A 419,323-nucleotide genomic window follows, 5' to 3' on the forward strand; every position below is an offset into this window, starting at 1 on the left:
ACATGGTGAAACCCCATCTCTGCTAAAAAATACAAAAATTAGCCAGGCTTGGTGGCATGCCCCTGTAGTCCCAGCTACTCAGGAGGCAGAGGCAGAAGAATCTCTTGAACCCGGGAGGCAGAGGTTGCAGTGAGCTGAGATTGCATGACTGCACTCCAGTCTGGGCAACAGAGCGAAACTCCGTCTCAAAAAAAAAAAATAATAATAATAATAATAATAGTAATAATTTGTTCGGCCAGGTGCAGTGGCTCACGCTTGTAATCCTGGCACTTTGGGAAGCTGAGACGGGCAGATCACAAGGTCAGGAGTTCGAGACCAGCCTGGCCAATATGGTGAAACCCCATCTCTACTAAAAATACAAATTAGCCGGGTGTGGTGGCAGGTGCCTGTAGTCCCAGCTACTCGGGAGGCTGAGGCAGGAGAGTCACTTGAACCTGGGAGGCGGAGGTTGCAGTGAGCCGAGATGGTGCCATTGCACTCCAGCCTGGGTGACAGTGTGAGACTCCACCTCAAAAACAAACAAACAAACAAACTCTGGTTTCTGGTAGCCATAGGACTGATAAAGACCCAAGTTTTGGTGGTTTGGGTTGCAAAATTAATTTTTTTAAATTTGTTTATTTTTTTTTGAGACAGAGTCTGACTCTGTCACCCAGGCTGGAGTGTAATGGCACAATCTTGGCTCACAGCAACCTTTGCCTCCTGGGTTCCTGCCTCAGCTTCCTGAGTAGCTGGGATTACAAGCACGTGCCACCACACCCAGCTAATTTTTGTAGTTTTAATAGAGATGGGGTTTCGCCATGTTAGCTAGGCTAGTCTCAAACTCCTGACCTCAGGTGATCCACCTGCCTCGGCCTCCCAAAAGTGCTGGGATTACAAGCGTGAGCCACTGTGCCTGGACGAGGTTGCAGAATTATGATAAACTGATTTAGAAGCTGATGCAGGACAAGGAACTCCCAAAACTGGGGCTTAGCCTAGGAATGTTCTTGGCTTCCTCCAGGAAAGAATTCAAGGGCAAGCCGGTAGTATCAGATGACAATCTTTTATTGAATGGTCTTGTTCCTTGTGGAGCAGGGATAACTCATGGGCAGTGTCTCCAGCCTCTGCAGTGGGCTGTTGGGAACTATATTTATGCCCACTTTCGACTATATGCAAATTAAGGAGTCGGTTAATGCAAATTGAGGAGAGCGTCGTTTAGAACTTTCTAGGAAAGGGGAGGTAACTTTTGGGTCCTTGCCCTGGCATTTGTAAGCTGTCACGGGCCGATGGGTGTGTCTTAACGCTAATGAGCAGCGAGGGCAGCCAGAGGTTTCCTTTGGTGCCACCTGCTGGTTCCTGCCAACTTCTCCCTTTTTTCTCATGTGGAAACTGGGGCATAAATTGAGAACCGGGACCTTGAGAAATTTTTTTTTTTTTTTTTTGAGATGGAGTCTCGCTCTCTTTCAGGCTGGAGTGCAGTGGCGAGATCTCAGCTCACTGCAACCTCCATCTCCCTGGTTCAAGCGATTCTCTTGTCTCAACCTTCCAAGTAACTGGGATTACAGGCGAGGGCCACCACGCCCAGCTAATTTTTGTATTTTTAGTAGACTTTACCAGCTTGGCCAGGCTGGTCTCAAACTCCTGACCTCAAATGATCCACCCGCCTCGGCCTCCCAAAGTGCTGGGATTACGGATGTGAGCCACCGCGCCTGGTCAATTTTTTTTTTTTTTTTAACATTTTTTCCTTTTTTTTTTTTTTTTTTTTTTGTAGAGACAGTCTCCCTGTGTTACCCAAGCTGGTCTCAAGAACTCCTGGGCTCAAGCGATCCTCCCACCTCGGCCTCTCAAAGTGTTGAGATTACAGGTGTGAGCCACTGCAGCTGGCTGAGAATTGGGGATATTTGTGTGGATTTGGAAGAATATAAAAATCTTGAAACACCAAAGGCCCTGAATACCCATTGCAAGTGGAATCACACTTCTCTCCCATTTCTGAGAAGACTAGGCTCCTTTTCCAGGGTGAAAACACCCCGTTAGTTGGAGTCTGTTCTATGTGATGGGGTATGTGCTTTGAACCAGCAATCAAAATAATATTTCTCTCATAGTCAGAACACAGGTCCAGGAATCAAGTGGTACAAGTTGGAATAGCTCCTCTCACTGTTAAATTTAGTAGTCCTAAGTTTTGCTTCCTGCTCCTGAATATTTTTGTGTTTTTTTAAATCTTTTTTTTTCTTTTTTTGAGATAGGGTCTCACTTTATCTCCCAGGCTGGAGTGCAGTGGCACAATCTTGGCTCACTACAGCCTCAAATTTCTGGGCTCAGGTGATCCTCCCACCTCAGCCTCCCAAGTAGCTGGGACTCTACAGGCACACATCACCATACCCAGCTAATTTTTAAATTTTTTGTAGAGACAAGGTCTCACTATGTTGCTTATGCTAGTCTCAAACTCCTGGACTCAAGCAATCCTCCTGCCTCGACCTCCCAAATTGTTAGGATTACAGGTGAAGGCCACTGTGCCTGGCCTTACAGGTCATTCTTTATTTCCAAGGGAAGAATGCTTCCATCAAGGGACACATTATTGGTTCCAAGTGAACCAACTATTTGGGGCTCTTTATGCCACTGAACCAATATGCAAAGAAAGAGGGAAGTTACTGACTGGAGTAATTAATTCCAATTACAAGAAGATGTAGAGTTGTTACTACATAGTGGAGCAGGGAAGACTAAGTCCAAAAACCTCTCTGAATGATTCTTTTTTTTGAGACAGAGTCTCAAAAAAAATTGAGCAATCTCGGCTCACTGCAACCTCCATCTCCCAGGTTCAAGCGATTCTCCTGCTTTAGACTCCCAAGTAGCTGGGATTACAGGTGTGTGCCACCATGCCCAGATAATTTTTGTATTTTTAGTAGAGACAGGGTTTCACCCTGTTGGTCAGGCTGGTCTTGAACTCCTGACCTTAGGTGATCCACCCGCCTTGGCCTCCCAAAGTGCTGGGATTACAGGTGTGAGCCACCACGCCCAGCCTCTGAATGATTCTTAATACCTCCAAGTCCAGTAGTAATAGTTAAAAGAATGATTGCATCAACTCAATGAAGGCTGAGTGACTAGGATTCTGATTCATCAAGAATGAAGGTTTATGTCACACCATAAGGTAAAGAATCCCAGCTTGCTGTGTTCCTTGCTGTGGTCAAAGAAGACAAAATGGGTAGTTGAAAAAAATTATAAATATCAACTAAAGCCTTATGCTCAGTTACAAAAATGAGGACTGTAGCAGCTATGCATATTTTCTACTTTGCTTGTTATACACTTATTATTTATATAAGAATTATTGATGGAGTTTAAGTTTATAATCTATTCTTTAGGTAAAAGAATATTCCAGGCGGGGCATTGTGGCTCATGCCTGTAATCTCAGCACTTTGGGAAGCCAAGGCGCCTGCATCACTTGAGTCCAAGAGTTTGAGACCAGCCTGGCCAATATGGTGAAACCCCATCTCTACTAAAAATACAAAAATTAGTCAGGCGTGGTGTCACACGCCTGTAGTCTCAGCTACTCAGGGAGGATGAGGTGGGAGGATTGGCTGAGCCCGGGATGCGGAGGCTACAGTGGGCCAAGATTGTGCCACTGCACTCTAGCCTGGGTGACAGAGTGAGACTGTCTTAAAAATAAAACAAAACAAAACAAAAAACAAAAGAATATTCCAGTGGGATGATGACTGAACTAGAAAATAATTAACATAAACTAGAGACAGACTGAGTTATTGTTTAATGGGTACAGAGTTTCAGTTGGGGAAAATTAAAAAGTTCTGGAGATGGATGGTGGTGATGGTTGTATAACAATGTGAATGTACTTAACGCCACGAACATGAACATTTAAGAATGGTTAAAATGAGCTGGGCGTGGTGATGTGCACCTATAGTTCTAGCTACTCTGGAGGCTGAGGTGGGAGGATCCAGACCAGCCTAGGCAACATAGAGAGACCTCATCTCTAAAAAGAAAAAAATGGTTAAAATGGCAAATTTTTTGTGCTGTATAATTCACTACAACTTTTTAAAAAGCACAAAACTATTATAGGATGCAAATTGGGATTCAAATATGAGTAGAAGGGTATGGCATAGTCAAAGGAGAAGGGGAAATTAGTAATCTAATATCTCTTAGCCCTAAACCCACCCTTTCTCTCTCTGTTACCCTCTCTAGCATGTTGGGGCTGGAGTTCTGTAGACCAGGCATCGCAGCTCCTGGGCCACTGGCCAGTTAGGAACTGGGCTGCACAGCAGGAGGTGGGTGGTGAGCTAGCAAGCGAACCTTCATCTGTATTTACAGCTGCTCCCTATCACTCTCATTACTGCCTGAGCTCTGCCTCCTATCAGATCAGCAGGGCATTAGATTCTCATAGGGGCACGAACCCTATTGCAAACTGTGCTTGTGAGGGATCTGGGTTGCCCCCTCCTTATGAGAATCTAATGCCTGATGATCTGTCCCTGTCTCCCATCACCCCCTGATAGGACTGCCTAGTTGCAGGAAAACAAGCTCAGGGGTCCCACTGATTCTACATAATGGTAAATTGTATAATTATTTCATTATATATTACGATGTATTTTTTACTTTTATTTTATTATTATTATTATTGATATGGAATCTCGCTCTGTTGCCCAGGCTGGAGTGCAGTGGCACGGTCTTGGCTCACTATAACCTCTGCCTCCCAGGCTCAAGCAATTCTCCTGTCTCAGCCTCTCAAGTAGCTGGGATTACAGGCACCTGCTACCATGCCTGGCTAATTTTTGCATTTTTATTAGTAACAGGGTTTTGCCATGTTGGCCAGGCTGGTCTCAAACTCATGACCTCAGGTGATCTGCCCGCCTCGGCCTCCCAAAGTGCTGGGATTACAGATGTGAGCCATTGCGCCCAGCCTAAAATGGTAATTTTTGAAGAGAAATTGAGCATTTTCCAGAAGTGAAGAAAAGCAGGGGCTCCCAGGTCAAATAAGATTTAAAAACGACAATAAATCATGATAAACATAATGATGCCGGAGGTAGAAAGAAATTATTTGGGCAGATAGTGAGGGCAACAGAGTCCTCACTGGAATTTCCCTTCTAACCAAAAGCAGCCCAAGACATAATTTTTTTTTTTTTTTTTTGAGATGGCGTTTCCCTCTTGTTGTCCAGGCTGGAGTGCAATGACGCAATCTCAGCTCACCACAACCCCCACCTCCCGGGTTCAAGCGATTCTCCTGCCTCAGCTTTCTGAGTAGCTGGGATTACAGATGTGCACCACCACTCTGGCTAATTTTGTATTTTTAGTACAGACGGGGTTTTCTCCATGTTGGTCAGGCTGGTCTTGAACTCCTGACCTCCGTTGATCCACCCTCCTCGGTCTCCCAAAGTGCTGGGATTACAGGTGTGAGTCGCCATGCCTGGCATCTATCCAACATTTAAAACCAAACAATTCAAACTCATTTTAAGAGAGGCCTAGAGCGTTGGGAGGGGCGGTCATGGCAACTTTTCCTACCTGTCACAATTTTACGGGGCCTGGTTCTGGCAAAAATGCTGTGATGTTTGTTTTTGCATCATGTTCCATGCACCATACCCCAATTTAAAAGCAGAGAGAAGTAACAAATCAATACCTCTGACCCTCATCCCATTTCTGTCCCCTCCCCTCCTTCACTTGCTCTTATGGGTAAAGCTGCTCAAATATCAAGGAACATACTTTTAAATCACATATAAGTTCACTTCAGAATGATTTTGAGTCTGTGGTAGAACTCTGGAGAAGTCCTGAATGCATTTGAGGGGAAGCCCACGGGCAGGATACAAGGGCATATGGGAATAGAAGGGCTGAGATGATGGCAGAAGGGGACAGGGGAGGATCTGCTAGGAGGCTTGGGAGCTCTCATTCAAACTCTCTCCATCATTGTCTCTCACTCTTAGGCATAAGTCCACTCAAACATCAGGAGGCTGGTTGCAGAGGCATGGTGAGCCTTCTGCTGGCCTCAGCCTCGATCTTTTGGGGAAGGCAACGAGGAATTTGCTATATCTCTGAAACCACCCTTGCAAAATTATGACAGTGAGCAAATCTGACATGGTTGACTCCATCTTGCTTCTGACCTTCAAGCTGTCTTTGGGCATTCCCGGGTGTAGGCTAAGCCAACTTTGGGAGGAATTTAGTTTATAGTTTAACTTTGAAACAAGAATGATGACAGTCCACTCTAAAACGAATCTCCTCCCTGTTTTCAGGGCTGAAACCACCTTTGTAAGACTATCAAGAGGTCCTAAAATAAGTGTGGTTTCTGTAAGCCCTTACTGCTCAGGTCATGGCCAGAGGTCACATGATAGGTGGACTTTTTATAATCCTTTGCTGTTCCAGGGTCATGTGGCCAGAGGTCAAGATTGGTGACCTTCCCAATTTCTCCTATAAATAACGTCACTATTGCAGAACCTAAGATTGGGTTTCTGTGAGATGTTTTTCAGACTGACCCCACCCAGACTTGTGAGTCATGACTCAACATGTGAGTAGAATCATCCAGTATTTGTCCTTTTGTGACTGGCCCTATCCAGAGGTAGACTTGGCACATGAGGACCCTTTCCTACACCCCTATGATTTCATCCCCAACCAATCAGCAGCACCCATTCCCTAGCCCCCTGCCCACTAAATTGTCTATAAGAACCTCTAGGCTGGGTGAGGTGGCTCATGACTGTAATCCCAGCACTGTGGGAGGCCAAGGCAGGTGGATCACTTGTGGTCAGGAGTTTGAGACCAGCCTGGTCAACATGGCAAAACCCGTCTCTACTAAAAATACAAAAATCAGCTGGGTGTGGTGGCACATGCCTGTGATCTCAGCTACTCGAGAGGCTGAGACAGGAGAATTGCTTGAACTCGGGAGGCAGAGGTTGCAGTGAGCCAAGATTGTACCACTATACTCCAACCTGGGTGACAGAGAGACTCCATCTCAAAAAAAAAAAAAGAACCTCTAACACCTGAACCTTTGGTGGGGGCTGGGAGGGAGGAGAGACAGATTTGAGTAATAACTTCAGTTCTCACATGTGTGCTGGCTTCATGTCAATTAAACTCTTTACTGCAATGCTTCAGTCTCAGTGGGTTGATCTGTCTGTGCAGTAGGCAGGAAGAACTCATCAGGTGCTTACATCTCTGTAGGAAAAAGGTGGTCATAAATGGGTGAGTAGGATACATTCCCCAAAGTCAGGAACAGCCCTTGGTGAGGTTTGTAGGAGTCTCTTTTCTCCATTCTCAGTGTGGGAGGCATTTTGCTGCAGCTACTAGCAATGTCTTTGGCACGTTCCCATGTGATCCTTACATCAAGTTCTTATTTTTCTTCTTTTTAAAAATATATTTTATTGGCCAGGCACGGTGGCTCACACCTTTAATCCCCGCACTTTGGGAGGCTGAGGTGGGTGGATCACCTGAGGCCAGGAGTTCAAGACCAGCCTGGCCAAAATGGTAAAACCCCAGCTCTACTAAAAATACAAAAAATTAGCCGGGCATTGTGGTAGGCGCCTGTAATCCCAGCTACTCGGCAGGCTGAGGCAGGAGAATCACTTGAACCAGGAGGCAGAAGTTGCAGTGAGCCAAGATTGCATGATTGCACTCCAGCCTGGGCAACAAGAGTGAGACTCCATGTCAAAAAAAAAATTTATATACATATATATATATAAATAATTTTTTTGTCTCTATGAATTTGATTACTCTTAGGTACCTCATGTGAGTAGAATCATCCAGTATTTGTCCTTTTGTGACTGGCTTATTTCACTTAACATTATGTCACCAAGGTTCATCCATGTTGTAGAATGAGCCTCTGTTGCTTTTTTGGAATTGCAGTAAAGAACACAATATAAATTTATCTTCTTAACAATTTTAAGTGTTCAGTATTGTTAACTATAAACACATTGTTGTAAAACAGATCTCTAGAACTTCTTCGTCTTGCATGACTGAAACTCTATGCCCATTGAACAACTTCCCTTTTTCCTCTCCCTCTGGCCCCTGGAAACCACCACTCTACTTTAATATATATATGTGTGTGTGTGTGTAATATTTATTCCAGTCTAGGTTCACAATATTTTTTTCTTTTAAAAATGTTTTATTTCGTTATCTTTATTTAATAGAGATGGGGTCTTGCTAAGTTTTCCAGATTGGTCTTAAACTCCTGGGTTCAAGCGATCCTCTTTCCTCAGTGTCTCAAAGTGTTGGGATTACAGTCATGAGCCACCATGTCTGGCCTAAATCAAGTTCTGAATTCATTTGATCTCCTTCCCTAGGGACCTCTGCTGCATGGATTTTTTTGTGTAAGCTGATTTCTCCAAGAGATGTTCCTGTACCCTGCCAAACTCTCCCACAGCCAACTTGGGCAAAGGCCAAAGGAGATCTTCAATTAATTCCATTCTTTCTGTGTTTTGGATTTATTGTAGAAATCAAGATGTTGTTTCCATATTGAAATTGGAAGCTCTCTTATTATGAATGAAAACAGAAATAACTTGTTAACAACACCAGTTCTTAATTGCCTGTTCTTTAGTTTGGCAAGCTTTCCTGCAGGAGAAGGAAAAGGATGTCTGCGCACAAAAAAAGGGGGGGTGGTGGCGGTGGTGGGGGAAAGCTAGTGCTCATGGAATCTAGACGGTTTTCTGGCTCCAAACCGAATGAGCTCAAGACAAGGAATTACCAGACATGGAAAGTGATGGGGATGGGTAGAGTGTGGTGCCTATACCTTGCTTCTTCCTGCTATTTTGTATTTTCTCTGCCATCTATAAATCATCTCATCTAGGCTTTCTGGAGAGCCTCCATAGTTTTGTTTTGTTGTTTTTTTTTCTTTAAAAAAATTATAGTAAAACATACATAATAAAATTTTTCATTTTAACCATTCTAAGCTTATGTTTCAGTGGCATTAAGTATATTCATAGTGTCATGCAACCACCACTGCATCCCTCTCCAGAACTTTTTCATCTTCCCAAACTGAAACTCTGTACCTGTTAACTCCCCATTCCCCCTTCCCTGCATAAATAACTCCCCATTATCCCTTTCTGCTAGTCCCTAGTAACCACCCTTCTACTTTCTTTCTCTATGAATTTGATTACTCTTAGGTACCTCATGTGAGTAGAATCATCCAGTATTTGTCCTTTTGTGACTGGCTTATTTCACTTAACATAATGTCATCAAGGTTCATCCATGTTGTAGTATAAGCCTCTGTTGTTTTTTTGGAATTGCAGTAAAGAACACAATATAAATTTATCTTCTTAACAATTTTAAGTGTTCAGTATTGTTAACTATAAGCACATTGTTGTAAAACAGATCTCTAGAACTTCTTCATCTTGCATGACTGAAATTCTATGCCCATTGAACAACTTCCCTTTTTCCTCTCCCCCGGCCCCTGGAGACCACCACTCTACTTTTCTGTTTCTGAGTTTAATTACTTTATACATCTGATGTGAGTGGCTTTATGCAGCACTTATGTTTTTGTGATTGGCTTGTTTCATTTGATGCCTTCAAGCTTCATCCATTGTAGCTTGTAGCTTGTAGTTTGTAGCTTATATAGCTTGTAGCATTGTAGCTTGTAGCTTATGACAGGATTTCTTTCTTTTTTAAAGCTGAATATTATTTCATTGTATGAACATACCACATTTTCATTATCCATTCAACCATCAATGCACATTTGAGTTGCTTCCACCTCTTGGCTATTGTGAATGCTGTTGCAATGAACAAAGGTGTGCAAATATCTTTTTGAGATCATGTTGTTGAAATATATTCAGAGGTAGAATTGCTGGATCATGTGGTAATTCTACGTTTAACTTGAGCAACCTCCACATTGTTTTCCATAGTGGCCGCACCATTTTGCTTTCCCACCAACAGTGCCCAAGGGCTTCAATTTATCCACATCCTTGCCAACACTTGGTATTTTCTATGCTTTTGAAAATGGCCATCCTGACATGAGGTGATGCCTCATTGTGGTTTTAATTTGCATTTCCCTGATGATTAGTGATGTTGAGCATCTTCTCATAGGCTTGTGGCCACCTGTATATTCTCCATAGATTTTTCTCTCACCCCACCCCTGACTTTTTCTGAGCTTTTTCCTTTTTCCACAATCATACATCCATGCTAACAACAGATGAATCTGTTACTGTATTTGTTCTTATCAAGAAGAGGAAGCAAGAGAACTGAAAATAGAAAGATATATTTGAGAGACCAGCTAGAAAAAGAAAGCGGGTAGGAAAAATTGGAAAGTGCACAGTGGAGGGGCAGGAATGGGAGGGAGGGAGCAGCAAAGCAGAACTGGGGGAGAAAGGAAGGGACACTGACCACCATGTCCCCAGAAAATTCGGAGTCAGAGGTCTTCCTGATCACCTGCCTTACCTCCAAGTAACTTGAAGAGCAGAATCCCCATCCCTTGGTGCCATCATGACTCTAGAAAAATCTTTTGAGAAACTGGGCTAGAAATAAGTCAGGACTCACATCCTGGTGTCTCTTAGGACAAACAAGTGTCGTCCCCAAACTGCTCCATTCATCCTCTGATGTGATCCACTTCCCATCCTCATCACTCTTAAACCCATCCACTGAGTTCCTGGAATACCCACTCTGTGTCCAGCGAATTTCTATACATTCCCACCTTTTGTCCCATAGAGCCCTCACCTCCTTTCCAGAACAACTAGTTCCTTCATAATCATCTCAAGAGATTATCTTTCATTTTTATACACATCACTCATCTCAGGTCCCAAGATGGGCTCAGCGCCCTTCCCTCCCAGCCTTGCAGAACTTTCTCTCTTTTAAAATTTTTATTTATTTATTTATTGGGACAAGGTCTTACTGTGTCACACAGGCTGGAGTGCAGTGATGTGATCATGGCTCACTACAGCCTCAACCTCCCAGGCTCAAGCGATCCTCCCACCTCAGCCTCCCAAGTAGCTGGGACTACAGCCATATGCCTCCTCTCTGCCTTCATCTTCACATGGACATTTTCTTCCTGTTTCATTGCATCACCTTCTCTCTGTGTGTGTTGGGTTCAAATTTCCCTTTTCTTACATGGATACCATATAACCTGTTAGTGTGGATGTGTAAATGTGGAAAAAGGAAAAAGCTCAGAAAAAAGTCAGGGGGATGGTATAATATGCCACAATGCCCAGCTCTTTTTTTTTTTTTTTTTTTTTTTTTCTGTAGACGGGGTCTTACTATGTTGCCCAGGCTAGTCTCGAACTACTGGGCTCAAGAAATCTCTCCTTGGCCTCCCAAAGTGTTGGGATTACAGAGGTGAGCCACCATGCCTGGCATCTCCCTTTCCTTATTGAAAAATGATCCCAGCTCTCCTAATGCTCAGACAATCAACTACACCCTCCTCTCCCCTTCTGCCTTCTGTATCAAGCAACTTCCCAGACACTGTCCCCCATCACTGAAAAGTACACTCCTGAATGTCTTTCTGCCCCAATTTCTGCTACTATTTACATGCCAGCCCCACCTTTCCTTAGCCATCTCATCAATAGCAACCTTTTCTGTCACTCCATCTATCTCAGCCACCCAGTGCCATTGCCAAACCCTGGATCTTGTCATCACCAGAAAGTGTGCCACCTCAAAAATCTCAAGTCAGACATTTCCTTCTCCATCCCATTTCCTATCCTTCCAATTTATTTGCTCCAGGATACCCACAGGAACAATTCTTTTTTATTTTTTTGTTTTATTTTATTTTTTGAGATGGAGTCTCACTCTGTCGCCAGGCTGGAGTGCAGTGGCATAATCTCAGCTCACTGCAACCTCTGCCTCCTGGGTATAAGCAATTCTCCTGCCTCAGCCTCCTGAGTAGCTGGGACTACAGGCACCTGCCACCACGCCCAGCTAATTTTTGTATTTTTGGTAGAGATGGGGTTTCACCATGTCGGCCAGGATGGTCTCAATCTCTTGACCTTGTGATCTGCCTGCCTCAGCCTCCCAAAGTGCTGGGATTACAGGCATGAGCTACGGTGCCTGGCTACCCACAGGGACAATTCTTGGGCCTCACTGAGACGTCTCTTCATGAATCCATCATCTCATTCTACAGTGTCCAGCCAGGATTTTGCAACCCAGAGTTATAATCACTCCCTGGCAAACACTCTCAACTTCCTCTCTTTCCCTCTGGAAGAAAAACCCAATTCTACGTAACAGCAACTCCACTGTGTCCACGCCTGCGGATGAACTTTAATGAGAAATTCACCCATCTGGGCAGACTGATCTTATTTAGAAACACAGTCATAAACTTTACGTGGGCTTTAAGTAGCCAGAAATTGTACAATGCTTCACTAATATGTTCACTCTCCCACTCCCTAAAGTAATTCTCTCAGGCCTTTTCTTCTCTCCTCAAGCCTTCACATGCACCCCCATCCCCTTCCTCCCTTATCCTGATGTCTGCAATTCACATTGTAAAACTCCCATATGATCAATGTGATGTTATGCATGTGCCTGTCAGCTTAAACTTCATTCTAAGTGTGGTTAGTAACATGCCATCTTGCACAGTCAAGGGGCCCAGGCCTGGTTGTGGTGGGCATGAGGAGCACTGTCGGGGTGTGGTGGAGAGAGGGAGGCATGCAGGCATCAAGACGCACACCACGTGGTCCCCAGAAGCTGGCACAGCCTCAGGACCTCCAAACCCTGCTGGAGTCATCAAACTCCTGTGCTGCTGATGTTTACATTGGAGTGGATCCGTCCATTACCTGGATAATTTTTATTCTTGGCCTTCCCATCTTCACTCCCTCCCTTACCCCCACTCCCTCCGTGTGTTACTCTGTATGGCCTTCCTACTGATCATGGTTTAGGTCAACCACGGAAGGCATAGACCCATGTTTCTGCAGATCAATGAAGGTTGTATCCTTTTCCTGTGGCTGCTGTAGGAAAATACCAAATACTTGGGTGGCTTAAAACAACAGAGACCAGCCTGGGTAACATGGCAAAATGCCATCTCTACAAAAAATACAAATAAAAACTAGCCAGGTGTGGTGGCATTTACCTGTAGTCCCATCTACTTGAGAGGCTGAGGTGGGAGGATTGCTTGAGCCTGGGAGGTGGCGGTTGCAATGAGCCGAGACCAGGCCACTGCACTCCAGCCTGAGTATCAGAGCAAGGCACTGTCTCAAACAAAACAAACAACAGAGAATTATCTCTCATTTCTGGGGGCTAAAAGCCTGAGATCAAGGTGTCAGCAGGACGACACTTTCTCTAAAATCTACAGGGGAGGTCCTTGCATCTCCTGGTTTCTAGCATCTCTCTGGGTTTCTTAGATCGTAGATGCCTCATTCCAGTCTCTGCTTTCATCTTCACTTGGGCATCTTCTTCCTGTTCCATTGTATCATCTTCCCTGTGTGTATCTAGGTCCAAAGTTCCCTCTTATAGGGACACCAAGCATATTGGATTAGGCACCTCCCTACTCCAATTGCATTAGTCTGTTCTCACATCGCTATAAAGAAATACCTGAAACTGGGTAATTTATTTATTTGCTTACTTTTTTTTTTTTTTGAGACAGAATCTTGCTCTGTTGCCCAGGCTGGAGTGCAGTGGTGTGATCAGGGCTCACTGCAATCTCCATCTCCCAGGTTCAAGTGATTCTCATGTCTCAGCCTCCTGAGTAGCTGGAATTACAGGCATGCACCACCACGCCTGGCTAATTTTTGTATTTTTAGCAGAGATGGGGTTTTGCCAAGTTGGCCAGGCTGGTTTCGAACTCCTGACTTCAAGTGATTTGCTCACCTCAGCCTCCCAAAGTGCTGGGATTACAGGCATGAGCCACTGTGCCTGGCCTGGGACTGGATAACTTATAAAGAAAATAAGTTTAATTGGCTCACTGTTCTGCAGGCTGTACAGGAAGCGTGATGCTGGTATCTGCTTATCTTCCTGGGAGGCCTCAGGAAACTTACAGTCCTGGTGGAAGGCAAAGTGGGAGCCAGCCAGTCACATGGCCAGAGCAGGAGCAAGAGAGCGAGGTAAGAGCTACACACATTTAAACAACCAGATCTCACAAGAACTCAATCACTATGGCCGAGGACAGTACCAAGGGGGGTGGAGCTAAATAATTCATGAGAAATCTGCCCCATGATCCAATTACCTCCCACCAGGCCCTACCTCCAACATTGGGAACTACATTTTTTTTTTTTTTTTTTTTTTGAGATGGAGTCTTGCCCTGTTGCCTAGGCTGGAGTGCAGTGGTACAATCTCAGCTCACTGCAACATCCACCTCCTGGGTTCAAGCAATTCTCCTGCCTCAGCCTCCCAAGTAGGTGGGACTACAGGCACATGCCACCACACCCAGCTAATTTTTGTATTATTATTAGAGATGGGGTTTCACCATGTTGGCCAGGATGACTCTTGACCTCATGAGCCTCCCGCCTCAGCCTCTCAAAGTGCTGGGATTACAAGTGTGAGCCACTGTGCCCGACCAGGAATTACATTTCAATATGAGATTTGGGCAGGTGCACAGACCCAAACTATATCACCAGTATAACCTCATTTTACCTAATTACATATGCAATGACCCTATTTCCAAATAAGGTCACATTTGAAGTACTGGGGGCTAGGACCTTGATGTGTCTTTTGGGAGGACACAAATTAACCCATTACAAAGCTGAAGACACCAATGAAGTACATTTTCTTACTCAGCTAAAGCTGTGGAAAACCACAAAAATGAATTTATTGTTATTCCTGAACTAGGTGGAGCTCAGTGTGAACCAACAGAGCAGAATCTGGCAAAACTTTTCAGTTAATACCTAGAGATCCTAATAATCTCTCTGAGGCTCTTCTGACATTTACCACTGGGCTCAAAGTTTCCAGCACAGCTATTAAAATGAAACCCAGGGGGGAGAGTTGTGGACCCATTGGATATCTAAGTAAAATAAGTATTGGTATTAGGGAAAAATTGGGCTCCATATCTTTGAGCAATTACTTCAAGGAATCCCATAATATAACTTATGGAAGCCATTGCAGTGGATGTTATTACGTGCTGTCATGGAGCTCCAGAAGAGTGGAGTGAATATGAATGCAGCGGTGAAGGGAAAGCTTGCCCTTCACCCTTGGAAGCTTTGCTGAAAAATCAGCTCACAAAAGTCGGCTCTATTGGATAAAAGGCATATAAATTTATTTGATCACAGTTTTATGTGGCATAGGAGCCTTTAGAATGAAGACCCAACTCGCCCTTGGAGTCTAGAAGTTTAGATAACATCTTGAGGTTACAAAAAAAAGGGGGCTTGGGTCCTGGCAAAACAGGTTATGGGAGCAGGAGAAGGGGAGTTCTGTTGCAGGGCAATGCAGGATTCCTAGGGAGGATTTGGCGGGCTGCAAGAGCATACGTTGGTCTGGGAAAAGTCTGTTGGGCCCATAGAGTGGATAATGGTTGGTGACAAGAGTCCGTCCAGGTTTGTTGACAGACTTTAATCTTCATTCCTGTTCTATGGGTTCAGTTAATGAAAATCGAGGGAAGCGGCCTGGTGTGGTGGCTCACACCCATTATCCCAACATTTTGAGACACTTAGATGGGAGGATCGCTTGAGCCCAGGAGTTTTAGACCAGCCTGGGTAATGTGGCAAGACAATGTCTCTACAAAAAACTTAAAAACTTAGCTGGGTTTGATGATGTGAACCTGGTCTCAGTTATTTGGGAGGCTGACATGGAGGATTGCTGGGCTTGGAAGGTTGAGGCTGCAGTGAGCCACATTTGCACCACTGCACTCCAGCCTGAGTGACAGAGTGAGACTCCATCTCAAAAAAAGAAAGAAAAAGAAAAGAAAGAAAGAAAGAAGGAAAGAAAGAAAGAAAGAAAGAAAAAGAAAGAAAGAAAGGGAAAAGAAAAGAAAAGGAAAGGAAAGGAAAGGAAAACCAGAATGCTTCTAGGGGGAAAAAATTCATGGAAGGGACTAAAGTTAATTGTTTTCTTCTTTGTTAGCTCCAGAATTTAGGCAAATAAGGGAACTCTAGAGAACAACTCCATCCAATGCTTTGGGAGAGATGGAGGAGGGTTGGGGGAGAGGACAGAGAGATCTCGAAGTTTTTTTTTCAGTTCAGCATGTACAAAGCACCCTATTTTCAGTTCAGCATGTACAAAGCACCCTATTTTGGGGTATTGGTTTTTGAGCCCCAACATGAGCTTCTCCTTTTTGAATGATGCCTATCAAGTGTGTGGAAAATGGCAAGAGAGTTCCATGAGCCGTGCGGTTGGAACAGGTCCATAGAGGCACTGATCCTTCTGGGATGCCACCCGTACCACCCCACGCCAAGATGAGTCCCAGCCTGAATCTCACAGAGGCATCGGTGCTGCTCCTGGAGGATGCTGAAGCCTCAAACTAATGGAAATATTCTCTTTTCAAGATGTAGTCCTTTTTTAATGGCAACTCATTAGAAAAATGCCACATTTATTTAGGGTAGTGGAAAGGAAGACTAGCATCAAAATATTTCCATTTAAAAAATGATGGATGTAAAGGCCCAGCTGGGACAGATATGTTAATAAAGAAATGGCATTTTAAAATGATCTGTGTCAGCCAGGCACGGTGGCTTATGCTTGTAATCCCAGCACTTTGGGAGGCCAAGGTGGGTGGATCACCTGAGGTCAGGAGTTCCAGACCAGCCTCACCAACATGGCAAAACTCCGTCTCTACTAAAAATAAAAAATTAGCCAGGTGTGGTGGCGGGTGCTTGTAATCGCAGCTACTTGGGAGGCTGAGGCAGGAAGAATTGCTTGAACCTGGGAGGTGGAGGCTGCGGTAAGCCGAGATTGTGCCACTGCACTCCAGCCTGGGCAACAGAGTGAGACTCTGTCTCAAAATAAATAAATAAATAAATAAAATAAAATGATCTGTGTCAACATATAATACATTTTCGGTATTGTCAACTGTTACTCATGTTGTACAACAGATACCTTATTTTTTATTTTTATTTTTAATGTAGAGACGGGTCTTGCTGTGTTGCTCAGGCTGGTCTCAAACTCCTGGGCTCAAGCAATACTCAGTTTCCCAAAGTGCTGGGATTACAGGCATGAGCCACCGCTCCCAACCAATAGATACTGTTTATTTTTGTTGCTAGTAAAGGGTTACAGAGCTCCTAAGGAAAAGGCCCAGTGCAGCACGTCCAGAATTATATTTGAGAGGGCCATACTCCAAGGTGACTACAACAAATTGTTATATTGTCCCTATCTTAGTCCAGAGCTGACCCTTCACTAATGTATTAGATGTCAAGAAGAGGGATTTTGTTGGCAAAGCTATTGGCTTGTTAATTAGGGTGATAGATGTTAGAAAGGGCTGCTTTTTGGGGGACATTAAGGTATACAAGATGTGTGGACCAAGTAAAATAGCTAAAAAAGACCCCTGACACTCACACCTATATGCCTTACATGAATACAGTAAAAGCATCCACTGAAAACTTCAGCCTAAACCTATTACAGATGGGGCTCCTGTAAAAAGGCCCATTGCAAGAGGAGACATTCCTGTATCCAGCCAATGGATCAGGGGGCTTTCTGATTTCATGATACCAAACAGAAGGCACAGAATGTTGCCTGCAGAAAGTTGTTCAAGTGAATCCTTCATGGAGTTGGAATATACAGTTTGGAGTTCCTATGTATCAGTCAGCCTTAGCTAGCTTACGCTGTGGTAACAAACAGTCCTCCAGTTCAAGGTGGCTTACAACAACCAAAGTTTATTGCATGTTGACTGCAGGTCCACTGAGGCCCTGCTCTGTGTCCTCTTCATTCCACAACCAAGGCTGAGTGAGCAGTCCCTCTCTGGGATATGCTGGTCTCAAGGCTGAGGGTGAGGATGATGGTGGAAGGACTTTAAAGCCTCCATTTGGAAGTGACACATCATTTCCACTCACACTTCATTGGCCAAAGCAAACCACACCCAAGCTGGAGTTGACGGGCCAGTAGCAAGAAACACGGACAAAAATGCAGCTTCCTAATCCTATGGGGCCAGGGAGCCGGGAGTTGACTGAGTTTGCAAAGCTGGTGGCGTGAGCTGCTTTGTGCCTGCTTGGCTAGTGATTGTCTAACAAATGTCTCTATCAGAGGCTTGCTTTCATTCTGCCTTTGTGTGTGGGGGTGGTGGGCGATTGGCTAGCCCTGACCTGGTGTAATTTCTTTCAACCAAGATTGTGCATAACCACTGGCTCAGGTGAGTTTGCCACAGCCCCTCCCCGTATTCCCTGACAAAGGCCCATTGCCTCCACAAAAGCTCCCAGTAGGAATCCCACTCCTTCTTTCCTGTTCAGAGTTTGGCTTTTTCTAAAAAAGAAAGAAAGAAAGAAAGGCCAAATACGGTGGCTCAAGCCTGTAATCTCAGCACTTTGGGAGGCTGAGGCGGGCGGATCACTTGAGGTCAGGAGTTTGAGACCAGCCTGGCCAATATGGCGAAACCCCATCTCTACTAAAAGTACAAAAAATTAGCCAGACGTGGTAGCAGATGCCTGTAATCCCAACTACTAGGGAGATTGAGACAGGAGAATCATTTGAATTCAGTAGGCAGAGGTTGCAGTGAGCTGAGATCACGCCATTGCACTCCCAGCCTGGGCAACAGAGTGAGACTCTGTCTCAAAAAAAAAAAAAAAAAAAAAAATAGTTTGGCTTTTTTTCCATTTTCCCTAATCTCTCTTCTGCATCATCACATTCTTCCCTTTTCCTGAATCATACCCATGAGCACACAAACATGGAGAAGGTTTTCTTGTCTTAAAACAGAAACAAACTCTTTTAAATGTACAACCCTCTTTGGTCACTGCCTTACATCTGTTTCTTTTTTAAGTTTCTTTCTCTTTTTTTTTTTTTTTTTTTTTGAGATGGAGTCTCACTCTGTCACCCAGGCTAGAGTGCAATGGTGCGATCTCAGCTCACTGCAACCTCCACCTCCCAGGTTCAAGTGATTCTCCTGCCTCAGCCTCCTGAGCAGCTGGGATTACAGGCGCCCGCCACCACGCCTAGCTAACCAAGTTGCTCTGGTGATCCACCCACCTCAGCCTCCCAAAGTGCTGGGATTGCAGGTGTGAGCCACCACACCCCGCTTCTATTTTTTTAATGAAAACATTTTAAATAAAATTCAGCCTCAAACTGTCTTAACTCTGCCTCTCTCTCTATTGCCACCACATGTCCCGGGCTGCCATCATCTTTCACCTACAGAACTACAACAGCCTCCTAAAAGAGACTTAATAATCTGTACAACAAACCCCCATGACACCAGTTCGCTTGTACAACAAACCTTCACATGTACCCCAAACCTAAAATACAAGTTACAGAAAAAGGACTTGTGGCTGGGCATGGTGGCTCACACCTATAATCCCAACACTTTGGGAGGCCTAGGCAGGTGGATCACCTGAGGTCAGGAGTTCGAGACCAGCCTGGCCAACATGGTGAAACCCTGTCTCTACTAAAAATACAAAAATTAGCTGGGTGTGGTGGCACATGCCTGTAGTCCCAACTACTCAGGAGGCTGAGACAGGAGAATCGCTTGAACCCAGGAGGCAGAGGCTGCAGTGAGCAGAGATTATGCCACTGCACTCTAACCTGGGTGACAGAACGAGAGTCCGTCTCAAAAAAAAAAAAAAAAAAAAAGGTCTTGTTTAACTATTAGTGAGAAAGGATGTTGAAATCCCCAAGAAGTTTGTTCTTGTCCAAATTTGAAGAGCTTACAATAATATCACTATTTTGAATTTGTGATTTGAACAAAGGATTAAATAAAGTTGTGCTTTGCTCAATAATTTCTGGTTAAGCTACTAAGTTAGCTCCTTTATTTTATTTATTTTTTATTTTTGAGACACATTCTCTCTCTGTTGCCCAGGCTGGAGTGCAGTGGCACCATCTTGGCTCACTGCAACCTCTGCCTCCTGGGTTCAAGTGATTCTCCTGCCTGTGCCTCCTGAGTAGCTGGGATTACAGGCGTGCACCACCATGCCTGGCTAATTTTTGTATATTTAGTAAAGATGGAGTTTTACTATGTTGGCCAGGCTGTTCTCGAACTCTTGACCTCAAGTGATCTGCCCATCTTGACCTCCCAAAGTGGTAGGATTACAGGTGTGAGCCACCGCGCCCAGCCCAAGTTAGCTCCTTTAAAAACGTATTTTGGGCCAGGCACAATGACTCAAAAAATATTTTTAAAGGAGCTAAGTTGGTAACTTATGTTCCCAACACTTTAGGAGGCCCAGGTGGGAGGATCACTTGAGCCCAGGAGTTCAAGGCCTGCCTGGGCACCATAGTGAGACCCTATATTTATGAAAAATGAAAATATTAGCTGGGCATGGTGGTGTGTGCCTGTAGTTCCAGTTCTTCAGAAGGCCGAGGTGGGAGTATTGCTGAGCTCAGGAGGTCAAGGCTGCAGTGAGTTGTGATCGTGCCACTGCACTCACAGCCTGAGGAACAGAGGGAAATCCTGTCTCAGGATTAAAAATTCTTTTTAAATTTTTTTATGATATAAAATTGATATAAAAATTTTATATCAAAAAATTTTTTTAATTAAAAAAATACTTTGAAGACACCTACACACAGATATATACAGCTGTGTACTATAGACATAGCTCCCATTTGAACCAAGTCTTTTTTTTTTTGAGACAGAGACTCACTTTGTCTCCCAGGCTGGAGTGTAGTGGCACGATCTCAGCTGACTGCAACCTCCACCTCCCGGATTCAAGCAATTCTCATGCCTCAGCCTCCAGAGTAGCTAGGATTACAGGCGCCTGCCACCACACCCGGCTAATTTTTGTATTGTTAGTAGAGATGGGGTTTCATCATGTTGGCCACGCTGGTCTTGAACTTCTGACCTCAAGTGATCCACCTGCCTCAGTCTCCCAAAGTGCTGGGATTATAGCTGTGAGCTACCGCACCTGGCCTGAACCAAGCCTTTAAGAGGGAGAATTCTGGGTGTGTTGGACTGGAAAGGAGAGGAAGTAGTTCTGGGCTTTTCCCTGGTGATCTTGGGGAGCCCACCCCTACCCTGGCAAGGGCCTTAGCATCCCAGCTCCAGGTAGACCTCAGACCACAGGGGATACAGCATGGAGTTCCCTGCATCCACCTGTGCCCTGACCTCTGGGTAATTCTCAGACAAAACTCGCTGTGCTTTAGGGGCCAAGGGCAAGCTTCCCCTTCACCCACTGAAGGCTCATGGAAAAATCAACTGACAAAAAGCAGGTTAAGAGCAGAGAAGGCACACAAACTCATTAATATGCATGGGAGTCTTAAGACTCAAATACATGGGTGGATGGCTGATGCTTCTTTTTTAAAAGTTTTTTCTTTTAATTTAATAGCTATTTTTTTAGAGATGGAGTCTCACTCCATCACCCAGGCTGAAGCGCAGTGGTGCGATCATAGCTCACTGGATCTTCGAACTCCTGGTCTCAAGTGATCCTCCCATCTCAGCCTCCTGAATAGCTGGGACCACAGGTACACACCATCACATCTGGCTAATTTTTTGTTTGTTTGTTTCTGAGATGGGGTCTCACTCTGTCACCCAGGCTGGAGTGCAATGGCTTGACCATGGCTCATTGCAGCCTCAGCCTCCGGGCTCAAGCAATCCTCCCACTTCAGCCTCCCAAGTAGTTGGGACTGCAGGCATGCACCAGCACACTGGGATAATTTTTATATTTTTGGTAGAGATGGGGTTTTGTCATGTTACATATATATATATATATATACACATATATATATGTGTATATATATATATACACATATATATATGTGTATATATATATATATATATATTTTTTTTTTTTTTTGGTAGAGAGGGAGTCTTACTTTGTTGCCCAGACTGGTCTCAAACTCCTGGCTTCAAGCAATCCTCCCACCTTGGCCTTCCAAAGTGCTGGGATTACAGTCCCACCTTGCCCAGCCTGAAACCATCTTGAGGTTTCAGAAAAAAAGAGGGCGTGGAGCAAGACCAGATAGGTTATGGGAAGGAGAGAAGAGGGGGCTTGGCTTACAAAGGTTGTCTTGTTATGTAGATGACATCTCACAGGTAGCAGCCCTCAGAGAGAAGAGATGGTGAATGTTCTTTTCAGATGTTTAAAGATGTCAGACTCTCAGTTCATCTTTCCCAGATTGGACAATGGAAGGCCTCAGAGAAAGCCTGGTTGCATCCGTGTGGATTTTCTCTACAGGTGCAAATCTCCCCAACAAAGGGTAGCTTTGCAACTCTTCCTGTATTTCCAGACCTTCTGAATAGCCATGTTGTACTATGTCAAGGAAATCTATTTTGGGGTGAAATATTTTAGTTTCCTTCAGTAATTTTGGGGGTGATATTGAGTTGTAGGAGGGAGAGATTAAGATTATTATTTTTCCTACATAAACTACTGTCATTGGGTACCATTTTTCTATTGCCTCTACCACACAGAGAAGAACATATCAAGCACTCTAGTAGGCACTGCAGTGCTTACAACTGAGAAAATAAATAACTGGAAATATAAAAATTGTTACCTAGGGACGGGCGGGTGGCTCATGCCTGTAATCCCAGCACTTTGAGAGGCCAAGGCGGGCGGATCACTTGAGATCAGGAGTTTGAGGCCAGTCTGGCCAACATGGTGAAACGCTGTCTCTACTAAAGATGCAAAAATTAGCTGGGCGTGGAGGTGCGTGCTTGTAATCCCAGCTACTCGGGAGACTGAGGCAGGAGAATCACTTGAACCCAGGAGACGAAGTTTGCAGTGAGCCGAGGTCACGCCACTGCACTCCAGCCTGAGCAACAGAACAAGACTCTGTCTCAAAAAATAAAACAAATTAAAATACAATAGTAAATAAATAAAAATTGTTACCTATTTATTTTGGAGGAAACATATCTTGCCTAAACTCTAGCTTTCATTCAAAATGAATGGTATATCAGAATGTCAGCCAAATTACAGCTAAGATTCGTTTTCCCTATGAGTCTCTGTTTTATTATGATTACAGCCTACAGCGCCACTCAATTGTTAATGGTAACTGAAAAAATATATATATAATCCTCTGCTTCCCAGGTTCACGCCATCCTCCCACCTCAGCCTCCCAAGTAGCTGGGATTACAAGCATGCACCACCACGACCGCCTAATTTTTGTACTTGTGTTAGAGGCAGGGTTTCACCATGTTGGCCAGCTGGTCTCAAACTCCTGACCACGTTGGCCAGCTGGTCTCGAACTCCTGACCTCAAATAATCTGCCCGCCTCAGCCCTGCAAAGTGCCGAGATTACAGGCATGAGCCACTGCGCCTGGCCACTGAAAATATTTTAAAAATAATTTTGAAATGTAAAAATGATCTATAAATGATCGATTATGTGAAGCTAATTGCTTCTTTGCTTTTATATACATTCAAAAAAAGAAGCCAGTGTCAGTGTGGATTGGACTCATGAACTTCCCCCCCACCCCCTTTTTCTCCTCCTTTTCACCAAAAAATTAGTCGTTAGACTGATAACCGACAACAGAATGATGCCAAGTTGGGCAACTGCTGTCAAGCAACTCTCAATCTTCTTTCTCTTTTTTTGTTTGAGATGAAATTTTGCTCTTGTCACCCAGGCTGGAGTGCAATGGCACGATCTCGGCTCACAGCAACCTCTGCCTCCTGGTTTCAAGGGATTCTCCTGCCTCAGCCTCCTGAGTAGCTGGGACTACAGGTGTGTGACACCATACCTGGCTAATTTTTGTATTTTTAATAGAGACGGGGTTTCACCGTGTTGGCCAGGCTGGTCTCAAACGCCTGATCTCAGGTGATCTGCCCACTTGGCCTCCTAAAGAGCTGGGATTACAGGCCTGAGCCACTGCACCTGGCCTCAATTTTCTTTAATAAAAGATTAATTGGTGTCAGGTTGCTTAGGGAGAGGGGAGCAAAAACTCAGTCTTCAGCAATTGTGGGCTGTTCCTGGTGAATTAGTACCTCCTCCTGGCAATACTTTATCCAGCAGTGTTGCTGACAAACAGAAGTTGCTGGGGTGGGTGGAAGAGAAGGAGTAAACGGGGTCAGTTTTAGTGGCTTTATGTACCTGCTGTGGATAAATTAGTTCAGTGGATTTTTCATTTCCTTTTTCCACAAAGTGAGAAATAGTAGAGAGAATTAAGCTAAAAGACCGTTTGTATATACAAAGTCACTGCATCTTCCCCCTCCACCAACATGATATATTCTCGAGTTTCTATTGTGTTCTAGGCCCTTAGGTGAGTACTGTGTGCTTAGTGTGTGCCTGTCCTCAGCAGGGTAATTCCACTTGGATTAGTCCGTTCTCGCATTGCTATAAAGCAATGCCTGAGACTGGGTAACTTATAAAGAAAAGAGGCTCAATTGGCTCCTGGTTCTGCAGGCTGTGCAGGAAGCATTATACTGGCATCTGCTTCCGGGGAGGCTCCAGGAAGCTTCCAATCATGTTGGAAGGTGAAGGGGGAGCAGGCGCCTAACATGGCCAAAGCAGGAGCAAAAGGACACAGTGGAGATGCCACACACTTTTAAACAACCAGGTCTCAGGAGAACTCACGATCGCCAGGACAGCACCAAGGGGATGGCGCTAAACCATTCATGAGAAACCCACCCCTCCCACGCGATCCATCCAATCACCTCCCACCAGGCCCCACCTCCAACGCTGGGGATTACAATTCGACAGGAGATTTGGGCAGCGTTAGCACATCCAAACCGTATCCCCACTTGTTTCCCACCGAATGGTCTGCCCTTAGCCAGTCCCTCTGACTTTCTCGGTAAGAAAGTGCGAACTGAGGTGCCTGAGTGGCAGAGGTGAGATTGGAAAGCAACGTAGTGGATCCCAGAGTCAACATTCCGTTTTTGCGGGGTGGGGGTTGGAGGAGTTGGGAGGTCTTACTATATTGCCCAGGCTGGTCTCGAATTCCTATAGGCTCAAGAGATCCTCCCGAGTGCGGAGATTACAGGTGTGCGCCACGGCGCCCGGCTCCAAAGTCAACATTCTTAACTTCTGCCTTACACTCTTTCCATGTTCTTACCTTTCATCCACTTTCTCTGGCTCATCATCTTGTCCATTTCCCTTCTCAGGGTCACCACCTCCGTCAGACCTTTCTGGGACAGACCCAAACCGGCAGAGCAGCCGCTCGCCCCAGAGCCGTGGTGTCTTCCTGGTGCATGGGCGCCACCGCGTGGCAAAACAGGGCAACTGTAGGCATCGACTTTCCATCTATTTGGAGCTCATCAGTGCTTTTCTTTAAGGTGACAACAGAGTTGTCCGGCAGGTTTTTCCTTTCTTTTCTTCAAGTAGGGTAACATTAGTTCACATCTGCTCAAAATAACTTATGTTCCTATTCTAACAGACTCATATGGCAGGAACAAGAAGTGCACATGCCAAAAGAAAGGCAGAGGACTGCAGGAGCAAGACGGCTTGCAAGGGGCATGATGACTAACGCAATCCTGGCACCTCTTCTTCCAGCATTATAAAGACACAGTAGAATAATAGTGCATGAGTTATTGTGACAGTAGCACTTTTCAAAAATATATAGCATTGTGGAAACAGACCCTTCCAAATATATGTTCCTCACTGTAATACATGTCTATGTAAGAGTAATATCTAAATCTGATTATGTATCTGCTAGCCCTTACTTGTACATCTGATAGTGTTCCACGATTCCTCTGCAGAAGCTATGGCTGACTTTCCCACCTGGGGTGATTTCAGGACAATATTAAGGTGCTTTGTTCTCCCTGTAAGGAAGCAAGTTAGATAATGTACACAAAACTAAAAGGATATGTTCAGTATAGTTAATAAGTAAATTGGTGATCTGTAAGCCATATTAAGATAAATAGAATAAACAGTATAATGGAACAGACAGCAATGTTCCTCAAAGATAGAAAATCACTCTGCACCCTATAAGCTGACAGCTGTGTCATGTCATGCCTAAGTCAACCACACATTGGTGAGACCCAGTGTGGTCCCATTCTGGCCCCATACGCACTCTGCCCAAGAAAAGGGAGATAAGCCCAGTGCTGCTCAGTGGGCTGACCAGCCAACTGCAGCCATGGGCAGGTGTGCGTGCCCTGTGTCTTCTGGTGCAGGAGGGGATGTGTCGGCTCCGTGTGCGGCCATTTCTTGGGTCCCTCTACTGCCTCTACTGGAACTTCCATGCTGGATCTTACATCCGTGCTACCATGAGGCTGACATAGCTGAGAAAGGGATAGGACATGTAAACCTTGCGTGATCTGGATCCAGACAGTGTGCTCCTTCTGTCCCACTTGGACCCTATCCTAAGCTTGTTAACCTTTTGGACTGTGTGTCTTTCTGCTCCTCGACCCTGGGATGGCTCGCCTTGGTGGTGCTCTGGGAGCTACTTGTGCATCTAGGTAATTTCCTACACAAGTACAGGTAAGGGTTAAGCTGTTTGGGTGTCAGAAATTCTATGTAGGAGGGGCATAGGGAAAACTATTTGGAAAAAGAGGCTGGAAGGCTGATCTTGAAGCTGCATTTTCTTTTTTCTTTTTCTTTTATATTTTTTTAGAGATGGGGAGTTTCACGCTGGTCACCTAGGCTGGAGTGCAGTGGTACGATCTTGGCTCACTGCAGCCTTTGCCCCCTGGAGTTCAAACGATCCTTGTGCCTCAGCCTCACAAGTAGCTGGGATTACAGGCATGCGCCACCATGTCCAGCTAATTTTTTGTAGTTTTTAGTAGAGATGGGGTTTCACCATGTTGGCCAGGCTGGTCTCGAACTCCTGACCTCAAGTGATCTGCCTGCCTCAGCCTCACAAACTGCTGGGATTACAGTCATGAACCACTGTGCCTGGCCCGAACCTGCATTTTCTTAGTGTATTAGTCAGCTCTGGCTGCCCTAACAAAAAGCCACAGACCCAGTGGCTTAAACAAAAGGAATTTATTTTCTTACAGTTATGGAGACTGAAAGCCCAAGGTCAAGGCGCTGGCAGTATTGGGGTCTGGGTTCTGTCTTTGGATTGCAGATGGCTGCCTCCTTGCCATGCCTCATGGCCTCTCCTTAGTGTGTGTGGATGGAGAGAGGAAGAGGAAGCAAGCTCGCTGGTGTCTCTTATAAGGGCACTGATCCCATCATGCAAACTCCACCCTCATAATCTCATTTAGGCTTCATCACCTCCCAAAGGCATCACCTCCAAATACCATCACAATGAGGTAGAGAGAGCTTCACCATAATGACTTTCAGGGGGACATAATTCAGTCCACAGCATTTAGCAAACACATTTTTTATTTAGAGTGATGGAGGTGGGAGGGGGCAGCTCTGAATTAGCCTTCACTGAAATGAAAAACATTTATTCCTGGGAAACGCAACATGCCGACTGAAATCCACACTAACCTGCAGGTGGTAGCAGATCCCTGCCTGAGAGCAGCTTGGGGTTTGGGGTGAGGAGAGAAGGGAGTGGGCAGGGGGTGCTGATCATGGGGGACTCATCAAAGAGGGAGGAAAAGGGAGAGGAGAACACAGTCATCCTTAGGTTGGGAACCAGGGCAAAGACAAACTTCTGCCTAAATCACAACCCCAACTCATGGAGGTCCTGCTAAGCATGTGGCAAATTTTATAAAGAAAAATGTTCTGGGCCTCCCAACTAGAGGTTTAAAAATCTACATTTTCTCCAAGGCTAGTAAAATACATGTTTCTCATCCCAAAAAGACGTGGACATTACTTCCGCCATTGCTTCTACACATCACCTTCCCCATGTCCATCAGAGGCTGTGTACGAAGCACTCACCCTGGACTCCAAGGCTTGCCTGCGACAGAGCTCGCTCCATCTGCAGAGTCCGTTAAACAGATTTTGCTGTAAATTCAAGTTGATCCACAGCAGTTATAAATCCAGCACTCCAGGCCGGGCACAGTAGCTCACACCTGTAATCCCAGCACTTGGGGAGGCCGAGGTGGGCAGATCACTTGAGGTCAGGAGTTCGAGACCAGCCTGGCCAACTTGGTGAAACCAGTCTCTACTAATAATACAAAAATTAGCCAGGTATGGTGGTACATGCCTATAATCCCAGCTACTTGGGAGGCTGAGGCACGAGAATTGCTTGAACCTGGGAGGCAGAGGTTGCAGTGAGCCGAGATCACGCCACTGCACTCCAGCCTGGGCGACAGAGTGAAACTATTTCTCAGTAATAATAATAATAATAATAATAATAATAATAATAATAATAATATAAAAAAACAAATTCAGCACTACTCAGTTCAGTCATCAGCCCAGAAAGAGTCCAGGACAACAGAAAGCTAGAACAAAGGGAGCAGTACTGAACCCCTTCCAAGCCCTGGAAAAATTGCACGCACAGACCAGGGCACCAGGTGATACTTGGTACACAGGTAGGTGACTCCTATTTATCGGATGGGAGGCTGACTGCTCTGTGCTCATTGGCTTCCTGGTGGCATCTCTGATTTACCAGCCAGGCTGCGCATGGTGGCTCACACCTGTAATCCCAGCACTTTGGGAGGCCGAGGTGGGTGGATCACCTGAAGTCAGGAGTTCGAGACCAGCCTGGCCAACATGGCGAAACCCCGTCTCTACTAAAAATACAAAAATTAGCCAGGTGTGTAATCCCAGCTACTTGGGAGGCTGAGGCAGGAGAATCGCTTGAACCCAGGAGGCAGAGGTTGCAGTGAGCAGAGATCACATCAGTGCACTCCAGCCTGGGTGACAGAGTGAGACTGCCTCAAAAAAAAAAAAAAAAAAAAAAAAAGCCAGGCATGGTGGCAGGCACATGTAGTCCCAGCTACTCGGGAGGCTGAGGCAGGAGGATTGCTTGAACTCGGGAGGCAGAGGTTGCAGTGAGCCAAGATCATGCCACAGCACTCCAGCCTGGGTGACAGAGCGAGACCCTGTCTCAAATTAAAAAAAAATAAATAAATAAACAAGTGAATAGGGCCCAGTTTGAAAGTAGAGATGGGGTCATTTATATGGATGCAACTACTGGCCATTGATTGTATGCCAAGCACTGTGCTTGCTTTCCATATTTCTCTCTAGTTTTGTTTTTTTTTTTTTTTTTTTTTTTAAGGCAAGGTCTTGGTCTGTCGCCCGGTATGGAGTGCAGTAACACAAATGCGACTCGCTACAGCCTTGACCTCCCGAACTCAATTGATCTCCCACCTCAGTCTCCCATAGCTGGGACTACAGGCTCACACTACTATGCTCAGCTAATTTTTAAAATTAATTATTATTTCTTACATTAATTATTATTTTTTTAATTAATTATTATTTGTAGAGATGGGGTCTCTCTGTGTTGCACCTGGCCAAGAGATCATTCTAACTGAAACACGCCAGTCACAAAAAGACAAATACTGTATGATTCTGTTCATGTGAGATGCCTAGAATAGTCAGATTTATAGAGACAAAAAGTAGCATGGTGGTTGTCAGGGGTTGGGGATAGGAGAAATGGGGAGTTATGGTTTATTAGGTACAGAGTTTCAGTTTGGAAAGATAAAAAAGCCTTATAGATGAATAGTGGTGATGGTTGCACAACAATGAGAATGTGTTTAATGATACTGAATTAATAAGATAAAAATGGTTAAAATGAGGCCAGGCATGGTGGCTTACACCTGTAATCTCAGCACTTTGGGAGGTCAATGCAGGAGGATCACTTGAGTCTAGAGGTTCAAGACCAGCCTGGGCAATGTGACCAAAACCTGTCTCTACAAAAAGTACAAAAATTAGCAAGGTGTGGTTGCACATGTCTGTAGTCTCAGCTACTCGGGGAGGCTGAGATGGGAGGATGACCTGAGCCTGGGGAGGTCGAGGCTGCAGGACAACAAACTGAGACCCTGCCTCAATAATAAATTTTATGTTATGTATATTTTACCATAATTCTTTCTTTTTTTATTTTTAGTCTTGCTCTGTCGCCCGGCTGGAGTGCAGTGACATGATCTCGGCTCACCACAAACTCCACCTCTCGGGTTCAAGCAATTCACCTACTTCAGACTCCTGAGTAGCTGAGATTACAGGCGTGCACAGCCATGCCCAGCTAACTTCTGTATTTTTAGTAGAGATGGAGTTTCACCATGTTGGCCAGACTGGTCTTGAACTCCTGACCTCAAGTGATCCTCCTTGCCTCGGCCTCCCAAAGTACTGGGATTACAGATGTGAGCCACTGTGCCCAGCACCCCTCCTTTTTATTTTGAGACAGAGTCTCGCTGTGTCTCCCAGGCTGAAGTGCAGTGGCAGAACACAGGTCACTGCAGCCTCAACCTCCTGGGCTCAAGCAATCCTCCTACCTCAGTCTCCCATGTAGCTGGGACTACAGGTATGCACCACCACACCCAGCTAATTTTTTGATTTTTTTTTTTTTTTTTTTTGTAGAGTCTAGGTCTCACTTTGTTGCCCAGGCTGGTCTCAAACTCCTGGGTTCAGTTGAGCTTCCTGCCTCAGCCTCCCAAAATGCTGAGATTACAGGCCTGAGCCACTGCACCTGGCCCACAATATATATTTTTTAAAGTTTAAAATAAGTAACTTTGTCTTAGATAGCACCTGCTGAAAAGTTTCTGGCCAACACAGCTTTTCCTGGCTCCAAAGCTCCTATCTGTTCTTTGTCACCACAATACCCCAGTCCTTAAAGGCAATGTCTGTCCTAGGCCCCACTCATAGAAGCAGAGGGTGGACAGGGCTGTACCTGTCATTTCCTCTTCTTCACCCGAGCATCCCCAGCCTCTTGCTCATAGTCCGTTGCTGTAGGTGTTTTGACAATGGGGCCGGCCTCAAATGGCAATTCGACTCCATATAAAATATAATTATGTTTTTTAAATTTTAGGTTAAGCTTTGAATCATTGCAAAATAATCAAGAAAAGGCAGTGGTGGCACAAAATGATGATATAGTTATGAAATTGTCATCTGAAATCTGTCTAGAATATATTGAAATCCATATTAATTTGGAAAGATGTAGAGAAAGGATGTGGTTTTGACATGTAATCTGGAGATGAGGCATAACTTTGGAAGGAGCTATTGAGGGGTACAAAATATTGAACTAGCATAAGAATTTGCTTTGAATGATCTTTCATCTTCCTAAAGACGTCGGGAAGTTTCTCAAGGGAAGTTAGGGTGGTTTGCTATAGGCTAGCAACCTGACCTCGATCCATGCCATAATTCACATGGCTTCTCCATCTGCTCAGGGAGGTGTAGATGCCACAGATGATTCTGGAGTAATCTCTGTATGTTTAGATCCTATTGGGGTGAGTTGGGGAGTCAGTCTGAAGTGAGATGCAATAATATGTCAACCAATAACAAGGGAGGATTCTGGAAAAGAGGTCTGGAATGTTTTAAAAAAAAAAAAAAAAGTTAAGCCTACATCCATACAGAGAAACAAGAAGATAGATGCTTGGGTGAGATAACTAACAATCTAGCCTGGGCACAGTGGCTCACACCTGTAATCCCAGCACTTTGGGAGACCGAGGCTGGTGGATCACTTGAGCCCAGAAGGTCAAGACCAGCCTGGGCCACATGGCAAACCCTGTCTCTACAAAAAGTACAAAAATTAGCCGGGTGTGGTGGTGCATGCCTGTAGTCCCAGCTACTCAGGAGGCTGAGGCGGGAGGATGGCTTTAGTCCAGGAAGTCGAGGCTGCAGTGAGCCATGATGACACCACTGCACTCCAGCCTGGGTGACAGAGCAATACCTTGTCAAAACAAAACAAAACGACAATATCAAAAAACAACCTAGAGGTGATGGTCAAAGTGTATGAAGTTTTAATTATGCAAGACAAATAAATTCTGGAGATCTCTATACACATAGTGCCTATAGCTAACAATTCTGTATTGTATACTTAAAATTCTCTAAGAGGGTAGGTCTCATATTAAATACTCTTACCACACATACACACAAATAATAATTATAATAGGAGTGGAAGGAAACTTTGAGAGGTGACAAATACATTTATGGCCTTGATGGTGATAGTTTCATGGGTGTATACTTATCCCCAAGCTCATTGGCTTGTATACGTTAAATATGCACTGCTTTTTACATGTCAGTCATACGACAATAAAGTGGTTTAAACATTTTGTTTTTAAAAAGAACAATTTGGAAATAGACATGGAATTTGAAAACAAATGCATGAATACAAATTTGCAGGCCATTAATGAGAATTGAGTAAACTAGCTCTCTGAGGGGAAACAGCTGAAATTCTCCTAGTAAGCATGTTATCCACACCCAGTAATGTTGTATGTTATGTTTTACTCTCTTGTGTGTGTGTTATATTTTACAATAAAGAGAAGAAAAAGTGCACTGTCTGAGCATAAGATGGGGGGGGAGGACGTGTCCATCATTGCTTCATGTCGTCGTCCCTGCTGTGTGTGATCTTCACCAGGTTGCAGTTCGTTTAGGAGCTGAAGACAAAGGCTGGTTGCTGTTTTAATGTTCTGCCTTCTCTGAAGTTGCAGGATGGTTATGTTAATGCTGTAGTTTGAAAATGGAAGCCTGAGATGTCAGCAAAATTCCTGGCTCCCACCCGCCCTTCTGGGGATGCACAGGAGGAATATCCCACAAGGATCTCCATCCTGCACATTCCAGGGCAGGTTTGGGCAACATCAAACAAGAGAACCAGCCGAGCTCACACTTGTCTGGACCCAGTGAAAGCTCTTGCCCGACTTTATAGCAAACAAGAGTGCTTAGAATAATTGCTCCTAATTTTGTTTGTTTATTTATAAGTAGAAAGGCATGAGTCTTTCTATCCTGGGTAAAAGCCAAATCAAGCAATTTGATTCATTATTCATGGTGCCACTGACCAACTTGAAATTAAGAAATAAGAACTGGGTGAAAGCCAGGCACAGTGGCTCATGCCTGTGCCTTTAAAATCCCAGCACTTTAGGAGGCCAAGGTGAGCAGATTGCCTGAGTTTAGGAGTTCGAGACCAGCCTGGGCAACATGGTGAGACCCCAGCTCTCCTAAAAAAATTAGCCAGTTGTGGTGGCACGTGCCTGTAGTCCCAGCTATTTGGGAGGCTGAGGAAAGAGAATCATTTGAACCCAGGAGGCAGAGGTTGCAGTGAGCCGGGATCACGACACTGCACTCCAGCCTGAATGACAGAGGAAGACTCTGCCTCAAAAAAATAAATAAATAAATAAAATAAAATAAAATATAAGAAGAAGGAACTGCATGAAGACAACAGCTTTCTGTAAAATTCAGTTCAAACCTATAAATCTGAACTATTCGAACTTTCTTGTTCTTCCTGTGTGCCTAGTCCCATGCATCAGAGTATTTGTTGAATAAAATGATGAATATTCAGCAGCACGTTTTTATACCACCACGCTCTTGGATGGGGTTGTTTGTTCACTGATGCCAGCACTGGTTGCTTTAGCAGACCTCCATTCAATTTTCTGTCTATAATGAGTCCATTATATTTGCTTTGAAAGCCACTTTAAAATAAGTGCGCCAAAGTGAAAACACACTTGGCAAGGCAATACATTTTATAATTTCCTGCAGCAAAACTATTATCGTGACTTGTGATTAGGTTAGTATAATCGCAGAGAAATAGATGCAGGATAGCAATCCTTCCTGATGTTAGATACTTTTCAGTGACATGGAGCAAAAAATACAGTTACTGTTAATGAGTTTCTCCAAGGGAGATAGGTGTAGGAACATGCACGGATAATACTGTAAACCTCTACTTCTCTACCCACTGTCAGCAAGCTCACTATTTTTTAATTGGACTTCTTTACTCAAGAATATCTTATACTGTGATTTTTTTTTTTTTTTTTTTTTTGAGACAGGGTCTTATTCTACAACCCAGGCTCGAGTGTGGTGGCATGATCATAGCTCACAGAAGCCTCAAACTCCTGTGTTCAAGCCATCCTCCAGCCTCAGCCTCCCAAGTAGCTACACCTACAGGTGTGTGCCACCATGCCTGGCTAATTTTTAAAATTTTTATTTATCTTTAGTGGAGATGAGGTCTCACTCTGTTTCCCAGGCTGGTCTCGAACTCCTAGGCTCAAGCAATCTTCCCACCTCAGCCTCCCAAAGTGCTAGGATTAAAGGTGTGAGCCACCACTCCCAGCCTAAACTTAAGTCTAAGCACAATCAAGAGCATTACATTTGGTTGAGCACAGTGGCTCACGCCTGTAATCCCAGTACTTTGGGAGGCCGAGGTGGGCGGATCACGAGGTCAGGAGTTTGAGACCAGCCTGGCCAACATGGTGAAACCCCGTCTCTACTAAAAATACAAAAAAATTGGCAGGAAATGGTGGCGTGCACCTGTAATCCCAATTACCCAGGAGGCTGAGGCAGGAGAATTGCTTGAACCCGGGAGGCGGAGGTTGCAGTGAGCTGAAATGGCACCACTGCACTCCAGCCTGGGTGACAGAGCAAGACTGTGTCTCTGCAAAAAAAAAAAGCATCACACTTTTTAGGTAATTTAAGACCTAAAATGAAAGCAGCATATATATCTAGAGATTTACTTTATTTCCATTCCCATGGTCTCTTTTCTTTATCTTACTGTTGCCTAAAAATGCTAAAATTGTATCGTGTATGTTAGAACATTATTTGGAAGCCAAGTGACAGTGTTGTACATCGTGAAACCGGAGGTGAGCAACCTCCTGGTGAACTGGAGTGTATGGGCCGGGGATAGATTGTAGGAGATAGAGGTAGATTGGGAAAGGCTTGGGCAATCAGGGAAGAGCTTGGGTCTAGGATTTTGGACTGAACTGATGAAGGAGCACAGGAAATTCTACAGGCCTTCAGGCCGTCCAGTGCAAGGACCCTTTATGGGAAGTCACCCTGCCTCGCTGTTCTCAGCTTCACAGTGAAGCACACAGGGGACCCTGGCACAGCCAAGCCATCGAGTTGCCACCTACGTTAGTGTCAAAAGGTGTATCTCTCCTCAGTATCCACTTCTCCTGATGGCAAGAGACAAGTCCTAACCAAAAATAAACGTCTTGAGAAATCTTCACTCTGTAGCCAGGCGTGGTGGCAGGTGCCTGTAATCCCAGCTACTCGGGAGGCCGAGGCAGAAGAATCACTCGAACCCAGGAGGCAGAGGTCACAGTGAGCTGAGATCTCACCACTGCACTCCAGCCTGGGCAACAGAGCGAGACTCCGTCTCAAAAAATAATATTAAATAAATAAATAAATCTTTGCTCTGTTTAAAAGTTCTGATCATCTCCTGAACATGGTTGCTCACACCTGTAATCCCAGCGCTTTGGGAGGCCGAGGTAGGTGGATCACCTGAGGTCAGGAGTTCGAGACCAGCCTGGCCAACATGGCAAAACCCCATCTCTGCTAAAAATACAAAAATTAGTCAGGTGTGGTGGTGCACACCTGTAGTCCCAGCTACTCAGGAGGGTGAGGCAGGAGGATCGTCTTGAACCCAGGAGGCGGAGGTGACAGTGAGCTAAGATCATGCCACTGCACTCTAGCCTGGGCAACAGAGCAAGACTCTGTCTCCAAAATCAAAACAAAACAAACAAAAAAAACTGGGGGGTCAGCTAGAAATAAGGTGAGGAAGAATTAAGCAGAAAAATAAGCTCCTTTAACTTTACCCTGAAAACTCAAGATCTGCAACTCAAAGAGAGCCAGAGGCTGCCAGACTTCTCCACACTTATGACAGAAGCTGCCTGCAGGGCTCATGCGGCTCAATGTAGCAGGAAAGCAATGTCCCCAGTCAAGTTGTTCCATTTTTTTTTTTTTTGAGACGGCGTCTTGCTCTGTCACCCAGGCTGGAGTGCAGTGGTGCAATCTCGGCAATGTCTGCTTCCTGGTTCACGTGATTCTCTTGCCTAAGCCTCCCAAGTAGATGGGATTACAGTCGTGTGCCATCACGCCTGGCTAATTTTTTCTGTATTTTTAGTAGAGATGGGGTTTTGCCATGTTGGCCATCCCGGTCTCAAACTCCTGGCCTCAAGTTATCTGCCCATCTTGGCCTCCCAAAGTGCTGGGATTATAGATGTAAGCTACCATGCCCAGCCCCCAAATTTATGTAAAGAGTAAGAGCTTTCTAGCTTAATTTCTGAAGCCCATGTAATCTTGATTCCAAACCACAAAAGGGACATTCAGGAAAAGAAAATTACAGGTCCATCTCATCTTTATATTAGAATGTACAAATATTAAATAAAATATTAGAAAATTGCACCCAACAGCATATTAAAATAATACATTATGATCAAGTGGGGCTCAACCTAGAAAAGCAAGAAGCCTTGGCCATTAGAGAATCTGTCAGTATCTTCCATCACTTCGATGGACTGAAAGGGAAAAATCATATGATTAACTCAATTTTTCCAGGAAAAGCAATTGATAAAGGGCATTATCTATTTATGATTAAGGGGGGAAAAAAAAGAAACTCAGAGCAAACTAAAAATAGAAGAGCACCTTCATAACTTGGTAAAGGCCCACTGCCAAACCCCAGAGCAAATATTATACTTCACAGAGAAATTGTAGATGCATTTTATTAATATTAAGACTAGTAACAAGGTATTACTGTTGATATGTAGCCTTGAACTGGAGAGCTAAAGAATGCTATAAGGCAAGAAAAGGAAATAAGAAGCTTTAAGCTTGGTAGAAAAGAGTCAAAACTGCCATAATTGGCCAGGCCTGTAATCCTAGCACTTTGGGAGGCTAAGGCAGGCAGATCGATTGAACTCAGGAATTCGAGACTAGCCTGGGCAACGCAGAGAGACCCCATCTCAAAAAAAAGAAAAAAAACTAGCAGGTATGGTGGCATGCACCATAGTTCCAGCTACTCAGGAGGCTGAAGTGGGAGGATTGCTTGAGCCTGGGACATTGAGGCTGTAGTGAGCCATGATTGAGCTACTGCACTCCAGCCTGGGCAACAGGGCAAGACCCTGTCTCAAAAATAAAATAAAATAAAATAATAAAACCTGGCCAGGCACGGTGGTTCATGCCTGTAATCCCAGCACTTTCGGAGGCTGAGGCAGGCAGATTGCCTGAGCTCAGAAGTTTGAGACCGGCCTGAGCAACACAGTGAAACCTCGTCTCTACTAAAATACAAAAAATTAGCCTGGTGTAGCAGTGTGTGCCTGTAGTCCCAGCTACTCGGGAGATTGAGGCAGGAAAACAGCTTGAACCCGGGAGGTGAAGGTTGCAGTGAGCCGAGATCGTGCTACTGTACTTCAGCCTAGGCAACAGAGTGAGACTTTGTCTCAAAAAAAAAAAAAAACCTGTCATAATTTGCAGACTACATAGACATTCATCTAGAATAAACTAACAGAATCAAACTATGAGGACTAATAACAGAACCTAGGTAAGCTACCAGACGTGAGGTTAACAGAAAGCTCAATAGCATCTCCTTACTTGAATAATAATTAACTAGAAAATATTAAAAAGCTACAATTCATAATATTCATAAAAATCATAAAGTATTTAGAAATTAACTCAAAAGACACAACAGCCCTCTCTATGAAGAAAACTGTAATGAAAGACATAGAAGATCTGAACAAATGGAGAGACAGTTCATACTCAGAGTGATCACTTGCTGTTACAAAAATGTTAATCACCTTCTCATTAGTCAATAGATTCAATGCAATACTAATACAAATTCCACTACAGTGTTGTGAAGAATCGATAAACTTATTCTAAAATGTATAGGGCTGGGCGCAGCGGCTCATACCTATAATCCCAACACTCTGGGAGTCTGAGGCAGATTACTTGAGTCCAGGAGTTTGAGACCTGCCCGGGCAACATGGTGAAACCTCATCTCTACTAAAAACTAAATCAGCCAGGCATGGTGGTGCGCGTCTGTACTCCCAGCTACTCGGGAGGCTGAGGTGGGAGGATCACCTGCGCTCGGGAGGTCGAGGCTACAGTGAGCCAAGATCGTACCACTGCACTCCAGCCTGGGCAACCGGAATGAGACCCTGTCTCAAAAAATAAAAACAATAATAGATTAAATGTATCTCAGAAAATAAAGGTTTACATAGTTAGTTTTGAGGGATCTTTTGAATAAATTCAAAATTAGATGTGAAAATGAATATTCATTTAAAATGAGAAAAGAAAGTACAAAATACTAGGAGCTTGGAAATTCAGGTCCCTTTCTTGTGAGTTCTGTTTATGTAACTTACCACATGTGCTTACTTAGAAATGCTGACTGACGGCAACTTACTTTTCTTTCTCCACCTAGAACATTCTATGACTCCCAACTACTTTCAGGGATCCCCAGATGTGTACAAATGAGGGACTTTGAAGCTTAAGGTTCTTACTTTTCATGACAAGTCCACTTCTGATACACAAATAGCAAAATCAACCTTCGAGAAGGAGACTAGGGCTGTCTGGCCACTGAGGCAGGCTGTAGGTGTGCTGAACCCGAATTTCTTCACCATGGAGACCTAGGAGTTGCAACATTGGTGAGGGTTCTGGTCAATACAGGGTTAATTTTGCCCAGGCTCCAGAGACCACTGCTGAAGTGTGAGGGACACAGGGCTGAGGAGGCTGGAGAAAGAAGAATGAATCTGCACAGGACCCTGCTCCTCTCAGGGAAGCAGAGGGATCATGGAATGTAGTCTTCACTCCTGCCCTGGAAGACTGGTTGCTTTGCTTCTGAGGAGATAAAAGCCAATTTAGACAATTCTCAATACACATTGTTAATATTCTATGATTTCCTATTTTCACATTTTATTTTTAAAATTTGCAAGCCAGAGAAGTTGAAAGTCATGTAAAGAACACCAGACACCTCCATCCAGATTCAACAATTATCCACAACATCTTGCCAACTTTGTTTTCTATGTACTTACTCTTCTGAACCATTTGAAAGTAAGCTGCAGTCCAGGTGTGATGGCTCACGCCTGTAATCCCAGCACTATGGGAGACCAAGGCAGGTGGATCACCTAAGGTCAGGAGTTTGAAACTAGCCTGGCCAACATGATGAAACCCCATCTCTACTAAAAAAAAAAAAAAAAAAAAAATTAGCTGGGTTTGGTGGCAAGTACCTGTAGTCCCAGCTACTCGGGAGGCTGAGGCAGGAGAATTGCTTGAATCCAGGAGACGGAGGTTGCACTGAGCCGAGATCGTGCCACTGCACTCCAACCTGGGTGACAGAGTGAGACTCCATCTCAAATAAATAAATAAATAGCAAAGAGAAAGGACTTATCTACCAGATATTAGGACATATCAGGAAGCCAAAGTAATAAAAATAGTGTGGAACTGGCAGAAGAATGGAAAGATAGATTCACAGATATATATGAGAACTTAATATAGGATGAAAACTGCAATGAACCAATGAAAGAAGGAGGGATAGGTGGTGTGGATAAAACTGGTTCGTTATGTGGAAACACATAAAACTGAATCCCTGTCTTACATTACACAAGGATGGACTCCAGATGGATTTAAGACCTAACTATGAAAGATATATTTCTACCATCGTGTCTGGAATGCGTGGAGCCAGCTATATTTTGGAATTCAAAAGTTTTCAAATTTTAGAAAGGTAAGATGGTATATATATTGTGTAACACCCTCAACTGGGTCTAGGGTAGCATCCTATAATCAAAGTCCTATGTATTTCTGTAGTAAATGGAGTAAATAACTGAAATCGACTTGGTTGATTTTTGAATTTTGCCACCAAGTCAGAGTTGGGGCTGTGCTGGGTTCCTTTAGTATTCCCCTCTAGCCCCATTTTGTCCTCTTCCCCACCTTGCTCCTTACCTGGAAGGCAACTTCTTTGGATGTCATCAATAGGCTTGCCCTTGGGTGGAAGATCAGGGTTAGGGAGGAGAGCAGGACTGACCCTGACCCTCCACTGAGGGATCCAGCTCCCATAAGGCAGTCTTTTCCACAAAACTTCTCTGTCACCCAGTTCTGGGAGCCACTCCCCTCCCTCTGTTCCTTCCAGTCTTGGGGTAACGACCTGCAGGCTGGTATTAACTCAAGGCACAGCACTATCTCACTCGGGTTCTCTACCCCAGTGGTTTTTAACTGAGAGCTTGGCAATATCTGGAGACATTTGTGGTTGCCATGCCTGAGGGTGTGGAAGGGTGCTACTAGCATGTAGCAGATAGAGATCAGGGGTGCTGATAAATATCCTACAATGCACAACTCCTCACAATAAAGAAATATCTGCCCCCAAATGTCAATAGTACCAAGGCTGAGAAACCCTGCTCTCGGCCTGGCATGGTGGCTCAGGCCTGTAATCTCAGCATTTTGGGAGGCTGAGGTGGGTGGATCGCTTGAGCCCAGGAGACTGAGACCAGCTGGGCAATATGGTGAAACCCTGTCTCTATAAAAAATACAAAAATTAGCCGGGCATGGTGGTGCACACCTGCAGGACTAGCTACTCCAGAGGCTGAGCTGGGAGGATCACCTGAGCCCAGGGAGATTGAGGCTGCAGTGGGCCATGATCGCTCGTGTTGCCCACTGCACTCAAGCCTGGGCAACAGAGACCTTGTCTCACAAAAAAAAAAAAAAAAATAGCTGGCCGGGCACAGTGGCTCACACCTGTAATCCCAGCACTTTGGGAGGCTGAGGCAGGAGGATTGCTTGAGGCTAGGGGTTCAAGACCAGCCTGTGCAACATGGCAAAGCCTCATCTCTACAAAAAAATACAAACATGAGGTGGGCATGGTGGCGTGCACCTGTAGTCCCAGTTACCCAGGAGGTGGAAGTGGAAAGATCATTCGAATGCAGGAGGGCGAGACTGCAGGGAGCTATGATCACACCACTGCACTCTACAGCCTGGGTGGCAGAGCAAGACCCCATCTCAAAAAAAAAAAAAAAAAAAAAGGAAGAAAATAGAAATGAGGAATGAAGACAAAAGGGAATAAATTAGACAGTGGCTTCATAGAGTACAAAGAAGATGTTGCATTGTGAATTGAAATATATGATTAATTCCACCTTCTGCGTCTAAAATCAGAACTAGACCAGGCGAGGTTGTGGTAACCCCAGCACTTTGGGAAACCAAGGCAGGAGGATCGCTTGAGGCCAGGGGTTCAAGACCAGCCAGGGCAACATGGTGAGACCCTATCTCTAAAAAAGTAATAACAATAATACATAAAAATTAGCCGGGCATGCTGTCACAGACCTGTAATTCTAGCTACTTGGGAGGCTGAGTCAGGAGGATTGCTTGAGCCCAGGAGATTGAGGCTGCAGTGAGCTATGATTGCACAACTGCACTCCAGTCTGGGCAACTGAACCAGAGCCTGTCTCTAAAGATTTTTTTTGATAAAAATAATAAGTGAATAATAAAATCAGAAATGAAAACAAGAAAAGAAAAGAAAAAAGGAAGGTGGAAAGAAGGAGGGACGGAGGGAAAGGAAGCATGCATCTTAGCTTGGAAAATAGTTTGTCCTAAAACTTAAAGGGAGGCATAGAACCTGCCTGGATCAGGGGAAGTTAGTTCTGGAGGCTGACTGTTAACTGGGTAATTTGGAGCTTGCCCTCTGTGCTAACTGCTGAATGTTGCAGAGAACATGAAGGCAAGAGTTCACTTCAGCTTGCACGCAGGTGTCGGTGTGAGGGGAAGACAGGGTAGAAACAGAAAACGTGGTGGGCCTGTGACAAGAGGTGGTTATTATTTGCTTGCGAAACATACGAACTCTGTCTGTTTCCTCCACCCACTCCTACCTCAACAAAAGCTAAAAGCCGCAGGCCACTTACTTCCTCTGAGCCCAGGAGATTCCCAGGACATAGAGCTGTCAGTACGGAAGCCCAGCCAGCCTGGGCAGACTGAGACAGTCAGTCACTCGCATAGCAGTATCCTCATTTTTCTGGGAATATTAATAATAACAGTGATCAATGACATCTATTTAGCACTTACTCTGTGCTCTACATGTATTATGTCATTGATCCTCACACTAAGAAGAGAGGTATTTGTGATATAATAAAATGTATTAACCTAGAAGAGTTCACGGATTGCCCCTCCCTTCAAAGAACACCATCCCTAGAGTTTTGTGTTCTGGGCTTTAAAATATATATATATGTTTAATTTTTTTTTTTTGGAAACAGAGGTTTTCCTCTGTTGCTCAGGCTGGAGTACAGTGGCCCAATCTTAGCTCACTGCAGCCTCATCCTCCGGGGCTCAAGCAATCCTCCCACCTCAGTCTCCCGAGAAGCTGGGACCACGGGTGCACACCATCACGCTCAGCTAATTTTTGTATTTTTTGTAGAGATGGATTTCACCATGTTACTTAGGCTGTGTGTTCTGTGCTTTAAACTGTTTTTTTTTTTCTAATATTTCTGTCCTTGCAGACTTAATTCTTCCCCTTTTATTTTTTCCTATGATTAGTTACAATTGAGTCACCTCACTGCCCTGCATTTACCTTTTGAATTGCAGGAAGCTTTATAAAACATCAAAACATCTAAAATTTGATATGTCTTAGCAAATTTGACAATGGGATGGTGAACAATGTTTGGCTGAATTATCCGAGATTAATCATCTCTTCTGTTCCCTCCACAGTAGGAGGTGAACTAGGAAGGCAGTCCTTGCTCGAAACACTTGTAGGCTCACCCAGGTGATATTTCTCTCAGCTTTCTTTCTCGGGTGCTGATCTGAACCTTCACATAAGAAAGGAGATCCTAATATGTGTTTACTTCTGAAAAAAAAAAAAATCAAAGTACTTTTCTGGCTAACAAAGTGAGAGACTATTAACTACTTATAGACATAATTATTTATTTGATATTTGTTTCATTTTTTAGGTGTTTGGAAGTGTTTTTTGTTTGTTTGTTTGTTTGTTTTGAGACAGAGTCTCGCTCTGTCATCCAGGCTGGAGTGCAGTGGTGCTATCTCAGTTCACTGCAAGCTCCTAGTTTTGTTTTTGTTTTTGTTTTGAGATGGAGTCTTGTTCTGTCACCCAGGCTGGAGTGCAGTGGCATGATCGTGGCTCACTGCAACCTCCACCTCCCAGGTTCAAGCAATTCTCCTGCTTCAGCCTCCTGAGTAGCTGGGATTACAGGTGCCCGCCACCACACCCAGCTAATTATTTATTTTTAGTAGAGACAGGGTTTCACCATGTTGGCCAGGCTAGTCTCAAACTCCTGACCTCAGGTGATCTGCCTGCCTTGGCCTCCCAAAGTGCTGGGATTACAGGCATGAGCCACTGTGCCTGGCCTGGAATAATTTTTTTACTGTGCTCTGACTTAGCCCTGGAATCAAGCTATTGGTAAATGAGGTGGATGTTAGTGTTTCTAAATTTTAAGAAATCTATTTAAAAATCTCATTTGAACAATATAAGAAAATAGGTGGTTTTTCATTTTTAATTGCTGAATTTTCATCTTAAATGAACCAAACATATCTTTTCTGGGAATTCAACTCAGTGTGATGAAGAAAATGTAATGTACTAAAAGGAGGTTTATCAATCTTTTCTTTTTTCCCCAAGAGAAAGCTCTTTCCACTGAAAATATATAACTACTTTCAAATGCAATTATATATGAATTGTGATTATGTAACACAGCAAGATTTGCAGAGAAATGAAATTCTGAGATTTCCCTTATTTGAGATCAATTTAGTTATTGTTACTTCTTAATGTATTATTTGATTTTTTAGAGATGTTTCTCTTACAATATTTGGCCACTTCCCTTTCTGGCATAGGGTGGGTTAGATATACTGCCCAGCTCTCCTGGAACAAAACACCTAAAGTTGTGAGAAAAAGAAATTTGAAAAATATTTTTAAATGCTGAAAATTACCTGAGCAGGTAAGAAGAAAAAAAAGAAAGTCTTTACAGGCCAAAAAATACGGAGAAAATAAGGACAAAGCAGAAGACATGAAGGTAAGCCAATCTGAAACCAAAGGCTACTGGAGGGATCCCTGGTCACCGAGAGCTAGTGACCCGAGAGATCCCTGGCTGCCTATAGCTAGTGCATGCAAGACTGTGGGCTAGATCAGAGAACCCTGCATAAAGCTGTTTCCCATCCCAAAGCCATGACTGCAGAGGGAAAAATTAAAAAGTAATGCTTAGTCATCTCCATCATCATCACAACCCCCTGAATAATGGTAAAGAAATATTCTGTCACCTGGGTGCCTGGCTCGCACCTGTAATCCCAGCACTTCGGGAGGCCCAGGCGGGCAGATTACCTGAGGTCGGGAGTTTGAGACCAGCCTGATCAACATGGAGAAACCCTGTCTCTACTAAAAATACAAAAAAAAAAAAAAAAAAAAAAAAATTAGCCGGGTGTGGTGGCACATGCCTGTAATCCCAGCTACTCAGGAGGCTGAGGTAGGAGAATCGCTTGAACCCAGGAGGTGGAGGTTGCAGTGAGCCGAGATCACGCTATTGCACTCCAGCCTGGGCAAAAAGAGTGAAACTCCATCTGAAAAAAAAAAAAAAAAAGAAATCTTCTGTCTTGATCTTGGATCTGAATAGAGGGGTGTATTAGTCCGTTTTCACACTGCTGATAAAGATATACCCGAGACTGGGTAATGTATAAAGAAAAAGAGGTTTAATGAACTCACAGTTCCACATGGCTGAGGAGGCCCCACAATCATGGCAGAAGGAGAAAGGCACATCTTACATGGCAGCAGCCAAGAGACAATGAGAGCCAAGTAAAAAGGGACATCTCTTATCAAACCATCAGATCCCATGAGATTTATTCACTACCATGAGAACAGAAGGGGAGAAACTGCCTCCATGATTCAATTATTCCCCACTGAGTTCCCTCCCACAACACGTGGGAATGATGGGAGCTACAATTCAAGATGAGATTTGGGTGGGGAGACAGCCAAACCATATCAAGGGGTAAAAACATAAGAATTCCTAAGAATTCCTTTCTTCCTGCCTTCCTTCCTTCCTTCCTTGTTCCTTCCATTCTTTTCTTTAAAGGCAGGGTCTTGCTGTATCACCCAGGCTGAAGTGCATGGCATGATTATTGCAGCCACAACCTCTCCAACTCAAGTAATCCTCCTGTCTTGGCCTCCTGAGTAGCTGGGACTACAGGTGCACACCACCATGACTGGCTACATTTTTTTTTCTTTTTTAGTAGAGACGAGGTCTTATTAGGTTGCCCAGACTGATCTCACACTCCTAGGCTCAAGTGATCCTCCTACTTTGGCCTCCCAAAGTGTTGGGATTACAGGTGTAGACCACCATGCCTGGCCTAGAATTTCTAACCACAAACTCACACTCATTCTGATTTAAAACCAGAATTCACAAGAGTTGAGTGGCTAGAAAAAGCTGAGAATTTAATTTAAAGAGGTCTTGGGTTGCTAGCTCCCCTAAGTAACCAGACAGAAGCAAATATAAATTTTATCTGGGAGAACAAATCTTCAACTTAGACCTCAAAATATTTCCACAAATACAATTGGAAGGAACATGAGCTCACAATCACAACTCACAAAGCATGTGACTTAACAAACCACCAAGAGTAAGAAAATCATAGAAAAAATATAACAAATCCAAGCTGAAGAAACAACAGATAAAAAAATAATTAGATACAGACTATAAAATAAGTATGTTTAAACTTAAAAATAAAATGGGGCATTTTTGAATAGCATGTCAATTATGACTAAAGAATAAGAGGTTGAAAAAGAAACAGGTAGACTTGAAAAAGAATAAAATAAAACCTCTAAAAATTTTTTAAAAAGATAGTAATAGAAGTTAGATATTCTGGATGGGTTAACAGCAGATTATAAATAGATGTCTGTGTATAGATTCATCTATACATGAGCTCATCTATACATAGACAAATATATCTGAAAACATTTCTAGAATGCTGCATAGAGAGATGAAAAATATTAAAGGGAGACTGAGATATAAGACAGACTAAAAAATAAAATTTTATCAGAGTTACAGAAAGAGATAAAGGATGGGGCAGAGGTAATATCTGGAGACAAAAGAGACTAGTTAGATTTCAGAATTAATTAAAGATATGAATCATCAGATTCAAGAAGTTTAGTGAATCCCAAACAAGATTAAAAAAAGAAAATCCTTACTGCTGGGTGTGGTAGCTCACACCTGTAATCCCAGCACTTTGCAAGGCTGAGGCAGGAGGATCACTTGATACCAAGAGTTCAAGAGCAGCCTGAGCAATATGGTGAGACTTTTTGTCTCTACAAAGAAACCTAAAAATTAGCCAAATCTACTGGTGCATACCTTTGGTCCCAGTTACTGAGGAGGCTGAGGTGGGAAGATACCTTGAGTCTGGGAGGCAGAGGTTAAAGTGAGCTGAGATCACACCACTGCACTCCAGCCCGGGCAAAAGAGTCAGATCCTATCTCAAAAAAAAAAAAAAAAAAAAAAAAATCCACACTAAGAAAATCAAAGTGAAGCTGTCAAAACCAAAGGCAAAGAGAATATTATAACCAACTAAAAAGAAAAAAACAGATAAACTTATAAAGAAATAACAAATCTTGGCCAGGCACGGTGACTCGTGCCTGTAATCCCAGCACTCGGGAGGCCGAGGCTGGAGTACAGTGGCGTGATGTTGGTTCACTGCAACATCTGCCTCCAGGGCTCAAGTGATCTTCCCGCCTCATTCTCCCGAGTAGCTGGTACTACAGCCATGCATCACTGCACTTGGCTAATTTTTATATTTTTTGTAGAGATGGGACCTCACTGTGCTGCCTAGGCTGATCTCAATCTCCTGAGCTTAAGCGATCTGCCTACCTCGGCCTCCCAAAATGTTGGGATTACAGGCAGAAGACACAGTGCATGGCCTGAGTAAAGATACTATCTGACAAACAAGTTGCTCACTAAACTTCTCAAGAATGGACTTTAGGAAGAAGAAAAATAAACTGACAAGGAAGGTTTAAGATACAAAATAGAATTGCAAGCAAAACAAAAAAAAGAAGAAGATAAACGACAGTATGTAATTGTAATAACGTTTGTGGGGCTAACATTTATATGACTAAAAATCCAGTTTGTGGGTCTAAACATCAAACAAGATGGAAGTAAAGTAATAACAGAAGTCAGAAGAGGAGTAGTTCATGTTGAAACATCTTAAGGTTTGCTGGGTGTGGTGGCTCACGCCTATAATCCCGGCACTTTGGGAGGCCAAGGTGGGCAGATCACCTGAGGTCAGGAGTTCAAGACCAGCCTGACCAACATGGAGAAACTCCATCTCTACTAAAAATACAAAATTAGCCAGGCGTGGTGATGCATGCCTCTAATCCCAGCTACTCAGGAGGCTGAGGCAGGAGAATTGCTTGAACTTGGGAGGCGGAGGTTGCAGTGAGCCGAGATCATGCCATTGCACTCCAGCCAGCCTGGGCAACAACAGCAAAACTCCGTCTCAAAAAAAAAAAAAAAAAAAAAGGAAAGAAAAAAAGGAAACATCTTAAGGTTCTTAAGACCATTCAATTCAGGAGGAGACTAAAGACACTGATTACTTTTTTTTTTTTAATTATATTTTAAGTTCTGGGATACACGTGCAGAACTTGCAGGTTTGTTACATAGGTATACATGTGTCATGGTGGTTTGCTACAGCCATCAACCTGTCATCTACATTGGGTATTTATCCTAATGCTATCCCTGCCCTAGCTTCCCACCCACTGACAGGCCCTGGTGTCTGATGTTCCCCTCCCTGTGTCCATGTGTTCTCATTGTTCAACTCCCACTTATGAGTGAGAACACGTGGTGTTTGGTTTTCTGTTCCTGTGTTAATTTGCTGAGAATGATGATTTCCAGCTTCATCCATGTCACTGCAAAGGACATGAACTCATCCTTTCTTATGGCTGCATAGTATTCCATGGTGTATATGTGCCAAATTTTCTTTATCCAGTCTATCATTGATGGGCATTTGGGTTGGTTCCAAGCCTTTGCAATTGTGATATTGTGAATAGTGCTGTAATAAACATACGTATGCATGTGTCTTTATAGCAGAATGATTTATAATCCTCTGGGGTATATACCCAGTAATGGGATTGCTGGGTGAAATTGTATTTCTGGTTGTAGATCCTTGAGGAATTGCCACACCGTCTTCTTCCACAATGGTTGAACTAATTTACACTCCCACCAACAGTGTATAAGCGTTCCTATTTCTCCACATCTTCTCCTGCATTTGTTGTTTCCTGGCTTTTTAATGATCACCATTCTAACTGGTGTGAGATGGTATCTCATTGTGGTTTTGATTTGCATTTCTCTAATGACCAGTGATGATGAGCATTTTTTCATATGTCTTTTGGCAGCATAAATGTCTTCTTTTGAGAAGTGTCTGTTCATATCCTTCACCCACTTTTTGATGGGGTTGTTTTTTTTTTTTCTTGTAAATTTGTTTAAGTTCCTTGTAGATTCTGGATATTAGCCCTTTGTCAGATGGCTAGATTGCAAAAGTTTTCTCCCATTCTGTAGGCTGCCTGTTCACTCTGATGATAGTTTCTTTTGCTGTGCAGAAGCTCTTTAGTTTAATTAGATCCCATTTGTCAATTTTGGCTTTTGTTGCCATTACTTTTGGTGTTTTAGTCGTGAAGCCTTTGTCCATGCCTATGTCCAGAATAGTATTCCCTAGGTTTTCTTCTAGGGTGTTTATGGTTTTAGGTCTTATGTTTAATTCTTTAATCCATCTTTAGTTAATTTTTGTATAAGGTGTAAGGAAGGGTTCCGGTTTCAGTTTTCTGCATATGGCTAGCCAGTTTTCCCAAAACCATTTATTAAACAGGGAATCCTTTCCCCATTTCTTGTTTTTGTCAGGTTTGTCAAAGATCAGATGGTTGTAGATGTGTGGCGTTATTTCTGAGGCCTCTGTTCTGTTCCATTGGTCTATATATCTGTTTTGGTACCAGTACCACGACATTTTGGTTACTGTCGCCTTGTAGTATAGTTTGAAGTCAGGTAGCATGATGCCTCCAGCTTTGTTCTTTTTGCTTAGGATTGTCTTGGCAGTATGGGCTCTTTTTTGGTTCCATATAAAATTTAAAGTAGCTTTTTCTAATTCTGTGAAGAAAGTCAATGGTAGCTTGATGGGGATAGCATTGAATCTATAAATTACTTTGGGGAGTATGGCCATTTTCACGATATTGATTCTTCCTATCCATGAGCATGGAATGTTCTTCCATTTGTTTGTGTCCTCTCTTATTTCCTTGAGACATGGTTTATAGTTCTCCTTGAAGAGGTCTTCACATCCCTTGTAAGTTGGATTCCTAGGTATTTTATTCTCTTTGTAGCAATTGTGAATGGAAGTTCACTCATGATTTGGCTCTGTTTGTCTGTTATTGGTGTGTAGGATTGGTGTATGTGTCTGTGATTTTGCACATTGATTTTGTATCCTGAGACTTTACTGAAGTTGCTTATCAGCTTAAGGAGATTTTAGGCTGAGATGATGGGGTTTTCTAAATATACAATTATGTCATCTGCAAACAAGGACAATTTGACTTCCTCTCTTCCTATTTGAGTACCCTTTATTTCTTTCTCTTGCCTGATTGCCCTGGCCAGAACTTCCTATACTATGTTGAGTGGGAGTGGTGAGAGAGGGCATTCTTGTCTTCTGCTGGTTTTCAAAGGGAATGTTTCCAGCTTTTACCCATTCAGTATGATATTGGCTGTGGGTTTGTCATAAATAGATCTTATTATTTTGAGATGCATTTCATCAGTGCCTAGTTTATTGAGAGTTTTTAGCATGAAGGGGTGTTGAATTTTATCAAAGATCTTTTCTGCATCTATTGAAATGATTACTTTTTTTTTGACAAAGTCTCGCTCTCTCTCACCCAGGCTGGAGTGCAATGGCACAATCTCAGCTCACTGCAACCTCTGCCTCCCAGGTTCAAGTGATTTTTCCACCTCAGCCTCCCGAGCAGCTGGGATAACAGGCACCTGCCATCATGCCCGGCTAATTTTTGTACTTTTGTGGAGAGGGGGTTTCACCATGTTGGCCAGGCTGGTCTCAAACTCCTGACCTCAGGTGATCCACCCACCTTGGCCTCCCAAAGTGCTGGGATTATAGGTGTGAGCCACCACACCTGGCCAATTACTTTTATATATTAAGCTAAATATACATTAAAGCTTCTATCGTAATCACTAAACAATGCAAATGAAGTGCAATTTCCAATTTAATGGAGCAGAAAAATTGAAATATGAAAAAAGGTCTCAATTCAAAACAACTCAAGAAAGGAGAAAAACTATATGTATACTTATTGCAGGATCTGGCCAGCAACCCGCAATGCAACGGGGCTCTCTCTTTGTTCCCAGGTGGATCGGCAGGTTGAGAAATAATAGACACACACAAGATAGTGAAAGTTGGGTCCAGAGGGGCCACCGCCTTCTGGTCCCGTGGTGCCAACAATGCATTGGATATACCAGCATTTATTATTAAGTTTAGTGAGGGCAGGGGTAGGTTAGTGAGGGATTTAGGGTCATTTGATTATGAGGTGAAATGGTCACAAGGGGATGAAGTAATTCTTTAACATGACATTTGTATGTAGAAGTACAGTACATTTGTATGTAGAAGTACAGTACACAGAGATAAGAATTTACAATATAGTGTGTGCGTCAGTAGTTTCTAACAGAGCCTTAGAACAGAAACACATTATTTCCATAACCTATGATTAGCAAGATATTAATCAGCAGTAACAATTGCAACAAAAGCTGGTTACAAACAATCCACGGAAACAGGACATGAAGCTAGACAACTGGTTAGACCAGAAATTCTCAGAAGGGAGTATGCCTTAACCCTAAAGAGGCCTAGAAGAGCCATGGCAAGATGAGGGCGTTTATAGCCCTATCTTATCCATAGGGACAGGCACCCCCCATGCGTCCGTTTATAGGCTCCCCACAAGGGTCGCATTCCATTCCCAGAGCTATGAACATCTGCTTTTCTGGGATAGGAATCTTGGTGAAGTGAAACCTCCCTGACTGCACGTCCATTCATAGGCTCTCTGCAGGGGGAAGCACATCACGCGCTGTTGGCTCATTCTGGCAGTCCAACCTGGCATTGTCTTTACACAATCCTGCATGCAATTTTGTATTTACAATAATCAGGAGCATTTCTTCTTTTATTCCATAGCAATAGTTTCAGGGGGTCTCCCTACATATACTCAAGAAAAAAATTGGACAAACTAAGTACAAAATAGATGTTAGAATGAGTCCTAACTTTAAGAATAAATATAACAAAAAAGTAACTATTTTTATTTACTTTTATTCCATAGCAATAGTTTCAGGGGGTCTCCCTACATATACTCAAGAAAAAAATTGGACAAACTAAGTACAAAATAGATGTTAGAATGAGTCCTAACTTTAAGAATAAACATAACAAAAAAGTAACTATTTTTAGAGATTAAAGTATACAACGTCACTAAAAGCATTAAAGATGGGTTAAATAAATGAAGAGATATACGATGTTCATGAACAGGAAGACTTGATTTTATAAAGCTATCCATTTTCCTCAAACTGAATAAATAGCTGCAAAACAATTCCAGCAAACCTCCCAATCTATATGTATGTGTATGTGTCTAATTTGATAAACTGATTCTAAAACATATAAGGGATGGGCACAGTGGCTCATGCCTGTAATCCTAGCACTTTGGGAGGCCTAGGCAGGTGGATCACCTGAGGTCAGGAGGTTGAGACCAGCCTGGTCAACATGGTGAAACCCCATCTCTACTAAAACACAAAAATTAGCTGGGTGTGGTGGTGGGCGCCTATAGTCCTAGCTACTCGGGAGGCTGAGGCACGAGAATCACTTGAACCTGGGAGGCAGAGGTTGCAGTCAGCTGAGATCATGCCATTGCACTCCAGCCTGGGCAACAGAATGAGACTTTGTCTCAAAATAAATAAATAAATAAAATAAAATAAAATAAAATAAATATATAAGAAATAGCCAAGACCTAAAAAAAAAAAAATTCCAAACATTCTTGAAAAAGAAGAGCAAGGTAAGCAAGGTAAAATACTCACCAATAAGATTTTGAGATATATTTATAAAATTAGAGGAGTTAAGAAAGTATCGTACTGGCCCAGGAACAGTCAAGCAGATAAATGGAACAGAGTAAAGAATCCAAAAACAGACCATGTGAATATTGATGCCCAATATGTATGACAGAGGTAACATTGCAGATCAATAGAGAAACAAGGGACTACTCAATAAAATTGGAAAAGTGGGTTTCCACATTGCAAAATAAAATAGGTCCCAAATCACAAGACACTGAAAAATCAACCTGGATGATTTAAAGACTTAAATATGTAAGTTAAAACTTAGAAGTTTTTTGAAGTAAAGGGGAAAAATTTATTTTCTTTTAGGTAGAGATTTCTTTTTCTTTTCTGTTTTTTTTTTTTTTTTTTTCGAGACAAGATCTCAGCTCTGTCACCTGGGTTGGAGTGTGTGGCGCAGTCATGGCTCACTGAAGCCTTGACCTCACAGGCTCAAGCCATCCTCCTCCCACCTCAGCCTCCCAAGTAGCTGGGACTACAGGCCTGCGCCACAACACCCAGCTAATTTTTGTATTTTTTATAGAACCAGTGTCTCAATATGTTGCCCAGTCTAGTCTCAAACCCCTGGCCTCAAGTGATCCTCCCAACTCGGCCTCCCAAAGTGCTGGGATTACAGCTGGGAGCCACCATGCCAGGCCCAAGATAGGGATTTCTTAATCAAGATCTCAAACCACAAATCACTTGGTGAAACTTGATAAATTTAGCTATATTAAAACCAAGACTTTTTCTCGAATGGCCACATAAAGACAAACCACAAACTGGGGGAAGATACCTGCAACATAAATAATACACAAAAGATTACTATCTTGAGTATATAGATAACTAAAAATAAATTATAAAAAGTCAAACAACTCAATAGATAAGTGAGCAAAAGTTGCATATTTCACTGTAGACAAAAACATAACCAATAAACACACAAAAAGATGCTCAACCTCCTTAGTAATCAGAAAATATAAATTAGTAATCATAATGTGACACCTTTATACCCATCAGACTGGCCAAAAGAAAAAATAATAATCTTGACAACCCCACAATACCAAATGTTATGAAGTGGAACATGGAGGACTTACCCACTGCCAGTGGGATTCTAAATTGCTATAACTACTTAGTCAAACAATTTAGCATTATCTATAAAGTTAAAGATGAGTGTTTCCTACATCCTAGCAAAATTCTGATTCTAGGATATGCCCTAGAGAAACTCTCACTCACGTGCACAAGAAGAAATGCACAAGGATGTTTATAGCTGTGCCAATGGTTATTAGGGAGAAAAGGGAACAGCACGAATGTTCAGCTCCAGGAACATGAATAAATCATGTTCATTAAATTGCATTTAATGAAATACTATATTCAGCTGTAATATTTAATGAATGACAGCTACATTCCTGAGCATGGATAAATCCCTCAAATACAGTGTTACATGAAAAAAAAATAGGTTATGGAAGAATTTCTACAATATGATTCAATTATGTAAAGATTCAAAAGCAGGCGAGACTAAAGCAATTGGTCAAATAAGATTTAACTGTTACTGTATAATTTGTACTTTGTAATATCTGGTAGTTGCATGGTTCGTTAAGCTTCAGGCTAACAGAAAATTAAGCATTAACTATGGTGCCAAGTTAAAAAAAAATCTGCGAAATCAAAACCCTTAAAATTCGTCTACGAAATTTTAAAAAATATCCGTGTAGAAAATCAGAACGACTCTTTCAGGCCATCTTTAAAATGTCATTGGTAAACCATACTTGATCCTAAATTCCTGTACTTCCTCAGGCCATCCGAGCATGAAACGCTGTCACCTACCCACATCCGCTGGCTGTGACGCTTGTCAAAGTGTTCTCTATCAGCTGCATGCCTAGACCACCAAAGCGTTCTGTCCGGACAGTGTCACTGGAGAAGGCGGCGCGACATGTCCAGGGCGCAGATCTGGGCTCTGGTGTCTGGTGTCGGAGGGTTTGGAGCTCTCGTTGCTGCTACCACGTCCAATGAGTGGAAAGTGACCACGCGAGCCTCCTCGGTGATAACAGCCACTTGGGTTTACCAGGGTCTGTGGATGAACTGCGCAGGTAACGCGTTGGGTTCTTTCCATTGCCGACCGCATTTTACTATCTTCAAAGTAGCAGGTAAATATAATGGCTTTGTTTGGGGTGGAGGTAAAATGTACTCTTCCCCCCGACTGTGCTGAAGTAGCTGTCTATGGCTGGCTGTTAACTCTCTGAAGACTGAGTGCTTAATCAAAGTGCCAAGATTTGCCTAGGAAGGATGGGATGTAGGAGTATTGGCTGAAAGAATGACATTATTTATTTTACTTGACAAAGGAGATGTAAGAATAACCTTACAGGGCTTTTGGAATGCCCAGTGTGACTCCAAAGGGAAGAGTAGAAGTGTGGATTGTTTTAAAAGTCAGTTTCAATTTGCCTTGAGTCATGGAGGAATCTTGATGGGTCATCATCTCTATGTAGGAAACGCTCTCATTGATTTAAACTTGTCTCTCTCTCTTTTCCTCTCTCTCTCTCTCTCTCTCTATATATATATATATACCCACAAACACACACACACACAGAGGTATCTATATGTGTGTGTGTATATATATATACACACGTGTATATATGTATACATTCATATATACCTGTGTGTGTTATATATATAACCCACACAGGTATCTATAAGAATATATACATATATACACACACACATATATATAACACACATATATACGTAATATGCCATTGCTAGATTGGAACTGGCAAATGATGGCAAATTGAAACTGGCTTTTAAAACAATCCAACCACTTCCACTCTTTCCTTTGGAGTCACACTGAGTATTCCAAAAGGCCTGTAAGGTAATCCGTATGTCTCCTTACATCTACTTTATCCTAGATTCCTGATAACAAAGGAAGGAATTCTATTTTCAGAGGGGTTTCCATGTTTTTTTTAATGTTTATCACAGCCTAGATATAAAACAAAACAAAACAAAAAACCATATTGAATGATAAAATAACAGCAAGAAAAATTTGAAAGCGGTTAAGTGAAAGAAAATGCTGTTTACTTTCCCCTTTGGTTACCTGATTTTATTTATTTAAGAATACATGGGGCAAGCTTTCATCATTGTGCATATTGGAAACTCTATTACAAGTGTACGTATCTCAAAGAGAGAACATATATTTTTTAAGGACATTTTCATACTCCAGGATGCCTTCAGGGAAACAATTGTCATTTGCTTTCATGTCATTATGAGAATTACTATCTGCCTCTGCTTTCTGCAAATTTGATACATTTACAAATCTGCCACAAGTTGTGGGTTTGTTACCTTAAAAATTGCTCCTTGTTTCTTGGTAAAATATAGACTTTCCACAGTCAAATAGTAAAACTGTACCTTGGCCCCAGTAAAGAAAATGAAATAAAATTTTAACTAGGAAGTTACTAAAGCATAATGTGTTAGGAGATCTTGTGTCAAGTATGCACATCATTAGTCTACAATGAGTGCCAGGGGATAAAGACAGAACACTTAACTAAATCCAGGAGATTTCTAATGACAAAAGAAATATTCAAGCGTGGATGCCTCAGTTAGGCCCTGAAATAACATGGACTTTCCTAAGTACCCATTTGAGGAATCCATGCTATGTCTCTCTTCAGGCTCAACTTCTAAACTTACTTTGGGTATTTCAACACTGCTCCTTCTGATATAGAACACTGCCCTAGAAACAGAGGAAAAGAAGAGTGTGTGTGGAGACCCTCTTGTCACTCTGCACCTCTTACAATCGTTCTTTCTCCAGGGGCCCCTCTTGGCCCCTTTTCACTTTATGAATCAGGTAGAAAAGATGGCATGTGGTAAGTCTGTTTGTTTTTAATTGGGTTCATCTTTTATTTATTCAATTATTATATATATTTTTTGAGATGGGGTCTCTCTGTGTTGCCAAGGCTGGTCTCGATCTCCTGAGCTCAAGAGATTCACCTGTCTCTGACTCCCAAAATGCTGAGATTACAGGCCTGAGCCACCGCGCCCAGCCTCATCTTAAAAAAAAAAAAAGAAAGAAAATGGTCTTAATATGTTTCATTCTGTATTTCTTAATGAAACCCAGTTATTGGGGAAAACATGTGTTCAACTTTAGCTTCAAAGTGGGTTAAAGAATCATGTACATTTTACATGACTTCAACTCGCTACTTCCCCAAACACATCATCACAGAGTTAGGCATTTTATTATGGTCCAGATATCTCTCACCCTTAACACTGTCTTATTTTTTATTTATTGTTTTTGAGACAGAACCTTGCTTTGTTGCCCAGGTTGGAGTGCAGTGTTATAATCTCAGTTCACTGCAACCTCCACCTCCCGGGTTCAAGTGATCCTCCCACCTCAGCCTCCCAAGTAGCTGGGAGTACAGGCGCATGCCACCACACTTGGCTAATTTTTAAAGGTTTTTGTAGAGATGAGATCTCACTATGTTACCTAGGCTGGTGTTGAACTCCTGGGCTCAAGCAATCCTACTGCCTTGGCCTCTTAACGTGCTGGGATTATAAGCATGAGCCACTACGCCTGCCAAAACTTTATTTTTAAAGTTAACTTTGTTTATTGATTGTAAAAATAATTTATTCTATCTCCTGTATACCCTGCACATAGGAAGTAATTTGAAAATCTCATGCACTCACAATGCTTCCCTAAGAACAAGCACAATTAAATTAATATAATCTCTCTACCTTCTTCACCCCGAGTCAAAATCTTTATAAATGATACACTTTGCTGCAGAAATCTGTTTTCAATGTCAGAAACACTGATTCATATTTCCAAAGGAAACGGGGATTCACACATTTGGATTTCCTTTCCCATGGAGTCATTGCTGGTTGCTTTTATTCCTATTTGAAAACATAACAATGAGGGAATCAGGAAAGCTATCTATGCCAGTAATCTCTCCAACATCGCAATAATTATAAATTGAGTAAAGAACTCAGATGTCAATGAAGAATGAAAATGGTTATATCACCTTTTAAAATAATAAACTATTTAAGCCTATATTGTCAATTTGAGACAAATCTTCTTAGACTTAGGCCAGATTAAACTTCCTCTAAGAAAGAAAAGCAGAAAATCTGTCTAAGCTGTCACAGTTGTATTTTTTTTTCTTACTGATTATATAACTTCATTGCTGGAGTCATAACTTCCCATAGCTAACCTTCTTGAATGCTCCAGTGTAGCCACAGCTTTTTAGGGCTTCATTTCGATTAATAGTGACTACATCCCTTAAAAATTTGATGTAAGCAAACAGCTCTTTGGGTGAGCAGCATTTATAGCTATAGTAAAAAATACAGAGGACATCTTCAACTGTCATTCTGTGAAATAAACCTCTTATTGGAGCCTGAAAGCTTGATTAAAATCCAAAGCCAATTCACTATCTTTAGACACTAAGTCTGCCATAAGCTAGGTCTCGTTTTGTTGTGTTTTGTTTTTCTCTCATATCAATGTTAATAGGAATGCTTTCACTATGAAAGTAAAGCATCTCTCATAGTAGGGAGAAAAGGAGTTCTTTCTAAGGGGGAAGACCGAATCCAAGAAGCATGGCTGAAGTGAGGAATTGAAGGAAATCCTGATCACCTTGGGACAGGGGGTGGATCTGTCATGTTCCTGTTGTGCCCCGGCACATGCTGGATTCCGGATATATAGCTGCAAAATGACTGAATTAACCAAATAATGAGTGAGACTACAGATGGTTCGCGATGAGGGCAAAATTGTATTCCTGGAGGAAGGCTGGAGTGTGCTGAATTGAGGAGCGAGCGAGGAAATGCGCGCAGGCAACCCCAAGGGAGGTCAGTGGATTATGACTCAGCAGACTGAGCCTCGCATTCTGGCTCCTTTATGACTTGCTGTTGAGACCTTGACTTCAGCAATGACACCTTCTGTGCCTCATCCATAAATTAAGAGAACGGGTCTCCAAGAGTTCCCTCAGGTATCTTTCAACCTAGAGTTCAATTCCAGAACTTCACAATGCTTTGCCATCTGGCAGTAGAAGTTTCCCAAAGAATTATAGCCATAAAAGTATCCTCTATTATAATTGTTATAGTTGCTCATGGGATTAAGGTCTTTCCTTCTGTTTTTAATTTTTGTTTTTTAAGACAGGGTCTCACTCTGTCACCCAGGTTGGAGTGCAGTGGCACGATCATGGCTCACTTCAGCCTTGACTTCCTGGGCCCAAGTGATCCTCCCATCTCAGCCTCCTGAGTAGCTGGGACTACAGGCATGTGTCACCATGCCCAGCTAATTTTGCTTATAAGTAATTATAATTTTGTTTATAATTTTATTTATAAACATAATTAGCTGGACATGGTAAAGACAGGGTCTTGTGATGTTGCCCAGGGTGGTCTCAAACTCCTGGGCTCCAGTGATCCTCCTGTCTAGGCCTCCCAGAGTGCTGGGATTACAGGCATGAGCCATCATGCCCTGCCAAGGCCTTTTTTTCCCCCTTATCTATTATCTTGACCAGCTTCATGTGTTCCTGACTGTTTACAGTCTTCTCTGCATCTGGGTTGAGATAGGTTTAAATGACCTTAAATGACCACAAGACCCAAGTCAAAGTGCCAGGATTTCAGTGGAATGAAACCAAACAGGCATCTGGAAGCTGCAGTCAAATGATGCTGGCTGTCTACAGGAGTGTGAGCCTTCTCTCCTCACTTTCCAGATGCTTCACCTTTCTCCCCACTCCCTTACTCGGCCATGCCATAAAAATGGGGGTAAAGAGGCCAGGCACGGTGGCTCACACCTGTAATCTCAGCACTTTGGGAGGCCAAGGCAGGTGGATCACCTGAGGTCAGGAGTTCAAGACCAGCCTGACCAACTTGGCGAAACCCTGTCTCTACTAAAAATACAAAAATTAGCCAGGCGTGGTGGCAGGTACCTGTAGTCCCAGCTCTTTGGGAGGCTGAGGAAGGAGAATCACTTGAACCCAGGAAGCAGAGATTGCAGTGAGCCAAGATTGAGCTGCACTCCAGCCTGGGTGACAGAGCAAGACTCCATCGCAAAAAAAAAAAAAAAAAAAAAAAAATTGCGGGGGTAAAGGAATGGCACTTGCTAGAGAAAGAGGGTTTTCTGTGGGCGTTTATTCACATCTAGGGAACAGCTGGGAGCCATCTGATGTCATCAATTTAGACTTCTTGCTAGTTGGAATGTATGCCTGTGTTAGTCCACTCAGGCTGCAATAACAAAATACCATAAACTGGGTAATTCATCAACATCAGAAATTTATTTCTCATAGTTCTGGAGGCTGTGAAGTCCTAAATCGAGACACTGGCAGATTCAGTGTGTGGTGAGGGCCCATAGACGGCACCTTCTCACTGCATCCTCACATGGTGGAAGGGGCAAGGCAGCTCTCTGAGGCCTCTTTTTTATTTCATTTTATTATTATTATTTTTTTGAGACTGAATCTTGTTCTATTGCACAGGTTGGAGTGCAGTAGTGCAATCTCAACCTCTGCTTCCCAGGTTAAGTGATTCTCCTGCTTCTGCCTCCCAAGTAGTGGGGACTACAGGCACCCACCAGCACACCCAGCTAATTTTTGTATTTTTAATAGAGACGGAGTTTTGCTGGGTTGTCCAGGTTTGTCTCAAAATCCTGTCCTCAAGTGATCTGCCTGCCTCAGCCTCCCAAAATGCTGGGATTACAGGCATGAGCCACCATGCCCAGCCTCTGGGGCCTCTTTTATAACAGCACTAATCCTATTCATGAGGGCTCTGCCTTCCTAAACTAATCACCTCCCAAAGGGCTCCACCTACTAATACCATTATTTTGGGGGTTACAATTTCCACATATAAATTTGGGGGCACACAAAGAGTCACAACATAGCAGTGCCTTAGTCCATGATTAAATAATAATAGTAAATAAATATCAAACAACAATAATGAATAAAGGAAAACAAATTACCATGTCAAGGGAAAATTAATAAGTTAGATGCCTCCAAAATATTAACACTTTTTTTTTTTTTTTGAGACAGAGTCTCGCTCTGTTGCCCAGGCTGGAGTGCAGTGGCATGATCCCAACTCACCACAACCTCTATCTCCCAGGTTCAAGCAATTCTCCTGCCTCAGCCTCCCTAGTAGCTGAGACTACAGGCTCGTGCCACCATGCCTGGCTAATTTTTGTATTTTTAGTAGAGATAGGGTTTCACTATGTTAGCCAGGCTGTTCTCAAACTCCTGACCTCGTGATCCACCCACCTCAGCCTCCCAAAGTGCTGAGATTACAGGCGTGAGCCACTGTGCCTGGCCAATATTAATACTTTTAATAGATAGCTGCACCCTTGGATAACACTTACTTTTCCATTCTCTAAGATCCTGATGCTGCTTTCTGAAACTAAGTTTTATTAAATAAACTTAAGGTTAAATTTAATTTCAGATTAGTTTTTATGCTATGTCCCAAATGCATATAAAATTATTTAAAAGTATACAGAGACTGGGTGTAGTGGCTCATGCTTATAGTCCCAGCACTTTGGGAGGCTGAAGCAGGAGGGTCACTTGAGCCAAGGAGTTCAAGAACAGCCTGGGCAACACAGGGAGACCTTGTCCCTATGTTAAAAAAAATTTAAAAATAACCAAGCATGGCGGCACACGCCTGCAGTTCCAACTACTTGGGAGGCTGAGGTGAGAGGATTGCTTCAACTGGGGAGATTGAGACTGCAGTGAGCTGATATTGCACAGCTGCATTCTAGCCTGGGTGAAGTCCAAGAAGCATTCAACATGTTCCTGTTCCAACAAACAGAGGCATAATATTATATGTGTACTGACACAGTCATAACCCAAGGTAGGTGAATTGGACTTTCGCAGTAGAATCTAGACAGGTTGAGCCACTGTAAAATTGTCTCTATATCAATATGGTTAGAAGGCACAATGTTGAAAAGTGCCCTAGCCTTACAGAGGTGAAGATGGCGCTGGAGCAGTCAGAATGACCTCAATTGCCATAGCAGCGGACGATTGGACTGGGGATCCTAAAGCAGTGTGCTGCAGGCTGTTCTTTCATGGAAGCATCAGAGACTTTTTAAGACATCCTACCTCCATCCATAGCTCCTCTTTTAGAGGCCAGGACCTTATCTCATTTATCCTGCTCTCCCCCGTACCTACTGCTGTGTCTGGCTTAGAAGGCACTCAACGAAGTTGTGTGGATTGAATAAACAGAAGGAGAAATTGTTCATTGAGTTAAATTCTGATATTTGTATTGCAGAGGGAATCTCTTCTCATGTCACCAAGTTCTAGAAAAGGGAGAGAGTCCTAGGGAAGTGTTTAGAACAAGTAAAAGAGCCACGGATTTGTTTTTGTGGTCCTTTCTTTCCTTTTTGAGACAGGGTCTTGCTCTGTCTCCCAGGCTGGGATGCAGTGGCGTGATCACAGCTCGACCTCCTGGGTTTAAGCAATCCTCCCATCTCATCCTCCTGAGTAGCTGGGACTACAGGTGCATGCCAACCGTTCGGCTAATTTTCATCTATTTGTGGAGACGGGAATCTCACTGTGTTGCCCAAGTTTATCTCAAACTCCTGGCTTCAAGCAATCCTCCTGTCTCAGCCTCCCAAAGTGCTGGGATTATAAGCATGAGCCACCACACCTGGCCTGCCATGAATATTTTTTATGATGGTATCTAAAAAGCAGAAACATTTAGAGTATTGCTTCTTGAAATGTGATCCACCAGCCAGCAGCATCTATATCTCCTGGGAGCTTGCTTGAAATGCAGAATCTCAGGCCCCACTACAGACCTATTGAATCAGAATCTGCAATTTTATAAGATCTCCAGGTGTCTTCTATGCACATTAAATGTTTGAGAAATCTTTGTTTGGAGTTTGGCCTTAGGAATCTGATGGACCCAACATTTACTAAGGGGTCTTAATCCCTCTGAGTTTCAGTGTTCTTTCCTGTTAAATGGTGATTAAATAAGACACATATGGCCAGGCATGGTGGCTCATGCCTGTAATCCTAGCACTTTGGGAGACAAGCCAGGTGGATCGCTTGAGCGCAGAAGTTTGAGACCAGCCTGGGCAACATGGTGAAACCCTGTCTCTACAAAAAATACAAAAATTAGGTGGCCATGATGGTGGGCACCTATAGTCCCAGCTACTCAGGAGGCTGAGGTGGGAGGATCACCTGAGCCAGGGAGGTCAAGGCTGCAGTGAGCTGTGATTGAGCCACTTCACTCCAGCTTGGGTGACAGAGTGAGACCCTGTCTCAAAAAAGCAAAAAACAACAACAAATAACACAGGCAAAGTGTCTTATGTAGTACCAGACACAAGGGTCTCCATAAAGACTGGCGATTATGTCCATGAATACCTCTTTCAATGCCTTGAAAGATCACATCTCAGCTGTAGGAAGGTGGCTATTACTCTGCTCTATCCATTTGTTTCCAACCAGGAGTGCAGTAGCTGCCTCTTAGAATGCAAAGCCTGATAGAAGCATGCCTTTGCTCCTTTGCTGCGTGTCCTGTCATATTTTTCATGATGTAAAGGATATTGTGCTCATGATGTGAAGGATATTGGACTATAGTTTGCACTTAGGATTTGCTATTTTGTATAAGGCAAGACCACCTTGCATTTCGATGTCAGTTACTCACTAAAGATGTGGATATATTCCGTGTGTCAATCACACATTCTAATAGCTCGGAATGGGGAGAAAAGGCCCCCTTTGGGCTCCACAGGGGAAGGCAGGGCTCCTCCAAGCTCAGGGTGTGTTTGGTATGCCGGGCAGCCAAAAAGAGCAAATGTTTACTTGAGTATTCTTAGTTCTGAGGGCAGGGTAAAACTTTGGAACAGACAGTTTAATATATGGGTTTGAATCATAGCTCCACATAGAGCTAACGATGCAAACTCCAGCACATTACTTAACTTCTCATAGACTCAATCTCCTCATTTGCAAATGGAGGTAATAATACGAATCAACTCATAGGGTTGTTGTCAGGGTTAAATGAAATGATAATGTAAAACACTTTACATCATGAGCAGCTGTCACAATCATAAGTTAGCCGTCATGTTATTCATTGATGACTTTAATCATGTAACATAAGGTCACTGGTTTTTAAATGCATGTATACAGTGTGTTTTACAAAGTGCTTTCACATACATTGTCACAGTTCTCCAGAAGACTGATACTCTATAGTCTCCATTTTATATACAAAGCAACTGAGGTTCACTGGGGACCATATTTCTAACTTCCTATGGACTTCTGCAAATCTTTTTGGGGAAATGGCCAGCATTTGGTACCAGCCCCCAAATTTGCATTTAAGTTGCAGCTTGGCCATGTTTTGTGGACCTTAGGTGAATCCCTGGCATTTGCCCTTGTTTCCCTTTCTTAGCTGTAGGATAACGATGATGATGATGTTGTTGACAATGATGATGTCTAGTTACATGCTTCAAAAGCTTGTGGGGAAGGTCAAGGAAAAGAATCTTATTCTATGATGTAGACTAATCTGTGTTTAAAATGAACTGGGAATTTATTTTAATTGGGTATGGTAAGACGCACAGACATGGAAATGACTGTCAGGAAAGAAGTTTTATACTCGTCGATCCTGAGAAGCGGGAGGCATGGCATGGCACGTGGGGCCATGCAGGGAAGAACCAGGGTCATTCAGGAGCTGGGTGGGAAACCACGTTCGTGAGTCCTTGTTGTGATTTTTGTGGGAAGGAATAAGCAAGCCTGGGAAAACTAAGCAGGTTTAGGATTGGCTCGTTTTAATACTTTCAGCAGGCTTTGGAGTGTAGGAGTCCCAAGTTGTCTGGTTGCCACCCTGGGGTGATTAGGGCAGGGAAATATCTGCTTAATGGGTAAACACTTGGGAAAGGAGGTAGTTGGGGATGTGGTCTTTGGGCTGGTTGGTTTGCTTATGAAAGATGCGCTTGTAGGGGGTCATTTGCTATCTGTAATAACTGGCTAGCCCTCAGGTTGGAGGAGCAGTTTCCCCCAAGTCAGTGAGGCCCCAGGTGCCAGAGCATGGAGAATACAGAAAACAAGAAAACAGAGTTAATACAGCATAGATGCCAGAGCCCTTGATGGTGTTTGGACTGTAGGACAGCAAGGTATCGATTTTTCTGTTCCCTACGCCTTTAAGACTTCATACTTATCTGATTTTCTCCTGGTGAACATGTAGCATAGAAAAGGTTCAGGTTTATCTTTCACAAGGCTCACAGCTCCTCTCCTGGCTCATTGCCCATCTGGCTGTCTCCACCGCACAGCTTTCCTCGTGCCTCATAGACTAAATTGCATCCTAAAGGAGATGTAGTTGAGCAAATGGTGTGCTGAGCAAATGGTGTGCTCACACCATTTGCATCTTCTGAGCAAACGGTGTGCTGGGCTTAGTCATTTAAAACCTTCCTGCCCTTGTGCATGTTTAGGTAATGTACATTATAGAAAGCGCCACTGCTCCTGAATGAACTTGGGATAATTGGCTTGAATTTCAGAAGCCAGCAGGTCTACAATTAAGCTTTTGCCACATTTTTGTGTGCATTGCAGGAAAAATTGATTACCAAAGGTTGAAATTTGGCAAATCATTCAGCAGATTCCTGGTGCAGAATATAGGCTCTGAGGACTCAGGGAGGAACAGGACAGGGGCAGGTCTTCAGATACATGCTGTTGGGAGTAAAGCAACCATTTGGCAATTAGCCCAGAATGCTAAATGTTATTGGATGATTAAGTTCAGGGGGAGGCAGACTTCCCAAAGAGCTGAGGCTTGAACTGTCTTGAAAGACGGGCAGAAGTTTCTCAAGAAGTTTGCCAAGGAAAGGAGGGTATTTTAGGCTAAGGGACTCATCCAGCCCAAAAATTAACTGCATGTTTCTGGGAAGAAGGCCTAACATTTGAGCTCCCTCATCTATTTTTTGTTTTTGTTTAGTTTTGTTTTCATTGTTTTTTGTTTGCTCGTTTTGTTTTGTTGTTGTTGTTGTTTTTACAGAGTCTCACTCTGTCACACAGGCTGGAGTGCAGTGGTGCTATCTCGGCTCACTGCCACCTGCTCCTCCCGCGTTCATGTGATTCTCGTGCCTCAGCACAGATGTGCACCACCATTCCTGGCTAATTTTTGTATTTTTAGTGGAGACAGCATTTTACCATGTTGGCCAGGCTGGTCTCGAACTCCTGACCTCAGGTGATCTGCCTGCCTCAGCCTCCCAAAGTGCTGGGATTACAGGCAGGAGCCACCATGCCTGGCCTGAGCACTCCCATCTGTTAAATGGAAATATTATCTACTTCAGAGGATGATGGTGAAGACTGAGTGCATGAATTTGCATACAGCGTCCAGAGCAATGCCTGGGACATACAAGAAAGACCTAAAAAGCAGGAGGAAGGCAAGTGAATGCAGGAACAGGAAGCACATAATTGGAATGGCTGACACCTAAGATGTGCACAGAGGGAGGGAGAATATCTGGCTGCAGATGTCGATAACAAAAGCTCCCAAAGGGACCTTTAAGCCCTACAAAGGGATCCAGACTTTGTCTGGAAGAAGCTGAAAGCTATTGAAACATTTTAAGCAGAGAATACCCATGGGGCTTACACTTAACAAAGACCCTGCAGTATTTTGTGTTAGAATCCGAGCAAAGGGCATAGCAGCGGGAATACAAAGGAAGATATTTTGAGGCAGAATTGTTGAGTCTTGGTGACTTACGAGGAATGAGAGGGGTCAAGGATGTCTCCAAGGATTCCTGCCAGGAAACTTGATGGGCAGTGGGATAGAGAAAGCTGGTCCCAATGTAACCTCTAGTTCCTTCTCCTAGTATGGTGTTTTCCAATACGTACCAAGATCTCAGTCAGTTTCTTAACTTAATGGGGTTTGGCCTTGAAAAACCAATTGTAGAGAGTGAGACAGATTAGTTTGACTGAGTTTAATTTTTTTTTTAACTGTGCTCTTTAGATGTGTAATACAAGAGGAAAATGTGACAGATACAAAGATTAATGCAATTGTAGGTGACATTAACAGCACAGGAATAACAAAGTTAGACGGGTAATAGTCCCCAACTATTCTGTAGTCAAATTGCATAGTTCTAGTCTTGCACACCGTATATTTTAAGGGACACGAACAGAAACCAATTCACTGATTCTAGAGGAGGGTGACTAGGAGGATGAGAGGTTTTGAAATCACTTCACATGGCCATTTGTTTCACCTGGAAGAAACGGAAAAAAATATATAGGGCACAGAGTGGGAGAAGATATTGGGTAGATGTTACTAGAGAGTCTGGTTTAGGATCACTTTGAAGAAGTCATTTCTATCAGAGTTGCCCCGCAATGGGATAGGCTGTGTCACAGAGACCTGGCTAGAAGTTCCCAGAGGAGGTTGAGGGGGGTCTGCTAAGAGGCTGTAGAACCCCTTCCTGCACTGGCTGGGAAGATAGATGAGGTAATCTCTCAAGAAATTTCCAGTATGAGAGGTCTGAGATTCTGTGCACATGTGCAAATAAACACAAATATTTAAAAATCTACGTCTTCGATTTGCATATTGACTTCAATAGTTTTGAACAACTGCCAGGCTCTGTGCTAGATAACTTGGAATACGGCAATAAAAATACCTCATCTCTGCCCTTAGATGTTCATAGCCTAGAAGGGATCATGAATTGAAGCAGTAAATGTTATATATGTTATGTTAATGCCATTCTATTTAAACCTATATGTTAATCAATGTTAGAATTAATATAAGAAGGCTGGACGCAGTGGCTCACGCCTGTAATCCCAGCACTTTGGGAGGCCAAGGCGGGAGGATCACCTGAGGTCAGGAGTCTGAGACCAGCCTGGCCAACATGGCGAAACTCCACCTCTACTAAAAATACAAAAATTAGCTGGGCGTGGTGGCAGGCACCTGTAATCCCAGCTATTTGGGAGGCTGAGGCAGGAGAATTGCTTGAACCCAGGAGGCAGAGGTTGCAGTGAACCGAGATCGTGCCACTGCACTCCAGCCTGGGCAACAGAGTGAGACTCTGTCTCAAAAAAAAAAAAAAAAAAAGAATTAATATAATTAATATAAGAAATACATAGCTCTCCGTCTCTAATTGGTATCTGGAAGGGTCCTAAGAAGCCCACAGTGTATGCCATCTAGCCTTTTCTGGGAGAAGGGACTACTACTTCTAAATCCAGGCACAGAGCCGAGTGATGGCGGGGGCAGGGGGATACAAGAGAACAAGTCCTGCCTTTAACTAAATTTCCTTGGGTTGATATTTCTAGTTTATACGCACCAAATATAGTCCATGCGTAAAAACAGACCCGCCATCCTACTGGGAGGCTGATTTTCTCCAGAACACAGAATGTGGACATTTGTGAATTGGGCAGGGAAAAATGGAAGACAATTTTCTTCTTATCTTACTACGGCCAGATGTTCTCCTTTATTTCCACCGGCAAGCCTTGAGCCAGTTGTATCAGGGGATTTCAGCCTGCTCTGGAGGACTCCTACAAACGTCCCCACTAAACTGACTCCGCTGCAGTGGCCGAGGTCCTTCCTTGACACTGCGCCTTGGTTCTGTGTTTGTGCCACTTTGCTCAGCCTTCCAGCTCCTGGAGGTTAGCTGCGGCCCACTCTCCTGTTTAAACCTGGACCGCAGACCTCTCACTTTTTTCCTCGCTGCTGATGTCTGGTTCCAGGTGGTAGATCTGTCTTACGATGGTCCCATCCCCTAACTCCAGCATGCCTGGTGGCTCAGTTCTGACCCAATGCCTGTCCTAAACATTATGCTCTGGACGCTACTGATCTGCCTGATCCCCAGTGCCTCTCCTTTGCCTCCCTGCTTCAGCTCCTTCACCAGGACTTGCTTTCTCTCACCCCACACCTCAGGAAGAACTGTCGAAGCATGGCTCCTAGCTGAGAATTTGGGGGAAAATGAGAAGGGGGAGTGCACACGCGTGTGTGTGTGTGTGTGTGTGTGCGTGTATCCATTTTTTCATCTGGAAAAATATGCATGTTATCCTAGTGGCTCCCTCTATTCCAGCTTCAAGTCTGGGGTGTCCATGACAGCAAGTGTGGAGCCCGAGAAAGAATGTCCTCCCCAGGAGTCTTCCCCTCCCACCTGCAGCATCAAAGCTGCCCTGCGGGGGTGCAGCCATGCAGCCTCTCGCTTGCCAGGCTCTTTCTGCCTCTGCTTCCTGTGCCTGCGGTGAGAGGTGGGGGTGATCTGCCTTTGCACAGGTGCTAAGCTACCCAGCTTTTGCTCCAATTCCATCCAGGATTATGAAATAAACTTACACTAGACTGCCCACACCACACAGGCACACACATGCACACGCATACACCAGGCAGGTTCTACAGCTAACTACTCATATACACAATCTCTTATCATGCAGACACCTGAACACACTACACACACACACAGAAAAATACACACTCACCATACAGTCAGCACATACACATAACACACACATGTGGGCAACACACATACACACGCACATAGCCATTTGCCATGCAATCATACACACAGGCACACACAGCTATGCATTCACCATACAGGCAGGCACCACACACACATATACACCCATTGACCCAAATACAACAATGCAAGCTCCACACATAACTACCTACATACACATACACCATGCACCTTGCAGACACCTCATACATATCACATGCATAGTCATCAGAGGGAAAGAAAGACTTAGAGACCAAGACTTTCACAGACAGTGAGGAATGTGACCCCCCTGGACAGAAAGAGCTGGGGATGGCTGCTTATCCACACCATGCTCAGAAGTCATTCATATTGGGGCAGGGGTCAGCACAGAAAAGTTAGCTCCTACCTCCCCAGATGCCTCTCATAGGCCTATGGGGCACCTAGAAGTGACCTTCCATCACATCATCATCTTTGTCCACTAAACCATAGTATTTTATTTTATTTTGAAGCAGAATCTCTCTCTCTCTTCTCGCCCAGTCTGGAGTTCAGTAGCGCGATCTCGGCTCACTGCAGCCTCCACCTCCCAGGTTCAAGTGATTCACAGTCCTCAGCCTCCCAAGTAGCTGGGATTACAGGCGCATGCCACCATGCCCAGCTAATTTTTGTATTTTTACTACAGATGGGGTTTCACCATGCTGGCCAGGCTTGTCCTGAACTCCTGACCTCAAGTAACCCGCCTTCCTCAGCTTCCCAAAGTGCTGAGATTACAGGCGTGAGCCACTGTGCCCCGTTCCACTAAGCCATACTCTAAATCATCTTACTTCCTTCCAGGTCTCCCAGCTTGGAGTCTGGCAAATTGTAAATACTCCATAATGATCCATTTCCCTCCTCCATTCCTTCCAGATCACAGACCTCGAAGCCTGATGTCCTGTTGGAATCCCAGGTCCGCTGCTACTAGCTTTACTACCGACCTGGTGACTTAAACTCTGTGTTTCAGTTTTGTTTTTTTTTTGAAACAGAATCTCACTCTGTTGCCCAGGCTGGAGTGCAGTGGCACAACCTCGGCTCACTGCAAACTTCATCTCCCGGGTTCAAGTGATTCTTCTTCCTCAGCCTCCCGAGTAGCTGGGATTACAGGCATGCACCAGCACACCCAGCTGATTTTGTATTTTTAGTAGAGATGGGGTTTCACCATGTTGGCCAGACTGGTCTCGAACTCCTGACGTCAGGTGATCCACCGACCTCAGCCTCCTAAAGTGCTGGGATTACAGGCGTAAGCCACTGCGCCCGGTCACTCAGTTTTCTTTTTTTGTTGTTGTTTTATTTTTTAGAGACAGGGTCTTGCTCTGGCATCTAGGCTGGCGTGCAGTGGTGTGATCATTGCTCACTGTAACATTGAACTCCTGGGCTCAAGGAATCCTCCTACTTTAGCCTCTGAGTAGCTGGGACACCACCATGCTGGCTAATTTTTTAAATTTTTTTGTAGAGACAGGGTTCTCCCTATGTTGCCCAGATAGGTCTTGAACTCCTGGCCTGAAGCAATTCTCCAACCTTGGCCTTCCAAAGTGCGGGGATTACAGGCATGAGCTACCGCGCCTGGCCTTGTGTGTCAGTTTTCTTGTCTGTAAAATGAAGATAATCACAGAATCTCCCTTATATGAAAGTTAATATATGAGTTAGCTTTTGTTGTTTGCTCCAACTCACAATTCTGGCTTTTCAAGACTGCTTTGAAACCAGACTTTGTTGTGTTTGTGTTAGCTAATCTCCCAGTCTGGCATCACCTAAAAACCTTCTGCACATTCCCTGGAGGTCTCTGTGGGAATCCTGCAGGGATTAAGAGCCCTCCCCTCTTTTTCTCATGTTGCTCTGAGATGTCTGAATCCAGTAGGGTGGCAGCACATTTCTCTCCTCCTCTCTTTTCCCAGAGCGCTGATCCCAGGCTTTCGCCAAGCTTCCTCCTTTTGAATTCCATGTTCTTTGCCATGTGTCTTCCTCACAGTCCGCTCTGATTTTCCTGCTACTCCATTCAGCTGGTCACCCAGGTTAGACACCTGCAGCACATAAGGCCCTTCTGCTGCTTCTTCAGACTGCACACCCGGCCAATGCCAAGTCCTGTCGAATCTGATGCTCACCCCTCCCATTCTCCCTGGAGGGAGCTTTGCTCTGTCTCTGGCTCAGGTTATCGTCTACCTGGGCTCAGCATCAAGGCTCTCCCTGCTGAGTTTAGATTGTGATCAAATAGTAAAAAGAAATATATTCGCTGTTCTACTTGCTCGAATCAAGGCTACAGATGAAACCCCCAAAGGCAGAGCTTCCTCCAGTTCCTGGGCTCTGTTCGGCTGCCTTGAGAGCATTTACTCTGCGCATGCACCGCTGTAACTATCACCTCACTTGGTTCCCAGAGTGACCTCTTGTGCTAGGAGCTTTACCCATGCCCGTTTTGCAGGTGAGGTAACTACATAGAGCTTGGAGAAGGACCATAACTTGCTCGGTGTCATGGCTAAGGTAGTGGCCGTGGCAGGATGCAAATGTGAGACTGTGTAATTCTTGAGTCCCAAAGTCCTATCACTTACCCATCAAGGACTCTCAGAAATGGCCAATTCCCGGCAGGAAGAACGCATCAAAACAGTCCTGACTGTCCTTTTCAGTCCTCCTGCTTCAATCAAACTGGACTTCGAGATTAACTTCTCCCTTCTCTGTGCCTCTGCTCATGCCATTTGGGGCACACTCCTTCTTTCATCACTCCTCATCTCTCTCTTCCTTCAAACTCCACCTCCAATGCCATTTCTTATGCAAAGCCTTTTTAATCTTCTAGCTAGAAGGGACCTTTGTCTTCATAGGTCTCCCTGGCACTTGGTACTTCTCTTTTGTTTTTAGAGATATGGTCTTACTCTGTCACCCAGGCTAGGGTGCAGTGGCACAATCATAGCTCACTGCAGCCTCCAACTTCTGGGCTCAAGCTATCCTCCTGCCTCGGTCTCACTAGTAGCTGGGACTACAGGCGCAAGCCTCCATGCACAGCTGGTACTTCTTTTCTTGTGGCTTTGCTACTCTGCCTTGCATTGTGGTTACTCGTGCACTTGTCCTTTGCCACCACTACATTATAAGCCCTATGAAGACAGGGATCCAACAACTTCTTTCTATCCCTTGCCTGAAGAGCACCCTGCATAAAACCCAGGCTCTATCCATGTATGTTGAGTTAGTGCAGAACCATTTGTTGAGTTGAATGAGTGAGAGCAAGGAGCAGACCACAGGGCATGGAGACTTTCCAGGTTCACCTTCCTTGGTGCCATTACCAAGTCTATTGGAATGGTTATCAGCCCAACTTCAACCTTCTTGTCCAAAGCACAGTGTGATAGATGTTGCAAAGCATCCTAGCAAACTTTTCAAGAGAGAAAGTATTTAATATACATCTCTTGCTTTTAGCGGCTCACCCTGGTTCTCAACAGGAGCCCCTTTTATCTCTAAGGTTCAACCACCAACTCTTTAATGATCTATTCTCAAATTTTCCTATCGTTTGCTACCAAGCTATCAATGCTATTATCAAAGCTACCAATCGTTATCAATGGCAATTTCCGAAACGTACCCTTTTGAAATTTGGGACATTTTCTTAACCCCTAATTTTCTCCCTGCTCATGTTTTCCTTCATTCTATGATCACATCTGGTCCTTTCATATAGATATTAACATGAAAAATCTCAGGCACCCTTCAAAATGTTCCCTTTGGGTAGTAAGAAACAGCCCTCCCTGTATTTGAAAGGTACTGCTGAGAAAAATCATAATTTATTATTATTTTTATTTTTTAAAAGGCGCTGATTATTTGAACAGATTCCTTCCCTGAGGACTTTCATCCTCTGAGTGATTCTGGGCTGAGTCCCTCTCTTGGTTATTAATGAATTTGAGATATGGATGTGGTCGTTGGTCTTGCCCATAAATTATCCAGTTATGCATGACCACAGTCAGCAGAAAAAGAACTTTCCAGCTCCTCAGCTGCTGGATTCAGAAAAGTGACTGGGTCGCGTGGACATTTCTATGAGGGCTCCAGTTTCTGAATGTTATGAGCAACTTAGTAAAAGTGCAAGGTAAACATAAAGTACCATTCACTGAGAGCAGACTAAATTATGAGCCATAACCTTCTCGAGATAGCCTGGTACCATTTGGGTTATCTCTTTTATAAAACGTGTTGAGGGTGATTGGTTTGGAAATAGTTGTTCTTTCATGTGTCTTACTTTATTTTCCTTTGACTCAAATGGTCAAAATTATTTCCTATCTGAATTTTTTTTTCCTGTCAGGACTTTCTGTTACTTCCTCTGCCTCCAACCACACACACGCTCCCCAACTCAAACATTGCAAATATTGTGTTTCTTAAAATATTTGTAATTACCTTTTATTATTAACTTCAATGTACAGGTCTTGCCTTCCTATTTATAAACCTTGATTCTTCCCTTAATCAGCATGCAATGGTTTTTGGTTTTGTTTTGTTCTGTTTTTAAATTTTATTTTTGTAAAAGTTATTCTCTGTACTATACCAACCTATGGGAACAAATGCTATTATCTTTACATTTATGTCCCAATTCACATGAAATCTAGGCAGAAACTCCAGACTTTTCCAGGAGTCCCCTCCCTAAACATCTCTTCCCTATCAATATTTGTAATTATCTCCTCTTCTCCTACCTGCTCTTGTCTGTCGCGAGAACCCACTCTCTTGTCAGCAGGACTGGGCTGGGCTCTCATTCCACCAACATCCTCACCCACCAGCCTCAAACTCCATCAGCCTTACCTCTAAATAAACAAGCACAGAGGCCGGGCTGGTGGCTCAAGCCTGTAATCCCAGCACTTTGGGAGGCTGAGGCAGGCAGATCACCTGAAGTCAGGAGTTCCAGACCAGCCTGGCCAACATGGAGAAACCCCATCTCTACTAAAAATACAAAAACTTAGCGGATTGTGGTGGCAGATGCTTGTAAACCCAGCTACTAGGGAGGCTCAGGCAGGAGACTCGCTTGAACCCAGGAAGTGGAGATTGCAGGGAGCTAAGATTGCACCACTGCACTTCAGCCTGGGCAGCAGAGTGAGATCCATCTCAGAAAGAAAGAAAGAAAAAAAAGAACAAGCACAGAGATTAAAAACTACGTGTTTTATGCTAACACTGCTTCTAGGAAAGGTCCATAGGCATGGCTGTCCCAGTAACATTTCTGTGTATGAGCTCTTCCCACTTGAGATTCTAGTGCCTCGCCGGGCACGGTGGCTTACACCTGTAATCCCAGCACTCTGGGAGGCCAAGGTGGGCGGATCACCTGAGGTTGGGAGTTCGGGATCTAGTGTCAACATTGCTCCTCAATCTTATTCCCCATGCTGGCTTCTGACAGCCCTGAATCTACCTTCTCTCTTTCTCACCCTCCAAGGGTCCCAAGCGTGGTAACAATTTCAATTTATCTTCGGACAAGTGTTTGCCATAAGATCTACCTGCAACCAGGTTGACCAAGTCGATAATTTGAGTGCAGGTGTCCACTGGGCCAGGGCTGCACTTCTCCCCAGCCATTGAAAGAAGCCCAGGCCAGGCAAGGTGGCTCACACCTGTAATCCGAGCACTTTGGGAGGCTGAGGCGGGTGGATCACCTGAGGTCAGGAGTTCAAGACTAGCCTAGCCAATATGGTGAAATCCCATCTCTGCTAAAAATACAAAAAGTAGCCAGGTGTGGTGGTGCATGCCTGTAATCTCAGCTACTTGGGAGGCTGAGGCAGGAGAATCACTTGAACCCCGGAGGTGGAGGTTGCAGTGAGATTGCACCACTGCACTCCAGCCTGGGTGACAGAGCAAGACTCTGTCTCAAAAACGAAAGACAGAGAGAGAGAGAGAGAGAGGAAGGAAGGGAAGGAAGGAAGGAAAGGAAGGAAAGGAAGGAAAAGCCAGCCTGATGCTGAGACAGAACCACTGGTGCAGGCTCCCCTCCCCTCTCTCCCCACCCTGCTGTGGGGTTGTGGATTGCAGGGAGGAAGGAAAGTGTCCTTTTTCTATACTCCAGCCTTGTCACAGAAGATTAGTGGAGAGGCAGTAGAGGGGATGAGGTGTGAGTGTGGAAGGATGAAGGGAGGGGTGTGGGAGACTTGTCAGGGTCCTGGGCCCTTTCAGAAAACTTCTTGACTCCTATGAAAATTCATGAATCTGAGGATATACTAAGGGCAACGATGCTGTACAACTTTATAGGCAGCTTCTCGTTTTTAAATGCAAATGAATATTTTGGGGGAGGTGTGGTGCCTACTTCCGCCCCTTCACAATCAAGTTTGAGTCACAAGCCTGCAAGTCCAGTCAAAACAACATCTTGGCTGGGCGTGGTGGCTCATGCCTATAATCCCAGAACTTTGGGAGGCCAAGGGAGGAGGATCACTTGAGGCCACAAGTTGGAGACCAGCCTGGGCAACGTAGTGAGACTTCAGCATTTTAAAACTAGCTGGGTGTGGTGGAGTACAACTGTAATCCCAGCTACTCGGGAGACTGAGGTGGGAGGACTGCCTAAGCCCAGGGGTTAGAGGCTGCAGTGAGCCATGATCGCACCACTGGGATTACAGGCGAGCCACCGTGCCCAGTCAAGGATTATTTTCTATAGCCTCTAATGGAAAAAAAAAAAACAAACTATTTTAGAATTCTCTTCCTGCAGCCTATTGGCCAGTGGCCACAGGATTCTGTTTAGCCAATACACACATATCCTGTCCAGTGGTGCAAAGTACAAAAAAGTGATTTTGTTAGGCTTTTCCCACAGAGGGCGTTTAATGTCTTCTTAAAGGTGTAAGGGAATTGTTCATGGTTTATTTCTTTGTGAAGTTTTTGATTGAATTAAAACACCAATATAAATTGGACTTAAACTGTCTAATGGCAAATTTTCCATAATAAACAAAATTCTAAAATCCTAGAGAACAGAAACTGTGGCTTATAGTTCTGCCTCCACTGCACAGTACTTACTTAGCTTCGTGCATGGTAAAAATAAGGGTTCTGTAAGTTCATTTGTTGGATGAATGGATTTATTTATTCATGAATAAATTCTTTATTCATGAATGAACTTATTTATTCACTCATTACATTTCTTCCTTTCTTTGCATTTTATCTTTCATTTTCTTTATTCTTTGGACTCAGTAACACTTTTCATATCATTTTCAATATGAGAGTTGAATAACTGTATATTGACCTGAATTGAAAAGAGAAATGGAAACAGAAAATCTTTAGCAAATTGAACTAAAAATCTCCCAGTGAGTTACAAATTAATCCAGTGAAATGTTCCGGACGTTTTGGATGAGGGAATTCTATTTCATACAGGTCACACTCCCTTACCAACCTCAGGCCTGGCTGAAGGAAGATTCTTCTAATCCAAAACATCCTGCAATTTTAATTTAATTATGAAACAGCATGTTGTGCTAGCTAAGTTAGACTTCAAGATGACTTAGCAGAAATTCCCTGGTTTGATAATAAATACAGATGCCATCCAGTACAATAAAAATGACTGCATCAGGCCAGAGGCAGGTACAAAAAAGCTGAAAGAGGTTTGTATTTATTGTGATGCCAGAGGCAATAAAATTGTGTGTCATTTGGGGTGAAACTTTTAATTTCATATCTTGTAGGTATTAAACTACATTTGCTATCTGCACATCCAGGTAAATCGTCTCCCATCTTTACTCCCTGTCTTTACTTTCACAAAAATCTTAATTCTGGATTCTGCCAACACTGCTTTCTTACCTATTCCTTGTCTGTTCCTTGTCTCTACAAATCTCCCAACCCCTTTCCCATATCTACTCTCCTATTCCACCCCACTTTTCTCTAAGGAACTCCAGGAAGCAGAGGTGAAACCCCTGTCCAAGAATATTCAAATATGTATTTATTCCTTCATGCAAAAAAAATCAGCTGAGCATGGTGACTCACTCTTGTAATCTCAGCACTTTGAGAGGCTGAGGCAGGAGGACTGCTTAAGGCCAGGAGTTCAAGACCAGCTTGGGCAACATAATAAGACCCCTGTCTCCACAAAAATTTTTTTAAAAAAATTAGCTGGTCATGATGGAGCACAGCTGTAGTCTCAGTTACTTAAGAGGTTGAGATGGGAGGATTGTTTGAGCCTAGGAATTCAAGGCTGCAGTGAACTGTCATCATGCCACCACACTCCAGCTTGTGCTACAGAGGGAGACCCTGCACAAAACGAAACAAAACGAAACGAAACAAAAACAAAATGAAAACATTCATTAGGCATCTTCTGTGCGTAAGGCGTTTTGCTTCGTTTGTAAGGACAGATCACAGAAAAACAAGTTATTTTGTCTGTTCTCCAAGGGAGATTTAAATTTGCAGGCAGGATTGAAGCAGAATGGGAAATAGGAAAAAGATGGAGCTGATATGTACAAATATGTAAGACAGGTGGAGTCCCTGCCAGGCTGTAAATAGCATAGGTCCCAAACCAAACTCATCATGTTCCTCTGCAAAAGCACTTCCTCCCACAGCCTTCCTGTTGGGTCTCGGTCCCACAAGTGTTCCTGTGATCCAGAAGCATTTTATTGCACCCATCTTCTGGTCACCTCTGTTGTTGTGTATGCATTTGCGTGTTTCTTTAGCAAGACTATGTCTTAACCCCGGCATATGGAGGCAGATCCAATTCCTAGTCCATCCACATCTCTGGAGATTATTCCAGTTTTCAGCATTAATGGGTTACTAAAAAAAAAAATTTGTTGAGTTAAATTATGTTCTTACCATTGCACAAGCTTACAAAATCTGCTTCAGATCAAACAGCCATCTTCTACATTGCAGAGTTTGTTTCGTATGCAAATGGATCCTCTTTCGTTGAGAAGCCAGGTATGTAGAAACTCAGGGAGGACCAAAACAAGGTGCCTGGGGCTCTGTGTTCTGTGCAGTCTTGGGAACTGACAGAGGAGTTGTGGTTATCTGTTTGACCTTGTATTTGGTGAATCACATACTGATGTAGGGGGATTCCCTGTTGCTACCACTGTTTGTTCCATTCTCTAGTTTCCTACTCGAGTTTCAGATACTCTGCAACTAGAAATGACCTTGGTTCTTCCCAGTTATCAGATATTATTTTCTGACCCTCAGTTTCACTGGGGATGCTACTAGCCTGGCATATGAATGGTTTTCAAATAAGGATCTCTTCCAAACAGAAGAGGCAGCCTGGGTATATAGTTATGGTTTCTGCCCTTTTTCTAGGGTGTACTCTCTTGAAGACCCTCTAGGAGGCCAAAACTGCACTGGGCATATCTGCAGCAATGTCTGTCATCTCATTAGGGTATGTTGAAAATAAGTCAACCTGTTAGTTAGCTATTGTCAGAAAATTGCTATGTAACCAACAACCACAGATCCTCATGGTCAACAACAATAATGAACATTCATTTCTTGTACCTGTGAGGTTCAGCTAATCTAGGCTGGGCTTTGCTGATCTCAACTGGACTCAACTCATGCACCTGGGGTCTAATGGGGGTTGGCTGACCTTAGGTTAGGTTGGCTGGGGTGACTGGGTTCTGCTCTACTTGTCTACCTCCTAGACCAGTAGGCTTGCCTGAGCATATTCTTTTCATGGCAAAAGCACAGCAAAACAAGCTCAATTACATGAGTGGTTGTGTAGACCTCCGATTGTATCATGTCTGTGACATCCCATTGGTCAAAGCAAGTCATATGGCCAAACACAGAGTCAAGAGGCAGAGAAATAACCTACGTGTTTTTGTTGTTCTTGTTGTTTTGTTTTTTGAGACAAAGTTTTGCTCTGTGACCCAGGCTGGAGTACAGTGGTGATCATGGCTGTATTAGTTCATTTTCACATTGCTATAACGAAATATTTGAGACTGGGTAATTTATAAAGGAAAGAGGTTTAATCAGCTCATGGTTCTGCATGGCTGGAAAGGCCTCAGGAAACTTACAGTCATGGTAGAAGGTGAAGGGGAAGCAAGACACCTTCTTCACAGGCAGCAGGAAGGAGAAGTGCAGAGTGAAGGGGGAAGAGCCTCTTATAAAACTATCAGATCTTGTGAAACTCACTCACTATTACCAGAAGAGCATGGGGGAAACCGCCCCCATGATTCAATTACCTCCACCTGGTCTCTCCCTCGACACATGGGGATTATGGGGATTATGGGGATCACAATTCAAGATGAGATTTTGGGTGGGGACACAGCCAAACCACATCATTCTGCCCCAGCCCCTCCCAAATCTCATGTCCTCACATTTCAAAACATAATCATGCCTTTCCAATTGTCCCCCAAATTCTTAACTCATTCCAGTATTAATCCAAAAGTCCAAGTCCAAAGTCTCATCTGAAACAAGTCAAGTACCTTCCACCTATGAGCCTGTAAAATCAAAAGCAAGTTAGTTACTTCTGAGATGCAATGGGGATACAGCACTGGGTAAATACACCTGTTCCAAATGGGAGAAATTGGCCAAAACAAAGGGGCTACAGACCCCATGCAAGTCCAAATTCAGTGGGGCAGTCATTAAATCTTAGAGCTCCAAAACGATCTCCTTTGACTCCATGTCCTACATCCAGGTCACACTGATGCAAGAGGTGGTCTCCCATGGCCTTGGGCAGCTCCGCTCCTGTGGCATTGTAGGGTACAACCCCACTCCTGGCTGCTTTCACAGGCTGGCATTGAGTGTCTGCAACTTTTCCAGGTGCATGGTGTAAGCCATAAGTAGATCTACCATTATGGGGTCTGGAGGACAGTGGCCCTCTTCTCACAGCTCCACTAGGCTATGCCCTAGTGGGGACTTTGTGTGGGGGCTCTGACCCCACATTTCCCTTCCACACTACCCTACCAGAGGTTCTCCATGAGGGCTCTACCCCTGCCACAAACTTCTGCCTGGACATCTGGGCATTTCCATACATCCTGTGAAATCTAGGCAGAGGTTCTCAAACCTCAATTATTAACTTCTGTGCACCTGAAGGCCCAACACAATGTGTAAACTGCCAAGGCTTGGGACTTGCACCCTCTGAAACAATGGTCTGAGCTGTACATTGGCCCATTTTAGCCATGGCTAGGATGCAGGGCACCAAGTCCTGAGACTGGACAAAGTAGCAAGACCCTGGATCTGGCCCATGAAACCAGTTTTTCCTCCTAGGCCTCCAGGCCTGTGATGGAAGGGGCAGCCATGAAGACCTCTGACATGCCCTAGAGACATCTTCTCCATTGTCTTGGTGATTAACATTTGGCTCCTCATTACTTATGCAAATTTTTCCAGCCTTCTTGAATTTCTCCCCAGAATATGGGGTTTTCTTTTATATTGCATTGTCAGGCTGCAAATTTTCTAAACTTTATGCTCTGCTTCCCATTTAAATATAAGTTACAATTCCAAATCATCTCTTTGTGAATGCATACAACTGAATGCTTTTAAGAGCACCCAAGTTACCTCTTGAACACTTTGCTTCTTAGAAATTTCTTCTGCCAGATACCCTAAATCATCTCTCTCAAGTTCAAATTTCCACAGATCTCTAGGGCAGGGGCAAAGTGCTTCCAGTCTCTTTGCTAAAGCATAGCAAGAGTCACCTTTATTCCAGTTCCCAAAAAGATCCTCATCTCCATCTGAGACCACCTCAGCCTGGACTTCATTGTCAATATCACTATCAGTATTTTGGTCAAAGTCATTCAACAAGTCTCTAGAAAGTTTCAAACTTTTCCACATCTTCCTGTCTTCTTTTGAGCCTTCCAAGCTCTTCCCACCTCTGCCTGTTACCCAGTTCCAAAGTTGCTTCCACATTTACAGGTATCTTTATAGCAGCAACATACTCTTTGTGGTACCAATTGACTGTATTAGTCCATTCTCACATTGCTATAAGGAAATACCTGAGACTGGGTAATTTATAAAGGGAAGAGGTTCAATTGACTCATGGTTCCTTGTGGCTGGGAAGGCCTCAGGAAACTTACAATCATGGTAGAAGGTGAAAAAGTCACCTTCTTCACATGGCAAAAAGGAAAGAGCCCCTTATAAAACCATTAGATCTCATGAAAACTCACTCAATGCCACAAGAACAGCATGGGGAAAACCACCCCCATGATTCAATTACCTCCACCTGATCTTTGCCTTGACATGTGAAGATTTTATGCGGATTATGGGGATTACAATTCAAATGAGATATTGGGTGGAGACAGAGCCAAACCATATCAATGGCTCATTGCAGCCTCAACCTCCTGGGTTCAAGCAATCCTCCCACCTCAGCCTGTCTCCTCTGGAGTAGCTGGGATTACAGGCACATACCACCCCACTCAGCTAAAATTTTATTTTTTAGCTGGGTGCGGTGGCTCACACCTGTAATCTCAGCATTTTGGGAGGCTGAGGCTGGTGGATTGCCTGAGGTCAGGAGTTCAAAACCAGTCTGGCCAACATGGTGAAACCCCGTCTCTACTAAAAATACAAAAAAGTTAGCTGGGTGTGGTGGTGCGCACCTGTAATCCCAGCTACTCCAGAGGCTGAGGCAGGGGAATTGCTTGAATCAGGGAGGTGGAGGTTGCAGTGAGCCAAGATCAGCCCACTGCACTCCAGCCTGGGTGACACAGCGAGACTCTGTCTCAAAAGAAAAAAAAATTATTTTTTAGAGACACGGTCTCCCTGTGTTGCCCAGGCTGGTCTCAAACTCCAAAGCAATCCTCCCACCTCAGCCTCCCAAAGTGCTGGGATTACAGATGTGAGCCACCATGCCCAGCCTTGCATTCTGTGTTCTTAAATAATAGTGTGACCTTGAGTGAAGCTCAGCTAAAACACTCTAGTACTTCTACTCCACCTCGTTCTATTGCTCTTTGATTTCTATCCCTCAAAATGGAGTCATTCAGGAGAGGAAAGAACAGATACTTCTTGAAGCCTTTATTTATGCTAAAAGACACTTTACCTTTTTCCTTTGCCTTTGATTCCTGTTCACTCTTGTCCTAAAGTTATTTGACTTTTTTTGTTCTATGGTGGTATCTCCAGCATCCTACTTTAGAAAAAGAAGTTAGTGGTCTTTCCGCTGTCCCATACCAGGCCCCACTGTCATTAACATGACTGTTTTCCTGACCTAGTCATGATCTGTGAATCCCAGAGTTCCCTTGGAGAACTGAATTATTCCAGGAAAACAACTTTGAGATAAAACAACTTCAGCTTCCTCAACCAAATTCCCGATGACAGTTCTGCTTTATAAATCAAAGCTACCACTTGATCCCACAAGTGCAAATGCTTTACCTGTGCACTTCTGTGAGACACAGAACAGCAGAACTTGTTCTTAGTGAAACACTGGATCATGCACAGTGGCTCATGCCTGTAATCCCAATACTTTGGGAGGCCAACGCAGGAAGATCACTTGAGGCTAGGAGTTCAAGACCAACCTGGGCAACATAGCAAGACCCCATCTCCACAAAAAGTAAAAAAAAAATTAGCCAAGCACAGTGGTGCCACCTGTAGTTCCAGCTCCTCAAGAGGCTGAGGTGGGAAGATTACTTGAGCCCAGGAGGTGAAAGCTTCAGTGAGCTATGACAGTGCCATTGCACTCCAGCCTCGGTGACAGAGTGAGACCCTGTCTCAGAAATAAAAATAAACACTTTACATGCAGTAGTACTTAAACCCTATTGAAGAATTTTGTTGGGTAAAGCCTGTAAAATCCAGCTGTAATACCTCACTGAGTCCTGCATTAATTAACCATAATTAATAATAAATAACTCATGAATTAACGATGGTCATTTGTATTTGTATGATAGTTATGATTTTACCTTTTTAAAAATTGCCTTTCAATACTACATTGCTAAGTCACATTCAGATTATAATCTTTATAGCCGCTTTTACTTATTTTGTTCATTCTGCCTGTAAGGAAAGTTATTTAAATTTATTAAAACCAATATTGACTTCATGTCATCATTCTCTAAACATTCTTTAGAAGTAAATAACTTTCATAAGGACAAAGACTTGGGTATCAAAGGAAGCCAAGAGGCCCAGAATAAACATGTGGGCAGGACCTAGGGTGGGCACAGCCCTATCACACGGTTCCCTTTACAAGGGTGGTTGGGAGTCTCTCAGATGCTGGAAGTGAGGAAGAAGGAGTCAGGGCCTGGGGACCACTTGGCAGAGGAGTTAGTTTTTAGGCCAGAACACACAAATCTGTTTGAGGCATTAAGTATTTGGAGAAGAAGACAAAAAACAGAAATGGTAGCCAAGTTCCACCTCATTCTAAATAACAGCTGAGTTTTAGGTAGAAAAAGGAAAGGAAGAATTTACAAAGGGAACTGGAAGCAGCCAGAAATGGGGAAAATATAAACAACTCAAAAGATACTGTGATGCTATAATTCCACTTCTAACAGTCCAGTTTCTGCAAGCTTCTTATCTGATTGGAAGAAGAAAAACAATCTATGGGCTCAGGGATACAAGAGAGTAATGCCTAATTTATGCCTTGTTCCCCTAATCAGTGGCTGTAAGCTGCTTGCCAAGGACTGAGGCCTTCAGAGCCTTTGTATTTGGCTATGTTGGTGCTTCTGAAATGTTTCTCGTGTAAATCCTTGTCGACAGGGCAAGCCCTCTAACCAGGGACCCACATCTCTCTATAATAATATCCTTAAGGTTTTCTCCATTGTTTTGCCTATGAGAGCATTTGAGTTTGACTCTTAACTATCAATATCTAACTATCTACCTATCTATCATCTATCTATCTATACACATACATATATATGTATATACATATAGTTGAGTCAAAAGTTCAAACGCTTAAATATATATATACATATATATATATGTGTCTTTTTTTTTTTTTTTTTTTTTGAGACAGAGTCTCCCTCCTTTACCCAGACTCTGGAGTTAAGTAGCATGATCATGGCTTACTGTAGCCTTGGCCTCCTGGGCTCAGGTGATCCACCCACCTGAGCCTTCTGAGTGGCTGGGTCTACAGGCATGTGCCACCATGCCTGGCTAATTTTTGTATTTTTTGTAGAGATGGGGTTTCGCCATGCTGCTCAGGCTGGTCTCAAACTTCTGGAATCAAGCAATACTCTTGCTTCAGGCTCCCAAAGTGCTGGAATTACAGGCATGAGCCACTGAGCCTGGCCTTGACTATACTTTAAAGCAGGTTTTGAAACTACTTACACAGGTTTAGCCATGTGACACTATTTACAGCAGTCAGTCAGAACTGAAGGAAGTTCACACTCTGCCTCCACATGGACAACATCATCTCTTGGCAGTGACCCAATACACAGGCTAAGGACTTGCCCTGCAAAACCCTCTTTTTTGGATAACTCAGGTAGGGCTATCATTTCTTTGTGCCATTTATGGGTTTATCTGAAATACACAGCTACTGAAATTGTCTGAATTAAATTTCACTCTGTGATCAAACTTTTCTTTCATTTTCAAGGTTATTGGAGCAAGGTTATTCATTACACAAGGACATTAGTCATTTTTAACTTGGTATTATGAAGCTGTCTAATCTAACATTTATGTATACAACCGGCAAACCTAACAGTCCCAAGAGAGACCCATGATTTTTAAAATATATATATATATTTTTTATTATATTTTAAGTTCTAGGGTACATGTGCACAATGTGCAGGTTTGTTACATATGTATACACATGTGCCATGTTGGTGTGCTGCACCCATTAACTCATCATTTACATTAGCTATATCTCCTAATGCTATCCCTCCCCCCTTCCCCCACCCCACAACAGGCCCCAGTGTGTGATGTTCCCCCTCCTTGTCCAAGTGTTCTCATTGTTCAGTTCCCACCTATGAGTGAGAACATGCAGTGTTTGGTTTTTTTGTCCTTGCGATAGTTTGCTGAGAATGATGGTTTCCAGCTTCATCCATGTCCCTACAAAGGACATGAACTCATCATTTTTTATGGCTGCATAGTATTCCATGGTGTATATGTGCCATATTTTCTTAATCCAGTCTATCATTGTTGGACATTTGGGTTGGTTCCAACTCTTTGCTATTGTGAGTAGTGCCGCAATAAACATACGTGTGCATGTGTCTTTATAGCAGCACGATTTATATTCCTTTGGGTATATACCCAGTAATGGGATGGCTGGAGACCCGTGATTTTTACGGTCTTGGATGTTGTTCATGATGACAAGGGTGTACATGTCCCAGACGCCATGCTGCAATGCTGCACATTTCAAAGATACCAGACGCCATGCTGCAATGCTGCACATTTCAAAGATACTGTGTTTTTGCTTTTTTTTTTTTTTTTTTTTTTTTTTGAGACAGGGCCTCAGTCTGTCACCCAGGCTAGAGTGCAGTGGCGTGATCTTGGCTCAGTGCAACCTCTGCCTCCCAGGCTCAAGTGATCCTCCCACCTCAGCCTCCCAAGTAGCTGGGACTACAGGTGTGCAGCACCACACATGGCTAATTTTTGTATTTTTTGTAGAGATGATGTTTCACCATGTTGCCCAGGCTGGTCTCAAACTCCTGACCTCAAGTCATCCGCCTACCCTGGCTTCCCGAAGTGCTAGGGTAACAGGTTTTATTAGTCCATTTTCACACTGCTGATAAAGACATACCCGAGACTGGGAAGAAAACAGGTTTAACGGACTCACAGTTCTACGTGACTGGAGAGACCTCACAATCATGGCAGAAGGCAAAAGGCACTTTTGCCTTTTGGTGGCAGAAAGAGAGAATGAGGCAGAAGCGAAAGCAGAAACCCCTTATTAAACCATCAGATCTTGTGAGACCTATTCACAACCATTTAAACAGTATGGGGGAAACCGCCCCCATGATTCAATTATCTCCCACCGGGTCCCTCCCACAACACGTGGGAATTATGGGAGTACAATTCAACTTGAGATTTGTGTGGGGACACAGAGCCAAACCACATCACAGGTGTACCATGCCCAGCTGATACTGTGTTTGTGTTTTAAAACCCTCACCTATGGTAGTAGAATTATTATCTTAACTTTAGAGACGAAACAATAAGCAAAATGCTGAGACTTTAAGGTTAAGTAATTTGCTTACAATCACACAGCCAGGAAAGTTAAGTTTAAGTCTAGAGCGCTTGCCCTAAACCTCCAAGCCATTCACTACAAAAATACTCACGGGCCACCGGGCAGGTGAATAACCATGCCAGCGGCAAAGGAGGAATACACACACTTCCTAACATTTAAGAGTTTTCATTCTACGTTCCTCTTAGATCTTGGATAAGTCATTCATGCTGGCCTTGTTTATGATCAAAGTAGATTTACAAAGACTTTCTCCACTAGATTCAAAAAGATATTTTTCCCTGTGGCAATCTCTGAGATCCATTCACTTTCGATACTCAGAGTCTTTCTTCACTACTGTCATCTCTTTATGTTTAGAGATCCTCTAGAATAGGTGCTGTTTTTCTGGGAGTTAATGAACTTGGATTTTGTCAAATGTATTTTCTGTGTCAACTGAGATGATTGTGTGGTTTTCTTTTTATTCTATCAATATAATGTATTCCATTAATTGATTTTCTAATATTAAACCAACCTGGAATCCCTGAGATAAATCCCATTTAGTCATGGTGTATGTTTATGTTTATTTATTTATTTTACTATTTTAAAAAATATTTTTATGTTATATATATTTTACCACTATTTATTTATTTTGCTATTAAAAATAGTGGTAAAATATATATAACATAAAATTTGCCGTTTGAACCATTTTCAAGTGTATAATTCTTTTTATATGTGTCTGGATTTGGTTTGCTAGTACTTTATTGAGGATTTTACTATTCATTAAAATGTGGATATTAGTCTGTAGTTTTCTTTTTCTTTCTTTTTTTTGATGTTGTTGTCTGGTTTTGGTATTGGGGTAATATTGGCCTCATAAAATGGATTGAGAAGTGTTTCCTCTCCTATTTTTTGGAAGAGCTTGTCTGATGTGTTGGGTAGAGCTTGATTATGATAGGCTTTGACTGTTAAAGTGAGGCTGCCTGGCTTTATAACAAGGCAGTGAGAACCCATTGGAGCTTGAACCAGAGAATGTGCATTTCAGTAATAATTTTGAAATAATAATTTAACAAATCACTACATGTAAATATATATGACAAAGTAAATGGGAGCCCTCCTCATGAGATAAAGGAGAGCTGAAATCATATAGTTTAGGAAGCAAATGAAAAAAAAATCATACAGTTTAGGAGGCAAGTGGAAATATATTTGTAATAGACAAGAAAGGAATAAGTTGTCATTGATGCCTTAAAAACACAAGTTTAATGTCGAGGTAGGCAAAAAAAAAAAAAAAGCATTTACTTGTAAAAATTTTAGTATAGAAATAATGTACAAAAGTAGAGAAAATAGTATAATAATCCCCCATATTCTGATCTTGTATTCTTCAACAATTATCAACACATGACCAGCTTTGTTTCCTCTGTACCCCTCTACTTTTTTTTTTTTTTTGAGACGGAGTCTCACTCTGTCACCCAGGCTGGAGTTCAATGGCACGATCTCAGCTCGCTGCAAGCTCCATCTCCTGGGTTCATGCCATTCTCCTGCCTCAGCCTCCTGAGTAGCTGGGACTACAGGCGCCTGCCACCATTCCCGGCTTTTTTTTTTTTTTTTTTTTTTTTTTTGTATTTTTAGTGGAGATGGGGTTTCACTGTGTTAGCCAGGATGGTTTCGATCTCCTGACTTTGTGATCCACCCGCCTCAGCCTCCCAAAGTGCTGGGATTACAGGCGTGAGCCACCGCGCCCCAGCCACCCCCTCTACTTTTAACCCATACTCCTACTCTTGAATGTTTTGAAGCAGATTCCAGATACGGAAATTATTTTATTCATAAATATTTCAGTATATATCTCTAAAATTTAAGGACTTTTTAAAGCATAGCCCTGTAAATGTCATTGCATCCAAAAAAATCAACAATATTTCCATAACATCATCAAGTATCCAGGCAATGTTCCAAATATCCCTGATTGTCTCATAATTTTTTTAAAACTTGGTTTGTTCAAATAGGAATCCAAACTAAGGCTCCTCCATTGCATTTGGTGAATATGCCTTTTAAATCTCTTTTAATCTATAAGTTACCTCTCCCTCTATTGTTTTTTTTTTGGGCAATTTATTTGTTGATAAGTAATACTTTCCGTTGGCCTATAAAATGTCCTATAATTTGCTTTTTGTTGATTTTATCCCTGTGGAGGTGTGGCTTAGCCAACTTTCTCCAGAGAAACAGAACCAATAAAAGAAAGAGAGAGAGAGAAGAGGGATTTATTATAAAGAATTGGGTTACATAATTATGGAGGCTAACAGGTCCAAAGATCTTCAGTCAACCACCTGGAGCCCCAAGTGAGTGTAATCTGAAAAACTGAGAAACAGCAGAGCTGATGGTGTGGTTCAGTCCACAGGCCAGCCGGCTCAAAACTCAAGAAGAGCTAATGTTTCAGTTCTGGTTCAAAGACAGGAAAAATGTTGATGCTCCTTTTAGAAGGCTGTCAGACGGGAAGAATTCTCTCTTAGTTAGGATGGTCAACCTTTTTGTTCTATTCAGGCCTTCAACTGTAGGATGAGGTCTACAATGATCCGAACAGGGAGGAATCTGCTTTACTTAGTATACCAATTTAAATATTAATCTCATCCAAAAACACCCTCATGGAAACATCCAGAATAATGTCTAACCAAATATCTGGGCACACCATGGCCCAGTCAAGTTGACACACAAAATTCACTATCCTAGAGTGTATTTCCTATAAGTTTGTAGTTAGTAGTTAGGTCCTGATTAGATTCTGGATTCTTCCTGATTTCGTGTTTTTTTTTTTTTTTTTTTTTTTTTTTTTTTTGGTAATTGTCTTACCTCTGGCCAGTAGGCTCTTCAACCTGGTTCCTAAGTCTTTTTGGCATGCTCTTACGGTCTTTGATAGTTTCTTTGCTGGCTGATATGACAAGATGTTCCAAACTTATCACTGATGTTGAATCAACCATTTCTCCAAAGAACCCTGTTCCCTTTAGCCAGAAATTGTATTTAGAGTACATGAGGCAGGCCAGATATGTGGCTCATGACTACAATCCCAACACTTTGGGAGGCTGAGGTGGGCAGATTGCTTGAGGTCAGGAGTTCGAGGCCAGCCTGGCCAACATGGTGAAACCCCATCTCTACTAAAAATACAAAAATTAGCCAGGTGTGGTGGCGTACACTTGTAATCCCAGCTACTTGGAAGGTTGAGGTGGGAGGATCACTTGAACCCCAGAGGTGGAGGTTTCAGTGAGCCAAGATCATGCCACTGCACTCCACCCTGGGTGACAGAGCGAGACCCTGTTTCAAAAAAAAAAATGAAGAAAGAAAATGGCCTGCGTGCTGAGGACACACTTAGCTACTGTTAGTCAAGGTATCTAGGCCTTTTCAACAGACAGAGCTAGAAATAATGTATTTTAACATAAAATACATCATGTGTTCTCACTAATATTTCCAATTCAAACTTAGGATAGAAGGTTTTTATTTAACTTCTTTGATTTGATATTTTTATTTTTCTTGCACTGAAAACCTTAGTTCCTAATGAAATAATGTAATTTATGTTTCTACTAAATATATTATGATTTCATAACAATCATACCTTACTATCAGAAAATATCATGTCAGAGAAAAAATTATTCTAAAAAGAGAATTACTGAAAACCACTTCAGATTTCTTTACAGTTTTTTGGTTTTGTTTTCTGTTTCTTTTTTTTTCCTCCTTTGGCATTTACCCCACTAGGATTATGTGGTCTCATGACTGTAGTTTAAAAATAGAATGATTAAAAAAGTCTAGATTCAGCTGATATCCAGGTACCTTAGCTAACTATGAAGGCAGAAATGATGTGCCATGGAGAGGTTATGATCTGAGTGATGTAGCCAACTATTTATTAACCCAAGTTTCTGTGAATTCAGGGGATGTGGACAGCTATATTCCATATATAACTTCACCATCTATATTTAGTAGGAGCACATTGTTGCTACTGATCAGTTATTCAACGGGACGAGAGTTAAATTCACTCATGAAGCTTTGGTCTTTAGGAGGAAAATGCAAAGTTTTAGAGCCACAGAGGGTTACAGTGGTACTGAACCTTGAAGGCCACCTGGTTTAATCACCGTAGTCTACAGAGGAGAAAACTAAGATCCAGCAGCGTCTAGCAACTTACCTAAGATCTCACCACTAGTTAGTAGCAGGGATAGAACTGGAAAACAATCTGCTGTCTCCTTTCCATTGATCTGTGCTGTTCCCTTGCTCTCCTTGTGTAAATGCTGAAGCGGATCACGATGAGCCCAGGATGAGCAAGGGAGGCCCATTCTGAAAGTTCAATCTCAAGACTGAACACACTCAAAAAATGCTTGAGACATTTGGTGGGCTATTTGGTAAATATTTAGTAATTGGCTCTAAGTATATAACAAGACAGCCTTTATTGTCTTTTTAATTTTTTACTTGCCCAGGTGATAAATTGAATATGTATCTGGTATGATCTGAAAGCTGGAGACACTATTTCAAACATTTAAGACAATCTTCTCACCGTATTTTATTTTTAAAACAATACAACAGTACTTGAAAATAATTTCTAAAGTCTTGATTATAAATGTTGTCTGTGTTCATGGATCTCATTCAATAAACCACCACTACATACAAGGTACTGGGCTACACGGACTTTTTCAACAACTAGAACCCTGCAAATACGGAAGTAGGCTGCCCCATAAGTTAGGGAAGTGGAGAACTGACAGCTAGTGGATTAGTGAATTCTTACCAGAAATATGCACAGGGAATTCCTACAGAGGTCAAAGGATGGGACTTGAAGACATCTGGTGTCCTTGTCCTTTCTAATCCTAAGATTAGATTGTTTTTGTTTTGTTGTTTTGTTTTAGAGACAGTCTTGCTATGTTAACTGGGCTGGACTTGAACCTTGAACTCCTGGGCTCAAAGGACCTCCCACCTCAGCCTCCCAAGCAGCTGGAACCATAGGTACACACCATCATGGCTGGCTAGATGAGAGACCTGTATTCTATAATTTGTGTGATGCCCCTATTAAAGTAGCTTGTTTGGGGAGCAAGTAGTAACCACTTATACAAAGAGATACAACATGTTCTTTTCTCCACTTTTTCTTCTAAGTCCAAGTTCAGTCTCTATTTACAGCCAACCCCCAAAGACTCAACATATCAGAGCATAAGGCATAGTGAGCCCTTAGGGAAAGTCTCCATGGAACTGTCATCTTAGGGACCCCTCTTCACAAATGAAAAGACATGCTTTGTGGGAATCACAGCAACTTCCTGCTGGCCATGCACGTCCTGCCTATTTCTGTTCTTCTCTCTCCAGCTGTCTTCCATTTCAATCACACACTTGTCTCTGTTACTGATACCCCCTCCCACTCCAGGTTTATTAGTAGCTACGTTCTCAGCCCAAGGGTGAAAGAGAAGCAAGTGGACAATTTTGGGACCTGGAAAGTTATTCATCCACAGCCTATGTGCTGGTTCACGTTAACGCCAGCCAACAAATGCATGAGCCCCTGCTGCGGGCCCGACTCTGACATAGGTGCTGGGGAAAGTGAGGCAGACACCGTTCCTGCTCTTCCAGGCTACAGGGGGAAAGGAGACGAGAAAGGAGAGCTTACAGGAAAGCCCGTGAGCATGAGCACGGAAAAGGGTAAAGTCCTAGCCTCACAGAGGATTAGAAGCCACTCTGAGCCAAATGATTTCACTGTGACCTGAAGGAAAAGGGGAGGAGAATTTCCAGGCAGGGGAAAGACAGATCCAAAGGTCCAGAACAACGGGAGTTCAGGGAATTCGAGGAACTGAAAGAGTAAGGCATGTTGGAGCAACTGTCTCGAGATGACTCAAGCGAGGAAGGCAGGAGTTAGACCACCAGTGGAGGGGCTTGTCACAGAACTCCAAGAAGTGCTGACCAGAACTTCAGCTCTGACTTATGGATATATATGTGTGTGTGTATATATATATACACACACACACACGTATATACATATACACACACACACATACACACACACACACATATATATATATATATTTTTTGAGAGGGAGTCTTGCTCTATCGCCCAGGCTGGAGGGCAGTGGCGTGATCTTGGCTCACTGCAACCTCCACCTCCAGGGTTCAAGTATTTCTCCTGCCTCAGCCTCCTGAGTAGCTGGGATTACAGTTGCTTGCCACCACACCTGGCTAATTTTGTATTTTAAGTAAAGACAGGGTTTCACCATGTAGGCCAGGCTGGCCTCAAACTCCTGACATCAGGTGATCCACCCTCATTGGCCTCCCAAAGTGTTGGGATTACAGGCATGAGCCACTGCGCCTAACCTTTTTTTTTTTTAAACAGAGACAGAGTCTCACTCTTGTCACCAGGCTGGAGTGCAGTGGCGCCATCACAGCTCACTGCAGCCTCAGCCTCTGGGGCTCAATCATCATGGCTCACTGCAGCCTCAATCCTCCCGCCTCAGCCTCCCAAGTAGCTGGGACTACAAGGTGCATGCCACCACACTCAGCTTTTTTTTTTTTTTTTTGTAGCGATAGAGTCTGCTTTATTGTCCAGGCTGGTCTTGAACTCCTGCAGTCAAGCGATCCTCCAGCCTCAGCCTCTCAAAGTGTTGGGACTACAGGTGTCAGCCACTGTGCCCAGCCTATGGATATATTCTTCAGTCTCGAAGAAGTTATTTCCCAGCCTCTTAAATGGCTTCTCAGTTTTGCTTTGACTAATCAAAAACCACTATTTGTTGAGCACCCTCTAGAGGCAGATATGGTAGTACCAGGCCATGGGAGAAAATCCAGTGATAACAAGCAGCCCTCCCACTACAGAGCTCATAAAATAGGTTCTCTCTTTTTCAAACACCAGATACTAATAACAAATACATTCAAAAACCAACAGACAAAAAATAAAAGTCTAAAAGAAACTCATCAACTTCTTTAGACTAAATTTTAAAATATAGTGGGATAGGCCAGACACAGTGGCTCACGTCTGTAATCCCAGCACTTTGGGAGGCCGAGGTCGGTAGATCACTTGAGGCCAGGAGTTCGAGACCAGCCTGTCCAACATGGCGCTGCTTAAAATACAAAATTAGCCCGGCGTGGTGGTGTGTGTCTGTAATCCCAGGTACTTGGGAAGCTAAGGCAGGAGAATTGCTTGAACCCAGGAGGCAGAGGTTGCAGTGAGCCAAGATCACACCACTGTACTCCAGCCTGGGCAACAGAGCGAGACTCCGTCTCAAAAAAATAAAAAATAAAGTGGGATACTTGTCACTACAGGTAAAACAGAAACTCTAAGGCAAAAGGGAGCTGATTCCCTTAGCAAAGTGTTTTTAATTTGAGAGTGTGGGATGAGAAATCCAGTTCTATGACCACAGAGTTCTACTTGGATGTCCCAACCATGGCTCCTAGAATCAAGTGCTCTCTGGCCTGGTGCAGTGGCTTACACCTGTAATCCCCACACTTTGGGAGGCTGAGGCAGGATGATTGTTTGAGCTCAGGAGGTCAAGAGCAGCCTGGGCAACACAGGGAGACCTGTCACTACAAATAATTTAAAAATTAGATGGGTGTGGTGGCATGCACCTGTGGTCCCAGCTACTCAACAGGCTGAGGTAGGAGGATTGTTTAAGCCCAGGAGTTTGAGGCTGGAGTGAGCTATGATCGTACCACTGCACTTCAGCCTGGGTGACAGAGTGAAAACCTATCTCAAGGAAAAAAAAAGAGAGAGAGAGAGAGAATCAAGGGTCTCTCTTTGGGCATTGGGTTCCTCCCTAGAACTTCCGTGTGTATTAATAACAACACAATTGAGAGCATTAGGAAAAATAGCTAATGCATGCTGAGCTTAAGACCTAGGTGATGGGTTAATAGATGCAACAAACCACCATGGCAAACATTTACCTGTGTAACAAACCTACACATCCGGCACAAGTACCCCAGAACTAAAAGTTAAAATTAAAAAGGAAATAACACGGTCTAACAAGGGCTGAGGAAGAGATGGGCCTTGGGTGCCCCAGGCAGCCTGCATGCCAAGTGATGAGGATGGGGGGCCAGGGAACAGCTCTGCCCTCGGCCGCTCACCACCCCGGGATCCTTCAGTCTAGACTGAGTAGTAATGGCAAATCCCATTCACATCATATTTCATTAGGTTCTCACGTGCCTCATTCAGCTGCCCTCTAACGAGAGCATGCATGAGAATCACCCAGAAGGGCTATGGGAACGGAAGGCCGAGGGCCGGGCACCGTCCCCAGAGCTCTGACTCGGCAGGTCAGGATGGGACTGAGAATTGCATTTCTCACAGGTTCCTGGGCCCTGCTATGCTGCTGGTTCAGGGACCACACCTGGAGAATCACCGGTGAACTCATTTCACAGAAAACCTTCAAAGGCCAGCTCTGCTGCCAGGCTGTTAAGCTTCGGAGGGAACAAACCCCTGCCCTGAAGGGGCTCACCCACAGTGAAGGAAACAGACATAAAAAATAAAGTATTAGAATGTAATACAATAGAACGGCGGTCCCCAACCTTTTTGGCACCAGGGACCGGTTTCGTGGAAGACAGTTTTTCCACGGACGGGGGTCGCAGGGTAGTTTCAGGATGATTCAAATGTATTATATTTATTGTGCAGGTTATTTTTATTACGATTACATTGTAATATATAATGAAATAATTATACAACTCACCATAATGTAGAATCAGTGGGAGCCCTGAGCTTGTTTTCCTGAAACTAGACTGTCCCATCTGGGGGTGATGGGAGACAGTGACAGATCATCAAGAGTGACAGGTCATCAGGCATTAGATTCTGATAAGGAGCAAGGAACCCAGATCCCTTGTATGTGCAGTTTGCAATAGGGTTCGTGCTCCTATGAGAATCTAATGCCCAACTGATCTGACAGGAGGCGGAGCTCAGGCGGTGATGTGAGCCATGGGGGGCAGCTGCAGATACAGATGAAGCTTCACTTGCCTGCCTGCCACTCACCTCCTGCTATGCAGCCTAGTTCCTAACAGGCCACAGACTGGTACCAGCCCATGGCCCAGGGGATAGGGACCCCTGCAATAAAACAAAGGCTCAAATGGAGGTTAGAGGAGGCTGCTATGAGCACAGAGTGGAGGAATGGGCCCACATCAGTCAGGAAAGATAAGAACAGATTAGCCACGGCTTCTAGCAGGGAAGAGAGTAGGAGAACAAATCCAAGAAGAAGCCGTGTATTCAGAAACAGCAGGGAGGACTGCAAAGGCAATGGCCCTGTCTCAGTGAAACTGGGGAGGAAACCCATATGTAGAAAGGGATGGGGAGAAGAGAATGGAAAAGGCAAGCAGAGGTTGATAAGGGTTCCGAGGAGGAGAGAGACCTGGTAAGATCTGCCTTTTGGGAAGCTCATTCCAGGGGGTAGGTCGGAGGAAGATGGGGGCGGGGCGGGCGCGGAGCCAGGCTGGAGAAGGCTGTTCTGTGCTGCAGGTGCCAGAGGGAGGCTTGAGCCCAGCAGAAGCAGGTGGGTGGAGGGCCTGAGCCTAATGGGATCTCAGGGATCTGCAGTATACATCTCACATCTTGGTGGAGAGGAGGGTTCAAAACTTGCAGGTCCCTTGTGTTTTGGCTTCACAGACAGAGTGAATCGGCTCCTCTCTGCTAAGGGGTCAAGGACACACATGCTGGTGCCACACAGAGGAGGAAACCTATAAGCCAGGAAGTAGGAGCACACACCCAGTTCTGTCCCACAACTCAGATCAGATGGCAGCAGCTCCCTGCCAGGGATTAAGAGCCCACCCCTGCCCTGTGCTCCCTTGCACTCTACATATTTGTAGGGATGGGGTCAGGGGACATCCCTGTGATTATGGAAGCTCCCTGGTTGGGAGAAATGACCTTGGTTCAAAAGGGGAGCACCTGGTCCCCAGCGACTGTAACCAGCCCTGCCTCCTGGGGACCTGGGCAGATCTGCTGAGCCTGATCTCTGCTAAGCTCAAGACAGGGGAGATGAGGCTCTGCAACTACCATCAGATGCCCCAGCCAATTCTCGGGGACAGAGTGCCAGAAGTTTTGCCAGTCCACCTCAGCTGTGCTGACTGAGCACTGGCCACCTGTGGGCTTCTCTGCTGCTCGCCTAGGGAGGGAAGTGGCCAGCAGGGTTTGAAAGAGTTTCAGTGCTGTTTGCTCCAATGGCTTCTGGGCCCCCGGTGAGGGTGACTGGTTTGGAGCTCCAGGAAGGTGGCAAGGGCTCCATTCCCACCTCATGTCCTCCAGCTGCCTTTCTCTGGGTGGCGTCTCAATGAAGCCAGCCTGGTATCTATCCTTATGTGCTCTCATGATCCCAAGCCCACCTGCATGGGTCGGATGTTCCTGCATCTCTCTCTTTCTCTCTCTGTCTCTCTCTCTCCCTCTCTCTCCCTCTTTCCCTCTTTCTCTCTCTCTCTCTCTCTCACCCTCACCCTCTCTCCCTCTGCCTGTCGGGATTCAAGCACCATGGCTCTGCTGTGATGAGCACCATGGTTCTGCTGTGATGTGACTTATGATTGATGCTGCCCCCCGAGCGTGCTGGGTGGTCTTCTATGCTTGTCACAAATCTCTGCCATGTAATTCCACCCCCATCGCCCAGATTGCTTCCTTCCATGTGCCACTCCCCTTCTGGGCACTTGTGGTGATAGGACGTATGAGGGGAGGAGCTGGTTTGGGAGGCGCAAAGGCATGATAAACTCGATTTTGAATATGTCAAATTTGATTTACAGGCAGGCTGACAGGATAGAGATGGATTGTCAGCATTTGGTTAGACATGTGTGGAGCTCAAGAGGGGAGCCTGAGCTGGTGTCTTAGTCTGTTCAGGCTGCTACAACAAAGTGCCTTAGATTGGGTAACTCATAGACAACAGAAATGTATTTCCCACAGTTCTGGAGGGTGGGAAGTAAGTCCAGGGTGCTGCTTTCTGATTCACAGGTGAGTCTTCTCTCTGTGTCCTCACGTGGTGGCGGAAGTGAGGCAGCTCTCTGGAGCCTTCTGTATAAGGGCATTAATCCCATTAATGGGGGCTCCACCCTCAAGATCTAATCACCTCCCGAAGGCCCCACCTCCCAATGCCATCACCTTGGGCATTTGGATTTCAACGTGTGAATTTTGGAGGGACACAGATATTCAGACCATAGCAGCTGTGGGTAAAGATTCAAAGACTCAGGAACAGATAGGACCTCCTAGGCAGTGTGTGAAGGGCAAGGCTGGAACCCTGAACACCAGTGACAAGTAGGAGATGGAGAGAGAAAGGAGGATGCTACCATGTGGATGAAAAGGGGCTTTAACACATATTGCTCATGTGGCCTCACTATGAAATAACAGGACAGATGAAGTCACTGAGTCTCAGAGGCACCTTCACAATTTGTCACAGCTGTTAGTGGCAGAGCCAGGTCTCCAACTCCAAGTTCAGAATTTTTCTCCCTACATTTGTTCACTTATTCATTCAACAGTCACTGATTGAGATCTTTTCTGTGTGCGTGCAGGGTCTTGTGTTCATACCATGAGCAGCATAGCAGGGACCTGAGTAAGACTGGGAGGAGAGGCGGGATGCAGACAAGTTGGGAACCAGCCACACCTCTCCTCCTAGCAGGGGAGTTGCTGTAATAGGTTTTATTTTTATTCAGCTTTGGTGAGGCCAATAGATCAGATGACGACTCTCATTGAAGAGAGAGTTTCTTACTCTCAGATCTAAGAGAAGTGGGCACGCCATGCCATGCAGGGACACCCGGGGCAGCACGAGGGCTGGTCAAGAGGCAGAGGGAGAAGAGAACGTGGCCAGAGCCCTTATTATGGTTTCCATAGGAAGGAGTGGGCAAGGCAGGGTTAGCTAGCTCAGGACTGGCTAGTTTAAATCATTTCAGCAGGCTCTGGGGCATATGGGCTCTTCCTATTTGTCGGGTAGCTGGCCCTGGGTGATTAGGGCAGGGGGATAGTGACCTGGAGTGTGAGAACCAGATAAGGGAATTGGTTGGGATGAGAGCTCTGGGTTGGTTTTCATTTGAAAAGCACATCCCCCGGAGGACGCCTTCCAGGCGGAGTGGGACAGTGAGGGAGACATATTATTGGGTTGCACAGAGCAAGGTGTGTCCCGCAGATGCACGTGGGGTAGATGTTAAAGCAACAAGTTCACAGAAAGGAGAAACGTGGTTAACACAGAAGCAGAAAAGGAATGCAAAACAGCTAGAGAACAACTGCAAAGGTGCACATGCGTGGATGGTCTGTGGACCAGCAGCACCTGGGACTTAGAGAGGCAGCGTCTCAACCCCCCACCCCAGACCGAACGAATCTGAATCTGCAACACCCTCAGGTAACCCATGTGTATCTTAAGCCATGATAAGTACTGGCATCAGCTGCAGACAGGCCCGTGGACAGATGGAGGAGGAGGAGGAAAACGTGTGGTTCGTCAGGGAGGCTTCTTGGAGGAGTCCTCTAACAATGAAAGCCAGCTTCCATTTGAAAAGAGATGAGATCTTTTGCCTAAAACAGTGGTTCTCAAAATTGGCTGCAAATTGGAATCACCTGTTGTGTTTTAAAAAGCTCTGGAGGCCGGGCATAGTGGCTCATGCCTATAATCCCAGCACTTTGGGAGGCTGAGGCTGGCAGATCACTTGAGTCGGAGTTCAAGACCAGCCTGGCCAACATGGCAAAACATATCAACTAAAATAGAAAAAAAAAAAAAAATAGCTGGACATGGTGGTGCACGCCTGTAGTCCCAGCTACTTGGGAGGCTGAGACACGAGAATTGCTTGAGCCCAGGGAGCTGAGGTTGCAGTGAGCTGAGATCGCACCACTGCACTCCAGCCTGGACAACAGAGTGAGACTGTCTCAAAAATAAATAAGCAAGTAAATAAATAAATATAAAAAGCACTGATTCCTGCTTCCAAACACTGGAGATTCAGATTTAATTGAGACAAGGCCAGAATGTAGACAGTTTACAGAACTCCCTAGGTGATTTAAACATGCAGCCAAGTTAGAGAACCACTGGCCTTTGCCATACGGAAAATATAATGTGCTGTACCAGGACCAGAGAATAGAGTAACAGAGGAATCAGATGGTTTGAGAGCAAGACCAGGAGTGGGCAGGTCTGCCCGGTGGGTGGGATGAAGAAGAAGGGTGCGCCTAGGATCCTTCTCCCCTCCCGACCCCATTTGGCTTCCTGGGTCACATTCCTCAGCGCTTCCTTGATTCTCACCTGGATGCTTGTATTCTGCTTCCCCCTAGTGGTGACCTGCAGTATGGCACAGCTGTCGCTGGCGGTTTCATTAAGGTTCCGCGTTCATCATTAACCTGTGACAGTGAGTCCCAGGCTGTGGTCTCGACAGGTGGGATCATCCTAAGAATCAAGTCTTGTGAGCATCTTGGCTGTGTGACTTCAGGAGTTGCTCCCTCACAAGGAGCCTTAGGGAGTTAGAGGTCACTGACCAAGCACTGCCCTGGCACAGGGCTGCAACTGCAGCCTAAGTGGCTTCCTGTGCATGAGGTTTAAGGAACTTTCATTTTATTAGCCAGTGGTTAAGTGCCTGTGAGAGCAATCATCAGAAGGTGGAGTGGTAGAAGATAACAAGCTTCCTAATAAACAGTGGCCACCGGCCGGGCGCGGTGGCTCATGCCTGTAATCCCAGCACTTTGGGAGGTCGAGGCGGGCGGATCATGAAGTCAGGAGTTCAAGACCAGCCTGGCCAACATGGTGAAACCCCATCTCTACTAAAAATATAAAAATTAGCCGGGTATGATGGCGGGTGCCTGTAATCCCAGCTACTTGGGAGGCTGAGGCAGGATAATTGCTTGAACCTGGGAGGCAGAGGTTGCAGTGAGCCGAGATCACGCCATTGCACTCCAGTCTGGGTGACAGAGCAAGACTCTGCCTCAGAAAAAAAAAATGGCCACCACTTAGATCTTTGTGGCAAGAATGAGTTTTACTTAATTATCACATTTCATTCCAATGACAAGCCTGAAGGTATTAGGATTGTCAAATATTTTTATTGCAAATATGCATTACTAAGGCTTATTTTTTTAAAAAAATACTTAGCTGTATAAAGTCATATTCTTCTCTGAGATGGACATTTAGCAAAAACAAAGTCACAGATTTAATATTATAGTTAGTCATGAATAAATGTTTTCAAATTATGAGTGAGAAAGAACATTAACTAGAGAAAACATTGCTACATCACTTTCAAAATAAGCATGTATTTTAAACAGACATGGTTTGCAGAAGAGGATTCTCATCTTACAGATAAGAAAACAAACCTGGAGACCTTAAGGAACTTGATCAATGTCACATAGCCGGTGACAGATGCAGGGTTTGAACCCACATTGGTTGGACATCACTGTCTGTATGTACAGCTCCTCCCACGTCCCCCGCAAGAGTCCAGGGGTTCTCGCCTGCTCAAGAGTTTGCAACAGAGACTTCACCTGAATCCCTGATTGAGTCTCTGTGGTTCCTCCAAGCTCCCCTAGTTCCTCTTTGTATTAGTCCATCTTCACACTGGTGATGAAGACACACCCGAGACTGCGGAATTTATAAAGGAAAGAGGTTTAATGGACTCATAGTTCCACATGGCTAGGGAGGCCTCACAATCATGGTGGAAGGCAAGGAGGAACGTCACATCCTACGTGGTGGCAGGGAAGAGAAAACTTGTGTGGGGGAGCTCCTTCTTAAAGAACCATCAGATCTTGTGAGACTCACGATCACAAAAACAGCATGGGAATGATCCGCCCCCATGATTCAATTACCTCCCACCGGGTCCCTCCCACGACACATGGGAATTGTAGGAGCTATAATTCAAAATGAGATTTGAGTGGGGACACAGCCAAACCGTATCTCTCTTCTTTCCAATTTCACATTGACTCAGACACTTCCTTCAGTAGAGCAGTCTCTGAAGGCCCCATATTAGAGTTAGAATACCCTTGCCCAGTCCTGGCGGAAAACTTCTCTCTGCAACTCATGCCCAGAGCTGGGTTCAGGCCAGATGAGGAAGAGAGAGAATGAGAGAAATAGGAAGCGTTTGAAGCTGGCAGCCAGCGTGGTCCCCTGACTTGGCTGGTTCCTTTTGTTCTCCCCTGAAGCTCCTGCCCACTGGGAGCCAGCTCCTGTCCACCCTACCCCAGTTACAAGAGTTCCTGAAACTCTGGTGTGAACCAGAACCACTGGGAAACTTGTTAGAATGCAGATCCTTTGGTTCCACCCTCAAAAATTCTGATTCAGGATAATCAAAAGCGGGACCCAGGAATTTGCATTTTAAGCAAACAACCCATGTGAATTCTGCCGCAGGGGGTCCTCAGAACACACGTTGAGAAACATTCAATAGACATACTATTCGCATTCATGGGTCCTGGGTCAAAAGTACCAATGAAGGCCCATAAGCTATGTTGAAATATTTAGAAGTTATCTATCAAGTGAATAAACTGTCAAATATGTATACATAACTACATGGCAGGCTAGAATTCCTGGGCTCTAGAGCCCAAGCCAGAAGGTAATGGGACAGCAAGAGCTAACCCCCAGCCACCATCCTTCCCCTTTGTCTTCCCACTTTATGCCATGAGGAACTTGCTGCTTGAGCAAGAGGACACACCATCCATAAATTCAAGCACAGTCACTCTCCGTCCACCCTGTAACAGCTGCATCTTGACCACCTATTGGGCTAGAATGGACCCCAGAGAGGAAGCTGGCATTGACACTGGAGGCAGAAAATTCCCAGGCACTCAGAGCATGGCCTAGATGGGGAAGAGGTTCCAAAAGGATGCATGCCCTTGACCTTGCGGACTGCCTGCACTGAGGAGGGGGAAGCAGAGGATGGCCAGAGCAAAGCCCTCTAAGCTGACATTTCTCCAACATTCATGGGAATAGAAATTTCCTGGGATGTGAATCAGCAGGTCTAGGGCAGGGACCAAGATTCTGAGTTTCTAACAGCCTCCCAGGTAAAGCTGGTGAGGCTGGTCTTCAGACCACAGAGTGAAGCAGCAAAGCTGTAAAGCAGGGGTCAGTACCAGGTAGTAAACTTTTAGTCTCTGAGGGCCATGTGGTTTCTGTGGCAATTATTCAACTCTGCTGTTGGGCACGAGAGCAGCCACAGATGATATTTAAGAGAATGAGCATGGCTGGGCTCCAGGAAAACTTTACTTGTGAACACTGAAATTTGAATTTCAGATAATCTTCCTGTGTTGCAAAATCTTCTTTTGGGTCCTTTCAATTATTTAAAAATGTAAAAACTCGATCAGGCACAGTAGCTCATGTCTGTAATCCCAGCACTTTGGGAGGCCGAAGTGAGTGGATCACCTGAGATCAGGAGTTGGACACCAGCCTGAGCAACATGTCAAAACCCCATCTCTACTAAAAATACAAAATTAGCTGGGTGTGGTGGTGCCTGTCTGTAATCCCAGTTACTTGGGAGGCTGAGGCAGGAGAATCACTTGAACCCAGGAGGCGGAGGTTGCAATGAGCGAAGATCGCACCACTACACTCCAGCCTGGGCGACAGAGTGAGACTCTGCGTCAAAAAAGTAAAAACTCAATCATAACGTAACTTAATTGTACATTTAAAAATAAAAGAGTATAATTGGATTGTTTGTAACACTAAGGATAAATGCTTGAGGGGATGGATACCCCATGTTACATGATGTGCTTATTTCACATTGCATGCCTGTATCAAAACATCCCATGTACCCCATAAATATATACACCTACTATGTACCCACAACAATTACAAATTTAAAAATTTACAAAAGATTTTTAAAATGTAAAAAACGTTTTTTACATAGGCTATACAGAAACAGGTCTGGATGGGGAGGTTAGATTTGGCCCAAAGTCTGTAGTTTGTTGACCCCTTCTCTAATATATATGGCCCAAGTCAGGCACCGCGCAAGGCTGGGTCTAAGAGCTGTGCTGATCTACAAAGCCCACATGAAGCTGCTGTGGCAGAAAGGGTCTAGAGCCTCACTGAGTCATGTCTTTTGGGGGTAGATGGGGTTTCTAGGTGCCCATCAAATCACACCTTCTCCGGCTGCCTTCAGTGCACACCTATGAGACCAATCTTGCTGATTCAGCGCAGGAAGTCTAGTCCAGATCCACTCTGCTGTGTTACCCAGGAGCTCAGATTCAGTCTCAGAACCATCTGGATTGTTTTATTCTCATGATGTACTTAATCCTGATTGAAGTATAAATGAATAAGCTGGCTGGGCATGGTGGCTCACACCTGTAATCCCAGCACTTTGGGAGGCTGAGGTGAGTGGATCACCTGAGGTCAGGAGTTTGAGACCACCCTGGCCAACATGGTGAAACCCCCATCTCTACTAAAAATACAAAAAATTAGCCGGGTGTGGTGGCGTGTGTCTGTAATCCCAGCTACTCCGGAGGCTAAGACAGGAGAATCCCTTGAACCCAGGAGGCAGAGGTTGCAATGAGCCAAGATCGTGCCACTGTATTCCAGCCTGGGCAACAAGAGCGAAACTCCATCTCAAAAATAAATAAATACATAAATAAGCCCATTAAACATCACAAATTTAATGTGAGGCCAACATTCTTACTGGTGAGAAATGATTCTCCATCGTTCTTGGGAGAAAGTGACGCTGCCCGTCCTCAGGCCTGGGAGCTGCTGAGGAGGGGAGAGTGAGGAGGTTGGTTTGTGTAAAAGGCGTGGGCACTGCCACTCTGTGCAGATTCCTGGAGGATTCACCTGACTACTTATTGATTTTTCATTGAACAGCTTTCTCCTCATTCAGACTGTGGGCTCTCTGAGAAGATGGGGAAACATTATTTGGGGGATTTACCCTTAGGGTGAAAATTATCTAAGCTTGTTTCTCAATTTCCCTCTCCTCCCCTCATTTCCCATCTCTAATTTTTTTTTCTTTCTTTTTTATTAAAATTTTTTGTAGAGACATGGTCTCACTATGTTGCCCAGGCTGGTCTTCAACTACTGAGCTCAAGCAATCCTCCTGCCTTGGCCTCCCAAAGTGCTAGGATTATAGGCATGACCCACTGTGCCCAGTCTCTCAATTTTTTAAGCATCACAGGTTGTATCCCCAGAAACCAGACTCTAAAGAGGCATTTCATGAAGGGGTCCCTGTGGGAGGGACCACACCTGTGGAAGGTAGGGGACAGAAGCAGGAGTGGGCAGAGCAGTGACGATGAGCTACAACCCAAGGCTGACAGTCTCAGCAAACCTCACCAAGAGCTCTGGAGTTAGGTGGACTTTCAGAAACATGCCAAGCATGGCTGAGCTGGCCAAGCCCTTATGCTCCACCATCCATTGGTCACTCGATATGAGCTTCCCCAGGCACGAGTGTGCTATGGTCTGAATATCTGTGTCCCTCCAAAACTCGTATGTTAAAATCCTAACCCCCAAGGTGATGGTATTGGGATGTGGGGCCTTTGGGAGGTGATTAAGTCACAAGGATGGAGCCCTCGGGATGAGATTAGTGCCCTTATAGAAGACACCCCAGAGAGGTCCCTCCCTTATCCCTTCCACCATGTAAGGATACAGTAAGAAGACATTGTCTATCAGTTAGGAAGCCAACCCTCACCAGACATCAAATTTGCTGATGCCTTGACTTTGGACTTCCCAGCCTCTAGAATTGTGAGAAATACATTTCTGTTGTTTTTGAACTACTTAGTCTCTGGTAGGACAGCAGCCCAAAAGGACAAAGATAGGGCATGTCCTTGGGTGAGGCAGCTCTCTGCAGCTCAGGCACTTTCTGAGAGGGCTAAGAGCTACAGGCTGACTGCAGCAGCACTTCTAGCAGCTGGGGCCTGATGTCCTTCACTGTCCTTTCCGGGCAGCATATCACAGTATCCACTTCACACCACTTGGCTATCATTCTGTTCAGATACTTCTTGACTGGTCTTTCTACTTCTAATTTGTTCCATGTAGAATGTATCCTAAACACTACCTCCCTAATCTTTCTTAAAGGAAAATATTGGTAAAATATTTCATAATCTGTCATTATGAATAATTTTATATGTCATTCCCTGAAAAGAGGTGTTACAAGGTCAAGTTTTTTCAGTTATGCAGGAAATGTAAGTGTGTAAAGAAGCAGGATGAGGCCAGGTGTGGTGGCTCACGCCTGCAATCCCAGCACGTTGGGAGGCCAAGGTGGGCGGATCCCTTGAGGTCAGGAGTTCAAGACCAGCCTGGCCAACATGGTGAAACCCCGTCTCTACTAAAAATACAAAAAAAAAAAAAAAAAAAACCCACAAAAATTAGCTGGGTGTGGTGGCGAGCACCTGCAGTCCCAGCTACTTGGGAGGCTGAGGCACAAGAATCGCTTGGACCCAGGAGGTGGAGGTTGCGTTGAGCCAAGATTGTGCCACTGCACTCCAGCCTGGGTAACAAAGTGAGATCCTGTCTCAAAAAAAAAAAAAAAAAAGAAGCAGGGTGCAATACAACATGGTATGATGGGGTCTTATTTAGCTTGATTTAGTTTGCCTCCATTTTACCCCACTCATGAGGGAGGGATTCCCGCCCTAGGGTTGAGAGGATGGTTGAATGTACGACACCCAACCCTAGACAGATGGGACGGGCAGCAGGTAATTAGTCACATATGCTCATGGCCCGGGGAGGACGACACTGCCCCACACAGAGCCATGTGGGGGTTGCAGTTGGGAACAGAGTGAACCACCAGGAACTGTGGGAGGCAGGCTTTGTAGTAATAAGAGGGCGATGTGCCCCTGGTTCCTGTAGGAGGATGTGTTTGGTTTGCTTGGATAATTCTACAGGCTGATGGGGACCTGAAGCCTAGCACTGCACCTGGTCCCTTTGATAAGGAGGGTTGCTTGGCTAGAGGACCTTATCCACCAGGAGCAGCGTGGGAGGAGAACTTGCAGTTAATCCATTTGAGCCTCTGTACCCTGATTTTACCAGTCTTCATGGTCAAGGCAGCACTTAGTTTTGAATCTTAATTTCAGGCCTTACACCACAGGTCTATGAGTCATTGGAGCTGAATTTCCTATCCAAAGGCATTCAAAATTATTTTCAAATCTGATCTGGCCAAACAGAATTCTACCGTTCATCACTGCTGGTTTTCAAGCCTGGGCCCACTCCAGATTCCCTAGAATGGCACATCAGGACATTCCTAATCAGGCCTAATCCATATCTCCTTTCTCATCATGCCTGCTAAATTTCAGCCTGAGTTCACACACATTCACTGGACAAATTGTGTTTTTGGCACACACGGCTGTATGTTTTTCCTCATTCTATTTCCTCCAGATAAGGACTAGAAATTCTAGCCATGCTTTGAGGCCAACTCAAATGTAACCTCCTCTGGGGTGACCTTCCTGGGCATTGCAGGACAAGTGCCTGGATGGCCTTGATAACCCAGCTCTTCCCCAATTTTTCACTTGTAGTTCTCAGAATAACTCTAGAATGTGCTGGAAACAACATTCTGAGATAAGGAAAAGCTGTCCGGAACATGCCAGATTCTGTTTCTGTTCCTCTTAGAACAAGATGTCCTCTAATGCTGTGGTCCAGTGATCCCAGCTTCCCCCCAAGGTATAAAACCCAGAGTGGAGTGCTTTCAGAGTGCCTCAGCTGCAGTGCATCTGCGATGAATAAAGTTGCTTTGCCTAACTTGTTCTGTGAGTGTTCTGTCTCACACAACTCCTGCAAGTGGTAGAAACTGCAGCCCAAGATGCAATAGGTGTATTTTGGGAGGCCGATGTGGGTGGATCACTTGAGGTCAGGAGTTTGAGACCAGCCTGGCCAACATGGCAAAACTCCATCTCTACTAAAAATACAAAAATTAGCCGGGCATGGTGGCGTGCACCTGTAGTCCCAGCTACTCTGGAGGCTGAGGCAGGAGAATCACTTGAACCTGGGAGGTGGAAGTTACAGTGAGCCAAGATCACGCCACTGCACTCCAGACTGGGTGACACAGTGAGACCCCATCTCAAAAAAAAATAGATGCAATTGTTGGAAGTATCTGGACTCCTCTTCCTGGTGGTTGGCATAGTGATGATCTTTGCTGTCCTCCATGTAGTGGGATCTCCCCTGGAATTGGTAACCAGAGTACAGTGAACCTGCCTCACAGGCATCTCAAATAGAATGAAAGTTGCCTTGCTTTTTATTCCTGAAGCGTTTTCTTTTTCCATCCTGGCCATATGATTCAGTAGCCACATTTTAGCCTCTCAGTTGTGCATGTGCCTCCACCCGGCCGAGTTGTGAGCTCTTTGGGGAGGCGGAACTACATTCTCCCTTCACAGCCTCAGTGCTCAACATGGTGCCTGATACTTGCGTGCTCAATCAATGAGTTGCACATGGAAAACTTAAAGAAATAAGGTTTTTGGTGGAGAAAAGAGGTTGAAAGTCATGGCCAAAGTGAAGTGGAGATTTTGCTGTTGTCGCTGTGCTACTGTCTTTGTGTTGTGTTTCGCATGGATTTGAACTGTCCGTGTCCAGCCTGTTGCTCTTTAGCATGATTCTAACCTACACCTATGGGTGTTCTCTGCATCTATCTCCTGATTAAGCACATGCTATTCTCACGGGCCATTTGTTCTGGCAGCCTATGATGTCATTTCTAGGAGAACACTCTTGTCCAGTCTCTGCTATCCTAGCATCCTCTTGCTCAAAACTGAAGTTTCCCAAGAAGACTATCTCCTGTTTGCAGGATTTACTTTTCTATTTTTCCCTTAGAGGGTTGCCTATGAAGAGAACTTTACACAGATATAAAGTCTTCACAAAATCATTTTTGAGTATTCAGTACAAATAATGCTGAAGACTGGCTGAAGAGTATGTTATTACTGCTCTAAGCTTTGCATTTGGGTTCATCTGTGGAAGCATAGTAATTCTTGAAATTTCCTCTGCACTTCTCTTAGTTTATCTCTTTCTGTAATATAGAAGTTATTCGTGTTCACATTTTATCTTCCCTCCTAGACCAGGAGTTTTGTTAGGAAAAAAAGAAATTTTTCATCATAGAAGATTTGAAACATATACAAAAATAACAGAGAAGAGTACAAACTCTCACCCACTTCATGAACTCATGGACAATCTTGTCACATCTATACTTCCATTCCCTGTGGTTCTAATTTTTTCTAATTTTTTAATTTTTGAGACGAGATCTCACTCTGTTGCCCAGGGTGGAGTGCACTGGCGTGATCATGGTTCACTGCAGCCTTGACCTCCCAGATTCAAATGACCCTCCCACCTCAGCTTCCTGAGTAGCTAGGACTACAAGAGCACACTACCATGCCTGGTTAATTTTAAAAAATGTTTTTGTAGAGACAGGGTCTCACTGTGTTGCTCAAGCTGGTCTTGAACCCCTGGGCTCAAGTGATCCTCCTGCCTCAGCCTCCCAAAGTGCTAGGATTACAGGCATGAGCCACTGCGCCTGGCCTAATTTTTTTTTTTTTTTTTTTTTTGAGATGGAGTCTTGCTCTGTCACCCAGGCTGGAGTGCAGTGGCGTGATCTCGATTCACCACAACCTCCACCTCCCGGGTTCAAGCAATTCTCTACGTCAGCCTCCCAAGGAGCTGGGATTACCAGCGCCTGCCACCATGTCTGGCTAATTTTTGTATTTTTAGTAGAGACGGGGTTTCACCATCTTGGCCAGGCTGGTCTCAAACTCTTGACCTGGGCGACAGAGTGAGACCCCATCTCAAAAAAAAAAAAAAGAAAGATGCAATTGGCGAAAGTATCCACCCACCTCAGCCTCCCAACGTAATAGAATTACAGGTGTGAACCACCATGCCCGGCCTCAAATTTTTTTTTTTAACAATTTTTTAACAATTTTTTTTTCATAAGTTATTGGGGTACAGGTGGTATTTGTTTACATGAATAAATTCTTTAGTGGCGATTTGTGAGATTTTGGTGCATCCATCACCCAAGCAGTATACACTGCACCATATTTGTGGTCTTTTATCCCTCGCCCCCCTCCCACTCTTCCCCGCAAGTCCCCAAAGTCCATTGTATCATTCTTATGCCTTTGCATCCTCATAGCTTAGCTCCCACATATCAGTGAGAACATACGATGTTTGGTTTTCCGTTCCTGAGTTACTTCACTTAGAATAATAGTCTTCAGTCTCATCCAGGTCACTGCAAACACTGATAATTCATTTCTTTTCATGGCTGCATAGTATTCCATCATATATATATATATATATATGCCACTATATATATACCACAATCTCTTTATCCACTTGTTGATTGATAGGCATTTGGGTTGGTTCCAGGATTTTGCAATTGTAAATTGTGCTGCTGTAAACATGCATATGCAAGTATCTTTTTGGTGTAATGACTTCTTTTCCTCGAGTAGATACCCAGTAGTGGGATTGTTGGATCAATGGATCAAATGGTAGTTCTACTTTTTGTTCTTTTTTTTTTTGAAACAGAGTTTCTCTCTTGTCACCCAGGCTAGAGTGCAATGGCATGATCTCTGCTCACTGAAACCTCTGGCTCCTGGGTTCAAGTAATTCTCCTGCCTCAGCCTCCCGAGAAGCTGGGATTCAGGCACTCACCACCATGCCAGGCTAGTTTTACTTTTTAGTAGAAATGGGGTTTCACCATGTTGGCCAGGCTTGTCTCGAACTCCTGACCACAGGTGATCCACCTGCCTTGGCTTCCCAAAGTGCTGGGATTACAGGTGTAAGCCACCACGCTTGGCCCTACTTTTAGTTCTTTAAGGACTCTCTACACTGTTTTCCATAGTGGCTGTTTATACTGTTTTCCACTGTGGCTAGTTTACATTCCCACCAGCAGTGCAGAAGTGTTCCCTGTTCACTGCATCCATGCCAACGTCTACTGCTTTTTTTTTTATTTTTTGATTATGGCCATTCTTGCAGAAGTGAGGTGGTATCGCATTATAGTTTTGATTTGCATTTCCCTGATCATTAGTGATGTTGAGCATTCTTTCATATGTTTGTTGGCCATTTATATATCTTCTTTTGAGAGTTGTCTGTTCATGTCCTTGGGCCACTTTTTGATGGGATTTTTTTTTCTTACTCATTTGAGTTTGTTGTATATTCTGGATATTAGTCCTTTGTCAGATGTATAGATTGTGAACATTTTATCCCACTCTGTGGGTTGTCTGTTTACTGTGCTGACTGTTCCTTTTACCATGCAAAAGTTCTTTAGTTTAATTAGGTCCTAGCTATTTATCTTTGTTTTTATTGCATTTGTTTTTGGGTTCTTGGTCATGAAATCCTTGCCTAAGCCAATGTCTAGAAAGGTTTTTCCAATGTTATCTTCTACAATATTTATAGTTTCAGGTCTTAGGTTTAAGTCTTTAATCCATCTTTAGTTGATTTTTGTTTAAGGTGAGAGATGAGGATCCAGTTTCATTTTCCTACATGTGGCTAGCCAATTATCCCAACACCATTTATTGAAAATGGTGTCCTTTCCCCCACTTTATGATTTTGTTTGCTTTGTCGAAGATCAGTTGGCTATAAGTATTTGGGTTTATTTCTGGGTTCTCTATTCTGTTCCATTGGTCTATGTGCCTATTTTTATACCAGTACCATGCTGTTTTGGTGACTATGGCTTTATAGTATAGTTTGAAATCAGGTAGTGTGATGCCTCCGGATTTGTTCTTTTTGCTTAGTCCTGGTTTGGCTATGTGGGCTCTGTTTTGGTTCCACAGGAATTTTAGAATAGTTTTTTCCAACTCTGTGAAGAATGATGGTGGTATTTTGATGGAGATTGCATTGAATTTGTAGATTGCTTTTGGCAGTATGGTCATTTTCACAATATTAATTCTACCCATCCATGAGCGTGGGATGTGTTTCCATTTGTTTGTGTCATCTATGACTTCTTTCAGCAGTGTTTTGTAGTTTTCCTTGGAGAGGGCTTTCGACTCTGTATCCCAGGGGTTTTGATAGGTTGTGTCATTATTGTCATTCAGTTCAAAGAATTTTTAAATTTCCATCTTGATTTTGTTTTTGACCCAATGCTCATTCAGGAGCAGATTATTTAATTTCCATGTATTTGCATGGTTTTGAAGGTTCCTTTTGGAGTTGAATTCCAGTTTTATTCCACTATGGCCTGACAGAGTGCTTGATATAATTTCAATTTTCTTAAATTTATTAAGGCTCATTTTGTGGCCTATCACATGGTCTATCTTGGAGAAAGTTCCATGCTCTGTTGAATAGAATGCAGTTGTTGGATGAAATGTTCTGTATATATCTGTTAAGTCCATTTGTTCCAAGGTATGGTTTAAATCCATTGTTTCTTTATTGACTTTCTGTCTTGATGACCTGTCTAGTGCTGTTAGCGGAGTATTGAAGTCCTCCACTGTTATTGTGTTGCTGTCTATCTCATTTCTTAGGTCTAATAGTAATTGTTTTATAAATTTCGGAGCTCCAGTGTTAGGTGCATATATGTTTAGGACTGTGATAGCTTCCTGTTGGACAAGGTCTTTTTACCATTAATGTCCCTCTTTGTCTCTTTTAACTGCTATTGCTTTAAAGTTTGTTTTGTCTAATATAAGAATAGCTACCCCTGCTCGCTTTTGGTGTCCATTTGCACGAAATGCCTTTTTCCACCCCTTTACTTTAAGTTTATGTGAATCCTTATGTGTTAGGTGAGTCTCCTGAAGGCAGCAGAGAGTTGGTTGGTGAGTTCTTATCCATTCTGTGGTTCTTCTTTTAAATGGAGCATTTAGGCCATTTATATTCAATATTGTATTGAAATGTGAGGTACTGTTGCATTCATCATGCTCTTTGTTGCCTGTGTACTTTGGTTTTTTTTGTTTTGTTTTGTTTTTCCTTTTTGCTTTTTAACTTGTATTTTTGTTTTATAGGTCCTGTGTAATTTATGCTTTAAAGAGGTTATGTATTGATGTGTTTCCAGGATTTGTTTCAAGATGTAGAGCTTCTTTTAGCAGTTCTTGTGGTGGTGGCTTGGTAATGGCGAATTCTCTAAGCATTTGTTTGTCTGAAAACAACTGAATCTTTCCTCCATATATGATGCTTTGTTTCACTGGATACAAAATTCTTGGCTGATAATTGTTTTGTTTGAGGAGGCTGAAGATAGGGCTCCAATCCCTTCTAGCTTGTAGGGTTTCTGCTGAGAAATCTGCTGTTAATCTGAGAGGTTTTCTTTTATAGGTTACCTGCTGCTTCTGTCTCACAGCTCTTAAGATTCTTTCCTTTGTCTTAACTTTGGATAACCTGATGACAATGTGCCTAGGTGAAGATCTTTTTGTGACGAATTTCTTAGGTGTTCTTTGTGCTTCTTGTATTTGGATGTCTAGGTCTCTAGCAAGGCTGGGAAAATTTTCCTCAACTATTCCCCCAAATATGTTTTCCAAGCTTTTAAATGGAGCATTTAGGCCATTTATATTCAATACTGTATTGAAATGTGAGGTCTTCCTCCTCAGGAACATTGATTATTCTTAGGTTTGGTCATTTAACATAATCCCAGACTTCTTGGAGGCTTTGTTCATATTTTCTTGTTCTTTTTTCTTTGTCTTTGTTGGACTGTGTTAATTTGAAGACCTTGTCTTCAAGCTCTGAATTTCTTTCTTCTGCTTGTTCAATTCTATTGCTGAGACTTTCCAAAGCATTTGACATTTCTAAAAGTATGTCCAAAATTTCCTGAATTTTTAAATTATTTTTTCTGTAAGCTATCTATTTCCTTGAATATTTCTCCCTTTACTTCTTGTATCATTTTCTGGATACTTTTGCATTGGGCTTCTCCTTTCTCTGGCCCCTCCCTGATTAGCTTAATAACTAACCTCCTGAATTCTTTTTCAGGTAAATCCAGGATTTCTTCTTGGTTTGGATCCATTGCTGGTGAACTAGTGTGATTTTTGGGGGGTATTGAACAGCCTTGTTTTGTCATATTACCAGGGTTGATTGTCTGGCTCCTTCTCACTTGGATAGGCTCTGTCAGAGGGAAGGTCTAGGGCTGAAGGCTGTTGTTCAGATTCTTTTGTCCCATGGGGTGTTCCCTTGATGTAGTACTCCCCGCTTTTTCCTGTGGATGTGGCTTCCTGTGAGCCAAACTGCAGTGATTATTGTCTCTTTTCTGGGTCTAGCCACCCAGTGAGTCTAGCCAGCTCCAGGCTGGTACTGGAGGTTGTCTGCACGGAGTCCTGTGATGTGAACCGTCTATGGGTCTCTCAGCCATGGATACCAGCGCTTGTTCCAGTGGAGGTGGAGGAGGGTATAATGGACTCCGTGAGGGTCCTTAACTTCGGTGGTTTAATGCTCTATTTTTGTGCTGGTTGGCCTCCTGCCAGGAGGTGGTGCTTTCCAGAAAGCATCAGCTGTAGTAGTGTGGAAAGGGACTGGTGGTGGGTGGGGCTCTAGAACTCCCAAGATTAAATGCCCTTTGTCTTTCCCTACGAGGGTGGGTAGGGAAGGACCATAAGTTGGGGGCGGGGTTAAGTGTATCTGAGCTGACTCTCCTTGGGCAGGTCTTGCTTCAGCTGCTGTGGGGGATGGGGGTGGGATTCCCAGGTCACTGGAATTGTGTACCTAGGAGGATTATGGCTGCCTCTGTTGAGTCATGCAGGTTGTCAGGGACGTTGGGGAAAGCCGGCAATCACAGGCCTCACCCAGCTCCCACACAAAGCGAAGGGTCGGCCTCACTCCCACCGTGCCTCCCCCAACAGCCTCGAGCCTGTTTTCCGGGTGGAGGGTGAGATGGGCTTGAAAACTTGCCCAAGGCTTTTCGCCTCCCAGCTGTGGAAGAAAAGGGCTTCAGTTCTTCCCCCTGCATGTGAAGTCTGCACACCAGATTCATGCTCTCCCCCAGGTTCTGGCCAGGAGACTTCTTGCCCCTTTCAAATTGTTATAAAGTTCAGCTAGAGAATTCCTTCTCCCTATGGAGTTTTACCCCCTGCTCCTCTGGCCACCCTCCTGCTGGATTCCTGTGGTGTCAGGCAGGAATGGGCTGCTTGGGAACCCAACGAGCTCCCAGGACCTTTCTGCTGCTTCCTCTACCCTCGTATTTTGCTTGTCTCAGCTCTCTAACTTGACTCAGCTTGAGGTAAAGTTGGAAACCTCCCAAAAACAGACCTTCAGCTTCCCCAGTGGCGGTGTATGTTTGGAAGAGGAGGGTCCCCCTTTCCCACTTCCGCAGTTGGGGCACTCACAGTATTTGGGGTGTCTCCTGTGTCCTGCAGGGGCAGTCCACTTCCTTCAGAGGGTCTGCGGCTCCTCTCAGGATTGCTGGTTTGTTCTTGCAGTTGATCTGGAGGGTTACTTCTCCAGCTGAGGGTAAGGGTCAGCGGACCCTGCAGCTCTGCAGTTCCACCTCTGCCCCCCTGCCTTTACCGCCAAGCCAGTGACCTCAGTTACCCTCCCTGCCCCACCCACCCAGACTGGTGCCCCTTCCTTGCCGGCCCAGGTGCACCCACCTGGCCCTAATTTTTTTTTATTGTGCTAAAAAATACATGTTATAATTTTGCATTTTAATCATGTTTAAGTGTACAGTTCAGTGGTATTAAAGACATCCGCATTGTTATGCAACCATCACCACCATCCATCTCCAGAAAAGAGTTCTTACAAAACTAAAACTCTGGACCCATCAGATGGTAACTCCCCACTTGCCCTCCCCCAGTCTCTGGTAATCATCATTCTACTTTTTGTCTCTGTGAATTTGACTACTCTAGATACCATATATATTTGCCTACCCCCACTTTTTTTTTTTTTTTTTTTTGAGACACAGTCTCACTCTGTCACCTAGGCTGGAGTACAATGGCACAATCTTGGCTCCACTGCAACCTCCACCTCCTGGGTTCAAGCGATTCTCCTGTCTCAGTCTCCCAAGTAGCTGGAATTACAGGCACATGCCACCACGCCCAGCTAATTTTTGTATTTTTAGTAGAGATGGGGTTTCACCATGTTGGCCAGGCTGGTCTCAAACTTCTGGCCTCAAGTGATCAGCCCGCCTCAGCTTCCCAAAGTGCTGGGATTACAGGTGTGAGCCACCATGCCCGGCCATATTTGTCCTTTTGTGTCTGGCTTATTTCATTTAGCACGTTTTCAAGGTTCATCCACGTTGTGCATGTATCAAAATTGCTAATACTATTTTAAATCAAGTTACACATATCATTTGTGCTCATTCATAAATATCTTACTATGTGTCTCTAAAAGACAAAGACATTTTAACATAACCACAATACCAATGTCACACCTAAGAATAAACAATTAAAAAAAATAGGAAATAAAAAAGGTAGTAATTCCTTACTACCATCAAATACCCTTCCAGTGTTCAAATTTTGAATTGCCTCATAAAAGATAGATTCTCCACCATTCTTGAGTACAGAATTCCTGTTTAATTTGTCCTGACAACCCTCCTCTCCCCATAGTAGCTGTCTTGCACAAAAAAGATGCTGTCATACTACATTTCACCAATAGGTGGCACGAATAATCATGACATTTGCTAAATCCAATTGGTATTTACACAAGAGGAAACATCATTTGTAGAAAGTTGGCAATTATAGGTAAATATACAAACACAGAAATTGAAAATAGCCTGTTTGCTTTATGTAACACGCGTAAAACCTGAATACATCCCAATTCTAAGGGATAATTATTGATATCATTCAAACGTTCTATTTGTTTTAAGGAGAACATGGAAAACGTATTTCTTGGTGTTGACGTTTATCTCTACAATGTCAACATTTTTAGTGTTAAATAATTGAGGCCAGTTATGTTTATTTATTCTTCTGCTTAATAAAAGAAAAAGTAAATAGAATCTACTTGTACAATTGATTGCTGTGTTAAATGCCCATTACAAATGTATTGTCTGAATTGTATTAAGTGTACTTATCTCTGAATAAAACAGTTGCTTTCCCAAACTTCCTCTAGCGTGTTCTGAAGAACAGAGAATCCTAGGATGGTGGATATGGATAGGGTCTTTAAGACCATCTAGTCTGGCCCCATCATCTGACAGATGAACAGACATGAAACCTCATCATAAGATCACACAACAACTTGATGGCTTTTGTGTAATTTGCTATCTTTCTGCCAGCAATCTCACCTTCTCCCCTCCACCCCTACGCTAAAAAACTAACTGCTGGGTAAAATTCATATTTCATTTTAAGGATGCAAAACCCAAATTGTGCAATTAATCCTCCCTTTCTTGTCCTTTCAATATAATTAATTAATTAATTAATTTTTTTTTTAGATGGAGTCTCTCTCTGTTGCCCAGGCTGGAGTGCAGTGGCACAATCTCAGCTCACTGCAACCTCCACCTCCTGAGTTCAAGCGATTCTTCTGCCTCAACCTCCTGAGTAGCTGGGACCACAGGCACATGCCACCACCTCTGGCTAACTTTTGTATTTTTTTGTAGTGACGGGGTTTCATCATGTTGGCCAGGCTGGTCTCAAACTCCTGACCTCAAGTGATCCGTCCGTCTTGGCTTCCCAAAGTGCTGGGATTACAGGCATGAGCCACCATGCCCAGCCCCTTTGAATATATTTAGCAAACCTTTATTGGGTATTACCAGGACTAAACAAGATCTTGTTCCCTTGGTCAACTGAGCCTTTTATTTGAGTCCATGTCTTGTAATTTCCTAGAAAGAAATGAAGCTAACTTTAGGAAATCAGCCTGTAAGGAATTTCTAATGGGCAGTAAATATGACACTTTTCAGCCCAGATGACATAATAATTCTGTGAGTCATTTTTTATCCTATCCTCCTATATTCAAATTAACATTTAATACTGGACTGTTCTTTCTGTTCTTAAAATCAGCTCCTCCAACCAGGACAGGCCCTAAACTCTGCTCTTGAAAGTAGGTTCTCACCAAAGTTATCCCAAGAACAACTTCCTTTTATCTTCCCCAGATGTTCCGGAATATCTGGGCTCTTTTCCCTGAAATGGCACTTCCCACCTGGTGGATACGGCCCTCTGCCCTTTCTCAGGCTCTGTCTGCATTCTTCTCTCTCCTCTTTTCAACTACCAAACCCTCACCTATACAACTTTATGGCTTCACTGGGCAGTTCATCCCACCTGGTAAATAAGCACATATTCATGTCTGACACATATGCTTCACTTCCAGTAGTACCTTCCAGTGTATTCTTTGAGATGTTCATAAGTGGAGAGATGTTCCATAGTCAAAAAGTTTGAGAAGCAATTGTTTAAACAAATTTAAATAGCTTCCTTTATTGCAGGACTTTTCAGAGTCTTTGATTTCAATAGGCATCATTGGTCCTTTAAGATAGGAAGATAGTACTGTATGGGGCATTTTCAAAATTGATTTGATTAAAAAGCACTACCCCTTGTCTTACTGTGCTCAGGCTGCGATTACAAAATACCATAGACTGGGTGGCTTAAACAGCAGACATTTACTTCTCATGGCTCTGGAGTCTGGGAAGGTCACGGTCAAGGGCCGGCAGATTGAGTTCCTGGAGAGGGCACTCCTCCTGGCCTGCAGACAGCTGCCATCTCACTGTGTGCTCATGTTCTGGAGAGTGACCCAGCCCTTGTCTTTTCCTCTTCTTGTAAGGGCACTAATCCCACCACGGGGGCCCCACCCTCATGACCTCATGTAAACCTGATTATTTCCTGAAGACTCCACCTCAAATGCCATCACATTGGGGGTTATAGCTTCAACATATGGATCTGAGGGGGACCCAAGCCTCCAGTACATGACACTCCTTCTGTTTTCCTCATTGCACCATCAGCTACTGGGTTCTGTGGAATGCACCTAGGGACACACAAACTCCAGTGCAGGCTCTGGGTCTGAAAACAGACAACCTGAACTCAATCCCAGCTACACCACTCCCTAGCTGTGGGACTTGGGTAAGTTTCTCAATCTCCCCAGGCCTGTTTTCCAGCTGGAAAATGAGGATAATAGTACCTACCTCATAGAGTTGTTGTGAAGATGAAATGCTTCTATACAGGGCAATACGGGGCCACACAAACGAAGCACTAAAAAAAAAAGTCAGCTATAATCATGAAATGTTAGTATCAGTAATTAACTGTAATTAAACAATCTATTATATTGGTTATTAATAAACATATTATAGTGAATAATACTTATTATGTGGCAATATTTAATTTCTTTTGAGGCTGAATATTGAATTCTATGAAAGGATCATGGTCAAGCCTCTATTTTAGGCTCTTAGAGGACAATATAGCATTGAAAGAAAATCACAAGAGAAGCCATGGCAAGCGTGAGCCAGGAATCAGAAGCAGTGTGGCTGGGCTTAAGGGAGAAGGGGCCACTGAGCTCAGTGCCAGGACTCTGTGCCAACTGCCACAGCCCTGACAGGAAGCAGAGCTGTTACTCTGCAAAGGACAGACCAGCCACACAAGGAGGGAGGCAGGCCTGCCCATCCTCCCGGCTTTGTGCAGATAGGTTTGGACTCGTGGTAGTGTCATCTTTGAATGTGCATGGCAGTTCCAAATCCATATCTACCTCACCAAATAATCCTAGAATAGTGAACTTCAACACAAATGTCCCCTGCAATTTCAGGGGCTTAAGGGGTCCCTTTATGTAACAGGCAAAGGATTAGGGCCAGCTGGGAAAATCCAAGTGTTTAAAACCTGTTCAGCACTTTTGCAGCCAAAGAGTAAGTTGCCAAACATTTTTCTCTCAAAAGAAAGCAGGCCACTGAATACTAGAAAGGGGAATTCTGGAAGGAAAAAAAAAATCAAAGAAGAGAAGAGAAGGGACGTCTTGGGAAAAGTAAAATGATGTTGAACTTAAAGGTTTAGGACATTGAGAAGGTAAACTTAAACGAACATTCTTCTTTAAAATAAAAACACAACAAAAAGAGAAACAATACAAGATGATTTTAAAAAGCAAACCGAGGGAAAATGTTTACAGTATATTAATTTCTAGATGTAATAAAATTAAAACACAGATTCTTGCTTAACAGATCCCAGGAGCATTCAGAGTTATGGATCATGTTCTTCCTGAGAGGCAATCTGAAGGTCAGTGTGTGACCTGAGGAAAGCACCTCCTTGGAGCTGCCAGGCAGCCCTCATCTCCCAGCATGACTATTCTGCCTTCTCACTACTGTTTCATTGAATCCTCCTGGGATCCACAACGCCAAACTCCAGATCCTCATTCCTTTAGATCCTTCTCCAGCAGCATCACAGTAGGAAACATTCCAAAGAGAATTTCAATTTCCAGTACAACTACATACACAATATGCCTGTGGGCAAAATATTCCATGGGCGATATACTCTTTTTTCTTTTTTCTTTTTTTTGAGACAGGGTTTGCTCTGTTGCCCAGGCTGGAGTGCAGTGGTGCCATCATGGCTCAGTGCAGCCTCGACCTCCTGGGCTCAAGTAATCCTCCCACCTCAGCCTCCCAAGTAGCTGGGACTACAGGCACATGTCACCACGCCTGGCTGATTTTTGTATTTTTAGTAGAGATGGGGTTTCACCATGTTTGCCAGGCTGGTCTCAAAGTCCTGGCCTCAAGTGATCCACCCATCTCAGCCTCTGAAAATGCTGGGATTACAAGCATGAGCCATCGTGCCCAGACTATTCCTCTCCTTTATAGTTTTTAAATTGTGATAAAATTAAAATATGCACAACATAAACTTTACCACATTGACCATTTTTGAGTGTACAGCTCAATAGTGTTAAGTACGTTCACATTGTTGCACAAGCAATTTCCAGAACTTTTTTATCTTGCAAAACTGAAACTCTGTACCCATTAAAGAACTCATTTCTGCCTCTGCCACTCCCGGGCAACCATCGTTCTATTTTCTGTCTCTGTGAATTTGATGACCCTTGATAACTCGTATAAGTGGAATCGGACAGAATTTGTCCTTTTGTGACTGGCTTTTCACTTGGCATAATGTCTTCAAGTTTCATCCATGCTGTAGCATGAGTCAGAACTTCCTTGCTTTTTAAGGCTGAATAACATTCCATCGTATGGATAGACCACCTCTTGTTTATCCATTAATCCATCCATGCCAGGAATACGTTTTAAGAAGTCCATGAAAATGCTTGGAGTTGTGTTTAAAAAAGTTTCATAAGTCATGATTGGCAGCAATTATTAAGCACCCTTTTCTGATTAGCCAGCATCGAAAAGAGATAGGACTGGCCAGGCGCGGTGGCTTACATCTGTAATCCCAGCACTTTGAAAGGCTGAGGCAGGTGAATCACCTGAGGTCAGGAGTTCGAGACCAGCCTGGCCAACATGGTGAAACCCGTCTCTACTAAAAATACAAAAATTAGCTGGGCATGGTGGCAAGCACCTGTAATCGCAGCTACTTGGTAGGCTGAAGCCGGAGAATCACTTGAACCAGGGAGGCAGAGGTTGCAGTGAGCCGAGATCACGCCACTGCACTCCAGCCTGGGCGACAAGAGTGAAACTCCATCTCAAAAAAAAGAAAAGAAAATAGACAGGACTAAGTGACTTGGATCTGCATGCTGACAGGCAGATAGACAGGCACTGGGGCAGACTGAGTGATCCAGACCTGACCAGCCCTGCTGCCAGTGGAGGTGGAGGGTTCCCAGGAAGGCCTGAGAGTCTGGGAGGGAAACTGCCTAAGGGGATAATAAATGGAATCAGCAGCAGAGCCCCAACACTGACCCAGGCACTGACAAAGCAAGCCTGACACATTGGTAAGGGATTTAGCACTAGAAAAAATTCCTTTATACCGAGGGTGTCCCATCTTTTGGCTTCTCTGGGCCACATTGGAAGAATTGTCTTGGGCCACACATAAAATACACTAACACTAATGATAGCTGATGAGCACAAAGAAAAAAAATCACAAGAAAATTTCATAATGTTTTAAGAAAGTTTACGAATTTGTGTTGAGCCTCATTCAAAGCCATCCTTGGCCCACAGGCAGCCCGTAGGCCATGGGTTGGACAAGCTTGCTCTATGCTAAATGTTCCCACCCACCTACCATTCATGTAGTCTACAAATACTTATTGACTGCCTGCTATGTGCCAGGCACTGTTCTAAAATTTGAGAATATATCCTTGAATAAAGCCCAAAAGCTCCCCATTCTCCTAGAGTCTACATTCTATTGAAGTGGAGAGACACACACTAAACAGATAAATAAAAAAGGCTGAGAGGTCAGTAAAACAGCATGATGCATGCGAGTGAGGCGGGGTCTAAATAAGAATGGGAAGTTAGGGAAAGCATCTCTGGGAAGTACCTATTTGGCCTGAGGCCTCAATGGCTCAAAGGAGTTAGTCGCCATGCAGTGATCCAGGAAGGAGAGTGTGCCTGGCAGAGGGAACAGCAAATGCCAAGAGTGAGCCTCAAATGGGAGCCAACTCACTACATTTGAGGCCAGTGTTGGAGTAGAGTGAGGGTGGAGTGGGAGGATGGGAGAGGCCAGTTTATGCACAGCTTGTAGCTGAGTACAGAAGGATGTTTCAGGAATGTGTGGAGGAAGGTAAGGGAGGAAGTCTCTGGCAAGTGGAGGAAGGATGCAAAGAAAGAAGCAATGCTTATTGAGGAACAAGAAGCAATTGCTGTGAGTGGGGTCTGGCATGAGTGATGATCAGTGAATGACAAAGTTAGAGAGGTGGGTTGGGGCAAGCCTTTCAGACACCAATAAGAAGCTAAGGAAGGGATTTCAACTTTATCCAGCAAACCACCAGAAACCATTAAAGGTTTTTAATTAGAGAAGTGACCTCATTTTCGTTTTAAAAATAAACTTGTTGCTGGGATGGATTTGAATGGAAGGGTGACACCATTCTCCTGGGAAACAAAGAAAATTGAACGGAGCAGAAGGAGTTGAAGAAGCAGAGAGGGCGTGGCATGTAAAGGATACCATCGAGGGCAGATTATTTTGGTCTTTTTAAAAAAAATTTTTTTAATTCTTAATTTTCTTTTCTTTTTCTTTTTTACAGAGTCTCACTCTGTCACCCAGGCTGGAGTGCAGTGGCATGATCTCAGCCACTGCAACCTCCATCTCCTGGGTTTAAGCGATTCTCCTGCCTCAGCCTCCCAAGTACCTGGGATTACAAGTGCATGCCATCACGCCTCGCTAATTTTTGCATTTTTAGTAGAGACAGGGATTCACCATGTGGATCAGGCTGTTCTCGAACGCCTGACCTCAACTGATCCACCCGACTTGGCCTCCTGAAGTGCTGGGATTACAGGCGTGAGCCACCACATCCAGCCCATTTTTTTTGTTTTTAGATAGGGATCTCACTCTGTCTCTCAGGCTGGAGTACAGTAGTGCAGTCGTAGCTCACTGCAGCTTTGACCTCCTGGGCACAAGTGATCTTCCTGCCTCAGCCTCCCAAGTAGCTGGGACTACAGGTGTGTGCCACCATGCCCAGCTTTTCTTGGTCTTGTTGTAAACTGACCTTTTTATCATTATGAAATGACTCTAATCATTTCTAGTAATTCTTCTTGTCTTGATGTCTTCATTGTCCGAAGTCAATACAGATACCCCAGCCTTCTTGTGATTGGTGTTTGCATGGATATCTTTTTCCATATTTCTACTTTGAACTTGTCTGTTTCTTTATATTGCAAGTGCATTTTTTATAAACAGCTTATAATTGGGTCTTGCCTATTTTATCTTTTAAAAAAATCTAGTCTAATAATCTCTGCCTTTATTTGAAATGTTTGGTGGTCCACTTACATTTAATGTAATCACTGATATGGTTGGGTTCAAGTCTACATCCTGCTGGTGGGGGGTTTCTATTTGTTCCAGCTGCTTTTTGTTCTTCTTTTCTATCGTCTCTGTTTATTGAATAATTGTTAATATTTCATTCTATCTGCTTTACTGATCTTTTAGCTATACTTCTTGGCATTTTAAAATAGTTGTTCTAGGGATTACAATATACACCCTTAACTTATCAGGGTCTACTTTGAATTCATATCATCTAATATAAGAATTTTACAATAGTTGTGTTCCATTTATAACCACCCCCGCCCCCACACCCAATCCTTTAAGCTATAGTATTTTACTTCTGCACATGTTAAAAAGGATAGATTCACTTGGAAACTTGTTAGATTTTAAAGGTGAGAAAAAAGAAGTTTAGCTCAACTCTGAGGTTCCTGACTTGGGCATATAGTCTACAATTCATCTAGAAAAGAAATCACCAGTCTGGGAGTACAAATGAGATCATAATTGCAGTAATACCTCAAATCTTAATTTTTTTGTCCTCCCACCTGCTTAATTACAGGAAGTCTGGCCTTACTTGTGATTTCTCACCTCTCAAATGTCTGAGAAGCCCCAGGGGGTGATTGTACAAACCTGTGAATCAGCCTAGTCACTCTTTTTCTAGAAAGTTTTCCCCACTTCAACTGTTGCCAGGACGTTTATGGTGAGGAACAGCTTGGGAGCATGTTTTTTCTTATTGTTGTGTTTTGTTTTGTTCTGTTTGTTTGTTTTTTGAGACAGAGTCCCACTCTGTCACCCAAGCTAGAGTGCAGTGGCATGATCTCGGCTCACTGTAACCTCCACCTCCCAGGTTCATGCGATTCTCCTGCCTCAGCCTCCCAACTAGCTGGGATTACAGGAGCCCGCCACCACACCTGGCTAATTTTTGTATTTTTTAGTACAGACGGGGTTTCACCATATTGGCCAGGCTGCTCTTGAACACCTGACCTCAAGTGATCTGCCCGCCTCGGCCTCCCAAAGTGCTGGGACTACAGGCGTGAGCCACTTTGCCCAACCGGGAGCATGTTTTAAGTGAGGGGGATGTGCGCTCTCCCGATGCATTATGCTCACTCAGTAAAAAGGTCTTCAGCAAAGATGTCCTGTTTCTGGAGCATCTGTCTCTTCTGATGGGCACATTTGTATGGATGAATGAAAGGGATGGGAGTAAAACTCAAAGTCTCAACAGGTTCCCAGTGGCCACCCAAGCATACTGTTCTAAGGTTGGCTCTATCTTGTGGTAGGGTTAAATTTGCTCAAATGCTTCCTGTGTAGGTGAAGAGAAATGGATTCACAGATGGAGTCTGTCTTGGGCCTGTATTTTGGATATATGCCCATTGGAGATATTTAATATATAGCTAAATATTTTTATCTCAAGACAGAAGCCAGAGGTGAATACGTAGATTTTCATACAGGTGATAATATTAATAAAAGCCACAAGAGTGAATGTGTTTACCAAAGGAGAAAATGTAAAGAAAAAAACATTAGAGGGTCAAACACTAAACCATGGAAAGTGGCTAATATTGAGGGTTAAAAAGTACTGATAAAAATACAGGTACAATATTCAAAAGAATGCATTTTTACATAAAGCCAAAGGGAAGGATGTTATATCAGGAGCTGTCCATAGGTTCCTCAAAAAATTAAAAATAAAACTACCATATGATCTAGAAATTCCACTTCTGGTTAAATACTCAAAAGAATGGAAAGCAAGATCTCAAAGAGATATTTGTACACCCATGTTTATAGCAGCACTGTTTATAAAAACTGAAACATGGAAGAAACCCAAGTGTCCATGGATGGATGAATGGATAAACAAAATGTCCTATATACTTACGATGGAATATTATTCAGCCTTAAAAAGGATGAAAGTTCTGACCCAAGCTACAGCATATATGAATCTTAAGGACGTAATACTAAATGAAATAAGCCAGTCACAAAAAAACAAATGCTGTATAATTCTACTTATATAAGGCACTTAGTCAAAATTATAGCGGCACAAAGTAGAATGGTAGTTGCTAGGGACAAGGGGGAGGCAGAAATGGTGGGCTGTTGTTAATGGTACAGAGTTTCAGTTTTGCAAGTTGAAAAGAGTTCTGGAGACTGGTTGCACAAATGTGAATATACTTAAGACTACTGAACTGTACACTTAAAAATGGTTAAAATAATAAATTTTATGTTACATGTATTTTATCAGCATTTTAAACATTGAAATGAAAAGGACTAGTCATGGGTACTACATGGAATTACAGGAAAATGCACACCTTAAAATATTTCCTGGATTTGGACATTGAAAAGAGTTTGAAGTAGAGATTGTTAATAAAGCCAGCCAAGCAAGCAAATATCATTACTGAAGAAGTATGACAATTAAACCAGAAAGAGGACTACAGTGAGGTGAATAGTGTAAGTTATGGAAGACTATATATGGGCATATTTATGGACAGGAAAACAGGAATATTCTCTTCTGTCTGCCTACATTTCTTACTTCTGCAAGAAACATTAAGTCCTCTGCAGGAAACATTAATCACATTTACTAAAACATGAGATGACATTTACATATTCCTTAATTTTTTTTTTTTTTTTTTTGAGACAGAGTCTCACTCTGTCACCCAGGCGGAGTGCAGTGGCCTGATCTCAGCTCACTACAACCTCCGCCTCCCAGGTTCAAGCCATTCTCCTGCCTCAGCCTCCTGAGTAGCTGGGATTACAGGCGCGTGCCACCATGCCCAGCTAATTTTTGTATTTTTAGTAGAGACAGGGTTTCACCACGTTGGTCAGGCTGGTCTAGAACTCCTGACCTCAGGTGATCTGCCTGCCTGAGCCTCCCAAAGTGCTGGGATTACAAGCATGAGCCACCACGCCTGGCAATTATAAAATATTTTAAAATATTTTTATTTTTCCTTTTTATAGGGATAAGATCTTACTATGTTGCCCAGGATGGTCTCAAACTCCTGAGCTCAAGTGATCCTCCCACCTCAGCCTCCCAAAGTGCTGGGATTACAGGCATAAGCCATCACACTGGCCAGCTTTGCATATTTTTAAAAAGCATCCATTTTGATTATCTGCATAAGTCACTGTTGATTATTACACAGGAAATTCTCACTAATTTCAAGAAGTAGAAGGAGACGTCAGATTAAAGGTGGTGAAATTTACCCTGAGCTTTAACCTTGCTCTTCCCCCAACTCAAGAACGTTTATCTATTGAAGGTGGCAGGAAATTAGGGTAATAGCCAAAATTCACAAATGGATCAAAGGAATATTTTTTGCCAGTAGAAAAACTTCGGTGTTTTCAAAGGCAAATACATCTTTCTGTATTCATTCTTAATTTCCATGAAAAGGTGTGTTCCTTGGGATAATTCTAACACTACGTTGAGACTGCAAGTCCATGTGATAGGATGGTATCAGGTTCTGAGTGTCCACAGGGAGAAAACAAGGAATTTCCTAACTAAAAATATAAAATCAGATCTGGTTCTCTCTCTCTCTGGAAATTTAGCAGAACCCACTCATCTTTAAAGGCAGGTATTGTTGTAGCCCCATTGTTTACCCATTGCTCAAATGCAGAGAGCCACATTCCAGGGATGTCTTACAATGGGCACATGGGGACTTGAAGTTGTTGGCTGACTCACTTTCTTCAGTGCACAGCTCTGAGCTCTCATTCGTATAAGGACTATGGTCTTTGGAAGTTGATTTTGGTTTCAGCCCAGGCCAAGTCCCTTTGTGCCTTATCTGAAGGGTATTTTTGGCTCCAAGGTGGTTGTTGGCAGACAGTGAAGCAAATACAACTCAAAGCTCTCATCTCTGTCGGATCACTGCCATAACAGGTAAAATGAACTAAGGAGGCAGTGGGCAAAGCAGATGTTTACAAAGTGAGGACTAATGCTTGAATAAACATAAAATAGACACATTTGTAATTTGACTTGTGCCAAGACCCTTTCCTTTCTTTTTGTTTTTGTTTTTTTTTTTGAGACGGAGTCTCGCTCTGTCATCCAGGCTGGAGTGCAATGGTGCAATCTCGGCTCACTGCAACCTCCGCCTCCCAGGTTCAAGTGATTCTCTTGCCTCAGCCTCCCAAGTATCTGGGATTACAGGTGCCTGCCACCACGCCCAGCTAGTTGAGATGGGGTTTCACCAGGTTGGCCAGGCTGGTCTTGAACTCCTGACCTCTGGTGATCCACCTGCCTCGACCTCCCAAAGTGCTGGGATTACAGGCGTGAGCCATTGCACCCAGCTCCTTTCTGTCTTCAAAGGAGAACTAATTAATCCTTGATAGGGTAGGGTTAGGGAATTCAACCTCACTGCTTAATGCCTCATCTTAGGAATGTCTGCAGCTGCTGATGCTAGTGTGTGTGTGTGTGTGCGCCTGTGTGTGTGTGTGTCACATGGGATGGACTAGTGGAGAGATGTTCTCATCAGCCCTGTCTCCACAAGAGCCCTGCAAAATAGCTGAAATTTAATTTCCATCCCTTCCTATGAGTCCCTTCTGCTACAGCAGCCTTCTCTTTCCAAACACACACTGAACTATGATGGAGTTTTCTTAAGGACAGTCAGGCAGATCTCAAAAGAACAGCCAGTCAGTGCAGGAAGAACAAATGTGTAATTCCGCCCTTGAAGACGCAGGCCTCCAAAAGGAAGGGTATCTCCATGGATGTTTCTCTCTCCTTCTGATCTTTTTCATGCCCTCTGCTGCCTCTCTTCTCAAGAGACTCCTCTCTGCCTCCCTCTGGGAGAAGTTCTGCCACCTCAGACCCACCTGGTGCCTGCAAACCCCAGAGATTCAAGCCTCAGGCCCTCACTGATCGTGGCCCTTCTCTGCTCAAGGTGGACTTGGTCCTGTCAGTCAGGACAAAATTTGGTGAACCAAGTATGGTTTGGTCTCTCCATCAACACCATCTGATTTCTTTACTATTTTATCCAACTTGGTGAGAGTTGTAGTCTAGGGCCCATTAGCCATCTGAGAAGACTAAAATTCTCTTTCTCCTCAAAAGGAAGGGGAGGGAAAAGGAGGGTTGCCACCCCACAAACTCCTAAAAGTGACCTACCTTCTTTTGCCCAGTCCAGCACTCACACTGATGCATGGGGGAGGGGTTTGGGGGCAGTAAAGTTCCTAAAATAGAGTTTCTCAGCAGGCCACGAGGAATTGGGGCCAGGCTGAACATAGAACCCTGGGTATTTAGATCCTTGTTTTCTCACTGTGGTCCTTGGATGATACCATCCTGTCACATGGACTTGCAAAGTCTCAACATAGTGTTAAAATTATCCCAATCAGCACAACTTTTCATGGAAATTAAGAATAAATATAGAAAGATATACTTGCGTTTGAAAACATCCAAGTTTCTCCTTTGAGAAAAAAATATTCCTTTGATCCATTTGTGAATTTTGGCTATTATCCTAATTTCCTACCATCTTCAACAGATAAACATTTTTGAGTTGGGGGAAGAGTAGGGTTAAGGCTCGGGTAAATTCCACCAGCTTTATTCTGATATCTCCTTCTACGTCTATAAAAAGTATGGTATAATGAGAAGCATGTGGTCTTGTGAAGTAATAAACCAGGGTTTGAATCCCACATCACCCACTAAGAAGGCATGACTTCATGTATACTATTTGAACCTCTGAGTTTCAACTCTTTTGTTGGTAATTATTTTTTGTTTTTATTTTGAAAGAGATAAACCCATTTCCTAGAGTGATTATAAAGATGATGTGGGGTCAGGTGTGGTGTTTCAATCCTATGTAATCCCAGCACCTTGGGAGGCTGAGTCAGGCGGATCACTTAAGCCCAGGAGTTCAAGACGCCCCTGGGCAACATAGTGACACCTGCAAAAAAAAAAAAAAAAAAAAAAAAAAAAAAAAAATTTTTTTTTTTTTTGAGACAGAGTTCTGCTCTTGTTGCCCAGGCTGGAGTGCAATGGCGCAATCTCGGCTAACCACAACCTCTGCCTCCTGGGTTCAAGCGATTCTCCTGCCTCAGCCTCTCGAGTAGCTGGGATTACAGGCATGCACCACCACGCCTGGCTAATTTTGTACTTTTAGTAGAGATGAGGTTTCTCCATGTTGGTTAGGGTGGTCTTGAACTCTCATCCTCAAGTGATCCACCTGCCTCGGCCTCCTAAAGTGCTGGGATTACAGGTGTGAGCCACTAAGCCCGGCCAAAAAACTTTTTTTAAATAGCCAGATGTGGTGTCGTATGCCTGTGGTACCAGCTACTAGGGAGGCTGAGGTGAAAGGATCACTTAAGCCCAGGAGGTGGAGGCTGCAGTGAGCCATGATTGTACCACTGCACTCCAGCCTGGGTGACAGAGCATGACCCTGTCTTAAAAATAAATAAATAAAATAAATAAAAAATAAAGATTACATAAAATTATGTATGTAAAGCATCTGGCACACCCTGAACTAACACATATTCATTAGCTTCCTCTCCCACGTCCTATCCTTCTATGCCATTCATAGCATTCCCTAAAACTACCTAATATAAGGTCACCATTAACATTCTTGTGGCCAGGTCCAGCAGCCTCCTCCTGACTCCTCTTCTCTGCATTAGTGTTGATAAGGCCACCTGTCTAAGAATGTTTCATCTTCGTCTTTCATGCTCTTACATTTTAGAGTCACAGAATAAGGCCAAGTACATATTACTCCGTGCTTTGCATTATTTCCTGTATCATATGTAACCCCTGTATTCTCAAGCTAACTACCCCAGCTACAGGGAAAATCAAGTCCAGGACAAAGCATTGTCCAAACATACATCAAGCATCAATTAAGTGCTAGTAAAAAGGGACACAAGGTCAAAGAGGACATGGTTCTTGCCATGAGGTAAGGAATGCAGACAACCACCCAACTGTATGACCAGAACTGGGATTGAAATGGATACAGCCGCCATAGAAGCAGAGAGGAGTGGGGGGAAGAGGTAGTGATATCTGGATCATTCTGGACATCATGGGAGACTTCCTTTTAGAGGTGATTGTTAGCTGAATCCTGAAGGATGAGTAGGAATTAGCTAAGTAACGAAGTAGTTGGAGGAGCCGGGGAGTCTGGTGGGTTCCAGGCTGAAGCACAAAGAGCTGGGTGGCTATGGAGGATTCATGAGCAATGGGACTGAGGAACTAGATGAGTGTTGTTTCATAGGGCCTTTTGGGTTGACAAGAAGAGTCTGAACTTTATCTGAAAATTCTAGAAAACTTTGAGGAAACCCCTGTTGGTTTGACATGATCAGATGTGTGCTTTATCCATGTGACTCTAATATGGGGCAGAGACTGGAGGATGGTGAGGCTGAAGACATCCACTGCCTAGATGATTAGGCAGCTTTTGTGGAACTCAAGGAAAAAGGGATGCGAACTTGATGTAAGGCAGTAGCAGAGGCAGTTGGGAACAGACACTAAAGATATTAAGCTGACTGGTCAGACGTGGGAGATGAAAGAGATAGAGAAACTAGAGATGACTCCCAAGTTTCTGTTTCAGATAACTACTTAGACAATAACTAAGGTTTGTAATGTAGGAGAAAAGGCAAGTTTTGGAATAAGAGACTGTGAATATGGTATTGGACTGCTAGATCTGTTTACAATGGCAAGTGTATGAAGACCAGCCACTCCCTGTGGCCATAAAGATGGACCTATGCACTTTAACAGGAAATTGGCTGGGGGTCAGGTCTGACATCGAGGAAAATTGAGCATAATGAGATCACCCCTGAAATTCCTTAATTCAGAGGTGAGTGGCAGCAGTACCTGCAGGCAGTGCCAAAATTCATTAAAGAATTGTTTTGGATCCGCTCCAATGAACAGAAACAAGTGACTGGGTGACATAGCAAAGCAACAATAATTTTAGCTTCATAAAAATGTTAGGTGTCAGACCGAATATAAGCAGATTTTTTTTTTTTTTAGACGGAATCTCACTCTGTCACCCAGGCTGGAGTGCAGTGGTGCAATCTTGGCTCACTGCAAGCTCCGCTTGCCAGGTTCACGCCATTCTTCTGCCTCAGCCTCCTGAGTAGCTGGGACTACAGGCAACCGCCACCATGCCCGGCTAATTTTTTTTGTATTTTTAGTAGAGGCGGGGTTTCACTGTGTTTGCCAGGATGGTCTCGATCTCCTGACCTCATGATCTGCCCGCCTCTGCCTCCCAAAGTGCTGGGATTACAGGTGTGAGCCACCGCACCCGGCCATAAGCAGATTTTTAACATCTTAAGTCAGCACTCATGTAGTAAGAGCACTAAGCCACTCTGCTTTTCTCTACGGTGATTCCAGTCCCCTCTGGACTCATCTCTTCCCCTTGAATTCCTAGGTGACTCACTTGCTCTTCTTGATGGTCATTGGTGGTTTCCTGCCACCATTGTCTTTGTCTCTACCTCCAACTCCTTACTTGTTTCTTCTGCCCCACTCCCAGAGATCTCCTTTCTCTTCCTCTCACACAGCTGCCACAATAGCTCCCTGACTGTAAAATGCACAGCTTCCAGGTGTGCTGGTAAACGTTTAAAAACTGGTGGGTAGGATGGGAATGGGGGACTGATTTGTAGCATTTGTCATTTTCTGTGGTGTAAACACTCCCACTACACCTTAGCTGATTCTAAACTACCAAAACTACCAACGTGTTGTCATTCACTTCCCCAAATTGCAACGGGAAAGCTCCTTGAGCTTTTGCAAGCAAGTTCCAGCACACCACAGCTTCTGAGACTGAGATGAGTCACATTTAATGTGGTGGTGTTCCTTCCCCTTCCCCAGAGGGAAACCCTGGAATGATAGGGAGAGTCTGGCTTCCAGTGAAGAACATTTGACAAGGGAGAAAATCTGGACATTTCTGCCTTTGAGTTTTGCTTAGGCCAATCTTGCAATTCTCCCTCAATCCACGTGGTCACCATCTTCCCACCTAAAGAGCACTCACCTCCTTTGAGAAGCCTGTGCTTGTCCTTGTAGGGAAAAGAAAGAGAGATCAGACTGTTACTGTGTCTATGTAGAAAGGAAAGACATAAGAGACTCCATTTTGAAAAAGGCCTGTACTTTAAACAAGCTTTGTTGAGATGTTGTTAATTTGTAGTTTTGCCCCAGCTACTTTGCCCCAGCCACTTTGATTCAACCTGGAGCTCACAAAAACATGTGTTGTACGAAATCAAGGTTTAAGGGATCTAGGGTTGTGCAGGATGTGCCTTGTTAACAAAATGTTTACAGGCAGTATACTTGATAAAGGTCATCACCATTCTCTAGTCTTAATAAACCAGGGGCACAATGCACTGCAGAAAGCCACAGGGACCTCTGCCCTTGAAAGCGGGGTATTGTCGGAGGTTTCTCCCCATGTGATAGTCTGAAATATGGCCTCGTGGGATGAGAAGGACCTGACTGTCCCCCAGCCCAACACCCGTAAAGGGTCTGTGCTGAGGTGGGTCAGTAAAAGAGGAAAGCCTCTTGCAGTTGAGATAGAGGAAGGCCACTGTCTCCTGCCTGCCCCTGGGAACTCAATGTCTCAGTATAAAACCCGATTGTACATTTGTTCAATTCTGAGATAGGAGAAAAACTGCCCTATGGTGGGAGGTGAGACATGTTTGCAGCAATGCTGCCTTGTTATTCTTTACTCTGCTGAGATGTTTGGGTGGAGAGAAACATAAATCTGGCTTACGTGCACATCCAGGCATAGTACCTTCCCCTGAACTTAATTATGATATAGATTGTTTTGCTCACATGTTTTTTGCTGACCTTCTCCTTATTATCACCCTGCTCTCCTTCTACATTCATTTTTGCTGAAATAATGAAAATAATAATCAATAAACACTGAGGGAACTCAGAGGCCAGTGCCAGTGCAGGTACTTGGTATGCTGAGCACCGGTCCCCTGGGCCCACTATTGTTTCTCTATACTTTGTCTCTGTGCCTCATTTCTTTTCTCAGTCTCTCGTCCCACCCCACTAGAAATACCCACAGGTGTGGAGGGGCAGGCCACCCCTTCAGTCCTGACCCCTCTGAGCACACTTTAATGTTTATGAATTCATTCTTTCCTTTGCCATTTCCAGAAGGTCTTTGTATTTTGCACAAGGACTCTAGTTCTTTGTGCTGGCATCAATTAGAGACTGTTTGTTTTCTGTTTTCCCAGGTTAATGGTAAATGTTTTAAAGGTAAAGATCTTATCTTTACATAGCATTGATTTTTGAACATTTGATTACCTGCTTATTTATTAAGCCTTTGTTCATTTGCCTTATCATAATCTTTTCTATACCCTCATGTTTGAATTGTTTTTATGGCTTAAGTATATACATACAATATGTATATATAATTATATAAAATATGTATATTCTCTTTTATACACTATGAAAACGATTCTTGGAAGCACATAAAATTTCTTTGCACAATAAAGAAATATTTTAATATTGATAATTCATAAATTATATTGCTAGGAAATTAAGTGAAAATTTGTTGGAGTAAGTCTCCAATGAACCAGTAAGTCTCCAATAAACCAGTTGGAAACTTACTCCATTACTGACTACCTTGCTATGTGAGACAAGTTATTCAAGCCTTAGTCCTCCAAGTATAAAACAAAGGTACTAAGAAAATTTTCAGGGTGTTGGAAACGCTCTGTCAGCCAAAAAAAGTAAAGCACCTGAAATCTAATATAAAAGTACTCTATGAATATGATGTATTTGTCAGGCATAAGAATTTTCTAGAAAATAAAACATTTCATGTCAAGGATCATTTTTTAAAGCTCAAGAATTCTTGGAACATCTACAGAATTAGGATTTGACAACCAGTTTTTCAAGAACTTGGTCCAATTTTTTCATACATCTGAAAGTCAGTCAACTGTAAGAACTCAAAATAGCAAGAAGTAAAGTGAGATACTGTAAATACAGATTAGTATCATTTATCCAAGCCATTGTGGGATTTTCTTTAGGTGAAAAAGCAAAACCTATGATAGAATGGCAGAGAACAAAAAAGGAAAGAGAAAAAAAACCCTAAATCCTTGTTCTGTTAATAAACAAACATAGGTTTGAAAGTCCTAAAACAAGGAAGACTTTCAAACCTATGTTTGTTTATTAACAGAACAAGTGTTGAGAAACTTGAGTGATGTGAAGGAAACTGGTTTCATACAAAAGTGTTTCTTTGTGAAAGAGTTTTCTGCAGTAGGCAGAGGTGAGAGAAAGAAGAGGGGAGGAAGCTTCTCCTTTGGTGTTTCAGATCCAGGCCAATGATATAAGTAGGAAAAGTCATCTTAGACAAAGATTCTCTCTCCTTTTTTTTTGTTTTTTGGTTTTTGTTTGTTTGTGTTCTGTTTGTATATCTGTTTTTGATGTTAATATGAGCAATGTGTTTGACCAACAAGGCTAAGACCAATGATATAACTAGGAAAAGTCATCTTAGACAAAGATTCTCTCTCCTTTTTTTTTGTTTGTTTGTTTGTTTGTGTTCTGTTTGTATATCTGTTTTTGATGTTAATATGAGCAATGTGTTTGACCAACAAGGCTAAGACCAATGATACAACAAAGAAAAGTCATCTTAGACAAAGATTCTCTCTCCTTTTTTTTTTTTTTTTTTTTTGGTTTTTGTTTGTGTTCTGTTTGTATATCTGTTTTTGATGTTAATACGAGCAATGTGTTTGACCAACAAGGCTAGGACCAATGATACAACTAAGAAAAGTCATCTTAGATAAAGATTCTCTCTCCTTTTTTGTTGTTTTTGGTTTGTTTGTTTTGGGTTTGTGTATCTGTTTTCGATGTAAATGTGAGCAATGTGTTTGGCCAACAAGTCTAGGAAGGGAGAGATTGGAGAATAGGGGGATAGCGAATGTTTTAACTTCCCTTGAGGGAGATGATTTCACCCAAGGACTGTATTTTAGTTTGTGCCACACAGGATGCTGTCCTGGGAATTTCCCAGGGGCCCAGAGCAGTATCAGCTGCAGCCCTGTGCCACGTCCCCCAGTTACCTGGTACTGTCTCCTCTCTGCCACCTCCACCACGCTGGCCATGCTTTCAATCAGGCTAGAGCACTACACTTTTGTGTCCAGGCTTACGACCCTATAGGCTTCCTTAGGAAAATAGACTGAACCTAATTAGGGAAAAATCAGCTTTTCACCCACAGAAAGTGCCAGGTTTTGATTTTTGTTTTCACCAATACCTGGTACACAGTAAGAGTTTTATTTTATTTTTATTTATTAATTTTGAGACAGGGTCTCACTCTGTTGCCCAGGCTGGAGTCCAGTGGCACAATCTTGACTCACTGCAGCCTCAACCTCCTGGGCACAAGTGATCCTCCCACCTATCAGCCTCCTGAGTAGCTGGGACCACAGGAGCATGCCACCACGCCCAGCTAATTTTTAAGTTTTTTGTGGAGCACAGAGTCTTACTATATTGCTGCCCAGGTTGGTCTTGAACTCCTGGGCTTAAGCGATCCTCCCACTTCTGCCTCCCAAAGTGCTAGGATTACAGGCATGAGCCACCATGCCCAATCCAATAAATGTTTTATTAGCTTGAATTTGGAACTTTCCTACCATTGTAGAACGGCCCTTAGAATCCATAGTCAGAGCATTATTTACTATTTACTATTTACATATCCCCTGTCTGGCAGGCACTGTGCTGGGCAGGAGGCACTGTGATGAAGAAGAAATTTTGTAGTTTATGTAACAAGGGGCAGAATGTGTTCTATGCTAAAGATAAACTTATTTTCCAATTAACAAAATGACTAAAAATCATTTCACTAGAGGGGTTTAAACTATAAATTCCTTCCACGTCATATTGTATGACACTCCTCTAACAAACGCTTCCAGCCCTTTCTTCTTTCACACGCTTCTTGCTCAACATCCTCTCTCCCTCTTGGCTTCTGGGTGTTAAAAGCAGTAAAATAGAGCTTTTTCCCTGAAATAAAAAATTATTTTTTTAAACTTAGGAAAACTAAGAAAATGAAAAGGCTGTAAAAGGGAAGACTCGTGTACAGAATGAGCTCTTATCATTCATTCATAAATACATATTGGATATACTCTACATTGACAAGCATTGGACTAGGGTTGAGATAGACCTTTTCTCATGGAATTTACATTGTAATCTCTGTCTATAAAATCTGTGTCTATAGAGATAAACACAAAAACAAGTGTAGAAACAAATATATAATCTGACAGCTTTTCATGGGTGCCTTAAAGGAAATAAGCAGTGCTATATGAGAGACAATCATGCAGTGAAGAGCTGGAGCCAGCTTGCATCAGCTCTCAAGAACTGATTGTTATGCTTCAGAACTCTTCCAGCCTATTACCAGGCACGGTGGCTCATGCCTATAATCCCAGCAATTTAGGAGACCAAGATGGGAGGATGGCTTAAGCTCAGGAATTCAAGACCAGCCTGGGCAACACAGAGAAACCTCATCTTTACAAAAAATTAAAAAATTAGCCAGGCATGGTGATGCATGCCTGTAATCCCAGCTACTTCTGGAGGCTGAGGCAGGAGGATGGCTTGAGCCTGGGAGGTGGAGGTTACAGTGAGCTGTGATTACACCACTGCACTCCAGCCTGGGTGACAGAGCAAGACCCTGTCTCAAAAAAGAAAAAAAGAAAGAGAAAAAACCTTCCAGCCTATTGACTTCAGACTGATAGCTAGAAATTAGCTGTGGTAGGAGAATTTACACAACAGAAATAAGCAAACACTAACAATCAGGGATTCCTCCACCTACCCCACCCACCCCACCCACCCCACCCTCAAGAGCCGGTAAACATTACATTACATTACATTACATTTAGCAATGTTTACCAGCAAACAACCAATAATGGTGGGTAGAGGAATTGGGCTACCTTTTATGTAGAGGGTGGGTGACACCCTGTCTATGGAGATAATATTTAAACAGACCCCAAGGTTTGAGAAGAGAGGAGTAAAAGTGTTTCAGACAAAAGGATCCCTAAGTGCAAAGTCATTAAGGCAGGTAGCCTCAAGGGTCTTCTAGCACTTGTCAGCAGGTAAGAGTAGCCGATGATGGGGATGAAAACCAGATGAGGTCTAGATCAGGGAACATGGGGCTTTGTAGGTCAAGGTCATGCATTTAGGTGTTTAGTTAAGAGAAATGGAAAGCCCTTTAAGGGGTTGAAGCAGATAGGGGTGTGTGTGACATGATTCGCTTTATAAGTTAAGAGGCTAACTCTGGTTACAAAGTAGGAGATGAATTTTAAGGTGACAAGGGCAAGCATGGAAGCCATTGCAGTATCTCAGTTGTGAGATGATGTCCCGCAGACTTGCATGGAGATGGCACTGAAGATGGTAAAGAGGAGACAGATTTGAGATACACTACGGAAGGTGAACTTGCAGGAGACTTGGCTGCAACTTGCAATCATTGTTAGATGGGGTCTTGCTATGTTGACCAACCTGGAGTACAATGACTATTCACAGACTTGATCATAGCACACTATAGCCTTGAACTGCAGGGCTCAAGCAATCCTCCTATCTTAGCCTCCTGAGGAGCTGGGACTAGAGGCACTCAACCTACTGCACCTGGCTAATTACATTTTTTTTTTTTTTTAAAGACAGAGTGTCATTCTCTCACCCACGATGGAGTGCAGTGGTACGATCTCAGCTCACTGCAACCTCCACTTCCTGGGTTCAAGCGATTCTCATGCCTCAGGCTCCTGAGCAGCTGAAATTACAGGCGTGCACCACCATGCCCAGCTAATTTTTTGTATTTTTAGTAGAGATGGGGTTTTGCCATGTTGGCCAGGCTGGTCTTGAATTCCTGACCTCAAATGATCTGCCTGCGTTGGCCTTAATTACTATTATTTTTAAGACAGAAAGATGTTACACTCAAGAACAGAATGGACTGCCTTTTGTGGCATGAATGTGAGTCTTTCCTACAGGTCCTTCCCCACTGTATGAAGTGAGGCTCTGAGTCAGGGGCCCTAACCAAGAGAAACTGTGGTCACTGAAAAGTCTTGGATTCACCTCAGAGCTCACCTTCTCTCTGTCCCGTCACACAGCTAGCTACCTCTTGATTAGATGCACGGGGGAGGCAGCTGACATAGTTCCAGCTTGGTTCGCTTGATGATGGCTTGTAGAACGCGAGCCCAGAGGAAGGAGCTTGACTGGCTTGGGAACAGAGAGTTTCTTTCTAGTCCTCTGCTGACCTTCTGCCTACTTGGCTCCAAACTGACAGGCAGGTGGATCACTTGAGGTCAGCAGTTTGAGACCAGCCTGGACAACATGGTGAAACCCCGTCTCTACTAAAAATACAAAAATGAGCTGGGCGTGATGGAGCATGCCTGTAATCCCAGCTACTCAGGAGGCTGAGGCAGGAGAATTGATTGAACCTGGGAGGCGGAGGTTGCAGTGAGCTGAGATTACACCACTGCACTCCAGCCTGGGTGACAGAGCAAGACTCTGTCTCCAAGAAAAAAAGAAAAAAAAGATCTCCTTTATAATTTCAAAATTGTATGTGCTAAAATATTTAAATAAATAATTGCTATGAATACAAATGTATACCAATGAAATAGTAGGAAGGAACTCCAACTTAACAGTAATAGAATATTTCTCATCTGTATCAGTTGGCCAGTAGCCCAGAAGTTTGTACAGTATCATGACATTACATCCTACACCTTCAGGCAGATTAAACAGTATTATAAAATATAAGAAACAGCATTGAAGTCCAACTCTTTGAGAATTTTGAAGCTCATAGCTTGAGGCAGAATGGATCCACAGCGACCGAGCAGCATATTAAGGTTTGTATTGACTGGAGGATTTGGATTCAGACTAAAAGACAACTTCAAATGAATGGCTGTGTTTTGAGAGCACATTGCTTTGTGAATGCTTTCAAGCTTTTTCTATTTTAACTTCCTCTGAAATCCAAGAGGATAATGTTTTTACCAAAAATATTTACAAGGAAATGGGAAATTTAAATGATCCCCAAAGAAAACCAATTTTTAAAAACCCTTAAAGCCCTATTATTAGGCAAACAAAGATTATACAGAGATCCTTCTCCTGCTGCAAGTCTCAAGGACTTCTTCAGGGCAGCAGTGAAACCTGTCAGGCAGCTATGGAAAAGGCTTTGGATCTCTGTGTGTGCACAGAAGGGCACGGAGGGGAATCTCATCTTCTTAAGATCTTCATCCTTAATATAAGTTTCTGAATTCTTTGCTCTATAAACCAAAAATTTAACCAGAATGTGTGTGGGAGGGGAGAGTGTCTCCTACATCCAGGCATATGGATGATCTGAAAACCATGGGCAATATTTACCCATACAGACCATTGTGATGAAGCCGTTCTCTAAGTTAATAGATTCTCTCCTTCCTTCCTTCCTTCCATCCTTCCTCCCTCCCTCCCTACCTCCCTCTTTCCCTTTTTTCTTTCTCTCTCCCTTTTTCATTCTTTCTCTTTCCTTCCCTGTCCTCTTCCCTCCCTCCCGCCCTCCCTCTCTTCCTTTCTCTTTCTTTCTCTCCCTTCCTGCCTTCCTTCCTTCTTTCCATCTCTTTCTGTTTTTTTCATTCTTAAATTTTTCTCTTTCCTAACTTCCTTCCCTCTCTCCTTTCTTCCTTCTTCCTGACTTCCATGGCCATTTACTGAGCCCTTGCTTAGGAGCTGGCGATACAGACAAATGAGTCGGGACAGCCATTGCCCTTGGGGAGCTCTTCCCACAGACAAACAATGGGAGTGTGTTGGGGTAGACACCCCCCGAACCTAGGGATCCGGTGGTGGGAGAAGGGTGCAATCCAGGAAGGAAAGTTGATGTTTGAATTGAATATTAAAAGCTAAACAAAAGCTTAGTTCCAAAGGGAACTAAGACACTGTAGTCCCAAATGATGAAACTGCCTTGAGTCAAGGATATGGATACACTTCATATTCTTCAGAAAATTGTCAATGATGATTGTATCTTGACATCACATTTTAAAACATGCAGGGAGAATTTTCTGACAAGATTCTGAAGCATAGACACTCTGTCTTACCAATTGAGAGACTGAGGTCGGGCGCGGTGGCTCATGCCTGTAATCCCAGCACTTTGGGAGGCTGAGGCGGGTGGATCACCTGAGGTCAGGAGTTTGAGACCAGCCTGGTCAACATGGTGAAACCCCATCTACTAAAAATGCAAAAATTAGCCGGGCGTGGAGGCGGGTGCCTGTAATCCCAGCTACTCAGGAGGGTAAGGCAGGAGAATCACTTGAACCCAGGAGGCAGAGGTTGCAGTGAGCTGGGATCGTGCCATTGCACTCCAGCTGGACAACAAGAGCAAAACTCCGCCTCAAAAAAAAAAAGAGAGAGAGATTGAGTATATGTTTGATAATCAATGAACAGTCCATTTTAAAAGTTAGACAGGACATATTCCTGAAGCCAGCCTTTCAGGGTTCAAATTCTTTTTCTCCCGTTTTATAGTGATTAAGAAGTCTGGGACAAGCAACTTAACATTTCTTGGCTTTGATTTTCTCACCTGAAAAATGGTGATAATTACATTACCTGCCATAGGGTTGTGAGGATAGAATGAGTGCATGCGTGTAAAGTGATTAGAAGCATGGCTACCACATAGTTAGCACTCAGTGTTTAGTCGCTATTCTTTTTTATTATCATGTCCTCACAGAGAATCTTTATAGGCAGGGCCAAGATGTTACTCAAACAGTTTTGGGTCCACTTCAAGAAACCTAGAAAAACTGATGATCTAAGTCACAAAGTTCTGTTATAGATCATATCCACAATTATTTACATAAGAACATTTGCAAAACCTGGATTTACCAATTGCAGTCATTAAGAAAAAAAATCTATACATAAAAATGTCTGATTTTAGGCCAGGTTTGATGGTTCATGCCTGTAATCCCAGCACTTTGGGAGGCGGAGGAAGGTGGATTGCTTGAGGTCAGGAGTTCAAGACGAGCCTGGCCAGCATGGTGAAACCCCATCTCTACTAAAAATACAAAAATTAGCTGGGCATGGTGGTGGCGCATGCCTGTAATTCCAGCTATTCAGGAGGTTGAGACACAAAAATTGCTTGAACCTTGGAAACGGAGGTTGCAGTGAGCCAAGATTGCACCACTGCACTCCAGCCTGAGTGACAGAGCGAGACTGTCTCAAAAAAAAAAAAAAGAGTCTAATTTTAGAAAGTTCAACTTCCTGATGACTGCTCTAAGACAGAGTGGCTGCAACATGGACCCTAGGTAACTCAATGATGTGGTCAGCGCTATAGAATATTGGCTGATGTTGGTCACAAAAGTATTTTGGTTTAGAGTGTGATCTTGTGTCATCTTTCTGACAATAATTAAATAACGGAATCAATTGTTGAGGCCTCCATGAGTATGTAACAGGCATCGGTAGAGCCATGTGACCTTGAGTAAATTGCTTAATCTCTCTGCACCTCAGTGTCCTGTAGGAGAGATGTTCTGGGGTATCAAAGAGCACAACACACATCAGGTGCTTAATGTAGTGTCAGGCACATCATACAAGTTCATTAGAGCTTAGTGTATTAGTTAAGAATTGAATTTACTTGCAGATATAGAAAACACAGGTAACAGTGGCTTAAAGATCTGTGCTTTTTCTGTCACCAGACAAGAAGTGTGAAGGTTGGTGACCCTGAGCTGGACCAGAGACCTAAACAAGCAGATGGATGCAAGATCTCTGTGACTCTCCGGGCCTTTCTCTCATGTCTGGTCACAAAAGGGCTGCCGCCGCCATTGCATCCATGCTTCCTGCTTTAGGCAGGAACATACAAATCTGAGGTCTGTTCATTTTAAAAGAAAATTGGAGAGAATTGGTATGGAAGTGTTAGCTACAGTTAGCTAGAATTTATATAGCAGTTGATCAACCTAGATCTTCATAATAGCCCTGGAGGTAGGAATGGGAGGTATTATTTCTATTTTACAGATGTGGAAACCTTGGCCAGAGAGGTGAAGAAATTTTCACAATGCCATACAAGTAGTCAGTAAGTGGCAGACACAAATTTCTAACTCAGTCCTTGTTCAAGCTATCAGTTCCTAACTTTTAACAGTGCACCAAGCTGCCACAGGGCAAGTCTTTGCTGTAGGCTCAAGGATGAGTTTTAAGACAACAAATAAAAGCGTTAATGGAAGTCAATATCATTAAATCTAAATTTAAATAATGTGCTCTAACATACTAGGAGCATCTCTGGGTCTAGGTAAAGAGGAAAGGGAGAGGAAAGCTTAACAACATAAGAAGTAAATGAGATTCAGACATGAAAATCATCCATGGAAATCATCCATGAAAATCAGATATGAAAAGTGTATGAAAATCTAAAGTGCAAAGAAAGAGCTGCTCATGCAATCAAAACTTTCTGTTTTTCTTTACAATGTTTGGGGAATATAGTGTGTGTGTGTGTGTGTGCGCGCACGTGCGTACGTGTGCATGTGTGTGTGTTTGTTCAGATGAACATGCGTATGCCTGTGCTCTAGTGAGTGCATTCACACGCATCATAATAGACCCCACCATATTAACCCTAACCCTAAACCTAATCAGAACTAATACCAGATTAATCTTTCTAGGTTATTAATAAAGTCTCTCTGTCTACATAGACTGATTTTAAGCAAAATTTCCATATTAAAATAGGTTTCTTTTTCATATATGTATACATTTAATATGATTAAAGACATTTTGCATAGAGATCTCAAATATTTATTTTAAATTTTACTTCTAGTTATTCACTATTTTTAGATGGAAAAAAGTTCCCATTTATTTATTTACTTATTTAGAGATGGAGTTTCACTCTTGTTGCCCAGGCTGGAGTGCAATGGCACAATCTTGGCTCACTGCAACCTCTGCCTCCTGGGTTCAAGCGATCCTCCTGCCTCAGCCTCCCCAGTAGCTGGGATTACAGGTGCTGGCTTCCATGCCCTGCTAATTTTGTGTTTTTAGTAGAGATGGGATTTCACCATGTTGGTCAGGCTGGTCTCAAACTCCTGACCTCTGGTGATCCACCCGCCTCAGCCTCCCAAAGTGCTGGGATTACAGGCGCGAGCTACAGTGCCTGGACAAGTTCATGTTTTAAATTGTTTGGATGAGGCTGGGCGTGGTGGCTCACACCTGTAATCCCAGCACATTGAAAGGCCGAGGCAGGCGGATCATGAGGTCAGGAGACCAAGACCATAGTGAACCCCATCTGTACTAAAAATACAAAAATTAGCTGGGCATAGTGGCATGCGCCTGTAGTCCCAGCTAGTTAGGAGGCTGAGGCAGGAGAATCGCAGAGACTGCAGTGAGCCGAGATCACAGCAGTGCACTCCAGCCTGGGTGACAGAGTGAGACTCTGTCTCAAAAAAAAAAAAAAAAAGCAAAGTTGTTGGATGCATATACATAGAAATTCAATTAATTTTTATATGTTGACTTTGGATTTAGCAAACTTGCTAAACTCTCATATTAATACTAATAATTTTTCTGTAGATTCTCTTGGATTTTGTATACATACAATCATATATAATTTGTGAGTGACAATAATTTCATTTCTTCCTTCCCAGTTCTTATACCATTTGTTTCTTTTTCTTGCCTACAACACTGGCTAGGCCACAGTACAATTTGAAAAGCAGTGACAATAGTACGCATCCTTGTTTTGTTCCTGATTTCAAAAGAAAAACTTTCAATGTTTTATCAATAAGTATAAGGTTTGCTTTGGGGATGTGTATCTACTTTCATCAGATTCATAGAGTTCTTCTCTATTCCTTTTTTGATAAGATTTTTATAAATCATGAGTGGGAGTCAAATTTTATTCAATGCTTTTTTGACATCTATTGGGATGGTCATATTATTTCTCTCTTTTAATCTGTTACTGTGATGAATTACATTGGTTGATTTTCTAATATTAAACCAAACTTTGCAATGTCAAATAAAACCAGTCTGATAATTATGTTATCCTTTTTATATATTACTGGAATAAGTTTGCTAACACTTCATTTATAATTTTGCATCTATATTCATGAATGACAATTACACACTCTGTAGTTTTCCTTTCTTTTATAATGTGTTTATTAGGATTTTGTATCAAAATATACCAGCTTCATATTCTCAGGAAGAATTTGTATAAGATTGATGTTATTTCTTCTTTAAATATTTGGTAGTTCTTACCAGTAAACCCATCTGGACCTAGAGGTTTTATTTTTTGTTTTTAATGGAAAAGATTTAAATTGCCTCTCAGTTATGAATTGTTATAGGACTATTTCATTTTTCTATTTCTTCTTGTGTTCATTTTGGTATATTGTAATTTGGGGAAGAAATTTGTTCATTTTTTTCTAAATTTTTATATTTATTGGCCTTAAGTAATTCATGAATCTTGTTTCTTTCTTTAATGACTGCAGGATCTATACTGATGCCTCCTTTTTCTTTCATGATACCATTTGTTTGTGCTGCTTCTTTTCTTTTTCTTTTTTACTCAGTCTCACCAGAAGTTTGTCTAATGTCCTCAAAGAAACAACTTTTAGCTTTCTTGATGTTCTCTGTTTCCTGTTTCATGAAGGCTTGCTTTACTATTTCTTTGGTTTTAATTTGCTATTCTTTTTCTGTTTATTTGAGATCATGCTTGGGTGATGAATTCTCATTCTTCTTTTTCAAAATATACATTTTATGGTTATAACTTTCCTCTAAATACTGCTTCACTCGCATTCCACAAGTTTTAATGTCTTGTATTTTTATTATCATTCAGTATAAAATTTATTCTAAATTTTATAATTTCTTTTTTGACAACTGATTTTTATAACTATTTTCAAATGTGTAGGATTTCTATTACATTTTTCTTATAAATTTCTAGCTTGATTTTATTGCAGTCAGAAAACATACTCTGATTCCAACTCATTGAAATTTATTGAGATTTGTTTGTGACCTAGCTTACCAAGTAAATGTTCCATGGATGCTTGATTCAAAATGTGATTCTTGGGTGATGTATAGCCATCCAGAAGGTAAAGATTGCTGGTAGTGTTTCTCAAGCCTTATATATCTTTACTAATTTTTTAGATTGTACACTAAAACCCCCCATTATGATTGTAGATTTATCTGTCTCCTGTAGTACTTATATCAATTTCACCTTATTTTTTGAGGCAATTTTATTAAGTATATACTAATTTAGAATTTTTATATATTACTAATGAATTGGGTTTTTTTACATCATTAAAAGTGACTCTCTTAAACTGTGTGATGATATTTTTTGCCCTAAGTAGTTTGTCTAATATTAATAGACATCAGTCTTATTTTAGGTAGCATTCACATTATATATCTTTTTCATTTTTTATCTGTCAACTTTTCTGTATCTTCATGTTTTTGTTTTGTCTCTTGGGTTTTGTTTTTTATTTTTTATTCAGCCTGAAAATCTTTGACTTTAGTTCTTTGCCCTTAGGAACATTTAGTTCATTTACATCTAATATATTTATGATAATAATTTGTATTTAAGTTTACTATGTTTTCACCCTCTTTTTGTCCCATACATTTTATATTCCTTTTCCACTCCTTTCTTTCCTTCGTTCATATTAATTTGCTTATTATTCTATCTTTTTTTGTTAATTTATAATTTATACTCTTTTACTAGTCTCTTAGTTGTTCCCCTAGAGTACAGCTGACTTATCGATTCTAATGCTATATGGTACTATCACTCTCACTCTGAACCAAAATAAAATCTCAGAACACTTTAATTTCATTTACTCTCAACTTGACCTATATGCAATTCTTGTAATTTTAATTCTATATGTATTTTAAACCACATAAGGAATTGTTATGTTGTTTAATGTTATTATCGTTCATTTAAGTTTACTCACACATTTGCTATTTTCATTGTCCTTCCTGCATCTTCAATTTTACTTGTGGGATTATTTTCTTTTACCTGAAAAGATCAGGTAAATATTTGCCATTTATTTCCTTTGATGTGGATCTACTGATAGCCAATTATCTCAACATTCGTCTGCAAATACTTTTTATTTTATATACATTCTTCTTTTTTAGAGATAGAGTCTCACTACGTGGCCCAGACTGTTTTCAGACTCATGGCCTTAAGTGATTCTCCTGCCTCAGCCTCCTGAGTAGCTGAGATTACAGGAGCAAGCCACCAATGCCCGGCTTATTTACATTTTTGAAAGATATGTTACTGCATGATTTCTTGACTTTGGCACGCTTTATATTTTCGGCCAGATAACTGTTGTTGGGGCTGTCTTGTGCATTGTAGGACATTTAGCATTTTCCTTGACATCTGCACATGAGATGACAGTATCACTTCCCTTCTCAGTTGTGTCAACTAACAATATCTCCTGGGGAGCAAAATTACCTTGGTTGGGAACAACTGGTCTACTGAATATAGAATTCTAATTTCATTTAACATATTTAAGATATAATTTCATTGTCCTCTGGCTTTCACTATTACCATTGAAAAGTCAGCTATATGTCCAACGTTTGGTCTTAGGTACTTTGACTGGTTTTTTTTTTTTTGAGACAGAGTCTCACTCTGCTTCGACTGGCTTTTAACATTTTTATCTCTGATTTTGGTATTCTGTTTTGTTACAATGATGGCTATAGTTGTGAATTTTTCTTTATTTGGTTTGGAATTTGTTGGGCTTCTTGTTGAGTCTATGAATGAGGCCTTTCATATGTTTTGAAAAGCAGCCATTAACTCTGTTTTTCTATTTAATTATTTTGAGATATACGTCACATAAAATTTACCACTTTAAAGTGTATTAGTCAGTGGCTGTTAGTATATTACTATGTTGCGCAACCAACATCATGGAATTGTGTAATATGTGGTCTTTGTGTCCGGGTTCTTTCAGCTAATATAATGCTTTCAAAAGTCATTCATGTTGTAGCATGTAATTTCATTCCCTTTTCGGTTAAATGATATTCCATTGTATGGAAATACCACATTTTGTTTATCCATTCTTCAGTTTATAGAAATTTAGGTTATTTCCACCTTTGGGCTATTGTGAATAACACTGCTAAGAACATTCATATACAAGCTTTTGTGTGAACATACATTTTCAATTACCTTGGATATATACCAAGAAGATAATAATTGCTGAGTCATATAGTAATTCTAGGTTTAACTTTTTGAGAACCTGCCAGACTCTTTTCCGCAGCGGCTGCATCATTTTACATTTTCACCAGCAATGTATGAGGGTTCTAATTTCTCCAAGCTCTCACCAACATTTGTTATTTAGTACTCTTTAATTTTTTATTTTATTTATTTATTTATTTATTTATTTATTTTATTTTTGAGACAGAGTTTCACTCTTGTTGGCCAGGCTGGAGTGTAATGGCGAGATCTCAGCTCAACACAACCTCCACCCCCCAGGTTCAAGCAATTCTCCTGCCTCAGCCTCCTGAGTAGCTGGGATTACAGGCATGCGCCACAATGCCCTGCTAATTTTGTATTTTTAGTGGAGACGGGGTTTCTCCATGTTGGTCAGGCTAGTCTCGAACTCCCGACCTCAGGTGATTGCCCGCCTCGGCCTCCCAAAGTGCTGGGATTACAGGCATGAGCCACCACTCCTGGCCTATTTGTACTCTTTTAAATTAAATCCATCTTAGTGTGTTTGAAATGGTAACTCATTATTATTTTGATTTGCATTTTCCTAATGACTAATGATATTGAACATCTTTTCATATGTTTCTTGGCTATTTGCATATCTTCTTTGGAGAAATGTCTATTCAAGTCCTTTGTCCATTACTAAATTGGGTTATTTGGTTTTTTATTATTGAGTTGTAAGAGTTCTTGATATATTCTGGACACTAGATCCTTATCATGTTTGCAAATATCTTTTTCCCATTCTGTGGGTTGTCTACTAACCCCAAATGACATGTAAGTGAGCAATAAATAAATCTTCATTGTTTTTTCTTTTTGTTTTTGTGAGACAGAGTCTTGCTCTATCGCCCAGGCTGGAGTACGGTGGCGTAATCTCGGCTCACTGCAACCTCCACCTCCTGGTTCAAGCTGTTCTCATACCTTAGCCTCCAAAATAGCTGGGATTACAGGCATGCACCACCACGCCCAGCTAATTTTTGTATTTTTAGTAGAGACCAGGTTTTGCCATATTGGCCAAGCTGGCCTTGAACTCCTGGCCTCAAGTGATCCACTAACCTCAGCCTCCCAGAGTGCTGGGATTATAGGGATGAGCTACCATGCCCAGCCCAACTTTCACTGTTGTAAGCCACTGAGATTCTCGGGTTGTTATTGATTGCAGAATAACCTTATTAAAATTGACTAAACAACTTGCATCTAGCTTTGTGCACCTGTACTTTCCCATGCGGTGAGGATTTCTCCTCACTGATTCTGGGTCTATAAATCCTCTTATTTGGATGTTGGATCTCCTGGATCATTCTTCTATATTCCTTGTCTTTCTCTTCTACTTTCTAAGTCTCAATGTTTTCGCACTTCTTTCTGGAAGATATTGTTAACTTTGTCTTTCAAACCTTCCGTTGTGTTTTTATTTCAACTATGATTTTTTTAATTTCCAAGAGAGTGTTTGTGTGCATTCTCTGAATGTTCTTTAGCTGTTCTTATCTCATGGATGCAATATTTTCTTTTATTTCTGTGAAAATATTAATTATAATTGTTAGATTTTTTTTCTCCCCATCTAACGTTTTCTCCATGTTAGTTGTTACAAGTTACTTTGTTTGTTCATTTGACTTCCCTGTTGGAAATTTCTTCAACTGTTTGCCAGTCAGTTCTTCAGCATGGGCATTTAAGAATTCATTAGAAGCTCTGAGACTGTAGATGGACTTGTCCACTGAGAAGCTCACAGTGGACATTTGTAGTGAGCCATTTTACTAGGGAAACTTCAATGTCAGTATCTTTAAGTTGTTCCTTATGAACCTGTCCATTCTCTAGAGATGGATCTCACAGTCAGTCTCTTGTATACGGAGTTTAGGCCTGGTTGCCAGTGTTTTGTGTTTTGGGAACCAAATGTAGAAAAATGGCAAGAAGGGACCAGCCTGGACAACATGCTGAAACTCCATCTCTACTAAAAATACAAAAATTAGCCGGGCATGATGGTGGGCACCTGGAATCACAGCTACTTGGGAGGCTGAGGCAGGAGAATCACTTGAACCGGGAGGTGGAGGTTGCAGTGAACCAATATTGCGTCACTGCACTCCAGCCTGGGCAATAAGAGTGAAATTCCATCTCAAATAAATAAATAAATACATAAACATGGCGAGAAGGAAAGGAGAGCTGTCTTAGCATTTAGTGTAAAATTTTTAGTTAATCACACTGTTTTGATAATGAGACTCCCTTCTTCATTTGGAACAGGTGTCCCCTAGTTCAACAACCAAAATTTCATCCACCCCAGAGAGTATACTTCTAGATTTCTGTTCAGGTGAGGAGAGAGGATTTGCCCCCATTGAGCAAAGCTGAGTAGGAAATATGAGTGTCAAACTTCTTCTAATTGGACCTTCAACAAATCCTCCTGTTTTAGACCCATTTTTGCCACCTTCTTCCAAAGCTCCCAGGGGCCTGCTAATTGCAGCAGTTCTGCAAGATAATTTGGGTTGTTTCTTGGTTTTCCTTATTGCCAATTTAGGACCAAACCTCTCAATTCTGTTAGGCAGCTTACTGTTCATGAATGTTATTTTCAACTTTCATAAAAGGAATGTTGTGTTCTTGTTTGCTTCCTCTTTATTCTTGATGGTTTTCAACAATAATTTTTAAGAAATCCATTTACTGTCTTTTTAATAAAATTTCATGAGGAAACAAATACAAATGTGTGTGTCTCCCATCCTTAACCAGAAGTTCACCTTCTTCTCTCTTTAAAATTCTGATATAGAAAAAACAAAAACAGGCCAGGCACAGTGGCTCACGCCTGTAATCCCAGCACTTTGGGAGACTGAGGCGGGTGGATCACCTGAGGTCAGGAGTTCAAGACCAGCCTGAGAAACATAGTGGAACCTCAAGTCTACAAAAAAAAAAAAAAAAAAATTCCAAAAATTAGCTGGGCATGATGGTGGGTGCCTGTAATCCCAGCTACTCAGGAGGCTGAGGCGGGAGAATCACTTGAATCAGGGACTTGGAGGCTGCAGTGAGCTGAGATTGCACCATTGTACTCCAGCCTAAGCAACAGAGCAAGACTCAGTCTCGAAAACAACAACAACAAAAATAAATAAATAAACAAAATAAAAAAAACTCTGTGGCCAGTGTATATCATCTTATAGTGAAATATTATTCTATGCATCCAAAGGCAGAATGTGTCAGCTATAGCCATTCATTCTAACAGGAGTGTGACATTTGTAGGGAAAAGTTTTTTGCTATTCGACTGCTATCATTGAATTGGATGTATGCTGAACCATTGACTGCTAGGATTGGTGGCAACCTGGAGATTTCCTGATTCTAGGATCTGTGCTGTGATCTGACAGCATGTTTTCTGGCTACATCAAGTAGTTGTTTCTAGGCTTTGTTCAAATCCTTTTCCTTTCCCTATGTGACTGGCTGTATCTGTCTCTATAATGCCACCATATGCAAGTTGATATGGTTTGGCTGTGTCCTCACCCAACTCTCATCTTGAATTGTAGCTCCCATAATGCCCACGTGTTGTGGGAGGGACACGGTGGGAGATAACTGAATCATAGGGGTGGCTTCCCCCATACTGTTCTTGTGGTAGTGAATAAGTCTCATGAGATTTGATGGTTTTATAAGGGGTTTCCCCTTTCACTTGGTTCTCATTCTCTCTTGCCTGCCTCCATGTATGATGTGCCTTTTGCCTTCCACCATGAATGTGAGGCCTCCACAGCCATGTGGAACTGAGAATCCATTAAACCTCTTTTTCTTTATAAATTACCCAGTCTTGAGTATGTCTTTATCAGCAGTGTGAAAACGGACTAATACATGAGTGAATCATACATTTTGGTGTCAAATATTTCTTGCTTTTCCCATATAGTACAGCAAAGAAGGATATCAGCTAGAGGAAGCAAAGAACTGGATGGATGATCCAACCATCTGCCAAAAGATAAATTCAAATAAGGTATCAGTAACAAGTAAGATCAAGCAGAAATAAACAAGATGATTCCTTCTCCTGAAAGACTGATAGCCATATTGAGTAAAGCTAAGGAAAGGGAGAATGTCATGTGTGGAGCTCGTGGCAGCAGAACAAGTACAGACACCACGGCAAAGCCACTGAAGGAGATCTGACTGCATTAATGAGCCATTTTATTAAATGGGTACTTGGCAAGAAAAAAAAGTTTATTCAATAAGTTGGCAACACCAAGTTAAAGGTCATTACGACACCACAGTCACTAATATTTAGAGCTTGAACATAGTATGAATTGGTTGTCTACAGAGAGTTAGAAAAGGTGCCAAGACACATAACTGAGTGATGACCAATCAAGGATGTTTTGTTTCTTTCTGAAACAAAGCTGGGAACAACGTTTTTGTTGTTGTTGTTGTTTTTAATGTAGAACTGGTGGGGTCAGTTAGATATTGCTGCCCACGTCTAGTTTTTTTTTTTTTTTTAATTTTTGTGTTAATATCATATGGAGGCATGCTGTTACCTATAAATTTACCTATAATTTCTAAATTTAAAATTATCAGAAGAATATCTGATTATTTTATCAAAATAATCAGAAGAAAATTCAACAGATACTATTGAGATCTCTTTTTGCTCTGTTGATCAATTTATTTCTTCAATCAGTAAGTTAGTGGTGCTTTGTTTTCCTTTGATTGGCAGTGTTTCATCAGATCTTCTGGAATACTTCTACTTAGGAGTAAGATTTCTAACTAATTAAAGTGAATAAACACGTTTCTTTCAAAAGAATGTACTGTGTTACATAGAAAACAGGGCTTGAAAGGAATTGTTAAGAACCATTCGCCTTATTAATATGTTATTTTTTTGGTGCTCTCAAGGGCATTGGGAACTTCAGTCCTTTGCAGTAGAATTCTTAGCTTCTAGGTGAGCGTGCCTCTAGGCTGGAATAATTTAGTCACCTGGCTTTCCTGTAACTCTTATTATTTTTGGCTTCATGAGGTAGTATTCATGCAGAAGTGGTCCTTTTCCATTCCCCAAAAGTCTTTTGTAGGACACTGATAATCTCTTTTCTTTCCCTACTTGTCCACATGAAGTGTGCAAAAATCTCTGGTCATATCCAGGATTTTTGTACAAATAAGTAGGTTACAGTTAATATTCCAATTTTGCTTTTTTTCCCAAATAATTTAGGGTTTAAGATTGTTATTTCTTGGGTTATCAGGAGATAGCTCTCCCTTGAAACTAGCTTATTAGATGTGAACAGTTGGTACTGCTTTTTAATAATTCTGGTGAGGAAAACATTGTAAATTACCCTAGAGTCAAATGTGATATAATTATTATGAAGGTCACTTTCACTATTTAAAACATTGAGTTGATTATACTTAAATCAAAAAAGATATTAAAGGTGAATAAATTTCACATATTAAAACCTCAAACCACATGCATATAATGCTTTTTAGTGCCCACAGCCCACAAACACCAACCAGAAAGTGTGTGATTAGGTTCACATTTTCAAGCACATTTATTTGTTTCCTCTTGATTCACCTAGTCGCTTTGACGGGGGGAAATGAGGAGGGGGAGCGGCTTCAAAAAGTTTCCACAGTGGACCATGAGTTATTTAAATCCATCTCACAGAATCCATTTCTCGTGCACTGAAAGCCCTGTGACATTTCCAGAACTGCTGTTTACTTTGGGATGTGAGAGATGTTAAAATTCTTTGTGTTTAAACCACAACGTTTATGAGTGGCATGAGACAAAGACTCATGGCAGGTTGTAAGTGGTTGGGCAATCCCTACCGGAAGGAAACAGGCTATTGAATTACTGGACTCAAGAGCAGGCAAATCCATCTGGGTTGGCAAGCCCAGGAAAGGCTGCCAGGAAGGACTTAGAACCACTCTTCGCCCTTCCCTGCCTGAGTATACTCATCGAAAGGACCCTGTGTGTCTATCTTCATTAGGGCAAAGAGATCAAATCCCAAATTTCATAAAGGAGAATGTTAATGCTATGGTTACAAGCTTTTACACAAAGAAAAATACCTGCTACACAGACATTCAAGGAAAACATCTTGTGTTTATCAACTACCTTGTGCTTATATTTTTTATTGTTTTATCCATATGTTTTCCTAAAGTATGGCCCTGAAATTCACTGATCTTTACAATACCTTATTATAATAGGAACAGTCTAAGAATTATTTTCTTTCTTCACAAATAAAAAATAAAAGATGAAATTCACTTACCTAAGTTCATATACTAAGTTCCTTCCTAGAAACACCTCTAGCACTTCAACCATATTAGACTCCAATGAGAAGAAACTGATCATCTTTCTTTTTTTTTTTTGAGACAGAGTCTCACTCTGTCACCCAGGCTGGAGTGCAGCGGCACAGTCTTGGCTCACTCAGCCTCCCGAGTTCAAGCGATTCTCCTGCCTCAGTCTCCCGAGTAGCTGGGACTATAGGCGTGTGCCACCACGCCCGGCTTATTTTTTGTATTTTTAGTAAAGACAGGGTTTCACCATGTTAGCCAGGATGGTCTCGATCTCCTGACCTCATGATCTGCCCGCCTCCGCCTCCCAAAGTGCTGGGATTACCAGGCGTGAGCCACCACACCCGGCCGATCATCTTTCTTAAATAACAAAATATGGTAGACTTTAAATTAGGATATAATGGCAGTAACATAATTTTTTATTTTGCATTTTTGAGGCCAACTTAATTTTCAAGTAAGGATTCCAATGCATTTGATTAGCAATATGAAAGTTATATCCCTCAAAGAGGAACAAATTGATTCATATTTTAAAGAAGTCATAGGGCATCAATTTTTCTAGTAGGCGGTCAAAATCATTATATCCTCATTATTAAATTCTTATCCAGATTACAGGATGTAAAATTTAAATTAAAAGAAGGAAACTTTTGGATGTTGATTGCTCAGTATTTCCTTTTTTTTTGAGACAGGGTCTCACTCTGTCACCCAGACTGGAGTGCAGTGGCGCGATCTTAGCTCACTGCAACCTCCACCTCCTGGGTTCAAGCGATTCTTCTACCTCCCAAGTAACTGAGACTACAGGCGCCCACCATCATGCCTGGCTAATTTTTTTTTTTTTTTTTTTTTTTTTTGTATTTTTAGTAGAGACGGGGTTTCACTATGCTGGCCAGGCTACTCTCGAACTCCTGACCTCCACCCATCTCAGCCTCCCAAAGTGGTGGGATTACAGGCATGAGCCACCGCTCCCGGCTAGTATTTACATTTTTAAAAAGATAGAGGAATAGATCTGCGCTTACACATGTGTTTGATTTTCCACAAAGGCACCAAAACAGTCCAACAGGAATTTAAACAAATGGTGCTAAAGAGCCATATGGAAAATGAATCTAACCCCTGATTCATACCAAACAAACAATAATTAGAGATGGATCACAGGCCACATAAAAACCAGCTAAAATCAAAGGGTTTGCAAAAGTTTCATAAGATAGGTCATAAAAAAGCAATAACCATAAGAGAAAAAAATTTATATATATTTAGACGTCATCAACATTTAAAACTTCTGCTCATCAAAAGATGCCTTTGAGAAAATAGGCAAGCCACACACTGAGAGAACACATTCACTAAGAATATATCTGATAACAGCCTGGTATAGAAACAGCTCCTACAAAAACAAAGAAACAACTCAATAGAAAAGGAGCAAAAAATTTGGACAGGCACTTCACAAAAGAAGGTATTTGAATGGGCAATAAGCACATGAAAAAGTGCTCAGCATCATGAAGTTATCAGGGAAATAAAAATTAAAATCACAATAAGATATCATTGAATACCTACAAGAATGGCTAAAACAAGAGACTGATAACATCAAACGTTGGCAAGAATGTAGAGTACCTGAAAGTTTCACACATGGTTAGTGGGAATATAAAATAGTACACTTTGAAAAATGGTCAGGTAATTTCTTATAAAACTAAACATACTCTTACCCTCCCACCCAGTAATTCTGATCCTAGATATTTACCCATGATAACATGTTCACAAAAAAAATTGTACAAGAATGTTCATAGCAGCTTTATTTGCCCAAAACTGGGAATAGCTCACATGTTAATCTGCAGAAAAATGGATAAACAAACTGATATCTTCAGATACTGGAACTTGACTCCACAAAAAAAAAAAAAAAAAAAAGAAGAAGAAGACATGAACTGCTTATATGTGCAACAACATAGATGAGTCTTAAAATATACTGAATGAAAGAAGCCTTATACAAAAGAGTACATGCTGTTTGATTGTATCTAGATAAAGTTCTAGAATAGATAAAACTAGTCTACTGTGGAAAACATAAGAAAAACGAGGGAAGTGGGATCGACTGGGAAGGAGTATGAGAGAACTTTCTAGAAAGATAGTGTTTGTTTCATTTACACAGATGTATGCATTTGTCAAAAGTCAGTGAATGTACACTTAAGATTTATACATTTCATTGTATGTAATTTTTACATCAAAAGAAAAACTAAATATTAATATCTAGCTAGTGATATGCTTGCTGAAGGATTTAGGAAAAATTGTACTGAGGCCTGCAATTTATTTTAAAATACTCCAAAAAAAAAAAAAAAAAAGATGGATAGAGGGAGGGAGACGGGGAAGAAGAGAGACAGAGCGAGAGAGCAAAGCAAATAAAATGTTTATGGTAGAATGTAGGTGTTGGGTATGATATACGGGGTGTTTACTGTAAAATTCAACATTGCTATATATTTTATAAAGTTTTATGAGAAAATGTTGGGGAAAACAAAAGTTGATTTTTAGAAGAAAGAACCAGTTTTCAATAATCTTTAGATATAACAATCCCCTAATACATTTCACAGAATTGTTTTCTAATGGGACTATTTGATAATAAATAACTAATTTGTTCAATCCATTAAAAAATAAATCACGCTGGTATCTTGAGTCTCTTCTAGTCATTGTACAGGTATAAGAAGGTGGAGGGGAAAACCTGTAGGTCAAATAAATTAGGAAGTATTTATTGAGCTTTTACTATCTGCCTACCTGGTGGGATACAGAGACATCCAAGACTTAGTTAGATCTTACCTGCAGGGGCCACACTCTCACTGCGCAGCCATGAAGAATGAAGCAAAGGTCAGGCCTGCGGGCAATGCAGGGTAAGGATAAGGACCCAGATGCTCAGCAGTACCTTCAAGGCCCCAACCCTGCTTCTCCCCTCCACTCTGATCTTCTCTCTTTCTCCCACCACAGGTCCCTCTACCCAGACATCAGCTCCGTCTGCCGGGCTCTCCTCCCCAGCACCAGGCTTGAGTATTCCGCCTCATTCACCAAGCCTCAGCCCCCGCCCATTTCCTCAGGGACATGCTCCCTGACCCAGAGCAGAGATCACGTTCTTTGTTATACAGTTTCAGAGTACAGTAGTCCTTTATTAGAGAGCATTTGATTCAGTTTATAATTACATGGTCACTGAGGGATCATTTGGGTAATGTGTGTCTCCCCTACTAGATTTTCAGCTCCGTGAGAAAAAGAACTGTATTTCCTTTTTAATTCTCATTATATCCCCAGCAATTTAGCAGCATCTGCTATGTAGAAGGTTACGTATGAAAACATACAGAAAGCATTGGGTGTTTTTTTTTTTTCCCTTAAATAGGAAAGAAAAAGAAGAAGAAAACGTGTTTATAACCATATGAAGCTACTGCCAGGACAATATATTAATAAAATAAATTTAAGAAAAGATTTGTTAAAATCAAAAGAGGAAAAATATTCGTAGAATTATAAAATCTTATGTGGTAAGGGATATTGTGGGTCATCTGGTCCACCTAAGCTTAACTATACTCCTGTCAAATTTATGAATATCTTTAGTAAATATCTTTTGTTATTTTACATTTTTAAAAATAACTTTTTATATCAAACCGTTAAAAATTTGAAAAAACCAAATCAATTCTCCATCTTCAGAAACTGATTATTATATAAAGCATTTAGCATAATGCATGATTCACAGTGATAGTTATAATAACTACTACTAGTAGGAGTATTACCAGGAAACCTCTAAGTTGTAGTGCATTATTTTGATAAGAACATGGGTTTTGGATCATTTTTAAAAAGGGGATTAAATTATAACTCTGCCTCTAAATGGCAATACATCTTTGAGCAATTTGCCTAATATCTCCAAACTTCAGGGTTTTTTTCCTCCTGGCATTCAATAAATGGTAGCCAATCATGGTTATAATATAACAAAGTGAGGATGAATAAGAATCTGTGTTTATTCTCAATGCGCTCACAGCTCAGCAGAGACATGGATACAAACTCCAATTCTGAGCAGTAAATGCAATAATGGAAGCATGCCACCAAGAATGAGAGAGTGACTCTCAGGCCTGGTCTATTGGGGGAGGAAAGAGTTTTTAAAAGTAATTAAAAGTAATTTAATTTTAAAAGTTTTAAAAGGAATTAAAAGGAATTCTCCAGGCCAATTAAGCAAAAAAGGCATCCTCGGTGGAAGAACACTGCCATGCATGCTTGCTATGATCTAGCAGAGTATTCCAAGGTGGAGCATGGCAGGAGATGGGCTGAAGATCCTGGGATACCTTTTGTGTCATGATAAAATACGCAGATTTCATTCTGCAAGTAATGAGGAGCCCGTGAAGGGTTTTAAAGGGGTAGAGAAACAATCAGGCTTATCTTTCAGGAAAATCAGCTGGGGAGTCATATTAGAAGGGGTGAGCCCTGGGGCAGGAAGACCAGTCAGGCTAGTGGATGGAAGAGGTGATGAGGGTCTAAACTGGGAAGAGTAGTGTGGGCCTGGAGAGGTGAGAATGACTCATGGCAGTTCAGAAAGAGCATCAACAAGATTGAGTGATGAGGAGTACAGAGGGAAGAGAGGCATCCAAGATGACTCAGGAACACTCATAACTTGCTTGGCAGACTGAGTGGGTAGACAAACAAATATGGTTCATGGTTCAGTGGAGAAAATACAGAAGGGAGCTGCGGGGGAGGTGGGAGTGAGAGGTTTAGTTGTAGACATGATTGAGGTCTCCATACCTGCGTGCCTCCAGGAGAAAGGAGAAGATGTCCCATAGGCAGGTCCTGGAAATCAGAAGAACCGATTCTGGGTCAGGGAATCCCATTATGGAGCCACCAGTTGGTTCAGGGAAAGACTGTGATGTGAAAAGGGGTAAGTGCCAAGTACAGAATGCTAGGGATACCAGCCCATGAGGAGACATGGAGACGAATCGTGGAACAGGCAGAGAAATTTAGGCAAGAATGGGGCTATGGAAGCCAAAAGAATAAAGTATTTCACAAAGAAGGAACTGAGCAGCTATGTAAAAGGTGCAGAGAAAACTAACAAGATTAAGAATGGGGACTGTTCACTAAATCAGGTAGCACAAAACCACTTGTCACTTTTGGCTATGGTGTTTCAGTGGAAAGGGAAAGGTAGGAAAGACGGCAGTGGATGGAGAAGTAGATGGGTGGTGGACAGAGAGACTGTGATACTGTAATAGACAAGTCTATTGAGATGGTCAGTTAAAGAAGAAAAATGAAGAATATGTTTAAAATGTCTCCCAAGATATCTTTAAATACATTTGTGTATTTTCCTAAACTTGAAAAAAAAAAAAAAGTCCTTAATATCTGCTTCATCCAAGCAGAAAGATCACCTGAGGTCAGGAGTTCAAGACCAACCTAGCCACGTGGTGAAACTCCATCTCTACTAAAAATACAAAAATTAGCTGGGCATGGTGACACACACCTGCAATCCCAGCTACTTGGGAGGCTGAGGCAAGAGGATCGCTTGAACCCAGGAGGTGGAGGTTGCAGTAAGCTGAGATCACGCCACTGCACTCCAGCCCGGGCGACAGAGCAAGACTCTGAAAAAAAGAAAAAAGAAAAATCACCCAAGGGACAATTTATCCTTAACCATACAAAACTTACAGCCTCAAGAGGAAGATGAGCTTTGACCACTGTTTTCTAGAGAAAATTGGTCCTAAAAATCATTACTTTGTAATAATTGGCACAATTTCCCAACACATCTTGATTAAAAGAAAACGATAGATTCCTAATTCAAGGCCCTTCATAGTGCCATCTTAGCGTCGCAGTTACAAAATCTTCACCTTCTAGTTCTGTTAATGCTGGCTTTGCAATGTCCTCACACCTGTTCTTTCTCGTCCTTTCCCACGGCCCTTACAATAAAACTGTTTTTTTGTTTTTTTTTTTACTTTTTTTATTTATTTTTATTTATTATTATTATACTTTAGGTTTTAGGGTACATGTGCACAATGTGCAGGTTAGTTACATATGTATACATGTGCCATGCTGGTGCGCTTCACCCACTAACTCGTCATCTAGCATTAGGTATATCTCCCAATGCTATCCCTCCCCCCTGCTCCCACCCCACAACAGTCCCCAGAGTGTGATGTTCCCCTTCCTGTGTTTATTTCATGCCTTTTTTAAAAAGTTCATATTGAAATGTCTTAACAATCTTTATCCAAAAGAGGGCGCAAATTTCTCATGAAATATAGTGCGGTATTTTACAAAATGTCTTTGCTGCTACTGGTATTTAAATTTCACGGCTGCGGTAATTTAATGCAGAAACACTATTCCTGCAGCATGTGCATGTGAATCCTGTCCTGTTGTGTGTGTGCTAATTAAGAGCCTTTTGCTTCTTTAGAGGAGTTTCAGAGAAGAGCTAAGGCTTGCTGAAGTAAAGAAGTAAGTTGAAGCTAACATTTTTCTATTTTGGGTAGCCAAATCAAATTAAGATAGAATATTTTAAAATTAAACATTAAGTGGGGGAAAAGAAAACCTCTCTGTTTACAATCTTCTAATTTTAGGATGTATTTCCATTCTACCACAGATTAAAGAATGCCTAATGAAGTTAATATAGTTCAGACTTTGTGTGGGGTTGGTTAATAGCTAATCAGTTTTGGAGGGGTTGTTGGTTATTTGTTTTGTTGCCAGAGCTGGAAACATTCATAATTCAATGAATACCCAGTATGCACGGCTCTTCTTGCATACAGGAGGCAGGATGAATTGCGAACAGAGGGGATCAAGTGAACTCTGGTCTCAGCTATTCCTGTAGCTTGAGTCCCACCATAATTTGTGTACGTTTTCTGACGGGGATGATATGCCAAAGAGGTGCTGAAGTAGAATTGGGTGTCATAAATATGAACTGTGCAAATGGAAGGAAGTGCAAAGACGAAACCATTTTTTCAATGGTAGTAATGTACCACAAGTTTCCCTTACTGAACAGAAATTCATTTAACCAAATTCTGTACTTGAAATATATAAATTAGGGTACAACTTCACTCCACAGAATGGCATTTCCAAATTTGAAGTCCTGTGCTTATTCTTGCTTCTGTAACTGGCTTGGATTCCAAATTCCAGGTTTTCCATCATACCTACCTGCCTGGTAGTTTGCTGGGGTGCGGTAGCCATGAACACTCACCCACAAGTAACAAACACTCACCTGGGTAATTCAGATTGGCTTCCAGCCCCTAAAAGTGAAACCAATTATAAGCAGAGGATCCCTGAAACTTTATCTGCCAATTGATAAGCACTGGTGGCTATCAACTAGAACCCAAAACTACATCCTTCAGTGGCAACATACACACAGCACTAAATGGGGGCAAATGCAGAGTTAAATTCATAGTCCCTTTTTGTGCACCAGTCTAAAACGACGTTGCCAAGAAGATCTGCAGAAATTGTTGGTAGAGAACCAACATGACAACAAGAGCCAAACATTATTTCCAGCTTTCATTTGATTACAAATCTGTGACCCATTGACAAACTGTTTCTTTTTTTGTTTGTTTTTGAGACATGCAATGGCGCAATCTTGGCTCACTGCAACCTCTGCCTCCTGGGTTCAGGCGATTCTCCTGCCTCAGCCTCCAGAGTAGCTGGCACCTTACAGGCGCCCACCACCACGCCTGTTTTTTTTTTTGTATTTTTTGTAGAGACGGGGTTTCACTATATTGGCCAGGCTGGTCTTGAACTCCTGACCTCGTGATCCACCCACCTTGGACTCCCAAAGTGCTGACATTACAGGCATGAGCCACCACACCCAGCCAACAAACTCTATTAATTACCAACAAGCATTCATACCTCCTCTCCATATATGATGATAGAGTGATATCAATTGATTCATCATATTGATTTCCACTTGTCAGTGGCCAAACCTGCCTTCATCATGCACCCCATGCAGCTGCAAGGTCAATGTGTGTGTTCGCTCTGAAATCCTCACACTGCATCTTGGCCAGCTTCCTCCTTTCCTGACCATAAGATCTGATCTCTTCTTCTATAGGGTAGAGCCTGGATCACATTTTCTTTTCTGAATTTCTGAGGCCATGACTCCTCCTCTTCCTCTGCCTATTGATATAGCCAACACTGTTGTTCTGCTGTACCCCCTTAGGGCAACAACCCTAATGCCTTAGATTCCATTCCTGTAGACTCCACAGAGAAGGCGATTTTTAAGTACTCAAGTTGTTTGATAATGCTGAACTTTGTAACATTTCTCTTTTTTTTTGAGATGGAGTCTCGCTCTGTCGCTCAGGCTGGAGTGCAGTGGCACAATCTCAGCTCACTGCAACTGCCACCTCCTGGGTTCAAGCGATTCTCTGGCTTCAGCCTCCCGAGTAGCTGGGATTACAGGCACCCACCATCATGCCCGGCTAATTTTTGTATTTTTGTAGAGATGGAGTTTCACCATGTTGGCCAGGCTGGTCTTGAACTCCTGACCTCAGGTGATCCACCCACCTTGGCCTCCCAAATTGCTGGGATTACAGGCGTGAGCCACCACGCCCAGCCGAACTTTGTTACATTTCTAAAACATTTTATTGCTCTCCAAGAATAGAAACCAGATCAAATGTTTGAGGACAGCAATGTAAAAGTAGAGGGTACAAAGGAACCAAAGTCACTGGACTCTTAAAACAACACAGAAGAAAAAGTGAGGATGCTGACATTGCAATTGGATTTTGAATCTGTTTTCACCTTCAGTATTTATATTGAGACATGTGGGAATACAGTATTGTTTCAATGTGCCTTCTCTCAAATGATCATTTTTTAGTTGGTACATGACTAAGAGGTTTGCTATATTCATTGGAGTAAAATTCACGTTCTGAATTAATTTGCTTAGAAGATGAATCTGATTTTATAATAAAAATTTTAAAGGAGTCAATTAGAAAAGAGCAGCTAGAAGAAAGTTGTTGCATTATTTAAGGGCTTGAATAATATATAAAGGTAAGTTAGTAATAAAAAGTTAATTACAAGATGGCTTTATTTCTTATTGAAACTGTATTTTCTACCTTTCCAGAATATTGTCCTGAGAACACTTACATATTCCTTTTTTTTAGAAAAACTGTGGAACGAAGAAGGCACTCATTATTTTCAGCTCCCATAGTTATAATTCTCTTGTTTCTATAGAAATTTGCAACATCCCATAGGGTACAGTATTTTATTCAGCTTTCAAATATAGTCTTGACCCTTTAACACATGTTTACTTTTGGCTGGGCAAGGTGGCTCATGCCTGTAATACCAGCACTTTGGGAGGCCGAGGTGGGTGGATCACCGGAAGTCAGGAGTTCAAGACCAGCCTGGGCAACATGGTGAAGCGTCTTCTCTGCCAAAAATATAAAAATTGGCCTGGCATGGCCAGGCATGGTGGCTCATGCCTGTAATCCCAGTACTTTGGGAGGCCGAGGTGGGTGAATCACCTGAGGTCGGGAGTTCAAGACCAGCCTGGCCAATATGGTGAAATCCCGTTTCTACTAAAAATACAAAAATTAGCCAGGCGTGGTGGCACATGCCTGTAGTCCCAGCTACTGGGGAGGCTGAGGCAGAAGAATTGCTTGGACCCGGGAGGTGGAGGTTGCAGTGAGCTAAGATCACGCCACTGCACTCCAGCCTGGGCAACAGAGGGAGACTCTGTCTCAAATAAATAAATAAATAAATAAATAAATAAATAAATATAAATATAAATATAAATTAGCCTGGCGTGGTGGCATGCGCCTGTAATCTCAGCTACTTGGTGGGGGCTGAGGCAGGAGAATTGCTTGAGCCTGGGAGGTGGAGGTTGCAGTGAGCCAAGATAGCACCACTGCACACCAGCCTGGGCAGCAGAGCAGAGACAGACTCTGTCTCAAAAAAAAAGCTTACTTTTAAGAACTGCTTACATTAATTACAAAAGACCATTTTTTAGTTGTTAATATGCATTAGGTAACAAATACTTGGCATATATGCATTCTTTGAAAATATCAGACAAAAAACTAAACAAAATTGCATGCTAGCTAGTGGCTCTGACTGGGAAATGAGAAGTGATTTTAATTCTTAACGTTGGCTACATTTGTCACCTGTAAAATATGATCAAGCCTGTTAGTCTAACTTAATAGCTTGAGTAATTGATATAGGGAGTGAAGTTTTATTGGGGGTTGGGGAGAGACATTGCTTTTTTCCACTGACACTGACGATACCAGTTTATTACTATGTGACACTTTTTGCTTGAACTAGAAGAGATAAGTAGTATTTTTCAAGTTTTGAGGTTTGGGTGTTCTGCTCTTGTGGACGTGTCATGTTTAATAAAGCTTGTTCACAACTACTGGCTTAGGAAGTGGCTTGCAGTTGACAAGTATGTGACTTGGAACACTGGGTGGAATGGCCACGTGGCCCAGTGGCCCAGGGCCCACACTGAGAATTCAGCAGCTGTGCATGCTAAATCTGGCTCTGTCATTAACCTGCCGAGGGACCTTCTACAAATGCTTAATTCCAACCATGAAAGCAAACATAGGCACCAATGCCTGAGAATAGTTGTAAAGGAAATCAGGCCTTGTGCAGAAAACAAACGGAACTCGTCTGCCTTTCCTTTCTAACACTTGTTAGAGGCAGGGAGGAATTCAGAATGACCAGCCTGCAGGTTACTGTTCTTTGCTTCTAATTAAGAGGCAACTATACGCAAGTGAGCATAATTAGGAGAAACTGGGGCAGCTGGGGCAAGTATGGGCAAAACTTAAGCGAACTTTGAAAACTAAAGAGCAAATCTCTGGAGTGGTGAGAAAGAGATTTCTCCATGGTTCTCTCTCTTGCTAGCTGCATATGTGTACAATGACCCCATCACACTCTGCGTCTGAGCCTCCCTCTCTTTCTAGTTTTTTTCTTTGTTTCCCCTGTTCCTTCTTGTTTTTCCTTTGTTTGCACTGTCTGAAGGGGAGGAGGAGACAATATTCTCCCATAGCATTTTTTATTTACTTCCTCTATCACTAGAGCTAGGCAGAGCTTTTGAGACTCCTTTTGACACACTCACTTTTTTTCCACACTCACTTTTTAGATGGGAAAAATGGGCCCAATCAAATGTAAATGAACAGCAAGGTAGTGACAGCTAGAATAGACGGCAGGTCCTTTAAATGCCAGTCCAGTGCTATTTCCATACATAGCACCCAAGTTTAATGATTAAGAACAAACAATAACACTCCCAAGGCTGAACTGACCTTATATTTTTCATATGTAAAAATGTATTCTATGTTTGTTACCTCACAACTGTGTTAGTCCATTCTCACATAGCAATAAATATCTGAGACTGGGTAATTTATAAAGAGAGGAGGTTTAATTGCTAGGTTTTGCAGGCTGTACAGGAACATGATGCTGGCATCTACTTGGCTTCTGGGGAGGCCTCAGGAAACTCACAATCATTGCGGAAGATGAAGTGGAAGCTTGCATGTCACATGGTCACATGGCCAGAGCAAGAGCAAGAGCAAGAGAGCAAGGTGGGAGGTGCTACACACTTTTAAATGACCAGATCTCACGAGAACTCATTCACTATCACAGGAACAGCACCAAGGGGATGGTGCTAAACCATTCGTGAGAAATCTACCCCCATGATCCAATCAGCTTCCCCCCACCTCCAATACTGGGAATTACAATTCTACATGAGATGTGGTGCAGACAGATCCAAACCTTATCAGCAACCACAGGAGTTAGGGCAGGTGGAGGATGTGACAGCATTTAAACACCATTATTTCATGTACACGGAATTATTTGATGTAGAGTATGAATGTATGTACTTTGAAATTCAACATGATTTTGAAGTATATCCACAAGTATGGTTCATCTTTGGCCCAGTTTGGCCAGAAATAAAATACTGCACTGGAAATACGTATGCTACATTCACTAAATAATTTTAAAATGAGAGTTAAAGGTCATAATCATAGTTATGAACATAGATGCCAAAGCAGGTGAATCACTTGAGGTCAGGAGTTCAAGACCAGCCTGGCCAACAAGGTGAAACCCCATCTGTACTAAAAATACAAAAATTAGCTGGGCACGGTGGCACACGCCTGTAGTTGCAGCTACTCGGGGGACTGAGGCAGGAGAATCTCTTGAACCCAAGAGGCAGAAGTTGCAGTGAGCCAAGATGGTGCCACTGCATTCCAGCCTGGGCAACAGAGCTAGACTCTGTCTAAAATAATAATAATAATAATAACAATAATAAAGACATAGTTATGACCATAGCAAAAAAATAATGGTAAGAACTCACATTCACATTTGTCCAGTGAGAGGTAAAGCAAACACCAGTATATATGGAGATGTAAAATCCACCCTTTAGGCTGGGCATGATAGCTCATGCCTGTAATCCCAGCACTTTGGGAGGCCAAGGCAGGAGGGTCACCTGAGGTCAGGAGTTTGAGACCAGCTTGGCCAATGTGTTGAAACCCTGTCTCTACTAAAAATATAAAAATTAGCCAAGCATAGTGTCGCATGCCTGTAACCCCAGCTACTCGGGAGGTTGAGGCATGAGAATTGCTTGAACCTGGGAGGCAGAGGTTACAGTGAGTTGAAATCGCACCCTTGCACTTCAGCCTGGGCGACAGAGCAAGACTCTGTCTCAAAAAAAAATAAATAAAATAAATAAAATCCACCCTTTTGAGAAGTCTTCTGCCCTGAGACTGAGAGTCAGCCATAGCTTTTCAGGTGCTAAGTAACAAAGAATGGTGCCATTTAAAATAGGTGGAAGTGTGGAGGTACATACCACTTAGGGCTTAGCTTGATTTTCCCTAAGCCAATGAAATACAAGAGTCTTGAAAGTCAAAAGTAATTGGCTGTTAGGAAAAAGAGCATAAGAAACTGGTGAGTCTAATCTGTGAGTGAAGTTACCATATACCTATTCCTGGTAGCAAAACAAACTAAAAGAAAAAATACTGCATTTTCCAAAATTCATAAAGTTTATGAATTCAGGAAAATGCAGTATGTTTTTCTATTAGTTTATTTTTTCTATTAGTTTGTTTATGAATTAGGAAAATTCATAAATTTCATTCCTAAAATTCATATTTAGGAAGATGCAGCATGTTTTTCTGTTAGCTCATATTTTCTAATAGTTCATATATTTTTCTATTCATTTCATATTAATATTGTGTGATTCCAAACTATCTGTAGAAAAATTGTTTAGTGATAAACATTTATATACATATATGCAATAGATTGTAAAAGACAAAAAAGCAATTATTTGAGGATTAATTTAATTGTTTAAAGTATAAACTGACAAAGCCTTATATTCATAAGATTTTAATTTGAAAGGATATGACATTCCTTCTTCATGTAAGAAGATTATACTCAAAAGAGCAAATACAAATTAGACATTTACAGTATGTTTTTGAGAGTTCATACTTAACATTCTACCAATCTTAATCATATATCCTTTTTTGACTAATAAAATTAAATTCAACAACATTTAGCAAATGCCTATAGTATACCCAGTTCTATAATATCTATTATTTAATTTGTTGGATCCTCTCAATCACATGTGGAAATTAATATGAAATAATAAAATTTTATTATTTGCTTTTCTCCTCTACAGTATATGAACTCTAGAAACTCAAGAATAAACAGAGTATAATTCAGGTTGCTTAACCAAATTTCATTGGCTGCTTTATTTAGCATGTCAAAAAATTACACTATAATCTTTCATATGGTGTTTTGATTGGAAATAAAACATGGCTTAACTCTACAGGATTACATATATGGATGAATTGTATAGTGGGAGGCAGCTGACATAGGGCGTGTTTGCTTGTCAGAAAGATTTATGCCAGAAATCCTAGAGGTGTGGCAGTTATGATAATACAGGCAAAACATGACATCAACTTTGTTCTTTAGATCTTTTTATTCATTCTTCACAAACCCTAAATCATAGAAACAGCTATTGCTTTGAACCACAAAGAGAGATTTGTCTATTATCAGTCTGCCGTATTATCAGCATAAAATTCCACTGTGATTTCCTTTCTATGTTACTATTCAGAAGTCATGTATAGAGCAGACTGCATGAACCTGAATCACGAAGCCTCCTAGTAATACACTTGTAAATATTTTATTGGGGGGCATAAATAAATCTTTGAGGAGAACCTAGATGAAATAGGGTAGTTTTCAACTTTTTTTTTTTTTTGAGATGGAGTCTCGCTCTGCTGCCCAAGCTGGAGTGCAGTGGTGCGATCTCAGCTCACTGCAACCTCCATCTCCCAGGTTCAACCAATTCTCCTGCCGCAGCCTCCCGAGTAGCTGGGATTACAGGCGTGCACCACCACACCCAGCTAGTTTTTTGTATTTTTAGTAGAGACAAGGTTTCACCGTGTTGGCCATCTGGTCTCAAACTCCTGACCTCAGGTGATCCATCTGCCTCAGCCTCCCAAAGTGCTGGGACTGCAGATGTGAGCCACTGCGCCTGGCTCAACTTTTAAATATTATTCAAATCTTGCTTCTAATTCAGATTTGTCTTCAGCACCAAACTCTGATAATTTTTCAGATTTATACATTTTTGAAAAATATTAATAACATGCAAAATGTTATTCCAATTGATATACTACTTCAACATACACTTTATGACCTAATGTGCATTAAAAAGTCACTTTAGAGTCCGGGCACAGTGGCTCACACCTGTAATCCCAGCACTTTCGGAGGCCAAGGCAGGCAGATCACCTGAGGTAAAGAGTTCGAAACCAGCCTGACCAACATGGAGAAACCCTGTCTCTACTAAAAATATAAAATTACCCAGGCATGGTGGCACATGCCTGTTATCCCAGCTACTCGGGCGGCAGGAGAATCGCTTGAACCCGAGAGGTGGAGGTTGCGGTGAGCCGAGATCGCGCCTTTGCACTCCAGGCTGGGCAACAAGAGCGAAACTCCGTCTCAAAAAATAAAAGAAAAAAAGAAGTCACTTTTGGGTCCCAGTTTCCTCATTTGAAAAATTGAATAGGTAACTTTTTTAAGGTCCTTTCTAACTTCAGCATTCTAGAAATAAAAATATATACCTTAGTTTGATGTCCTTTAAAATAACAATATTTTTTATGGCTATTTAAAAACCATTGGTTTTTAAATATTTTCACCAGAAAATGAAATAAACATGAGAAGGAGCATCCACAGCACAGTAAATGATACCCACCGCAGAACGTCCCCAACTCAGGATGGCAGGGAAGAACGATGGGTGCTCACTGGCAGAACGTTCCCATTCAAGTCACTGGGCCAGCTACGTTTGGCTGAGAGCACGGGCCAGAGCTCAAAGCACGCAGAAGACAGATTTAAGAATTCTCTAATGAACTCTTACTGTGTGTGTGGACTCAAAGAAAAACGTTCCAGACCCAAACTAACACAGTGAATGAGACTTGCTCAGGACACCATTAAACAGCATATTATTGAACTTCAATTCACTTATTGCAAGATCTAGACATATACTGAAATGAAGTAAGGAAACTACGTACCGTGTTCAAATAATTCTGATTATAAAAGCAATTTTCCTGAAAATAAAGTTAAATCAAGTTATTCAGAATTATCTTAATGCATTTTGTGCATGTTCGTTCCACACTGTAGATACTGACTGTACTCTGTACACAAACTACAAAGAGTTGTCTTGGTGGGAGGCAACTTCTCACAAGGAGTGGAGACTCTAGAACTGAGCTGGCTACATTGAAACCTCACCTCCACCACCTTCCAGAGCAAGTGAATTAATCTCTCTGTGCTTCAGTTTCCTCTTCTGTACAATGGGAATGAAAATAGTACCCCATTGCATGGAGTTTTTATTAAACAGTATCTATTGCATGGAGTTGTTAAAAGGTACCAAGATCAGTGTTTATTAGATAGAAATAAGAGAATGCCTACATTTTGAAGAAAAAAAACTCTCAAAATGAAGCATTAGCTTATAGGTATGTTTTTGTAAGAACATGCATTTTTAACCCTGAAATAATTCATTTTAAACTTCCTCTGATTTTCCCCACAATGTGAGCCACATGGTAACTTGGGACTTCTGAGTAGTTTGGAATAAACTTTGCACCTGCTGTATTGTGAGGACTAGGGAGAGGAGCAAGTATCTGCATTTGGTAACAGACACTAGACTGTATTGCTTCCCACTCCTTACACCTAGTCATTGAGAAAACCAAGGGCTATGGAAATCATTCACTCTGTCCTCAGTGTCCTCTGCTCAGCTTCTCGTCCCAGTGCTGTCTCCCCTTGATTTCTCGCTTCTTCTCTCCTTTATCTTTATTTCTTGCCCCTTGCTTTTCTCTTTGCAATTTCTGTTCCCCTTACTCTCTCTGCCTTGTCATTGGTCACTTCTTTCATTTATTTTTACTTTTTTAGAGACAGGCAGGCTGGTCTTTAACTCCTGGCTCATGCTCCCAAAGAGCTGGGACTACAGGCCGCTGGCTAACTTTTTTTTTTTTTTTTTTTTTTTTAAGAGATGGGGGCTCTCCCTATGTTACTCAGGCTGGTCTGGAACTCTTGGGCTCAAGTGATCTCGCTGCCTCAGCCTCTGGAGGGGCTGAGAGAGATTACAGGCACCCAGCTGTTCACCCTTTTAAATTTAACTGTCCTCCGGTTTTATTTCTCACTTTTCTTTGCAAGCCCCTCACCCCCCACCACCTTTGCTCCCCTGGACTATCCTCTGCTCTGACTTTCTGGTTTCCCTCCCTCTGCCCTCACTCTGGGCACCAGCCCCTTCCATGTTGGCATTTGACTCCACACTTTCTGCTTTCCTACTTTGAGATTTGCAATACACTTCAGCCTTATTCACTTACTGCTGTTAGCCTAACCGATTAATACCACTTTTATGAAAAATGTAATTTTATCTCTTTAAAGAGACATAAGGAAATGAGAGGCATGAATGAACTGAATAATATTCATTATTTACTAAGCATCCACTACATTCCTGTCCTTCATATACGTTGTATCTAATCTTCACAACGCCTTTGAAAGAAGCTGTCATTTAGTCCCGCTTTATACTTGAGGAAGTGATGCTGAGTGAGATTAGGTGACCTGTCCAAGGTCATTCAGAGGTAGAATTTTATCTCACATCTTTCTGGTTACATCATCTACCCTCTGTCCGCTATATCTCCCTGACTCTTAAGTGAATGAAACTACCATGCTTTATCACGTTTCTCCTAAACAGAAGGAAAAAGTGACAATAAGTCTACATGTAGAGATTTTAGATTTTCTCCATGCGCTGCCTCTCACATACACATCTATACAGATGCCACCTTTAAATTTAGCAAAGGAGGGAGGCAGAAAGAGAGTGAGAATAAAACAGTAAAGACACCAAAGGAAAATTGCTTCTCTCCTTGATGTTATCTGTGAATGACTGAGTTCATTAGGAATCCTAGACTCAGGGGTTTTTGGAGTTGAAAGTGGTCTCGGAAGCTACCCAAAATAACTCCTCTGTTTTACAAATGAGGGAGCTGTAACTCAGAGACATAAAATCACTTGCCCAAAACATACAAATTAACATACTGCCCCGACCTGGGTGGGAGGTTAAATTGATATTCATCAAGTGCTTACGGACAAACAAAATGTAACCAACCTGTCTACAAGCCCTGGAAGGTTCTAGCATCCCAGAGTGAGAGTCATTCCAGGCTCGAAGGGTATTCCTGTTGGGGCCCAAACCTTACCCCTCCCCTCCAGGGGCTCAAGAGGAGTCTGCTAAGATAATTTAGAATTGGGAATGAGTGTGTTTCAAATGAATGCATGAAAAACAAATCCACAAAGTATATGGCACTGACTTGTAATAGGCCCATAGAAACATTCTGATGGAGTACGACTTCACAGGTTGCCAAATGACAAAATAAGGCAACTGTTTGTATAGTTATAATTTGCAAAAAAATTATAGATATATATTTATATATGAATGGTGATGCAATGGTGAGAATTAAGTGTTCATTCTGTAACTATTCCTATCACTCTGTAGCGTTCATGCTAAGTAGATTACAAATATCATTGGATTTGCATAAAGCATTAAGATAAATGAAATGTTAGGGAAAATGGAAGGAAAAAGAACACAGATGTGCTCTTTTAATATCTTGGTACCGGCATTAATATCTTCTTTAACGTGGTGTAACAATACTTGGCTCCTGGGCAGTTGTTTTTTTTAGTTAATACCATATCATCAGGAATTCAGTTTCTTCCCACCTGATTAGCAGCACGCCACCTCACTGGAATCTAGGAAGGAGCTAATGCATACTGAAACCAAATCTGATGCTTAGAAAATCCTTGAGCTATTGAAAGGCACACCTGTGTTGTTTGGTAGGTGTACTGAATCTCAAGTAAGGAATTTCTGCAAATCTCCTGTTTAGTTGGCTAAACTGGTTTTCACTCCTATTGAACAACCCCAGGGTGGGGGATCCTCTATTTCTCTTTAATAACCATAATAAGCCAAAGAAATAATTTTCAATGCTAATTTCAGTGACTTAGACCTCAAAAGTAGAAAGGCTTAGAATATGTTTCAGGGCATTGTATGTTTTCGGGTCAAATTTATAGATCAGTTAGTAGTTTTCATACTGGAAAAGATCTACAGCTTTTTGTAAAGACTAAACTACTGTTAACTAAGATGTTACTTTGAATAATTTAAAGGAGGCAACCTTTTCTGATGTATTCACTTTTATATTTAAATTAAGAATAGTTTCTCATGAAATTTCAGTGAACTGAATCCTAAAGAAAATAAGGAAGCATTTATCAGTCAAAAGTACTCTGTAAATCGGCTTGCAGATTAACCGCAAAGGTTATTTGGGAACTGTATAATCTTAAAGCAAAACAAGACATTTATCCATTACTTCTTTTCAAAAATCTCTATTTGGTCCATTTTTATTTTCTGGACATTCTTTTTTTAGATTATGTGCTACTCCATAATATCTTTAGAATTCTCCTGACTAAACTAGCTTGAGAAGCATAAGATATGACATTCTAAAATAAAAATGTTTGATTCATTACATAATATTATCTAGGTATTAAAGAAAGTTAACATTTTTCATTCTTTGGTCAGGCAGTCATGGCCTTTAACATACAGCTTTCCACAGTAACTATGTACTACATCCTAGGGAAGATAAAGAAAAGGGTTTAAGGTTGTCCAACCTCATAGAAAGGAGAAAGGAAAATTAACCAAGTCTGCAGGCATGACGACCCTAGTCTGTTTTAGCTGGCAAAGGAACTAATAGTGCTGCCATTTAAGTTTTAATTTATGGATTGTTTGTGGTGTTTCCCATCCCTTTTAAGTTGAAATTGTGTGTTGCAATCTCTACAGTAATAGAATATTTCTTTTTTCAAAGTATTCAACAATGAGATTCATGTTCTTTCTTCCTGTGATGCATACCACCATCTGTTATGCTAAATTAACTGTTTATACACAGATACACAAAGCTCAACTGGTCAGAGCTGTGGTTCTCAGCCTGAGTACACATTAGAAGTTTTGGAAATACTGCTACTATGGCCACCCCCAGAGATTCTGGCTTCAGTGGTGTGGCGATGCAGCAGAGAGAAGAGTGTTCCAAGTAGGAATTCAGAATTTGTTTCTTCTGGATGCTATGTTGCAACGGTAATCTGGGTTTATAGATTTTTGAAGTATAATAGGTAGAGCTACATTATGTGTTAAATAAACTTCGCAGACTGGTTTAAAACACCAAACCATTCTTCAAAGTTCTTTCTTTAAAACAAACAATGTGCCTTTGGATCCAAACAGTGGACTTTATAGCCAACTAGGTGATAAATTAGGAAGTGCTTGAGTCTTAAAGGTCACAGCACTACACTTGTTTTGTGTCAAAAGTAAGTCAGGGTTTTGTCTAGTAAAAACAAAGAAATAATGAATTTAGTGAGTTCCTACCATAGGCAAGCCCCGGTCAACAAAGCGACTATCAAACAAGGCCAGGAAATAAAGTATTAAATTTGTGTAATTTGCAATTTTAAAAAAATCAGTAAGAAATGTTATGGTTAATGGGTTTTGTGTTTTTCAAATAGTAATTGGATCAGAAATAGGCAGATTATTCAGGAAGGAATATGGCATAGAAATAATAGTGGAAATATGCTGGAGGACAAAAAAACAGATGATAAAACACTTTAAAAAGGCAAGCCATACAAAAGAATAGAGGATGCTTTGTAGTCATTGCTCAAAGGTGACTGATTTGCATAGCAAGGAGGATGAGAAGGAAGAGGTTAGGAAGATACTTCTTTTTTTTTTTGTATTTTTAGTAGAGACGGGGTTTCACCATGTTAGCCAGGGTAGTCTCGATCTCCTGACTTCATGATCCGCCCGCCTCGGCCTCCCAAAGTGCTGGGATTACAGGCGTGAGCCACCGCGCCCAGCCAGGAAGATACTTCTTAAACTCAGTTTTTAAGTTTAGTTTACCAGTGAACCTAACATGATACATCAGGACACGCTGGGGTTCAGAGCAGAACAGTAGGGTAACCATGTCTGCATTGTCACCCTTGTACCCATTCACGAAAGCCGTGGGACCGTTAAGCACACAGAAGCCCACCACCTGCCAGCTGCTGCACGGCTGCAAGAGTAGGACTTACTTCGTGTTCTCAGAGCACAGATTACAACATTTGGGTAGACATTGAAGACAGACAGATTTGGGCTCAATAGGAAGAAAATCTTTCTTAAAAGGGCTGTCAAAACAACATGAAAAAAACAGAATAGATACGTTGCCATGCACTGAACTGCTGGTCCTGAAGGGTGGAGCATGGGCTAGACATTATCTCTAGAAATAGACAGGAGAATTGTTTTAAGTGTGGAGCGTGTCCTGCTGGTCTCCAGTGATTCTTCCAATCTAAGTTTTGATGATTCTATGTCCAGCTTCCTTTCTTCTCCAGTCACCTTGTTGCCTCTAATTTCACTGGGCACCCATTTGGTTAAAAAAAAAAAAGTGACAAAGGGAAATTAAGCAATTCTTCACATTGAACCAGAGTGTTTCTACCTAAAGATAGTGACACAGAGGGTTAGCATGAGATTTATCACAGCAGACTGATTGATAGGTTTTAGACCTTTCCTTACTTTTGGCAACAAGTGAACCCTGGAAGCTTATAACAAGAACTGCAAGAACCTTTAAGTGGACAAATAATAACCCGTGTCCTTGTTCTCTCATTTATGCCCAGATTTGTGGCTTCAGGAGCCACAAGTACACCCTGATCTTTATGTTTACCTTGAGACAGCAATGAAGGGATGAAGGAATGAATGAGTTTATATTTCAATTAGGCGTGAGAGATGGAGGTGGTTTAAAAAAAAAAAGACAAGATAGCAGTTTTGACTGGGATAACAGCATCCTTCCATAGAATAGCCTCTAGACCTGGAAGCTGGAAGGGATCTACAGGGAAAATGTGTTAAACAAATGCCCTCTGCGTAGTGCATTAGCATGAGTACACCAGCAAGATCAAGATTGTCAGGATGCCCCATCTGCTGCTATCTTGACTTTAGGCCTGTGCCGCGCACCGTTTTGCCATGACTTTCCGCATACCACCAGGCCAAACAGAACTGCAGAGTTTTGAGGGCAAGGCCGGTTTCCAGCCCAGAATCTGCACAGTGATCCCTCCTTGACAAGTCAAACAGAGTCACCCAAACAAGCGTGGCACGCAAACCTTTAGAGTTCAGCAAACCGAGGGCTGAGTTACCAAACCGTGTCCTTTCAGGGCACGCAAAAGGCTTTTCCTGCTCTGCTTCTACAAGGTAGTCAGGAAGCCACGCTATTTGCCTTGGGTAGGGCTGGGTCGGGGTGGTGAGGTGGGGGCGCAGCAGGCTGTCCACACCCGGTTGCCAGTCTGAACCTGAGCCGCTCCAACAAGCGAGCCCTTCTCCGCGGCCCTTCGGCTCAGGGGAGCGCAGGCCGGCCTTCCTCCCGCACGCTGGCGCGGGCCAGCTGCAGGTGGAGAACCCGGGGGGCGACCGCGAGCCCTCTGAGCCCCATCAAGGGCCAGGGCATGGGTGTGAGGGGTCGCGTGCGCCCCCTGGCGCCGGGTGCGCTGGGCGGGGCGGTGGGCGGGAACGGTGAGCGGAGGCGGAGGCGGGAGGCGGAGCCGCGGGGTTGGGAGTGCGGGGGTCGCGGCGCAGAGTGGGAACCCGAGAGCGAGCGCGGCTGCATCCGGCGGCATGGCTAGCACGGCTTCGGAGATCATCGCCTTCATGGTCTCCATCTCGGGCTGGGTACTGGTGTCCTCCACGCTGCCCACCGACTACTGGAAGGTGTCTACCATCGACGGCACGGTCATCACCACCGCCACCTATTGGGCCAACCTGTGGAAGGCGTGTGTTACCGACTCCACTGGCGTCTCCAACTGCAAGGACTTCCCCTCCATGCTGGCGCTGGACGGTCTGCATCCCCGCGGCCCCCGCCCTCAGCCCTCCTTCCTTGATGGCCGGCCCGCTAGGCACCCTCTCGCCCCCAATACCCCCAGCGGGACCCTTAGACTGGACTCCTCTGAGGCCCGACCCGTCTCTCCCCACAGGGCCTCAGGGAGCCGGGGACATTCCCTGCTGCCCGCCCTCTCCTGACGCTGTCTCGCGGGGCGCCTGTTCAAGCCCGGGACCCCGGGAGGGGGGACACGCAGACAGGCCCGGGTTGGTGACTCCCAGGCGTCGGGGGATGGGGAAACTGCCGTCCTGAGAGTCGAAGACGCGGCTGCCCTCCCCCACCCCCCATATCTTGGGGACCGCTGGGACCCAGAGTTCATGCTGCAGGGGCTTGTCTCCTCCACCTCCCCTACGTTCCCCGAAGGCTGGGTTCTGATAAAAAATGGTGTCATTGCAAGCCAAATCCATTGTCCTGACGTCCCTTGAGCCATTTCGTTGGTTTTTTAAAAAGTAGGCGGGGGTGGGGGTTGAGAGGTTGGAAGCGGGAAAACATATTGCAGAGTTTGTTGTTGTTATTGTTTCCCTTTAAAGAGCTTCTACAAACTTGTCTGCCTAGGCAACACTACAAACACTTCCTCCGAGTTTTAGGAAAATAATAGCCCTTGCGGTGCCGCGATGAGTCCGCAGAGGGTAGGGAATCTTGGGCCGTGCGAGCGTGGCGCCGGGAGCTGACCGGTTCTGCATCGGAGTCCCCGGTGCCTGCAGCTGTCCTGGGTTGTTCCTTTGTAGATGTTCACCTGGCGTTGCTCCGGTTAGCTAGGCCTTATGCTGGTAGCAGCTGGTGGATATTCACACAGAACTCTGGCTCTGTTGAGTTTCAAGACAACAGCCGATGTCAGCCCGGTGCCATTGATTGCTCAAGTTCTAGGCCCGTTGCTTCCAGGATTTTACAGCAAACGAATCCTGGCAGAAGCTTAAGAGGAGTTATTTACATTACATATTTCTAGATTTGAGGTGTTTCTTTTTCTTTTATTACCGCACTTGCAGGTTTTGTTTACATAGCTGGGTAAATGAAAGAAAATAGTTGATTCCTCTAAGATGGGGTTTGCCACGAAAAGCAAACTGTTGCTCAACGTGGTATTTGATGGAACCTCCGTGTAAGGAATACGCATCTAGTTTTAGAAGGGTGGCGCCCGGGTCCGTGTCCTGTTCGGTAAAATAAGCAGCCGGAACAGTGTTTATTCCCCAGCATTACCGTTGAATTTCCTGTGGTTTGTAGAGCACGCATCCAGGTAGATGAACAGGCATTCTCTTGTTCCTGTGGTTTATAGTCAGCAATATGTTACTGTCCTCTGAACACTCTTCTGTTGTAACTCTGTTGTTCCCTGAGATAGCGTGCCAGATAGGTACGCTTCCTTCTGTAGGACAGTTGGGGGACAAGGGAGAGAAGGAAATGAATGCGTTATGAATATTATTAAGTGCAGAATAATAAAGTTTTCTCTTACGTGTCTGCAGTGAGAGTGGAGGTGGTACCATACCTGCTTGGGGGCAGATCGGGCCGGGAGTGAAGAGGAAGTAGGAACAGTTGTCCTGGTTAGCTGGGAGGAGAATAGAGAGGAGTGACATTTTTATGCCATCCAACTTGCAAAATGGCCTTCCTGTGTGCTCATGTGACTAAAAAATGACTTTTAAAAACATAAATGGCATGACACTACCTACTGTTGTACAACACTTTAAAATCAGTATATTTTTCCAAGTCAGTACTTAATAGAAGTGACTTGACTCTGTGTAACTGCTGCATGGTATATTCATTAGACTGCCTAAAATGGCTTAGTTAACCATGGATCCATTGTGGACATTGGACCTTTTCCAGCTTTTCTTTGTTGGTGGTGCTTTACTGAAAATCTTATATTCACCTCTTTGTATGTGTGTGTATTTCTGTAGACTCCATTCCACTGAGAAATGGTATTGTAAGAGCAGTAGAATACACGTGCATTTTAATATTCAGTTCATACTGTCAAATTACTTTCCACTGACAGTGTATGAGAATACCTGCTTCTCCACATTCTCACCACTCTGTGTTAATCCAGTTTTTTTTTTTTTTTTTTGAGATGGAGTTTTGCTCTTGTTGCCTAGGCTGGAGTGCAGTGGCACAATCTCAGCTGACTGCAACCTCCGCCTCCCAGGTACAAGTGATTCTCCTGTCTCAGCCTCCCAAGTAGCTGGGATTACCAGCATGCGCCACTATGCCCGGCTAATTTTTTTTGTATTTAGTAGAGACAGGGTTTCACCATGTTAGGCTGGTCGCGAACTCCTGACCTCAGGTCATCCACCCTCCTTGGTCTCCCAAAGTGCCAGGATTATAGGTGTGTGCCACTGCGCCCAGCCATCTTATCATTTTAGTTGGCATTTCCCTTATTGCCATGGTCAAAATCACTGGTTAGAAAAATGGTCAAAACTCACTGACCATTTTTTTTTCTCTTTTGTGAATTGGCGTCCATATCTTAGGCCCATGGTTCTGTTGTTCCTTGGTGGTTTCGATGATTTGTCAGTCCTTGATTTATTATGCAGGTTGCAATCTCACACCATTGTTTGTCTTTTAAATTTATGATGCCTTTTCTCATACAGGACTTTGAAATTTGTAATAGAATCATATTTATCAGCCTGTTTTTTGATGAATTCCCTTCTGTGGCTTAAGATGGCATTTCCTACCGCAAAACAAACTTACTTTTCTGTATCTCTCAGAATAACATTTTGGAGGGTTAAGTCACGCAACTGTCTTTTCCTGTGGAGGGGAGTTGATTCCCCCACCTGCAAGTAGAAGCTTCTAGGGTAGGGCCCCTCTGTTTGTCCTCTCTACCTTGAGTTCCCAGGGCAGCCGCATCTGGTGGGTGCTGGTCCTGACATTGCCTTTGGAGAAAGTGGCCATGGTGGCCTGAGTAGAACAGCCCTCCCCTTAAACCCAGGCATGAGCTCTAGATTGGGAAGAGAATCCAGGAAGGGAGAGACAAGGCTCGTGACTCTTGCCTGTCTTGTGTCAGGTGGAAGAACTCTTGGAGTCAAACGACGAGGTCATTATTCTGAATTTCTTTTCTTTTTTTTTTTTTTTGAGACAAAGTTTCACTCTGTCGCCCAGGACAGAGTGCCGTGGCATGATCTCTGCTCACTGCAACTTCCACCTCCCGGGTTCAAGCGATTCTCCTGCCTCAGCCTCCTGAGTAGCTGGAATTACAGGCGCCCACTGCCACACCTGGCTGATTTTTGTATTTTTAGTAGAGACAGGGTTTCACCATGTTGGCCAAGCTGGTCTTGAACTCCTGACCTCAAGTGATCTGCCCGCCTCTGCCTCTCAACGTGCTGGGATTACAGGCATGAGCCATGCGCCCAGCCCTAAATTTCTTATATAAAGACATCTCTGATTCCCCTCCCCTAGGGGTATCATTGCCACTTGTTTTCCTTAATGAGGCCTAGCAAAGCTCTATGTCTAGATTTAACATTATGCCATATTAAGAACCCAGCTCTAATTTCTGCTTAGAATCCATTGTAGTATTATAATATGAAGGGATGCTTTGATGACTTTCTTACTGCTCAGCAGACACCCATATTATTCATCCTGTGAAGGAGGTGCTGCCATCCCTGTTTTACAGATGAGAGAACTGAGCCTCAAAGAGATTAGGTCCTATAACCAAGGGCATACCTTAGGTAAATAGAAGCACCAGAGGTGAAACTCAGAGTTCCTGCCCTCCCCATACCACTGTTCTCTCAAAGGATTTGCAGAAGTACACAAAGCTACTAGGAAAAGAAAAGCACATTCTTTTTTCCCCCCTAAATCCATCAACTAGCACAGGTGCTATTAGCGAATTGTCTCCACTAAATGGATGTTTTCGTTTTTTGCTGATTTGCAATTGAAAATACACATAATTTGGAAAACACTTAACTTTTAAGGAACACCTTGAAGGTTTCCTCCAACAGAGTTCATTAATTTAAAGTCGCTGTATTTTACTATTTGAAAATTTCACAGTTGAATGAGCTTGTGATTTCTGTTTATTGTTAACCCATACTCCTTTCAAAGTACCACTTGAACTTCAGCGAGAATGATTTTGAGCCAGCTTGTTTTTAGTGTATGCCATCTAGTGGGAATGCTTGCCATTTCTCCCAGGAGAACTAGCTATAAATTATACTTCAGAGAACTTCTAAATAAATATGTTCATGCCTCAGCACCTTAATGTGTTAATTAGCTATTAACAGTGTCAGTAAATTAGACCTGTCAAAAATAATGGCCTCCTTGACTAGGTTTTTACTAACACTTCTCCTGGTGGTGTTACTTGTAAGTTTTGCCCTCAGGAACTGTTAGAAAGCAAGGCTGTAGAGGTCTGCTTTGCAAAAGATGAACTCTAAAAGGGTTTGTTGGAAACATCTTGGCTCCAATCTGTGGAGCCAAGGCTACCAGTTGTAAGGACTGGTAGCCTTCGAACACTGAGAATTTACAAATCTCAGGCTTACAAGCAACTCCATTACATTTATGGCTGGCAGGGGAGTTTATCCCCTGCTCTTTGCTCTCCATTTCAGAAAATCTGGCCAATGATTGTCCTTGTAAATTGCCTTCTTTGTGCATGCGCAAAATTAACAAGTTATTGCTCCTGTTCATGCTGGAGAAAAGTACCTCATTTTCCAAATCCGGGTTCTGGTTGGCACAAAAGAAGGACCTGACCAGATCAGAATCTGCCCTGCCCACTTCTCCTCTCATGCTTGCGTCAAGAGACCAAAGCGGGTCCTGCTGCCAATACCAGGGCGGGGACGGGGCATCTCAAAGTGAGAAACTCGGGAAAAATGTTATGAGTGGTGATTACATAAAGTTTAAAGACTACTGTTATTTTCCCTGTCGTATTAAGAATCGAATGGTTTAGCCTGGGTTCTACCCACTGTTTATCATCTGGGAAATGCATTCCACGTTCTAAATGACCAGATTGTAGAATTTAACCTTTGGTAAATTCCTGACAACTTGCACTTTCTGTTAACAATGCATGGAAGATAACTAAAGGCAATGCAAATTAGGGTACATGCTAATGTTTTCTGGGAGTACATATAAATAGATGAGTCCCCCATTTTTTGTTTATTTAATGACTGCAGTCAGAGTCAGCTATAAAACCTCAAAACCATAGATTAAAATGAATTTCACAAAAAGAGTGAAAATACACTGTCCGAGTAGCCCTGGTGGCAAGTGATGAACCAGTTTGGGTTATCCTCACAGGCTGTCTTGAAACTTGCAAGGGCCTGACAGGCTTCCCCTCTCTGTCTTACCTCTACCTGCTGTCTGGGCTCTGGCTGGGGAACTTGAGGACTGAAGTTTTAAATAGAGCTGGTTCAGCATGTGGCAGCGGAGACCCAAATAGCCCTGCAGCACAATGATTGCTATGAAAGAAGCCTTCATTATCCTGTTTTGCTAAAAATAAGTTTGTTTTGCTGTTTTTGATAGCCACGGTGTTAGTGAAATTGTTTTTTGTATGGAAATAGTTCACACTACACAATAGAAGGTCACTGTCCTTGCAGTCTGCATTTGTGGGAGTCTAAAGTGTTTACAATTAAGTAGAGCAGCTCCCGTTTGCTCTTCAAAAATGGGCCCAAGGAATAGGATTAAAACTTCAATTTCATTCTTTTCCAAAGAAACACAGACTGGGGCCAGATGCAGTGGCTCATGCCTTTAATCCCAGCATTTTGGGAGGCCGAGGCAAGAGGATCACTTGAGGCCAGGAATTCAAGACTAATCTGGGCATTATAGCAAAACCCTGTATCTAGAAAAAAATTTAAAAATTAGCCATAGGTGGTGGCAAATGCCTATGGTTTCAGCTACTCAGAAGGCTAAGGCAGGAGGATCTCTTGAACCCAGGAATTTGAGGCTGCAGTGAGCTATGATTATGCCACTTCCTTCCAGCCTGGGTGGCAAAAGTGAGATCCTGTCTTAAAAAAACAAAAGAACAAAAGAAACTGAACTGGAGGCCACTAGTATGTACTCCCTAAATTCATGATTATCATGGTCTCGGAATTCTTATTTATCATGGCTCTGCTTGAACACCAATAATAAATGACTTGTCATATACTGGCACATAAGAGGTTTTTTCCAGTTAAAAAGTTTAATTCCAAACGTAAACCTGATATAGGTATATATGTTCATTTGCTTAGCAGATATTTACTTACTCCCGGTATGTGCTACTATCACTATTTTAGATTGAAATATGGCATTGTTTCAGGCTGAAATGAAAATGGCTTATGTGGTAAAAGCTTATTAGTTTAAACCCTGTTAATGTAAAAACCTGGACAAAAGCCACACTGAAGTTTACCCTGTACCCTGGCTGTGCAAATAAAAATATGTGACTAAGAAAATGAATAGCACAGGAAGGGTGAACAAATGAACTGACAGAACATATTCGTTAGGGTACTTTAAAGGCATTCATTTATAGCAGAACAGTTGACTTAATCACTGTAAATTACTCTTCTACAAAATAGTGCTTTTTAAAACCCAGTTTTATTATATACGCCCTGAAAACAATAGTACTTCACTAAAATATTCCCTTAGACCTCCCATGGTTCATGGTGATATTCCAGTTAGTCTCGTATTAATAAGCTTCCACTAATATTGGAAAGTTTGACCCTTTGGAGCTCTTTCTGCCACCCAGTTATAAATCTTATCATTTGATAATGTCAAAACCATTAAAACACCCTTTGAAGGTCCAATGAGCAGAGGAGCTACAGGGTTGTGATGGTGGCAGATGATGTTTTTTCACAGTGAAAGGCACCTTTCACTATGGAATTTCACTATATGGAATTTGTAGTCTGATTTGGGATGGAATCCATGTCTGCCACTTTCTAACTCACCTCTGGTAAGTCACATAACCTTTGTGTGCCTCAGTTTCCTCATCGGTGAATATGGAAATAACACTTAGAGATCTATCCTGAGGATTCCGCATAAACTGCACTTCACAGTGTGTGACCTAGAATAGGCACTCCCTGTAGATTAACTTGCTTTCCTTTCTTGCTTGTCTTGCCACATGTTTTCACCATCACAGTTATCTTTTTGGAAAACAAACATCCAGAATGACAACGTAAAATGAGGATTTCTCCCTGGACGGCCACGTGCTTTATGTAACGTAAATCACTTACTCTAATTGCAGGTTATATCCAGGCATGTAGAGGACTTATGATCGCTGCTGTCAGCCTGGGCTTCTTTGGTTCCATATTTGCTCTCTTTGGAATGAAGTGTACCAAAGTCGGAGGCTCCGATAAAGCCAAAGCTAAAATTGCTTGTTTGGCTGGGATTGTATTCATACTGTCAGGTAAATAGTAACTTTCTTCCAAACCAGGTACTTGATGATGTTAATGAAATCACACTAACCATAGTGCTTTCCCTCTGATATTTGTTAGGGCTGTGCTCAATGACCGGCTGTTCCCTATATGCAAACAAAATCACAACGGAATTCTTTGATCCTCTCTTTGTTGAGCAAAAGTAAGTACTCTTCTCAGTCTGTTTCCAGCTCACAGGAAGTGTATATAAATTAATATTCTCAACCAAGAGACATGAATTTCCTATATGACTTTTGAAAGTAAGACATACTGATAAATGGTAACGGATGACATCATTCAAGATTAAATGTGTCATATGCCACATATGCAAAATATGCATTTAATTACTTTGCTAGTGTTGCACTGTCTTGTCTCTAAACAGTTCAAGGCATCAAATTTAGAACTATAAACTTCATCGTCTGCTGTACATCATGAAACTGAGGTCAAGTAGAGGAAAAGTGAAAGGTGTCAGACGGGGAGGAAAGAATGATGTGGTGTGCGAATAGAAAATTAAAACCTTGCCTTGATTGTTGCCCACTCAAAATGATATTTGCCAGATGCTAGTTTCTGGGTCTTTTACATTTGCTGTATTAACTACTGTCTTAACAAGCTCCTCCTAATAAACCTTTATAAAGAAACTGTATACGATGCAAGGTTTTTGAAAAATGCTGTAGGAGCACGGCACCTTTACCCAAATGTGGCTGGTCGGTCTTGCAGATGAATGCTTTGGAATTAACAGATCAGTTTGCTTGTTGATGTTGTTTTTAAACTGTGGGCTGTTGCTTTTTATAGTTTCCCTAGGCTTATTTCTTTGGATTGGGAAAACCCCAGGGATACCAAATCAGAATTAATATATTAAATATTTTGTCTTACCTAAGAATATATCTACATCCCTCTTTAGGATGCCTCACGTATTTATGTGTGTATTGCTATCAATGAGGCTGGTAATTTTATTTTAGACTTCAGGTCAAATTTTATAGAATTTTTAAGAAGTATATTACTGAAATAGCTGGTCAGCTGGGCTTTACTTTTTTTCTGGTGGTTTTAGTAATCTTCAGGAAATTGATTTTCTAGTTCTAGCTTAAGTGTACCTTATGCATAAATAGTAAATGCTTATATCATGAAATATAATGAAAATAATAGCTAGCACATGTTGAGTCCCCACCAGGAGCCAAGCAGAGCACTGCAAATATTATTTTATTATGTTATTTTATTTTATTCTTACAACAACCTTATAAAGTAGGTCCTCTTGGTACTCTTTTTTTAAATTGAGGAAAGAGGCCAAGTGATGTGTTCAAGGGAACTTGGACCAAACTAGTAGGCTGATTGAACTGTGATTCAAACCAGGCAGTTGAACTTCAGAACACTGGCTCTTAAAAAGCATGATTTCTAATATTCCACTATTTTGTAATTTTTGTGACAATATGCTACATGTACTGTTCATCAAGAGGTTTCTTTCGTCCTTTTTTTTTTTTTTTTTTTAAGAGTTAGGGCCTCTTTCTGTCACTCAGGCTGGAGTGTGGTGGTGTGATCTTAGTTGACTGCAGCCTTGCGCTTCTGCACTCAAGTGATCCTCCCACCTCAGCCTCCCGAGTAGCTGAGACATATATGTGCCGCCACAACCAGATAATTTTTTTTTTTTTTTTTTGAGATGGCGTTTTTGCTCTTGTTGCCCAAGCTGGAGTGCAGTGGTGCAATCTCGACTTACTGCAACCTCCATCTCCCGGGGTCAAGCGATTCTCTTGCCTCAGCCTCCTTAGTAGCTGGGATTACAAGCATGCACCACCACGCCCAGCTAATTTTTTTGTATTTTTAATAAGGACAGGGCTTCACCATTTTGGCCAGGCTGGTCTTGAACTCCTGACCTCAGATGATCCACCCGCCTCAGCCTCCCAAAGTGCTGGGATTACAGGTGTGAGCCACCGCGCCCAGCCCCGGATAATTTTTACATTTTTTAGTGGAGACAGGTCTTGCTATGTTGCCCAGGGTTGTCTCCAGCTCCTGATCTTCAATGATCCTCCTCCCTCAGCCTCCCAAAGTACTGGGATTACAGGCATGAACCACCATGCCCAGCCTTTTCTAGACATTTAAAAATAGTTTTTATTCAGAAATTTTATTAAATGGGAAAGAAAAACAAATTTTATTAAATGGGTTTTAGACCTCAATATAACTTTTTTATCCCCTGCCTATGATACAAAAACATGTCCTGATTTATTAATTTTCTCCTACTTATCTGTCAGATGAGATTTGCACAGATGTACTGGCAGCAAACATTGAAATAAAAACCACGGCTGTATTTCTGAAGCTTAGAAATATTTTAATGATATTTAAATGAAATATTGCATTTAAATGATACATTTTTGTTTTAGGGTTTGATATCATAAATATGCAACAAACCTGTATTTCTCATGGTTTATTTTATTAAATATATTGCTCACTTTTCTGCATTATCTTTTCTATATTACTGGTTTTATTTTCCTGACAATTATTAAGGATACCTTTGTCTATATCTTAAAAATCATTGGACTCTTTCCTTAAAAGGTCAAGGCTAATTTGTGTACAAACAGTAACTTAAACCTATCTTTGTGTGACTGTTTTCTGTGCTTACTATAGCTCAGTCGCCTAATTCAGTGTAGTGCCATTGGAATTTCTTATTCTCTTTTCAGATTTTGATTAAACTCAGTTCAGTAATTAGGTGCTATGAGAGGTTTTCCTCTTTTTCAACCTCTTAGTGCTACATTGAGCTATTCCATTCTCATTAGCTTCTTGGAATTTCTCTTTCTGTGTCTGCCTACCCACTCTCTCTCTCTCTCTCTGTCTGTATTCTCATCTGTAAAACAAAGATAATAATAGTACCTCTCTCAGAATTGCTGTGAGAGTTAAGAGAGCAGAGAGAGAGAGAGAGAGAGATAGATAGATGTGATTGGCACAGAGCAAACATCTTGTATTAGCTCTTATTGTGTTATATTAACTATTATTAAGATTGCTTTTTAATTCTGTATAGTATGTAAGATGTGGCTTATCTTTATAGATGCCTTTATTAGCTCTTTTCTGCGGTGGCTTAAAAATATAACACCTATAATTCACCAATTTACCTAATGTAATTAAAAGCACAAGAACCAGGGGTCATGAAAAACAGCACTGCTTATCCATTGGTAATATTTACAAATAACAGGCCCTTTGCATCAAGGTCTATAGAAAATATAGACTATAAAAAACCTGATATTGAGAATGAGTTGACTTCTTGAGATTGGGGCTTTCTCTCCTTCATCTCGGTTTTCCCTGCAGGCCTTTCACAAAGAAAGGTCCTCCATGATTTCAACAAAATCCAGTTGGCTCAAGGAATTATCAAGGCATGAGAATTGTAGGTACCATCAGATTCTAATTACCCACAATGATAGAAAAGAGGCATAAAAATGACATGACACCCACAAGAACTCAGACCTCATTTAAACAAAACACGCTTGTATAAAAACTAGTAAATTAACTAACATGACTTCGTTTGGTTTCCATTTATCAACACCTTCTAGTAGAGGGGATAAAAACTGGGAAGATGAATAAGCTATAAATTGGCTATCAGCACAAAATGAACTGATTTCCTAGGTCTGAAATGTCATCTTTAAAGCAATATTTTATTTTGGCTTATTCTAGGGATAGCACTTCTTTGGCTAGCATTTGCTGGAATTTGATAATTGATGCTTCTGCTTTTGTTTGTATGTGAACTTAGAGAGGAATACGTTGTAGAATCAAAGCTTGTGGCAGGGCCAGTCCTAGGTGGGCTGGGATGTGGAGGATGCCACTACAGGAATGTTCTGTGTCTTTGGTGTCTTAATCAGCTGGCATGAGAATTAAGTTCCTTGAGGTCAGAAAACGTCTATACAACTGTATCTTCTTTCCCTAGCACAGTACCTGGAAGTGAAATTCTTATCTGTAGACCTAGTCCTTTCAGAATTAGCAGAGATAATTGTTGTCTCAGTGGATAGAGGGAGCCTCCCAGAGGATGGAGCAAGAAAGCTCTCTTCTTCCCATTATTATCTTATATTAATCTTACAAAAACTACCTGCCACTAAATACCATCTCTCCCTGCAGGAACATGTGTGTTTGGGCCCTTAGGAAACGCAGTGAGAGACAGCGACTTGTCACATGTTCTGGTTTAAATTTCTGGTGAGCAAATACTTGCTCTCCAATACCCAACCCCTAAGGAAAAGAGTTTAGACCTCAGAGCCTGGTTTTGTTGTTCTTGCTTTGCTGCTGCTGTTGTTTTTCCTTCAGATTTGTATGCTATGTTAATTGGATCTTCTTTGTAGATTTCCAGGACAACTCTATATAAGGCACATCTTGGTTGCCCAAGTTAGGAAAACACAACTAAGCTCATGAACCAAGTTCTCTATACATTCCTGCTATATGCAAGGAACTCAAGAGGAGCTTTGTTGATGAGGAAAAAATGAGTGGCTTCTAGCATGGAGTTGGAGTAAAGATTGCAGTAGGCACATGACAGGCAGTATTGCACTTTATGTTCAGTGGCTAGTTCCTCTAAAAGTCCTTCCTTTCCCACCACATATCTGGGAAGATTTTTCTTCCAAGTTACAGTCATTTGACAGAACTGCAATCTGTAAAGAGTTTCATCATGTTCTGCTATTTCTCTATTTTTCCCTTTTGTTTTGCTTTTTTTCATTCGAGCTATGACTATGTTTGATGACTCCAGCATGAGCTCTTGCAGAGCCTTGAAAACTGTTTTTCAACTCTTCCCTTTAGGCTGTGTCAAACTAACTTCCTCCTTTTTATTAAAACAAAAACTAACAAATCTGAAAAAAAAAAATCTCCTACAAGCTTCTAGTAATAGGTACTCCTTAGCATGATTCACCATACCAGGATGTTGAAATTTAATTACGTTATTCCCACCATTCATTGTTTTGTTGTCCAAACCACTAACTTTCTGAATGTCCTGCTTTGTTTTCTTAGATAAACCATTGCAAGTAAGAATTGATCAACATTAAGAAACTTCTTTTCAAATCATGCAAAGTTATATGACTTAACTGATTGCTCTGGTTGAGGAAGTAGAACAGAATTGTTATCTTAGACTTATTCTTTTTTTGTATATGAGATTTACTGTTAATATTTTGGCCCAGATATTCTGGTGTTGGGGTCTTATCATCCTCTAGGCTTTTTTATTTCCAGACTTTTCAAAATCATGTCGCACTTCTCATTCCTGGCATGTATTTGGTTTCTACTTTAGGATTTAAGCTTTATATGATAAAATATTTTCACCATTGTGGCTACTTAGTAGTTAGAAATAAACAACTACCTACTTTCTTTTATTATTATTTAAGTTCTAGGGTACATGTGCCCCACATGCAGGTTTGTTACATAGGTATGTATACATGCACCATGTTGGCTGGCTGTACCCATCAACTCATCATTGACATTAGGTATTTCTCCTAATGCTATCCCTCCCCCAGCCCCCCACCCCCTGACAGGCCCCAGTGTGTGATGTTCCCCACCTTGTGTCCATGTGTTCTCATTGTTCATTTCCCACCTATGAGTGAGAACATGCGGTGTTTGGTTTTCTGTCCTTGTGATAGTTTGCTGAGAATGATGGTTTCCAGCGTCATCCATATCCCTGCCAAGGACGTGAACTCATCCTTTTTTATGGCTGCATAGTATTCCATGGTGTATATGTGCCACATTTTCTTAATCCAGTCCATCATTGACGGACATTTGGGTTTGTTCCAACTCTTTGCTATTGTGAATAGTGCTGCAATAAACATACATGTGCATGTGTCTTTATAGTAGCATGATTTATAATCCTTTTGGTATACACCCAGTAATGGGATCGCTCGGTCAAATGCTATTTCTAGTTGTAGATCCTTGCGGAATTGCCACACTGTCTTCCACAATGTTTGAACTAATTTACACGCCCACCAACAGTGTAAAAGCATTCCTATTTCTCCACATCCTCTCCAGCATCTGTTGTTTCCTGACTTTTTAATGATCGCCATTCTAACTGGCATGAGATGGTATCTCATTGTGGTTCTGATTTGCATTTCTCTGATGAGCGGTGATGATGAGCATTTTTTCATGTGTCTGTTGGCTGCATAAATGTCTTCTTTTGAGAAGTGTCTGTTCATATCCTTTGCCCACTTTTTGATGGGGTTGTTTTTTTCTTGTAAATTTGTTTGAGTTCATTGTAGATTCTGGATATTAGCCCTTTGTCAGATGGGTAGATTGCAAAAATTTTCTCCCATTCTGTAGGTTGCTTGTTCACTCTGATGGCAGTTTCTTTTGCTTTGCAGAAGCTCTTTAGTTTAATTAGATCTCATTTGTCTATTTTGGCTTTTGTTGCCATTGCTTTTGGTGTTTTAGTCATGAACTCTTTGCCCATGCCTATGTCCTGAATGGTATTGCCTAGGTTTTCTTCTAGGGCTTTTATGGTTTTATGTCTTACATTTAAGTCTTTAATCCACCTTGAGTTAATTTTTTGTATAAGGTGTAAGGAAGGGATCCAGTTTCAGCTTTTACATATGGCTAGCCAGTTTTCCCAGCATCATTTATTAAATAGGGAATTCATTCCCCATTTCTTGTTTTTGTCAGGTTTGTCAAAGATCAGATGGTTGTAGATGTGTGGTGTTATTTCTGAGGCCTCTGTTCTGTTCCATTGGTCTATATATCTGTTTTGGTATTAGTACCATACTGTTTTGGTTACTGTAGCCTTGTAGTATAGTTTGAAGTCAGGTAGTGTGATGCCTCCAGCTTTGTTCTTTTTGCTTAGGATTGTCTTGGCTTTGTGGGCTCCTTTTTGGTTTCATATGAATTTTAGAGTAATTTTTTCCAATATTGTGAAAAAAGTCAATGGTAGCTTGATGGGGATGGCACTGAATCTATAAATTACCTTGGGCAGTATGTCCACTTTCACGATATTGATTCTTTCTATCCATGAGCATGGAATGTTCTTCCATTTGTTCGTGTCCTCTTTTATTTTGTTGAGCAGTGGTTTGTAGTTCTCCTTGAAGAGGTCCTTCACATCCCTTGTAAGTTGGATTCCTAGATATTGTATTCTCTTTGAAGCAATTGTGAATGGGAGTTCACTCATTATTTGGCTCTCTGTTTGTCTGTTATTGATGTATAGGAATGCTTGTGATTTTTGCACATTGATTTTGTATCCTGAAACTTTGCTGAAGTTGCTTATCAGCTTAAGGAGATTTGGGGCTAAGACGATGGAGTTTTCTGAATATACAATCATGTCATCTGCAAACAGGGACAATTTGACTTTCTCTTTTCCTAATTGAGCACTCTTTATTTCTTTCTCTTGCCTGATTGCCCTGGCCAGAACTTCCAACACTATGTTGAATAGGAGTGGTGAGAGAGGGCATCCTTGTCTTGTGCCAGTTTTCAAAGGGAATGCTTCCAGGTTTGCCCATTCAGTATGATATTGGCTGTGGGTTTGTCATAAGTGGCTCTTATTATTTTGAGATGCGTTCTATCAATACGTAGTTTATTGAGAGTTTTTAGCATGAATTGCTGCTGAATTTTTTTTTTTTTTTTTTTATATGCAGGTAATTTGAAGTTTATTTTCTTCTTGTTATACTTTGTCTTTTATCTCAATCATCTTCACTCTACTTTTTGTATAGCAGATACCTTCATATGAAATACTTGAGAGGACTAATATGTAAATTTACATACACTGTGCATTCCTTGTCATATGATATAAAGATGCTTAATTAAAACTTAACACCCTTCCTAGGAAGTTAAATTTTAAATTTATTATTGCCACATGGAGGGGTATTTCTTAATTTTAGTCTTTTCATCTATTTACGGTTAAGCACTGTATAACACATTTTCTGTGTCCTCTCTAGATATCTTCTCAGGATATAAAACGTTGTGACTGACAATAACCTTTTGTTAAACATCTATCTGTTGGTAGATGTTAAGCCCATTTTCTCCCTTGTAGTTTCTCCATTATTAGCCATGTTCTGTAACCTTATTTACCTTGATCATCTACAGTTTATCCTCATTTCCTACTCTCTGTATGTTTAGTCTGTTATCAGGGATACTGACCTTTCTAAAATATTCTTTGAATTATTTTATTTCTAGAGCCAAGCCCTGGTCCACTCTTTTTTTTTTTTTTTTTTTTTTTCTTTTTTTTTTTTTTATTATTATTATTATTATTATTATACTTTAGGCTCTATGGTACATGTGCGCAACGTGCAGGTAAGTTACATATGTATACATGTGCCATGCTGGTGCGCTGCACCCACCAACTCGTCATCTAGCATTAGGTATATCTCCCAATGCTATCCCTCCCCCCTCCCCCCACCCCACAACAGTCCCCGAAGTGTGATGTTCCCCTTCCTGTGTCCATGTGTTCTCATTGTTCAATTCTCACCTATGAGTGAGAATATGCGGTGTTTGGTTTTTTGTTCTTGCGATAGTTTACTGAGAATGATGATTTCCAGTTTCATCCATGTCCCTACAAAGGACGTGAACTCATCATTTTTTATGGCTGCATAGTATTCCATGGTGTATATGTGCCACATTTTCTTAATCCAGTCTATCATTGTTGGACATTTGGGTTGGTTCCAAGTCTTTGCTATTGTGAATAATGCCGCAATAAACATACGTGTGCATGTGTCTTTATAGCAGCATGATTTATAGTCCTTTGGGTATATACCCAGTAATGGGATGGCTGGGTCAAATGGAATTTCTAGTTCTAGATCCCTGAGGAATCGCCACACTGACTTCCACAAGGGTTGAACTAGTTTACAGTCCCACCAACAGTGTAAAAGTGTTCCTATTTCTCCACATCCTCTCCAGCACCTGTTGTTTCCTGACTTTTTAATGATTGCCATTCTAACTGGTGTGAGATGGTATCTCATTGTGGTTTTGATTTGCATTTCTCTGATGGCCAGTGATGGTGAGCATTTTTTCATGTGTTTTTTGGCTGCATAAATGTCTTCTTTTGAGAAGTGTCTGTTCATGTCCTTTGCCCACTTTTTGATGGGGTTGTTTGTTTTTTTCTTGTAAATTTGTTGGAGTTCATTGTAGATTCTGGATATTAGCCCTTTGTCAGATGAGTAGGTTGCGAAAATTTTCTCCCATTTTGTAGGTTGCCTGTTCACTCTGATGGTAGTTTCCTTTGCTGTGCAGAAGCTCTTTAGTTTAATTAGATCCCATTTGTCAATTTTGGCTTTTGTTGCCATTGCTTTTGGAGTTTTAGACATGAAGTCCTTGCCTATGCCTATGTCCTGAATGGTATTGCCTAGGTTTTCTTCTAGGGTTTTTATGGTTTTAGGTCTAACATTTAAGTCTTTAATCCATCTTGAATTAATTTTTGTATAAGGTGTAAGGAAGGGATCCAGTTTCAGCTTTCTACATATGGCTAGCCAGTTTTCCCAGCACCATTTATTAAATAGGGAATCCTTTCCCCATTTCTTGTTTTTGTCAGGTTTGTCAAAGATCAGATAGTTGTAGATATGTGGCGTTATTTCTGAGGGCTCTGTTCTGTTCCATTGATCTATATCTCTGTTTTGGTACCAGTACCATGCTGTTTTGGTTACTGTAGCCTTGTAGTATAGTTTGAAGTCAGGTAGCGTGATGCCTCCAGCTTTGTTCTTTTGGCTTAGGATTGACTTGGCGATGCGGGCTCTTTTTTGGTTCCATATGAACTTTAAAGTAGTTTTTTCCAATTCTGTGAAGAAAGTCATTGGTAACTTGATGGGGATGGCATTGAATCTGTAAATTACCTTGGGAAGGATGGCCATTTTCATGATATTGATTCTTCCTACCCATGAGCATGGAATGTTCTTCCATTTGTTTGTATCCTCTTTTATTTCCTTGAGCAGTGGTTTGTAGTTCTCCTTGAAGAGGTCCTTCACATCCCTTGTAAGTTGGATTCCTAGGTATTTTATTCTCTTTGAAGCAATTGTGAATGGGAGTTCACTCATGATTTGGCTCTCTGTTTGTCTGTTATTGATGTATAAGAATGCTTGTGATTTTTGTACATTGATTTTGTATCCTGAGACTTTGCTGAAGTTGCTTATCAGCTCAAGGAGATTTTGGGCTGAGACAATGGGGTTTTCTAGATATACTATCATGTCATCTGCAAACAGGGACAATTTGACTTCCTCTTTTCCTAATTGAATACCCTTGATTTCCTTCTCTTGCCTAATTGCCCTGGCCAGAACTTCCAACACTATGTTGAATAGAAGTGGTGAGAGAGGGCATCCCTGTCTTGTGCCAGTTTTCAAAGGGAATGCTTCCAGTTTTTGCCCATTCAGTATGATATTGGCTGTGGGTTTGTCATAAATAGCTCTTATTATTTTGAGATACGTCCCATCAATACCTAATTTATTGAGAGTTTTTAGCATGAAGGGTTGTTGAATTTTGTCAAAGGCCTTTTCTGCATCTATTGAGATAATCATGTGGTTTTTGACTTTGGTTCTGTTTATATGCTGGATTACATTTATTGATTTGCGTATATTGAACCAGCCTTGCATCCCAGGGATGAAGCCCACTTGATCATGGTGGATAAGCTTTTTGATGTGCTGCTGGATTCTGTTTGCCAGTATTTTATTGAGGATTTTTGCATCAATGTTCATCAAGGATATTGGTCTAAAATTCTCTTTTTTTGTTGTGTCTCTGCCAGGCTTTGGTATCAGGATGATGCTGGCCTCATAAAATGAGTTAGGGAGGATTCCCTCTTTTTCTATTGATTGGAATAGTTTCAGAAGGAATGGTACCAGCTCCTCCTTGTACCTCTGGTAGAATTCGGCTGTGAACCCATCTGGTCCTGGACTTTTTTTGGTTGGTAAGCTATTGATTATTGCCATAATTTCAGATCCTGTTATTGGTCTATTCAGAGATTCAACTTCTTCCTGGTTTAGTCTTGGGAGGGTGTATGTGTTGAGGAATTTATCCATTTCTTCTAGATTTTCTAGTTTATTTGCGTAGAGGTGTTTGTAATATTCTCTGATGGTAGTTTGTATTTCTGTGGGATCGGTGGTGATATCCCCTTTATCATTTTTTATTGCATCTATTTGATTCTTCTCTCTTTTTTTCTTTATTAATCTTGCTAGTGGTCTATCAATTTTGTTGATCCTCTCAAAAAACCAGCTCCTGGATTCATTTATTTTTTGAAGGGTTTTTTGTGTCTCTATTTCCTTCAGTTCTGCTCTGATTTTAGTTATTTCTTGCCTTCTGCTAGCTTTTGAATGTGTTTGCTCTTGCTTTTCTAGTTCTTTTAATTGTGATGTTAGGGTGTCAATTTTGGATCTTTCCTGCTTTCTCTTGTGGGCATTTAGTGCTATAAATTTCCCTCTACACACTGCTTTGAATGCATCCCAGAGATTCTGGTATGTTGTGTCTTGGTTCTCGTTGGTTTCAAAGAACATCTTTATTTCTGCCTTCATTTCGTTATGTACCCAGTAGTCATTCAGGAGCAGGTTGTTCAGTTTCCACGTAGTTGAGCGGTTTTGAGTGAGATTCTTAATCCTGAGTTCTAGCTTGATTGCACTGTCATCTGAGAGATAGTTTGTTATAATTTCTGTTCTTTTACATTTATTGAGGAGAGCTTTACTTCCAAGTATATGGTCAATTTTGGAATAGGTGTGGTGTGGTGCTGAAAAAAATGTATATTCTGTTGATTTGGGGTGGAGAGTTCTGTAGATGTCTATTAGGTCTGCTTGGTGCAGAGCTGAGTTCAATTCCTGGGTATCCTTGTTGATTTTCTGTCTCGTTGATCTGTCTAATGTTGACAGTGGGGTGTTAAAGTCTCCCATTATTAATGTTTGGGAGTCTAAGTCTCTTTGTAGGTCACTCAGGACTTGCTTTATGAATCTGGGTGCTCCTGTATTGGGTGCATATGTATTTAGGATAGTTAGCTCTTCTTGTTGAATTAATCCCTTTACCATTATGTAATGGCCTTCTTTGTCTCTTTTGATCTTTGTTGGTTTAAAGTCTGTTTTATCAGAGACTAGGATTGCAACCCCTGCCTTTTTTTGTTTTCCATTTGCTTGGTAGATCTTCCTCCATCCTTTTATTTTGAGCCTATGTGTGTCTCTGCACGTGAGATGGGTTTCCTGAATACAGCACACTGATGGGTCTTGAGTCTTTATCCAATTTGCCAGTCTGTGTCTTTTAATTGGAGCATTTAGTCCATTTACATTTAAAGTTAATATTGTTATGTGTGAATCTGATCCTGTCATTATGACGTTAGCTGGTTATTTTGCTCGTTAGTTGATGCAGTCCCTTCCTAGTCTCGATGGTCTTTACAATTCGGTATGATTTTGCAGTGGCTGGTACCGGTTGTGCCTTTCCATGTTTAGCGCTTCCTTCAGGAGCTCTTTTAGGGCAGGCCTGGTGGTGACAAAATCTCTTAGCATTTGCTTGTCTGTAAAGTATTTTATTTCTCCTTCACTTATGAAGCTTAGTTTGGCAGGATATGAAATTCTGGGTTGAAAATTCTTTTCTTTAAGAATGTTGAATATTGGTCCCCACTCTCTTCTGGCTTGTAGGGTTTCTGCCGAGAGATCCGCTGTTAGTCTGATGGGCTTCCCTTTGATGGGAACCCGTCCTTTCTCTCTGGCTGCCCTTAACATTTTTTCCTTCATTTCAACTTTGGTGAATCTGACAATTATGTGTCTTGGAGTTGCTCTTCTCGAAGAGTATCTTTGTGGCGTTCTCTGTATTTCCTGAATCTGAATGTTGGCCTGCCTTGCTAGATTGGGGAAGTTCTCCTGGATAATATCCTGCAGAGTGTTTTCCAACTTGTTTCCATTCTCCCCGTCACTTTCAGGTACACCAATCAGACGTAGATTTGGTCTTTTCACATAGTCCCACATTTCTTGGAGGCTTTGCTCATTTCTTTTTATTCTTTTTTCTTTAAACTTCCCTTCTCGCTTCATTTCATTCATTTCATCTTCCATGGCTGATACCCTTTCTTCCATTTGATCGCATCGGCTCCTGAGGCTTCTGCAATCTTCACGTAGTTCTCGAGCCTTGGTTTTCAGCTCCATCAGCTCCTTTAAGCACTTCTCTGTATTGGTTATTCTAGTTATACATTCTTCTAAATTTTTTTCAAAGTTTTCAACTTCTTTGCCTTTGATTTGAATATCCTCCCGTAGCTCGGAGTAATTTGATCGTCTGAAGCCTTCTTCTCTCAGCTCATCAAAGTCATTCTCCGTCCAGCTTTGTTCCGTTGCTGGTGAGGAACTGCGTTCCTTTGGAGGAGGAGAGGTGCTCTGCATTTTAGAGTTTCCAGTTTTTCTGCTCTGTTTTTTCCCCATCTTTGTGGTTTTATCTACTTTTGGTCTTTGATGATGGTGATGTACAGATGGGTTTTTGGTGTGGATGTCCTTTCTGCTAGTTTTCCTTCTAACAGACAGGACCCTCAGCTGCAGGTCTGTTGGAGTACCTGGCCGGCCGTGTGAGGTGTCAGTCTGCCCCTGCTGGGGGGTGCCTCCCAGTTAGGCTGCTCGGGGGTCAGGGGTCAGGGACCCACTTGAGGAGGCAGTCAGCCCGTTCTCAGATCTCCAGCTGCGTGCTGGGAGAACCACTGCTCTCCTCAAAGCTGTCAGACAGGGACATTTAAGTCTGCAGAGGTTACTGCTGTCTTTTTGTTTGTCTGTGCCCTGCCCCCAGAGGTGGAGCCTACAGAGGCAGGCAGGCCTCCTTGAGCTGTGGTGGGCTCCACCCAGTTCAAGCTTCCAGGCTGCTTTGTTTACCTAAGCGAGCCTGGGCAATGGCGGGCGCCCCTCCCCCAGCCTCGCTGCCGACTTGCTGTTTGGTCTCTGACTGCTGTGCTAGCAATCAGCGAGACTCAGTGGGCGTAGGACCCTCTGAGCCAGGTGCGGGCTATACTCTCCTGGGGCACCGGTTCCTAAGCCCGTCGGAAAAACATAGTATTCGGGTGGGAGTGGCCCGACTTTCCAGGTGCCGTCTGTCACCCCTGGAAAGGGAACTCCCTGACCCCTTGCGCTTCCCGAGTGAGGCAATGCCTCGCCCCTGCTTCGGCTGGCGCACGGTGCGCTCACCCACTGACCTGCGCCCACTGTCTGGCACTCCCTAGTGAGATGAACACGGTACCTCAGATGGAAATGCAGAAATCACCCGTCTTCTGCGTCGCTCGCGCTGGGAGCTGTAGACCGGAGCTGTTCCTATTCGGCCATCATTGCTGCTGAATTTTGTCGAAGGCCTTTTTTGCATCTATTGGGATAATCATGTGGTTTTTGTCGTTAGTTCTGTTTATGTGATGGATTACGTTTATTGATTTGCATGTGAACAACTACCTACTTTCAGTCAAATTATCTCATGCTTGTTGTCAAGTTGAACGGACACTAGACAATGTAAGAAGTAAATTTCTAGACTATGCAGATTTTCCTGGGTGAGGTTGAAAAGAATATTGACCTCATCAGGTGACCTTGTCAAGATATTTAATTTCTCTCTTCTATACTTATTATAATTTAATACATTATGGATGTTTGTTTATTTAAGTTTACTACATTCATGAAGTTATTTGAAGGATAAACTAATGTTGGTAGTGATCTCACATATTCTCAGATAGGAGATTCCAGATAAGTGCCAAGTGGTAAGAACAAAACAGGGTTCAACTGTTAAATATTAAGAAAGTGTTACTCAGTGGTTTCAGTTTGTTCAGAAGTAGTGCAGGCCACCTCAGATGACCAGAATTACTTAGATGCTTTTGTTATGCTAGCATGACCTAAAAATCTGCTTGGGAACTAAATATTTGGGGCTCTTTTGTTTTTACTGACTAGTGCATGACATCATAATTTCTGCCAGTGTGCCCTGCTTTCTGGTAATTCAGCTCTTACCCCCATTGCTCCTCTCCTTTTCACATCCTGGCTAACCTCTGATCAGCCTTCAGAACCTGTATTTTGGGCGGGGTGTCCCTGTTTTGGGTGCTTCCTTTCTACCTCGTGCTTCCATCCTAACCCTACTGGGTATTTGCACCTGCTTATTTATTGGTTGTTCTCTTAAACAAGACCACAAGCATCTAGAAGTCAAAACCATGTGTTGCTCACTTTGGAATCTCTTGTAGAGGACCCATGCTCCATGATCCTTACAGCAAGGATGGTAAATCCGCAGTGGTGTAGGACTGTCTGCCTGTCTGCACATCTCCTAGAATGGTAAGACGGAGCGTGCTTGTGGTGATTGCTTAAAGGAACAGGGAGAGGCAGCATGGCACACTGTTCAAGAATAAGGACTCTGGATCCAGCCTGCCTGAGAGTAAACCCTCGCTCTGCCACTTTCTAGCTGTGTAACTTTGAAGAAGTTACTTACCCTTTCCGTGCCCAGTGCCCCTCATCCGTAGAATGAGGATAGTACATACTAGGAGGCTGTTGTCAGGATTAAATGAGATAGTATACTTCAGCTGTTTAGAATCATGCTAGTTCATAGTAAACACTTACTAAACGCTAGCTACTATTTTTAGGGATACTGACCCTAATGCAGAGTATATTAATGTATAGTATATTACCTTATGTAGTCTATTAAGGTTAGCCACAGAGAAATGTATGTTGAAATGTTGGAGACCTAGTAGAAGAGATAATTGTTTTAAGACACTTGGCTCTCAAGTAGAAGGCACGTTTGAAGGGGACCTAGCATGAAACCATAAGGCTTGGCAGGGTGCAGTGGCTCATGCCTGTAATCCCAGCACTTTGGGAGGCCAATGTGGGTGGATCATTTGAGGTCAGTAGTTCAAGGCCAGACTGGCGAACAAGGTGAAACCCTGACTCTACGAAAAATACAAAAATGAGCTGGGTGTGGTGGCGGGTGCTTGTAGTCCCAGCTACTCAAGAGGCTGAGGCAGGAGAATCACTTGAACCCGGAGGGTGGAGGTTGCAGTGAGTTGAGATCGCACCACTGCACTCCAGCCTGGGCAACAGAGGGAGTGAGACTCTGCCTCAAAAAATAAATAAATAGATATAAAATAAAATAAATAAGGCTTGTATAATTTAAAAATTGTTGGTCACCTCTGTCATAGCATTGAGTTAGAGATAAGTAATAATTTAAAGTTGTCAACTGGATACTCTTGGTTTGATTCTAAAATGTGTTCAGGTAGGCTACTTGAAGACTGAATAAAATGTCAGATACACTTTTTTTTGAGATGGAGTCTTGCTCTGTCGCCCAGGCTGGAGTGCAGTGGCAAGATCTCGGCTCACTGCAAGCTCCGCCTCCTGGGTTCACGCCATTCTCCTGCCTCAGTCTCCCGAGTAGCTGGGACTACAGGCGCTTGCCAGCGCACCCGGCTAATTTTTTATATTTTTGGTAGAGATGGGGTTTCACTGTGTTAGCCAGGATGGTCTCGATCTCCTAATGTTAGGTTCACTTTTGATTGACCCAAGCTTCTTTTGCTGCAAGTCCATCTGTGTATTTTTACCTCAACACAAAGCCACGTACACCCACATCCACACACGGATTCTTGACCCATGCTTAGCAATACTGGCCATGCCCTAAGGCATCTCAGGACAGTATTTGTTATTTTAGGAATTTCCCATCTTGAAGCACAGCCTTCTCTGTGATGTCAGTTTATTCAGACTTCAAAGTCTGCATGTAAACCTGTTATTGTGCCTACTGTAACTATTATGACTCGGCACCTCATTTCTCACTTACGGCCAAGCAAACCCCCCAATTATCCACACACGAATGGAGATCAATGGCATGGATGGTGCTAAGCAACAGATTTGGTTTTGAATTGAACTATGTGACTTTGGGAACATGAGATGTTCCTTTTACATTACAGTTTACTTTGGCTAACAAAGATTAGATAACATTAGATTTAGTCCTACTGTGGATGGTTTTTAAATTTCTGTGAATAATTTTCAAGAATTAGTACTTCGTGTAGACACTCACTGATCACTTTACACACTATTAGAGAGGCAGGTGGTGGAGAGGAGAAGGATGAGGTTTTGGAGTTTGACTCAGCTCAGATCCTGGCCCGGGCCGTGGTCCTGGCCCTTACTCTACTGTTATATTAGGTATATTGCGGTTGCCTTGACTGGATAACAGAGGTAATATTTCCTGTTCTGAATGTTAAGAGGATTAGAGAAGATAACATATTGGGGAGATATTGGCCCAAAGATATGAAATTAGATAGTTAGATAGGAGGAATAAAATATATACATAATTTAAAAATGTATATATATATACACACACACACACATACACACATATATATGTATATATATAGACCAGTTTTATATCTATTTATAAATAATTTATAAATAATTTATACATAAATAATTTATAAATAATTTATAAATAATTTATACATAAATAATTTATAAATAATTTATACATAAATAATTTATAAATAATTTATATAATAATTTATACATAAATTATTTATAAATAATTTATATATAATTTATACATAAATTATTTATGTATAATTTATATAATAATTTATACATAAATAATTTATATAATAATTTATACATAAATAATTATATAAATAATTTATACATAAATAATTATATAAATAATTTATACATAAATAATTATATAAATAATTTATACATAAATTATTCATATAATAATTTATACATAAATAATTTATAAATAATTTATACATAAATTATTCATATAATTTATACATAAATTATTCATATAATAATTTATACATAAATTATTCATATAATAATTTATACATAAATTATTCATATAATAATTTATACATAAATTATTCATATAATAATTTATACATAAATTATTCATATAATAATTTATACATAAATTATTAATAATTTATATATAATAATTTATAAATAATTTACATTATATAATTTATATATAAATTATATATAAATAATTTATATATAATAATTTATAAATAATTTATGTTATATAATTTATATATAATTTATATATAAGTTATATATAAATTATTTATATATGTTATATATAAATTATTTATATAAGTTATATATAAATTATATATAAGTTATATATAAATTATTTATATATAAGATATATAAATTATTTATATATAAGTTATATATAAATTATTTATATATAATATATAATAATTTATAAATTTACAAATTTATTTATAAATTCATTTCAGCATTCCTGATTGCCTAAATATGTTTCCTGAATTTACCTTTGGACAATTTGTAACATATTAGGTTGGTGCAAAAGTAATTGCGTTTTTGTCATTACTTTTAATAGCAAAAACTGCAATTACTTTTGCACAGACCTAATATTTCTGCTTCCCTAATTAGTTAATGAGCTAAATAAAATCCTTGAAACATGTTCATTTTAGAAAATACAAAGAAAACATCTAGAAAGCATCCACCACAGTGACACATGGTAGGTAATCAATCCATGTTACCTGTTATTAATATATACAATTTATAGAATTCTGAACTACCCTAATGAAAATCACAGTGCATGGAAGGATAATGGTCATATGTCTGTTATAATCTAGCCACAGAAAAGCAGTTTTTTTGTTTAGGTACTCCCTCCCAAATGTCTTTATTTTAGGTTTCCTAAATGCAAGAATTCTCTATGAAGTTTCCATATATAAGTAGACACTTATAATTTAAATTTTTCCATCCTACTTTAGGCACCATTTGGGAGGCACCTGTCACTATTTTGCAAGTCTTATTGGATGCCTTGGGTAGGAAGTCCTTTGGCATCTGCCAGGCAGTGGGAGAGAACCCAGCAAAGGGGGAGGCTGAGCGTCTCATAAGAGAGACTGGACCGTGGCAGCCTCAGAGAGATACGCAGGATCAGCGGGCACCCCACATAACTGGGGCCCCAAAAGAATGAGGCGTATTTTGGGGAAAGGCAGATAATTGCTGTAGAATACTTATTTATATAAAAATAAAATCAATTCATGCAGTTATATAGACCTTAGATTATATTTAATATAAGACAATGCACTGAAGAAAAAGTTTTATGTTAGACCAATAGAATTCAATTTTGAAATGTTAACTTTGATAATATATGCGTGTACTTTCTGGATTTTAAACTTTGTAAAAAAAACTTATCTAGTTATTTTAAGGTAATTGGAAAATGTATTTTGGCTGTTACTACTCTTGATTAAAATGAGGAGCAGGACAATATGTTTGAAAAAAACACAATATTGAAGGATGACAAAAGACCTGGCTCCTAGCTCTGTGACCTTCAGCAAGGTCACTTCACTTCTCTGGGGATCTTAAAAGGATGAGGTGCTTTCGTTTGTTAAAACTGATCTTGCTTTGTTTTGGGAGGGGCTGTTTTTTCCTTATTCAGCTCCAACATGCCCTGATTTTAATTAGTATCCTCACCTCTTTTTGTGCCAGAAGAAAAGCCAGCCCCAGGGCATTCAGAAAAAAATCCTATGCCCTGAAGCTCTTGAGCCACTGAGAACTTAATGAGCCAGGGAGAGAGACAACTCCCATCTTTCTGAAATGACAATTAAAAATATGTTGCATTGATTGGGTTTTTTATATTTATAAAATCTTTTACTTAAAGTGTACATAAAAGGATGATGGCATGACAATTAAGAGCTTCGGTTTGGAATCACAGTTATGGGTTTTAAATCCTGGGTCTGCCATTTACTTGGCTGAGATATGAAGGAACAAGTAATTTAATCTCCCAGAGCTTTAGTTTCCTCATTTGTAAAATAAGGATAGTAATACCTATCTCCCAGGCTTGTGATGAAGATTGAATGTGGTAATGTTTGTAAAAAAATCTTAGCACACACAGAAAAGTCCTAGTACAACGAGCTGACAGTAATAGTAGCTATTGTTAGCTACTACGGACATTGACTTGAACCACATCTGAGTGTGTTTGGGAGAACCACGGTAATGTTTACTTTGCAAAAACATGCTCTTTTTATTGTTTGATCACACTTTACTGTAATTATTGGTTTAATGTCTGACTATCCCCACTAGACTATACAATCTGGATCTGTGAGCCAGGGCCATGTCCCTCTTATCTGCCCTGAACACCTGATTAGCACAATACCTGGCATGTCATTTCTGTGTAGGTAACCAGAGGAGGTTATACCAGCTCCCCATGGATGGCAAACCTAACTCAGAATAGGGATTTGGGCGCCAGGAAGACAAAAGTAGGAGGTGAAAATAAGTTGTTTAGCATTCCATTTCCTTAGGATTACTCTAAATGGCTCAAATACAAGTTGAAGTATGAAATGCATAAGAATCAAGGTCTCCAGGTTGGTGTAGCCCTGGCCAGCTCAACGTGAAATGAGAGCCATGGGCAACAGCCTACAGCACCATATACAGCCGGGTGGAGAGTGACTTCACCTTAGATCTTTATGGTTTCTTCTTTGAGAAAATAATAAGTGGTTATCTGTGTTTTAATTTGTTAGAAGTAAATTTGTTCCACATTCCTTGTTTCCAAAGCCACTCAGTGACTTTATTAATGTGTATTGAAGTTATACGCGCAGCTTTTGATTAGTCCATCAACCAAGATCCTCTAAAAACAATGTTTTCCAGGCTGGGCGCGGTAGCTCACGCCTGTAATCCCAGCACTTTGGGAGGCTGAGGCGGGCGGATCACGAGGTCAGGAGATCGAGACCATCCTGGCTCACACGGTGAAACCCCGTCTCTACTAAAAATACAAAAAATTAGCCAGGAGTGGTGGTGGGCGCCGGTAGTCCCAGCTACTCGGGAAGCTGAGGCAGGAGAATGGCGTGAACCCAGGAGGCGGAGCTTGCAGTGAGCAAAGATCGCTCCACTGCACTCCAGCCTGGGCTACAGGGCAAGACTCCGTCTCAAAAAAAAAAAAAAAAAAAAAGACAAAAACAATGTTTTCCTCCATAAATGAAGTTATGTCCTCAACCTGAAAGTCATGGATATGGATTGGTCCAGTGTCATGTAGATTTGCAACCTTTCAGAATAATGAAGAAACTTTGGTATTAGTCATAAAGAGGGCACACTCTGAGCAGGAAGGCTGGCCAAGGGCCAGGAGGATATTGTTCACAAAAGACCTGCAACAGAGAATCTGAAATTTGGATAATCTTACCAAGGTGTTGAAATCAGCTTCTTAGTGTTACCGAAAAGGAAGAAAGATTTCCAGACAGAGACTAAATAAGTCTCCTAATCAATGTGAAAGAATATGTGCCTTGGGAACAAACTGGAGTGGATATTATGTTCATCTCTTTCTCAATCCTGTCTTTCAATAACACACGTCAGTTTTTTTTTGTTATTTTTTGTTTTTTAAATTTATTTTTATTGTGTGTGTGTGTGTGTTTTTATTATAGTCTAAGTTCTAGGGTACATGTGCACAACGTGCAGGTTTCATACATAGGTTTACATGTGCCATGTTGGTTTGCTACACCCATCAACTCGTCATTTACATTAGGGATTTCTCCTAATGCTATCCCTTCCCCCTACCCCCACCCCCAACAGGCCCCCGTGTGTGATGTTCTCCACCCTGTGTCCAAGTGATCTCATTGTTTAATTCCCACCTGTGAGTGAGAACATGCGGTGTTTGGTTTTCTGTCCTTGTGATAGTTTGCTGAGAATAATGGTTTCCAGCTTCATCCATATCCCTGCAAAGGACATGAATTCATCCTTTTTTATGGCTGTATAGTATTCCATGGTATATATGTGCCACATTTTCTTAATCCAGTCTATCATTGATGGACATTTGGGTTGGTTCCAAGTCTTTGCCATTGTGAATAGTGCCACAATAAACATACGAACACACATCAATTTTTGCCAGATACAAACAGAGAGGTGTGAATTAAAGTCACTGTTGAGTAAGTCTGTGATATGTGTCTTTCAACAGAAAGAATGAAAAGTCTCTGAAAGAACAAACAAGGGCCTTCACATCCAAATTGTTAAAAAAAAAAATACTGGGGTAGATGTATGGTTTCTGAAATCATCTCCAAATGGATACTATCTATTAAATGTTTGTCTCCAACATAGTTCACATTGAAATTCAAATGGAAATGATTTTTTCCTGGGAATAGAGTCAATATGTAGTGACTTAAGATATTTTTCAAAAAGGGGCCATGTGTGGTGGTTCACACCTGTAATCTCAGCCCTTTAGGAGGCTGAGGTGGGTGGATCACCTGAGGTCAGGAGTTCGAGACCAGCTTGGCCAACATGGGGAAACCCCATCTCTACTAAAAATACAAAAATTAGCTGGGCATGGTGGTGCACACCTGTAATCCCAGCTACTCGGGAGGCTGAGGCAGGAGAATCACTTGAACCCGGGAGGTGGAGGTTGCAGTGAGCTAAGATTGCACCACTGCACTCCAGCCTGGGCGACACAGTGAGACTCCATCTCAAAAAAGAAAAAGATACATAAAAAAGGATATATTTAAAAAGATATTAAATATTAATATAAGCCAAACTCATGATTCCTAAATTTCTCCAGAAAGTTTCAATATGGCTTAAATTAACATAGACCCAATTCCTCATCCGCCTGGGTAATTTATCCTGTGATTTGTAGCAATACTGTGTCTGTGTTTGTAATGCTCCTTTCAGTGAACTCCCTGTGCCAAGCTATGCTTATGATTTCTATCATCTTCATCCCCCAACTGGCCACTATTAATAATCAGATATTTATTTATTTGTAATCAACCATGGTATCTGGCACTGGCATTCTATTTTAGTGAAGCTCAATATTTTCAGAAAAATCTCAGACCATGTTTTCAGGGCATATTTACACTAAGAGTAATACTAAGGTATAGTTTCAGGAGAGAAGATAGCCTAACCTGTACTGGGAAAAAAGTAGAGAAAAATAGAAAGCATTATGCAATTATAGTCATCCTATAATAATGTACTTCATGAAGAATTTTTCAGTTATGCTCATTCCTTTAGTTGTCTGCAGTAAAAAGGGTGCCAACAGACAGATCTGATGCCATCTTCTAGGATTTCCAGGTGTTTCAGGGGCCAAATGACATGCACCTCCAGTTTGGCAGGCATGCTGCTTGTTGTCTGTGCATAATCTCATTAAAACAACATAAAAGCAGGGCTGACTGCAGAAATCCAGGGCATCTTTTTCAGATGTGTAACACAATATTTAATGAAAGTATCTTTTCTGAAACTCCCAGGTCAGCACTCCTGATTTGGCCAGCTTTTTTCACCTGTGGACTTCCCTGCTCAGTTCTCGTGTGTGTGTGTGTGTGTGTGTGTGTGTGTGTGTGTGTGTGTGTGTGTGTGTGTGTGTGTGTGTGTGCGCGCGCGCGCAGATTGAGGGTGTTTTTCCTCACTTGTACAAACCCTCTGTCTCTGCCATTGCCCCGTAAGGGAACCTGCTGAAGTTTCTCAGATGCCAGAGCACAGTTAGTGCTCCAGGGCAGGAGGGGCTTCCCCCTAGTTGTTCTGTTGCAGCTGTTCCTTGCCCCATCAGTCACCCTGATGTCCCAGGAAAGGCAACACAAGAGTGAGTAAAGAAAGGGTCACAGAGCAGCATTTCTTGTGCACGTAACTCCATCCTAACTGAAAATGCACAAGTGGGCCCTGTGTCCCTGATCAATGTGATATGTGTCTTAAAGTACTGAGGTTCACTAAAACAGGAAGCCAGTGCCAGGTACCATGCATGCTTGATTAAAAGCACGCCCTGCTTCCTGCTCCCCTGGCTAGTGATGGGCCCACCCTATTACACCACCCTGCCTGCAACTCAGACCACACCAGAAAGCCTGCCCATGGGCAGAGCCAGAGTTCAGAGATAGTGACACTTCAAGTAGGAGGGGGTGCAGCAAGGCTCAGGACGACCCCAGGCAGCACTGGGTGGCCTTGATCTTATACTGAAGCCTGGCCTTGGCTCTTGAACTTGGCTCCCCTGCACCCTGGGGAAGGAACTAACCTTGGGCCCTATCTTGCCTTCCCCTGGACCTCTTACTCTCTTGCCTTCATCTCCCCTATGGATTCTGTGCAATCAAAACAGGCCCTCCGACCCTGGCTTTATTTTACACTGAAAAGCACTGAGATTTCTTTTGCCTTGCAATGGAAGTTTATGGGCCCCAAATAAGAGTTACTCTTTACAAAAACAAACAAACAAAAACCTACAATCAACCTATTCTTCTGGAGAAAGCTAAACAAACATGAGAACACACATAGTCCCTGAGATTTTGGTGTACTTTTCTCATTCCTTGTTCTCTGGGTGAATATATCTCCCCTGAAAGGATTTCCTCTAGTCCGCTACTGCAAGTGATCTTGTTTTTTGTCCTCAGTAGCACTGTTCATACCTTTGTTTCGTGGCCTTCACAGGGGAAGGACTGTCTTGTTTATCTTTGCATCTGCTCCTGCTGCGGTCATCGGCAGAGCACTGTGACCTGCCATATGGGAGATCCTTAATAGCAATTTATCACTAAATGATAGCTATTGATTCATTTCCCCACTAGACTGCAGCGATTAGTGACAATTTGCACACAGCAGGTGCTTAATAAACATTTACTAAATTGAATATGAAAGCAAAAGCAATCTTTCGTTTTCTGACTACAGTCTGCCTAAATGATTTGCGCTGCAGAACAGAATAAATAGATGGAAAGCTTGGCAAGGTTAAGGCAGAGTGCGGAGGAAAGGTGCTGGCTGAGTCAGGAGACCCTGGCTGTGACTACTTTTGCTTTGATCTTGCCCCGGTGGATGCCCTCATTTCCTTTCAGGATGTTGGGATGGTCTAATGGCTAAAAAAACACTTTGGGAAGAGTTTACAGCATTTTACAGACACAAGGTGTTATTATTTCCTTTACAATTTTCAATAGCAAAAAAACATAATGAGCATTTAGTAAATGTTGACTATCAGTGTTAAATACTGTTTACTCTCCAAATAAGTGAGCTGTAATACTTGTGTAATGCTTTCTCACAGGTATGAATTAGGAGCCGCTCTGTTTATTGGATGGGCAGGAGCCTCTCTGTGCATAATTGGTGGTGTCATATTTTGCTTTTCAATATCTGACAACAACAAAACACCCAGGTATGAAAAAGAGACGAAAATGACCTGTTAAAAAGTAGAATGCTATCATAAATCATTACATGTGGGACAAATTACAGATAGTTCATATGACTCTTAGAAACTCCCAAAATCCGGAATTGGAAAAGGTTAGCAGTACAGTTAATTTTTTAAAGTTTTACCATTATTATATTCCAAAGAAAATTCTAATGTAGAAATAAGGGTCTGAATATGAGGACATGTTCTTCACTTTGGCCTCATCACAATTTTCCTCTAGGTAGGCAGGAATGTTGATGGCCTCTACTAAGTCTCCTAGCTTCCAGGAGGATGAGTTTTAAAACATGGTTTTGTAAGAGGATAACTGAACAAATGACCAAGTCATGAGTTTCTTCTGCAGAGATTCTCCATCCCACTCAGAAATGACACTGAAAATACTTCTTGGGGCAAGAGGAGAGAACAAAGCTATCTAAGAAAGAGGAAGACTTACATTTAGATATTGGCAGAGACAGGCTGAAACAGTTTCTTCCCATTTTTGTTTGCCCTATGTGTAGAATAGAATCTACCAAACTATGTTTTACCTTTCAGATACGCATACAACGGGGCCACATCTGTCATGTCTTCTCGGACAAAGTATCATGGTGGAGAAGATTTTAAAACAACAAACCCTTCAAAACAGTTTGATAAAAATGCTTATGTCTAAAAGAGCTCGCTGGCAAGCTGCATCTTGAGTTTGTTACAAAAGCGAACTGTTCACAAAAGCCCTCCCATAATTAACACTCAAAACTATTTTTAAAATATGCATTTGAAGCATCTGTTGATTGTATGGATGTAAGTGTTCTTACACAGTTATATACTAATCATTTTCTGTTGTGGCTTTCTATAAAAAATAAACAGGTTATTTACAGGATTTGTAAAATGTTTTCTACATTTATATAGAACATGAAAAGCATTTAATACCAAAGGTTCAAGAAGTATTCGTACTCTAGCCTTTTTAATCATTCATAGATAGAAGTCTTTGTACCCACTCCTTATGTTTCTTTTCATTCATAAACAGGTATGTAAGGAACAATGTCATAAACAGCATGGAGGCAATCTGAGAATATTCCTCAAAAGGTGTCCACGTTAAATAGACATGTTACTGGCTGCATACAGGCAAATTCTAGTTTTTGTTTTTTTTTTAGTATTCTACATTTATTTAAAAAGCTAAATATTTTTGTTGAAGCAGCAAGTTATCTGGTAGAACTTAACTTCTACGGGATCAGAGAGGATCTTGCTCATTCATGGCCATATCCACATGCCCACGGCCGCTCAGTAGATTGTTGAAAAAGCAAAGCCACACCATTTTCTTTGACGTATGCAGAGAGTTACGTAGCAGCAGGGGATGTTCTCTGATTTATTCCACTGGCACCATTAGTGAATATTTAGTTGTTTTCATAAATGATGCTGTAATGAAGACTCATGTACATATTTAGCAAATTCTGGTTTCTTACATGTGTCTGTCATGACTGTAATTCATTATGACTGCTCCAGGAAGGGCTAATGGGGCCAATATATTATTGCCTGGCATGTGGCACATCCATGTTAAGGGGCTGAGGCGTCCCTGGCACGGAATGCAGAGCCCTGAGCTAGGGCATCAGCAGAAGCTGAGATAGAGATATTGGTCGTGGTTGACTGTGGAGCCAATTAAAACCTGTTTATGCCTAGTGTTCCATTATTGGAACGCTAAGCATGTGGGAGTTATTTATATCCTACTGCTCAAGGTCATCGCCAAGGTGTGATTGGAAAAATTCAAAAAATTGCAACCTCAGGCATAAATGGGTTAAGGACATCCCAAGCCCAAGTGGTACGTGCCTCACTCAGAACCAGAACTGACGGGCTGAGTTCTATCTAGGTGTGTCTTCCAGAACCTGTTTACGGAACTAACTGGGTAGCTGAGAGACTTGTCATTTCTAAAGACATTTAAGTTGCTCCAGGGATTTCTGAACAAAGACAAAGGCTGATTCCTAGAGCCAGCCCTATATAACATGCCCACAAGGGCAACAGTTATCACAGTTAATACACGCCTTTCATGTCCTGTCTCACTCACTCCTCACAGCCATCCTAGGAGATACATACATATTGTTTTCATCTTGCATTTACAGAAAAAGAAATGAAAGCAGAGAGCTTAAATAATTTGCCACAGTAATGTCGAAACTAGGCCTTTGAACCAAGGCAGTCTAGGGTAAAATATAGTTTCAAAGTATGAATAAGAATTGGTATTTGTGTTATCTTTGAGTAAGAAACTGTCCGATACGAATCACAACGTGGGTGAATGTAGTATTTTCCTGAAGTGTGAAAGACTTAAAAAAAAAATCACATTGTTCAGAGGTGCTCAATGGAAAGAAAAGGAAATGAACAAGTTTGTTAAAAAATAAAAAATAAAAAAAATTCCACACCTTGATAATCCTTGAAATATCTTTTGCAGAAATACAAATTAACTGAAAGACATAAAGGTAGATTAGGTCCTACAGGCCAGTGTGGGACAGGGTTGTGTGGGTATGCATTTCAAACAAATTTGTTATTCAAAAGTGGTGAAGATAACGCTTAGATTACACTGAAGAATTTAGGGAGGGTGGGGGATGAAGGTCTGTAAGTAATCAGAAACACATTAGTTGGGCATCAGTAAGGGGCAACATAAAGGAATGGTTCCCCTCAAAAACGAACAAACCAAATTTTATACAAGAAATGAAATGCAGCAGGGTGCGATAGCTCATGCCTATAATCCCAGCACTTTGGGAGGACAAGACAGGCAGATCATTTGAGGTCAGGAGTTCGAGACCAGCCTGGCCAACATGGTGAAACCTCATCTCTACTAAAAATACAAAAAATCAAGCCAGGCATGGTGGTGGGCGCCTGTAATCCCAGCTACTTGGGAGGCTGAGGCAGGAGAATCGCTTGAATCTGGGAGGCGGAGGTTGTAGTGAGCGGAGATGGCGCCACTGCACTCAAGCCTTGGCAACATAGTGAGACTCTGTCTCAAAAAAAAAAAAAAAGATACAACTAAGCATGTAAGTTAAAGGAGGGGCTTTTAAGACACAGATGTAGTGACTTAATTTAAATACTGGGTTTACTTAGCAAAAGTTCATTTCCCCAAGCCCTTCTGCTCAGGAATGAAAACATGGCAGACACAAAACATGGAATAGAGACCTGGCTTAAAGTCTCCCCTTGACACTTTGTACTTGTATGGCTTCTGGCAAGTTAATAACCCTTTCTCACACCTTTAGGATGAGGATTATAACAATAACTACATCGCAAAGTTGTAATTAAATGAATTAGTGCATGTTCAAAACCAAACCAGACCAAGTGGTTCAACAAATATCTGTTGAAGAAATAACCGAATGAACAAAGTGGCACACGGGACATCTTAGGCATGGTGTATTTTTGTAGATTGCCATTCTCTGTCCTACTACATGAAACTTAGATTCAGCCTTCACTGAAGCTTTTAGAAACATACATATAAAGTGAGCATATCTGCATGAAATGGTCCCTATAGGAAGTTGGAAGGATTCTGTTAGAGGGCAGGAATGGGCTACAAGTAAAAAGGATCCCAGGGTGGGTGGAAACAGATAAAGATTTGTTCTAACCGTTAGGACAGAATGTCATATGGCATGGCAATCAAGGCCAGATTCTCCCTCTGTAAGACCCCTAATAAGTATAAATTTAACTCAGAATTCATCTCTAATAACACAGCCACAGTCAGAGTGATGTAACAGAGGGCTTTACTGAAAAGGTTGACAAATGAAAAGAGATCTAAAACCCAACAAATCCTTTAGTTAAAAGGTTACTTGGAAACAGAATATAGTACCACCAAGTTATAAAAATGCAAAAAACAGCTTATATGAACTTTCTTTCGACAATGTCATTGTTTAGGAATGTAACTAAATTACTTTTGAGGTATTTCATAATACATGTTGGGTATTTTAAATAGTAAAAAAAAAAAATACATATGTGAATTCAGTAATGACTCAAATATTTTCTATTTAGTCTGATAAATTAATTGGCACTTAAAATAACTACACTTTATTCATAAAACATCCAAGATAAAGAATATGCTATATAAAATAACCAACCATTTAATAGTAACATGCTTACAGTGGCTCAAAGCTGAATGTGACAAATGTACTTCAGGAAAATGTATTTAACATTGGACCTAGCTATATTCTAATTCTAAACTTACTTTTTTGGGGTGTGGAGGGGTGGAGTCTTGCTATATTGCTCATGCTGGTCTTGAACTCCTGTGCTCAAGCGATCCTCCCACCTCAGCCTCTCAAGTAGCTGGGATTAAAGGTGAACACCACCACACTCGGATTAAACTTACTTCTATATGAAAAATAACCAGACTAACTTTTAGGGATTAGTGGTTCTACCAATTCAATTTTAAGACTACTAACAGAATTTTATAATATAAATGCCTACGATATGACAGCATACATAAGAAAAATATTTTTTAAAGTTTTAGTAATTCAAACCAAAACATGCTGTAAGTTTTAAAAAATTCACTTAAAAATTAGTTGAAAAAAATACACTTAACACTAGAGTACCGTTCTGAAGAAAAAACTTTTTATGACTTCAATGACATGTTATTTTTAAGCAGCAGCAGAAGTCTTAAACACCTTTATATGCTTCGAAATACTGTTGATGATCTGATTTTCAATACTGTATTGGGTGCCATTAAAGAGACCATTGTTCTTTGAATCAGTCTCTGTGTTGCTGTGGGAAACACGGTAAGACAGAAGCACTGGAATCATGGAGGCAAATTGCTGAAACACTGTGATACTGAAATACTGTTGGCTTCTGGAAGAATCTTCTGACATGTGGCATTAGACATCTGAAGTGTCGCTCCAATCAGTCACAGTTACTAAGCTGCTTTTTAATGTGCTTGATTCATTTTCTTGAAGTCCTGTAAGTGGTGGAGAGAGGCAGAAGAGAAGGCCTCAATGGTTAAACAAGCACATTGTCAAGTCTATAAAAATCCATAATTTCATATTGTCATTAATCACTCAGTGTCTAAATCTGTTCATGAATCCTCATCTCCCAACCCCCATGAGCTATGTATAGGACGCCACTTTAAAATCCAACCGTGAATTAGTCGCATCTGTAGGATACACTCATAGGACCCTTGGATGCAAGCTTCCACCCTGCAGCCTACAAACAGCAGGGGCCACATCCTGCTTCCCACTCCTTCCCCAGCATTCAGCTCAGGGCCTGGATGTTGAAGGTGCTCAGTACATTTGTGTTGTAGTTACTGACTCTGAGTGAATAGATGGTAAAGAAAGGAGGATGAAATTAGGAGGCCAAGTAGAGTGTTAAAAACAGATTTTCTAGGGTAGATAGGCTTAACAATGAAGTCAATTTTAAAATGCCATGATTTTGAGCCAGTGAAATAGAGTGCAGAGAATTCCACTCAAGTTTGACTCTAGAAATGTGTTCCACCAGGGGCACAGGTTTATGATGTTGGAGGAAAGAGACAGGAGATGTCCTTAGGGCATCCTCTTGGCCCTGTAAAGAGTCACTGTAATGCAAACAGGTCTCCTGGTTTTCAATAATTAGAGTTGATGCTTAGACAGCACAGATAACTGATGCTAGTTATGCAACAGCTATGTTATAACTGGACAATGTGAGAGAAAAGGTAGTGTGAAGGACAGAGGCAGCAACAGCTTATCTTACAAACGGGCGAGAGGCTGCTGAAAATGGAAAGAGCAAGGGTGGAGACATGCAGGTATTAATTTAAAATTACAGGCTGGGTGCAGTGGCTCACACCTATAATCCCAACAGTTTGGGAGGCTGGGGCGGGAGGATCATTTGAGCCCAGGAGTTTGACACCAGCCTGGGCAACCTGGTGAGACCCCATCTCTTAAAAAAAAAAAAAAGTAATACAATTATAATTAGGAGTACAAAAACAGTGAAGAAGGCGTGAGAGGTGTGGTGGGTAGTGAAAATGAGCCAAGTCCCCATCTGTCTTTGCAGGACATCAACAGTTAATATCTAAAGTCAATGAATCAACAAAGAGTGGTTTAAGGCCATTACTGAGAGGCACAGAGGTACCACTAATGAAGGTGGTGCGATGGCATAGAGAAGCCTTCTGAACAACTCAGCTTTCAACATGTGCAAGAATTACTTTGACAAAAAAATCACAGTTTTCTAATTTAAAAAAAATTTACTAAGTTATTAGGCTTATCTAGGCTCTAGATTGGGGGATATGAAAATCATTTCAAGTAATTATCTCATAGTATTTCATCCCACTGACTACAATGCTACAAGAGAAACCTCCCTTGGGAGAAAATGAAGAAAAATATTTAATAGGGAAACAGACTAATTCAGAAAGACTGCCAGAAGAGTGGTCTCATTCAGGTATATGATCAGAAATTTTAATTCCTAAAAGGCATCTTCATGAAGAGAATATGTGTATAGACATTTTCAAAAATAATATAAAAGCTGGGCATGGTGGTGCACATCTGTAGTCACAGCTACTCAGGAGACTGAGGCAGGAGGATTGCTTGAGCCCAGGAGTTTGAATCCAGCCTAGGCAACATAGTGAGACACCATATCCTAAAAAAATAAATAAATAAATAAATAAATAAATAAATAATTTTTTTTTTGAGACAGAGTCTCACTCTTTTACCAGGCTGGAGTGCAGTGGCGTGATCTCAGCTCACTGCAACCTCCGCTTCCCAGGTTCAAGCGATTCTCCTGCCTCAGCCTCCCAAGTAGCTGGGACTACAGGTGTGCACCACCATGCCCAACTAATTTTTGTATTTTTAGCAGAGACAGGGTTTCACCATGTTGGCCAGGATGGTCTCAATCTCTTGACCTCGTGATCTGCCCACCTCAGCCTCCCACAGTACTGGGATTACAGGTGTGAGCCACTGCACCTGGCCAAAAAAAACAAAAAAATTTAAAGAATACAAACAATTTGGGGGCCACGAGTGGTGGCCCATGCCTGTAATCCCAGCACTCTGGGAGGCCAAAGTGGGAGGACTGCCTCAGTTACTGGGGAGGCTGAAGTGGGAGGGCTGTTTGAGCCTAGAAGGTTAAGGTTGCAGTGAGCCATGACGGCCTGGGTGACAATAACAACCTGTTTCAAAAATAAAAAATAAAAATAAAAATAAATTAAAAATTTAAAAACTAAAGATTAGTCCTATAATTAAATAAAAATAACAATATATATGAATCAGTAAGTTATACATATCCAATCCTTATTTAAATAACATAAAGAAAGCACTGACAGCGTTCTTTTGTCTGATGATATACTAGCATAAGTTAATTAGATATTTATAAAGATGAAACACAACTAATAAGAAAATGGATTGAGCTTGTATTAGAGGGGAAAACAGCAAACCTTCTCCCTTTGGCCCCTTAGGATTAAATGCGCCCCAGGCATTTAGCACATGAGCAAAATGTGGTTCATTTTTCACAGGTGGAGGTTCCTTCTGTTCTTTCCCAGATTTTTTTCCCAAAGATATCTCTTCCTCTAGGGATGATATGTCCCAGTCTTCATCCTCCACATCCGCACACTAAAAGAAAGGCATGGAGAATAATGAATGTTTCTTAGAAAAAAATGGTGCCCCTCAATCATTTTATTGGTTAGACTGAGCAGCTAACACTGAACCATAAGGAAAGAAATGGGGAACTATTAATACTTCCAAATCTAGTCATTTCTGCAGGGCAATGAAATGGATTTGGAAGTTGGTATTTTGAAATCTGAATCATCTCTTTTTCGTTTCTGCCATGGAGACATATGTTTCCTACTCTACCAATCATGAATGTAGAAAATTCCAGAAATACTACACTGTAGCGGTATGAAACTCTAAAAGTCAGGGTGCTCCAGAGTAGGAGTGAGGTCTGCTCTCGCTTCTTACCTCTGTGATAATAATGACATCTAACTGTGGGTACATCACACCAAGGCCTGCAGAAATAGCCTCCAACCGAAAGGTGCACAGAGTTCTGCCATGCCCTTCCTAAAGATGCTTTTGCTCCCTCTTGAATGACACAGGACTTTCTGTCATTTTTGTCTTGTGTAACATAAATAGTATTAACTAATAAAAGTAATTTGACAAAATGCCCTGGACTGGAGGACCAGTCAACACAGATGAGCTGTGCCTAGAAATATAATGGGAGAGCTCCATCCACAGAAACACTTCTGGCATCCTGGCTGTTAGAACCGCTGGGAAAATGTTTGGGCTTCTTCTCTAATGCAGAGGAGCTTGGGCTCCACCCTCACTTCGGCTCCCAAGTGGGGCTAAACCCTCAAAAGTACTTAAGGTCTCATGCCAAGGTAGTGGAGAAGATCTGAAGGACCCCAATTCTGGCCAGTCACAAATTTCTTTGTACAAACCATTTGATATCTGCAAGTATCAAATAAAACATGTTACAGGATCTTGAAAACCTGTAAAGTGTGATGCTTATTATGTATTGTTACAGTTATCACTCCAATATCTTTGTCTACGGAATGGAAAGAAATGCAATACTGAGAACAAGAAAGGTGAAAATCTCAACCTCTACTATACCAGCTAACTATCTGTTTTATATTTCACTACAAAAAGTGTGACCATTAAAGTGCTGTCAAAAGACAAATTTATGTATATCTAGCAAGTAAAAGTGATTTCACCTTTAGTTCTTGTAATTCTTCTTTTTTGATAAACATCTCAGGAACATTAGTTCCACTGACTGGTTTATTCACATTTTTGTGATGTGGAAACATCTTTTCAACTTTTTCAGTAGGTGTTTTAATGGCGGCTCCTATAAGATCAATAAAAATTAGGCAAGTGAAGTATTTAAAAATTTAATCTATCTTTAGTTCCAAAATAACCTTACAGGAAACTTTGAAAGAGTCTAAGCTTTGGAAGTAATTATGTATTATTAAAATAAAATCAGTTGATGTACTTTGGGGTTAAAAAATTAAACACATAATCCTTAAAAAAATCATAATCCTTGAGACTATGAGCTATAACCTTTTCATTTTATTTAATTAATTAAAAAAAATAGAAAAGAGGTCTTGCTATGCTTCCTAGGCTGGTCTTGAACTCCTGGGCTCAAGCAATCCTCCTGCCTCGTCCTCCCAAAGTGCTGGGATTACAGATGAGAATGACTGTGCCTGTTCTAAAGTTTTCATTTTAAATCAAAGAAAGATGATCTCATTCAAGTGTGTGGTCAGAAATTAATTTCAGTGAGATAACCTGCATGAGTGGAATATTCATATGGGTATTCACAAAACAATATGAATTTTTAAATGTATTAGTTATATTTTATCTAATTATATAAATACATGGTACATACACATTATATACAATATAAATTACATCCAACAATATATTAAATATAATAAATTACATACAATATAATATAATAAATTACATCTGATATGTTTAAAATATATAATTTAAAAATTGCATTAAGCAGAATTTTTAAAAAAAATAATGACCCATCAGCTCTACTTCTCTTCAGCAAATATTTGCAGTGACAGGCTAAGATCTTGTCTTCCTTTAGTATTACTCCAGCTCCAAGAGGCAGCACAGTGTATTAGAACAGCCATTCTCATAGTCACCCAGTGTCCTGGGTTGAATTGTGTCCCTCTAAATTCACATATTGAATTTCTAAACCCCATTGCTTAGAATGTGACCTTATTTGGAGGCACAGTCTTTGCAAAGGAAATCAAGGTAAAGTGAGGTCATTAGAGTGGGCCCTAATCCAATGTCCTTATACAAACGAGACATCTGGACAGAGATGCACGCAGAGGGAAGATGATGTGAGGATGCACAGGGAGAAGACAAGTCAAGGACAGAGGCGCGGAACAGACCCTCCCTGGCAGCCCTCACAGGAGCCAACAGTGCCAACACCTTGATCTTGTACTTCCAGCCTCTAAAACTGTGAGGCAATAAGGTTGTGTTCCTTAAGCCACCCAGTTTATGCTACTGTTATAGCAACCCTAGCAAACTAATACACCTGGTATCATTCCCAACTCCTTCCCCTCCTTCAACTGGAACGTGCTAAGCCCCTGCCCATCTTCCGTGGGCGCCTTTGGGATCCGCTGCATCTGTTCCTTGGACACCCTCCGAGCTCAGACTCCCAATGCTCGGTACACCCGGGTGAGGACCACTGTCCTAAATAAAGTTTCCAGAGAGTTTTCCAAGGTAACAGCTCACCTGCGGGCTTGGGAGAATCATCAGTGTCCTCGATTTCGCTTCCCTCGGTCCCATCCGCGTCACTTTTCACTGTGTTCTTCCCGAAGCTGCCCTTGTTTTGCAATGGCGGCACAGGAAGTGGGCCTGGAGATGCGTATGCCCGGATGAGGTCGTCGTCCTCCTGCTCCTCCTCTGAACTAAAAGGAGGAGTCCTACACAAATCAACACCGAAACAGGGACGCTGTTTTCGTAACGCTTCAGGATTTATGATCTTAAGAGATGTGCCTCTTAAAGTGGTGGCACCTCTCTCAGGTAATTCCCAATGAGCACAAGTGCCTTCGGGGCTATGGTCAAGATGGCGGCGAGGCCAGAGGTTATACCCAAGGCTGTAGCATCCTCCCACGCCCAGATCTCTGCCAGCCGTGGGGCATGTTTATCAAAATGGGCTGAAGCTGGGGCCTGTCTCCTCTAAACCCAAATGTGTATATTCTTAATAATTTTGGTTTTCACACACCTAAGAAAAACATTTCTCAAAGAAAAACATTTCCTCAGTAAAACCACTCCATCTTTTAAAATTGTGTCATTACTTACAGCTTCTTTATACTGCACCTTATTGCAAAGTTTTTACATACACAATCTCATTTGTATCATCACGTGAATTATTACCCCTATTTTAAAGTGAAATAGAAGTTCAAAGCAGTGTTCGTTCATTTAAATAATATTTATTGGGCACCTAAATTCCAGACAACGTGTCAGTCTTGTACATGTTGATTCATTCACACCACATCCCAAGAAATAATGCTCTTCCCATGAGATTATGTATAAGAAAAGTGCTTTTGAAGGGTGAATCATTGTTTATTGTCTCTAATACACAGTGCCTCAATGAAGAGATATTTATGTCATCAGTATCTCCAGAATAAGGCAATGATGATTAAATTATTCATGATAAAATTAGTCTTACTCATAATTAGTAACAATATACCTACAATTTATTGAGTACCCACAAGTGCCAAGCACTGAGCCAAGCCCTCTTCATACATTCCCATTTAATTTGTAGAACTATCTCGTGAAAAAGGCAGCATTATTCCACATTACAGATAAGGAAATTGAGACTTAAAACATCCCATATTACAGATAAGAAAACAGGCTTAAAACAGTAATCAACTAAATCAGTAGCACACAGGTGATAAGCAACTGGGCTAGGGTTTTTAGTATCCTAAGAGAACCTAAGAAAGGAAGATCTACTAGGGTCAGTATTAACTTCCACAAAAAACTGGAACACTAAATTATTACATTTAAAACAAACTTACACTGTCAAGAGTCTAGCCATAAAAACTCAACATCAGCCATTTAAGTTAAATGTACTTATTGAGAAACTAATCAACATTGTGGGGGGTGGATATAAGAATGACTCAGGTGTCCCGCTTCTTAATGGAGTCCACATGTGGTTAAGGGCTATTGACTTATGTAATAACTGATAAAGAAACAAAGACATGTCACAAATAACATATCACAAAGGAATGACAAATTATGATGTTAAATAATTATGGCTTCATTCAACCATAATGAGCACACTACTTTAAAATGAAAGGAATGTTCAGTGAAAATAATTTTTTAAATGACCCTCCCATCCCCGTCAGTACTCACGTAATAGTTGAAGACTTTCTGGGAAAAGGATCTTCCATGATATTTTTCTTAATTCTAAAAAACAACAGAAAAATATTTTTAAATTGCATAAGTTAATAATATAATTTCACATACATTTCTATGGAACTGGTGATTTTTGCTTTTGACATATACTAACGAGGAAGAGCAGCAACAAAAGTCACCCAGCGTCAACAAGAGACTGGTAGGAATTACAAGTGTGATTCTCAGTTGGACCAAACACTGTTATGGACTCAATGTCTGTGTCCCCCCTGCCCCAAATACATATGCTGAAGACCTGACCCACAGTATGATGGTATCTGGGGGGCCTTTGGGAGGTGATTAAGTTTAGATGAGGTCATGTGGATGGGGGCCCCCATGATGGGATTGGTGCCTTATAAGAAGAAGAAGCGAGGCCAGAGTTTTCTGTATCTCCACCATCTGAAGGCATGGCAAGAAGGCAGTTGTCTGCAAGGCAGAGAGCCTTCACCAGAACCTGACTATACTGGCATCCTAATCTTGGACTTTCAGCCTCCAAAATGGGGAGAAAATAAATTTCTGTGAAGCCACCCAGTCTATGGTATTTTGTTAAAGCAGCCTGAGCTAAGACAAACACTGATAAAATAAATCTGAGGGCTGAAATACTCACTTTGGAACAGATGTCCTATCAGTAGAAACAGCTTTTTGTCTAATCAGTTGTCTGTTTTTGGAAGGAAGCTGTATCATTTTGGGTACTTCTCCAGTTGAAAGGGTATCCATTTGAGAAACACTGCACTTATCTGGAATACAGTGTCATTCATGAGTCTCCATTGCCTTTATGATCAGTAAGTGAAAAGCAAAGGTGAATGGTATAATACCCTCTATGCTGCTGTGGCAATGAACAATCCCATCTCTAGGGTTTAAAGCCAGACTCTAGGGTTGTTGTTTTGTTTTTACTGTAAAAACAAAATCCAAGACCCAGCATTTAATAGTACAAACTGTAAGAGAGTTGCCAACGAAGTGGCGAAGTTTGTTAACCATTTAAAATTATAATAATTTGTTTAATGATATCTTGTGGTGAAAAAAGAAGAAAAAAAGAAAAAGCTGTTAAATTAAGCTCCCATTTGCAGTGGGTAACAAGCTTACCTAAAGAGAGTAGTGCTTTCTCCTCAATTTTACAGCTGACTTGATGTTCAAGGAATTCTCGAATTTGATGAAAGTTAGGTATTTCTCTTTCTTGCTTATGTCTTTCTGATTCCACACTTTTTAGTACTCTATGCAATTGATCACTTGAAATGCCATGTATATCCTGAAAGAATAAGATGTTAAGTTAGTCAGTTATCCTGGGAGGTTTCATTTCATGGGCATATATCAGCATTAACTGTGCCAATATTTCAATCCATCCTTACAGGGCTCCAGCTGTGTGTAGAGGGTGAGCGTGCCCCAACAAGTAACACACTGTCCCCAAAGGGGCCATGAGTTCAGTTAGGCACATAAGGCATGCATATGTTTATGACTGGCTGACCGACGAGGCTGTGTGTCATAAGGACCCAATGACTCTACAAAGGCTAGAAGAATTCCAGGGAGAGAGGCCATCGAAGGCCCCAGTGGCCAGAGAAGGCTGAAAGGGGAGGCTGAGCTGTAGCCTGAAGGACAGGTGGAGTCAAACAAGTAAAAACAAGGAGAAATTTCCAGATGGGTAGACATGGGATAGGGACACCTGTGAGAAAGGAAGGTGTCGAGGCAGAAACAGGTAAGGCACGTCCCACAGGCTAATGCTTAAAAAGACCTGGGTGATGAAACCAGCAGAAGAGACTAAATGCCAACCCAAAAGGCTGAAAGGTTATTCTACAAGGAACAATAGGTCATCAGAGCATCAGAGGTGACTTCTTTTTTTTTTTTTTTTTTCTGAGACAGAGTCTCGCCCTGTTGCCCAGGCTGGAGTGCAATGGCGCCATCTCAGCTCACTGCAACCTCCGCCTCCCGCGTTCAAATGATTCTCCTGCCTCAGCCTTCTGAGTAGCTGGGATTACAGGCAGCCGCCACCAAGCCCAGCTAATTTTTGTATTTTTAGTAGAGATGGGTTTTCACCGTGTTGGCCAGGCTGGTCTCGAATGCCTGACCTCGTGATACACCCGCCTTTGCCTCCCAAAGTGCTGGGATTACAGGCGTGAGCCACCACGCCCGGCTAAAGGTGACATTTAACTATGAAAATAGCATAATTAAAGAGACAATTTGAGAAAAGTCATCTAGATTTGATGAGACTCTAGACGGAAGAAAACTAAAGGGATATTTGTTGAATAACAGTGTCTCACACACACAGCTACCGCCCATCTTTGTTCCCATCCCCCTTGCTTCCCTCAGCCTTCCCAGTCCCAGGGAGTGGCCCTACCACCCACCCAGTTGCCCAGGACAGAAATCTCCATCATCAGATTAGGTACCACCTCCAAGAAGAAGTTTTCTCTGACCTCAGTTATTCAGTCAACACCCTCCCCTCTACTTTTCCTTTATTTTACTTCATACAATCTAAATTAGAGAGTACCCATTTGTCTGGGCAATCATTTGTTTCCGCCTTCCTATACCATGTAGCTGGAGGATAAGACCTAATACTGTACAAATGTCAATCCTTCCTACTTAATATACAAAATTTAAAACAATTTCAATCAGAATCCCAACAAGGGTTATTCTGGGAGTTGAAAGTTATTCCTAAAGTTCATTGGAAAACAAAATATGGAAGAATTACCAATAAATTTTTGAAATAAGAAGACTAATAAAGAAGGCATGGCCTATAAAAGATATTAAAACACAGGACAAAGCTACTACAATTAAATTAGTGTGGTATGGGAAAAGGAACACACAAAAAAACAAGGTAAAACAGCTGAAAGTCCAAAAACAAATCCAGATATATATAGGGATTTCCTATATGACAAAAATGTTCTTTTAAATAAATGGAGAAACTATGGATTATTCAACAAATGATATTGGGACACCTGATCCAACTGGAAATTAAGTTAGCTCTCCAAATCACTGTTTCAAAACCTAATTCTTAAAGCCCAGATAGACAAAAACAAAATAAGCAAAACAAAACAAACAAAAAACTAGGAAAACCTCTCCAAGCATTAGGGAAAAAGAAAAGAATGTTTTAATAATCTTAGGATAAACGAAAATGTCCCAATTAAAATTAAAACCCAAAAAACCACTTGCAAACAACCAATATGGAAAACTACAATTTCAAGAAACAATCTGCACAGGAACCACACATATTCCATGAATGTCTTTGATTTCCACTGCCCAAAGGGTGGTCAAAACCCACCTAAAAAGGGTCTATGTGGAAATTTAAAAAGACGGACTGAGTTGATGAAAGATGTGGAGCAACTGAACTCTCAAACACTGTTAGGGACAGTGTGAGTTGGTACAAAGACTTTGGAAAACTATTTGACAACAGCTACTATACTAAACATATGCCTACCCTTTGACCCAGCAATTTCATCCCTAGATATATATTCAAGAAAAACAAATGCCTGTGTTCACCAAAAGACGTGTACAAGAATTAATAGCCAAGAAGAGCCCCAAAACAGACACACAAATGTCCATCAGCAGGGAAGAGATAAACTGCAGTATATTCACACAATAGAATGCTATAAGGCAATAAATAAAGAACAAACTACTGCTACATGAAACAACAGGTATGAATCATATAGATAAAATCATAAGCAAAAGAAGATATAAAATATTACACAGTGTATGACTCCACTTTTATGAGGTTCAAGAACAAGCAAAACTAAGTCAGAATATCCTTTCCCTCTTATTGGGAAGTAGAGGGTGATACTGACTAGCAGAAGGTAAAAGAGAGTCTTCCAGAGTGTTGGAAACGTTCAATCTCATCATTTGGGTGCTGGTTATAGATCATACACACACATCCATGTACATACAAATCCACCTATATACATAAAATTATGCAAACATGTATACCCACAAATATAGCCACATACACACATACTTCTGAAAACATACACAATCATCTATATACATACATATACATAAATGTGTATACACATATCATATACACAAATGTGTATATACATACACAGGTATCTGCATACACACATGGATACATACATGTATACATATCTACATGCACACATACACACTATACACATCCACGTGTGTGCCCATGCATGCATATGTGCTCACAAGCTTTGCATATATGCGTATATATGCATACGTAGATGCACTTTTTTATATACATATAAACTAATGAAGTTCAATTAAGATTTGTGTCTTTTATGTATGTCAATAAAAATATAAAAAGCAAAAAGAATCTATATATGATTTACCAAAATTATTCAATCTGGCAACAATATGAAATCCAATCCATTCATCCATTCATTCAACATGTATTAATGAAGTGCTGGTTTTGTAATAGGCAATGATTTGAGGTTAATATCAGAATGTAAGCAGCACTGTGACTGCCTAGATATAAACCCTGGCTCCTTCATTACTAGCTGTGTGACATTAATCAAGTTACTTACCTTTTCTGTAAACTGTCAAGATACTAATGTCATTTATTTCAGAGATTTGTTTCTATGTTTAAATGAGTTAATATTTGTTAAGGTCTTAGAAATGTGCCAGGCACACAGTGAATGCTATTCAAGTGTTTGATAAATAAAGTAGGTCACATTAGCCTCTGGTCTCCAAACATGGACAGAATTGATGTGCTTTCTTCTCTTCCATGATCATTTCTAATGTAGAAAACAAAACATAGCAAAACTAACAAATATTCCAAAAATGAATGAACATACTGCATTAATCCCCAAGGTTTCCAGTTTCTCCATCAAGCTCTGCTCCACCATTGTTCTTAGTCCCTTAGTGAAGGAGGAGTTACTCTTCAAAGCTTTCCTTAAATGCATTTTGTTGTTATTTAATTTCTGTTCATTTTCCCTTCCTGAAATAAGGTTTTAAAAATGTGTTAAAAGAAAGAATTAAGCAAATACATCAAAAATCTCTAAGCAGAAAATGGCAAACCACAGCTTTTAAGCAGCAAGTATTTGTGATGTTTTAAAGTTTTTGTATATTTTAGTCACTCAGCACAATACAGAATGCTTAAGTTTTGCAGCTTTTAAAACTATTTTATATCTGCTTCAAAACTTCAGTATTTTTAAAGACTGTATCACTTAATCAGATGACAACTATAGATATATATGTATCTATAGAAGCATGATGGAAAAAAATTATTTAGGAGTTTAATGTTTTATCACTGGAATTATATCACTATTTCCTGAAAAATTCATCTCCAAGCTCACTCAGTTAGAATTTATGTATCATCTTATGAAGAAAAAGCCCAATTTACTTTAAATAATTAAAAGTTTTTGGCCAGGCTCAGTGGCTCACACCTGTAATCCCAGCAATTTTGGAGGCTAAGGTGAGTGGATCATTTGGACCCAGGAGTTTGAGATTAGCCTGAGCAACATAGCAAGATCCCATTTCAATTTATTTTAAATATAAAAAAATTTTTTCAAAGCTTTTTAGTTTACTAGAAGCTAAGTACATATAAAATTTCAAGATGTGAAAATCATTATCCCCTTCAAAATATTTACCAAAATGAAAAAGGATAACAAAAGTCTTAGCAAAAGTGTATTTTGTTTAAAACAACCTATAATTAAAAACAAAGAAACCAAAAACAACAGGACATACTCTCCTCACTTCCATCCCTATCCCTTTTTTATTCCCCACTAAAAAAAAAAGTCAAGTTCAAAAGAGTTTGGAGAAGAATGATGGCATAACCTTTAAAAATCTGAGTCCTTACGTACAAAGGAACTAAAGACTTCATTAAAGAGATGCGATGTTTGGCAGTTCAGACGCTTAACTGACTGTCAAAAGCCTGATCTGGGAGAAATGTGACAACTATACTACCATTTTAGAGTCTAATCTCCTAACAGGGGCATTTTGCCCACCAAAGGATGGCATCAAATGCCATTTCCTAGGTGTAGGGCTCCAGGCCGCCTGAGAGACTCTCCCTTCTGCTGCTGCCTCACCCATCTCAGTAGACAGGATTCTTAATACCCTAACTACTTGGATTTGCAGGAGATCTTGAACAAAATGCCTTTTTGTTTAAGATGTTTTCTAAACACCAGTTCAATTCCCACATTAAAAAAATATTTCTATTAAATAAATAGATGGTTTCATTGAAAGCAAAATTAGTCAAATTACTTTTTTGTACATTAAATAGAAGAACAAAATCCTGCACAAAAATACTATTCTATGTTTTGCTATTGCAGCTTGCTAAGCTGAAGTGATAAAACTGCATATAATTATATATTAAAAGTCAGAACTAATCTTAAATGTTGTATTATCAGCAATCATGCTGCTGTTTAACCACCAATGTTTACAAATATTCTGAAACCACCAAAAAAAGCACTTTTATGAACAATCCATCAAAATCATAGCTGCAGCCACTATGTCACTGGCTTTGGCTTCTAGGTGGCCATCAAGTGTGCAACTGTCTAGGGCCAAAAATAAAAAGAGGCACCAAGAGAGAGCCTGGAAGTCTTGGTGCTACCATTGAAATAGACATACCCCCTACCCCAATTATGTGAAGACTCTTTTGGCCAATATCTCAGATAATGAAGGATGTACACAGAAGCATTGCCTAAAAAGAGGCTCTGGGCCCTGTTTCCCCTGGGACTTGGGGCCACATACAGGGGCAAGCGATGCCTGGAATGACTTGGCTGCACTTAGAAGAGCTGTAAAGCCTTTGCTGTTAGTTGTTGAATTCATTTGCCGATGTGTCTGTGATCACCCTCAGCTCTGATGACAGGTTCATTTTGATGACTGAGTTCCCCCAAACTACTGCAGATTACGCATTTCCCTCTGTCCTCAAATTCACCTTATATACTGGTGCTTGCTTTGGGAAACCATTTATGAATAATTAGAGCACCCTTGGTAAAGATTCTTACAAGGGTGGGGCTGGCCAATGGAATCAAGAGAAAGAATATAGAGTAGGCAGGGAAAAATAAAGTTTTCATGTAGAAGTGGAATTAATCACTTGAAAATCAACCACAGCTGAAGATTTTAGTTAAAGCACATATTGCTCACCAAGACCAAGACAAAACTTTCTAAAGACTAGCATTTCCTTCAAATACAAATTTTCAAACACAAGCAAGCAGATGCCCAGGCTAATGCACAACAGTCCATACATGGGATCAGTTTTATCAGACATACAACATCCCATTTATGGTAAACAAATTATTATAGCAGGAAGCAAATGATTTTTAAAAATCCTTGAATTTCTGAGTTGGAAGGGACTTTATCTACCACCTAGTAATGATAGATTTTTCACATGAGGATACTAGAAACAGCAGTAACTTCCCCAAAGGCCAGCCAGATGGTCCTGTAGAGGCCACATCAGCTTCCCTTTCTCCATTTGCTCTCTGCACTAAACTATGGACAGTAGAAAACCTGGATGTTGTCACTAATTAAACTCAACAACCTGAAGCAGGCTCTTAATCCCCCTATGTTTTCTTTCTGGAAAATAAAATGCCCTCTAAGATCCCTTCTGGCCCTCACATTCTAGCATCTATAAAACAGCAAGATCAAGTATGCCTCTGCTCAAAAAGCAGGTACACAGAAATTTGCGTGTGTGTTACTTCTTAGTAAAAGCCACAGTGTTTTTGCAAACCACTGCCAAAATTGAGCTTCTCAGGCACTTATCTGCAAAATGTTAGCACAAGCTGAGGAATTTATTGATGGCAATTAATCTGCTGTCAGTACGTTAACTCCACAGAGGTGCTAGAAGGAGGCAGTCACTGGTTTCTGCAGTGGTGCGCATGGACCCTGAGGTGTTTTCTGTGGTCCTCAGCACTCTCCCGTCTACCACCAGAGATGAACACATGGAGCATGGCAAGGGTTATTTTCTTTTCCAGTCCAGCCCCCTAAAAGTGGCAGCAACCAATGGTGGTGTTTGCTGTCAGTGATTCCAAACTACCATCTTACATTGACGAGAAGAACTCTAAAAGCACAGGCAGAGGGATGCAGTGAGTGAAATCTGGAACTGGAAGTTAGAAGACCACTCTGAGTGATGCTGGACAATCATGATTCCTATAAGAACCCTCATTGAGTCGTTTTTTAAATGAGTGTGAACTACATGACCTGAAGTTCTAGTTTTTGAAAGTACATGGCCTTTTCTACGAACCTCCTGACATGTTTCACAGATTCTTCAAAGAATATGGGATTTTATATCTCGGACATCAGTAAATGATATGTATGTAGGAGAGAGGAAGCATGTTACTTGCAAGCAAAATGATGTGTCATTATTCAGAACTCAAACAGGGTAAGATTTTTCATCCCGTTTTTCGGAAACCAATAGGGATGGTTGAAAATCACTTAAAGACAATATTTTTTAAGCACTATTTCTCTTCAACCTATAGGGCTCAGAAGCTCAAATGCCTACATAAAGCAAAGAAGGCAATGTGGGGCAAAAGAGTTGAGGGGGATTGTGGCAAACCAGAGGTTGCTTCCATAGCCGGCGATGGCGGCTCAGCCCTGCTAAATGTTGGTAAGTAGACCATGCGCCCAGGGTTTCCAGGGTATTGTATTGTGGCACAAAGCAAATAATTTTAAAAAAACAACAACCAGAATTTCTGAGTTGGAAGGGACTTTATCACCTAGTGATAGATAATTAAATTGTGTAGATTGCACTACAATTAAATATTGGCAACCTATTGTAAAATAGTTGCCAATAGTGCAGCTCAAACAAGTTAGTGTCTGTGGAATCGATTCAGCCTGCAGGATCTCGTTTGATGCCTGGGCTGTGGTGGTCTTTAAGGTGCTGGAAGCGTCTGGGAATGACCCCCCCCCCAGCAATTTATTTGTTTAGCAATGGAACAAGGCTGAGGACCCCATAAGAAGGTGACAATATCTTTTAAAGTTATGCTCATCAGAGTACCCCAAAATTTCCCTCAACAAGTTTTTATGGCTTTATGTAATTTAATGTACCCATAGTCACTCTTGTTTCTGAAAGAAGCAGGTTTCTAAACATTGGAACAGCAATTACAAAGAAATAAAGAAGAAAAGAAGCAACTAAAACCAAACTCTTCAAAATCAGTGCCAAACATGAACAACTATTGGGACAGGAAGATATGCAATCCTAAACTAAATGGTCTGTCTAAAATACACAATGTCAAGACAAATTACAAAGTTACATGGAAGCAAAATAAACCCCATAAAAATATCAAAAAGTTACTGATCCTTAACATTGCAAGATAAGACTTGAAAGTGTATATCATATAGGTATTATGAATATGCCTGATGTAGTCAATTCTCAATTTGTAGCCTTATAAATAAAAATAAAATGGTAAATGTCTAGAGAACAAGGGAAGAGTTATAATGAATACTGAATTTCTGTATTAGGATATATATCATTTGACTTCTCTTCCTGACAAAAATGACAAAACCAGAACCCATATAAGTATTGACAATTTGCTTTCTCCTAAAGAAGTGATATATGGTGAATTATTATTATTATTAATAGGAAAAAATTATGATAGATTGATTCAAATATAATTGTTTTCAAAATCTACAAATCTAGCATTAGAAAATGTTCCTCATAATTAAATCTTTCTTCATAAACTTTAAAAACTAACTGACAGAAAATAATTTTTAGGACTATCAAATGAAATGAGTAAGCAGTAATAATTATCTCCCAACACCTGTAACAGCTCCCAAATTCCACCATAAAGATACTGTTTTGCACATAAATATTCCACATCCAGAACTTAGACATCATGCTTTTCTTGCTATTAAAAATAATTTGGAAATAAGCACTTCACCAATTCATTTCAGATTAAGGGTATGATAAATCATCACCATGATACAAATCTTTTCAGATCTTCTGGTACACAACACGTGTGTGTGTCTATATATCATCTCATCAGAAAAATCTGCATCAAAATAAAGACTTTAATTTTTTTTCAAGTTCCCTGACACAGAAAATTTCTTATCTGTTTGCATAAGAATACCATGAAGCAGGGGAAAACAGAACAGAATATTAGAGGACTAGGATAACAGGATACTCCATGTGGGTTGAAAGTAAAATCCAAATCTAAATGTCTTTCCTAATTTTGATGTAGTGGAATAAAAACCACTGGCTCATATTTTCCAGGCCTAGATTTTGGCATATAAATATAATCTGTGCCGGTAAACCTGATCAAGCCCTTTGTTACCTTTTTCTTCCTCTGAAAGTTCTTCTATTGGTTCCAGTATGTGCGACGAGAATGCCTGTTCTATTAATAAGGAAAAATAAGAACAGCACAAACATGACAACAGCAAAGTAACATTAGTTTCCTTTCAAATGATTTTGAAAGATATAATTCCACGGTATTTTAGTCATGCCTGAATAGCAAGAATTTACTGAGGAAAAAACGTTGAGGCAATCAGTCATAGATGGTCACCTTTTCATCATATCTTCGATTTCTATGTACTTTCCATTAACTACACTCTACAGAAATTATAGTTTTAAATAATTAAGTTAAAGTTTCTCATTCATCAACCTAGTACGCGATAGCCTTTTAAGACACAAGGGCACAACTGCAAAAGATCTTCATTACTTATAAAGTATTTCGATCAAGTGGCTAAACAGAAAATTAATGAAAATATTTCAACTACAAAAAAATAAAAAATTCCCAAGGTCCTGGGATTCCCACTTGTTCCCAATGCTAACCCCACAGTTTTCAAGTGGTAAGACCCAGAAGATAAAAAGGGAACAACAGGCGAGAGGTCAGCAGCAAGACTGACAGCCGTTCTTCGACACCGCATGGATGCGTTTCACGACCTAGTTCCGGGGCTGGAGAATGCCCTGGCCCCACAGCTGGGTAGATGAGGAAGGACTCTTCCCAATCTCACCCCAGAACGGCAACCGCGCTCAGGGGAGATGAGGTCTTTGGGTGACTATTCCCAGAGAAATGTTATATGCATACACAAGGAAGCCGGCCAGCAGCAGGTATAAAACCAAACCCTATCCTACCAACTGAAGGAAATTTCCTTCATGGGGAAGGTCAGGTTTTAGGTGAAGGTTTAATGATGGTGGTCAGGCATTAGATATGGGATGAAATGCAACCAGCAAAGTTGGTGCATGGTTCACTCACCTTCAGCTTGGAGACTGATACAGTGCACTTCCCCCAACCAGCTCTCCACTTTTACCTCCAAGGGGGAGGTCATTTCATTCTACCACCAGACCTGGGAGTGGGTGATGGGTCAGGGTAAAAACGGCCAACAGTTACCGAGTGCTCACCAGGTGGCCGGGCAGGGATCCACATATGTGGTATCTCAGATTTAATGCTTCCTACTTTAAAGGGTCTGGTTTTTTATTCATTAAAGTATTTCTAGTACTCTATTTCAGACAGATAAATGATAGAGATACATAGATAGATAGACAGACAGACAGACAGACAGACAGGCTTAGGTATATATAAATAGGTTCTTACAGCTTAGCCAGCAACCTAGTCAATGTATGTAACATTGGCTGTATGGGAGAAATGCATCTTAAACTACTTTCAAGTTAACTTCTGGAATACAGCCTATGACTGAGTAAAATCACCTAAATGCTGAAGTGTGGACATAGCCATGAAGAAGCATTTAAGTCCAGCAGGTACCACAACTGCTGACCACCAAAAATGTGCTTTTCAAATTTGTTATAGAGCATCAAGATTTTAAAAAATTATACAAATAGGCTATATTACTAGTTTGAACTGCTGAAAACAGATTTAAGGAGGATAACTAATTTCAGATTTTAAAAAGTCACACTGTATTTTATTGTACTTGTGATCAAAATAAGGTCACGAGGAAACTTTTAATAAAACTTTCATGAAATCATCTCACACATATTTATTATTTTATAGCAGGGATACTCCTATGACTTATTTCTCTAGAGTCAGGATAAACTGCCAGGTTCTGATGTGTTTCCCTCCGTGTACAGAGGAAGAGTTCTGGTAGAAGGGGAGACTCCTGAACATGGCTCCCATAACAAGGGCTGGGGAAATGAGGCTGGCCAAACCCCAGCTCCCAAAACAAGCAGGCTGATGTCCCACATCAGGAGGGAAGGACCTGCCCTGCTTGTGCTTTGTAAGCCACCAGTCTAGCCTTCAAATGTCCCAGATCCTGTCCTGAGCTGAGATCCAGGGTGAGAGTCAAAACACTCAGAGGTCTGAGTCTCCCATGAACAACAATGTTGGAGGCTTTCAAAAAAATCCTTGTCAGTTTCCTGCCATTGTCTCCAGAAGAAAGGATCTTGGTCCTCTAACTAGCCCTGCCCTTTTGCCCCTGGCTGACTTCGGCTGGACTTCATCGTGCCTACCTTAGAAGCTAACACTGGCCAGAGCTTACTCAGTGGCTTGTACCTTGCTGGACCATCACAAAGGCCACTGCGGTAGCCACGGCTGTTCTCTGCACTTGGCAGGCAAAGCCCCTAAGCCCACGGCTTAGGGGTGGGCTGTGAATCTGGACTGCCTGCTTCCAAAGTCTGGAGACTTGTCCACAAAGTGATGATGCCTGCCTACTGGCACTCACTGGGCTTTTCTTCGTGACTTCTCCAAATGCCACCGCTGTCCATCCATTATCAGAGTTCACTGTGCTCTGACTTTCCTTGGTCCTGGCCCTGGTCCCCAATCACCTGCTCAGCCTTTCTGCCAACTCCACCAAACCGCTGGTCTGTCCACTCTTTCTCCAGTCTCGTCACCACAACGCAGACTCCCGGAGAGGAATCTCAAATGCTGGATCACCCACACCTACAACTGGTCTCCCCATCTCAGATTCTTTGGAGACGCTCTGGTCAGGCCAAGCCTCCCATAGCCCAGCTCTCCAATTCTGCACACCCAGCCTCAAGAACACTCAGCGGCTACACACTGCCCCAAGAACAACCCTGGACAGCTGCAGCCTGGCACTCAATAGCTGCCATGAATGCCCTCAACCAACCTCACTTCTCTCACGTCTCCTCTTCTTCTCTATGCATGGCCAAGTAATTACTCTAAACTGCTAATTCACATCTAGTGCTTTCCTGCCACCTTTTCCTTCTTACTGTTTGCTTTGCCTAGGATGCCATCTTGACATATTCACCTCCTACTCGGCTCAAATGGCCAAATGTCAGCTACGCCAGGAAGTCTTCCCAGAGTCTCCCAAATGGAGAAAATCTCTCCCCTGCCTGGATACCCATTTCATTTTTCAGTGGCTCTCACCTTGCACCATAATTATAAGCATGTGGTCTCCTTTATAAGCTGTAAGTTCCTTGGGGACAGGCTTCATTTCTGATTCATTTCTATATCTCTGTCATGCAGGAATGGCCCACAGTTGTCATTACCCAGTGGTCAGTGAAGGAAGGAAGGCAGGAGTGGCAGAACACCACTGGAGAAACAGATAACTACACGTGGCATGTTAACTCCTGTCAAAGACATGTTCACTGAAGACTCTCCTGAGTTTTTCCAGGATGTATGTCTAGGAGATCCTGTTGGCATATCCAAACATTTCCCCTTGTGACTGCACATAAGCATGGTCACCTGACAGGGATCAGGCTCATTCTCCTTTAGAGGGTGGAATCCCACTGAACTGAGACTTCCTTTCAACAGTCCCCATCCCACTTCTGCAACACTATTTGGGCCAGTGGTGTCCAGAGGGGGAAGCCATCTTTCTTTCCATCAAGAGACACAATACACCAGAAGTCTGGAGCACACCACCTCTCATGTACTGGACAATAAACTATTGCTTGTGTTAAGTTTCAGTATTTCAAGATGTAGAATACTTGCTTTGAAAACAAAACATAATAATAATTGTAAAGTCTAATAAAAATGTTTCTAAGTGGGAGCGGTGGCTCACATCTGTGGTCCTAGCACTTTGGAAGGCTGAGGTGGGAGGATCATTTGAGTCCGGGTGTTTGAAACGAGTCTGGGCAACATAATGAAATGCCGTCTATACAATAAATCAAAAAATTAGTCAGGTATGGTGGTGCACCCCTGCAGTCTCAACTGTGTGGGAGGATCACTTGAGCCCAGAAAGTTGAGGCTGCAGTGAGCTATGATCATATCACCACATTCCAGCCTGGGTGACAGAGAAATGCCCAGTCTCAAAAAAAAAAAAAAAAAAAAAAAAAAAAGTTTCTAGTTTTTGTGGTCCTCATTGTAGCTATATACAATTAAAGTCATGTATACATAAGCCCCTCACAATTTATAGACCAAATTAAAGGAGGGCTTTACATGTAGGTAGAACCTAGCAGGTGCCCATAGACTTTGGGAAAAGCGGTTATTTTGCATCCTCACTGCACTCGTCGCTCTAAAAGTGGGCCACATTATCAGCCCAGGCAACCTAAGCAATTGGTGTATGGGTCAGTTTAACAGCAACAAAGTATACTTTATTTTCTGGGCGTCCTAATACCACCATTTAGTCACTACTCCATGAGCAACGAGCAAAGTGGTCTCCAGTGGTGAAAATACTACAAAAATTTATTTGAGGTTTGTCCAGAAAAAAACGCATACTGGGGATGGGAATCAAGCATGATTGTTTATCTTCTCCAGAACCCATGTTTCATCCTATCAACTGCCTTAGAATCAGAACCTACTGCCTGTACCGTTTAGCTTGTGTAGCAGAGTTGAAAGCAGGGAGCCATCAGAGTTCCCATTTTACCTAGATCCTCTCAGGACAGACGTGCTGGCAATGTTGGCTCCTAGCAGCTCACAGTGGAGTCCCTTCCAGGCTGCTTTAGCTCACCCTCTCTTTGGGGCAGCCCCCATCAGATGACAAATCAGTGCAAGGGGCAATGGCCCACTCCTGCCTCAGTGGAGGACAAGCCGGAGCACTCATCCCAGCTCTGCAGCTCTGAAGCAGGGCCGGCTGAGGCCTCCACTGTGGCTGCGTCTGGGTTCAACGTCCCCTTCGCCCAACCCTGCTTCTCTCACAGGTGCTGTCCAAGGGCACCCCCACCTCCCACCTGTAAACTTCCGCATCAGTCTGTTTCCCAGGGGACCCGACCTACAATGGTAAGAAATCGCGAGATTTTTCATGGTAAAGAACCTCATCAAGCTTTGAGATGGAACAAAGGACAGAGAGTGAACAGGCAAATAAACATTACGCAATCCATGACTAACCTGCCCTGCCCCTGCTGCCCTGGGGAAGCTGGCCTGACGGGGTGGGGGACGTTGGTGGGCCCTGGCCAAGTCTCTTCCTAGCTCCTGCCCACTGAGATGCTCACAAATCAGCTTAGATTCCCATCCAAGGGCTGTAGGCCCTGTGCCAGGTCTGGCTGGCATTTAAAACTAGCATTTCAATCCCCGCAGATGCCAGGAAGGGGGCAAGACTGATTCATGCAGCTCTGGGCCAGTGAGGGTAGGGTCCCCGTGAACACATGCTTTAGAAATGATCGATTTGTCCGGACCCTTGAATTAACCCCAGACAGCTTTAAAGTACCTACCAGCGTGTCCTTTAGTTAGCAACAAAAATATATGACAAAGAAACTAGGAACCTTGTGTGATGTCATACAGAAAGCTAACAATAACAAAGTGGAGGGGCGGGGAAGTAAAAGAAACTGAAATACACTGTTGAAGTACAAAAGAGAAGTAGCCAGCAATACTTTACAAAGGGATGCAACAGAGAGATTTTAGACCTGACATAAAATAATATGAATACAGAATGATTGCTAGATACTTTTCTTATATATTCAATATTAAAGCAAATTTATTTATGTCCAATGTGCTTTTATCTGTTACTGGTCTAAAGGAAAAAACTGCATGCTCTGAACACTTGTAAACAAGAAGATCAATATGTGGAGAATTTACACATTACGTATTGTGATCACATACTCAAGACAACTGACCCACCTGAAATGATCTTCGGGAAAAAAATAAGGTGCAATAAACACTTCACCAGTCAGTGATGAGTAAAAAGGATTATTACTAAAGTTCATGGTATACAGACCACAATATCTATGAAGACAAAACGTGCCACTATACTGACCAGTTAGATCATGGATTTAAGTGTAACTTTTTTAAAAGACCAAAAATGAAAGAAGAGTGAAATAATCCGTGGATTCCAGAGCAACGGTATGTGAGACTGGAAAAAGATGGCCCTTCTCCCATCTTAATTCATTTGTAATATCCAACAGAGCACAGGAAAACATCATATTAAAGAACATACTATAAAAACTGTAAGCACTTTAACTGTATAAAAAGTGAAATACGGCTATAATATTCAGCCCATCTATTGGATCATGTTAATAACAATTATCACCCTTTTGATCTGGTCCAAGAACTGAACCCTGGTAATGATTTCACCCAGTGGTTCCTACCTATTTCCTTTAGTTTCCATCACATGTCTTTTCTAGATTTTCCCAACAAGTCATTCAAACTGTTTGTTTAGAAAAGGTGACTTGCTGCCACATTGAAAGTTATAAAAACAACCACATACGCCCTGTGGCATGTGCTGGCTGGCTGGTCAGATAGCAGGTCACCCTCATTCTTACCCAACACCTACTACTTTCCACAAAAATCATAAATAATCAAGACACTACCCAAAGTTAAAATCTCTACTTGTGAGTCTGGCAACCTTTTATACCTATATACACCTTTTATACTTTAAGAATTTGGGAGGTATGTCCAGTTTACAACAATATTACACATGAAGACGGCAGTTTTAATAACTGCTTTGCAATCACTAAAATGTTTCCTGTTTTATTATTAATTACCTCCACATAATCACTTTTGGTTAATAAGTTATCCAACTCAGGGTGGCAACTGCACATAAAACGCTGAGACTATTACTGAAACTTACCATGCGCCATTGGCAGACTTGATTTAGTTTCCAAAGTGTGCAGGGCTGGAGCATTCACTGAAACAGCATAAAAAGGAAAAACTCAGAGGTTCCATAATTAAAGCATAAGCATCCGAACATGATGATAGCCAAATATGCCTCAAACTAGTCAAGATACATACACACCATAAGGAACAAATACTTCAAGTGACAAAGATATTACACAACATAAACTTATATTCATAACAGCTTTATGGAGATATGTTCACCTTTTAAAAATATACAATTCAGTGGTTTTTTTAGCATATTCACAGGGCTGTGCAACCACAACCACTGTCTAATTCTAGAACATTTTCTTCATCACCTCCCTCAAAATACCCATGCCCAATACCCATCACACCTTATTTCTGCCCCTTTCCCATCCCCAGGCAACAATTAATCTACTATCCGTCTCTATGAATTTGCCTATTCTTGACATTTCATATAGTAAATGAAATCATACAGTATGTGGTCCCTTGCGTCTGGCTTTGCTCACTTAGCACAATGTTATCAAGGTTCATCCATGCTGTAGCATGTATATAAATATCAGTATGTATTTTTATGGGCAAATAACGTTCTGTTTTATAAACTGACCACATTTTATTTACCTTTTCATTAGTTGATGAACATATAAGTTGTTTCCACTGTTTAGCTATTATGAATACTGCTGCAATGAACATTCATACACAATAAACCAGTTTTGAAAAGTACTCTAATCACTGGGCTGGAAGACATTATGTGAAGATATTAATTTAGGCACAGCCTGTGGAAAGAGGTTTACCTAACTTAAGTAAGACTCAATCCTCTCTAATTTAAATGTCTCCAGAAAATTAGATTCCACGGCCTTCTTCCAATATTTGACAATTCTTATCTGAGAGTCCTCTCTGGACTATTTATTTATCCAGTTTGTTTTCACTAAACAGTATTGGTCTATTAGTTTACAGCTTCTTTATCAAGACAGACTTTTAATTCTAATCTTACCCTAAAAAATACTGGCCACAAACCTCAGCTACTTTTTTATTTTATTTTTTTTAAAAAACAGAGTTTCACTCCCATCACCCAGGGTGGAATGCAGTGGCATGATCTCAGCTCACTACAACCTTCGCCTCCTGGGCTCAAGCAACTCTCCTGCCTCAGCCTTCTGAGTAACTGGGACTACAGGCATGCGGCACCATGCTCAGCTAATTTTTGTATTTTTAGTAGAGATGGGGTTTCACCATGTTGGCTAGGCTGGTCTCAAACTGGTGACCTCAAGTGATCAACCTGCCTTGGTCTCCCAAAGTGCTAGGATTACAGGCATGAGCCACCACACCCGGCCATCAGCTACTTCTATAGGTATGCATTTTTTATCTTCACAATGGCTTCTAGTGAAAGTGTTCAATTCCTATTTGTAAATTGCTAACAAACTCTGGAAATACTGCCTTTGTACCCATTTGCAACTTGTATAGTCTAGATCAAGTTTTGGCAAACTATAGCCCATGAGACATACCCAGTCCACTGCCTGTTTTTATTGGAACACAGCCAAGCTCCTTCACTTACGTGTTGTCTATGGCTGATTTTGCACTACAATGGCAGAGTTGAGTAGTTGCAAAACAGACCATCTAGCGTGTGAAGCCTAATGTAAATCACTGTCTGGCTTTTTACAAGAAAAAGAAAATACAGAATACTAACTATTCCTGATCTAGATATTTTTCCAGCTTACAGAATCAAAAGATCTGATGCTATTAAAATTGATCACAATTTGGTCTTTTCTCTCAACTGCAGAATTCATTCCCTTATTATGAAAGGGTAGTAAATCAGTAAATGACTGACTAGTGTCTAAATCACCAAGGGTATAGACAGGTGGAATCAAGAGGTTTGACCATATCTGCCTTATATTAGACATTACAAATCTTCATTTTACTGGGTATAGGTCTAATTTATTTATTACATATCTCCAAAGCTGACTTACACCTTGTGATTTAGATTTTCTGATCTTAAACTTTAGAATGTATGTTTTCTTTCAAGTGATGAAAACTTCCCTGCCATCATTAGAACCTTGGCTTTTAGATCCTTTTGTATGCTGGGAAGAGGAATGGGACAAGCCAGGGCCTCACTCGGAAGGGACCCCTACCTATGGGGCTATGGGCCTAATTTTTTAAATTATTTTTGGAATTTTCTAGAGCCAGTGGCATCCATATTTTTTTTGACCACATTCCCCAATCAGTAAAAGTTCCCCCAGAAATACACAGTTTATTTAAATGAATTTTATATATACTATAATACAAATGTGTACATTTTAAAACAAAAAAATGAAAAAATTAAAAGGATGAGATTTATTAATATATAAAAATAACCTCTAATAATTTTTTCCCACATTCCAATAGATAATTTTGCATACTCCATTTGGAGAAAACCACCCTAAATAAATATAGCCTTGGGTTTTTTGTTTTTGTTTTTGTTTTCTGCATATGTATTTGAGTTTGGTCAGCTGCTGAAGACTGATTGTTTGTTTGAATAATTTAGTATTTGACCTTTCTGTCCTTCTCTGAAATGTGTTTTTTTCCTTCATTTCATAAGATGTAAGTTCAGCATCTCTTCCTCTCTCAACCCTACTATTGGCACTTAAACTCCTCTCCTCCCCTTAACTACCCCTTACTTCTTCAGCTTCAAGAAGCCTCCAAGAAGACTGAGAGGTTAAAACCATCAGCATTTTCCAGCCAATAGTGCCAAATTCCAAAACACGCTCAAGAATGTCCTTTGGTCACTACACAGTGCTCTCACAATCCCTGGGCCCACGTGCGTGGTGCTGTTTCTCTGTGCTCAGCCTCAGCCCATACTCCTCTCATGGTCAGATCCCTGTGCACATGGCATGGGTATCTGCCCTTACTCCTTCCTGAATGGAAGCAAAACTATCTCAACTATTTAGCTAGTATTTTTAAACAACCATCTGTCAGTTTCTAAACTGTAAAGATTATGTCCTTTTGGTTTACTGCAGAATCTTGACAGCTCCGGGAGATAGAGCAGATGGCCAGGCTGACCACAAGTGGGGACAGACAGGACACCTGTCAAAGCCTGCAGCAGTAAGAGTGTCAGCAGTTTCAAAGTGTGGTGACACCACACACAGTCACACAGTCACACAGTGTGTCACTTTGAGAAGTCAACAAGTATAAACTAAGGTGATGCCAAGGAATTTTTAGTCATCTCTTTTTAGACAAATTGTGAAATAATAGCTATGGCTAATCAAAATCACCACAACATCATGTGGATATTTGTAGTCTTGGGTTTTAGAACTAGGTCAAAACTAAGAATCAAAATAAATCATTATGTGATCTCTAAATACATTGGTTTTCAAAGAAAAGTCTCTAAAAATAGTAAGTAAAAGTTATGTTTTGGTTTAGCATTTTAAAGATACCTTTGGAGCCCTGCATCTGTTATAGGAACTTACTAGGCACAGCTGGAGCAGCTGGCTGAGATTCAAAAGCCTGCCAGGCTAAAGGATTTCCTGAAATGACAGAAAAATAAATGAACAAAAAACATCACAAGCTATGGATTAAATTTTTGTAGGCCTTATCCTAATTTGTGCCCCCATCAAAAACATAAATGAAATGTACCAATATATAGCACATCACCAGGAGAATAAATATGTGTAACATACATCTTTTTGAAGCTAAATTTTCCCCAGAATTACTTTTCAGTCAAATATTTATGATATCTAGTTAATTTTGCAAGTATTCCTACCTACCTGAGCTCTTGTTATTTGAAGAGGAGTTAAAGGGAACCACATACCTCTTTCCCCAACTCTTTATCTCAAAACAAGAGGGAGGAAACCCAGCTCATACACCCCAGTACCACCCCCGTTGGCATCCCTCAAATACACAAAGATTCCTCAACAACCTGAGACGTGCAGGAACCAGGACTGGAATCACTGGGAAGAAAACTAGGCAGAAGTAAGACCCTGAACCTATGGCTTCCAGTCTCCCTTCTGGTCTCTTTTTTTTTTTTCTTTTGCAAAGTCAGCTCTTGCCCTGGTCTTGACTGGTTTAGTGTGTGTGTGTGTGTGTGTGTGTGTGTATGTGTGTGTGAGAGAGAGAGAGACAGAGAGAGAGAGAGAGACAGAGACAGAGTTCTTGAATGATATGGAGACAGGCAGGCTATCACTGCTGCAGTCAGTAGGTTGTGCATATTCCCATTAAGCTTAGAACAAACCTGTAACCCCCAAACAGCCACAGTTGAGAATAATGCAGCAAGCCTTTATAGCACTTTAGAATAATTAAGAGTTTTTTGGTTTTTGTTTTTTAGAGGTGTGGGTCTCACTGTCACCCAGGCTTGAGTGCAGTGGTGCAATCATAGCTCACTGCAGCCTTGAATTTCTGGGCTCGAGTGATTCTTCCACCCCAGCCTCCTGAGTAGCTGTGACTACAGGTGCCTGCTGCCATGCACAGCTCATTTTTTATTTTTTATTTTTAGAGAAGGGGGACTCACTATGTTGCCCAGGCTAGTCTCGAACTCCTGGCCTCAAGTGATCTTCCTGCCTTGGCCTCCCAAAATGCGGAGATTACAAATGTTAGCTACTGTGCCTGGCCTACTAAGAGCTTAATATCAATAATAATGGCTAACTTAATGAGGGCTTAATAGGCATATTATCCCATTTAATCCTCATAACAAGCCTATGATGTAGTTACTATTTGCTATGACTTGAATATCCCCTCAAAAATGCAAGTTGAAATTTAACTGCCATTGTAATAATGTTACACGGCAACAGTGGCAGGAGTGGGTTAGTTACTGAGAGTGGGTTTCTGATTTAAAAAGATGAGTTTGACCCAATTTCCTTTCTCCGTCTCATGCATTAGCTGGCCAGGTGATGCCTTGCACCATAGGTTGACCCTCACCAGATGTCAGCACCATGCTCTTGGATTTCCCAGCCTCCAGAAACTTTGTTTCTTTACAAATACCAGTCTGTGGTATGCTATTATAGCAGAGAAAATAGACTGAAACACTATTCATATTCCTGCTATAAAGCTGAGGAAACTGAGGCAGAGATTTATAAAGCTATGAAGTGCCAGAGATGGGAGTAGAACCCAGTCTGTCAACAGACCCTGTGCTTTTATATGCATAACTCTGTTCTACAGTGTATAAGTCAAGAGGTAAATGGCTCCTAAGCAGTTATTATGTGCCTAATAGTACTCTGATTAAAAAAATGAAACAACTACATGATAGTTTAGATTTTTTAAATTCTTCACCTTTCTGGGTTGTGGTAACAAATCTCTCAAATTAAAATAATAGAGGACAGATCTACGAAATTAATACAACAAGAAGAATGCCATCTTAGCACACATAAACAAGTGGGGCCCACATTCTTCTGAAGCCCAGCGCGATTGGGGAGGTTCCCCTTGCCACCAGCACCGGGATCCCATCCACTTACCTTTGGGCTCACTGATACTGTTTAATGGATTACAGGTAAAGTCTTTAATCTGCAAAGAAATACAGTCTTCTAGTGATACGTTTGAAATTAGATAGGGACACACACATGGGATAATGGACGGATAATGTTGTTAGTAAATTAACCTTTTCACTAAATTATCCAGGGACATAGAGCCTGTGGTCTTTAAAAGCACAGAGGCAGAAGTCATTACCCAAACCTCACCATCACACAATATATTCATGTAAAAAACCTGTCCATGTACACCTTGAATCTAAAATAACAAAAAATCTTTTTAAAGTTGCATTTGTATTTGGCTGCTTCTCAGAGTAATTACTGAAAGAAATTCTTACTTACCTTCAAATCAAATTAATTTTGAACTTTAACTGTATAAATCTTCAACATATTACTTTTAAATACCTTTTAAAAATGTATTTTATTGCACTAACTTTTACAAGCAATCACAAGGGGAAAAATATTCCATCTTCCTCACCTTATACCACTTACAAATGCTCTAAAGTAAAAACACATGTTCTTAGATAGACTCTGTTGCTTAAAGAAGCACGGTGCCACACTGCCGCCAGACATACCTGCTGTCTCTGAGTTATAATCAGCTCATTCTGCTCCTGGAGTCTCTGCCCTAGCTCTTCTATCCTTTTCTTGTAGAAAACATTGCTTGCATTTAGATCATCTATCATTGAGGTTCGAAGTTTCTCTATATGTGACAGGAGCTGAAAAAAAGTTAAGAAAGGCATCCACCTGTAAGCTGCATGTCAAATGTCTTCATTCTCCAGATTTCAGGTACATGCCCTGCCTGTTTTGCTGGCCTGATGCTATCCGTGCATATCAGGTCGTTGAATAAATCTTTGATCATGGTATATCCTGGCCCTGGCTGCTCTAGGTGCTTCATCTGTGTTCCCAAGGGAGCTCACGACCCCAAATAGACAACACTGATAATGGGAGCAGCTGAGCCAACTACAGCATATAGCACGAAATAACACATGAGCAACAATAAAGGATTCAGGCTTCTCCTGCAGAGTGGCTCTGACCCTCAGTACTAAATTTCTCCTGCAGTCCTGTCCTTCCGATGCCATCCTAGGCCAGAGAGCACATCTTAATGTTTTTGTTGTTTTTTTTTTGACATGGAGTCTCACTCTGTCACCCAGGCTGGAGTGCAGTGGAGCAATCTCAGCTCACTGCAGCCTCCGCCTCCCGGCTTCAAGCAATTCTCCTGCCTCAGTCTTCTGAGTAGCTGGGATTACAGGCCCACACAACCATACCTGGCTAAATTTTGTATTTTTAGTAGAGATAGAGTTTCACCATGTTAACCAGGCTGGTCTCGAAGTCCTGAACTCAGTCGATCCACCCGCCTTGGCCTCTCAAAGTGTTGGGATTACAGGTATGAGCTACCGTGCCCAGCCCCATCTTAATTATTTTATATTCCCAGAAACTAGCACAACCCCTGGCCCTCAGCAGGTTCTCTGAGAAATGTTTACTGATAAATGTTTACCGAGAAAAAGAAGGGGAATGGTGGGGATTAGAGGGAATGAGGGAGAGAGGGAAAGAAAGGGAAAGATGCAGAGGACAGAGATACAGAGACACACAGACATATTCATCTTTAGAGATAATGTCATGGAAGATCATAGACTGGACAAAAAGAATTCAAGAAGAATTTGTTTTCAATAATTGAAGGAAAGGTGCTTAAAGCAATTTCAGTAGTTGTTTAAACACAGAAGGTTAAAAAAAAAAAGGGTGGGGTGGGGCTTGAGGCCGAGTGTGGTGGCTTGTGCATGTAATCTCAGCACTTTGGGAGGCTGAGGCAGGCAGATCACTTGAGGTCAGGAATTTCACACCAGCCTGGCCAACATGGCAAAACCCCATCTCTAATAAAAATACAAAAATCAGCCGGGTGTGGTGGCGGGTGCCTGTAATCCCATCTACTTGGGAGGCTGAGGCAGGAGAATTTTTGAACCCAGGAGGCAGAGGCTGCAGTGAGCCAAGATCATGTCTTTGCACTCCAGCCTGGGCAACAGAGCGACATTCCGTCTCAAAGAAAAAAAAAAAGCCTTCATAATTGGGGTGAAGAACATTCCAAGTCTATGTCCTGGAAGTGGTGACAGGGTATGCTGATCAAATAAAGGAGTAGGAAGTATCCGTGCCTGAGATGAGTATATAAGGGCACCTAGACTAGCATTTCCTCATTTGCTTGCTTTTAGAAAATTAACACTCATTGTGTACTAGATGCACTTCATTTTGTTGAATCCACACCACAATGTTACGGACACATGTTTTGGCCCCATTGTACAGATAGGAAAACTCAAGTCTAGAAAGGTAAAGTCACTGGCCCTAATTGAGACAGCCGAAGTGGGGCAGAGCCCAGACTTAAACTTTCACATGCAAGTTTCAAAGTCAGTGCTCTTTCGTGAGGCCAAGGAGGGAGAATCGCTGGAGTCCAGGAGTTGGAGTTCAGCGTGGGCAATGCAGTAAGACCCTGTCTCTACAAAAACTTTTAAAAATTAAGCTAGGTGTGGTGGGGTGAGCCTGTAGTCCTAGTTCCTCGGGAGGCTGAGGTGGGAGGGTTGCTTGACCCCAGGAGGTTGGGGCTGCAGTGAGCTATGCTCATGCCACTGCACTCTAGCCCTGGCGACAGAGTAAGACCCTGTCTCAAAAAAAAAAAAGCAGTGTCTTAGCATCCTGCACAGCCTTGCCTCTGAAATGCTCTGTGCTCCTATGAGGCTGGACAAACACTGGGTGGAACCAATCTAGAAAGATTTTCCGAGTGAAACCTAAAAAGAATCTTTCCTTTCCCAGTGGATACTAAGAACCTCCCCCAAGGAGGGCATTGTCAAGAGCTTTCACTACATCTTTACAGGCCCCTGGAAAAGTGGCCTCCAAAGCAGTCTGGGAAATGCTGAGCTGGAAAATAGAAGGAAAAGCCAGTAAAAATGTCCAGGCTGCTGGATGGAGGTTTAGGATCTCGGCCTTGATCAACTACATGGGGAGTTGCTCCAGGCCCCAGGAAGAAAGGAGATGTGGGAATATCTAAGGGATAACATCATTCTTAATAGAGGAGTTAAGAATGAATCAGAAAGGCATGGAAAAGAGTACACGGAGAGAGGAATGGAGAGGGTCTAGGCAAATATAGCCAGAAATTATTTTGAAGTTTGCAGCTCATGAGCCCATTTTCTGTGATCCCATTTCAAGCACTACGCATTTTTCTCTACTGGTCCACATCACCCCATCCTCCCTTCCTTCATTATGTGACCATCTGACAACCTCCCAAGCTCTCAAGAGTCTTCTGTTGGGTAAAAAGGGCATGCCATCGCTTATCTGTGACTGCCTGTGAACTCCTACCAATGTTATTTAAAACAAAAAAAATTGCCAAGAATCTAGGTAAATCAATAGAAAGTTGGCAAATGCAACTTTCCCTAAACAGAGAAATACAATATGTGCATTGTGGGAACAGCAGGCACCAATCATGTGGAATAATTAATAGTTAGGTCTCAGGCAGAGATTACTAAACCTGATTGAATTCACCCCTCTGTTAGGGTTTAAGAGCAAAGAAGGGAGAGGTAAGCAGCTTCTAAACAAGCCAAACCAACAGACGAGGAAGGAGTGCAGCCTAGTGGTGGCACAGATCCGCCCCCACATACCCAGTATGTGAGGCATGCGCCCCACTCAGAACCAGGAAAGTCCTCGCCTTCTTCCTCCATGACAACCGTCAGTCTTTCTTTCTCTCTATCACGACTCGCAGTGACAAAGTATAAAAACTGTAACTCACTTTCTATTCCAGCCAGAGGCCACTGAAATTCCCACAACTGCCTGAAACACAGACAGCTTTAAAGGAGCCAGGATTTAAAAAATCCTTCCCCACCCCCGATTAATAAAGAAACCTGAATTCTGTCCCTAAATACCAATGCTAGAAAGATGGCTTGAAGAATAAGAGTAGGGATTTTAATGATCTAAGAGCAGTGGTTCAAACCATAGATCCAAAACAGGATAGCCTGGGTGGCTTTTGGTTTGTGTATTTCCAAAATCCACATGTCCCAGACTTACCTACTAAATCAAGATCTCAGGGAGTGGAGCTGGCCACGTGTACTTTGGAAAAGAGTCTCAGGTAATTCTGAAGTGCATCCCTGGTTAGGGATTACCATGTCAGAGCATCCAAAGAAAAGATCCTGCGTCCTTACAGAAAAGCAACCACTCGAAGCTGTCACTGCCTGTTTTCCTTCCTGGCTGGAAGCTTCACAGGTGAGTGCCTAGAGCTAGACAGGCCAGCCAGTGTAGTATGCTCTGGAGTACACAGGGCCTGCATTCAAATACCAGTGACCGTGGGCAAGACAGCATCTGTCTAAGCCCCTGTGTCCTCACCTGTAAAATGAGTGACAGCATCTACCTCACAGAACTCTTAGAATGATTAAGTATATGGCAACTACAAATATCCATTTATTTCCAAATGTTCCCATAAAACCAATGGTGTGCTGGTTAAATCAGCTTTCAAAAAAAACACCCTGATGAGGAGAAATGTGCACAGCTGAGAGCCGGTATGAGTCAGCTCCAGGACACCAGGACATGAACCGTAAGAACAGACCACTTTTGCTTCAGTGTAATGCAGGGGGACAAAGGAGAACACTCCTTGCACAGTGGAGCCACCTGTGGTGCAGAGAAACTACCGTCCACTGCTCCTGGGATCCTGCATCTTAGCTGCCATAGATAAAATATGCTGGGAAGTGAACGCCATCGTCCTAACTACACAGTCATTCTCATGGGGGAAGCTACCCCGTGGTGCAGGGTGGAAACATGGACTAGTGTCCTCCCTACAGCAGATGGTGCTTAGACCTCCAGACAACTCTGGTAACCCTGCTCTTCTGAACTCTACAATCAGCCTTTCTCCATCTATGAGAACAATGCTGAATGATGCCCTAGCTAGACGTCTAGCTACCTTCCACATTCATTCTGCAAGTGTGTAGTGAGTGCCAACCACATTTCAGGCACATGAGTGGATGCTGGGAAGACAATGGAGAGCTAAATAGATAGGGCCCTTCACTCAGAGGGCCAATGATATGATTGGAGAGACAGACAATAAACAAGGAAACAAATAAGCAAGTAAACTATTTAAAATAGTGCTCAGAGCTCTGTTTGAGATGTGATGGGAATAATAAAGAAAAGGGACTACCTACTTGGATAGAGTGACATCAGGTGACCAGGGCCCAGAGGCCAGAGGCAGTGGGGTAGGCAGGGTTCTCAGAGGGCCCTCAAGGTTGCACCCCTGGTGTACACCCCCTGTGTGATGCTGTCCCTTGGTCTGAAGATAACCTCCATTGTGGTTCTCAACCACAGAATACGGCAAAGGTGAAGGGACTCTGGAGATGCAATTGCAGTCCCAAATCTGCAGACTTTGAGGTTATGAAAAGGAAGATTATCCTGTGTGGGCCTGTCTTATTCAGGTGAGCCCCCTAAAAGAAGTTCCAGGCCAGGCATGGTGGCTCATGCCTGTAATCCCTACACTTTGGAAGGCCGAGACGGGTGGATCACCTGAGGTCAGGCGTTCAAGACCAGCCAGGCCAACACAGTGAAACCCCATCTCTACTAAAAATACAAAACTTAGCTTGGCACGGTGGCGCGTGATCCCAGCTACTCGGGAGGCTGAGGCAGGAGAATCACTTGAACCCAGGAAGCGGAGGTTGCAGTGAGCCAAGATGGCATCAATGCACTCCAGCCTGGGCAACAGAGTGAGACTCTGTCTCACCAAAAAAAAAAAAAAAAAAAAAAAAAAAAGAAGTCCCAGGCCCTTCCTGAAGGGGGAGAATGAAAGCAAGAGAGACACACTCTAGCTGGTCTTGAAGTCAACAGCCACACTGTGCACTGCTACGGAGAAGGGGTAGCCTCTGGGACCTGATAGTCTCAGCCCTTCAAATAACCACAAGGAACCCCAGACAGGAACACAGCCCAGCTGACACTCTCAATGCAGCCCGTGAGTCCCTGAGCCCAGCCAAGCCCTGCCTGGACTCCTATCCCACGGACATTGAGAAGAGAAATACATGCCATCTTCACCCACTCAGTTTGTGGCCATTTGCTACACAGAATAGAAAACTCACACCGACGGGAAGGAGGTAGCCGTGTGAAGAGCAAGTGGAAGGGCTTCCCAACAATGCAAACCAGGTATAAAAGAGGAAAAGGCCAGAATGTCTAGAAATTAGCAGAAAGTCATCGTAGCTGGAAAGACGAGGTTCTGAGAGGCGGGGGGCGGGGCGACGGGGGTGGGGTCAGGCTGAGGCTAGAATGGTGGCCAGTAGCCAGGTTATTTTGCTGGCTCTGTGGAGAGCAGACTAAGGAAGGGGAAGGCTGGAAATGGGGAGACCCACCCTGGGGCCCATTCAGAAATGAAGGCTTAGTTAATGGTAGAGGCAACAGGAAAGTACAGAAGAACTGGTTCCATACAGTGGGCCCTGCAGACAGCTGGACTCGGGGATTGAGAGAGAAAGGTGGAATCAAGATGAACATCTGGAAGAACGAGGGTGCCATTTGCCACGTCTGGGGAACAAACCCAAGAACTTCATCTTAGGCATGTTGCACTTGAGAAGTCCATGGAGATGTCGAGTACTGAGCTGGCTACCTGATCTGGAACTCAGAAGAGTTGTTTAGGCTGAAGAAGTAAACATGGGTATGATCCACACACAGCCCTAACCCCACTTCAAGAAACTCCGTTCAGTTCCTAGGGCACTCTGCATTTATCCCATCCTGATTCCCATATCTGTAGCCTCACTCCTACTCCCTTCTGTACTGTAAGCAGTCTGAGGGCAGGCATTGTTCCATACCTCTTTTTAGCCTTATAAAGTGTAGTACATAGCAGTTGCTCAGTAAATATCTCCTAAATTGAACTGCCACATCAGTGATACAATTTTCAATATAAACTACTGTATATGTGTATGTATATAGATATGTGTATTGGGTATATGTCTGTGTATTATCACCATAAATTATTTGCATGATGAAATGATATTATAAATGGAATAGAGGAAAAATAGTGGTTCCTATTTCCTTTTCTAGCAATGATACAATCTTAAAGGTAGATTAATGTCTAACTTTTCCATTGAAGTTCCTCAAGCACTGCAGGTGTTTTGTGAAATATTTTTATTTTTTGTTTGCTTTGCTTTAGTTTGGCTCTAGTACTGTTCACAGTTTCTTTTTTTCCCCCCATCTTCCTCAGTATTTGTTCCACCTTGGAGAAATATAAGCTGATAAATTTTTTGATCATCTGAACACACTTCATCCTAGCAATTAGACACATATATATTATATGATCTTTTGTCATTTAATATTCTACTAAGAAAGGTAATATTGGAAAATGTGCAAAAGAGGAAACATTTTTTTCCATTCAGAAAATATTTACAAGAAATACTAAGGTACAAAACACAATTTCAAGTGAAAAAATAAACAGAAGTTTTCCTATCTTAAGATCTTCTCAAATACATCTACTTTAGATGTTTTGCACTAGTGTAAACACATTTTAACACTTAAATTTCTGATGTACTCAGGTGAAAGAGAATCAGTGTCATAATTAAAGTTTGTTTTCATTAAAGTGTTTTTAATGTAAACAGTTCTTGCCTTTTTAAAAAATTACTTACATTGCAGTTCTGTGATACAAAAAAATCAGAAACATGTATTTGACAATGAAGAAATGATTAAGTAACTTATGATACATCCAATAAGATCACCATGAAGTCATTAAAAGTCATGATTTTGAAGAATACTTTAAAACTTAGGAAAGGTCTATGACATATAAAGTGAAAAACGTACAAACCTACAAAACATAATTCGAATGTTGTAAAACTATGTATATATGAGTTTCTACACTTATAGAAATGCATAAAAGAAAACTGAAGCAGTGGACAAGAAGGCTGCTGGAGCTGGCAAGGTCACCAAGTCTGCCCAGAAAGCTCTGAAGGCTAAATGAATATTATCCCTAATACCTGCCACCCTACTCTTAATCAGTGGTGGAAGAACGGTCTCAGAACAGTTTGTTTCAATTGGCCATTTAAGTTTAGTAGTAAAAGACTGGTTAATGATACCAATGCATCGTAAAACCTTCAGAAGGAAAGGAGAATGTTTTGTGGACCACTTTGGTTTTCTTTTTTGCGTGTGGCAGTTTTAAGTTATTAGTTTTTAAAATCAGTACTTTTTCATGGAAACAGCTTGACCAAAAATTTGTCACAGAATTTTGAGACCCATTAAAAAAGTTTAATGAGAAAAAAAAAAGAAAACAAATAAATTATAAGAAAGTAGTAGCAGTGGTTATCTTTGGTGTTAGAATTATAGGTAATTTTAATTTTGCTACACATTTCTCCCCAAATGTTATTAAGTGGACAAATATTACATTTATGAAAAAGAAAAGCAAATATTCCTTTAAAAAATGGCCCACTTTAGGCCATTGGTTTCTTAACCTTACCCGACCCTTCTCTTTCTTGTGTTCTTGATGAATAGCTTGAACTCGAGCTGTCCATTTGCTTTCCTACAAAAGAATAAAAGAATAATTTATGTACAACTGTAACAATGAGATCTACACAATATGGAAGCTTCCTTTTTAGTGAATACCTATGAAACCCAACTATCTATCTGGTAAAATTTTAGCTAGTGAGATAGTTTGGCTCTCTGTCCTCACTCAAATCTCATGTGTTGGAGGAAGGGCCTGGTGGGAGATGACTGAATCATGGCGGTGGACTTCCCCCTTGCTGTTCTCGTGATAGTGAGTTCTCACAAGATCTGGTTGTTTAAAAGTGTGTAGCACTTCCCTCTTCGCTCTCTCTTTCTCTCCTGCTCCATCATTTTAAGACGTGCTGGCTTCCCCTTTGTCCTTCTGCCATGATTGTAAGTTTCCTGAGGCCTCTCCAGCCATGCCTCCTGTACAGCCTATGGAACTGTGAGTTAATTAAACCTCTTTTCTTTATAAATTACCCAGTCTTAGGTAGTTCTTTATAGTAGTGTGAGAACAGACTAATCCAGCTAGTATTTTTTAGAATATACACAGTCAAAAATGCTTAAATACATTTGCATCTGGTTTTAATCTTTTACCATAAGGCAGGGGTCAGGAAAAATTTTTTAGTAAGGAGCTAACAGTAAATATCATAGGCTCTGGGGGCCAGACAACTTGGTCACAACACAACACAATACAGCTGTGTCATCCCACAACTGTATTGGGACAACAGCCATGGATAAGATGTAAATGAACTAGCACTCACAAAATGTTACTGGGACATAGCCAGTAACACTTCATTTACAAAAGTAGGTGCTAGTTTGCCAACCTACGAGGCCAAAAGCAAACACCAAGGTTTCTGAGGCCATAGGTTCTGAACTGACAACACAACTCACAGGACAGAAACAGAAGAAATTTAGGTGGGACCTTAGGATTTTAGAGCCACATCGTTCAGTTCATGAGCGACCAGCTGTAGTCTCCAGCCTGCTGGAAGCAACTGTGAACAGTTCAGTTCAGGACACAGCTCCTGGTTTCCTACCATATACCAGACACCTCACTGAATGGCCACTGGCAGGCTAAAAGAAGATTAAGAGACAGGCCCTGCTCTGCACAGGAGGCCAGTAGACACAGCCATGGGGAATCCATATATAATGTGTATGTGATCAGGTCCCACTTAGGGACTACAGAAATGCTATAGCCTAGAGGCTCAGGAGAACTTTCTGAAAGTGGTACCTGCCCCCTGGCTGAATACTAAAGAATGAGTAAAAGACAGATCCCGAAAACTGGGAGCTGCAGGACAGGCAGGAATGCTGCCAGAACCGAGGAAAAAGATAGAAGGCCATGTTCTCAGAGGCATGGGCTGCTGGGCCGCTGGAGTGCCAGGAAAGCAAAGAACAGAGAAAGATGGCCCAGGGCCCAGAACCCGAAGGACCCTGCATGCTGGTAGGAGGTCCAGAATAAGAGTCACTGAAGGACTTCAGACAGGACAGGGACATGGTCAGCCTGACTGCAGTGGAGCAGGCAGATTTGGGTCGGGGAGGAAAGATGTGAGCACTGGAGCAAGAAGCAGTGGTCCCTATTTCCAAAGTCTACTTGCCTTTTTTAGAATGACCCAGGCTTTTTAAAAAAAAATCCTGAATTCATAACCTCTCATCTCTATTTGCTTCCTAGTTTAAATAAATTGTTCCCCTAAACCGCTGTCACTTCCAAATGAAAGTGATTATGTTTGATAAATGTAACAGATCATCAGTTGGCCAGTTAGCTGTGTGTGTGTGTGTGTGTGTGTGTGTGTGTATGTGTGTGTGTGTGTGTGTATATATATACATTTTTTTTTTTTTTTTTGAGACTGAGTGTCACTCTTGTTGCCCAGGCTGGAGTGCAATGGCATGATCTCAGCTCACTGCAACCTCTGCCTCCTGGGTTCAAGCAATTCTCCTGCCTCAGCCCTCCGAGTAGCTGGGATTACAGGCATCCGCCACCACGCCCAGCTAATTGAGCTGAGGTGGGCGGATCACCTGAGGTCAGGAGTTTGAGACCAGCCTGGCCAATATGGTGAAACCCCGTTTCTACTAAAAACACAGTTAGCAGTATATTTAAACTCTAAAACTAAATCTGGTGCTTCAATATGCCCTTCTACGCCTTTTGAAATTGAGAGCTACATCTGAAAGATGAAAAATGAATAGCTAGGTTATACTAACCAATTCAAATTGATTTTATGGAGAGAAGAAACAAAACAGTTTTGCCAACTGTTGTGTATGCTATTTGCCAACAGCAAGCGTGTAACAAACACCTCTTATGACTTAGGCATGTTGTAGGAGAAAAATAACAGCTAGTCACCTTCATGATTACTGAAAAAGACAAACACTTTTTCTGCAGATGACACTCACTGTAAATTACTTCACTAAGAAAAAGGAAGGCATCCACTGCAGCTGTCACCCACTTGCACGTACCTGACTATCAAGAAGCTGCATGACATTATGGAAATCCTGGGGATATGGAGAACGGTCTTCTTTAAACTCATGTGCATCTTTTAATGTGCCTATGTTGGACTTGATCTGCATGTTGGACTTCTGGATTTCTGACAGTTGCTATAAGATAAAATTCAAGCTCAGTACTACAGTTAGACTTTCATAAGACTGAAACGGAGAATAAAATCAGGGAGCACGTAGCTGTGTTTTAAATCTGACTGCCCTCTTGGACGCTCCTGGATGCTCTTGGACGCTTCTTCTGCTTCTGCTTCCCTGTGGTTTTACTGGTTTGTTTCTACTGCTTGCTGGTCTTCCTAACAGAATATGTACAGGGTGAAAAAAGGGGAAGGAAAATCTAACTTTCTAATCTTAAACGAGTCTAAATTTTTTTTTTTTTTGAGACAGGGTCTCATTCTGTTACCCAGGCTAGAGTGCAGTGATATGATCATGGCTCACTGCAGCCTCAACCCCCTGGGTTCGAGCAATCCTTCCACCTCAGCCTCCTAGGTAGCTGGGACTACAGGCGTGCACCACCACACCCGGCTAGTTTTTGTATTTTTTTGTAGAGACAGGGTTTTGCCATGTTGCCCAGGCTGGTCTCAAACTCCTGGGCTCACACAACAATCTGCCTACCTCAGCCTCCCAAAGTGCTGGGATTACAGGTGTGAGCCACCAGGCCCAGCTGGGGCTTAAAATTTTTTATGGGCACTTAATAGGTACTGCAAACAGAAGAACCGAATGCACCTGGTTCTTAAGCCAGTTTAGTGAGAGGCCAACACTGTCCAGGGACCACATCAGTAAATCCATTGGGGACATAACGTTTTAATTTTACCCTTTTCTTTTGATATTATTCCCAATGTTACTCATGGCAAAAACCCTCAGAAAACCACAGAAGGTAACATGTTAACTTCAAAAACAAAAGGATGGGGGAGCGCACGTCTCCTCTCCTCAGCGTAGGCTGCTCATAGTGACTTCATTTCAGAAAGGACAGCAGGGAAAGGAGGAGAAAAGAGAAAATCTTCAGTGGAGAAACCTGACAAACACTACCTCAGCCAGGTAGCCAAGGTCAATAGCAACAGTTATAAGTCATGCAGATTCGTAACACAAGGTCTCAGACAAAGCATTCAACTCTACTGCTCCTGCACAAAAATGCCACAGGCAGAGCATAAATTACCAAACGTGGCTGCGTTTCAATAAAACTTCACTCATGACACTGAAATGTGAACTTTAATGAAATTTTCCTGTGTCAAAATAGTCTTCTTTTTTTCCAACGTTTTAAAAATGTAAAAACTGGCTGGGCACAGTGGCTCACACATGTAATCCCAGCACTTTGAGAGGCCCAAGTGGGAGGATCACTTGAGGCCAGGAGTTCGAGACCATCCTGGCCAACATGGTGAAACCGTCTCTACTAAAAATACAAAAATTAGCTGGGTGTGGTGGCATGTGCCTGTAACCCCAGCTACTCAGGAGGCTGAAGCATGAGAATCACTTGAAACCAGGAGGCAGAGGTTGCAGTGAGCCGAGATTGTGCCGCTACACTCCAGACTGGGCGACAGAGAGAGACTCTGTCTCGAAAAAAATAAAAAGTAAAAATGTAAAAACTATTCTTATGTCACAGGCCATTCAAAAACAGGTGGTATGCTGGACTTGGTTCATGGGCCATAGTTCGCCAAACCTCACGCTAGAGTTTAAAGAGTTTTAGGAAAGCCCTCAGGTGAATTCCAAAAATCTCTATTTTCGTTTATAAAACTTGTTGGCCCCTAGAGGGAGCTCAAGGACCTTCACTCAGCTCCCTTCCTTTCTCCCTTTTCCCCAAAGAAGATTCACGTCAAGTCTAACCAGGGAGCTTAGAATTCTTAGCAGGAGGACACTGATTGATTGGCTGCTTTCTAAAGAAGCAGCTCAGGTATCATCTATGCATGATGCCGGGGCTGTATGGACCAGGGCTGTTCCCATAAGGGAGAGGGGCTCACTTAGCCATAACTTGCTTGCTTTAGAGACCCCACCCGGGCCTGGGTTGAGGAGGGAGCCTGGCAAAGATTCTTAGCCTTTCTGGGTCTGCTTCCTTCCCTTCCCACTGGACAATGGAAAGTTCCAAAACTCAGGGAGGAGTTTGCAGTTCAAGGCTAACCTAACCAGATAAGAAAAGAGGGACCTTCATAGAAGAGGGTCTTCTATATCTCACTACGAGTGTTCTGCACTGAAGTTTAAGGCCAAAGCTCCCATTCTCAGCAAAACATCTCTGACTCACTCTGTCTCCTCTTATGCCTCCCTCTAGACTCTCAGGGAGAAGAATGTCTGCAGGAGGGACGAGGAGATGCTGGCGTGCCCCCGCGGGGGTGGGCGCTGGGTAATGTAAAGTAACTGCTGGATCCCCTGGCCTTAATGCCATCCTAACACCACCTCTCAAGGCAATCAATACCATAAGAACTTCTAGGTTTAATACTTACATATTCTAATGCTGAATTCTTCGAAGTTAATTCTTTAAATTCCTTCATAAACATCTCCTTGACTTTTTCCATTTCATCAACTAGTTTCTCCTTTTCTTCTTCTTTCCACCTATCAAATAACTTCAAAAAGTCTTCCTCTTTCGTTTTCTGCATTTCATATTCCTGAAATTATTTTAATACACATCTTTAAAAGTTCTAGTCTGAAGAAAATAAGCAATATTTAAAATAAAAGCTCATGGCATCACTTCAAAAATGTTAGCTAGTATTGCTTATTTCAGTGAGGCTTGTAACAACATTTCCTATCGTGGCAGGTCTGTGCACACTGATTTTTCTAAACTAAAGGCAGCACACAGAATCCTCGTGTCCTTACATCCCTTAAAATACCAACACAGATGCCCAAAGCCTCCAGCTTTTTGTGTTCTGTGAACTTGTATAAAAGTCATGCCATAATATAAAAAATTTAAATATACTTTAAAGAAAACATATATTGAGCAATAAAAGAACATTTTTTGGCACCATAACAATTTGGGTAGTGTAACTTCATCCCACCCCCAGAAAATACAAATTCAGATTTACAGGAGCTAGATTCAAGGTCAGCACTTGATTTCTCAATGACCTTCAGGGTTTTTAAAATCTAAATTGAGAACTTGAACAACACTATATGCCAACTAGCCCTAACACACATATACAGAACTCTGTACCCAACAATAGCAGAATACACATTCTTCTCAAGTACACGTGGAATATTTACCAGGAAGACCTTTTTTTTAAGTCCATAAAGTGTTTCTCAGATTTAAAAAGATTAAAATCATGCAAAGATTCTTCTCTGATCACAATAGAATTAAGCCAGAAATCAGTAACAGAAGGGAACTGGAAAATTAGCAAATACGTGGAAATTAAACAACATGCTCTTAAACAACCAATAGGTTAAAGAAAAACTCATTAGGGAAATTGGAAGATACTGTGAGGTTAATGAAAATGAAAACACAACATACCAAGATTCATGAGATGCAGCCAAATCAGTGCTCAGAAATAAATTTATAGCTGTAAAAGCCTACATTTAAAAAGAAGAAAGGGCCAGGTGTGATGGCTATGCCTGTAATCCCAACAGTTTGGGAGGCCACGGTGGAAGGATCACTTGATCTCAGGAGTTTGAGACCATCCTGGGAAACATTGTGAGACCTCATCTCTACCAAAAATTTAAAAAAAAAAAAAATTAGCCAGGTATGGTGGTATGTGCCTGTAATCCCAGCTACTTAGGAGGCTGAGGTGGGAGGACCACTTGGACCTGGGAGGTCAAGGCTGCAGTGAGCTGTGATTGTGCCACTGCAGTCCAGCCTGGGCAACAGAGATTGATTCTATCTCCAAAAAACAAATATAGAAGAAGAAGAAAAATCTTAAATAAATAACCTAGCTAGAAAAAGATGAGCAAACCAAACTCAAAGGCAGCAGAAAGAAAAAAATTATGAAAATTAGAGCAAAGATACAGCAAAGAACAGGAAAGCAACAGAGAGAATAGATGAAGCCAAAATTTGGTTCTTTACAAAGATCAGCAAAACTGACAAACCTTCAGCCACCCTGAATAAGAAATGAAAGTGAGGACATGACTACCAATCTTAGAGAAATTAAAAGGATTGTAAGAGAATATAATGAACAATTGTACATCAACAAATTGGATAATCTAGGTGAAATGGACAAATTCCTACACAAATGACCAGACTGACCCAAGACAAAGGAAATTTCAATAGACTTTCAATAAATAAAGAGATAGAGTTAGTAATCAACAACCTCCTAAAAGGAAAAGTCCAAGACCAGATGGCTTTACTGGTGAATTCTACCAACTATTTAAAGAAAATAACATAAAATCCATAAGAAACTACTAAAGTAATAAACAAATTCAACAAAGTTGCACAGTGCAAGGTCAACATGCAAAAAGCAGCTATATCTCTATATACCAGCAATGAACAATCCAAGAAAGAAATTAAGAAAACAATTCCATTTATAATAGCATCCCAAAGAATAAAATACCTAGAAATAAATGTAACCTAAAAGGTGAAAGACTTGTACACTGAAAATTTTTGTTGTAAAAATTGAAGAACACTTAAATAAATGGAAAGACATCCCATGTTCATGGATTGGTAGATTTAATATGGTTAAAATGGCAATACTCTCCTAAGCAATCAAGAGATTCAATGTAATCCCATTCCAATAACCTTCTTTGCAGAAATGGAAAAGCCAATCCTCAATTTCATATGAAACTGTAAGAGGCCACAAATAACCAAAACAATATTGAAAAAGAAAAACAAAGTTGGAAGATGCACACTTATCTATTTCAAAGCCTACTACAAAGCTACAGTAATCAAAGTTGTGTGATATTGGCATAAATACAGACATACAGACTAGGGGAATGGAACTGAGAATCCAGAGATAAACCCAAACATCTATGGTCAACTGATCTTCAACAAGGGTGTTAGGAACATTCAATGAAAAAAGAATAGTCTCTTGAAAAATTGGCACTGGGACAATGGGATAAACCACATGGAAAAGTATAAAGTTGGGCCCCTCTCTCAATCTACATGCAAAAATTAACTCAAAATAGATCAATGACCTAAATATAAGAGCTAAAGTGATGAAACTATTAGTGTATATAAATAACTCATACAGCTCAACAAGAAAAAGGCAAACAACCCAATTAAAAAATGGGCAAAGGATTTGAATAAACATTTCTCCAAATAAGATATCTACAAATGGAAAATAAACATGAAGAGATGTTCAATATTATTGGTTGTTAAGGAAATACAAATCAAACTCCGATGAGATACCACTTCCCACCCACCCAATAGGATGGCTTTAATTAAGAAAACAGAAAAGTATAACAAGTATTAGTGAGGATGTGGAGAAATAAGAACATTACTGGTGAAAATGTAAAATGGTACAGCTACTGTGGAAGACAGTTTGGTGGTTCCTGAGAAAGTTAAACATAAAATTACCATACGACTCAGCAATTCCATTCCTAAGTATATAATCAAGAAAAATGAAAACATATGTCCACATAGAAACTGCCACATGAATGTTTATAGTGGCATTATTCATTAGAGCCAAAAGGTGAAAATGAACCAAATGTCCTTCAATGGATGACTAGATAAACAAATTGTGTATGCATACATACATACAATGGAATATTAGCAAGACAGAATGAAGTACTGATACATGTTACAACTTAGATGAACCTCAAGAACATCATGATAAGTGAAAAAAGCCAGACACAAAAGGTCACACAGTACTTTTTTTTTTTTCAGATGGGGTCTCATTCTGTAGCCAAATGGGGTGCAATGGTGTGAACACAGCTCCCTGGAGCCTTGACCTCCTGGACTCAAGCCATCTTCCTCCCTCCTCAGCCTCCTGAGTAGCTGGGACCACAAGCGCACGCCACCACACTCGGCTAATTTTTTAATTTTTTGTAGAGACAGGGTCTCACCATGTTGCGCAGACTGGTCTTGAACTCCTGGGCTCGAGCAATCCTCCCGTCTTGGCCTCCCAAAATACTGGGATTACGGTTGTGAGCCACCACACGTGGTCTACATATTTTTTTTAAAAAAGATATATACTGACTAGGAAAATTCATAGACATAAAAAGATTCGTGGTTACCAGGAGATGAGGGTAGTAGGAGTGATTATTTAATGAGTATGGGTTATTTTTCTGGGGTGTTGAAAGTTTTGAAACTAGAGAGATGGTGGTTGCACAATATTGTGAATACACTAAATGCTACTGGATTGTACAATGTAAAATGATTGCCTAAAAGATGCTGGTAGACCCTTGTTCATCACAGCATCAGTCATAATAGTTAAGAAGTGGAAGCAACCCAAGTGTTCAATAACAGATGAATAAGCAAAATGTGGTATACATACATATACCATGAACTATCATTCAGCCTGAAAAAGGAAGGAAATTCTGGCACACACTACAACATAGATAAACCTTGAGGACATTATGCTGAGTAAAATAAGCCAATGATGACAAAAAGACAAATACTCTATGCTTCCATTCATATGAGGTATCTAGAACAGGCAAAATCACAGAGAGGGAAAGTAGCTGGAAGGAGGTGGGAGTGGAGCACTGCTGTTTAATGGGTAGAGTTTCAGTTTTTCAATACAAAACAGTTCTGGAGATTGGCTGTATAACAATGTGAATATACTCAACACTACTGAACTGTACACTTAAAAATGGTTAAAATCATAAATTTTACATTATAGGTATATTGCAATTTAAAAAGAGAGAAAAAGAGTGAGCCCATGGGGAGGACAGAGGGCTCTGTCAATGATTCTGTGAAATGACTGCTGTCACACTTGCTGTCCCCATGGGGGAAACAAGGAAGAACTAAGCACACTGTCACTCTAACAGTCACAAGGAAATAAATGCTCTTTGATGGCCTTACTCTCTCCATTAGGTACACCAAGGTCAACCCTTTGTTGGATCAACAGTGGCATACGTGGTAACCACGGTGTACCCACAGTGACCCACAGAAGTCAGAACTCAATGAATCATGGGCCTCTTTCCTCTTGGGCCCTTCATCACTCCGAGTATCTCTGAACAAGTCATTCCAAGCACCCAATGGGCTGACACAAGGGTCACACAGATGGGAAAAAAGGAAAAAGGAAACAGATTGGAAGCATGAGGGAGACTCAACCCTCTGTTAGTGGCTTTGAATATGGAGGAAGAGGGTCAGGAGCCCAGGAGTATGGGGAGCCTCACAAGGAAATTAGGAGCAGCCCTCCCTCAATGGACAGCCTGGAAGAAAGTGTAGACCTCTGGCCTACACCTGCTAGGAACTGAACTCTGCCAGCAACCAAATAAGCAAGAAATATTCTGTTCTATAGCCTCTACCAAGGCACATGGTCCTCCTGACATCTTGACTTTAGCCCAGTGAGAATGAGAAGCGTCAGACTTCTGTTCTAAGCAAAATTTTAGAAAGTTAATTGTGTGTTATGTGAATTCCACCTCAATTTTCTAAAAGGCTTTCAAAAAATAGAGAAATATATTTCCAGTAATGTGCTTTGTAGTAAGATACTAAAGAGTAGATTGGCAATAAAAAATGCAATCATCTTGTCAAATTCACAAACTCTTAAGGGTCCTCTGTTTATTAGAGTCCATGGCATAATTGAATTACATACAGTTAATTGTAATTAAAATACCACAGAATTCTGCCTGGTACCTTGGAGAATCTGACCGCACTGGCATGGTGTGCAGCCTCTAGCTCAGACCTGGTGAGCTGCAGCTCTTCCTTCAACACGACGATCTCACTCCGGAGCTTCTCAATCTGTGCATTTTTCTGATATTCTGTTGCAACAGAAAATTGTGTTAAAACACCATCTCTTACCAAATGTACCTGGAAACTTATGGGGTACAGTCCTGTTGATAACACAAAGGAAACTTCTCTTACTTGGGATACGATTACTTGTTTCATGTCACATGAGCCAATTTTTGCTCTTTAGTTTATTTGGAGCGCAGTGTATTTTGGGGCACTGAATTATTTTTTAGCAGATTCTTTCAGCCACTGTGTTGAGGTTGGATTATCCTACAGAGACACATGAGAGCCCTGTTCAGGGAGCAATAATGGTAACAAGGAATAATACGGGGTGCTTTGACCCAGTGGCACTCTGGGCTTTTCTTAGAGGTGCCTGTCTCAATCACAGAAGGCAAGCAACAGCTTCCTCTGCAGGCACCACCATACTGAAATCTCTGTGGTCACCATCCTTTAGGTGCCCACTGAACTCTCCTGAGGACCCCATCAGTGCTAATACAAGCAGAGGACTTGAGGGGTATTCAAAATGCAAACTTGGGCCATAGTCTATCAACTGGGGTAGAAGTGAGGTACTGAAAAGTTATAAAAGGAAGCAACAAGTGAAAGGAAGAATACTTATGTACATGTACTTACATGCAGATGTACACATGACTGAATGGATGTACATGTGTCTGTGAGTGTAGACATGAAAGGTATGGAAACCAAAGTAGAAAGTCAGAATCTCAAAGATGACCTGAAGAAATAATACTCGTTTCAGAGTCTGAAACCCTCTCTGAAACGAGTATGAGTTAGAATAAGATACTGAAACAGAAGAGAAAGAAGGTCAGTTTCACGCTGAAGAATGGTAGATTAATTAAAATATTTCATCTTTCCAAAATATTGCCAAATTTTATCAGTGATTCAAGACTTATTAATGAGAGTGTTATGCTGTTATTTTTGTTTCTACGAAGCTTAGCTATTTCCTAAATAATCTATTTAACTGAAATGGCAAGAATGGAAACAGCCTGGCCCAAACTGGAGGGAAATGCAGGTATCGAGTATATAAGCCAAGTACCCTTGTCTAGATACTGAGAACATTTAAGATCAGAATGAGGTTGGGCACAGTGACTCACACCTGTAATCCCAGCCCTTTGGTAGGCCAAGGGGAATGAATTACTTGAGGCCAGGAGTTCAAGACCAGCCTGGGCAACATAGCAAAACCCCAATCTCTACTAAGAAAAAAAAGAAATACAAAAACTAGCCAGGCGTGGTGGTGGGTGCCTGTAGTCCCAGCTACTTGGGAGGCTGAGGCAAGGGAATCACTTGAACCCAGGAGGAGGAGGTTGCAGTGAGCCAAGATGGCATCACTGCACTCTAGCTTGGGGCACAGTGGGAGATTCCATCTCAAAAAAAAAAAAAAAAAGATCAAAATAAGAATTTCTGTGGGTTACTGTGGCAATCTGCAGGAAGCTTTGATCTGCCCATGGAGAAAGAGCCCTTACATTCTTTGCTTTTGAGAATACTTCAATGGTAGAAAACCTGGCTCCTTGGTAAGCCTCAGAGTCCCCTCCCCTCTCTTGCTTCTTCATTTTGCGTACCATCTATATTGTCAGTGGTGCGCACCCAAACACATCTTAGTATCTCCCACATCAAATGAAACAAAGTTGTCCCTGGGTCTCACATTTCTGTCCAGATGAAGCCTCATGTCTCTGCTTTCCTTCCCAATAAGTGTTATTGAAACCAATGCCTGGATACAGTAGGACCATTCCCTCACGATTCTCAGCTCAGCTCAGGGGAATCAGACTTTCGTCTCCACCTGTTTACAGAAGCTGCTGTGCCAAGGTCACCAACAACCGTCTTGACAACAGCAGTCCATTGTCAGTCTTCATCTTACTCTGTACCTCAGGAGCATTTGATACGACTGACCGCTGCCTCCTCTGTGAAATACTTTTCCCTTGGTTTCCATGACAACACACTCCCCAGGTTTCCCTCCAGCTTTGATAGAGACTATTCCTCACTCTCTGCTGCTGCTCTTTCTGAGCTCCTAGCATTGGGAAGACCTTGGGGCTGGCCTCATCACTTTCTCTTCTCTATCTAGGTGACCTCAGCCAGACCAGCTCTGCTCCAGTGATTCCCAGATTTAAATCTCCAGCCTGGGTCTCCACCTCAAGCTGCAGCCCTCCAGTACCCCCACCTGCACGTCTGTTGCACATGCGGTGTAAACGCACCCATGGCAAGTACAAACTCTCATCCCTCTTCCTCCTTGAAATTACCTCCCGGCCCTGGCCCTCCATCACAGGAAGCATCACAATTCACCCAAACATGGAGGACAGAAACCCAGGGTCCTCTGTAGCTTCTGGGTCCACAACTTATCTGTTACATCTTCACCTGCCCACCTGCCTGGGGACAAAGCTGGTCCAGGGCCCCATCTCTCTCACCTGGGCTGCGATTGCAGCCTCCTCCCCTCACTCATCCACTGCTTCCACTGTCGCCCCAACAGTCTAGTCTCTATCCACAGCTAGAAGGGTCATGCTAAGGTACACATTAATTAGATCATGCCCCTCGCCTACCTAAAATCCTCCAGTGGCTCCATCTTATGCATATAAAAACTCCACATTCCAGCTCACACCTTCCTGTGATCAGGCCCCCAGCGCTTCAGCCTCACCACACACCATCACCTCGCCTATTCTACTCCACTCCACCAGCCCTTCTGTTCCTCAAACACATCATCCCGGCACACCTCACACCCCTTACAGTCAGTGTTCCTTGGCCTGTGACACACCTTTCCGAGACTTTCACCCCACCTGGAGTCACTCTCTACCCCACTGTCCTGCGCTATGATCTTCATCACATTTGCCACCATTTGAGAAGAATTACTCATTTGTCTGTTTAATTACTCATTTATCTGTTTAAATGTGTCTCCTCAACCCCCTTTAGAATGTAAAAGAGAGAGTGGGGCTTCTCCGCTCAGCTTGTGGCTGTATCTCCTGCACCTAGTGCACTGTATGCACCTCCTGAGGGCTCCACATTTACTTACTGAATTGACAGGGACCGTGATGCTTCTTTTAAGAGGATTGGGAAATGCACTGGACCAAGTCTCATTGCCAAAAGAAAAAGGGAGCAGGAAGAAAAGAGCTTTGAAACAGAACTCATTACTCACCAAAACGAGAATTTTCTTCAGTGTGGCGGCGTTGAATGTGACTTTGTAGAAAAGCTTGGTTCATAAAGGCCTTGTCACAAAAATGGCACTGAAAAGGAGAGAGCAAAAATCCAAGTGTCTGTAACGACTGTCGTCCCACTTAATTGCAATTAAAATTCAGGTACCTGGCCCGGCACGGTGGCTCGTGCCTGTAATCCCAGCACTTTGGGAGGCCAAGGCAGGCAGATCACCTGAGGTTAGGAGTTTGAGATCAGCCTGGCCAACATGGTGAAACCCCATCTCCACAAAAAAATCCAAAATTAGGTACAGTGGCATGTGCCTGTAGTCCCAGCTACTAGGGAGACTGAGGGAAGAGAATCACTTGAACCCGGGAGGCAGAGGCTGCAGTGAGCTGAGATTGCACCACTGCACTCCAGCCTGGACAACAGAGCGAGACTCCATCTCAACAAAAAAAAAAAAAAAAAAAAAATTCAAGTACCTGAAGCACTACCTCTTGGGCGCTTTCTCGCTGAAAGATACCATCCTAGCAAGAGATACTGAAAGCATGACTAAAAAGAGAGGTATGAAACCAGGCTGGGTGTGGTGGCTCATGCCTGTAATCCCAGCACTTAGGAGGCCGAAGGCAGTTGGGGGGTCACTTGAGCCAGGAGTTTGAGACAAGCCTGGGCAACATGGTGAGAGCCTATCTCTACAAAAAGTAAAAATATAAGTAAATAAATAAAAATAAAACCAGGGCATTCCTCCCAAACTGAAGACAAGACAGTGAAAACCACCTCTTGACAGTTAAAGGAGCCCTTCTGCTGCTTTCTGGAGCCCCTGATGCTGCTCTTGTTAGACTGACAGCTTCCACTCCATCAACAACAACCTGCCCCTGCCACTCCAGCCACACCAGCCTTCTTTCTGTCCTGCAGGCACGCCAATCTCAGAGCTTTGCATTCACTGTTGCCCCTGCCTGATCTTATCCAGACCCTCCTCCCATGGCTGGCACCTTCTCCTGATATTCAAGATGTCATTCATCAAGCATCTTCCACGCTGGGGATGACAGCATGTCCTCAACAAGATCCTCAAGATCCTCCTGCCTGTCACAGTCTCTGTCACATCACGTAGTCTTCTTTTCATCCTCATACATCTCACTGGCTAATATTTTCACGTTTATGTACTTCACTTGTTTACTGTCTCCAGCCCAGTCCCTCTAGGTTCTAGAACATAGACTTCTGAGGGCAGGGCCTCTAGCTTATCTATAGCTTTATCCCAAGAACACAGGCTTAATATATGAATGAACAAAAGCTTGGAAGTATAACCTATTGAAATAAATTTTCTGAGAAAAAAGAAGTCAATTCCACATATACCTCTATTTTTCTACTTTAAGACTGATTGAAACTTTAAGCAAAAATCCCATTTGTTTCATCTATATACTCACCCCTGGATTACTCTGAAGTAAATCCTGGATATTATATATTTCATTTGTAAATATTTCAGAATGTATCTCTAAAAGGAAGACAGGACTTTAACACAAATCATAATACCATTATTCTACCTTATAAAATATAAAAATTAAATCCTTTTTAAAAAACAAATATTCAACTATTTGGATAATTTTTAATTTTCATTAATTTGATTATTTTTCCCTAATATTTCACATATTGTCTTAGAAAAAACATTCGGTTTGTTTTGGAATAATTATTAATAACTGGATCCAAATAAGACCCTATCCCTATCCTGTAACTGATGGTTATGTCTCTTAACACTCTTTTAGTCTATAGGTTTCCCCTCCACCTCTTTTTTTTCCTTGCTATCCTTTTGCTGAAGGGGTTGAAGCTTGTCCTGCAGAGTTTCCCTCCATTTGGATTTTGCTCTTTTCATGCCCATTGTGTCACTGAACATGTTCTTTTGTTCACCACGCTGCCTTACTCTTAATCAGTGTAACTGCATCCAGACTTCAGGCTTTGCTTTCTAAAACTAACATTCTGTATATTTCCTTTTTTTTTTTTTTTAAAGTGTCTCCCTCTGTCACTCAGGCTAGAGTGCAGTGGCGCAATCACAGCTTACTGCAGCTTTAACCTCCCAGGTTCAAGCGATTCTCCTGCCACAGCCTCCTGAGTAGCTGAGATTACAGGTGCCTGCCACCACTCCCAGCTAATTTTTGTATTTTTAGTAGAGATGGAGTTTCACCACGTTGGCCAGGATGGGCACGAACTCTCAACCTCAAATGATCCACCCACCTTGGCCTCCCAAAATGCTGGAATTACAGGCATGAGCCACGGTGCCCAGTCATATTCTGGTATATTTCTTGGTATTGCATTTCAGAGAATCCCTAAAGCACCTCTTCAACCTCCTGGGCTCATGACAGCTTTGGTTCACCTATAGAACTTTAGGGACCTCTCCCACCGGCTCTGATGTAAGTCATGCAGGCTCTCGGGCTGGGCACAGCACTGGAGAAAGGAAAGGAAAAGGAAGCTATGCCTCCCTCTCTCCCCACCCCACCCCAGAGTTCACATGTTGCCAGAAGGTGTTCTAACGATACTGTTCCTAACAGAGACAGAGACCATCCAGCCTTAAAACTGCAATATGGCCATTCTATCAGGGCAAGTAGAATGCATCAGCAGGGCTGCCCATGTAAGTGTAAGATGAGAGAAATGCACAGTGATGATGGAGAGGATGCAAACACACCACCCTGTCAAAGGGAGGAGGGGAAAAAAAAGGTAGGGAGGTAAGAAGGTAGGGAGGGAAAGAGGGACGGTAGGAGGAAGGAAGGGAGGGAGGGAGGGAGGAAAAGGAGGGGAAAACATGACATGCAAAGATAAAGCTTACTGCAGGGGATCTATAAATTAAGAAAGGAATCTAAAGATGTTCTTCACAATCTATTCACATCACAGAACGTAAGAGTAGCATACATTCTATAAAAATGATTTTTTAAAAAACCAGAATGAGTTTAAAAAGAAAGATAAAATACAAAAAAAAAAAAAAGATCTGAAACATCATTGCAGAACAAATAAATAAGAAAAAGCAAGGAATAGGGCAGGTGCAGTGGCTTACGCCTGTAATCCCAGCACTGAGGTCAGGAGTTCGAGACCAGCCTGGCCAACATGGCGAAACCCTGTCTCTACTAAAAATACAAAAATTAGCCAGGTGTGGTAGCACACGCCTGTGATCCCAGCTACTCGGGAGGCTGAGGCCGGAGAATCACTTGAACCCAGGAGGTGGAGGTTGCAGTAAGACAAGATTGTGCCACTGCACTAGGGGCCAGAGTGACAAAATGAGACCTTGACTCAAGAAAACAAAAAAAAAGAAAGAAAGAAAAAGAAAGAAAAAAAGAAAAGAAAAGAAAAAGCAAGAAATAAAAGAGACTGTTGAAAACTGAATTGCTCACTAAAGGAAACGCTGACATAATTTATCACAGTGAATGCAGATTAGAAGGAAAGGATTAAAGCAATGAGAAAGAAACCAAAGAGTACGGAGAATTGATGGACAAAATCAATACTACATAAAGGTAACTGGTTTCCCAGAAGTAGAGAAGCCAAAAATGAAACAAAATTTAAAGACTGAATACAAGAGAGTTTCCCTGAAGTGCAGTGAAAGCTGAATCTGCAGATTAAGAATTCACCAGGTTCCAGGGAAAACTGATATAGAACACTCAACACCAAGACATACCCTAGAAAAGCTACTAGGCTTCAAGCAGAAAGAAGGGACTCTTCAGCCATGCAGGCAGAAAAAGCAAGTCACTCACAAGAAGAAAAGCTTTAGGCCACCCTCAAACTTCTCACAGCAACATTTACTGCCAGAAGACAAAGGAACCACATCTAAAAAGTTCAGAGGGAAAGTGTGACTAAGAATATTCTTCATCCAATATGTCTTTCAAACTTGATAGAGTTGAAGAAATGCAGCACTCTTGGGCCTTCTGGGTAAGAAAAATCATTTTGACAATCCTATGAATTAAGAGATAATTCAAAATGAGAAACTCAAGAATGGAGATGTTGAGGTGAAAGGACTTTGAATGAGCACATAAATATAAAACCAGTGGAAAAAAACAAGTAAGACATTATGGTTAAGAGAATGTGAATGTTACCAACCTGGATAGCGTAACTCTCGAAACAGGGAGAGAAGCCCTGACTCCCACTGTGACTGTGTTTGGAGATGAGGCCTTTAATGAGATAATTAAGTTTAAATAAGATCATAAGGTGGGGGGCCTAAGCTGATAGGGTAAGTGCGGCACAGTGGCTCACACCTATAGTCCCAGCTATTTGCAAGGCTGAGGCGGAAGGAATATTTGAGCCTAGGAGTTTAAGTCCAGCCTGGACACATAGCAAGACCCCTTCACTTTAAAAAAAGAAAAAGAGAGAGAGAGACATTAGCGATCTCTCTCTCTCTCTCTCTCTCTCCAAACACAGAAAAGGCCATGTGATGAGGACATAGCAAGAAGGTGGCTGTTTACAAGCCAGGAAGAGAGGCCTCACCAGGAACCATCCCTGTTGACACCTTGATCTTCGTCTTCCAGCCTCCAGAACTGTGAGAAAATACATTTCTGTTGTTTAAACCATCTAACCTGTGTTATTTTTATGGCAGCCTTGGCAGATTAGTACAGATCTATAAGTATAATATCATTTATAGAAAATTTTCAAACTTAAAAACACTGTCTTATGAATACATATGTTCATAAAAATATTTCATATGTTCATAAACATAAATAGGAAGAATATAGTCAAACAAAGATTTTCCCTGAGAATCGAGGAAGGGAAAATTATTTATTTCTAAGATGTTTAAAACTCTAAACATTTGCTATCTTGGAAATATAGCAAAATGCTAACCTGAGTTCAATCTTTTTTTTTTTTGAGATGGAGTTTTGCTCTTGTCACCCAGGATGGAGAGCAATGGCGTGATCCCAGCTCATTGCAACCTCCACCTCCTGGGTTTAAGTGATTCTTCTGCTTCAGCTTCCCAAGTAGCTGGGATTACAGGTATGCGCCACCACACCTGGCTAATTTTTGTATTTTTAGTAGAGATGGGGTTACACCATGTTGGCCAGGCTTCTCTTGAACTCCTGATCTCAGGTGATCTGCCCGCCTTGGCCTCCCAAAGTGCTGGGATTACAGGTGTGAGCCACTGCGCCCAGCCTAACCTGAGTTAAATCTAAGAGGTGGGTATATGATGTGTCTTACATTAGTCTATGCACTTTTTTGTATGTTTATAATATTGCAATACTAATTTTTATTTGAAAATCAATGAGGTTTTTCTTTTAAAATCCCCCATATATGGGTATTCACTATATTGTTGTTTTAATTTTTCTGCGTTTTAAATCTTTTAATAAAATATTGAGGAAAAAGACCTTACACATTGCCATCACTACCCCCCTTATACACAACACACACACACAGACATGCGCACACCCCATGGGGAAAAAACCCATTAAGGGTGCGTGCGTATGTGCGTGTGTCTGTCTGTCTGTGTGTTCAAGCCTTCAAGAACAGGCATCTTTAATTTTTTTTGTCTCAGCTACTCAGTTCTTATGATTTCTTAAAGCAAAGGGAATAGGGACAAAGAGAGGTGGTATGAGAATGAGAATGAGACCACAATTTCTCAAAAGGTAAAACTGATAATGCAGTGGACCCAATCATTGTGTCAGAACAAGGGGTCTAGGCTTTGGATTTTCTGTATAGGGGAAGAAAGAAAAACTCACATGATAGCAGTCATACGATTGTTCACATTTTGTAGTAAGTCAGCTTTGGTATTTGTCATGCCACAAAACGTTTTTCCCTCATTCCCAGGTATTAGCTAAAACAATAACTAACTACATGCCAAGCACTGCTCTAAGCACAGTCTATGCACTAAGTCATTCAATCCCCATTAACAACTGCTATATGGTAGGTACAATTAATATTCCCATTTCACAGAGTAGAAACTGAGGCACAGGGAGGTTGAGCAACTTGCCAAGGTCTGGTAGCTGAAAAAGTAGTAGGTGTCACTCATTTGATAAATTGAGTCATTACCTTTTAATCATTACTTATCATTCACATTTGAAAATCTTCTCTTAGGCCAGGTGTGGTGGCTCACGTCTGTAATCCCAGCATTTTGGGAGGCTGAGGTGGGTGGATCACTTGAGATCAGGAGTTTGAGACAAGCCTGGCCAACACGGTGAAACCTCATCTCTACCAAAAATACAAAAATTAGCTGGGCGTGGTGGTGCACACCTGTAGTCCCAGCTACTCGAGAAGCTGAGGTGGGAGAATCGCTTGAACGCGGGAGATGGAGGCTGCAGTGAGCCGAGACCGCACCCCTGCACACCAGCCTGGGCGACAGAGTGAGACTCCATCTCAAAAAAAAAAAAAAGAGAGAGAAAGAGAAAGAAAGAAAATCTTCTCTCATAACAGCTATTTCTATAGTAACCCCAAAAAAGGAAAAAAAAAGTTTATAAACATACAATTTCTGTATGTTAGAGGTTTTAACATTTCACTAGATGGCTGCTAAAGCTGGACTATAATAAACCTTTAAAAATGTTTAAATAGAATCCATTGTATTTGTTGCACAAGAAAAAAACCGTCTTAGCACTATTTGTAAATATTTAATTTTTAAGCAGCATTTATGAAACAAGCAATTAGCAATGCCCAGTGTCATTTGAAGATTATACCTCAGGGTTGTTTACCCAAGACCAAACACTAAGTCCTTCTAATAATATTCCTAATTGTTCCTTTATCTTTTTTATTTTTATTTATTTTTATTTTTTTGAGATGGATTCTCACTCTGTTGCCAGGCTGGAGTGCAATGGCGCGATCTTGGCTCACTGCAACCTCCACCTCCTGGGTTTAAGCGATTCTCCTGCCTCAGCCTCCCAAGTAGCTGGGACTACAGGCACATGCCACCACGCCCAGCTAATTTTGGTATTTTTAGTAGACACGGGGTTTCACCACATTAGCCAGGATGGTCTCAGGTTTCAAACTCCTGACCTCATGATCCACCCTCCTCAGCCTCCCAAAGTGCTGGGATTACAGGTGTGAGCCACTGCACCCGGCCACTGTTCCCCTATCTTAAGAACACTCAATAATAATAATAATAAAGGAAAAAAAAAACAACTAAAAAAAAAAAAAAGAAATGAATAAAAGCTCTAGCAACATTCAAGCAGCAAAAAAAAAAAAAAAAAAAAAAGAACACTCAACACTCCTGCTGGGTCAGTCCTGAGCAATATTAACTGCACCATTTTCTCTGCCCTGCACCCAGTTCTCTCCAGCATTCATGCATCAGCTCCACTATTCCTAAATCCAGTGAGGCTTTTTAAGCCATAGTCAGCTGAAAGGACTAGAAAGTAAGGGCATGACATCAATCTTGCTCACTTCAATATCTTTCTCAATCATTGTTTATAACTTCTGCACTTCCTCCAACTAGTCAATAAAAAAATACATTGGTTTATGTTATACTCAAAAATTGCAATATTTATCTTGGACTCAATGTCTAACCCAAAACAGTAGAAGATTAAGACCAGAAGATAAAAATATTTTATTCTTTAAATACTGTTATGTAAGTGAATGTTCTTGTTCTTAGAAAATATACACATCGAAATATTTAGGATCTGCAACTCACTGTGAAATGGTTCAAAAGTAATAACAATATGTATACAGAAATAGAGGAGCTGTGGCAAATGTTAATAATGGGGGAATCTGGGTGAAGGGCATATGAAAATTCTTTACAGTCTCCTGGCAACTTTTCTGTCAGTTTGAAAATATTTCAAAATTTATAAAAATGAGAAAAAGACCCTACAAATTTAAACATTCTGCATCGTTTGGGGACTGACTTCAACAGCAATTTGTATATGGTTTTTTCATGATGAGGTTGATTCGGAGGAGGAAAGTGTTTCAACAACCAGCATTTAGATAACTTCCATAAAGTACCACAGACGACATTTGTTGTTTAATTATTACCCTGGTCGTCTGCAGAAGGTAATGAACAATGACATTTGTTGGTTAAAATGACTGTTTTTGCTTAAATATACTGTGTCTTCTGAGATACAATATAAATCTTTAAGAAGAAAGAGTGGTGATACGGGACAGGCCTATCAAATGGGAACTGAGTTGTTTACTGGATTATGAATCGTGCTCACACACAGCTGCCCACCTGGTAATAGTTGGCTTTGGCCTCGATCATCAGCTGCTGGGTGGAGATCATCTTCTTCCTGCGTTTGCACTCTTCCTTGAGCGTCTTGATCTCCCCCGCCTGCTTGGTGAGCAGCTTCTTGCTCTGCTCGCCGTCGCAGTGGCTCAGGCGCAGCCGCTCCTCCAGGGTGTGCAGCTGCGAGGTGAGGAACTCTTGTGAGTGCAGCAAATACTCAATGGTGAACTGCGCCAGACGGATGAGCTTCAGCAGCACCGGGTCCACCCCTGACTGGCAGTGTGGGCACTTCTCATCTTCCAGCTTGCAGAAGGTGATGTTCATGATGTTCTCCTGCAGCGTCAGCACGTCCACGGCCCCCGCCACCTTGTCCACGTCTATGGCGCTCAGCCGCCGCCAGTCCACACTCTCCAGCCGCGGCCTGAACTGGAAGAAGGGCAGGGGTCCCGAAGCTGAGCTGGGGGGCGCACAGGCCATGGAGGCCGCACCCGCGGCGGCGGCGGCCACAGCGACGTCGGGCCCCTCTGGGCCGCTGGCGAGCGGGTAGTAGACATGCTTCTGGAAGGGCTGCGGGGGGCACAAAGAGAGCGCGGCGGGAGGCGGGGATGGGGGGCGGGCAGGCTGGGGAGCTGGGGGTCCGGGGAAGCCCCGGTTCTCCCCAGCCCAGCGTCCCCATGGGGGGCGCCCCGGCCTCCCGCCTCTTACCATGCTTGAAAGCCAATCCGCTGCCTCAGCTTGCATAGGAGGAGCCGGGCGGTCTCTACCCAGCCTGGGCCGCCTCCCGGGCCGCCGCCGCCACAGCCCTCAGGAGCGGGAGAAGGCCGGGTTTCTTGCTTCCGCGGCGGCGGCGGCGGCCTAAGGTCTGGGCGTCCAGGACGTTGCTATGGCAGCGCCCAAGTCTGGACCTGGAGCAAAGGGCGCGTCCGCCCGCGCGCGGTCAGCGTGCACCCAGAACCCTGCGGGACCAGAGAAGACCTCCTGGACGAGCCCGAGTGGACACAGACGTTCACCCGAAGAGGGTACCTCCTGGGTACCGGCTCCCCAGGGCGCCACCCTCCCTGGCCTTTGGGGCTGGACACTCCATGTCCCTAAGGCAGGCGTGGGGAGCCACATCCCTGGGAACATTTGGTCTTAACTGCCATCCCCTGGTTATTTATTCACTGTAGCCCTGGCCTTAGGCTTTGAAATTAGATCTATTCATTCCATCATTAATAGAAAAAGAAAAAAAAAAGTAGTATCTATTCATCCTCATCTTTTACACACGATTTAGAAAACATTAAGCAATAAAAATATATATAATTAAATGTGATAGAGGGGGACTCGCTGCAAAAGGGCATGAGGAAGCTTTTGGCATAACAGAAATGTTTTTCATTTTGATTGTGGTGTTGATTACCCAGCAATATACACTTGACCAAATTCACCGAATTGTGTCCTTAAAATTAAGGGTGGATTTTTATTATATCTCAATAAAGTTGTTTTTTAAATGAAATTTGCAGTTAATCATATTTGATGGCAGGCTTTCTAGATTTCTGACACCCAAGTTTCTTTTTAAATGGAGTCTTTCTTCCTTTGTAGGTTAGCAGCCTAAATATAACATTTTGATAAAAGTACAAACCAAAGAACTCTCCAAAATATGTAATACTTCACCTGTCTTTCCAAAAGGATACATTCTCAAAATGCTGAAGGTAGAAACAGATGGAGGGGGATTTTAGCCATCAGCTTTACCAAGTTTTACAGGGCCATGGTATTTACCTTACAAACTTGGGTCGGGGCTGCATTCTGGGTTTTGGAGAGGCTAAAATATTTCTAGCAGCAACTTGTAGACCTCAGGCCTCTCATTTCTGTGGTCTTCTGGGGGCCTCCAGTGGTTACCACAGAGATCAATAAGCTGAGGAAAAGCCGGACATTCCCCAATCCACCGGGGAATTCCTGCTTGGACCAGACATCAGGATTTTTTTTTTCTTTCCTAACATCCAAATATGTGAACAGAAGAAAGGAAAATACAATTCAGAGTAACTGGAAGCAAAGTTGTAATATCAAATATATTTAGCAGTTTCAAGATATTGTTAACTAGAAATAAACCCATGCAAAAACATCCAGGAAATAAAACACGCATTTCACATGGTTTATTCGAAACCATATGTTCAAATTAATTGGCCTTTAGAAAAAAAGAATGATTCCCTGCAACCAGGCATAAAAAGTGCTAAAGACATAAATAGTTTCAAAGTTTGATTCTGTCATTTACTTGCTGCCTGATCTAGAACAAATTGTCAGCCCTAAGACTTAGCTTCCCCCATCTGTTTAAGAGCACCAAGACACCGACCTGGCAGGTCTGTAGACTCTGGACTCCATCCACTGGGCTGCAGGATCAGCGGGAACAAGAGCTGTGGTCTCTCTTGCTCAAGTATATATCCCTAGCACCTAGCAGAGGACAGGCACGGAGAAGGCGTTCAGAATACGATGAATGGACACGTGAATGAAGAACGATCGAATAACTTAGGCGCTTAGTTAAGGAAACATCAGCTCCTGGCCCCTTATCCCTCCTATTTTTGCTGCCTCTGGCCTGTTAGAACGATTAACCCATGATCTGGGCCAAGGGCTTCGGAGCTGAACGTGGGGGTGGCCCGTGCGCCCCCTCTGAGATCTGGGCGCAGAGGCCCGCGGGCCTGAGGCACCCATCTCCTTTGGCCGCCACACTCCATCGTGGGGCGCCTTGCGGTTGACCACCCCTTCCCCCTTGCGTGGATCTCGGTCACAAGATGGCCGGAACAGGAAAGAAGGGGGCATGCTTTCCCGTTCCCTCCCTCCCAGATCCCCGGCAGGGCCCCCAGCCTCGTGCGGCGCCTCAGGTCCCAGGCTCATGGCACCGCCGGGCAGCCGAACCGGCAGACAAAAGCCGAGAGACGCAGGTTCCGGGGGAACCTCGGCGCCCATCCTTGGAAGGCAAACAGGCAGTGGGGGCTGCGGCGGCTCCGCCAGCTGGATCTGCAGAGTCTCGGCTCGCAGCCTGGAGAGGCAGGAGGGCCGGCTTCGCGGGTATCTGGATGCCCCGTCCGCCACTGGATCCTGTGGGCGCCTGGCGCATCCCAGGTCTCGGCTCACCCCAGCTGCGCGCTCCTGGGCGGGTGCCGGGCGCTGCAGGCGAGCGGGGGCGACATAGGGGACCCAGACCCCAGGGTCGCTGCTGACGCGGGCCGGGCCCGAGGAGGCCGAGGAGCAGCAAAGCGGAGAGAGGCAGGCCGGCTCCCTCTTGCAGGGCGCAGGATGAAACGTGTCTGGTCTGGGCAAGTTGTGGCGAGGCGGGTCGACTGGCGCCGCTCCAGGGCCTTCCAGACTCCGGACCACGGACGACTCAGGATACCCCACCCCCCTCCCGCCCCCTCCCCTGAGAGATCTCCCTCCGGCCTCTTCCCTCGGTGTCCCGGCTCCTCTGGCAGCTGGGCGGGACCGCGCGCTTCTAGACAGCAGCGCTAAAATGCGCTCAGCCAATCCCGCCGCTGGCGCAGACACGTGGTGCGGGGGCGCGCTCTGTTGCTGGCGCTGGATGCTCAACCTAGGAAGGCTTTTCAAAGAGAAACCAGATTCGCTCCTACCGGGTGGTTAGTCTGACCCTCAGCAAGCTAATTTCCCAGAGGAGCTTCAGGTGAATTATCTTCCAAGATGAGATGCGTTTTAATCGCAGAAGTCTGCAGATGCAAAAGACCTTGAAAAGGCTATCTAATGTAGCCCTGCATTTGAGTGACGTGGAAAACCGAGATTAGGGACTTTTCACCAAAGCACTCTAGGATTTAAACCCACGTAGGTTTCTGCGTCTCTTTTCGTTATGCCCACTTCAGGATGAAAGGCACGGATCTTTGTTGGTAGAAAGTTAGGCACTGTGAATTACAGGAGATGTGGGTCCGGAGTAGTGTGCTTATTTATGTAACCTAAAATTGGAACACGTGGGACAAAAGTCAGTATTTTTAAGTAACAAGTAATCCAGAACGTATGTATATACCATCGTGAGAAATTTGAGGGCATCTTTTGCAAAACCTAAGTGTCTAATGCAGATATATATATATATTTTTTTAAATTAGAGAGGAGTAGCTGCAGAACTTTTACTGGACCAACATGCCGTTGTAAAAATGCCTTTCCTTGTGCTTCTCCCTGACAGAATCAACTTTGTACCATACTTTAGCACAAGGCTTCAAACATAGCAACAGCTATGTATTTATGTTGAATATAAATATGTATTTATGTTGAATTCCTCGCTTTAGTTTTATTTGAAGCCGTAAGACCTAGGATGACCATGATGGGATTTTAAATTGGTCTAATTTTAAAATTATTTTGAAAGAAAATTCGAGATCTCTATAAAAATCCTCTAAGTACTGTGGGGAAAGATTTCTAGATAGAAATTTCAGACAATAGGCCGAGCGCAGTGGCTCACGCCTGTAATCCCAGCACTTTGGGAGGCCGAGGCGGGTGGATCACGAGGTCAGGAGATCGAGACCATCCTGGCTAACACAGTGAAACCCCGTCTCTATTAAAAACACAAAAAATTAGCCGGGCATGGTGGTGGGCACCTGTAGTCGCAGCTACTCGGGAGGCTGAGGCAGGAGAATGGCGTGAACCTGGGAGGCGGAGCTTGCAGTGAGCCGAGATCGCGCCACTGCACTCCAGCCTGGGCGACAGAGCGAGGCTCCGTCTCAAAAATAAATAAATAAATAAATAAGAAAAAGAAAGAAAGAAAAAAAAAAAAGAAAGGCATTTCAGACAATGTGAGATAGAGCGGGCCATTGCTCTGCAAAATCCGGTTTTTGCAAACTCGGTAGCTGTCTGTGTGTGTGTGTGTGTGTGTGTGTGTGTGTGTGTGTGTGTGTGAGAGAGAGAGAGAGAGAGAGATGATTGCTTAATTAATATTGTTTGTTGATATACCGTTTGAGTTACATGTATTTCCCATCCCCACTGTCAGTATATTACCCTACGGGTGTAGAATTGGAATAAGAAGAATCAATTGACTTTGGCATGACTTAGCAGCCATGATGCATTCTTGATCTATGCACAAACCACTTATACCAATTGTATAATGGTATACAATTTTTTTTAATGATTAAGGTATCTGTCTCGTCCATCAGACTATAAGAACCTCAAGTATTCCAGTATTTTGAGCAATTAGTAAGTCCTCAAATAAATATTTGCTTTTTGGAGACAGAAATGATCCTAAAGAATGAAATAATATTGGTGAACGTTAATCATTTTGTACAGTAAGTAAACAAAAGCATTGTAGCTGAATTTATTTCAAATGATTGTTTCTATTTCTCTCATTTGAAAATAGTTATTGATATTACCAGGCTAATGTCCTTTAGTATGAAGGCGATAAATAAAGAAGGGCAGAAATCACATGTGTTGTCTGATTCAATACATATTAATTATTTTGCCTCATATTCCCATTTCAGATAACTAACCTTGGTTTTATATACGTGGTTTAAAGAATAATAGGCCAGGTGTGGTGGCTCAAACCTGTAATCCCAGCACTTTGGGAGGCCAAGGTGGGTGGATCACCTCAGGTCAACAGTTTGAGACCAGCCTGGGCAACATGGTGAAACCCCGTCTCTACTAAAAATACAAAAATTAGTCGGGCATGGTGATGCACACCTGTAATTCCAGCTACTCAGGAGGCTGAGGCAGGAGAATCACTTGAACCTGGGAGGCGGAGGCTGCAGTGAGCTGAGATCATACCACTGCACTCTAGCTTGGGCAACAGAGGGAGACTCTGTCTTGAAAAAAAAAAAAGAAAAGAAAAAAGGAAGCAAGTTTATTAAGAAAGTGAAGGAATAAAAATTAAAAAAAAAGGGTACTCCATAGGCAGAACAGCCTGTACCATATTTTTTAAATTCAATCCACTGTTGATGGGCATTGTGGTTGATTCCATGCCCTTGCTATAGTGAATAGTGCTGTGATGAACATATGAGTATATGTGTCTATTTGATAGAATGAATTATTTTCATTTGGGTATATACCAGGTAGTTGGATTGCTGGGTTGAATGGTAGCTCTGTTTTAAGTTCTTCGAGAAATCTCCAAACTGCTTTCCACAGTGGCTGAACTAGTTTGTATTTCCACCAACAGTGTATAAGCGTTCCCTTTTCTCCAAAGCCTCGCCAACATCTGTTGTTTTTTGACTTTTTAATAATTGCCATTCTGACTGATGGAAAATGACATGAACAGACACTTCTCAAAGGAACACATACAAGCGGCCAACATGAAAAAATGCTCAACATCACAAATCATCAAAAAAATGCAAATCAAAACAATAAGAAACCATCTCATACCAGTCATTGTGAGATTTAACAGATTTTAGGGCTGGTTTATAGGGAGAAATGTATTTAGGGGCTTGAAGGGAATTTCTTTGTTATTTGTGAGGGAGGCCATCTGGGAAGGTGTATGGCCTTCTATTATTGTGGGAACCTGACTTATGTATAAGGCTCTGGCATGGAATTGTGAAATTACAACCATCTGTTTGGAAACAAAATGTTAGGCAGTATTGCCCCAACTCAGTTGTCAAGCTCAACTCTCCTTTGGCATAGTGAGTTTGGGGTCCCAAGATTTTATTTTCTTTCACACTTGGAACCTGAAAGTCAGACCCACATACTAAGGATGGGAAGGCAGAATGATGTTGTAAAGGGGTCATATCGGTCTTGAACCACCTGCATCTAGACATCTCTTCCAGGTGAGAAACCTTTTCAAGACATTTATCTGGATGTTCTCTTTTATGCAGAAAAATCAAATTTTAACTGCCATTAGAACCTCCCACATCTCATGATTGTTCTGTGGATTACAGGGCACTGTTCTTGTGATAATTCAACTTCAGTTGCATTCACTGCCACTATAACAATTAAATTCCTGGGAGGGTCGGGCACAGTGATTCACGCCTGTAATGCCAGCACTTTGGGAGGTCGAGACAGGCAGATCACCTGCGGTCTGGAGTTCGAGACCAGCCTGGTCAACATGGTGAAACCTCGTCTCTACTAAAAACACAAAAATTAGCCAGGCATAGTGTCCCATGCCTGTAGTCCCAGCTACTCAGGAGGCTGAGGGAGGAGAATCACTTGGACTCAGGAGAAAGAGAGTGCAGTGAGCCAAGATTGTATCACTGCATTCCAGCCTGGGTGATGGGGTGAGACTCCATCTCAAAAATAAACAGGTAAATAAGTAAATTCCTGTGAGAAAGATTCTAGTTGACTTAGTCACATGCCCAACCAGTGGTTTGGCTAAAGGCAGGGTGTAAATGACAGCTCCACCATAATTACTTGAAAAACACTGTAGCAATCCTCAAAGGAAGGCACCTATATAGAGAAATATGAAAACAAGACAAATGCAATGTCCATTAAATCCAACTCCTTGGCTGCTTAGCACCTACACATAGTCATAGTCTTCTTTCTATTGATATATCTTAGTCTGTTTTGTGCCACTACAGCAAAATACCTGAGACTGGGTAATTTATAAAAACAGAAATTTATTTTCTCATACTTCTGGGGGCTGGGAAGTCCAAGATCAAGGCTCTTGCAGGTTTGAGTTTCTGATGAGGGCCTTCTGGTAGTGTCCTCACATGGCAGAAAGCTGAAGGGCAAGAGAGAGTGAAAGAGCAAGTGAGCAGAATGCTTTGTGAAGCCTCTTTTATAAGGGCTTTACTCCCATTAATGAGGGAGGCATCTTGATGGCCTAATTGCCTCTTAAAGGCCCCACCTCTTAATACCATCACACTGCCAACACCTGAATTTTGGAAGGAACACATTCGAACCACAGCATTCTGCTGTGGCCCCCAAAATTCATATCCTTCTCACATACAAAATACATGTCTTCTTTCCTAGTAGCCCCAAAAGTCTTAACTTATTCCAGTATCAGCTCAAAAGTCTAAAATTCAGAGTCTCATTTAAATCAGATATGGATAAGAGTCAGGGTATGATTCATCCTGAGACAAATTCCCTCCATCTTTGAATCTATGAAATCAAACAAGCTAAGGGCTTTAAAAGTACAATGGTGTATTTAGGCATGGGATGAACATTCCCATTTCAAAAGAGAGAATTAGGGAAGCAGAAAGGAGTAACAGATTCCAAGCAACTCCAAAACTCAACAAGGCAAATACCACCAAAACTTGAGGCCTAAGAACAACCTTCCCTTACTTCATGTCCTGCCTTCTGAACACACTGGGGCAGAGGTTAAGGTCCCCAAGGCCCCAAGGTACCCCACCCCTACAGCTTTGCTGGGTACAGCCCATGGAGCAGCTGTCACAGGCTGGTGTTGGGTACCTGTGGCTCTCACAGGCTGGCATTGCATGCTGGCATTTCTATAGGTCTGGGGTCTCTGGGGCAGAGACCCTACCCCCATGGCTTCACTAAGGCCTGCTCTAGTGGGGATTCTCTGCAGTGTCCCTGCCCCTAGAGCAAGTCTCTGCTTGGGTTCCAGTGGTGTCTGAGATATCCTTTGAATTCTAGGTGGAGGCCAATAATGCTTCCACAGCTCTTGCATGCTGCAAGCCTGCAGAATTAGCACCACCTGGATGCAGCCAAGGTGTGTATGGCTATGTCTTCCAAGATGGTGGCCTGAGCCACACCTGGGCCTGCTTGAGCTACAGCTGGGAAAGCTGAGGTGTGCTGCCCCAGAATGCAGAATGCAGAGACCCAAGGCAGCCCTGGGCAGTGAGCCCCAAGGTTCCATGAACCCCTGAGCCATGCAAAACTACTCTTCTCTCAAGGTCCTGGCACTCTGGGCCTGAGATGGGCATGGCAGCCTCAAAGATCTCTGAATTGCCTTTGGGGTCACTCTCCCATTGTCTTGATGAATAGCACCTGGCTTCCTTGTAGCCATACTAATCTCCGTATCAACAGTCACTTGGCCACTCTCGGTTTTCTCCCTGACACATTTTTTAAATCTTTATATGCTCAGACTGTGAATTTTCCAAATCTTTATATTCTGCTTCTCTTTTAATTATAAATTTTATCTTTAAATCATTTCTCTCCTCTTGCATTTTAATAGAAGCAGTTAAGAGAAGCACTACAACTCTTTCAATATTTTGCTGCTTAGTGTTCTCTGAGCCAGGTGGCTGCCTCTCTTCCTCCATGCATCCTTTCTCCACCTCCCAGGAATGGCCAGGTGTCCCCACTGGCTCCTGGGCCAGGAGGCATCCAAGGTTCTGTGAAGCTGCTGAAGGAGCCTGTCTTTCTTTGTGCTGCTATGATATAAAATTTATTTTCTCTCAGTTCTGGAGGCTGGGAAGTTTAAGATCAAGGTGCTGGCATGTTCCATTTTCTGGTGAAGGTCCAATCTCTGCTTCCAAGGTGAAGCCTTGATGCCGAATCCTTGTGGGAGAAAAACACTGCATCTTCCCATGGTAGAAAAGCTGGAAGGACAAGAGAACCAAATGCTTTGTGAAGCCTCCTTATAAGGGCCTTAATCCCATTCATAAAAGGAGGAGCCCTTATGGCCAAATCACCTCTTACAGGCCCCATCTCTTAATACTATTACATTGGTAACACCTGAATTTTGGAGGTGGCCTATTCAAATCATAGTAACAAACAATTCAGAAAATATCCTGTTAATAAAAAGTAAATAACTTATGCAGACTTGCCCTGTGCTACACTGAGAGGTTACCCAACAGCACCTCCCACTATCAGGACAATGCCAGGAAGACTTGTGAAATGGCAATTTCTGGATTACGTCTATTTTTACCCCTAGTTCCTTTTTAATTATGTCTTGTTTCTTAAATCTATAGCCTCGGTGGTAAATGAAGCCACATTAACACACCCTACAAGCAATAGAAAAGGAAAAAGGAAAAGATGGAAAAAAACATTTTTTACTTTTCATGGCCCATTAAGAAGTCAAGGCAGTTGCAGTAATTCAGATGGCCATAGAAGAGGGTCCTGCATATATTCAGATAATGCATTGCATAAAATCACCACATCTAAGGGGATGACATTCATCATTGACATATGTTAAATTATGAAACTAACAACAATGACAGAGAACAAAAATGGAAAGAACCTAGGTAATTAATGACATTATTGAGCAGAAGATCATATTGTGCCTGAAGTCTGTCCTAAGTTTGGACTTCCAGTGAAGTGAGATAATAAACTACTTTATTGTTTAATCCAATTTGAGGAATAAGAAACAGTTACAAACATGGAAAATATTAACACAGCTATATCAATAATCATTTTAAATATGAATGGTCCAATACATAAATAAACCAATTAAAAGACAGACTAAATACAAGATCCAACAAAATGTTGTTTATAAGAAATCCACTTTATATATGAAGACTCAGATAGATTAAAAGCTAAGGGATGGAAACAGATATACTGTGCTAACACTAATAAAAAGAAATCTGGAGTGGATACATTAATTTCAGAGAAAGCAGACTTCAGAACAAGGAAAATTATCAGGGATAAAGAGGGGTACCACATAATAATAAAGGGATCAATGTTTGCAAAAGACATAACAATCTTAACATCTATGTATATGAGAACAGAATGTCAAATACGTGAGGATGGTTAGAATTGCAAGAGAAATAGACAAAATCACTGTTATAGTTGGAGACTTCAACACCTTCCTTTTAACAACTGATAAATCAAGCAGGAAGAAAATTAGTAATGTCATAATTGACCTGAAAGGCACTATCGACCAACTTGATCTAATTGATGTTTATAGGATATTCCATCTAATAACAGCAGATCACATATTCTTTGCAAATTCACATGGAATGTTCACCATGATAGACATTATGGGCCATCGAACACACCTTAACAAAGGTAAAAGAATAGAAATCATACGAAGTATGTTGTCAGACTACAATGGAATTAAACTAGACATCAATAGCAGAAAAATAACTGGTAAATCCCCAGATATTTGGAATTTAAACAATATACTTCTATATAATACATAGATCAAAGAAGAAATCTCAAGAAGAATTTGCAAATATTTTGAACTAAATGAAAACACAACTTATCAAAATTTGTGCAATGCAACATACGCAGGGCTTAGGGGGAAATTGGCAAAAATGGCCAGGTGGCAGTCTCAACTTCCAGTCCAATTGAATCATTAATGTCTTCCCTTGAACTGGCTCAGGACTGGAAAATAGGTTAAAAAAACAACAACAACCAAACTTACCTTTCAAGGAAGTTGGCTCAGTCCTGGCATTTGTGGTGGGGTGGGATGGGAGGGTCAAATATTAGATAACCTACAGTTTGATGAAATATCACATTTTGGAGTCCTGTGATTAATTTGTCACAGCCGGATATTCATGAAAGTCAGACTAGGTTTTGGAATCTGATTACAACGGCCATGTTCCTATCTGTTAGCATAACCAAGATCAGTTTATCTTTGATGGTTAATAACTTCCAAATGGGCACAGGCACTCTGAACTCCTCCCATCCCTTTGAGGTCTGGGAGCCCATTTCAGTGGCAGCTCCTGCAGCCAGCATTTCAAGTCCAGAGGAGGCTTTTTGTAAAGAGCTGTCTGCTCCCTCTGGGGTAGATACAGAATTAGTTCACTACGCTTCCATGCTCCTTTCCTCTGATATGCCTTCCTGCTCTGCAGAGGTTAGAAAGTTAAAAACCATGCTTCTGGACTCCTTTCCAGCTCATATTCTGGAAACAAATTGGTTTCTGACAATTAGATCTACTCTTGAATGATGTGAAAGGCAGAAGTGAGAAAGAGGCTATTTTCCTGCTGGGTTGGCTGGTATGCTGGGTTACGAGGATGAGTATCATAGGCAAAGGCAGCAGCTGAACTCGGTGTGTCTGGTCACAACTTTCAAGGGTGTCAAGTGGCTGCTGAGACAGAAGTGGCTGCACTGACTTTTTTTATTGGAGGGTAGAACTCCTGAATGTAACACTTCCAATGCTGCCCTCCCCACCCCACGTTCCAGCTTCTCTAGCCCTTTAGATGACTGTGCAAGCATCTAATTCTATGCAGGTTCCTTGCTGCTTACAATACCCAGAGGGGTTTCCATTTCCTACACTAAAACCATACTGATACCCCTTACCAACCTATATTTTTTATAACTAAGATAAAAGTTTCTATCAAAGATGTGGTGAGGAGGTGTCTAGACTGGATGAGCATAATCTATCCAATTTTTTATTCCCTTTTCCTGAAATTTTAACATTACTTCCTTTATACTTGTTAAGGGATTTCTGATTTGGGAGATTTCTGACTTTGTGGGACAAAGTTCAGTGTATATTTGCATTGAATAGTCTTTCCCCAACTTGTTAGCACCCTGAATACCTAATTTCTGGGAGGTGCCCATATCTGTACATTTGATCTGATTCAAAATATGGACCATGTTCCTTGACCTAATAGCCTTAAAATCTATTCCCACAAATATTCTCTCAAGGTTCGAGGATATAAGTTAGGAAGTTCCCAGAACTTCTAGATTTCTAACTCTTCTGTAGCAATATTTAACATCACCCCACCAAACCTCACCAGGCTATGCTAATTTTGCATTCTGGTTGCGGTAGTGACAGCGTGGCTTGGCTCTTCAAAGAGAAAATATTAGTTCTCACGTGCAAAGGTGGCAAAGCTTCCTTAACCAAAGAAGGTGGAGGATAAACTTGAGGATAGTTTGAGGACTTCAGATCCTCTATGTCAGTTGTTATAAAACTTAAGACTTGTTAAAACACAGAAAGATGTTCTCACCCTTAAAGTCTCTGATTTAGTAGGTTTGGGACGAGGTCAGAAAATCTGCATTTCTAACAAATTCCCAGGAAATGCTATGCCATTGTTCTGGGGATCACACTTGAAGACTCACTGCACTAAGTCTTCCTGATTCTCTTAGATGTTGACATTTCCACTTCTGTCAGGATCCACTGTCTTCCCATTAGTTCTCCAACTTTTTCATCAGAAAGACTTAGAAAGACCAGGCATAGTGGCTCACGTCTGTAATCCCAGCACTTCGGGAGGCCGAGGTGGGTGGATCACCTGAGGTCAGGAATTTGAGACCAGCCTAGCTAACATGGTGAAACTCCCCGTCTCTACAAGAAAAAAAAAAAAAAAACCTGGGAGTGGTGGCCCGCCTGTGATCCCAGCTACTTGGGAGGCTAAGGCACAAGAATTGCTTGAACCCAGGAGGAGGAGGTTGCAGTGAAGCCGAGATTGCGCCATTGCACCCCAGCCTGGGTGACAAAGTGAGACTCTATCTCAAAAAAAAATTTATATATATATATATATATATACACACACACATATATAATATGTTATATATATAAAACATAGCAAATATGAAACTTCCCTTATTCTCCCTTATCCCCTTACACAGAGGTAACTGCTATTCACTACAGATTTGTCTTGCTTATTCTTGAACTTCATATAAATGGAATTGTACAGTACCCAGTCTTTTGTGTTTGCCCTTTAGTAATCATATAAATGAATACATCACAGGTTTTTCATTTTTTTAATCCACTCTGTTGATGGACACATGAGGTGTTTTCAGTTTGTAGCTATTAAGGCTGCTATGAACATTACTGTACAAGGCTTTTTGTGGACATTTGATTTTATTTCTCCAAGATTAATAATACCTAGGAGTGGAGTAACTAGGTCATAGAGTAGATATGTGTTTAACATTTCAATATATTACCAGTTTTTCAAAGTCGTTGCACCATTTTATACTCTCACCAGCAATGTATGAGAATTCCATTTGCTTCACATGCTTACGACACCTGATGTTGTCAATTTTTTTTCATTATAAGACATTCTGGTGGGTAGGTAATGGTATCTCCATGGGTTAATTTGCATTCCCCTGATGACAAATAATATTGAGCACATTTTCATCTGCTTATTGCCCATTCATCCCATTCCTTTATGATTACTTATATTTGAATGAGTGCATTTTTCTTAAAACTGCTTTTGGAGGAAGTTTGCATTGTTTAAAGATAAACATAGGCAAATTATAATTTTTAAGTGTTTATTTGAATAGATAGTGATTCATGAATTGGGGAGCTCCAGAGGCAAGTAGTTTGGGGATGCTCGCTCCAAAGAAGGGTAGGTGGAGAAGGATGTTATAAGGGGAAAGTAGAAGCAAGGCAAAGAAAAATATCGGTTGGTTTAAGGGGAGTAGTAGCCTTATTTGGATCATTCCAGCGGGAAGTCCCAAATTAGAGGTTAATTGGTGGTTTCTGATTGGTTAAACTTATTTCATTTTACTGCTTCCACTGAGTTGGGTTTCAGTTTCTGTAGGTAGTGCTGGAGCCTCCTTCTTCTAATGGCCTTCCAATTAATGATTAGTTTTTTTTTTTTGAGACAGAGTCTTGCTCTGTCACCAAGACGGGTATTCAGTGGCACGATCTTGGCTAACTGCAACCTCCACCTCCTGCCTCCCAGGTTCAAGCAATTCTCCTACCTCAGCCTTTCAAGTAGTTGGGATTACAGGTGTGCACCACCATGCCCAGCTAATTTTTGTATTTTTAGTAGAGACAGGGTCTCACCAGGAGAACTCCTGACCTCAAGTAATCCACCCGCCTTGGCCTCCCAAAGTCCTGGGATTACAGGCGTGAGCCACCAAGCCCGGCCCCAGTTAATGATTTTAACGGTATAGTGGAAGAGACTGGGGCTGTGTTCCTGTGTTCCACATTAGCTATAACTTTTCTTAAGGCCCATATTTTGTAATGAATTCTTTTGTTTTTATTTCTTCTGTACAAAAGGAGACAAGTAGCTGTGAGGCTGTTCCCCATGTAAAGTTTCTCTTCCCTCTGCCAAAGGGATAAATTGCTTGCTGGAAATAATAAATGTATTGCCTTTCAGGCTGTATTAGTCCATTCTCACACTGTTATTAAGAACTTCCATGAGACTGGGTAATTTATAAAGGAAAGAGGTTTAATTGACTCACAGTTCCATATGGCTGGGGAGGCCTCAGGAAACTTACAATCATGGTGGAAGGCAAAGAGGAAGTAAGCACCTTTTTCACAAGGTGACAGGAGAGAGAAGGAGTACAAGAAGGGGGAAGAGCCCCACACTCATCGAACAGCCAGATCTCTTGAGAATTCATTCGTTCACTATCATGAGAACAGCATGAGGGAAACTGGACCCATGATCTAATCACCTCTCACCAGGTCCCTCCCTTGATTATGAGGATTACAATTCGAGATGAGATTTGGGTGGGGACATAGCCAAACTTTATCACAGGCCCATATCTTTTGCCTCTTGGAACCAAAGTGTCTGAGTAGCTTCTGTCACCAACCAGCACATATCATTGTTCTTGTTACAAACATGGTATTTGGGTTTTGCACCACAGGATATGTCTCTAATCTTGGAGGAGTATCTTGCCACATTTTTTTGAGGTGGGCACTAGCAGGCATTCTTTTCTGATTCCTCTACTGCTTGTCATCCCTCCCATTTACTTTGGGATTTGAGTTTCAACAGTTTCCTATATTTTGTAATTTGCCTTCCCCCTTTTCATTATATTGTTGCTTTGGGTAATTTCCAAGAAAGAAAGTGAGAAATGCTGACTTTGAGACAGAATAGGATGAGGCTCAGCCCACATCCCCACTAACACATTTTTCTTTTCCATATCTTCCGACTACCAGACTTTGCACCACCACCTCCACTGGCATTATATCCTCTGACTGGGAGATCTTGAAGAAACTAAGATAAGCAGCATTCCACCATAAATCTTACTCAAGACACTTAACCCTATCCGTGGCATGCACACAAGACCAGAAAAATGACTGATCCTCATTATAATACTAAAATCTCTGCCCAAGGAGGGGCTTATCCACCATTTTTTTGATCATGCAATGTATGTACTAACATGATTTCTCACTGTGCCTGCACACCCTGCATGCTTAACCCTGCACATGCAATGACATTCACATACCTCATGCTTATTCATGTCACCCTTCTTAAAGCACCAAAAAGACCTGCCCTCGGGGAGCCCCTCGGAGAATTTCTTCTTCCTGTACTGTATCTCTTGTGCTGGAGCATAAGCCCCAATAAAGCCTTGTCAGGGAAACTTTCTCAGCCTCATGCTAGTTTCTATTAAATGACAGTTTATGAACCTGTGGTCAGTGACAACTTGACACAGTCATCCTCAAAATAGAAATTTGGATAAATACCATTTACCAAGTTAAAGTAGTTTCCTTCCACCTTTTGCTGAGATTTCTTTCTTTTAAACATGAATGAGTGCTGTATTTGATCTAAGGCTGTATCGAATCTGTTGGAATGATTATTTTTTCATCTACTTGTTAATTTGATATGTTTCATTAAAACGTGTTTTGATATCAATCTATCCTTGTATTCCTGGATAACGTCTTCTTGGTTATCTTCATCCTTTTTTTTCACTGCTGAGTTTGATTTGGAAATATTCTATTTAAGATTACTTTATTCACATAATTTGGTGAAAATTTTTCTTTTTTTTCAGTTGTAGCATCAAACTTTATAACATGAGTTGGTGAGATTTTCTTCTTTTTTAAAATTCTCTGAAATACATTATATAAGATAGGGCTTACAAATCCGTCTGGGCCAAGTGGTTTTTTAAAGAATATGTATAATTACTCATTTTTTTAAATAGCTATTGGCTTATCCAGGCACTTTATTTTTCTTTTCCTCTCCATTTTAAAATTTATTGGCATAAAGACATTCAATGTCTTATAAATTAAAACATCTCTACCATATTTGTAGCTGTATACCCCTTTTAAATTCTAATATATGCCTTTTCTCTTTTTTAAGCTTGCTACATTTTTGTCTATTTTATTTTATTTTTTGAGACAGAGTCTCGTTCTGTCGTCCAGGCTAGAGTGCAGTGGCAATAGTCTCGTTCTGTCATCCAGGCTGGAGTGCAGTGGCAATATCTTGGCTCACTGCAACCTCCGCCTCCAGAGTTCAAGGGATTCTCCTGCCTCAGCCTCCCAAGTAGCTGGGACTACAGGCGGGTGCCACAAAGCCCTGCTATTTTTTTCTATTTTTAGTAAAGACACGGTCTCACCATGTTGGCCAGGCTGGTCTCGAACTCTTGGCCTCAGGTATCTGCCCGCTTCAGCCTCCCAAAGTGCTGGGATTACAGACGTGAATCACTGCACCCGGCCATTTTTGTCTATTTTATAATTTCTGTCAGTAACTAGCTTTTTGGTTTAGTTGCTTCATATCTAGCTTTCATGGTTTAGATGCTTCATATCTTCCTACCCCCCAATCAGTAATTTCTGCTCATTTTTTATTATTTATTCCCTTCTGCTTTTTCACTCTTGTTCTGTAGTGTTTCTAGCATCTTGAGATGAATTCATAATTTGTTTGTTTTCCTCCTTCTTCCTTATTTTGGTTTTTAAATGAAAGCATTTAAGGCTCTGAGTTTTCCTCTAAGTACTGCTTTGGATGCATTCTACAAATTATGATAATGCAGCATCTTCATTATCATCTAGTTCTGCATAATTTGGGCTTTTTGGGAGGATTATGTCTTTGTTATGAGTAATTTAGAAATACATTATTTATTTGAGACAGTCTCACTCTGTCACCCAGGCTGGAGTGCAGTGGCATGATATCGGCTCACTACAACCTCTGCCTCCCAGGTTCAAGTGATTCTCCTGCCTCAGTCTCCTGAGTAGCTGGAATTACAGGCATGTGCCACCATGCCCAGCTAATTTTGTATTTTTAGTAGAGACAGGATTTCGTCATCTTGGCCAGGCTGGTCTCAAACTCCTGACCTCAGGTGATCCACCCGCCTGGCCTCCCAAAGTGCTGGGATTACAGGCTTGAGCCGCCACACCTGGCCAGAAATATGTTTTAACTTTCCATACTTTGTCTTGGAAGAATTTGATTATTGTTGACTTCCAATTTGTGCATTATGGTCAAAGAAGATAGAATATATGATAACCATTCTTAGAATTTTGTAAAAATTCTCTGTGAACTAGTATTTGGTAGATTTTCTAAGTGTTCCATAAGTACTGGAAAAAAAATGTTTCCTATTTCCTAGGCAGATGATTATCATCTCTCTTTCCTTATCTATACATATAACTGTTAGATAAAGTATTAGAGAAAGCTTATTAAATTTTGGTTCCAATTTTCTAGGACTCTCTAAGGATATTCTAATTCTTACTAAAATTTTTGTATGAACTTGGTCTAAAGAGTTTTTAATAGTGATATGTTAAAAACAAATGTCTTCCAATTATTCTCTCACTTTGTGTTTTAGCATTTATCCCAACTATTAGGTTCTTTCAAATAATTTTTCTGAATTTTAGGGACTAACTTTTTAAATTTCCAAGATTATTTACTAATTATTGCAGTGGGTAGAATAGTATTTTCCCCTTCTCTCATTCATGTCCACCCAGAACATCAGTATGTGGCTTTATCTGGAAATAGGGCCTTTGTAGATGTACTTAGTTAAGGACTGTGAGGAGATCATATTGCATTAGGTAGGCCCTAAATCTAGTGACTGGTATTCTTATCAGAAAAAGAGAGGACACACAGACAGATACATTAGGAAGAACGTCATACAAAGACGGAAATAGTGATTAGAGTGATGAAGCTACAAGCTAAAGAACGCCAAGGATTGTCAGGAACCACCTGAAACTAGGAAGAGACAATGAAGGGTTTTTTTTTTTTCCAGAGCCTATCAGTATCTTTATTTTGGACTTCTAGTTTCCAGAACTATGAGACAATAAATTTATCTAAACTCTGTTTGTGGTAATTTACTATGGCAGCCCTAGGATATTAATTATTTTTTACATCTACCTGTTCTTAGTGTGTTTAGACAGGCTTTGTTCCATACTTCTTTCTTGTATTTGCAGATGTTATTTCTTTATCTATGTCTGTCAGCATCCTTAGTCTATACAATTAATTTCATCTTAGTGAGTTCAGGTTCAACTGGTTTGCTGCCTGTCTTTCTTAGCATTAGCGTTCTTCATATGTTTTGAAATGTTATTTTGCAGTATCATTTTGAGTTGAAAGGTATGTTTTTGTTTATTTTCATTTTTGTTTTCCCACTTTTCTTTCTCTCTGTACTCACTCTCTCCTATCTTATAATGGTGCTTCCAGGCTGATACTACAGAACCAGTCAAGAGCAGGTTGATTCTCCCTTCCTAGGTTTCTACAATTCCATGTAAACAAGCAGCCATAATACGGCTGTGCTGGTGATGGTGTCAAGCAGAAAGGAGAACATGATTACTTTTGGTGCCTTTCTAGATCTAAGTCATAGGCCAGCTTTCCCGTGGCTTCTGCTTGCACGAGACTAGTGTGTTTTGTTGTTGTTGTTGTTGTTTGTTTCTGTTTCTAGTCTATAGAAATATTTATCTTGGCTTACACTCTAGCTAGGTCCTTCTGTTTGTTTTCTCATTTTAGTTTACATATTGCTATGAATTTGTAATAGAGGTCCAACAAACGAATCTTTTGTGCCCTCTTGCCAGTTGATCCTTCCAGAGCCTAAATAGCTGTCAAAAATATTTTAGGCTATACTTTTATAATTAACTGAATGAAGATAAGCTGATAAAATAAAGCATTATTTATTCCACTAGGAAAAGCAGCATAATCCCTGGAGAAATCTGATTTATCTGTATCCTTTATTTCTTTTTTTCCATAACAGAATATAAAACTTTAATGATATTTTCCTCTAGTTTTAGTATCTGTTTTCAGTATGGTTTGTTATACTTAAAACGTGAAGAAATGGAGTCACCAATTTAAGAGAAAACTTACATGCTAAAGTTAGGTTAAGCGGTATGGTAGTGAAATAAATTTTGTTTGCTGATTTCTAGATTAGCTTCTAGCTGTTTAGCAATTTACAACAAAGTGGTTTTTTCTATTAAAATTTATTTTTTGTATATTTTCTATGTTCTCAAAACTATGCATTTCATTATGGTATTATTATTTTAAGAACAAGGAAACAAAATCTATAGCATTTGAATTACATGATGCAGTAATTTCATGAAATTAACTATGACAGTCCTATTTTTAAAACTATCTGTTTAGGTTTCTCCTAATCCAAAAGCAGAATTGGCCTTCAGTGACCCCTGGTGGTTATAGATATGCATTTTGCATTTTCTATGTTCTTTTTTTTCTTTTCTTTTTTTTTTTTTTTTACTTTTGTGCTATAGTTGTAGAAATAGCTTGAACAAGAGGTCTGGAGTCATTGCTCTGGCTGGGACTAGACGGATAACCCTTAAAAGTGAGCTCCAATATTTTCTGGATTATATTGCATTTCCACTTCTCAAGGACTGTTCTCGAAGTTATTGTCTTCATACTACAACACTAAAGTTCCCTATTAGATCATTGCCATTGTCAAATATACTATCTAATCTCTTACCATTAAAAAATTTTAAAAAAAACCCTTTTCTTGGCCCTCACCCTTCTCTGAGTAGAGCCCCACTGCCTTGCGGCCTTTCAGGCAATACTCTTTTAAATAACAAACAACAACAACAATACAACTTTATTACTTTATTATGAAAATTTTCCAACACACAGTTATCACTATTTTGCTATTTTCTACTACAATTTTTAAAATTTTATGGTAAAAATACAAAAAATTTACTATCTTAACCAATTTTGAATGTACAGTTGTTAAAAATATTTCTTGAGTTGTATTTGCTGTGTGCACTTTATCACCTCTCATTTAGTCTTCTATCAACTCTTATTTGACTTTTCTTCTCAGTCCTCCCCTAAAACTGCTCTATCGAGGTCACCGACCCAGAGGTCAATGCTTAATTCTCATCCTACTCAGTGATATGGTTTGGATCTGTGTCCCCACCCAAATCTCATGTCGAATTGTAATCTCCAGTGTTGGAAGCAGGCTCTGGTGGGAGGTGATTGGATCATGGGAGTGGGTTTCTCCCATAGGAAGTAGTTTAGCACCATCCTCCTAGTGCTGTACTCATGATAGAGTTCTCACAAGATCTGGTTGTTTAAAAGTGTGTAGCACTTCCCCCCTCTCCCTATTCCTCCTGCTCTGACCATGTGAAGTGCTGGCTCCCCCTTTGCCTTCCACCATGATTGCAAGTTTCCTGAGACCTCCCCAGAAGCCGAGAAGATGCCAGCATCATGCTTCCTGTACAGCCTGTGAAGCCATGTGATATGGCTTGGCTCTGTGTCCCAACCAAATCTCATCTTATAGCTCCCATAATTCCCACATGTTGTGGGAGGGACCCAGTGGGAGATGACTGAATCACGGAGGCGGGTCTTTTCGGTGCCGTTCTTGTGATAGTGAATGGGTCTCAGGAGATCTGATGGTTTTAAAAATGGGAGTTTCTCAGCACAAGCTCTCTTCTTGCCTGCCACCATCCACATAAGATGTGACTTGCTCCTCCTTGCCTTTCACCTTCTGCCATGATTGTGAGGCCTCCCCAGCCACATGAAACTGTAAGTCTTCTTTTGTAAATTGCCCAGTCTCGAGTATGTCTTTATCAGCAGTGTGAAAATGGACTAATACACCATGAGTCAATTAAACTTATTTTGTACATAAATTAGCCAGTCTAAGGTATTTCTTTATAGCCAGGCAAGAACGGACTAACACACTCATTCACTCCTCCGTCTTGAACGCTTTCTTCTTATATTCTATGATGCTGCACTCTCCTGGTTTCCCTGCTACATTCTGGCCAACTCTGCAGTCTCCTCCTCCCTCAGTATACTTTCAAATGTGTGATGTCTCAGGGCTCTGTCCTGGGCATTCTTCACACATTATCTTCCAGCAATCTCATCCAATCACACAACTCCCAACTTCATAGTTCCAGCCCATTCTGTTCTCTGAACTCCACACTCAAAAATCCAGTTGTCAGCCGGGCGCGGTGTCTCACACCTGTAATCCTAGCACTTTGGGAGGCCCAGGTGGGTGGATTGCCTGAACTCAGGAGTTTGAGACCAGCCTGGGCAACATAGTGAAACCCCGCCTCTACTAAAATACAAAAAATTAGCCAGGCGTGGTGGTGTGCACCTGTAATCCCAGCTACTCAGGAGGCTGAGGTAGGAGAATTGCTGGAACCCTGGCAGAAGTTGCAGTGAGCTGAGATTGCGCCCCTGCACTCCAGCCTGGGTGACAGAGCGAGACTCGTCTCCATTAAAAAAAAAAAGAAGAAGAAGAAAGAAAGAAAGAGTAAGAGAAAGAAAGAAAGAAAGACAAAAAAATCCAGTTGTCTTTTTGACATATCTACTTTGATATCCAAGAGGCATTTCAAGTATAACATGACTAAAAAGGAACTTGATTTTCATCTTCCAAAATAGCTCCTCCGTCCTTCCTTACACCTCCTCATGTCAGGAAATGACACCAGTTAGTTACTTGGACCAAATCTAGGAATTATTTCTGATTCCTCACTTGTTCCCATCCCCATCTATCCCATTTATTACCGTCATAATACATACCAAATCTGTTTGCTTCTCTCCACTTCCATCTCTGCTGTTACCACCACATAATTTGAGACACCATCATCTTTTACCCTAACTCCTAACTGGGCACACTGCAATAGCCCCCTAACTCCTAACTGGGCACACTGCTTATCCTTCTACAATCCATTTTTCATACAGCAGCCAGAATGATACCTTTAAAACTAAATCTGATATACCCACAAAAACTTAAAATTAAAAAAACTTGGCCTTATATTCCTGTGATAAACCCCACTTGATCCTGAGGTGTTATCATTTTAATGTATTGCTGGGTTTGATTTGATAATATTTGTTAAGGATTTTTGAAAATAGGTTCATGAGGTATAGTGATCTGTAGTTTTCTTGCCATGTCCTTGACTGGTTTTAGTATCGAGGTAATGCTGAACTCATAAAATAAGTTGGCAAACAAATTATCTTCTGCTTCTGGAAAAGTTTATGTAGGATTTGTATCCATTTTTCCTTAAAAGTATATGTTGGATTTGTATTAATTCTTCCTAAATAAAAATGTTAGAATTTTCCATTGCAATAAACTGGGCCTGCAGTTTTCTTTGTTAGGAAAAAAAGAAAAAAAAAAAAACAACCCTAAATCTGTTAGCCCTTTGCTTAAAACTCTCTGGTGGCTTCCCGTTTTCAATAGAATGAGATTAAAACCCCCTTTTAACAGCTTTAAAGGCACTACACGATCTGGTTGCTGCCTACCTCCTGACATCATGTTACACAACTGTCCCCAGATTACAGTGTAATACTCTATTCCTAAAACACACTTAAGTTTGTTTCTATTTCAAAGACTTTGCATTTGTGATTTAGGTCCCCAACCTTTTTGGCACCAGGAATCAGTTTCGTGGGAGACAATTTTTCCAAGGGGAGGGCATGGTTTGGGGATGAAACCGTTCCATCAGGCATTAATTAGATTTTCATAAGGAGTGTACGACCTAGATCCATCGTATGCACAGTTCTCAGTAGTGGTTGTACTAATTTACATTCGCACCAACAGTGTACAAGGGTTCCCTTGTCTTTACATCCTTGCCAGCATTTATTATTGCCCGACTTTTGGGTAAAAGCCATTTTAACTGGGATGAGATGATATATCATTGTAGTTTTGATTTGCATTTCTCTGATATTCAGTGCTGTTGAGCACATTTTCATATGCCTGTTTGCCATTTGTATGTCTTCTTTCGAGAAATGTCTATTCAAATCTTTTGCCCATTTTTAAATTGGATTATTAGATTTTTCCCTATTGAGTAGTTTGAGCTCCTTATATATTCTGGTTTTTAATTCCTTGTCAGATGAATCGTTTGTAAATATTTTCTCCCATTCTGTGGTTGTATCTTCACTTTGTTGATTGTTTCCTCTGCTGTGCATAAGTTTTTTTAACTTGATATGATCCAATTTGTCCATTGTTGCTTTGGTTGCCTGTGCTTGTAGGGTATTACTTAATAAATTTTTGCCCAGATCAGTGTCCTGAAGAGTTTCCCCTGTGTTTTCTTGTAGTAGTTTGATAGTTTAAGGTCTTACATTTAAGTACTTAATCCATTTTGATTTGATTTTTGTATAAGGCAAGAGATAATAGTCAAGTTTCATTCTTCTGCAAAGGATATCCGGTTTTCTCAGCATCATTTATTGAAGAGATTATCTTTTCCCCAGTGTAAGTTCTTGGCACTTTTGTCAAAAACAAGTTCACTACACATGTGTGGATTTGTTTCTGGCCTCTCTATTCTGTTCCATTGGTCTAGACATCTGTTTTTATGCCAATGCCCTGCTCTTTTGGTTCCTATAGCTCTGTAGTATAATTTGAAGTCAGGTAATGTGATTCCTCCAGTGTCATTGTTTTTTCTTAGGATAGCTTTGGCTATTCTGTTCTTTTGTGATTCCATATAAATCTTAGATTTTTTTTTCTATTTCTGTGAAAGATGTCATTGGTATTTTGATACAGATTGCATTGAATCTGCAGATCGCTTTGGGTAGTATGGACATTTTTACAATATTGATTTTTCTAATCCATGAACATGAAATATCTTTTCATTTTTTGTGTCTCCTCTTCAATTTATTTCACCAGTGTTTCATAGTTTTTATTGTAGAGATCTTTGACTCCTAATTCCTAGGTATTTAATTTTATTTGTGGCTATTGTAAATGAGATTTTTTAGAATTTCTTTTTCAGATTGTTTGCTATTAGCATTTAGAAATGCTACTTATTTTTGTATGTTGATTTTATATTTTGCTACTTTACTGAATTTATCAATTCTAATAGTTTTTTGGTGGAGTCCTTAGGTTTTTTAAAATATAGGATATCATCTGAAAACAAGGATAATTTCACTTCTTTTCCAATTTGGATGCCCTTTCTTTCTTTCTCTTGTCTGATTACTGTAGCTACAACTTTCAGTAGTATGTTGAATAATGGTGGGCATCCTTGTGTTCCAGATCTTAGAGGAAAGGCTTTCAGTATTTCCACATTCAGTAAACTAGTTTGGGTCTGTCATATGGCTTTTATTATTTTGAGCTATGTTCCTTCTATACTTAGTATTTTGAAAGTTTTTATCATGAAGGGATGTTGAACTTTATAAAATGCTTTTTCAGCATCCATTGAAATGATCATATGGTTTTTGTCCTTTATTCTGTTGATACGCTGTATCACACTCATTGATTTGCATATGTTGAATCATCCTTGCATCCCTGGGATAAATCCCACTTGGTCATGATGAATGATCTTTATAATGTATTGTTGAATTCAGTTTGCCAGTATTTTGTGGAGGATTTTTGCATTGAAACTAATCAGAGATATTGGCCTGTAGTTTTCATTTTTTAATGTGTTTTTGTCTGGCTTTGGTATCAGGGTAATACTAGCCTTGCAGAACGAGTTTGAAAATATTCCCTCCTCTTCTATTTTTTGAAACAGTTTGACTAGGATTGGTATTAGTTCTTCTTTTCATGTTTGATAGAATTCAGCAGTCATCAGGCCCCAGGCTTTTCTTTGCTGGGAGGCTTTTTATTGTGGCTTTGATCTTGTAACTTATTATTGGTCTGTTCAGGTTTTAGCTTTCTTCATGGTTCAATCTTGGTAGGTTGTATGTGTGTAGAAATTTCTTCATTTCTTTTAGGTTTTCTAATTCATTGGCACATAGTTGTTCATGGTACCCTCTAATGATCCTTTGAATTTCCCCAGTATTGGTTATAACATCTCCTGTTTCATCTCTGGTTTTATTTATTTGGGTGTTTGCTCCTTTTTTCCTAGTCTGGCTAAAGGTTTATCAATTTTATCTTTTCAAAAAAACTAACTTTTCATTTTGTTGATATTTTGTGTTGCTTTGTTCATTTCAATTTATTTCTGCTCTAATATTTATTATTTCTTCTACTAACTTTGGGTTCAGTTTGCTCTTACTGCTCCGGTTCTTGAAGATGCATTGTTACGTTGATTTATTTGAAGTTTTTCTTCTTTTTTGACATAGGCACTTATAGCTATACATTTCCTTCTTAGTATCACTGTACCCCATAGGTTTTAATATGTTGTGTTTTCATTATTGTTTATTTCAAGAAAATTTTCAGTGTTCTTCTTAATCTCTTCTTTGACCCACTGGTCATTCAGGAGCATATTGTTTAATTTCCATGTGTTTGTATAGCTTCCAAAATTCCTCTTGTTATTGATTTCTAATTTTATTCCATTGTGGTCAGAGAAAATGCTTGATATTATTTCAATTTTTTGAATGTCTTAAGACTTGTTTTATACCTAACTTATGGTCTATCCTTGAGAATGATCCATGTGCTGAGGAATAGAATGTGTATTCTGCAGCCATTGGATGAAATGTTCTGTAAGTATCTATTATGACCATTTATTTGGTCTATGATGCAGATTAAGTCTGACGTATCTTTGCTGATTTTCTGTCTGGGAGATCTGTCCAGTGCTGAAAGTGAGGTGTTGAAGTCTCCAGCTATTATTGTATTGGGGTCTGTCTCTCTCCTTAGCTCCAATAATATTTGCTTTCTATATCTGGGTCCTCCAGTGTTAGGTGCATGTATATTTACAAGTGTTATATCTTCTTGCTGAATTGACTCCTTTATCATTATATAGTGACCTTCTTTGTCTCTTATGGCTTTTGTTAAGTAATGCAATTTCTGCTCTTTTTTGGTTTTCATTTGCATGAAATATCTTTCTCCATACCTTTATTTTCAGTCTATGTGTGGCTTTACAGGTGAAGTGTTTTTCTTGTAGGCAACAGATCATTGTGTCTTGTTTTTATTTTTTTTTAATCCATTCAGCCACTTTCAATCAGAAGGTATTCAGCCAATACCTTCTGATTGAAGAGTTTAGTCCATTCACATTCAGTGTTATTATTGATATGCAAGAACTTACTCCTGCCATTTTATTTGTTTCCTGGTTGTTTTGTGGTCTTTTCTTCCTCCTTTCTTTCCTTCCTGTCTTTCTTTCAGTGAAGGTAATTTCCTCTGGTGGCAGGGTTTAATTTCTTGCTTTTTATTTTATGTATATCTGTTTTATGTTTTTTGATTTGAGGTTACTATGAGGCTTGTAACTACTATCTTATAACCTGTTATTTTAAGCTGATAATAACACTGTTTACATAAACAAACATTTAGGCAAAAACTAATAAAAACTCTACACCTTAACTTCATCCCCCAGCTTTTTAACTTTTTGTTGTTTCTATTTATATCTTACTGTACTATGTCTTAAAAAGTTGTTGTAGTCATTATTTTTATTGGTTCATCATTTAGCCTTTCTACTTGAGTAGTTTACACATGCCAGTTACAGTATTATAATAGTCTGTGTTTTTCTGTGTACTTACTATTACCAGTGAGTTTTGTACCTTCAGATGATTTCTTTTGCTCATCAACATCCTTTTCTTTCTGATTAAAGTACCCCCTTTAGCATTTCTTGTAGGACTGGTATGGTGTTCATGAAATCCCTTGGATTTTGTTTGCCCAGGGTCTTTATTTCTCCTCATGGTTGAAGGATATTTTCACTGGATATATTATTCTAAGGTCATTTTTTTTTCCTTTAGCACTTTAAATGTGTCATGCCACTCTCTCCTTGCCTGTAAGGTTTCCACTGAGAAGTCTGTTGCCAGACATATTAAAGCTCCATTGTATGTTATTTGCTTCTTTTCCCTTGCTGTTTTTAGGATCCTTTGTTTATCCTTGACCATTGGGAGTCTGACTGTTAAGTGCCTTGAGGTAGTCTTTGGGTTAAATCTGCTTGGTGATCTAATCTTTTTGTACTTGAGTATTGATATTTTTGTCTAGGTTTGGGAGGTTTTGGGAAGTTCTCTGTTTTTATCTCTTTGAACAAACTTTCTACCGGCCCCCCACCACCATCTCTTTAGGGCCAATAACTCTTAGATTTTCCCCCTTGAAACTATTATCTAGATTCTGTAGGTGTGCTTCATTCTTTTTTATTCTTTTTTTCTTTTGTCTCTTCTGAGTGTGCATTTTCAAACAGCCTGTCTTCAAGCTATTATTTTCTTCTGCTTGATCAATTCTGCTATTAAGAGACTCTGATGCCTTCAGTATGTTGATTGCATTTTTCAACTCCAGAATTTCTGCTTTTTACTTATTTCAATTTCGTTGTTAAATTTATGTGATAGGATTCTAAGTTCCTTCTCTCCATTATCTTGTATTTCTTTGAGTTTCCTCCAAACAGCTATTTTGAATTCTCTGTCTGAAAGGTAACACATCTCTGTCTCTCTGGGATTTGCCACTGGTACCTTGTTTAGTTTGTTTGCTGAGGTCATGTTTTCCTGGATGACTTGGTGTTTGTGGATGTTTGTTGGTGTCTGGGCATTGAAGAGTCAGGTATTTATTGTAGTCTTCACAGTAGGGCTTGTTTGTAGTCATCCTTCTTGGGAAGGCATTCCAGGTATTCAAATGGACTTGGATGTTGTGATCTAAGTTTTTGGTCACTGCAGCCGTATCTGCTTTAGTGGGCCCCTAAATGCAGTAATATTGTAGTTCTTGCACACACATAGAGGTACTGCTTTGGTGGTCTTGGATAATACCTGAAAGAATTCTCTGGATTACCGGGCAGAGACTCTGGTTCTTTTTCCTTGTTTTTGCCCAAACAGAATCAGTCTGTCTCTCTCTCTCTCTCTGTTGAGCTACCTTATCGGGGGAACCGCCCCCAATATTTCAATGTAGGTTCTTTCTATTTTCCCTAAGTGTCAGCCAGCTGAGAAATAGAGAAAGATTACAAAGAGAGGAATTTTACAGCTTGGCTGCCGGGAGTGACATCACATATTGGTAGGACCATGATGCCCCGCTGAGCCTCAAAACAGCAAGTTTTTTATTAAGGGTTTTAAAAGGGGAGGGGGTGTAAGAACAGGGAGTAGATCACATGCTTCAAAGGGCAAAAAGGAGAACTACTGATAAGGGTCTATGTTCAGCAGTGCATATATTGTCTTGATAAACATCTTAAATAACAGAAAACAGGGTTCAAGAGCAGAAAACTGGTCTTACCAGGGCTGGGTTTTTCCCTATCCTAGTAAGTCTCAGGGTACTGCAGGAGACCAGGGCGTATCTCAGTCCTTACGTCAACTGCATAGGACAGACATTCCCAGAGCGGCCGTTTATAGACCTTCCCCCAGGAATGCATTCCTTTCCCAGGGTATTAATATTAATATTCTTTGCTAGGAAAAGAATTTAGTGATATCTCTCCTACTTGCACATCCATTTATAGGCTCTCAGCAAGAAGAAAAATATGGCTCTTTTTGCCCAACCCCACAGGCAGTCAGACCTTACTGTTGGCTTCCCTTGTTCCCTAAAAATCATGGTTATTCTATTCTTTTTCAAGGTGCACTGATTTCATATTTTTCAAACACACGTTTTACAATCAATTTGTACACAATTGTCACAATGGTCCTGAGGTGATGTACATCCTCAGTTTACAAAGATAACAGGATTAAGAGATTAAAGTAAAGACAGGCATAAGAAATTATAAAAGTATTATTTGGGAACTGATAAATGTGACAAAATCTTCACAATTCATATTCCTTTGCTGCAGCTCCAGCTGGTCCCTCCATTTGGGGTCCCTGACTTCCGGCAACCCTACCTGTAGCTGGGGGAGGGGTGACACAAGTACCTCCGTGGCCACCATCACTGGGACTGTGGATGGTCAGACCTGAAGCCAGCACAGCTATGGGTTATGCCGAAGGCCCACTGTAACCACTACCCGCTACTACCTATGTTAGCTGAAGTTCCTAGGGCTCTACAATTAGCAGGCAGTGAAGCCAGCTAGCTTTCTGTCTTTCTCTTCAGGATGGCGAGTTCCTCAGAGCCCCAGGTGGGTTCAGAGATGCTGTTTGGGAGTCAGCAGCAGTAACTCCAGAACCTGGAGTCAGAAACCTTAGAAATCTACCTGGTGCTCTATTCTACTGAGGGTAAGCTAGCACTGAAACCATAAGACGAAGTCCTTTCTAGTCTTCCCTCCCCTTTCACCAGGCAGAGGAGTCTCTCCCCATGTCCATCAACATCACAAGACACTGGGAGTATTGCCATGATTCTGCTGATGTTCACTTAAGACCTAAGGGCTTTGTAGTCAGCTTGTGGTCACTGCTGCCATGCCTGGAATTCACCTTTCAGGGCAGTGGGCTCCCCTCTGGCCCAGGGCCAGAAATGCCATCCAAGAGCCAACTCTGGAATCAGGGACCTGAAGAGCCCACTTGGTTCACTTCCCCACTGTAGCTGAGCTGGCACCTCAGCTGTAAGACAAAGTCTCCTTTATTCTTCCCTCTCCTTTTCTTAAACAGATGGAGTCTTTCCTCATAGCCACCCATAGCTGTGAATATGCTGGGTCACACCTACAGCCAGTATACCTCAGAGTCTCACCCAAGGCCCACAGCATGTATTACCTGGTTACTGCTGCTGATTATTCAGGACCCAAGGGCCCTTTAATCAGCAGGTGATGAATCCTGCCAGGACTGGGTACTTCCCTTCAAGATAGTGGGTTCCCCTCTGGCCCAGGGTATGTCTAGGTATGTTGTCTTGGAGCTAGGGCCTGCAATGGGGGCCTCACGACCCTGCCCAGTACTCTATCCTATTGTGGCTAAGCTGGTATCCAAGTTGCAAAACAAGTCTTTACTCTTCCCTCTCCTTTCCTCAGGTGGAAGGTGGGGGTGGTGTTGTCTCTTTTGGAGCTGCTAGCTGTATTGCCTGAAGTTGGGGGAGGGGTGATACAAACACACCACATTGGCCACCCTGCCTAGTGTCTCACTAGGTCACATGGCCCCCCAAGTCCATTGGCTCTAAGCCCAGCACAGCAGGAGGACTTGCCTAGGAGTTGCAGTGCTTGTGGCCTAGGTTACCTTTCAAGTTTATTTTAAACCTTAGAGCTCTTTAGCCCACGGTGGTAAGGCTTGCCAAAACTGAAGTTCTGACTGCTGGAATGGACGATTCCCCTCTGGCTAAAGCTAATCTAAGTGCTCCCTCCATGGGTGTTGGCAGCACTAAGTTTCAAGGCAAAAGCCCATAATTACTGTCCTTTCCCCTTCCACAAATGTACAAATTCTCTCTCAGTGCCACACAGTCACTGCCAGGGGATAGGGGAGGGGTGATGTTGGCAATTCAAGACTGCCTTTCCTACTCTCTTCAACGCCTCTGTCAGCAATGTGCAGTTAAAACCAGGTACTGTGATTGCTCGCCTGATTTTTGGTTCTTATGAAGGTGCTTTTTTTGTGTAAATAGTTGTCAAAGTTGGTGTTCCTGTGGGGATGATGATCGGTGGAGGCTTCTATTTGGCTATCTTGCTCTGTCTTCATGTTATTTTCAAAATCCATTTTGATTATCTGTTGTTTAATTATTGTGTTTATAACATTTATATTTAATGCAATTGTGTTTATATGTTTGGATTTAGACGTGAGAATCACAAAAATTTTATAAGATCAAACCTATTTAAAGACATGTCATTATGTCACTTAATTTAGAAATTAAGAAAGCTTAAATTTTGAAGAGTTTACCCATTGTATATAAAATATAATATTGTACCTGGTTAATTTCTTATAAAATCAGAAGATACATAGCTGCCTTTAAATTAGTATTAACACATTCCAGTGATCAAAGATTCATCTATTTATCGGAAACAGTACATGAACCTTTTAAAATACAATTTTTTACACTTTGTAGTCCAGAATTGTAATGTTAAAGACTCTTTAAATCACACTTCAAAACTTTTGGCTCATAATTATAATAACACACCTGTTATTTAAATGCACCCACTCACATTTTAAAAATAAAAAGCACAGTGAACAGCATTTTTCTTTTAGATATTTTACTAGATTGTTTGGACCAGAATATAACTAGAATATGTATGTAACAATAGATATTTTAAAAACTGAAATAACCTACAATTTCCAAACTGAGAGAAAAAGAGAAGAACATCAAAAAGAGGAGAAAAGAGCTGGCTTAGACAACAACTGTTATCTCTGTAAAGGGCTAATTTTCTTCTGCAATGAGAGGAGATAAAATTTGATGCAGAAAAACTCATCTGGACACAAATACACAAAAGACAGTCACCGCAGTTGATTTAAAAATACTCAGGCCCTTGACAATATTTTAAATAAACTTCTATTGCTGAAACAACTTTCAAGTAAGGGCATAAGGATAATACAGGGAGGTCCCAAATACCCCTTACTTTTCCGTATTGTTAGCGTCTTGCATAACCATGGTACATTTGTCAAAACTAAGAAAGTAATAATGGTACACTACTATTAAACTTGAGACTATTCATATTTCAGTAGTTTTTCCACTAATGTCTATTTTCTATTCCAGGATCCAGTTTAATACAGCACACTGCATTCAGTCATCAATTAAGTTTCCTTAGTTTCCTCTGGTCTGTTACAGTATTTCAATCTTTCCTTGTTCCCCATGGCGTTGATAGTTTTGAGGAATACCGATCAGGTGTTTTATAGAATGTCCTTCAATTTTAGTTTGATTTTTTTTCATGTTTAGACTAGATTGGGTTATAGGTTTTGAGAATACCACAGAGGTGAATTGCCCTTCTCATCACAGTATATTGGGAGTATACGCTATCAACATGACTTGATATTAACTTTGACCACCTGGCCAAGATAGTGTTTCCAGGTTTCTGTACTATGAAGTTACTCTCCTCCTCCCTTTCCATACTCTGTTCTTTGGAAGTTAGTCACTAAGTCCAGCCTACACTCAAGGAAGGAGGGAAAATAAGCTCCACCTGGTGAAGGGGGACGTATTGTGTTAAGATGAATAACGGTCCCCCAAATATATTTACATTCTAATCTCCTGTCATTGTTCTATAGCAAAAGGCAGTTTTTGCAGATGTGATTAAATTGAGGAACTTGAGTAGGAAGAATATCCTGGATTATCTCAGCAGGCCCAATATAATTAATTACAAGGATCCTTGTAAGAGGGAGGCAAGGTCAAAAATGACAGAAGGTGATGTGAATACAAAAGCGGAGATTATGGTCATGCGGCCAGAAGCCAAGAAACAACATAAAAGGGGGTGGAAAGCAGAGAAGACAAGATGTGATTTAAAAGCCAAATTTTATACGAAGGTACTAAAATTTGATCAGAATCCCAAAATCCTTGAAAATAAACTGTAAATTTGACATATAAGGGTCATTTTTTTATTCCTCAGATTGGCAAAAACTGAAAATCAATTATATCTAGTGATGGTGAGTAGGCAGGAATATAAACAGCTGATAGGAATAGAAATTATTCCTTTAGGGAAAGATAATCTGACAACACATCTTAAAAGTTTAAACGCATTCTTTGATAAGCAATTTCAAAAACCTAGTTTTCTTTTTGTTTTTTTTTTTTTATAAAGTCTCACTCTGTTGCTCAGTCTGGAGTGCAGTGACATGATCTTAGCTCACTGCAACCTCAAACTCCTGGGTTGAAGCAATCCTCTGCCTCAGTCTCCCTGAGTAGCTAGGGCAACAGGCACGAGCCATCACACCTGGCTAGTTTTAAATTTTTTTGCAGAGACAGGATCCTGCTATGTTGCTCAGGCTGGTCGCAAACTCCCGGCCTCAAATAACCCTCCCATCTTGGCTTCCCAAAGCGCTAGGATTATAGGTGTGAGCCACTGTGCCCAGCCTAGAAATGTTTCTTAGAAATAAAAGCACAAGTTTGTAAACATAAATGTGGAAGGATGTATATGGTGGCATTAACTTAATGCTGACTTTTTTGTTCTTAATTTGGCACAAAAAAGTGTTTATAAGTGCTCTGCTTGTTTCTGAACATTTATTTCTCCTCATAGTTAACTCCTAAGCAAATCTTATTCCCTTTACCTCCAAAATATGTTCTAGATCTGTTCACTCCTCTCTACCAACATTGTTTTTCCTAGTCAATAAACATAGATCAACCTAATAAAAATTGCATAATACTCTTAATTTTGGATATATCATAAATATGCTACCATTGTTTTTTAAGTCTTTTGCTACTATAATTAACAGTATGAATTACAGTAGAGATTTAATGTTTAATTTCAAAAAGACTCCATAGATTCTGACGAATGCAAACATATTTACAGTAACTTTTCTTACACTCACTAGATTACTTTGGTTTTTGGTTTTATTGGCAAGAGTGATTCGTGAAAACCATGACTAGATGAACATTGGAGGAAACATTCCCAAGCATTAATCACATAATTTTAGTTTTGTACATTTTTTCTGTCTAATGTTACCTTTGTTGTAAAATTATCTTTTTTTAAGGAATGCTTTGTAAAGCTTAGTTCTAATATTACAGAATTCATAGTTATGTAATTAATCTCAAAATCACTCACCATTGAAGACCCTTGCTATTTTTATTTCCTATAACACGAAGTCTATTAATCTCCTTAATAATTTTTAATTTCCGTCCTTAGAACTTCTTCAGCTCTGCTACTTTTTCCTTAAGGCCAGGGTCATAGGCAGCACACTGGTGACAACTCACAGTCTAGAAATATTGCATTTTGTTTACAAAGTTATTTTCTATGTTTAGCATTTTGCTGGCTGCCTTGGGTACAGTACCTCAATTGAATGTCTTCACCTGCATATTTGTGGACATTGAAATCATCTACCATTTTTCAGAGACACTACCTTGTGATATAAAAAAACACAAGCCAAAAAAAAAAAAATCCCAAGGAATTTCTGAAGGAGCCTCTCTTCACTACTCTGCTCTTGTTAGAATAATGAGTAACACTGGTATAACATTCTACAATTTACAAGAACATTTATCTGCTTCATGAAACCTCAAAACAACCTCTGAGACTATCAGGATCCTAACCACTTTACAGATGAAGATACCTTAAATAATAGTTATGGAGTTTCCTGGATCTGACTCCTTTACTCTTCACATTACATTATGTTGCCTTCCCCACAACTAATCAAAGACTCCGTTTTTTCTTTTTTCTTTCTCGAAACCATTTCCTCCATATTAGTTCCCTTTGGAATAGAAGCCTTTTTAAAAGTCCACCTTAGTATATCTTTAGGGAATCACAAGTTCACTATGCTATTTATAATTCACGAGTTTCTCTAATGGTATCAAGGCAGCAAATACAGGTGAAGTAATAAGTATGCACTTGATAGTACTTAACACACATACCCCGTGTAAAAATACTGCTGGTGTACAGTGTGTGTGTTGGTGACGCCGGAGGAAGTGGCCGTGAACAGGCTTAATGCCGCATTGAATAACTTCAATCTCATCTTGCTCAGGTTCACATCTCTCCTGAATTTCTCCTGGTAAGCGCAAGATGCAGGATCCGTTCTCACGGTTTTTTGTTTACCAGTTGACGTTGGCTGCATTCAGGAACGCCTTGCTCTCTTAAGCCACAGTGCCTTCCTGGTTTCTTCACAGGCTCTTCCACAATCGCTCTTTTTCCTGGGCACGGTGGTTTGCTGAAAGTCGGGGTGGCGGGGCGGGGCGTTCCCGAGTTTCCAGGCCAATTACCTACCTGCCTTAGAGCAATTACGCACTTCTCTGGTAGTCCCTGAAATGTTCTAATCATCAGATCGCCCCAGCTTCTTCTGACCGTTTCTTGCTTACGGCTCAGTTCAGACAGTATTTGTTCCGGGACGCTCAGAGGGAGGCGGTGTTTACCGGCTCACTCGAGACCTCAATTCCAGGCGCCCTGCAGCTCCCCTCGGACTCCCCGGGACCGTGTTTGGCCTTCCCATTCGTACGCTGCGGCTGCGCTTTCCTCCCCTAACACCACGCTGGCGAACCTGGGAAGGATCAAATAGTCTCACTCGCCAATCTAGCGCGGCGGGACCGGCCCAAAAGGGCCTTTGCAGCCTGCGCATGCGGACTCGGCGGCCGCCACCGACTCCCCGTCTGCTTCCCTCCGGGCGGCAGCGGCGGTTTGGAGCTTGCTGACAGCTCTGCGACCGGCGGGCGCAGCCTCTTCTCGTGCTTCCACGTTATCCTATCAGAGATGGGGCGGGGCGGCGGCCTCCGCAGCCTATCAGCGCGAACCACGACCCCGGCGAGCCCGGGAGGAAAGCCGCCAGAAAGAAGGCGATTGGACGGCGGCGGCGCTCTGGGGCGTAGCGTCGCCCGGGCCCCGCCCACCGCTGCCTTCCTCTGCTGGGCTCCGGAGCAGCTGAGGCCTGAGCGAGAGCCGACGGCGGGCGGGCGCAGCTGCTGCCAGAGCGCCGGCGCATGCTGGTGGGCCACACACCTTTCCTCCTCTTCACTCGCGAGCCCTCGGACATGGTGGCCCCCGGCTCTGTGACCAGCCGGCTGGGCTCGGTATTCCCCTTCCTGCTAGTCCTGGTGGATCTGCAGTACGAAGGTGAGTCCTGCCCTGTCCCGGCCGGGAAGTGGGCTCCCGGACCAGGCCCCCCGCGCTTTCCCGTCTGCGCCCGGGCGCCTGTCCCGGAGCGGCTCGGGAGGTGGGGCGAGCGCTGGGGGAGCCCGCGGCCTGGCTGGGGCCTGAGCCCGCGCCCGGTTCCGGGTTTGCCTGGGGAAGAGTCGAGGGGACTGGCGGGCCGCGGGGCCGGGACAGCGGGTTTGGACTAAGGAACGGGGCCGCAGGAGTCGGAGGAGGCGGGGTGCGGGGGCACCGGGCTGCGACTTCAGGACGTCCTGGGACGCGGAGACTTGGGCAGCCTTTGGGTCCTGGCCTCGCTTGGGACCCTCGCTGGGCGCCTGGGGACACTGTCAGTCATTGGTGCTGGCTGGGAGGAGGCACTAAGGTGGCCAAAAGACTTCCTTCGCTCTGGAGTTCTTGGGTGGGGAAGGAGTGTCATGTCCGGCTGGGAGTTGGAGGGGACAGTGTTGACTATTTAAAAAGTGAGTAACCATCCCCATTAAGATGCACTGTCGTGTGGAGAAATTGGTGCAATGAGGAGCCGCTGTTGGAATTCCATCTCCCGGACGGCCAGGCACTGAGTTTGTGGTTTTACAACTCTCAGCATGGTGTCATTCAACGTATGACTGGCATTACTTTTCCAAGTTCGCTGTAAAAAGGTTCCCTTAAAAAGATACGAGCGATTAAATTTCACTTCAGTCCTACAGACTGGAATGTTGGCTCCTCCAGAATAGCGAAAATAGAGGGCTGTCCTATCTTAGATGGCAGCGGGGAGGAGTTAGAATTAAAGCTGATAGTGCCGATTTAACGAATGCTTCTGGCGCGGTTACTGTGCGAAATATTCGAGTGTAATGACACATCACATGCACTGATCTATTTTCATCCCCGTAAAAAGGGCTAGTTGTCAAGGAGGTCAAATTAAACCTTTGAGTATTCCATTCAAAGGGAGCGAGGAACTAAAAATTGGGAATTGTTTATAGTGAATTCTTCTGAAAGTTCTCAACTTTTTTTTTTTAAAGTAGTACTCCCCAGTTTTTAGGTGTCATCCATAGCAATGGGCTTTTGCTTTTGCTTCCCCTGGTAACCATATTTTTTGGACCCCAAATCAGAACACATAGTGTGGCAACACTGGGACAAAGAGTTTGACAGTGAGGCTGCCCCCAGAAAAATCTAGGGGATTGGAATTTGAAGGTCTGTACCACTTTAATATGGGTCATATATTCTAGTTCTTTTGCATTTTCAAAAACTTCATTCCTCCTGCCCCCGCACCCCACCATCCCTCATCTGTAGTATTTATCTCCAGTTATCATTAATAATTTATTTTGGACACTTAAGAGAAAGTTGCCTATGTTCTGTTTAATGGTGATTTTTTTTTTTTTTAAGTTACAGAGATGCACAATTTTGAATGATTGCTTTTCCCACTACTTTGTGAACCACCTTTTTAGAATTGCTGTTCTGTATATGAGTCTGTAAGGACTCTTAACTCTTCATTTCCCTCCTGTGGTATTTTCCATAAGAAAACCGCATTTGAGAGCTTTTCTGTGTAGGAGGCACTGGTGACATTTCTCAGAGGAGTGCCAGAGTGTCTTCTTTAGGACCATTGTCTGTGTAAAGTAGCAGGGACTTAGTACAGGTAACAGAAAAAGGAAAGAAAGGAGCCTTTCTGTAAGCCATATCTTATTCATGGAAGCGTGTGGTATTCATTCCTACTTTACAGACCAGGGAACTGAGGCTCCAAAGGTTTTACTAAAGTTCATTTTGTGTGCACGCTGGAGACAGAAGTTAAGTAGTTGACGACATCATGTGAGTCCAAGCATTTTTAAGTGATGGCAGCTGAGAAAAAAAATCGGCACTTTTTTTTTTTGTAATTAACAAGAAGGTTATTTCCTGGGAGGTTTAATGCAGTGGTTCTCAAACTTGAGTGTGCATCAGAATCGCACATGGAGGGCTTTTTAAAACAGAGTGCTGTACCCCACTTACAGAGTTTGATTCATTAGGTCTTGATGGGACCTGAAATTTTGCGTTTCTAGAAAGACCCCGGATGACCACACTTGAGAACCACTGGTGTAATAAATTATATAGAGGAGTTAAATTAGGTGTCTGCTATGTATTTGACACTGGATTTGGGGATGGGGATATAAAGGTAAGAACTCTGACTTGAATTAGCAAACTGTTAGCCCCTGTTTTCCCAAATAAATTGTGTCTGGATTCACTAATCTCATAGTTTTCTGAAAGGCAAATGGTGCTACTGCTAGGCCTGAGGCTTAATAAAATTGTGTTGTATTAAGGATTTTTGTTAAATAGGTAGATTTTAGCTGCTCTTGTCACACAAAAAGTAATTATGTGAGATGATAAATATATTAATCTGCTTCACTCTTGTTAATTTGCTTCACGGTTGTAACCATTTTATCTGTGTATATCTCATAATACTATGTTGTAAACATCAAATATATACAATACAATTCACTTTTAAAAAAAGAAATGAAGGAGAATGGTTATGAGAGAAGTGAATGTGGAACTAAGAGTGGCACAGGATGGAGAAGAGATGACCTAGTTTTTTTCTGATTTTGAAATATTTGCCTTTGTCTTCTTCTAGATTTTTCTGTTAATTGTCATCCAGAGACAGAAAGTATATATCATGAATTGAAAGTTTGAGTCTTTGGCACCCTCCCTTCTCAAAGACATTTGAAAGAGTAAAGTCTAAAGCACTAGATGAGATCGAATTTTTGGAATAGAAAGAAAACTTTAGTAGTATCTGCTTTAGTATTGTCATGTTACAGATAAGGAAGTTATTTCATTTCTTTGCTAATGGTTTGTCCTGTTGGTGACTTGAGTAGCAACTCGGCCTGGGAACCAAACCTTTCTTCTGTTAACATAGTTTTATCTCTTTTTCTTCCTTAACATGCTATCTGGACCCGGTTTTTCTTTATTTCATTGAGCTGATTAAACCATATATTTTGGCCATAGGGAAAAGAATAGTTGCAAATATATAGTTGAAAATCTATACGTATAAAATATTGTGATAAGTTTTATTTGAACCTAACCTATTAAAGGTATGTTTTGTCTTTTCTAGGATTTTCTTGACATTATCTAAATAGGGAAAGAATAAAGTAGCAAAAATGAGTGACTTTAATTTAAATAAATTAAGTATCATAAAAGGTGGTCACATATTTTCTAGAATTATTTTAAATTCTTTAATAAGATAGGCTGTAGTTAGCAGTAGTATCAAAGTTCCAGTTCTCTTGACATAGTTAGTATTTGCTGAGAAACTGCCTGGAAATGCAGTGGTTTTCATTCTGTGGGGTAGGAGAAGTTGTTTTGGGAGGGGATGCACTGTAGTAATTAGGTTTTATTTTGCCATATGAAGTTAATTAATTGTTGTTAAGTTTAATTTCTACTGCTGTGGTCTCTTTTGATTAGTGTCCTGCAGTTGATCTTTGTTTATATGGAAGTATCATGGGAACCCATTCACCTGCTCTTCAGAACTCAAACATTTCAACCATAGATTTATTTTTCTTTCTATATCTTTAGAAAGCTAGTAAAAAAATTAAATCTGATGAGTTTGTATCATTTGGAGTTCTGGAATATGGAGAAGACTCATTTAATCAGTCAGCAAAGGCTTTTACTAACTATATTACTCTTTGGTGAGGTATATATACATAGCATAGAACTCATGGCTTTTGCTTTTGAGTTTACAGACCACTTAGGGTTTAAGACATGCATTTGTGAAGCATTCGTGTCCTCTTTTTTCTCCTTTCTCACTTTAGACTGAGTGGTCCATTATTGTAGTTAGTGTAGTGCAAATGCCCATTTATTTTCTGGCCCCTGTAATCTTCTGTTTTACTCACCTGCCAAAACCCAACACTGGTTAAATTCAACTTGGCCAACTCTTTTTATACCTTATAGGTAAACACGGATGGAGGAAAATGGAGACAACTTTGCTGATTAGTCTCATTTATCTTTGTTTTTATTTTCAAGGTCTTGCCCTGTCACCCAGGCTGGAGTGCAGTGGCATGATCCTAGCTCAATGTAGGCTTGACCTCCTGGGCTCAAGCAGTCCTCCCACCTCAGCCTCCTGAATAGCTGGGACCACAGGTGTGCACCACCGCATCCTCTACTAAGTTTTTAAAATTTTTTGTAGGGACAGGGTCTTCTATGTTGCCCAGGCTGATCTTGAACTCCTGGGCTCAAGCAATCCTCATCCCTTGGCCTCCCAAAGTGTTGAGATTACAGGCGCGAGCCAATGCGCCTGGCCCTGATTAGTCTCATTTTAAAGAAACAATCTCAGTCGCAAATGCACATTAAATACTTCTAACACTCCCACAATTCTTTACTATGTCTATTCTTGAAAATCAGTATTTCAAACATTTTCCTCCCTCCTGAAGCCTCTAATTTAAACTCTCCTTTCCACTCTCCCCATCTCATTCTTTTAGATCTTGTCTTTGTTGAGAAAATGAAAACCATCACAAGGCAAGTTCTTCTTTCTACCTCAAAATTCACTAGCTTATCTACATTTGTACCTATTCTGCTACTTTTTCTCGTACTGAAATACATTAAATGTCTCTATTCCCAGATAAATCTAATCTGTGTACTTACACCCTGGTACTTACACCCTGTGTACTTACATCCATTTCCTCTCACCTTCTGAAAATGTTGCTCCTACAGTTGTATCTTTGTGCTGCTATAACAAAATACCACAGACTGAGTAATTTATAAAAAAAATTTCAACCTGAATTTTGGAGGGAACATTCAGACAATAGTAGATGCTGAAATTCCTGTACTATCTTTCTTTAGCTAGATTCCACTGTCTTCTGTGTTTCTGCTACAAGACTGCTTTTAGACTCTATCCCACCTTGCTAGAGTCTTGGCTTAGACTTCTGTTCTTTTTTAGAGAAGAAACTTAGGGCTTTCCTCATTCCTCACATTCTAATTGCTCCAACCTGAATAACCATCTCTCTCTCTGGGATTGCTCTCTGGTCTGGGTCTGCCACCGCCTTTGCTTGAACTTTAGTATCTTTGACTATGAGTTCTTGCCTCCTTTAGTCTGGTTCTTCCAGTCTTGATTGTAACTCACGTCATACCTTTAACCCCCCACTTTTTAAGTTTAAAAAAATCCTTATTTTCTGCTCTCCAAAATATGAGATATTCTAATACTAATTTCAGTGAAAGACACAGTTGGCTACTCTACCTTTTTCCCTGCCCTTGCTGCTTATTTTGCTGACTTATGATCACTGCTTGTCTAAGGAGAAACCTATTCCAATGCTGATTAGGAAATGGCATGATGTTTGGTTGTCTTACCTCTCTGAAAATAATGTTTACAGACCATGTGGCAAAGGAATAAAAATTACCTGTGGCTCAAAAGAGAGTGGATTGCAAAAACTGCCAATAATTCGCAAATAATTCAATTTTTCAGATGTGTCTTTATGAATCATTGATCATGTTTGACTTGATAATTGTTATGTATTTTAGATTTTATTCTGATGAATTATGTTTAAGTAAAAAGTCAAATAGTTAAATTCATTCAACAAATATTGCATACCCACTATGTGTGGGATACTGAATTAGGTGATACAAAGAGGAAAAGACAGCTCCTCCTCTCAAACTTGCTTTCGATAAGTTTTGTGGAGTTGGGACTTTGAGAAGCAGGCAAATTGTGAAAAGCAATGTATAGAGAGAGTGATATTGCAAAGTGAAGTCATGTACTTGTGAGTGTGGAAATGCAAAATATAATAGGAAGATTGAAGGAGCTTTTTTTCCCTCTCTCAAAACAATACAGTGTGAGGGAAGTTTTCACAAAGGAGCCAGCATTTGAGGGCAGAATCTTTTTAGATTCAAGATATACATGTGCAGGTTACATGGGCATATTGTGTAATGGTGGGGTGACATGATTTAGATCTGTGCCCCACCCAAATCTCATGTTCAGTTGTAATCCCTAGTGTTGGATCTGGGGCCTGGTGGGAAGTGATTGGATCATGGGGGTGGTTTCTAATGGTTTAGCACTATCCCCCAGAGCTGTTATTGTGATAGAATTCTCACAAGATCTGGTTGTTTAAAAGTGTGCAGTATCTCCCCCCAATCTGTCTTCCTCCGGCTCTGGCCATGTGAAGACGTGCCTACTTCTCCTTTACCTTTTGCCATGATTGTAAATTTCCTGAGGCCTCCCCAGCCATGCTTCATGTACAACCTATAGAACCATCAGCCAATTAAACCTCTTTTCTTTATAAATTACCCAGTTCCAGCTGGGCACTGTGGCTCACACCTGTAATCCCAGCACTTTGGGAGGCCGAGGTGGGTGGATCACGAGGTCAGGAGTTCAAGATCAGCCTGGCCAAGATGGTGAAACCCTGTCTCTACTAAAAATACAAAAAAAACTTAGCCAGGTGTGGTGGTGGGCGCCTGAAATCCCAGCTACTCGGGAGGCTGAGGCAGAGAATTGCTTAAACCTGGGAGGTGGAGGATGAAGTGAGCCGAGATTGCACCACTGCACTCCAGCCTGGGTGACAGAGCAAAACTCCATCTCAAAAAAAAAAAAAAAAAAAAAAAAAAATTACCCAATTCCGGGTATTTCTTTATAGTAATGTGAGAATGGACTAATACAGAAAATTGGTACTGGGAGTGGGGCATTGCTATAAAGATATCTGAAATTGTAGAAGGAAGCAACTTTGGAATGGGGTAATGGGCAGGGGTTGGGACAGTTTGGAGGACTCAGAGGAAGACAGGAAGAGGAAGGAAAGTTTGAAACCGCGTAGAGACTTGTTGAATGGTTGTGACCAAAATGCTGATAGTGGTATAGACAGTGAAGTTCAGGCTGAGGAGGGCTCAGAATGACCGCAGATGAGGAACTTATTGGGAACTGGAGTAAAGGCCACTCTTGCTATGCTTTAGTAAAGAGACTGGTGGCATTGGACCCCTGGTCTACGGATCTGTGGAACTTTGAACTTGAGAGAGATGATTTAGGGTATCTGGTGGAAGAAATTTCTAAGCAGCAAAGTGTTCAAGATGTGACCTGGCCTCCAGCAGCCAGTGCTCATATTCATGAGCAAAGAAATGATGTAAAATTGGAACTTACATTTAAAAGGGAAACAGAGCAGAAGAGTTGGAAAATTTTCAGTCTGACCATGTGGTAGAAAATAAAAACCCATTTTCAGGGGAGTAATTCAAGCAGACTGCATAAATTTGCATAAGTAAAGAGGAGCCAAGTGCTGATAGCCAAGACAATGGGAAAAAGGGCTCCAAGTCATCTCAGCGACCCTTAAGGCAGCTCCTTCCATCATAGGCCCAGTGACCTAGGAGGGAGGAACGGTTTCCTGGGCGATTCTCAGGGCCTTGCCACCCTGTGCAGCCTCAAGACACTGCTGCCTGCATCCTAGCTACTCCAGCTCCAGCCATGGCTGAAAGGGGCCCAGATATAGCTCAGGCCTTCAGATGGTGCCAGCCCAAACCCTTGGCAGATTCCACATGCTGTTAAGCCTGCAGGTGCTGAAAGCCAAGAGTTGAGGCTTGGGAGCCTCAGCCTAGATTTCAGATATATGGAAAAGCCTGGATGTTCAGGCAGAAGGCTGCTGCAGGGGCAGAGCCCTCATGGAAAAATCTCTACTAGGGCAGTGCAGAGGGGAAATGTGGGGTTGGAGCCCCCACACAGAGTCCCCACTGGGGCACTGCCTAGTGGAGCTGTGAGAAAGACCACCATCTTTCAGACCCCAGAATGGTAGATCCACTGACAGCTTGCACCATGCACCTGGAAAAGCTGCAGCCACTCAATGCCAACCCTTGACAGCAGCCGCGCGGGCTGAGCCGCAAAGTCACAGGAGTGGCACTGCCCAAGGCCTTGGGAGCCCACCCCTTGCTGCAGTATGCCCTGGATGTGAGACATGGAGTCAAAGGAGATTATTTTGGAGCTTTAAGATTTAATAACTGCCCTGCTGGGTTTTAGCATGTGCATGGGGCCTGTAGCCTTTTTCTTTTGGCCGGTTTTACCCTTTTGGAATGGGACTATTTACCCAATGCCTATAATCCCATTGTATCTTGGAAGTAATTAACTTGTTTTTGATTTTATAGGCTTATAGGTGGAAGGGACTTGGCTTGTCCCAGGTGAGACTTTGGACTTTTGAGTTAATGCTGGAATGAGTTAAGACTTTGGGGACTGTTGAGAAGGGATGATTATATTTTGTAATGTGAGAACATGATATTTTGGAGGAGCTGGGGTGGAGTGATATGGTTTGGATCTGTGCCCCACCCAAATCTTATGTTGAATTGTAATCCCTAATGTTGGAGGTGGGGCCTGGTGGTAGGTTTTTTTTTTGTTTTTTTTTTAGAAATCTCCATATTGTTTTCCATAGTGGTTGAACTAATTTACATTGCTGCCACCCATATATAAGTGTTACAATTTCTTCACCTCCATGCTAACATCTATTTTTTTAAAACTTTTTAGTAATAGCCACTCAGACTTGTGTAAGATGATTGATATTTCATTGTGGTTTTAATTTGCATTTCTCTGATTAGTGATGTTGAACATTTTTTCATGTTTGTTGGCTGCTTGTATGTCTTCTTTTGAGAAATGTCTCTTAATGTCCTTTGCCTACTTTTTTTTTTTTTTTTTGAGACAGAATCTTGCTCTGTCGCCCAGACTGGAATGCCGTGGCGCGATCTCGGCTCACTGCAAGCTCCGCCTCCCAGGTTCACGCCATTCTCCTGCCTCAGCCTCCCGAGCAGCTGGAACTATAGGCACCTGCCACCATGCCCGGCTAATTTTTTGTATTTTTAGTAGAGACAGGGTTTCACTGTGCTAGCCAGTGTGGTGTCGATCTACCGACCTTGTGAGCCACCCGCCTTGGCCTCCCAAAGTGCTGGGATTACAGGCGTGAGCCACTGCACCTGGCCCTTTGCCCACTTTTTAATGGGGTTCTTTGTTTTCTTCTTGTTGAGTTGTTTGAGTGTCTTGTAGATTTTGGATATTAGTCCTTTGTCGGAGGCATAATTTGCAAATGTTTTCTCTCATTCTGTAGTTTGTCTCTTTGCCCTGTTGATTATCTTTTGATGTGCAGAAGCATTTTAGTTGAGTCCCATTTGTTTATTTTTGGTTTTGTTGAATTTGTGTTTGGGGTCTCCATCATAAGTTGTTTGCCTAGGCCAGTGTCCAAAATGTTTAATCTATCTTGAGGTAGTTTTTGTATGTGCTAGGAGATAGAGATCCAGTTTCTTCTGCATATGGCTAGCCAATTTTCCCAGCACCATTTATTGAATTAGGGCATCCTTTCCCTGTTGTTTATATTTGTCAGCTTTGTCAAAGATCAATCAGTTGGATGTAAGTATGTGGTTTTATTTCTGGGTTCTCTATTGTAGTCCATTGATCTGTGTGCCTATTTTTGTACCAGTACCATGCCATTTTAGTTACTATAACCTTGTAGTATAATTTGAAGTCAAGTAATGTGATGCCTCTGGATTTGTTCTTTTTGGTTAGGATTACTTTGGCTATTCATGCCCTTTTTTGGTGCTGTATGAACTTTAGAATTGTTTTTCCTAGTTCTCTGAAAAATGACATTGGTGATTTGATAGGAATTGTGTTGGATCTACAGATTACTATGGGCAGTATGGTTATTTTAATGATAGTCTCCAAATCCATGAGCCTGGGATGTTTTTCTGTTTATTTATGACATACATGATTTGTTTCATAAGTGTTTTGTAGTTCTTATGGAGATCTTTCACCTCCTTGGTCAGTGTTTTCCTAGGTATTTTATTGTTTTGCATATGGCTTTTGTAAATGGGATTGAATTCTTGATTTGGTTTTTGGCTTGAATATTGTTGGTGTATAGAAATGCTACAGATTTTTATACGATGGCTTTGTATACTGAGACTTTACTCAAGTTGTTTATCGGATCTTGGAGTCCTTTAGTAGAATCTTTAGGGTTTTCTAGGTAAAAAAATCATATTTGTGAAGAGACATAATTTGACCTCGTTTTCTCCCTTTTGGATATCTTTTATTTCTTTTTCTTGCCTGATAACTTTAGCCAGGACTTCCAGTACTATGTTGAATTGGAATAGTAAGAGTGAACATCATTGTCCTGTTCAAATTCTTAGGGTGAATGCTTTCAGCTTTTCCCCATTCAGTATATTGGCTGTGGGTTTGTCATATGTGGCCTTTATTACGTTGAGATATGTTTCCTCTATGCCTAGTTAATCCAGCTAGCAGTTTATCAATTTTGCTCATGGATTTGGAGAATATAATATCGTTAAAAAGACAACACTACCTAAAGCAATCCACATACCACCCAAAGCATACTGTCTTGGTTACTGTAGCCTTATAGTGTGAAGTTGGGTAATGTGATGCCTCCAGCTTAGTTCTTTTTGCTAAGGATTGCTTTGGCTATTCAGGTTCTTTTTTGGTTTTATATGAATTTTAGAATATATATATTTTTAATTCTGTGAAAAATGACATTGGTAATTTGGTAGGAATAGTGTTGAATCTGTAGATTGCTTTGGGCAGCATGGCCATTTTAATGATATTGATTCTTCCAACCCATGAGCGTGGAATGTTTTTCCATTTGCTTGTGTCATGTGTGACTACTTTGAGCAGTGTTTAATAGTTCTCCCTTTAGCAATGTTTCACCTCCTTGGTTAGCTGTATTCCTAGGTATTATACTTTTTGTGTGTGGCTGTTAAAAATGGGTTTGTGTTATTGATTTGGCTCTCATCTTGAATGTTGTCAGTGTATATAAATGTTACTGCCGCTTGTACATTAATTTTGTATCCTGAAACTTTACTGAAGTTGCTTATCAGTTCCAGGAGCCTTTTGGTGGAGTCTTTAGGGTTTTTTAGGTATAGAATCATGTAATCACCAAAGAGAGGTATTTGACTTCTTTTCCTATTTGGATGCCTTTTATTTCTTTCTCTTGCCTGATTGCTCTGGTTAAGACTTCCAGTACTGTGGCAAGTAGGAGTGGTGAGAATGGGCATCCTTGTCTTGTTCTAGTTTTCAAGGGAAATGCTTTCAGCTGCTGCCTGTTTAGTATGGTGTTGGCTGTGGGTTTGTTATAGATGGCTTTTATTATTTTCAGGTATGCTTCTTCGATGTCTAGTTTCTTGAGGGATTTTTATCATACGGGGGTGATGGATTTCATAGACTGCTTTTTCTACAGTTTTGTTTTTTTTTGAGACAGAGTGTTACACTGTCCCCCAGGCTGGAGTGCAGTGGCTCTATCTTGGCTCACTGCAACCTACGCCTCCCACTTCAAGTAATTCTTGTGCCTCAGCCTCCTGGGGCTGGGGTTACTGGCATGCATCACCATGCCTGGCTAATTTTTTGTAGAGATGGGGTTTTGTCATGTTGTCCGGGCTGGTCTTGAACTGGCCTCAAGTGATCCTCCCACCTCAGCCTCCCAAAGTGCTGGGATTACAGGTGTGAGCCACTGTGCTCAGCCTTTCTGTATCTATTAAGATGATCATATGGGTTTTGTTTTTAATTGTTTATGTGGTGGACCACATATGTTTGCATATGTTGAACCATCCTTGCATCCCAGAGACAAAGCCCACTTGATTGTGTGGGTTTTTGTGTGTGTATGTGTATGTGTGTGTGTGTGTGCTGTTGGATTTAGTTTGCTAGTATTTTGTTGCATATGTTTACATCTATTTTCATCAGGGATATTGGCCTGTGGTTTCCTTTTTTTGGTTGTCTTGCCTCATTTTGGTATCAGGTTGATACTGATTTCATAGAATGAGTTAGGGAGGAATCCTTCCTCCTTGTTTTTTTTTTTTTTTTTTTTTTTTTTTTTTTTTTTTTTTTTTTTTGAGAATACTTTCAGTCAGATTGGTAACCAGCTCTTCTTTGTATGTCTGGTAAAATTTGGCTGTAAAAAATCTGTCCTGGGCTGCTTTTTTTTTTTCCTGGAAGATTTTGTTAGGACTAATTTGATTTTATTGCTCATTATAGGTCTATTCAGGATTTCTGTTTCTTATTGGTTAAATCTTGGGAGGTTGTATGTTTCTGAGAATTTATCCATTTCCTTTAAGTTTTCTAGTTTCATAAAGATGTTCATAGTAGTCTCTGATGATGTTTTGTATTTCTGTGGTATGAGTTGTCACCTTTCTCATTTCTGGTTGTGCTTGTTTGAATCTTCTCTCTTTGTTTCTTGATTAGTCTAGCTAGTGGTCTATCAATTTTGTTTATCCTTTCAAAGAAGTTTTTGTTATGTAGATCTTTTTTCTTTTTTTTTCTTTTTGGTCACAATCTCATTTAGTTCATGTCTGATCTTTTTATTTCTTTTCTCCTAGCTAGTTTTGGGTTTGTTTTATTCTTATTTTTCTAGTTCCTTGAGGTGTGATGTGTGGTTGTTCATTTGCGATCTTTCTATCTTTTTGATGTAGGCATTTAATGCTGTAAACATGCTTCTTAGCACAGCTTTTGTTGTATCCTAGAGGTTTTGGTATGCTATGTTTCTGTTTTCATTTGTATCAGAAATTATTTTGATTTCTGCTTTAATTTCATTCCTCGCCCAAAAGTGATTCTGGTTGTTTACTTTTCATGTACTTGTGTTGTTTTCAGAGCTCCTTTTGGTATTGACTTCTAATTTTATTCCATTGTGGTTCAAGAAATACTTGATATGATTTTGACTTTTTTTGAGTTTATTGAAACTTTTCATGGCCAAGCATATGGTTGATTTTAAGAATGTTCCACACACAGATGAGAAAAATGTATATTTTGTGGTTGTTGGATAGAATGTTCTGTAAATGTCTACTAAGTCCATTTGGTTTAGAGTTTAGTCTAAGTCTGGAGTTTCATTGTTCACTTTCTGCCTTGATGATCTGTCTTGTGTTGTCAGTGGGGGGTTGGCGTCCCTTCATTATTGTGTGGCTATTGATCTGTTTTCTTAGGTCTAGTAGTAGCAGTTTTATGAATCTTGGTGCTCCAGTGTTGAGTGAGTATATGGTTAGCATGGTTAAATCTTCTTGTTGTATTGAATCTTTTATTATTATATAAATAATAATAACCCCAGGGCCCAACCCCAATCTCAGCCCTACTCCACTCTAGCACTATAGTTGTAGCAGGAGTTTTTCTACTCATCTCCTTCTACCCCCTAATAAAAAATAGTGTATTAATCCAAACCTTTACACTGTTTAGGTGCTATTACCACCTTATTTAGAGCAATCTGTGCTCTAACACAAAATGATATCAAAAAAATGGTAGCACTCTCCACTTCAAGTCAACTAGACCCTATAATACTCACAATTGGCATTAATCAACCACACCTAGCATTTCTACACATCTGCACCCATTACTTTTTTTTTTTTTTTTTTTTTTTGAGACGGAGTCTTGCTCTTCCGCCCAGGCCGGACTGCAGTGGCGCTATCTCGGCTCACTGCAAGCTCCGCCTCCCGGGTAAACGCCATTCTCCTGCCTCAGCCTCCAAGTGGCTGGGACTACAGGCACCCGCCACTAGGCCCAGCTAATTTTTTGTATTTTTAGTAGAGATGGGGTTTCACCGTGTTAGCCAGAATGGTCTCGATCTCCTGACCTCGTGATCTGCCCTCCTCGGCCTCCCAAAGTGCTGGGATTACAGGCGTGAGCCGCTGCGCCCCACCGCACCCATGCCTTTTTTAAAGCTATATTATTTATGTGTTCGGGATCCATCATCCACAACCTCAACGATGAACAAGATATTCTAAAAATAGGAGGACTATTTAAGACTTTACCCCGTACTTCTTCCTCCCTTATTATTGGCAGCTTAGCACTTACAGGTATGCCTTTCCTAATAGGCTTTTAGTCTAAATACCTTATTATCGAAACCACAAACATGTCATATACCAACACCTGAGCCCTTTCTATTACTCTTATTGCCACCTCCTTAACAGCTGTTTGTAGTATCAGAATTACTGTCTTCGTTCTAATAGGACAACCCCACTTTACAACTCTAATTATTAATGAAAATAAACCCTTCCTAATTCAGTTAAACACCTAATAATAGGCAGTATCTTTGCTGGATTTCTCATCAGCAATAGTATTATCCCCACCTCTTCCCCCCAGACAACAGTACCACCTCATCTAAAACTTACAGCCCTTCGTGTAACCTAGGGATTTTGCTAGCAATGGAGCTCAGTCTTATAACTAACAATCTTAAGCTAAAATATCCATTACAGACATTCAGCTTCTCCAGTATACTGGAATTTTACTCAACCACAATCCATTGTACAACCCCTTGCTGAAGCCAAAATCTGGCTTCACTTCTACTAGACCTAGTTTGATTAGAAAAGTCCATACCAAAGGCAATTTCACAGACCCACATTACAGCCTCCATTACCATATCCACTCAAAAAGGCCTAATTAAATTTTATTTCCATTCCTTTTTTATCCCCTCCTTTCTAACTCTACTCTTAATTATCTACTCTGTTACCCCAAGTAATTTCAATTACAGCATAATCAGCAACAAACAATGTTCAACCAGCAGCCACCACCAATCAACACCCATAATTATATAAAGCACCTGCACCCACAGAATCCTCGTGAATCAACCCCAGACCCTCACCCTAAAAAATTATTCAACTTCCTACACTACACTACTAAAATTAGTTGTAATCACCACCCCATCATATTCAACCATTCATCAGATCAACACCAATTCTATTAATAACCCTAATAATAAAGTTCCTCAAATATCAATACTTGATCCTTATGTCTCAGGGTATTTATTCCTCAATAGCTATCGCTGCAGTATAACCAAAAACAACCATCATCCCACCCAAATAAATCAAAAAGACTATTAACCCTATAAAAGCCCCACCATAATTCAACACAATACGACAACCCACAGCACCACTAATAACCCTAAACCTCCATAAATAGGAGAAAGTTTTGAAGACAAACCTACAAATCCTATAACCAAAATAATACTTAATAAGAATAAAGCATATGTCATTATTCCCACATGGCCTGTAACCATGACTAATGATAGAAAAAATAATCGTTGTACTTCAACTATAAGAACGCTAATGATCAATGTACATAAAATATACCCACTAATTAAAATTATAAATTATTCATTTATTGATCTCCCCACACCATCCAGCATCTCTACATGATGAAATTTCGGCTCACTTCTTGGCACCTGCTTAATTCTCCAGACCATCACAGGATTATTTCTGGCCATACACTACACACCGGACACGTTAACTGCTTTCTCTTCAGTTGCCCATATCAATCGAGATGTAAACTACGGCAGAATAGTCCACTATTTTCACGCTAACCGTGCTTCAATATTCTTCATCTGCCTCTTCCTGCACATTGGCCGAGGTTTATATTACGGGTCATTTATGTCCCTAGAAACCTGAAATACTGGTATTATCCTCCTACTCACAACTATAGCAACAGCATTTATAGGCTACATACTCCCATGAGGCCAAATATCATTCTGAGGTGCTACAGTTATTACAAATCTATTATCAGCCATTCCATATATTGGAACGGATCTTGTTCAATGAATCTGAGGTGGGTTCTCAGTTGATAAAGCCACTCTTGCACGACTTTTCACCTTCCATTTTATCCTACCCTTCATCATTATAGCCGTAGCAATTCTCCACCTTTTATTCTTGCATGAAACAGGATCCAGTAACCCTTCAGGAATTTTATCAGATTCCAACAAAATCACCTTCCACCCTTACTATACAACTAAAGATATCCTAGGTCTAATATTTCTCCTCCTCCTTCTAATAACTCTAGTATTATTTTGACCTGACTTCCCGAGCAATCCAGAGAATTACACTTTAGCCAACCCCCTCAGTATCCTACCCCACATTAAGCCAGAATGATACTTTTTGTTTGATACACAATCTTACGATCCATCCCTAATAAACTAGAAGGTGTACTGGCCCTTCTATTCTCTATTCTATTCTAGCAGTTATTCTTGTACTACATACATTCAAACAACAAAGCATAATATTCTGCCCATTAAGTCAATGCCTGTTCTGAATTTTAGTGGCGGACTTGCTCACAGTCACATGAATCAGAGGATAGCCAGTTGAACATCCTTTTGTTACCATCGGACAGACAGCATCTGTCATGTAATTCTCCATTATCCTTGCCCTTATACCACTCACTGCCCTAATTGAAAATAAGCTGCTTAAATGAAACTACCCTTGTAGTATAACTCAATACTCTGGTCTTCTAAACCAGAAATGGAGAGTCTCTCCCCAGGACAACTCGGAGAAAAAGTATTCCTGCTTCACCATTGACACCGCTTCACCATCAACACCCAAAGCTGAAGTTGTAATTAAACTATTCTCTGTATTCTTTTTGGCACACATTTTAACTAATATGTCAGTATTGACTGCCAACACTAATATATTAGTACTCCTATGTACTTTGTGCATTACTGTTAATCCCCATGAATAATATATGTGCTATAAATGCTTGATTGTACATAGTACATACACACATAACCTTACGTTAAAGATCCATTCCACATGCATATAAGCATGTACTAACAATCCCTTAATCAACTATCACTCATTCAGACATTACACTCACATGACAAAACTCGATCCACATAAATATTGACCAGTACTGGAAACCCTTGATATTACATAGTGCATACGTTCATTCACTGACATAGTGTATTTCCGTCAAGATTAACCTCGCCAACATGGATATCCCCTACCAAGCTTTGGTCTCTTAATCTACCAACCTCCAAGAAATCATCATCCCTCTCGGGCGTGTTACTCTCCTCGCTCTGGGCCCATAACACTTGGGAGTGACTATACTGAAACTATACCTGGCATCTGGTTCTTACCTCAGGGCCATGAAACTAAGATCACTCACACATTTCACTTAAATAAGACGTCTTGATGGACTAGTGACTACCACCCTATTAACCAGTCACGGGAGCACTGTCATGCATTTGGTATTTTTAACTTTTGGGGATGCTATCACTCACCATTGTGGAAGGCCTTCTTTGCCTTTTTTTAAAAAAATTTTAAATTGTTGTTGGTTTAAAGTCTGTTTTATCTGATATAAGAATGTTTACTCCAGCTTGCTTTTTTTCCCAGTTGCATGATACATCTTTTGTTACCCCTTTACTTTGAGTCTATAGGTGTCTTTAGCCATTAGGTGAGGCTCTTGTAGGCTGCAGATGATTGTGTCTTGTTTTTTTTTTTTTTTGAGACGGAGTCTTGCTGTGTCACCCAGACTGGAGTGCAGTGGCGCAATCTCAGCTCACTGCAAGCTCTGCCTCCTGGGTTCATGCCATTCTCCCGCCTCAGCCTCCTGAGTAGCTGGGACTACAGGCGCCCGCCACCACGCCCGGCTAATTTTTTGAATTTTTAGTAGAGACGGGGTTTCACCGTGTTAGCCAGTGTCTTGTTTTTTTATCCAGTTTGCCGTTGTATCTGTTAAGTGGAGCATTTAGGCCATTTACCTTCAAGGTTAATATTGATATGTGAAAGTTTGTTCCTGTCATGGTGTTGTTAGCTAGTTGCCTTGGAGTCACAATTGAGTAATAGCTTTATAGGATCTGTGAGCTTTGTATTTACATGTGCATTTATCATGGCAAATATCATCCTTTTGTTTCCACATTTAGAACCCTTTTGCGCTTTTCTTACAGGTCTAGTCTAGTGATGATGAATTCCTTTAGTGTTTGCTTGTCTGTAAAAGACTTTGTTTCTCTTTCGTTTATGAAGCTTAGTTTGGTAGGATATAAAATTCTTGGTTATAGTTTTTTGTTTGTTTTTGGAGTCTAAAAAGGGGCCCCAAACTCTTTTGGCATGTAAGGTTTCTGCTGAGAATTTCACTCTTAATCTGATGGGATTCCCTTTGTGAATGATTTGAGACTTCTGTCTAACTGCTTTTAAGATTTGCTGATAGTCTGATGACTGCATTCCTTGGTTATGTTCATCTTGTATAGTATCTTCCAAGTGCCCTGTGAATTTCTTATATCTGCATGTCTCCATATCTAGCAAGATCAGAGGATTTTTCCTGTTTTATTTCCTCAAATATGTTTTTTTAAATTTCTTACTTCTTATTCTCCTTCACAATGCCTGTAAGTTCTAGGTTTGGTTGTTTTACATAATCCCATATTTTTCAAAGGCTTTGTTTGATTTTAAAAATTCTTTTAAAATTTTAAAACAAATTCTTTTTTTTTGTCTGACTGGGTAATGTAAAAGACCAGCCTTCAAGAAGTTTTTTTTTTTTTTTTTTTTTTAAAGACATCTGTCTCTTCCTTCATTTCCTAGATTGCTTTTCTGGTTATTTTTGTGTTGGTTTTCAACCTTCTCTTAGATCTCATTGAGCTTCTTTACAATTCCCACTTTGAATTATTTCTCTCATTTCTGAATTTTCATTTTGGTTATAGTCCGTTCATTGCCAGAAAGCCAGTGCAATCTTTTTGGTGGTGTCACAACATTCAGATTTTTCATGGTACCTGAATTCTTAATGCTGGTTTTTTCTCATCTAGAGAAACTGACACTTGTTGTTGTTTGAATTTACTTCATTTAAATGGTTTTTTTTTTTTCTCTCCCCCAACCTGCCTTGTGCCTATAGAGTATGCTCTAGGGTAGAGTCTTTTGCTTTGCTTTTATAGCCTTGTGTACTTTTGTTGGCAGGTTTTATATTTGTTGTGCAATTCAACCTACAGGCCTGTAGGTGGTACTTACTGGTATGAGCCAGCAGCAGCAAAAGCAGATAGATGTGTACCTGATCTTTGTTTATTGTGAGATTCACTGTGTTGTTTCAGGTGATGGGCTAGACAGTGGAAATTCCCCCATCCCCTGAACTTCTATTTAGCAGTGGGTCAGGGCGAGATAGCTGGGTAGAGCTGGACCACCTAGCTTGCCCACGAATACTCCAATGATGAGTATAGGCACTAGTCCTGATAGGGGTGGTTGAGGTCTCTGCTGCATGTTAGGGAGCTGCACTGGCTTCATGTCCTGGACAGGCAGGAATGTGATGTGTTCCCTGTCACACCCTTGTTCTGGGGCTCGTGACTCTTAGTGCAGATGCACAGTGTTGTCTGTCTCCAGGCCACAGTGTAGCTGAGAGTCACAGTAAATGCCTGTCATGCAGTTCTCCATGGGATTGGTTTCAGGACATGAGGGCAGAGTCTTGATGGATGAGTAGGAATTTCTCGGTGGGCAAGTGTGGAAGACCATTTTATGTAACAGCAAATGCAAAGGGATGAAGCATGAGAACACGGTATATTCAGAGAATTATAACAAGTTCAGTTTTTTATAGGAGTATAAAGTAAGAGGTAGAGGAATGACGGATGATAAGGCTGGACCCACGGCATGAGACCTGACCCTGAAAGGTGTTGTTTGCCTTTATATCTGAAGGGATTTAGTTTTAATCTAGCCAATGATGTGAAAACTCTGCAGAATTTTTAGTATAAGTGCATTTTGAAGGATTGCCCTGGCAGCAGCATAGGGGCTGGATTTGAAAGAAGGTAAGATGAGAGCTGGGAACATCTCAGTGAGGAGGCACAATGCCTCTTATGGGGAAAGAAGGGTCTGCACCACCAGCTCTTAGACTGTGGCAAGCTCTGTTATGGAAATGTGACCAAAGCACACCAAAAGAATAATAATTCTCTCTGGATGATTAGAGTGTACCATGGAAATTTTGTAGAGGAAGTGATATTATCATATAATTAAATGGAAATTATGTTGGCTAAAATTGTAATGTAATAAAGATCTCAGTTTTATTCTGGAAAGAAGAAATGCTGGATACTCTTTTTATCCTAGAAGGCAAGAGAAATTTAGTTTGAAGAGTAACTCACCCTCTGGGGTAAGAGTATGACATGGCTTGACATAGCAGTTCAAATAATTTTGCCCATGTGTTCTTGGCTTCCCTTTAGATTTCAGGTTCATCCTGTGAGGTTGGAAACGATTGTAGCTAAAATGTTATGTTAAATGATGGGTTGAGTGAGTCAAGCATGAAAAGCCTAGTAACTGTGGAAAGCTTACCCTGGTTTACATGGGGAAAAGGATTGTTCACTGTGCTGAAAAGAAAACTGGTCTTTGGAAATGGATCTTGTTTCGGTAGTTGTTGTGAGTCCTTGGGCAGAATGGTTAACTTCCTTGAGCCTCAGTTATAAAACTGTGAAAGACGTTTACTTCCTGGGGTTGTTTTGATGATTTAGTGAAATAAAGATACAGAAGTTTCCAGCACGTAGTAGATTCTTAATTCTGTTTGTATTACATTTCTCCTCATAAAGTTTTTTTCTTTTCTTTTTCTTTAAAAAAAATTTTTTTTTGAGACAGGATCATGCTCTGTTGCCCAGGCTGGAGTGCAGTGGCATGATTGTAGCACCTGGCCTCAAGTGATTCTCCTGCTTCAGCCTCCTGAGTAGTTGGGACTACAGGTGTGTGCCACCACACCAGGCTCATTTTTAAAATTTTTTGTAGAGATGGTGTTTTTCTTGTCCAGACTGGTCTTGAACTCCTGGCCTCAAGTGATCTTCCTGTTTTGGCCTCCCAAAGTGCTGGGATAATAGATGTGAGCCATTGCAACTGGCCTACTTTTATTGTTTATATAAGATATGGGGTCTCACTGTATTGTCCAGGCCAGTCTCGAACTCCTGGGCTCAAGCAATCCTCCCACTTCAGCCACCTGAATAGCTGGGATTACAGGTCTGCATCACTGAGCTCACCTACCAGGCGCCTTTACTTATGAAAATTTTCTTTTTATATAAATTATTTTCACAAAAGGAGTTTTCAGAACTGTTTTTAATGTCTGTAGTTTCTCAAAATAACCAGCTTCAAGTAATACGCCAAAAATGTATGTTTTGCGATGGCATATTCTGGTCTCCTGCAGTCATTTTTTGGGAGGGTATGTTCTGAGCCCCAAAATCTCTCTTCCTTTCTTTCCATTCCTTATACCAAGGGGTCCAACAGGCAACCAAGGTATTCAGTTACTTTTGTGCCAACCTAATAAGACACTATGGAGAAACTACAGAGTAGGCATATAAAAAGCTGAGAAAGCTACTGTGTTTAGAAGGAGAAAGAGCAAGGTAAAGTGAATTCCAATCAGCTTTTTGCCGTATTAGATGAAATAAGGAGTTCAGTGCTTTTGGTGACTGAAATGGCAGGTAGTTGCTTAGTAAGTTGCTTTGGGTATCCTGGACTCCTGCTTTTTCTGTACTTGACCTCCATATCTAGCCTGTTGATATAAGTCATGTGTGTCTTCTTTCTCTCTTATTTTTTCTGTGTTTACTGCTACTACTCCATGGTCATGTCATCATCATGTTACCTGGATTATCATGTAGATACTGAATTGGTTTCCTTCTTCCTCTCTGGATGTTTATTAGCGTCACCTAGCACTTAAAGTGTTCCGCTCCAGAATAATTATGTCATGATGGCAAGGAGAGCTAGCCGAAATACTAGATGTTTTTTTTTGAAAGCCTCATTAATCATGTGACATCTAGGCATTTAAATGTCATGTCCTTTGTTTTTGGATGGTCGGTTTCCCTATTGCAGCCTTTTCAACAAAGGTAGCATCCTTCCTACTTTTCCTTCAGGTTTCAGGTGAGCCTTCAGGGGAATCCCCCCAGGGCTGTCCGGTGGAACTTTCCGCGATGATGGGAGATATTTGGTATCATTTGCATTGTCCCATGCAGTGGTGTTGGAGCTCAGGTCACGCTACCCCAAAATATGACTTCAGGAGCCCACAATATGCTACTGCAAAATATGTCTCTTTGTCATATTGGTTATTTAGAGTTGGTTATTTTGAGAAACTGTAGACACAAGAATAGCTCTGAAAAGTTGCCCTTTTGTCAGAGAAATTTACATCTATAAGGGAAATCTTTTCCCTGCAGTAGGAGGAGAGGGGCTGCTAAATGGAAAAGGCATTGACTTAAAAACTGCACAACAAATCTTACTCTTGTTTTCAGTGTTTTTTCTGGTCATCCCCCTGTAACAGATTTCCCCATCACCCTCCACTTCCTTTATTTTAGCAAATGATGGTATTCCGCTGAAGTTTAAACTCTTTCTTTGAAATCTACTCTGGAGATTTACTCGGTTCTCTTGAATTTTCTCCCATGTATGTTTGAGGTATACATATGAAACAACTCTTGTTAATCTGTCTTTTGTTACAGGGAGTCCCAGTTTATGAAGATAGAAAATTATTTTTTCTCTCCTGTACCAGCCACTAGTTATTGAGCACTTAAACTGTTACTAGTGTGACTGTGAAACAAGTTTAAATTTTATTTAATTTTAACTGTGTTAGGTGCTTTAACCTGTGCCCTCACAGTACCCTGTGTATATTCCCCCATTGTAACACCATAGTGTATATATTCCCAACATTTTATTATTAAACATATCGCAAAGTTGAAAGAATTTTGCAGTGTTCATCCCTATACCCATCATCTAGATTCTACCACTAATATTTTAATATATTTGTTTTAACACATACGCATCTGGACCTTTCTGTATCCAACCATTAATCCTTTAAAAAAATACATTGCAAGATAACACCAGTATACATGGCCCTAAGTACTTTAACAGGCATATAACCAACTTTTATTTGCATGTAAAATTAATGTACAGCGAAATGTCCATATTTTAAGTGCATATTTGCTGAGTTTTGATAATCGCATATAACTGTGTAACCCACACCTCTAAGCAAGATGAGAACATTACCAGCAGTTCCCTCCTGCCTCTTCCCAGTCTATCTTTTCTCTTACCCTCCCAAGCAACCATTATTTTGATTTTCTTCCTGTAATGTCCTTCAGTACCCCAAAAAGCTTAACATCATGCTCATGATAAAGGAGAAATGCTTTGGCCACTTAGTTTCCGTACGTGCCTTTCTACACATATTTGAATACCAGTACAACAAAGCAACTTTATTTTTGCTATGGTGTGAATATTTGTGTTCCCCTCATGCCCCCAATTCATATGTTGAAACCTAATCTGATGTGACAGTATTAAGAGGCAGGGCCTTGAGGAGAAGGTGATTAGATTATGCCCTCATGACTGGGATTAGTGGCCCTATAAAAGAGGCCTGAAGGAGCTTGTTTTCCCCTTTCACCACATAGGGACTCAACAAGAAAGTGCAGTCTATTAGGCCCTCATCAGACACTGAATCTGCTGACACCTTGATCTTGGACTTGCTAGCCTCTAGAACTATGAGAAATAAATGTTGTTTATAAGCCATCCAGTTTATGGTATTTTTGTTATAGCAGCCTGAATAGAAGAACTGAGACAATTTTCTAAGAAGATACAGCTATCCTTGCAGTGAAGAAGTTCTTACCCATACCCTAATGGAGAAGACTCCTGGTTCCATCAGTCACGTATCCATCACTGGCTACATAAATTACTACTCTTACTCCATCACCGTCCCACTCAATATTCAGTTATATAAAGACTAAATTGTAAAGTTAACTTCAGTAATTTGTGTGTAAAATAAAATTGGGAATTAGGGAGAAAAATATGGTTAGTACAGTCAATTCTTGTTATTCATGGTGGTTATGTTCTGTAAAGTCATCGTGAACACTGCATTAGCAAATATTCATTTCTCTTAGGGGAAATACAGGGTTAAGTTTCTGCAAGCCTCAAATCACAACTTATGTCAACAGATCAAGACATAACCTTGTTTTCTGTGTGTTTCTATTTAAAGACACCTTACTATATATTGTTGATCTATTAACATTGAACTTATAGCTAATGGCACTGTCTTTCGTATTTGAAGAAAGCTTAACTAAAACACAATTTTTTCAGTAAGGCACAGCCCAGCTTTCCTGAGCATAGGAACACCTGACAGTACTTCAGTACTATGCTTGGGAATCACTCAAAGTGGTGAAATCAGTGACAGGAAGCATACACAAAAAAGTGGCACCAAATGTACAGTGGAAAGGACAATTGTTTATACTATGAAAGCTGACACAGGAAGATGGAGTGTTAGCTTGTTCAGCCTCAGCTGGAACATATGCTTGGAGTGATTTCAGTATTTTGCTGCCCTGAACTTGCATGTGTTCTTGAATGACTGTGAAAATGCTGTGAATATGAGTTTGGGGATTACGAATGAATTTTAGTGCATAGGCAAATTCACAAATACAGAATCTAAATTATGAAGATTGACTGTATATGCAAATAAACATGTATATAATCAAAGAGAAAATATGCAAAGCTACTGCATAGCTTGTGTCTGTAACTGGTCTGAGGTGGTAGTTGATATATGTGGCTTCCTTCATCTACTCCCTGTTCTATACCTCTCTTGCCTTCTGCCAGAATTTCAGCTACTCTGGCTTTTTTTTTTTTTTTTAACCTGATTGAGTGACTCATAAACTTTCCTTCTTGAAGGGACTGTGTCTTATTTGCTCTGTTTTTTGGTTGCTGTAACGTTTCATTAACCTTGTATTGGGCATGGAAGTAGTATGACACGCCCTAGACGATCTTCTGGGTTTCACTTATCCTACTTTGCCTCCATTGCAAAATAGCACACTTGTTTGCCCATGGTAATTCGGATTCATTTTTCCAACTAGTAGATTAACCAATGTTTTTGGCTTGTTGGTTTCAGTGACATAAGAAGTACAAAATGGCCATATGGCAGTCTCATCTTCCAGTTAATCAGAAACATTGTTGTGTCCCCTTTGGAAGCATTTCTCCTTTAAGGACTAAGATCTCCAAACCATCAGAGCTCAAAGTTGCCAGGACTAGAAACAGAAATTTTGCAAGTGGCTTATGTGGGTATAATAATGAGAGGAACCATGCCTGCTTCTACTTCTTGATTCCTGGACTGACATATTCTGGCTGTGGGCAGATAGCATCATATAATGGTCTGTGATTGAAATAATAAACTGCAGCTTGTAAAACAGAGCCCCATCCTTTCAGGTTTTTGTCTCCTAACTAGTACTGCTACTTAAGTCTTCAGTAAGCCATTCTACATGATGGAGTAATGGTAAAACCAGTTAATCTTAGTGTCATGAGCACATTATCCACCTCTTTTGCTATGAAGTGAATTCCTTAAGGAGATACAGTGCTGTATAGAATGCTGTAATGATAGGTAATACATTCTGTGAGTCTATGAATGGTGGATTTGGCAGAAGCATTGCAGGCAAATTCATATCTGGAATATGAGAAACGGATCCGTTATGGAAGAGAACCAAATAAAATCTATCTGCCACTAGGTGGCCAGCTGTCTCTTTCCCACCCATGGTGCCATACTGGGAATTCAGTGTTGGTCTCCAGCATTGGCAGATCAGATGCTCTGCAGTAGCTTTAGCCAGATCAGTTTTTTCAGTTTTGGAACGGACTAATCTGTGTGTGTGTGTTTTTTTTTTTTTTTTTTTTTTTTTGAGACAGAGTCTCACAGTGTCGCCCAGGCTGGAGTGCAGTGACATGATCTCAGCTCACTGCAACCTCCACCTCGCGGGTTCAAGCGATTCTCCTGCCTCAGCCTCCCCAGTAGCTGGGATTACAGGCATGCACCACCACACCCAGCTAATCTCTGTATTTTTAGTAGAGATGGGGTTTTGCCACATTGGCCAGGCTAGTCTTGAATTCCTGACCTCAGGTGATCTGCCCGCCTCGGCCTCCCAAAGTGCTGGGATTACAGGCATGAGCCACCACACCTGGCTTAATCTGTGTTTTTGAACCCATTCATAATCTCCATCCCTGCCACCATGGCCACTTTGTTCATGGGTCCATTGCACAAGCTTAGATATGATGGAGAAGGAGGTTGAGTGCCATCCATAGAGTATGTCGTTTTATCTACCTGATTATTAAGAGCCTCTGCATTGATGTGCCCACCTCATGGTTCAGTCTCTCATGGTTCAGTGCTGCTGCTTAAGTTTCTGTGCAACTCCAAAATCCCATCATCCCCACTGAATTCAACTTATCTCAATATCCTCCTGTAGTCATACCTGTCCTACAAAGGAGAGTGAAAAGAATTTTGAAAACCTTGTAGGTGGTCTTTCACTAATACATTTCTCCCTCTCTTTTTTTTTTTTTTTTAAGTTTTGTTTCAGAGACAAGGTGTGCTCTGTCTCCTAGACTGGAGTATAGTGGCACGATCGTAGCTCACTGCAAACTTGAACTCCTGGGCTCAAAGGATCCATCCTCCTGCCTCAGCCCCTCAAGTATTAAATAGCTGGGATTACAGGTGTGTGCCACCATGCCTGGCTAATTATTTTATATTGTTGTAGAGATGAGGTCTCATTATGTTGCCCAGGCTGCTCTTGAACTCCTGGCCTCAAGCAGTTCTCCTGCCTTGGCCTCACAAAGTGTTGGGATTACAGACGTGAGCTACTGCGCCTGGCCACTAATAGGTTTCTCAATGTCTTAGTAAAAGGAGTGTTTTCTAGGCCCTCTCATGGACATAAGTGGCAGTTTAGTGTGTAGGTAACAAATGATAAATCCAGTCCAACCTTCCTATCTCTCTAAACCTTTGGATCCTTCTCTCTTACTATGCTAGGGAAACTTTGGAACCTCAGCCTTATTAAATATTAAATTAATATAATTAATGTTTAATTAAATTAAACTTCAAGTTTCAGTCAGCCAATCAAGTAAGCTGTTAAAGCCACTTCCAGTTTTGTGAGTTAACACATTATCTGTGGGATCTCTAGTATAGAAGTAGTCAAACCTTTTCTGTAAAGGGTCAGATAGTAAATATTTTAGGTTTTAGAAGCCATATGGGTTTTGTCACAACAACTCTTGTTCTGCTGCTATAGTGTGAAAGCAGCCATAGACAATATGGCCCATCCATTAATGGGCATGGCCCCATTCTAGTAAAACTTTAGTTACAAAAAACGGTTTGTCGACCTCTGCTTTATAAGTGTGTACATATAAATGAATTAGAGCCAATGTAGTGTTATATTTCACCCTCCTGGTCTAGCACCTTTAGAATCCATTGCCATACATGTTCTGTGGGATTCTGCTAGTTTATCAGCAGATCTTTTGGTGTGTTCAGCTACTTCCTTTGGGTCATAGTATATACCTGTTCTTCTGGAGCCTGCCAAAATTTGACATGGGTTAGTGACAATGGCAGTGGTTAGGGTGTGTCTTGAGGAGGATTGAACATCCTCTTTTAATGCATCCACTGTGGGTAAAGCTGTCCTCAGGTTTTTAAGCAGTGGAAGAGTCATCTCCTCAGACAAGGGGGGAAAACTACTTCTGGTAAGGGAGACTCAGAAGGACTTGGGGGTTCAAGTTGGTCAGTTTCATTTGGGTCCAAATAAATATTCCCATTCCAAATTTAAGGATTCCATTCTTTACTAATCTGTCCCCTAACTTTCACAGGAGAAACTTGGTGAGACCATGAATTCAGCTATTGTTTTAATTCAGCAATCCTCATAATTAAATTAAATTTTATATTTGATTTTCAGCTAAATCAGCTCTAAGACCATGACTTGATCTGAAAGTTGGATCTGAGCTGGTTATTTTCTCCCTGTAGGTGCCCCAGTGCAGCAGTCCCCAACCTTTTTGGCACCAGGGATTGGTTTTGTGGAACACAGTTTTTCCATGGACCGGGTTGGGTAGGGGGAGGATAGTTTCGGGATGAATCTGTTCCACCTCAGATCATCAGGCATTAGTTAGATTCTCATAAGGAATGCACAACCTAGACCCCTTGCGTGCGCAATTGATGGTAGGGTTTGTGCTCCTATGAGAATCTAATGCCTCCACTGATCTGACAGGAAGCAGAGCTCAGGTGGTAATGCTCGCTGGTTTGCCGATCACTTCCTGCTGTGTGGCCCAGTTCCTAACAGGCCATGGACTGGTACTGGTCCATGGGTGGGGGCTTGGGGACCCTGCTCTAGTGCTCTCAAAAGAACTCACCCCACATCACAGTCCTTATTTTCATAATTTCTGCCATTATGGTCAGTTGCAGCAGCCACTTGGGCTTCTAAGACATGTTCCTCAGTACTTCATTACAGTCAACCAAAGTGATAGCTTAGTTAATTGTGACTCCAATACCTACTGTAGATTACTAGCATTTCATCTCCCATTGGCGAGGAACTTAGCACTGCACTGAAGCCCAAGGCCATGACCAAACCAGTCCTCGAATTGCATCTCTGTGGGCCTGTCTCCTAGGACTGCTCCCAATACCGATTGTGTGTCACTCACGGTCCGTTGAGGAGAGACAGAAATCATGTAGTTACTTAGAAAGGGGAAGTTTAATCTAAGAACTGTTAAGTTGTGATAGGAGAGTAACTAAAGATGTAAAGAGAACTCTAACGGATATTCTAGGACTAAGAGCCTCAAGGAAGGACCAACTTGCAAGAGGGGTCCCCTCTACCAGGCTGGGGTTTAGATCTTATTGGAGAAGGTATAGCTGTAGCCCAGGTTTGCTGGTGGAGAAGATTGCTGTGTGGCTGGTCCATAGTAATTTGGCAAGCAGAAAACAATCCTTTCATGTATAGGTAAGCCAATGCTGGTCAGCCTGTCTACGAAGGGAGTCCAGGTGGCTTCTGTGGGTGTGAAATCTGGAGTGTGTGGGCTGAGGTTGCCAGATCACTGAGGAACTGGACCCCTGGGCATACAGCTATGGCTAAGTACCCCTGGATGTCCTCCTCATCCATACCATGCAGCAGGAAGTCCACCCCATGACATACCATGCAGCAGGAATTCCACCCCATGACAGACCATGCAGCAGGAGCCAGAAGACAGTAAAATGCAGCAAGCAGAACTAGGAAGTGTCCTTTCTGCAGTGTTGCTTCAGTGCCCTGTACTGACAAAGCATAACATTATACTCACTGTAAAGAGGAAATGCCTGCAAACTCCAGGCCTTTATTGCAGTGCAGGTACCGAAGGATGAATTCAGAGCGGAGAGGCAACATATTGGTAATTGGCCTAGTCCATCAGATCATGTTATTGATTCCACAGTACCCTATTTTAAGACAAGTAAATATTCAAAGCTGTAGTCAGGTCCTCTACTTCTTTGACCTCATACTGCTATCTTCGTCTTGGCTCTGCTGCAGCCATCCAGGCCTTTCTGCTGTTTCTGGAACATATCTGCATGCTCCGGACTTAGGACCCTTGCTGGTCCCTCTTCCTGGAAGCTATTTTCCTAGCTGTCCGCATTGTGAGTTCCTCATTTTTTTCAAGTCTTGCTCAGAGGTCAGCTTCTCAAGAAGGCCTGCCCTTTACCCACTTATTTAGTACTCTAAGTCACCTGAACTCCTTACCTCTTCACATGGCTTGACTTTTTCCACAGTACTTTTCACCCAACATACTATGTAATTTACTTATTTATCATGTCTATCTCCTCCCACGAGAACATCAGGCGCCAGGAGGGTATGAGGGGCAGGAGTTTTTTAATGTTGCTCACTTATTGCAGATACCTAAAATAGTATCTAGTGCATTATAGGTGCTTAATAAATACTTAAATATTGTAACAGTCTATGATGTTCATTGAAGGTGAGATTCCAACTTCAAACAATTTTCATTTTCTTATTCAAAATATTTTTACTACTTCTGCATTATGCAACTTCCCTTTATTTTCTAGACTGGTTACATTCTTTTGACTGATTAGGTCAAGATGGGTACATTTTTTGTCTTGTGCTCCATATAATGAAATAGGGTTTGTATTTTATGTTACGTTCTTTACATCATTTTTCAGCTTCTGTGACTTTTCTCATCTGAGTAGATGACTGAGACAGATAACTATTTTTAATATTATATTTTTTAGAATTAAATCTTGGTTTGTGGAAAGTTAACTGATTGTTTTTAATTTTATTTTTAGGTGCTGAATGTGGAGTAAATGCAGATGTTGAGAAACATCTTGAATTGGGCAAGAAATTACTTGCAGCTGGACAGCTAGCTGATGCTTTATCTCAGTTTCATGCTGCCGTAGGTTTGTATCATGGAACCAAATCACTCAGTGCCTGTCTTAGTGAATTCTAGTAATAGCTCTTTTTTTAATAACATTTAAAATAAACATTATTTCATGTTTAAATAAAACATTTAAATATATTTGTGGGATTCTGAGCGAAATAGATTGATAAAATAAATATATAACACTTAAATGTATGTGCATCTAATGTATGAGAGAAGTTTGAAGGTTAGTGAGGCCTGCTACTACCAAGGATAATTCAAGATAATTCTGACAAACAGCTTTTCTCAGTGTATTATTTGGCTTCTGACTTTTTTTTTTTTTTTTTTTTTTGAGATGGAGTCTTGCTCTATCGCTGTCGCCCAGGCTGGACTGCAGTGGCACGATCTTGGCTCACTGCAAGCTCTGCCTCCCGGGTTCATACCATTCTCCTGCCTCAGCCTCCTGAGTAGCTGGGACTACAGGCGCCCGCCACCACTCCCGGCTAATTTTTTGAATTTTTAGTAGAGACAGGGTTTCACCGTGTTAGCCAGGATAGTCTCGATCTCCTGGCCTCGTGATCTGCCTGCCTCGGCCTCCCGAAGTGCTGGGATTACAGGCGTGAGCCACTGCACCCGGCCAGCTTCTTACTTTTTGAACAGATTTTACTGAATGCAGTTTAATTTTCTTGGTGACTTGGGTTTTCAATATGTTTACTTGATATCCTTGGGAGATGCTGCAGTTCATTGCCTCTTCAGTATTGGTCAGACCCCAGCTGCTCTTCATTTATACTGTTGCTTCTTATTTCTTACTCATGTCTGTCTGTAGAATCAACTGTCGTGCAGCTGTTCATCTGTTAGGACTGTAAGCAGTGAGATGACCAGAATAAATAGGTTCTTAGTGAAGGCTTAATGAATTTTCTCTCCTTTTCTTTTCTTTCTTTTTTTTTTGTTTTGTTTTTTTTGAGACAGGGTCTTGCTCTGTCACCCAGGCTGGAGTGCATTGGTGTGATTATGGCTTACTGCAGCCTCAGCCTCCTGAATAGCTGGGATTATAGGTGTGTGCCACTATATCCAACTACTTTTTACAACTTTTATTTTTTATATTTTTGTACAGATGGGGTCTCACTATGTTGTCCAGGCTGGTCTCAAACTCGTGGGCTCAAGCCGTCCTCCTGCCTTGGCCTCCTAGAGTGTTGAGATTGTATGCATGAGCCACCACACCTGGCCTGGATTTCCTTACGAGTCACTGCTAAACTTTTGTACTGGGACTTTTTGACATTAACTTTCCTCAGAGTTCTTTACTTATATATTTTTATCTTGATTTGAATGGTTGAGAGTGTCTAGTTAACAACCGAGGGTGGTGTTTTTTTTTGTTTTTTGTTTTTTTTTTTGAGACAGGATCTTGCTCTGTCATCTAGGCTGGAGTGCAGTCACGTGATCTTGGCTCACTGCAACCTCTGCCTCCTGGGCTCAGGTGATCCTCCCACCTCAGCCTCCTGAGTAGCTAGGACTACAGGTGCATGCCACCATGCCCAGCTAATTTTTGTATTTTTTTTTATAGAAACTGGGTTTCGCCATTTTGCCCAGCCTGTCTCAAACTCTTGTTCTCAAGCCATCTGCCTGCCTCAGCCTCCCAAAGTGCTGGGATTATAGGTGTGAGCTACCGTGCCCAGCTGGTGTGTTTTTTAATAAGATACAGCTGTGCTCCCAGAAAAACTATCATCCTATTGTTGTAATTTACTATATAAACTCAACCTAGTTAGGTTTTGGTTTGTCATACTTTTCTTTATGCTTTTTCTTAAACTCAGATTTTTATTACAGATGTTATTAGCTCTCTGAACTCATAGGAAACATATTTTTTTGATTAAAAAACTCTATTCAAGGCTGGGCATGGTGGCCTATGCCTGTAATCACAGAACTTTGAGAGGCTGAGGTGGGTGGATCACTTGAGGTCAGGAGTTTGGGACCAGCCTGGACAACATGGTGAAACTTGTCTGTACTAAAAATATAAAAATTATCCAGGCGTGGTGGTAGCCACCTATAATCCTAGCTACTTGGGAAGCCGAGACTGGAGAAACCCGGGGACAGAGGTTGCAGTGAGCCAAGATCGCACCATTGCACTCTAGCCTGGGCGGCAGAGTGAGACTCCATCTCAAAATTAAAAAAACGAAAAACCAAAACTCTACTCAAGAGACATGGCATAATTATAAGAACATAGAAAAGTTGAAAAATGATGAGAAAAGTGAAAAAAAGATACCTTTGTGAGTAGTAGAGAAAGCCATTCCACACTAATAAAGGATTCACTCTACCAGAGAAAATATCAATTTTAAATGGGTATAAGCCTAATAACATAGCCACTAAATACATAAAACAAAAATCAACAGAACTAAAAGGAGAAATAACAAATTTATAATTACAGTGGAAGGCTTTAGCCTCTTTCAATAATATATAGGAAAACAGACAAGAATAACAGTAAAGATGTTAACTTGACCCAATTGAAATACACATAACACCTGCACACAGCTACAGAATACACATTCTTCCAAGTGTAAGAACATTACAATAAAAATATTATAGGAAAGTCTCATGAACATAAATACAAAAATTCTGAAAAACATAATAGCAAATCAATCTAAAGTTTAAAGAAGTCCACATATTATGTTTGTACACACAAACACATACACACACCACTTGTTTCTGTTATAAGGATGTAAATTCGGTTTGGCATTCAAAAGTCAGTATTAGTCATCACATTAAAAGACTACAGGAGAAAAATATTATTTCAAAGGTGCAGAAGAAGTATTTGGTAAATATTTAACACCATTTTTGAAAGAAAAAGCACCTTTTAAACAGTTTGGGAATCTGTATTGGTGAGTACACCAAAAATCCTATAGCTACCATCATACTTTATGGTGAATATTGATAGCTCTCCCCACACCTCACCACCGCTGAGATTGAGAATGAGACAAGGATACCCACTATTACTACTTGTAATCAACATTCTGCTAGAGGTCCTAGCCAATGCTTTTTTTTTTTTTTTTTTTTTTTTGAGGCAGAGTCTCGCTCTGTCACCCAGGAAGCTGGAGTGTAGTAGTGCAATCTCAGCTCACTGCAACCTCCATCTCCCAGGTTTAGGCGATTCTCCTGCCTCAGCCTCCCAAGTAGGGGGGGTTACAGTCATGTACCACCATGTCCAGCTAATTTTTGTATTTTTAGTAGAGATGGAGTTTCACCATGTTTGCCAGGCTGGTCTTGAACTTCCTGACCTCAAGTCATCCACCCGCCTCCCAAAGAGCTGGGATTACAGACATGAGCCACCATGCCTGGCCTAGCCAGTGCAATTTGTATACCAATTTTCTATCTTGCAACCTTGCTGAACGTGTTTATTAGCTCTAATAATTTTTGTGTTGGTGTTGATTCTTTAGGATTTTCCATATATAAGATTATGTTATTGGGAAATTATAGTTTTACTTATCTTGTCATGGGAAGGACCCAGTGGGAAGTAATTTAATCATGGGGGAAAATATAGTTGTACTTATTTTTGTCGTGGGAGGGACCCAGTGGGAGTTAATTTAATCATGGGGCGGTTACCCCCATGCTATTCTCATGAAAGTGAATGAGTTCTCACAAGATCTGATGGTTTTATAAGGGACTTTTCCCCCTTTTGCTCGGCACTTCCCCTTCCTGCCATCATGTGAAGAGGACGTGTTTGCTGCCCCTTCTGCCATGATTGTAAATTTCCTGAGGCCTCCCCACTCATGCTGAACTGTGAGTCAATTAAGCCTCTTTCCGTTATAAATTACCCAGTCTCCGGTATGTCTTTATTAGCAGTGTGAGAACGAACGAATACAATTGCCCAGCCACTGTAATTTGGCAAGAAATAGGGCATAAAGATTGAGAAAGGAAGAAATAAAACTGTCATTCACAGAGGACTTGATGATACACAAATAATCTGCAAACTATCATAACTGAAATGAATTTAGCAAGGCCACTCACTAGATAACAAATTCAACATACTTTTGTAGCAACAGAGTCTCTCTATATTAGCAATAAACAAATATAAAAAACACCTAAGAAGAAATCTAATGAAAGATGTGCAACAACACTTTGCTGAAAACCACGAAAATAGTTAAAAGAAACGTAAGAAACACTTAAATGAAGAGATATACCATGTTCATGAATAGGAAGATTCAATATTGTAAAGATGTCAAGTGGCCCCCAGATTGGTCTACAGAGTCAATGAAATCTAATCAAATTCTAGCACTTTATTTCATTGAAATTGACTAGCTGATTCTAAAATGTCTTATGGAAATGCAAAGGACTTCTTCATGAGTCACCTTGTGGACAAGATTTAAGACAACCCAAGCCAGCTCTCTTTGGTCTGTGAGAAGCATACATGTATTCTTTGCCTTGACCATGTCTGTAGACAGAGGACAGTCCAAATAGCAACCCCTTCTTCCTTCTTATGAGAGCAGAGAGCCTGCTAGTCTCTTGCCATTTAGAGTTTTCAGGGATGAGTCAGATACACCAGTCAGTCTACTCTGTCCTGCAAAGAGGACACTTACAAACTTTTCCAAGTGACCTTAGAAATCTCACCTTGGAATGTAGGGGTAGCTGGTACCTGTTGGGATGTCAGGTGAAACATAAATAGTTGCATTGCAGTAGCCTGCTGTATAAATATACAGAGAACTTCTATCGTTGTACTCTGTGAAGGTATTAGAAAATATGGCTTTGTGGATTACCTTGAAAAGGGAAACAGATTCTAATCTTGGCCTTGCCACTGGGTAATCCTGTGACATTGGTCCGGTTATGTAAGAAAATGCACACTTTAAAAAGTTACCTGCAAGTTCCCAGCAGTTTTCACTGTGTCACCCATAGGAATTTTTGTGAAGATCAGATGGTAATAATGAATATAAATATTTCTTTGAAAATAATGTATAATCACTCAGGAGGCTGAGGCAGGAGGACTGCTTGAGCTCAGGAGTTGGAGATCGCAGTGAGCTATGATTGTGCCACCACACTCCAGCCTGGGCGATGGAGTGAGACTCTGTCTTTCTCCTTCTCTGTCTTGATTTTTTCTTTAAAAAAAAAAAAAGGTGCAGTAGGATATGTAAAGAATGTAGAAATATAATTTTTGTGTCTCTGAAAATTAATGCTTTTCTAAAAACAGGTTTGCTATAATAACAGGGGTTTCTTAACTATGTGACATTTCTGTTAGGAAGTTTGCATTTCGATGACTAACTCACCTTAAGAAATAGTGGTTACTTTGCACAATAATTTGCACAAGATTTTTCACTAAGGGCTATTTACTGTGTGACCACATCGTTACTAAGTCCACTATTTTTCTGGTGATTCAAGCTGTCTTCAGTGCTTCAGCATGGGAATTTAAATTCTTTTCAGTTACTGTCTTAGAAAAAGTGTGTCTTAAAGTATTTATTCTTACCTACTACCATTAGAGTGTTTGCAGAAATGTATATACTTTCTACCTATTTTATACTTTATTGTTTGTTTTCTTAGTCTCACATTTATTAGAAACATCGAGGGCTATGGTATATAATTAAAGTCATTTTAAATAACTGCTCCTTTTTTTTTTTTTTTAGCTTTCTCACTACAATACAAGACTTTTTGAGACAGCTCTTTCCCAAAATTCCCAGTAAAATGTTACTGTGTTCACCAAGAGGTGTAAATCAGTGATGCTGAAACATGGCATTTTTATTGGTGTGATTTAGTAAAGGGAGAATGTAAATCATTGCTAGTGCATTCTGAATATGAATAACAGGCCAGTGTGGTGGCTTACGACTGTAATTCTAGCACTTTGAGCACTTTCGAAGGCTGAGGCAGGAGGATTGTTTGAGGCCAGGAGTTTGAGACCAACCTGGGCAACATAGCAAGAGCTCGTCTCTACAAAAGTAAAATAAAAAAAAATTAGCCAGGCATGGCAGTGCCCACCTGTAGTCCTAGCTACTTGGGAGGCTGAGGTGGAAGGATTGCCTGAGCCCAGGAGTTTGAGGAGGCAGTGAGCTGATGGCGCCAGTGTGCTCTGGCCTGGACAACAGAGTGAAACCCTGTCTCCAAAATAAAGCGTCATTTTGTTCAATGTGATCTGGCAAGTAGCAGTGACTCTCAGATGGGATACACATCATAATTTCTTTTTTTTTTTTTTTTTTTTTTTTTGAGACGGAGTCTTGCTCTGTCACCAGGCTGGAGTGCGGTGGTGTGATCTCGGCTTACTGCAACCTCTGCCTCCCGGGTTCAAGCGATTCTGCCTTGGCCTCCCAAGCAGCCCGAGCAGCTAGGAGTATAGGCGTGCGCCACCATGCCCAGCTAATTTTTGTATTTTTAGTAGAGACGGGGTTTCACCATGTTGGCCAGGATGGTCTCGATCTCTTGACCTGGTGATCTGCTCCCCTTGGCCTCCCAAAGTGTTGGGATTACAGGTGTGAGCCACTGCACCCGGCCACACATCATGATTTCTAGGAAGACCATTTATCATTTTAGTTCATGTAGAACACATTGTTCATAACAAACTATAGAAAATAAAGTTTAAGGCTGGGCGTGGTGGCTCACGTCTGTAATCCCAGCATTTTGGGAGGCTAAGGTGGGCGGATCACCCGAGGTCAGGAGTTCGAGACCAGCCTGGCCAACATGGTGAAACCTCCTCTCTACTAAAAATACAAAAAGTTAACTGGGCATGGTGGCAGGTGCCTGTAATCCCAGCTGCTTGGGAAGCTGAGGCACGAGAATTGCTTGAACCTGGGAGGTGGAGGTTGCAGTGAGTTGAGATCATGCCATTGTACTCCAGCCTGGGCGAGAGTGAGACTCTGCCTCAAAAAAACAAAAAGAAAAACAAAAAATCCCCAGAAAATAAAGTTTAAATTTTCTATCATAGTGAAATGGGAGAGTTTTCATATCTTCTTTGCAGGGCGTGCGACAGGGTTGTGGCTTCCTTCTTCGGGGCCCCGCTGCTCAAACCCTTACTGGGAGCATGCAGATGGGCAGGTGCAAAGGCCGTGGGGAGTGCTTTTGGGCTCCGGCCCCATGGCAATGTCTAGGACTCCTGAAGCCCAAGTGGGTGTGTGTTACAGTGTGCTGCTTCAGCTACGCCATCTGCAGATGGCTTGTGTTAGTCAGCTCAATAGACCCTCTGCCTTATTGCAAGGATGGGGCCAGTGTGACAGCCTGAGTTCTTGCTCAGTGTACTGGAAGAATCAGATCGTATACATGGGCTGGAAGGTTGAATGCAAGGTTTATTGAGTGGTGGAGGTGGCTCTCAGCGAAATGGATAGGGAGCTGGAAGTGGGAGATGGAGTGGTAAGGTGGTCTTCCTCTGGAGTCCGCCCAGCAGCCAGACTCTTCTGTGGCCACTCCTGGCTGAACTCCCCTCGGCATCCATGTTGTTCTGCCGTCGCTGCTCTGCCAGTGTCTGCTGGTATGCCCTTCTTCTCCTCTAGACATCCAGCTGTTTGTGTCTGTGTCTGCTTAAGGTCCCGGATTTATATGGGCACAGTATGGGGTGTGTGGCTGGCCAGAGTGATCTCGGAAAATGCAACATTTGGGCATGAAAACAGGAGTGCCTGTTCTCACTTAGGTCTGTGGGCACAGGCCGGGGGTGCAGCCCTACCAGGGACCCCATCCTTCTCTACTCAGCACTTCCCTGCCCCCCTCCCATATCAATAGGATTATGCAGTAGGTGGTGATGGGGTGTTGTGGCCTTTTGAAACTCTTAAGAGATGTGCGTTTATCAGAAAACAACTATGGGGATAATGAATCCTGGGATCTGAAACCCTAAATTTAATAGACTTTACAGAGGGTCTTAGGTATATCTGGCACAAACAAATGTCTTAAGTGGTAGATTAAATGGTGGGCAGTGTGAAGTGATTGATTTCTTCATTTGCTTGGTAAGAAAACTAACTAGCACAACGCTTACATAGTTTTGCCGAATCCAAAAACAAAATCCATTTCTAGATTTTTATATCACTTAAACTTGTTACGGTGCTGTCATCACATTTCAGCCTCACTTCTGAAATGAGGACAAACATTACTGTTTACATTTAGACAAAAGGAAACAAAAAGTGCTTTAGCAACTTTCTGAAGGTGATATTCCAGTTCAAAAGATTCTGAGCTATGCTACTATTTTAATGTGTGGTAAGTTCAGTAAATTGTTGAATGAAGGAGTTTAGTTGGGTGAGCTGAGAGCACGAATAAAACATTTTCCGTATCTAGATGATATGGTTTGGCTGTGTCCCCACCCAAATCTCATCTTGAATTGTAGCTCCCATAATTCCCACATGTTGTTGGAGGGAACTGGTGGGAGATAATTGAATCATGGGGGTGGTTCTCCCCATACTGTTCTCACAGTAGTAAATAAGTGTCACGAGATCTGAAGATTTTATAAATTCGCTTAGCTCTCAATTCTCTGTTGTCTGCTGCCATGTAAGATGTACCTTTCGCCTTCTGCCATGATTGTGAGGCCTCCCCAGCCTTGTGGAACTGTGAGTCCATTAAACCTCTTTTTTTAAAAAAAATACCCAGTCTTGGGTATGTCTTTATCAGCAGCATGAAAACCGACTAATACACCAGTCCAGCGTGTTTTTCCTGTGCCTCTCACTACCACCATTTACAGCATCATTTGTAATTGGCTTTCTGATGTGTTTTCTCCAGATAGTAGTTGTATTCTTTTATTCTGGCTAATTTTCTCATATTGGAATTGTTTGATAGTTCTAGGATTCTGGGTGGATGTTAAATCCATCTCCCATGTTCAAGTTTATAATGAGCTAGTATAAGGATTTGAATTAGGTGGTTTAAAATGAAATATAGTATTTCCACATGTAGACTTGCAAATAATTTACATAATGAACAATATTATGTATTGGATGGATAATAGGAAAAATACTTATTTTCAAGGTTATCCAATCTTGTATTGGTAAAAACTAATCATGCATTTCTAAACCGATTCTTGTTTCACTTGCTACTTCATGCACAGTGATGTAGGAATGGACTCTAGTTCCAGGAACTGTTGGTATTTTAAGATGAAGAACCAGGGAAGGCTATTTTGATTTACCGTGCAGGTGACCCCATGCCTCTAAGAAAATTGAGACGGAGTCTCGCAGTGTCACCCAGCCTGGAGTGCAGTGGTGTGATCTCAGCTCGCTGCAGCCTCCACCTTTTGGGTTCAAATGATTCTCCTCCCTCAGCCTCTGGAGTAGCTGGGATTATAGGTGTGCACCACCATGCCTGGCTAATTTTTGTATTTTTAGTAGAGACGGTGTTTCACCATGTTGGCCAGGCTGGTCTCGAACTCCTGGCCTCAAGTGATACACCCACCTCGGCCTCCCAAAATGCTGGTATTACAGGCATGAGCCACTGTGCCTAGCCAGAAAATTGATTCTTGATTCATGTGTTAAACTATTGTCATTTGATTCTCAGTGGACAAAAAAATTCAGTTTCTCCTATTATATTCTCACAGTGCAGAATACTTCTGTGACCTCTGGTCACCAAAATGTGTGGGAATTTCTCTCCACCAAGTAATCCTACAGATTCTTCAGCAGACAGCAGCTGGATGTCCTCTAATTCTGTTCAGTTCTGACACTGTCTACCTGGAGGTAGCCTAAGATCCCACAGATTTAGAGCTCAGTGCCACGAGACCGCTCCTGACTTCAGAAGCCATTCATAAGGCCCTGGTTGTTTTACCTGTGCTTCTGACTGACTGGCTGTAAATGAGGATTCCTATGACCCCTTCCTTGGGTTCAATTAATTTGCTAGAGCAGCTCACAGAACTCAGGGAAACACTTACATTTACTGGTTTATTATGGGATATTACAAAGGATACAGATGAACAACCAAATAGATGGAAGAGATGCATAGGGCCAGGCATATGGGAAGGGGTATGGCACTTCTTTGCCCTCTCTGGGTGTACCACCCTCCAGGAGCCTCCATGTTTTTGGCTGCATGGAAGTTCTTCCAAACCCTGTCCTTTTAGGTTTTTGTGTACACATTATCACTTAGGCGTGATGTATTATATCATTGGCTATTGGTAACCAACTCAACCTTCAACAACCCGAGGCTTTATCTCTTAGGCATGATGTATTATATCATTGGCTATTGGTAACCAACTCAACCTTGAACAACCCGAGGAGGGTAGAGAGTACTCAAAGTTCCAACCTTTTCACCTGGTAGATTCCCCTGGCAACCAGCTCCCATCCTGAAACTATCTAGGGGTGCCCAGCTACCAGCCATTTCATTAGTATACAAAAAAGTAATCACTCCAGAGATCCACAGGTTGTGGGAGCTATATGTCAGGAAGCTGGAAGAAGACCAAATATATATCTTATAGTACAACAGATTCCTTATTTTTGTAGGTTTGGTGTTATAAATTGGGGTTCCAATTCCATTTCCTATCTTAAAATGCCTAAAAACTGAACAGTAAAATTAGTGAAAGTGAACACTCCAGAAATACTGTATGTAGACAATTTTTGTGTGTGATGGGATCCTTAATACAAAAGTTAAGTCATACACAGTCGTCTGTGGAGATTTTTTCTTCATGGATTGGAATGGTCAGGTTTTTCCAAATAGAAATCTAATATAGTTTACCGTATACCATGTAAATGCTGTGTAAATTGTTGTTTTACTGTACTTTTTAGGGAATAATGAAAAAAGTCTGTACATGTTCAATACAGACACAGTTTTTTTTTTTTCCTTAATATTTTCAGTCAGGGTGGTTGAATCTACAGATGTGGAACCCATGGATACAGAGGGCCAAATGTGTATAAATAATTAATAATCAGTGCTTAGTGTTAGGTGCAGTAAGGGATATGTATTATAGAATGTTATGGAATTTGAGAGAAGGAAAGGTTTTATTTTTCCATGTATAGTCAAATAAGTCATTTGAGCTGTGCTCCAAAGATTGAGTAGGATTTGGACATATGAAATTGATGGGGTTGTATACTTTAGGCCTTAAATCATCGTATTTCAGTATTATTGTTTGCTTAGTGTGAATAAGCCATGGATAATTTAAGTTTTTTTAAAAACTAATGAATATAAAAGTAATCCATATGTATTGTGAAACATTTTGGAATACATGGACTGCAGAAAGAAGAAACCCCATCTCTCTGCTTGGATAGCCACTGTTGACATGCAGTGAACTGCCTTCTGCTGTCTGGTGCGTCACTTAAATGTTAGTAATTCTTAGGTATGAAATCATTCTATGGCCAGTTCACAAACCAAACCCATAAAATTTTAATTTATTGCACCTTACAAATAAAATATAAACTGAACTGAAAAATACTGTATGTCAAGCATATTCTAAATGTAGTTACTCTGATTCCTACTCTTTCCTCAAGTTAATTACAATATTTTGTAAGAAATAGCCTATATTCAGGCCACTGATTTTGCTCTCGTGTCCTTGCCTCCTAAAGGAAATTATTTAGTAAAGAAATGTTAGTGACGCTTAGCTGGGATCATATATTTTTATTTTTAGATTTAAGAAAAAGAAGTTTTTTAAAATTGTTAAAATACCCAATTCCTTTTTTAAAAAAATACCTTTTTTTTTTCTGACTGGTTCATATTTTTACTTTTTTATTGTGGTAAAATGTATGAAAATTTACCATTTTAACCATTTGTAAGTGTACAGTTCAGTGGCATTAAGTGTGTTCACATTGTTGTGCAGTCATCACTATCCATTTCCAGAACTTTTTCATTATCCCAAACTGAAACTCTGCATCCATTAAACAATAGGGCCCTATTCCTAACCCTTTACACCAGCCCCTGGCAACCACTACTCTACCTTCTGTCTCTATTATTTGAGTATGTTAGGTACCTCATATTAGTGTAATCATACAATATTTTCCTTTTGTGTCTTGGCTTATTTCACTTAGCATAACGTTTTTAAGGTTCATCCATGTTGTAGCATACCTAGGAGTTTCATTTCTCTGTAAGGCTGAATGAATAACCTGTTGTATGTATGGTATATCCCACCTTTTGTTTATCCAGTCATCCACTGACGGACTTTGGGGTTGTTTCCGCCTCTGGACTATTGTGAATAATACTGCTATGAACATGTGTATTTGAATGCATGTTTGACCCTTGCTTTTATTTCTTTGGGGTATATACACAGGAGTAGAATTGCTGGCCCACATTTCAATTTTACATTTAATTTTTTGAGAAATCATCTTACTGTTTTCCACAGTGTCATACCATCTTACATCCCACCAACAGCGCACAAGTGCTCCAGTTTCTCCACACCTTGCAAACGTTTGTTATTTTATCTTTTTATTTTTCCTGATAGCCATCCTAATGGGTGTGAATTGGTATCTCAATGTGGTTTTTTTTTTTTTTTTGGTTTTGCTTTTTTAGTTTTTATTAGTATTTTTGTTCCCCCATGCAGATCAATGTGGTTTTGATTTGCATTTTCCTAAAGACTTGTGATGGTGAGCACCTTTTCATGTGCTCATTGGCCATTTGTATGTCTTCTTTCATGTTTGGTTGTATAGCCTAATCTCTTTTTCTGACCCACCTTCCCCTGGCATTTTCAATGCCATTAACAACTGTTCACAGCCATAATTTTGAATGATTATGGACTGTCCTGCCATATAGATTCTTCTATTGTAATGTTTTCCAAATGACAAGAACTTTAGGAGTAGAACTTTTAGGGAGTTTAATTGTATATCTTATGATGATGAACACCTGAGTAGATAAATCTTTTATTTTTAAAAGATTGATGGCTGGCTTTTGTCAAGGTAAGTTTTAGAATTCTTTATATACTTATATTTCCAAATTGCTTTTTAGAAGGATTGTTCTGCAGCAGATTTGCTTCTGATTGAATCCGCTCTTTTCTCTACTTTGCAGGTGCTAATAAGCAGAGTAAAATTAGCTCAGAAACCTAATTTATCTGTCTGCTTTCCTTAAAATGTTAACTTCTCTAGTCCCTTTCTCTAGTCTCACTCTCATTTCTGTTCTCCTCCTTTGTCCTTGTACCTTTATTTCTTCACCTCCGTTCTAGTTGGAGTTTGTGAGGGAGCAGAGATTATACATTCAATATATCAATTTAGTCAGAGGTTTATACATTTCTAAAACCCTGTACACTAATGTGCACAGTCCACATTCTTAGTATTTCACTTATGAAAATCTCCACAGAGACAAACTGAATTGCATACTTATAAAAGTTATGAGTTGAGGCTGGGTACAGTGGCTCATGCCTGTAATCCCAGCACTTTGGGAAGCTGAGGTAGGAGGATTGCTGGAGCCCAGGAGTTCAAGACCAGCTTGGGTAACATGGTTAGACTCTCTACAAAAAATGAAAAAAAAAAAAATTAGCGGGCTGTGGTGGAATACGCCTGTTGTCCCAGCTTCTCAGAAGGCTGAGGTGGCAGGATTGCTTGAGCGTGGGAGGTCAAGGCTACAGAGGGCCATGATCATGCCACTGCGCTCCAGCCTGGGTGACAGACACCTTGTTGCCACCCCCCCTCCCCCCTCCAAAAAGGTTATAAGTTGAATATAGTTAATATTCTAGACCAAGGGTTTGCGAACTTTAAAGGGCTAGACAAGTATTTTCGGCTTTGCGGCCACAGTCTTATATTTTTCTTTTGTTTTTTCTTTTTTTGGGCAACTTTTAAGAAATGTAAAAAACATTCTTAACTGAAGTCTGTGGGTTGGTTGTGGCTCGGGCTGTAGTTTGCTGACCCGTATTCTAGGTCTGTTTGCACTGATCTTGCTAGGCAACATGACTCTTTTTTGATGATGAGATTCTTTTCTTAATGTCCATCTTAGTAGAGTTGCAAATGCTGATACTGTCCAGGTGATTTTTTTTTTTTTTTAATTTTTGAATAAATGACTAAGAGGTAATATTATTTTAATTTTCAGATGGTGACCCTGATAACTATATTGCTTATTATCGGAGGGCTACTGTCTTTTTAGCTATGGGCAAATCAAAAGCTGCACTTCCTGATTTAACTAAAGTGATTCAATTGAAGATGGACTTCACTGCAGTAAGTATATCTCAACTTTATTTAAAGGGGAACTTAACAGAACTTGGGGAGAGATAATTTGTTTCATAAGGTGACGACTGGCATGCTAGACATAGCTGGAAGAGATCAAAGCTACAGTGATGTAGTGGACTGAGGAACAAGAGAAATTCAAAGTCCCTAGAATCAAAGATCTGTGTGAAAGAGAACAGCGGGTACATTAGATTTTTTTTTTTTTTTTCAGAAGTCTGGCAGTGATGTCAGCTTTGTGGTTTAGAAAGACAAATCTATGTGGAGGATGGAGTGTGAGGCAAGATGTGAGGCTGAGACATGAGTTGATGAAGAGGCTGAATTAAGAGGCTATCAGGTGACTGAAGGCAGTTGCACTTAAGGCTGTACCAGGAAGAATAAAGTGGGGATTACTTAATTGGGCTATGATTTGTGGTAACAATAAAATGCTAAATTAGCAGAGACATCCCCTGGAACCAATCCACAAGCTTCAGAGGTGGAGAAACTTGTAGCCTAGTAGGAAATCCTGATGATTGGCAGGTCACCGTCAAGGTTGTGACAGATGTGTGAACAGGGAGGGACTCATGAGGTAGAACTCAGGTGGGGCTTTCAGAGGTGGAATTGACAACCACTGACCAATTAGGTGATTTCAGAATTAATTTGATAGCCATTTATTATTTATTTCCTACTGTATTTTGAGAAGGATTTGAGATAACTGATTAGATATGGGGTGAATGATTTGAAATATTACTAATATTTTAAGATGGAATTCCCAAATCTCAAATATTTTTCAAATTTATCTTACACAGCTAAGCAAGCACAACCTTTCACAAAGGTTAAATGGCTCATTTTCTTAGTATTATGATAGTTGGAGTGGCTTTTTTATGATAGTTTAATCTTGCTTTTTATTGTGTTGATGAATTTAACAGGGTTAGGAAAATTTTATGTACTGTAAAAGTAATGTATATAGGGTTAAGTGGAATATTGATGTAGCTTCATTGGTCATCCAGAGTTGGTATTCTTGAAAGAAATGGGATTATACACATTAGAAGAAGAGGAATATCAGATGGAGGGGGAGAAACTGGTGCCTGTTAAAAGGGAAGAGGCATTGGTAAAGTCCCAACTTACGCAACTTTTATTGTAGGGCAAAAAGTATTTTTAAAAATTGAGGTATAATTTATATGCCATCAGACTTACCCTTTAAAAGTATTCAGTGGTTTTTAGTATATTCACAAGTTGTGCAGTGGTCACCACGAGCTACTTCTAGGACACTTTTATCAACCCCCAAAGAAGCCCTATACCTATTAGCAGTCACTCCCCATTGCTCCCCTAGCTCCTGGCAACCACTTGTCATAGATTTGTTTCATATAATGTAACATCGTATAATGTTTGGCCTTTTGTGTCTGACTTCTTTCCCTTAGCATAGTGTTTTCAGGGTTCATTCATGTAGCACATATCAATATGTCATTCCTTTTTATGGCTGAGTAATATTATATGGATATATTTTATTTGTATATTGATTTAGTTGATGGGAATTGGGTTATTTCCACTTTTTGGCGATCATTGTGAACATACATGTACAAGTTTTTGTGTGGAAATGTTTTCAGTTTTCTTGGGTAGAACAAAAAGTATTTTTAAGGAAGCATACTTGAAGAAAAATTATACACATTCATTGGTTCCAGGAATTATTCTTGGTGTCAAGTCAGATGTGCATTGGAAAAATAAATATTTATTAATAATTTGTTTATTTAGTTTTATTCTTCGTGTTTAAAAAAGATTTAGAAATCTGTAATATTCAAGATAATCCCCTGCCCCCTTTTTTTCTAGGCAAGATTACAGAGAGGTCACTTATTACTCAAACAAGGAAAACTTGATGAAGCAGAAGATGATTTTAAAAAAGTGGTAAGTTCAATTTGTATTTGACTCTAGGAAGATGTTATTTTGAGAGAACATATTTGACCATTTTTATATTATGACAGTTAATAGTAATTTTCTAGCTAAGAGTCAATAGTCTTAGACAGTAAATAGAGAATAGCCAGATTTATGTATTTAAGAATCACAAATCGTGAATTCCTATTTGATGGCAGACATCAAAGAATCATGTTAACAGTTGGAAGGTAAAGCGTACCCAATAGATATATAATCTTAACTCAGTTTATACAGCTTGCTTGTTCTGCTTTGTCCACCATGAGAATCTAAAGATGTCAGCTGAACTACTTTTAAAGCCCTTGTTAATCGTTATTAGGCTTTGGATCTATCCTTTTGGAGACCCTTCATTTGATTTGAGAGGAGTAATGAAACAGATTCTTTTTTTTCTCTTTTTTTTTAATTATTATTATACTTTAAGTTTTAGGGTACATGTGCACAATGTGCAGGTTTGTTACATATGTATACATGTGCCATGTTGGTGTGCGCACCCATTAACTCGTCATTTAGCATTAGGTATATCTCCTAATGCTATCCCTCCCCCCTCCCCCAACCCCACAACAGTCCCCGGAGTGTGATGTTCCCCTTCCTGTGTCCACGTGTTCTCATTGTTCAATTCCCACCTATGAGTGAAAACATGCGGTGTTTGGTTTTTTGTCCTTGTGATAGTTTGATGAGAATGATGATTTCCAATTTCATCCATGTCCCTACAAAGGACATGAACTCATCCTTTTTTATGGCTGCATAGTATTCCATGGTGTATATGTGCCACATTTTCTTAATCCAGTCTATCGTTGTTGGACATTTGGGTTGGTTCCAAGTCTTTGCTATTGTGAATAGTGCCGCAGTAAACATATGTGTGCATGTGTCTTCATAGCAGCATGATTTATAATCCTTTGGGTATATACCCAGTAATGGGATGGCTGGGTCAAATGGTATTTCTAGTTCTAGATCCCTGAGGAATCGCCACACTGACTTCCACAATGGTTGAACTAGTTTACAGTCCCACCAGCAGTGTAAAAGTGTTCCTATTTCTCCACATCCTCTCCAGCACCTGTTGTTTCCTGACTTTTTAATGATCGCCATTCTAACTGGTGTGAGATGGTATCTCATTGTGGTTTTGATTTGCATTTCTCTGATGGCCAGTGATGATGAGCATTTTTCATGTGTTTTTTGGCGGTATAAATGTCTTCTTTTGAGAAGTGTCTGTTCATATCCTTCGCCCACTTTTTGATGGAGTTGTTTGTGAAACAGATTCTTAAAAGGGAATTTTGCAGTCATCCATTATGGCTGCTTTACAAAGTGTAAAGTGCTTTGGATTTGTTAGGGAATGTTACAGATTTTTTGTCGTTGAAGTGGGTATATACTAAAAAATGATTTGGTTAGAGACACTTAGCTGGTCTTTTTATGCCCTCATTTGGCTTGTTTTAAAGACCAGCATTTTTGTTTTACATGGGTTTGCTTCTGGAATGGTCTAGAAAGGGTATATAAGCCACTGTTTATTATTTGCATTTTTTATAGTTTATGGAAATGCTTAGTTACTATGATGATAACCACTACGAACAGAAAACTAAAATTTCTAACATTATCATAACCCTTGTCACAATACTCTGTCATCTGTGGATAAATCCAAAAACATTAGATTTAATTGTATTGGATCAGAAACTGCCTTGTGGTCTCAATAAAATTGGCTGTCATTTTCTTTTTATCTGATTTCCCCTCCTACTTGGGAAGATGCTTGAGAGCAGGCTGAAGACTGGGTGGTGGGGAGGTGATAGTGCCGGAGTAACCTTTCCCTAGCCCAGGCCTTTGTTCAAAGGAAGTATTGCATAAACATTTGTCAAATGGATGAATGAATTATAAAACATGAGAATGTGTTTCTGCTTCTAGCAGATGCTTAAATCTGTTACTTAGATTTTTTTCCAGTTAAACTTTAGAGTAGTCTTTTAGAAATAATTTAGGATATAGTTTTAGCACAAATTAATCCTTATTGGGCATTGGATGTATTCTTCTGGATAACTGAGATCTTGGTACCTTGGATATGCCTTGGGTTAATGTCTTTTCTGTGATCAGTATTAAAACTTCTCAGAAACAAGGAGGTGGACTCTCACAGACCTTCTACTTTTTAGATTGCTCTTTGGCAGTCATACTTGTAATGTGTTCTTAAGACAAACTATTTTTTTAGCTCTTACTATTGTTATAGGGATTTTTCCATGAGAATGCATATCTGTATTTAATAATCTTTTAGTTTTAATTGAAATTTTTACTGAGATAATTGTAGATTTTCATGCAGTGGTAAGAAATAATACAAAGAGATTACAGGTACCATTTACCCAGTTTCCTCCAATAACAAAGTTGTTTTTGTACCTGTGAATTTATCTATAGTGTAAAACTATAGCACTATATCACAACCAGGATATTGACACTGATACAATCTATCAATCTATTCAGATTTCCTCAATTTTAGTAGTATTCATTTCTTTGTTGCATGTATTCCATATATTTTATCACATGTGTTGGTTCAGGTACCTACCACCATAGTCAAGACACTGACTTGGTATTCTGTTACCCTTTATAACCATACCAATTTCCATCCCACTCTGCTCTGACCCCCTAGTCATACTTTCTGGCATCCACTAATTTGATATTCATTTCTTAAATTTTGACATTTCAAAAATCTTACATAACTGGAATCAAATATTATACAATCTTTTAGAATTGACTCTTTTTATTCAGCGTAATTTTCTGGAGATTTATCTAGATTTTTACATATCCCACTTAGTTTGTTCCTTTTAGATGCTGATGGACATTTGGGTTGTTTCCATGTCTTGGCTATTGCGAATAAAGCTGCCGTGAACATTCTTGTACAGATATTTGTGTGAATGTGAATTTTTGTTATCCCTGGGATAAATGTCCAGGAGTGCAGTTACTGGGTTGTATGGTTATTGCATGTTTATTTTGTAAGAAAGCACCAAATGGCTTTCCAGAGTGACTGTACCATTTTATATTCCTCTGCATCCTAGCCGGCATTTGGTATTATTTTTTATTTTGGCCATTCTGATAGATGTGTTACTATATCGTGGTTTTAATTTGGATTTCCCTGATTACTAATGATGTTGAACATCGTTTCCTGTGCTTATCTGCCATCTGTGAATCCTTTTCAGTGAAATTTCTGTTCATGTTTTCTGCCCATGTTCTAATTGGCTTGTTTGCTTTTTTATTGTTGTGTTTTAAATGTCCTTTATTATTTTAGATACTTTGCTGTATATGTGGTTTGCAAATATCTTCCCTCAGTCTGTAGCTTTTCCTTTCATCCTCTTCACAGGATGTTTTGTAGAACAAAATGTCTAATTTTTAAATTAATACATAATATTTGTGCATATTTATGTATTTTTGAGGAACATGTGATGCTTTGTTATGTGCATAGACTGTGTGATGATCAAGTCAGGGTATTCAGAATATCCGTCACTGAATATTTATCATTTCTGTGTGTTGGGAACATTTCGCATTCTCTCTTCCAGCTATTTTGAAATAGACAATATATTGTTAACTACTCTACTTTGCTATTAAACATTACCTCTTATTCCTCTTTGCTGTGCGTTTGTACCCATTAACCTCTCTTCATCCCCGCCTCCCACTGACACACCCTTTCCAGTCTCTAATGTCTATCATGTCTGTCATCCTACTCTCTAACTCTATGAGATTAACATTTTTTTTTTGCACCCGCATATATGTGAGAATATGCAATGTTTGTCTTTCTGTGCCTGGCTTATATTTCACTAATAACCTCCAGTTTCCATGCATGTGGCTGCATAGGAACATGATTTTAATTCTTTTTTATGGCCAAGTAGTATCCCATTCTCATTCACTCATTCTCTCTCACTCTCTCTTCCCCCACCCTCTTCTCCCCCTCATCCTCCCCCTCCCCCTCATCCTCCCCCTCCCCCTCATCCTCCCCCTCCCCCTCATCCTCCCCCTCCCCCTCATCCTCCCCCTCCCCCTCATCCTCCCCCTCCCCCTCATCCTCCCCCTCCCCCTCCCTCTCCCTCTCCCCCTCCCTCTCCCTCTCCCCGTCCTTCTCCCTCTCCCTCTCTCCACACACACACCCATACCCCATACTTACTTTATTAATTGATCTGTAGATGGGCACATTTGGTATGATTCCATATCTTTACTATTGTGAATAGTGCTGCAATAAATATGAGGGTACAGGTATCCCTTTGATATACTGATTTTGATTTTATGGTAGTTCTATTTTTAGTTTTCTGAGAAATCTCTATACGGTTTTACATAGTGGCTATACTAATTTACATTCCTGCCAACAGTGTGTAAGAGTTCCCTTTCCTCTGCGTTCTTGCCAGCATCCATTATTTTTTGTCTTTTTATAGTAGCCATTCGAACTGGGTGAGGTGTTCTCATTATTGTTTTGATTTGCATTTCCCTGCTGATTAGTGATGTTGAACATTTTTTCATATACCGTTGGCTATTTGTATGCCTTTTGAGAAATGTCTGTTTATGTCCTTTGCCCATTTTTAAATGGGATTATTTGTTTTCTTACTGTTGACTTCAGTTCCTTGTATATTCTGTATATTAGTCGCTTGTTGGATGAATAGTTTGCATATATTTTTCTCTAGTCAACAGCTTGTCTGTCCACTCTGTTTATTATGTCTTTTGCTGTGCAGAGGCTTATTATTTTTACATTTTGAGTTGGGGTCTCCGTCATCTATGCTGGAGCACAGTGGCATGATCTTGGCTTACTGCAGCCTCAAATTCCTGGGCTCAAGTGATCCCCCTGCCTCAGCCCCCCAAGTAACTGAGACTACAAGTGTGTATCACTAGGCCTGGCTAATTTTAAAACATTTTTTGTAGAGATGGGATCTTGCTATGTTGCCCAGGCTAGTCTTAGACTCCTGGCCTCAAGTGATCCTCCCACTTTGGCTTCCCAAAGTGGTAGGTTTACAGGTGTGAGCCACCATTCCCAGCCCAGAAGCTTTTTAGTTTAATATAATACCATTTGTTTATTTTTGTTTTTCTTGCTTGTGCTTTTGAGATCTTGGCCATAAAAACATTGCCTAGACCAATGTCTTAAAGCGTTTTCCTCATGTTTTCTTCTAGTGGCTTTATAGTTTTAGGTCTTATGTTTAAGTCTTTAAGGTGTTTGTGTTGATTTTTGTACTTAGTGAGAGACAGGGATCCAGTTTCAATCTGCTGCATATAGATATCCAGTTTTCACAGCACCATTTATTGAAGAGGGTGTCTGTCCTCTCCCCAATGTGTGTTCTTGGCCCTTTGTTAAAAATCAGTTGCTGTAAGTAGATGGATTTATTTCTGGGTTCTCTAATCTGTTCCGTTGATGTATGTGTCTGGTTTTATACCAATACCATGCTGTTTTGGTCACTATAGCCTTGTAATATACTTTGAAGTCAGGTAGCCTGATGCCTCCTTATTCTTTTTGCTCAGGATTGCTTTGGCTATTCAGGCTGTGTTTTGGTTTCATATGAATTGTATGATTGTTTTTTCTATTTCTGTGAAAAATGGCATTGGTATTTTGATACAGATATCCTTGAATCTGTAGATCGCTTTGGGTAGTATGGTCATTTTAACAATGTTAATTCTGATTTGTGAGCATAGGATGTCTTACCATTTGTTTTTGTCTTTTTAAATTTCCTTCATCAGTATTTTGTAGTTTTCTTTGTAGAAGTCTTCCAATTCCTCAGTTAAATTTTTTCCTGGGTATTTTATTTTCATTATTGCTATTGTAAATGAGATTGCTATCTAATTTAAGTGATTTCATTATTGGTGTATAGAGATGCTATTGATTTTTGTATGTTGATTTTGTATCCTGCAACTTTACTGAATTAAAAAAAAAGTTCTGAGAGTTTATTTTGGAGTCTTTTGGTTTTTCTAAATATAAGATCATGTCATCTGCAAAGAGGGACAATTTGACTTCATGTTTTTCAATTTGGATGCCTTTTATTTCTCCCTCTTGCCTGACTAGTCTGCCTAGGAATCCCAGTACTACGTTGAGTAGGAGTGGTGAAGGTGAGCATCTTTGTCTTGTTTCAGTTCTTAGAGGAAAGGCTTTCAGTTTTTCCCCGTTCACTGCGATGTTAACTGTGGATTTGTCATAATGGTCTTTATTTGTTGAAGTATGTTCTTTCTATGCCTAGTTTGTTTAGAGTTTTTATCTGAGGGGGCTTTGAATTTTATCAGATCCTTTTACTGTATCTTTTGAGATGATTGTATGGTTTTTGCCCTTTGTTTTGTCCATGTGATGTATCACATATTGATTTCTAAATGTTGAACCATTCTTGCGTCTCTGGGATAAATCCCACTTGATCATGGTGTCTTATGTTTTCTGGTTTTGTTTTTGTTTGAGATAGGGTCTTCCCGTGTTGCCCAGGCTGGAGTGCAGTGGTGCAGACATGACTCACTGCAGCCTCAACCTACTGGGCTCAAGTGATCCTCTGGCCTGCAGTGGTGTGGACATGACTCACTGCAGCCTCAACCTACTGGGCTGAAGTGATCCTCTGGCCTGAGCCTCCTGAGTAGCTGGGACCACAGGTGTGCACCACCATGCCTGGCTAATTTTTTTTTTTTTGAGACTGGGTCGCACTTTGTTGCACAGGCTGGTCTCAAACTCCTGGGCTTAAGAGATCCTTCCAGCTTGGCCTCCCGAAGTGCTGAGATTACAGGCATCAGCCACTGCACCTAGCCGGTGTCTTACCTTTTTGTCATGCTATTGGATTCAGTTTGCTAGTATTTCATTGAGGGTGTTTGCATCTGTGTTCATCAAAGACATTGGCCTGTAGTTTTCTTTCTTTCTTGTGTCCTTGTCTGGTTTTGGCTTCAAGGTAATTCTGGCCTCATAGAATGAGTTAGGGAGATTTCCCACCACTTCAGTTTTTGTAATAATTTGAGGAAAGTTGGTATTATTTCTCCTTTATGTGTTTGGAAGAATTTGGCAATGAATCCATCCAGTCCTGGGCTTTTCTTTGTTGGGAGACTTTTTAATGACTGATTTAATCTTGTTACTAGTCTTTTCAGGTTTTCTGTTTCTTCCTGGTTCAGCCTTGGTAGGTTGTAGGTTTCCAGGAATTTATCCATTTCCTCTAGATTTTCCAGTTTGTTTTTAGATAGCTGTTAATAATAGTCCTGGGGGGATTTTTTATATTTCTTGGGTATGAGTTACAATATTTCCTTTTTGTTTCTGATTTTGATTATTTGGGCCTTTTCTTGTTTTTTCTTGGTTAATCTAGCTTGTGGTTTATCAATTTGTTTATCTTTTCATAAAACCAACTTTTTGTTTTGTGATCCCTTGCATTGTTTTTTTAGTCTCAATTTCATTCAGTTCTGCTGTGATCTTTATTATTTTTTTCCTTCTACTAATTTTGGGTTTGTTCTTCCTTTTCTGGTTTCTTGGGATGCATGTTAGATTGTTTATTTGAAATCTTTTTTTTTGATATATGTGTTTATTGCTACAAAGTTTCCTCTTAGCACTGCTTTGGCTGTATTCCATAGGTTTTGGTATGTTGTGTTTCCATTTTCGTTTGTTTCAAAAACATTTTTTTATTTCCATCTTAATTTCTTGACCCAGTTTTCATTTATTTGTATAGTTTCCAAAGTTCCTCTTGGTATTGTTTTCTAGTTTTATTCCAGTGTGGTCTGAGAAAGTACTTACATGATTTTGATATTTAAAAATTTGTTGATACTTATTTTATGGCCTAATATACGTCTGTCCTTGAGAATGTTGCATATGCTGATGAGCAGAAAGTATATTCTACTGTTTTAGGGTAAAATGTTCTGTGAATGTCTGTTAAGTTTATTTGGTCTAAAGTTCAGTTATAGCCAACTTTTTTTGTTGATTTTCTGTCTATATGATCTATGTAATGCTGAGAGTGAGGTATTAAAGTCCCCCACTATTATTATCTTGGAGATTGTCTTTCCTTTTATATCTAGTAATATTTGCCTTAACATATGTGGGTGCTCCAGTGTTGGGTACATATATATTTAGAATTGTTATATCCTCTTGCTGAACTGATCCATTTATTATTATATAATGACTTTTGTCTTTTTGTTTTTTGTGAGACAGTCTTGCTCTGTCACCCAGGCTGGAGTGCAGTGGTGCAATCTCAGCTCACTGCAACCTCCACCTCCTGGGTTCAAGCAATTCTCCTGCTTCAGCCTCCCAAGTAGCTGGGACTACAGGCACACATCACCACATCCAGCTAATTTTTGTGTTTTTAGTAGAAACGGGGTTTTGCCATTTTGGCCAGGCTGGTCTCAAACTCCTGACCTCGGGTGATCCGCCTGCCCTGGCCTCGCAAAGTGCTGGGATTACATGTGTGAGCCACTGTGCCTGGCCTGTCTTTTTTTTTTTTTTTTTTTTTTTTTTAACAGTTCTGTCTTAAACCGATAAATACATTTTATTTAAATATAGCTATTCCTGTTTGCTTTAGCTCTCCATTTGCGTGGAATGTCTTCTGTCCCTTTACTTTCAGTCTTCGTGTGTCTTTACAGGTGAAGCGAGTTTCTTGTAAGCACCATATAGTTAGATCCATTTTTTAAAAATCCATTCAGTCAGTCCTTTAAGGGGAAGATTTAATCTGTTTAAATAACCTTGCAAAGTTATTACTGATATGTGAGATTTCATTCCGGTCATATTGTTTATTGTTTTCTGGATGTTTTGTATATCTTTTGTTCCTTTCTTTTTCTCTTATTGTTTATCTTTTTGGTTTGGTGGTTTTCTGTAGTGGTAACATTTGAATCCTTTCTCATTTGTATGTTTGCTCTACCAGTGAGTTTTATATGGTGTGTTTTCATGATAGTAGATATTGTCCTTTTGCGTCTAGGTTTAGGACTCCCTTAAGCATTTCTTGTAGAATTGGTCTAGTGGTGATAAACTTGTCTGGGAAAGACTTTATTTTTCTCCTTCATTTATGAAGGATAACTTTGCTGGGTGTAGTAGTGTTGGTTGACAGTTTTCTCTTAGCACTTTGAGTATATCATTCCATTCCCTGCAGGCCAGTAAGGTTTCTGCTGAGAAATAATCCCGTTAGTCCAATGGGGTTTCCCTTATAAGTGACTTAAGTGTTTTTATCTTCTGTTTTCAGAACTTTCTCCTTGTTTTTGACTTTTGACAGTTTGACTGTTATGTGCCATGGAGAAGTCCTTTTTGAACTGTATCTATTTTGGGTTATCTGAGCTTTCTGTCTATCGATGTCTAAATCTTTTGCTAGACTTGGGATGTTTTCAGCTATTATTTTGTTAAGTAAGTTTTTTATCACTGTGGTTTTCTCTTTACCTTCTGTGACAACAAAAATTCAAATATTTGGTTACTTTATGGAGTTCTGTGTGTCATGTAAGCTTGTTTACTCTTTTTCATTATTTTTTCTTTATATTTTTCTGATTGGCTTATTTCAAAGAACCTGTCTTCAAGTTCTGAAATTGTTTGTTCTGCTTGCTCTAGTCTATTGTTGAAGCTCTTAAATGTATTTAAAAATTTCATTCAGCGAATTCTTTAGTTCCAGTATTTGTTTGATTCCTTTTAGAAATGATATGTATCTCTTTTATACATTTTTCATTCATATCCTGGATTGTTTTTCTGATTTCTTTGTATTGCCTATCTCTGTTCTCTTATATCTCACTGAGCTTTTTTAGTGTCATTATATTGAATCATTTTTCTGGCATTTCACAATTTCTTTTTCATTGGAATCTGTTGCTGGAGAGTTATTGTTTTCTTTTGGAGGTGTCATATTTCATTGCTTTTTCATGTTTAAGTTCTCATGTTGATATTTGTGCATCTGTTAATAATGTAACTGTCATGTCTTTGAATTTTTTGGATTTGCTTTTGTAGGAGAGGACTTTTTCCTTAAGATGTATTTGTGATTTCGGTTGGGTAGAGCACTTTGGCTTTGATTCTTGGTGTATGTAGTGGTATAGTCTCCATATAATTTGTCTGGCTGTAATCAGTGTCAGTGGTATTTGTGATTTCTTCAGTGGCTTAGGGTGCAGTTGTTATTGGAAGCTGTTTTGTAGTTTTGCTGGGGATGGGGACGCCAGATAGGCCAGTTCTTGGGCCCCAGTGGGGGCAGTAACAGGCCAAACATGCCTAACTTAGGGCTTCAAGGTGGCGTATGCTGGCATTTATGTTAGTGGGTCCAGGTGGACCAATTCTTGGGCCTCCAGGTGGCCTGCTTTGGTACGGGAATGGCAGCAGTGGATTGTACAGGTGGGTGGGTCCTTGGGTCCCTGGGCAGCAGTTGTGGCCTGGGCAATGACAGTAGCATTGGTGGGACAACCCTTTGGATCCTAGCTGGTCTGAGGTGGTCTTGGCGATGGCTACACTATGTTGAGTGTGGCAGTTCCAGGCCACAGGTTGTGTGTCCTGGTGTGTGCCACTGTGGTGGTATGGCAAGCTGGGTGGGCTCACCCTCAAGCTCCAGGAAGGAGTGCTCAGGTGCCAATGGGTATAGACTGGGCAGAGAAATCCTCAGGCCCCAGGATGGTGTGCTTGGGCACTTGGGCAGAGGCAGGGGTAGTGAGCCATGCCAGGCAGAACTATCCTCAGGCCCTTCCGGTGATGTGTACAGGTGCTGGCTGTGGTGGGTAAGGGTGGGGTGATCCCCAGACTTTCAGTGAAGTGCTTGGGAGGAGGCAGCAGTGGCTGTGCTGCAGTCCTGCAGTCCTGCTACTGGGTAAGGCGGGGATTTTTTCAGTGGCAGCAGCTGTAGGCAGGTGGCTGGGGAGCACACAGTTTGTCCCTAGGTGGCGGCTGCTGGCAAGAGAGCCTGTGCTCGGTACATTTTAAAATGTGTAGCAATCCTTCTCCTGGGGTGGGGGGCTTGCTGCTAGTGTCTTGTGCTTGACTCTGGTGGCAGCAGCCAGCTGCAGTGGCATCTGCAGGTGGGGGATGTCAGTGGGGCACAATGGATGTGGAGATGCAGAAACTGTTGGGTGGGTCCCAGGGCAGGATGCTGCCTGGTAAGGGCTGTATTCTCACAGAGGCACCATGTTGTAGGTGCATAGGACTTGGAAGGTGTGTAGGATCCAGTGTGATCTCCTTCTTTGAAGCAATGCCATCATGCAGTCTCCAGCCAGCTGGTTACTTTCAGGGCCCACAAGGGTTGAGAGGATCTCCAGCTAGGATTGGAGGAGTCCACAGTGGGAATGTGGACTGCGGGGGGTCACTTACTTATTCTTTTCCCACATTCAGAGCCTCTTTGGGCTCTTATCCCAGCCAAGCAGGCTGCCTCACTTCTCTCTTCTTCCTCTTCTTAGGTGTTTCCTGTTCCTTCTCTGTTGGGACTCCAGCATTCTCTCCTAGATGATCTATACTTGCTATTTTGGTTCTTCCTTATGAAGAAGGTGACTTTCAGATGCCTCTCGTCAGCCATCTTTGAATGCCTTCCTCAGTCTTTAAATTTGATGAAGTTCAATTTGTTGATTTCCTTTTTACTTCTGTGGACTGTGCGTTTGGTGTCATGTCTAAGAAGTATTCACTACGCCGTAGGATCTAAAACTTTTCTCATATCTTCTAAAAGTTTTATGGTTTTATGTTTTATTTTTAAGCCCATAGTCTATTTGAGTTAATTTTTGTATGATGGTATGAGGTTTAGGTCGAAGTTCGTTTGTTTTGCCTTTAGATATCAGATTGCTTCAGCACCATATTTTGAAAAGACTTTGTTTCTTTCATTGAATTGCTTTTGCACCTTATTCAAAAATCAGTTGGCTGTACTTTTATGGTACTATTTCTAGGTTCTTTATTTTGTTCCTTTGATCTGTGTGTCTGTCGCTTTGTCATTCCTGCACTCTGTTGATTACTATAGATAGTATTAAAAGAAAAACTTTTGAGAATTTAAACTTAGCAGAGTTTATTTGAGCAAAGAATGATCAATGAAGTCATCACTACTCACAACCAGAAAAAGTTCAGAGAGCTGGGCTCTGCAATGTGGGCAGCGAGTACTTATAGATAGAAAATGGAAGTGAGGTACAGAAATCGTTTGACTGGTTACAGCTAGGCCTTTGCCTTATTTGGATATGGTCTGGTCAGTTACCTGCCTGTGATTAGTGGCAGCTTGGCTGCTTGTGATTGGCTGAGACACCACTGTTATTACCTTCTTAGGTTAGGTTTTCAGTTTAAGTTAGGTTGTAGTTCCTTAAGTGGGAACTGAAAGTATGGAGACAGCCTCAGGCCAGTGGCCTCCTGCTTATTGATTGATTGAGACAGAGTCTTGCCCTCTCACCTAGCCTGGAGTGTAGTGGCGTGATCTCGGCCCACTGCAACCTCTGCCTCCTGGGTTCAAGCAATTCTCCTGCCTCAGTCTCCCTAGTGGCTGGGATCATAGGTGCCCGCTACCACACCCAGCTAATTTTTTGTGTTTTGAGTGGAAATGGGATTTTGTCATGTTGGCCAGGCTAGTGTTGAACTCCTGACCTCAAATGATCCACCCACCTTGGCCTCCCAAAGTGCTGGGATTACGGGCATGAACCACCACGCCTGGCTGCCTCCTGCTTATTTAATAGTAGTTATCCTTAATATTGGGTAAAGTGATTCTTCTTCTGTTCTTTGTCAAAATTGTTTTAGATATTTTAAGGTTGGTGTCTTTCCATATACATTTTAGAATAAACTTGTCTGTGTTTATAAAAAGTCTTGAGATATTTGGATAGGAGTTGTAATAAACTTACAGATTAATTTGGGGAGAATTGACACCTTTATTATGTTGAGTCCAGTGCATGAACATAGTAGGGATGTCTCCATTTGTTGAGGTCTCCTTCAATATTTTTCATCAGCAATTTTTAATTTAATATACAGATACTGTATGTGTTTTTTACATTTTTTTTTAAAAAAGTGTATACCTAAGTATTTTATATTTTTAGTGTGATTGTAAATGGTATGTTTTAAATTCCAACTTTTGCATGGAATAATATTTTTGTGATTATTTCATAGGAAAGTACTCACCTCATACTTAATTCTATGAGAGAAATCTTAATGGGCATTAAGATGGGAGACCAAGTTAAATTTCAAAACTACAAGTCATTTTTAAAAGTTATATTAAAACAATTTTGTATGTGTGTAAGAATAATTATAATTAGATTGGATTTGGTTTAGAGAAAAATACAAGCACAGGATTCATATATTTCAGAATCGTTTTATGTTAAGCTTTGTTTGAAGTAAATTTAGGGTACTTGGAATAGTTTGTCCAAACTCATTGTCAGACTTAAAATTCAGATTAATAATTGGCAAATTCATATGTGTGTACTTTGATCAATATGTATAGTCCTGCTCAAGGATGGTAGAGAGGGAGACACAGGGTCATGGAATTGAAATGCTGAGAAAAATTTATTTAACATATTAAAAAATTGATTAAATTTTAAGCATTCGGAACCTTGATTCCACAGGACAGATGATAAAAGAATATTATCAGGCAGGTAACACAAGAAATACAAATTCAAAATCAGTGCATACAGTGCCCAGTCTTCCAAATGAAGAGATGAATATTAAAACTATTCAGAGACCACTGGCCATTAAGTTGAGCAAAAATCAAGACGTACTTTACAGCCTAATATTGATAGGTCTTAAAGGAAATGTTTTCAGTCATATAATATGTTGACACTGCAAACGTAAGCAGAGCTTTTGCGGTACAGTCTGGCATTAAGTATTACGAGAGAAAAACATTTTGCCCAGAGACACTTACTGGGGCTCTATTTGCTCTGGAAACTATTAGAGAATGTTGTATCTATATAATAGAATAATATTCATTAATAAGAATTCTTTAAGGTTTGGTTTATAAACTTGGGCATACATAATAATGTCAATTAAATGGCAATATAAAAATTGTAAATGTTGATAACTACATAAAATTTTTATGTCTGTTAAATTGATATGATATGAATGACAATTATTTGAAGTTTCTAGCTCTTTTCCCTTGTGAGAGTTGTCAGAATCAAAATGAAGTCACTTGTATTAAATTCTAACAAAAAATAAATAAAGCCAGGAGGTTAAGAAGGGAGCTCTCACATACATGTCTACCGTAAGAACTGCTACAAAGCATCTCTGAACAGCTCTTCTGCACGTATGCCTGTAATAAGAACTTTTGCCAGCAGTCCCTGCATCTCTGCATCCATGGAGCCCCATTGACATTCCCCACCTGCAGCGGCCACTGCAGCTCAAACTGCAGCTTGCTACACGAGTCACAAGGATAGCTAGCTGGATGCGCAAGAACATTTGACTGACACAGTCTCCCCTGTATCCAATGTTCTCTTTGTTTTCAAACAAATTCCCTATGCTTTTCCCTTTTGCCTTTAAAAGCTTCTCCTGGCTTCAACCTGTTTGGATATGCCTGCGGTCCCTATAGCCCTCATATGCTGGATTTGCAAATCCCCTGCACTCTCCAGAATAAACTCAATTCAATAAACTCTTTGGAGAATGCTTGTTATTTAGGTTGACACTCTTTTGTAAAGTTGTATTCAATACACTTTGAAGAAAACAGAAAAGCTTTGGAACAAGAGGTAGGAACCTTGAGTTTTAGATTTGACTTTGTACTTAAGCCATGGTTTGTGCAGCACTCATGATATACTGGGTGTGTTGCTGAGTGGTTTGCATGGATTATTCCACCTCTAGGGGCAGAGGACTGCTATATTCATAGTCTCAGTTTACAGCAGAGGAAATTGAGGCTTAGAGCACTTGTTCAAGCTTACACCAGTAGTTGGCAAGTAGGTTTTAGATTCCAGGGCCTGCACTCTGAAGCACTGTGCTGTTCTGCCCTCTGTTATAATTAGTAATTGTCCATATGCATCCTTTGAAGATGACTTCTGTGGAATATGGGCACAGGTCTCAACTGTATGGACAGTTTTACAAAGTGCAGAATAGGATAGTTGCTACTATTTGCATAAATGTAAGAACATGCATATTTGCTTGAATGTGGATAAAATACCCTTGGAAAGATATGCAAGAAACTGATAACACTGATTACCTTCTGGAGGAAGATTACACCATGTGACCTTATTACCTTCTCAAAAAAAGTGTAAAGTGTAGACTTTATACATTTTGTGTAAGTGGCCTTGAAAGTTCTTGCCTTCTAAGGACCTTATTTTCCTCATTGTGAAGTGTAGAAGTTGAATAGATGACATGTTCCTATCTTTATTGTTGATACTATATAATGGATGATTTCTGAGTCTAGTTTGAAAAGATCAAATTTATGTTATGCCTATTTTATATTTACCAATTACAGGATTCTTATACTTTAATTTTTGAAGATTTGTGAGTATAAAAGATATATAAAAGTTTGATTGTTTTATATGTTCTTGATTAAATGAGCTTTTTGTGTAAATCATTTACCAGGCTATAAAATGTACTAAGCATTTCATCTTACTAATGTAGTGCTGGATACAGCCAGGTGGATATGTTTAGCTACATTTTATATAATAGAACAAAAGTTTGAATAGGTGTAATCTCTTTCTGGGCTCCAGTGAGAATCTCATTCTTTATTATGTACTGTATACTGATTACTCAGCTGGGGTGAGGGTTGCCTGCATAAAAGTATCTCCTCAGGTTCATAATTGCTGTCTTAGTCTTAAATTGGATTTGACTTAGTCTTAGTCTGTTCTTGGTCTTCATTGTTTACTATATATTTGCTGTTCATGCTTTGGGCTTACGTGGATAATATTTAAATTTAGGCAGTTTGCCATGAGATCCAAATATAAAAAAGCAATGATAAATTTAAATAGTCATTTCATATAACTTAGATCATTTAATTTGTCTTTGAGCTGTCAGTTACTCTTAATCAGTGCATACAATCATTTGTTAGTTCAGTGAGCATTTGAGTGCATATTCTTTGCAAAGAAGCTAGTCTCTGCCTTCCAAGAAATGATACTAGAGTAAGAATTAATCAGGCAAATATGATATATGATAAGTGTGTGATTGAGTCCTCTGGGAACATATGGAAGGGTCATCTAACTTAACTGGGGGAGGAAGGGTCTGGACAAGAAGGGGATTCCTAAAGGAGGTTACTTGCTTGAAATCTGAATTTTAAAAGGATGCATCCGTGTGAGCAAGGTGGGTAGGAGGACCATCCAGGGCAAAGGTGAGAGCCTGTGTAAGAATCAGAGGCAAGCATGTGCCTGTCATTTAGGAAATGTCCAGTAAGCTGGAGTATGAGAATCTTGACAGGCATGTGGGAGATCGTGATTATAAGGAGGACATTATATAGTGCCAGGAGTTGGCTCTTTATGGCCATTGAAGGTTTATGTTGGAAGTATTATGAACAGTTTTTTGCTTAGCGTGATCGACTGGTTGCTCTGAAGAATGGATTGGAATAAGACAAGGGGAGAAGCAGAGAGTCTGCTAAACGAGACTGTTGCAGTAAATAAGTAATCCAAGTGTAACCTTACAGTGGTCAAAGAGTAGGCTGATGTAGGTGGGGTAGACGTTTAGGAGGTCGGCTCTAGAGAGATGCATTGGTTGGGGTGATAGAAAAAAAGGAATTATGATATCCAGGTTTCTGGATTGTTCAAATTGTCCATGCTATTCCCTGAGATAGTCCAGAGAAAAATCATTTAGGGGAGAGGGACAGGTAGAGAAAATATGACTGTCTTATTTCTATAAAAACTTCCTGATTCTCACTAACTTGTTTTATGTAATAATTTGTAATCTGTGAATTCTTCCCTTTTATCTCAAATCCAACATACTTTCCTAAATGCAGTTTAAACGAATCTATTCTTGGTCTTCATTGTTTACTATATCTTTGCTATTCATGCTTTGGGCTTACGTGGATAATATTTAAATTTAGGCAGTGTTCCATGAGATCCAAATATAATTGGATCAGTTATATTTAATTCAATTTAAATAGTCATTTCATATAACTGTATTTTTTACTTTGACAAAGCAGAAACTTGCATTTTGATTGTGAGAAACCATATATTAGGTAAATAATGGTGCCAATTGCAATTTAATTTTTAAATCAAGTATAAACCTTTGGTAAGACATTTGATAAACTCCCCTTTGGTAGTCTGTGGATCTGTATCAATTGTAAACAATTCAAACTAACATAATTATATCTATTATACATCAAAATAGCTGTCATCATTTTTTTTTCCATCTTTAATTCTTTAATGCAGAAAGGATCATTATATTGTTTCAGGATAGCTAACTCAGAAATAACCAAAGTTTCGGCTGGGCGAGGTGGCTCACACCTGTAATCCCAGCACTTTGGGAGGTCAAGGTGGGCAGATCACCTGAGGTTAGGAGTTTGAGACCAGCCTGCCCAACATGGCGAAACCCTGTCTCCATTAAAAACACAAAAATTAGCTGGGCATGTTGGCACACGCCTGTAATCCCAGCTACTCAGGAAGCTGAGGCAGGAGAATTGCTTGAACCTGGGAGGCAGAGGTTGCAGTGAGCCGAGATTGCGCCTCTATACTCCAGTCTGGGTGACAGAGCCAGACTCCGTCTCAAAAAATAAAAAAACAAAGTTTTAAAAGAATACTCAAAGTATTGTGAACCGCGAATAAAGGAGAATAGTACTTTAAAGTCATAAAGTCATTTTGGTTATAATTTAAAGATAGCACTTTATGCTATGATTCAGATAACTGTTCTGGTTTTTATTGGTTCAGATTTAATACTGGATCACATACTGTAATTCACCAACTGTAAGGAGCTATCAATTATAAGACAAATTATTTTATGTATGACTAGAAGAATAAATGCTGCCAATTAAACAATGCTATCTTATAACAATATTTTAAATTTATGCTTATGGAAAGAACTGTTTGAGACTTAGATATGCATTTTTGTTACATCATATTGCTCTATTCATTGCCTTCCTGCATACATTAATTTCTTGAAGATTTTAAGTGGAATTTAAACTCAGTATGTGTAGTAAGTACCAAAAATGCTCATAACACAAATGAAGTGTGCTAGACCGTTCTTGTGTATGTATGATCATGCTGACTGGCTGATGGTAAGACTCCATCAACTTTTAGATTCATCCCTCTTTGAGAGAGATTCAAATGTGTTTTCTTATCAGCTTGCTGAGATATGGGCCAAAGGGAAAGAGGAAGGGGTGAGGCCTAAAAGATGCCAGCAGTAAAATGGAGTAAGACTCTATTATATCAGGAAAAGAGGGATCTACTGACTGTTAGGATTCATGGCTTAAATGATAAAGTAGAGCCATTGATTGAACAGATTGATGGGGAGGGATAGCAATGGGTTGAAGATGGGAAACGGAATTTCACTTTGTCCCTGTTACTGAGATGCCATTTAGGTGATGGATTGGAGACATCTAAATGTCAAGTAGGTAGCTGCCTGCCTGATATTGGATGTGTACATAAGAGGGTTCTGGAAACAGTTATCTGAGTCACAGCATAAAGTGCTATCTTTAAAATCGACAGTTTCAGCCGGGTGCGGTGGCTCATGCCTGTAATCCCAGCACTTTGGGAGGCCAAGGCAGGCGGATCATCAGGTCAGGAGATCGACACCATCCTGGCCAACAAGATGAAACCCTGTCTGTACTAAAAATACAAAAAAATTAGCTGGGCATGGTGGCCCATGCCTTAGTCCCAGCTACTCGGGAGGCTGAAGCAGGAGAATCACTTGAACCCGGGAGGTGGAGGTTGTAGTGAGCCTTTAGTGTTTTAAAGATAGCACTTTATGCTGTGACTCAGATAGCTGTTTCCAGAGCCCTCTTATATACACATCCAATATCAGGCAGGCAGCTACCTACTTGACATTTAGATGTCTCCAATCGAATGCCTAAATGGCATCTCAGTAACAGGGACAATGTGGAATTCCGTTTCCCGTCTTCGACACATTGCTACCCCTCCCCCATCAATCTTTTCAATAAATGGCTGCACTCCAGCCTGGCGACAGTGCAAGACCCTGTCTCCAAAAAAAAAAAAAAAAAACCAAAACCCAGAAAACAAACCCCACAGTTTCCTCCTGCATAGAAGGGAGATAATCTGATCTGCCCTTAAGATTTTAGGTTTAGCTTAGAGTAGTGCCTGGAGCATAGAAAGCTCTCAATACGTGTTTTCTGCTATCATGATTGCTCTCCATCGTCATCTATAGCATGGGCTGTAGAGATAGAGACCTTAGTTTGAATTTAAGCAAGACTTACAGCAAGTTATATAATTATTCAAATTTTTTTTTTTTCTTTGAGATGGAGTTTTGGTCTGTTGTCCAGGCTGGAGTGCAGTGGTGTGATCTCTGCTTACTGCAACCTCTGCCTCCCAGGTTCAAGCAATTCTTATGCCTCAGCCTCCTGAGTAGCTGGGATTACAGGCCTGTGCCACCACTCCCAGCTAATTTTTGTATTTTTTAGTAGAAATCATGTTTCTTCATGTTGGCCAGGCTGGTCTCAAACTCCTGGCCTCCAGTGATCCGCCCACTTGAGCCTCCCAAAGTGCTGGGATTACAGGCGTGAGCCCCTACACCTGGCCCAATTATTCAATTTGTCTGTAAACTGGAAATAGTAAAACCGAGCTCATGGGTAGTATTCTTAGTACTCGATGAAAAAGAAAAGCAAGGAAGCATCTCTAGTGGGAAGTTATCTGTAGTAAGTATACAAAATAGACTTAAGAGATATATTCTAGGGCCAGTTGAGGAGGCTCACACCTGTAATCCCAGCACTTAGGAAGGCCAAGGCGGGAGGACTGCAGCTTGAGACCAACCTAGGCAACATAGTGAGGCCATGTCTCTACAGAAAATAAAATAATTAACTGGGTATGGTGACACATACCTATAGTCCTAGCTACTTGGGAGGTGGAGGCAGGAGGATCACTTGAACCCAGGGCTCTGAGGTTACAATGAGCTCTGATCATGCTACTGCACTCCAGCCAGAGTGACAGAGGGAGACCCTGTCTCTAATTTAAAATAACGAAAAAGACATATTCTGCTCTTTAGCAGTTTACACTTTAGTTGCAGGAAATAAGTCCTAAACATGTATGTGCAAGATTAACAATACAGAGAAACTTGTCAGAAGTTGACATATGAGCTGTCTAGGTAACAAGATAAGATTGAGAACCACATAGGAGACCCACTTCAGTTTTTCTCTTGATTAACTGTGTGATGCTGGGCAAGTTGTTTACTGTCTGTGAGACTCAGGAGTTTCACTTACAATGTGAGAGTTAATTGGGCAAGATGATTTCTTAGGAAACCTCCTTTTTGAAGGGTTTCTTAAGGTGATATAAATATTTAGAGGAAAGGCGATTACTCCAGAAAGCTTGGAGGAGATGGGACTTGAGAAAACACAGTGGTTTGATTAAAAACTACAAGATGGCACAAGAGTCTTTTGGAATTTTTGAAGGTATCTGTTTTGTGTGTTACAATTAGGAGGCATTAGCTGTATTAGTCTGTTCTCATGCTGCTAATAAAGACATACCTGACACTGGGTAATTTATAAAGGAAAGAGGTTTAATGGACTCACGGTTTCACATGGCTGGGGAGGCCTCACAATCATGGTGGAAGGTGAAGGAAAAGCAAAGGGACTTCTTACATGGCAGCAGTCAAGAGAGCATGTGCAGATGAACTGCCCTTTATAAAACCATCAGGTCATGAAACTTATTTACTGTCATGAGAACAGCATGGGAGGGACCCACTCCCGTGATTCAGTTACCTCCCACCAGGTCCCTCCCATGACACATGAGAATTATGGGAGCTACAATTCAAGATGAGATTTGGGTGGGGACACAGCCAAACCACATCAATTAGCTATATCCTTACATTTTCCTGCTTCATTAGTTATGAATTAAACAACTATTTGAGCTCATCCTCTGTGTCCGTTTTCCTTGCGCAGGGTTGTCTAGGACAGTGGTTCTGGGGATTGGCTTCAGGATCTCATTATAGTGTTAAATACTGAGGTCACCAAAGAGCTTTGTTTATCAGTATTTACTATATTAGAAATAAATTTGAGAAATTAAAATAACTTAATGAAAAGTTACTACATGTTAATGTATTTTTTGTGTAAAAATAACTGTTTTCAAAAACCAAATTTTAGTATTAAGAGTAGTATTTGTTTCACATATTTGCAAATTTTGTTAATATCTGTCTTAATTGAAGGTAACAATTCTCATATCTGCTTCTATATTCAATCTGTTGCGATTTATGCTTTGGTTGAAGTATATTGAAGATACTATGGCCTCACAGATATATACAGTTAGAAAAGGAAGAATATTTTTGTATTCTTTTTAGATAATTACGAGTATTCTTCTTTGATGTTCCACAAAACTCCACTCGCGATTATATAGGTTAGTTGCATATGGACTCTGAATCCTTATTAATGAACTTACAGCACTCTCTGTTATAATAAAATGCATTGGTTTATCTTGCCCTTTGAATGAGTTCTTTATCTTTTATCCATACATGCTTTTGTACTCACAGACCCCTGAAAGGGCATTAAGGAATCCCAGGGGTTCCTAGGTCACACTTTGAGAATCACTGCTGTTATCTGCCTCAGAGAGTGGTTACTACTTTAAGGTTATGGATATTTTTAGCGTGGCAGAGAAATTTGGCCTGTCCTGTTAAGTGGTTATGTGAATTTATATTCCCACTAGCAGCATAGGGGAGTTCTAGGTATGCCACTTCTTCAGCACTTCATGTGAACAGATAGTGTGAATTTTGCTAACCTGTTAGTGTGAGAAAGGCCCTTTGAGGTCTCTTGTGTATATTTCTGTTGGGTTCTAGTTATCCAACTATTTCTATTCCATCCGTCCACCCTCCTTCTTCCCTCCTGCTCTCTCCCCACCCCTAATGGATTTAGCTGCTTCTTCCTTAGTCTGTTCTTTCCGTATGGTTGTACATGCTGTGTCTTTTTCTCATAGCCATTACCTCAGGAATTTTAATATGCATGCTTAACAGGGTAATCAAAACACAAGGATTTTAGAATGCTTTAATTCAGTCACTCACCCCCTGACTTGTATACTGTTGTTTCCAAAAACAGTTGTGTTTTTTTTTCTTTTTTTTTGGACATTCAAATTAGTGTTATTTTTGTATAGTTCTTTTAACAAAGACTGCAGAAAGAATATGTGAAGGCAAATTCTAGAAGTCACTGCAGAATGTAATGTTGCATATAACTCAAATGTTACATATTTTTCTATATGTTATCAAATAATATCAAATGAAAATTTAAATTTTTGCTACTTATCCCAAAACATTAATTAAATAGAATTAGAAATATTAATTTCTTGAGGAATTAGCAATTCATTGAATATATTTTATGCCAAAGTCTAATTTTATTTTGACTTCAGAAAAGTCAAAGAAAGGTTCTATTATTCTAGGACCTTAATCACTGTAACTTTAATACAAGGGACCCAGTTTAAGTGGGCTAATATCTAATGCAATGGAAAATAAATTGAGCATCTTTTTAAAGTGTGTATTAGCACTTTTTGGAGTACTTGCTATGTGTTACATAGAGTATCTTCTTAATCTCTCAGTGACTGCCCTACAGGATATTGGTATTATTATCCCTCTTTTATTGGTAAAGAAAATGCAGAAAAGACATAGGTAATTACTGATTGCCAGGAATGGGGTTTAATTAATTCATTCATCTAGACGTTATTTTAAAGCAATATCTGTTTGGAAATATTCACAGCCCGGTCACTGAGAAATGGTAAAACTTCCACACTGTGTTACTACTGTGTTGGCTATCTGTTGCTAGATAACAAATTATCCAACGTTAGCAGCTTAAGTAACACACATTTATATGATTTCACAGTTTATGGGGTTAGGAATCTGGCCATGGTGTAGCAGGGTCTGCTACTTACTGCAGAGTCATGGCCTGCAGTCAAGATATGAGATAGGACTGCAGTAGTAGTGCCTGAGGGCCTGGCCAGTAAAGGATCTGCCCCTAAACTTACTCAGTTGGCAGTGTTTAGTTCCTCTTGAGGTGTTAAGACTGTTGGCCAAGGTCTTCCCTTGGTTGCTTCTCACACGGGCCTCTCACATGTCACAACATGGCAGCTTGCTTTATCAGAGCCAGCAAGTGAGAAGCTGAGAGGGAGTGCTAGCATCATGGAAGTCAGTTTTTTGTGACCTAATCAAGGACGTGACAGCTTATCACTTTGGTCATACTCTGTTTTTTAACAAACTTTTATACTGAAAAACAATAGGCCTAGGTTCATACCTCTCTTACCTTATACTAGGATAAATTCAAAATGCATCAAAGATTTAAATGTAAAAAAAAAAAGGCCAGGCATGGGCTGGGTCAGTGGCTCACGCCTGTAGTCCCAGCACTTCAGGAGGCCGAGGCAGGTGGATCACCTGAGGTCAGGAGTTCAACAGAGTGAGATTCCATCTGAAAAAAAAAAAAGGCTGTGGCTGAGTGCAGTGGCTCATGCCTGTAATCCCAACACATTGGGAGGCCAAGGTGGGAGGATCACATGAGTCCAGGAGGACAACATATTGAGAACCTGTCTCTACTGAAAACAGAAAAAATTAGCCGGGTTATTCTGTTTGTTAAAAGGAGTTACCAGGTCCACCTCATGCTCCAGAAAGGCATGAATACCAGGAGGCGAGGATCACTGGGGGCCATCTTAGAAGGCTGCTTACCACAACTGCCAACTCAGTGTTTTTATTTGAGGTACCAGAAGAAGAGGTGCAGTCATACAGAAGGCGGATCATCTCTTTGAACAAGCCCCTATCCCATAGCTATTACGGGTTATTTTTCCAGAAGCTCAGTGACCAGGATACATAGTGAGAAGTAAAAACTATAAAATATTGTTACAGGAAGGGATTTGGCTGAAAGAGTCAGAAATGTGAAAGCCCTAAGGAAGAGAAAGGATGTCAAGAAACATGAAAAAGGGAAGAATGAGGGAGTTGTCAGCAAGGGCCATTCTCTACATGCAGGTGTAGAGAAAACGAGGGGGTGATTGAGAGGAGTCAACAGCCTCATGGTAATAATAAAAATCTTCATCTCAGACGGGCACAGTGGCTCACATGTGTAATCCCAGTGCTTTGGAAGGCAGAGACAGGAGGATCACCTGAGGCCAGGAGTTGGAGACCAGCCTAGGCAACATAGTGAGACGACCCTGTCTCTACAAAAAATAATAAAAAATTAGCTGGCTGTAGTGGTGTGCACCTGTAGTTGCAGCTACTTGGGAGGCTGAGGCTGGAGGGTTGCTTGAACTGAGGAGCTGGAGATTGCAGTGAGCTAAGAACATGCCACTACACTCCAGCCTGGGAGACAGAGCAAGACCCTGTCCCCTGTCTCTTTAAAGAATTAAAAAATCGGCCTGGCTCGGTGGCTCACGCCTGTAATCCCAGCACTTTGGGAGGCTGAGGCGGGCGGATCACAAGGTCAGGAGTTCGAGACCACCCTGGCCAATATGGTGAAACGCCATCTCTAATAAAAATACAAAAATTAGCCAGGCATGGTGGTGGATGCCTGTAGTCCCAGCTACTTGGGAGGCTGAGGCAGGAGAATTGCTTGAACCCAGGAGACGGAGGTTGCAGTGACCCGAGATTGCACCACTGCACTCCAGCCTAGGTGACAGAGCGAGACGCCATCTCAAAAAAAAAAAGAATAAAAAAAAATAAAAAAAATCCCCCAAAACCCTAATTTCATCTCACTTGACTCTCTTTGAAATTCTCAGGCTTCTAAGGAAGGAAGCCCTTCGTTTCTCCAACTCCTTTCTTACTTCCTTGGAAGAATCCTCTCTCCCTCTTCCCCACCTCTCTTCTGGCCTCACAGAGGCCTAGATGACCTGAGCTCACTCCCTCTTTCCTGTTCCCATTACCTGAGCCCTCCAGCCTCTGTCCCGAGATTTAGGGCTTCTCCTCTCACCTTCCAACAAGAAAAATTGTGTGGAAGAAATTAGACTCCCATGTTTGAGAGGAAAAAAAGGTGCAAATTCGATCCTGAAGAGGCAGTCAGTCTTTGATACATTCTATCTAAGAGGGTCCGTAGTATACTCATAGGAAACAAGTTATCAGTAAACTTTTACCCAGAGCAAAGTGACAGTGCACACACATTCATACTCTCTCTGATGGGGTTTATCCGAAGTATTCAAGACCACCCTAAGGATGATAAAACAGACAGAGACAAGCATGTCTGACTCCAAACAACACCCTTAAACTGGATGATGCAATCGTTCAGGGAAACCCTCCCCCAGAGTGAGTGGAGGTTACCAATTCCTAGTTACCTATGAATACTTCAAGTCCTGTTCTTCAGAAGTCAAGGGTTAAAACAGACAAAAGAGAATAGCTAAAATATCCTAAAACACAAAATGGACAAGTATAAAACCCTTACCGAGAAATAATATTGATAAAGTTTCTCATGTGGAGTGTTCTGTCCCACCAGGTTGGTAGTGGGAGTGTATTTTAAAAATTAATCCACTGAAAGGAGGAGTATGATTGACTCATTGACGAGGGAGATTTCTAGAATTAACTTTCCCTTGTCTGTACCTAACCCAAAATTGGAACCCTTTAGTTATAGTTTCCATCTTACTAAGAATACTAAGATTTCAAAAATTATTAAATATAAACTACAATCTTAACCTCCCCTCCCTCAGGCTTAAAAAAATGTAGCTACCTGGTTTTCTGAGATAATTATTTTTTGTCTGGAGGAAGAAATTGTTAAGAGTCCGTGTGCACAGGGCTGGGGTTGGGAGTGGGGATGAACTGTAAGTAAAAACAAGGGATCTTACTGGGTGATGGAAATGGTCTAAAACTGTGGTGATGGCTGCACAACTTGGTAAATTTATTTTAAAAAAACATAGAATTTTACATTTGAAATGAGCAATTTTATGCTATATAAATTATGTCTTTATAAAGTTGTTTTAAAAAGAGGCAGTGTGCAGATCTCTGAAAGCCACATCATGCACCTTTTAGTAAGGTATTACTCTTATTTCCTTCTAAATTCTTTCTTGTACTTTAACCCTTGTGGTATCAGATCTTTTTTTAAATCTTACAACCTCTAAAAAAGCTTGCCCCTTCTTTCAGTTTCGCTATGTGTTTCATTATTTTGGTTATTTTATACTTAAAAAATACTTAGGAACTATAACTAGAAGGCAAAATAAATAAAACTCAATTTATTCTGCAGAGCTATATGTAAGAAAGTGAAAAACGTACTTTCCTTCCTCCATTCTTCTCTTCCTTTCACATGCCTACATGTATTTGCTTCCTGGTAAGTTTGCGGGACCCAGGTCTTCTGAGTCTAGATCTGTTGTTCATGCTCATGGACCATATCGGTAGAAATCAGGGGCCTTCCCTGCTGCATCTAGTCATCAGACAAGCCAGTTTTTCCAGTATCTCTTTACCCTTTTTACCCAATGAACTTAAGTATTTGGAATGGTTTACCCTTGTGTATATTACAGGTATCAGATTTAAGAGATTAAAAACTCTGCTTAGTTTTTTATTTTCCTTATAGCTCAAATCTAATCCAAGTGAAAATGAAGAAAAGGAAGCACAGTCTCAACTTATAAAATCTGATGAAATGCAGCGTTTGCGTTCACAAGCACTTAATGCTTTTGGAAGTGGAGATTATACTGCTGCTATAGCCTTCCTTGATAAGATTTTAGAGGTAAGTTTCTTAGATACTGCAGTTGACTAGCCTAACACTTATTGTAAAGCACATTTATATACTTTGACATGTCACATACCACAAAGACCTAGACAGGAGAAAATCAGGTTGGTCCTTGGGCTTTTGCCTCTTAAGTATAAAATAGTGTTCCTAGAGAACAAAATTTGGACTGAAGTTTTCAGTAAATGTACTGAGTGTGCTGTGGCATGAGAGTTAAATATGTTTATAAATTGCTTGCTTTGCTATTTTAGTTGATTTTGTATTTTTTGGGGAAGAAAACTCTAGCGGTTAGATAATGGGATAAAAGATGAAAGAGATGGTTGGAGTAAAAGGAAAAATGATGTTCGGGAGGAAAGAGGAATGTTTAGAGGAAAATGTCTAGAGAATAAGGCAGATAAAGAGTTGATAGTATGTGCTTGTAGTCCTAGTTACTTGGGAGCTGAGGCTGGAGGATCACTTGAGCCCAGGAATTTGTGGCTGCAGTGGGCTGTGATCACTCCACTGTACCCCAGCCTGGGCGACAGAATGGGACCCTGCCTCTAAAAATATTAATAATTGGCTGGGTGTGGTGGCTCATGCCTGTAATCCCAGCACTTTGGGAGGTCGAGGTGGGTGGATCACTTGAGGCCAGAAGTTTGAGACCAGCCTGGCCAACATGGCAAAACCCTGTGTCTAAAAAATAATAATAATAATAATAATAATAATAATAATAATAATAATTAGCTGGGTGTGGTGTGCATGCTTGTGATCCCAGCTACTTGGGAGGCTGAGGCGCTTGAACCTGAGAAGCGGAGGTTGCAGTGAGCCACTACACTGTAGCCTGGGCCACAGAGTGAGACTCCGTCTCAAACAAAAAAAAAAAAAAAAAAAAGTTAATAATAATAATGGTTGATAGGATCCAGAGAGTTCTAGCTAGGGAAACCTAAGTCTAGGTTTCCTTGCCTCTGAAGGATTTAATGACAACTGATTTCCAAAGGAAGTCTACTGAAATATTCAAATGGAAGCAGTCGTAATTCACATTTATTTATGATTTTCACAGTATTTTGATATACAGTTTCATTTAATTTTGGCTCTAAACTTATGATGTATATAGAATGCGCATTTTGTTGATAATTTTACAGAAGATATTGTAATATGGTCCAGTAGAATTCATGTTTTACTGGGTTATTTTGTTTATGCTTTTTTAAGGAAATACAGTTTACATTTTTACGTTCCCATAGACTATCCATTTTGACTTAGTTTATTGTCCATGATATTTATGTATAATGTTGATTTTGATATTTTCGTATATGTGAAAAGCTGATACGACTTTAGAGCAGCTCTAAGAAATATGCAAAGATACTTCCACCAATTATTGATGAGCTCTTGGGTTTATGATTTGAAGAATACTATTGTGTTTACTAAACCCTTATGGACTTTTTGGTAAAATAGGAATGGTGAAGCCTCAACCTCCTGCCCTCTCATGGTATTTTTTCTTTCTTTCTTTCTTTTTCTTTTTTTTTCTTGATATGAGGATTTACTTTTAAGGAGGTGACATTTACAGAAGATAATTTCTTAAAAAAGGTTTATGTTTAGAGACTGGGTCTCTCTCTGTTACCTAGACTGGAGTGCAGTGGTGCGATTGTAGCTCACTGTAACCTTGAACTCCTGGACTCAAGTGATCCTCCCATCTCAGCCTCTTGAGTAGTTGGGACCACCGGTGTGTTCCACCACACCCAGTTAATAATTTTAAACTTTTTATAGAGGTGAGATCTTGCTTTGCTGCCTAAGCTGGTCTGGAATTACAGGCATGAGCCACTGTGCCCAGCTAAGAACTAATGTGGTTATTAGCAGAAAAAAGTATTTTGCCAATGTAGAACCTAGGTTTTATTTTTTGACTACAAATTAGAATTGTTGATTAAGTATAAAAATCTGATAACAGAATATTCTCTTCAAATATGCTTCACTAGGAACAACCCTCCAATAGTAAATGCTATGTTTTCTTATTTTCAGTGTCTTAGAATTATATAATCGAAGGAGGTAAGAAAAGGGCCTTGTTATTATATATATCTCTTCCCCCATTAGAATTCATTTACAACATTTTTGGAGAAACTATTTTGTCACATCAGTTTTATCACATTTAAATTGTATCAGATTTTAAAATAATATTTGCAGTATATAAGTCATCACATTAATTGAGAATGTTTTATGTTGATAAATATGTAGATAAAAAATACATGGAATGCAACAATGAATGCATAATTTATTCTTTCTTAAAGTCTAGTTCTTTTGTTCCTCAAGGTTTGTGTTTGGGATGCAGAACTACGGGAACTTCGAGCTGAATGTTTTATAAAAGAAGGAGAACCTAGGAAAGCTATAAGTGACTTAAAAGCTGCATCAAAGTTGAAGAATGATAATACTGAAGCGTTTTATAAAATAAGCACACTGTACTACCAACTAGGAGACCACGAACTGTCCCTCAGGTCAGTTCCAGTGACACACATGTCTGATCTTTTTTAATTGTTGGCAGTAAGATTACCTGATCTTGTTTTAACATTTTAATATTAAATTAATAAGATGATGGTGGTTAAGGCTGTTTTTATATTGTATATCCATTTATATATTTTGTGTTATTCCCAAGTTATTTTAATTCCACATAGTTTGTTTTCATGAAGCTGCTTATTAAAATAAACAGGAAGGCTCTTATATTTGTAGAAACAAAATGGAGTGTTTACTATATAATGCTAGTAAGTCATTTTAATTTGAATTAATAAATGTATGCATGTTACAATGCCACATATAAATGTATATAATAAATTATAAGTCTCAGTATGGTTTATTGTTTAATCGTTGCAAACAAAAAATACTTCTGTTGTGATTTCTGTGGAAAACTAATTGATTGTTTTGACATGAAGTATTTTCCTTTTTTAAATACATGAACAGTGAAGTTCGGGAATGTCTTAAACTTGACCAGGATCATAAAAGGTGTTTTGCACACTATAAACAAGTAAAGAAACTTAATAAGCTGATTGAGTCAGCTGAAGGGCTCATCAGAGATGGCAGGTGAGAATACGGTTGTTCCAACTGTCCAGCCATTCCTTATGTGTGGGGCTGTGGGCACAAGTGAACTACAGAACTGCTCTTTTACTTCTCAGCCATTGAGAGTTGGGTATTCTAGATAGCCCTGGGCCTTAGCAAAACTACCAGAATTGGACATTTTTGGATTAGGGAAGAATATAAATAATAGTAACTGTGTAGTATCCTTACCAGCAGACTTACTTGTATTATAACAAATATTTATTATCTCCTATATCAGGCACTGAGCTATGTACTGAGGGTGCAGACTTGAACTTGACAATAGTTTTTGTTCTTAAGAAGTTTATAGCATTGCGTGGGAGACAAATATATGAATTGATTATTAAAAGACAATATGATACCAAAGTGATAGAATGTACATAGGATAATTGGAGTACCAAAGAGGAGTATTTACTCCAAACCAGGATGGTAAAGGCAAGGAGTAAAAGAGAAGCTTTTTTTTTTTTTTAGAGAATATGATATATATTTAAATCCTAATCCTAAAGAATAAGTAAGAGTGGACAGAAGTAAGAGGCTGTGTCTGTGTGAGTGTTGTTTGTAGGGGGTTTATAGGCTGGGCAGGAGGACTGAAAAGAGTAGAGGGCACTGCAGACAAAACTGCCTAATAGAAAATAGGCTCCAATTCCTCTACTTTTAGTAGCTTTGTAAGTTGCCATCATGAGAATGCTTTACTCGGTCTCCCCCAACATCTTGCAGACTATAACGCCTTGCAAAACTATAGTACATTGTCACAATCAGGATATTGATGTGGGTGCAGTCAAGATACAGAATAATTCCATCCCAACAAGGACACCTCATGTTGCCCTTATAGCCACACCTACTTCCCTCTTGTTCCTATCCATTCCTTAGCTTGTGGCAACCACTAATCTATTCACTTCTAGAATTTTGTCATTTTAAGAATGTTACATAAATAGAATCATACAATGTATAAACTTTTGGGATTGGTTTTTTTTTTTTTTTTTGAGACAATCTCACTATGTTGCCCACCTGTTCACAGGTACAGTCATAGTACACTCAAGTGATCCTTCTGCCTCAGCGTCCTGAGTAGCTGGGACTTCAGATGCATGCTACCACAGCTGGCAGGATGGGCTTTTTTCCCCCTCATTCGAATTGTCTGGAGATTTATCCATATTGTATCAATAATTCCTCCTTGTTTACTGTTGAGTAGTTTCCATGGTATGGATTTACTGCAGTTTGTTTAACCATTTATCCATTGAAGGACCTGAAGTTGGGAGTTCGAGACCAGCCTGACCAACACGGAGAAACCCTGTCTCTACTAAAAATACAAAATTAGCCGGGCGTGGTGGCGCATGCCTGTAATCTCAGCTACTGTGGAGGCTGAGGCGGGAGAATCGCTTGAACCCGGGAAGTTGAGGTTGCGGTGAGCCGAGATTGTGCCATTACACTCCAGCCTGGGCAACGAGCGAAACTCCATCTCTAAAAAAAAAAAAGTTTTCTGTTTGCAAGTCTGCCCTTTTCAGGTCCTCTGGCTAGACAGAGCAGACTTCTGCAGGTTTTTGTTATTGTCATTCTGTACCTGTTGGCATTTCTGCATTGCTGGAATCTTCAGCTCCAAGTCTGGAATATATGAAACAAAAGAACCCAGGGAACGTCTTACCATGTTTTTCCTCAGGTCCTGAGTCACTAGCTAGTCTGTCTTCTCTCCTCCTTTGAAAGTTTTCTATTTTAAAAAATATACATATAATTTCTAGGGTTTTTTAGTTGTGCTTAGCTGGAGGAATTGGGACAAATACATCTATTCCACTTTCCTAGAAGCTGGCTTTTTTGTTTTCTTCTTTAAGTTCCAGGATGTATGTGCAGAACGTGGAGATTTGTTACATAGGTAAACATGTGCCATGGTGGTTTGCCGCACCTATCAACCCATTGCTTAGGTATTAAGCCCAACATGCATTAGCTGTTTGTCCTGATGCTCTCCCTCCCCTTGCTGCCTGCCCCGCACAGGCCCCCGTGTGTGATGTTCCCCTCCCTGTGTCCATGTGTTCTCATTGTTCAGCTCCCACTTATGAGTGAGAACATGCAGTGCTTGGTTTTTTGTTCCTGTGTTAGTTTGCTGAGGATGATGGAGAAGCTGGCTTTTATTTTAAATGTTTTAGTTAAGCCTGTGTTTTAATACATCAGCATATTTACATATGAAGATTGTAACTCTCTGGGAATAGTGTGCCACCATGGCATAGAAACATATTTTTTAGTTTACTGTTGTTGAGGAGAATAACTGAGTATATAACAGGATTAGTACTTTTTACTGGTTTAAAGAAAATGCTGAAATAGCTTTTATTCTTAGAAAGCTTATACAGTTGGGAATTTAATCAGGTACCTTCTGTGTGAACTACATTGTACTTTGTTGTAAATACTGACATTAATTATATAAAATGGCACATAATGGGTTCCATTATTTTCATGGAAGTGTTTACTGACCAAGAAATAAAACTTGATCTCTGTATTGTTCAAGGTGCTCAGTGTAAGTCAGACTTCAACAGGGTGTTTTACTCAGGTTCGGAATTCTGAGCTTGTTTCTGTCAGGAAATTCTTCTGGTTTGATTGGTACTCACAGGTATGCTTTGTTCTGTCCATCTGCATCTCCTATGGTCATATGTTTTTATTTCCTAACTCTTAATTATGGAGTGTACCTTCTATGGGACTCTAGATTAATAAGGGAAAAGCTGAATCTGAAGCCATGAGCTCATCCAGTTGGATTGATTAAGCAACACATGGTGAAGAGGGGAGGAGCCTTTCTATAGCTCTGGAAATCAAATGTCATCATTTCTTATCATGATTTGCTCATTTCTTAGATACACAGATGCTACCAGCAAATATGAATCTGTCATGAAAACAGAGCCAAACATTGCTGAATATACAATTCGTTCTAAGGAGAGGATTTGCCACTGCTTTTCTAAGGTAACAGTTGACTTGTTCCCAGAAATGTGAAAACTCAACATGTGGAATACCAACCATAAATCCTTGTCTCACATTTCCTTTTAGGACGAGAAGCCTGTTGAAGCTATTAGGGTTTGTTCTGAAGTTTTACAGATGGAACCCGACAATGTGAATGCCCTGAAAGATCGAGCAGAGGCCTATTTGATAGAGGAAATGTACGATGAAGGTAAATCTTTAAGGATTTGATTTGCAGTACCGAAGTGTTGATTAGGAAATTATCACATTTTAAGCTTCCTTTTCCTTAAAACAAGTTTACCAGAGTACCTGGAAATGTTGACAGTTTTAGAAAAATGGCAGAGAACTTGAAAATTACTCTTCCATAGTGGAACCTGAAAGGTGGTATACCGTGTGAGGAAAGAGTTCTGCCATTGAAACCAGTTCAGTACAATAGAAAAATAAATATTTTAGCTTTTTTTGTAGAAAGTTAGGAAAAAAAATAACAAAATAGAAAGTTTAAATTGTAGCTCTCATGTTACCCAGAAGTAATCACTGTTCATTTTGCATTTATCTTTTCCAGCTTTTATCTATGCACATATATTACTCTATATTTTATGCACATATACATATTCTCTGTTTCTCCCTCTCTCTCTATATATATATATACTCTCTCTCTCTCTCTCTCTATATATATATATATATACACACTCAGTGTGTATGAAACATAAATACAGAAAGCATACATACATGTCATATATCCCTAATATAAAATGATCCTCTGTGACCCCAGGCTGTTTAGTAACATAGGACAGCTGCTACCCTATTTTGTTCAAGCCGAATGAAATAACAAGAGATTCCTGCCAGATGTTGTGAGGACCTTGGATAAAAGCAGTGTCCTGTTTTTGGAAGATAACTATAGCATATACAGTAATATACAGTTTTTGAAAAATAGAATCCATATATATATGGATATATATATAGTTTTGTACCTTTTTTCATGTGACACTAAGTTATGAACATTTAAATGAGACAGATTTTTAAAAAAATAAATGAGCCTTATAAGCCCTTATTGCAAATATTTTGTTTCAAATTCAGGTAAAGCATTTTAAATCAAAAACAGTAATTTTCTCTTACAGTTAAATGAAGGGTTCGAATGGTAAAATTTGGTTCGTGATACTCTTTTTAAGGCAAAACTGGTCAATCTCTTTTTCCCTGCTTTCCTCAATTAGAAAAGAATCTTGCTCCTAAGCAAGTTCCCAGTTTCCAGGGAATGATGACAACCTGGTCACTACTATTTGTGGGACATCTTGTGGGGGATTCAGACCTTGAAGTCTCTGAATGAGGCTTGAAATGAATGCAGTCAAACTGATATTTTAATATTCATAAGTATGCTTCAATAAGGCATGTAATCCACATAGAAAATCCCTTTAACATGCTCGTTCTCTTTCCTTTTGAGCTACCATGTCTACTTGGTGAGATGGTTTTACTCTAGGATTTGCATTCCAGTTAGTTTTCGGAACTCTTTATCAAAGATACTTTTGTCATCTGTATGTAAACCCTTAGCTCTCACTGCGAAATTAGAGGAGCTACAGAAGAATATAAAGAGCTTAGCTGTTAAAAAAAAAAAAAAAGGCTAAATCTTGTAGAATGCTAAGTATAATCTGAAAGATGCTTTTGGAACTTGAATGTTAAACTGACTTGCTTTTTGGGGAAACCTGATGGCTTAATTCTGGAAGAAAAAGATGCTTAGTGCTAATTTAATATAATTGATCTGGGTTTTTTTTTTTTTTTTTTTTTGGAAATGGAGTGTTGGCCTGTTACCCAGGCTGGAGTGCAGTGGCATGATCTTGGCTCACTGCAACCTCCACCTCCCAATTGCAACCAATTCTTCTGCCTCAGCCTCCTGAGTAGCTGGGGTTACAGGTGTGTACCACCACGCCTGGCTCATTTGTGTCCTTTTAGTAGTGATGGGGTTTCACCATGTTGGCCAGGCTGGTACCGAACTCCTAACCTCAAGTGATCTGCCTGCCTTGGCCTCCCAAAGTGCTAGGATCAATTGGCCCTGCCCAATTGATCTGTCTTTGAAGTCTGTTGTTTCCTTGAAAAAATTCTTTTCTATAGGAATTTATTAAAGAGAGAGAGAGAATGGTTGCCAGCTCTCTAAATTTGCAAAAGAAAGAAAGAAAGGAAAAGAGCCTGTATAACTGAAACTGACAGGTATTACCTGACTTGTTTGGATTGGAATCAGAGGTTTGGTAAATGATGTAAATAAATAATAATCTTACTTAACTAAGCTAAATAACAGTATGTCTTCAGTTGAAATCTTGAGTTAGAAATATGCTTTCCATATTCTTCTGCTTCCTGGTTTTACCTTTCTTAAATAAGCAATTTAAAATGATGGCAGGTACATAATAAAGAATGAATAGGTTTAGGTTAGTGAATAATGGAACATGGACATTTATTAATTTGGGGCTTATGATAGAATTATCAGGAAACAGGGGATTCCACTCAATAGAAAGCAAGTAAAGTAAGACTTATTTGAGGATGCCTCTGAGATCTTGAAAAATCAAGGGAAACTCTTCAGATCTCTACATGTCTCCATTTTAATAGCTTTTGAGAGGAAAAAACTGACATTGAAGCAGTACTAAAATATTGGCAAAGTTTCTTTGAATATAGGGGTAACTCAGGTGTCCTTATGAAATGATCAGTTATATTTGCTAGAACTTAAGCTGTGTGAGGGCAGAGACCTGTGGCTGTTATATTAACTGATACATTCCTGGTGCTTGTGCTGGCACTCATCTTTGCTGAATGAATGAAGGTAATTTATTTATTATGCAAAAGTCATAGTGCAGAGTATGGAATTTAGAATTAGTCCTGCCTTTGAGTCTGGCTTTGTGCAGTTATTCTTTTTTTCTTTTTTTTTTTTTTGAGATGGAGTCTCGCTCTATATAGCCCAGGCTGGAGTACAGTGGCATGATCTCGGCTCACTGCAACTTCCGCCTTCCTGGTCCCGGTTCAAGCAGTTCTCCTGCCTCAGCCTTCTGAGTAGCTGGGATTACAGGAACTGTGCCACCATGCCCAGCTAATTTTTGTATTTTTAGTAGAGACAGGGTTTCACCATGTTGGCCAGGCTGGTCTTGAACTCCTGACCTCGTGATCCACCTGCCTCGGCCTCCCAAAGTGCTGGTATTACAGGCATGAGCCACCGCACCCGGCCAGTTATTCTATTTTTTATTTTTAATTGTGGTAAAAGATACAATATAAAATTTACCATCTTAACTTTTTACGTGTATAATTTAGTAGAGTTAAATATGCTCACATTGCTGTGAAAAAGATCTTCAGAACTTTTTCATCTTGCAAATCTGATCTCTGTATCCATCAAACAGCCGCTCCTTTTTACTTCTCCCTTGGCCCCTGGGAACCACCATTCTACTTTCTGTCACTATGAATTTGACTATGCTAGATCCTCATATAATGGGAATCATATATTGTTTGTCTTATTTTGCCTGGCATGTTTCACTTAGCATAGTATTCCCCAGGTTCATCCATGTTGTAGCATGTGACAGGATTTCTTTTTAAGGCTGAATAGTATTCCATCGTATGGATATCTCACATTTTGTTTATTAATTCATCCACTGATGAACATTTGTGTTGTTTCTGCCTTTTGGCTATTGGAATGGTGTTGCTATGGATATGGGTGTGCAAATATCTCTTTGAGACCCTGCTTTCAATTCTTTTGGATATTTGGATATCTACCTAGAAGTGGGATTGCACAATCATATGCTAGTTCTTTTTTAATTTTTTGAGGAACCTCCACACTGGTTTCTGTCATGGTTACACCATTTTACTGGTTTCTGTCATGGTTACATCATTTTACAATTTTACCAGCAGTGTAAAGATTCTGATTCTTCCACATCCTTGTCAACAGTTTTTTTTTTTTTTTTTTTTTTTGAGACAGAGTCTTGCTCTGTCGTCCAGGCTGGAGTGCAGTGGTGTAATATGGGCTCACTGTAACCTCTGCCTCCTGGGTTCAGGTGATTCTCCTGCCTCAGCCTCCTTAGTAGCTGGGATTACAAGTGTGTGCCACCACACCTGGCCTTTTTTTTTTTTTTTTTTGTATTTTTAGTAGAGATAGGGTTTCACCATGTTGGCCAGGCTGGTCTCGAACTCCTGACCTCATGCGATCCACCCGCTTCAGCCTCCCAAAGTGATAGGATTACAGGTGTGCGCTACCGTGCTCAGCTGGTCAACATTTTAGATTTTCTGTTTTTTTGATGGTAGCCATCTTAATGGGCTTAAAGTGGTACCTGGTTTTGATTTGTATTTCCCTAATGATTAGTGATGTTGAGCATCTTTTCATATGCCATTTGTATGTTTTCTTTGGAGTATGCCATTTATTTTTGCTATATGGTTTCAATCAAGTCATTTGTTACTTTTTACTCCAGGTATCTGTAAAATAGGAATAAGAATAGTACTTATCTTCTAGAATTGTGGTGGCTATTAAATAAGATGATTCTCAGAAAGTGCTCAGCAACATCTAAATCTGTGATTTCCACTATACTCATTTTCAGGTTGTTTGGAACTTGCATTGACTTTTCTGTATAAACAATATTGTGTGGGATATCTAGCTAGCTTCTTGGACTAACCTGTGACTGCTGCATGAACTCCATTTGACACAGCTGTTACTGTAGGGTTACTAGTAATATCAGTAATTCTGTGAATAGGGCCAAATAGAGTGCTTTCTCTGGATGAAGGCTGGCCTGGGCAAAATTGTGAAAAAGGTAAAGTTTATCTTTTGATTCCCTAGGGTGTTGTCCTGTTCGCAGATTCTTGTGCCCTCCTGCTTATCCTGGAACTCCACCCTGTTGCACCACCTAGGCCCACCCCATCCCGCAGAAGTATTCTGTGTTCAGAATTTATACCGGCCAGGCGCGGTTTCACGCCTGTAATCCCAGCACTTTGGGAGGCTGAGGCAGGTGGATCACCTGAGGTCAGGAGTTTGAGACCAGCCTGGCCAACATGGTAAAACCCCGTCTCTACTAAAAATACAAAAATTAGCCAGGCATGATGGTGTGCACCTGTAATCCCAGCTACTCGGGAGGCTGAGGCAGGAGAATCACTTGAACCCGGGAGGCAGAAGTTGCAGTGAGCCGAGATCACGCCATTGCATTCCAGCCTTGGCAACATGAGCAAAACTCAGCCTCCAAAAAAAAAAAAAAAAAATATATATATATATATATATATATATGCACACACACACACACACACACACACACACACACACACACAGAGACACACACACACACACATAACACCTCTGCATCAGCAGTCTCAGCCCCCAACACAGCTGCGTTTTAGTAAGAGTGGTCAAATTTAAGATATTTGTTAAAAACACTGATTGGTTTCTATTCCTTATGAGATAAACATTTTTAACCCAAAGGAGTCTGAATAGTGGAACTTCAGGCAAGTGCTTGTGCCATCAGGTCAGGCAGCCTACGAGGGAGGTACTGGGGCAACAGGCCTGCCTCCTGGGCGTGAAGGAGACCATTCCCTCTAGCAGATCAGATTTCTCATGGCTGATGCTTTTTTTCAAGGTTGTTAACCAGGGGTTCCTGGCTTCTGTTTATGTGGAGGAGAAGGGGAAGAGATTGGTCTTTGTTGGAAGATGATGATTGTATTTAAGATCATAAGTAAATGTGACTTTATAAGTTGGAGGCTGCTTATATATTGCCATTCTTTATACAACATCATAATAACCATGGACACATGTAATCAGAATCTATAAAGCAGATGCTTCTGAAACTTCCACCTCTTGAAATAAGTGCATCTACCTTAGCTCAGCTAATTAGTTGGAAGAAGGTGGTTAGAGTAAATGGCTAGTCCTTTGCAAAGACAGTCAGTGGGATATGGCATGTAGATTGATGAAGTCCTTTGGCTGTACATTTCCTGAACTGTAAAGTCATGCTTGCAGTTTTTATTCACACTCGGGCCTCTTAGCCACAGCTGCAGACTTCTCATTTCTTTTGAAAAGTGTGTGGTTACAAGGAAGACTACATAGCTACCTGCTGGTTTGGGATTAGCACATTTGCTGACCATATCAGTTGGGTAAAACATTGTACTCCCTCTGGTGCCAACTCTGTGAACCCATGAGCGTAATATGTAGGTGAGGAAGTAGGAAACAGTTACAATAGTCAAGCAATATTATTCAGAAAAAGATATAAGACGGATTTCCAAATTATGAAAAGCTTAAAGTGTTGGAAGTAAAAAGTGCTAAGGAAAAAGGATCAAGAAGGTCACTTCAGGTGCATAGCTGGGACAGATGCTTAGAAAGCTGTGGAGGGGTCCTTTGCCTCTCCCAACAGTGACAAGACACATTTGATTTAGTGCAGAGGGTAGGTTTGGATAGAGAAAGTCAGTCATAGATACGTGTTCATTTTGGCTTTTTGTTAATTGACAAGACTGTAATTTCCTATGACTAATGAGTGAGATCTCAAGTAATGAAGAGGCTTCTTTAAGAAAGGAAAAAAAAAAAAACCCCAAGATTTTTCATCATCTTAAATAGAAACAGACTAAGTATATGAACGAAGGCCTATATTTGTATCTGCCTACTCCAGTGTTTTGAATAGAGTTGGTGATATTTCTTAACTGTTGATAAAGTACAGCACAAGATTTAAAATCTCATAATTCAACAAAACTACAATTATTTTCTTCTTATTTTACTGTTAGCACTTTTATCTCTTTTCCCCTATAAAAATGTCAACAGTGCCTCATATGTAATAGATGCTAAAAATAAAGTCAACAAAACAGATGTATAGAGCATGTTAGTGTATCAGATTCAGTTAGTGTGCAGGACAAATTATGTGTATAGAATTAAACATAGTATCTCTCTTCACTGTTTAAATCGGCCTAAAATATAATGGCTAGACTTGCCCTCAGATTTGATGTTAAAATGTGATCTAGTGTAGGAAGTAGTTACCTCAGTGGGAGAAGCTGACTTTAAATTGTTCAGCCCTCTTTACTGAGCTCACAGCTCTTGTACACTTCTGGGCTCATAATGAGGCTGTATCCTAAGGGTTCTTAGATATAAGATCTTTCCCTTTGTTGTCTTAAGGATGAATATGCATAAAACATAGTGGCAGGAAACTTTTTATTTTCATTGTTTATATTATGACAGTCTCACAGCAGGTAGACATTCCCCCCAACATTTTATTATGAGAAATTTCAAATAAAGAGAAAAGTTGAAAGAATTTCACAAGGAACACCCATGTCCTCACCATACAGATACTGAAGTTAACAGTTTACTATGCCTTATTACGTTTATCTGTCTCTCTAGCCCTCCATTTATCCATCAGTTCATCTTTTTATGGTGCATTTAAAAAAAGGTATTTGGTTTACTTTTCCTCCAGATACTTCAACTCGTATATCATTAACTTGAATTTGTTTACTGTCTTCCATTTTTTCTTTCTTTAGGGATAATTTTAGATACAGTAAAATGCACAAGTCTTAGGGATACTATTCCTAAGGTTTGATACCCATGCGACATGTTAAAGCAACAAATCATTCATGACACTTGTTAAAGACAGTAAGTCAGACTTTATTCAAGAGGGACTATGGTGACAGGTAGAGGGGCCACTGCAATGGGATCTTGCACTGGGGAGAGAGATTGGGTTTGACTCTGACTCCAGCAAGGACAAATGGGGATTTATAACCAAGGAGCAGAGTTGGGGGTCAGTGGGTGGGATTCTTGCTAGTTAAGGTCAACAGACTATGTGTTGAAGGCAGGCCAGGGTCATATGCAGAGTGGAGGGTGAGGAGTGTGACAGATATTGGTGGGGAGGGGTTTCCCTAAACTGATTTAGCAGGATTCTTGCTCAAGCTGGATTCCACAGGAACAGACAGGGAAGCCTAGGGTCTGGATCTAGTCAGAAAGAGGACTCAGAGGAGCTAACCAAATTTTTGGTCAAAGGAGATAATCTTTGTTTAACCCAACTCCTGTCAAGATATAGAACCTTATATTACCCTCTTGTCTCTTACCAATCAGTCCTCATCCCACCCCCTACAGGCAACTCTGTTCCGATTTTCTCCATCATGGATTAGCTTGGCCAATTCTAGATCTTCATATAAATAGAGCCATGTATAGTATGTCCTCTTTTGTATAAAGCTTCATTTCTTCAGCATGTTTTTGAGATTTATTTATGTTATTACATGCTTTGGTAGTTTATTCCTTTTTATTGATGAAGAGCAGAAGTTGGCAAACTTTTCCTATAAAGAGCCAAATAGTAACGTGGTCTCTGTTGCAACTACTCAGCTCTGCCATTGCAGTGCAAATGTGACCATAGATAATATGCAAATGAATAGGCATGGCTGTGTTCCAATAAAACTTTATTTTGAAAAACAGGTGGTGGGCTGGTAGCACTGTTATCACTTTTCCACTATAAAAAAGCAGAAGAGCATTCAGTATTTCACCAATAATCCTATCCTTGATGAAGGATATTTCATTTCATGCATATATCACACTTTATCTACTGTCATATTACCAGACATTTCAGCTGACTTTTTTAGTTATTAAAAAGAGCTACTATGAACATTATTCTAACGGGCTTTTTTTTAGATGTATGTTTTTGTTTATCTGCAAGCGGAATTGCTGTGTACGGTGCTTGCTCAGTTTTAAAAGAAACTGCCAGACTCTTTCTAAGGTAATTTATAATTTATACAGCTACAATAAAGTATGAGAGTTCTAGTTGCTCTACATCCTTGCAAACATTTTGTGTTCTCATTCTTTTTAGTTTTATCCATTTTGGTGTGTGTTAGTATCTATTGTGGTTTTAATGTGTGTTTCCTTGATGACTAAGGTTGTTGAATACTTTTCATGTGTTGTTTCTGTGTTTAAATATCTTACTTTGTGAAGTAAGCATTCTCCACATGCTTACCCACTTAAAAATATTTGCTGTTTCTTTTTGTTACAGAGTTGAACTTATTTATATATTTATGTTTTCCCCTTTATTCCATTAATGTGGTAAATTAAACTGACATTTCTAAAGTTAAATCAACCTTTAATTATTGGAATAAACTCTTCTTGGACAGGGATTTAGATATTGCTGGATTTGATTTGCTAACATTTTAAGAAGTGTGCACCTGTGTTCATGAGGGATAATTGCTCTGTAACTTTTTTTGGTAATGTCTTTGTCAGAGTTTAGTGTTAAGGATGTACTGGACTCAAACAGTTCAAAATTGTTCCTTCCTTCTCTATTTTCTGAAAGTCATATAAAATTGGTGTCATCTCTTCTTTAAAGTTTGAGAGAATTCACCAGTAAAACCATCTTGGTCTTGGAAGTTGGTTTTTGATTTTTTTTTTTTTTTTTTTGGGTAGGATGGTTTTTGACAAATTTAGTTTGTTTTTTTGTTTGTTTTTGTTTTTGCTTTTTTTGAGACAAGGTCTTGCTGTGTCACCCAGGCTGGAATGTAGTGGCACAATTATATCTCACTGCTGCCTCAACCTCCCAGGCTCAAGTGATCCTCCTACCTCAGCCTCCCAAGTAGCTGGGACTACAGGTGCATGCCACCACACCTGGCTAGTTTTTGTATTTTTTGTAGAGATGATGTTTTGCCATGCTGCCCAGGCTAGTCTCAAACTCCTGGGATCAAGTGATCTGCCCACCTTGGCCTCCCAAAGTGCTGGGACTACAGGTGTTAGTCACTGCACCTGGCCTTATTTAGTTTTATTCAGTAGAAGGCTATTAATATTTTCTGTTTCATCTGTGTTAGTGTTGATAAGTTACATCTTTTAGGGAATGTTTCCATTTCTTGACATTGCTGAATTTGTTGGCATGAAGTTCATAATATTATCTTACTTAATGTCTATAAGGTCTGTAAGATGATTCCTGCTTTGTTTCTAATATTAATAATTTGTATTTTCTTTTTTTCCTGTTGATCATTGTAGACAGAGTTTGGTCAATTTTGTTGGTCTTTTTTTTTTTTTTTTTTTTTGAGACAGAATCTTGCTCTGTCGCCAGGCTGGAGTGCAGTGGCGCGATCTTGGCTTACTGCAACCTCAGCCTCCTGGGTTCAAGCGATTCCACTGCCTCAGCCTCCTGAGTAGCTGGGACTACAGGCGACCACCACCACGTCCAGCTAATTTTTTGTATTTTAGTAGAGACGGGGTTTCACCATGTTGGCCAGGATGGTCTCGATCTCCTGACCTCATGATCCACCCACCTCGGCCTCCCACAGTGCTGGGATTACAGGCGTGAGCCACCGCGCCCGGCCTTGTTGGTCTTTTTAAGGAACCATCTTTGGGATTTGTTAATGGTTTCTATGGTTTTTCTTTATTACTTTATTGATTTCTGCTCTTTAGTTCCTTAGACTTACTTTGGCTGTACTTTGTGCTTTTGCTAGAACGTTCATTGATTTTAGGCCTTTCTTTCTTTTTAAATATAAGCATTTAAAGTTGCACCTTTCACATTTTGTTTTACTTTCATTATAACTTGGATTGAAGTGTATTCTAATTTCCCTTCTGACTTCTGTGATGCATGGATTATGTATAGGTGTTCTAATTTTTAAATGCTTGGTGGTTTCTTAGGTACTTTATTATTTATTTTGAATTTAATTCCACTGTGGTCACAGAACATACTAGGTGTGATTTCCTTCCTTTTAAATTTATTTAGGCTTGTTTTGTGGTCCAGCATGGTATCTACCTTGATGAATATTCTATGTACACTTGAAAATAAGGTGTATTCTGCAATTGTTGGATGTAATATTTGTTAGTTTTTCCATCAGGTATGAGGCAAGAATTGTTAAGATCTTCGATTATCTGTTGTAGAAATTGTGAACTTTCTTGTCTCTCTCTTTAATATTGTCAATATTTCTTCATGCATTTTGAAGCTCTGCTATTAGCAGCCTACATATTTATGACTGTCAAGTGTTCTGATGAATTTTTACTTTCATTCTTACTCAGTGTTCCTGTTTATCACTGGCAATACTCTTTTTCTTGAAGTTTTATATGATATTAATAGAATCACCTCTGCCCTCTTGATCTTATTGCTTGCATGGTGTATCTGTCTTCATCCATTTACTTTCAGTGTCTTTTGCCTTTATAAGTATGCTTCTTATAGACATCATGTAGTTGGAACTTGCTTTGTTTCTATCAATTTTGATAATTATAATCTCCTTTGTTTGAAGTGTTTACTTGATCAGTATTAATGTGATTATTATTATGGTTGTATGTAGGTCTGCCATTTTACTATTGTTTTCTTTTTTGTTTTTGAATTTTTTGTTCATATCTTTCTGTTGTCATTTGGATTATTTGAATATTTCTAGTATCCCCTCTGGAGTGCAGTGGTTATTCACAGCCATGATTATATTGCATTGTAGTCTTAAAATCCTGGCCTCAAGCAGTCCTCCTGCCTCAGCCTCCCAAGTAGCTGGGACTATAGGGGCATGTCCTGCACTTGACTGTAACCACTTTTTAAATAAATTTCTAACATTAGTTTAATAGTTTCTAATTATTAGTTACCACTATAATTGAAATTAAAATATGTCTTCCTCTAGCTCTTGATTTATCAATTTTAGGCAGTATCCCTTGTCTGCCTGCTACAGAAGAGGAAGAACTGAGTAGACCTCACTAGTTCCTTCTGTTCTTTCTCACCTTCAATTTTAGTTGAGTATTTGATCTTTTGGTTATATTTACAGCTTTAATGTAATATAAATAAGTACTAATATACCCAAGTTTCTTTCTTGCTTTGTCACCTTTAGATAGCATCTCGATTGTATACTACTGATAATAAGGAAATTAGTATACTTCCATCTTATCTTTCAGCTACATTTTAAGTATATATTAGTATACTTTGATAATGTTTGTAGTGTTTAGATTATTTCCTGTAACTATAATTGTGTATAGTAAGGAAATGAAAGCCATTTAGTAGATTAATGTATAGCTGCAGGATCAAGTCATGTGTTTGAATACTTAGAGAAGGAGATGTAATCATTTCACCAACCAGGGTCAGACACATGGAGTCTCTCGTTCACAGATGGCCACACTTTTAGTATGCTTCTCATTTGGAGCAGGAATTTTTGGTAAGCTTCACCCCGAGTTAGAGTTACTGTCTCTCTGCCAGAAGAAACCTATGTCTCTGTCTTACTAAGAACATCTGGAGATTTTTAGTGACAGTTTGTATGAATGAGATCCTCTCTCTGTGAAGATACTCTTTTTTTTATATATATACTTTTTTTTCTTTTCACTCTGAAGATATTGTTTAGCCCTATAACTCCTGGCTGTGCCTGGCCTGCCGCACATCTTTTGCCCCAGAACTCCTTTCACTGCCTTTCTGGGTTTTTCTGTCTTCTTTTTAAAAATTTAATAATGTCTTCATCTTTCTTGGATTCTTTTTTTATTTTGTTTAAAGTGCATCCTCAAAAAGTGATATGAATGCGTCTGATGCTGGAATGGAGTATTGCAGCTTCTCAGAAATTCAGAGGAAAAATGATTTTTAACACAGACTTTTATGTATAGTAAACTATTAATTAGGGTAAGGATTCAGTGCAATTGTTTAGAAGTTTTCTTTTTTCAGTGTTCTGGAGACACTGGAATCACCTGTGGTGTAAAAGTTTGGAACAATCTCTGGAAAGACTGCTGCTTTACTGGGAGGTGGCTTAGTGACAGCTTTCTCTGTGAAAATGTTTTGTGTGGGCTTTGCTTTTTGAGCCAATGAAATTCTTTTAAATAGGTTAGTTTAGCACATTTGCATTGATCGATATGACAGATGTTTGGTCAACATTCTATCATTCTGTTTTGCTGAAATCTTTTTGCGATTTGGCCTGTATTTTGTATACGCTCCTGATATTTAGGAAAGTTTGCATTTTTGTACTTTTAAAAATAGTTTTATTAACCCTCTTTATTTTGGCAACATCCATTAGTTTCCTACTGTGAGGAACAATTTAGTGTACTTCCTCCTCTTCCTCACTGTTCTTCCACCACTTAATAATTTGTTGAGGAAATTCTCTAGGATTTGCCTTTGTAATATTACTCAATTTATCAGTGGCTGATGTTTTCTGATTACTTCAGCTGACATAGGTGGGAATGAATGAACTTACTCCCTCATCATCCTTCCCCTTTCTTTTCCCATGTTTCGTCAGCTGTATCCCTTTTGCACCATCAGGGCACGCGCTCTACTCTGTCGCTGTTAGTCCCCTGCTTTGTGTTAGTCTTGGTTCTACGTGAAATTCAGCGTGGACTGGTTCTCCTTTGGCCACGGTTTCTTCAGCCATCTCTTGGTGAGTTCATCTTATAGTAGTTTCCTCAGGGAGGTCCTAAGAGAATTTTCCCTACTTTCTTCTATGTTCAATACAGATTGTACTTGTACCTTTTATATCTGAAGGATGGCGTGGCTGGATAATAAAGTCCTTCCCTCACCCCTGTGCCATGTATCTCGTAGTTACTGTTCTGTTCTTTTCTGGGACTATTGTTATGGAAAACCTGGGGCCAGGTTTTTTGTTTTTGGCCTGCCCATCCAAAGAGCCCTTATCTTCAAGTCTGAATTATGCTAGGATATGTCTTCTTGTTGCCCATTCTCAGCCAGGCTGCCCTGGCACTCAGTGCACCTTTTCAGTCTAGATCCATCTTTCACTTCAGGAAAATTTTCTTAATCTGTTTTGGTCTCTTCTGTTTCTTTTTCGGCTTAGTTTTCTGCATACAAGTTATACATGAATTGTATTTCCTTTGCCTGTCATCATTAGCCATAATTTTTCCTCAGCCTTTTAAAAAAGTATTTTATATAATTTACTTAAGTCAAAATTCACAAGAGACAAAGTAGGACGTTAAATTATAATAAAAGGGTTCATTCATTGAGAATCTATGAATATATCTGACATCAGTTTTCCCAAACACATAAAGCAAATATTGACAGAATTGAAGCAAAAAATAGACAGCAATATAATAATGGTAGGATACTTCAGTATCCCACTTTCAGTAATGAATAATAAAGCAAGATAGAATATTAATAAGGGAATAAAAAACTTGAATGCACTATAAAACAATTACACCTAACAAATGTATACAGACAGCAGAGTACACATTCTTTTCAGTAGCTCATGAAACATTTTCCTAGATAGACCACATGTGACACCACAAGTCTTAATAAATTTTTTAAAATTGAAATTTTACAGACTATGATTTATGGCCCAAAGGGAATAAAACTCAGAAATCAGTAACAGAAGGAAAATTGAAAAATTCACAAAATGTGAAAATTAAACACACTCTTGAGCATGCTCTTATTCAAGGGTCGGAAGATATAATATTGTGAAGATGGCCATGCTGCCCAGCGTGAGCCACACATGCAGCACACCTTTCAATTCCCAATTTTACTTTTCTGAAAATAGAAAAAAACTCACAAAATTACATGAAACCTCAAGGGACCATGAAAAGTCTGACAATCTTAAAAGAAGAAAAATATTGGAGACATTACACTTAATAATGTCCGAACACCAAATAAAGCTACGGTAACCAAAGCCCTTTGGTACTGGCATAAAGGCAGAACACCAAAGCAGTGGAGCAGAATGCAGCACAGGTAGCAACTCTGGCATACATGCTCAGGTGAGTTATTTGCACACCATTTATTGAAGCATTATCCACAAAAGCCAATAGGTGAAAGCAATTTAAACTTCCCTTACCAAATGAATGGATACATATAACTTGGAATACAAAAAAATGGAATATTACTCAGCTTTTAAAAAGCAAGAGGTTTTCTAATATCTACCATAAAGACAAATTTTGAAGACATTATGCTAAATTTAATAACCTAGCCACACACAGAAAAATACTGTATGAATCTATTTACATGGAATATCTAAAGTAGTTAACACCCTTAAAAAGAGAAAATAGAATGATGTTTGTACAGTAAAAACGTTGAATTGAAAAACACCAAAATGTGTGCCCTTTATGAATGTGCAGTCATAGTTGAGAATTGTAGCTATCTAGAATTATTTTTTAGTAATACACTATGTTTATTCAGTATTTTTTCGTGAAATTTTGTTCTGCCAATTTATATTTCTGTGTCTCATCTTTTACGGTAGGTTATGTCACATTGTGTTTTTAGTTTTTATTTATGTATTATAATTTTGTATGCCAATATTCGACTCTGTAAACATTAAGACAGTGTTTAGGCAGAAGTCAGATATGAATCAGCCATACATTTATAGCCAATATAATTATTTCTGTGTTTGTATAAATATTTGCCTGTATAAATATTCCCCCATTTTATGACTTCTATATTTGCTTTTTTTGGTTGGTGGTCAATGGTGGTTTTATTTTTAATTGTAAAAAATACATAACGAAATTTATAATCTCTAATATTTTCTTTCTTTTTTTTTTTTTGAGACGGAGTCTCGCTCTGTCGCCCAGGCTGGAGTGCAGTGGTGCGATCTCAGCTCACTGCAAGCTCCGCCTGCTGGGTTCACCCATTCTCCTGCCTCAGCCTCCCGAGTAGCTGGAACTACAGGTGCCTGCCACCACACCCGGCTAATTTTTCCTATTTTTTAGTAGAGACGGGGTTTCACCGTGTTAGCCAGGATGGTCTCGATCTCCTGACCTCGTGATCTGCCTGTCTCGGCCTCCCAAAGTGCTGGGATTACAGGCATGAGCCACCGTGCCTGGCCTAATATTTTCAATTATATAGTTAAGAATATTGACATTGTTAGCACCTAGCTCTAGAACATTTTTATTTTTGTGAAAGTAATATGCAATACACATGAGTCTCAGGCTTTTAAAACTCTCTATTTCCATTTCCTTTTGTTAGATCCTTCATTTTTATCTTCTCCCTTGTTCTCTTTCTCGTTTTGTCTTCATGTCTATGATAGTTTTGATTTGTTCTTATTTTTCTTGAGTCCTGATTGCTGACATTTTTACCTCCTCGTCATCTCCTGGTCTCTTTCCTGAGTTCTGATTCTGCCTTGTGATTACCCTTAATGGAAGTGATTGGATTAAGTTACTTAATTTGTCTATGATGCTTGCCCAGAATTTCCTCTGGTTTTGTTTTTCTGATGGCTATTCAGAAAATAGTATTCTTTGGCTATGTTTTTCTCATGAACGTTCATTAGATAAGTTTTACATGTTCTTTTCCTGATTTAATTTTTAAATATCTTTGAAGTGATATTGTGCCAGTTAAAAAAAAATTATTACTCATCATAAAATGAGTTGGAGTTCACTGCCCTAGCTATTTGTGGGGCTAGTCCTCTGGATGTCAGTTTTCTTTTTTTGTTTTCTGCATGTAAGGTGTGCTGGGGCCAGGGCAGCCTTCTGTAGTTAACAGTCGCAGTACTCTCTGCTTCACTGTTTCCACAGACATTCTGCTTCCCGCTAATATGATTTTGCTGTATAGCCCTGCCCTCTCTACTTCTCTGCACCAAACCATGGCCAGGAGGTCATCTGCCACCAGCCCCACTTGCCCCTGTACCCCATTCCTTTGCTACACCAAAGGGGTGTGTGTTTTGCACTTCAGGATGCGCCCTTCACCTTCAGGGAGCATAGAGTTGCTGTTCTCTGGGATCTGCCACACAGGCTGTTTCGCTGTTCCCTCTCACTGTATTCTCTTCTTTACCTCTGTCTTGCCCCCGGTAAGGCCTCTGCTTTATCTCCACTATGTGTGCTCTAGATTTCCTGGTTCTTGTAATATGCAAGGGATACAGGTTGTCACTTCAGGGTAAGCTCACACTCATAGAAGGTGTATTTTGTCAGCATTTTCTGTGATCTTTTACCATTTGGCCTTCTCACTATTTGCTTCCCCCCTCGTCTTAGGTTCATGGCTGATAGCACCTTTTAGCAGCCCTTGTACAGTTTCTTTGTATTGTTTTGCTGAAAATGGAATTTGGAGCTGCACCCTATCTGTTTACCTTGTTTCTTTTGTGTGATATGTTTCTTTTGTGTGATAGGCAGCAGGAGAATGTTGGTGTTCCATGGGGCATGTTTATATTGGAGGTCTGATATACTACATTCTTTCAAAGGATTTCTTTGCATTGAGAGTAGACTTTTAGGGGAATAGGGTGGAAGCTGGGAACACCTGTTAGGAAACTGTTTTAATAATTCAGGTGAATGGTGGCCCGTGTCACAGTGTTAACTATGGAAATGCTGAGAAGTGGTTAAACTGTGGCTATATTGTGAAGGAAAGCTGATTTGGAACTTGCTAATGGATTGGTAGGGTGAGAGAGGGAGTTGCTTGTAGCTGTGTGCACCTGTCTTTCAAATGCTGGTCTGTGCTGGGGAGCTCAGGGCAGGCTGTAAGTAAATAGGACCTGTTCACTGGAGAACGTCCCCAGTGGCACTTGCCCAGCTGCCCCGGTGGGCCCTGCTTCACTCATTTTACTGATCGGGTGTCAGTAAAATGATCTATTTAACTTTGGTCTGGGTGGGACCGCTTTTTGTTTGTTCCAGGTTTGTTGTAGAGGTTTGCGTGTCCTACAGGGGCCCTCCACAAGCACACCTTTCACTCTGCTTATAGTAGGGGTTAATGCTGCAGCCAGTGGCTCCATATACAGGGGCCAGAGCCTGCCCAGCCGTCCCGTAGTCATCTCACGGACTATCCTGATGGTTGCCTTATAGCTACTTCTGCTTGCCAAACTGAGGGTCCTCGGCCAAAGATAATGGCTTCCAGATCTGCTAGGGCCTCTTATAGTGTGTGCTTGCATTGTGGTTCTCTCTACTTAGGTTTATTACTAATGTGCTCCCACTTCCTGTCTTCCAGAAATTTATCAAAGTTGCTGGTCTGCTGTTGTCTTCAGTGCTACTGTGATTATATTACTTTTCGTCACTTCGGTGGCAAGGAGGGTAGGCAAACGTGTGTGCTTACGTCTCCCATCCTAAGCTGGTGATTTGCATTGCTCCTTAAGAATGTGAAGGGAATATAGAGGAAAAGTAATTTGGGATAGATAAGATTTTTTAGATTCAGAATTTAGAAAATGAATTGGCTAATATGCAACATGGTATTCTTTATCTAGGGCTGACATATGTCTGGCTTATTCTATTTTTCATAGCTGTTCAGTAATGGTGGGATAAACATTGGATGTGTGTGTGTGGTTTTTTTTTTTTTATACTTTAAGTTCTGGGGTACATGTGCAGAATGTACAGGTTTGTTACATAGGTATACACATGCCATGGTGATTTGCTGCACCCATCAACCCGTCATCTACATTAGGTATCTCTCCTAATGCTATCCCACCCCCAGCCCCCCACCTCCCCACAGGCCCCGGTGTGTGATGTTCCCCTCCCTGTGTCCACGTGTTCTCATTGTTCAGCTCCCACTTATGAGTGAGAACATGCAGTGTTTGGTTTTCTGTTCCTGTGTTAGTTTGCTGAGAACAGTGGTTTCCAGCTTCATTCATGTCCCTGCGAAGGACATGAACTCACCTTTTTTATGGCTGCATAGTATTCTATGGTATATATGTGCCACATTTTCTTTATCCAGTCTATCATTGATGGACATTTGGGTTGGTTCCAAGTCTTTGCTATTGTGAACAGTGCTGCAATAAACATATCTGTGCATGTGTCTTTATAGTAGAATGATTTATAATCCTTTGGATATGTACCCAGTAATGGGATTGCGGGGTCAAATGGTATTTCTGGTTGTAGATCCTTGAGGAATCGCCACACTGTCTTCTACAATGGTTGAACTAATTTACTCTCCCACCAACAGTGTAAAAGCCTTCCTATTTCTCTACATCCTCTCCAGCATCTGTTGTTTCCTAACTTTTTAATGATCGCCATTCTAACTGGTGTGAGATAGTACCTCATTGTGGTTTTGATTTGCATTTCTCTAATGACCAGTGATGATGAGCTTTTTTTCATATGTCTGTCGGCTGCATACATGTCTTCTTTTGAGAAGTGTCTGTTCATATCCTTCGCCCACTTTTTGAAAGGGTTGTTTTCTTGTAAATTTGTTTAAGTTCCCTGTGGATTCTGGATGTTAGCCCTTTGTCAGATGGATAGATCGCAAAAATTTTCTCCCATTCATGGCAAAAAAATTCTCCCATGTAGGTTGCCTGTTCACTCTGATGATAGTTTCTTTTGCTGTTCAGAAGCTCTTTAGTTTAATTAGATCCCATTTGTCAATTTTGGCTTTTGTTGCCATTGCTTTTGATGTTTTAGTCATGAAGTCTTTGCCCAGGCCTGTGTCCTGAATGGTATTGCCTAGGTTTTCTTCTAGAGTTTTTATGGTTTTATGTCTTACGTTTAAGTCTTTAATCCACCTCAAGTTAATTTTTGTATAAGGTGTAAGGAAGGGGTCCAGTTTCAGTTTTCCGCATATGGCTAGCCAGTTTTCCAACACCATTTATTAAATAGGGAATCCTTTCCCCATTGCTTGTTTTTTGTCTGTTAGGTGTTTTGTTTTGTTTTGTTTTATTTTTAGATGCTCTCTTAGAGTGTGGAGTCCGAGACAAAGTATAATTTAAAATGGTCTGTCTAGTTATATCTGTGGGAAGTCTTATATCATCCATACTTAGGTTTCTAATTAGTTGTCTGCAAATATGTGAATATAGGAAACAACCTATAATTTTTCATTTTTGTCTTATGTTGGGAAAAATGTGTTCACCTTAAATTTTAATACAAATACGGTACAAAAGACTGCTTTGGGGAGATAACCCTGAACATGTAAGAATGAAAACATGTTTTAGATGTAGAGTCTGCACAAGTAGCAAAATTATGTATATTGAAACATCTTCCTATTGTATTCCTTCAAGGTCTGTTTCCTTACTGGGTGTTAATTGTAAAGTTAAACCTTACTACTGTTTATGATGGTTTTGTTTTTATACTAAACTGGGAGGAGTTTTTTATGTCCCTGTGGGTTGGGCTATAGTAACATTTAATTTAATGATGCACTGATGCGAGAATTCACTTTAGGAGAAAAGATTGAAGGGTCCCCTTCCCCAGTGCCACAGGGCCAAAGGTGGTGGTGGTTCGTTTTTCTACGTAGTGTGCAGCCTGTCAAAATTTGTTAGTCTTGTTGTAGGACTCTTTCCTTAGTTCAGCTAAAGACAGGGGGTCCTTGTCACACGGCCACGAAAAATGAGTCTCACAGACAATTTGAAGAGGGCAGGACTTATTGGGTGAAAAGGAAAAGAGGGAAACAGGGACTCTCTACAAGGCCAGAGTCCCAGCTAGTGTGCTTCCCACCTTGCAGATTGAATCCCAGGTTCCATCCCGGAAGAGGAGGGAGGGGCCGGGCTCCTCCCCGCTGCAAATGGTGGGAACTTCCCGAGGCTCCACCCCAGTGCGCACTCCTCCCAGTGTGCAGGCCAGTTGGAGTTTTTCCGGGAACCCCTTTGCATTTGGCTGTCTCAGTCTTACGCCAATATCTTTCTCATTTTAATCTGTCCAAGGTGCCTTACATTCCTTCCATGTTTAGCTGTTGCAAAGATGAGTGTACACATGTCTTTTATCCTAGTGAAATGCATTTTCATAAAAACAAGAATTTTATCCCAGCAATCTATTATTGGAATTATCTATGCAAGGAGAATATTGAGAAAAATTTGAGTGGGGGCTTCCCTAGACCATCCCCAGATTTGGTGATCTGGTAAGAAGACACACAGGACTCAGCATATAGTTGTACTCAGGGCTTTGATTCTAGTGAAAAAGCAAAGTCAGCACAGGGAAAAGGTGCAAGGGGGAAAATCTGAAGGAAACCAGGCAGAAGATTCCAGGAATTCTCTCCCTGTGATGTCATAAAGGACAAGCTTAATTTTTCCAGTAATGAGAAATTCTACAATGTGTGAAATGTTGTCTACCAGGGAAGCTCGTTATAGACACTGCACCCAGAGTTTTTTGGGGGGACTAGGCACTAGACACCTTCTGTATGGCCTGCACCAAAATCCTAGACTCCCAGAAGGAAAGATGTTTAGCATAAACTGTATTTTTCATACAAACAGTTCAGGCATGAGTCATTCTTACCATGGAATGTTGGGAACACTCCTGAAATCTGGCTTCCCAAACATCAGCAGTAAGCCAAGTTCGTCAGCAAACTTTTCTAAGGATAGTTGTCTCAGGACTGCTGTGTTGACTCTCTTCTGCATATTAGGTACCCAGATGCCTTGTATTTTCTAAGTATTTAAAATACTGCTGGGCGTGGTAGTGCGTGCCTGTAGTCCCAGCTACTTCATGGGCCTGAGGCAGGAGGATGGCTTGTGCCTGGGAGGTCGAGGCTGCAGTCAGCCAAAGTGACAGAGACCTTGTCTCTTAAAATTTTTTTTAAAAATACTGTGTAATAAAATAAAAGATGTAATGTGGATAGTCACCAGACTCCCTATACTGGGACTGTATGTGTTTTGTATTTTGATTGACACTTAGGTTTGTGATAGTGTTGAAGCCTGTGGGTTACTGAGTCATTCGGATTGTGGACAGTTCCTTCTGTTCCCTTTCTTTCTATAAATTTTTTTTCTAGCTTCCCATTGGCCAAACCCACCTCCTGATCCCTTTCTAAACATCTAATTCTGCACTGTTGTCAATCCATAGCTGACCAGGCAGATTTTCTTTATCACTGTCTTTCTTTCCTGTGTAACAACCACTTAGTCTTAATGGTGGTAAGATTGCTCTGGATCAAGTGCTGATATTAACATATTTACCCAGAGGGTGTGGGGAGATAATGCGGGAGGGTGGACAAGTAAACAGCAGTACATTTTGTTGAATGAGAATAATAAACTAGCTAAACTCAGTTTTCATTATTATGCCTTTTAAACCTTTTTTTTTTTTTTTGAGACGGAATCTCGCTCTGTCACCCAGGCTGGAGTGCAGTGGCGCAATGTCAGCCACTGCAAACCTCTGCCTCCCAGGTTCAAGCGATTTTCCTGCTTCAGCCTCCTGAGTAGCTGGGACTACCGGCATGCCATGCCCGGCTAATTTTTGTTTTTTTTTTTTAGTAGAGATGGCGTTTCACTGTGTTGGCCACACTGGTTTTGAACTCCTGACCCTCATGATCCGCCCACCTCGGCCTCCCAAAGTGATGGGATCACAGGCATGAGCCCCTGTGCCCGGCCTCTTAAATATTCTTGATCAAGGTTGCTAACGGGGTATCACTTAAGGTTTTTGGCAATAATGGCCAAAGAGTGAAGGGACTGGGGGATGATAACTTTAGCATCAATTTTACAGGATAAGAAAAGGCAACAAATTATAATTTGCCTTAACAATATTATCTTAAACATATTTTGACAGCTATTCAGGATTATGAAACTGCTCAGGAACACAATGAAAATGATCAGCAGATTCGAGAAGGTCTAGAGAAAGCACAAAGATTATTGAAACAGTCGCAGAAACGAGATTATTATAAAATCTTGGGAGTAAAAAGGTGAATTATTAATTTAAAATTTACTTTGCTATTTTTAATCAACTCTGTTTCAAAGCTAATCATTGCTCTTTTTCCTCTCTGATTCATTTTCTTTACTTAATGTAATTTCAGTCATATGGATTAAACCTTAACAATCTTTAACATTAGAAAGCTACTTTGAGTATTTTATAGGCAAGTTTCTTTGATAGAGACCAATAATGCAACAACAGAGAATTAGCAGTTGGCAACAAAGATGACACTGTAGCATGAATGGGTCCTAGGCCTAGATTTTTTAAGAAGGGTAAAGGGGTAGGAGTGAGATTTCTTTTGGTGGGGATGGAGGAGGAGACGGAATGGGTAAAGAAAAAGCCTTCTCTAGGCCTAAAAATAAAGTAGTGCTTTCAGAATTAAATCTGAAATTAAGATCTACCTTATATAAAAGTACATACTAAGTAAATGATACACCTCCCAGTGCCTGTGAGTTAATTCTGAAATTAAGTAAATGACATACCTCCCAGTGCCTGTGAGTGAATTCTGAAATTAAGTAAATGATATACCTCCCAGTGGTTCACTGAGTAAACCATCAATCTTTCAGAATTCGGAATCTTTGTGCTTACTATTAAGTAAGCTAATGCAGAAGCATAATTGAAAGTGGCAGAGTCAAATATCTTTTTAATACCAAGAATTGAATTATGGTAAGTTGGAAATTCAGAAAGTTAAAAAATTCATTGATGTACCCTTTTTAAAAAAGGGAAAGTTCTAAAGATCAGGAGTGCTTTATTCTCAGTAATCTTAGTGAGCGAGTATCCAAGGAAGCCTGATGTCAGCTTTAATGATCATCCAGAACTGTATATGCAGATCTTTGGCCTGTGATACCATTGGAACTATTTTATAAAACCATTTTGTTAATTGCCAGTGGGATCTTAATCAGCTCTTCTGATTTTTATGATAGTATGTTAGACACTTCTCCACTAATGACTATTTATTTTACCACCCCTCAGAAATGCCAAAAAGCAAGAAATCATTAAAGCATACCGAAAATTAGCACTGCAGTGGCACCCAGATAACTTCCAGAATGAAGAAGAAAAGAAAAAAGCTGAGAAAAAGTTCATTGACATAGCAGCTGCTAAAGAAGTCCTCTCTGATCCAGGTATTATTAGCTTTTATTCCTTTGACTCATCCTAGAGGTGGTGTTAGAAGCGAGGGTGGAACATGTGGTGGGTTCTCCATGTGGGGCTGTATAGGCAGTGACGGGTCCTGAGCCCAGTTCCAGAGGTCCAGTTTTATGCCTGCCCTCATTCAGCCCCCTTATGCTGGGCACCCTCCTGTTGCAGGGTACAGTGGAAAGACTATCAAACGTGGAATCAGAGGGCCTGAATTTGAATCTTTTTTTCTACTCAAACAAGTTATCAGAACTTTTTGGTCTCAGTTTTTTCAACACTGAGCGTAAGAGGATCTCTCAGGTTCCCTCTAACCTCAAAGGTCAATGATGAATTTTCTCCACCAAGCTTACAGGAGCTTGATGAGGAAACCAGCTTGCCAGGCTGGATTACATGGAGTGGGAGAAGAACAGAAGTCTGGCCTAGGGCCTGCTTTGCCCCATATGTGTTCACCAGGAATCTTGCCCTGAATCATAGGATCATTAGATTCACAGGCTTATACATGTTTTTTTTTAAAAAAAATTTATTTTTTGTAGAAATGGGATCTCACCATGTTGCCCAGGCTGGTCTTTAACTCCTGGGCTAAAGTGATCTTCCCAAAGTTCTGAGATTACAGGTGTGAGCCTCTGCACCTGGCCACGTGTGTTCTTTTGCTGTACAGTAATATGGCCTGGAAATTTCATAAGAGGGAGACAGGCTAAGCATTGAGGTAATATTGAACAATGCTTTGCTGTTGTCAGAGAATTTCATGTTAAGCTTATACTGCTTTTTTGTGGCCTTCCATGTCAGTGGGAACAGAAGCTGTGATCTGAGCTAAACAACTTAAACAAAAAGAGAGGAAAGTTTTATGTTTATTTGTCAAATCTTTTTTGCAGTGGAATTGAAAGTAAATGATCCCTTTGTTTTCAAGTAATTTATAATCCAGTAAAGGAGACAGAAATGTACTTCCCTTATCAAGTAATGTTGGATACATACTGTCCTGTTACTTAGCAAATATTGAGTGGCTACAACCTGCCTTAAGCAGTTCAATCCTCTTAGTTTGTGCAGTGCACAGGTGTGACAGCGTATCAGACTGGGAGTCAAGATCTTATGGGAGGGGGACTTTGTGCTAAGTTTTAAGGTAGCAGGGAGCCAACCAAGGAGATGGGTGTCCCTGCACAGAGGCATGCACTGAGGAAAGAGCTGCAGGTCCTTTTTCTTACCTCCTGTTCTTATGTTCAGGATGAACTATCTTTTCTTTTAAAGACTTTAAAGTTTTTTACTAAGCATATATCAAAACACATATATCATATTTATGAATATGTTTAGTAGAATCACATGATGTATGCAATCTGAAACTTAATTTTCACTTGAAATAAATCTTGGCTATAGTTTTTTCTCATTGAAAAATGGTTACCTCATTCTTTGAGATGTATGCAGACCACTCCATTGAATTTTTAAGTAATTACATGATGTGGATATAGCTGAATTCACTTCCCCTTCCATTCACAGCATCCTTTCTCTGGGGCCATTATCACCCCCACCCCTATGCAGAGTTCAGTACTGTTCTAAGTGCTAACACCCTAGATTAATTTTGCCTGTGAGATATCAAAGATATGGGGCCTGAGTCTAACTGCATTAGCTTTTATAAAACAAAGCTGAGTTTCAGATCACCTACAGTACCCGCTTAGTTATTAACACTCAGCATAAGAACCCTCCATTTTACTGGTGGGTTTCCTCCTCCTTAATATGTAGCTTCAGATTAACTTCCCAGAATGAAGTAAACTGGCTTTTCTCTAAGTATCTTTGAACCCCTAAAGGACAAGTTACTGTGAGAGAGCAAAGTGAGACTTGGGATTATTTTTATATTTGCATTTTTTTCTGCACTCTCTATTTTCCATTTATTAAAAAACCTAGCTATATGCTAAGTCTTTTTTTTTTTTTTTTTGTAAGTTCAGGGGTACATGTGCAGGTTTGTTACATAGGTAAATGTGTGTTATGGGGGTTTGTTGTACAGATTATTTCATCACCCAGGTATTAAGTCTAGAACCCATTAGTTATTATTCCTGATCCTTTCCCTCCTCCCTTCACCCTCCAATAGGCCCCAGTGTCTGCTGTTCCCCTTTATGCATCCATGAGTTCTCATCATTTAGCTCCCACTTGTGAGAATATGTGGTATTTGGTTTTCTGTTCCTGCATTAGTTTGCTAAGGATAGTGGCCTCCAGCATTCATGCCCCTGCAAAGGACATGATCTCATTCTTTTTTATGGCTGCACAGTATTCCATGGTATATATGTACCACATTTTCTTTATCCAGTCTATCATTGATGGGCATTTAGGTTGATTCCATGTCTTTTCTATTGTGAACAGAGCTGCAATAAACAGATATATGCATGTGTCTTTATAATGGAACAATTTGTATTCTTTTGGGTGTATACCCAGTAATGAGATTGCTAAGTTGAATGGTATTTCTGTCTTTAAGGAATTGCCACACTGTCTTCCACAATGGCTGAATGAATTTACACTCCCACCAATAGTGTATAAGCGTTCCTTTTTCACCACAACCTTGGCAGCATCTTTTTTTTTACTTTTTAATAATAGTCATTTTTTATTGCAATAATGATCTAATTATTTGCTCTAGTGATCAGTGATGTTGAGCTTTTTTTCATATGATTGTTGGCCGCATATATGTCTTCTTTTGAGAAGTGTCTGTTCATGTCCTTTGCCCACTTTTTAATGGGGTTGTTTTAAGTTCCTTGTAGACCTTTGTCAGTTGCATAGTTTGCAAAAATTTTCTCCCATTCTGTAGGTTGTCTGTTTACTCTGTTGATAGTTTCTTTTGCTGTGCAGAAGCTCTTTAATTAGATCTCATTTGTCAGTTTTTGCTTTTGTTGCAATTTCATGATGGAAACACCAAAAGCAATCTTTGCTCATACCTATGTCCTGAATAGTATTTGCTTAGGTTGTCTTCCAGGGTTTTTCTAATGGCTCTGAGGACATGAGCTCTTTCTTCCTATCCGGGCACTATTCCTCTCTGTTGCCTTCTCCCATGTCTCTGCATTGGTCTCTCTGTTCAGGGCTCAGAGGCCCTGCTGTGGGGGCACCAATTGCATGGGGAGGGAAAGGTGAGCCTCCTGGAGTTGTATGTTATGGAGGCCCCTCCCCTCATGTCTGAGGAGCCTTAGTGCCAGAATGCTCATTAGTTGCTTGATGAGGTCATTGCCTTATAGACTTTATTTTGGGGATTAGGGTGGTGAGCTGGCTGTTTCATTACAATTGTAGACTTTTGGAAGTTTCTTTCTCTCAAATTATTTTTTTCCAAATAATTTCATTGGGTAGTTATCAAGCTTGGGTGGCTTCTTCTGGAGTGAGATTTAGGGGCCTGAATCTCAATAAATACGTATTTTTAACCCTGAACCTCACCCTCCTTGTGGTGAATTTCTCTAGTCTGTTTCTTCAGGGTGGGAATGGGAGAGCCTGGATTTGAATGTCAGGCACAACTCTTGATAACTGAAAAGTAAGTAGATCCTCAGGCCCACCCACCCTCCTCTGCCCAAAGAAAACATTCCCCCTGCCCCTATACCTTAGATATTATCTGGTTCTTAATTTTGATTTCTTTCTAGAAATGAGAAAGAAGTTTGACGACGGAGAAGATCCCTTGGATGCAGAGAGCCAGCAAGGAGGCGGTGGCAACCCTTTCCACAGAAGCTGGAACTCATGGCAAGGGTTCAATCCCTTCAGCTCAGGCGGACCATTTAGATTTAAATTCCACTTCAATTAAACCAACTGTTTTTCTGCTCTTCTTCCTTAATTTTTTTAAAGATTAAAAACAAAGAAATCTTGTTCCGGGACCCTAATGAAAAAAAATTTCAAATCTTTCAGTTTGTCCATGACCAAAGAGTTGCTTTAATAGGAAAAAATCTGTTCTTATCCCTGTTAGATTTATGGTTAATGGGTTTGCAACAGCAGGGAGGCAAGGAATGGTTCTATTTCTGACAGAGCAGCCTGCATCTGCTTTATGCTGTCTGGAGGGAAGTGGTCTGAGGCAGGCTCACCTGTGGAAGTGCTCACGTATTCTGTATTTTTCTACACTGGAGCTGAGATTCTTCTCTTCACAGTCTTGCAGAGTAAGTCAGTGCCTACAAGTGTAAGGAGGAGCTGTAATCTTCACAAGAATGGTTATGCTTCAGTATTCTGAAAGAGAACATGAACATTTTTGAGCTGTATGTTCTTAGGGACAACTGTGCTTCGATATGGTCAGTCTCGTCACTTGTGAGTAGCTGTGAAATCTTTAGTGTGCATGTGTTTACACCTCTGTGGTCTGTCAACATGGCTGTCACTGAAGAAGGAGCAAGAGACCATCTTTTAGGAACCCTGCCACCAAATAATAATATATCCAGGCTTAGACTTTGGATTAATGTTAAATGTACATTTTTTTTGGTTCAGTACCTGAAGAAGAATACTGAAACTTGAATCTATAAATTCCTATGGACCCTTTTAATATTAAACACAACAAAAGTTATAGGTAAAATAGGTTCAGATAAAATAGTGGTGGTATTTAAAATAATATTGCTGAAGTGCAGATTGAAATACTTTTTAAACAACTGAAGTTCTGAGTTTTTATAGGGAATTTCATGTAACAAGACTGGTTTAGAAATGTAAAGTTGTGCAGTCAATGTAAATAAATACAGAACGCCATGCTTCCCACTTTTAAGTAAAGACAGTGGGCAGCTTCTTTTTCTCCTTCTATCAAGGCTTCCCCCTATCTTAAAGGTCTGTGGCGCCTCCCACGTGGGACCTGTCTGCTGGTACGTGTTAAACAGCAGACCTGCCCTTCTACCAGATCTTGATGCCTCTGATGTTCTCCTGCCTACAAGAAAACACAGGCAAGTTTAGTCAGGTCTGGCTATATTTCCACTGTTGTTTCATTTAATAAGATGGCATCTCCTCTTGAGATATGTTCTTCTTACCTTTTAAGAAGATACTATTTAAGAAGTGAACTATTCAGTCTTTGTATACTGAATGCTTTTTCCCTAAAAAATGTTAATCAAGAATATTGAATATTTATGGAACTCTCGATGCTGCATTTGAAAGCTGAAGGAATTACTTTAGATAGGAATTGCTACCTTTATTCCGGAAAGGTTTTGTTTCTGCCTCAAAGCATTTTGAAGTGTTTTAACCATTAAAGGGTCTAATTTTTTTTTCTTAATAAAATCAAGCATTTTAATTCACTGTGGGAGGCATCCTGACCATGGACATCCATAACAGCAAAGCACAAATCGTTTTCGTCTGTAGTCATATCCTGAAACATAGGTGGACAAATTTTTAACTGAGAGACAAAAATCACATAGTTGTTGAATTGAGCAGAACACTTAAGTGCTTTCTGCATCTGTTTAGGAGTCTATTTCTTACCAATAATTTCCAAGGCATTTCTGTTTATTTAGTAATCTCACTACTGGCTATGTCAGCAATATCTTTTTCAATCTGGTTCCTTTTGTATATGATGTCACTGTGACCTCTCTGAAATATAGTGATGGCTTTTACCTACTTTGAAAAGAATTTTCACATAGAGTCAGAAAAAAAAGGAAATATCAAATCACTTCCCTTTCCACTTGGAGAGCACGACAGTTGCCAACAACAAGGGGTCAAGGGCCGCACAGGAGATATGTTGGGTGCCTGGCTACCTCCCACCTGCTGCCCAGAGGCTTGTTGGCATTTTCATTTTTTCTCCGCTTGTAACAACCATAGTTTCAGTTCCTACATTCTTATCATGGATTTAACTTAGTCATCTTAACTGACGTGCAGTTACTCGCCTGTTTTCAGTGAAGAGAGAGAAGCAGCTCTGGTGCCACATGCCGGTGCCATGGAGGGAAATGAATTCTCTGCAATCTGTTGTTTCGCTGATTCATGAAGAAAGTAACAACTGTTGAGTTTCAGCCTTGATGGCCGTTGGCAGTTTTCTGGTGTCCACCCAAACGGAAAGACAGTCACTCCTGCTTCCCCTAACGTGTGACTGAGCAGCAGCCTGGGTGTGTAAAGAGATAGTCATTCCCCCTGCCTGTCTCACTGTAGGGTAGCATTATCCACTGTAAAACCGTACTACTTTCATTTTCCCTTGGGGACTGCAGGTGCCAGGTAACCTTTTTTTTTTTTTTTTTTTTTTTTTGAGACAGAGTCTTGCTCTGTTGCCCAGGCTGGAGTGCAGGGACACCTCCCGGGTTCAAACGATTCTCCTGCCTCAGCCTCCAAATAGCTGGGGCTATAGGTGTGCACCACCATGCCTGGCTAATTTTTGTATTTTTAGTAGAAATGGGGTTTCACTGTGTTAGCCAGGATGGTCTTGATCTCCTGACCTTGTGATCTGCCTGCCTTGACCTTCCAAAGTGCTGGGATTACAGGCGTGAGCCACCGCACCTGGCCATCAGGTAACCTTTATGGCTCTTTCAGGAAAAGTGAAATCAGAGAGGGGTACCCTAGCCACAGCTCTGTTGTATTCTGCTCTTCTTTCCTTTTTGGTGAGCTCCATGGGTGGAGTTATCAGTAGTCTGTACTTTGTGGATATTTTGCCCAGCAGGAAGTATTAGACACATCAGTCTAGAAGCATTGTGAAAAGGTTCCAAAACGGGAGACAAAATTTAATTCATTCCTCAGTTCTGAAAGTTTGTGCTTTCTTACCATGAATAGATGAAAACTTGAAAAAAATCTTGACAGTTTACTAATGTGAATTGGATGTAACATACTGCTAATTCTACAAGGCCTTTCTCTTTAGTCAGTATTAAAAATCTTCTTTAAAGTATTGGTATGAAAACAAATTTTTGTTGCCCTGATAATGGAATTTTAAAACTACCCACAGTTTTAGAGAAAACATAACTGGGTAAAAAAGGTAGCCAATAAAACCACAATTTGAAATTGATACCATTTTCTACTCACAATGGATGATGAAAAATTTCACCTTTAAATGGGTCAGAAGTTGTCTTTGACAGACATATACCATGAAAAAACTACATAAAATGGCTCCCTGGTGAGATTACAGACACAGGGCCCTGGTGATGGGTGTTGCAAAGTTTTCACTGAGCACACAGCAATGGTATCACCTAGAGAAGTTCACGCAACTTTGTTGAATGTAGTTGACTTTTCCAAATTTATAAAGGAAGGAAGAAGGCAAATGTTAATTTGCTAACAACGAATATCCTTTTTCTAAATCAGATCATTCCTTTTTTGTTAGTGGCAGTTTATCCTGTAATTTCAAATGACGTTAAGAGGTGGGATTATTTGGGGTTTTTTTGTTTGTTTGTTTACAGATGATCTCATTTGCTGAATGATTTAAGAGTAAAATTAGCCACTGCGTGGCTTTGTATATAGTAACCAGTTTTGTTGCACTTGTCCGTGGCTGAAACACTTACCTGCAGTGGGAAGCCGAGCAAGGAGGAGGTAAACATTGGAGATGTTTGTGAAAATGTTACTCTTACCGTGAGGTTTTAGTTTGTTTTAAATAAGAAAAGACTAAGTAACTTAATCCATCTCAATGTAGTGTTTTAATAAAAAAGGAACCTAATATTTGAAATGGGTCTCAGACATGTCTACAAATATGGGTACTATTTTTATGCCCGTGTATTTTCACATTTAATAAAAATATTTATGGTCATATCAGTATTTCCTTGCTTTTGATTCATTTTTGTCCTTGAATATAAAATTCTAAGAAAGTCCATCTTAGGAAAAGTCTATTATTTCCAACTTTGCTTCACGCAAAACCAGTGACTGAGGTGACAAAAGGGCTCTTCCTTTACACAAGTTGACAGGGAAGGTCAGAACACACAAAGCAGAAAGGGCTAAAATTTCTTAACCCTCAAAAGTCCTAGGACAACTGAGGACTTAAAAAACGGACAAGTCTTCCATTTCAGTACTATTAAAATGTAACACTTAAATTGGCTTTGTCTGAAGATTTTCTCTTTTATACCCCATTTGTACATTTCTGTTAAGGTCCTAAGTTGGGAGGAAGGACACTATAGCCTATCTCAAATTTCCAGCTACAAACAGAAGGAACTGTCTTCTCAGTTAATGTATTCTGCATATCTTAAGATCCAAGGAGAGCTACAATATGTAAATGTATATAGAACTTTTCCAGAAAGCTCAAACCTTCCAATTTTTTTTTTTTTTTTTTTTTTTTGGTGAGACGGAGTCTTGCTCTGTTGCCCAGGCTGGAGTGCAGTGGCATGATCTCGGCTCACTACAACCTCTGCCTCCCTGGTTCAAACAATTCTCTGCCACCGCCTCCCGAGTAGCTGGGATTATAGGTGCCCACCATCACGTCTGGCTAATTTTTTTGTATTTTTAGTAGAGATGATGGGGTTTCACCATCTTGGCCAGGCTGGTTTTGAATTCCTGACCTCGTGATCCACCTGCCTCAACCTCCCAAAGTGCTGGGATTACAGGCGTGAGCCACTGCACCCAGCCAAAGCTTCCAAAGTCTTAATCGTCATGACATTGTAGCAATATATGAGCAGCCAGCCTGAGTCTGAAGATAAACAGCATGAACATGTGGAGCAGGCATGAGGGCTGTAGGGAAACTGCAAGAAGGGAGGTCCAGGTCCTCTTCCCAGAGCCTCAGGAGCTCTCACTGAGCAGGCACCAAACCTGCTCCCTCCCTACCCCCAGGCCCAAATCAGTGCTTCATCTTTAAAAAAAAAAATTATCATTTTAATCTTAATGCTAGCTTACAGTTCACACCTCAGAGACCCTGAACTCTGCAAACCCTTTGGGGTTTGGGAGCAAATCCTTTGGGAATGCTTCTATGATAAACAGAAGCTTAATATGCATATTTATTGCCTTATACTAGGATTGTTTCTAATGAAGCATACAGGAGACAACTCAGCTTGCATGTCTATTTTGAACACATTTCCAACCTTCACTTAGGTCTGTTTTTCCTAATCAACTCAGTCTACTGGGATAAGCAACCCTCTGACAGATACTCCCAGGGACTGGGCTGCCATGGCTTGGAAGGGCCACTGGGAACATTAGTGCCAAGGTCTGAGGAAACCAGAATTGAACATATGTAAAAAACATAAGGGAGTAACCACTGCTTGCAGCATTTCTGAGTGGATTTCAACTGCTCTAAGTCTTCTTGGTATTTATATACTTCCTTGTTATTACAGGAGATTTGTATAGGTATATCTTTGAGTACAGTGTGCCATTTGTAGGTACGGTTAAAAAGGATTTTTCCTTCTTACGCTGTTTTCCCTAACTACATGTAGTTTTGCTCCTAAGTATGAAGATGCTTTATCTCTAAAGTATCTGTTAAAAGGATAATTCTTTAGAGATAAAGCATCTTCATACTAGGAGCAAAATTACAACAAGTAACTAGTTAGGGAAACCAGTATAAGAAGGAAAAATGCTCTCTAAAGTATCTGTTAAAAGGATGACTCTTAGGGCCGGGCATGGTGGCTCACACCTGTGATCCCAGAACTTTGGGAGGCCAAGTTGGGCGGATCACCTGAGGTCAGGAGTTCAAGACCAGCCTGGCCAACATGATGAAACCCTGTCTCTACTAAAAATACAAAAAATTAGCCGGACGTGGTGGCAGGCGCCTGTAGTCTCAGCTACTTGGGAGGCTGAGGCAGGAGAATCGCTTGAACCTGGGAGGTGGAGGTTGCAGTGAGCCAAGATTGTGCCACTGCAACTCCAGCCTGGGCAACAGTGAGACTCCATCTCAAAAAGAAAAAAAAAGGATAATTCTTTTAACAAATAACGTACATTTCACTGTGTCAAGTTTTCTTAGGATTTTAAATACCCTGTCACTTCATATATACCACCGGTTGCACTATTTTGTTTCCTGCAATGTTTGTGGCTTTGTTGTCTGAAGTTACAGTGGAAAGACTTCATTCTACGGTTAATGTTTGTGCAAACAAAATAGCATCTATTCCTCCTACTGAATGCATAAACATTAAGCAATTGTGGAATGAGGGGAGGGCTCTCCCTGTAGGACAGGGTCTCAGATCAGAGGAAATTCATTATGGACATTGTACAATGAAAAAAAGCAGCATTAGCAAATCTAGAGCTTTTGTCCAAAAAGTTGGTACTGCTGTTATGAATAAGTATTAGGAAACAATGCAGGCATAAAAATATTCACCGAGCAGTTTAGGATTTATATGAATGGATGTTAGCCCTTCACTGCGCTTGAGGATCAAATCACAAAAGCTCTTCACGTGGTTCATAAACTCACTTGCCTTGTCACCCAGGCTCCAACCTCACGGGCCTTCTTTCAGTCCTCAAACGAACAAAACTCCTTCCATACTATTCTTTCTTGCCTGGCTAGCATGAACTTTTACTTCAGGTTTCATCCTAAAATGTTACTTGTTAAGTCTGTCTTGACGCTTGCCCTTCACAACATTTTCATTTGGATATTAATGTCTGTTATTTATACTGTCTAGTAACCCTAAGAGGACAGCTTGGCACACCGTAGGTACTTAAATTATTTGTTAAATTGTTGAAATATTTGTTCGATCTGTTCAGGGAAGAGAGACCTACTATATTACTGGCCTTATTTAGATGAAACTTTTTAGAAATCGTTTCTGGTGGAAGCAGACCGTGGGGAAACAAAGGAAAAGCTACCTACCAGCGTGAGGAAGACAAACACAGCAGAGGTCTGTGGCAGGACATTTGTATGGAAAGTAGTTTCAATCTGATGCTCTAGACTAGACGCTCTACTACAGGATTAGTTCTATTTATTTCAACATTCATCTTACCCACTAAAGGTAGTACCATAATTATTCCTCCTCTCCTTTTCCCGAAAATTTTAAAATTAAACATAAGGTTGATCTGGAGCCCTTGTCATTCAAATAATGGTTTGAAGCCCATCTTTAAAATCTGAATAATTTTTCTTCAATTCTAATAAAAACCTTTCGTTTTTAAAGTAAAATCACATCAGGTAGGATACAAACTTTACATAGTTGAGCAGATCCACATGATTGAAGTAAACTTCTTCACTTCAAGTAATAATTAACTGTAGAGGAGAAGATTATTTTCCAAATCACAGATCTTTACAACAGAGGTGTTACTAGTCTAAGTCAAGAGGCTTTACCTGAGAATTTCTCAGAAAATAGAAGTTTGTATTTGGTAAATGGGGTTAACAAATAGAAAATGGGGACAGCTGTCACATTACCATAACACTTGAAGACTTTTGAAAAAGAGTGGTTCTAGGATGGGCTTACACACCTGACTGAGCCCCTCTAACTTACAAAGTTACCTGTAATTTTGGCCATCAAAGCCCTGAACCATCATGTTTCCTCTTCCTCACTTTGCCACAAAAGGTGAGATTTTAACCAATCAACTGGTTCTTTGGAAGTGAGTGGAGCCCCTTCAGTCTATGAAGTAACAGAAGTAGGCAAGACAATGGCTGGGTCATAACTTCTGCTTGTTGGTTTGAGCATGGGCCCATCAGCACCTTTTACTTCATCTCTGTAACTATGGATCTGAGACACATGATCCACGTGTTCATCTGACTTGCCCTGTACCTCCTGCCCCTGAAAGTATTCGGCTGGGTCCCTGGAGCCTCTTCTGGGCAGTGGCAATTTGTTGTCTGGTTGCTTCTCAGGTGCTGGAGTCAGAACCTGGCACACAGCAACAAGCAGTTCTGTGGGCAGGTCCCACTTGTGTCAGACTACATGTTTAATATTAAAAGCCTGATTTTATAACCCCAGGCTGACATGGCTTGAGGTGCCTTTAGAAGTATTTGATGCTATCCTTCTAAGAGCTATGTTGTTCTCTAGGAGCTTGAGGGTAACTGGAGCCAAATGACAGGCATTTCCCAAATACAACCTTTTGGACCTAAGCGTTGGAGGTGGTATGCCAACTTTGGATTGTCTTAATGCTCAGATTCTGGGTCTACTTTCTACATAAAGCTCACACATCACTGTGGGTCAAGCACAAATGCTTCTCATTCTTAGTTTAGATACACTGTTCTGATACTTTTTCTAAGGCAGAAAGAGAAGACATTTATCACTTCTCATAGTTAGAAACTAGTTCCCCCACACCCTGCTGACCTCCACTACTTCCAGGATT

The 419,323-nt window shown here is 41.1% G+C and overlaps 3 protein-coding genes and 2 long non-coding RNA genes across 23 annotated transcripts; 4 read left to right on the forward strand and 1 right to left on the reverse strand.

The window, feature by feature from the left end:
- The first annotated feature begins 24,311 nt into the window (after nt 1-24,311).
- On the forward strand, nt 24,312-25,389 carry LOC129049662 (uncharacterized). Its single transcript, XR_008512910.1, has 2 exons — nt 24,312-24,614; nt 25,160-25,389. It is a non-coding gene; the product is annotated as an uncharacterized LOC129049662 (long non-coding RNA).
- A 28,059-nt stretch (nt 25,390-53,448) lies between these two features.
- CLDN10 (claudin 10) lies at nt 53,449-210,238 on the forward strand. Of its 3 annotated transcripts, none has more exons than XM_009248734.4 (5): nt 53,449-53,662; nt 180,683-180,844; nt 180,933-181,014; nt 205,638-205,745; nt 206,307-210,238. In XM_009248734.4, the coding sequence occupies exons 1-5, from the start codon at nt 53,449-53,451 to the stop codon at nt 206,419-206,421; spliced, it is 681 nt and encodes a 226-aa protein (XP_009247009.2). In that variant the 3' UTR covers nt 206,422-210,238. The 3 variants fall into 3 exon arrangements, with proteins under 3 accessions (XP_009247009.2, XP_009247010.2, XP_003778275.3); XM_009248735.4 differs by having other exon boundaries at nt 53,449-53,605; XM_003778227.5 differs by lacking the exon at nt 53,449-53,662 and adding an exon at nt 173,242-173,532.
- DZIP1 (DAZ interacting zinc finger protein 1) lies at nt 209,463-273,088 on the reverse strand. 16 transcript variants are annotated; one of them, XM_024230837.2, is made up of 23 exons: nt 272,756-273,088; nt 271,977-272,074; nt 271,406-271,619; nt 270,359-270,609; nt 269,660-270,220; nt 261,560-261,647; nt 258,331-258,455; nt 253,118-253,279; nt 250,650-250,787; nt 248,176-248,238; nt 240,317-240,457; nt 239,730-239,778; nt 237,753-237,809; nt 234,308-234,364; nt 227,725-227,784; nt 222,307-222,449; nt 218,651-218,813; nt 218,175-218,304; nt 217,529-217,582; nt 215,903-216,093; nt 214,369-214,499; nt 213,100-213,274; nt 209,463-210,660 (listed from the first exon to the last, which is right to left on the reverse strand). In XM_024230837.2, exons 4-23 carry the CDS (start codon nt 270,392-270,394, stop codon nt 210,581-210,583), a joined length of 2,604 nt encoding a protein of 867 aa, XP_024086605.1. In that variant the 5' UTR covers nt 270,395-270,609; nt 271,406-271,619; nt 271,977-272,074; nt 272,756-273,088; the 3' UTR covers nt 209,463-210,580. The 16 variants fall into 16 exon arrangements, with proteins under 16 accessions (XP_024086605.1, XP_054385532.1, XP_054385529.1 ...); XM_054529557.2 differs by lacking the exon at nt 250,650-250,787; XM_054529554.2 differs by lacking the exon at nt 227,725-227,784 and having other exon boundaries at nt 272,756-273,086.
- LOC129049663 (uncharacterized) lies at nt 218,885-231,362 on the forward strand. The gene is made up of 3 exons (XR_008512911.2): nt 218,885-219,257; nt 225,931-226,058; nt 230,830-231,362. It is a non-coding gene; the product is annotated as an uncharacterized LOC129049663 (long non-coding RNA).
- Nucleotides 273,089-305,462: 32,374 nt separating the features above from the next.
- On the forward strand, nt 305,463-414,919 carry DNAJC3 (DnaJ heat shock protein family (Hsp40) member C3). 2 transcript variants are annotated; one of them, XM_024230931.3, is made up of 12 exons: nt 305,463-305,720; nt 335,386-335,496; nt 349,314-349,438; nt 351,251-351,325; nt 377,710-377,862; nt 380,143-380,324; nt 380,785-380,904; nt 383,748-383,853; nt 383,938-384,058; nt 406,016-406,148; nt 407,129-407,277; nt 410,890-414,919. In XM_024230931.3, the coding sequence occupies exons 1-12, from the start codon at nt 305,588-305,590 to the stop codon at nt 411,045-411,047; spliced, it is 1,566 nt and encodes a 521-aa protein (XP_024086699.1). In that variant the 5' UTR covers nt 305,463-305,587; the 3' UTR covers nt 411,048-414,919. The 2 variants fall into 2 exon arrangements, with proteins under 2 accessions (XP_024086699.1, XP_054385535.1); XM_054529560.2 differs by lacking the exon at nt 305,463-305,720 and adding an exon at nt 331,700-331,806.
- The last annotated feature ends 4,404 nt before the right edge of the window (nt 414,920-419,323 follow it).

This window comes from Pongo abelii, chromosome 14 (assembly GCF_028885655.2).
Source record: "Pongo abelii isolate AG06213 chromosome 14, NHGRI_mPonAbe1-v2.0_pri, whole genome shotgun sequence".
NCBI lineage: Eukaryota > Metazoa > Chordata > Mammalia > Primates > Hominidae > Pongo > Pongo abelii.

Excerpts from the sequence above, each read along its gene's own strand:
- DNAJC3 (XM_024230931.3), top strand. The coding sequence starts at position 305,588 with ATGCTGGTGGGCCACACACCTTTCCTCCTCTTCACTCGCGAGCCCTCG. Across the intron at positions 349,439-351,250 it reads TGAAGATGGACTTCACTGCA|GCAAGATTACAGAGAGGTCA; the intron begins GTAAGTATATCT and ends CTTTTTTTCTAG. Across the intron at positions 406,149-407,128 it reads AAAATCTTGGGAGTAAAAAG|AAATGCCAAAAAGCAAGAAA; the intron begins GTGAATTATTAA and ends ACCACCCCTCAG.
- DZIP1 (XM_024230835.3), bottom strand. The coding sequence starts at position 270,394 with ATGCAAGCTGAGGCAGCGGATTGGCTTTCAAGCATGGTAAGAGGCGGG. Across the intron at positions 222,450-227,724 it reads ACTTTCAGAGGAAGAAAAAG|GAAGGGAAAATGAACAGAAA; the intron begins GTAACAAAGGGC and ends ACCTTATTTCAG. Across the intron at positions 214,500-215,902 it reads TGATTCTCCCAAGCCCGCAG|GAGCCGCCATTAAAACACCT; the intron begins GTGAGCTGTTAC and ends TTGATCTTATAG.
- CLDN10 (XM_003778227.5), top strand. The coding sequence starts at position 173,313 with ATGGCTAGCACGGCTTCGGAGATCATCGCCTTCATGGTCTCCATCTCG. Across the intron at positions 173,533-180,682 it reads CTCCATGCTGGCGCTGGACG|GTTATATCCAGGCATGTAGA; the intron begins GTCTGCATCCCC and ends CTCTAATTGCAG. Across the intron at positions 205,746-206,306 it reads GACAACAACAAAACACCCAG|ATACGCATACAACGGGGCCA; the intron begins GTATGAAAAAGA and ends TTTACCTTTCAG.